Source organism: Pseudorca crassidens, chromosome 5, assembly GCF_039906515.1.
Source record: "Pseudorca crassidens isolate mPseCra1 chromosome 5, mPseCra1.hap1, whole genome shotgun sequence".
Lineage (NCBI taxonomy): Eukaryota > Metazoa > Chordata > Mammalia > Artiodactyla > Delphinidae > Pseudorca > Pseudorca crassidens.
The window spans coordinates 148814307-149380844 of NC_090300.1; the positions used below are offsets into that span (position 1 = coordinate 148814307).

The following is a 566538-nucleotide window of genomic DNA, read 5'->3' on the forward strand; positions in this document are numbered from 1 at the left end:
TCTGTCACACATATATGTTCAGATCCCACACTGCAACAAACCATCAAGAAGTGGCCTTTTATTAGGTTTTGGTGTCAGGTCAAAGAGTGCCCACAAGTATCTGAAAAGATTCTCAGAATAGTTTTCCTCCAGCTCCATGCACGTATGAGGCCAGACTTCCGTCACAGATTTTGCCCAAAACAACCTATCAGGAGAGTTTGAAGACAGAAGCAGCTCTGAGAATCCAGCTTTCTTCTGGACGTTACAGTCTTGTACAAGAGAACCAGAGTGCCACTCCTCCCACAGGGTTTGGTTTTGTTTTTTTTTGAAAATATAGGTTTTTCATTTAAAGTGTGTTATTTATGTTAACATGCAAGGGGTTTATCCTTTTAAATTTGAAATGGATCAATAAATGGATTTTTTAAATTTCTGTTTTAATTTCTAATATAATAAATATTGGCGGACGTGAAGCTCTGTGCAATTCCCGCTTCTGTCCGAGTGGAAGAGGTTTGTGGTACCAGATGTGGCTGTGGCTGAAGTCGGGGGGGGTGGGAGCCAGAGTGGGGGCACCTGGATCCAGCACCCCTGCAGTCGGAAGTCACAGGACATGGGCCCCAGAGTGAGGGCTTCCAGCAGAAAACGCCGGCCCTTCTCTCCCAAAGAGCCGTGACATCCTGGGCCCAGCATCCCGACTCCTTCACCCTACCCCCGCCCCTTTCCTCCCAGCTCTATGGTTACTCCCTCTCTTCCGCCCCACAATCCTTAGGGAAAAATGTAGTGTGTGTCTGGCAAAAGATGCAAGACCGCAGGACTATGGCTTGCCTCCCCCTCAAATCCCTACAGGATGCCACGATGTGGCTGGGTCTCCGCCACCGTTGCTCAGCAAAGGGCAAGCAGACCTCACTTGTACTGTACAAACACTGGTGCCTTCCTTATAAGTTTTATGATCAACCTTAGTGACGTACAATTCACACAAAGCCAAGAGTATGTATATAAAGCGTGCGGTCTCACGACCTTTTACAAATGCACGCAGCGCATGCCGGCCACGCTCAGGCACAGGACGCATCTGTCCCCCCGCCCGCCCAGGTCCCCACTCGTCTGCTCTCAGTCACTAAATATGGCTTTGCCTGTTCTGGAATTCACAGGAACAGACTCGCACGGCACACATCCCTCGGTGTCTGACTTCTCCCGCACACCCCGGGCTGTCACGTGTCAGGAGCTGGTGGTCTGATGGTGGAGCCGTGACCACAGTGTGGAACCGACCAGCCTCTCTCCTTGACCGGCTCGGGGTGTTTCCACTTTTCCACTGTTACGAATAAAGCTGATGTGAACATGCTTGCAAAAATCTTTGTGAAGACACGTGTTTTTATTTTTCTGGAGGAAACACTCAGAGGTGGAAAAGCGGGGTCACCAGGGAAGTGTAAATTTAACTTTATACAAAATTGTCAGTTTTCCAAGTGGCCACACCACTTGAAACTCCCACAGTCAATGTGTGAGTTCACTTGCCCTCACCCACAGCTGGTAGTACTGTCAGTATTTTTAACTATAGACAAACTAGTGGGTGTTCAGTGGAATGTCACTGTGGTTTTAATGTACATTAAATTAATTACTTATGTTAACGATGATCTATGATACATATTATATATGTTAAAATTAATATATCTTTATAGTAAGTCTTAAAATCAAGTGGTTTCAAGCCCCCAACTTTGTTCTTCCATTAAAGATGATTTTGAATTTCCATATAAATTTTAGAACAAACTTTTCAATGTCTACTTAGCCTGGTGGGTTCGGCTGAGATCACATGAAACCTAAAGATTAGTTTGGGAAAAACTCTAAGCTTAATAATGTTGAGTCTCCCACTCCATGCGTATGGTCTATCTCCCTACCTTTTAAGTCTTCCGTATTTATCAGCAGTGATTTTTAGTTTTCAGTGGGTTTGGCCTTTGCAGCTATTTTCTTACATTTATCCTTAAGGATCATGTAGTCCTTGATGCTGTAGAAAGAAAAGCTTTTAAAATTTTTCACTGCTTAAATATAGAAATCCAGCTGAATCCACGCATCAGCGTGGCATCCTGCAGGAGAGCGTGGGCGTGAGGCCTGCAGTGTCAGCTCTGCTCAGACAGAACGAAGCAGTGCACGGTGGGAAAGGACTCCAAAGGCACCAGCCGACGCCCAGCCCCTACTGGCCCACGTCTGGTGACGGGACGGAGCACTGTTCCCTCAGCCACCCTGATGCCCCAGAGCCCAGAGCCCCAGAAGTCAGTCTGTCCCTGGGTTTGTCTCAGCTGGAGCCCTCTCCCCGCCCCAAGTGCCCTCTGGCAGGACTTCAGAGGGACTGCCAGCTTCCTCGCCCACATGGCCCACATCTGGCCCAAACACACGCGTTCCTTTCCCCCCTTCCCTGCGCGGGTCCCTGCTGTGTCCCCAGCCAAGCCCTCTGCCCCCTCTGCCCTGTGCAGCGGTTTAGCTGAGCCCCCAGCAAGCAGGCTCACGCAGGTGAAGGCCCCGCAGCAGCTGCCCCCAGAGAAACGGCTTCCGCAGACCTCCCCACCCACTCTGGACCCGTCCAAGACAGTGTGTGAGTGTGGACGCATCCTCAGGGCTCAGCCACCGGGCGCGAGACTTGCGCTTGGTGATCTGGACCCTCACCCGAGAGTTCCTCTTCTACTGCATCTTGGGCTCAGCAGAAACACCAGCTTTCACATCGTCTGATGCGTCCTCTGTGGCACCGATCCTCAGCAGGCCAGCGCTCAGGACCCAGTCACATCCGGAGCCTGGTGGGCAGGGGGCGTAGTGGCAGGAGCTCTCAGGCCAGCTGCGGGAAGCTGAGCACCGTCACAGGTGACTAACAGGTGGGTAACATCTCAGCAACTCAGCTCGTAAGGGCTTACCGCTGTTCCTGCCACAGTTCAGAGCAAGCTGACCTGTGGGTTCACTCAGGGAGTCAGATCCTCCCATCGGGTGGCGCTGCCCCCGCTGGCGCCTCGGGATCGGTCACTGGAACCCTCCGCACCGAGGCCGGCGACAGGGGAGAGGGGCGTGGGGCACGCACGGAGGACGTTCACACGCCAGGGCGGGAAGAGCAGCCGTCACGTTCTCACGGTCCACGGCCAGAGCCCAGCCTCGTGGAAGGAGGCGGGGGAAGGGCGTGTCGCCACGCGCTGCGTGAACACGCAGTGGGCCTAGGTTCAAGTCCCAGACCTGCCCCTGGTTACCTGTGCAGCCCAGCACGAGCTGCCCCTTGGGTCGGGGTCCCCTGTTCACCGAGGAGGTGCTCTGTGCCTTCCTGACCTCCGCTGTGACTCTCTGGCCACTTGCCGCTCTGAGACCCTCGGTGGTCCTCAGGGGCGACAGAGAGGCTGTAGCTCACGCCAGGAGGCCCCCCTCTGGTGGCTCCACCCGCACGCCCACCTTGCGAACACACGCTGGCCTGACGGACATCCACCTGGAGAAGCCCAGAAACCCGCCACTCTGTTAGGAGTTAGCGGCGCCTGCCCCACAGGCCTCCACTTCTCCCCAGCCTATGGCTCTTTTCACACATTTTCGTCACTGGCTCATGTTTATACAAATTGTTCTCTAAGATATCAGTGACCATATCAGTGCTGTGCTGTACTATTGTAGAATTCTAGACAGAAAACTGGGAGAAATGGGAAACAAAGAAAGAAAGAAAATGCCATTTTGCAACTAAAAAACTGAGTCCACGTGGCAACAGATGAAAAACTTTTTTAAAAAAACAAAAACTAAGTAATTACTTCTCTTGCCTGTTCTTCATTACATTGACCACATCTGTTGGTGCGTGATTGTGGAATGGACAAAAATACCACGTCCAAGTCCACGTAGGAACAGCTTCGCTTTGATTTTTGCCAACTTCACTCAGTCTTAACTTCGTAAAAGAAAGTGCTTTTTCATTAACCTTCAACTGACTCTAGAGAGGCCAAACCTGAGATTTCCTTTTACCAACTGAGAGTCTTCCGACGCAGCCTTTACTAGAAGGCGCTCCCTGCGGAACCTCTGCCGCTCGTGTCATGTGACTCACACGCTGTCCCTCTGCCCCATCCTCCAGAAAGAGAGCCGGTGCTTCTGGGCCACGAAACGTCTTTCCTTCCCTTGCTGCTTAGTCATCGCCCAAGTCACTTGGCAGTTGCCTGGGGCCCCCTCGAAATGTTTCCATTTATGGTTAGAATTTGGTCTTCCCAGTTTGGTCACACAGATGGGAAAGCTTAAGTGAACAGACAGCATCACAGAGCAGCCAGAGCGAGAGCCCAGGGGCTGGTGGCGGAAGGGGGCTCCGCGGGCGGTGACGGGACAGACCCCAGCCTGGCGAGGGGCTGGCCGGGGGAAGGGCCCGCGCCCACCTGGGGTCTGCACCGTTGCTGTGCTGCCAGGCACGCCTCGCAGACACCGTCACACACGGAGCACACGCCTGCTGGGGCAGCAGTGCCGCCACAGGGCCTGGAACAGTGGGTTTATCGCCCGGTGGGTTCTGTTTATTACTTGTCTAATGGCCCCAGGAGACTGTAAGTCTCGCTGGGGCAGGAACCACCCTGCCCACTTCAGGGAGGGGCAGAGGGTGAAGGGTGGGGCGCCCCCAGGCTGGTCGCTGCCTCAGCCCCGAGCGCACCCTTGAATGGGGCTGGGTGCCCATGGTGGCCCCAGACACCTGGAGACCAGGGTAAAGGACTGCCTGCCCTGGGAACCGGCCCCCAAGCCCTGGCGCCTTCCTCGTGCCCGGAGGCCTCACTCCCGTCTCTTCTCTCCAAGGGCCCCGGCCCTCTGTGCAGCCCACCCCTCTTCCACACAGACCGCCAGGGCCTAGGTGGGCAGGGGTCTCCTCCACACCCTACGCCGCCGGGAAGGAGACCCCAACCACAGAGGAGTCTTTCCTCAGAGGAAACTTCCCATCCTTCTTTGAGCTATCAGCTAAAGGGCAGCCAATTTTCAGAACCGTAGTTTCTCCCTTTGTGTTACATTAAGGAGAAAAGTACTCAGTGTTTGCGTCTTAGTTCTGTCACCAGGAGTACAGCACCTTGAGAGCTGGGGCTGTCTTCCCCACCAGGCCGGGGGCTCGGTGGAAGGAAGGAGGGCATTAAACTTTCTGTCCGTGAGCTTTCCTCCACGCCTCCCCTCGAGACACTCTCGTGCCCAGAACTACCATCCCTTCCTAGAAAGAACAAGGCTTTCCCATTTCTGGCTGGGCTTTCCTCGCTCGCCCAGGGAGAGGTCTGACCCGTCATCACGGCCTGGATACTTGTCTGTGTGCCCAGAACACGTCCGGATGAAAGCAGGTAGGGCTTCTCTGCCCCGGGCTGGTCCTCGCGTCCCGGGACGTGGGGAGTGGGTGACCTGGCCTTGCCGCCCTCATCTGCAGCTGCAAAGGCTCCTCGGGGACCTACTCATCCTCACTGTCAAAACACAGTGACGTGCCTCTCACACGAATAGAGGATGAAGACGGCGGAGCTTCTCTCCAGCTCGCTGGTGAGAAGAGAGAGAGGGTAGGGCTGTTTCAGACAGGCCTTGCAGGAGCAGGGATGGTCTGTCCATGAGGACGGGCTCTCTGAGATGAGCGTGTCGAGTTACATCCTAGGAGTCAAACCATAACCTTTAGAGTTATTGCAGTGGAAACCCTGACAGTTGGGTTTTTTAACCTTTTTTGTAATTTGAGTGCCTGACTTTAGCTTTGATCGCCAAGGCAAGGCATCCCCTTCGAAGCCTGCTGTCTCGAATAAACACACTGCCGGCCACAGACTAGAGATAAAGAGCCAGGCCACCTTCCCCACCCCACCGTCACCCACAGAGGCTCCTTTTTCTTAGAGGTCGTGCTTGGTTTTCAATAGCTACCTGACCCTTTGGGCCTCCCGCTTTTCTCTTCCCACTCTTCAAATTGTCACTCTTATGTTTTAAATTCACCAATAAAGAGTGAGCCCAAGAAACCCTGGGCCTCCATCCTAGACCCCAGTAAAAGCAGAGCCCCAGGCCCACACATGCTCTCTCTACCCACAACCTTGCTATGTAGCCCCAGGTGAACTGTGCAATTTCCAGGTCCTGTAAGTAATGTCTTGACTCTTCCAAAGTTTCCTGATAGTTATTGCTGAAAAAAGACATCTTGCAATTATAATAAGAAACACAAGGACAGGTCCAACCACAACATTGCTTACTGATATAGTGAGACAGGCACAAAACAGTTACCCTTTTGTGGAAGGAAAATCACAATGGAGTCGGTGTTGCTCTAAATAAGCCGGGAAGCCACTGAGGAAGTGGGGCTCGTGCCCGTCTCAGCCCGGATGGAATCTGACTTTTTGACCACTTATTGACCCAACAAATGCATCCAGGACATCTGACAGAAACTCAAGACACTCACTGGTCCCTCACCCTAAAATCACTCCTGATTCCTCAGGACAAATGTTTCCTGACTTGTGTCAATCACAGGTCTCGCTGGGCCACTTTAAGGATCTCATGGCCTTTTGTCCTTAGAAGCCCCTGACTCTTTTTCTTCCCCAGCACACTCTTTCGGTTTTACCCAAAACTGTGTCCCCAGAATTGCAATTCTCAGGACCCCCCCAAATAAAGCTCTTTGTTTTTCGCAGCCTAGATACTGATTATTTTCGACACTTTCAACCAAACACAGATTATTTGCATCTGTCCTGGAAAGAACCTGCGAGCTAGCATGAGACATCACAGAACCTGAGCCCTTGGTGAAGGGTGATGTCAAGTACAGGTGCACAAGGACACAGACCTAAATAACCGTGGGGTGCGCTGGCTGAACAACACCCCAGAATGACACTGAGAGGACACAGCACTCACCGTCTTGCTTTATTTCCAAGTTTTAAGTAACCAAAGGCTGCAAGTTGGGGTGTGAGAACATCAGTGCTTTCCTGACCTCCCCCATCCTTCAGTGTTTTTACTTATCTCTCATTTTTGTTCTTTTTCTCATATGTGGCCACCTCAAAAATATCAGAATATTGTTGTTATTCATAGTACTTGCTTTGCAGAGTAATATGTACCATATTATAAATTTTGAAAAATTAACAGAATGTTTTATATTTCTAAAGGGAGTGCTTGATAGTGATCAATTAAAAGTCAAGTTCCCACCCCAACTTCAGCCCTCCAAGCGCTCTGTGAAACACACCAGGGCACAGATGGGTAGACAGAGAGCCGGAACACCTCATACTGGAATTCTCTGAAGGTCAAAGGGGTCGTGTGGATAAAGGCATTTGTTAAAAAGTCACACCTACGAATTCATGATCCTGGGGGAGAGGAAGCACCTAACTTTCCCTGACAGAACAGCCATGTGGCTTAAAAGTAAGAGCCCTTCGGGCTTCCCTGGTGGCGCAGTGGTTGAGAGTCCGCCTGCCGATGCAGGGGACACGGGTTCGTGCCCCGGTCCGGGAAGATCCCACATGCCGCGGAGCGGCTGGGCCCGTGAGCCATGGCCGCTGAGCCTGCGCGTCCGGAGCCTGTGCTCCGCAACGGGAGAGGCCACAACAGCGAGGGGCCCGCGTACCGCAAAAAAAAAAAAAGTAAGAGCCCTTCGCTTCCAGCCCTGGACTCGCCGCTCACTGGGCAAGTCGCCTCCCCACCCACCCAGGCTCCTTTCTCCCTCTTGTCACAGGACTTGTGGTTCTAGGAAGACATGGCGGAAACTACTTAGTTTTGGAGGAGAAAAGCAACCAGGTAATGCCACAGTATTGCGGGACCTGCCTTTTCCTTTCCAATTCCCTTTTCCCACCCTCAAAAATGGCGTTGTGAAGCTCAGAGTTTCCAGCTACTGCTTCACTTAGCCTTGCTTCTTCAGTGATGAGGTGCCCATGGTGAGAAAGAATTATCATGAGAATCCACTCAGCCAAAGCTCACAGTAGAAAATGGGTCACCGGGAGACCACAGTGAATCATTCTGGATGGGGTACAGAACACACATACCCGCCCCCGGCTGGCTGGGTCTTCTGGGAACTTCCAGCGGAAAGTCTTCACTTCTGACCCAAGAAGGACGGATGACCTGTCCCAGTGGAAACACTTACGGATATCAACGCAACTCTATTCAATTTAAAATTAATGCTAGTTGCCTTTTAACGGATCTACTTCTGCTGAATCCTGTGCGTTATCTCAAGGGAGGGGGGTGGCACATAAATTTGGATGATATCAGGAAGAGTTTTCATGCAGGAATCATTTTTTGGTCTTGAAAGGTGGTCAAGATTTGGAAAAATGGAGGCCGTGGGAAAGGCATTTCAAACGCTGGGAGGAACATGAGGACCTCCTGCCCCATCCCTGGGGACTGGAGAGCATCTGCTCTGACAGAGCAAGTCACCAGCTCTCGCATTCAGGCTGCTATCGGGTGGAGAGCATCCCCTCACACTCTCCCCTTTATGCCAATGCTTTCCCTCCTTTCTGACTTTCTTAATTCTGTCCTGGTTCCCAGAGGCCCCAGGCTCAGTCTCAGAGCTGCGCTTGACTCTCCCTCACCCTTAAACCGCCCAAGGAGCTGTCAATATAGACCTTGCCTCGGTGGGGACCGCTCACCTCCACCCGCCCTTTCCCCTTCCCATACCTCTTTAGGCCCTCTACATGACCCCTATTTTGGTTGTTGTAAGACATTCGTACGTTTTTCCCAAACCAGGCAGGAATTTCCCTAACTCCCAGCTGTATACAGCATGGACCCTGGTTCTGGTTTTCCAGAATGGTACATTGTCTGAGATCTGGGTTTCAAGTGTGGAGTGCTAGGGGTGAAATTAGATGACTCAGCTCCACGGCAACGGAACAGTGCAAGTGTACTCTGGTCAATAAGCACGGTCCTCTAGACACAACTGCCCCCCACACAGAAAACATGTATGTAGTCCACTTGTAGCAGGTTCTACTGAGGAGCGCTAAGGTGACATTCCCTGAGTCCCCTCTTCACCCGCTCTGCAAAAGACGCAAATGCAAATTTGGAGGAAAGAGAACCAAGTGGGGCCAACATTTTAATATGAATCCCTCATTGCTTTATGAGATTCATCGTCAGTTCAACCACGAGAAGGGCGCAGATGAACAAACAGGCCCTCGACAACTGTCCTCAACCTTTGGAGAACGGCTCTAACTCTTCACGGCTGAGCCCTAGGCTCTGATGTCACCACCAACCTTCCGCTGGTCCTTTTCCCGCTGCTTCTGCACGGCCCGCTGCGGCTTTATCACCCTTTCTCACTGCTTTTCAATTACTGGCCTTAATAAGCCCGAAACAACCCTCATCTGCGGTGTTGCCCAGGACCACCAAGAAGCGGCCCCGGGGCCCAGCCTGAGATGAGAGGAGCAGCTTAGGAGAAGCACATCCCCGTAACTCCCACGGGGCATCCGACCCTAAACACCCTCAAGAGGCCTCCCACCTGGAAGGAAGCCAGCATCTCCTCACCAGGGAAGCGGAAGCACACGCCCCCACCGGAAGTCACGAGTCACGTGGGCCCCGGTCAGGCGGGCTCCGGGGAGGGAAGTCCCGCCCCTGCCGGAAGTCACATGGGCCTGAGCCCGGAAGCCCCGGGAAGCTTTGTAGGTCCCAAGCCTTGGATTCCCCTCGCTGGTGGTGGAAAGTCCACCGAGTGCTGAGGGTACTTCCAGCCCTGCCTGGGCGCCTGTCCAGAATCAGTTCTGGGTGAAATAGTTCCTCCTGGCCACCTCTGCTTCCCTTGCACAGCAAATGGGGAGAAGTGAAGCTAATATTACAGAACTTGCAAAGGAAAGGGCGGCCATTGCTGCATTATTCACAACAGCCCAAAGGTGGGAACAGCCCGATGTCCATCAGAGGGTTGAATGGATAATTAAAATAGTATATCCACACCATGGGATGTCAGCCACAAAAAGGAATCATGTACTGATAATGTGGATGAACCTTGAAAACATGATGCTCAGCGGAAGAATCCAGATGCCAGAGGTCACATATTGTATGAGTCAATGTATATCAATTGTCCAGCGGAAGCAAATCCACAGAGATGGAAAGCACGTCGGCAGGGCTTGGGGGGAGGAGTAGGGAAGGGAGCACCGCTTCACCCGTACAAGGTTTCCTTTTGGGGTGATGAGAATGTTCTGGAACTAGGTGGAGCTGATGGTTGTTAAAACACTGGGAGTGTACTAAGCACCACTGGATTGTACACTTTAAAATGGTTAAAATGATGACTTTTATCTGGAAGGAAGGAAGCCAGCCAGCCTGAGCCAGCCATGCGTGTGGTGGGCGCCTTGAGGCCAGGCACTGCGTCTGAGCCTTTCCGAGGAGCGTCGCCTTGGAACCTAAGCCAACCATCCGTGTGGTGGACGCCTTGAGGCCAGGCACCGCGTCTGAGTCTTTCCGAGGGGCGCTGCCTTGGAGCGCATCAGTGGTGATGCTGGCAGTTGTGCAGGAGTGGTGGAAGCGTACATGCTGGGGCTGGGGGGCATCTTACAGGTAGACAAGAGGCCAGTGACTGCCCAGAGGGACCCGCTGGCGGCAGAGCTAAGATCTACCCACTGGCATGCCTGCCCGGCACGCTGTGTGTGCACTGCCCTTTCCTCTGGGGCCTTGTTAGAAGAAGACTGGTCCCACCCCATTCCAGGCCATGGAAAAGGCACCGGCAGTACGTGGCATCTCGTCTACTCTGGAAAGACCTGAGTTGCAAAAGAGCTGGCGTCGGGTCCTGTGAGGTGAGTTACAGCTCCGCTGGCCCGTGTCTCATCTGGTGCTCTGCCTTTTCTTTAAGTTCACAGCTTCCTCCCTTCCGGTCCTCTGACTCCTAATGTCTAATTGCTATAGCAATCCCTCCCCACCTATTCATAACCACTTAATAACGCAGCCCAGTGTCCTCTGCGGCTGGGTGGTTCTGTTTAATCCACTTAGCAATCTAACACTCACAGTCAAAGCAGTGTGTCTCTCCTGACCGTGGCTGAGAGTTACTTCACGTCATGGCACTGCTCCCAGCACTGAGGCAGAGGGCAGCCGTGCCCACGTGGAGAAGCCAACTTGCTTTCCCGCTTCCCGTGTCTGAGTGTGCCGGGGTGGGACGGGGTGGGGACGGCCGAGGCAGGACAGAGCGCACTGTTATTGGAGACTGGGCTGCCTGGTTCTCTTTCTGCATGCACACAGACTTTTTTTGAAGTCAGTTTGGGTTTTTGTGGAAACTTTATTTTTGTATTTTTCCCTCTTGTTTCTCTGGTAACATCAAAAACAAACACACACACAGCTGTGTCACCTGGCTCCCAGCTACATTTTTCCAGCAGGCACCTAGGGCTGGAAACTCAGCAAGACTTGGACTCCAGAAATCCAAACTAACTCTCACTTAACTCCTTCTCCCCCATTTCAGTCTGTGCCACAGAGCCAGCTGGACAAAAGTCTTCTTCTGGGTCACCAAGGAGAAAGGGCTGTGGCCGTTCTTTCTGCCACCCTGGAGCAGGCTTCTCTCCAGATCAGGCCGGGGTGGGGGGAACTCTGCTCCCATGTCTTCCAGCCCTGCTCGTGATATAAATATAAGAGCAAAAGAGCTCGCAGCACTTGCCTTTTCTCCTTCTAACAGCCAGAGCTTTTGATGGTGGAATAGGCTTTCTATACCCTGAGGCTGAGGAAATCACGGAATTTGGTGGCTAGGAAAGTATTGTTCCTTTACTCCAGCTGTTTCATTGTAAACAGCTAAGGAGCAAGGAGAAGGCCACACATCAAACTAGTGACAAAGCCCTCGTTCCCGAGCCCAGTGTCTCCTTCCCACCGCTTGGCCGGTCCCCACCGAGGAAGGCTGCTGCGTCCAGATGGCCCCAGGCTCCAGGAACCAGCTGCTTCACTGATTCAGTTTTTGCTGACTTGTTCTATTTTTGTTCTACATGAGGAATTTCACACTTCCACCCAGTTTTGAATCTCAAATATGTACTCTGACAATACAGAAACCGTCCTAACACACACTAACATGTCAACCAAATTCCCCTTCTATTCATTAGTTCACCCAATGGTTATTCAACACCTACTAAGAGAAAGGCTTTGTATGGTGAGAATGGGAGGGACGGAGCAGACCAGGTCTCTGCTCTCAAGAGCTTGAGGGGCTTCTGGCCTCCTACAGGGCAGCCGACAGACCACTGATGGATGATGCAGGCCACGCCGACCACAAGGGCGAACACAGATCTGCATGGAAGTGTGCTCCCCTTCCACGGTAGTTTCCAGGGTCAGAATATTTGTTGCTTTGGCCTCTCAGCAGCACAATCTTATGTTAACATTCACAGGAAACAGAATCGTAAGCCAGTTCTACAAACTCCGAGTGTCTCGTTATTCTTCGTGCAGGTATCCTTCATAGCCCTCCTCTCACCGCTCGCCTTTGGTAACTGCTCGGTCCAGACCTCTGCAGGTTGGATAAGCAGGAAGGAGGCTCTCAGATTATCTTGTTCTTATTTGCTAAACACGATTTTATTGAGCCCTACCGTACATTCAATGAGAATACATGCAAAGATAAATACAATGTAATTTTACAGTACTTTACAGCTGACAGTAAAGTTTGGGGAGAGAATTTCAAACAAAGTAGTAATTTGAAAAGCAATATCTAACTCTCCCAACCAGGGCTTCCCTGGTGGCACAGTGGTGGTAGAGAATCCGCCTGCCGATGCAGGGGACACGGGTTCGAGCCCTGGTCCGGGAAGATCCCACATGCCGCAGAGCAACTAAGCCTGTGTGCCACAACTACTGAGCTTGTGCTCTAGAGCCCGTGAGCCACAACTACTGAGCCTGTGTGCCGCAACTACTGAAGCCCACGCGCCTAGAGCCTGTGCTCCACAACAAGAGAAGCCACCACAATGAGAAGCTCGCGTACTGCAACAAAGAGTAGCCCCTGCTCGCCGCAACTAGAGAAAGCCCGCCCGCAGCAATGAAGACCCAACACAGCCAAAAATAAATAAATAAATAAATAACTCTCCCAACCAGAAGCCCTTTAACTTATCTGGGCTAGAAATTCCCCACCTGCCTTAAAAATGTGTTCAGGCTAAAAGCCAAGGGAGAGGCTGTCTGTGGCCCAGGTCTCTGTGTGAGTGGTAAGCCAGTAAGGACCCACTGAGGCTGTCTGAGGCTCTCTTCCTGTGAGGAACCCCAGCCCAGGACCCAGGGCCAGAGGGAGGGCGGACCTGGGGCAGGTCTCTGCTGAGAGCTGGCAGCATTTGGGTCACATCAGCAGCTGGGGAGGCCTCAGGACTGTACCTGCACTAGTAGCCCTCGGTGCACAGACTCCACTCCCTTCCGGGACGGTCTGCAGCTCCTGCTGCCTGGCGCCCCTCACTGGATACTGGATCTCAACCTACGCACGGAAACTCGCCGTAAACCTGTCTCCCTTCATCTGGCTGTGGAGGAATGCTGATGGGAGCACACTTCAGTCTCAAGCAGGGCCCATCTGAGTCCTAACATGACTGTAAGCCATGCACCACTTACACGTATTTCCAGCAAAAACACCGAGCAAAGGAAATCGCTGGCCTTAATAAAAGATGCTACCATTTGAGAAAAAGAAGAGGTGCTAGTTAGTGTCTTTCAAGAAGCAGATACCAAGAAAGGATGCAGGAGATGTCCTGGGGAAACCTCTGTGACAGATAAAGGGTGGAGGGGCTGGGGAAGGTGCGGGGGAGAGAGGAGGAGGGGGCAGGCAGTGCACTTCTTCGTAAAGTCTGTGCGTCACAGGAGCGACTCGCTCCCACAAGCTGAGTCGTTGGGCTAGAGCATGCCAGGGCACCGTGGGGTCTGACAAGGGCACCGGGGGCCGTCAGTCACTCCTGCTGCCCCAGCGCGCCCTCCACGGCCGCCTGCCCTGCGCTGCACGGGCCCAGCTCCTCCATGCTTCCCACGGGCCTCGCTTCTGGCGGACACTTAGAGGAGGGGTCAGTGGGGTGGACCACAGCCCCCATCGCTGCAGCAGGTCTCAGCGCCATGACAGACCCTGGTCCTCTCCCTCCTCCACCATCCTTTCTGAGTCCCCTCACGCTGGGCAGCCTTCAACCCGCAGGTCTCCCCGGCTCCCCTGGGGTGTGACTCAAGCCTTCATTCTGGAGGAGTCTGAGCCCTTGTGCACGAGTCCATTCACAACTAGGGCTGGGAAAGGGACTGCCTAGAGGCACCAAGTGAATCACAGGTGTCTTTCCCAGCCTCCATGGCGGGAATGTGGTTCCGCTCTCTGGTGATCAGCACCAGTTACCCTGCCAAGCTGGTGATTCCTTTTCTTGTCTGCTGGACCCTGGATATAAGCCATCCAATGTGCCCTGTTAGTCCAATGGCACCCTTTGGGGACTGGACCTTCAACCCTGTAGAGTCCGGAGTTGCAGGGAGAGGAAGCCTCAGACCCCCCAATGGGCCAGAGGGAACGATGGTAGGTGGGGCTACTTCCGCTCACACCCTCAGTTCCTGAGGCCACATATTCTTCCTGTTGGGGACACAGCGCCATGTAAGTGTCTCTGATTCAGCACAGACGCTGCCTCCTGAAAGAGGGCACTCCCCTTTTCAGTGTCCCTCCTCGTCAGGGCTTCAGCTCGCCCTGAGAAAGCTGTTCGAGCCTCCTGGGAGGCCGCCTGACCCTGGGAGGAGCAGTGGGCCCCATGGTCATGTGCCCAATCCCACGCTCCTGCGCTGTGAAGTGGGTCCCCTGGTTGGATGCTATGCTCATGAGATTCCATGCCTGGGGACCATGTGGCTGAGGCCTTGTGAGCAGGTGAAACTGTGCCTGGAGTATCTATTCGCCAAGCTCTCCCAGGATGGACGTAGCCCAATGTGGCTGACTCACCACCAAGTACTCTGTTGTCTCCTGAAGAATAACGGGGACCCAGTGCTGATCTCTGTTGCTGGTAGGTTGGACACTCAGAGGCAGCTGAATCTTCCTTGGAAGTGAGCATCCATCCTGCTGGGTCCATCTCCACTATGGCCTGCATCTCTGCCCTGTGCTCAGTCCATTTCTGTGCCCATCACGCTGGTTCTGGGGTAACTGATAGTGAAAACTGGCTGCTGTCTACTGGCCGAGTCACAGAGCCTCTTCTGTGGTGAGTGTTTCCTGGTGGGTGTTAACGAGTGATACAAAAATCTTCACACTTCATGTCCACTCCCAAAAGTCCATCCACATGCCTCTAGCCCAGAATCCTCATCCCTGATTCTGCAGCCTTTTCCTTCTGGGTTCCTGACCAGACAACCATGCAGTGCCTGCTGCCTGGGAATCTGTACATATTCTCATCTTGGCCACATCTCCTTCCCTACAGAGTGGCTGGCCAAGTGCCTGGAGTACTGCCCACTGGGTAGCTGTCTCCTCCATTGCCTTCAGAGATGTCCTTGCCTCTGGCTGGAGTGCAGCCACCCTCCATTTTCAGCCGGCTCCCACACTGAGCTGACTGCACTGTGAACCAAGCTCAGACCTTTCCCTCCTTCTGCACGTGGTCGACAGAGCCTCTCCCACATAGGTGTGAGCTGGGGGAGGGGTACCACTGTCACACTGCTGGGGTGACGTGAGAGTCAACACTACCTTCTCACGCAGCTGACTCATCCCCTCTTTTCCATTTTTTGAAAGACCGCTGCTGAGCACACGTGGCTTTATGACGTGGTGAGTCCAACAGGCTCTGCCTCTGCATGGTCAGTCGTCCCCTAGACAAGTGCTCCCTCCTATCAAGACACTAAAACATTTCTCTGAGTGCCTGTGATTCTCAGCTATAGATGGAATGGGCTTGATCCCGAATCCCGCTTTCTCGTCGCGCCTGATCAGCATGACGTCAGCATGACGTCATCAATGTAACTGATCAACGTCCTTACGACAGAGGACAGAAAAGTTAACAGAACCTGAGGCAAAACAATAAGTGGGTATTTTAGTCCATCGCATATGATTACAGGCTTTTCTGATAGTCTCTCTAATTGAAATAGAAAAGAACGCATTCATCAAAGCAGTGGCCACACATCATGTACATGAGGTCGTATCAATCTGTTCTAGCAGCAATACCATGCCCAGAAGAGCAGCTGCATTTGAGTTACTGCTCGGCTACTCTCGTGGTGGACTATAATCACTCTCCAGGATCCACCTGGTGCTGCGGGGGTGAATTTAAATGGAGCTACGGTAGGGAGCCTACATATTTAAGGTCTTTAATGGTGGTACTACTCTCTGTCATCCCCTTTGGAATGCGATATTGTTTCTGATTTACTATCTTGAGGGGTTGGGGAGCTGAGAGAATCCTTCACCTGCAAAACTGTGCCTATAAGAAATGCAAAAGGAAGTTCTTTAGAAGGAAGGAAAATTATACCCGATGGAAACTGAAATCTACAGAAAATAATGAGTACTGTAGGTAAATATAAAAGAATTTTTTTCATTTTAAAATTACTTAAGATAATTCACTGTTTAAAGCAAAATTACGAACAATGTACTTTGAGGTTTATAACATATATACATATAAAATGTAAAACAGCAACAGCCTACAGGGTAGGAGAGAGACATGGACGTTCACAGTTATGAGTTTATTACAATACATATGACACAGGATTATTGAAAAAAGTAAAAGATGTATATTTCAAACCATAGCACAACCGTAGGGGGAAAAAAACAAATGTATAGCCAATAAACAAATAGAGGAGGTAAAGTAGAATATTAAATACCCAGTCAAAAATAAGGCCGAAAAAGGGCTTCCCTGGTGGCGCAGTGGTTGAGAGTCCGCCTGCCGATGCAGGGGACACGGGTTTGTGCTCTGGTCCGGGAAGATCCCACATGCCGCGTAGCGGCTGGGCCCTTGAGCCGTGGCCGCTGAGACTGTGCGTCTGGAGCCTGTGCTCCGCAGTGGGAGAGGCCACAACAGTGAGAGCCCACGTACTGCAAAATAATAATAATAATAATAAGGCAGAAGAAAAAGGGAAGAAAGAAGAAAGAATAGATGGGGCAAATAAAAAATAATTAGCAAATTGGTAGATTTAATCTCAAACATATTGATGATTACATTAAATAGAAATGGTCTAAACACTCTTACTAAAAGGCAGAGATATCAGGGTGCACAGAAATGTAAGCTACAACAATATTTAAAGAAGCATACTTTAAGTTCAAAGACACAAGTAGGTCAAAATAGAAGGATAAAAAATACGTATACCATGCAAATACTAATCATAAGAAAACTGAGTTGTTATATTAAATCAGACAAAGTAGACTCAGGACAAGCAATATTATGAGGAATAAACAAGAGTGTTACTTAATCATAAGATTGTCAATTCATCAGAAGACATAATCTGAAATATTCATCTAATAAAAATCTTCAGAAAACATGAATCAAAAACTGACAGAATGAGGGCTTCCCTGGTGGCGCAGTGGTTGAGAATCTGCCTGCTAGCGCAGGGGACACGGGTTTGAGCCCTGGTCTGGGAGGATCCCACATGCCACAGAGCAACTGGGCCCATAAGCCACAACTACTGAGCCTGCGCGTCTGGAGCCTGTGCTCTGCAACAGGAGAGGCCACGATAGTGAGAGGCCCGCGCACCGCGATGAAGAGTGGCCCCCGCTTGCCACAACTAGAGAAAGCCCTCGCACAGAAACGAAGACCCAACACAGCAAAAATTAATTAATTAATTAATAAACTCCTACCCCCAACATCTTCTAAAAAAAACAACTGACAGAATGGAAAAGAGAAATGAACACATCCACAATTATAGTCAAGATTTCAACACCTCTCTCAATAATTGATAGGGAAAAAAACAGACCATCTGCTGGGCCATAAAATGAGTCTCAACAAATTTAAAAGGAGTAAAATCATACAGAGTATATTCTCTGACCACAATGGAATAAATCTAGATGTCAGTAATAAAAGATACCTGAAAAATCCCCAAATATTCTGAAATTAAACAGTTCTTCTAAATAGTACTTTGCTCAAAGAAGAGATCAAAAGAAAATTAGAAAATATTTTGTAATGAGTGAAAATTAAAATCCAAAATGTCAAAATAGGTGGTAGAGCTAAGTGATGTTTAGAGGAAAATGCATAGCTTTTTATGTGCTTATATTAGAACAGAAAAAATCTAAAATCAAAGATCTAGATTTCCTTCCTAAGAAGCTAGAAAAAGAAAAATTAAACCAAAAATAAGTGGAAAGAAGAAAATTAAAAAGAAAAGAGTAGATATCAATGGAATTGAAAACATACCAAAAAATAGAGAAAAATCAATGAAACCAAAGCTCGTTTAATGAAAATATTAATAAAATTGAGAAATATCCAGATAAACTGATGAAAATAAAAAACACAAATTACCAATATCAGGAATAAAATAGAAGTCCAGCACTACAGACCTTGCAGGTATTAAAAAGATAAGGGAATGTTATAAAGATCTTTATTCCTCCCCAAACTGACAATTTAGAAGAAATGGAAAAATTCATTAAAAGACACAAATTACCAAACTGAATCAAGGGGAAAAAAAATAGAAACTCTTCTACAGGCCAGGATCCCTCATGAGCATAGTTCAACAAGTCCTTAACAAAATCAAATCCAGCAATGTATTTTTTTAATGTATCGTGATCAAATTCAAATTTGATCAAACTTGTTGAGATATTTCCAACAAACGCTAGATTCATTTAACTTTCAAAGATTTAACAATGCAATTCACTATATTAATCGAATGTCTTTAAAGAACAATGTGATCATTTCAATAGATGTAGGAAAAGCATGTGCCAAAATTCAACAGCTGTTTGTAATAAAAACTCTTAGAAACCAGGCATAGCAGGAAATTTCCTCAACCTGATAAAAGATAGCCACAAAAGTCTCATAGCTAATTTCGGTGTAATGTGAAAGGCTGAATGTCCTCCTCTTAAGATAAGAAAAGAGGCAAAAATGAACTTGCTATATGAATATCAAAGTAGACCCAGCCTTCTATTCAACACGGCATTCGAAGGCCTGGCCTGGCCCTGAGCCTGGCCTTTCTCCGAGGAAAAGAAATGAAACCTATACAGATGGGAAAGAAAGAAGTGAACTTGTCTTTATGCACAGACAACATGACTGCATACCTTAAAAATCTACTAAAGAAATCGACTAAAAAGCTACTAGAATTGACATGGCAACTTAACAAGATCACAGAACGCAAGGCCAGTAAGCGCCTTCCCCCAAGGAAATTGTGTTTCTATATTCCGGCAATGAACAGTCGGAAGTTGTAATTTTGTGTGTGTGTGTGTGGTACGCGGGCCTCTCACTGTTGTGGCCTTTACTGGGGTTACTTCCTCAGTAAACTTACAACAATTCACTGTCATTCTCCAATACCCGTCTGTCTTCTGCGGAGGCCAGCAGGGAGAGTTGAATGAGGATGTGGTGGGAATCATTGCCCCTGCATCCTTCAGGTCCTTGGTGGTGGTACTAATCTCTGCATCCCTCCAGGGATGTGGTACTGCTATGATTTACTATTTTCCTGGGTAGAAGCAGTTTTAATGGCTTCTAGTTGGCCTTCCTCAGCATAATAGCCCCCACTCCACAGGTCAGGGAACCAATGTGGGAATTCTGCCAGCTGCTAAGTATGTCTATTCCAATTATACTTTCTGGAACTGGAGAAGTAACCACAGGTTGTGTTCAGGGACCCACTGACCCAATGTGAGACAGACCTGAGCTAAAACTCTATTGATCGCCTGACTTCCGTAAGCCCCTCCTCTGACTGGGGGGCCACGTTTTCTTCTCCTGAAATCAGAATCAGTTCAGATCTATTATCCAGTAGCCCCCAAAACGTCTGATTGTTTACTTTTCCCCAAAGCACAGTTACTCTGGTAAAAGGCTCTATGTTCCTTTGAGGAAAGACTGGGAGAAAGATTAACAGTATAACTTTTGGATGGTGGCCAGTGTCCTTCCTCAAGGGAAGGACCTTCATCCAAGGGGTTCTGGGTCTGTAAACTAGCTCAAGGCTGGGAATTGACTGAGGGGCCATAACTCTGTTTTTATCGTTTGAGTTAGACCTCTGTTCAGTTGAGCTTTTCTGCTTATGCAGGGCAAGCAGGGATTTAGTGGACTTCCTATGTATTTCTCTCCAGGAACATCATGGGCAACCAGCCAGTGCTGCAGGTCTAGGCGAATCAGACAATTCTGATTGGTTTCTTGATTCTGCTGTTGTTATGGGGACCGTGCCCATCTTGCCTTTGGTGATTGAAAGCTACCACTTGGCCCCTGACGCCCCAGCATCCAAATACTCCATTGCGTTTAGGTTTTCCAATTGGATGGCTGCCGTTCCCACTATAAGGTCCGGGCTACAGAGAAGAATTATCGAGGAGCTCTTCAAGGATGTTGGGGCTCCCCTCACAAATTCATTTCTCACAGTGGTAGTGAAAGGTGTGTCTTTTGGACCCTCCCAGGATGAATGTGTAGGTCTTAAATGACGAGTGCACTCGGGCGTTGCAATCTCCTTAAGCTTCTGAATCATTTCCTCCACTTTCAACCAAGAGAGGTCAGGTGTTTCTGAGTTGCAGAGGGTGGGCCATCTTTTGGATCATGTTTCAGCCAACCAACCAGCAAAACACACTGAGAGCCCTTTCTAGCTCCTGGGGCAGTAACATGAAATGCACAATCTCTGCCTGATGGGCCCGTACCCGTGAATTTGGCCTGGCCCAGTTTTGTGCCCCTTCTATCACGACCCCACACATTTAGGGCCCCTCCTCACAGCTGTTCCAGGATTTCTGCTCGTATAAACTAGAAAACTCAAGTCGTTCTTCTGGAGTGCGTGCAGCACACTTCCTCCTGTGTCACACTTTGTGCCTTACCTTTAGGGGTCTCTTGGGACTTGAGTCTAGATACAGGTCTAGAAGCAAAGAAGAGCGGTGGGGTGGGTCCTGGGTACAATCAGCGTTGTCTTGTGGGAGGCCATTAAGGTTTCCCCAGGAATCGCAGGGTCAACCCCCTTAGATGAAGGCGGGAAGGCTGATACCCCCATGGATGAAGACTCTGCAGAGAAGGCCGTTTCTGCTGGGTTGGAGAGGTCTCTTCCACTGACAGAGAAGACTCGCCAGATTTTCGGGGCTTAATGTCCACAGCTCCAGCAGGGTCTTCCCACACATCCCCATCCGCCTTATAGGAGCCGTTTCCTTCACACTGAATGCCCTCACATTAACAGTAGATATTCCACGAGGCGATCACGTGGGTGAGGTTCTGCATTTGACTTAGAGCAGTTTCATCCCTCATATCCTTTAGGGCAAATCCAGAAGCTCTTAGATCATCGTGCACAGCTTGCGCTGGGAATTTGAATTCCTGAGCTCATCTTTGTCTTTCATCACTTCGTCCAGTGACATTAGGAGCGACCAACTAACGTCTTTATATGCCTTCGTTTTCCAAATGTTTGAAAGTGTCACATGCAGTCACCCAGCCCTTTGTTTTCCGTCAGTGGTCGATTGGGGCACCCCATGCAGGTATTTTGTCCATCGCTATGTCCATGCCATGGGCTATCCGTGCCCTCTTGACGACTGAAAATAGTCTTTAGTGTCTTTAAAGCAGATCAGATTAGAGAGCTAATTCCAGAAACCCCAGAACTAACGCCCCTGGGACCTAGTATGCAGCTATTAATCTGGCAAACGCCCTTTTTTCCATCCCTGTCAACAAAGACCACCAGAGGCAGTCTGCTTTCCTCTGACAAGGACAGCAATACGAGTTCCCCCACCTAGCTCGGGCCCATCTCCCAAGTGACCTGGACAACTGCTGTCTCTGAGTGGGGCCCAGAACGAGAGAAGCCTCCTTGCAGGTCCAGGCTGCGGGGCAAGCTTCTCTGCCCTGCACCACAGACCCAACAGTGCCTGAAGTGGCAGTGGCAGAAAGGATGCTGTCTGGAGCCTTTGGTGTGAGTGAATCTTGGTGCAGGCCTTTAGGACTTTGGAGCAAGGCCCTGCTGCCCTGTGCAGACAGCTACTCTCTCTCTGAGAAACAGCTCTTGGCCTGCCACTGGGCCTCAGATGAAACTGAATGCGAATGTGGGCCACCGCGTTACCATGAGACATGAGCGGCCCGTCGTGAACCAGGTGTCGTCTGGCCCACCAAGCCATAAAGTTGGAGAGGCACAGCAGCACTTCATCATCAAATGGAAGTGGTGTGTGTGTGAGGGGCCTGAGCAGGCCCTGAGGGCACAGGGAAGTCCCATGAGAAAGTGGCTCAGATGCCCCAGGTCCCCACGCCTGTCCTCTGCCTTCTCCCTCCAGCCAGCACCTATGGCCTTGTGGGGGATTTACTTCCCTAGGATCCGTGACAGAGGAAGACAAGACTCGGGCCTGGTGTGCAGATGGCTCTGCACGATATGCAGCAGGACCCACAGGCGGGCGACTCTGGGACCACAGCCTCACCCTGGGACATCCCCCGAAGACCTGGTGAAGGGAAACCCCCCAGGGAGCCGGACTTCAGGCAGCACACCTGGCTGTGCACTTGGCCTAGAAGGAGAAGTGGCCGGCTGTGTGGTCATACACCAATTCTCGGGCTGCGGCCTGCGGTTTGGCTAGACGGTCAGGGTCTTGGAAGGACCATGACTGGAAAACTGGTGACAAAGAAATTTGGGAAAGAGGAATACGGATAGACCTCTCTAAATGGAGAAAAAATGTGAAGACACTATGTCCCGTGAGAATGCTCCCCAAAGGGTGACTTCAGTGGAGAAGGATTGTAATTATCAAGTGGACAGGTGACCTGTCCTGTGAGTACCACTCAGCCTCTTTCCTGGCCAGCCCTGCCGTCGCCCAATGGGCTCTTGAGCAAAGTAGCCATGGTGGCGGGGTGTGGGGAGCGACGGGTGGGCCCCCACTCACCAAGGCTGACCTGGCCACTAGCACTGCTGAGCGTCCAACCTGCAGGAGCAGAGACCAACACTGAGCCCCTGATACGGCATCACTCTGCGGTGAGCAGGCAGCCACCTGGTGGCAGGTTGATTACACTGGGCCACTCGATCACGGAAAGGGCAGCATTTCATCCTTACAGGAATAGACACCGTGGACTCAGATTTGCCAAACTACCACCCATGGACTTACAGAACACCGTATCCATCACGCATTCCACACAGCATTGCTCGCTTCACAGCAAAAAAAAGTGTGACAGCGGGCCCGTGCTGAAGGAGTAACTCGCTCTCCCTCGTTGAGTGGACGTCCACCTTCTCCTGCCCTCGGACATTGCTGCTCCTCATTCTTGGGCTTTGGGACTCAGACCAGGACTTACAGCATCAGCCCCCCAATTCTCAGGCCTTTGGGCTTGGACTGAAGTACACCACCAGCTGCCCTGGGTCTCCAGCGTACAGAGGGCAGATTGCGGGGCTTCTCGGCCTCCAGAACCACGTGAGCCAATGCCTACAATTAATCTCCTCTTATGCATATCTGTACATAAATGGATCCTTATACATATATCTACAGGACATATTTATATTCAGGAGCTATAGACCTATAATATCCTATAGATCTATAGGCCGTATACAGATCTATTTATAGATCTATAGATCGAGATACGAATATAGATACAGATCCTATGGTCTGTTCCTCTGGAGGACCCTGACGGATACTCTTGCCAAGGCCGCACAGCCTGGGGGCGAGGGGCCAGTGACAGGCCAAGACCTCGTCATCCTTCGGGCCTCTTCCTGGACCAGATCACCATCCTATACCTTCCTCTCCACGACTTGGCCCTGGCAGCCACCATGGACCACCCTGCACGGCCCATGGGGGCTGCCATTGTCAGAAGTGTCGGATGGGTTCCCCGTGCTACTGCTTCCCCATCGGATGCACCTCCGGCCCTTCTGCTCCAACTGATACAGGAAGGAGGGCAAACACACTCTTCCCATGTTCGTATTTCAAGGTCTTAGTACCTGAGGGGGCTAGAAGGGCCTAAGGTAAGGTGGAAGGTTCTGGAAAGATCCTGCTTGCAGGCTCTGCCTGGGAAAGGTGACTTTGGCAGGGGAACTGACGAGAGCCACCCACATCCACCTGGCTGGGCAGGTGTATGGGCCCCACAACAGGGCAGCCTGGGCTGCAGCCTCCTGGAATCCCCACCCTGGCACAGAGTCAGAACAGAAGGGGCATCCACAGTACCCAAGAGGCCCTGGCAGAGAAAACACTGTGGCCACTGGGGCCTGGGTGCTGGGCAGGGCATGTCCCTGGCTCTCAGCAGCAGAGGCCCCACTGTCCCCTGCCCGTGCCTCTGCCCCCAGGGGCCTCCTGGGATTCTCTGGAGAGGGTCCAAAATTCACGGTGACAGAGGTTTAACAGCTGTGGTCCCCGGGGCCGAAGGCTGAGCTGTAAGGAAATGAAGAGCGTGGGTCCTGGAACCACCTAGCGTGGCTGCAAAGTGCCGCAGGGGCACCCCAGAGAGGAGCGAGCACCGCCAGGCTGGAGAGGCAGCCCCAAGCAGCCACAGCCCTGCACTCTCAGGAGGGACCCCGGCCCCCCACGCTGCCAACTCATCAACCAACCGAGGGTCCAGGCCAGGCGTCCCAGATGTGGGGTCAGGAGTGCCGACGCAGCTGCCGTGCAACCGGACCCTGTCAGGTCACCAGCCTCCCCCATCCCAGCCCTCTCAGTGGCCCAGGGTGGACAGGGACGCAGGCCCCTGTGGGTCTGAGCGTCCAGGAGGCTACGCGGAGCTGCTCCCAGACTCCAGCCCCTCACAAGGCAGGCTCTGTGCTGGCGGGACCGTAATTAGAAACAGACCCGCGTGTGACTCAGAGGGAGAAGGCGCCACCCTCCCCCACCAGCTCACACGGGCTTTTTAAGTGGGGGCTCACTTCTGTGAGCCCCCGCTTCGGTCTGGCTGACATGTGTAGGCCACAGAGCTGATCTCATCCAGCTGGGATATTCTAGAAGGCTCTGCTCCCATGCACGTCTGGCCTGACTCCGGGAGAGGGGTCACCACAGCTCCTCATCCTTCCCTAGAGCACCTGGCTACATACATACACATGCATACATGCACACACGTTCCCTCACATGCATGCACACAGGCACACGTAGATACACATGTACACATGCATACATGCACACACGTTCCCTCACACGCATGCACACAGGCACACACAGATACACATGTACACTTGCACACATGCACACACGTTCCCTCACATGCATGCACACAGGCACACATAGGTACACATGTACACTTGCATACATGCACACACGTTCCCTCACACGCATGCACACAGGCACACACAGATACACATGTACACTTGCACACATGCACACACGTTCCCTCACATGCATGCACAAGGCACACACAGATACACGTGTACACATGCATACATGCACACACGTTCCCTCACATGCATGCACACAGGCACACGTAGGTACACATGTACACTTACATACATGCACACACGTTCCCCCAGATGCATGCACACAGATACACATGTACACTTGCATACATGCACACACGTTCCCCCAGATGCATGCACACAGACACACATGTACACTTACATACATGCACACAGAAACACACAAATACACATGTACACTTGCATACATGCACACACGTTCCCTCACATGCATGCACACAGACACACAGATACACATGTACACTTACATACCTGCATACATGCACACACGTTCCCTCACATGCATGCTCACAGACACAATAGATACACATGTACACCTTCATACGTGCACACAGCACATTCCATCAGCTCCTCACGCCTGCAGGGATGTGGGATCCCAGCTCACTGAAGTGACCACTCAGGACTCCCAGGACCATGCTCCAGGCCTCTCCAGGGGCTCTGCTTTGGGAAAACGCAGCAGAGAGCAGGCCGTCTGCAGTGGGGATGGAAAGGGCACCCAGTCCCTCCTGCCAGCCCATGGCCTTCCCTCATCCCCTGTTGAAAAGCAGCCTTCATGCCCACAGCAAATCATTCCTGCTCTGTGGTGTCACCATGGGGGGTGTGCCTCGGGGTCTGTGCCGTGCGGGGTGTGAATCATGGGGTGTGTGCACCATGGGGTGCGTGCACCAAGGGGATTAAACAGGACACGTGCCGCCTGCTCCTAAACCTGCCCCATCAGCCTGAGCACCTTCTGTACCCCATCCTTGTGTTACCTGTTCTCATTCCCTGGAGGATGGCCCAGATTAACTGCCCTGGCCACACCCACGTGGCCTCCGGCTTCCCAGCTCTAGAGCCCACTACCAGGTGAGCAGGGAATAGCCATGAGTTTCTTTTTGTTCTCAATTGAGGTGTAATTGACATAACATTAAAATAAGTTTCAGGCGTACAATGTAATAATCCGTTATTTGCATGCATTGCAAAATGATCACTACAGTAAGTCCAGTTTACATCCATTACTACACATACTTACAAATTTTTTTCTTGCGATGGGAACTTTCCAAGATCCACTCTCTTAGCTACTTTCAAATATGCAGCAAACACCCTATTATTAAGTACATGACATCCTGTGACATTTTCATTTTAAGCTGCAAGTGTGCATCTTTTGACCCCTTCACCCATTTTGCTCACACCCCGCCACCCACCTGAGGCAACCACCAATCTGTTCTCTATATCCATGAGCTTGGTTTTTTGCTTGGTTTTTTTGTTTGGTTTTGTTTTTTTTTTAGATTCCACAGGTAAGTGAGCTCATACGGTGTTTGTCTTTCTCCATTTAATTGATCTCAGCATAACGCCCTCTAGGTCCATCCATGTTGTCACAAATGGCAAGATTTCAATCTTTTTTATGACTGAGTAATATTCTATTGTATATATATACCATCTTCTTTATTCACCCATCAATGGACGCTTAGGTTGCTTCCATGTCTTGGCCACTGTGAATAAAGTTGCAGTGAACATGGGGGTGCATATATCTTTTGGAGGTGATGTTTTCATTTCCTTTGGGTGAATACCCAGAAGTGGAATTGCTGGATCATGTGGTAGCTCTATTCTCAGCTCTTTAAGGACCCTCCGTAGCGCTCTCCACAGTGGCTGCACCACTTTACATTTCCGCCGACAGTGCACAAGGGCTCCCTTTTTCCACACCCTCTCCAGCGCTTCTCATTTCTTGTCTTTTTGGTGACAGCCACCCTGACAGGTGTGAGGTGGTACCTCGCTGTGGCTTTGATGTGCATTGCCCTATGATCAGCGGTGTTGGGCACCTTTCTTGTACCTGTTGGCGTCTGTATGTCTTCTTTGGAACGTGAGCTTCTCTCTGGGAGTCTAGAGCACATTCAGTGGGTGCCAGGCGATGCCAGCCCTTGAGTCCAGTGGCATCAGAAAACAGCAGCTAAACCTGCAGGGCAGGTGCAGAGAGGCTGCCAGCCTTGCGAGGACTTAGCAGAAGGGAGCCCCCGGGAGCGTATTAGTTTTCTACAAACTGCAGCTTAAACGCACACTCTTAGCCCACTGTCTCTGGGTGAGAAGCCCACGAGGCCAGCTTGTCCTCACACGCTGACAGCCAGGACAGATGAGCTAGGGTGAGATTGGGGGCTCTGAGGACCCTCTTCCAGCGTCATTCGGGTCACTGGCTGTGTTCAGTTCTCTCTGGCTGTAGGACTCGGTCTTCTGGCCGCTGTCAGCTGGGGCTGCCCTCAGCTCCTGCCACGAGGTCACTCCATCTCTGCAACAGAGAGCCCTCACCTCCCTCACGCCAAATCCCCCCAACTCCACCCAGAGAGAACTCAGCTCTGTAAGGGCTGTGTGGGCGGGTCAGGCCACCCGCATGGTCCCCCATCCTAAGATCGGCTGACTGGCAACCTCAGCTACGCTGCAAACGTGCCGTGGCACTCAGGCCTGGCCCAGGGGCCATCTCAGGATCCTGTGCCACGGGACAGAGCTGGCCTCCAAGCTGGACGCCGGGAAGGGCAGGTCTCCTGGGCAGCAAGGCCAAGACAGCCACCACACGGCCCCCCAAAACCTCATGGGGCGTAGAGCGACTTCTCTGGGACAGCGGGACGGAGGAAGAGACACAGAGACATCGGCCGAATGATTTCATCTCCACCGGGTACCAGACACGGGCTGGTTCTGCAGAAAATGTGGGTGTTTCGCTGTTTCCACAGTTACTCACAAACAACCCGAATTCCCTCCTGATAAATTTGCTGTGACACATTCACCTGGACCCAACTACCTTCAGAACGTTCTTTTGGAGTGACTAATAGGGCTCAGCGGCCCAGGTTCTGGAAAGCGCGTTGTAACAGGAGCTGCCGTGGCCAAGTCGTCTGGCCCGGGGGAGGGCTGTGGCCGTGTCTCTCCCCAGCAGTGTGACGCTTCCCTGGTCCCCAACCCTAGGGACTGAGAGGTGGGCCCAGAGCGGGCAGGAGGGGGAGGGGCCCTGCCTCAGCATCCCTGCTGGCCAGTCACCACGTCTCTGGCGCCCAGATTCCTGGCACTCCCTCTCTCAGCATCCCACCCAAGAGGGCCGGGCGGGCAGGGCACCCCGAGCTCGAGGGCAGGCGGATCTAACCTGACCAGCGCTCAGGACCGACTGCTTGATGGAATCTCCGCTGGCGGCACAAGGTGTGGCAACGTCCTCGCCTTCGTGGGCCGTTCCCTTGTTCTCGGGCGGCGCGCCCTCACGTGGGGACTGGGGAACCTCAGCTGAAAGCCAGGGCTGTGTCTCACTGACCTCCTCACAGGACGTGCCTGCCCTTTTTACCGGCGGGGAGACTGAGGCAACGTGGAGCCAACGCCTGGCCTCTGGCTGCGCGGCAGACAAGGTGGGGCTCCAGGAGCCTGGCTCTCCGTCAGCGCCGTGTGTGGGTGATGGTCAGAGGGCTCGGGCACTGAGGCGGACTCTGGAGACCCCGCCCACCATTCAGTGCCCAGATCCCGAGGTCCAGCGGGGAGCCATCCCTCCGCCATGCTGCAACCACGCGGCCCAGAGAGGCTGACCGGGAGCATCCAGCACGGGCTGTGCACGAGCCCAGGCCCAGGAGGGCACCCATGAGGCCAGGCGGAGAGGAGGGGACCTCAGGGGCTTTGTGTCAGGAATGGCTTTCTGGATCCACAAGCCTGGCCACCCACCCCGGCAACCACTTGCCCTGCACCAGCCATGGCTCCAACCACCGTGCTGAAGGCTGGGCCACCACGGCAGAGCTCCTAGGAGGCCAAGGTCAGTCCTGGAGTGAGCAGGCAGGGCCAAGCTGCTGTCCCTCCTCCTGTAGGGAGTGACCTGGTCCCTCACCCACTCACTTAGGACCCACCGCTGCGTCCTCCGGGCACCGCTGGGCCCTCCAGGGCCACCAGCAGCTGCCTGCCCCTCTCTCCCTCTGACCACTGGCCCAGGAGACCTTGTTCTTGGGTCCCAGAGACCCCCGCCCCAGCCCTGACCCACCCTGTGGGCCAGGCCTCGACGGCAGAGCTGGGCAGGGCACTGGGGGCTCTCGCTTTGGGGCCCTGTGCCGCCTGGTGCCGAGCCTGAGACTCCTGGCTACCAGGCAGCCACTTGGACCAGTGGGGAGAGAGGGCTCGGGGGGACCTGGCATCTGGCAGGACAGAGAGGACCAGAACCTCCTCCAGGAAGGCCACTCAGAATGGCGAGGCCAGGTCACCAAACACAGGCCAAGTGAGAGGACAGGCTGCCAGGGACCTGGGATAGGGCGGAGTGGCCCGGGTAACCACGTAAGGGGGTCTTGGAGCTGGTGGAAGGGGGCTCCAGGAAGAGCTGGCCGGGGTGGGGCTTCTCCACCGGCCAGGCACAGACGTGGTGATGGGCACAGGCCCCTGAAGGACGGGCGGGGTAGGTGGGCCACAGCCAGAGGAGTACGCAACCCGGCCAGACACTCAGCAGCTGGACCTGAGCTTGGAAAGGTGTCCGAGGGTGGCCGGGCTGCTTCCCCGTCAGTTTCCTGGGTGGACGAGGGCCTGCCCTCAGGAGGGGCGGAATCCAGGCCCCCCAGGTGGAAGCAGTGACCCCAGCACCACTCCCACACCTGCCGCCGTGTCCCCACGCCCAGGGTCTAAGTGTGTGGAATAACTGACTGGAGGGAGGGGTGGGGGGGGACATGTTGCTGGCCTCCCTCAGCCTCGTCCTCGTGACCAGGACGGGCCTGTTCAGTGGGGCTGGATGTCCCCCCCGGGCCGTTCAGGGCAGGGCGGTGGCAGCAGCAGCCTGGGCCCCTCCCGACCCTGGGAGCCCTTGATCTGAGGGGAAATGGATAGGGCTCTTGGGGCATTTCAGAAAATCCCACACCCGCGATTATCCTGAGCCCTGGAATCAGGACTCTCTTGAAGTCCCTTCCAGCTCTCAAATCCGTTCCAGTCGCCGCCCACAGAGCCGCTCACCCCCTCCACGTAGGTCTGCAGGAATTCCGCGTCTCAAGGCTGTTAATCCTCAGACAAGCTGGTTCTGTTTAAGGTTTGATTTGTCGGACAATTTTGAATTTTCTTCCTGCCAGAAGGCGGTCCCATCAAAGGGAAGAGACCCTCCTCGTGGCTGAGGTTGCTGGCCCCTCCCAGCTTCGGCCCACGGAGGGAGGCGGGGCCAGATGGCCCCGGAGGGGCACACACCGGCCGAGGGGTCTGCAGACGTCAGGAGACGCTCGTCCCAAGGAAAGCCGGCAGGGCCCCAGGCCGGCTCTGGTACCACAGTCACCCTTTCCGATCACAGGGACCTCGCAGTACAAGTGGGGTGCTGGTGAGGACACAGAAGTCCCTGAATCCTGGGGGGGGGGCATGAAATGGGTGTCCCTCCAGGGGGCCCCTGAGGTCCCTTCCAAGCAGGGGAGCTTTATTTATGATGCTTGGGCTGCACCCTGTGCTCAGGGGCCCTTCCGCCTCCTGGCCCGTCCCCGTGTTAGGCCACAGGCATCTCAGCAGTAGCAGCCTGACTTTGAGAGTCAGTTTCCGGCCTCTGGGTCTAAATCACCCCAGGTCAGCTGTGGCCCCAGGCCTTGCAATCCAGCTGTGGGAGAGGACCCAGGGCCCTGTCCCAAGCTCTGTGGTGTGCCCTCACCTCTAACCACGGCTCCCGTGCTGCCAGCAGTCTGCATCTGCAAACTCTCGCCATCCGGGGTGGCCAGGCCACAGCCGTTCGGGAGGAGTGGGGAGCGGGTGGGCACCATGGAGGGGGCTGCCAACCAGATAAGGCGCTGACCCCTCACGCCCGACGCGGTAAAGGCACAGTGGGAAGAGCAGGGGTGAGCCCAGGCAGGAACCGGTCACCATGCCAGTGGGAAAATAGGGAACACACGGGAGCACATGCAGTCTCACTGCCAAGCGTGAGTGTGCATCTCTACAACTGTGAGAATAGGGCTCGTCAGGATGGATGCCGGGTGTTGTTAAAAGCAGTTTTGGCTTTTCTCCTCCTTTCCATATGGGGCACTCAGTTGTGCTTCCTGGGTTCAGCTGGACGGCTTTCACATGATCATGCCAGACAGCACATATGTCCACCCAGTGGTGCTAACACCTGCCAGGTGAGCAGGGGAAGATGCCAGAGGGGCCAAGTCACAAACCAACGCTGTCCTGACCCTGGCACCCTGCAGAGTCACTTCCATGGGACAGCTTGTCGACACAAGTGCTAGGAAGATCCCTTTGACGGAGGAGAAGCCACAGGTCGGGTGACTCCGAGACCTGGCCAGCATCACAGGGCACAGGTGGGACTCTGGAGTCGTGCCCTTTGCGACTGGTCACTTGTGTGCCTTGGCCCATGATCCTGACCACTGTCATCATGGACCAGCCAGAGGCACTGATCTCCCAGATGGACTGACCTGAACGGGACTGTTCATCATCTCAGATAGAGAGACAGGCCCAGCCACACAGGGAAGTCACTGAAGTAGAAACACTGAAGTAGGAAACAGACAAATGAAAGATAAAATCAACAGAACAGAAAGCTGATTGCTTGGAAAGATCAATAAATTTGATAAAACTCCACACATACTAATTTTTAAAAGGAGAGATGTCACAGATTATTAATATCAGGAATGAAAGAGAAAACATAGCTATAGATCCAACAGACACTAGACAGACAATAAGGAACAATAAAGAAACGCAATGATAAGAGAGAAGCATAAGCAAAGTCCTCACCGAACTGTCAACACAATAGGAATCACACTCGGAAGACCCTGGACTTAGAGATTTCAGATTTCTTTTATCCCTGGTTCTTAAACACTAATGTAGAGAATTCTTCTCTCTCCACTTCATTTTCAAAAAAATGAAAAAAGGAAAGAAGAAAAGAAATGTAACGACCATCTTTATAACAATAAATTTAGACAACTTACATGAAATAAACAAATTCATTGATAGACACAAATTTTTCTAAACTAACTCAAGAAGAAATAGTCTGACATTTATTAAGGAAAATAAATTCGTTATCCCAGAGGGCATCACTGGAGGATCCTATCAAACATTTAAGAAAGAAGTAACACCAATCCTGTATAAACTCTTCCAAAATATGGAGGAAAAGGGAACACTTCACAACTCATTTTATGAGGCCAGTATTACCCTGATACCCAAACCAGACAGAGATATTAAAAGAAAAGCACAGACCAACATCTCTCATGAATATAGACACAAAACTCCTTTAGGAAACATTAGTAAGTTGAACCTACAAATTTAGAAAAAAGATAACATACCATTACCAAGTGGGTTTATCCCCAAAATGCAATTTTAGTTGAAAATTTTTAAAAATCAAACAATATAACTCACCATATTAACAGAATAAAGATGATGGACCCATTTGACCTCCTCAATAAATGCAGAAAATATATTTGGCAAAATACAACACCTGTTTATGAAAATACTGTAAGAAAACTAGGAATTGAAGGTAACTTTCTCAACCTAATAAAGAACATCATCAACAAAAAAACCAAAATTACCCCACAGCTAATATTGTATTTAACATGAAAACAGGAGACTTCCTCTCTAAATTCGGGGACAGAGTAACAGGTGTTCACTCTCACTCCTGCTACGTGACATCATACTGGAGGTCTAAATAGTGCATAAAGGTGAGAAAAGGAAATAAAAGAAATCTAGATTGGAAAGAAGTAAAACGGTGTATTCACAGGTGATATGATTGTGTACTTAGAAAATTCTACAGAATCTACCCAGAAAAAGCTGCAAGAACCAATAAGTGAATTTGGCAAGGCACAGAACCAATATACAAAAGTAAAAGGCAGGACCTCAGGAATGGTGGAGTGAGGACCTCTGTGAATCTGCTCCTTCTTAAAAGCAACGAAATCACTAGCAAAATCATCTAAATTAACTTTTTCTGAGCTCTGCAGATTAACCAAAGGATTACAACAACCTGAAGATTTTATTCAAGAAAAACGACTGTGCTTTGGTAAGAATAAACTACTGAAACATGCTATGACATTAGTGAACCTCAAAAACATGATGCCAAGTGAAAGAAGCCAGACACAAGAGCCCACATATTATATGATTCCACTTGCATGAAACATCCAGAAAAGGAAATATATAGAGAAGAGTAGACTAGCGGTTTCTTGGGGCTGAGCAATGGAAAGGGGGCTAACCCTAAATGGGCATGGGGGCTCTTACTGGGATGATGAAAAAGTTCTAAAACTGATTTGTGACGATGATTACACCACTCGGCAGACTTACTGAAAATTACTGAACTGCATACCTGAATAGGATGAATTTTGTGTTACGCAAAATATACCTCAATAAATCTGTTTTTTTTTTTTTAAGCTATGCATAGCCTTTGCTATTCTCTCAGTTCAACACCTAGAATTCTGGACCTTCAAAGAAATGGAAGCCTTGGTAAATACGCCAGGTTCTCAACTGGGTCACTTAGAAAGTTATGCTCTAAAAGTAATGAAGAACTGGTAATTTACCAGTCTTTACAAAGGCATAAACCTAGATTTGAATTATATCAATCCCTGACTGGAGAAAGGAATCCAGGCCTGAACTAACTGCCCACCAAAATAAAATTAAATCCTATAAAAAGGAAGATAACATTAAGAAGAACCTCTACAGTCTTTCACTGATAATGTCCAGCATTTAATAAAAAATCATCAGGTTAGTCAAGAGACAGGACTATATGACTCTATGGGAAAAAAACCAACAAGAGAAAAAGATTCACAAGTGGACCTGGTTTTGGAGTTATCATACATGAACTTTAAAATAAATGTGGTTCATATCTCCAGAAAATGGAAGGTAAGATAGAGAACTGTAATCTAGAAATTGAAGATTAAATGGAAATTCTAAAAATTAAAAATACAGTGATTAATAGTAAGAACTCAATGGACGGAATTAACAACAGATTAGACACGGCAGAAGAGAGGATAAATTCGTTGGAAAATTGGTCAGTAGAAAATGGTCAAGACTGAAGGACAAATTAAAAACAGATAGAAAATACAGAAAAGAACATAAGAGATAAATGGAACGTGATGAAAATGTCTAACATATGTAAGATTTTAGGCCCAGATAGAGAATAAAGACAGAATGAAGCAGAGGCTATATTTGAAGAGCTAACAGCCAAGAATTTTCTAAAACTGAATAAAGATATATACTGCAGACTCTAAAAAGAAGTCTACATAAGCCAAACAGGGCAAGTACAAAGAGCACCACTCCCAGGTGTATCACAGTGAAACAGCTGTAAACCAAAGGCTGGGTCTTGAACTTCTCATCCCACCAGTGGTGGTGGGTTTTCCCCTCCGTCACCTCTGAGTACCTCTAAACCAAATAGAATTCGTTTACAAAATGCCTCAGAATATTTATGCCTCCTCTTGACCAGTCGTGTGGTACTGAACTGAAAGGGCCCCCAGAATGTCGTGCAACTCAGTTTCTGCTGGCACAGGAAGGCCACGCCACCTTCTCAGGTTTTCTTCCCCCACCTGTCCTCCCTGTGAGCATCTATCTCTTGTCTGTGAGGCTCTCGTGACACAGGATCCATTAGATCAGGTGTATGAAGGAAGCTCTGTGGATGCCACCTTGGGGAGCTGCTATCTTCAGGCTGGCTTCACTTCCCAAGAAATGACCAGACGTGCAGGGGAAGTAAGGACCCTCAGGAGCGTCGCATGGCTGGACGGAGGCCACCATGCACTCACAGCCTCTTTCCATCAAGGGGGCAGCTCTTGCCCAACAGCACGTGTCCCCCCACCTTCCTGCCACCCGGTGTCCTGGCCCCAGGCAGGCCCCTCGCCGGGGTCCCCCACTGTCCTGGCTCGCACTGGAGATGTGAATGGTGGTCCATGCCAAGTTGTCACAGCGCCCTAGGTTGTCATGAATACAAGCACTCTGCTGCCCAACACCCACTAAGTTTATCCAGACCAGTGAGGTAGCTTTGGCTTAAAACCGTAAAAGGTGTCGCCCTCCCACCAACTTGGAACACACACTGTGACACACTGACTCCTGGCATCGCCCGCTAATGGCAGGTTTTGTCATTTCTGAGTCTGGAAAGCGGACAGTGGAGTTACTCTGTCGGCCCCATGGGTGAGGAAAGGAAAATGTGAGTCCACAGTCTTCTTCTAAATGCATTTCTGAGGCTGTGAAAGCCCCGCCCCGCCCCCCAGAATAGTCCCACAAGAGCCACTGAGCATGAGAAAGCCATGGAGGGCTTGTCCACATGGAACCACTTAAGGCCTCCCGCGGCCTAAGAACATGTGGGCAGAGGAGGAAATGACACTTCTTTTTTAAAAAAATTTATTTATTACTTTTGGCTGCGCTGGGTCTTCGTTGCTGCACACGGGCTTTCTCTAGTTGCGGGAGCCGTGTTGTGGTGTGCGGGCTTCTCGTTGCGGTGGCTTCTCTTGTTGTGGAGCACGGGCTCTAGGCACGTGGGCTTCAGTAGTTGTGGCTTGTGGGCTCAGGAGTTGTGGCTCACGGGCTCTAGAGCACAGGCTCAGTAGCTGTGGCGCACAGGATTAGTTGCCCCGCGGCATGTGGGATCTTCCCGGACGAGGGCTCGAACCCGTGTCCCCTGCACTGGCAGGTGGACTCTCAACCACGGCGCCACCAGGGAAGTCCCAGAAACGGCACTTCTTAATCCCTCAGGGGGGGCCGGCAGGGCCCACAGCCAAGGGCAGCTCCTTCCCTCACTAAGGGCACACTCACATCTTCAGGAATCGCTGGTCCCCCAGGCCTCAAAGCGCATCTGTGCTGCTCACCCCCACACTCTTCCCACAGACAGGAGTGACCCTGGCACCTGGCTTCCTCCCGGACACCCCTCAGGGCCATGAGCCCCCGGCCTCGGACCTCAGCCAGGTCCCTCACGGGATGCTGCCCGGATCGGGCAGCGTGGCAGTGCAGACAGCAGCCCGGGGCCGAAGCTGCCAGGGCCGCTGGACTCAGGACACCTGGCTGAGATGGGGCTGACCCGGGTTCCCCTCCGTATCCTTCTGCACCTCAGAATCCTGGGGGAACAGCCGTGCAGGAGCAAGGGGAAGGCTCCTCAGGCCCAAGGGACCATAAACGCTAAGTGACGCCTCCAGAACTCTCTAAATACAGCCACAGCAGGAGGCGCTGGTGGTTTTCAGGGGAACGCGGGGTGTCTGCTTTCACTGCGTCGGACACCTCGCAGACCCCCAGCCGAGATGGGCTGGACGCAGAGGGCAACTCTCAGGGTCTTGGTCCCCACGAACCTCCATGGAGTATCGGGCCCTGCAAAGCCTGCCTCTGAGGCTCAGGATTTACCGGCTCAGCAGCCCCCTCCCCGCGCTGAAGCCGGGCCCTGCCCTGCAGGCACAAAGGCGCAGGAGGCCGGCCTCGCCTCCCAGGCTGAGGTTCTCTTCCCGGGAAGGTTACCTGCGCCCTCTGCAGCCGAGAGTGCCGGGCAGCAGGTACCATGAGCCACGTGCGTGCAGCGCCCGGCAGGAAGTGGGAAGCCGTCGAGTGACCGATGCTGTCGTGACCGCCTGGATAGGCAGACAGAGCTGCGAGCACGGCGGGTGCTGATGGCCCCCACGGAGGACAGGGTGGGGACGCAGGCTCCCAGCAAGGCCGCAAAGTGCCCAGCCTCCCCCGGAGTCTGGTGTCCCGGGTGATCCCGGTGATCGGGAGTTGGGAAGCGTCTCTACAGGTGAGGGTCATCCACAGACACACGGCCTCGCTCCGGGGCCCAGGGACTGCCCAAAGCCCGCAGGGCGCTTCCCACCAACACCTCTGACGCCAGGGCTCCGAGCACAGGGCCGCCTGCCCCCACCCGGCCTGCTGCGCGGACACACCTGCTCCCCGCCCGAGTCACCGGAGACACGGGGCGGGGCGATATTCCTAAGAGTGGAAGGTGCGCCTGCCAGGCCTGTGCTTCTTCCTAGAAAGGGGACGCCAGGCGCAGCAACTCGTCTCTCACTTTGGGGGGACATCCTGGCTCACCCCCGACCCCCGGCCCTGCAACCTGCCTGAGGCGCAGCTCTCTGCATTTCACAGGGCTCCCCTCCCACATCTGGGGCACACGTGTCCTAAGGCCCTCTGCTCACAGCCTCCTGGCTCGTCCTGCCCAGTGCCTGATGTCCTCACTGCGATGGGCCTGTGTCCTGTCCTGGGGGACGTCCAAGGGCCCAGTCTCCTTGACTCTGTTGGGACAGAGGGGAGAGTAGGCGCAACCCTGAGGCCAAACCATAAATGAGCACTATGACCCCTCCCACTGACCGCAAACTGTTTCTGACCATCTTTTTCTAACTGGGATGGAAAAGGACATCATCACTGATCCACGGCCTTACTAACCTGCGACAAGGGTGTCACGAGGACGTCACACCTGGCGCAGCAGGTGCAGCTGGGCTGCTCCCTGGTTAAGCCTCGGGGGTCTACACTCTCCAGGACCAGCCAGTCTCCACAGCCCTTGTCACCACAGAGACCAACAGCCCACTGCGCCTGCATCCTCCAGGTCGTGACCTCCAGGACAACACGTAGTTTGTGGTTTACCTTCTGGGGCACGAGGGGGCCATGTCCAAGCTTCCCCTTGGGCTTCCCTGCTGGGCAGTCTGTGACCACACTGGCAGGGAGCCCAACGTGCAGTTACTCCAGGGGCCAGCTGCACACCTGGGGACAAGGAAAATGACCACTGAGTGGTCTGACCGACACTTTGGCCAGAATTCTTTTATTACCCGGCCTGGTAAACGCCCCCTCCAACAGGGAGGCCATGGTGACATTGTGGGTCTCCAGGTGTCCAGTGTCCCCTCAGATTCTGTGTCCATCATCCTCAGAACGTCTTGAGAGTTCCCTACCAGAGCGTTCGGGCCACCCACGTAACTGCTGTAGGTCCTTGGGAGCGTCGGGGAGCCTCACAGTAAAAACTGGCCAAGGCGTGGCCTGGTCCTTCCTCGTGGCCGCCCGGCCACCTCTGCAGTCAGTGGCTCCGATGGGAACTTCGTGAAGTCTGGGAACAGAGTCGGGACCCCGCCCCTTCACTGGGCCCTGGCCTCGGCCTCTTCGTTCCTTCCTCCGCCATCTACCAGGGCAGCTTCAGCACTTCTATTCTGCTCACTGTGGGCCAGAACTTTCTCCAGGCCTCTGCGAGTCATCCCAGAATTGAGTGTGCCCGGTGACCTGAAGACGTGCCAGGAGCTTAAATCCCAAGTTCCGAGTAAGCGCCTCCAAGGTGAGAATTCCTGCTTTCACAGTCTTCTGTTCTGGCCTCTGGGTCAAGGACCCTCAAGTCCAACCCCAGGGCTCCTGCCCGGCGCCGGCAGGTGGGCCGGCTCTCCCGCAGCTCCTCTGACATACGACCTCCGTCCTTCTGACCCGGCCCACTGGACTCTCTCCCAGCCATTGGCCTGGCAGCCAGGAGGTGGGCTGGGGTGGCCTCCGAGGGGGGCATCTGTTGCCTTGCAGCAGGGAGGCCCCTGCAGCAACTCCCAGCACAGTGAAGTGCTGGCTCTACCGGGGAGGAGGGGGGCCCCGCAAGCTCTGAGGGCTCAGGGGTCTGCAGAGCCTCATCTCAGGGCTTCCACCCGGACGTCCCCACCCAGGTTCAGGGTCTCGGGTTTACTCGGCCGGGGCCTGGCCGCCACAGCCCAGCGACAGCCGAGCGGTCACCGCGCCTGGAGCCGGGTGCTCCCATCATTCTCAGCCGCTGCTCAGCCCTCGGTTCTTCCCCCGAAGGAGGTGGGATCTCTTTTTGGGACAAAGAGACCCTGGTGCTCACTCTGTGCCCTTAACCGTTGGCTGACTGCCTCAGTCTCCCGTTACCCCCTGCAGGGCCATCGGTGCAACTCAGCACTAGCCAGGTAGACCTCCGACCGCTTCAGACTCCTGAGTCGTCATACCTGCGGGGTGCTCCTTGTAACAGGACATTTTCCCAGGTCACCCCTGGTGGAATCTGGCAACTGGGCCTCCACCTTGTGCCAAGAACTCCCTGCCCCCCACACACCAACCGGGACGGGGTCCCCAGTGCTGGGAGAGGCAGCACCAATGCCCCCTGCACTCCTGTGTCCACTGGGGCCCTCCGAGAAGGAGGCACCAAGGCAGGCGGGATGTGACTAGGAATTTACTGGGGCAATGGCTGCAAAGGATCCAGGAGAGGAGGCTGGGGATGATGGGGGAGCCCTCGGACCAGAGGTGAGACCCCTGGGAGGACACGGGGGGGGCGCTGGGGAGGGCGAGTGGCCGCCCACAGAGCAGCTCCTAGACCGTCCCGGCCATGGTGACAGGGACACCTGGAGCCAGCTTAGCCCCTTAAAGGATTTGGGTCTTGCAGGAATGGGCCTGCGTTCATAGCCCTGGGAGCAGCCCCCATGTGAAGTGTTGCCCCAGAGAGCACAGGTGGACCCAGCAGGGCAGCATCATGCAGGGGCCTAGGCGGCAGCACTCCAGGAACAGGGAACCTGGGCTCGTGTTCCTGGCCACCACGCAGCTGCCACACTCAACACACTTGCACACAGACACACACACTGTACATCCACCCACACACTCATACACAGATACACACACTCACACAGCCACACCCCCACCTCAGTGCCCCCTGGCTCTGGCGCCCATCCACACGGGAAAGGCCCCTGGGGAGGAGACAGTGACTGGTGCTGCCAAGGGACGGGTGGGCAGTGAGTGGTGGAGTGGCACTGATATGCGTCCAGCCTGAGGGCCTCCGGGAGGGGCAGCAGGTGGAAGGCCACATGCTGGAGCCGAGGAGTAACTGGCAAGCCCTTCAGGTGGCAGAGCAGGGCCGTCCTGTCTCGAGGCTGCAGGGGCTGCATGTGCCTCCCCTTCTGCTTCAAGTCACTACTGCTGGGCTCACTGAGGACACAGAGACCCCTGGCCTCGGCCACCAGACTGTCCCAACAGGAGAGGGGAGCCAGCTGCACCAGAATCAGGGCACAGTCGGAAAGAGGTGGCCAGGAAGACCAGCAGGGCTGCACGCAGTGGGGAAGTCCTCCTGGGCACACACAGGTGACCGAGAAGCTCTGGGGTCTCTCTCCTCTTGGGCGGAGGGGCTGAGTCAGAGATGTGCAAAGCTGCTCATCGGAGGCTGGAGCCACATCTCCTGCTGCCTGGGCCCCCTTCAAGGATGGCGGTGGCACGCCCTATCCCAGAGCCCAGGGACCTCACCCCCAGTCCCGCCTGCACCCTCCCTGAAGGAGGAGCACTGGTCCTGGGGGGCTGCCGCTCCAGGGTGGGTGGGGGAGTGGCGAACCCCACCACAGCCCTGACAAGGACCCTTCTCACCCTTTCCCAGACTCGGCTCAGGTAGGGCCATCACAGTGGCCCCAGGGCCCAGCCCCAAGAGCACCTGTGGGTTCTTGCAAGGAAACCGGGGCCCAGCCAGCACTACTAGGCCCTCGCTCCCCACCCAGAGCGCCTGAGGCTCCCACTGTCCTGGCTGCCCTTGCCCCTCCCCGGCCGGCCTTTCACCCCTGAGGGGCAGGGACCCCACAACTGGACACACGTTGTGATCAGTGGGTCACATTGCTGCGTGTCCCTGCACGAGGAAGAAGACCCCAGCTCGCTGGTCCTTAGCAAGGGGGACGTGGGGAGGGGACGCCGGGCGGGAGGACCCTGCGGCCTCCCAGGGCTGCTCCCTCAAGGGGCGAGTGATTGGGGAGTCCGAGGCGCCCCAGGCCCCGGAGTAGACGCCGCTGGTCGCGGGGAAATGGGCGGGGGCGGGCAGCAGGCAGGGAGGTGGGCAGGCGTCCAGTCGGAGCAGCAGGCCGAGGGCGGGGACGGGTCCTGTCCTCGAAGGGCCGCTCTCCCGCCCCGTCCCCAGACTCCCCGCACCCCTGCCCCCTCCGGTCCCCTCCCGGCCCCTCGGGTCCCCTCTCGGCCCCGCCCCGCCTCCATGCGCGGGGCCGCAGCGTCTCCCGGTGGCCTCTGTGGGCGCGGAGCGGGGCGGGGCGGGGGCAGGGGCGGGGCCTAGCAGCGGCCCCTCCCCCTGCCCACTCGGCGCCGTCTCGCACCGACTGGACCCGGAGCCTCTGCGCTCGGGAAGAGTCCGGCGAGGGCTCCCGACGCGTGGTCAGGTAAGGCCCTGGGCAGCGCGGTCCGTCTCGGCGCCGGGACGCAGCGACTTGGCGTTCGCCGCGGGACGCGCCCGCCGCGGTGCCCCCACTTCCACCGCCGGCCTCGCTCGGCGCCCTCGGGTCCGCGCCTGGGGCGCCTCGCGCGGGGGCCCGTCCGTCTGTTCCCGCCTCTCCTGGGGCCGAGCTGGTCTCCCGGTTCCCGGCGCGGTGCTGAGGCCACGGCGCCTGCCGTCCCTGCCCGGGTCCCCCATCTGCAGCCAGACCCTTGGCCGCTCCTGGGCGGCTTGGTTCTGTCTCGGGCCCGGGGACATCTCCGGAGGTTCAGGAGCCCAGCTCACTCCCATGAGAGGACCCCCCCCCCACCAACGGAACTGAGCACAGGGTCTCCAGGGGTGCTGGCCCCCCTCCTCAGCTCGGCTGAGAGGGAGCGGATGTACCTCGTCCCCCTGGAAGGACTGGCCCCTAGAATGAACTCTGAGGGGCCAGCTTCCCGGGCACTCGGACTGCAGGGGAAGAGGGGGTCTCTGCTACCCGGAAGCAGGGGTGAGCAGGGATGGGGAGAGCACAGGCCACACCCCACTCTACCCAGGAGTCATTAGGAGCCCAGCCTGCCCCTATTCCTCTGAGGCTGGAGGGGCGCACCGGCATCCCCCCGACAAAGTCTGCTGGTCGGGCCCCACACCCACCCAGGGCTCCTCACGGGCCCAGCAGAGCCCAGGACAGGGCCCAGCACCCACTGAGGGGGTGGGGAGATCAGCCGCTGAGAGTATCAGCTGATGCTGGTAACAACAACCAAAAACGGCAGGGTGGCGCCCTGGGGTGCCTGCCATCCTGCCTGGGGGCCCCAGAGAATGGTCCCCTGAACCCAGGGAGAAAGCTGATGGCTCCTACCCCCCCAGGTCACCCAACTGTCCCCAAGGGAAAGATCTGCACTTGTAGAGGGACACCCAAAAAGGAGGGTTGAGGGACACAGATTTCCCTGGGTTTTGTTTCCAGTATAGAAGTTCTGGCTTGGAGGCCATCTTGCGTTGGAGTTTATTCCCTGTCTGCCTCACCAGGGCCAGGAGGCTGGACGGCGCTGGGGGCTCCCAGGAGGGAGGAAAGTGGTCTGCCTTCCTTCTGCCATTCCGAGGCAGGAGAGCTGGGTGGGGGAGAGGGCCTGGGCCCCCGGGGCATAGGTAACTGGAGGGGCTGGATGCAAGGGGCGCAGATGTGTCCCCTTGGCAGAACGTGGGTCTCAGTGGGCCACTGGGCCACTCTGGCCCCCGGGAAGCTGCCACCCTGGGCTGATGAAAGTGACCTGGGAGGCCTGTGAAAACCGCGGCAGGTTGGGGGCAGGTTGGGCATGTCCACAGTGGAAACAACAGGGAAGGCAACATCCAGGTGAAAGCCAAGCTCCAGCCGCTGGGTCACCTGGTCGGGTGGAGTGCAGCCCTGCACCGGGCAGGGCACATCCACGCCCAGCGGACTCTGCATCGCCAGCCAGCACAGGCAGCTCTGTTGTGCAGCAGGCCCGCCTGAGGTCCCTCAGGTGTCAGATGAGCTCCCTGGGATGGGCCGGTGCCTGGGAGAGGAGCAGGACCCAGGGGTCTTCCCGGGGCCTCAGCAGAGGGTGTGGGCCAAGCCCAGCCTCCTCTCTGGCGCTGCTTTTCATCTGTAGAACAAGGTGTCTAGGTGCACAGGGTATAGGGAGACCGTGTTTGCGGCCACGAGTGCTTTACAATGCTGGGAAACCTAGCTCTTGTGATTATTTTAAGAAAAACTCAAATAGTTTGATTCTTTTCCTTTAAACACAGCCCCGTGTTCCAGTGGGTCTCTCCTTCCTGTGGCTCCTTTCAAACATTTGTGCAAAGCCGGGGGACCCTGGTGTGGGGCACACCTGCAAAGAAGCAGGGTTCGTGGGGTGCTGCCCACTGAACAGGACCTGGGGGGCCGGTCCCCGCCCTGAAGCATGTGCTGGGATTGGGCCAAATCAGAAAGCAACACCCTGCAAAGACCAGGTGCAGATCTGCCGCGGAGATCTGAACAGGCCGGCATCCCCACGCCCCGCCAGCGGTTAGCCTCCGGGGGCCCACTGTAGACCCTGTGACGGGCAGACGGAGGGTGGGCATCCCCGCTGTGGGGGACTGCACCTTGGAGAGCAGAGTCTGGGTCAAAAGTTCTGAAAAGTGTCAAGGCTTCCAAACCTGTTGTCAGAGCCACCAGAGGAGTGGAGACGGGCCCTGGTGCTCTGGCTGTGGACAGTGTCTGGTTTTCTGTCCTGTTTGCCAGTTTCATAGATGAGGGATGGTGCCTTGGTGGTTTGCCTGCATGTCCTTGGTTTTTGTGCAGCTCGATCACTGACCATTTGCGCTGCTGTTACTTTGCTCATCTTCCCCATCTTCCTAATGGGCGCTCATTGTTTACTACTTTGTAAGAGGTGTTTTCCCCTAATTTTTCAAAATTGTCGTTAAGTACACATAACATAAAATCTACCATCTGAAGCATTTTTAAATGTATAGTTCAGTGCTATTAAGTACCTTCATATTGTGATACCATCACCACCGCCCATTTCCAGAACTCTTTTCATCTTGTAAAACTGAAACTCTGTCCCATTAAACACTAACTCCCCAATCCCCCCTCCCCCAGCCCCTGGCAACTGCCATTCTACTTTCTGTCGCTGTGATTTCTGAGATATTCAAAGTACCTCATATAAGTGAATCATACAGTAGTCGTCTTTCTGTGTGTGGTTTATTTCACTCAGTATAATGTCCTCAAGTTTCATCCATGTCATAGCATGTGTCAGAATTTCCTTCTTTTCAAGGCTGAATAATATTCCATTGTGTGGATGGACCACATTATGCTTTTCCATTCGTCCGTCAATGGACACCTGGGTTGCTTCCACATTTTAGTTATTCTGAGTAATACTGCTATGAACATTGTTGTGCAAATATCTCTTTGAGACCCAACTTTCAATTCCTTTGAGTCTCTGTATCCCCAGAAGTAGAACTGGTAGATCATATGGTAATTCTACTTTTATTCTTTGAGCGGCCACCATACTATTTTCCATACAGCTCTACATTTGCACATTCCCACCAGCAATTGCAATTTCCCCTTATCTCTCCAACATTTCTTGTTTTCTGATACTGTCCATCCTAATGAGTGTAAGGTGATAGCTCATCGTAATTTTGATTTTCATTTCCCTAATGATGAGTGACGTTGAGCATTTTTTCATGTGCTTATTGGCCATTGGTATAACTCCTTTAGGGAAATGTCTGTTCAAGCCCTTTGCCCATTTCTGAATCAGGTTGCTGGGGTTTTGGTTGTTGAGTTTCAGTTCTCTATATATTCTGGATATTAATCCCTTATCTGATCCAATTATGTAGGCTGCCCTTTGACTCTCTGGATAGTGTCTCTTTTGTATTGTTCTGCATTTATTATTAAAACCAACAGTCAATGGTAAATGACAGACTGACTGCCTGTCTTTGTTCACTTTGGACGTTAAAGACTGGAATAGGAACACAGTATCACTTTTCCACAGCAGAGGTTAGCCCTGGCCTCTGACCCCCAGCAGCAGGTAGAGTCAGACTTCATGGAAGTGACAGTCACCATCGTGGGAGACACCCTCCCTTTTCTTTGGGCTCTTCTGTAGTGGAGAGGAGCACCCAGAGTTGGGCTGAAGACATCTGAAGACACAGGGAGAAGAGCCGAAATAATCAGACCTCAGACGGTACTTACGTGCTGAGAGGTATGTATGGACATTTATAGTGCCAAAGCAGGTGCGCTGTGGGGACCATCAGGTTAAAACTTCTAAACTTTATTCCTGTCAGAGACAAGTCAGACTAAAGAGGCTACTGCTTTAGGGGCAACTAGAGAAAACTGGTGTCACCCAGATGCAAAACAGTAGCGATCACAGTGATTCCAGGACTTCAAAGCTCCACAAACATGATGTGTTTTCTTTTGCTTGTTTAGGCTTTCTTCTCTCTTTTCTCTTTATTCTTCATTCTGTCTTTCTCCAGTTTCCATTAGGCTCTACCTGCACTCGCCACTGGTACCTTCAAGCTCACTTCTTTCTCCTCTTCGTCTCTCTTGCTGCTTTGAGGAGTGGCTGTTACAACATGTCATAGTAGAGCAACATTCAGAATGCTCCTCTATCACAGTTCTGATTCTGGAAACTGGTGGTTTGGTGAATTGCGTCAGCTCATTTTGAAAAAGGCAAGCAAGTTGTAAAAAGGGGGTGGGGAGCCTTGAGGCCAGACGCTATGAACTCCCCAAGTCCACCATCCAGCCTAACAGACTGACCAGGCGTGGAACACGTGTGTGCCTGTGTGACGCCACCTCGTCCTTTGTCTTCTCGTGGGACCTGACAGCATCATCACAGAGAAGCTAACACCGTGGAAAGGTTTCTTTCAAACGTATGACGACCTTGCCTTGTTTTTATTCCTGAGTGGTATCTGCATCAGTGTTAGAACTGACTGACTGAATTCTTACTGCTGTCACCTAACACATGAAGCCTATTTAAAGGTTTACTGCTTCTCTGAGTCCATATTTTCTATTGATAACAGGAGCAGAATCAAGCAGTCCTGCTCTGGATTTAAAAGCGCCAGTTGCCGTCTCTCACAAGTGTAACGCTCACAGAACTCATTATTGCCCCCCAGAAACCCATCTCCATAATAACAAGAATTTCTTCTCCAGGTTCAGCATCTCTTAGAGCCTTCGCACTTGCTGTGTCTTGGCCAACTGACACAAACCCACACTTGGTCTGCAGTCATGGTTTGTGAGTGTAGCAGGACCAAGGCGGGCTGAGCACGGCTTTTCCTTCTGGAACACACAGCACTGAAGTCGTTTTTCTCTGGGTCCAAGTAGGATGTTCTCCTCAATTGCTGAAAGCTCAGCCACACAACCCACCAGTAATTCTGTTTTGTCATTGCGTTTCCACTCTTTTGTTGCAATTATTTTGGCTCTATTTTGTTCTAATGAGTATCTGTTACAAGGCATTATTTCAAATCCACTGTCAGTTGCAAACATTCGCAAGTAAATAAATACGTGTTCCTTGAATAAATTCTCCTGCATCATTTTCTTTTATAAATTTATTTTGTTTATTTATTTATTTATGGCTGCATTGGGTCTTTGTTGCTGCTCGTGGGCTTTCTCTAGTTGCGGTGAGCAGGGGCTACTATTTGTTGCGGTGTGCAGGCTTCTCATTGCGGTGGCTTCTCTTTTCGTGGAGCACGGACTCTAAGCACGCGGGCTTCAGTAGTTGTGGCACGTGGGCTCAGTAGCTGTGGCCCACGGGCTCTAGAGTGTAGGCTCAGTAGTTGTGGCATGTGGGCTTCAGTAGTTGTGGTGTGTGGGCTCAGTAGTTGTGGCTCACGGGCTCTAGAGCGCAGGCTCAGTAGTTGTGGTGCACGGGCTTAGTTGCTCCTCCTGCATCATTTTTGTTGTTGCAAAGTCAGACATTTGACGGCTTTCTCCAAGTGCTCGTCTTTCTTAAAATGTTCGATCACTTCCTTTAGTTCTTCTTGCCTTCCTGTAAGAGACCGAAAGCTAGTATTCATTTTGTGTGTTTGAAAACCGAAATAGGGATCAAGAACCAAACTGATTGCTAGGTCATCATTTTCAGAGTTCCTTGGTGGACATTCCAGAAGATGGTACATATCGACTGTGCCCTTCACATCCTGAATTACAATAACCTCGCCTCTTGTGCTACCCTGGGGTCCCAAAGGCAGCAGCCGGCCTGGGGACTCCTCATCCTGGGTCCCGAAGCCTCGTGTTCTGAGGCTTCGCTGCCTCCTCTGGTGCCAGGCTGCCCTCCCCTCACAGCCCCAGAGCCTCACTGCCCTCCCCAAAGATGCATCTCCGCCCCCAGTGAACCGCTCAGACCCTGCCCATGACTGGTGGAAGGACACAAAAAGGAGTGCCCTGGACCAGGCTGAATAGTGTCTTTTGATGCACAAATTTTTAAAATTTTCATGAAATCCAGTATGCCTATTTTTTTCTTTAGTTGCTTGTGCTTTTGGTGTCATATTCAAGAAAGCATTGCCAAATCCAGTATTGTGAAGAGTTTTGCCTTCTGTTTTCTTCTAGAAGTTTTATAAATTTAGGTCTTACACTTAAATCATGGATCCGTTTTGAGTTAATTTTTGTGTATGGTGTTAGGTAAGGTCCAACTTCATTCTTTAGAATGTGGATATCCATGTGGATATCCAACAAATGGCACCATTTGTTGAAAAAGTGTCTTTTCCCCCACCAACTGGTCATGACAGCCTTGTTGAAAATTGTTTGATTACATACGTGAGGGTTATTTTTGGACTCTATTCCATTTGTCTAGATGTCCCTGTATCCCAGTGCCATACTGTTTTGATTAGTGTAGCTTTGTAGTAAATTTTGAAATCAGGAAGTTTGTTCCTCACTTTGTTCTTCTCTTTTAGAATTGTTCATGCTATTCAGGGTCTCTTGAGATTCTTTGCGAATTTTAGAGTGGTTTCTTCCATTTCTGCAAAAGTCATTATTGAGATTTTGAGGGAGATTGCATTAAATCTGTGAATCACTTGGGATAGTATTGACATCTTAATATTAATTCTTCCAATCTATAAACACAGTATATCTTTCCATTTATTTATATCTTCTTTAATTTCTCTTATAAATGTTTTATATTTTTTAATGAGTCTTTCACTTCTTTGGTAAAAATAATTCCTAAGTATTTTATTCTTTTGATGCAAATGTAAATGGAATTGTTTTCTTATTTTCCTTTTTGTGTTATTCATTGTTAGTGTATAGAAATGCAACTGATTTTTGTGTGTTGACTTTGTTTCCTGCTACTTAGCTGAATTCATTTATTGTAACAGTTTCTTTTTGTGGACTCTTCAGGATTTTCTACCTATACAATCATATCATCTGTGAACAGAGATAATTTTACTTCTTCCTTTACAGTTTGAATGCCTTTTGTTTCTCTTTCTTGCCTAATTGCTCTGGCTGGGACTTCCAATACTATGTTGAATAGAAATGGTGAAAGTGGGCATCTTTGCTTTGTTCCTGACCTTAGAGGAAAAGCCTATAGTCTCTCACAATTGAGTATGATGTTAGTTGTGGGATTATTATAAATGTCTTTTATTATACTGAGGTAGTTTCCATCTATTCCTAGTTTGTTGAATTCTTTAATCATGAAAGGATATTGAATTTTATCAAAAGATTTTTCTGCATCAGTTGAGATGATCATGTGGGTTTTTCTTTCATTCTGTTAATGTGGTGTGTTACATTAATTGATTTTCATATGTTGAATCATCTTTGCATTCCAGGAATAAATCCCAGTTGGTCATGATGTTTAATCCTTTTTCTATCCTGTTGAATTCTGTTTGCTAATATTTTGTTGATGATTTTTGTATCCATGTTGATAAAGGATATTGGTCTGTAGTTTTCTTTTCTTGTAGTGTCTTTGTCTGGCTTTGGTATCAGGGTAATGCTGACTTCATAGAATGAGTTTGGGGGTATTCCCTCCTCTTCAATTTTTTTGAAAAGTTTGACAAGTATTGATGTTAGTTCAATGCTTCCTAGAATTAATGCTTCCTAGTTTAAATGCTTCCTAGAATTCACCAGTAAAGCCATCAGGTCCAGGGCTTTTCTTTGAAAGGAGATTTTCAATTACTGATTCAAACTCCTTACTAATTACAGGTCTATTCAGAATTTCTATTTCTTCATGGTTTTGTCTTTGTAGGTTTTGTGTTTCTAGGAATTTGTCCATTTCATCTAGGTTATCTAATTTGTTAGCAAACAACTGATTCTAGTACTCTCTTATAATTCTTTTTATTTCTGTAGAATCAGTACTAATTTCCCACTTCCATGTCTGATGTTAGTAATTTGAGTATTCTCTTTTTTTCTTAGTCCGTCTAGCTAAAGATTTGTCAGTGTTGTTGAACTTTTTGAAGAATTGACTTTTGGTTTCATTGATTTTTCTCTATTGTTTTTCTATTTATTTCATTTATCTCTGCTCTAGTATTTATTATTTCATTCCTTCCGCTAGCTGTTAATTTGTTCTTTTTCTAGTTCCTTAAGTTGTAAAGGTAAAGTTAGGTTGTTAATTTGAGATCTTTCTTGCTGTTTTATGTAAACATTTGTAGCTGTAAATTTTCTTCTTCATACTGCTTTCACTGTGTTTCATATGTTTGCTGTGTCTTGTTTTCATTTTTATCAGTCTCTGAGTATTTTCTAATTTCCCTTGTGATTCTTCTTTGACCTATTCTATTGGTTGTTTAAGGGTGAGTTGTTTAATTCCCACAATTTTGTGAATTTTTCAGTTTTCCTTCTGTTACTGACTTCTAAAGTCATCCCATTGTGATTAGAGAAGATACATTTTATGTTATTTTCTTTTTAAATTTATTGAGGCTTCCACTGTTGTTACACTTCTCCTCATCATTGCAAGCCTCCCCCTCTCTGGTTGAACTGACTTCAACCAGAGATTTAAAGGGCCGGCACCTTTTTTCCCCCATTCATTTTTCTCTTTTTCTCCTTTTGGGAGCCAGACATTGAAGATTATGACATTCAAAAGCAACTGCATATACAGGGGAAATTAGACAGGAACTGCACATGCCTGGGGGAAAGTGCAGGCTCAGGAAGGAAATGAGAAGACCTTACCTTTACTCCTCAGGCTGAACCTTGGCACAGAGACAGCCTACTACGACAATCAAAAACAAAAAATAAAAATGAAAACAAACAAACAATCAAGAACAGCAAACCCTAGGGAAGGACAAGAATCTGATTTCCAGAGTTACCATTTTAGATTCAAATGTCCAGTTTTTAACAGAAAATCAAAAGGCAGACAAAGGAACAGGAAAGTATGGCCCACTCAAAGGAAAAAATATAAACCAACCAAAATTGTCCCTGAAAAAGACCTGATGGTGGATCTACTAGACAAAGACTTTAACACAACCACCTTAAAGATGCTCAAGGAACTAAAGGAAGATGTGGAGAAAGTCAAGAAAATAATGTATGAACAAAATAGAAATATCAATAAATAGAAAACCTAGGTAGAATGCAAAACGATTTAATAGAGCTGAAGAATACAATGGCTTTTAGTTACTTATTAGAGGGATGCAAAGGCCAATTTGAGAAGACAGAAGAAAGTGTTAGTGATGTTGAAGATAAGACAATGGAAATTATGAGTCTGAGGAGCAGAAAGAAAAAAGATTAAAGAAAAGTGAACAGAACCTAAAGGACATGAATACTTGTTTGGGGAGTCCCAGACGGAGATGAGAGAGAAAGGGGCAGCAGAAATATGTGAAGAAACTTCCCAAATTTGATGAATGACATGAATATAAACATCCAAGACAAGTACGATGAACTTAGAGACTCACACTGATACACATTATAATCAAACTGTCAAAAGACAAAAACAAAGAGAGAATTTTGAAATCGGCAAGAGAGAAGTGACTCGTCATATCCAAGGGATTCTCAATAGGATTACCAGAAGATTTCTCGTCAGAAACTTTGGAGACCAAAGGCAGGGTGTTGATATATTCAAAATGCTAAATGGAAAAACACCTGTTGCCTGAAAATTCTATGTCCAGCCTAATTGTCCCCCAAAAGTGAAGGCAAACTTAAAACATTCCCAGATAAACAAAAGCTGAAAGAGTCCATTACTGCTAGACCTGCCCTGTAAGAAATGCTCAAGAGGGTCCTGCAGGTGAAATGAAAGGACACTAGACAGTAGCTTGAAGTCATGTGAAAATATGAAGCTCTCAGTAAAGGTAAATACATGAGCAATTATAAAGCTATTATTATTATAACAATAATTACTGTAACAATGGCATGTAACTCGCTTTTTTTCCTACATGATTTGAAAGACTAATACATTTTTTAAATTATTAATCTAATATATACCCAAGAGTGGAATTGCTGGGTCATATGGTAGTTGTACTTTTAGTTTTTTGAGAAACCTCCATATTGTTTTCCACAAAGGATGCACCAACTTATATTCCCATCAGTAGTGCATGAGGGTTCCCTTTTCTTCACATCCTCACCAACATTTGTTATTTGTGTTCTTTTTGACGATAGCCATTCTGACAGGTGTGAGGTGATATCTCATTGTGGTTTTGATTTGCAATTCCCTGATGATTAGCAATGTTGAGCATCTTTTCCTGTGCCTGTTGGCCATTTCCTCTTTGGAAAAATGTCTATTCAGTTCTTCTGCCCATTTTTGTTTTTATGATTGCTTCACAATACCGTGTTAGTTTCTGTTGCACAAAAAAGTGAATCAGCCATATGCATACACGTGTCCCCATATCCCCTCCCTCTTGAGCCTCCCTCCCATCCTCCCTATCCCACCCCTCTGGGTCATCGCAAAGCATGGAGCCCATCTCGCTGTGCTATGCTGCTGCTTCCCACCAGCCAATGATTTTACATTCGGTAATGTGTATATGCTGATGCTACTCTCACTCACCCCAGCTTCACCCTCCCACCCCATGTCCTCAAGTCCATTCTCTATACCTACTTCTTTATTCCTGACCTGCAACTATGTTCATCAGTACCTTTTTTGTTTGTTTGTTTAGATTCCATGTATCTGCATTAGCATACGGTATTTTTCTCTTTCTGACTCACTTCACTCTGTAGACAGACTCTAGGTCCATCCACCTCACTACAAATAACTCAATTTCGTTTCTTTTTATGGCTGAGTAATAGTCCATTGTATATCTGTGCCACATCTTCTTTATCCATTCGTCTGTTGATGGACATTTAGGTTGGTTCCATGTCCTGGCTATTGTAAATAGTGCTGCAATGAGCATTGTGGTGCATGTCTCTTTTTGAATTATGGTTTTCTCAGGGTATATGCCCAGTAGTGGGATTGCTGGGTCATATGGTAGTTCTATTCCTACTTTTTTAAGGAACCTCCATACTGTTTTCCATAGTGGCTGTATCAATTTACATTCGCACCAACAGTGTAGGAGGGTTCCCTTTTCACCATACCCTTTCCAGCATTTATTGTTTCTAGCTTTTTTGATAATGGCCATTCTGACTGGTGTGAGTTGATACCTCATTGTAGTTTTGATTTGCATTTTTCTAATAATTAGTGATGTTGAGCATCTTTTCATGTGCCTCTTGGCCATCTGTATGTCTTCCTTGGTGAAATCTGCCCACTTTTTAATTGGGTTGTTTGTGTTTTTGGTGTTGAGTTGTATGAGCTGTTTATATGTCTTGGATATTAACACCTTATTGGTCATATCATTTGCAAATATTTCTTCCCATTCAGTAGGTTGTCTTTTCGTTTTGTGGATGGTTTCCTTCGCTGTGCAAAAGCTTTTAAGTTTAATTAGGTTCCAGTTGTTTAATTTCGGTTTTATTTCCTTTGTTTTAGGAGAGAGAGCCAAAAGAATATTGCTGTGATTTATATCAAAGAGTGTTATGCCCATGTTTTCCTCTAGGGGTTTTATGGAATCTGGTCTTACATTTAGGTCTTTAATCCATCTTGAGTTTGTTATTGTATGTAGTGTTAGAGAATGTTCTAGTTTCACTCTTTTACATTTAGCTGTCCCGTTTTCCCAGCACCACTTATTGAAGAGACTGTCTTTTCTCCATTGTATATTCTTGCCTCCTTTGTCATAGATTAATTGACCATACATGCATGGGTTTATGCACTGGGCTCTCTGTTCTTTTCCATTGATCTATGTGTCTGTTTTTGTGCCAGTACCATACTGTTTTGATTACTGTAGCTTTGTAGTATAGTCTGAATTCAGGGTGCATGATTTGTCCAGCTCTGTTCTTAAAACTAGCATTATTGTAACTCCACATTTTGTTTTCTACATAATTTAAGGGACCAATGCATTAAAAATAACATTTGCTTGTGTTTTGGGACACAAAATATGTAAAGATGTAATTTTGTGACATCAATAACTGAAAGGGATAGGGAGGGAGCTTTTAAAGAAGCAGATTTTTTAATGTGTTGTTGAAGTTAAACTGGCATAAATTCAAATTATATTGTTATAACTTTAGAATGTTAAATGTAATCCCATGGTAACCATAAAGAAGGTACCAAAAGAATATGCACAAAAGGAAATGAGGGGGCTTCCCTGGTGGTGCAGTGGTTGAGAGTCCACCTGCCGATGCAGGGGACACGGGTTCATGCCCCCGGTCCGGGAAGATCCCACATGCTGCGGAGCGGCTAGGCCCGTGAGCCATGGCCGCTGAGCCTGCGCGTCCGGAGCCTGTGCTCCGCAGTGGGAGAGGCCACAACAGTGAGAGGCTCGTGTACCGCAAAAAAAAAAAAAAAGAAATGAGGAAGGGATGTAAATGTTTTACAACAAAAATCAGCTGCACACAAAAGGAAACAGTAATGCAGGAAATGAGGAACAAAAAAGCTATAACTACGTAGGAAACAAATAGCAAAACTACAGAAGTAAGTCTCTCCTTATCAGTAGTTACTTTAACTGTAAATGGATTAAACTGTCCAAGCAAAAGACAGAGACTGGCAGAATGGATATTAAAAAAATGAGATCCAACTATATGCTGTCTACAAAAGATTCATTTTAGGACCAAAGACACAAATAGGTTTGAAGTGAATGGATTGAAAATGTTATTCCATGCAAATAGGAACCAAAAGAGAGCAGACGTAGCTATACTAACACCAGATTAAAATGGACTTTAAATCAAAAAGAGTTACAAGAGGCAAAGAAGGACATTATATATTAATAAAAAGTTTAAAACAACAAAAATATATTACACTTGTAAACATTTACACAATAATAGGCCATCAAAATTTTAAACCTTAAGAATATGAAACCTTGATCATGCATTGGGAATATGGTTGCCTGGCTCTTGGCATGTTTCCCCTCTGCTCACGTTGTTTTGTTTTAACGAAGGTGATATGTGGGAGCCCAGTTATCATGAGTGTGGACTCGGAACCATGCTGCCTGGATTTGGATGTCAGCTATTATCTGAGCACCGAGGACAAGTTACCTGTCTCAGTCTCAGTTTCCTCATCTATGAAATGGGGATTATAATAGCACCAGTGTGCTATCCACAAGGGCTCTTGTGAGGGTTAAAAGAAAAGATGTAGCATAGTGTCTGGTGCAGAGTAATCATAAGACATTTCACTGTCATTTCATCTTTTCTGTTTCCTTCAAAGGCTTTTTGGTCCATGTTTTACACTCAGTTACTTACTTCTCCTGGACTTTATTTGGGTGTACTGTGTGAGGTGCGATTACTTTATTTCTAATCACATCGTGACCCCTTTTCCCAGCCTTCTCTCAGTGCTCTGAAAAGCAGCCGTCTCATTTCCTCAGTTCTCATGTGGTGTTATGCCACTGCTGTGTGGTCTGTTGGCCATTCCAGCACCAAAACCACTAATGCTTTATTACTGTAATTGTATTCCATTATTGCACTTGATAACACAAGTTTCATCACCCTTCATTTTTTATTTTTCTCAGCTACTCTTTTTCTTCCAGGTAAATCTTAGATTCATTTTGTCAACACATAATGGCAAAAAAAGCAAAAAGTTTTATTGGAAATTTTAATCAAAATTACATTCAATTATAGATTCAGTTAGAAATAACTGATATTCTTAAATATCGTGGCTGTCATCCAAAAACAAGGTTTGTCTCTCCACTGTGTTCCTTAGAAACTTTTTCATAAGTCCTGCACATCCGTAGATTCTTATTAAGTTTATTCCTTGGATTTAAGTTGTTTTTCTTGCTAGTGTAAATAGTTATTTTTCCATTACGTTTTCTAATTGGTTGTTGCTGATAGAAGAAAATCGGTAGATTTTTGTGTATTTTTTTCTTATAATTGCCTCATTGAATACCCCTTTCTCTCTCCCCTAAACTTTATTCAATTGCTTTTATTGGATTTTCTAGGTAGACAGTCCCATCTTTAATAAGGACAGTTCCTATCTCTTCCTTTCCAAGACTTACATTTTGTTTCTGTTTACTGTCTTATTGCATTGGCTTCGAATACAACAGTGAATAATATAATGAGATCAACACTCTTTGTCTTTTTTATTTTTTGTACTCTAATGGTCATTCTTCAAGTGCAGGAGTTTTTAATCCAGAGTCAGTTCCATAGATGGACCCCCTGAATTAATGAGGACTTTGGTTTCTGTATATGAGTAATCTGTGCATATGTGTCAGGTGAAACTGTCCAGATTCTTAAAGGAGTCTGTGACCCACAAAGATAAGGACACCTATTTAGGTTTTGTGTAAAATTTGATAGTGGCTGTTGATTTGAAATTTATATCCTTTATAATATTAATCCAACACCTAAGTTTCTTATGAGGTTTTACTTTTATAATGTTAATCCAACTCCTAAGTCTCTTATGAGGTTTTGACTTGTTTGTTTGTTTGTTTAACCACAAATGGATGTTTGGGGGCTCTTTTAGAGCAATTACACACATACCTCGTTTTAATGCACTTCACTTTATTGCACCTTGCAGATGTTTTGGTTTTTACAAATTGAAGGTTTGTGGCAACCCTGCATTGAGCAAGTTTATCAGCGCCATTTTTCCAACCACGTTTGCTCACTTTATGTCTGTCACATTTGGATAATTCTTGCAATATTTCAGACTTTTTCATTATTATCTTGTTATGGTGATCTATGATCAGCAGTCTTTGATGTTACTACTACAACTCACTAAAGCCTCAGATAATGGCTAGCATTTTTTCTAGCAATAAGGTATTTTTAATTAAGTTATGTACATTGTTTTTTAAGACGTAACACTATTGCACACAATAGACTACAGTATAGTGTAAACATAACTTTTACATGCACTGGAAAACCAAAACAATTCCTTCAGCTTCCTTTATTGCAATGTTTGCTCTATCATGGTGGTCTGGAACCAAATCCACAGTATCTCTGAGGTACGCCTATACATGATTTTCTTTCTTATATTAATGTGACTTACATTAATATGTTTCCTAATGTTGCATCATTGTATTTTTAACTAACTTCATCTTAGTACTGGTTTAGTTATCCTTAACACGCTACTATATTTTATTTTCTAATATCAGTTAGGATTTTTCCAACTGTATTCAAAAGTGATACCTATCTATAGAGTTCCTTTTAGGGATATCTTTTATCAAGTTTTGGTCTTAGGTTTTGCCAAGTTAACAAATGAATTGAAAAGCTTATCTTTTTATGTTCTGAAATAAGTTAAATAGAGTAGTGTTTGTTCTTGAAAATGCAAAAGAACTCACCCAAAAGCTGTTTGGGCCAGAGTCTTTGGAAACGTGTTTCCTTCCAGTGTTTCCATTCCTTCCAAGTCAGAGTCCAGCCAGTTCCTCACCTCCTCTCTAGAGGTGAGACCACTTTCCCAGAAAACGGTCTTTCACGTTTACTAGCTCAAAGCTGCACTTGGTATGCTCTTAAAAACAAACAACAATAAAAACTCTCCTCATCTATTATTATTTTACTCCTTAAATTTGTATATTTCTATATGTGTGTTTACATCATTTTTATTCTTGCTTAGACTTGCTAAAATTTTTTCTATTTTATTGGCCTTTTTGAAGAACCAGCTCTTAGATGTATTTATTATTCTACTGTAGGTTTTTTTTCAACCAATTGTTTTTGGGTTTTTTTTACCACTTTCTCTCTCTTGCTTTCCTGAGATTTATCTCTTTAAGTATTTTTTGTCCCTATTCTTTAACCACATGCCTAATTTGTTACACTAATTTCTTATTTTATAACATAAAGCATCTGAGGCTAGGTATTTTCCCCCGATTATAGCTTTGGCCTTCTCATATTTGTTTTTAAGTGTACATCGTCATTGTCACTAATTCCTATGTACTTTTTGCGAGAGTTTTTCAATTTCAAGTGCTTTGTTTTGGGGTTTTTTCCCCTATGTCGTCTTAGTGACAAATTTTGCATTGTAGCTCAAAGAATTTTATCTGTAAAATTTCCATTTTTTTAATAAATTAAAGCTTTCTTTGTGGCTTACTCTAGGATTGAATTCTGTAAAATTTTTAAAAGAGTGTGTGTTCCCTACTTGTAGGTTTTGAAAACATAGGTATATATGTAATATGTGGGTGTGTTTTATGCACATTATCCAAATCCTTTATGTTTAGAAAATACATAATCCTTGCTTGTTACTATCAAAGTTTTATAAAACATAACATTCAGATCCTCTGTTTTTTTTAATATGATCTGTCAATAACGTAAAAAGATGAGTTAAAGTCTACTTGGTTGCAGTCTGTCAGTTTTTTCTTTGATTTTTCACCGATTGTGCTTTAAGTAATATTGTGTTATGAAATTAGGTACATAAAGATTTATAACTGGACTGCAGCAGCTTTTATCTTTTCCTGGGCCCCATCCCTCATCCTCTGTCTTCAATTCTAGTGTCTCAACAACACTGCCCCGTCTTTCTCTCCGTTTGCATCCATCCCTCCCCACTCCATTTTCTTTACACCATCTGTGACTTTCTACATAAAGTGTGACTCATAAACCTCATTGCAATGGGTTTCATTTTTTGACCCAATTTAGGAAAGTTTGTCTTTACAGGAGAATTTAAGCCATACACCTTTATTGTCACACTGATCTATGTGAAATTTCTGGCTTTTAATTTTATGCTTCAGTTCTTTTCCCTTCATTTTCTATATTTTACTGTACATCTCAAGTTTCTTTGCTTTTCATTTATCTTTATTCATTTCTCGATTGTTTGCAGAAATTCCTTGCAGAATATTTTTAGGAATGGTGTGTGGGTGGCATAGACGTGAACCCATTTACATCTGAGATGTTTATCCTTTTTTTATTTTTAATGGAAGTATAGTTGATTTATGACGTGCTAATCTCTGCTGTATGGCAAAGCGACTCAGCTATACACATATATCCATTCTTTTTTATATTCTCTTCCATTATGGTTTATCCCAGGATATTGAATAGAGTTCCCTGTGTTATACAGTAGGACCTTGTTGTTTATCCACTCTATACATAATAGTTTGCATCTTCTAACCCCAAACTTCCAATCTATCCCTCCCCCACCCCCCATCCCCCTTGGCAACCACTAGTCTGTTCTCTATGTCTGCGAGTCTGTTTCTGTTTCGTAATAAGTTCATTTGTGTCATATTTTAAGATTCGGTATGTAAGTGATATCATATGGTATTTGTCTTTCTCTGTCTGACTTAACTTCACTTGGTGTGATAATCTCTAGTTGCATCCATGTTGCTTCAAATGGCATTATTTTGTGGGTTTTTATGGCTAATATTCCACTGTATAAATATACCACATCTTCCTTATCCATTCATCTGTCAGTGGACATTCAGGTTGCTTCCATGTCTTGGCTATTGTGAATAGTGCTGCTGTGAACATAGGGGTGCATGTATCTTTTTGAATTAGAGTTTTGTCTGGATATATGCCCAGGAGTGGGATTGCTGGACCATATGGTAGCTCTCTTTTTAGTGTTCTGAGATGTGTATCCTTATACGTGAAAGATAAGTTGGCTGGGGAGACATCCTTGGGTCATTTTATTTTCCTGTCAAAATTCTGAATTATTGTCTCATCTTCTGTTGACAACGTTGTGGAGAAAAAGTTTTATGCCTCTATTAGTGGTCTATTGCTGTGTAATAAAGTACCCAAAACTTAGTGATTTAAAACAATAAACGTTTACTATCTTGTAATGTATTCAGGCCAGGAATCAGGAGAGGCTTCGCTGGGTGGTTCTCGCTCAGGGTCCCTCATGAGGTGCAGTCAGGATGTGGGCCACAGCCTCGGTCATCTGAGTCTTGGCTGAGGTGGAGGGTCTGCCTCCACGATGGCTCACTCACCACTGTCGGCTGTGGGCTTCATCACCTCCCCCACGAGCTTCTGCAAAGGCTGCTTGAGCGCCTTCACGCCACAGCAGCCGGCTTCCCCCAGAGCGAGCAAGTGGAGAGGGGCCCAGGCAGACGGCACCTGCCTCTTACGACCCAGTCGTGCAAGTCACACAGCATCACTTCCACGTTATTCTGTTGGTCATACTGGCCAGAGACCATTCAGGGGGTGAGAGGACTCTGGATGGGCAAGAGTAACTGGGGGCCACCTTGGAGGCTGCCTGCCACAGGCCAAAGTGATTTTTCCCTTTGGGTGTTTTCTGTATTTTGTTGTTGCTGTTGTGTTTTTCCCCTGGGTAGATATTTTTAGAATTTTTCATTACATTTGAGAGTACGATTTTCCACCAGTACACTTTATTATGTGGGCTTCTTTTAATATATTATGTGTGTTTTGTGTGTGGTGTATGATGTGTGAGTGTGTGTGATGTGTGTGTGTGACGTGTGTGTGGTGTGCTGTGTGTGTGCTCTGTGTGTGTGGTGTGTGATGCATGTGTGGTGTGCTGTGTGTGATGTCTGTGTGTGTGGTGATGTCTGTGTGTGTGATGTCTGTGTGTGACATGTGTGGTGTGCTGTGTGTGTGATGTCTGTGTGTGACATGTGTGGTGTGCTGTGTGTGTGATGTCTGTGTGTATGGTGATGTCTGTGTGTGGTGTGTGCTGTGTGATGTGTGTGTGGCATGTGACGTGTGTGTGGTACACCGTGTGTGTGTGGTGTGGTGTATGTGATGTGTGTGTGACATCCGCATGTGGTATGCTGTGTGTGTCTGTGTGATGTGGTGTGTGGTGTTTGTGATGTGCCTGTGTGATGTCTGTGTGTGTGCTGTGTGTGTGATGTGTGTGTGTGGCGTGTGACGTGTGTGTGGTGTGTGGTGTTTGTGATGTGCGTGTGTGATGTCTGTGTGTGTGTGCTGTGTGTGTGTGATGTCTGTGTGATGTCTGTGTGTGGCATGTGACGTGTGCTGTGATGTGTGTGTGTGTGGTGTTTGTGATGTGTATGTGATGTCTGTGTGTGTGTGTGTGTGGTGTTTGTGATGTGTGTGTGATGCCTGTGTGTGTACTGTGTGTGTGTGTGATGTCTGTGTGTGGCATGTGACGTGTGTGTGGTGTGCTGTGTGTGTGATGTCTGTGTGTGGCGTGTGACGTGTGTGTGGTGTGCTGTGATGTGTGTGTGGTGTTTGTGATGTGTGTGTGTGATGTCTGTGTGTGTGGTGTGCTGTGATGTGTGTGTGGTGTTTGTGATGTGTGTGTGTGATGCCTGTGTGTGCTGTGTATGTGTGATGTCTGTGTGTGGCATGTGACGTGTGTGGTATGCTGTGATGTGTGTATGTGATGTCTGTGTGTGTGATGTGTGTGTGATGTGTGTGTGTGGCGTGTGACATGTGTGCATATGGAGAACAGTGCCAAGCTGGGCAAGCCTCCCCTCCGTTCTGTCCCCTCTCATCTGTAGCAGACAGGACATGGTGGGCCTTACGGTGCCCTCTCTGCGGTCTCTCCTCCATGGAGCAGCGGGGTGAGGGGTAGTGGAGGACAAAGCCGGGCCCGCATCTCAGTGGTCAGCCCTGACTGGCCCTCTGACTAAGGTCCCACGGTGGCCGTCGCCGGTGGCTGATGGCTCTGGACCCTTGGCTCTGGCTGGTGCAGCCCGACTCCCTCTTGGCCTCTGGGTGCTTCTGAGCCCCTGGCCTGCCCCTCACCCCACCTTCTTAGTCCTCACCTCAATTGAGCGTTGCCCCCAGACCTCCCTAAACCAGACTCCTCTCGGCCAGGAGCTTCCTTCCTCTGGCCATTCCCTCAGTCTGGGCATATCCATCACCTCCTGCAGGAAGCCCTCCTGGATTTCCTGATACTCCCACGGGGCTTGCTTTAATCTCAGCAACTGTCGCCACCCTCGGGGTCATGACCGTTACCTGTAGCCTCACAGCCTCTTGAGCTAACCATGACCCCATGCGGAGGGAGGCAGGACCACGTCCTGTGCACCCCTAACTACGCCAGGAATAACCCCTCTCACCTTAAACCCAAGTGCAAATTCACCTCCTCTCAAAAATGAGAGGTTTCCACAGCGTTGAGGGGCATCACCACGAAAACAGCACCAAAGCGCCCCTGACGCCTCTGCTTCCCTCCAGAGCCCTCCAGGTGCCTCCTCTCGCACCCAGCCATGCGGGGGCCCAGGCCGCCAGCAGAGCCCAAGTCCCCAGCAGGGCTGCATCTTCACCAGGTTCACCCTCTGTTCCAGGGGCGTCAAGTGAACCAGTTTGCAGGGTCCCCACTGGAACAGCAGGGTGACAAGCCCCTTCCTCGCCTTCCCACGAAGTGTTCCCCTTCCCCTCACACCGTGTCCCCAGAGCCCAGCCAGCCCACCCCGCCGCACCTCGAGGTCCTCTCACTGCATTTGTCCGGCAGAGGGTGCGCTCGGCTGCAGAGGCCACAGCATCAGGACCACCTCAGGCCCCGCAGAGACATTCCAGGGCGCAGTGACCTCTCTGGAGAAGGGTCCCCTGCACCCTGTGCAAATGTCCCACGTCCCTCAACAAAGCAGGACCCGGAGGCCACTGCCTGCCAGCCCTCCAGGCCTGTTCTTGTCAGCGCCCACGTTCCACTCCCCAGGCCGTCCCCTCCCCCCAGTCAGCATGGCGTCCAGTACCAAGGCGCACCCCGGCCCAGCCTGGGCCTTTCTCCCCTCCCCGGGTGCCCCTCCTCCCAGTCGCCCCCAGCGACCCCTCTGCCCTGCCCACCGCAGGACCCCCCTCTGTCCTCACTGATGCCAGTCACTGGCTTTTCAGTTCCCAGGACGCACCTGTCTGCCCAGCGCACCCAGGGTCTGCAGGGCAGGGAGGAGTGGCGAGCGTCCCACCCGGAGCGGAGCCCAAAGCTTGCCGTCTCTGCTCCCAGTCAATGCTTGTGGCCCATCCAGGGCAGGGGGATAGGAGCCCCCTGAGCCCAGCTGCTGGCCGGCCGCGTGTGTGCCGCCCCCACCGTCTGGGGAGTAGGGCTCGGACCGTGCTGTGCGCGCGGGGCACCGTCTGCAGCGCCGCCCTCCCTTGCTGCAGGATGTCGGGGCGCACGCGCGCTGCCAAGATGCTCCCAGGCCCCTGCTCCGCCCTCCTGCTCTGGGGCCTCCTGGGGGCCGTCCACGCTCAGCAGCAGGAGGTCATCAGCCCCAGCACCTCCGAGAGGAACAGCTGCCCAGGTACCACCGGGGTGGGTGCGGCGAGGCCGGGCGAGGCCTGGGCGGGGCCGGGGGGCGGGGGCGGGGCGGGCTGCGGGGAGGCGGGGCGGGCTGAGCCCGGCCCCAGCCCGCGCAAGGGCCCCCGGCGCCGCGGTGACTCGTGTGCGTCCCCAGAGAAGGCCGACTGCCCGATCCACGTGTACTTCGTGCTGGACACGTCGGAGAGCATCACCATGCAGTCCCCCACCGACAGCCTGCTCTACCACATGCAGCAGTTCGTGCTGCAGTTCATCAGCCAGCTGCAGGACGAGCTCTACCTGGACCAGGTGGCCCTGAGCTGGCGCTACGGCGGCCTGCACTTCTCCGACCTGGTGGAGGTGTTCAGCCCGCCCGGCAGCGACCGGGCCTCCTTCACCAAGAGCCTGCAGGGCATCAGCTCCTTCCGCCGCGGCACCTTCACCGACTGCATGCTGGCTAACATGACCCAGGAGGTCCGGCGGCACGTGGGCAAGGGGGTGGTCAACTTCGCGGTGATCATCACCGACGGCCACGTCACGGGCAGCCCGTGCGGGGGCATCAAGCTGCAGGCGGAGCGGGCCCGCGAGGAGGGCATCCGGCTCTTCGCGGTGCCGCCCAACCTGAAGCTGAACGAGCAGGGCCTGCGGGACATCGCCAACACGCCGCACGAGCTCTACCGGAACAACTACGCCACCATGCGGCCCGACTCCACCGAGATCGACGAGGACACCATCAACCGCATCATCAAGGTCATGGTGAGTCGCTGGGCCGGGGCGGCTACGCCCACCCGCCAGCAGCAGGGACGTAGCGTGGGGCCCAGAGCCTTGGGATCCGCTCACCCGCGTGGCAGGGGGCAGTCCACCGCTCCGGGCCTCAGTTTACCCCCTCTGAGTGAGGTGGCTGAAGAGGGTGGGCCCCGGGCAGGGTCCTGTCTATTCCGGTGTTCTGCGTCCCTGCCCAGACTCGGAGCTGACCATGTCTCCAGCTCCCCGCTAACCAGGGTTTCTCTCTGGGTCTTTTCCGCAGAAACATGAAGCCTACGGAGAGGTGAGAGCGTTTCCATCCCTGCCGGCCCTGCCGGGAGCTGCCTGGGGCCTCTGACCCAGCAGAGACGATCACCCGCGCCCCACTCCCTGGGGCTCCCGAGGTCTAGGACAATGAGGGGGGCCCGGCCAGGGAGCAAGACCCCTCAGCTCCACGTGGGGCCTGAGACTCGAGTCTGGACAAAGGGATCCTGGCCAAAACCAGGCTGTTTAAACGCAGGAGGTCAGCGTTAGGGTCTACACAGCCGAAAGATGAGGGTCGAGGTTGAGGGTTGCCCTCTGGGCTGACGGGCTCCATCCACCCGAGGGAGGCCAAGAGAAGGCAGGTGGCCAGCTGTGTGCCCAGCACAGGACCTGCAGCACAGGACCTGAAGCCTGAGCTTCCCCAGCACCAGCTCACAGCCCAGGATACTACAAGCGCACCCTTTCCTGGAGCAGCTGCTCAATACCACAGCGATTTAATATGCAAGCACAGGGGGGACTGGCCAGCAGCGATTTAATACTTTCTACTGTTGGTCATTGCTTAATGCAGCCTTGATTTCCAAAACTTGACTAGAGCACTGGTGTGGACCCCTGAACCCGCCCCTGGTGGGCACAGGGGCCTCCTGGGTACCTCCCAGGTCTGTTCCATCATGCAGCCCCCAGCTCAGCGTGGCCCAGTGTCCAGTGGGCCACAGGCTGCACCCCCTTCCTCCCTCCTGGGACTTGCGGTGCTAGCCTCACGCGCTGCCCCTTGCTTCCTGTTTCAGTGCTACAAGGTGAGCTGTCTGGAGATCCCCGGGCCCCCCGGCCCCAAGGGCTACCGCGGACAGAAGGTAAGATGCCCAGACGACCTGAGGGGTCTGTTTCCCAGGAAAGCCCCCGACCTGTCTTGAACTCCAGATTTAGGGCCACTGCACCTCGGATGGACTCACCACTTCTCACCCTGGCAGAACTAAAATTCAGTTTTTATCAGCTGCCTTTTATATGGCATTTTGAGAAAAGGAGGAATACTTTTTAATTAAGATTTGCCCATAAAAGACTCCTGTAAAGTAAACAAGCATGCTCAAGTACACAAGGAAACATGGACCCCGTCGCTCTTGGTAATATGGCGCTAACTCACACAGGGCGCCCAGGCCTGCCATTTGGTACATGCGTAGGTTTTAAGGTTAGGTTGGCCCTGCATTTTCGTGACAACAGAGGTGTAGCAGGTGAAATCCTTCCACAATTACTGCCAGGGAATCAGAAACACCAGTGATTCACGTCAAACAGTGTAAAGGCAGGAGAGGGAAAGAGACCTCTGAGGACATGAGACAGAGCGTTTGAAACACCGTTACAGGGAAAGTTATTACCAAGTGGCTTCTTTCTAAATTCGGGAGAGGGGTGTCTGCTCGTCTGCCAGGCCGCTGGCCAGATGCATCTGCTGCCTCCCCACCTTGATTTATTCCTTTTTCTTTCATCTGCTTTCAGGGCGCCAAGGGCAACATGGGTGAGCCCGGAGAGCCTGGACAGAAGGGGCGACAGGTGAGTACCCTCCACACCCCGTCCCGGCAGCCCCCGCTCCCCACGGCTGAGGTTACATCCACGGCCCTTTGCTCTTCCACAGGGAGATCCAGGCATCGAAGGCCCCATTGGATTCCCAGGACCCAAGGCAAGTTGCTGCGGACCCTGCCCAGGGGGCGGGACACGTGGGGACAAGCCAAGGGCTCCCTGGCTCCAGGCGGGGCCGGCCGCTGGGGTCAGGATGTGCCTGGCGTGGCCCACCGCTCCCACCCCTGCCCCAAGGAAGGGAGGCGCTTCTGCATTTCCAGCGACGTCCCTGGTGGCGCCTCTGCACCCGAGCCTGACGACCACCACCCCACCCCCATCCCCCCACCTCCCCGTCCCTCCTTCCTCCCCCAGGCCTGCTGGGTCCCAGCACACACACACTGGTAACGCTGCTTTTCTTTCCTTCCGACCTCAGGGTGTTCCTGGTTTCAAAGGAGAGAAGGTGAGAGTGGACTCTGGGCGGCCAGACCTCACATGGCCCCAACCCTGGCAGCAGTGTCCGGCAGCGAGCCGGGGGTCCGTGCTGGGGCATGGGACCCGGTGTCGTGCTGGTAGTAGCCTTCTGGGGCCGCTCTGGCCTCGTGTTTTGTCCAAGGGTAGACTTGGGCCTAATGCAGTGGCATCTGTGATGTGTCAGCAGCGCTAACTAGCCTCATTTCCTCCTGTGCAGGGCGAGTTGGGAGCCGAAGGGCGAAAGGTGAGTGGACAGGCGGGCGGGGGCAGGGCGCCTACCTCCCCACTGCTCAGAAGGAAGGAGCATCGGGGCTAACAGAGTCCCTCCTCCCTCTCCTCCAGGGCGCCCCCGGCCTGGCGGGCAAGAACGGGACGGATGGACAGAAGGTAGAGTGCGCTGGGGCTGCGTCCCTGGGCGGAGCAAGGGTGCCCGCGAAATGACAACCACGCCCTCGAGACTCCCAGGTCTTTCCAGGGGCCAGGCCTCTGGGCATCTCTGGCCACTGCGCGCAACCTGTGGCTTGGGTGGCCCGTGGTTGCATCTACCCAGTGGACACAGGACACACGGGAACCTTGCAAGAGCGGAAGTGGACATTTGCTCCTGAAAAGCAGGGCCGGCCTTGCAGGAATCTCCCTGCCTGGCCTGCAGACCCCACGTCTGGCCTGACTGGTGGTTCACACACGTGCACAGGTGCACACAAACAGCACACACACAAATGTCACAGGTGAGCACGCACCATGCATGCACGCACACATGCACACTCCTGGAGGGTACCACAGGCACTCATGCTCCCGGCTGCAACCCCGGAGACTCTGGACCGCCACCCTGACAGCCACTGACGCACACGTCCACAGTGGGGTGCCCGGTGCACATAGACCCGGCACCACTGACCTCTGTCATCGGGGCTTGTGTCCTCCGAATCCTGGCCCTGACGCACTTTCTGCTCCCCTCTTCTCCTTCAGGGCAAGTTGGGGCGCATCGGACCTCCTGGCTGCAAGGGAGACGCCGGGGATCGGGTGAGCACAGCGTCGAGGCTTTGCGTCGAGCCCCTGGCCCTGAGAGATGCTGGGCGCCAGGCGGGGATGGGGAGGGCAGCCACCAGCCCTGCAAGCTGCAGCGGGAAGCCAGTAGCTGGGCTCCTCCCTCCAGCCCCTGCCTCGCCTGTCCCGGAACCCCGCCAGGGTTCAGCCGGGGTTGGGGTCACAACATGACGAATGGCCTCAGGGGCTCCCGGGTCAGGTGGAGGGTGGCTGCTTCCAGAGTCCCGAGGGGCTCCCGGGCCAGCGGCTTGTCCAGTCTGCCCACCCAGGCCGGGGGTCCCGGCAGCCAGTCCAACGATGGGGTGCTGGTCACCCTGCCCCTGGTCAGCTGGCCCTGACCCCACAGGGAAGATGCAAGCGCAGCTCCCGGCCAGAGCCCCAGCACAAGCCTCTCCCTTCTTGCAGGGCCCAGATGGTTACGTGGGGGAAGCCGGCAGCCCTGGGGAGCCGGGAGATCAAGGCTCCAAGGTAGGCGGCCTGGCCAAGGTGGCGGGCCGGCCAGAGCAGAGGGGGTCGCCAGCCTCCTGGGGGCCTTCTCCCTGCCCGTAGCACTGGGCCGAGACGCCCAGCAGAGAGGCCCTGGCCCTGCAAACCAGGCAGGGGGCCGTGGGTGCCCACACGGGGACCTGCTCCACAGACACGGGAGGGGAAGCGCGTGCCCCCAGCCCCGCCGGGGTCCTGCCTCACTGCTGGCATCTGAAGAGCATGAGGCTGATTTCTCCAAACCTTTCCAGGGGGACCCTGGCCGCCCGGGACGCAGAGGGCCCCCGGGGGAAAACGGGGCAAAAGGAAGCAAGGCAAGTGTTCCCGGCGGGCTCCGGCTGCACTCCCGTGGTGCCCCATGGCGGGGGGTGGGCAGGCAGGCCAGCCCTGGGCCCTGAGCGCCCCCAGCTTGTCTGTCCCTGCTGCCAGGTGACGGCGCACCGCACCGCGAGGGAAACACGGCCCCACCGGAGACGGCGGGCATGCGTCCGCACGGGCTGGGCCCTGCCCACAGGTGTCCGCCCGCCTGGGCAGGTCACGGCCGTAGCTGAGCTGTCTCTTCCCCACAGGGCTACCAAGGCAACACCGGAGCCCCAGGAAGTCCCGGTCTGAAAGGAGCCAAGGGTGGGCCTGGGCCCCGAGGCCCCAAAGGCGAGCCCGTGAGTTCACCCGCGCACAGGCCCTGGGCACCCCGGCCGGCCTGCCGCACCCTCCCTCAGGGCTGCCTCAGCGCGCGCTGCTCTGGGCCTCTGGGCCCAGCGTCCTCCAGCCTCTCCAGCTGAGCCTCCTGGCCCCCGCATGGCAGCCGCCACGGAGGGCCGCTGAGGAGTGGCTTGCGGGGCCCAGGCACGCCCCTGCCGGACGCGGTGCCCATTAAGCGGCCCCGGGGCCCCACCTGCCCCGCTGGCAGGACCCCCCGAGGGCTCAACCTAGACCCAAGCACACACTCTGCAGGTCCACACGGCAACCGCACCCAGCCGTCCCTGAGGGTCTCGCCACGGGATGGGTGGAGCCCAGTCCCAGGGCTGACCCCCAGAGGGGACGCATCCCGATCCGGAGGGAACAGAGGGACTTCGCGAAGAGCTGGTCCAAGCTCGGTCCCAGTCACGTCACCTGAACTCCCGGACTTACAAGCTCACCAGCCCCCGTCATTTCTTAAATCCTTGTCTGGGACCAAACCGACCCAGCAGAGGACAGGGTCTAGGCTGAGGCCCTCTGGAGGGGCCCCCAGACCCCACAGCCAGAGTCCTTGTGGGGAGAACAGAGTGTCGGGTTCCAGTGGGGCTCCCACCCTGGAACCCCACACTCCCACGTGCCTGTTCTCTGCAGGGGCGCAGGGGAGACCCTGGAATCAAGGGCAGCCCAGGCAGCGATGGCCCCAAGGGCGAGAAGGTGAGTGTCCGCACGGGGGAGTCTCGGGCGCTGTCTGCCGTGTCTGTGTCTACACCGGAGTCTCACCGTGGTGCCAGTGGAGCCCCTGTGACGAGGGATGACCAACGCCCCCTCCACGGTCCACCTAGGAGAACAAAGGCAACCCCCGGGGCCTGGCCGTCAGGGTGCACTCCCTGCAGGGTCTGGGAGAGCAGTAGTTACTCCCTGATCAGAGGCCTGGGCAAGGACGGTTCCACGCACGCCATGCACAGCTGTGCAGGCTGTGCACTGCTCCACCCCCCAGCATCCCCCCCCGCCCCGCACACATGTGCTCCTGTAGCTGGCGCAGGAGGTCTTTGTCTTTGTGGTGAAATCCAAGGGCAGCCATTTGCCTGTGAGATGTGGGGGAAGGTCTCACAGGAGGGGCTCCCTCCTCTGGGACTGGTGACCCCTGCCCTGCTGCATGAGGCCAAGCGGGTAGGCCTGCTGTTCCAGCACCACCCTCCACCATCTGGGGCCTCATCCCCGGGGAGCTCATGATGCCCTCTCCTCACCTCCCCCAGACTAACCTGGCCTCTCTTCCCACAGGGGGACCCTGGCCCTGAGGGGCCCCGGGGCCTGGCTGGAGAGGTTGGCAACAAAGGAGCCAAGGCAAGTGGGGCAGCGGGTGGGCAGCCACAAAGGCCACATACCCTCCTGGGGTGGCACCGCCAGGGCCCCCTGCCCCTCTCCTGCCCTCCACCCTGCAGACCCTGCCTGGGGCCACTGGGGTCAGGGCTAAGGACCTTTTGGAGGGCAGCAGGGCCCCCTGCCCTTGCCGAAGTCCACAGTGAGTGACAACAGCGTCTCTGAAGTGCCCTTGTCTCTTTTCTCTCCAGGGAGACCGAGGTTTACCTGGACCCAGAGGTCCCCAAGGGACTGTTGGAGAGCCCGGGAAGCAGGTCAGTAGCAGGATGCCTGGGAGGGCCCATGGCTTTGCGTCCTCCTGTCCTCGGGCAGGCAGGATACTGTCCGCACAGTAAACCTGGGCAGCGGGACAGGGAGCCAAGGGCCTCCACGCACCTCACTCCGCCATCCTGCCCTGAGGGGCCAGGCTTTACCAGGCGGGGGTGTGCCGGGGGAGCCGGGACGTAGCACGCAGAGAGGAGAGACCCTCAGGACGGCCAGCCCTGCGGGGCAGCGGTGCTGCCTGGGGGTCAGAGCTGGATGAGGTCAGCCCGTCTGTGCCGACTCCCTGCTCCCTTTCTGCCCTCAGGGATCTCGGGGAGACCCTGGGGATGCTGGCCCCCGCGGAGACTCGGGACAGCCCGGCCCCAAGGTATGCCCCCTCCCCACCCGGCAGGCAGGTTGGGCCAGGGCTCCTGAGTAAGGCTGCCGGGAGCATGCCTTGGCGAGGGAGGGTATCAGGGGCCTGGGCAGCAACCTCCCATCCCAGCCCGTGTTCTCACCCTCGGGGTGGCGTGCCCTCCCAAGGCGGGCCCTGCCCACCCACCCCCAGTCCAGGCCGACTGACTCCGTCCCCGCCTTTCCCACCGGCCCTGCCCTGACTGGCCCCCCGTGTCCCCTAGGGAGACCCCGGCAGGCCTGGCTTCAGCTACCCGGGGCCCCGAGGAGCGCCTGTAAGTCCTGGGGGGGCAGGGGCTGGGGAGGGGGTGGGCACTGTCGGGAGGGCCTTCCATTGACTGGAAGGCTCCCGCTACTTCCTGCCAGGGCCCCCCGCCGGGCCCAGGGTGAGGCTGGGGTTGGGGGCAGGGGGTGACAATCAAGAGCAGAGCCAGGTCCCCCGGGAATCGAATGTTCTCCCGTAGCCTCTGTGGCTCTGTACGGATTTCGATGCCCAAGCCCACCCGTCAGGGAAGGGAGGGGGCTGCATGGCCATCACCCCTCAGCCCAGTGCTGAGTGACCCCTGTGTTTGCTTCCCAGGGAGAGAAGGGCGAGCCTGGCCCCCGCGGCCCCGAGGTACGTACCGCGGGGTGGTCTGTGCAGCCGGCCTCCGTGCTGAGCTCTGCTGGTGGGAGCGGGCCGCGCCCTGAAATGCCGCCCTGTGGGGCTGCATCTGACAGCCCCGCACTGCTGAGTACAGGTTCCTCCTGAAAAGGCGTGTCCCTCTTGGGCAGATCCCTGGAGGGCTGGGGGACGGCAGGGGAGCAGTGCCAGCTGCCGAGCTCTCTGCGTTGTTAACACGGGTGTCCTGTGTCACAGGGGGGCAGAGGTGACTTTGGGTCCAAAGGAAAACCCGGGAGGAAAGGCCAGAAGGGCGAGCCTGTGAGTACCTCTGCGCCCTGTTGACGGTTGCCCGGGGCAGGGCCGCGTGGGGGGACCACCCAAGGTACTGCTGGAGCCCACCTGCCCTTTTCCTTCTCAGGCAGATCCTGGTCCCCCTGGTGAGCCAGGCCCGCGGGGGCAGAGAGGAGCGCCAGGACCCGAGGTAGGTCAGTCGCCCATCCCTTTGGCCCTCGGGCCACGGTCCCTGGGCCATCCAGGCCAACGGGCACCCCGAACCATGCAGGGGTCCTGGAGTGGCCACGTGAGAATAAGTCCAGCCCTCCCAGCCTCGGCCATGACAGGTGTCACCTCTCACTGATATCCTTCCTCCTTCCAGGGAGAGCCTGGCCCCCCAGGAGACCCCGGCCTCACGGTAGGTTTCAGTCGGGGTGGGACTCAGGGTCCTTCTCCCTCCTAAAAATCTGAAGGGCAGGTCAGCAGGGGTGAGGTCAGAGCAGGGGGTGGGCAGGGACCACAGGCTTCCTGCAGAAGCGCTTCCAGCCCCTCCCCAGGGTTTGCGCTCTGGGCTGGGGGCTGACCCCGCTGTGTCACAGGAGTGCGACGTCATGACCTACGTGAGGGAGACGTGCGGGTGCTGTGGTGAGTCGCGGCCCCCACGCGGCTGGACTGGGACACTTGTGTCCTTGGGGGCTCTTGTCCCGGGGTCAGGGTCATCTGTCCGAGTCCTCCCCTCCCGCTCACGTTCAGTGTTTCCCACGGTGCACCTGGCTGCACGCCCCTGGGGTCTCAGGCTGTCTCCCTGGGCCGGGGGTCAGCGTTGTCACCCGCCCGCCCCTCCCCGCCTGCTCGCCACGCCCTCCGCTCGTCACGCGCCCCGCTCACCCCGCCCCGAACGCTCACCCCTCCCTGCCTGCTCGCCGCGCCCTCCTCTAGCCACGCCCCCGCTCACCCCGCCCCGCCCGCCCCCCCGCAGACTGTGAGAAGCGCTGTGGCGCTCTGGACGTGGTGTTCGTCATCGACAGCTCCGAGAGCATTGGCTACACCAACTTCACCCTGGAGAAGAACTTCGTCATCAACGTGGTCAACAGGCTGGGGGCCATCGCCAAGGACCCCAAGTCGGAGACGGGTCAGCGGCACCGCAGTTGGGGGGGCGGTCCGGCGGGGCAGGGGGCACCAGGCCGCATTCTCGAGCAGAGGGGCCGCAGGACGCCTGAGGTCCGGGTAGAAATCCACGGGAGTGGTCTCGGAGGGGTCCTAGCTCTGCCGAGGGCCGCCGTCACGCCCGCGCCCGCCCGCAGGGACCCGCGTGGGCGTCGTGCAGTACAGCCACGAAGGCACCTTCGAGGCCATCCAGCTGGACGACGAGCGCATCGACTCACTGTCCAGCTTCAAGGAGGCCGTCAAGAACCTTGAGTGGATCGCGGGCGGCACCTGGACGCCCTCAGCCCTCAAGTTCGCCTACAACCAGCTCATCAAGGAGAGCCGGCGCCAGAAGACCCGCGTGTTCGCGGTGGTCATCACAGATGGCCGCCACGACCCCCGCGACGATGACCTCAACCTGCGGGCGCTGTGCAACCACGACGTGACGGTGACGGCCATCGGCATCGGGGACATGTTCCACGAGAAGCACGAGAGCGAGAACCTATACTCCATCGCCTGCGACAAGCCGCAGCAGGTGCGCAACATGACGCTTTTCTCCGACCTGGTGGCCGAGAAGTTCATCGACGACATGGAGGACGTGCTGTGCCCGGGTGAGTCCGGAGGAGAGGAGGGGAGGGGCGTGTGGCCGGGGAGGGGCCAGGTCTCCGCAGGCCTCCGAGGGAGCCACCGGGACCCCCACCTCTTTTCCTCTCTCCTAGACCCCCAGATCGTGTGCCCGGAACTTCCCTGCCAAACAGGTAACGCGGGCACCGCTGGCCCCCCAGGAAAGCCAGCAGCCAGGGCCAGGGGGAGGGTTGTGCAGGGACCCTAGGAATTGCCACTGCAGCCGCCCCAGTGAGAAGCCTCGGATTCCAGACCCGCGGTGGCCTGGTCTCCGGGACCCCGGCACTTCTGAGGAGGGGGCTCAGGGTGCAGTTGACGTCTGGAGTCGCTCGGCCACCCCACCCACCTGGCGCATGTGGGGAGGGGGTGCGCTAAGCTCTCGGGCCGCTGGTCTCGAACACAGATTCACGGCCTCTTGGGCTGAGGTGCCCAGAGGCACAGACACCCCAGGGCCGCCCGGCTCCTGCAGGCGGAAGCCCTGGATCCAGTAAGTGAAATGGCTGGTCTTAAACCCTCAGGGAGGCGAACACATCCAGAGCCACCGGGGCAGCTGCAGAGCGGGCCTCTGCCCTGACGCCCTGAGCTGCTGCCTGGCGGCTGGGGTTTGCTCTTCCCTCCAGAGCAGATGTGTTTAGGGGACCGTGCCTCGAGCCCTATGTGGTTGCACTAGAGTGGGAGGCTGGGGGCTGGGGTCCCTCGGGGCGGGGAAGGGGCAGGATGCATCGACCAGCTCCTCTGGGCATCCTGCTGCTGCCTCGGAGGGGCCCCCAGGGCCGGCTCTGGGTGGTGGGTCCTCCGCAGCAGGCGGGGGGCAGGGTAGTCGGGCTGGACTGTTGGCAGGTCCAACACCGATGGGAACCTTGGGGCCTGCGTCCACATCCATGTCTGCCACAAGGTCAGTGTTCCGGCAGGCTCCTCCCAGGCGTCAGGGGGCCCCGGGCAGGTTCAAAGGCGCCAAGGCCGCCTGAGGTAAGGGACCGTGTTGAGTTGGGGACGGGGGTCCACACACTTATTCTGACAGAGAACTTCCAAGGAAGTGCTCGCCAAGATTGTACCAATGACTATGCCATGGCCGTTGGCAAGCTGTGGGGTCATCCCAGAGACGGCCTGGGCTTGGGGGCCCCAGAGTCAGCTGAAGACGGTTGTGTGTGGCACCCAGAGCCACCCCAAACCCCAGAGGCTGGCCCAATAGCGCCAACCCCAGTCTCCCCCGGGGGCTAAAGGGGGTTGGGTCCACGCAGAGACCCAACTAACCCCTGGTCTGTGCCCCTGCCCTCAGGGTGCCTGACTCCTCCCAGGGTGTGGATGCCGTGGTCAGCTTGGCCCCTCGAGGGCAGAAACCTGACCCAGCCCCTGGTGCCAGGGCCCCGCGGTGATTTTGCTGGGGACGCTGTGAATTTCTCGCCATGGGGGAGTCCGCTGAGGGTCTCTGTAGATGTTCGTTATCAAGCTGAGGGTCCCCCATTCCTAGGTACTGAGAGTCTGTCGTGAACGAGTGTGGGATCTTGTCAGAGGCTTTTTCTGCACCTGTTGACACGATCAGTTGGTTTTTCCTCTTTAGCTTTGCTGATGTGATGGATTATGTCCATTGAGTTTTGAGCGCTGAACCAGCCTTCCAGACTTGGGATAGATCCCACTTGGTCATGACGTATAATACATATATATTGTTAGAGTTGATTGCTAATATTCTATTGAGGATTTTTGCATCTGTGTTTGTGAGAGATCTTGGGCTGTCGTGCCCTTTCTTGTGATGTCTTTGGTTTTGATGCTGAGTAATGCTGGTGATCTCGCTTCCCCTGAGCCTCCAGGACCTGACAGTGAAAGGGAACAGCCCCCTTAGGGACCCCTCCCCTGTTCTCCTAAGTCCCCCCCTCTGCTAAACGCACAATCTCCTTCTCCTTTAAAGCGATTTGAAATTTCCCAGTAAATTAGACATTGTGCCCAGAAGGGAAGGAAGGAGCTGTAACGACAGAATATGCGTTTACAAATGGCCTTCTTGACACGAGTGGACCCTGGCGCGCTCGCTGAGGGCTGCGCAGATGGGGCGCTGGGTGGACGCGGCCTGCCCTGGCACAGCCCTGACCTACTGGGCCAAATGGCCCCTTCTACCCAGAGGCTCAGCCACATCCTGGGCTTGGACCAGGGCAGGGGGGCAGCTCAACTGGGGCAGAACCACGAGGCTGGCAAAGAGCAACAAAGGCGGACGCCAGGCAAAGGCGGCCAAGGCAGGTCTTCTTCCGCGACAGCTGCTGCGGGAGGGGGAGAGCCAGGGAGACCCGAGCCCTGCCCCCCACGCCAAGGCAGGAGGCTCCGGAAGGCTGGGCGCCCCAAAGGAAGGGCGCAGGGCAGGGCTGGGGCTGTGAGGCCGGGCCACCCGGGCGAGCTAACTGGACGTGTCCGAGGCACCCTGCGGACAGGAGGCCGTGTTGCGCCTGGAGCGAGGGGCCCGGAGGGTAGGCCCTGACCTCCCCCAGGACGGGATGGGACGGGAAGGGGAGAGCGTGGGGCTCCCTGAGCATTTGCTCTCTGGTCCTCAGGGCAACAGCGCAGGGCAGGGAGGTTTACATCTGAAGGTGAAGGGCGGAGGATTTGTAATCACACGCCGGCTAGAGAAACCACCCTGAGAGGGGCTCTGGGAGCCCAGGTGCCTATCACAGGCCGGGCTGGAACAGGCAGGAAGTTGTCCCAGTAGTACTGAGTATTTTAAGGGGCTGGGGTCGTCCCAGGGCAGGGCCGCCAGAACCCGGTTAGCCTCAGCAGCCGTCTGTGCCAAGAGTCTTGCAGTTCTTGAGCTTCTGCTCCCCGTCTCCTCCGGGCTCCCCAAAGCCCCATTTGCTTCGCCTTGGCACCCCGTGCTGACCACGGGGGAGCTGCAGCCTCCCCGGCTCCTCGTCCGACCCCCTCGCTGGCCTCTTGGTCCCTCCTCGTCTCCGAGGAGAGAGGCAGCTGGAGCCCCGATCACGCCGACCAAGTCCCTGAAAAGCTTCTCTGGAATCCCCCGCAGATGGACCGCGGCCTGGCGGCGAGCCCCCGGTCACCTTCCTCCGCACGGAAGAGGGCCCGGATGCCTCCTTCCCCAGGACCATCCCCCTGATCCAAAAGTTGCTAAACGCCACGGAGCTCACACAGGACCCAGCCGCCTACTCCAGGCTGGTGGCTGTGCTGGTCTACACCGCGGAGCGGGCCAAGTTCGCCACAGGAGGCGAACGGCAGGACTGGATGGACCTGTTCATTGACGCCTTTAAGCTGGTGCACAGGGACATCGTGGGGGACCCCGAGACCGTGCTGGCGCTCTGCTGAGCCCACAGGGTGCGGCCCCCCAGCTGCAGGAGCTCCCAGGGGCTGCCTACCTTACACTGCGGGGCTGAAGACAGCAGGAAGCTGTTCTCTTGGTCTGGAGGCCGGAAGTCCAAAAGCAAGGTGTCCCAGGGCCGCGCGCCCTCTGGGCCTCTAAGGGAGGCCCTTCCTGCCTCTCCAGCTCCCGTCTCTGCTCTGTGGACACCTGGCCTCTCCCCTTCCCCCCCGCCCCGCCCTGCCCCGGCCTCCCTCCTACAGGGACACTTGTGTGGCATTTAGGGCTGGATAATCCAGGAGGGTCTCCCCATTTCATGGGAATTATTAGTTGAATTCCGTCTGCAAAGCCCTTTTGCCATGTAAGGTCATAGTCACAGGCTCCAGGATTAGGACGTAGGCATCTCTTCGGGGCCGTTATTTAGCCGAAAAGAAAGAGGGAAGACCAGAGCCTCATAAACGGCCCCAACTCCCGGATTCACCTCTGGCCTCCGTGCCCAGGTCACCCCTTGTGCGCTTCTCTCGCCCCCCTGGTTGATATATCAAGAACCCCCCCAAACCAGCAGTCCCCGCGTTTCTGACTCTGACCACAGGGACTTACTTAGAGGCCCAGGGGCACACAGGGAATTCGCTGGGCAGCTCCAGCTCCAGCTCCAGCTCTGTGGGTTTAAGCCAAAGCTGCTCTTCATCTGCACTGCCGTATAAATAAGCTCCTTTAAAAAAAAAAAATCTGCCGGAAACACTCGCTCCTCCGCGGGTAGCCCAGTACTGCAGGTGACACACCCAAGAGTGTCCTTCAGGTGCTGTGAGTGCATCTCATACGTTCTATAAAAGCTGAAAAACAAGGAGTGTGAATGTGTGCTGTGGTCAGCGACCTGCTGGGGCGAACTGCTTGCTCGCCTGGACCTCGGGGATTGCCCATGCAGGGGGGCACCTGGTGCCTGCGGGGCCCACGCGGGATCCTGAGCCCCTCGTGGTTGGTGCCACAGGTCAGGACCTCCTTCCGATGGGATCCCTGTGCTCCCGGCCCTGGGTCAGCACGCCTGGGCTGTGAGCGGAGTCCTCTCCTGCCCAGGTCAGGAGGGTGCCCATGGGGCTGAGAGCTGGACCCACGAGGGAGGACCAGCCCCGCCGCTGCCGAGCCCCGTCGGCCGTTAGAGCTGAGATCTCGGGAGGGGCTTGGCTGCGCGTTCCTGGACGGAGACCCAGCCTGTGGTCCCGTGCGCGGAGCGGGTTTTCAGGCTGTGCAGAGGCGCCCACGTCCCTCAGAGGCCCAGCCTCAGCCCTGGTGGCAGCCTTGCCCTCACACTGTCCAGTATGTCCTGGGCTGGTGACTGCCCGGAAGAGGCAAGGGTCTCAGGTAAACGGGGAGTCACCCGGGCTGCCACACCTGTGCCCACTGCCCACCAAAGCCTGAGCCAGTCGAGGGGACACAGGCCCCTTCTCTCCCTGATGCTCCCAGGGCTGGGAGAAATACGGCCCAGCCTCCAGAGGTGGGTCCTCGCATCTGGGGATCTCCATGAGGTCTTTGTACACGATCACAGGTGTGATGACACCTCTCTCCCCCACCCCTACTACCCATGCCCTGTGGTCCTTTGGGCGCATCCAGTTCTTGGGCCAAAAGAAGGGGCTTTACTGATGATCCCTGCCTGCCTGCCCGCGAGGCCTGAAGGAGGTCGCTGGGCAGGAATGGTGCTGGGAGAGTGGAAAGGGACCCCGCAGCCTCAGGTTTGGGGACATTTCCTGGTGGGAGCACAACCAGGAGAGACGGTGTCGGTCCCAGGGAGACAGGGTGGGAGCCTGGACCCACGTCCTGGGTGCTGTGGAGGGCTCCCGACCTCCGGTGACCTTGGGTGAAGTTCCAGCGGTCTGAGTGGCTCCTGTGGGTGCGGTATGCGCCGAGAGGCGGGCGCAGGGCGTGGCCGGGGCGGGCGTGGCCCGGGGGGCGCGGCCGGGGCGGGGCAGCGGGGCCTCACCCAGGTCGCCCGCGCACCACCCCGTCTCGCCCCCAGAGCTGTACGTGGCCCAGTGCACCCAGCGGCCCGTGGACATCGTCTTCCTGCTGGACGGCTCCGAGCGACTGGGCGAGCAGAACTTCCGCAAGGCGCGGCGCTTCGTGGAGGAGGTGTCCCGGCGGCTGACCCTGGCGCGCAGGGACGACGACCCGCTCAACGCGCGCGTGGCGCTGCTGCAGTTTGGAGGCCCACGCGAGCAGCAGGTGGCCTTCCCGCTGACCTCCAACCTGACCGTCATCCAGGAGGCGCTGGCGAGCGCGCGCTACCTCAACTCCTTCTCGCACGTGGGCACGGGCATCGTGCACGCCATCAACCAGGTGGTGCACGGAGCGCAGGCCGGGGCGCGCCGCCACGCCGAGCTGAACTTCGTGTTCCTCACGGACGGCGTCACGGGCAACGACAGCCTGGAGGAGGCGGTGCACTCCATGCGCAAGCAGAACGTGGTGCCCACCGTGGTGGCCGTGGGCAGCGACGTGGACGCGGACGTGCTCTCCAAGATCAGCCTGGGTGACCCGGCCGCCGTCTTCCGCGAGAAGGACTACGACAGCCTGGCCCAGCCTGGCTTCTTCGACAGGTTCATCCGCTGGATCTGCTAGCGCCCCCTGCCCGCCCCCACCACCAGCCCCGCGACCCCTGCCCCACGGGTGCTGTCCTCCTGTCCGTGGTGCTACTCAGACCCCACCTGAGAGGTCCAGCGCACTGACGGCTCAGTCTCTCCACGTGTGGGTGTAAAGTCAGGAGCGGAGGACCCCCGCCCACCCCAGCTCCTACCGGGGACCCCGCAGCCCTGGACACACTGAGCGCACTGTCCCTCCTCACCATCCACCCTTGTCCTGCCCTCTGTGCCTTCCCAGGACCCCAGAGGCTTCACGGGGAGCACGTCTGGGGCTGGCCTCCCTCAGCCCAGCCTCATTCCCAGACTTGTCCTCCCGCGAGTGCCCTCCAGAGGCTCTCTGCCAGCCCTCGGGCCCCGCTCCCAGGTCTCTGGGCGTCACCTCGCCCATCAGACTGAGCTGTGACAGCAGGCCCTGCACCTCCCTGTGTGCACACACCCCAGTCCAATAAAGGCTTTGAACCCCGCTTGCTCCCCAGCTTCCAAGTGTCTGTGCCAGTGGGGATGCTGAGACCGTTCACAGAAGCCCCAGGACTGATCATACCCCGGGGTCCCCCGGATTGCTCTGTGCACCCAGAGGGTGCCGGGCCTGGCCCCCTGTCCTTACAGGCACCCCACTCCCAAGGGCACCGACTGGATGGCCTCAACCGTGGAATCCACCTTTGTCTAGTTGGCTTTGGGCTGAAAACAAAGTATTTGGTCAGTGAAGTCTCACTCTGTCCCCAAAACGGGGCCAGAGAACTTTAGGGATGTTTGCTGGTTTGCATAAGGATGTTCGTGGATAGAGACAGATGAGAGAGAGATGACAGATGATAGAAAGAGAGGTGATACAGATAGATGGTTGATGACAGTACACAGATGAGAGAGAGAGAAAAATAGATAACTGATAGATTGATATATAGATATAGAGAGATAGGTACACAGATGAGAGATGATTGATATATAGATAATAGCTAGATGACAGGTACACAGATGAGACAGAAGTAGATAGATAATTGATTGATATATAGATGATAGATAGATAGATAGGGGAGAAATGAGAGGCTCTTTCTGGCAGCCGCAGTGACTTTTTGTCCAGACGCCCAGGTCTTTTAAGTTCACCCTCTGGGAAGTGCCCTGTTAAATCCCGGGCTGTTTAGTCTGCTGGGCCTGGCCTAACAAAGTAGGTCAACCTGGGGGCTTCAACAACAGCCTGGAGGCCAGCAGTCGGCAGAGTCCCGGTGTCCCCAGGCCGCGCCCCCGCTGACGGCTCTCGGGAGGGACCGTTCCAGGCGCGCCAGTTCCTGTCCCTCCTCCACGGCCCGTCTGTGTCCACGTTTCCCTCTTGGACAGTCATTTTGAATTAGGGCCCATTCTACCCCAGGATGACCTCATCTCAACTAATTACAGATTATGTTGCAACGTCTCTATTTCCAAATAAGGTCAGATTCTGAGGTACTGGGGGCTAGGACTTCGACATGGGAATTTGGGGGAGGGGGACACAGTTCAGCCCAGAACACGATGACACCCTGTTGACCCCCCCTTGGGGGTGACTGACTCACTTCCGCCTCTCCTGTCATCTGCCTACACGGCCTGCAGCTGAAAGGCAGGGCGTCACACCGAGTATCTTCTCTTCCTCTGCCCCCCTCCCTCCGCGCAAAGAACAGTACGAAACGCCTGCACGAGAAAGAGAAGAGCCCGGCAGCCCCAGGCCTCAGGCCGCAGGGCTGGCGCCTGTGAACTTCCCGGGGGCGGGGCCGGGGGGGGGGAGGCAGGGGCGGCGCCTGTGAACTTCCCGGGGGCGGGGCCGGGGGGGGGAGGCAGGGGCGGCGCCTGTGAACTTCCCGGGGGCGGGGCCGGGGGGGCAGGGGCGGCGCCTGTGAACTTCCCGGGGGCGGGGGCGGGGGGGAGGCAGGGGCCCCTCCCTCCACGGATCTGGAGTTCTGTCCGCTGGACCCTGCACGGGGTCCCCTCTGCAGAAGAAAGGACGTCCCTCTCCGTGACTCCGGCCTACGACCCCGGAGAGCAGGTGAGCGGGGTCCTTCCCGGGCGCAGGCCACCTTGGGGACCCGCAGGGCGCCCGCCACGCTGGTGTCCCCCGCGCTCTCCCATGGGGCCCCGACCTCCCTGGAGGGCAAGGGCACCAGCTCCCTCTCAGGCCCCACGTCCCCAGCCCTCCGCCCCTTGGAGGGACGCTCAGACACACTCCCTGCCACTTGTGGTGTCTGAGTTAGGATTCTGCGTTTCCTACCGGAGCCTTCCCTCATACACACGGGACACCCTCAGGCCCTCTCTACAGCCGGGGTTAGCTGGGTCCCCACTCTGCCTGCTCACCGCCACCCAGCCCCACTCGGACATGGATCCTGTCTCCTGAGAGCAGGGGGCATGAGTGAAGGACACTCGGCACAGCTGAACCCAGATGGGCTCACCTGGGGCCAAGGCCACGGAAGGAAGCCAGCGGAGTGGCCATGGAACCCGCCCAGGACGGCCGCTGTGCAGGCATCACCAGCGTGCAGTCCTCGGGGGAGCCCAGCGGACTCCCCAGGCCTCCAAAGTGTGCACAAGGCCGTGGGTCCTCATACGGAGGAAGCACGCCCTATTCTGCGACCGAGACAGTGTTCAAGGTGGTCCCTTAGCCTGAGTGGATGTCATGCCTGTCACCTCCACCCCCACAGGAAGGACAGACGCAGGCCCTCAAAGTGGCCGTAAGGAGCCAGGCACACTCCTGCCTCTGAGAGCGGCACATCCCTCACCAGCATCGCCTCACGAGCAGCCCAGCACTAAGGCGCCTCAGCGGCATCCCCTCAACAGCATCTCTGCACAAACACCTCCTCACCCAGGACCCTCACCAGTGTCAACATTCTAATGTCCCCACACCAACGTCCCACATTAATGTCCCCTCACCACCATCCGGTCATCACTCAGCAACGGCCACACCAATGTTACCCCACCCACAAGCCCTTACGATCTCCCCCCCACACTACTGTCCCCTCAATAACTTTTCACAGCGTCTCTCAGTATCGACCCGTCACTAGCCTCCTCCCCAACACCCTTCACTTGTTCCCCACACTGACTGCCCCTAGTGTCCCCTCAGAAATGTCCCCTCACCGGCATGCCTCTCTAACGTCACCTCACTAATATACCCCAGGAGCGTCCCTCACAGACGCTCCCTCAACATTTCCTCACCGACGGCCCACAGTAACACTCACACTGTCTCTACCATTATCACTTCACCCGTGTCCTCGCACAAATGTCCCCTCACCAAGGCCTCCCCACCAAATCTCCTCACACTGTCCCTCATGAACATTCGTCAGCAGAGTCCCCACACCAACGTCCTTTCACTAACATACCCTCAAAAATATGCACTCACAAACGTCACCTCAGCGTCCCCACAAGAACACCCCCCACTAACACCACCCCAGCAAAGACCCGTCACTAACGCCCTCTCAGCAGCAAGCACCCTGTCACCCACACCCCTCACTGAGCCCTCCTCGCCAGCTCCCCCCCCCGCAACGCCTCTCACCATCACCCCTCACTGAGGCCTCCTCGCCAGCTCCCCCTTCAACGCCTCTCACTATCACCCCTCACACACGACCTCCCCAGGTGCTCCTGCTGACCCCTCTACACCAACGTCTCTTCCCCAGGCACAGGCTCAGCCTCCAGCCATCCCTAGAAAGGCCTGGGCAGGGTGCAGGGCTGGCGGACAGGGAGAGGACAGGACAGGGCTGGGGCAGGGCCCCATCAGCTCTCAGGCGGGGTTGAAGCAGAGCTGCAGCCCCAGCAAGGAGGCTGCCAGGACAAGGAGGCCACTCCGGGGCCGACAGGACACAGTCCCACAGCTCGACGGTGGCCACTCGGGCCTGACTTAGTGAGTCCCCATCACGGCTGCCCCCGAGCACCTGAGGCCCTTCCCAGACCCCTGGGACAACTCCCTCCAGGTCCAGGACTGGTGCTCCGACCAGGCCCAGCTAACCCTCCCAGGGCAGCCCCTGTGCCCCACCCCACCTGCACTCGGCTGCCTCCATCAGGAAGTAAGATTCTCCCAGGACCACCCTGTCAAGGTGTAGCTGTGCTCCCCAGACAGAAGGGCCCATCTCCCTTCCCTGCCCCCAAGGCCCCATGCCCCACCTCCGGGCAGCCGGGGACGGACCTGTGCTCGCACGGCTGGGCCTGCTGCTGTCCAGGGATGTCAGAGGCGAGGGGCTGATGCCAGGACCTCCGGCCATGGTGTGAGGGGCCCGGGAGGGCACCCACCCAGGTGGGGATAGTGGGGGGGGGGGGGTCCTAGTAGCATTCTCAGTGAAAAAAGAGAAACAGAAACTGCAATTAGATCCTTCTCCCCTTCCCTGTAGTTGATAAGCATATATATAATAAATTTGACTGTAAAATTTTTAACTGACTCTGTAACCAAAATGCTATTATAAACAGAATTAGAAACAAACGGGAGAGGAGCAATTGGTTCACGATGGCGGAGTAGAAGGACGTGGGCTCACTCCCACTTGCGAGAGCACCAGAATCACAACTAACTGCTGAACAATCATCAACAGGAAGACACTGGAACTCACCAAAAAAGACACCCCACATCCAAAGTCAAAGAGAAGCCACAATGAGATGGTAGGAGGGGTGCAATCACAATAGAATCAAATCCCATAACCACTGGGTGGGTGACTCACAAACGGGAGAACACTTATATCACAGAAGTCCACCCACTGGAGTGAAGGTTCTGAGCCCCACGTCAGGCTTCCCAACCTGGGGGTCCAGCAACGGGAGGAGGAATTCCTAGAGAATCAGACTTTGAAGGCTAGTGGGATTGGATTGCAGGACTTTGACAGGACTGGGAGAAACAGAGACTCCACTCTTCGAGGGCACACACAAAGTAGTGTGCGCATCAGGACCCAGGGGAAGGAGCAGTGACCCCATGGGAGACTGAACCAGACCTACCTGCTAGTGTTGGAGGGTGTCCTGCAGAGGCAGGGTGTGGCTGTGGCTCACCGTGGGGATAAGGACACTGGCAGCAGAAGTTCTGGGAAGTACTCCTTGGCGTGAGCCCTCCCAGAGTCCTCCCTTAGTCCCACCCATCAGCTTGATCATCTCAGGCCAAACAACCAACAGGGAGGGAACACAGTCCCACCCATCAGCAGACAAGCAGATTAAAGTTTTACTGAGCTCTGTCCACAGAGCTACACCCAGCTCTATCCACCACCAGTCCCTCCCATCAGGAAGCTTGCACAAGCCTCGTAGATAGCTTCATCTACCAGAGGGCAGACAGCAGAAGCAAGAAGAACTACAATCCTGCAGCCTGTGGGAAAACAAATATTCACAGAAAGATAGACAAAATGAAAAGGCAGAGGGCTATGTACCAGATGAAGGAAAAAGATAAAACCCCAGAAAAACAATTAAATGAAGTGGAGATAGGAAACCTTCCAGAAAATAAATTCAGAATAATGATAGTGAAGATGATCCAGGACTCTGGAAAAAGAATGGAGGCAAAGATCGAGACTATGCAAGAGATGTTTAACAAAGACCTAGAAGAATTAAAGAACAAACAAACAGATATAGGTAATACAATAACTGAAATGAAAAATACACTAGAAAGAATCAATAGCAGAATAACTGAGGCAGAAGAACGGATAAGTGACCTGGAAGACAGAATGGCGGAATTCACTGCCACAGAACAGAATAAAGAAAAAACAATGAAAAGAAATGAAGACAGCCTACCTCTGGGACAACATTAAATGTACCAAAATGCACATTATAGGGGCCCCAGAAAGAGAAGAGAGAGAGAAAGGACCCAAGAAAATATTTGAAGAGATTATAGTTGAAAACTTCCCTAACATGGGAAAAGAAATAGCCACTCAAGTCCAGGAAGCGCAGAGAGTCCCAGGCAGGATAAACCCAAGGAGAAACTCGCCGAGACACACAGTAATCAAATTGACAAGAATTAAAGACAAAGAAAACTTATTAAAAATAACAAGGGAGGGCTTACCTGGTGGCGCAGTGTTAAGAATCTGCCTGCCAATGCAGGGGACATGGGTTGAAGCCCTGGTCCTGGAAGATCCCACATGCTGCAGAGCAATGAAGCCCATGTGCCACAACTACTGAGCCTGTGCTCTAGAGCCTATGTGCCACAACTACTGAGTCCACGTGCCACAACTACTGAAGACCGCACGCCTGGAGCCAATGCTCCACAACAAGAGAAAACACAGCAATGAGAAGCCCATGCACCACAACGAAGACTAGCCCCTGCTCACTGCAACTAGAGAAACACTGTGTGTGGCAATGAAGACCCAATGCAGCTAAAAATAAATAATAAATTTATATTAAAAAAAAAAAAGTAACAAGGGAAAAACGACAAATAACATACAAGGGAACTCCCATAAGGTTAACAGCTGATTTCTCAGCAGAAACTCTACAAGCGAAAAGGGAGTGGCACAATACATTTTAAATGATGAACAGGAAGACCCTACAACCAAGGTTATTCTATCCAGCAAGAATCTCGTTCAGATTTGATGAAGAAATCAAAAGCTTTACAGAGAAACAACAGCTAAGAGATTTCAGCACCACCAAACCAGCTCTACAACAAGTGGTAAAGGCACTTCTCTAAGTGGGAAACACAAGAGAAGAAAAGGACCTACAAAAACAAACCCAAAACAATTCAAAAAATGGTAATAGGAACACACATATCGATAATTACCTTAAACGTGAATGGATTAAATGCTCCTACCAAAAGACACAGGCTTGCTGAATGGTTACAAAAACAAGACCCATATATATGCTGTCTACAAGAGACCCACTTCAGACCTAGGGACACATGCAGACTGAAAGTGAGGCGATGGAAAAAGATATTCCATGAAAATGAAAATCAAAAGAAAGCTGGAGTAGCAATACTCATATCAGATAAAATAGACTTTAAAATAAAGAATGTTACAAGAGAAAAGGAAGGACACTACATAATGATCAAGGGATCAATCCAAGAAAAAGATATAACAATTAAATATATGCACCCAATATAGGAGCACCTCAATGCATAAGGCAAATGCTAACAGCTATAAAAGAGGAAATTGACAATAACACAGTAATAGTGGGGGATTTTAACACCTCACTTACACCAATGGACCGATCATCCAGACAGAAAATTAATAAGGGAACACACGCTTTAAATGACACAATAGACCAGATAGATTTAATTGATATTTATAGCACATTCCATCCAAAAACAGCAGATTACACCTTCTCCTCAAGTGCACATGGAACATTCTCCAGGATAGATCACATCTTGGGTCACAAATCAAGCCTTGGTAAATTTAAGAAAATTGAAATCATATCAAGCATCTTTTCCAACCACAACACTATGAAATTAGAAATGAATTACAGGGAAAAAAACGTAAAAAACACAAACACATGGAGGCTAAACAATATGTTACTAAAAAACCAAGAAATCAATGAAGAAATCAAAAAATACCTAGAGACAAATGACAATGAAAACACGATGATCCAAAACCTATGGGATGCAGCAAAAGCATTTCTAAGAGGGAAGTTTATAACAATACAAGCCTACCTCAAGAAACAAGAAAAATCTCAAATAAACAAACTAACCTTACACCTAAAGGAACTAGAGAAAGAAGAACAAACAAAACCCAAAGTTAGTAGAAGGAAAGAAATCATAAAGATCAGAGCAGGAAAAAAATGAAATAGAAACAAAGAAAACAATAGCAAAGATCAATAAAACTAAAAGCTGGTTCTCTGAGAAGATAAACAAAATTGATAAACCTTATCCAGACTCATCCAGAAAAAGAGGGAGAGGACTCAAATCAATAAAATTAGAAACGAAAAAGGAGACGTTACAATGGACACTGCAGAACTACAAAACATCATAAGAGACTACTACAAGCAACTCTATGCCAATAACATGGACAACTTGCAAGAAATGGACAAATTCTTAGAAAAGTATAACCTTCCAAAACTGAACCAGGAAGAAATAGAAAATATGAACAGACCAATCACAAGTAATGAAATTGAAACTGTGATTAAAAATCTTCCAAAACCAGACAAAGATACTACAAAGAAAAGAAAATTACAGACAAAGATCACTAATAAATAGAGATGCAAAAATCCTCAAGAAAATAGTAGCAAACAGAATCCAACAACACATTAAAAGGACCATCATACACCGGGATCAAGTGGGAGTTATCCCAGCGATGCAAGGATTCTTCAACATACGCAAATCAATCAGTGTGATACACCATATTGACAAATTAAGGAATAAAAACATATGATCATCTCAATAGATGCAGAAAGAGCTTTTGACCAAGTTCAACACCGATTTATGATAAAAACTCTCCAGAGTGTGGGCATAGAGGAAATCTACCTCAGTATAATAAAGACCATGTATGACGAACCCACAGCAAACATCATTCTCAATGGTGAAAAACAAAGCATTTCCTCTAAGATCAGGAACAAGACAAGGATGTCCACTCTCGCCACTATTATTCAACATAATTTTGGAAGTCCTAGCCACGGCAATCAGAGAACAAAAAGAAATAAAAGAAATCCAGTTTGGAAAAGAAGTAAAGCTATCACTGTTTGCAGATGACATGATACTGTACATAGATAATCCGGAAGGTGACACCAGAAAACTACTAGAGCTAATCAATGAATTTGGTAAAGTTGCAAGATACAAAATTAATGCACAGAAATCTCTTGCATTCCTATGCACTAACAATGAAAGATCAGAAAAAGAAATTAAGGAAACAACCACATTCACCATTGCAACAAAAAGAATAAAATACCTAGGAATAAACCTACCTAAGGAGGTAAAAGACCTGTAGTCAGACAACTGTAAGGCACTGATGAAAGAAATAAAAGATTTTAAAAAAAAAGACCAAACAAAACAAAACAAAACAAAACAAAAAACAAAGATAACACAAACAGGTGCAGAGATATACCATGATCTTGGATTGGAAGAATCAATATTGTGAAAATGACTGTACTACCCAAAGCAATCCACAGATTCAATGCAATCCCTGTCAAACTAGCAGTGGCATTTTTCACAGAACTAGAAAAAAAAAATTCACAATTTGTATGGAAACACAAAAGATCCCGAATAGCAAAAACAATCTTGAGAAAGAAAAACGGAGCTGGAGGAATCAGGCTCCCAGACTTCAGACCATACTACAAAGCTACAGTAATCAAGACAGTATGGTACTGGCACAAAAACAGAAATATAGATGAATGGAACAGGATAGAAAGCCCAGAGATAAACCCACGCACATATGGTCACCTTATCTTTGTTAATGAAGGCAAGCATATACAATGGAGAAAAGACAGCCTCTTCAATAAGTGGTGCTGGGAAAACTGGACAGCTACATGTAAAAAAATGAAATAAGAACACTCCCTAACACCATACACAATAATAAACTCAGAATGGATTAAAGATCTAAATGTAAGACTGGACACTATAAAACTCTTAGAGGAAAACATAGGAAGAACACTCTTTGACATAAATCACAGCAAGATCTTTTTTGATCCACCTCCTAGAGTAAGGAAATAAAAACAAAAATAAACAAATGGGACCTAATGAAACTTAAAAGCTTTTGCCCAGCATAGGAAACTATAAACAAGACGAAAAGACAATCCTCAGAATGGGAGAAAATATTTGCAAATGAATCAACGGACACAGGATCCATCTCCAAAATATATAAACAGCTCATGCAGCTCAATATTTAGAAAACAAACAACCCAATCAAAAAGTGAGCAGAAGACCTAAATAGACATTTCTCTAAAGAAGCCATACAGATGGCCAAGAGGCACATGAAAAGCTGCTCAACATCACTAATTATTAGAGAAATGCAAATCAAAACTACAATGAGGTATCACCTCACACCGGTCAGAATGGGCATCATCAGAAAATCTACAAACAACGAATGCTGGAGAGGGTGTGGAGAAAGGGGAACACTCTTGCACTGTTGGTGGGAATGTAAACTGACACAGCCACTATGGAGAACACTATGGAGGTGCCTTAAAAAACTAAAAACAGAATTACCATATGACCCAGCAATCCTGCTACTGGTCGTATACCCAGAGAAAACCATAATTCAAAAAGACACATGCACCCCAATGTTCATTGCAGCACTATTTACAATAGCCAGGTCATGGAAGCAACCTAAATGCCCATCGACAGACGAATGGATAAAGAAGTTGTGGTACACATATACAATGGAATATTACTCAGCCATAAAAAGGAATGAAATTGGGTCATTTGTAGAGACATGGACGGACCTAGAGACTGTCATACAGAGTGAAGTAAGTCAGAAAGAGAAAATCAAATATCATATATTAACACATATATGTGGAATCTAGAAAAATGGTACAGATGAACCGGTTTGCAAGGCAGAAATAGAGACACACATGTAGAGAACAAACGTATGGACACCAAGGGGGAAAAGCGGGGGTGGTGGTGGGGGTTGTGGGATGAATTGGGGGATTGGGATTGACATATATACACTAATATGTATAAAATAGATAACTAATAAGAACCTGTTGTATAAAAATAAATAAATTAAATTAAATTAAAAAGAGGGCTTCCCTGGTGGCGCAGTGGTTGAGAGTCCGCCTGCCGATGCAGGGGATGTGGGTTCGTGCCCCGGTCCGGGAAGATCCCACATGCCGCGGAGCGGCTGGGCCCGTGAGCCATGGCCGCTGAGCCTGCGCGTCCGGAGCCTGTGCTCCGCAACGGGAGAGGCCACAACAGTGAGAGGCCCGCGTACCGCAATAAAAAAAAAAAAAAAAAAAAAAAACTGGAGAGACATTACAGGACATGTGACGAGCCGAGGGCTGTGTCTGCACTATAAGAAACCCCCAGATTCATAAGAAGGAAAGTGACTCCAAGGAAGTGGGCAAAGAGCCTCAGCAGACAGAAAGTCAAGTGAGTTAAACGGCCAACAGGCACGTGCCTGTATAAGACAAATCACTAATAATCAGTTAGGCCCGAGAGTGCTGGGCATCTTTCCAGCGGCGTCTGGAGGCACAGGCATTTGTCCCAAAGCCTGTGAAATACCTGAGACCTGGGAATGGCCTCCTGTGGGGGTCAGCTTAGGGACACCCCTGGATTTGCCTGGCAGAGCCCCTCCCAGCTCGGGTGGGGGTCCCTTGAAGACAGGGTGTCCCCAGAGATCAGAGTCTCCCTGGGTTCAGTGTTGCCGGGGAGGGTCCCTCCCATCTGCCCACAGGGCACCCCCTGGTCTGTCACAAGAAACGGGCCACATGGTCGCTGCTGAGGATGAAAGGTGTCTGGAGGCAGAAGCCGGGCCCCCTTGGTCTTGCAGAAGGTCGTCCCACCATGGGGGGAGGGGGCAGTACCTGGGGGGAAGGGCACGGAGCAGCGCTGGGGGGCCCTCGGGGAAGGCGGGAGGCGAGGCGGGCGGGCTGCAGGGCCTCCCGTGAACGCCCCAGAGCCGGACGAGCCCCCCCAATCCCCGCACCCGGTCCTGCGGGAGAGGGTGGGCGCGGCGGGTCTTCCCTCGCTCAGGGATCGGTGCCCCGCGTCCTGCTGTGCGGTGGGCGCCAAGCAGGGTCCTGGGTGCCGCCCCGAGATGTCCGGGCGCCGTGGGGAAGGAGAGCGGAGACCCCGCGTTTCCAAGCCACACACACACACACACACACACACACACGGCGAGACCCCAGGCGCCTCGCCTTCCAACCCCTCCAGAGGAGGGACCTGGCGGAGGCGCGGAGCGTCCGGATCAGTGGGCTGGGGTGGAGTAGGGCCCGCGCAGCAGACGAGCTCCCAGATCATGAGGAGGGCCTCCTGGTCAGGGACGCTGTGATTTCCAATAAAAATAACGACCATGAGCAACTACAACTGCCTCACATGCAAGCAAGAAAGAGCGGATGAAGGGAGTCGTGAAGGAGCCGCGGTGCCGCCTGGGCAGCCCGGACCCTCGATGCGCCGTCTGGGGGGTGGATTCTAAACCCACCTGCAGTTCTTCCCCTAAGCCTCTTGGAAGGAACTCCATCCCTCCCCATACGGGCCTGCAGGTCCCCTCCCCAGGACAGCCCCCCACACCACCCCCGCCCCCACTGCTCCACGTGTAGGCGGGGCCCCTACGAGAGCCTCTGGCCTGCACGGTTGCAGGCCCCTCGCCTGTGCCCACACTCCACTGGGAGAATACGGTAGAGGTAACGGAGACCCTGCACCCCAAGCTCACGCCCTTTCCAGAGTTTACCCCTTGAGGACTTTCCTGGAGCTGTCCTTGCATTTGCACATATACACGCACACCGGCTTGCACACGCAGACAAGCACACCCACCACACAACTGCTCAGACACTGTCCTTGTCAGTTTAATTTGTAGGAGCTCTTCTATTGGTCATAGTAACTCTACCTGTTATCTATGTTGGGTTTTATCCTTCCAATAGGTTCTTGACATTTACTTTGGGATATGATGTCTTTTACCAAAACAAGTTTTTTTTTGGGGGGGGTTGGGTTTTTTTTAATAAATTTATTTTATTTATTTATTTTTGGCTGTGTTGGGTCTCATTGCTGCGCGCCGACTTTCTCTAGTTGAGGCGAGCAGGGACTACTCTTCGTTGCACTGCGCGGGCTTCTCATTGCAGTGGCTTCTCTTGTTGTGGAGCACGGGCTCTAGGCACGCAGGCTTCAATAGTTGTGGCACGCAGGCTCAGTAGCTGTGCCTCGCAGGCTCTAGAGCGCAGGCTCAGTAGTTTTGGCGCACGGGCCCAGCCACTCCACGGCATGTGGGATCTTCCCAGACCAGGGCTCAAACCCATGTCCCCTGCATTGGCAGGCAGATTCTTAACTACTGAGCCACCAGGGAAGCCCACAAAACAAGTTTTTAAGTTTTTAGATAGTAAGACTTCCCTGTAGAACACTTGGGTTCTCTGGCTTGCTCAAGGAGGATATACTCCCCACATCATTTTCTTTTAATATCTTGTATGGTTACCTAGCAAGTACGTTCATACTTTTTGTTTCTCCATGTGCACAGCCTGTCTGGAAGGAATTTCAGTGTGTGATGATTTTTTCAAATTATTTTTAACAGGAACTTCCTGGAGGCAGGAGGCTACAAACACAAACACGTGAATATATATTCTTCATTCTTCCTTCACTACGTAAAGAGAGCAGATCAAATGCAGCCAAGGACGCCCCCTGGGAAGGAGCTGGAGGCTGGCGGATATTTAGGGCCAGTCTAGTGCCCAATAGAAAAACAGGCTACGCACATGCACAGACTGCAGAAAAGGAAATCCATCGTTAATGATATGAAAAGACAGTCAACCTCAGATATAACAAAAGATAACTAAACCATACTGACACCCATCTTCCACCTCTCAAGGCAAAACCCCCAAAGTTTGACAATACACTCAGTTAGGAAGTGTATCTGTCAGCTGCTGCTACATAACAACCAGCCATGACGTCTCATGGATGGGACAGTTGAAATTTATTTCATTCCTGAATAAGCCAGGGCAGCTCTGCTTAAGACTCCTGGGGCTGCCTCAGGTCCGACTCTCACCGAGGGGCTGTGGGTCAGTGGGGAGGCTCAGGCCAACGGCAGTGGCCACCTGGGGAAAGTTGTCCTCGGGTAGAGGTCAGGGGTTCCCAGGCAGGCAACAGGTGAGAAACAGGTGAGTCTCTTCTGGCCTAGTGGGCACCGTGCTCACCCCCTCAGCCCCCATCCCAGCATCTGAGAGCTAGGGACACACTCCACCGTCAGTGGTGAGAACTCCTCCGAGCTCTGCCACGGGGACAAGGGGAGATTGAGTGCAGTGGTGCAGCTGCTCGGGAGGGTGACACCCCAGGACTCAGCGGTCCCCCCACCCTGTGAGCCTTGTGCAAGACGCACGCGAGGTGGAGAGACACAGCAGACGCCAAGGGCACACACGACCCCGTTCACCCAGATGTCAGCCCACGGGGAAAACTGAGCCTTTGCGTGGGGAGTGTGCCCTTGTGCCGGATGGCCTACGGGAAGCCAGAGCGCGGTCACCGTGGAGCAGGGCCGTTGGGGTCAGGGGTCGGGGTGAGAAGGGGTCTGTGACGGGAGAAGGCCAATCAGGACATGCACCTTCCTGAATGCATCTTCTATTTCACAATGCAAGGGTGAAGGAAATACGGAGAAAGGACGAGTGAATAAAGTAAGTAGGGGTCTCTAAAATAAAAGCTGATGTGAAAGGTCCGGGCCATGGCCTCCAGGCTAACGCGTTAACTAGGAACAAAGTCAGCATTTGATCTGCTCTCTTAACGCAGTCAAGGAAGAATGAAGAGTATATATTCACATGTGTTTGTGTTTGCATAAACACTGAATGGGCGCAAAGAGGGAATTCAGGGATCTCCTGAAGAGGTTACGCAAGGGCTGCTGGGGACCCGGTGGTGGGGACTCTCTGCACAGCCCTGGTTTTTGAACTACGTGATGCGTTGCCTATTTTAAAAGAACAGGTTGGGGCCCTCCTGCAGCTCCTGGTGTCTCCTGGCCCTCCTAAATTAACGCCGATGCTCGCGCGCTTACAGCTCCAAGCCTCAAGGATGCTGCCCTACTGGGGCAACACGGCTGCCTGCCCAGGCCTCTCCCACGATCCCTGCAGGGCCCCACGCACACCTCTCACCCCCCAGGATCCCTCGTCCCTCCCTCGGGCATCATTGGCTCTGCAGCACCTGGACCAGGTCGGTTGCCCCCAGCCCAGGGGGCTCTCCACCGCACCCCCACCTCCCTCACTGCCCAGGCCCTGCAGGGACCCTCCTGGGACCCCCACCACTGGGCCTCAGCCCCTGAGCTTCCACTGAGGGATGTCGGTGCCCAGTGCCCAGGACCCCCCTCCCAGAGCCCAGGTCCAACGCTTTGAGCTCTCCCGCCAGGACGTGGGACCCGGCCGCATGTCAGCAGCACCTCCCCAGGAACTCCCGGCCCTCTGCCTGTCCTCACCTTGGCAGGTCCCCGCCCATCAGGCAGCGCGGCCTTCACCCCTCCATGTGACGGGCTCTTTCCCCCAGGACTCCAGATGCTCTGGGACCCTGTGTCACCTTGGGCTGCACCTCCATCTCCCCCCACCTGCCTCCCCACACTGGCACCTCACGGGGTCCCCGTCCCAGCCGCTCGGCTCAGCCCTCCCCCAGCCCACCCACGGATCCCCTGCATACACCCCACAGGCACCAGTGTGTCCTCACTTTACTGGAGGCCCCAGGTGACAGAAGGTGACACCACGAACCCAGACACACCTGCCCCCACACCCTCCCCTCTCTGGGCCCCGTGGGATGTGTCTGGAGGGGCCTCCGGGGGAAGCAGAGTCCAGTGAGGTCCCCCGCCCGGCCATCACTCCCGCCGGGCCTCCAGCTGGTCCAGCACCAGTGCCGCCTGGGTCTTGGCTTCCTGCAGGAGGCCGGAGATGCGCTGGTGGACCTGACAGACACAGGGGCCCCGTCACCACCCCAAGCCCGCCACCAACCCCGCCGGCCCCACCTCCCCGCCACCTCCCTGGGCTGTCCACTCTGGGTGACCCCAAGCCCCTGACCTAGGGGTCCCCAGCTCCTCATGGGTCTCTTGGTGGTGACGGGAGGGGCCCCTCTGTCTTTCCTGAGATTTGGGGCCAGCCAGCCCCCACCCTCCCAGTCTCCCCACTTTAGCCATGACTGCCAAGTGCAGGGCTGTGTCCTTGAGGCCTTAAGGGCCAGGGCTCAAGCGGCCTGTCCATCATCTCAATGCTTCCCTGATGGCCAAGCCCAGCCCAGCTGGAGAGGCAGGTGGGGACAGGCTGACGCTCGAAAAGGCCGTGGCGCTCCCATTCCGAGCCGCGAAATCACTTTTTAAAGATCGTCACAAGATCACAGAGACACATGGGCAGTGGCCAGGGCTGGGAATGGGGGTGACTGTGGGGCATCCTTTGGAGTGATGAGAATGTTCCAGACCTTGATAGAGGTGGTGGTCTCGCAACCCCGTAAGTGGGCTTAACGCCACTGAATTGTATCATCTAACACAGTGAGCTGCACGTTTTGTGAATTTTCCTCCAATAAACAGTAACAATGAAATAAATGATCACAAATGCTGAAGTGGGATCATTGCTTAGGCTGGAGACTGTTCTTTGAGACCCTGTGCTGCCAGCGCTACAGCCTAACCCACCTGGGAGAGACCCCAGCCCTGGCCAGAGCTCCCTGGGAGGGAACTAGGGGGTGCCGGCAGGCCCCCAGGCCACCTGCCTCCACAGAGGCGCTGAAAGACGGCCCCAGGCGTCCCCGACACCTGCGTTCTGCCGGCCAGGCCTCGTCCACCCTCAGGAGCTGGAGGAACTACTCATCTGATGGACACTTCCCTCCCTTGAGGACCTGCTGGCCAGGTGCCCTGGGCCCCAGGTCTGGGAGCCACGGCCCGAGGGCAGCCTCCAGTGCCCTCGGCGGGCCCGGCCCACACCCCTGCCCACCTGGTCCTTAAACGCGTCATCGGTGACATCCTTCAGGTTGATGAGCACGTTGAAATACGCGCCAAACACACCCGTCTCCAGGGCCTTCACCGCCACCTACAACAGCCAAGGGGCAGGGCCGTCGGTACCGGGGGCAGCAGGGCCTTGCCCTGCCCACTCCTCAGCCCAGGGACACGGCCTGGGGGCCTCACGCCTCATCCGTGAAGACGGCAAACTGACCAGCCCAAGGGTTCCCTCCAGGCGGCAGGGCCGGCCCTCTCCCCACAGAGAGAAGCAGCTCGGCCTGGCCCCCTCCAGAGGCAGATATAACAACCAGCCCAAGGAAACGAGGCTCCTCCCCTCAGGATGGGCTGCGGACACGCAGAGCCGGCCCTGGCGTTCCTGGTCCCCAGCCTCTGCGCACGGCGCGGGCTGCGGACGGGGTGCCTGTGCACATCTGCAAGCCCCTGGGTTTTCTGGAAGAGGGGCGGTGGGAAGGAGGGAAGGGACGGGGTCTGCGGGATGGTTAGGGGTGGCCTCTGGAGACACACTCGAGTTTCTGCTTCTCTCTGCCGCGCGACATTTCACAAGACCTTAATGGGTGACGGAGCCGGGCCTGCGGGCTGAGACTGACCGAAACGCCCTATGAGCGCTTGTGCCTGCCCAGCTTGGTGAAGAGCTGTGATGCCCAGTGCCCCTCCGCAGGTCGCCCCCGCAGCGGGGCTCCACAGCGTACCTGCAGGTCCGACCGGCAAGCCAGGTTCGCGCACAGGGCCAGCTCCTGCAGCGCCGGCCACAGCGAGGTCACCGTCTCCGCCAGCGCCAGCGGCACGGCCACCGCCCGCCTCAGCCCCTCCTGCAGGGCAGCTGCGCGTCTGGAAGCAAGAGGGTCAGTGGTTAGAGCCCAGGGCGCCCGGACACTGCTGGACCCACCTGATGGCTCCGCTCTGAGCAGACGGAACCAGGGTGGGGACCACAGGGAAACTGTTCTTCAATCACAACACACCCCAGTGGGGGACTGACTGGTACCAGGGCCTCCTGAGGCGTCCGGATGTCCGCAGCCAGCGCTGCGCTCACCTGTCCTTGTCCTCAGGTGTGTTCTTGGGCAGCTTCGTTGCTTTCTGCCGGAGCAAACACAGAAACGCGCGGGTGACTGACTGTGATGAGGGGACACGGGAGCCTGGGGCAGGGAGGGGCTTCACGCAGGGCCCACACCACCCCCGACGTCGGTTCCGTGGATTAGAGCCCTGGGCTCCTGGCAGAGGAGGGCAGGCGACCTGGCGCAAGGCCCCACGTGGTCAGCACTGGAGGCTGGAGAGGAGGGTGGAGGGGAGCGGGTTCTCCAGCCCCAGGCCTCCCAGCCTCCAGGCAAGGCAACCGCACAAGCCCCGAAGTCCAGGTGTCATGGTTCAGGCCGTGTCCGCGCATCCCCGAGGGGCCACACAACCCAGGCCTCCTCTGAGGAGCCATCAGCCCATGTGTCGCCCGCCTCGCCGCTGCCGGGCAGGCCTCCCCCGTCCCGCACCCCGTGCTGTGAGCACCCGTCCAGCCCCGCTCGCTCACACCAGCGCCCGAGGCCTGCCCGCGTGCCGGGTCCAAGGGCGTAGCTGGTGGGGAACATGCCCTGCTGGGTCGTAGGTTTCACCAAATCTCCGCCCAAGACCGTTAACAGTCAGCGGGTCCATCAACCCTGCATGAGCGTAAAGGATCCCTGGACCCGACCGGAACCAGATTCGATCAGCATCCTGACCCGACCAGAACCAGATTCTGTGACCATCCTGGACCCGACCTGAGCCGGGCTCTGTCACCATCCTGACGTTCCCCAGTCTCCCCGGGCGCCCCTCCGGCCTCCTGTCTCCTGTGACACGTGTCTTTTCCGTGTGGACCCACAGCAGCTCCTCCCGGACACGGGGACCTGCCGACTCTGCTGCAGACCCAGGTCGGGGCGGGGCTGGGGGGGCAGGAGGGTCTCCACTGGGCAGAGCTTTGCTGATTTTCGTCAGGTCTGACTTTCACGTGGCCACGCCTGTGTCTGGCTGAGGGGGGCGGCCCACCCTCAGGGATGCAGTCTGATTTATTTTCTGACTCACGGTGAGGTTTCTCTGGTGACTCCACCTGAGGTTGCGCATGTATTCGGTGCAAGATAAGGATGTTTTCTTATTTTTGTTCAAAAGTCTGTCTTCCTGCTGCTCACTGGGGACCTAGACCAGTGCAGTGTCTATCATACTCACACGCGTGTGTGTGTGATCGCCGGTCGGGTGTGTCTTCAGTCTAACCATTCTATGTTAGGTTTTCTCTAAGCCACACCTCTTTGCTGACTACTTTTCTTTTTCCTTCCTGCCTTTGGGTTAGGTGTTCATTTTTCTACTGGCCCTCCAGTTGTTTTATGTTTGTCTTATTTCTAATCTCTGGCGGCCAGAATTTCTAATATCTGTTTTTAATTACGTGTTGTTACTTACATGCACACTGATGCCTCTACTCGAGCCCCTCAGTATCTGAAGTGCCTCAGACCACAGACAGCTAGAGGTGCCCTGAGAGAAGTGCAATAATTCTGGCCTGGGGAGGCCGTTTAAACTACGACACAACACCAAGGAAAGAGCAAAAGAAAGACTGAATATTCGACGACATGAAAACACAAGGCTCTGATGGTCAGAAACCAGCACAAGCAAAGTTGAAAGTCAAACAAGCTGAGACTCCCTGGCTTATGAAAAGGCCTAGGCAGCACCACGCAGAACAGAGAAGAAAAGGACACCTCACTTTCCTGAGAAGGAAATAAAACCGCTGCAGAAAGTATGAAAACGCTCCTCCCCCTGCCCTGCCCACGTGAGACGCTCGCACCAGGGCAGCACCAAGAGACGCACGTGACCACCAGGTCCAGTGGCCGCGGCGTCGGGGCAGACGGCGGGAGGGCCACTCCAGGGCTCGATCCACACAACCTCTGCAAGGACCACTGGGCAGCACCCTCCACGTGGGAAACACACCCACCCTGGGGGGAAAGCCCGTCCACGAGTCGCTCCTACAGCCCGTCCACCGAGTGCCCAGTGACGGAGGCCAGCTGTCCACACTGCCTGTCCCAGGTGCTGACTGGACCTGGCCAGAATCCCCAACAGGGCTGGTCCAAGGCCTCCACCCCAGGCGACCCCAGAACACCGGGCCACTGAGCCGGGGGTGTCCCTGCTCCAGGAGGACATAAGGTGAAAGATGCAACTGGACATCTGCCTGCCGCCACGTGCGTAAGAAAGGAGGAGAAAGGGGAGACCCAGTTCTGCCCAAATGCACACAAACATCTCAGGGAGACGCACGCACTGGGGCTGCACCTGCTTGGGCAGGGGGACAACACACCAGCTGCCCTCTGCCCCTGTGAACTCTGAACCCCTGAAGCTTTCACCCATTTTAAAAAGCAAATAAACGAAATTAAAACGTAAAAGAGCATAGGGGAAAGGTGTCAGTCTCTGTACCCCGCCCCCGGGGACCCAGCTTCTGTCGCAGGGTCACCTCCTCCCGCAATGCGACATCCTAGACTGTCCCCGTGCGGATGTGGCACTCACGTCAGGGCAGCCAGCCCAGCAGCCCCTGAGGTCGCCTGGCCCAGGTCCTCCTGCCCCGTCCCCCACCCACCCCTGAGGCGGCTCTGGATGCCTGCTGTCTGTCGGGAGCTCATTCCTTCCCAGGCGTGTCTTCCTACCCCCGTGGGGTACGAGCGCCCTCATTCCCGCCTCTCCCGGGTCCTCTCTGCTGTATCTGCCTTCAGACACGCCTGGGGCTTCTTGACCTTGAATTCGGACCTCGACCTTCCTGCAAGTTCCCCATCCCCTGCCCGGTCTGATGGACGTCCCTCCTCCGCTGCCCCCTGGATGGGCACTGCCTGGATGCAGCCGCCCACGTCCTGTGCTTCTGAAAGTGCCCGGCTCCCTGGGGGCCCTTTGTGTCTCATGGCTGAACATCTTCTCTGATCTCTGAGACCATGACCCACAGCGTTTCTTCTGTGAAGATTCCTGTTCCCGCCCTTCCCGGGATGGGAGCTCTTCCTTGGGGACCTTGTTTTCCTCCGGCATCTGCAGGTCTGGGTGTCACCCATCAGCGGGACTCAGGGACGTGGGCAGGGGGACGCTGAGCCTGGCTGACCCTCAGGACAGGTGCCCTTCTTGCCCCTCCCCCAGCCTGCAGAGACCCCGACCTGGAGTCACGCCTGCACCACACCCGCCGAGCTTGGCCCTGCACGAGCGGGGGGAGGGGGGTGCCCAAGAGGGGCTAGACCACTGTCTCCTCCCTCCAGCCCCCGGGGTCTACAGACAACTGTGCTCGTGGCAGCCCCTCCCCCTCCCCCTGTGACCCTGACCCACTTTTCTCTCGTCCGGACCCCGTACTGTCCACCGACCCCACTCTCCCTCGGGGCTGCCTCTGCGGGGCTGGTGACGGAGGCCTGTCTGCACGCTCACCAGGTAGGCCTCGAAGGCCCGGGCGTCGGCGTCCACCATCGCGGTCAGCTCAGTCAAGGCCGTGTGGAAGGGTGGGACCAGGCGCCGCACGGTCGCGTCCAGGTGTTCGAACTGGCGCCGCCCGTAGGTCATGAGGCCGGCCATGGAGGCCAGCGCGGCACCCTGGGGAGAGTGCCCTGTGCGTGGGACCAGCCCCAGGCTGGGCGACGCCCCCAACCCCGGCCGTCCCCCCCGCATCCTCGCCCAGGCCCCACTCACCATGGCTGCACTGGCTGCGGCCACGGAACCGCCCCCTGGGGCTGCCGAGCGGGCGCCCACCTCACGGACGAAGGTGCGCAGGGGCTGGTCAACCAGGCTCTGTTCTGGGCCGACCTCGGGGACCAGGTACCTGCAGGGGTGGGGCTGGAAGTGAGGGTCTGCATCGTGCAGGGGTGGGAACAGGGTCCTGGGTCGTTGCAGCCAGGCCGTAAGGGTGGGGTTGGCCAGGCTGGGGGCCCCTGATTCGCACCAGTGTGTGTGGGGGGCAAGGATGTGGGTCCAATATGCAGAGTGGCTGCCCCGGGGAGGGGCTGTGACCAGCCAGGAGCTGCGTGAGGACAGAGTGGGACCTTGTCGGGACCCCACTGGGCCCCCCAGCAAGCTCCCAGCCCCACGCCTGGCGACAGAGCAGAACTCTGGAGGACTGAGGGGGTCTCCATGCAGGGGCGGGGGGCGGGGGCTGCTCACTCGATGATCCGCTCCTTGGGGTTGAAGGGGGACAGGGAGTCCAGGCCCAGCCGGTTCACCACCTGGAAGAGGGGCCGATGAGTGGAGTCCCCTTGACCGGCAGGTCCCACCCCTGCCGCCCGCGGGGCACCCTGCCCTGGTGGGGAGCCTGCAGGGCACAGCTGCCGCACCCCATGCCCACCAGCAGCCCTGCCGGCTGAAGGCCTCACTGACAGCAGGCACCCTGCCTGGGCTCCGGACACACCACCCACCCACCGTGCTGCTCCAGGGAGACCAAGGCCCGTGGTGACCCCATCCTGCCCCCACAAGAGCCTGTGCTGGAAAGGGACCAAGAAAACTGCCTCTTTGGACAGGATTCCAGCTCCTCGGGTGTCAGGGTCTCTCTGGTTCTTAAAGGCCGGGAGTTGCCTGATCTGCCCAAATGTGAGACTTGATATGTGAGGAAAAGTGAATTTTACCCAAATTCAAAATTAAGTTGGAAATATCCCCATTTTGGAGTAGAATTCTTTCCACCAAAAACCACTCAGGATACTTTATAATGCTCAATGCCATCACACAGTTCCAACCCCTCTGAGCCACACAGGTGACATGTTCCACACAAAACAGAAAATGACAAGCGCAGCTTGAGGGAAACGAAGCAGCAGGTCCCCGGGGACGGTCATGAGGTCTCCCTGAGGATGTGGAAATGGGGCAGAGAGCGCCCAAGGGCTGGCGGTAGAGCCGGCAAGCAGCCCGCCTGCCGCAGAAAACCTCAGAGTGAGGAACAGAACTGTCAGAATGGAATTCAGCACCCGGCAAAGCTGGCAGCAAGTAAAGGAAACCATTCACAGCCAGAAGTGACCAGAAATGCCCAGAAAGACCTCCTCTCCCAGAAGCTGGGTCCACCCTGGAGACATCTGCGACCTCTCATGAGTAGGGGTGGTCTCGAGCCCACAAGAGCTGTGTCAGACGGGAGACCCTTGAAAGAGGACATCTCCAAGGATGAATCTTGGAAAAACCACCCATCACAGGAAATACTGGGATACTTCCCAGTCTCGGCCTTCCGTTTGGTGAAGCACGAAAACAAATCTTTCCTGGGAATTCTAACCTGACGGGGAGGTGGGCCACCGTTCACACAGAATTCTCTTCCTGTGTGGCACCAAAGCTCCAAGCAAAAGGCTCATCTAAAGTGGCCCAAACACCTAACAGAGGCAAACACAAACTAAACCAGGTGACCAAGAATTAACACAGACGAAACTCTAAAGAACAGGCCCTCACGATCCAAAATCACAAAGCGCGTGAAGAAGCAGCACCATGAGAATCAGCAGACACAACAGTCTGCAAAATCAGACTTTCAAGGACTGCAGACCTCAGAACTTTCAGATAAAAAATATAAAATAATATGTTTTAAAAGACAGTAGAGGGCTTCCCTGGTGGCGCAGTGGTTGAGAGTCCGCCTGCCGATGCAAGGGACAAGGGTTCGTGCCCCGGTCCGGGAAGATCCCACATGCTGCAGAGGGCCCGTGAGCCATGGCCACTGAGCCTGCGCGTCCGGAGCCTGTGCTCCACAACGGGAGGGGCCACAACAGTGAGAGGCCCGCGTACCGCCAAAAAAAACAAAAAAGAAGACAGTAGAGAGCGTCAAACACATTAATAAGGAATAAATAAATGTGGGAGAGGTGAAAGCTTCTTAGAGAAAAAGGATGAAGTTAGAAAATTCTCGATGCTCCTAATACTTGCGGCTGGAATTTTAAGAGGAGCAGGTCACTTACACATTCTTAAACTACCTCCCCAGGGAGTCCTTATTAACAACAAAAGGAAAACAGAAACACTGCAGTGATCACCCTGGGTCAGGGATACCAGCTTGACCAGAGGACCCAGGTAACGCCCTGAGGGGGACACTCCATCACTTCTGTGCTACTCCTGCTGGAAACGCACAAGCACACACCGCCCTGAGACAGGTCAGACCGGCACCCAGCGAGCGGCGCTTCACAAAGCCACCAGCCGGTGCTCCACAGTCCGTCACGGTCAAGGAAAGACGGGGAGAACTGGGGACCTGATCCAGATTAAAGGCCATAAAAGACAAGCCAGCCGAACCCTCTGCTGCTCTGGGGCAGACCATGGACGGCGGGCACGGATGCGATTTGATTCCGGTCTGCAGATTAGACGCCAGGCTGCACCGCGCTGGATTCCCCGGTTTTGATCATTGCACTGTGATTGTGCAAGAGAACGTCCTTGATCTTAAGAACTACACCCTGACTAAACAAGGGGTAAAGGGCACAGTGTCTTCAATCTACTTTAAAATGTTCCAGAAAAAATATGATTATGCATGGAATACAGAAATAGAGTGATACAGCAGATGGGGCCAAATGCAACAATAGGTGAACCTGGAGAGCATAAAAGAGCTCCTGGTACTGTGCTCGCACCTCTTCTGTGAGTAGGAAATTACATCAAGATAAAAAGTTACACAAAACTTTGTAACTGCTAGAAAGAGAATAGACCCAGCCATAAACTGCATCAGTGATTGCAAAATGAAGGCTGAGAAAACCACAGTGAATACGGGGGAAAGAACGAACAAAAAAGGCAGAATATGTGGAAGAAAATGCTACCGCAGTGTAACGGGTGTCGGTAAAGTGAAAGGACCAAAAACTGGATCAAAAATACAATGGAAGAAAATATTCCTGAAGCTAAACAAGAATGAACCTGTGAATCACAAGAAACCTTGTTCCAGAGAAAAAACTGATGTGGAACAATCCACAGCAAGACTCCTGTGGCAGCGTCGTTGACCCTCAAGGATAAGGATGGAATTCTTCAAGCATCCAGGAGAAAGAACCGGCCACCAGGTCAGGGTTAGCCTTAGACCTCCGCACAGGGACATTCATTCCAAAGGTGGTAATGACGTGTCTGCAACGTTCTCAGGAAAAGACTGGTGACTTGAGGTTTCGGTTGTCCTACGGTCTTGCAAGCATAACATCACAGAAAGACATTCCCAAACCTGCCAGAACCCACAGAATAAAGCCCCTGTGAGCCTTTCTTTAAAAATCTGCCTGTCTGTGAAATCCAGCCAGACAGATGGGAAAGGACAGAGATGCATAGTGACCTCACTTGTGTATAGAACCAAGATTAAACATCTGTGGGTATTTAGTATGTGTGGATATGGTTACAGAAGGTCAATGTTATACACTGACAATGTAAAAATAACAACAAAGCAATTTAAATCTGGAACAGAGATGACCACTCACACAAGCGCATTAATTTTTTTGTCTCTCTTCACCAAGAGTCAACAGACATTGTCTAATATTGATAAACAGCTAAAGGATTAAATACATTATTTAAACTTAAAAAGTTAAGCACCTAGAACTAATAAATGAATTCAGCAAGGTAGCAGGATACAAAGTCAACACACAAAGCTCAGTGCATCCCTAAACACTAACAGTGAACAATCCGAAAAAGAAATTACAAAAACAATTCCGTTTCAATAGCATAAAATACTTAGGAATTAATTAACTTAACCAAGGAGGTGAAAGACTACAACGAAAACTACAAAACGTGATGAAAGAAGGCAAAGACAAATGAAGGGGAACACGGCCCACGTCCAGGGCTGGAAAGACGGTGCTGTAAGACAGCACCACCACCCAAAGTGGCCTGCGGAGTCAGCGCGAGCCCCGTCACAGTCCTGACAACGTCTTTTGCAGAAATAGGAAACCCCATCCCGGACACTGGTGACAGCTGCACAACTTTATACACATACATCAGTGGCCAGTGCACTTAAAAATGGTTAAAAGACGACAAATTTTATGTCATGTCTATTTTACCATAATTTAAACAACTGAAAAAATATTTAAGCACCAAAATAACCAGCTCCCTAAAAAATAGCACAAGTCTAAAAAATCAGGAAATAGAGAAGGAAGAAAGACAGCAGTAAATGCTGTGCCGTTACTGTCTCATTCATTTCCTGTGTCTCACGTTATGGGAATGTAGATTCTTTTCTTAAAGTGTATATTATGCTTTCAGATGATTATTTCTTCAAAGCTACACCACTGAGTATAAGCTCTGTTGGCTTCCGCCAGACAGCAAAAGGCAGACCTCCCTCTACCGCACTTCACAGATAGTACGTTTCTGACAAATTGAAGGTTTGTGGCAACCCTGCTTCAAGCAAGTCTATTGGCACCATTTTTCCAACAGCATTTGCTCACTTTGTGTCTCTGTGTCACATTTTGGTAATTCTTGCAGTATTTCAAATCCTCCTCCGGCACAAAGATCAGGACTCTGTAAGCTCAGATGATGGTTAGCATTTTTTAGCAATAAAGTACTTTTAAAGTAAGTATGTACACAGCTTTTTTAGACATAATAGTATTGCAAACTTAATAGACTACAGTCTAGTGTAAACATAACTTTTATACACACTAGGAAACCAAAAAAATCGTGTGAGTTACTTTATTGTGATATTCGCTTTCTTGCAGTGGCCTAGAACCAAAGCTATGCTATCTCCAAGGTGCCTGTGCTGATAAAAATTAAGTCAAACTGATACATTTGGATAAAGTTTTTAAATTAATAAATCAAAAATAGAGATAAATATATTGTTATAAGGTAATTACCAGAATTCCTAAAAATAGACTAACTCCTCCATACAGCCCAAAGGAAACCACATACTCTCATGCCTAAAACTAGGACAACAGTAAGTCCAGACATACCTGCTAAATTAGTAGATACAAAAGGATAAACTCAACTACCAAAAGACAAAAGCTTTCAGAGAGGGCTCCCCTGGTGGCACAGTGGTTAGGAATCCACCTGCCGATGCAGGGGACACGGGTTCGAGCCCTGGTCCGGGAGGATCCCACATGCCGCGGAGCAACTAAGCCCATGCACCACAACTACTGAAGCCCGCGCGCATAGAGCCCGTGCTCCGCAACAAGAGAAGCCACCGCAATGAGAAGCCCGCGCACTGCAACGAAGAACAGCTCGAAGAACAGCTCCCGCTCGCCGCAACTAGAGAAAGCCGGCGCCCAGCAACGAAGACCCAACGCAGCCAAAAATAAATAAACAAATAAATAAAACTTTCAGAGAAATCCAATCACGCGTTCATTATAAGAAACGCCCTCAAGACAAAAGGACTCTGAGGCCAGAGCAACAGGACTGAGAAGGACGGCCACACCCAGAGCAGGCGGTAGGACCTGGGACCAAAGGAACAACTTTGTGAATAACCCATGGACACTAGATTCATGCACCCAAATCCCAACAGGCAGGGAGCGGACGAGGGGCAGGTCCTTCCATCCGCGGGACGCGGCTCCAGGACAGGCACCGGGCCCCGTCCTCTCCGCTGAAGTTTCACAAGACTGAACACATTTTAGGTCACAGAGAAAACCTCAACAGTGTTCCCCAAGTGAAAACAGTGTGATCTCAACTTCCAGGCACAGACAAGAAAACAAAGAAGGAGGAGGCCTGGCCCCGCAGACAGGGCCCCAGGCCCGGGGTGCAGGTGTCCGGAGCCCCCGACCTGCTCCCTGACTCACCCCCCAGCCCCACCCACCAGCCGGAGCCGCTGCCCCTCCTCCAGGACGAAGAGGTTCTCCTTCTCGCAGTAGAAGGCGGCCACGTCCAGCAGGGCCTTCAGAGGCACCAGGCCCACCAGCTGCGAGCCCACCACCGGGAGGCTCAGCTCCTGCGGAGGTCAGAGGTCGGAGGTCGGAGGTTGGGGAGTCAGCGCCCAGGGGGCTGGGCTTGAGAGACAGGGGAGGGGACCCACCCTGCTCACCTGGGCTTCTCTGCAGGTCTCCTCGTAGACCGTGTGCAGCCCTGTGACCTCAAAGTCCAGGAGGTTCATAGACACCTGAGCCAGGTTCTTCTCATCCAGGTACCAGCCGATGCCCTGCACCTTTCTCAGGCGTCCTGGCTGCCAAGGAGAAGGCTTGCCCAGCCCGGCCCCGCCCAGCCTCTCCTGCGCCCCGCACTGAGAGCCCCTTGGCCCTGCATCCCCCAGCCAGCCCGAGGGCTCCCTTCCACCCCAGACACCCGGACGAGGGGGGCCGTGGCCTGAAGACCGTGCGGTGCAGTCAGGCAGCCGGCTTCAGGCAGGTCTGTTCCTCACTCGCCCATTCTCATCTGAGCCGGGAAAGGGCCTGCCCAACACGGGAAACCAAGGCCCCGAAGGGTCAGTGCCACGGGGCCCGCCCTGCACAAGCCACAGGCTCAGACCAGGCCGGGCGGCCCGGGCATCCCGCCCACATCCCTGTCCTGGGGCGGTCTCTGCCTCCCACCCCTTGCCCCAGAGGCCAGCTCCTGGCCCTCACTGCCTGGGGTGACTCAGTCTACCGTTCGGGCTTAGGCAGACTCTTGACGTCAGCAGAGCACAGAGAAGGATTCGAGAGTTGCCGTGTTTTTGTATTGTGTTTGCAGACAACTGAGTGTTCAGCACGGAAGCTGGGCTCCCAGGGCCTCAGCTGCCTGGAAGGCCCAGGGCTCTGGGAGTGGGGCCTGACAGGTGGGCAGGGCCTCCTTCACCGGGTGTCTCTGTGTCTGTGTCCAGCTCGAACTTTCTGCAGGAGCGATACTCACACTAGGTGACAGCTATGATGGCAGACTTGGTGGATCAGGGCACCTGGGGGTACCTGGAAGTACCTGAGGCATCTGAAGGTACATAGGGGCACCTAGGGGTACCTGGGGTGCAGAAGCGGCTGTTTTCCTATCAGTGTGGAAATGATGCAGTATTTTAACCACAGCTGCAGCCCTGCAACTTCCATGGAAAATGTCCTTAAAGACCTGCTCCCCAGCTTCAAACCCTGGAACCCCGACCCTGCCGGTCCCACGTGGCGTGGACCCCGAGGCAGGCTGGTCAGCAGCCCCACGCACGGGGCAGGGCCTGGGCCCCCTCCGGCGGCGGCACGGGTGCCCTCACGGCGACCCCGCGCCCGCCCTCACCTGGCCCGCCCCGCGGCCCTGCTCCCGGAGGTCAAGGGCGATGCGGTGCGCTTGCTCCCTGGTGCTGAGCAGGTTGACGTTGAACGCGATGAGGAACTTCCGCGCCCCCGTGACAGTGGCCCCCCAGCTGGGGACGAAGGAGCTGGGGCCGAAGTCGGGCGCCCACTCAGCCTGCTTGAGCTGTGGGGAGACCAGTGGGTGAGGGAAGGCGGAGGAGGGCCCACCCTGCGGGGTCCGCCCCCAGACTGCCCACTGGGAGGGGACACCGCACCTTCTCAGGCAGGGCCTCGTACTCGCCGGCCCGGATGGCCGGCAGAGACTGGCGGCTGGCCGTCCGTGCTGCCTCGCCGTAGAGGTACACTGCAAGGGGCCTGGCCGGTCAGGCCCTCGGCCGGCGGGCGCTGCAGGACCCCCATTCCCGCAGCTCCGTCTTGCTGGCAGCGCCCCCATCTCTGAGCCCCGTCAGATGGGTGTGGGTGGTCGCTGATGGGCACTCTGTATGGGCCAGGACCCGTCCTCTGCCCACCCCTGCTGCCCCTGCACAGATGCCCCAGAAAAAGCCATTGCCCGCCCACAACAGGGGCTGGAAGGATATTCGTGTTTCTCTCCAACGTGCATTTTCATTGAACGAGCAACACGCCCGCAAATTAAGGAACGAGGAGGAGAGAAAACAAAACTCACCACCAGCTCTGACACCTGCACAGGGCAGGTGACACCCGTCCATCAGCCACATTGCAGGGGGCTGGACCTGTGCCCGGGCTCACAGGTCCGCCTGCTGCCCTGTGCTGGGCTTTTCCTTGATTTGGTTAATTCCCCAAAGAGACTGTTTAGGGGTCCCCGTCCGTCCTGCTCAAGTCCTTTACAGAGCGGCTCCTCGGTCCCTGCCTCCCTAACGGCTGGGACCCTGTCCCTGTGGTTTGTCCCATTGCAGGAGAAGCGGGACATATTCCCACCTGTCAAAAACCTGCATGGTAGGGTTTTTGGATTTTTTTCTTAAAATGCATTTTTAAGGATGCAAGAGCAGAGAGCCTCAACAGATGGTTGTGGTTGAGGGTGCTGGGAAGTGAAGTGAAGTGAGGAGGGGCCGGCTGGGGGAGCCCCTGGGGTAGGCCGCCCTTCCCCAGGCACGCACCTGGCACACCCAGCTCCTCTGCCAGCCGCTGGCCAAAGGCCTGAGCACAGAGCACGCATTCGTCCATGGTGACGCCCCTCACTGGGATGAAGGGGCACACGTCCAGGGCGCCCATCCGAGGGTGCTCCCCTGCACAGAGATGGGGGCTGAGGAAGCTGGGGCCCAGGTGTGGAGCTCGGGGCAGACCCTGCACTCCAGCCCCCTGCACACGCACACCCGCACTGACCACAGGGCCCCGGGAGAAGCAGCCCCCGATTTCTGCGGCATCTCAGGGGTAAACCCCTCCCTCTCCTAAGAGCCGAGAGGATAAGTCCGAGCCCTCAGGGAGGGGCGCTGTCACCCGGCTGCCTTACAGAGGGTCCTTCTCAGAGCCCGAGTCCCACTGCGGGTCAGATGGCAGCTCCCGCGGCCCCCTCCCCCCAGGCGGTTCCTCTGAGATAAGCCTCCATCTCTCTTCACCAGTTGGGATCTCTTGTGAATTCCCTCCCCCTCTGTGGGCGTCCAGAGACCCTGCCCTTTTGACCAGCTCCCCGTGTGTCCACCGACCTTTGACCCTGCCGCCCACAGAATGTGTTTGGTTTGTGGGCTGTTGACAGATCGGGCTGTGTCCCCCACCCCCGCCCAGGGCCTGCACAGAGTGCGATCACCTCTCTGCCAGCCACTCCAGGGCCCCCTGAAACGTGGACGGGGTCCAAGGAGCATCCAGCCAGTGCGATGGCCCCATGCCCCTGGGGAGTCCTGCGGGCGAGGCCGGCCGTGCGCACTTGGGCCCTCACCTCTGTGCCTGCCCATGTCGATGAGCCGGTGGGCGACCCGGGCGGCGTTGAGGGCCCCCTCCACCACGTCCTCGGGGCGCCCCACGAAGGTGTAGACGGTGCGGTTGGTGGAGGGGCCAGCGTCCACGTCCAGCAGCACGCAGCCCGGGGTCTGCACCACCGCTCGGGAGATGGCGTCGATCACCTGGGGACAAAGCCAGGCCTGCGCCTCGGTCTCCCCATGCGGAAGAGGGGGCGGGAGCTGCAGGGGCCATGCCCGCCCTGCCCCCATTCAGACACGATGCGGGCGAGGACCTGGACATATGGGGGCCGGCACCCGGGCAGCACCCTCCGGGAGAAACTGAGGCAGGAAGCAGAAACCGGGCGCAGGGGCTCTCAGGGCCCCGAGAAGGTGACCCACAGGCCAAGGTCACAGAGGGGCAGGGCCCCAGTCCACAGGCCACCTGTGTCTGGGGGGCGGAGCGTGAAGGGCCCGGAACCTTCTGAGGCAGCAGGAAGGCCTGCCCAGCTCTCTGTGCCTCAGTTTCCTGCAGGTCACGTGGGGATGAGAGCGGCGCCCACCTCAGAAGGTGGGGAAGGGAGACGGGGTACCCCCCGGGGACCCTGAAATGGCCCTGGGGGTCGGGCTTCAGGGGCCCTGTTTTCACACAAGAGGCCAAGTGACCCCCCCGGACCCCAGGCCCAGACCTGGGCCAGGACCTGGCTGCCTGCCTGCTGCCACCTTCCTCACCCTTTCCAGAGAAGACAATCCCCAAACCGCACACTGAGCCGCATTCTCCTTGCCCTGAGCCCCTACACCGCCCCCCGCCGCCCCCTGGTGCCTCACCTCCTGGTTCTTCCCCTCCGAGAAGTTGGGGACACATTCTACCAGCTGGGACATGGTCCAAGCCCTGCTGTAGACGCTCCTCTCGCCAGCAGAGGTGGGAAGGAGGCCAGCAGGGCCTTTATGCCCTCGGGCGGCGCCCCACCCCAGGGCCAGGCTTCTTATTAACCGAGTACATGGGGGAGGGGCAGAGCCAGGACCCGAGAGGCTGCCAGTGGAGGGCGAGGACTGAGGCCTCCACCCACGTGGGCGTGGGCTCCGCCGAGGGAAGTGCCCGTGGCCTGGACCCTCGGGGGAGGGTCCTCGGCAGGCGGCGGCTCAGGTCAGCCCAGGCTTGAGGCCCAGCTGGGTCCAGGGCCCCCTGGTGACCCTCTGGGTGACCGTCCGGTGACCCTCCAGGCCTTTTGTTCTTTGGCAGAACAGCCAAGCCTCAGGGCTGCAGGGAGTGAGAGGGACCATGTGTGAGGCCCCGGCACCAGCCCTGGCTCTCAGCAGAGGGCAGCACGCCTGGTCGGGCAGGAGAAGGGGCAGGGGGTGAGTGTGTGCGGGTGCGTGTCTGCCGGCGGGGCGGGCAGGTGAGGCCCAGCTCTCCCGGCTGCTGGCTGTGCTCCCCGTGGCCGGAGGGTCCCCACGAGGGCGACGCACCCCAGGTCAGCAGCACAGGGCCCTGAGCCCAGAGAGCCAGCTCGAGTCAACACCGTCTTGAAGTCCTTCGTGATTTTTGAACAGGGGATTGTTTCCATTCTGCAAAGGCCCACCGATCACATGGTCATCCTGGCAGCACATGGACCCCCACAGACCCCTCCCTCCCAAGAGCAGACTGCAGCCATCCATGCTCCTCCCGGAAGCAGGCCCCCACGCGGCCTTTGTGGGGTCAGCGTCTGGGCCAGTCACCACAGGGCCAGGAGAGGGGATGCCCAGATCCCTCGGGTCAGCAGCTCTCTGGTCCTTGGGAAGCCCCCCCCTCCAGCAGCTGCTCACGGGGACTGGAAGAGGGAGAAGGGCTGGGCGAGCCCAGAGACCCTGGAGGCTAGGGGCAGGCCCGTCCTGTCCAGCTGTGGCTCCCTGGGCTGACTGTGGGTGAACGTGGGTGATGGCCGTCCTGACCCCCGGGTCCCAGGAGGGGACGTGGGCACCCCGGCAGCACCTGGTCCTTTGCGAGGGCTTAACCAGGGCAGCGCTCCAAACTCAGGCCCCGACGCCAGGTCCCACCCGAAAGAGCCCGCAGGCCCAGGGGAGGGGGCCCAAAGTGCCCACCAGACGGCCCTGCGTCCCGCAGAGGGCCCCCAGGTGGTGGGGAGTCTCAGCAAGGGTAGTGTCTGGCAGCTGGGAGGGATGAGGTCTGTTAAGGGCTGAATTGTGACCCCCGCCCCCAAATTTATATGTCGAAGGCCTAATCCCAGCATAACTGTGCCTGGAGACAGGGTCTTTGCAGAGATAATGAGGTTAAAATGAGGTCACTAGAGTGGGCCTGATCCCATAGGAGTGGCATCCTTATGAGATTAGGACACAGACACCCACAGAGAGTGATGACCATGTGAGGACACAGGGAGGAGACGGCTGTCCACGTGCCCAGGGGAGAGGCCCCAGGAGGAACCAGCCCTGTTGCACCTGGATCGCAGATTTCAGCCTCCAGAACTGTGAGATGATAAATTTCTATTGTTTAAGCTGACTGAGACAGGGGCCAGTGCATCTGGGACACACAAGGCTGTGACAACCAAGGGACAGGGAGCCCTAGCACCTTCATCCTCATACCTACAGCAGAGAAGGAACCAGGAAGGTGTCCTGACTGCAGAGCCTCAGGGGGCCACCTGCCCTCTCCAGGCTCCAGGAGAGTTGGGGGCCAGAGGGCTCTGGCAGGAGTGGGGCTGTGTGTCCTACAGAGACGGTTCTGGGCCAGGGCTTGGCTACGGCTGGGAACGCAAGATGCAGGGACAGGACCCAGTGTGATGCTGGGACCAGTTTTTTTTTTTTTCTTTTCTTTTCTATTTTTTTTCTATCTCAGGGGAGTGGGACCCGTTCTTGGGGGCAGTTTTGAGACATTAAAATTTTTGGCAGGTGCTAAAAATAGCTCCTGAATAGGGGACCCTAGAAAGCTCCACCACTTACAGGAAAAAGCCATCTCACCAGCACCCGGTTGCTGGTTTCTACCACCACCTTCCAACCAAAGGGACCAGGGCTCTCGATCCCAGAACCAGGCAGAAAATCGACGCCCTTTGCACACTGGCTCCCCTTCCGCTGGGGGCTCCTGCTTCCTTGAATCATCTCCCAAGTAAACTGCCCGTCCTGCGCCAGCCTCGCCGGCAGGGCGCACCCACACAGCTGCACGCGGGCACGTGGTTTAAAGCGCTGCAGTCGCTGTCTTGCAATTCCTGACTTTTGAAAAAGGGGCCTGTGTTTTCACTCCGCCCTGCAGATTCTGCAGCTGCCCTGCCTGCTGCGGAATCCTTGCCCCAGGCTCCGCCTTCGGGGAAACCCGCAGGGGGACGGACCGCTGCCCTTCCAAGAGGAGGCACTGCGACCCCAGGGGAGGGGACCAGGCGCCGTGTGTGCTGGCGGGTCCTCAGGGTTGGTGGCCTCGTTCCAAACACAGCGGGGCCTCTGCCCTCAAAGAGCAGCGGTAAAGGAGGAACAGCAAACAGACGACTTTTAATAGAGTGCGACCCGCTGTGCAGGTGTGGGCTGTGGGGCGGGCGGCCGGGCGCCGGCCGGCGTGTCGGGACAGCGCAGGCGTAGGCGTACCGGGCCCTGGCGCCCTCAGCGCGCCCTCCGGAGAGCGGACGAGGAGCGCGGCGCCCGGGTTACAACACGCGTTTATTGCAGGGAGGCGCGGGTCGGAGGCTTCAGCAGGCGAAGAGCGGGCGGCCGTCCTCCTTGGAGAGCTCGCACAGGCAGTTGAGCAGAAGCAGCGAGTCGCCCAGGAACTTGGGGGGCACGACGTCGATGACCAACTTGCGCAGGGCGGCCGGGCTGCTGTGCAGCGGGTTGGCGCGCAGGTCGGGCCGCTGCTTCAGGATGCCGTAGGTGTTGATGAGGAACTCGCTGAACACGGGGTGCACAGCGCGCTTGTAGCCCAGCCTCTCCAGGCACGCCGTCAGCGTCAGGTAGCGGTGCGTCAGCTCCAGCCGCTTCTTCTCGTCCACTGAGCCGTCCAGGGACTTGATGGACGTCTGTGGGCACAGGCGCGGGCGGGCGGGCAGAACCGGGAACCCGCAGGCGGGGCCGTGGAGTGGGGCGGGAGGTGAGGCCCAGGCCCAGGGCCGGGGGCAGGGCAGGGGCTAGATTCCCCTAGCGCAGCTGTGTAGGTGGTGACACTGAGGCCCACAGCCAGGCCCCATCAGGGGAGCTGTCCCCCAGTTGCCCTCCAGCACAGTGTCAGGGAGAGCAGGGAGCGGCACCCCAGGCTCGCAGAAGGTGTCTTGCCAGCTGGGGCTAAGCGTCAAAGTACTCCCCGGCCTGGAGCCACTCCTGAGATGGGACCAGCTCATCGTGTCCCCGGCACATCTGCCTCAGACACCACTCAGGCTCGCCCAGGGCTGCAGCTGCGTGGGCACCACGTGTGATGGGGCAGCAAGGGGACCCCGGGGCAGGGGGTGTTCTAGGGCAGGGAGGGCCCCCAGGCAGGGAGGCGCACCTGCTTGATCTTCTCAGGGATGTTGGACACAGTGAAGCCATAGAGCCGGGTCACCCCTGGGAAGACATAGGCCAGGATGCGCCAGTCCAGCTGGAAGGCGATCTCCCCAACGATGCGCCCGTCCTTCTCGGTGCCGGCAAAGCTCTGGATCTCTGCAAGGGGGAGGGGGGCGGGGGGGCCAGTGAGACAGGCTGGCCAGGACTCGGAGGCTCAGGGGCCACCCACCTTCCTCCTGCCTGTGCTCCAGGGTCCATTTCAGGGAGAGGACCGACCCGAACGCAGACACTGTGCGTTTGCGGTGAAGCCTCGGGAGCCCAGCAGAGCCTTCCGCAAGGCCCTGGTTGTGACCTGAGGGGGCACCCTCCTCCCCACTGACACCTGCCCTCCACTGTGAGGCCAACACAAATTTAAAAGGAAACTTTGAATTTTCTGTTGCCAAAGGGGAAAGAGAGCTTTCCTTTCCTCCCCGTTCTTGGCATGTTCCCTGAGCACCCTGATCCCAGGTCCTTTCTCCATCCCTCCCCCACTCCCCAACAAAGTGGGCGTAAACACTCTAAAAGCCTGTTTCACAGTCCAGCATTATTTTCTTGTCCCGAGTCTGCTCAGCACCCAGTCTAAGTTGACCCCTCAGAGGCCCCAGCCCGGAGACCAGGTGAACTCGGGACGGGCTAGGCGTGTCCCCCACCTGAGGGTGGGTCTGGTTAACTGAAGGACATGTAAGTAACACGTGTGGATCCAGTCTGCGTAGCTCTGTCTCGGCAGCCCGCGTGCCGCGCATGCTGGGCTAGTGCTTGTTCGGTAATAAGACTTTCCTTTGTTGTGAATAGGATTGCTGCGCTGGCAGATTCTAATTTTAATTATTGCCCACCGTCACCCCGGCACATCAACCGCCCTCCCCTCCAAAACCTGCTCCCAAATCTCCCCTCCCCGCAGCAGTCTCCGATGTCAGCAAGTCTTCCACCTGACAACCGTGATACGATCAATACCCTTCAAAACCACTGTGCTCTTTGAAGGCCACACTGCCCACTGTTATCACCGGGTGCACCTGACCTTGAGAGACGGCTGGGTGAGAAAGGGCCTGCCTCACGACGCCCGGGGCGCCCTCACCGACCAGGACACGCCCGGCTGGGGGGCGCGGGCTCTCGGCACAGCATCCGGTGCCTTCCACGCTCTGCCCTTTCTTCCCCACGGGAGACATTTAGTAACGTGCCCATTTCTAAAGCTTTTCCTAAAAGCCCTGCAACCTTCAAACCCGCCCGTGATCCAAACCCCTTCCAAGGGTGTCGGATGGTGCAGCCCTGCCAGGTCCGTCCACCGGGCGGGCAGTGCACAAACGGGATAGGTGCTCCGCGTGGAGAGCCGGCCCCCCGGTCCTGTTACCCACAAACACCTGTGCCCACCGAAGGCTCAGGACCCCCAGCACACAGAGCGCTCGGCCTGACTCCCCAGCCATGCCGGCAGGGCTCAGTGGCCCGGGGAGTTGCTGAACTGCCCCTGCGGGCTGTCTGTGTGGGCGTGAGCGCTGGGCTCCAGGACCAGCCCTGCCCGTGACCTCGTTCTGCTTCCCTCGGCCCCATCCTGTGACTGTCCACACAGCCCCCCATCCCAGAACCCTGCCCGGTCACTCTCCACAGGAACGTGATTGCCAGTCAGCACGGGCTTATCAAGGCCAGGGATCGGCAGCCTCCTCCTCTGTGGACACCAGGAGAGGCTGGGGGGACATCCGTCCTTCCGCTCCCTCGGCCGCGCCTGTGCAGGTGCTGAGTGGGGAGGACGAGGCCGAACTCAGAGCACTCCGGGTCTCAGGGGATGTGGGCCGGGCAGATGGGAGGGCCAGCATGGGGGCCGAGGGGGTGTGGGTGCCCGGGGCAGGGGGCCTCCCCTGAGCCACAAGACCCAGAGCCCTGTGAGGGCCCTGGGGTCACAAGGTCACAGGGTTGGGGGAGGCAGAGAGCCAGGTGTCCGAGGGCCCAGGAGAAATGCTGGAGACAGGGAGCCACAGAGGGTGTCGAGAAAGTAATCTGGCGGCTGCGGCCGGAGCGGCAGGACAGGGAGGCAGGTGACAGGGAGGTTCCTGGTAACAGGGGCTCGGACCCCCTCAGAGGGGCCCTTGAGGCCCCGAGCAACCAACCCAGCTGAGCCGGGCTGCTTCCGTTCCCTCCTCCAGGAGCGTCTCTGGTCCTTCCGTGGTTTGACTTATCCTCACGATGAGCCTTCGAGGGGCCTCAGGCTCCACTTCCACACAAAGGAACTGAGGTTGAGGGGCTCGCTGCGTCCCAATGACTTTTATCTCTTTTTTTTGAGGTGTAATTCACATTATAAAATTCACTCTTTTCAAATATGCAATCCAGTGGCTTTTAGTATATTCACCAAGTCGTACAGCCATCACCACGGTCTACAAACCCTGTACCCAACTAGCACTCACTCGCGGTTCACGCTGCAGCCACACACCCGCCTTCTGACCCTATGGATTTGCCTACTCTGGACATTTCATATCGGTGGGATCCCATAATATGTGGTCTTTCGTGACTGGCTTCATTCGCCCAGCATGCTTTCATGGCACGTCCATGTGGTAACGTGTGTCAGGACTTCAGTCCTACTTATGGCTGAACAACATTCCGTTGTATGGATACAGCACATTCTGTTTATCCATTCCTCCATTGACAGGCATCTGGGCTGCTTCCACTTGTTGGCTAATATGAATAATGCTGCTATGAACGCTCATATAAACATTTTTGTGTGGACAAATGTTTTCAGGTCTTTCGGTGATATACCTAGGAATGGAATTGCTGGGACACGAGGTAACTCTATGTCTAACTTTTTGAGGAACTGCCAGACTGTTTTCCACAGCGGCAAGGTGTGTAGGTTCCAATTCCCCCACTCCCTCTCCAACACTGCTTATTGTCCGTCTTTTTTTTTTTTTTTTTTTTTGCGGTACGCGGGCCCCTCGCTGTTGTAGCCTCTCCCGTTGCGGAGCACAGGCTCCGGACGCGCAGGCTCAGCGGCCATGGCTCACGGGCCCAGCCGCTCCGCAGCATGTGGGATCTTCCCGGACCGGGACACGAACCCGCGTCCCCTGCATCGGCAGGCGGACTCTCAACCACTGCGCCACCAGGGAAGCCCCGTCCGTCTTTTTTATTATAACCATCCTGGTGGATGTGAAGTGGTGTCTCACTGCAGTTTTCATTTGCATTTCACTGATGGCTGAGGATACTGAACATCTTTTCACGTGCTTATTGGCCATTTGTCTGCCTTCTTTGGGGAAATGTCTATTTAAATTCTTTGCCCATTTCTAATTGGACTGTTTGTCTTTTACTGAGGAGTTGTAAGTGTTCTTATATATCCTGGATACTGTTCCCTTATCGGATACATGATTTACACATATTTTCTCCCATTCCGTGAGTTGACTTTTCACTTTTTTGAAATGTTCCTTTGAAATACCAAAGTGTTTACCTTTGATAAAGTCTGATATATCTGTTTTTCCTTTTGTTGCTCATACCTTTGGTGTCACAGCTATGACTCTATTGCCAAATCCAAGGTCATAAGAGTTATGTCTATGTTTTCTTTTAAGAGTTTTATGGTGTTAGGTCTTTTAAGTCTGTGATCTATTTTTAGTTAACTTTCTACATTGTGTGAAGTCCAACTTCATTATTTTGCACCCGGATATCCACTTTCCCAGCACCGTTTGTTGAAAAGACTCTTCTCTCCCCACTGAGTTGTCTTGGAACCCTTGTCAAAGATCCAACCTGTAAATGCATGGGTTTATCTCTGGACTTACTCTATTTCATCGACTTGTATGCCTGTTCTTATACCAGTGCCATGCTGTTGATTACTGTAACTTGATAGTAACTTTTGAACTTGGGAAATGTGTGTCCTCCGATTTTATTCTCCTTTTTCAAGATTGCTTTGCCTATTCTGAGCCCCATGCACTTCCATACAAATGCTAGGATCAGCTTGTCAATTTCTGCAAAGGAGCCAGGTGGGATTTTGATAAGGATTTGCATTGAGGTTTGTGGATCAATTTGGGGAGTTTTGCCATCTTGATAATAGTAAGTCTTTTAAGCCATGACTGCAAGATTTTTTCCATTTATTTAGGTCTTAATTTCTTTCAACCATGTTTTATAGTTTTCAGTGTTCTCCTTCCTTAATCACTTAGCAGTGCTGTACAAGGTACCCAGGAATTAAAGCTGAGAACCAGATACACTGCACAGAAACATGTTAGGGAAAATGGGGCCCATGGAGGAGCAGGCTGCAAACTCTCCCTTCTGTATTAATACATTTATCTCATCAGAAATCAGTCCTTCTCCCTGCTTCCCTAAAGTATAAATTAGGCAGAAGAAACGAGCTACACCTGAGAGGATCTAGAAATCATGTCTAGCCAACTTGGGCCTTCCAAGATCCAGCCAAAAACCTATTCCTCAAAGAAAAAGTGTCAGTAAGATTGATAAACCTCTATCCAGACTTATTACAGAAAAGAAGAAGACAAAAATTACCACTATCAGAAAAGAGAGATGGCATCACCACAGATTTTACAGACATTAAAAGGATAATAATGTAATACTAACAACAACTTTATGCCAATAAATTTAACAACTCGGATGAAATGAACCAATTCCTTAAAAGATACAAATCTCACTTTTGTATCTTTTTTTGTGAGTGAACTACCAAATCTCACTCAAGAAGAAATTAAAAAAAATTTGAACAGCCTTATATCAACTAAGGAAATTGAATTTGTTGGGGTGGGGAGAGAATGTTCCTACAAAGAAAATTCAATGCTCAGATGGTTTCAGTGATGAATTTTACCAGACACCTAAGGAATACATAATGCCAATTCTACACAAACTCATCTAGATAATTAAAGAGAATGGAACACTTTCTTCCTCATTCACTGAGGCTGACATTAACCCAATATCAAAGTCAAAAAATGACATAAGAAAACTATAGACCAATATCCCTCACAGACTGCAAAAATTCTTAACAAAAATTTAGTAAATTGAATCAAACAATACAAAAAAGTATAATACATCATGACCAAGTGAGGTTTATCTCAGTAATGCAAGGTTGGTTTATAATTCAAAAATCAATCAATGTTATTTACCATATTAACAAACTACAAATGAAAACCAAATGCTCATCTCAATAGGTGCAGAAAAAGCATTCAACAAATTCCAAAATACATCCAGGATAACTCTGAGCAAACAAGGAATTAAAGGGAACTTCCTCAACCTGATGGAGGGCATCTACAAAACTTAGCTAACATCATACTTAATGGTGACAGACGGAATGCTTTCCCCCTACATCCAAAAAAGACAAGAATGCCCACTGTCACCATTTCTATTCAACACTGTTCCAGCCAATGCAATAAGACAAGAAAAAGAAATTAAAGGCATACAGATTAGAAATGAAAAAATAACTTTGTCTTTATTCACAAATGACATGGTATCTATCCTAAAGAATCTAAAAAAAAACTACTAGAACAAATATGTGAGTTCAGTTAAGTTGCAAGATACAAGGTTCTATTTGTCAGGGTTCTTTAGAGAAACAGAAACAGAACCATATGTGGTGTGTGTGTGTGTGTGATTATGAAAACTGACAAGTCCCAAGATCTGTGAGGGTGAGTCAGCAAGCTGGAGGCTCAGAAGAGCTGATGATATAGTCTCAGTCTGAGCTCAAGGTCTGAGAAACAAGAGAATCAATGGTGTGGCTCCAGTTCAAAGGACTGGAGGCATAAGAGCTGAGATTTCAGTTGCAATCCAAAGGCAGTCAGGCAGGAGGAATTCCCTCTTACTTAGGAGAGAGTCAGCCTTTTTGTCCTATTCAGGCCTTCAAGTGATTGGATGAGGCCCACCCACATTAAGGAAGTCAATCTACTTTACTCAGTCTATTGATTTAAATATTAAACTCATCCAAAAACATCCTCACAGAAATACCCAGAATAATGTTTGACCAAATATCTGGGCACCTAATGGCCCAGTCAAGTTGACAAATAAAATTAACCATCATGGGGTCAATATACAAAACCAATTGTGTTACTGTATACTAGAAACAATCCGAAATTCATATTGATAAAAACAATACTATTTATTTTTCAGCATCAAAAACATGAAATACTGAGGGATAAATTCAACAAAATGTGCAAGATCTGTACACAGAAGACTATAAAATATTGCTGAGCAATATTTTTTTAACTTATTTATTTATCTATTTATTGAAGGCGTTGGGTTTTCGTTGTGGTGCGCGGGCTTCTTATTGCAGTGCCTTCTCTTGTTGCGGAGCACGGACTCTAGGTGCGCGGGCTTCAGTAGTTGTGGCACACGGGCTCAGTAGTTGTGGCTCACGGGCTCTAAAGTACAGGCTCAGTAGTTGTGGTGCATGGGCTTAGGTGCTTTGCGGTACGTGGGATCTTCCCAGACCAGGGCTCAAACCTGAGTCCCCCGCATTGGCAGGCGGATTCTTAACCACTGCTCCACCAGGGAAGTCCCGAGGGCGTGTTGCCTCCCTGTCAGGGAATCGAACCCCGGTCTCCGGCAAGACAGGCGGGGAAACTCACCACTATACTAACGAGGACGGCGGCTTGAGCGATATTTTTAAAGAACTAAATAAATGGAGAGATATACAGGCATACCTTGGATATATTGCTGATCCAGTTCCAGACCACCACAATAAAGCAAAATATCACACTAAAGCAAGTCACATGAACTTTTTTGGTTTTTCAGTGCACATAAAATTAGTTTTACACTATACTGTAGTCTATAGTGTGCAATAACATTACGTCCAAAAAAACTCCAATGTACATACCTTAATTTTAAAATATTTTACTGCTAAAAAATGCTAACCATCATTTGAGCCTTCAGTGAGTCACAACCTTTTTGCTGGGGAGGGCCCCTGCCTCAGTGCTGATGGCTGCTGACTGATCAGGGTGGTGGCTGCTGAAGGCTGGGGTTGGTGTGGCAATTTCTTTAAAAAGGTAACAGTGAAGTTTGCCACATTGACTGCACCTCATTTCAAGAATAATTCCTCCGTAGCATGCATTGCTGTTTCATAGCATTTCACCCACAATAGAACTTCTTTCAAAATTAAAGTTAATCCTCTCAAACCCTGCTGCTACTTTATTGACTACGTTTATGTAATGTTCTAAATCCTTTGTTGTCATTTCAACAATCTTTACAGCATCTTCACTAGGAGTAGATTCCATTTCAAGAATCCACTTTCTTAGATCATCCATAAAAAGCAGCTCCTCATCTATGAAGGCTTTATCCTGAGATTGCAGCAAGTCAGTCACATCTCAGGCTCCACTTCTGATTCTAGTTCTCCTGCAGTTTCCACCACATCTGCAGTTATTTCCCCCACTAAGGTCTTTTTTTAAAAAAATAATCGAATATTAGGGTTTGGTTTGGTTTTGTTTTTGGCTGCATTGGGTCTTCGTTGCTGCGCCCAGGCTTTCTCTAGTTGCGGTAAGCAGGGGCTACTCTTTGTTGCGGTGCGAGGGCTTCTCATTGAGGTGGCTTCTTTTATTGCGGAGCACGGGCTCTAGGCATGCGGGCTTCAGTAGTTGTGGTGTGCGGGCTCAGTAGTTGTGGCGCACAGGCTTAGTTGCTCCACAGGATGTGGGATCTTCCAGGACCAGGGCTCGAAACTGTATCCCCTGCATTGGCAGGCGGATTCTTAACCACTGCACCACCAGGGAAGCCCCACACTGAGGTCTTGAACCTCTCAAAGTCATCCATGAGGGTTGGTACCAACTTCTTCCAAACTCCTGTTAATGTTGATATGTTGACCTCTTCCCATGAATCATGAATGTTCTTAATGGTATCTAGAATGATGAATCCTTTCCAGAAGGTTTCAACTGACTTTGCCCCGATCCATCAGAGGAATCACTGTCTGTGGTGGCTGTAACCTTACGGAATGTATTTCTTCAATAATAAGACCTGAAAGTCAAAATGACTCCTTGATCCATGGGCTACAGGATGGATGTTGTGTTAGCAGACATGAAAACAACCTTTATCTCATTGTGCATCTCCATCAGAGCTCCAGGGTGACCAGGTGCATTGTTGATGGGCAGTAATATTTTGAAAGGAATCTTTTTTTCTGAGCAGTAGGTCTCAGTAGGGGACTTAAAATATTCAGTAAACCATTTTGCAAACAGATGTGCTGTTATCCAGGCTTTGTTTTCCATTTATAGAGCGCAGGCAGAGTGCTCTTAGGATTTTCAGATGATAAATGCATAATTCTTAAGGGCCTTAGGATTTTCAGAAGATACATGAGCACTGGCTTCAACTTCAAGTCACCAGCTGCATTAGCCCCTAACAAGAGAGTCAGCCTGTCCTTTGAAGCTTTGAAGCCAGGCAGTGACTTCTCCTCTCTAACTGTAAAGTCCTAGATAGAATCTTCTTCCAACAGAAGACTGTGAACAACCAATTTTCAATGTAGATGCCAGCAAGGTTTTCTTGTAGAAATGGGCAAGTTGATTCTAACATTCATACAGAACCTAGAATAGGCAGAACAACTTGGACAAAAAGAACAAAGTTGAAGAACTTATACCATCTGATTTACAGTCTTATTATAAAGCTATAGTCATTGAGACACTGTGTATTGGAATCAATACTGACACAGATAAATGCAGCAGCACAGAGCCCGGACCACTCTCCCCAGCAGCGCCTCCCACCCGGCACCCACCCCTGGCCCGCTGTACCGTTAAGGTAGAAGCTCTTCCTGGTCCTGTCCCCGGAGGGCAGGCTGCTCTCCAAGAAGCACACCTTCTTGGGCCGGCCCACCTCCCTGGGCTCCAGCAGGCTCTTGTCCGCCAGCGGGTCCTGCAAGGAACTCAGGAGCGGGGACAGCTTCCGGTCAGAGCCACGGGGCGCAGACGGCTCTGGGGAGCTGAGGAAATTCTTGAAGGGCACCTGGGAGGAGGTCGCACAGCCCGGGGAGGCATCGTCCTCGCTGGAGAGGGGGGCGTGTGAGCACAGCAGATCCTCCAGGGAGGACGCCTGCAGCTGGGAGGGTGCATCAGGGCCACCGTTGAACCTTCCAAAATCTGGAACTAGGGCAGGGAGGAGAGGAAGGAGACGTCGGGCTGAGGTTCCCGAAACATCCCGAGAAGTGCAGAGACCACTTTAAGAACACGCACACACCCTGCCCCGGCTCTGACACCTGCTCCCCTTTACGCTTTGGAGGAGGTGACGGACACGTGGGCGAGACAGCTATGGGCGCCGGCGCCCAAGGACACCAGCAGCCTCAGGTTCATGGGCACAGTGAGCGTGGGTGCCTCTGATGCCTCCTCCAACCTGTGCATCCACACACTGTGACAGTGACTGTTATGTGCTTCTTAAATTTTACAGAAATGGTATCATCTGACACATGTTTTATTCTGAAACTTATCTTTTGTTGAGATTTATGCACATTGACTGAGTCATTTGGTAGCTCACTGGTTCATTTAACCATTTCCCGGCACACGTGCACACACACTTGCACACAGACACAGATTTTTTTAACCATCATCCCACTGAGGCACGTGGGGCTGTTTCCAGATTTCCTTGTAAAAGCAAAGCCGCGATCAGTGTCCCTCGATGTGCATCCCCTGCCAAACACACAGCCCACAAACTGCCAACGGGACACGCCTCAGGGACTTACCAAGGCTGAGGCATCAAGGGTCCCCAGAGCTGGATTCTTCCTCTGGCTCAGCCCGAGGAGCCTAGAGCCCTGTGCTCAGGACGCAAATATCCCGAGGGGAGGTGGGCTGTTCCAGCAGTGGGCAGGGGCTGGAAAAACACCTCATGGACTTGGGGAAGAGCCACATCTATGAGGGATTGTTGTGTGGCCAGGTGGGTTTGCACTTTTCATTTAGTTTCTATTTAGTGAATTGAAATCCCCTCTGTTATTCCTAAGCCTTAATAAATTTGTGTTAAACGTTAAAAAAAAATTTTATTTAATCCTCAGTGAAGTCCAAATTTTCAGGTCACGTTACAATAAAACTGTAAGTGAAAAATGAGAGTCAATAGAAAACTCCATCTCCTCAGAATTAAAAGCATTCTCTTAAGTAATGATCAGATCAAGGAGGAAATAAAAATAGGAAGAAAATGATTATTGAAAAATACTGAAAATCAGAACACTATATGTACTACGACATCAGTACATTGAAAACTGTATTTAGGGACCTCCCTGGTGGCGCAGTGGTTGAGAATCTGCCTGCTAATGCAGGGGACACGGGTTCGAGCCCTGGTCTGGGAGGATCCCACATGCCACGGAGCAACTAGGCCCGTGAGCCACAACTACTGAGCCTGCGCGTCTGGAGCCTGTGCTCTGCAACAAGAGAGGCCGCAATAGTGAGAGGCCCGCACACCACGATGAAGAGTGGCCCCCGCTTGCCGCAACTAGAGAAAGCCCTCACACAGAAACGAAGACCCAACACAGCCATAAACAAATAAATAAATAAATTTAAAAAGAATAACAACCCAAGCCAAGCTGTAGGATTTGTTTAAAAAAAAAAAACCAACTGTATTTAGGTGGACTCTGGGAGGGCTCACGCCAAGGAGAGTACTTTCCAGAACTTCTGCTGCCAGTGTCCTTGTCCTCACAGTGAGACATAGCCACCCGTGCCTCTGCAGGAGACCCTCCAACACTAGCAGGATTTCAGAGAGGATTTAACATGTAACGGGAAGAACTCTGCTCTCAGTTTGAAGACTGGGTTTTCGATAAGCAGTGGTCCCTTGGTATCATTAGATTGACTATTGATTCATCTTCGTCTACATCAGTCAAGAGCTATCATCTGAGTTTCTGATGCTGCTGACTCTACATCTGAACCTGGATGTTTTAAGAGCATTACAAACTGAGCAAGTCTGAAAACGAACTGGTGGATAAAAGTAATCATCTAAATTCTCCAGGAGAGAGCAAACAGCAGAAGCAAGAAGAACTACAATCCTGCAGCCTGTGGAACAAAAACCACACTCACAGAAAGATAGACAAGACGAAAAGTCAGAGGGCTATGTACCAGATGAAGGAACAAGATAAAACCCCAGAAAAACAATTAAATGAAGTGGAGACAGGAAATCTTCCAGAAAAAGAATTCAGAATAATGATAGTGAAGATGATCCAGGACCTCGGAAAAAGAATGGAGGCAAAGGTCGAGAAGATGCAAGAAATGTTTAACAAAGACCTAGAAGAATTAAAAAACAGACACCTAGAAGAATTAAAGAACAAACAAACAGAGATGGGTAATACAATAACTGAAATGACAAATACACTAGAAGGATGAATAGCAGCAAAACCAAGGAAGACGGGATAAGTGATCTGGAAGGCAGAATGGTAGAATTCACTGCCGCAGGACAGAATAAAGAAAAAAGAATGAAAAGAAATGAAGACAGCCTAAGAGATCTCTGGGACAACATTAGAATGCACCAACATTCACATTATAGGGGTCCCAGAAGGAGAAAAGAGAGAGAATGGACCTGAGAAAATATTTGAAGAGATTATAGTTGAAAACTTCCCTAACATGGGAAAGGAAATAGCCACCCAAGTCCAGGAAGTGCAGAGAGTCCCAGGCAGGAGAAACATGCCAAGACACGTAATAATCAAACTGACAAAAATTAAAGACAAAGAAAAATTATTGAAAGCAACAAGGGAAAAACGACAAATAACATACAAGGGAATTCCCATAAGGTTAACAGCTGATTTCTCAGAAGAAACTCTACAAGCCAGAAGGGAGTGGCATGGTATTATTAAAGTGATGAAAGGGAAGAACCTACAACCAAGATTACTCTACCCGGCAAGGATCTCATTCAGATTCGATGGAGAAATCAAAAGCTTTAGAGACAAGCAAAAGCTAAGAGAATTCAGCACCACCAAACCAGCTCTACAACAAATGCTAAAGGAACTTCTCTAAGTGGGAAACACAAGAGAAGAAAAGGACCTACAAAAACAAACCCAAAACAGTTAAGAAAATGGTAGTAGGAATATACATATCGATAATTACCTTAAACGTGAATGGATTAAATGCTCCAACCAAAAGACACAGGCTTGCTGAACGGATACAAAAACAAGACCCATCTATATGCTGTCTATAAGAGACGCACTTCAGACCTAGGGACACATACAGACTGAAAGTGAGGGGATGGAAAAAGATATTCCATGCAAATGGAAATCAAAAGAAAGCTGGAGTAGCAATACTCATATCAGATAAAATAGACTTTAAAATAAAGAATATTACAAGAGACAAGGAAGGCCACTACATAATGGTCAAGGGATCAATCCAAGAAGAAGATATAACAATTATAAATATATATGCACCCAACATAGGAGCACTTCAATACATAAGGCAACTGCTAACAGCTATAAAAGAGGAAATCAACAGTGACCCAATAATAGTGGGGACTTTAAAACCTCACTTACACCAATGGACAGACCATCCAGACAGAAAATTAATAAGGAAACACAAGCTTTAAATGACACAATAGACCAGATAGATTTTAATTGATATTTATAGTACATTCCAGCCAAAAACAGAAGATTACACTTTCTTCTCAAGTGTGCACAGAACATTCTCCAGGGTAGATCATATCTTGGGTCACAAATCAAGCTTTGGTAAATTTAAGAAAATTGAAATCATATCAAGCAAAATTTCTGACCACAACGTTATGAGATTAGAAATCAATTACAGGGAAAAATATGTAAAAAAAACACAAACACATGGAGGCTATACAATACATTACTAAATAACCAAGAGATCATGAAGAAATCAAAGAGGAAATCAAAAAATACCTAGAGACAAATTACGATGAAAACACGATGATCCAAAACCTACGGGATGCAGCAAAAGACTTTCTAAGAGGGAATTTTATAGCAATACAAGCCTACCTCAAGAAACAAGAAAAATCTCAAATAAACAAACTAACCTTACACCTAAATGAACTAGAGAAAGAAGAACAAACAAAACCCAAAGTTAGTAGAAGGAAAGAAATCATAAAGATCAGAGCAAAGATCAATAAAACTAAAAGGTGGTTCTTTGAGAAGATAAACAAAATTGATAAAACCTTAGCCAAACTCATCAAGAAAAAGAGGGAGAGGACTCAAATCAATAAAATTAGAAATGAAAAAGGAGAAGTTACGACAGACTCCGAAGAAATATAAAGCATCCTAAGAGACTACTACAAACAACTCTATGCCAATAAAATGGACAACCTGGAAGAAATGGACAAATTCTTAGAAAAGTATAACATTCCAAGACTGAACAAGGAAGAAACAGAAAATATGAACAGACCAATCACAAGTAATGAAATTGAAACTGTGATTAAAAATCTTCCAACAAACAACAGTCCAGAACCAGATGGCTTCACAGGTGAATTCTATCAAACATTTAGAGAAGAGCTAACACCCATCCTTCTCAAACTCTTCCAAAAAATTGTAGAGGAAGGAACACTCCCAAACTCATTCGAGGAGGCCACCATCATCCTGATAACAAAACCAGACAAAGATATTACAAAAAAAGAAAGTTACAGACCAATATCACTGATGAATATAGATGCAAAAATCCTCAAAAAAATACTAGCAAAAAGAATCCAACAATGCAGTGAAAGGACCATACACCATGATCAAGTGGGATTTATCCCAGGGATGCAAGGATTCTTCAACATATGTAAATCAATCAATGTGATACACCGTATTAACAAATTGAAGAATAAAAACCATATGATCATCTCAATAGATGCAGAGAAAGCTTTTGACAAAATTCAACACCCATTTATGATAAAAACTCTCCAGAAAATGGGCATAGAGGAAACCTACCTCAACATATTAAATGCCACAGCAAACATCACTCTCAATGGTGAAAAACTAAAGCATTTCCTCTAAGATCAGGAACAAGACAAGGATGTTCACTCTCACCACTATTATTCAACATAGTTTTGGAAGTCCTAGCCACGGCAATCAGAGAAGAAAAAGAAATAAAAGGAATACATATTGGAAAAGAAGAAGTAAAACTGTCACTGTTTGCAGATGACATGATACTATACATAGAGAATCCTAAAGATGCCACCAGAAAACTACTAGAGCTAATCAGTGAATTTGGTAGAATTGCAGGATACAAAATTAATGCACAGAAATCTCTTGCATTCCTATACACTAATGATGAAAAATCTGAAAGAGAAATCAAGGAAACACTCCCATTTACCATTGCAACAAAAAGAATAAAATACCTAGGAATAAACCTACCTAGGGAGATAAAAGACCTGTATGCAGAAAACTATAAGACACTGATGAAAGAAATTAAAGATGATACCAACAGATGGAGAGATATACCATGTTCTTGGATTGGAAGAATCAATATTGTGAAAATGACTATACTACCCAAAGCAATCTACAGATTCAATGCAATCCCTATCAAATTACCAACGGCATTTTTACAGAACTAGAACAAAAAGTCTTAAAATTTTTAGGGAGACAAAAAAGACCCTGAATAGCCAAAGCAATCTTGAGGGAAAAAAAACTGAGTGGGAGGAATCAGACTCCCTGACTTCAGACTATACTACAAAGCTACAGTTATCAAGACAATATGGTACTTGCACAAAAACAGAAATATAGATGAATGGAACAGGATAGAAAGCCCAGAGATAAATCCACGTACCTATGGTCAACTAATCTATGATGAAGGAGGCAAGGATATACAGTGGAGAAAAGACAGTCTCTTCAATAATTGGTGCTGGGAAAACTGGACAGCTACATGTAAAAGAATGAAATTAGAACAGTCCTTAACACCATACACAAAAATAAACTCAAAATGGATTAGAGACTTAAATGTAAGACTGGACACTATAAAACTCTTAGAGAAAAACATAGGAAGAACATTCTTTGACATAAATCACAGCAAGATCTTTTTTGATCCACCTCCTAGAGTAATGGAAATGAAACCAAAAATAAACAAATGGGACCTAATGAAACTTAAGAGCTTTTGCAAAGCAAAGGAAACTACAAACAGGACGAAAAGACAACCCTCAGAATGGGAAAAAATATTTGCAAACGAATCAATGGGCAAAGGATTAATCTCCAAAATATATAAACAGCTCATGCAGCTCTATACTAAAAAAACCAAACAACCCAATCCAAAAATGGGCAGAAGACCTAAATAGACATTTCTCCAAAGAAGACATACAGATGGCCAAGAAGCACATGAAAAGCTGCTCAACATCACTAATTATTAGAGAAATGCAAATCAAAACTACAATGAGGTATCACCTCACACCAGTTAGAATGGGAATCATCAGAAAATCTACAAAAAACAAATGCTGGGGAGGGTGTGAAGAAAAGGGAACCCTCTTGCACTGTTGGTGGGAATGTAAATTGATACAGCCACTATGGAGAACAGTATGGAGGTGTCTTAAAAAATTAAAAATAGAATTACCGTATGACCCAGCAATCCCACTACTGGTCATATACCCAGAGAAAACCATAATTCAAAAAGACACATGCACCCCAATGTTCATTGCAGCACTATTTACAATAGCCAGGAAGCAACCTAAATGCCCATCGACAGAAGAGTGGATAAAGAAGATGTGGTACCTATATACAATGGAATATTACTCAGCCATAAACAGGAACGAAATTGGGTCATTTGTAGAGACGTGGATGGATCTAGAGACTCTCATACAGAGTGATGTAAGTCAGAAAGAGAAAAACAAATATCATATATTAACACATATATGTGGAGCCTAGAAAAGTGGTGCAGATGAACTGGTTTGCAGGGCAGAAATAGAGACACAGATGTAGAGATCAAACGTATGCACAGCAAGAGGAGAAAGTGGTGGGCGGGGGTGGTGGTGTGATGAATTGGGAGATTGGGATTGACATATATACACTAATATGTATAAAATGGATAACTAATAAGAACCTACTGCATTAAAAAAATAAATAAATTTTTTTTTAAATCTCGTATTTAGAGGGACCTCCCTGGTGGCACAGCGGTTAAGAATCCGCCTGCCAATGCAGGGGACATGGGTTCAAGCCCTGGTCCGGGAAGATTCCACATGCTGCGGAGTAAGGAATTCCGTTCACCACAACTACTGAGGCTGCGCTCTAGAGCCTGCGAGCCACACCTACTGAGCCCATGTGCTGCAACTACTGAAGCCCACGCGCCTAGATTCCATGCTCTACAACAAGAGGAGCCATGCAATGAGCAGCCCATGCACCGCAACAAAGAGTAGCCCCCGCTCACCACAACTAGAGAAAGCCTGCATTGCAGCAACAAAGACCCAACGCAGCCAAAAGATAAATTAAAAAAAATACTTTATAAAACAAAAACTGTATTTAGAGTGAAATTAGTAACTTAAATCCTTTCATTACTTCTAAAACATCAGCAAAAAATTAAACATTCATATGGGAATGAACTCTTGAAGAAAGAAAAAGTTAGAAAATAATAAAAATGGCAGCAGAAATAAAGTCGAAACAGCTCTGGGAAGCCCAGTGAGAGCGGAACTGTGGAAAGCTACTTTAGAGAGACAGAAAACATAAAGGAGTAAAATTGGAAATGAGAAAAGTGACATAAGAATGACTAGGAAGACAATGTTTAAATTATAAAAGTATTGATAATATATACAATTGAATATTAATTGAAAATTTTAATAAAAGGAGAGATCATCTGGGAAATTATTTTAAATGACTCAGAAGTAGAAAACCTAAATGGACCAATAAGCAAAAAAGGAAAACCTAGAAGTTACAGAATAGTTATGCTGCAAAGGGCTGCAGGCCTGGGTGATTGGTTGGTGAGTGAGTTCTTTCAAGTTCCCAAACAATTCACAATCCCTACATCATATAAACGAGGTTGGAACACTGAAAAAATTAAAAGATGCTTGATTATTAAGGTTATAAATTGTCACAACGCTGATATCGAATCCCTGCAAAGACAGCCCACAGAAAGGAAACTGTAGCCCAGATTCATGTAGGAACAGAGTCCAGAGATCCTAAGCAAAGCCCCAGCCAAACAGATGCCACAACAGACACAGCTCAGACCCAGGACCCACGGGGTCTCTCAACGAAGCAGCATAACAAGACCCCACAGACGAGCTGTGAGAAGCAGCTGAGGGCACTTCCGCCGATGCCGAAACGAGGTCATAAAAATTTAACAAAATAAGCCGTTTCTCAGTTCTTTTTTTTTGTTGTTCTTTAAAAATAAGGACTACGGGCTTCCCTGGTGGCGCAGTGGTTGAGAGTCCGCCTGCCGATGCAGGGGACACGGGTTCGTGCCCCGGTCCGGGAAGATCCCACATGCCGCGGAGTGGCTGGGCCCATGAGCCATGGCCGCTGAGCCTGCGCGTCCGGAGCCTGTGCTCCGCAACGGAAGAGGCCACAACAGTGAGAGGCCCGCGTACCGCAAAAAAAAAAAAAAAAAAAAAAGGACTAGAAAGACTCTTCCCCAGCACCCAGACTGCACACCCCCCGATCCCTGGGCAGACAGGGCCATTCACGGCCCACCACCCACCAGGAGGATAGCGGGGAGGCTGCCAAGGCCAAAGGTCCTGGGAGTTCTGAGGAACAAAGACAGAAACAAGTGTATGAGCTGCCAACCTCGTTTAAAATGATCGTTTGTAAACAGAGCAACTATAGACTTAGAAAACATAGGAGAATGAACTGAAAAACTTAGCAGAATAAAACAGCTTATGAACAGGCTGGATATAGGATAAATATCTACAAATCAACAGCTTTCCAAAACACAGCAACACTGATAACGAAAATACAGTGGAAAAAGAAATCCCATCCATGATTACAACAAGTAACATAAAGTGCTCCAGGGATAAACTAATTAACGTGAAAGATTTATGTGTGAGACCTGGCTGAAGAGGCTTGAAGAAACAGAGCCAAAAGAGCTTAATAAAACTGCAGTAGATGAAATCATCCTCTGGGTAAATGTACGCAGAAGAAATGTGAAAAGAATTACCGCTGCCTTCTGAGCCAGTGATTCTACCTTTAGGAAAACATACCCTAAGGAAATAACCCCAAATATAAAGTATTTTGCTGTGGTACCTACCTCGGCGTGAGAAAAAAGAACTGTCATTTCAAACGTAAGAAGAGTTCATTCAATTGTGGCTCATCTGATTTTGGGAATATTACACAGCCATTTGAAATATATTTATAACAGTACAGAAATAGCCACATCACGGTGTTAAAGGGAAAGAGGCAGAGAGATACTCAGAAACTACTTAAATCACCTGACACTGCACCCAGGACAGCAAGGAGTCCAGGCAACAGCGGAGGCTCCATGACTCGAGGGGCTCGGGGACCAGGATGGTCTGAAGGAATCAGGCCCAGGAGGGAGGGGCCGGGGCGGTCGAGGCCGCCCCGCCTCTGTCCCTTGGATCATGTGTACCATCTGCTCGAAGCGGCCCCAGGAGACCCCGGTGTGGCCTGGCTCAGCTCCCACAGGTGAGGCCGTGTACTGGGAAGCTGCAGGGTGCAGAGGCCGCAGCCTTTTGGAGAGGGCCCCAGTGTCCTCTTCAACGTTTCAACTGCACGTGGCCTTTGACCTAAGGGTTTCCCGACAGCTACCCCTCGGCAGGCCGCAGATGCACACGTGGGGCCATCCGTGGTCACAGGGAGCTGGAAAGGAGCTCCTGTCGTGGGGTCCAGGCTGAAGGGCTTGTGGTGAACCCACAGGGAACAGTGTGCCCTCCAGGAGAGGGCCGATGGGCAATGACAGCAAGATGGACGGTTGGGGAAATCAAAGTGTAGAACGGCTCAGCCCCATTTACGTAACTAAAAGGATCCCTAGACACACACAGAGCCACCGACAATGTCAGAGAGACGCCGAGCAGACGCTGGCAGCGGCTGCCTCTGGGAGTGGGGTCAGGAGCTCAGGCTCGGCCTGGGGGCAGTTACGTTCCCTGAGCGACTCTGGTAAATGGGAAAAACGGCTCTTCAGAGCACGTCCTGTTTCGAATGCAGACAGTGAGCCGCTGCTGTGTGCAGTTCTCCCGTCTGTGCCTTGAGCTGCTCGCAGGAACACCCGCTGGCTCTCCAAGTCCAGCCCCAAGGCCAAGGCTGCACCCTCTGCCGAAGGCTGAACCCTGGGCATGGAGGTGACCCTGAGGATGGCTGGGGCCCATGCCGACCTTGGCCCATGCCCTGCAGCTGGGGCTCCAAGGCCTCTCTGTGGAAGGCCTGGTGGCCGCGGGCTGGCCAGGGGCTGGGGCTCCTCCTAAGACTGCTGTCCGGCAGGATCTGGGCTTTCCCACAGGCGGGGTGCTGGCCATGGTCCCAGAGACTCTGGCCCGACTTGGACTCTGACGGGGAACAGCCCAGCCTGAGCGAGGGCCTGTACCTCGCCCGCAGCCCACCCTTCCAGCCCAGTGAGGGGAGGCCCAGAGAGCCTGTGCCCGCTGACCACGTGGATGGCTCTGAGCCCTGAGGGTAGGCCCATTCTTGGGATGAAGGGTGACAGAGTGGCACGAGGCAGGTGACTCTTGACAGTTGTCACAGTGCAGGCGAGGCCTTGGGACAAGTGCCCCATGAGCCTCCGTGCACTAGGCGTCCCTCGTAGGCTGCGAAGGCGGCACGGACGCTCTGCAGGCGTCACACGCGGGACACAGCACCGTGAGGCCAGCCCCTCCTCAGCAAGCGCCCGGGGACAAGTGTGTGTCCTGAGCTCCGGCAGGGCCCCCTCCTTTACCCTCCATCCCCCACGAGGACCCCCTGTTTGTCTGAGCTCCTTCCTCAAGGCCCCCCTGAGGCTGAAGGTGTGGAGATGCCGTGAGGGACCCTCGCACCCTGGGGACACGCTCGCTCACGGGGCCCTGCGCCCACAAGCTGCGTGCAGGGGGCTGATGGGTGATGGTGCCACCTTCCACGTGGGCCTGCTTGCTCAGGGTGGCAGCAGGCATTCGGTGGACTCCAGGAGGTGACCACACAACGGAGGTCCCCGGAGCAGCCGGGCATCCTGCTGCGGAACTGGCAGCAGCTTTGGAAGCAGCTTCAACTGCTTCCAAAAGGAAAGGAAACCATCTCACACCCTGTCGTTAAAAACGGCTCATCCCAAGAGATGGCAGGTCCACGGGCGCGGGCACCCCCAGGCGAGGGCTGGGGTGTGGACTCTGCCCGCCCTACTGGGCAGTGAGTGATCACCACCTCCAGAGACAAGGAGGTTGCCTGGTCAGGGGCCCACTGTCCACATCCCAACCACTCAGACCAAGGTCAGGGCTCCAACCATGCCCTAAATCATGCTCCACATATGAAAATGCTTAAAGCACAGCCAACTGACTCACAGCAAGTGTCACGGCCTCTGCAGCGGCTCCCACAGGGCGCGCTGTTTTACGGTTCCTCACTCACTTCCTGCTGGTGATGCTGCAGCTCCCCCCTCCTGGGCGCCCTTCCCACTCCTGTCGTGGGGCCCAGGCGACGGGCCTTGACTGACGGCCAGCGCGGCGGGCGAAGCTGCCCCGGACGAGGGTTGAGCATGCCCGGCGGGCCCGGCTCCCAGGAAAGGAGAGGCGCACACGGCCGGCCCCGCCAGCACCCCCGGGCTGACCTTGGTGGACCTGGACGTGCTGTTTGTAGCCTCTGTGACAGCACCTCGGCGGCCACCACGGACACAGAGCCCCACCAGCCCAAGCGGGTAAACTGTCCGCCCTCCTCCCAGGTGCGGACCCGCCTGAGGACACAGGCCCGGGCTCACCTGCACTGCAAGGCGAGCAGGCCTCAGGGTAGGCAGGCGCCTTGGGGATGAGCAGGTCGCAGCCCCCGCGCCCACAGCTCTCCTGGCAGCTCTCACTGAGCAGCCGCTTCAGCATCTGGTTCTCCTTCATGAGGCGCACCTGCTTCCTGAGGTCTGCATTCTCGATCATGAGCCTGTTCACCAGCTCGCTGCCCTCAGCCATGGCCGCGTCCTCAGTGCTCACGTGCGGGCCCGTGGTCCCATGGAGGTGGAAATCCAGAGCCCAGGGGCGCTCCAGAAACACCAAGAGAAGAGCCCGGAGTTCCACGCCCCTGGCCTTCCGCACCCTTGTGATGTCGCCCTTAAAGCAGCGGTGCCCCGCGGCCACGAAGGAGCAGAGGGGAGGGGGCGGGAGGGTGGGGAGGGGGCGCCTGCGACCTCGCGGGACGGGCACCCCAGCGCAGGGAACAGCGCAGGCCGAGGCCCAGACAGGAAGGTTCTGGCATGTCCCAGGAACAGCAAGAACTCTGGGCTGCACCCCTGAGGGAGAGGAGGCCGTGGACGCAAGGAAGGTGGGCCGGGAGCCCCTCGATGGCCCCCACAGCCCATGCAGCCCCAGCGGGTTCGAGGGGGCTGGCAGCTGGAGGCCACCTGCCAACCACACTCCCCTAGTCCAGAGGGTCCAGGCAGCACGTCAGTGTCCCCACACAGGCCACCAGCACTGAGTGTCAGGGACACTGACCATTACTGGACCCGAGGACCCCTGGTCAGGGCCCAGGGCTGTCTGGACCAACCACATGCAGGATCCTGCCAGATTGCAGTCCTTGGTCAGGGTGACCTCCGTGACCCCCCTCCACTCCCACTAACTACCCGGGAGGGGCATAAACTCAGCGCTGTTTCCTGGCTCCAAATGCAGCAGGTGGGTCGCCTGCTGCTCTGCCTGAGGACACAGCCCAGAACAGGAGCAGGGTCTTCTCTCCCCTTCAGCGGACGCCTCGATGCCTCGAGGGCAGGGGGAGGGGGAGGAATCTCCATGCAGAACGCAGCCCTGCCTTCCCCAGACTCACAGCTTAGCGTAACGTCACCCACCCAATATCGGGTGGGATTTGCGGAGAAGGGTTGCATCCCGAGACAGAGCTGACAGGTCGGCAGGAACGTGGACAGCGGCCTCTGAGGAAGGCCCCAGGGCAGATGCCCCACCAGCCTCCTGAGAACAGGGCCGGGCGTGAGTAGCTCCCCTCCGCTGGCCCCTCCCCTCACACTTACAATGCCATTTCTTCCCCCCCACAAGAAAACCCTCAAGGTGGTACCCTCCAGCCATGGACCTGGGAACATCCTGCCAGTTTCCTGGTCATAATGCACTTCCCTTCTAACACATCACTGGATTCAACTTCTAATATTTTAAGTATTTTCTATATTCATGAGGGAAATTGATCTGTATCTCCTTTTCTTGTAATGTCCTGGTCTGGTTGTAGAGTCATATACAATATGACCAATATGACCTTATATATAAGGTCATATTGACCTTATACAATGAGTTGCAAAGTGTTCCCTCCTCCATTTTCTGGATGTTGTGTTACATTGCTATTTCTCTCTTAAATAGCTGATAAATTCACCAGCAAAGCCAGTGAGCTTTAAGTTTTCTTCCAGGAAAGCTTTTAGTTTCTGATTCAATTTCTTAAATAGACATAAAGTCACTTAAGTTTTCCATTTCTTCTCATGCCCATCTAGACAACAACTGTGTCTTTTGAGGAATTTGTCCACATCATCTACATTGTGGAGTATTGGCATTACATAGCTCATATTTCCTTATTATCTTCTCCGAGGTGTTACGCCTCTGAGGACTAATAGGTCCAGCCGAGGCAGAAAACCAAATGTGCAAGTGCAGAAACAGTATTAGCAGGTTTTTGCAGGAGCACGTAAAGCAGAGCATGTGGGAACCGTGTGATCCAGGGAGAAGGGTGGCCAGGCTTAGGGGGGCAGGCTGGACGACTTATTTCTGCAGGATCTATAGTGAGGTACCCTTTTGTATTCCCGATATAGGTTGTTTTCTTTCTTACTTGGTCAGACTAGAGGCTTGTTACTTTTCTCAAAGCATCAACTTTTGGTTTCACTGATCTTCTTTTATGTTTTCTGTAGCATTTGACTTCTACCCTTTTGTCTGGTATGTCCTTCCTTCTACTTACTTTGGTTTTAAGATTCTTAAGATGGACAATTACATCATTGATTTTTTTTTTTTTTGCGCGGGCCCCTCGCTGTCGTGGCCTCCCCCGCTGCGGAGCGCAGGCTCCGGACGCGCAGGCGCAGCGGCCACGGCTCACGGGCGCAGCCGCTCCGCGGCACGCGGGACCTTCCCGCGCCGGGGCGCGAACCCGCGTCCCCTGCGTCGGCAGGCGGCCTCCCAGCCGCCGCGCGCCAGGGCAGCCCGTCACTGATTTTAAACCTTACCTACGGCGTTGATATGTAAAAGCCTGTAAACATTTCTCTAAGCGCTGCTTTAGCTACAACCCACAAAGGTTGACGCCATGTTTTTATCTTCATTCAGCTTGAAATATTTTCTAATTCCCCTCGTGCTTTTATGTTTTACTATAGATGATTTAGAAATGTATTGTTTCATTTCCAGATATTTGGGATTTTCTAAGTCTTTTTGTTACTGATTTCTAATTTAACTCCATGGTGGTCACAGTACACTCTGTACAGTTTCAATCCTTTTGAATTTCTTGAGACTTGTCTCATGACCCAGCACATGGCCTATCTTAGTGAATGAGCTCTAGGAAAGAATGCCGGGAGCTGTACAGATGCCAATTCCTCAAGTTGGTTGAAGGTTTTGTCTACAGTTGCTGAGACAAGTATTACAGTCTCCCACTTCAATTGTGTATTTGTCCAATTCTTTCTTTAGTCCCACCAGTTTTTGCTTCATGTATTTTGAAGCTCTGTTATTAGGTGCACATACATTTAAGATTGCTATGCCTTCTTGATGAATTGACATTTTTTTTGTTAGTAAATGTCTTTTTATTTCTGGTACTATTTCTTTTCCTGAAATCTACTGATATTAATATAGCACTTTTTCTTCTTATTTGTGTTTTTATGTTATGTATTTTTCTAAACTTTCACTTTTATCCTGTCTGTATCTTTACACTGAAAATTTCTATGGACAACATTGATGTGTCATGCTTTTTCATCCAATGTTAACAATCTCTAGTTAAAATCTCTGCCTTTTAACCAGAGTGGTTGGCCCTTTACAGTTAATAAAATTATTTAAATGGTTGGTGTATTAGTCTTCTAGGGCTGCCATAACAAACCAGCACAGCCTGGGTGGCTTAAACAACATTTATTTTCTCACAGTTCTGGAAGCTAGAAGTCCAAGACAAGGGTACTGGCAGGGCTGGTCCCTCCTGTGGCCTCTCTCCTCGTGTGCAGACCACCCACCCTGGGTCCTCATGTGGTCTTTCCTCTGTGTGTGCGTTCCTGGTGTCTCTCTCTTACAAGGACACCAGTTCTACTGGATCAGGGACCCACCCTTAGGACCTCATTTAACCTTAATTGCCTTCTTAAAGGCCCCATCTCCAGATGCAGTATCATATGAGTTTGGGGGGAGGGGACACAATTCAGTCCATAAGAGTTGGGTTTAAGCCTATTATCTTGTTTTCTATTTGTCCCATCTGTCCTTTGTTCTTCTTTTTCTTGCCTTCTTTTATTTTAGGAGGGTTATTTTACTCCTTTATTAGTTTGCCAGCTGTACCTCTTTCTTTTTTAGTGGTCTCCTCTAGGGCTTACAGCAGGTCTCTTCTGCTTACCACAGTCTACCTTTACGTAGCACACCACTGTATACACGAGGTAGGAGCCTCCATCCTCCTGCAACACCCTTTGTGTTGTCGTACCTTTTACTTCTTATGTTAAAACCACCATTATTATTTTTGCTTTTAAAAGTTAATTTTAGGGACTTCCCTGGTGGCACAGTGGTTAAGACTCTGCCTGCCAATGCAGGGCCCACGTGGAGCAACGAAGACCCAACATAGCCAAAAATTAAGTAATTAATTAAAAGAAAAAAAGTTAATTTTAAAGAAAAAATCTTTTAGACAAAGGGAGAAAGCTTCTATACTTACCACACACTTCCCACCTGGTGCTCCTCATTCTCTGAAGATCGGCTTCCACCCAGTATCTCTTTCCCACACCTAAACAACTGAACGTTTCTCGTAAGGCAAGGCTGCTGGACGATTCCTTCAGCGCTGGTTTGTCTGGAAAAGGTCCACTCTGCCTTCATTTCTGTTTTCTTTGAATATGGAATTTAAGTTTCAACACTTTGAAGACGTCATTCCGGCATGTCTGTTCCTGATGAGAAGTCGCTTGTCATCCTTGTCTTTGCTCACCAGTACATAACATGCCTGTTTCGTTTGCTTTTAAGATTTATTCATCCTTGGTCTTCATCAGATTATCATGAGCCTTGAAGTGGGTTTTGGTGGGGTTTTTGGTCTGTCTGCTGAGGTTCATGGATCTGTGGGCTTACATGTCTTGTATTTGGGAAAATTTCAGCCATGGTTTCTTCCAATGTTTTTCTGCCTGCCTTCCACCCTCCCTCCTGCTTTTCTAGGTCTCAGATGACACGTGTTGGACCACTCAGTATTATCCAACAGGCCACTGAAGCTCTGTTTGATGTTTTAAGTCTTCTGGCCACCGTCAGGCCGCTTCAACGCTCACCTATTCCTAGAGGGCCCTAGGGCAAGCCCTGCTCCCCTACCTTCCCAAGAACCAGGGGCATCAGGGAACACGAGGTCTCAGGCTCGCTGCATCCTGCACAAGAGGCCTGGCCGTGGGACAGGCATCAGAGGCTGCCTAAAGCAGCTGTCCTCTACCATGTGCAGCACGGGTCTCAAATGGCCCCTGGGGCACCACTGCCCTGGGAGGAAAGCTGCAAGTCACATACCAATAATAGTAGAAACTATTGGTTGAATTATTTTCCCTGAAGAAAACAAGTAACTCTGAAGTTATCGCTATCACCCTAATCCTGAGTGAGGAAAGAGGGTTTTCAAAACAGCACCAGAAATTCCAAGTGAAAATGCCAGGCACATGTCTTTGAGGGGAGCCCAAGGTCAAGACATGCTGCCCCAGTGCCCCTAGTAAGTTTACCGAGCTCTTCGGAGCTGTGTCTTCAGCTTCCTACGGCTGCCACTTGCGAGGGCGGTTCTTGTGAATTCTGCTGTGACCAGATGCCTTGTGGAGAGGCGCAGCCCAGACGCCCCCTTCCCACAATCAGTGAGAAAGCTGAGCACTGACTTTGGAGGCCAACAACAGCAAGAGAATCAAGGCCCTGGCAGGTACCTCATGTGTGACATCCCTGCCAGTCCCCTCTAACTTTCTTGCCTTTGTGTCCCCTTGTCTTGTGTTTCTAACCTTATAAATAAAACTTCACATTGCAGATGGAGAGATGAAAATAAATCAAGCTGACCAATTAACCTATAATTAGTTGCTGAGAGTTGAGAGAAGAATGAGGAAGCAACAGTTGATTGTATCAATTGTTCAAACATTTTTATTGTCTGAATAAAATTTAAATCTACACATCAACATTGGTTATGTTCAGTAAGGAAAGTATTTTCTTGGAGATAAGTTTCCATTGTGAGTTAAGCATTTCCAGTTAGAGAATCCCTCAAAGGGTCAGATCTGAAGTTTACATCCTGCTGAACAACGAAAGCTAACCTGGCTCCAGAGAAAGCTTCCCAGCACAACATTCAAAACTTGCTCCTGATAACCAAAAATAAAACAACTTGAATTCAAGACACGTTAACCATTCTCCCAGGACAGATAACTTGACTTTTAATCAGGTTGAGGCAAATATTTTCCCCTCAAATAACTAGAGGTGCATCCTGCTTATCTTGGAACAATTTCTCTTGTTCCCTGAGACTGAGGGGTGGTGGTCCAACATGGGGCACGAGGGACCCCAATCTATGACGGTTTCCAGGATGAAACAAAACACATGCACGACAAGCCTCTGCCTAAGGGGCTCAAATGTCTGTGTATTAAGGTAGCTGGTAAGATAGGTGACCTTCCATAATGTTTCAGTGTAACAGTTGATTTTCATTTCTTTCCCGGAAGCTTTATGTTTCGTCCAGTGATCTGATCATGGCTGGGCAGTGACCGCTGCAAGAAGCAGACCGTTGGAAATCACCGTCTGTGCTGCTGGTGCAAGAGCAACCCTGACAGATCTCAAAGGGGCCCAGCGCAGCTTCCTCAGCAAAATAAACCCTAGTTTAAAAACGTCTGGGGCAAGTGCTGACATCCAACTAGTACCAGCTGAACACCCGCTACGTTCCACAGTGTGGCAGCCGGTGGAGCCAGCAGGACCTGCCAGCGTGTACACGCGCCCAGGCCCTGCGGGGCTCAGAGCAGATAGAGCACCACCTGGGGCAGGAGGGCAGTGGGGGGCAGCTCAGGCAAAGGCTGGACGCAGGCGAGCCCCGGGCAGAGTCAGGGAGAGCGCTCGGGGGCCACGAGAGCTGCGGAAGCAAGGCCACGTGGTGCAAACCTCGGAGAGCACCCTAAGGGTCTGGGCAGGGATGGCGGGAGCAGGGGGGCACCCAGGCGTCTCTCTGGCTGTCAGAGGGAGGGTGGTGCACTGGGGCCGTGCAGCCAGGGCAGCCGTCAGACAGGGAGAGGCACAGAGGAACAGCAGAAGGAGAAGGCCCTGGGGGGGACGAGAAGCAGGTGGGCCCCTGGGGCGACACCAGGCCTGGGTTTGACCCTCATCGACGCTCTCAGTGACCCTCACAGCCACACTCCTGCTCATCCTCGTAGGTCAGAGGCAATTCCAGGGTTTGGATTTTCCATCCTGAGCCCCAAGTCCACACACGCTAAGCCAGACGGGTTTAGAAGCCAGAGGGGAATTCAGAGGCTCGCCACCTGAGAGGCAGCACCCTGGAAATGTGACCCTCCCTGCAGCTTGGAGCACAAAGGGGGGCGAGGGGTGTCCCCAACACACATCAGGGTCCCACTGCTGCGTGGCCATTAACAACCCCTCACCCTTCCTCACGCTCGGCCTCCCATCTGTCACTACAAGACGACTGCCACCTCTGAGGTAGCGATGCTGGCGCCCCACGGGGCGGCTGAGCCATGACGCGGCGCTGGTGAGCTCGAGACCCGGGGCAGGCCGGCCTGCGGCGTCTGGTCCCCGATCCTCACTGAGCCTGAGCCGCCACGGTGAACAGGCAGGCCCAGCCTCTCCTGCCAGGCCGTTGCAGGCGGCTGTCCCATCCCTCAGCCAGAGACAGAGACAGGAAGAGCCGGTCCTCGAGGGCCCGAGGCAGGACGCGGACGAGGCACAGCTGCTCCGCTCCTGAGGACTCAGTCACTGGTCAGGAAAGCCCTCCCAGCCCCGCGCCCACAGAGGGGACACGTACCACGCCAGGCGGTACCACGCAGCGCACTGTGCTTTACCCACCCTCACGGCTCACCCTGTTCCTTCCCTCTCCCGAGCTCGACCAACTGTTCTCAGAACTAACGCTATGCTGAAAATCAAGTCTGAAGGCACCAGCCCTGCCCGTGCCACAGGCCCAGGCTCAGTGCTTCTGCCGAAGCGGGCAGGGAGGGGGCTGCCTCGGCCCCTCTGAGATGCCCCAGCCTCGCCTGGAACTCGCATGACCAGACGTGCTCTCAAGGGTGGCCGGCGAGGGCGCTCTCGGGGTGCAGGCGGGAGAAGCGCCCAAGGGCCCAGATGGGGAAGACGTTTCTGTAGCTCGTGTAGCTGATGGCACAGGACTTGTTGAAGACCCCAGCGATGTTGTCCTGAAAGGACACAGGGAATGAACACAACGTCTCCACCAGGTGGCTGGACAGCTCCCTGAACCGGGACCCTGGCTGGAGGGCTGGCCGGCTGACCTCAGCAGGCGGGGCCTACCACCACCCCAGCTCTCGGACCCCAGGCCCTGCAACAAACCCTGCAGCCCGGGCCACCAGCCCCTCGCAGCCCCACCAACCCCGGACTCATCCAAGGCGGGGCCAGCCTCACGTGACCTCGTGACCCCATGCCCTTCCACACTTCCTTCTGAGTGAGGGGCTGTCAGGATCAGCCCAAGGGTGTCCTGGCCCGTGGGCTTCTCCCCCGCCAGCTCCTTCCCCGACGCCACCAGCCCTGCCACCAAGCCAGTGCTTCAGCTGCAAACGGCCCAGGCCTTCAGGCCCCGCCACCATCACAGACCTGCTTCCAACACAGGCCACTCACCGGTGGTGTTTGTGACTCTCAGATCCCCAAGGTGAAAGCCCACCCGCGGCCCCATGAAGGACGTGGGGCCAGCTGCACCCACCCGTACCTGGGGCCAGGTGCAGCCCCATGAAGGACGTGGGGCCAGGTGCGCTCCCACTCGTACCTGGGGCCAGTCGCCATTGGGCAGCTGCTTTCCAAGCAGGTAGCTGACTCCTCTCTCCAGGGCCACTACGTCAGGGTGCCTGCAGGGAGACGGGCACTGAACACTCCCACCACCACTCTGCATAAGCACCCCTCTGGCTGCAGACAGACCTGCGTCCTCACCCTCACGCAGCCAAGCGCAGGGACAAGGATGTGAAACGCTGCACGATGACAGAGAGACCCGAACTGCCAGACCCACCAGTAACAGTCAGCCCACCAGACACCCCGAGGAGCAGCAAACGCCACCGGGGCAGAGGCGAGCGGGCAGGAGGGCAGCCCACGCGTGGCCGGGCGAGCAGTCCCTGCCACGAGGGGCTGCTCTTCTGTCCACCCGGCCACTGGTCTTCAGGGCCCTCTGAGGGCCGCCGAAGCCACATGTGCTAAGCTTGCTCGTCCCGGCCTGATGAGACACCAGAAGGCTCGATGGCTCAGGACAGAGCTCAGCCTGCCCGCTCCTGCCCACACTACCTGGCCTTCCTTTGAGGGGGCTTTAGGGAGATTTCCTAGGGGCCCCAAACCCAACAGGGCAGCACAGACTGGGACACCGTGTGCACGTCTGCGTGCACACGTCTGCGTGTGTGTGTTGTGCACACGTGCCTGAGCACGTGTGTGGCTTCGGGCCGGCTGCGGACATAGAGCAGGTGCTGCCACACCTCACGCTGCTGACGGCCCTGCTCCCCTGGCTGTTCCTGTTGGGGGGCCTCTTTGCAGGACCTGCCACCTCGCCCTGGGAGCCTGTTGAGGGGGCCCCGCAGGCCTCGCATCCTCCCACTGCTGCACTCGGAGCTCAGCTGCCGTGCCCGCCCAGGCTGCCGGCTCACCGCCCTTCCTTCGCCCAGCCCCGCGGCTCTGGGAGAGGCCTTGTCGCCCCCACCTGACGGCCATCAGCCCCATCAGGGCCCAGCACGTGTTGTGGATCTGGGACCGGGTGCTCTGCACGTAGCGCCGCTGCTCACAGGACTCGAAGTCCTCCCCCCAGCCTCCATCTGCCATCTGTCGGGACAGCAGGAAGTCGCAGGCCTGGGAGACCTCTGCACAGGCAGCCCTGCAGAGACCAGCAAGACACGAGACACCATCATGCCGGGCGAAGTCCCTGCCCCCCTTCTCGCCCTGGCCAGGCCCCTCAGGGTCACAGAGAGGGATGCGTGGGCCCCCGCACTCAGGCCCAGCCCACCGTGGGACGTGAAGGGGGACAGAGGCGCTGGCACCGCAGGGCTCTTGGAAGGTAAAGGGAGATGCCGTGCATCTGCAGATGGCCTCCTGGACGTGACCCACCAGCAAAGCAGCCCTCGGGGAGGTGTCTGGAGACAGCTGACCCGAGGCCTCCTCCCTTCTCTCAGCCAGTGTCCTGGCCTCGGGCTGCTCCAGCTCGTACTTGGGTGTGGGGCTTGGGTATGGGCGGGCTAGCTGGGGGAGGGCAGAGGGCCAGAGGCTTCCCTCCCCCACAAGAGCCCGGAGGCTGCGCAGAGCAGTGAGGCACAGTGGCTCATACATTTTCTGGTATCCTGATCTTATCTCACAGTTTAAAAACATTTAAGAACACCCCGAAAATCAAACAACAAAGGGAGAAACGCCCCCAGCAGAGTGTCATGCTGAGAAGACCCCCATCCCGCCAAGGTGGGAATGCCCACACTCACCCGTCGCGGTAAGTGTGCCCCATGCAGGCGAAGGCTTCCAGCCCAAAGTAGGTGCCGTAGGTGAAGCACACCCCCCAGGAGCTGGAGGGAGAAGGGGACGGCGCCCGGCCCCTGAGTCCTCGTTCACAGCGGGCGCAGGGTCTCCCTCCAGCATGGGGGTGGACGGGGGGCTGCAGCTGTCTTCAGGAAAAGCATCCACAAGGCCTCAGCACTAAGGCAGACCTACCCAACCTGGCCTCCGTGGGCGGCTCCATGTGCTGGATCCAAAGCCGGGTGAGAACGGACCCAAAGCCAGAGGAGGGGTAGAGCCGCCAGGCCACCGCGCCCTTCCAACGCCCTCAGCCACGCTACCTGAGCAGCACGCTGAGCAGTCACCACCGGGGGAGGCTGGGCATTCAGAAAGGAGCAAGGCCCACCAGGAACATGTCCAGAAACCCCTGGGCAGCACAAGCACCCCACACGCATCTGCACCCACAGGCATCACTCACCCTTCCCAGGAGCCATCAGGCCTCTGCTTCTGCCGACAGAACTGCAGGCCCCGCTCGAGGGTCTCCCTGGAACACAGCAGGATGAACATGCCCAATGAACAGTGCAGCAAAACAGCAACTTACCTGCTACCCCCATTCCCCCCACTCTACGGCCTCAAAAGAACGAGCATGGTCTTCCTTAAAAATACGTAAAAACAAACAGTTCAGGGAGGAGATACAAGGTCGAAGAAGCAGCGATTACAGGCCACAGGAGGGGAACAAAGTGGCAGTGAAAAGAAGAAATTAAGGAGAGGAAAACCTCAGGGACGAACCCACATTAGAAGCAGCTACAAACAGGATCGATATCACCGAAAACAAGGTCAGTGACACAGGCTTGAGTAAATCACATAAACGAAAATTTTAAAATAAACAAAAAATGAGAGAGAAAATACATTCAGAGGACAAAGAAGATCCATCGCAGGTCTACCTGGTACTTCCAAAGAAGACCTGGTTCTCTGAAAGGACTAGAGGTGAAGGTATGAATACAGCCTTTAGCGTGATCCGCCCCCCTCACGCTCACTCGCCTCCAGGCACCCAGCCTGTGTCATCCCTCTCGGGCGGCAGCCCCTTGTCCTGTTTGTAGCCAGCTGATCCCTGCACAGCTGATGGTCGCTGCTTCCAGCTCCCACCTGGCTGGCAGACAGACTCCCTGGCTCTACTGTCCCTCCCTTGCTGGTTCTCATGGAGCCGCCATACAGAAGCCCACGTGGCAGGAAACTAAGGGTGGCTCCAGCCAACGGTCATCAAGGAAATGGGGCCTGAGGCTGACAATCCGCAAGGGATGGAAACCTGCCAACAACCACACACGCCTGGGGCAGCCCTCAGTCAATGCTCAGGTAAGGCCCCAGCCCTGGCCAGCATCCTGACTGCAACCCGGGGAAATCCCGAAGCAGAGGGCCCAGCTCAGCCACGCCTGGACTCCTGACCCACAGAAACTGCGAGGTGATACACGTGTGCTGTTTTAAGCCACCAACTCAGCAAGACATGTTAATACAAAGAATGGAAGTACAAACAAACAACATTAGCAACAGAAAGAGCGGTATGACTATAGCTTTAGTGGAAATTAAAGAGTAAAGAAAAGATAAGAAAAATTCATGCAATACATTTGAAAACTTAGACAATGTGTAAAAATTACTCAGAAAATTAACGTATTGAAACTGCCTCAAGAATAAAGAGCCTGAATAGTCCTACAACTACTAAAGATATACGTAAAAAGCATAAACTTTGCCCAGAAAAAGAACTCCAAGTCTAGACATTTTGTAAGTGAATTCTACTAAATTATCAAGAACAATCATTCTAACCTTACACAAACTCTCCTAGGAAATAGAAAGAGGAAGGAACACTTTCCCTAGTTCATTTTGGGAACTCAGCATAAGCTTCTCAACAAACCAGACAAGAACGATATGGTAAAAATTTCAGGCTGTTCATTAATGGGCACAGATGCAAAACTCTAAATTAAATATTGGAAACTACATACAGTAGAGATATACCAATACTAAGTGAGGTTTATCCAGAAATGCAAAGGTGTTTTAACATTAGAAAAATCTACAATAATTATCTACAATATTAACAGATAAAGGAGATGAATGTATAATCATCTCAATAGAGATAGAAAAATCATTTGCTAAAATACAACACCTATTCACAACAGAGAGAAAAAACAACTTAGCAAACTAGGAAGAGAAAAGAGCTTTGTTAACCTGAAAAGGGATAATTACCAAAAACCTACAGGAGATGTCATTCTTTTTTTTTTTTTCATCCACATCACACAGCTTGTGGGACCTTAGTTCCCTGACCAGGGACTGAACCCAGGCCCCCAGCAGTGGAAGTGCAGAGTCCTAACCACTGGACCACCAGGGAATTCCCAAATGTCATTCTTAATGGAGAAATATTAGAAGCATTCCCCTTTAAAATCAGGAAATATGACAAAGATGGCACTATTACCACTTCTGCTAAGCAGAATACTGAAGTCTTAGCCAGGGCAATGAGACAAGAAAATAAACTATAGGCCTATGGATTGAAAGGAAAAATATGTCATTTACAAGTGATATGACTGTCTACAGAGAAAACCCAAAAGAATCTACCAGCAATTAATTAGAATAAAAAGAGTTACCCAGATGGATTCGCTGGTGAATTCTACCAAACATCTAAGGAAGAAATTGTACCAACTCTACAATCTCTTCCAAAGAACAGAAACAGAGGGAATTTTGCCTAACTCATTCGATGAGGACAGCATACCAAAAACAGACAAAGACATTATGAGAAAGGAAAACTAGGGATAAATATCTCTCAGTAGCACAGATATAAAAAGTCCTCAATAAAATGTTAGCAAATCAAATCCAACAATGTATAAGAAGAATTACATATCACAAACAAGTGGGATCTATCCCAGGTATGAAAGGCTGGTTGAATATTCAAAAATCAATTAATGCAATCTATCAAATCAACTTCTTTTCTAAAGAAGAAAAAAAAAATCACATGATCATATCAATAGCTGTAGAAGAAATATTTGACAAAATCTAACACCTATTCATGATTAAAAAAAAAAAAACTTTCAGCAAACTAGGAACAGAGGGGAAGTTCCTCAACTTGAAAAAGAGCAGCCACAAAAAACCCACAGCTAACATCATACTTAATGGTGAGAAAAACTAGACGCTTTCCTGCTGAATCAGGAACAAGAATGTCTACCCTCACCACTTGTATTCAACTTCATACTGGGAGTCCTAGCTAATGCAATAAGATAAGACAAGGAAATAAAAGGTATACATATTGGGGAAGAAGAAATAAAACTGTCTTTGTTCACAGATTACATGGTTATCTATGTAGAAAATCCCAAAGAACCGACCAAAAAACTCCTGGAACTACTGAGCAATTACAGCAACGTTGCAGGATAGAAGGTTAATATACAAAAGACAACTGTTTTCCTACCAGCAATGAACAATTAGATTCTGAAATTAAAATCACAATACCAATTATGTTAGCACCAAAAAAAATTTTAAGTACTTAGGTATAAATCTAAAAATATATATACAAGATCTATAAGAGGGAAACTATAAAATTATGATAAAAGAATCAAAAGATCTTCCCAACTTGATCTATATATTCAACACAATCTCAATCAAAATTTCAGCAAATCATTTCATAGATATCAACAGATTCCAAAGTTTTATGCAGAGGCAAAAGAAACAGAATAGAAAACACACTATTTAAGGGGAATAAAGTTGGAAAACTGACACTACCCGACTTCAAGACTTACTGTAAAGCTACGGTCATCAGGACTGTGTGGTATCAGTGAAAGAATACACAGATAGATCAATGGAGAATAGAGAGCCCAGAAACAGACCCACACAAATACTGTCAAGTAACCATTGGCAAAGGAGCAAAGGCAATCCAATGGAGAAAGGAGAGTCTCTGACAAATGGTAATGGAACACCGAACAGCACATAAAACATAAATAAATCTAGATACAGACCTTACACCATTCACAAAAATTAACTCAGAATGAATCACAGATTTTTGTCTTTTCATGTAAAACACAAGACTATAAAACTCCTAGAACATAACATAGGAGAAACTCTAGGTGACCTTGGGTTTGGTGAAAACTTTTTAGATATAACACTCCAATCACAATCTATGAAAGAAAACACTGATAGGCTGTACTTCATTAAAATGAAAAACTCCGGCTCTGCAGAAGACATTGTCGACAGAATGAAAATGTAAGGAGCTCTTTTGCCCCTTTCCTGTTTGCCCATTTCTGTTGCCCTCAAGCCTTACAGAAATGAGGTCACTAGGTGACATTTAACCTAACTCCTGACTCACGCTCTACTGGATGCACACCGTGCCTTGCCTAACCTGTCGGTCCTTTCCCTAGACGAAAAGAAGTAGGAATTAAGAACCGAGCAGTTAAAGAGTGACTAGCTGTCTGCCCCCAGCAGCCCCCTTAGCAATCCTGCAGGCAGGCCGTGTGGGCAAGACAACATCTGAAGAAAGCTCATGAGGAGTCAGCCAGCCTGCACGCAAGGAGAGGACACAGAGCTTGACCTCCTGCCTTGATGGTTCACTGAGATTCTTTCCCCTTTTCCCCTTTAAAACCTGTCAGGGCTGAGCAGAATCTCTGGAGTTGATTCGGGGGACATGAACCCACCTTCTCCCCACATTGCCAGCCTTCTGATTAAAGCAACCTTTCCTTTCTTACAACACTTGCCTCTCAAGTATTGGCTTTTGAGCGGAGAGCAGCCAGACCTGAGCTTGCCACAGACTGAGAGAAAATCTTTGTAAAATACATGGCTGACAAAGGGTTGCTATTTAAAATATACAAGGTACTTCTAAAACTCAACAATAAGACAACAACCCAAATTTAAAATGTGCAAAAGATCTGAATACACACCTCACCAAAGATATACACATGGCAAATAGATACATGAAAAGATGTTCAGCATTATACATCATTAGGAAGTCACAAATTAAAACAATGAGATATCACTACACACCTATCGGAATGGCCAAAACCCGGAACACTGACAGCACCAAATGCTGGCGAGGCTGTGGAGCAACAGGAACCCTCATCACTGCTGGTGGGAACGCAGAATGGTGCAGCCGCTTTGGAAGACAGTTTGGTGGTTTCTTACAAAACTAATATATTCTTACCATATGAGCCAACCATATGCTCTTTGGTATTTACTGAAATGAGCTGAAAACATGTCCACACAAAAACCTGCACAGGAGTAATTATAGCAGGTTTATTCATAATGCTAAAACTTGGAAGCAACCAAGATGTCCTTCAATAGGCAATGGATAAACAAACTGGTACATGAAGATATGAAGAAACTTTACATGCATATTACTAAGTGAAAGAAGCCAGTCTGAAAAGGCTACAGACTGTATGATTCTAACCATATGACATACTGGAGTGGTTCCCAGGGGATGGGTGAGGGGGGAGGATGAATAGGCGGATCATGGAGGATTTTAAGAGCAGTGAAACTATTCTGCATGATAGAGTAATGATGGACACATGTTGTATACATGTGTCAAAACCCATGGAACGTACAACACAAAGAGTGAATCTGAACGTAAACTATGGACTTTGGATGATAATAATGTATCAACATTGGCTCATCAATTGTATTTAAAAAGTACCAAATTAATGCAAGATATTAATAACAAGGGAAATGGGGTGGGAGGGGGAGCGAAATGGCTGAACAGGAATTCCCTGTGCCATCTTTCTGTAAACCTAAAACTGCTCTATAAGACAAAGTGTATTAATTTTTTTAAGTTTAACAGATTGTCTAGCTATAAGATCAATATCAAAATCAACTGGAGAGGCTCCTGGATGGATGGCAGAGCCGGCAGCACCGGGAACCCCTCTCCCGCCTGGGCAACTACTGCACTGGCAGAATGTGCCCAATGTAACTATTCTGGAAGTCTGCAGTCTGCTGAAGGCTTGCAACTTCCAGGGGAAGGTTTGGAGGGTTAAACTGCTCTCAGCTCTTAGCACAGGAACAGCTACCCATCCCCCACCCCAGGACCCAGGAGGCAGCTGTGCGTGTGTCCCTGGAGCATCTTGCAGGACCTAGGGTGGGCAAAAAGGACCCTGTCCTCCAAAAACTGGGAATCGGCTCTGAACGATGCTTCTGCTCACAGAGGAGCAGGCAGAGGGGCAGGAGGCCACGGCTGTTGCACCTGCCCCCAACTGTTCCAGCCCCTGCCCTTCTGGCGGAAGTGACTTCCAGGGGATTTAAATGCTATTCACAGTAGCATTACTCACAATGGCTAAAATGTGGAAGCAACCTAAGGGTCTATCATAGATGAACAGATAAGCAAAATATGGTTCATCCATACAATGGAATATTATTCGGCTTTTAAATGGAATGAAGTACTAATAATACCTGCTATAACATGCATGAACCTTGAGGATATTACTCTCAGCGAAATAAGCCAGACACAAAAAGACAAATATTATATGATTCCACTTACACATGGTACTTAGAGTAGTCAAAATCATAGAGACAGAAAATAGAATAGTGGTTGCCAGGGGCTGGGAAGAGTGGGGAAATGGGAGTTATTGTTCAATGGGTATCTGTTTTACAAGATGAAAAGAGTTATGGGGATGGGTGGTGGTGATGGTTGCACAACAATGTGAATGTGAATGTATTTAACACCACTGGATTGCACACTTAAAAATGGCTAAGATAGTAAATTTTATGTTACATGTATTTTAACACAAGAAAAAAAAAATCAGTAGCATGAGAATCCATGAGTCCACACTAACAAATAAGCAAATAAGTAAACAGGGGCAAAGAAAAGTTTTTAATAGAACACCAACTAATACATATGAAAGGACTGACAATTTTGCAATCGTTATATGAACAACTGATGCAAGCAAGAATCATCATCAGGTGCTGAAACGAATGGGTAGAAGTATGATGAGAAACAGGATATTTACATAGTTTAAAATTATCTCCCTGAGAGGGCAGACAGGAGAAGCAAGAAGAACTACAATCCTGCAGCCTGTGGAACAAAAACCACATACACAGAAAGACAGACAAGATGAAAAGGCAGAGGACTATGTACCAGAGGAAGGAACAAGATAAAACCCCAGAAAAACGACTAAATGAAGTGGAGATAGGCAACCTTCCAGAAAAAGAATTCAGAATAATGATAGTGAAGATGATCCAGGACCTCGGAAAAAGAATGGAGGAAAAGATCGAGAAGATGCAAGAAATGTTTAACAAAGACCTAGAAGAATTAAAGAACAAACAAACAGAGAAGAACAATACAATAACTGAAATGAAAATTACACTAGAAGGAATCAATAGCAGAATAACTGAGGCAGAAGAACAGATAAGTGACCTGGAAGACAGAATGGTGGAATTCACTGCTGCAGAACAGAATAAAGAAAAAAGATGAAAAGAAATGAAGACAGCCTAAGAGACCTCTGGGACAACATTAAACGCAACAACATTCGCATTATAGGGGTCCCAGAAGGAGAAGAGAGAGAGAAAGGACCCGAGGAAATATCTGAAGACATTAGAGTCAGAAACTTCCCTAACATGGGAATGGAAATAGCTACTCAAGTCCAGGAAGTGCAGAGAGTCCCATACAGTATAAACCCAAGGAGAAACATGCCGAGACACATAGTAATCAAATTGGCAGAAATTAAAGACAAAGAAAAATTAGTGAAAGCAGCAAGGGAAAAACGACAAATAACATACAAGGGAACTCCCATAAGGTTAACAGCTGATTTCTCAGCAGAAACTCTACAAGCCAGAAGGGAGTGGCATGATATACTTAAAGTGAGGGAAGGGAAGAACCTACAACCAAGATTACTCTACCCGGCAAGGATCTCATTTAGATTCGATGGAGAAATCAGAAGCTTTACAGACAAGCAAAAGCTAAGAGAATTCAGCACCACCAAACCAGCTCTACAACAAATGTTAAAGGAACTTCTCTAAGTGGGAAACACAAGAGAAGAAAAGGACCTACAAAAACAAACTGAAAACAATTAAGAAAATGGTCACAGGAACATACATATCGATAATTACCTTAAACGTGAATGGATTAAATGCTCTAACCAAAAGACACAGGCTTGCTGAATGGATACAAAAACAAGACTCATCTATATGCTGTTTATAAGAGATGCACTTCAGACCTGGGGACACATACAGACTGAAAGTGAGGGGATGGAAAAAGATATTCCATGCAAATGGAAATCAAAAGAAAGCTGGAGTAGCAGTACTCATGTCAGATAAAATAGACTTTAAAATAAAGAATGTTACAAGAGACAAGGAAGGACACTACATAATGATCAAGGAATCAATCCAAGAAGAAGATATAACAATTATAAATATATATGCACCCAACAAAGGAGCACCTCAATACATAAGGCAACTGCTAACAGCTATAAAAGAGAAAATCAACTGTAACCCAATAATAGTGGGGGACTTTAACACCTCACTTACACCAATGGACCGATCATCCAAAATGAAAATAAATAAGGAAACAGAAGCTTTAAATGACACAACAGACCAAACAGATTTAATTGATATTTATAGCACATTCCATCCAAAAACAGCAGATTACACTTTCTTCTCAAGCGCGCACGGAACATTCTCCAGGATAGATCACATCTTGGGTCACAAATCAAGCCTCAGTATATTTAAGAAAATTGAAATCATATCAAGCATCTTTTCTGACCACAATGCTATGAGATTAGAAATGAATTACAGGGAAAAAATGTAAAAAACACAAACACATGGAGGCTAAACAGTATGTTACTAAATAACCAAGAGATCACTGAAGAAATCAAACGGGAAATCAAAAAATACCTAGAGACAAACGACAATGAAAACACGACAATCCAAAACCTTTGGGATGCAGCAAAAGCAGTTCTAAGAGGGAATTTTATAGCTATACAAGCCTATCTCCAGAAACAAGAAAAATCTCAAAAAAACTAACTAACCTTACACCTAAAGGAACTAGAGAAAGAAGAACAAACAAAACCCAAAGTTAGCAGAAGGAAAGAAATTGTAAAGATCAGAGCAGAAATAAATGAAATAGAAACAAAGAAAACAATAGCAAAGATCAATAAAACTAAAACCTGGTTCTTTAAGAAGATAAACAAAATTGATAAACCATTAGCCAGACTCATCAAGAAAAAGAGGGAGAGGACTCAAATCAATAAAATTAGAAATGAAAAAGGAGAAGTTACAACAGACACCGCAGAAATAGAAAGCATCCTAAGAGACTACAAGCAACTCTATGCCAATAAAATGGACAACCTGGAAGAAATGGACAAATTCTTAGAGAGGTATAACCTTCCAAGACTGAACCAGGAAGAAATAGAAAATATGAACAGACCAATTACAAGTGATGAAATTGAAACTGTGATTAAAAATCTTCCAACAAACAAATGTCCAGGACCAGATGGCTTCACAGGTGAATTCTATCAAACATTTAGATAAGAGCTAACACCCATCCTTCTCAAACTCTTCCAAAAAACTGCAGAGGAAGGAACACTCCCAAACTCATTCTATGAGGCCGCCATCACCCTGATGCCAAAACCAGACAAAGATACTACAAAAAAAGTAAATTACAGACCAATATCACTGATGAATATAGATGCAAAAATCCTCAACAAAATACTAGTAAACAGAATCCAACAACACATTCAAAGGATCATACACCATGATCAAGTGGGATTTATCCCAGGGATGCAAGGATTCTTCAACATACGCAAATCAATCAGTGTGATACACCATATTAACAAATTGAAGAATAAAAACCATATGATCATCTCAATAGATGCAGAAAAATCTTTTGACAAAATTCAACACCCATTTATGATAAAAACTCTACAGGGGGCTTCCCTGGTGGCGCAGTGGTTGGGAGTCCACCTGCCGATGCAGGGGACGCGGGTTAGTGCCCCGGTTCGGGAAGATCCCACATGCCGCAGAGTGGCTGGGCCTGTGAGCCATGGCTGCTGAGCCTGTGCGTCCGGAGCCTGTGCTCCGCAACGGGAGAGGCCACAACAGTGAGAGGCCCGCGTACCGAAAAAAAAAAAAAAAAGCTCTACAGAAAGTGCACATAGAGGAAACCTACCTCAACATAATAAAGGCCATATATGACAAACCCACAGTAAACATCATTCTCAATGGTGAAAAACTGAAAGCATTTCCTCTAAGATCAGGAACAAGACAAGGATGTCCACTCTCACCACTATTATTCAACATAGTTTTGGAAGTCCTAGCCATGGCAATCAGAGAAGAAAAAGAAATAAAAGGAATACAAATTGGAAAAGAAGTAAAACTGTCACTGTTTGCAGATGACATGATATTATACATAAAGAACCCTAGGGCTTCCCTGGTGGCGCAGTGGTTGAGAGTCCGCCTGCCGATGCAGGGGACACGGGTTCGTGCCCCGGTCCGGGAAGATCCCACATGTCGCGGAGTGGCTGGGCCCGTGAGCCATGGCCGCTGAGCCTGCGCATCTGGAGCCTGTGCTCCTCAATGGGAGAGGCCACAACAGTGAGAGGCCCACGTACCACAAAAAAAAAAAAAAAAAAAAAAAGAACCCTAAAAATGCCACCAGAAAACTACTAGAGCTAATCAATGAATTTGGTAAAGTTGCAGGATACAAAATTAATGCACAGATATCTCTTGCATTCCTATACACTAATGATGAAAAATCTGAAAGAGAAATTAAGGAAACATTCCCATTTACCATTGCAACAAAAAGAATAAAATACCTAGGAATAAACCTACCTAGGGAGACAAAAGACCTGTATGCAGAAAACTGTAAGACACTGATGAAAGAAATTAAAGATGATACCAACAGATGGAGAGGTATACCATGTTCTTGGATTGGAAGAATCAATATTGTGAAAATGACTATACTACCCAAAGCAATCTACAGATTCAATGCAATCCCTAACAAATTACCAATGGCATTTTTTATGGAACTAGAACAAAAAATCTTAAAATATGTATGAAGACACAAAAGATCCTGAATAGCCAAAGCAGTCTTGAGGGAAAAATTGGAGGGGGAGGAATCAGACTCCCTGACTTCAGACTATACTACAAAGCTACAGTCATCAAGACAATATGGTACTGGCACAAAAACAGAAACATAGATCAATGGAACAGGATAGAAAGCCCAGAGATAAACCCATGCACCTATGGTTAACTAATCTATCACAAGGAGGAAAGGATATACAATGGAGAAAAGACAGTCTCTTCAATAAGTGGTGCTGGGAAAACTGGACAGCTACATGTAAAAGAATGAAATTAGAACACTCCCTAACATCATACACAAAAATAAACTCAAAATGGATTAGAGACCTAAATGTAAGACCAGACACTATAAAACTCTTAGAGAAAAACACAGGAAGAACACTCTTTGACATAAATCACAGCACCTTTTTTAATCCACCTCCTAGAGTAATGGACATAAAAACAAAATAAACAAATGGGACCTAATGAAACTTAAAAGCTTTTGCACAGCAAAAGAAACCATAAACAAGACGAAAAGACAATCCTCAGAATGGGAGAAAATATTTGCAAAGGAATCAACGGACAAAGGATTAATCTCCAAAATATATAAACAGCTCATGCAGCTCAATATTAACGAAACAAACAACTCACTCCAAAAATGGGCAGAAGACCTAAATAGACATTTCTCTAAAGAAGATGTACAGATGGCCAAGAAGCACATGAAAAGCTGCTCAACATCACTAATTATTAGAGAAATGCAAATCAAAACTACAATGAGGTATCACCTCACACCAGTTAGAATGGGCATCATCAGAAAATCTACAAAAAACAAATGCTGGAGAGGGTGTGAAGAAAAGGGAACCCTCTTGCACTGTTGGTGGGAATGTAAACTGATACAGCCACTATGGAGAACAGTATGGAGGTTCCTTAAAAAACTAAGAATTACCGTATGACCCAGCAATCCCACTACTGGTCGTATACCCAGAGAAAACCATAATTCAAAAAGACACATGCACCCCAATGTTCATTGCAGCACTATTTACAATAGCCAGGTCATGGAAGCAACCTAAATGCCCATCAACAGACGAATGGATAAAGAAGATGTGGTACATATATACAATGGAATATTACTCAGCCATAAAAAGGAACGAAATTGGGTCATTTTTTGAGACGTGGATGGATCTAGAGACTGTCATACAGAGTGAAGTAAGTCAGAAGGAGAAAAACAAATACCGTATATTAACGCATGTATGTGGAACCTAGAAAAATGGTACAGATGAACCGGTTTGCAGGGCAGAAGTTGAGACACAGATGTAGAGAACAGAAGTATGGACATCAAGGGGGGAAAGCAGCAGCAGGGGTGGGGATGGTGGTGTGATGAATTGGGTGATTGGGATTGACATGTATACACTGATGTGTATAAAACTGAAGACTAATAAGAACCTGCTGTATAAAAAAGTAAATAAAATAAAATTTCAAAAATTTAAAACAAAAAAACTTTCTTCCACAAAGAAAAAAATATTAACTTTACAGTGGGGAAAACAAGTGGCCATCTCCTTAATCAACGGTCAGTGTTGACACATGCTTCTTAATATGGTGTACTGAGAAGCCCCATCACTTTTGTTACCTGCTCGACAAAAATGCTTAATTTTATAACCTGAATCTTGTCATGGGCAAACACAGAAAAACATACATTGAGGACATTCTACAAAATAACTTGCCATATTCTTCAAAAATGTCAGTCATCAAACACAAGGAAAGACTAAAGAACTGTTCCAGGTTAAAGAACTAATATATGACAACTAAATACAATGACCCTGGATTAGACCTTGAGGAAAAATGTTTCCATAAACCACACCACTGGTACAACTAGGACAATTGAAATAAGTTCCATAGATTAAATAATGGTATTATACCAATGTTAATATTGTGACTCATATTTACATAAGAGAATAACCTCATTAAAAAAAATACTAAAGGAAGCCACAACAATGAGAAGCCTGCACACTGCAATGAAGAGTAGCCCCCGCTCACCGCAACTAGAGAAAGCGCGCGCACAGCAACAAAGACCCAACACAGCCATAAATAAATAAATAAATAAATTTATTTTTAAAAAATACTAAAGTTCTTCCCTGGTGGCGCAGTGGTTGACAGTCCACCTACCGATGCAGGGGACACGGGTTCGTGCCCCGGTCCGGGAAGATCCCACATGCCGTGGAGCAGCTGGGCCCGTGAGCCATGGCCGCTGAGCCTGCGCGTCCGGAGCCTGTGCTCCGCAACGGGAGAGGCCACAACACTGAGAGGACCACGTACCGCAAAAAAAAAAACAAAAAAACAAAAAAAAACACCAAAGTATTTAGGGATTAAGGTAATCACATTTGCAATTTACTTTCAAATGGTTCAAGAAAAAACATATGGGAGGGAGTATGATGAAGGAAATACAGTAAAATGTTAAAGTGGAATTAATTAAAGAAGCTTCACCTAAAGCTGGAGTCAAGACAGGCCTGTAAGGGAAGTGCTCAGGCCCACCAGGCATCATCAATTACCCCAAACAGGAAAAAATGGCCCTCCACATCTCGGGCAGGAAGGTGTCTCTGCTTACTATCCCGCAGGAAGAAGAAAACTCTCTTTCCCACGACAGCCCAGCCAATGAGAGACAGCAGCAGCCCATCAATGGGAAGCCTCCATACTCTGGATCCCCAACCCCTCCAACAGACTCTTTGGTTATCACAGCCCCTATAAAAGCAAGTTTCCTTTCTTATTCTCTGGATTTTCCTGTGATCTGTCACAGTTCGCATGTCCCGAATGGCAATTCCTCTGGCTATTCTGAATAAACTCACTTTTGCTGGTAAATTAACTGGCTATTATATTATAAAAGTTAACATTAACAACTGAGCAATAGCTGGAAGAGGTAAATAGGAGTGCTTTTTACTCCTTTTATAACTTTCCTATAATTTTGAAGTTAATGAAGAATTTCAAGTCAATCTAGTAAAATGGAATATCCCATATACGTATTACTAGAGTAACTGACGCCCTCAAACTATACCTAAAAACACTCCTAAATTAAAAATCTTAATATAACAAGTTAATATATTTGTTTAAAAAATAAAAACTTATGTTCAAACTCTCTAGAGGTAAAAATAATAAAGTAATTGGGAGAAAGTACCTGTAACATAAGATACAGAATTACTTATTGTGCTTAATAAACATGTAAGGCAAGAAGAAAAATCATCCCAGCAACAAAGTTGGACAGGGGATGAATGGCAATTCATATGTGAAAGAAGAAACAGAAATGACCTATAAACGTCTGGAAAGAATATTTTAGCTCAGTAATCTCCAAAGAAATACAAATGAAGTAAATCCACCAGAAAACTATCATAATTTACCTTCCAAAGCAGGAGTTTTTACACAATAACAATAGTTATTCTGTGCTTATCACATGCCAATCTCCCAGTGCTTTCGTGTGGTGTCTCAATCCTCCCAGTTCCGTGAGGCTGTACTATTGCCGCATGTGGCAGGGGGAACCTAGGCAGGGGGGTGAAGTGACTAGACGAGGATCTCAAGCAGAGAAGGGGCAGGGGCAGGCGCATCCACCCAGACAGGCTGACTCCAAGCCCACGTGGCTCTAGGGAAGAATAATGGTCCTGAACAAAGATTTAACAAGAGGATACCGGCTCAGGTTAAAATGGGGAAAAGCTGTAAAACAGCAATGAAAATTCAGAAATAACCATCACAACCCATACTGGAGGAGAATGCCAAACGACAAGGGAAGTTATCAGCTGCTCTCAGGAACCTCACGGTAAACGGAGCCAGTTACGTGAAAGGTGCACCGTGGAGATCAAACAGTCAGAACACCCTCTTCTCAGGGGTGAGGAAGGGCAGCAGGCTTTCTTTCTGCTGCTTTTCTGTATCGTCCAAGTCTCCTTTAAAGAGCTTGTTTTACTTTTATTATAATAATTCTTAAAAATATGAGTAAGAAGGAAGGTCAATCCTGTGAGGGCATCTCTGAGGACAAGGTTGCCAAAGGAAAGGACCCCAGATCACACGCACAGCACACAGCCAAGGGACCAGCCTGGCCTGGGTGACAAAATGAAGACTAGACACAGTGCCCGCTTGTGCCCCCTTGTGGCTGCACAGCCTGCCAGACAGAGGGAAACCAGCAAAAACATGACCGGATACTCCTCCAACTGTTTTGGAAATAAAGCAACATGCTCCTAAATAACTCATGGGCCAGAAAACTCACAATAGAAATAGAAAATGCTTTTAACTGAACGATACATCAAAACTTACTTATAAACTTAAGTGTACATTTAAAAGGAAAGCCTGAAAATCATTTATCTAAGCATCCATCAAAGAGAACTTTCTCCTCTGTGGGAGGATTTACTGCAAATTCTTTTTTTTTTTTTTTTTTTTTTTGCGGTACGCGGGCCTCTCCCGTTGCGGAGCACAGGCTCCGGACGCGCAGGCTCAGCGGCCATGGCTCACGGGCCCAGCCGCTCCGCAGCATGTGGGATCTTCCCGGACCGGGGCGCGAACCCGCGTCCCCTGCATCGGCAGGCGGACTCCCAACCACTGCGCCACCAGGGAAGCCCCTGCAACTTCTTATTTTTCAAACCGTGGTCGCAGACCATTGGTGAGTTATGATTAACATTTATTTAAATTGAAAGTATACATATTATTTATACCTATATAAAGGGATAGTATACATCTTTAATTTTAGCTATACCTTATAGATTTATTAATAGATTTATTCATTATCTGTATGTAAGCAATAGTTTCATAAAGTACAAAATAGGATGCACACATGCCATATACTGAAAATAAGAAATACGTGTCCATTTATTACACTGCCGTCTCAGTTAGTTGTACGGTTTTATACACAAAGGTATGGGCATGACATACACTGCGTCTCTCACTAAGGAATGGCCCATGCTGGAAAACGGCCACTCTTACACGACGGCAAACTGAGCAACAGAAGCACCGCGCGGCCAGCTGGACAGGCCATTCCAACCACAGCCACACCATTTCTGCCCTGTACACACAGCGATGGCTCCTTAAGGCCAGGCTGCAACCTCTCTGATAGGCTCAGGCTTTGTTGCCTCGCCTTTTCAGATTGCAGCCAGGGAGCAATCTTATAACTACTTGCAAGCCTGGGAATTCTGGTGGCGTTTTCCCATACAGTTATAGCTCAGCGATCACTTTAGAGGTTGTTCTCCATCCTTCAAATCTTTATTCTGCCTACTCAACGCAGAGCAACCCTCTTCAGCAGTGATGTGAGGATCCTGCAGCCCCTGCCTGTTCTATGTTTCCCAGTCTAGTAGAGCAACGTTGGGATGAACCTGTAGACACCAGAGAATCTCATAATGTAATTTCCAGAAAGCATATCTTTTATTTTAACTGTATTATGTAGAAAGAATTTATCTTCATTTAATGTCGTTCACAGGCAATTATGCTATCCTCTAAGAGTGAATGTGTAATTATTCTGTAACAACTTCCTTGCATCATTTTTTCTCTAGGTAAGCTTTGTAAGTCTTTGAAATTGAGAAAATAACATTTGAACTAATAAAGTTGAAAAATCAGCATTTTTTTAAAAAAGAGGCTTTAAAAAAAAAATACAGACTGCTATAGAAGTTCCCTTGCCAAAACTGATTCATATAAGAGCTAAAGTTTGTTTGTTTACAAAATTACTAGAAAATAGAGATAAAAGAAAATGACTATATATGAAAAGTTGGATGTGTGTTTTCAGTAGAAGGTATGAGGGGGACTTCCCTGGTGGCACAGTGGCTAAGACTCCACGCTCCCAATGCAGGAGGCCCGGGTTCGATCCCTGGTCAGGGAACTAGATCCCACATGCATGCTGCAACTGGAAGTTTGCATGCCACAACTAAGGATCTTGCCTGCCACAACTAAGGACCCGGTGAGCTGCAACTAAGACCCAGTGCAACCAAATAAATATTAAAAAAAAAAAAAAAGGTATGAGGAATAAGGATACATTTTTGTTGAAAGGAAAAAAAGAAAGTAATTTTGTTGTAAGTAAAATGATTGTTCCAGAATAAGAAAGGAAAAAGGACAAAACTTGAATGGATATAAAAAGCTGTAGGTTTATAGAAAAGGAATCTGGAGAAAGGAATTTTATGTGTAGTCACGTTGACTAAGACTGGAATGGATTTATACAAGTTTTTAAAAAAGGAAGAATTTTAATATCAAAATTACACTGGTTCTGGGACTTCCCAGGTGGCTCACTCGTTAAGAATCCGCCTGCCAATGCAGAGGACACGGGTTCGAACCCTGGTCGGGGAAGATCCCACATGCCGCAGAGCAACTAAGCCCGTGCGCCACAACTACTGAGCCTGTGCTCTAGAGCCCGTGAGCCACAACTACTGAGTCCGTGTGCCACAACTACTGAAACCCAACGCTTAGAGCCTGTGATCCGCAACAAGAGAAGCCACCACAATGAGAAGTCTGTGCACCGCAACGAAGAGTAGCTCCTGCTCGTTCCAACTAGAGAAAGCCCACACGCAGCAAGAAAGACCCAACGCAACCAAATATAAATTAAAAAACAAAAAAAATTACACTGGTACGAAATTAGAATTTGCTTTTCTCTGTTAAAAGGATAGTTTTCTTAGATTATTGGTCTGCTCTTAATAAGAAAGGGTAAACAAATGTTTTTCTTTACCTTTAATGTAATATGTCTAGAAAACTAAGATTCTATGATTTGTCTTTATTGGGTCTTTGATTACTTAAGAAAACTGAGTCTTCTCTATTAAAAGAGACAAGCTCTTTTACAACTATGTAACTTTTCGTATGTGTTAAATTTCATGGGAAGCATTTTCAAATAAGAAGTGATGCTGAACTTTTTTTAGGATGTATTTATGTGGAAATTATTAATAAATATTCCAAGACTTCCCTGGTGGCACAGTGGTTAAGAATCCGCCTGCCAATGCAGGGGACACGGGTTCGAGCCCTGGTCTGGGAAGATCCCACATGCCGTGAAGCAACTGAGCCCGTGCGCCACAACTACTGAGCCTGCACTCTAGAGCCCATGAGCCACAACTACTGAGCCCACGTGCAACAACTACTGAAGCCCACGCGCCTAGAGCCCGTGCTCCACAACAAGAGAAGCCACCACAATGAGAAGCCTACACACTGCAATGAAGAGTAGCCCCTGCTCACCACAACTAGAGAAAGCCTGTGCACAGCAACAAAGACCTAACACAGCCATAAATAAATAAATAAATTTATTGAAAAATAAATAAAATAAATATTCCAGTAATCATATGAAATTCCCAAAAATCTGGTATGCCCTGATATAATTCCAGCTCTTTTCATTTACAAACAGTTATTATTTTACTCTGATGCTTTTGCAAAAATGTTCCTGCAAAAGTGCTTCATCTTCAAAGAGATTCATGGAAAAGACCCTCACAAGTACTCTAGAATGTAGGCTTCTGATAAGTGCTCACTCATTAGCGTTCTGTTTTCCAAAATTAAAGGACCCTTTTTCTCCTCTTTTAAGCTGTCTGCAACTTACAGCAATTTAGTAAACATTTATCTTTTTCTCCCTACCTGGTCCCTCAAGAATTCTGAAACTCCTATTAAATATTCTTATTTTTCATAACAATACATATTTGCAAAAGTTAAGTAAGAATCTGTTCTTGTAACAGGACACAACTGGACAAGTCCTTGGCTTGGCCTCTTAGCCTAAAGAGACTTTAAAGATCCAATATGAGATTCCTCATGAAAAGTTCCAACGAAACAGATTTTAAAGAGCCTATATGGTCAGTCGCTATTCCTGCTGCACTTATATAAATAATCAGGCCAAGTTTATTGAAACTAGACTAGTTATCTTTGATAACTATCTTTGGAGGTGATTATAGAGAGAAAAATTATGTTTCAATAATACACCTTTATGTACATCAGATTCTAGTACTATTAATTGTCTTTTAATTTGTTTTCTAAGTGTAAACTGGACTGAATCCTGAATTCTTCTGACTTCCTCCAATATGTGGCTAGAACTCTTACAATTTTCTTCCACTCTTGATTTTTGAATCACTATGAAACTAAAACTGCCCTTTTTCCGAAGCCCTGCAAGCAAAAGCTGGACAACTTGATACAAACTTCAACAGCTCATGTGAGGACGATTCTCATGCCTGTTGCTGTGTGGCCACTCAGAAAGATCTCCAGAGACATTCACACTGAAAACCAGGAAAATCTGTCTAATTGCCACACTTGTCCTCAGTGCATCTGAAGATGCTTAGAACCCAGCATCTAGAAATCGTCTCAACTAGCTGCTCTCCAAACTCAGAAACTGAATTTATAATTTCCTTGAATTATTTACCATTATTTTTCTTTTGCTTCCATAGAAATGCCTCTCATTGAATTACCTGATTGCGCAGATCATATAGAGGCCTAATTTATGTGGAAAGACATCTACGATGCTGCCTCCTGAAGTAAACACCCAAGGTGCATCCTGTCCTGAGGAACACTGAGGACATGTGATTGCTGACACAGCATGTGCGCCTCCGTAAACAACTTTTAAAGTTTTTGTAGACTGACTTAGAAAGGTAATACCCGAATCTGATTATAACCCATTTGATTTATTTAATTGATTAAATTTGGGCTCTGGGAAATTTTTCAATCTTGATTATTGTTCTTTTTATAGTCATCACATTAATTTCGCAACAGTTTTAAATGCCTACCAGCAGCCACTCACATACCAAATGGTATCCATCAGGATCAGACAACTGGATGAAATTTGCAATAACCACATGAATGATGAAGATGGTGACTACATGGCCCTCCAACCTGTCAATTCAACTAGTGAAAACAGCCAATATGTGACTCTTCAGCCTGACTACAACAACGGTGGAGAGAGAGAATAACACGACACTGGTTGGTGATACTCTCAGCCGGCTGAGACAATGACCAAAATGGGGAACTGTTAAAATCAAAAACAAACAGAGCCCAGCCTCGAAAATTCCCTGAGCAGACAAAACCAGTTTAATCATACAAAGGCTAATTTAGCTTATTTTGCAAGACTAACTTGACCTGGGTCATTTCTTGTTTACACCTCTGGAAATCATAAAGAAACTTGAACTGCTTCCCAAGGTTGATACGAGGTAATCACTGAAAATTCTAATATTGTAACCAATCACTGTGAAGAATAAACAGTTACTGCCTTCTCACAATATAAGCTCTTTATAACAATATATACCCGAGCCTCATTCAATGTTTGGGTTTGTGCACTCTTGGTTTGCAAACTGTCTTTGTGGTGTGTGCGTGATAAATTTTTACTAATGATTCAATGGCTTTACTTTTAGCTATTTATGAACCTTTGACAAAATCCTAAACAAAATACTTATCAAATTGAATCCAACAATATATAAAAAGTAAAGCACATGATGACCAAGCTGAATCTATACCAGGTTTACCAAGAGCCATGAAACAACAGAATCATACAAGGATGAAGGAAAATCTACAAGAACTGCACAGAAGCCCCATAACACAGCAAGTCCACATCCACGTCCTCAAGAACTGGGAACCTCTGTGCCCCGAAACACAAGTCTGAGATTGTTCACAGCAGGATGATTCATAATAACCCACTGAGAGGCCCTGAAGGATATACAACAAGCACAGGCATAAACAAAGCATGGCGTCTGCATTCGACAGTGGGGAGAGACAGACGTGGGCTTCCACGTTGGGATCACGGTGGGCAGAGGAGAACCAGGCGGGGAGCTTCTGGTAATGTGTTTGCCCGACGTGGTCACATGGGTGTGTCCACTTCATAATTAATCCAAGGGCTATATGTATGGTTTGTGTACTTCTCTAAACATGTGCCAGACTTCAACAGGAAAGGTTTATTTAAAAACTACCATTATTTGGGCACAAGTGGAGCTGGGGGTACAGGCATACCTCATGTTATTGTGCTTTGCTTTACTGCACTTCACAGACACTGTGTTTTTTACAAACTGAAGGTTTTTGGCAACCCTGCATCGAGCAAGGCTATCAGTGCCGTTGTTCCAACAGCATTTGCTCACTTCATGTCTCTATCACATTTTGGTAATTCTCACAATATTTCAAACTTTTTTATTATTATTATATCTATTATGGTGATCTGTGATCATTAATCTTTGATGTTACTATTACAAAAAGAATTTGACTTGCTGAAGGCTCAGATAATGGTTAATATTTTTTAGCAATAAAATATTTTTAATTAAGATACGTACATCGTTTTCTTAGACATAACGCTATTGAACACTTTACAGATGACAATATAGTGTAAACGTAATTTTCATATGCCCTGGGAAACCAAAAATTCACGTGACTCACATTACTGTGACATTTGCAGTGGCTGGAATTGAACCCACAGTATCTCCTAGGTACACCTTTATGTGTCTTCTTTCAATGTTACTAAGAAGATGCAAAAAAATAACTCATTTTTGTGTTATAACTGTGCTACTCTGACCCCCAGTGCACACATTTGATATACTTCAGGCCTACAGCAGGATTCAGGAGCATCTGAGACCCCTTCCATTTTTAAATGAGTTTTATTCCAGAGCCCCCTGCCTGAGATGGGCCCCCGGCCTGAGATGGGCCCCTGGCCTGAGCACCCCAAGTGAGCAAATGGCTTGCCCTCAATGACATCAAGGTTGTCTGACTTCTTGGCCCCAAGCTAATGGTACCCACGCTGTGTGACTGAGCATCCCTGTGCCAAGGCCGCCCTTACCTGATCTCTCCGGCCCTGTGGTCTGGGAACTGCTTGTGGAAATGCTTCAGCGCCTGCATCACAGCCGAGGTGCACTCCACATATGTGTAGTCAATCATGATGTCCCCTGGGAAAGAAAAGGAAGGCTTGAGAAATGTGAACTTTACCTCAGCTGCCCAATTCGGCAATTCAGGCCAAACCGTGACACAGGAGAACGCCGTAACATGCAGAGCCTGTACAACACATCACGAGCCTGACCATCCTCCAAAGGCACGGAGGAAGCACCACCAGCGAGCAGCCCGGTGACGTGGCCACCAGGTGGGAGGGAGGCACCTACACAGGTGACCTGGAGGCCCATCTGTGCTGCAGGACAGCCAGGCCAGTGGGAGGGTAACAGGGAAGCGCACACAGCAGAGCTGCAGCCCACCCTGAGAAGGCCTCCACAGGAGCACATCTGCCAGTTACAGGAGCCCGACAAATGCAGACCCGGAAGGAGGGGACAGGGGCGCACGTAGACGCAGCAGGAGGACACAGGCAAGCGGGTCCCCACTGTCACCTCCCTGTGAGGAGCTGTGGGCTCCGTGAGGAGCATTCAGGAGACAGGCCGGCCTCCACGGAAGACAGAACAGGAGTCGGCCCAGGCTTGGGCCAGAGAGCTGGTGTGAATCCCACCCACCTCCGAGAGGCAGACTGCAGCTTTTCTACCCACAACCAGGGTCACCGCACCCTGGCAAGTCGAGAAGCACGGAACACTCTGGTGCCTGGGGGCTCCTTAGAGCATCCGCCCGCATCTGCCAGAACATTGTTGGTACTGCCCCCCGCCAGGGGAAAGAGCTCCAGGCTCTGGCGAGAGGTCCAACCTCAGGCATGCAGGGCCCCCGAGTCTGTGGCCACGTAACTGGCCGACCACTCACCGAAGATCTCCGAGGGGTTCAGAAGCTCCAGAAGGTGTCCCCCACGCTTGGTCTCGTAGGTGGCAAACCCTCCATCAGGGTTTCTCATGCTCAGCAACTAAAACCAGAGGGAACATCCTGAGAATTCACCCACGCGCTGAGCACGTGCAAGGGCCCACAGGCTGTGGCACAGTTTCTAGAAACACCCCAAGGCTAGGAACCAAGGAGCAGGGATGGGAAAGAGGGAGCCGGTTTTCATGTTAAACCAGGACCCTCAGGCGCCCAGAACAGTGGGCTGCAACTTTTATCAACCGGGTACTCCGTGACCACCCGGGACCACTCCCCGGCACGTGCATGCTTACCACTTATAAAGCACACGTGCGCCACCAAATTATGTGATCTCCACCGTAAAAATTGGAAAAAACTTGGGTGTGCTAAGAGGGTCTGTGGTGGGGTGGCCAAGACTCCACGTGCACAGTGCCCTCAGCTGTGTGACCAGAGCCCCACACCCAGCAGCCTCACCACAGCGACAGCATCGAAGAGCCGCTCTCGTGGGACGTGCTTGGTGACAAAGGGACACTTTTCCTGCAGGAGAAGGAGGGACTTCAAGGCCTCAGCTGTGCAGTCGGCAACAATCCAGCCACAGTCCAGTGTGCTGAAGGAGAAGCCGCCCTGGAAAGTGTGGGGCTGTAAGGGTGGAGGCCAAGCCCACACCTGGCCACCCCAGGCCATGGCACCTCGCACGCCTGCACAGAGCCAAGGCCCATCCACAGCGGAGGTACAGCCACAGCCCCAAGCCACACACACGTGGACGGCCTCCAACTTCCAGCACAAGGACTGCAGCCTCTGCCCGTCACCGCCTTCAGGCTCTACTGTGGGATGGGCACAAGCAACCCGCTGTGAGAACGCAGCCATGGCCATGCCCATGCCCCCACGTGCTGCAAGAACTGCCCTCCCCACTCCTCCCCTCATCACTGCCATTCATGTTCTGACAGCTTATTTAATGTCTGCAGGTGCTGCTAAGTGCACACAGTGCGTGACATGGTGGGGTGAAGCCCACAGAGCTCAGCTACTGCATTTATGCACAACTCTTCAGTCAGGAATATCTTGGGTACATCAGTGGAACCCCGCACTGTGCATCTATCAGAACAGGAAGCCGAGGAGAGAGCCCTCCTCGAGGGCAAAGCCCGGCTAACTGAGGCGGGTGGGGTTGGCCGCGGTACCTTGCTCATCTGGCGGTAGTACTTCTGGTAGTCGGGGAGGTTGTCTGGGACCTGGTGAGAATCCGAGGGGCAGGAGGGAACACGTCACCACCATAGTACATAGACGCCGGGCAGGGAGGGGCCAGCACAGCAGGACACGCAGGGACCCAGTGCCGCCGCCCTCATGGTCACCAGTGCCAGTGGGAACCCTCCAGGTAGCACCCACGTGGCCCACTGCCCCCACCCACAATCAGGGCACGGCCTGGGCTGGAGGGGCACCCTGCCTGTGCAAGGCACGGACCAGGCCTGGTCTCACCTGCGAGACCCGGAGATACTCATGAGCCTTCTGCAGGCAGGACGAAAACTCTGGCCTGTGTTGTGCACCCGCCTGGGAAAGAGGAGGGGGTGAGCCACTAGCCAGCACATGCCTGCGCGCGTGGCTGGTCCCTGGACGACCCTGGCGATACCCGGCCACCACTGGGAACCAGGAGCAAACTCACCCAAGTCTCAGGGCTCTCGGGTTTCTGCCGCCAAGTCAGAAAGACATGGTGGAGCAACAGCAGAAGAGATGGTCCACACCACCCTGGCCCCAGCCCCAGCCTGTGCCCACAGGGCCCCTGCCCATCTAAGGCAGGCCCCCACGTGGCCCAGACTCCCCCCCAAATCCTGCCAACCTCATTCCCACCAGCATAAAGACACGCTCCTGTTTCTCTCTAGTACGTGCTCAGAAGCATCCGTAGTGAGCAATCTGAGCACTGAGGAGAGCCTGGAGCCTGCTCCCCCTACAGAAGACCCCACCACCTCGCCACCTCGGGAACAGCCATCACAGGGCCCCTTGCCCCCGAAGACTTCAAGCCAGCCCCACACCCAGAGCTGCCAGCAAGACCACTGTCTCGGAGCCCAGGTAAGCGAAGGGTCAGGGCCGGCAGGTGCCGTGTCCGGCTGGATCCAGGGGTGGACATACAGGAAGAGCAGGTGGAGGCTGGAGAATGAGGGACAGAGCCACATACCTCCAGCAGAGCCTGGATGGCGAACGCGGTGTCCCAGATCTGCGAGCCATTGGTACCCTGTGCAAAGAGGACAGCCCTACAGCAGCCACCTCCCACCCCCACCCCAACTTCCCAGATCTGATGGGTGCCTAGAGGGCCAAGGAAGGTGCAGGGGCATCCACCAGCTCCTGCAGAGAGGTAGGAGTCCAGCCGACTCCTCACCCCAGGCTCTGGGCTCTGTACCCCTAAAGCCCACGAGGCCCTGAGAGGGGCTGGTCCTGCAAGGAAACTTGGTCAGGCAGCCAGGCCACCAGCCAGGACAGAGCTCCTCAGAGCACTTCCAGGATTTGGAAGATCACCGCCATGGCCTCCACTGCTTGCCCACTGGCACGGAGCCCAGACAAATCGGTGGCACTAAGGGACACGAGACACTGCAGCCTGGCAGGACAACGTGTGGGAAGAACACACACAGCGCCTGGCCAAAAAGACCTGAACCGATCAAGCCTCAGGGCCGAACCGCCAGTTTGCAGAAAATCTGGGGTGCAGAGCAGGCAGAAGGTAGACATGCTAGGGACAAATGACCCAGGAGAGAAGGGCACCAGGAGACTGTAGGACAAAGGCAACAGCAAGGATCAGCCTCCCGGACTGGATCCTGATACCAATGAACACACAGCAAAACCCCACCGGGGGCTGCCGTGAACTCAGTGCGGACGGCACGGCAGTTTTGTCAGGACCAGAAGCCCTCGTAAGCTCCAGGGCTGGAGGTGTCAAAGCGGGTGGGGAGCCACATGAGGGCTCGTCACCCTCCTCTACTTCACGTGTTTCAGGAATATTTTCACACAAGACTGGCAGCGTGGGGGCCAGGGAGCTGGAAGTGGGGCTCAAGTGCACCTGGCAAGGGCACCTGGGAGGGTGGTCTGCGCTGGGCGGGGCTGGGCCCACGTGCACTCGTCCCAAAGGGCCCAGAGGTCAGTGTGACCCAAGGACATTGCTGGAGGCGCCACATTTGCACACTGAGTGACAGGAGACAAAAGCTCCCGGCTCGCTGACCCCAGGGTCCCTGCAGCCGGGACAGGACCAGGTCAGCCCAGGCTGCCCGGTGACCCAGGAGCCCCACCCCCAGGGACACGCACAGGACGTAAGCTGGGGGAACAGCATCTACAACACCCAGACACTGGAAATCAGCAAACGGTACAAAACAGAGGTGCGGTGTACGCGGAGAGGGGCCACAGGAGTGTGTCTCAGGACTCTGAAGGTGGTACCTCTGGGATGCTCAGCTCACGGGGCAGCAGAGGGCACGGGTTCTACTCTGACCGCATCCTGCTGCTGTCCTGACCCCGCTAACCAGAACCAGCATGCGAGCTGTGAGATCATCAGCTGTCCAGCAGCAGCTGGGCTGGCGTCTGAGAACCACCGTGGCCCTCGTCCCCCCCGAGCTGCAGCTCTGAATGACTCTGGTGTACAGACTGCTCCCGTGGTGTGGCTGCAGGCCCTCAGCTCTCCCACCACCCCCCAGGGCCTGTTAGCATCCCTGCCAGACAGCACACACCCAGGAGGTGCCCGGCGGTGCCCCTCAGATGCGGGACAAGGGGGACCTGCAGCCACTTACCACACGCTGACAGAACACATCGGGAGGAGTGACTTGGGATCTTAACAAACCCGAAAGGCAGGAACGGTTGCAAGTAAGCAAGCAGCTGTGGCCCTACAGCCCTTACCTGCACTTTCATGCCGTCGAGGCCCAGCCTGCGAGGAGAAGAGTCCATGTCAGGGAGCAAGGGCAGAGCCAGAAGTCAGGGGCCCAGAGCCCGTGTCCCAAAAGCAATGCGCCCACGCAGCAGGGGACACGTGAGGACAGCTCCCACCCCCCCCCACCCAGCTGTGTGGAGGGCCCACCAGGGGAATAGGCCTCCCTCAAACACAGAGTTCCCTGCATGGGACACGCTGGCCTTCAGGCTCTCAGCCACGCCCTTCCCGAGGGCCACGCCCTCGCCGCCACACTCACCAGAGGTAATCCGGAATCCTGGACAAGTGCTCCTGGAAGGCAGAGGAGGCCGGCCCTTCCCTGTGCCAGCACGCAAGCATGTTGATGGTTTTCGAGATCTGGAGGAGACGGCCCTGTCAGGGCTCTGCTCCACACCTGCCGGGGTTCCCGGGCTTGAGGGCCGCAGACCTACCCCACCGAGGCCCCAGCACGGCCTTGCTGCAGGCCAGGCCTTCTGTTCTAACCACTTTCCCAAGCACTCACTGCTACCAGGCTGCAGCCCTGCCCTGGGAGAGGTGGGAATGGGCCAAGGCACGTGTGCCAAGGAGGGAGGGGGACGGCAGCAGCGAAAAGACAGGGTGACCTGTAGAGGTGACGGGAGCCCAGCCAGCTGGTAAGAAGAACCGCCACGAGGGTGACGGGCAAGGCAGGGACCCCTGAGTGGGTACATGGGTTGTGGTGTGTCCTGAGCTACCTGAGATAACTCAAAGGATGGAGGATAGGGCTGAGGGCCACGGGAGAGATGGAGCGACTCGGAGGTGAGACCAGAGGCGCAGGGCCTGACTGCTCAGAGCAGATGTTCTAGAGGCCCAGCTCTCCCACCCCGGGACCTCCTAGGCCAAGGTCCAATTACAGCGCGTTTCTAACTTGCTTTACGCAGCCTTAGGTCAGAGCCCACGCAGAATCCCCTGGCGCTGAAAGGGAAACAACTGGCCCCTCGGTGGGGCGGTGGCAGTTGACGTCCCCCGGGTACCACCCGGCCTCGAAAACACCTGGGAGCAGGGTCACGCGTGGGGCTCATGGACACTGCACCCACTGGGCTCACACAGAGAAGCCGTGGGCTGACCCAGCACGGCGGCCACGGTCACAGCTGCCCGAGGCTTGCTACAGCGCTGCCTCCTGCACCCAGTGCCCTAAGGCTGCAGGCCAGCCTCCCGACCCTGCACTGGCCACCCGGGCTCACAGCCCCACGGGGCAGAGCAGAGTCAGGAGCCCAGAGGCTCTGAGAAGCACGTCTCGAGTCACCAGCCTCAACAGCAATCAGGAGTGGAACGCAAGCACCCTGGCCCTGCAAACCCCATAGGAGAAAGGCAAATGGTGGGTTATTAGGGCTGGGGAAGGGGAGAGGACCGGGGGAGGAAAAGCAGCCCACCCCACCGGCCAGAGAGACCTCAGGAGGTGGCCTCAAGAAGCAGTGCTCCAGACACACCAGGTGGTGGGACGGGAGGGCGGGCCAAGCACAGGGGTCCTGGGGGATCAGAGGCCCAGGTCCCACGTAAAGGTGTGACCGCCTCCAGTGGGAGACCTCACCTCCAGGGAGACCCCCACTCCCAGCTCCATAGACACAGGCCTCTGGGCAACCCGCCCCCAGTCCTCGCCCACCCCAGGCCCAGACAGCCAGTGGGCGAGGGGCGCTGACCGGGCCGATGCTGAGGTACTTGGTGAAGCGGTCGTCGGCTGCGATGTGCTCGTACAGCTTCTGGATGGCCCGCTGCCGCAGGCCGGCGCTGTGGTGGCGCTCGTACAGGTTGAGGATCGCTGCGAGGGAGGGGGGGCGTCAACAGGCACCAGACACGGAGAGGAGTCCCAGCCCCAGCACAGACCCCCCAGGGTGGTCGGCCCACAGCGGCCAGTCTCTGGGCCCCCCCCTTGCCACCCCCTCACCCACTCTCCTTGCCTGCTGGTGCAGCCCCCTCCCTGGCATCCTGGTGCTGCCCTACAGCCCCCGCAGCCGTGCAGAGCATGTTGCCTCCCAGTGCCAACAGGGCGGGTCCCGGCTCCCACCCCAGGGCCCGTCTGCAGGACCAGTGAGGGAACGAACGAATGAATGAGGGGGAACGTGGCCGCCTGCGCACACAGCACCCGCCAGGCTCCAAGGGGAGGCCACTCGGCTCTGAGCAGCCAGGAGGACCCACGGGAGATGGGCTTGGACTGGCCTCGTGGGGTCCCGCCCCTTCTATCCCACTGAGGAGGAACTACCGGCCCCTCAAGGCCCTGGGCTCCGAATCCTCTGTCCAGGAGCCCGAGCCCCAGGTGGGTCTGCTGGACACGAGGTGTGCACGCCAGCCCCCTTGTCCCCACAGGACCCCAACGCCAGGACTCATTGTAGGGCCGTGTCCCTCCGCGTTCCCTGTCACTTTAGGTGTCGACCGACCCCCGGGGGGCCCAGCCAGCCCCTGGGGGCACCCACCATACACCACGTGGAGCAGCCAACTGTGCGGCGTGTACAGCTCATCGGGGGCCACGCTGTCCCTGTGCGCCGGCCAGTCGATGCGGCCGTAGTCCTCCACGTAGAGCTCCTGAGGGCGGCAGCGCCTCAGCCCCAGACCTGCCCGTCCCCTCTGCTGCCTGCCCTCCCGAGGGCAGGCCCCGATGAGCACCCTGCTCCCCAAGCCCCACGTCAAGGCTGCTCCCCGGGGACACACTGGGGCCTGGCCTTTGCTCACAGGTGCCCTGCAGCCCATCCCACTGCACAAGCCCCCAGGCAGTCATTTAGGGACAGGAGGTGGACGCTCCACTCTGTGGGGCTCTCGGCTCCGTGGGGCCCCCCGAGAGCAGGCATACGTGGTCAGGCTCACCTGGCGGAGGCTCTGGACCAGCGGGTCCTCCTCAGCGCTCAGCCGGGTACCATAGCAGTAGGCCATGGGCAGGTACACCTGCCGGCAGTGGCACCAGATGGTGGAGGGATGCGCGGGCATCCATTCAGGAAACAGCCTGGCGGGACAGCGTGTCAGCAGGGCCCCCCACCACTGCAGCCTGGGGCCCTTTCAAGCCTGAACACGGGGTGGACGGCTGTCTCCGGCCCAAGTGGGCACAGCCGTGCTCCTGAGGGGCGCAGCCCGCAGAAGCCGACAACTTCTCCTGGCTCACCAGGTGCCTCCTAAAGCCAGGAGACTTGGCTCCTAAACAGTGAGGACTGCCTGTGGGTTCCCAGTTGTGACAAACGTGCCACAGTAACAAAAACGTTAATCACGGAGATACCGAGAGAGGGGTCTACAGGAACGCTCTGGACTATCTCTGCAACTTTTCTGGAAATTGAAAACTATTCCTAAATAAAAATCTTCAGGACTGCCACATCTTCTCAAGGCCTGTGTCTTTGATCGTTACCTCTGCTGTGCTTCACCCAGATACGCAGCCTGACGTGAGCACGGCTCTGCCAGCCTCCCAGGTAGGGGCGCGCCTGGGCTGTTTTCTCCACCCGCCCCTTTCAGCCTCCATCCACGAGTGAGAGGGGAGGCCACGTGGAGGCCATGGGGAGGTGAGCCCGCCTCCCCTGCTCCCAGGCGTAAGGGTTGGACGGGTGTCCTCAGCCCCACCACACCTGGTCTCACTCTCGAGGGCTCCTCCACTCACTTTAAAGGGCGTTTGCTACACTTTGGGTAACGTTTCCAGCTTTCCTGCAGCTGAAGCGGTTCAGGGTCTCTGGTCCTTCATCCTGCACACCTGCCCTTTACACTCTAACCTATGCCCTCCAAAACAACTTCCGCCAAGACTAGCAGTGCCCTAGTTACCGAGAGGCCCGGCAACCACGGCCTGGGCCCTGCGGCGCGGGGATGCAGCCAATGCAGTCCCCCACACCCGCCTCTGACACCACACCCCTCCCAGCGCCTGCTCAGTGCCTTCCTCTGCGGCTCCTTACACACCGGGTAGGTCCGAGGTCCAGCCAGCAGGCCCACCGGTGAGGAACGCTGGAATGGCCCCAGACCACTTCCCGCCCCTTCCAGAGTGGCCAGCCTTGGGCAGGTCTGCCCCGGTGGAGGCTGGGCCGTCGGCCCTTTCATCAGGCCCCTGCTGTCATCTCCTGATCGGCCCCTTCACCTCGCACCTCTCCTCTACCAAAGTCCCCTAGCGCAAGGGCCCCCCAACCTCCCTGACAGCTCCCTGCTCCAGGGACCTCACCTCCTGACGGTGATATTGGGGTACTTATATGTATATGAATGTATTCGGGACACATGTCCAGAGACTTCATTAGATATTCACAAAATGTTTAAAATCTGTGGATTATAAGTATCACACAATATGGAATTAATGTTGATTTTGCTGAGTTTTTAAGCACTATTGTAGTTCTGTTAGAAGAAAATTCTTATCTTTAAAAAACACACTGAGGGCTTCCCTGGTGGCGCAGTGGTTGAGAGTCCGCCTGCCGATGCAGGGGACACGGGTTCGTGCCCTGGTCCGGGAAGATCCCACATGCCACAGAGCGGCTGGGCCCGTGAGCCATGGCCTCTGAGCCTGCAGGTCTGGAGCCTGTGCTCCACAACGGGAGAGGCCACAACAGTGAGAGGCCCGCGTACAAAAAAAAAAAAAACACACACACTGAAGAGTTCGCAGGGGAAACAGAATGTCTGGGATCAACTTTAACATTCACCAACAAAAAAGACAAGGGGGACAGTCAGCACGGCACACCCAACACTGGGCTGGGGAGGCCTGCATGGGCTATCACCTCCTTTCCTTTATTTCTATAGATGCTCAAAATGTCCATAACAAGACAGTCACAGGCATCTATGCAACAAAGGCAGCACGTCACGCCCCACACCAGAGGTTCTGTAACCAGCGAGGCGGGACCCCACCCACCTGCCACATGGCCCAACGCCCCTGCACCTCCCTCCCTCCTATCGTCTGTAGGACTCAGCCAAGCAGGGGCTCTGCCAGGAGCCTAACGCCACCCAACTCCACTGAACGGACAGCCCCTCATCCGACTAACAGGCAGCAAGTGACCCAGGGTGGCACCACTCTACTCGCGAAGAGAGTGGTGACCGTAGATGGGGAAGCGTACCACATTTCTGGGAACAGAGTGTTGAGGCCTTCCCAGCTGTACACGTTCAGGACAGCCAACCAGAACTTCCCCCAGGAGGGGATGAACACAGCACCACCTGTGGGGAGAGAACAGGCCCCATCACCTGCCTCTGACTGTGAACACGAGACCCTCAGGAATCGGGTCCCCTTCAAAAGGCGGGCCTGCTAAGGATCCTCTCCCTGTGGTAAGACGCAGGCTCCAGAACCACTCGGGACCACCCAACACCAAGGCTGCTGGGTGGGACCGACGTCTTCCCCAGAACAAGCCTATCTGGCCCCTGCCCCCAGGAAGTAGAAGCTGGGAAGGTGAGAGGCCCAGGCGCACACGGCAGCCCCTGTCCACACGGGCCTGGAGGTGATGAGGGAGTTGACTGTGCACGCTCGGCCTTCTCCCTCCTGAGTCCACCTGGCTGTCCTGCGCAGCACTGTACCCACGCAGCAGACGGATGTGGACTGTGGCTGTGGGGATGCTTGTGGCCCCGTGTTGGAGCCACCCCCAGCAGCACTGGTCCCAAGCACAGAAAAACCATCCTGGACACGATTCACAAGGAGGTCTCACCCCAAACCCAGGTGTGCAGAAGGCAAAGAACCCACAAAGCTACTAGGGAAGCATGGCCTGAAGACATTCCTTCCCAGACAAGGAACCAGAAATCAGCCTTGGGACCTCACACTAGTGAGCCCAGAAGCTGACGATGGATTCGTTGTAAGAGCAACACACGTGTGAAGAATGCAGGCTCGTGAGAAAGTGCAGCAGGAGGCGTAACCCAACGTGGCAGGTCAGGAAGTGACATGCAAGGTGCCAGGCGAAGCGTGAGAAGGAACCCCCGAGGCAGCGGGGCTGGCTGGAAGGTGGGACATCCCAGGCAGACGAAGCGGCACATGCGGAGCCCTGAAGCAGGAAGGGGCTTCGAGGTGCTGATGGGAAGCCCCTGTGTGCGAGCACAGAGCAGGGGGGGCGAGCAGACTGAGGAATGTCCGTGAGGGGAGGGCAGGCGGGTGAGACGCTCCGGGCTCTGCAGAGGAGCAGTGAACGTTCTCGAGGCAGCAGGAGAAGAAGGGCATCCCCAGGCCGAGGGGAGGGAGTCACCCCAGGAGCCCTATAGGACACACAGGAGAGCGAGGGCGGAGGGTGCAGGCAGAGCCCCACCAGCTCCCACCACTCTCGTGCGGCCAGGCTGCCCCCGGGAAGGAGAACTCCCACAAGCAACGCACGAGCGCGTTGTTCGTGAGTCCTTTTGCCCATTTGCGAAACAAACAGAATTATATGGCGACCTTTATTTGTGTTTTAAAAATTTACTGGCAAGGTTAGACAGCTTCCTCCTGTTCTGCTTTGACACCTTCCTGGCTCACGTGTTTTGCTGTATGTGAAGTGCAGGTGCACCTTTCTATTTCCCATTTTCGAGCACTCATTATGCTGAGGTAACGTGAACTCTTTATTACGTAGCACGTGCTATGCAGGGTGTACCTTTCTTGTGAAGAATATTCCGGGCTCGCACCAGGTCAGGATCGTCAGGCCCCACACCCAGAATTCTCAAAGACACATAGTTGAGCGCAGTCCCAAACACCGTCGACTTATCCTCAATATGCCTACAGAAGCAGGAGACAGGTGAGAAAATGACGTCTTCCATTACTCGTAAGAAATTAAGCAACGCTTCCGTTAAATTTCCCCAGCAAATCAAGAATGACGTAACAACACGAGAAGCATCCAGAAGAGCCACTCTCCAGGAGGAGCTCCTGCACCTCCATGACACCAGAGCAGTTCCAAAACTGCCCTCAAGACTTTCCTGGTGGTCCCACGGCTAAGACTCCGTTCTCCCAATGCAGAGGGCGCAAGTTCGATCCCTAGTGGGGGAACTAAGATCCCGCATGCTGCAGAGCACAGCAAAACTTCCCTCCAGGACCTGCCCGGCCCTGTCCGTTTACCTCCCATGGCTGAATCAACATGACCCCAGGCAGTGGCCCATCAGCAGACCCTACATCACTACAGCCCACGGAGCAAGCTCCAGAGGCAGCATGCCAGGGCAGGCGAAGGCACTGGTGAGACCTCAAGTCTGTCCCAGGACCCAGACGGCAAAGAGCTGGGATCTGAAGCTCGAGATGCCCACGACCCCATCCAGGAGGCAAGCAGAGCTGAGCTGTCCTCCTAGGATTCTGTAAGGAAGGCTGGTGGTGTGGAGTTCGCCAGCCCAGGAGGGGCCAACGTCCTGGTTGCAGGACAAGAAGCACCAGGGCCCCACAGCCAGGTGGGCAGGCAGTTGGCCACCTTGGGACAGGGCCCTGCTCCCAGAGCGAGCGACACCACAGAAAGGCAGGCTGAAACATGGGGAGAACTGCCCGGCCTGCCTCTCCCTGCTGCCATCCCAGGGTCAAGGACAATTTTCTTCTGCCTTAGTGATGACAGCAAATGGTCTTCACTGTGCTATATGGGTCTCAGGAGTCTCTCAATCAGTCATGAAACTCATTACAACGCGAGCTGCAAAACCGAGGCCCGGAAAGTGAACAGGCCCATTCTGAGAGCCCCAGGGAAACCCGGACCCAGCCTGCATGTAGCCTCCAGCCCATTTCCCTTCTGACAGGCTCTCCCTGTCCACCCGGGGCCAGAGCTGCAGTCACCCCACCCTTGACAGGTGCATCTCCCACATAAGAACAGGGGTGCACGTGCATGCGTACACACGCAGCGACGCAGGGTTGGGCAGACTCACAGGCCCCAGCCGCCATCAGGAAGCTGCACCGACCGCAGGTACCGTGTAATCTCTTCTCTGTATCCAGCCGGCAGAGGAATGTGCGCCACGTAGCACGTGATCAGGAGGCCTGTGCGGCAGAAAACATACTCCTCAGCAGGCACTCAGCACTGCCAAGCCCAGGCCCCATTCCTCCTGAGAACCCCAGGTAACAGGCAGCTGTCCGCTAGGGTCTCCTTCCTGTGGAAACAAGCCTGGGAAGGCTATTATTCCCGGCCCCATCAGGGACTTTAGAACTGGGGCCCCAGACGCAGCAGCAACAGCACACGTGACACATATCACATGGGGCGTGCAGAGCCCACCCAGCCACTCCCAAGGTCCCACACTACTGACGTGCCTACGGGAAAGAAACACTAAACAGGTCATCCCTGGATGGGGTAGTTTACTCGCTTACATTTACATTTTCCTATTTTATTAATTTTAATAGCACACATCACTTTGCAAGATGGACAACAATAAATGTTACCCACAAAGAACCTTCTGTTCCCAGCCTAGCCCTCCTGAGCACCCCCCGCCCCTCCACCCTACCCCTGGCCTAGGCTCCATCAGTCACGTGCCCACGGCACCGAGCACACGGGGTCTCAGGCAGGCCCCAGCAACAACGTGTCATGGAATGGATGCCCAACCACGGCCAGAGGCATGAGAAGCCCCAGTAGACACACCCACACAGGCACACTCTGGAAAGGCAGATAGATATGGAGACAGCACAGAGGTTCACAGAAATAAGCCCATCTCCTTTCATAACAGGTATGATGCTGTCAAGACAGGGAAACACACAAGCAGGAAGCAGAGCAGGTCTTCCCCATTTTACAGGCGAAGAAACTGAGGCACAGCCCCTAAGTGGTGGGGCTGGGGCTGGAGCCCAGGAGGTCCAACCCCAGAGTCAGTGATCACCACAGTGATGCTCAATGCCACACGGGCCACACAGAGTCATGACCTCCATGAGCATTTGCCAAATTAAAGCAGAAAGACAGGTCAAACTTCAGCCAGCCATGGAAGAACCCTGAGACGGCACCCCCAAACAGGCCAGTGTCCACCTGAGAAAGATGGTCTGTCCAGAGTCCAGAGGGAGAGAGGAAAGCCCCAACCTACGGCCTGCAGAGGGCAGGTGGGGCAGCAGGCTGAGCCCAGAGCTACAGCAGCAGGCACAAACCAATGCAGTGTCCCCATGACCAATCACCCACTGAGCGCCTGGTGCCAGGCACATGGGACCAAACCCAATTCCCATCATCCCCACATCACAGATGAGTCAGCCAAGGCATGGTGAAGTCCCGTCACCTTGCCCAGGGTCAGAGCAAGCCCGTGCAGTCACTGCTTCCCCATGAAGATCCTTGGGAAACGTCTCAACAGGCTCCAGGTCAGACCAAGGGAAGGAAGCCCAAAGACTTGTCCCCAAGGGTCAGGCCCCTGGGTCCCTAGTCAGGAAGATACAAAGCTGTACAGTCCAGGAGGCAGCAGGGCTTGGAGTCAAAGCAGAGATGGGAGCTTGATGGACTCCCAGTTCTACTGCCACTAAAGGAAAAGGTCCTTCTGCATAAATGCAGGGAATTTTCCGGATTACAAAGCTGAGCATTTCTTCAGAGAAACATTCCCAGGATGCAAAACAGACTTGTCTAGCCAAACCAGTTCAGTACCCAAGGGCTCCAAGTGCAGTCCTCCTACAACTCACCAACCTGCACCTACAGGTCCCAGCTGAGCTCTCCTGGCCAGCACTTCAGCTGAGTTCACACACACAAGCTGCCTACACAGGACTTAAAAGATTCCTGCCCACCTCTGCACCTTGGCATAGGCTAGGCCCTCCACTGATGCCCCTCTTCTGCACTGGGACTCAAGAGCCTCCCCTGGCCCCCAAAGCACCCCCTGCTTCCTCTTTCAGAACGCTAGCTAGCTGGGCCTTCGCTCCCATCCCCTGGCAACGACAGGACAACTCAGGCACAGGGCAACCTCCCCAGCTCTTTTCTATGTGAGCTCCCAGTTTTTCACCTGTTCACGCATTCACACCTCAGACGTTCACCAAAGGCCTGAACCAGAGCAAGCCAAGACGCCAAGGATGCCCCAGGGTGGCCCCGCCCACAGGCCACAACAGCACCTTCCTACCTGGCAGGAGGAAGAGCGGGCCACCGTAGTCACCCGCCCAGTGGCCATCCTCAGCCTGCAGTGCAGCGTAGAACGTCATCCCATTGAGAGCCCCCTCACGGGCTGTGTGGGCTTTCGGCAAGTCCTTAAAGTAACCCCTCTGCAAAGAAGAAAAAGGAGTGGAGGGCTAAGTGGTCTGCAGCTAGGCCAGAGGAGGCCTTGGCACTTAGAGACCAAGTCAAAGTGACAAACCTGAATTGCTTTGAAAGTTTCAGCTGTTTCAAGAAAAGGCCTAAAACTCTGATGATGGTATTGCCAATCTTAGCAAATGAATGGTTCCACATTCTCATGGTTCTGCGTTCCAGTCACACATTTGCAAATTTCTTCACAACTTCTCCAAGACATCTTGAATAAAGCAGGTGCCCAAGTGTGTGGGGCGGGGCACTGATGCCCACCCAGACCTGGAACTCAGGCCTCCCTCGGGCAGGGGCCATGGGATGGCACAGTGACAGGGAGACCCCATTTCTATGTCATACTCTCTAACTAACTGAATTTCTCTTATGAAATTCACTAGATCAGAAACTTCTTTTTCTGAACAAAAACGAAGTTAGAGCAGTTTCTTACACACAGCTTAGTGATAAAGGGATTGAAGCAAAGGGGCCCATTCACTTCATGCTCCATCTTTACCTCGATTAACTCCGGTAGGAAACAGCTTTGGCGACACGAGACACAGGTGCACAGTACACAACCCTTCTGTTTTACCAGAGAAAAAAATGCCCTTCACATCTAGCTGCTTAAGGCTCCCTACGGCTCCTGGTGCCCACTGCCAAGAAGGGAGGCAGGTGGGTGTCTGGTGGCGTCCCAGACACTGCACGTGGCGAGCAGAATCAACACTTACGGTGTCCAAGCCCAGTAAGTGAGCTTCCAGGCCAGACTGCCCTCGGCCAGGGTCTTCTTCTCCTTGGAAGTATGTCCACGTCTGCCTCCCCCTCTCATTGCTGAGACGCCAGCGGCTGAGGTCGGTGGCGGGCTCTGTCCTATAGGGTCCCCCTCTTCGGCGCAGACACCTGGAAGCGATCGTGCTCAAGTGACCTGCTCGCCAGGTCAGAGGCCAGAGGCGCAACGAACTTCCCGTTTCACCCCAACGACCTGCGAGCAGACCACTGTTTCCCTCACCTTGCAAAATAAAAACCCTCTTGGCGCGCTTCTGCACCTAAACACCGCGCCATCATTTCCCCAGGAGAGGAGACACAGGCCACAGGGACCGCCGCCCACGTCCGGGTCCCCACCCCGACCCCCAGCCCCACCCGGCTCTCCTCGGCCCGGCCCCAGAAGGTCCCCGGGCGACACCGCCGGAGGAGAGCGTGCCCCTCACCGCCCCTCGCCGCCCCCAGGGCCGGTGCCGCAGGTCTCCACTGACCGCGGGCGGGGCCGGACGGCGCAGCAGCCTCGCTGGAAGCCCCCGACCCAGTGAGACCCCTCCGCTGCGCCCCCGACCGCGCCCTCCCTTCTCGAGGGGCGCGGGGACTCACGTGCCCTCCGTCATGACCGCCGCGCGCTCCCGGTTCCCCTCAGCCTGCGCCCCGCAACCGGACCAGCCACAACCTGGTGACCGGAGAACGCGATGGGAAGATGCCCGCGCAGCCAATCAGAGAGCGGTGAGGGTGGGTCCGGGGCGTGGCCGGCTGGCTCAGTGGTGGAGCGCGAAGGTCTGAGCGGTGGGGGCGGGGCCGGAGAACATTGAACGAAGCGGGATCGTGGGGGCGGGGCGCTGAGTGGGAGGGACTGGGTGGTTAGGCGGGGCTTGGTGAGTGGGCGAGGCCGGGAGGGACGCGACTGCCAGTCACGCCTGCCGCCGGAGTCTGTCAGCCTCGGAGCGACTTGTGGGGCGAAGCGCCAGGACGAGGCCACCAGGGGGCGCCTGAGACTGAATGACACTTGGGGAGGGTCCCACCCGAGGCCGGAAGGCAGGAGGTCTGGGGAGCGGCTAGTGCCCTTGAGGAAGGGCCAGAGGCCGGAGGCTGTAGGTGAGTGAGTGAGGGGAGACATGGCCGCGAGGTCCCGCGGAGGGCGCGACGCGCGGGGGAAAGGCTTCCGGGGGGAGAAGGGGCGCTGGCGGGCACCTGAGAGGAACTGACAGGAGAGAGCTGATGGGAGGGCAACTGACAGGAGGGGAGATGACACCAGAGAGGAGCCGGCAGGAGAGGGGCTGACGGGAGAGGGGCTGACGGGAGAGGGGAGATGGCAGGAGAGGAGAGCCGGCAGGAGAGGGGCTGACGGGAGAGGGGAGCCGGCAGGAGAGGGCAGGAGAGGGGCTGACAGGTGAGGGCAGTGCATCTTCAGGCAGACCGAAGGCTCTGCCGTGGGGCTTTCGAGGTAGCGGTGCCAAGCACCTCCGGGCCCTGGGAGGGAGCCACGCTGGGAGAGCTTGTGCCACTCAGAGAGAGCCCTGAAGTTTTGCGGTCCCGGCGAAGTAAATGTGGAAGGCCTGGACTGTAAAGGAAGCGAGAGGAAGATGGAGAACGTGCTGAAAGGACTGGGGGTAGTTGGGTGAGGATAAAGTGACCGCAGGGTGTGCAGCAGGAGCCGGGGGCTCCGCGGAGTTGGAGGAAACTGTGCGGACACTGAGGTCCCAAAGGCGGCTCTGCAGGAGCTCACGGACAGCCCCACCATTTCTTCGTCTTCCGCACAGAAGCCCTGACATCAGGTCACAGCTTCCCCAGTTAGGTGAGTGTTTCTGGGCCCGTCCCTTGAGTCCTATCCCCGTGCCATGAACCCCAGCAAGCCAGGGGGCAAGGGGGGATTTGCAAATGAAAGCACACATACACCTTCCCCTAGTGGAATATCAGGCTGTTAGATGGTCAGTAAAGGACACTTGCCTCTCCCTATCCCAGTTCAGAAACCAATGAAGAAGACGCAGCAATAAGAGGTTTGGATATCACAATACCAGCCTTGCTACAGAGAAGAAACTAGTTTGGAAGACACGGCTTAGATGGACGATCAAGACGGCTAGCTACTTCCACCGCTAAATCAGACACATAGACCTCCCAGCCGCTGGCCCAGGGGGACAACTGCAGCTTCCACAGAGCTGTCCCACCAAGCACCATGCAGCCAGGTGCCAACAAGCAGATGGATGCCTGTCAGCCTACTGACCCCAGAAAGTGTACCCAGAGGAGGCTGAGCATGGTCAACCCTGTCTGTTCTCCTAAATTCACCAATTCACACTTCCCTGGGAGAGGGAAAAAGGCTGGAAGTTTTTCTCCAGGGACGTCCCTCCACTGTGGAAACACAAAGCATGGGAATAAGGGCTCCAGCCTACATGGACATCTCAAACTCTGACTCTGGTCAAGCTAAGGGAGGAAATAGGTTTCGCTTGGAGCAGAATTTGAGTTTTGATATTTTACTGGACTGGACTTTTTATGAGCAAAACAATAATCCTCTTTTTAAAATTTCTAAGATAGGGGGGCTTCCCTGGTGGCGCAGTGGTTAAGAATCCACCTGCCAATGCAAGGGACACGGGTGCGAGCCCTGGCCCGGGAAGATCCCACATGCCGCGGAGCAACTAAGCCCGTGCGCCACGACTTCTGAGCCTGTGCTCTAGAGCCCACAAGCCACAACTACTGAGCCCACGTGCCGCAACTACTGAAGCCTGTCGCCTAGAGCCCATGCTCCGCAACAAGAGAAGCCACGACAATGAGAAGCCCGAGCACCGCAACGAAGAGTAGCCCCCGCTCAATGCAACTAGAGAAAGCCCATGTGCAGCAACGAAGACCCAACACAGCCAAAAATAAAGAAATAAATTTATAAAAAAAAATTTCTAAGATAGGAAAAACCTATAAAATCTATCTGAGAATCACAGATAAGAGTTTCTAGGGAGAGTCATGAGAAAAAATAATGCTTCTCTCCACTTGCACCCTACCAATTCCTGCTTGTCCAATAAACAGGACACGGAAGACTCTGAGGTTTTTGGCATGGACAACTGGGCATATGATAGTGTCATTTCTAAAGTAGAGAAGAAGGTTTGGGGAAAACTTTCAACTTAGATTAGGAACATGTTAAGACAGAGATGCCCATTAGACATTCAAGTGGATAGGCTGAGTAGACAGGCTGGTATTCGGGAGAGAAGACAGAACTAGAGAGAGAAACTTGGGAGTCGCCTGTTTTCAGGTGATGTTTGAAAACATAAGGTTGGATGAAATCAGCTAGGGCGTGAGTGTTCCAAAGAGAAGAATTTCCAGGATCAGTCCTAGGGCACCAACCATTTCCAACCTAGAGGAGGAGGAGTGGCCAGAGAGAGGAGAAAAACTAGAGGAATGTGGAGTCAGGGAAGCCAGGTGAAGACATGGTGATCTGTGCGGAGATTTTAAAGGGATTGTAAAATGAGGTCTGAGAATTGGCAACTAGGTGTGGCAAGACAATTTACTGGTGACTGACAAGAGCAATCTCAGGAGATGTGAGAAGAAAAGCCCAGCAGTAGTTAAAAAGGTGGGGGGGGGGGATTTCCAATTAAACATGTCAGACTGAGCACAGGTATTGACTTCCGTTTCCCACCTAAACCCTACTTACATAAAGTAATAAAAGAGACAAAAATGCATAGTAGTGAAAGAATGGGAGAGGAAGCACCAGTAAATGAGGGAGGTCAACAAAATTGGAGAGGCCAGGAATGCAAGGAGGAGTACTCACTGCCTTAGCAAGCCAGAGGAAGCTGCAACCCACTGTCGGGGTGAAGCCACTGGGGAAAAAGACCATTCTTGCCCGTGAGCCCCAGGAAGGTGCGGAAGTTAGAACTGGTGTAAAGTTTGAACAAGAAGCAATCTGACAATAGACCCCTTCCCCTACCTGGACGGAAGCCTGCAGCAGTGGAGTCAGAGCAGGTGTGAACTCAGGCACAAGACATAGCTGAGGACCACTGAAAGCAGGGTGTTGAGTGAAAGTCTCCACTGTTGTGGCAGTTCCACTTCTCCCACTCAGCCGTATAGCTCCGGACAATAGGAGGATTTCTCTGGAGCAAATGGCCCTCCCCCCAAAGACCTCCAAACATTGGCCCCTGGGACCCAGTGGAAAAACAGAGAAGCCTATCAGCTGGCAGGCTGTATCTGTTGGCACAGAGCTTCCAGCAAGCTCCTCAGAGCCCGATCATCAACATGAGCCAAACATTTGAGGAAAACCTCTACCACGAAAGGCAACGAAAAAGGAAATTTTTTTTTTTTGGCTGCATTGGGTCTTCGTTGCTGCGCGCGGGCTTTCTCTAGTTGGGCTGAGTGGGGGCTACTCTTCGTTGTGGTGCGGGGGCTTCTCATTGCGGTGGCTTCTCTTGTTGCAGAGCACGGGCTCTAGGCGCGTGGGCTTCAGTAATTGCGGCACATGGACTCAGTAGTTGTGGCACATGGGCTTAGTTGCTCCGAGGCATGTGGGATCTTCCCAGACCAGGGACCGAACCCGTGTCCCCTGCATTGGCAGGCGGATTCTTAACCACTGCACCACCACGGAAGTCCCGAAAAAGGAAATTTTGAGAAATGGAGATGATTGAAAGTCGTAGAAGAGGACTTTGATGAAAACATGTCCTCACAGAGATAGATGGTTCTTGTTTCATGAGTGCAACATCCTGACATACTCTTTCCCTCCCTGACTTATTTTTTTCTGTGCTTGTCACCAGTTAGCATACCAAATGTTTTGCGTAATTATCTTGTTTATTGTCTGTCTCCCCCACTAAAATATAAGCTCTGTGAGGGCTGAAATTTGTTTCATTTGTTGCTATATCCCCAGCACCTGGAATAATGCCTGGCATATGGTAAACATTCCAAAAGTATATACTGAGTAAATGAATGAATGAATAGGAGTCGTCTCTAATAAGAAACATTAAGAAAAAGACTCTCAGAAATTAAAAATATGGCAGCAGTTTAAAATTTTTTTTGAACTTTTTTAATTGAAGTATAGCTGATGTGCAATTTTATATGTTACAGGTGTACAATATAGTGATTCACAATATGGTAGCAGTTTTAAAATCACTAGAACAGGGAGATAGAGAAATTTTAGAATAGTAGAATAAAAAGATAAAGATATACAAAAATTGAAAAGAAAATTGGAGCATCGATACAGGTGGTCAAACATCTGAGTATTAGGAGTTCCAAAGGGAAACCGTGGAGGAGAAAATTGTATTAAATAATTTCCAAAAATTCCCAGAATTGGGGAAAGTTTTCTGGATTGGAAAAGCATGGGAGAATATTTTCTAAAGATGCCTGCAAAATCTCCCATCTCACATGCTCTTTTACAATGTGGTCTTACCACTCATCCCCACTGAGAAATAGGACCTATGTCCCGTCCCTTTAATCTATAACCAGATGCTTGTAACCAATACAATGAAGTGGAAGTGATCCTGCACAGATTCCAAAGCTGGGCTTGCATTTCGCTCACTGGGGCACTTGCACTTGGAGCCCTGAGATGCCATGTGAGAAGTCCTATCTGAGGCCACCTTGCTGTGAGGAAGCCAAGCCACGTGATGAGGTCACATATAGCTACTCAGGTCGAAAGCCCCAGCTGAGCCCCTAGCCAACAGTGCAACATCACATGCCCGCTATGTAAGTGAGCTGTCTCAGACATCCAGCCACAGTCAAGACTTCAGATAACCACAGTCCCAATACCTGCATTCAATACCTGACTGCAACTGCATGAGAGATCCCAAGAGAAAGCTGCCCAGCCTGTCCTTCCCAAATTTAAGCTATGGTTGGGGTAGTTTGTTACATAGCAAAAACTACTGGAAAAAAGCACTACAACATGCCGAGCACAATAAATTCGGCAGGGAATAGGGGAGGCAAACCAATACGTCAAGCATGTTGTTGAGAAATTTGAGACCACCAGGGATAGAGATGATCTTAAAAAAAACTCCCAGTAACAAAAAACAAACAAAAACGCAGAGGAATAATTTCCAATGTAAAATTCTACTTCCATTCAAATGATGAATCTAACATAAGGGTAGAAATAAAGATCTTTTAGATATGCAAGCTCGGAAGGCTCTAAAAGATGAGCTCCATCAAAATGAGAAAGCAGACCACGGAAGAGGAAGGTATACGACTCAGAATCCAGGGGACGTCCAAGGTGGCACAGACGGGGGATTTCCCAGCAGTTCATTTCCAGAAGAAAATGGAGCTAGCATATTACCTGAGGCACCTGAGTGTTGGGAGGAGCTTCACACTTAGCGAGGAGAGGTTTGGGTGAAGTAGTGCTAGGAACACAGAAAACCAAGCAAATGAAAAAGCAAGACAGTTGACTCCAGGTACAACGGAAAGTTGTCCCTAAAGGAAATGTAATCATAAACCAATACAGGGCTCGACAGCAAACGGTATTAATATAGTCATACTGAACTCTGAATGCAGATTTCAGCTAACATCTTAAATCGTTTTGGGAGACTAGTGGGAGAGGAAATGTAGTATGCATGTGTGGGTGATACACGTTGCAGAGAGGATAGTATGAGAGCTAACTCATTTTCTATTGTAGGAAATCAACAGATGTCTAAAATCGAGATTAAGAAATAGCATTACTTAAGTCTTTACTGATAAACATTGAAGTTAATCACTGAAGAAATCCCTAAGAGTTGATGAGTGTTTGTTCTGGCGGATGCAGGGTTTGGCTGGTAGATGTGGTGGTGGTAGGATGAGCAAGTTCTGTTCCTAGTGTTTCTTTTTTCTCAATGAAATAAGAAGCAGGTCATCATCTAGGAATGTTGTAGATTTGAAGAGAATAAGAAGATATGAAATAGTTCCCTCAGAGACTCTAGGGGATGTGGGATATAGTAGGGAGATGCTGAGTGCCAATTTAAGACTGACGGTCATACTCAGCATCAAGTCTGTTAATACCTCTTTCTGTATATGGCTCAAATGTATCCCTTCTCTCCACACCAACTGCTAGCAGACTCAGGATTATACCCTTCTTCTTTCACCTGGACAGCTGCAGCATCCTCCTTTCGAGATCCATTGCTTGTCTTACTGTTGTTCCCCATATGCAGTTTTTGAAACAAAATGTGACCAAATCACTTCTTGCCTAATATCCTCCAATAGCTGATTCCCATAGCACTCACAGTAAAGCAGCAAGGGTCTCGGCGGTCTGGCTTGGCAGTACTACCAAACTGGCACCTCCAGGTTTTCATCACATCCTCCTGGGTATACCACTGCACTCCTCTCCAAGAATTCTGCTCTGTCCTCTGCCCAATCCCCTTGTCTCCCCCTGCTTCCAATGCAGGCACATGCCCCATGCCTCAGAGAGCTATGTACATATACAGTTGGCTCAGTACATCTGTTGGCTCTCTGAGGTGTGAGCTGGGCAGGCCGGGTGGGCAGGGTCCCTGCACCTTATTCATCCCTGCACTGATTTGGCACATCAGGGACTGCAACTGTTGCTAAGACAATGAATGACCACCGTTACACACTGAAATGTAAGAGCATGTGTTGGTGGACAACAGTCAGAAGAGATCATGAAAACAGGTAAGAGTATCAAAGACATTACACAGGAGAAAACAACCTTTCATTCTGAAAACTGAGGAAGACCTCATTGGATATTCCAGTGGTTTATTTTTGCATGATTAATAATCACATTCCAACATGCATCAAGCATCTGAGAATAACATTATTTTGAGTTAAAAGAACATCTTCCAGACCCTCTCTCAGGTCCAGCAGCTCAAATGTCCACCATGTCCAGTAGTGCAGAGAGATGGAGCTCAGAGGCAACGTCCTCTTCCCTTGAACTCCGGATCAGCCTTTCTAGGCGCTTCAGCCGTTCGGTCACAGACGTGCCTGTTGCCTCTGACATCTGCAGTTGCTCCCCTGTCCTGTCATTCTATTTGAACAAAAAAAGAAACCAAAAATAGCTTTGGGATACCCACGAGCCAAAATATATTTTCTTTAAAGGCACTGGATCTGACTCGCGTTAGAAACCTCTTCTGGGGCCTGCTAGGCTCAACAAACCCCTCTCTTGGCATCTATCACACATCCTTCCAGCCCCTTCCAGCATATACACGTACAGCTGCCATCATCTGCCATGGAATGTTTCCTCTTCTGATTCTTTATTTATATTTTTAAATTTTCCTTTTCTGGCCGTGCCGCATGGCATGTGGGATCTTAGTTCCCCTACCAGGGATTAAACCCAAACCCCCTGCACTGGAAGCGCACAGTCTTAACCACTGGACTACCGGGGAAGTCCCTCCACTTCTGATTCTACCATGAACAACTTCTAGTCGTTTTTATAAGAAATCGTTGTCAAGAGCTACGAACTATGCCATCATATGTATTGTAATTGCTGAACCAGACTCTCATCTTTGGATGTTTAGTTTCCACTTTCATGTACTATAATTAATGCTACAGTGAACAAAAATACATTCACTTTTGTCATCAGTAATTTCTTTAAGGCAGAATTGTTAAGTCAAAGCGTACAAATATTTTTAAGGTATCTGCCAAACTAATAATTGGAAATAGTATGTCATCTTAATTTGTTTTTCTCCGCAATTGAAGGGCTTCCTAAAAGCCAATCCAGGAGCATACATTTTGCCTGTCCAGCATTATACATATAAACTCTGCTTTTGTTTCTTTTATCACTGAAGGAAGAATGGTGAAGTAGAAAGACCTTGAGCTTCGGAGCCAGCTGGGTCTGGCTTTAAAAAGCAGCTTTGCCACTGACCAGCTGAACACTCTTGGGTGAGGCCCGTGACTTCTGTGAGCATACCCTCCTCATTAATTTTCCTCACGGAAAATTAATACCAGAAGGGAGGTCCGGGTGATGCCAAAGCTTGGACAGTATGTGCTCCATAAACCGAACCACTGTTGCCACCTTTGTTATTCCCCTCCAAACTTTACTGCACGTCAGCATAACATGGTTATGGGTTTTGTTCAGTTCTTAAGCATGTTTCAATTCCATTCTTCATTCATTTCATAAGCAGAAACTCGGAATTAGTTGGGCCACTATAATACTGACAGATTAAGTTTAAGAAAAGATCTAATTTAAGCTAATAATTTATTGGTCATCATGACCTCATACGATGACTCGAGACATTACTTTTTTCCCAGTCATTCTCTCAGTTGTTAAGTCTAATATAAATGCCAAATGTACTCTCTTCTCACCTGAAGGCTAGTAGTTGTAGATGTTTTCATCACAGGTTCGATAGTCTGAGGCAGAGACACCAGAGTCTGAGGAAGGTAGAGTGGAAGGGAAGTTGAATCTGTACATGCTCCCGAGTCCTCTGACAACCACTGCTGAAGTTGATCTTCAAACCTGAAACATTTGAGCATTAGGAAGCAAAAATTTAACTGTCACTCACTTTTCTCCTATATATGCTTTAAATTTTTTAAAGCTCTGCTTTTTACTAAGGGTGGAACTAAGTTATGACATCAACTAAGAAGCAAAAAAGCACTGTTTAAAAAAATTTAGTATCTTCTCTTTAACTTATAAAACTGATTTATATTTAATGAAAAAGGTGGCATTTATCCAAAACAACTGCTTTTTAACACTACTTGTACTTCTCTCACTTGGTTTATCTTCTCTGGCTTATTTTGCTATGATGTGTCTGTAATTAATTTGGATCTCTTTGGATTATCCAAAATGTATGGATTGCTGCTTTAGTTTAAAATTAACCCAAAATAACATCGCACTGATACCTAACATACTCCAGAGCTGTCCACTCCATGTACTTGTTTTTTAAAGAAACATAATCTGGTCCAAACTGCTTAAATGATACAGACCTAGGAAAATCTACTTTTAGAAATCATGACACATTCATTCACTCTCCCAACACATATTTATCAAGCCTCCCCCAAATGCTAGGCATCATTCTGGGTACCAGCGACACAGCACTGACACAGAACAGACAAGGCCCAGCTGGAGGCAGCTGACACTCTAGTGAGGTGAGACAGACAAAGGAGACGTCCGAAGACGAGAAAGACAAGGCAGAGACATGGAGACAGGGAGGACTGGTGAGATGGGTAAGGGGGTCCTCACTGAGGAGATGTGAGCAGAGGCCAGAAGTGAGCACAAGGTGGACCAAGGGGAGGGGCTGACCTTGCCTACTGGCTGGACACGGAGGCTGCTGGAGAGGACAGGGCAGGGGGAGGCATGAGGACGACAGTGGAAACTCCCTTCTTGCCGTCTCTTCTTTCTCAGTAAAACCATGAACACGGGTGGTGGGAGAGGCAGAGGGAAGCCCTGCTCCATCCAGCTCCTGCATAGCCGCAGTGTGGGAATGCCCCAACGCCCAGGCTGGCCAGACGGGCAGAGCGTGCCAGCCACATGCCACAGAGGCTTAGTTAGCCAGCTACACTCACTCCCCACTAGGAGACTCGGGACTTTCAGTGATAAACAATCAACGAAACCGATTTCAAATAATAAAAGTCGAAGGCACACTATCGAGGGCACTGCCTGTCCTCAAAGAGCTTATCCTTCACACGTCTGACCTGCCTTCTTTTTTAAACAGTCTCGTCCCTGGGATCCTTGCTAACCCAGCATGAAGCGGCCTAAAGGACAAAACGAACCCCGGAAAGGGGCTTCACCTCTTGCTCTCCTCCTTCTCCAGCAGCAGGCTGCTGGACAGACACTGGGCCAGGAGCTCCTGGGCAGAGGCTCTGTGCAGCAGGTCGTCGGTGCCGGGAATCCGCCCCTCTCGGCCGCGCTTCACACCTCTCTTCCCTTTGCGGTGCCCGTGAAGTAACGGAGTGCGAAGCTTGTTTGCAGAAGGATGAAAAGATCTTATCCCCAAACTGTAAGTACACGTTTTGAAATGCTTACGGTCAGGAAAGAGAGGGAGAAAGGGCTCCTCTGGCATCAGGTAGAGTGCGGTGCTTTGGGGTCAGGCACAGGCGCAGAGGAAGGGCAGCCTCTGCCTTGCAGCAGCTTCCCCTCTCCTGGGCAGCAAGGCTCCCGAAGCTTCTCTACTCTGAGTTTTGCTTCCCATTGCAGGGTCATCAGCAGTCTCTGTTATTCCCTAATACTGGCAAGGTTCTTATTTTTCATGTGGCTCCTAAATCCATGTGGATTTTTTTTTTTTTTTTGCTGTGATGCGAGGCCTGCGGGATTCTAGTTCCCCGACTAGGGATTGAACCCAGGCCCTGGGCAGTGAAAGCGCTGAGTCCTAACCACTGGACCGCCAGGGAATTCCCCTGGAAGTAATGTTTACAGCAGCAGGAGATGCGCGTCTAATGCTTTTTCTAAACAGAGGCCAAAGTCTGTCCTCTCTGCACTCATTTCCCACATTTGGCGTGGTACTTCTATCACATGTGGCTCTGTTCTTGCACTTTCCATTCTGGCCCATCTGTCTACTGTAACTTTGTTACATGTTCTGAGCTCAGGCTGAGCAGACCTTCCCTGTTATTCTTGTTCAAAGTTTTCTCAGCAATTGCTACACATTTTCCCATCCTGATGAATTCTAGAATTAACTTGTCAGGACCAGGCGGAAACATCCTTTTGGGCTTTTGATTAGAAATGCCCTGAGAACTGACATCTTTATAGCATTGCATCCTCCAGTCAGCAAAGCCTAGCCTGCCCCTCATTTATTCAAGGTTTTCTTTGCACCTTCAGGGCTCTGAGAATCCCCTTCACAGGGGTTTGGTGCCTCTCCTGGTCAGTTTGTGTCCATATGTTCTAGATTTGTTGCTGCTGTGAATGAGAATTTCTGTACACTGTAGGTTGATCTGTCTGGTCACCTTGCTGAATGCTGAACAGTTCTAAGGGTGTGACTGTCGATGATCCTGAGCTGACAGTTTTACTGTCTGGAAATAATTGGTCCTCCTCTCTTGATATTTATGCCCTAAACTGGGCAGGGTCTCCAGGACAACAGTGGACAGCAGTGATGTCAGGGCAGCTCAAGGCTGGTTCTCACTTCAGTGTTTCTGATGTTTTACCGAGAAGCATGGGGTTTGTTAGTAGTTTTATGGCAGACAGCCCTATCAAGCTAAAGAACTGCTCTACCCAAGTTTCGTAGGAAATTTTATCAGGAATGGGTATAAATTGTTTTCTTGGAGAGGGAGAAGGAATGGGTATAAATTTTAAGGAAAACTTTTCAACACCTAGTGAAATGACCGCTTATTTTTCTGTTATGGCAGCAAATTACACAAATAGTTGTGTACTACTGTTAATATTGTATAGCATGGTATAAAGCGAGCCTGTGAGTTTTTTATGTACTGCAAAACTGCATGTGCTAACACCTTACTTAGTATTTTTGAACCAGGTTTGTAAGTGAGATCAGACAACAGCTTTCTTTTGTCTGCACTCTCCTGGTTATGTTACGGCTTCAGGGTCAGGTTTGTCCAATAAATGAAATGCGATGCTTGTTTCCCTCTGCTCTACAACAGTTTCTACTACATGGGAATGATCTGTTCCTCTAGCATCTGTCGGAATCTCCCCACAATGGGCTGGATTTCATGCATAGGATGTGAATTTCTGCTGTATACTCTGTTAGAGAATACAGTTCACTCTCTTGGCTGTGGGATGACAGAAACGCACACTGAACACAGATCTCACCGGCTCTGACTCAACTGTAGCTCCTTCTGCGTCTGCATTCTGGCTTGTTCCCACGACAAAGGAACGTCGTAGTTTTTCAAATGGTTTTTAAAAAAATACACACATATCTGACCATCTTTAGTCAGTGCCTCTGAGAAAACGATACAAAAATAAGAAGAGAAAAGAATATCAAAAGAGCAACAGGTGACCACTTGATGTCTGCTTAAATTCACTGACTTAAGGACTAGCCCTTCCGATTAAAGTCACACAATTATGTGACTCCCATGCTTGAGCTACATATGCTCCAAGTTTCCATGGGTCATTCACGGTCCAGAGAGGCTCACGTCCAGACCTGCATGGCCAGTGTGACTACTCAGAGAAGTCTCTCTAAAGCCAGCCTTGGGGGCCCATTTCAGGGAGATGAATGCAGGCTCTCCTGGAACCTTCTCAGCTCTTCCCAATGTTTATAAGTCACCTGGAGATCACTGGCTTGGAGAGGTAGCCCTAAGCAGAGGAAAGGCGGGGACCCGCAGGAAGGAAACAACCATCAAGTAAACATCTTCCTTTGCTGAAACTGGACCAGGAAAGTCTCCTGAGGAGCCGGCCCATGGCACCAAGCACTAACTACCTGATGTGACGGGAAGCCTGGGGGGTGTCCAGTCCCTCAGCCTGTGGTTGATGCACAAGGCGATGATGTCATCCCACGGGATCTCAGCAACTGAGGGCCGCGCCCCCCGGCCTGGGGAGGGGCTCCCGCTCTTCCACCTGCAGTGCGTGCCGCGGAGCAGGCTCTCCACCTGGGACTGCAGGACAGGCTGCGTCTGGAGAGAGCTGGGGATCTGGGAGGCGTACTGGACAACCATGGAGCACACGGGGAGCCAGGGAGCTGGAGAGAAAGCGCCACAGGAGTCACAGACCGTGGTGCAAATCTACATGCCATGGTCTTCACTCTGTATTTTCCTAGGAAAAGGCAACTCTGTAGCCGAGAAGTCTGCCTTCAACTCTGAATACAACAGAACCACAGCTGTTAAGAAAAGAACATCTCCCTCCCCACATCCAGGTAAGGGATGCAGCCACCCAGGTCAAACTTCACAACAAAGGGTCCATCCTAGAGGCTCTGACTGCACAGGCCTGCAGGTGCATGCAGGAATCCGTATCTGACCAAGCACTCAGGGACGTCTGGTCCCAGAGGCACGGGCTTCTCTTGGGGAGCCCCGACCTAGCTCACGGCAGAGGATTTGCGCAGTGCAGTTTATTCCCCATTGGGTTCCTTCAGTAGCAAATGTCTGTTAGACCTACTGGAGAGTGCACCTCAAAATTTAGAATGAAGCCTGAGGCCTCTGTTCCAATGGTCTAAAGGAGAATGGCCCTGCTAAGGCCATGTGCTGCGCCACGTGAGCACAAACAGCCTTGTTCCCTCCTAACAGCATCAGCAAGGGAAGGGGCAGCCTCCTCACAGCACAGGGACCCATAAAGTCCGCGTGAGAACAGCCTAAAAGCCTCACTCGGGCACAGCCGGAGCCACAGAACGAGCTTCTTTGACAAAGAAAGAACACTGGTGTTAAAGCAGCACTGAGTGCCGTGGCCCCAGCAGAGCCAGCAGCGTGGGGACAGGACTGCACAGTCCCCATGCCTTTGGCTCCCAAATGCCATGGCACAGGCAGGATGGGACCTGCTGTTAACTGAGGAGTCCCAGGCCTTGGGTGCAGCACTCTTCCTGACACCTTCCTCCCGAGACTAAACAGATACCCACAGACCGCTCAGATGGTGGTGAAGGGCCAACAGGGCTCACTCCACAGAACCCCAGCTCGTCCTGACTCCTGAATCCAAAGGCAAGTGCGGACGGGTGCAGCATGGGGCCGGGGTGCCCGGTGGAGAAGGGCCACCTCACACTGGTGCCCAACACCGGCCAGGGAGTCTCTACAGCAAGAAGGAGGCGGGGAACTCGGCCGCAGCACACTGCTTCCCAGCCAGTACCCCTCAGCACGAGCACGCACCTCCCGGGGGCGGAAGGTCCATCTGTGGGAGCTGGAAGCCAAGGATAGCCTGCCTCAGCCAGGCCAGGTGCTCCGGGGTGTTCCAGTGAAGGTGAGGAAGCAGCCGGCTGCCCCCTGCCTCGGCAAACTCAGTGACAGGCCAGGACAGGTCACAGAGCTGCTCGGAGGACACTACAGAGGCCAGGAAGCTCAGCACGCTGTTGAACAGTTCGATGACGGCACTTGGCTCCTGCGGGGCCAGGCCGCCTAGCCTCCGCTCTCTTCTGTCGTGGAAAAACCGGCCGCTAAACTCCCGGCTAACCCCGTCTTCCACGTACTGAATGAGGGTCTGGCAACAAAGGTCAAGGGCACAGGGGCAGTGCGAGACCAGCCACTGCACAGCCTGCGAAACCTGAGAAGCAAAGACAGTGGGGAGAGATCTGGTTCAACAATTCACGCTGCTTTTCAGGAAGAGATTCCTGAAGGCGCCCCTCCCACAGCTGCCACAGCAGGTGCCACCGGAGCAGCAGCCTCTCAACCACACCAGGAAGGGGAGCAGAAGCTTCCACTGCAGTTGAGTTTGGTCTCCCAGGGCCCTGGAGACCCACACAGCAGGGACCCCGAGAAGGGCTCCCGTGCCCCTCGCCCCCGAGGAGCGTGGCCTGAAGGACCGCCCCGGAAGGGCTGAAGGCCCAGGGGAAACCAGCCCTACACATCCTCTTCACCTCACACAGAAAAGGAAGCCACGTCTTCCCGTTCTTAGAAGGACTCACAGCTTCACTACGTGCCTGGATGCTTTCACATCCTGTAGTTATCTTTCCTCCTGTACTTATTACTTTTATTTTAATTCCTGGCACTTCTTTGCCTAAATGTAATTATCAGCACAGACTTCCTTTTTTTAAGGAAACTTCTGATAACATTATTTCTTCATATTCCAAGGACAACCACTTACAAAAATAATTATACATCTGACCGTCAGATACAAGACATGAATTGTCATATTTTAAATCCATAACAACAAAACCTCTAAAAAAATTTACACAATTTAATTTATTGCCAATAGCAGGACTGTGGGCAAATTTTATCTTTTATTTTGATTTCTGCTTATATTTTTAGAAAGTTTCCTGTCAAAACATAAAATTAAAGATGCAAGCAGTAACATACACTAAATTCAAGATAGAGTGAAAGGGAAAAAACTGAAAATATCTTGTCGGACCTTTAAAAATGATAAAACCTTACCTTAGTCGTGCCTTGTAAATCACTAATGGAATCAGGGATCTCAATAACGGTATAATCTGAAATCAGCTTAGCTGAAACCAAATCCTGGAGCATCAGACCTTTAAGACAAACAGACGTAGGTCACCTGTCTCCTGGTAGAGGTCTGCAGGCCAGCAAAGGCATCTCACTGCTCTGACCCTGCCCAGCCCTGCCCCCAGTCACTGCAGCAGCTGCTGTCACGTGACTCCGGACACCACACTGCCAGCACTTTCTCATACCTCCGGCTCTACCCACTTATTTAACATGCCAGCTCATAAATGGAACTGCCTTCACACACCAGCTTCCACTTCCTTCTCCACGGCGTCCCCTCCCGGGCTGGACACAAGAACCACCAGCGGAAGCGCAGGCTGGAAGGGCTTGGCCTGCAGGAGCTGCTTGATCTGCAGCAACGCCGACAGCCAGTACACGTCCTCCTCCGCCACGTCCTCGCTCTTCACTTTGGGGGGAAGCAGCAGCATAAGCCCGCTGGCTCCCAGGAGCTCCTTCTGTGTCTCCGCAGCGTCGAGGGCACAGTCGCTAAGAGCACCGTGGGCCACCTGGAACGGCACCCAGGCCATCAAGATGGGTGCACCAGGGGACAAATCAACAGTGAGCTTCGGTCCCAGAGTGAGCAGAGCCAGATGCTCACCTCACGCCGTGAGGCCGAGAATTAGTACGGAAATTAGTCATAGGTAATGCAGGCTCTGGCTAGACTTGTGTTGGAGCAATTTAATCTTAACAGTTACCTCAAACAGGCTTGTAAAAAACGAGTAAGCCGGGACTTCCCCAGTGGCTTCCCTGGTGGTTAAGAATCTGCCTGCCAGTGCAGGGGACACGGGTTGGATTGCTGGTCCAGGAAGATCCCACATGCCGTGGAGCAACTAAGCCCATGCACCACAACTACTGAGCCTGTGGTCTAGAGCCCATAAGCCACAACTACTGAGCCCACGTGCCATAACTACTGAAGCCCACACACCTAGAGCCTGTGCTCCGCAACAAGAGAAGCCACCGCAATGAGAAGCCTGCACACTACAATGAAGAGTAGCCCCCGCTCGCTGCAAATAGAGAAAGACTGTGTGCAGCAACAAAGACCCCATGCAGCCAAAAATTTTTAAAAATTAAAAAAGAAAGAAACCCAAAGGAAACAGATACCGCATGGCACATAGAAAACTTATGCAAAAATCCTCATTTCCTCTGAGGATGCCTCTGGAAACAGTCATAAGATGATATGAAAAAGTCAAATAAGAACAAGAAAAAGGAAATCGATAATATATATATTATTAAAAACTCAATAGAACATTTAGAATACAAAGTCAAGGAAATCTCCCAGAAAACAGTATTAAAAAACAAGAGAAAATGGGATAGAAAGGATTAAGAGGCTCAGACGCTCAACTGATGAGGCCAACATCAGTCTAATAGGAGTTCAAGAAAGAAGAGAATCAATGAGAAGGAAAGTGGATGTCATCAAGATGCAAAAACGTCAGTCTCCAGCCCACAAGGACCCACCAGGCCCAAACGATGAAACGATGAGGGAAGGAAGTCAGCACCAGGGCCCCAGGGACAGAGTGCAGGCTTCCAAAGAGAAACAAAGTGGACCACAGGGAAAGGAACAGAACAGTTTCAGACATCTCAACAGCAAAGCTGGACGGCAGGTGACAGTGGAGCAAACTAGAAGGAAAATAACTTTCAATCCATAATTCTACAAACCTAGCTAAACTATGAAGCAAATGTGAGAGTAAATACATTTTCAGACAGGCAAGAATGCCAAAAATTCTCCTCCCACGCATTCTTCCTTTGGAAGAAAGTGGAAAACGTGCTCCATCCAACAAGAGACTAAACCAAGAAAACATCGTGCTGCTGCTGCCAACGGCAGCACCGCGTAAGTGCTTGATGTGTCGGACTGCGCTCTGTATGTATAACTCACTTGGTCCTCAAGGGTCCCTGTGCACAGTGGCGCCGCGGAGCAGCTGTGTGGCCCCAGGCTGTGTGTTTTGGCTCCTCCCTCCCTGGCAAAACCGCATCATGAGTAAGAGCACTGACCCACAGGCGGCGCCCGGCCACGAGGGCCCGGCCACGAGGGCCAGGGCTAGGGGTGGAAGAGCGGGACCGAGCTCTCGGTCTGGAGGGCCTGGCGGAAGCCACAGCGTGGGACACGTTATCCGCCTCAAGGGGAGCAGGAGGGTGGCACCTTCTCAGAGGGAGGGACAAGGTGAAGTGACAGAACACTTAGGAAACTCTATTGAGACACGCGCAGCCCATGTGCCGGCACATCTGGGTGATATTAACGAAAGATGAAGATAAAACTACTTAAGTAAGATAATGAGACAACTACTACTTGCAAAAAATAAACAAATGTCGTCACAGAACACTTGCTGGTTCTGGGGCAAATAGCTGTCACACGGCACGCGCGCGCATACACAACACACGCACCCACATGGCCCCACTTGCTGAGATAATATAAAGTAATGATGTAGCCACCTGGAAGATGGGGAGGCTGAGAGGAACTGGGGTATTAAGAGTTCACGCCTCCCACAGTGGGGTGTGCAGCCCCAGGATGGCCCCACGATGCCACCTCCTCGTGCTGATGTCCGTGCACCGTCACCTGCCCTGAGTGTGAGCTGGGCCCAGTGACACGCTTCTAACGGTATCAGACAAACGTAATGGGGTGCCACCTCTAAGATTAGGCTACAAAGAGATTACGCCAGCTTGCTCAGCTGATGGCAGCCAGCTGATGCCCTGTTGTGAGCTGCCTCATAGAAGCCCACGTGGCGTGGCCTGCAGGGAAGTGAATCCTGCCAACAACCACGAGCGTGAGCTTTCCGAGGAGACCAGAGCCCTGGCCTACATCTTGACTTACAGCTGGTGAGGAATCCTGAGCCAGAGGGCCCATCTAAGCCCCACCTGGACTTCTGCCCCACAGAAACTGTGAGTAACAAACGTTTGTTATTTAAAGCTGCCACATTTGGATATTTTTTGTTTTTTGGTTTTTTTGGCCGTGCCGCACAGCACGCGGGGTCTTAGTTCCCAAACCAGGGATCGAACCCAGGCACCCTGCAGTGGAAACGCAGAATCCTAACCACTGGACCGCCAGGGAATTCCCAAAGCTGCCACATTTGGAGGTAACCTGCTATGTAGCAATAGATAACTAATACACATATTTTAATGCAAAGTCAGCAGAGAACATCTAAAGTGGATAAATAAGAGAAATGGCAGTGTAAGGACATGATATGGAAACAGGACAGAAGTCAAGCCTTGGGGAAAGGAGCTAGAAGAAGGGGCAGGGGCTGCAGTTTCTCATCATACATCGTGTGGTGCCATCTGAGTTTTTAACTACATGCAAGTATTATTTTGACTTAAAATTTTAAGAATAAAGGCAAGAACAAACTAATTGTCCAGTAGGTGAAGTCTGACTTTGTCATCATAGGAAAAAGGGAAGAACACGCCCCAGGATGTTTCTGTTGCCTCTGAATGGTGAGAGCTTAGATGGCTCTTATAACCTTCATACTTCCTCTGTATTTCCTTATGTTTTTAGTTTTATATATGTATTACTTTCACGTTTAAGAAATACAATAAATAGTGTTAAAATGGAAAGAAACAAACAAAAATTCTATAGTCAAACTACAGTTTGAAGCAGTTCCAAGGACAGGAGGAACATGCCCTACGGTGCCACATGCAGATGTCCGGGTGTGCCATGAACGTGCCTGTCAGGAAAAGCAGAGGTCAGGCGTGGAGACTTCAGGTCAGGACACGGTGGGCAGGGCTGCTTTCACTGGGCCCTGCTCTGAGCGTGCCGCCGGTCATGACCGCCACACTATGGGAGGCACCAGGCCCAGGTCGGACAGGTGGCCACAGCAGCAGCTACCAACACCAGGTCTGCTCAACATTGAAGCCCACACTTCCTGCCCTGCACTGCTATTTTCTAAGTAAATAAAATATACATCTGGTTTTACTTCTGAACACACACAGTAAAACCTCGAATTCATTTATGCAGGTCTGAATCTAATGAGGAAACAGGTTCTCATTAAACAAGTATCTCTCAGGGAACCAATTGAGCTCAGTATTTGCCCAAATACCTACAAAGAACAAACATTAGGGGCTTCCCTGGTGGCGCAGTGGTTAAGAGTCTGCCTGCCAAGGCAGGGGACACGGGTTCAAGCCCTGGTCCAGAAGATCCCACATGCTGCGGAGCAACTAAGCCCGTGCGCCACAACTACTGAGCCTGCGCTCTAGAGCCCGCGAGCCACAACTACTGAGCCCGCGTGCCACAACTACTGAAGTCCGCGCACCTCGAGCCCGTGCTCCGTAACAAGAGAAGCCACTGCAATGAGAAGCCCGTGCACTGCAACGAAGAGTAGACCCCGCTCGCCGCAACCAGAGAAAGCCCACGTGCAGCAACGAAGACCCAACGCAGCCGAGAGAGAGAGAGGAAGAAAGAAAGAGAGGGAGAGAAAGAGAGAGGAAGGAAGGCAGGAAGGGAAAGGAAAGAAAATTAGAACTTATAATCAAAAACTGAGGACAACTTTAATGTAAAACAAAAACAAGTAACCTGAAATGCCCACTACTGAACCTAAGTGAAAACTGCATAGGATTAAAACACATTAGTCTTTGGTAAGACCTGATATATCAGGAAGCTATTTAACAAAGATTTCAGCAGCTGACAGACCATATGAGATGCAACAGCCACTGCATTTTTTTGTAATGCTCTGTCTCATCCCTCTTGGGTTAGTTACCAGAGGTCCGTGGAATTCAGGGCTTCTGAATTATAGGTGAACATATGGACTTCTCAGGATTGTTCTGGGTTTTCACCAAGTTCTCAAAGAGAGGTCTGTGACCCAAGACAGTTAAGACTCACTGCACTCCCGAGAATCTAGCCTGGTCTCTCACACCAAGGGGTGTGCATGGGATGTCGTCAAGACGCAAGGAGGAACCGATACGACACTTGCTTCTGAGCCTCCCACATTGTTTCAGGGCCCTTCAGGGAAGCTATATGACTCCAATCATGTCTGGGAGTGAGCACAAATGAGAAAATCACAGAAGTACATGCACTAAGTGATGGTCACTCACCTTGACGCACACACTGACAGAAACTGTCTGATTCCCTTTGCTGCTGAGAGTGTTAAAGAGAGTGAGCGTCTGAATCCCACCAACATCACGGTACGTGTCATCCACTGAGCCATCATCCCCTGTGAACTTGACTTTTAACCAGTTTGCTAGAACTCTGTGAATAAAAGAAAATAACACTTGAAGGAGAGTCTAATCCTAAATTTGAACTATAAAGAGAAATATTACACAGATGTAAATACACAAACACCAAATCTTACTATAAAGGTGATCTGAACTAATAAACAGGCTGTGATTTTTTAAATGGAGTTAGGAACTCTACTGGGTTATATATTTGAGAGGACACTCATTCTAATGTGATCTATGATTATTTATTTATTTATTTATTTATGGCTGTGTTGGGTCTTCGTTTCTGTGTGTGGCCTTTCGCTAGTTGTGGCAAGCGGGGGCCACTCTTCATCGCGGTGCGCGGGCCTCTCACTATCGCGGCCTCTGTTGTTGCAGAGCACAGGCTCCAGACGCGCAGGCTCAGTAATTATGGCTCACGGACCCAGATGCTCTGCGGCATGTGGGATCTTCCCAGACCAGGGCTCGAACCCGTGTCCCCTGCATTGGCAGGCAGATTCTCAACCACTGCGCCACCAGGGAAGCCCCATGATTTATGATTTTGAAGCACTAAGAAAAGATTCTGAGCAACAGAAAAGGTCCTTAGAGTTTACCATACAACCCAGCAATTCCACTGCTAGGTATATAACCAAAAGAACTGCAAACATATGTCCACACAAACACTTACACGTCAATGTTCACAGAAGCGTTATCATAATAATCAAAAAGTGGAAACACCACAAATGCCCATCAACTGATGAACAGAGAAATAAAATGTGATATATTCATGCAATCAAATATCATTCGGCCACAAAATTAAGGACTAATATATGCTACAACATGAATGAACCTAGAAAACATTATGCTAGTCATAGAAGACTACGTGTTTTCGGCTTCTATTTGTATGAAATGTCCAGAATAGGCAAATGAATAGAGACACAAAACAGATTAGTAGTTGCCAGGGGCTGCAGGTAAGAAGGGATGGACTGATCATGGGCATGGATTTCTTTTTAGGTGAAAAAGTGTTCTGCAATTAGATAGTTGTGATGGTTATACAACTCTGTGAATATACTAGAACCAGTGAAATGTACACTTTAAATGGCAGAAATTTATGATATGTGAATTACATCTAAAAAAGAAAAGTAACATGTTCCATAGTTGCTTTAAAAGTATGTTATCTGGGGCTTCCCTGGTGGCGCAGTGGTTGAGAGTCCACCTGTCGATGCAGGGGACGCGGGTTTGTGCCCCGGTCCGGGAAGATCCCACATGCCGCGGAGCGGCTGGGCCCGTGAGCCATGGCCGCTGAGCCTGCGCATCCGGAGCCTGTGCTCCGCAACGGGAGGGGCCACAACAGTGAGAGGCCCGCGTACCGCTCAAGTATGGTTTCTGGAAGCAACTTGGTTACAAGAAACAATGCCATGTCAACTTTTTCGATTTCTTTTTAAAAATGCCAGAAGTTTTTTACCTAAGGAAAAAATGGAACTATAGCAAACAAACTAAACTGTCTTCCCCAAGAGTCTAAAATGAAGCAGGCTCTCATCAACATACCTCAGCATAGCTTTAAGTCACAATCAAGTCTGAAATGTTTTTGGACAAAGACTGTTGCCAACGATACAAAATAAAAATGTGAATAATATAAAGCGTCAACTTCAAATAACAAACAAAACAGCCTGCAAAGCTGAGCATCAAAATGAAAGCAGGCGTCAGGGGCCCCAGGAGGAGAGGAGCACACTGGGCTGACACCCGGCCACCCCCGTATGCAACACTCAGCTGCCAGATGCTCTGGAGAAGTCACCCCGCCTCCCGGCCGCTTGCTGAGCATCTAGCCCCACAGGGGGAGACCTGCCTGACCTGCCAGGACTCCCTGGGGACTGCTCTTCTCCATCAGGCAACACCAGCACCAGCTTCCAAAACACGCGCTCCTGCCGCCCCGGGAGGTGCTCAGCCACGAGAGATGGCAGGTCCAGGGGTGCCCATGCCGCGTCACTGGAAGGGACAGAGCACCACAGGTGAGCCACCACGCGAGCCCCCGGCAGCAGCAGCGTACACGGCGGGCGGGGGGTGACCAACCTCAGCAGCTGCTGGTAGAAGTGCTGAACCTTCATCTGGTGCGCCACCTTGTTTCTGAGACACCTTAACCTGCGAAGGAAGAACCACACAGAGCCTACGTGAGGCCCACTCAGCACCCACCGAGGAACCTGATAAGCACTTAGTGATGTTCTGAGTGCGAAGTAATTGGTTAGTGAGTGTCTCCCAGTGGGGAATACTTAGGAGACCAAGAAACCTTTGCCGATAGAGACACAGTTTAGTCAGAGGACTTGTTCATTCCATAAATATCAAGCAATTGTCTACTGTGTTCCAGTCATGGCAGATCAGCAGTAAACAGACAAAAATCCTGCCCCGCTAGAACACACGCCTTGTAGGGAGAGAAGGGCCTCTGTTAGTGGGTGGCGTGACAGGCACGGTGGGCAGGCTGTGGACTTACACAGAGTGGTCAGAGGTGATATGGGAGCAAAGACTGAAGGAAATAGCGGCGCCAGCATGTGAGTTCTGGGGGACAGGCCAGACCAAGTCAGGAGTGGGCCTGGCAGGTACACAGAATGAGCACAGGGAGAGCAGCGGGGGCAGCCAGAGCGCAGGGTGGGGGCCACTACGAAGGAACTCAGAGAGCAGCCCAGGGACGTCGACAGGGACGTGAGGCGACCTGACCCTGATGTGGTGGTGAGGACACCAGGGTGCAGGGGTCAAGGGCGGAAGCCAGCGGACGGGACAGGTGGCTACGTGAGAGGGGTTGGTGGTGGAGGTGGTGAGGGTAGAGCCGCAGGATGGTGGATCTGAGTCCAGGTGTGACCCAGCCCAGGGAGGACAGGCTGGCATGCTGTGAGCCAGAGGAGGCACCGAGTGCAGCAGGCCAGGCGAAGACTAGGTTCCGATGTTGAACTGGGGACGTGGGGAAGAGGCCTCGGCTGGAGATGCACGAAGCGAGCTGTCAGCGTGTAGGATGGAGAAAGATTACCAGGGGAGGAGGCAGAGGGGAAGAAGAGGGGCCGGCGGCTGTGCTGGAGGGAGGGGGAGGGGACAGAGAGAGGGCCGTCCTGACACAGGTGACACAGCCAGGACTCCAGGAGGCAGCGGGCCAAGGCTGAAGGCCCCAACACGCACAGCACATCAGACACAGGCCAGCACCATCACCACCCTGCTTGCAGACGCAGGCACAGGACGTGGGGACGTGGGCAGCTACACGAAGTTTGTTAGAGGCGTGGAGCTGGTGATAGCCCAGGCGAGGACAAGACGTGCCTCGAGACCCCAGCAGGGTGGGCTGCCACTGTGCCTCTGTGTCGTCTTCCTAGGCCCCCACTGGGAGGCTCCTCTCCAGAGGCGACAGCGGCCTGGTCTGAAGAGAGAGGCCGAGCCCTGCATGGCCAGGATTGGGCAGCTGAAGCCAGGACCTGGGCAGGGAGCCGGGTACATGCGGGGTGGCCAGGAGGAGCGGCAGGGAGGGCCATGCGAGGGGACACAGGGAGGGGGCGTGTAAGAGAAGAGACCTGATGGCAGGAGGGGGAGTCGCTCAAATGCTGCCACCGCAGACCCAGGGTAGCAGAGGGGTCGGGGTGGGGGTGGGGGTGAGGCCAACACGGACCTCTGGCTCCACCACTGAGAATGGACACGATGTGTCCTTAAGCTACGAAGGCAAGGAGGAAACAGGTAATTCCAGGGAAAATTCGATTGGCAGGACCAGGAGTGTTTTAAGGGGAAAAGGCAGGTGAAATCACAGCAGGTAGAGCAACTCTCACTCCGAAAACGCAATCCTGCGTCCGCCTTCACCTCCTCTGACTCCACCCATCTTCCCTGCAAACAGACGCGTTAATCCACACCCTCGATGAAGCCAGTTGGGGCAGGAGGCGCTTAGGAGGCCCTGGGCTGCTGACCTGGTGCAGGAGATGCCCACTCTCCCCGCGTGGCCCAGATCCAGGAGGCCCTTGGCCAGGTTCTCCTCTGCAATGGGGCACTCTGCGCTGGGCGCCAGTGCCCTCAGCCGGTCATTCGTGTCCATACAGCAGGGCGCCGCAGGGAAGGCCCGCATCTGGCGCCTCAGTCTCTTCCGGGCTGCGACACCTTCCCTCCACCTAGAGGAGAGACCAGAGTATCATCACTGGGTGTCTCTGCCATGGGGACGAGGCAAAAACACCTCCAGCATTAACATGGGAGACATTTTCTGCCAGTACGTTTAGGTCTTTTTCAGCAACAGTTCTCAAACAGAAATGGATCAGAACTGAAGCTCAAGGTATGGGGGACGCATGATAACGAATGAGTGGTGGGCAATGAAACTACTGAGCTTCAGAGTGAATGCTGACGGACTTCCCTGGTGGCGCAGTGGTAAGACTCTGTGCTCCCAATGCAGGGGGCTGGGTTCGATCCCTGGTCAGGGAACTAGATTCCACATGCATGCCGCGACTAAGAGTTTGCCCACGCCGCAACTAAGGAGCCAGTGAGCGGCAACTAAGGAGCCTGCGAGCCGCAACTAAGGAGCCCGCATGCCACAACTAAGACCTGGTGCAACCAAATTAATTAATTAATTAAAAAAAAAGAGTGAACAATCTCTGGAGGCCAACTTGCCAATCTGGACACAAACACAGATCCATACACCCTTTGACCCAGCAGACACCACCGACAGGATTTTCTCTCCAGACATGTGTGCACCTGTGTGAAACGTCTGCACAAGGATGCCACTGCAGCAGTCTTTGTCACAGCTAGAGAGAGAAAGCCATGTGAAAGTCTACCAGTGGGACCAGGCAGGTCATCTACCATGTGCTCTGGCAACGCCACCTCAGTGCACTGACAGCAACGGGGAGAGGCCACCGCGCTGCTGCAGTCAGGTCTCCGCCCTATGTCACAGAGAGTCAAGAAAAGTTTGGCACAGAGTAGGGAACGTGCGCCCACCTCTGCCAACCACCACACAAAGGTCAGAGGTCCTCGTGGGATGGAGACTCATTTCTCACTGAATCCTTTTACACGGCTGCAACTGTCAAGTACACTATTACTTTCTTTAAATGTTATTATGAAATGAATCATTATATAACATATGTAACACATGTACACCCATTTTAAAGACTAATGATAAATCAAACACCCACATCCTTCCATGCAGTGGAGAATGGGTGGCCAAGACCAGCAGCTGATCCCCACGGGCCCTGCTGAGTCACACACCCTCTCATTCCCAAAGGTAACCACTATGCTGGGTTTATGTTTGTTATTTTCCTTCTTTAGGGCTGTACTACTATATATAAATCCAAAACAATCCATTTAGTTTGAATACAGTTTGTATGTTGCACACATTTCCCTAAGAATTGCTTTCTTTCACTATAAATTATGTTTCAGAAATTCATCCATGTGGGCGCATACAGCTATCATTTGGCTTGTTCATGGCCCTCTCCCTGTGTCTAGCACATTGGGTAAACAGCAGAAGGCTACCTATAAATATCTGTTGAAATATAGAGCGGTCCCCCAACCCCAATCTAATTCTTTACTTAGTTTATACCCTTTAGGAAGGAACATGTTACATGTGCATATCATCAGCTGTTTCTGAAAGTATAATCTTTGTCAAAGACTCTCCCTGTATACATTGATTTTATCTGTAAGGACACGGGACTCACCGCTGGAGATACTTGCAGAAGCACTGAAGTTCCTGGAGGGTCTCTTTTGCAGTCTGGAAAATTTCCTCCCCAAGAAACAAGTCCACCAGGTGTGCACAGACGTCCTCACAGCAACGGGCCATGCGGAGCCTCTGCTCTGTCTCCACTGCACTCCTAGGGAAAAGGGCAATCAGCATGAGACACTGCACCCAAGGCCCCACCCTGAGGGCCTGCCTTAAAAGCATGAGTCCACGTCCTTGATACTGAAATGTAATGATATCTTTGCTGCAAGGAAAGCTTGAAGATTTCACTTTATATAATGCACAGACATCTGGAAATTTAGAGAAAAAAGAACTAAAGTGGTACAGGGTACAAGATTATAGATCCAACAGGGCCCTTATAAATAGTCAGGAGATAACCCTGTATCTTATAGTTAGAAATTTAATTTTTAAATGACCATTGAGACAACTGAAATATCTTCTCATCAACAACATCTGATGTTTGCAATTAGAAATGTCTCAAGTATATGATAGCTGGCTACAGAGGCTGAGAGCCTAAGGTCATGTGACAGTGGCCCTCAGATAAACCAGAATCTGAAAGAGATTTTTTATAACAAAATCCTATCAACCAAGGGATCACAGAGGCCTTTATCAAATATATTTAGCCATTAAGTCAAAGAAGCCCAGACAGGCAAGACCCATTTCCGATAGCTGTCCTCTGTGGTGATGGAGACAGCCCTGGGCCGAGCTGTAGTCCAAGTCTTCTGGAACTGCAGAGAACAGCAGTTTCCCTGCACGTCAATGAGTCCTAGGTTTTACATATCTCTTTTTTTTGTTTGTTTGTTTTTTGCGGTACGCGGGCCTCTCACTGTTGTGGCCTCTCCCGTTGCGGAGCACAAGCTCCGGACACGCAGGCCCAGCGGCCACGGCTCACGGGCCCAGCCGCTCCGCGGCACGTGGGATCCTCCCGGACCGGGGCACGAACCCGTGTCCCCTGCATCGGCAGGCGGACTCTCAACCACTGCGCCACCAGGGAAGCCCTACATATCTCTTAATACCCCTTCCTGGGATTAAGAACAGACAAATACCCATCATTTGTGAGGTCTCTTGCTTAGAGTAAACAGTGAAATAGACTCCCAATTAATAGAAATGGAAAGAAATATTAATTAAACAATATACTCTGCCTCCTGGCTATATTCCCCATCTGCACCAGAGGCTGCAGACCTATCTCAGGGGAACTTAAACGCAAGGACAGATCTCCCAGCACAACTGAACCTCTTTCTTCCCTGAAGCTTGGCACTGAAATTAATACAGTTCTGAAGTGAAATAGCTCAAAGGAATCTTTTAACATTTGAAACAAAGGAAAGGATCTCCTACTTGAGAAAGACTAACGGTGAGTAACCTGGCGTGGAGACCACCAGCGAATTCTTCTGCTGAAAGACACATCCCCACGCCCAGGGCAGGGTCAACGAGGAGGATGAGAGTGAAAGTGAGGGCCTCCCTGGAAGCAACGCACGCAAGAACAGGGACAGCCTGTCAGTACCTGGCTAACCAGAAGATATGCTCCTTGTCAAAATGAAAGCCAGCTAGCATGAGCTGGACCAGCCTGGCCACGGGGCCTCTAACCCTCCTCCCAGCCGCCCACCCGCCTCACGCTGCAGGCGCCAGCGCTTCACTTACTTCAACTCCTGGGAGCAGGTTTCCCTCACACGTTCTGTCACCACGAGCTCTGTCAGCTCTGCAGCTAGGTCCTGGCTCAGCTGCGTTAACACCAGTTCTCTCTCTTGTTTCAACCTGAGGGAAAAGGAGCACAAGAAGTAACAGGCGTCACACTCTGTGACCTTGAGAGCGGGGATCTGAGTTGTGCTGCCTGACCCCTCCGGTTCCACCAGACAGGCCACACAGCCACGCCAACTCCAGTTCCCTGACCACCACCCACACCCCCTCTGGCTGGGGAGGGGCTGCTGCTTACAAGGTGGGACCTGCCCGCTCCCTGGGCCATAGCATACGAAGGCGCAGGGCGAGCCGTGGATCTGATACGAGTGCAGTGGGCAAAAGCGAGAGCATCGTAGGCCAGGGCAGGTTCTCCCCTTGTCCACACACTCCACCCCCACGGGCACTGCAAGGATGAGACACCCTCACCTCTCTTCTTCAGCCCGCCGCCTCTCTTCCTCTTTCCGCTCCCTTTCCTTAGTCACTTCTTCACTTGCAATGTGCCTCAAAATGCCCATGGTTGCAGCTGTTAACAGCTCCTCCATAGCAGCATTGGAAACACTAGACAGAGCAAAGTGGACATTGCTCTAAATAAATAATAAAAGCCACACAAACCGTATTACTAGACTTCTAATACTAGCAAGGGAAAAAATACCTATTTGCCTTCCAGCATAAAAACGAAGCCCATGGTTGGGAACACACACTCCATCAAAACTGACTCAGGAAAAAAAGAAAATCTAAATAAACCTATAACTAGTTAAGAGATTGACTCAGTATTTTAAAACATCTTCCAGCAAAGAAAAATCCAGGATGAGAGGGCTTCACTGGCAAATTCTACCAAACACTTAAAGAAGAACTAACACCAACTCTTCTCAAACTCTTCGAAAAAACCGAGGCACAAGGAACACTTCCTAACACCTCTACGAGGCCAGCATTCCCCCGACCTGATACCAAAGCCAGACAAAAACACCACAAGAAAACTAGTGACCAATATCCCTTGTGGACATTGAGGTAAAAATCCTTAACAAAATACTAGCAAACCAAAATTAAGCAATATACTGAAAGGATTATACACGACCAAGTGTATAATCTCACACTACCAAGAGAGATTTATTCCTGGAATGCAACAAATGAAAATCAATGTAATACAACCCCATTAATAAACTGAAGGGGAAAAAACCCACAAAATCATCTCAATTAATGCAGAGAGAGCATCTGACAAATTCAATACCATTTCATGATAAAAACACTCAATAAATTAGGAAGAGAAGGGAACTTTCTCAAAATGATAAAGACCATATATGAAACACCCACAGCTAACATCATATTCAGTCGTGAAAGATAGAAAGCTTTTCCTCTAAGATCAGTAACAAGACAAGAGTGCCCTATCTGCCATTTCTATTCAACACCGTATTGAAAGTTATAGCCAGAGCAATTAGACAAGAAAAATAAAAACATCCAAACTGGAAAGGAAGAAGAAAACTACGTGTATTCACAGATGACAGGATCCTGTATGTAGAAAATCCTAAGGGATCCACTCAAAAGCTATTACAATAAAAAAAAGTTCAACAAGGTTGGAATATAAGGATCAACACCCCAAAATCAATGGCATTTCTATACACAAGCAATGAACGTTCTGAAAGTGGAATTGAGGAAACAATTCCATCTACAATAGCGACAAAAAGAATAATATAATTAGGAACAAATTTAACCAAAGAAACAAAAGACTTGTACAATAAAAATTATAAAATGTTGCTGAAAGAAATTAAGGAAGACATAAACAAATGGAAAGACATCCAAGTTCATGGACTGGAAGACTTCATATTGTTAAGATGCCAGTACTACCCAAAGCAATCTACAGATTCATTGGAATCACCATCAAAATCCCAACATAACTTTTGCAGAAGTAGAAAAACCCATCCAAAAATTCTTATGAAATTTAAAGGGTCTCCAAATAGGGAAACAGTCTTCAAAGAGAAAGTTGAAACAAAGCTGAAGGACTCGCACTTTGAGATTTCAAAACTTACAACTTACTACCAAGTTATAGTAATCAAATCAAAACAATATGGTACTACCATAAAAACAGACATATAGGGCTTCCCTGGTGGCGCAGTGGTTGAGAGTCCACCTGCCGATGCAGGGGACAGGGGTTTGTGCCCTGGTCTGGGAAGATCCCCCATGCCGCGGAGCGGCTGGGCCCGTGAGCCATGGCCGCTGAGCCTGCACGTCCGGAGCCTGTGCTCCGCAACGGGAGAGGCCACAACAGTGAGAGGCCCACGTACCCCCAAAAACAAACAAACCAAAAAACACAGACATATATACCAATGGAATATAGTGCCCAGAAAGAAACCCTCACATATATGGTCAACTGATTTTGAACAGGGCGGCAAGACCATATGAAGGGAAAAGGACAGCCTTTTCAACACTGGTGCTGCGAAAACTGGATACCCAAGAACAATGTTGGATCCTTATCTTACACGATATATAAAAACAAAATCAAAATGGATCAAAAACCTAAATTTAAGAGCTGAAATTATAAAATGCTTAGAAGAAAACACAGGGGAAAATCTTCACATTATTGGATTTGACAGTGATTTCTTGAATATGATACCAAAAGCACAAGCAACAAAAATAGATAAATTGGACTATATAAAAATTTTAAATTTTTGTGCATCAAAGGACACTATCAAAACAGTGAAAAGACAATCCACAGATTGGGAAAAAAATACTTGCAAATCAAATATTGAAAAAGGATTAGTATCCAGAATATGAAAGAACTCCTACAACTCAACAACAAAAAAATTCAAGAATGGGCAAAGGGCAAATGAAGCAACTGACAAAGGATTGATCTCCAAAATTTATAAGCAGCTCATGCAGCTCAATAACAAAAAAACAAACAACCCAATCCAAAAATGGGCAGAAGACCTAAATAGACATTTCTCCAAAGAAGATATACAGAGTGCCAACAAACACATGAAAGGATGCTCAACATCATTAATCATTAGAGAAATGCAAATCAAAACTACAATGAGATATCATCTCACACCGGTCAGAATGGCCATCATCAAAAAATCTAGAAACAATAAATGCTGGAGAGGGTGTGGAGAAAAGGGAACACTCTTGCACTGCTGGTGGGAATGTAAATTGATACAGCCACTGTGGAGAACAGTATGGAGGTTCCTTAAAAAACTAAAAATAGAACTACCATACGCCCCAGCAATCCACTACTGGGCATATACCCTGAGAAAGCCATAATTCAAAAAGAGTCATGTACCAAAATGTTCATTGTAGCTCTATTTACAATAGCCCGGAGATGGAAACAACCTAAGTGTCCATCATCGGATGAATGGATAAAGAAGATGTGGCACAGATATACAATGGAATATTACTCAGCCATAAAAAGAAATGAAATTGAGCTATTTATAATGAGGTGGATAGACCTAGAGTCTGTCATATACAGTGAAGTAAGTCAGAAAGAGAAAGACAAATACCGTATGCTAACACATACATATGGTATTTAAGAAAAAAAAATGTCATGAAGAACCTAGGGGTGAAACAGGAATAAAGACACAGACCTACTAGAGAATGGACTTGAGGACATGGGGAGGGGGAAGGGTAAGCTGTGACAAAGTGAGAGAGTGGCACGGACATATATGCACTACCAAACGTAAAATAGATAGCTAGTGGGAAGCAGCCGCATAGCACAGGGAGATCAGCTCGGTGCTTTGTGACCACCTAGAGGGGTGGGATAGGGAGGGTGGGAGGGAGGGAGACGCAAGCGGGAAGAGATATGGGAACATATGTATATGTATAACTGATTCACTTTCTTATAAAGCAGAAACTAACACACCATTGTAAAGCAATTCTACTCCAATAAAGATGTAAAAAAAAAAAAAAAAAAGAATGGGAAAAGGACTTACATAGACATTTCTGTAAAGAAGATACACAAGTGACCAATAATTACATGAAAAGATGCTCAACATCATTAGTCATTAGAGAAATGCAAATCAAAACCACAGTGAGTTACCACTTCACACATTATAATGGTTATTATTTAAAAAAAAAAAAAGAAGGACAGCAAGTGTTGGCGAGAATGTAGAGCAACTGGACCCCTTGTGCACTGCTGGTGGGGATGCAAAAATGGTGCTGCTGTTGTGGAGAACAGTTTGCTGATTTCTCAAAAATGTAAAAATATATCATATGATCTAGTAATTCCACACCTAAACATATACCCGTAAGAACTGAAAGGGACTCAAACAGTTATTTGTCCCCAGTGTTCACAGCAGCATCATTCACAATAGCCAAAAGGTGGAAACACCTTATTAAGCACGGGTGAATAAATAAAATGTGGCATATATACATGTGTATGTGTGTGCATATATTTAATGGAGTATTGTCCAGAAATAGATCTGGAAGTAGACAATGGTGATGAATACACGACATTGTAAATATACTTAATGCCATTGAATTGTGAGCTTAAAAATGGTTAAAATGGTACATTTTGTTATATTTTACCACAATAAAAAAAAAAAACCCATGGAAATCTTACTTTTAGCTCCATCAAACAGAAAGTATGTATCTAATTCTAGTATATAAAAAACTGAACAAACCTGTGAACAAGACTGACCCTTTTGTGTAAACTACATTTATACAAGGAAATATCTGGTTGGCCAAAATGTGCCTTCGGTTTTTAAGTATTGATAATACCATTTCGTATAACTGTGTCACTTTATATGTACTAGAATTTTTACAAGTTTGAAATCCTTAAGAAAGTCTGACTTACTAAACTTGGCAGATTTTAATTAACTATTAACTCCAAAAGTTGCTTAAGTGTCTAGAAAGATTTTGATTATTAAATTTATCAAGACTAGATGCTGGGCTTCCCTGGTGGCGCAGTGGTTGAGAGTCCGCCTGCTGATGCAGGGGACACAGGTTCGTGCCCCGGACCGGGAAGATCCCACATGCCGCGGAGTGGCTGGGCCCGTGAGCCATGGCCGCTGAGCCTGTGCGTCTGGAGCCTGTGCTCCGCAACGGAAGAGGCCACAACGATGAGAGGCCCGCGTACCGCAAAAAAAAAAAAAAAAAAAAAAAAAGACTAGTTGCTTAAAGTGTTCCACAAAATCAGCTTTATAAAATTTGTAGGTGTAGTTTGAAATGTCTAAGGAAATTTCATCATGGTGTTAAATGCAAATGGTATAAAATGTTTAAGGGAATTTAATCTGTCAAATTTATAAACTGTGACTTAATCCAAGATCAAGTAAAGTGAGTGTTTTTATTTTTTAACAGAGAATGAACTAATTATTACTAGATTTTTTTTATTACTAGATTTTTGATCACATTTAAAGTTGAAAGAAAAACAGGTTTCTAATTTACAACTTTAATAAACCTAATGCTACTCAAAAGTCATACACACATAGAAACTACCTGCAAACGACAAACGCAGGTCAGGAGCGTGAGGGACTATACCCACCAGCGAGCAGGACCGACACTGAAGCCTGTGCAAAGGGGTGGCTGTGATCTCTTGTCGAAGACTGAGAGCAGCTTTCTGAGAGGAAGCGTCTGGCGGGAGCACATACGGCCTCAGAGCACGAGAGGCACCGCACTTACCCCAGGGCTGTGGCTGCGAAGGCTGCCCCGGCGGCGCCAACTTCCTCGCAGTCCCTCTGAAGAACCTCCCGGATGAGCTCATCCACCACCTGCGCCAGGTCCTAAGGAGAGGGCAGACGGGGCCACGATCACTGGCTGGGGACGCCGCCCTGATCCAGCCCCAGCGCACCACCAAGCCATCGCCTCCACAGCCTAAGGTGCTGAAGGTCTTCCCGGAACCACAGAGACATCATGGACCATCCGCCCAGCTCAGAAATCCCTCCAAGACCTCATCACCGGAAGCTGTTTGGAGGCGTCTAATGACCCTTACACGGGGCTCGGCTGTGCGCTCCTGGAAAGGGTTCCTGCTAATAACCAGAGAGGAGCCTTCTGGACGTGCCAGGACAAGCCTGCTGCCTGCTCAACGATGGCCATTCAGACGGCCACAGAGCCGCACCCCAACGTCACACGTGTCCGGCTTCTGTGGCCCTGCCTCATTCCCCACCTCAGGCCTCCTTGATCCCCCAGTGGGGTGGTGCCCAGTGCCTGCCCAAGCAACAGGGTGGCGAGATCAAGTCACACGACCTGTGTGGTGGGTAGGCCCTGCTCAGCCCCGGGGCCACCTGTCAGAGGCATGCTGACCCCAGGGACACCCCAGGGACACAGACAGTGGTCAGACTGGACAGCAGAGGCAGCTGGATGTTTGCCCACGACGGGCCCTCAGAGCCCTGACAGGAAGGGTCCTTACCTCGTCCGAGTACACAGGCGCAGACTTTGGGGGAAGGAGCTCCAGCTGCACGGGGGGCTGCACGGGGGGCTGCACGGGGGGCTGGAAGAGGCTGGGTGCCATGCTCAAGGGCAGTGCCGGGAGTTGTGGAGGAGAAGCTGGCACAGGGGTGGGCAGGGGCTGCAGGAGGAGAGCCGGGAGGGTCTCGTCCCCCTCCGTACTGCACTCCTCTCCTCTCCCTACACCTGGAAGGAACAGGCAAACGTGGGCACCGAGGACAAGCCCTGGCCACCCACAGTGACCCTAAGGACTGGCCACCCTCCCCAAGCTGACCGCCACAGGGCCCCTCCTGGGCCACGAGCCGGGGGGCCGTGTGCGCTTCACCCGTGGGCACAAAGCACTGCGGCGCCAGGGAGCCGTTCAGGCAGCACCGAGCTGATGTCGCCGGGCCCCAGGATGAGGCCTCCTAGAGGGGAGCGCAGCTGGTGCCCTCCTGAGAGCGCAGCCTCACTCACCCGCCACGTCCAAGCCGGGTCTCTGAGTGCCCGTGGGCAACTCCGCAGCCAGGCTGTCCCCGACGTACTTGTTCTGGGAGTTGAAGCTGCACACGGGGGTGTGACGGGGAACAGGGGGTAACGGCCCTCCATTCACGATCTCCCCAACGGACACCGTCAGCTTCCTGGTAATAAACACCGACTTCCTGGCCTTGGATAAACCCTCTGGTTCCAGGAACGAGGACCGGTTCAGCTCGACACAGCTACCCAGATCACAGAGAACCCATGGAGAGGCGTTACACAGGCGAGAGGCCACCCTTCACCTCCTCAGTGCCCTGCAGTCACTGCGTCGCCAGACGGCCATGTGGAACTGAGGGGAGGCATCAAAGGCCGCGCCCAAGGCCCAGCCCACGGCATCCACCACTGCCAGCGTTTTCCTTCTGACTCGGGAGCTACCTGGCCTCACTGTTAGCAGCCCTGGGTGCAGCAACGCTCCCCTACACGCTCCCGGCTCATCCCGTGAGGGCAGGTCTGCAGGCAGCAGATGGGGCCAGGGCTGAGGAGTCAGAGGAGGATGGGTTCAGGGAAACCCCGGATCCGGACACGACAGGCTACAGATTATGGAGCCATTTTCTGGGAGAGGGTCCACAAGTCCTACCACGTTCTCAAAACTCTGACTGCAGCAGAGGAGAGGCCCTGGCCTGGCCAGAGAGGCCATCCTCAGGGACAGAACAAGGAAGGCCCCAACCTCGACCATCAGCTTCTTGAGTAACTTGGGAAAAGTCAGGAAGAGTCTGAACCCTAACCTGCTGAGGAACAGCGTGTGGCCTGGGGACATCCCCCGCGGTCCTGAGCCTCGCCTGCTCCCCTGCAGCCCAGGCAGCGGAACGTGCCTTCGCCAGGGCCTGGCGCGCAGCTGGCGCTTCCCAGCCTCCCCAGGGTTAACAGGGAGAGAAGGAGAGCGGCCCGGCGGTTCGGGCCTCGGTGCTTACCCGTCGGAGACAGTGAGGCCGTGGCAGCTGAGGAAGCCTGTGGCGTCCTCTCCGTCTCTGAAGAGCAGCATGCGCACCACGCCGTCCAGGGGAAAGGTGGTGGAGCGCTGAGTGCTCGCGGTGTACGCCACGTTGAGTGCTCGGAGCGCGTCCTTGCGGATCTGAGAGAAGCCAAGTCACTGAGTCGCAGAGGGTCAGGCGCTCCGTGACCGCAGACGGCTCAGTCCCTCTGGAAAGCACCCCGGGTCCCAAGCTTAGCGCTCATCGGGCCGTCTGCTCAGCAGAATGCCCAGAAATGATGCAAAGCAAACAGTTTCACATACGGAAAAGGCTGGGCCACGAAGGCTTTACTTATAAGAAAAACTAGAAAACCAACCACCCACCAGCAGGGCAGGGAGAGTACACTGTGCATCCGCCACTCAACAGAAAGCCGTACAGCTGCTGAAAATTACTGCAGAGATGATGGAATGCCATGGAAAGCGCGTGACATGAAACTGAGTAAAAGTCAGAGAGAAAGTTGCTTCGCAGCATCACACTGAGCATTAAACACGGGGACAGAGGGAACCATGAAGGCACAGACAGGTCAGTTTGATCCCAGGACCCCGGTGGCCCTGCCTCTCCTCTTCAGTGGGCTTCAACCAACTCAACCCAGATCTACAGTGTTACTTCAAGGCTGGCATGCACGTCCATGCTGAGTGTCCAACAGTGGGCAGACAAGACCCCTGTCCTCACGTAGCTGACGTGGCAGGAGACACCAACACTGAACAAAACGAACGTACAAAATGCACAATGCGTTTAAAGGCGACAGTGCAACAGAAAGAAGAGCTGTGGAGGAGGGCAGGGCGCGCTCTGCCTAGAAGGGGAGCCCAGCCCGGCCCTGGTGGAGGGGAGCTCTGCCAGCTCGGATAACAGCCAGCGCAAAGGCCCTGAGGCAGGCGCGTGCTGGGGGCTGGGGGGCTGGGGGTGGAGCCAGGGAAGACAGGAGAGGAGATGAGGTCCAGGAGACAATAGGCCACTGTGGGCCACTGTTAGTGAAACGCTTTGTCTTTCTAAAGAAAAACACTTAGATTTCTGTTGAGTTTAAAATTATTAATGGGTACAAATGGTCGACTATCACTGGTATTTATCAACTGCACAGAGTTCCCCAAGCAGCATGTCGTTAGAAATCTTTTCATTTGTTCCAGAGTTTCAGTTCTCTTGGAAACTGTCGGATCTGACAATGAGCAAACTTGCAGAAGACTTTGCCTGGGATGTGATGGTGGGTTTAGTCACTGTTTACCGGAGGACTTGTGACCAAAGAAGAAAAATGACCTGGAGTCACAAAACCAGCCAGGCAGCTTCCCGAGATCTCCCAGGCAACCTCCTCCCCACCCGGCGGCTGCCAGGGGCTCCCAGCAATGACTCCAGGCGGCACTCTCCCGGCATTCCCCCCCACCACCCCGCCCACCCGCAGCTACGGGACAGCACAGGGGCTGCTGTGTGAGGTGGGCGTGCAGGCTGCTCTATTATCGTCCCCGAGTGCTTCATGACTCTGGAAATCTGAGACCAGGAGTTCACACTCTATGCAAATCCTGAGGTAAGAGACTGGTCTTGCCCCGTCTTTGTGACCCCAGTGCAACGAAGAGCAGGCACTTTAGATATTTGCCGAAATGAATTTAGCAACATCAAGCTCACTCCAAAAATGAAGACTGATAACACTAATAAGTTCTAGGTCAGGGGTTTGTGCATGCAGTTTGCTTTTTGGCTTGTTTCCATGGAAGATGATAGTTCTGAACGCAAGTTATCATTCTGAAGAGATTTCTCTCATCTGAACCAGGAGAGTATTTCCCACTGCACAGCCTTTCCATCGGTGATCAACTGTGCCAACCCCATAAACAGGTAACAGCAGTATCCCCTCAGGGGCTGCTGCACGAGACTTAGCCCAGGACCCGCTGAGATGCTCCTGTCAGAAAGAAGCTCTCAAATGTCACAAGTAGCAACCAGCTTTCTGTCAATTCTGCAAGTGCAGTGTCAGTACTCACCTGATTAAAGTAACAATGCAGAAGACAAGCATTCAGATAAGAAGCTGACTGGACCAGTTTGAAAAATCGCACAAAATTGTTACTGTTCAACGCAGCAAAAGCCTGAACAGCGAATTTCACCTCAGAGGAGTTTCTAACGGCAGGATGGAACTGCTGCACTTCTCTGTTAATTAAAGGAGACGAAAGGGGTTAGAATTTGACCTTTAATTAGACAAAATTTCCATGAAAATAGATCTGACAATAAAACAGATTTCAACTATACTGAAAAAGAAGGTCTTGATATGGTCACATGTGCCAATATGTTCATGGTTTACCAATGTCAAAGCCACCACTCAGGCTGGATTGGTAACAAAGATTTTCTTTAAAAAGATGATGAGGGACTTCCCTGGTGGCGCAGTGCCAAGAATCCACCTGCCAACGCAGGGGACACGGGTTCAAGCCCTGGTCCAGGAAGATCCCACATGCCGCGGAGCAACTAAGCCCATGCGCTACAACTATTGAGCCTGTGCTCTAGAGCCCGTGAGCCACAACTACTGAAGCCCGCGCGCCCCAACTACTGAAGCCCGCGCACCTAGAGCCCGTGCTCCACAACAAGAGGAGCCACCGCAGTGAGAAGCCTGCGCACCGCAACGGAGAGTAGCCCCCACTCGCCGCAACTAGAGAAAGCCCGCGCGCAGCAACGAAGACCCAACGCAGCCAAAAATAAATAAATTAATTAATTAATTTTAAAAAGATGATGAATAGTAAAGTAAACAAATTGAAGCAATAATTTAAGAATTGATTATCAAAGAGTTACTTTAATGCCAACTGACTGCCAGCTGTGTGTTTGAAGATGACGCCTAAGAAAGTTTAACTTTGTTTTGTTTATAAATAAACGGATTTGGGGACTTCCCTGATGGTCCAGTGGTTAGGAGTCCGCGCTCTCTCTGCTGAGGGCCCAGGTTCCGTCCCTGGTTGGGGAACTAAGATCCCACAAGCTGTGCAGTGTGGCCGAAAAAACCAATTATTAATTATTCAAGAATTACTCAAGGTAGGGGACGAATGCCTATCGTACACGAAAAGACCGCACAGCCATTTTCCCTAGTTTATCTCCAAGGCTTAATTTAAAATCAGCCACACACACACACATTCTGCAAGCTGACAGAGTTTCAGCATAAAGAAGGGAAACTGGGGACCCGGTTTACCAGCGACAGGAACGGAAGGCTAGTGGACTCTAACATATTTCTCATATAAATGTCTCCAGATAGATCAGGCCAAGGTTTAAGATTCATTCTTAATATCCCACCCTTAGCATTTGTTTCACACGACTTTTTCCTCTCCTGTGACTTAGACCTTTTTTTTTTCTTTTTGTTGCGGTACGCGGGCCTCTCACCGTTGTGGCCTCTCCCGTTGCAGAGCACAGGCTCCGGACGCGCAGGCTCAGCGGCCATGGCTCACGGGCCCAGCCGCTCCGGGGCATGTGGGATCTTCCCGGACCGGGGCACGAACCTGCGTCCCCTGCATCGGCAGGCGGACTCTCAACCACTGCGCCACCAGGGAAGCCCTGTGACTTAGACGTTTGACGAGGTCTGTGTGCACACGTACACGAGGCAACACGCTGGCAGCTCTGATAGGGGACCCTGAGCTTTCCTGTCCTAGTTCACTCGCCTTTTCTGCTCATACAGCAGATTCCTTCCTCGTGCTCTCCCACTGACAAGGAGAACCTGTCCTCAGAAAGGACCTGGGGCCCACTCTGGATGCACTGGTGCCAGCAGGCATCCCCAGCCTTCTGCTCCCAGTGGCTCAGCTCCAGGGACTGCACAGCCGAGCCCAGCTTTCTCACTAACGTCCCAGCGTTCGACACCAGAGAAAACTCAGTGCTCCCAGCACCACTAATCCTAAGTGCTCTCTTCCTGGTTAAGCTCTGCCTTTCCCTATGGCTTAGGCTGGCTTCTGAACTGGGAAGTTCACCTTAGGATGTCCCCCTTGTTGAGATTGAGCAGAACGTTGTAGCCCTGGAACTCCGCTTCACTGGCACAGAACACGCCCTTGTTTCTCAGGTCTTGGTACATCTCCTTCAGACTCTGAAGGCACTTGGTCATGTTCTCATTGTTGATCTTGGCATCAAAGGAGGACATGGGCTCCTCACACATGAAGTGAGCACAGTGGATGTGAAACCGGGTGCACTTCTCAATCAGAGACACCGTCACTGGGTCACACAGGTGCTGCTGAGTGATGTCCTGGACACGGGTGAGGCGCAAGATTACACGTGCACATGCGCTGTATGCACACACGCACACACCTTACATACACGTTTCTCGTATACACATAGATCTCATTAACATATTCCCATACATAAGAATCAACTATTAGAAAAAGCATGCTTATTACCTGAATTTCTCAGATTTCAATTTGAAACAAAGCCCATGAAGTACATTTTAACAGGACTTTGTAATGATTTTAAGTAACAGTATTTTTTGTCACGGATGAAATGTAACTGAGTAAAATGACAAGAACTCTCACTTTCACTCTGGACTTCACAAGTGGCTGATACCTTCCGTATGCCCCGCGTGCGGTTCCACACGAAGTCGTACCAGTCCCGCAGGCTGCCCTCCTTCTGGTCCATGATCTGGGTCACCAGGTAGTCCATGGTCCTGCTAAGCACCGCCGAGGGACGCAGCTCATGCGGCAGGGGCTCCTCCTGGTCTGCTGAGGAGCGGCTGTACTCCTTCACGGCTGCCGCGTGGTCCACCTGAGGGCAGGGAATAGAGACGAGCAGCTGGGTGGCAGGTGCTAGGCCGGCCTCCCAGCTGCTGTGCCCAAAAACGGGGAAAATCACACACACACGCTTAAATAAGGTCAATACTACAGAATACAATTTTAAAACGTAAAATTTCTCTTTGAAGGTAACAATTAAAATTCAACGACAAAATAGAGAAACTTGTTTTTGGCAAACATGACAAGAAGTGAAGATAAGAGGCTATCACATCAACACACAGAGGAATTTTAGTGAAGACACACCTGCTTGGCTCCAAGCACAGAGGTGTGACAGGTAAAGGACGTTAAAGATTCTAAAAGATCTCAGCCACGCTCAAGCACCAGATTACGTCTACACGGACCAGAAATGGAGCCGGCAGTGCGGAGGGCGAGGTGAGGCAGGGGAGCAGCAGGGCCTGGGGAAGGCCCTCGAGAGTCTGGAGCTGCATCTTCCACCTGCAAGAAGAGGCTGAAGAGGTGCGGCTGAGGGTGGAGCAGAGACGCCCAGAAGCCCATGCCCTGGGCACCGGCTGTGAGCTGTCATCACCGTCTCCTGGGGCAGGAGCGCTGGGCCTTTGCCTTGACAGCTGCTGCCTAGCTGGGGACCCTGAGTCAGGCGGAGGCAGCTGTGTGAAACCACCGGCCAGGAAAGGAGCAGAAGCCCGCAAGCAAAATTAACAGCAAAAGAATCTAAAATGGTGCAGATTTCTGGGGAAACAATTGGGAACGTGCACTGACACATATTCAGGAACCTTAAGAAAGGTCACACATCTGATACAGCACTTCATGCGCAGGATCCATCAGAAGGAAGGAAGCTGAATACCTTAGAGGCATTACACACAGTATGCCCAACAGAATTCTTAATAACACTGAAAAATCAGAAACAGCCTAATGATTGCAAAATGGGGAGTTTGGACAGAGCTACATAATCAAATAATATGCCTACATTCAAAGTTTTGAATGCTTACTAAGACTTTACCATAATAAAAGAAAATGCTCCTATAAAATGTTAAGTGAAAAAGATTCATACAAAATCATACCTAGAGCATCATCTCAAAAGCACAAAATATAAGCATAAAAAAGGACAGGAATAAAACTGTGAAAAGAAAAAATGGGAAAATTTTTTTTTAATTTATGAAACAAATCTGTGTCTATTTGTTTAGGGAACCATATGGTCCAGTCACCTTATGCAAGACTGCTTCCTACACACCTCACAATGCAGACAATGGAACACGACTGTTCATAGCACATCCCCACTGCCCTCTAGAAAAGTAAACACCAGACCAAATTTGGACAGAAAGGACCAGTGCAGCCTTCCCTCCCCTGCACACGCCCCTCCACCCCAGTGATTAGTACGGCCAGCAGCCTGGCGAGCACCCTGGGGGCGTGGCGCTCTACCTGGTCAGTGCCTGGGACCACTTCAAACACACTAAGCTGGCTCCGGGTCTCCCGCATGTATCGCTCCTTCTCGGGACACATATCCGGGCACGTCCCAACAAAAGTCCTCGCTTTGTCCAAGTCGGTCCTTTTCACCCGAGCTGAAGGCACCAAGTAAAAAGTAAGAATGCACCACACAGTTACTAGAAAGTCAGAGAAGTGCACTTTCATAATGATAAAAGGAGAAATAAAAATAAACATCAAACCACAAAGGAAAAGAAAGAAATTTTAAAAACACTGGGCCTTAGAGAAAGGAAAGCACAGCCTACCACACCAGGTGACAGGCCATCAAGGCCCATGAAGACCCTCCAGGGTTTCTCCCCTCTCCAGATGGGTCTCCAACAATCGCAGACCTTCAGGGCACTCTTGGGGGCGGGGGGGGGGGTGGGGGGTGTGGGCACACACGTGGGTGTTTATGGCTCTTATAATGACCTCAATGACACACAATCATGCTACAGTATTTTTGTTAAAAGGATCAATTTGTTAAATGAAAATATTCAAAATTTGCCAGTATTCTAAAACTCTCAGTATTTCATCATGTTTTTAGTATAACAGGAATCACATAATGGAAGTTAGCTGAGTCCTGACCTAAATAAACCACTATGATGACCCACAGAATTAAATAGTTAACAAAAGTATCTTTTAAATGAAATGGAATGCAACAACCTAAAATTTAAAACGTTCACATCTTATTTTTATTATATTTATTTATTTATTTTGCTGTACGCGGGCCTCTCACTGTCGTGGCCTCTCCCGTTGAAGAGCACAGGCTCCGGACGCGCAGGCTCAGCGGCCATGGCTCACGGGCCCAGCCGCTCCGCGGCATGTGGGATCTTCCCGGACCGGGGCACGAACCCGTGTCCCCTGCATCGGCAGGCGGACTCTCAACCACTGCGCCACCAGGGAAGCCCTCTTATTTTTATTTTTAAAAAGTCCAATATCTAGTAATAATTTTTTTTTTTTGCAATACAAAAATCACATGTTAATGACATAATGTATGATGGCAGGTTTTATTACTGTGTTAAGGAGACACTGTGATTATTCCATTACAGCTTCTCCAGAGAGGAAAATCCTACAGGTTAAACTTACTTTTGAAAAATGTTTGCAAAGAAGGGTACATGCGCTGTTTTATTTTGGGTCACTGCACATATTGCTTAGTGTTAATAGGACACTTGCTTTTTGAGTAGGTTTTAAATACATTTGCGTGGTTCAACGTTCCAAAGGTGCAACGATGTCCAAGATGGGATGCCCCCCTGCCTTGCTCCCATCCTGACCATCAGCGTGAGCGATCCTTTCTCACCTCCATGACTTTTACACACACATAGGCAAGTATGCTTACGTATATACGGACACACACACACTTCCCCCTTTTCTGTACACAACTGGTAGACATTTCCCACGCCTTGCTTTTTCCACTTCACAATAAATACTGATCATTTTTCCATAAAGAAACCCCAGTCTTCTTTCAGGCTACTTAGAATCCCACTGTATGGACAGTTTCCAATCTCTGTCATCACAACCTTGTGAGTGAATCGTACACACGTGGTGGGGTAGTTGGTGGGACGCACTCCTGGAAGTGGATTCTGGGTCAAAGGCGTGAGTGTCCCCAAGCCTGAAGATACTGCCAACTTGTCTCCCCGGGAGCAGCCTGCCCAAGGATGCAGCGCTGGGGCCCGATGGGGAGATGCCGCCCTAGCGGGTGTGGTTTGCATCTCTCAATCACTCGATGCTGTGTGACGGGCCAAGGGCATCTGCATCTTCCCATTTCTATTTTCCATGTTTAAGAGCCAACTCTTTCTTTTTTTCGGCCACACCGAGCAGCTTGCGGGATCTTAGTTCCCCGACCAGGGACTGAACCCAGGCCCTCAGCAGTGAAAGCAGCGAGTCCTAACCACTGGACCACCAGGGAAGTCCCAAGAGCTCTTGACACTTCCTTTTCTGAGCCTCTCAGACCTCACCCGTCTCTCTACTGGGTTTGGTCTTTTTCATTCTGACTCTACAGCACTTTCTGTACCTGGGAAATCAGCCCTTTGTCTGTGATGGGCTACAGACTTTCCCCTGGATTGACATCTTTTATTTGTGTAGTTTTATTTGTGGTGATTTCTGTTAAATAGGAAGTTTTTATTTTTTTAATGTGTGCTTTCTCAATATCTAAAAACTGCCCTTTTAAATTATTTAATCTAGCGTGGATCAATGGTTTGTTGCCTTTCTTCCGAAAACAAAATTACATTACAAACACATCTGCACTATCTCCATGTCTACATTCACGGCCTCAGGAGACTAGAAAGCAACAGAGATCATACGTGCAGACTCAACAGCAGTGGAGCCCACAGACGGAAGTCACCCCTTCCCTCGTGGCTCCCGAGAAGACCGCCTCAGCCGAGTCGCAGCCCGTACCTTGCCGCATGACTCTGTCCCTCTGGTCAAGCAGGCGGTACTTCTCCTCGGATGTCTCAGCCACAGTACCTATCAGGGCACTGAGAGACGACACACACAGCCCAAGACCCTCGGAGCCCTCGGAGCCCTCGTCAGACGGGTCTCCCTCAAACTGAGGGGGCTTCAGAAGACTCGGCTTCTTCACTGGAGAGCTACAAGGAAGATGACATGCTAAGAGCTGTGTGTCCATCAGGCATTCGGGTCATTTCCACATCCGAACACTTCCCTTATCCTCCAAGATACCCTGCGCTCCTCTACAGCTGGGAAGGCCAGCGCTGAAGAGAGGCCGCCTTGACGACACTGGCGATGACGTGAAGGCATTACCCATACTGCGCATAATTCGTGTTCTTCAAAAGTGAGATGTGCCCATTTAAACAGTTGAAATGAATTATCTGTCGACTTCTATCTCAAAGAAATGAAACTAACAGTGGAATAAAAGAACGTTTTAACGCCATGAGAAAATACCATGCCTACACGTTTTCATACACAGCTCCCCTTCAGTAGAAGGAGGTACTAAAAAGAACCAGGCATTCTCTGTCAGCTTCCCCATGTTCTAGCTGGCTTTCAACATTCCATGAACTTGAATGTCAAAGAAGATGTAAGGAAAGGAAAAAACAAAAGCAAATCCGCAACTAAACTGGTGACTGCAAAACGTGAGGAAAACTATGCATTGACCAAAATATGTGAAGGATTGAACAGAAGCAGGCCTCATGTGAAAGGAAGGTGAGGTCACACGGGAGTCTGAGGCCAGGAGCCAAGGGGAGGGAGGGAGGGAGGAGCCTTCGGGAACAGAGATTCCACACACACGGGGAGGTCTCTGAAGTGCACACCGAGTGCCAGACCTGGCCTGAGAGCTGCACACGGCTGCACAGTTACACAATTGCTAGAAGCGATTATTAGGAACACGTGGTTTACAGCCAATTAGACGTTTTAAGGGGAAAAGTGATTACCTATACACGTATACGTCAGACGGGCTGACGACAGCAACTGCCTGGGCTGTGGGACTGAGGGAGGTGAGGCGCCCGGGCCTTTTCAGGGCCGCCTCCCTCTTCCCCTTCTGCAGGCCCTCTTCCCACCCTTCAGCCCCTCCTTAGGTGTCAGCATATCACCCGCTTCCCTTTCACGTTGTCATGATGGCTATGAAATCCCTCCTGTTTAGTGACAGTAGAAGTCACAGAACCCACTTGCCCTGTAAAACAGGCATTCGGAAGGACCAGCCGCACCTTTTATTCAGGCTGCCGGCTGCAGCCCTGGCCACGGGCTTGCCAAGAGGGGAGTGCTGAAAGGGTGTGTCCTCGGTGCCCGGGCCAGCTTCACCGTCACCTGGCTGCTTCTCCTTGAGGGAAAAGGGTTTCTTGTTGGGACCTGAGGACACAAGAGTCAGAACAGAGTTTATGATATCACAAGTCACTCGACACTGGACTTTACTTTTTCTTGAAAAAGTAATATTGTAATTGTGACAGGATGTTACAAAGGATCCCAAGGAAATATTACAAGGCAGCCCCACCCCACCCCCACCCCACTCAAAGCTCGAAGGCCTTGCACACAAAGCAGCAGAGACTGTGCAAAGATCAACTGAAAACTCACTTGTTTTTTTCTTGTGCCAGAAGATGGCCATATCCTTATGCAAACCTTTCCCCTTCTTCCTAGCCAGGGCTGCAGATGCCTGGAAAACAGTCCACAACACAATGTACGAGGACATCAGGAGGCCAAAGGAAATGAAGCTCTCAAATGCAATTAGCAGAATTCTGTGCAGCGGAGCTACACCTCTGCCAGCCACATGTTCTGACCACACCATCTGCCTTCAGCCCCGGCAGCCACAGCCCTCACCTACCTTGCCTGTCTCACAAGCATGTATTTGCCCTTCTCCTTTTCGAAATTCATCACTTTACCATGATAGAACCCATAAACTTGGCCTTACTGGCATCTGGTGAGATGAGTCTCACCAGCTGACTTACTATACGGGAACAGAAAGACTGCCAAGTCACTTAAACCCAAAAGGAAGCTGCAGAATGACACCCACGGGGTGCAATTTATCATAAAATATACATACACAAAACCAACTATATGTTAGTATACCTATAGATGTACCTATGAAAATGTTTAGGAAAACACTCACCACGCTAGATTACTGGTGCTTGCTCTAACGGGAGAGATGGGGGTGATGAAGGACCCCAACTTTCCATTATCAATGAACTGCTTACAATGACAATGTATTTATATATTTTATTTTTTACGTATTTTTTTAGGGTTCAGCTGGAAGAAAAAGCACATTGCAATAGCTAGAAAATAACTTTAAAAAAATGAGGATTGCTGTACGACCCAGCAATTCCACTCCTAAGTATATACCCAACAGAATTGAAAGCAGGGTCTTGAAGAGATATTTGCACACCATATTCATGGAGGCATTATTCGCAATACACAAAAGATGGAAACAACCCACGTCCGTGGACAGATGAATAGATAAACAAAATGTGGTAACACCCATACAATGGAATAAAAGAATGAAATACAACCACATGAATGAACCTTGAAGACATTATGCTAAGTGAAATAAGCCAGACACAAAAGGACAAATATTGCATGATTCCACTTATCTGAAGTATCTAGAACAGGCAAATTCATAGAGCTAGAAAGTAGATGAGAGGTCACCAGGGGCTGGGAGAAGGAAGGAATGGGGAGTTACTGCTTAATGGTTACAGAGTTTCTGTTTCAGAGGATGAAAAAGTTCTGGAACTAGACAATGTAATGGCTGTATAACATTGTGAACATAATTAATGCTGCTAAATTGAAAAAAAAAATCAACAGAAGGGAATAAATGGCAACCCCCCTAAAACTACACACTTTTTTGGCACAGAACTTCCACTCTCAGGAATTTAAACAAAGGATATATTCAGAAACATATGCACAAAAATGTCCACAAACAGAAAGTTAGCCAAGTAGGTAAACAGGATAGAATGCCATGTAGCACTTAACAACCCCATTCTCATTTACACTGTTCATGGATTTCAGAAGCTACTAAAGATTACCACGTGAAGAGCTTACCAAACGGTATATGTGGTTGTGACCCCATGTGCGTAAAAACAACGTGACTATATATTTACAAAGACGTCTACCATGATCTTCATAGTTGATATCTTAGAGGATAGAACTATGGGTGATTTTGTGCCCCCTGCCACAGGACTTTCTGGGTTTTCTCCCTATGTTGACAGGTAATACTTCTATCATTTAAAAAAGTATGAAAACATGCTTTGTAAATTTTTATAGAACATAATTTTTCCCCACAAGAATATTCAGAAAAAATAACAAGATATATAAAGCTACATAGCGTGAGCAGCTCATGTAAGTGTGCGCCCTACAACCAATGTGTTATGCGCGTATGTGCACATACACAAATTTAAAGTCAAGGTATATAAGCGATTAACAGCAGTTCTCCCTGGAGGATGGGATTACAAGAAGATTTTACCTTTTCTGCATTGCTCTGAACGTTTACAGTGATCATGTACTATAACCACATAAAACAAAATCAAAAACAAAACAAGAAAACTCAAGCCTGAAAAAGTGCTATGTGGTCACAGGGACACTCCCACGTGACCTCGCGGGAATCATTCGCCCAGCGTTTCTGAACACCGCACTCAGTGGGGACTGCAAGCTTCTCACAAATGACTCTAACTTATGAAATAGATAATGCTATTCCAATCTCTCTAAGTTAAGACATTAGAGTACTTTTCTAAATTCTAGCAAGCAAATAACTGATAGATTTTAAAAAACAGGTTTTAAAGTGACAAAGTTCACTTTAACTTCGTCGGAGTACTCACATGATCAAAAAAATACACCACTGCAAGCTTTTTGCTGCGCCTGGTATAGATGCGCTGCACTTTAGCAATTTTGCCAAAGTGGTTCTCCAGAGTGGTTCTGTCATTGAGATAGTCAGGGATGTTCTTGCACTGGATCGCTGTGACTTCAGCAGGAGACAAGCCCCCAAGACCGTCTGTGCTCTCACTTCTTTTACTCTGACGGCCAGGAGTTCCTCTTAGAGAATCTAGGGGATCAGAGAACGGGGACAGAAATGTATCAGATGCAATGTTTTCAAACAATAGGAGGCATCAACCAGGTAAGAGCAAAGGAAATTTTCATGGATGTAAGACCTGCTCTGAGATCCTATGGTATGTTAGGATCCCTAATGTTCACAGGGGGTTTACTACGAAATTCAAACTAACGTCCAGGGAAATTTACCAAGAACTTGCCAGCAGAATTTACCGTACTTTGTACATTTTTAGAACACACCTTCTTTTTTATCTCTGCTTTCAGTTTCTTCCTCTTTATTCACACCTGGAAGCCGGGAAGGTGCCAGGACAGACTGACTGCCTCCTGGGACGGCCAAGTGGTCATTTTCCCCAGACTCGGCACAGCCAGTTTCCTTTTTAGATTCCTTGTTGCCCAGACGACCTACTTCTTTATTGCTTTTGAAGACATCCTGTATTGTCCGACCGAACAAAGTGCCTCCCCGGGGTCGATTCAAGCGGACGGGTCGTTTATCTGGAGGATGATCGCCCCTCAGCAGAGGGTCCAAATCTTCTGCTGCATCATGACCGTGCCTCCTGGGGGACCGGTCCTGGTCCTCCTTCCTTTTCAGTCCTTTCATGAGGCTGGGAAGTGGCTCCATTTGGGAAACAGCTTCTTCGCATCCTTGTCTGACACCTGTTTTGCTAACTGGGAAGGGTTCACCCAAGGACCCTGAAGAAGATATGGGGAAGCTAGTAAAGCCACTATTAGAACTTCCAAATAGTGCTTTTGGGCCTCTCTTCTCTTCCTCCACAGTTTGACTTGACAAAGCAGAAGTAAAGGCAGATGATGATGAATTATTATTACCTGGTTTTGAAAAGGTAAAATTTGAATTGGTGGCTGAACTACTCGTCACCTGAGAAAAACAAAATGGGGCCAGTCCCCCATGTCCACTACTGACTGGGTGGGAAAATGTAAAAAGTCCGGAAGTAATTTGGTTCTGAGTTTTCGCTGGCTCGGATTCAGCCCCCAATATTGGTCTGAACATTGAATTCTCCAGAGGTTTAAAGCTAAATTCTGTTTTCCCAAAACCAGAGCTTGCTATTTCTCCAGTCTCTGGTCCAAAAGTAGAAGTACTTGGGAATGCTCCAAGGTTGGGTGATTTAAAACTAAATCCTGGGTTTCCAGGCACAGATGAACTTGAAGACCCAGAGGTAGCTACAAAGGGCGGAATGTGTTCAAGTCCAGAAAAGAGTCCAACATTTGAGGTTTGGGAGAATCCTAATGTTTGCACTGAAGAAGGACTTTGTCCAGAAGATGCTGGAAAGCTGGACACCTGTGAGAATCCTGGGCTCTTCCCGGATAATGTATTGTTTTGTCCAAAAAGAGAGGGCTGACCAAACCGAAACGGTGGCTTAGCTTGAAACGTCCCTATGGAACCACTGGAAGATGGTGGAAAAGCACTAGGCTGCTGCCCACTGAAAGGATTAGCTGGATTCATCTTCTGATCCAATTACTGGCAGGTAATAAATACGCGCAGAAAAGTAGATCCGCAAACGATCTGTTCAGCTAGGGAGCCCCCCCCTCATCTTCACAATACGCTGAAAGACAAAAATTCAGACCATCACAGCTATGTAGTGCTGGAAGACTAAGAAAAGAATTTTTAATCACATGTCAGGTAAAGCAAAGGGCTAAGTATTCTTATTTTCTGAGAGCCAACTGGTGGGGTTGTTGTGTTTTGTTTTGGTTTGGTTTTGAGTGCGGGGTAGAAGTTGGTACAAATAAATTACTTTGTTACGGAGCTTTAAAGCATGATCGTCTAAAAACAAAAATTCAAAACATTTTACTGAATCGGTAAATTCACGGTAAAACCTCAAATAATAATATGAAAATACATGCCGTTACTCTTTTCAACTTAAAGACAGGAGGTTTCTGACGTCTTTCAATCTCGACAGCCAGAGAATTAGAATGCAACACTGTTAAAACATTAGTGTTTCAGTGTTTCCTCCCGTCTAATTTTTCTCCGAGTAACCAGAGCTCCAAATACTCTTTCCAGACAAAGAAATAATTTGCGTTTTTACACGCGGGCGATTACCCCCAGGAGCTGGCTTGAAGAACAAGAGTGCTCACGCAGAGGCTGCCCCACCCCAGACCGCCGAGGGACAGGGGCACCGGTGCAGCGCAAGCCAAACCTCGGGCCCCGCACCCGCTGTGTTCCCCCCCGCGTCCCCAGTGTCCTCCCGGCGTCCCTGGCCCCGCGCCCCTGCCCCCCCCCTCCGTTAGCGACACAGGCGCGGCGGCGGGAAAGGGGGAGACCTCCGCCCGCCCAGGCCCCGCGCCGCGCTCAACATCCGGCTCAGGGACGACGCCGCCCGCCGTCCCACGGCCCCTTGGCGCCGGGCAGGAGCCGCCCGCAAGGACCGCGACAGCCAGAGACCCACCGTTTCACTGCGCGCAGCGAGCAGAAAGCTACGCGGCCCCACTTCCGGTCCGTCCCGCGCCTGGGCCCCGACGCGCTCGGATTCCGCTTTCCGGCCGGGCGGCGGCGGCGGAGCTTCTGGTACGCGGCGTCCAGGCCCGGGCCCGCCGGCTTCCGCCCGGTAAGTTCCTCCTCCCCAAAGAGGGGCGGCGGGCGTTCCCCGCGGGCGGCCCGGAGCCGACGAGGCGCTCTCCGCCCCGCCCCCACGGTGCACTCCTTCACCGTTGGGCCCTTCCTCCCCGCTGCCCCGGTTTCCTAGTGGCTGTTGACGTCTGTCCGGCGCGCCTGACTCCACAGCGTGTACACGTCCTTCCGAGTTATGGCTTCCTTATGGTGAAAGGCACATTCCATGACGTTTTTCAACGAATTCCACCAAACAGGATGAATGGAGTGTGTGCGCGCGGGTGTTTCTGCAGAATTTAGGATGGCTTTCTGACTCGTCTGCCTCTTACAGGGCGCAGTGGCTCCGGCCGCGATGAGCTTGGTTGTGAGGAACCTGCAGCGGGCGGTGCCCCTGAGGCGGGCGCGGCTCCGCGAGAAGGTGCAGGCGGTGCGGAGAGCCCTGGGGGTGCAGAGGTTCGACCTGGGGGTCGTCTGTGTCGACAACAGAAAGATTCAGCAGATTAATAGAATCTACAGAGACAAAAATACCCCAACAGATGTGCTTTCCTTTCCATTTTACGAGGTAAAAACTGTTTTCCTGTTCCTGTCTGGCCTACCTTCCTCTGTAAATCCCTGTTAATTATACCACAGACACGATTTTAAGTTTTACTTTGAAAAATTTCAAATACACACAAAATGAGAGAGTACCGTGTGACCATCCCCTGTTGATCAGATCCTATCGCTGGAGGAGGGGAGGTGATTGCCGCCCTGACCCCACGTTCTGTATCAGTGAATTAGAGAGAAAGTGCTTCTGCAGTTTTAAGTGTGACTCAGTAATGCGTATGTATAGACTGAAAACTTTTAAATAACTCTGAGAGTAAAAGGACAGAATTGGGTGACTATCTTAAACAAATCCGTGATATCAGGTCACTACCTATGTTATGTGAACGATCGATCCGACGCTCCCCACACTGTTCGTAACAGCATAAACTGAGGCAGCCCTTTCGGAAGGCAATCTGGCAGTTTTCCTGAAGTAAATCTTGATTACTGTTTAATCCACTAGTGTCACACCTAAGGAAATAAATGGAAAGAAAATAAAATGTTCAATGTGTAACATAAAAATGTATTAAAGTATCTGCTTATCGTCTTCCCTGATAGGAAGTAAAAATATTAACACCCTAAATATCAAGCCATAGGTGACTGGCTTAGTGTGAACAGGCCTCAACTGAATGCACTGGTCTTTATGGTCTTTTTGTGGGAAAATGAGAAAGATTATTTGTTTAGGACAAAACAACAACTGGAAAAAACAGAAATGTAAGCTTGTATCGATGTGGTGATTTAGCTCCATAGCAGTTAGGCAGCTGGGTGGTTGTGCCTTAGGAAGGATGAAAGAAATGGAAGGTTCATTTGACAGGGTGGGAACATCTTCAGTCAGTCGTGCGCAGTGTCTCTGCCACGTTCCCAACTTGTCTGCCTTGGGACTAGCGGCGCAGGGCCTTTCGGGGTGAAATCTGCGGGCCTGCGGTCGGTTAGTGTTGTGGGGTCGAGTTCCCCAAATGTGTGTTTCCTCACTCGCAGAGCCTGAAGGCAGGGGACACTCCGCAGCCTGAGTTCCCAGACGACTATGATTTAGGAGACATCTTCCTGGGGGTGGAGTACATCTTCCAGCACTGCAAAGAGAATGAAGATTACTATGACGTCCTGACTGTAAGTGCTGAAATGACAGATCCCGATTGGCAAAGCAAAGGCTGATGTCCTCCACCCAGGCCATGAGAAGAGGTGGAGGCGACACGGGCATACACACCACCGTCCTCATGTAGGACAGAGGTTACTGGGGGAGACCCACAGGCAGGGGCAGCGCCCTCTCACCATCCCTCAGAGGGGAGAGCCTGGGCCGTGGGGTCTGCGTGCCCCATGGCACCGCTGGGTGAGGGGAGAGGACAGGGCGCATCTACGTGGATAACCGAAGGGGGAGCCCCAAAAGCGGCCTTGTTCTTAGCTTCACCTCTGGAGATCAGCGGGCTGTGCTGAGCCAGCTCGGACCTGCTGCGCGAGCTTCTTACCGAACTTTCCAAAGCAGGCAGGATTCTGGCCTCCGGGACCTTCAGGTCTGTCTCCTCAGCTTGATGCCACGAAGGGCGGTGGGAGTGTTCTGGAAAGTGGTGTGTGATTGAGTCGTGTTTTAACGTTCCTGTGGGTTCAGTTGAGGTGTTTTCCTTTGGCCGAACAGCCACACCCTGAATTACCATCTTTGGGGAGCCTAGTGCTTCCGAGGCTTGAAGCAGAGCTTAGAGCTTCCCAGCGAGACGCCCTGTGCTCAGGCGTCAGGGTGCTGCCAGGAGGAGGGTGTGCTTTCTCCCTGGGAGTTGGGGCAACTGCAGCATAGACAGGACTAGTCAGCACAGGTCTCAGCTCTGGGATCTCTGTGGCCAGCAGCTGTGCACCCCTGGGGGCTCTGGGCTGGGGGGCAGTTGTGGACCTCTTCCACTCCCCCACACCTTCTGAGGATTCTCTTGCCCCCAGCGGAGGGCCAGCCCACACTCCTAGGGCCCTCATCCCCCGGCACAGGGCCAGGCCAAGCCACTGTCCTCCCAGCTGGTGCCCAGGTGCACGTTGGCACCTTCTAACAGCCCGGGGTACCTTCCCCCTTCCCCTGCCCTGGTCCTCCGTGTCTCCACAGCTACCCACCCGTCTGCCCCTTCCCCACCCCAGAGGAGGTCCTGATCTCCACATCCTGCCACGGGCCAGGCCTACTGCCGCTCCCCAGACCCCACCCCTGTGACCTCACCACCTGCCCACAGCCCTGCCTGGGCCCGGAGGAAGCTTCCTAACCTCCCACCAGGCATCCACTGAGCTCTCCCTGACTTCCTGCCCCTCCTCCCTGGCTCATGGCTTGGTCCTGACCGCCCCCTGAGGCAGCTTCTTAATTGTTCTGACAGGTGACTGCCACCCACGGGCTCTGTCACCTGCTGGGCTTCACACACAGCACGGAGGCCGAGTGGCAGAAGGTAGGAGCCATCCCCTGTCCCCAGCACACACACGGGGGCAATTGCAGCCTGAGGCCCCAGGAGCCGGGGCTGCACCACCTGCCCCTTGTAGTCAAGTATGAAAACCAAATGGAGAAGCGCAGTGAAATAAGGAGCTTATCATGCCTGCTTTATAAAAAAGACAGTGTTTGTCTTAAATATTGGACGCTCTAAATGCTGTTAACTGCATTGTTTATTCACTGTTGAAAGAAAGGTCTGAGGAGAGACACTACATTCCATAAATTCTATAAAATTCAAATGGCTTAAAGTTAAAAACCTTTACAAGAGACAGTGTGATGGTATTTGTCAATGGAAACGGGATCTAGAGCGTGCGGGTGTCTGATCCAGACCTGTTAGGTAAAGTTCTGTTTCCTGGAAGGCTGCCAGTGTTTACTCTGTCTGTGAAGGTCTGTGTTGGTAGATGCACTGTATTGTGTTTTATTAACTCGAATTACATTTGTAATCAGATGGGTTCCCTGAACAGCATAGAAGAAAAGCATTTTTTCCTTAACGAGGTAGTCTCCGGGCAGTGGGCCTCTCCCCGGCCTTCCTAGGCTGCTGGGTCCACACGGGCCACACCCTGGCTCCCCCCCACCCCCACCCCACCCCCGCCCAGCCCTACTGTGGCCGCCTGGCTCCCCTGCTCAGCCCCACTGCTTCCCACACACAGGCAGCATCTCAGGAAAGCCTCCAGCAGGCTTCCCACCAGCCTGCCCTTTCCCTGGGGGGCCGTCCTCACCCCCGCTCCCGTGCTTTCAGGGCCGGGCCACCCAGTCTGGCCCCTTCTCCTGCGACCCAGGCAGGCGCTCCTCTTCATGCAGAGACCACCGCCCCAGCACCTGTTCCCAGCCCCCTGCTGGCTGCAGGGTTCACACGCCACCGGGCAGCACGTCAGTGCTCCCTGTGCACTGGGACCGCGGCCTGCCTTGGGCTGTGTGGGAGGCCCCGGGCCTCAGGGAGGGGGCCCCGGGCCTCGGGGAGGGAACCCCAGGGCCCGAGGAGGCCAGGTCTCTGGGCCAATCTGGACCTGTTTCTGCCCCTTTCTTTCAGATGTACCAGAAGGAGAAGCAGGTTCTCGAGGAGCTGAGCAGGTACACAGGGACCAGGCTTCAGCCCCTGAGCAGGGACCTCTTCTGACCGAAGTGCTGCCGTGTGGAGGGAAAGTGGATCCCCCCCGCCCCGGGCCCCCGGGGTCAGGGCTCCCCGCGCGGAGGTCCCTGCTGGCCACTGCTGTCCTGTGGGGCTGCACAAGTGCCAGCCCTAGCAGGCGCTGAATTCCACGAGTGGAATTTGCCTCTTAAAACACGAGAGAAGGGCTTCCCTGGTGGCGCAGTGGTTGAGAGTCCGCCTGCCGATGCAGGGGACACGGGTTCGTGCCCCGGTCTGGGAGGATCCCACATGCCGCGGAGCGGCTGGGCCCATGACCCATGGCCGCTGGGCCTGCGTGTCCGGAGCCTGCGCTCCGCAACGGGAGAGCCCACAGCAGTGAGAGGCCCGCGTACCACAAAAAACAAAAAAACAAAAAACATGAGAGAAATTTCCACTCATTTCTTTGTTCAGGACACAGTAGGTGTGTTATTTTCAGTGTTGTAAATAAAATAGTTCCAAGTGCTCAGGATGCAGAGGTGGGGCGTGTCGGCCACCTCCTCCCTGGGGCTCTGCCTTTGACAAAGAGGCATCTCCCACGTATGTATCCCTTCAGGACAAATCAAGCAGCCCAGGTGGGCCTGCCCCCACTTCCTGTTGGAATCCTGCTGGATTCGGTCCCATCCAGTTCTCAGGAGCGCTGGGGCCTGGAGCCTTTGCTTGGTGCCTCTGCAAGGTGAGGGACAAGGCTGACCCTCGAGGTGGCTGCAGGGCCAGGCCTACCCAGCGCAGGGCACCCTCAGCACGCCTCCTGCCATCACCCACCCCTACCCATCGGTCGCGGTCAGGCAGTTGCTCACAGACTGTGCTTGAGTCCTTTGCCGTGGCCCCGGCATGGCAGAGCTCCGACTGCCATGTCCCATCCTCCTGTAGGAAAGCCTCCCTCCTGTCAGTATATCCTGCCGTGTGAATATGAAAATAAACCCAGGAGTTTACCCCAGAGCTTTATCCAGAGCTGTGCACAAGCTTCGGGCATCACGGGTGGAAGCAGATCTGGAAGGGGCGGGCGCCGAGCCAACCCGGGGCCTCCAAGCACTGACCACAGTGCCACAGACCCTCCAAGGAGCTCTGAACTGGTCATGGCGATAAAACACAGCCTCTCGGGGACCCTGAAACCCCAAGTACTATGATTCTAAGAATTTGGTTTCTCCCATAAATCGATCAGAAACATGAAAACGTGTTTCCCACTGGATTTGTGTCCTGAGCCTGGACTTTCCCTGGCTCTCGGGAACACGGGCCCTGTCATGTTCCTGAATCATTGGCCACGTGACCTATTTGTCGTCAGTTAAGCTCGTTCTCGGTTTAAAGTCTAACATGGCAAAGACCAAAGCTAACCCCACAAAGCTCTCCCCAGGCCTTTTTAAGGGACTGAAGGGGTCCTGAGACCCACTGGTCCTATCAGCGAGTATTTGGAGGTCACCACCTGCCATTGGAGCTGACCCTCCAGAACCTCTGGTCATGTCCGGAACACAGGCAGGTTTTCTCCTGGGCACGGGCCTGAGCAGAATTGCTGGGAGCTGGAGGCGGGAGGTCCAGCTTTTTAGCTGATGCCTATGAGTGTTTCCCCAGGGCTGGATGGTTTGTCCCCACCAGCAGCCGTAGTAGTGGCCCCCAGGTCCTGCTACCTGGTGTCAGGTACCGAGCAACCTGCGTGTGCCCTGACCCTCTGCTTGGATGGTGTCCACATGTGCACTGTGGCCATCCTGCATTTCTCTTGTCACCAGTGACCCTCTCCATCGGCATCCCCTCCACCAGAAGGGTGACTGGTCAGGTCTTATTGCCCATTCTCTACTGGTTTTTCTTTTTTCTTATTAATTCTGGGGTATTTTTATATATGGTTGAAAACATGCCTTGAATTTTAGTACAGAATACGACCTGAATCTGAGAGAAGGCCGCCCCACGGTCTGTCAGCAGCCGTGCCGTCTGCCCACCCCGCCCGGGCACGTGCTGTCACGTCCCAGAGCTTCCTGCAAACCCAGCATTGCCAGAGCAGGGCTCCTGCTCTGGGTGTCGCCGGCATCCCCAGCCCTTTACTGTCCTAAGTGTGTTCTAGATTCAGCTCCCAAGGCCGTGACGCCCTGGAGGTGCTGTGCCAGGTCCGCAGGCCGCTGAGCACGTGCAGCGCCTCTCGCTTCGTGTCCTCGACATCTTGCTGAGGGGACCCCCGCCAGCAGCCCCGCCAGGGTGCCAGGCATAGCTGGTCAAAGGAAGTTTTCTCCCAACACTTGCCACTAAGTGCCAGGAGCCAGTGCAGCCCCCACAGGCGGAGGTCAGGCCCACAAGACTGCCCCCCACTCTAGCCCAGGGGACCCACTGTCCAGCGCCGCCAGAAGCCAGGGCTTCCCACAGCCCCCGCCTCTGGTTCAGTAATTTGCTAGAATGGCCCACAGAACTCAGGGAGACACGGGTTTCTTACAAGGGACACAGATGGACAGCCAGATGGAGGCGTCCATAGGGTGACATCTGGGGGCTTATGTCCCCGTGGAGCTGGGGTGCACCCCCCAGATGTGTTCACCAGCCCCATCTTCTAGGGGTTTTGTGGAGGCTCTGCTAGGGTGGCGGGGCTTGATTAAATCGCTGGCCTCTGCTGATTGGCTCAGCCTCCAGCCCCTCCCCTCCCTGAGGTTGGGGGCGGGGCCTGAGTTCCAGCCTCTCATCAGGGCTGGCTTCTCCGGCGACGAGCCCCATCTGAAGCTCTCCAGCGCCCGAGTCACCTCGTTAGCACAGTCGCAGGAATCCAAAGGTTTTACGAGCTCTGTGCCAGGAACCAGGACAAAATCAGATGGCCATGTCGTCTTATGCTGCGGTATCACGCCATGCCACCACTGTACTCCCGGCACCCGGGCCCCAGAACCCGCCTCCCTCACTCCCAGGGCCTGCTCAGACCTCTTCGGCTTCCCCAGGTTGGCATGCCTCGGGGTGCTTTCCCGCCCGGGCCCTCCTCAGCAGTGACCGCCCCTCCTGCAGGCCCCCCAATGGTGGCCTTGCCGGGCTTTTCCCGGCACCGGACTCTCCCGGACTCAGGAACATGTTTCCTTCAACCCGGTTGACCCAGCAAGGCCAGGTGTGCGGTCGTAGGAAACATGTATGTTGGTATCTGCCTCTGGCTCCTGACGTGGGGCTCCTCATAAATTCCCAAGTGACAGGAGCACCAGGAGCCCCTTTTGTCCTAATGAGGTGACTCTGGGCGGCTCCTGGGTGGAGGCTGGTCGCCGGGAAGACCGAGCCAGGATGAGAACCTTGGAGCTTACAGCGCCGCCCCACGCCCATTCTCCAGAGTAGGGAGGGGACTAGAGATGGAGGTGCCCGTGAATCAGGCCTGCGTGCAGCCCCCATAGCATAAGGTTCGGGGGGGCCAGGTCGGCAGACACAGCCGCATACCAGGAGGGTGACACACCCCACTCCACGGGGACACAGGTGGCAGCCTGGATTTGTGACTGAGCCCTTAACCCGTGGGATCCGACACCATCTCCCGGTGGGTGGTGTCGGAACTGGACTGTAGGACACCCATGCGGGGGTCACAGAGGACTGCTTGATGTGGGGAAACCCCACACATTTGGTGACGGAAGTGAAATGTTCTGTGTGAAAGTAAAGGACACTCACAGGTGAGAAAGACATAGGAGGGAAGGCGGGGCTTTCCTGACTTGGGAGGTAAACAAAACTGAGTTTTTCCAATTTACCAGACCATCCAAACATGGTGAACTTCTGTCCAATCTCTTCCCTCTATTGAGTTAACAATTACGTTGAGAAATAAAACCAAAGGGAAAAGCCATGTTAGAAAACGTCAAACTGAATGGGAATTCCCTGGTGCCCATTCCCCGCCCCCCGCAGGCTGCAGTGCTGGGGGAGAAAGAAAGAAAGAAAACATCAACATGAAAATCAGGAAATCGGCTCAGACGTTTAACTGCACATTTAAGAAGACAGCGGCGTCTGTCGTCTGTCGAGACGAGCTGCACTCAGGCACGCAGGCCCTGGCCCTCTCCTCGCTGGGCAGCTGCACGGGGCCAAGGTCAGCCCAGGGGCGCCTGTGTGCAGCCAAAGGGCAATTCCAAGGTCATCTCGCTTCCTCTGACGACCCTTCTGGCAACTGCGAGGGTCCAAAGATGTAAGGCTGGAGCAGGGGTCCTGCTCGAGTGGAACTTGGGGAAAGAGACCATTTATCCCAAAAGGGGCCGATGAAAACACGCGTAATACTTGAAAATGACACTTGCGAGAAAATTATATTAAAGCAGCCAGGAAGCATAATTCCACCAGAGAAAATAAAAGAGGGGCAGAGAGTGGAGTAAAGGTAACTCGTCCCGTGGGGAGAATCCAGCCAGAGGCAGATGGAAGACAGCGCTGCCTCGGCCCAGCCTCCGGTGCTCGGCTTCAGGAGGAGAGGCTACGTGAGTGAACCGGCCTGCAGCTCTGCCCTCACACAGACACACCAGGCACATGTCCTGCGGCTGCTCCCTTGCTGTGAGGAGCCGGGGCCTCTGCCCTGGGCCGCCGGGCACCACGAGTGGCACTCTGCTCGTGGCGTTTCCCCCAGGAAGGTTCAAGGTTCGTGTGGCTGCCTCAGTCGACCTTTCCTCTCCTGGCTCCTGAGCCGTGTCTCCTCGTGACCCTCCCCCCCCGCATCCAGGGCCGCGGCTGCCCACCCCCTGGGGGAGCACGAGGCCCTGCCGCTTACCCGAGCCCGCGGTGGGGTCACAGGCCTGGAGCCTGTGTGGGCAGGACGCCGTCGGACACAGCCCTAGAGGAAGGAGGGTGTCTCTGGATGCAGCTGGCTCACAGACACCACGCTCAGGTGGGTCTCGCCGCCAGGGCTCCGTGGGGGCCCTCACAGCCGGGCTTATGCTGGGCCCTCCCCTGCTGGGCTGGACAAATGACCCAAGCCTCGGGCAGCTCCCCTGGGAGGAGGGCATGGGGTCCACACCCAGCCGTGGCAGCTAGGACTGAGGCTGCCAGGGTTACCTCCCACCCCCGCCACACCCCTCCCTCGGGAGTTGGCAAGGCCTCCCCAGGCTCCTGCTGCAGCTACAGGCCTGACAGAGGGTGAGGAGGGCCGACCCAGGCCCTGGGGTCCTCCCACCCCGCAGGCCCAGGAGGCTGGCCGGGAGCCCAGCCTGGACTTACGTGCCAAGGGCGGCCACTGAGGGATGGGCCACGTGCCACACGGTGGGCAGGAAGCTGGCAGCAGGAGGGAGAGCAGTGGCGGAGACCACCGGGGGCCACGTGGAGTAACCCGCCGGGGAGCCAGGAGTGGGGCTGGCCTGCAGCGGGGCTGGGGGCGCGTAGTGGTGATGGTGGCACACAGAGGGCGGCTTCTGCCTCTTGGCTCGCAGGACGGCGGGGCGAGCCCACTGCGGGTCCTCAGCATGACACACACCAGGGCGTTTCAGCGGGCCCCCGGCTGCTCCTGGGCTCCCCTCCCCTCCACGTGGTTCCTGACTCAGGATGGGGTCAGGGTCAGAGCAGCGGTGGGCAGGGGTCCAGGAGGGCAGGAGGGTGGAGGGCAGGCTCCAGCAGAGCTCATCTGGCTCAAGGGGGCCGCTGTCTGGGCCCTGAACTGGGCAACCCCTTCCTCATCTGGGTGGGACTGGGGGGCGCTTGGGAGCTTCAAGCTGGAGCACAGAGCTGGAGCCAGAAATGTGTTTTTCAAAGCTACAGAGGTGCGTGGATTTCCAGAGGAAGAGCCACCAGGTCCTCTGGTCTTGGTTTGGGTGTGGCGCCTACCTGTGGGGGGAGGCGCAGGGGGGCGGGCGCGAGTGCTGATGGGGGCAGGGCTCTGAGCATCAGGTTCTGCATGAGGATCTGGTGCATCTGTGCGCTCTGCATCAGCATCATCTCCACCATGTCTGAGGGAGGGCACGGAGGGCTGGGTCACGCACGGCCGGCCGCCGGTGACCGGGCCGCTCCTGGAACGGAGCGCAGGCGAAGCAGACACAGAGCTCTACGAGCAGGCGTGGAGGCCTGTGGGTCTGCGGGTCCCGGGCTGTGTGCTCAGACGCGTCCTTTTGAACCCTACTGACGGTGGAGCCTTCTTGCCACTGGATTCCTCTCGTCCGTCCGCTGGGCTGCGTGGTGGCCCCGACGGTATCCACATGCTAATCCCCAGGACCTCTGAATGTGGTCTGTTTGGAAAAGGGTCTTTGCAGGTATGATAAGGATCTTGAGATGAAATCAGCCAGGGGAGCCCTAAACCCAAGGCCAGTGTCTTCCTGAGCGAGAGGCAGACGGAGCTCTGAGACAGAAGAGGGAGCAAGACGCAGAGGCGGCGGGCGGAGGCTGGAGGGGCGCCCGGAGCCCCAGGAGGTGGAGGGGCAGGAAGGCCCCTCCCCGGGACCTGCCGCACCTTGAGTTTGGAGCTCAGCCTCCAGACTGGGAGCAGACACAGTCCTGTCATTTTAGGCCACCGGCTTGTGGCGCTTTGTCGCAGCCACCCCAGGAAGCTAATATATTCACCAACTCGGGACACTAGGAAACGCTAATTTTGGTCAGTGTGGGACATAAATGTTGCTTCTTTCCACAGCAGCTAGGCCCTGGAAATTAGGTAGCCCTCCAGGCTCTGTTGGCCTCACCGAAGGAAAGCGAGCCTCTAAGGACCACTCAGACTCGCAGCCAAGCAGATGGGGCCTCCAGGCCTGGGCTGGGGCTCCCGGGCGCGCTTTGGAGCTGGGCTGCAGCAGACAGCCTCCCCCTCGGCCGCGCTCCCGGACCTCCCTGCAGGCGTGGACTTGCCAAGCCTCCACAATCACGCGGGCCAAGTCCTTAAAGCACGTCCTTCTCGCTGTATTACACACCCTGCTGGTTCTGTTTCTCTGCAGAGCCCTGACTGGCACAGATGTCGGCGCAGGGCCAGGGGGCTCTGGGGAAGGGGCCAGAGCCAGACTGCTAGTGCAGAAGCTGAGTCTGGCAGCCCCACAGGGGGCAAAGGCCCTTGAGGAGACCCACGTGGGTCGGGGCTTGGGAAGCCCCGCCCACAGTGAGCCCTCTGAGAGGGAGCCCTCCCCATCAGCCCCGCAGGGCCCCCCCCGAGTAAAATCGCGCATGAAAAGATTAGTCGGCGGATGTGGGGGTAGAGAAGTGGACCCACATCTACAGCCTCACCACCAGGGCACACGTCAGTGCAGTGGGCAAACAGTCTTCAATAAAGGGCAGGGGGTCAAATAAAGGGCAGGGTATCCATGGCAAAAATAATAGCATTGATCCCTAATTCACAACACACACAAAAATCCATTGCAGGTGGATCGTACATCTAAATGTGAAAGGCAAACAGAGCCCCAGAAGAAAATACAGAAGAACGTCTTCCTGACCTTGACGGGTAAAGACTTCTTAAACAGGACATAAAAGGTACCAACCATAAAGAGTAAAGCCTGAAAAACTGAACTTCACTAAAATTAAGAACTTCTTTTTATCCAGAGACACACACTATGAAGAGAGTGGAAGGGCCACAAAAAGGACTTGCTGTTTGCAATACATATGTCAAAATGACCCATTTTTAGAATACATAAAGAATTCCTAGAAATCAATAAGAGAGGCAGAAAACCGGAAAGAAAAATGGGCAAAATACTTGAATGGGAACTTCACAAAAAAGCATATTCAAGTGGCCAAAAATATATGAAAAGGTGAAGTGCAAATTAAAACCAGAAGAAGCTACCATGGCCTGCCCACCAGATTGGTGAAAATGAAAAATTCTGAAAACATCAAGTGTTGGTAAGTTGCTGTGGGCAACCGAAATTCTCCTCCCCTCCTGTGGGGTGCACATGGGTCCAGGCACTTTGGAAAACTGTCTGGCAGTATTTCCTAAGCAGCCATCCCATCCCCGGGTGTGTGCCCCACAGACACGAGCACGTCCATTCACCAGAAGGCACGCAGAGAAGCACAGCGGCAACAGCCCAGCTGCACAGAAACGGAACGCCCAACCCCCCAAATGGGCCCACAGTCTGAGGGACTGAATAGCATGGTGGCTAAAGAATGGCCCCAGCGATGCCCACATCCTGATCCCAGAACCTGCGAATGTGTTCCGTTACACAGCGAAAGGGACTTGCAGATGTGACGAAGTTAAGAATCTTGAGATGGGATGGAAGCGACCGGAGTCTCCGCCCACGGACGAAGGGATAAGTAAAATGGGGTCCAGCCACACAGTGGGATATTACTCAGCCTTAAAAAGGCAGGATGCTCTGACACAGGCTACAACATGGATGAACCTTGAGGACATTATGCTCGGTGACATAAGCCAGACACACAAAGACAAGTACTGTGTGCTTCCGCTCTTATGAGGCATGTAGCCCAATCAAAATCAAGAAGGTGGAACACAGACTGGTGGGCGCAAGGGGCTGGGGGAGGGGGATGGGAAGCTGTTCACTGGGGACAGAGTTTCAGTTTTACACGACGGAAAATTCTAAAGATCTGTTGCACAACAATGTTGAATATAGTTAGCACGACTTAAACATGGTTACGATGGTCAACTTCATGTTACGTGTTTTTTACCACAATTTTTTAAATTAACTTTTGTTAAAAAGGATCTTCAGATAGGGAGATTATCTTGGATTATCCGGGTGGTCCCCATGTTATCACGGGGTCCTTAGAAAGTGTTGGGAGAAAATAACTATCAACCTACACTTGAATATCCAGCAAAACTAGTGTTTAAGAACAAGGGGAAATAAAAAGAAAGTGAACACTAAGGCAGCTTCAAAAGCCTGTCCTGCAGGACCTTGTAAAAGACTTGTTCCCAGGTGATAGGAAGGGATTCCAGGAGGACAGTCTGAGATACAATAAAGGGTGAGTTAATTCAAATGTATTTGCTGTATGACGTTATACCAGTGTCTTTTCTGTGAAGTTTTCCAAAAAGGTAGAACTGACGTGGAGAGCAGTCGCGGGGAGTGGGGTGGAGTGGAGCTCCAGAAGCCGCGTATCTACTTCATAGGAAGCAGCCCAGCAGTTCTCCAAAGGGGTTGTTGTAGTACACTGGAGAGTCCCTATTTTTACATTCAAATATTTGATCCACTTGGAATTTGTTTTGGTATAATGAGTGGGGTAAGGAACGTGACTTGACTTTTCTGAATAACTAGCTACTGACTGACTGTTTCATTTTTACCAGTGATTTTAAATGCACTTTTTAAAGGCACACAGACACTTGCGCGCACGTGCGTGCGCGTGCACACACACACACACACACACGCACGCACAGGGTATGCTGGCTTCACCTCTAGAGCCTGACAGTCACTAAAGTTCATCTGGAAAAACCAGGGAGGGTGGTGAGGAGAGACCAGCGGGCTGTCCTCTCTGCACCTCCAGGCCACCTTCCTGTGTGTCACGGTGAGGACGGTCCCCCTGGGGAGCTGCAGGCCACCATGGACCAGGCCTGACGTGTAGCACGTACACAGTGGTGCTACAGTGCCGGCGACAGAGTTGAGAACACTCATCAGGTGATTCTACACACAAGTCTGCCTCGGACTCTCAATACCTCCCATCGTCAGGAAAACGCAAACTACAACCCCAGCGACCGACTACCACCCCTGCTAACACGGCTGCCCGCACCACATGCAGGTGAGGGTGTCGAGGAACTGGACCTCTCACACGTGGCAGTTTTAAGCACACACCTGCCATGATTCAGCCGTCCCAGTCCTAGATGTTTACCCAGGAGAAATAAAAATGTACATCCAGGCTCAGACGTGAGTGTCCATGGAGCTTCTGTGGTGATGACCAAAACTAGAAACGACCCAAGTGTTCATCGACAGGTGAAAGGATAGCAAACCAGCCCATCCTCACAATGTAAGGTCACTGGGCAATTTCAAGGGGCCATGGTTTGCTACGCCCAACAAGAGCGATGAGTCTGAAAACAGTGCCACTGAGTGAAAGAAGCCACACAGGAAAGAGTGCATACTGTGTGATTCCACTCATACAAAAATCTAGGAGACGCAAACTGATGCAGAGTGACAAAGCAGCTAGGACGGCGGGAAAAGGTGCCTGAGGTGATGCCGTGTGTTCACTGCCTTGATTTAGTGATGGGTTCACAGGTGTGTACAGGTGTCAATACTATCAAATTGTACACTTTAACGGTGTGCAATTTATTCTATGTCACCTCAATAGAGCTGTTCTAAAATTCAAGTATTTAAAAGTTACCTAAAGAGAAAAAGCAGTTTAACCAAGGGTTTTTTGAAGCTAATCCCTGGATGAGTTGGGCTGGAACACAGTTCTTTCAAATCTGAGTCCAAGCTTCTTCCCTCAGGGATATCCATCAGTAAGGATTTTTCAAAGTGAAATTATTTTCATGTTGGTAAATACATAGCTTCAGTTGAGTAGTCAAAAGCTGGCCCTAAAAGACTACCTGGCTTACAAAACTATTTTTTCAGTAGAGAATTGCATAAACCCGTGACAACATTCGTTATGAACACTTACCTTCCTTGACGCTTCCGGACTGCTGAGTGGGGAAGGCCTGGGGAGGGGGGATCTGTGCGATGAGTGGCTGCTGAGGCAGCTGCTGGATGATGGTGGTGGGAGGTGGGGGTGCCTAGAAGAGCCAGACGACCCATTACCTGAATGTGCCCCGGGAATAGTGACCTACAGAACCACCCACCACCCATCCACCCACCACCCACCCATCAATCCATCCATCCAACATCCACCCACTGTCCACCCATCAATCCATCCCCCATCCATCCATCCATCCACCCATCCATCCATCCATTCATCCACCATCCACCCATCAATCCATCCATCCAACATCCACACACCATCCATCCATCCACCATCCATGCCCCCATCCATCCATCCATTCATCCACCCACCATCCACCCATCAATCCATCCCCCCATCCAACCATCCATCCATCCATCCATCCATCCATCCACCATCCATCCATCTATCAATACACCCATCCAGGGGCTTCCCTGGTGGTGCAGTGGTTGAGAATCTGCCTGCCAATGCAGGGGACACGGGTTTGAGCCCTGGTCTGGGAAGATCCCACATACCGCGGAGCAACTAGGCCCGTGAGCCACAACTACTGAGCCTGCACATCTAGAGCCTGTGCTCTGCAACAAGAGAGGCCGCGACAGTGAGAGGCCCGCGTACTGCAGTGAAGAGCGGCCCCCACTCGCCTCAACTAGAGAAAGCCCTCGCACAGAAACGAAGACCCAACACAGCCAAAAATAAATAAATAAATTAATTAATTAAATTAAAAAAAATACACTCATCCATCCACCAGCCATCCATGGGGGACTTTAAATGAGAAACTCTAGAGGTTAAACAGATGGCTGAATAGATAAATATTTGAGTCTGGGTATCACTTAGGACATGGAATGTTATGGGCTGAATGTTTGTCCCCCCACAAATTCACATGTTGAAGCCCTAACCTCCAAAGTGACTACATTTGGAGATGAGGCCTATGAGGAGGTGATAAAGGGAACGAGGTCGTAAGAGTGGGGCTCTAGTCTGATAGGGCTGGTGTCCTTGTAAGAAGAGAAAGAGACACCAGAAGCTGTCTGCCCCTTGAGGATACAGTGAGAAGGCGGCCACCCGCCAGCCAGGAGAGCACGCTCACAAGAACTGCATTGGCCGGCACCTTCATCTGGGACGTCCAGCCTCCAGGTGGTGAGAAGGTAAACGTCTGATGTTTAAGTGCCCAGACTGTGCTATTGTGTAGTGGAGCCCAAGCTGAGTAAGACATGGCGTTTTTCATGTTTCCCACGTTTCCTGGATTTAGTGGGCTAAGCTCAGCCCTGCTTCCGCTGACTCTGCTTTAACAGAGGCACCCAAGGGTCTCGGCATGGGGATACCCTCTGGCTCCCCTCCCGAGTTAGCATAGACGCGCACATGTGGGGCGCACCAGGCGTTGATTTCTATTTTAATCCCCTGCCCTGCCCCTCCTCTCTCAGTTCACGGAAAGGATGGCATGGACCGGGTTGGCAAACTTCCTGTAAAGGGCTGGACAGTGTATCGTTCCCGCTTTGTGGCCACACGGCTTTAGTTGTAACTGCTCACCTCTGCCTTTGTAGCTGGAAAGCAGCCCCAGACATGTAAGCACTTATGAACCCTGAGATGTGTGTTTCATATCATTTTCATGTGTTACAAACTATCATTCTTCCCCTGATTCTTTCCCAAACATTTAAAAGTGTACCACCCCTCTCAGTTCACAGGTCCTACTGACACAGGTGGCAGCCAGCTTTGGCCTGTAGCCACAGTCGGCCACCCCCCCACAGGCCACCCCCGGCCCTGCACAGACCAGCAGGCAGTCACAGCAGTGGTGCTCTCGCGGCAGAGGGGACCTCCTACCCCAGAGTCTCTGGGACATTCATCCTAGCCACCAAGGCCCCTGCCTGCTCTCGTGCTGTCATTGGGGCTGAGACTGAAACACCCAAGCATGACTGGGCCTGAGGAACTGCAGTAAGTATGCGCACGTTGGGACGGGGGGAGCCTCCTGAACCTACACCCTCACCCCACCATTCCTGGGGCAAAGGGGGCTCTGGGGGCTCTGCTGGCACGCCCCTTCCCTCTCTGTTCCCTCCACGTGGGCTGCCAGGTCCCCTCCCAGAGGATAAACGCCCTCCAGGTCACGGACCCAGCCTGTGGGCACCACCAACCTCCCTGGCCAGCCAATCCAGAACCTTCTCAACTTGGCCCCGCCCACCTCCTGCCTGGTCTTCTCCTCATGCACTCAACCCCCGAGGCCGCAGCCCGCCAGGCCCCAGCTGCCACCCCTCCTTGCTCTGGGCATCCAGCTGCCCCCGATACGATCCCTTTTGCTTAAGAAAGTCAGAGCTGCTTTCCGTCGCTTGTAACCCAGGATGCTGAATGCAGGCGTGAGACTCTCAGAAGTGGAACAGTCTTCCACCTTTTACAATTCTGCCCTGGAGACTAGGGGCTAAGCTTCCCCAGTCATTATGAAGTTTGGGAAAGGAGCTGACACGCTTCTTCCCCAAATTCAGGCCCTCCTGATACTGAAACCTCCTAATACTTCTGCTCCTAGCGCAAAGGTTAGGACGTGGGGCGGAGCTGGGACCCCAGCCTCTCACCTGTAATGAGATAAGCACCCCCTACCCCCAGCCAGTTCTCAGGGCACCTGTGAGGCCTGATGACACACATTAGCCCCGACAGAGCCAGACACGGAATGCAGCCACGGCCGCCGCTCAGCCCACGGCCCCTTCCGCGCACTTCCCTAAGGTGCTGAAAGAGGCGAGAGACGGAGGTGTGGAGACACCGCCATCCCTGCTTAGGTGAGAGGTCTCTGGGGGCGTGGCACCCTCCCTGCATTTGTTCTGCCCCCCAGATTCACCGCGAGGAAGACTTACTGGGTGTTGGGTGATCTGCGGTGGGTCCGGGGTGGGTGGGGCCGGGGAGACAGCGGGGTGGACACCCACAGGGGGCACCTCTGGGGGCAGCACTGACCCACGGGCTCCTCCGTCCAGCCCCCTCCAGGCGCGGGCCCGGGAGACCTCTTCCAGGAGGTGCTGTTCCTGTAACGCCAAAGCAGAGCCCGTGCTTGGAGGCAGGGAGCTGTGACAGCCGGAGCGGGCTGGCGTGTCCCAGGCCCTCACCCCGCCTGGCACGACAGCGCCAGCTCACAGGCGTGTGGCCCCCGCAGTGGGGGAGCGGCCCCAGGACCACCTGCTACCCCCGTGCACCAGGCTCCCTCCCACCCCACCCGGGTGCATGATCAGATGGTAGGCCCAGGGCGCAGCTGGGTCAGAGTTGGAGCCAGGCCCTGGAGGCAAAGCCAGAAGGCCCTTGCCTGGTGCACACGGGAGAAATTGACCCCGAACGACTTTTTCCAGCCTATAGAGGATATTCTGTCTCTCCAGCATGCTTCCAGGTCGACTTCACCACAAAGCAGTGAGTTTATCACAACTATCGTTTGGACCCGAACGCACCCCTTCCCATGGTCATTCCCTGCTGCGGGTGCCTCTGGTTTGGACGAAGCCCTGGTCATCTTGGAATCCCACTTCCAGGGGAACCGGACCCTTCACGCGGCACTTCCACCTCTGATCATGTGCAAACAGAGCAGTTTTTTTCAGCTAACAGCCCCCTGTGAGAGCCCAGCCTACAGGTGAGTTCTCCTCTCTCCCTGGAGTCCGTGATCAGGGATGACGCCCCTCAGCTGCTCACGGCCCATCAGCTGTCCGCCCCCAAGTCGCAAACGGCAGAACCAGCACGGGTTCCAGAAGGGCCCCCACCTCCACTGGCCCGTGTTTGCTCTGAGCTCAGGCCGCAGTCTCAGCTGCAGAGAGCTCGGGCCAAGGCTCCCTGTGGCCACGTGGCCTACCCAGAGTCTCTGCAGAAGGTCCTTCCTCATCCTCAGAGCGCTCCGCAGGGCGGCCTCTGGCCCGTCCTCATTTCCTGGAGGGAAGCGCGTGCTTCAGGGCTCGGCACTGCAGACCCCGGCAGCTCCCACTCCGGGACCTGCACGCCTGTCCCAGAGAAGGAGGGAGGTGCCTGGGGACGGAGCTTGGGGGGCTGCCCTGTGGGGATTACGTGGGCAATGGTGGGGGGCATGTGGGGAGCTCAGTCTCTCAGGGGGGTCTATCTTACTCCTGGACAGGAGCCGGAAGTTGCAGAGTGAGGATTTCCCCTGGGGCCCGAGCACCACGTTGCTCCTGCACCTTTGCCGGGAAGTCCCGCGGGCTCCACGGGGCGCGGTGAGAGGAAGGAGGCCCTCACGGGATGGGGCTGAGAGCCCAGCCTCCCATCACCTGGAGCCACCCCGCAGCCCCAAGCTGCCTGGAGGCTGGCGTGTTCCACGGAGCCTCAGGGAACGGTTCCTGCAGTGTCCTGGACACCATGCCTCTGGTGGTCCCTGAGCTCCTTTCCTCTGGGTGCACGGGCCTGCCCCTCCCCCCAGGCCTGCCGCCTCCCCCTAGAGCTGGCGATGCCCGGGCTGCCTGTCCTCTGGGGTCCCCACTCCCCCTCCAGGAGTCCCCACTTCCCTGGCCCATTTGTACTGTTCCATGTTCTGAGCTTGTCCTTGGTCATGTGACCTGGTTTGGGATTCTTTTCTATCTGGATTTGGGCCCTGGGCTCTGTCTGCTGCACTTGGGAGCTGCCTGGAACCCCCGCCGCAGCCCAAGGGGCTACGCCACATAGTAAAGAACAAGCAGTGTCTCCCCAGCACCTCGCCTAGATGTCCCTGAGCCCGGAGCCCGTCACCAGGGAAAGCAGTCCTTGCCCTGGGTCCTGTGGCCTAAGCATCTGACCGCCAGCCATGCTGGGGACGACGGGGCGTCTGGTCTGGGCGCCCGAGGATGCGCAGGCCGACACGGGTGGGGTAGGCCCTCCACACCCACACCGCACAGCGAGCGCAGGGCGACACGGTCTGATGCAGGTGTGGCCACTTGCGATCCAAGCTGGGCAGCCTGGGCTGCTTATCTAACCTCTCTGTGCCTCTAGCGCTCAACTGCGAAACAGGAATGATGAACGTGCCCTCCTGGGTATGCAGGCTGGATGTGATACGATATGAGGGGGTGTGTGTGTGTGTGTGTGTGTGTGTGTGTAGGTTGCTCCGGGGCCTGTGCAGCGTCAGGCAGCCCGGGGCTCTTACCGGGCGTGAGCTGGGGGTCCTCAGAATCCACTTCCACATCCTCGCGCTCTTGCTTCAGCTTCTGTGAGAAGAGAGCAGAGCGAGGACTGTGCTCCAGGCGCGGGCTCAGTGTGGGGGCCAGGCCGGGCACCAGCGCCCAGACAGACGGGCTGGGAGCAGGAAGCGTGTGAGGGGGCTGCGGGGCAGGGAGCCAGGTGGGACCCTGAGGCCACACTCGCCATACAGTGCACACACACTCCCCCTTGAAACCCACAGGCCCTTGCAGGAGGCTATCTGAAGAGCCTGACCAGGCCGGCTCTGTGTCCTGACCACCTGACTGCCCCACTGAGCTCTGGGCTGAGCAGCTACTGTCGGGGCCAGTTCTGGGGTGAGCCCTGCTGCCGCTCTGGGCAGCCGTCGGGAGCAGAGGGACAGAGCAGGCAGGTGAGGTGGGGGGAGCCGTGAGGACCCCGCAGACCCTCAGAGGAGGAGAAGGGGGCCGGCCTGAGGGCGTCCACCGGCCGCCCACCCCAGGCCCGGCCGAGACGCCGCGCCCTGAAACTCGGAAGCTGGGAGGCCCCGAGGGGGAGAATCAGGGCGCCCTGGTGGTGCTCCAGCCGGTGGGTGCGGGCCTGCCTCCTGGCTGCAGAAACTGCCAGGAGAACCTACTTGCTTCTGTACAAACACAGAGAAGAAAAGCCAAGGAGCCACAGTTCTTCACCACGAGGCTAAAAGCGCTGAAAAGGGTCTTGCTTTGCAAGTGGGCTCGTTCCAGGTATAATCTTACCTTTCAAAGCTGTGCTTCTGTAACAAGCTGCTAAAAACACGAGTGCCCAGCTGCCTTACCTTCTCCAGGAGTTTCAGGGTCAGCCGGGTCAACCGATCTGCCACCGAGGAGTCCAGCATCCCGGGGCCACAGGAGGGGACGCCACGGGCCCGCCCCTCCCCGTCTCAGTTCCCTCTGGAAGAACCGCTCAGCCGGAGAGACGCAGCCCAGCCCTGGGGCCACTGAAAGAATCCCACGCGGGCTCGGTTTGCCTTCTGGCCTCTGCGGCCAGAGAAGAGCGTGTGTGTGGGGGGCACACGCCCTGGACGCGCAGTGTCGGGCATCGCCATGGTGGTTGCGAGGAGCCGCAGACATGGCGAGGCCCGGTTGCCAGGTTTCCACTGAGAGTCCTTCCCAGGCCCCGCCTGTCCCCATGCAGGGGTTACCAGTAAACACTGCTGATCCCCAGGTGTGGCCAGGCGGGGCTCCTTGGGAAGGAAAAAGTGGGCAGCAGCTGGGGCCCGAGGGGTAGAGTACAGCCCTGGCGGGGAGGACAGAGCCCAGAGGATGGGGTGGGGAGGGGCACGGCATCCACCCCCCACGCACCACGGGGGCCTGCCACCCCTGCCCTCAGTCCGTTATGGCCTCCAGGAGGCCAGCAAGCCCCTGGCCTTTCCTAGGGATCCTCCCAGCCAGACGAGAGTAAAGGCCAGAAACACTGGAAGACAGGGTGCGACCACCACCTCCCTGCAGACTTCAGGAAACTCTGCGTGGCACCAGGGAGCTGGCCAACGAGGTGCCTGGGGGCTTCTGGGTGGGAGCTCAAGGCGGGCTCACCCCACAGGCACCCAGCTGGCACCTCAGAGGACACGGGGCCACCCCGAGGCACCACCCCTCAGGGTGGATGTGATTCCAGCGGGGGGACTGCCCAGCCGGGACCCATGCCCAGAGAGGGGCAGGGGCACCTGGGAGGCGGGCCATCGGTGGGTGGCCCACCTACCCAGCAGAGGGCATGCCCACAGGGCTGGCATGGGGAGGGGGTGTGGTGGGAGGGGGGGCGTGAGCCCGTCAGGGGAAGACTTTCCTAAATGATGCTTCATTTCAGTGCTTCCCAGGAAGGGCAGCTCTGAGGAGTAGTGCTGTATTTTGTTTTCTATTGTGTCAGTACCTACTGTACCGGGCATTTTGTAGGGCGTTCCTCTACCACTGGGATTTGTTTGATGATTTCTCACAATTGGACTGGGGTTATGGGTTTGGGGGAAGACCACAGAGGCAAAAGGCCCTTCTCATCACGCCCCATCCAGGGTGTGTGCCGTCAGCATGGCCTACACTGTGCACGATGACCTTAGTTACCTCGCGGACGTGTGTCTATCAGGTTTCACCACTGCACAGCTACTATTTCTCTCTCCCTTTCCACACTGTCTTCTTCAGGAGGAAGTAGCTATGCACAGCCCATACATAAGGAGTGGGGGGTTGTGTTTCCCTCCTTGAAGGTGAGTATCTACATATCTGGACAGCTGTTTAATTGTTAAAAATAAGGTAAGAGTCAGAGCCAACATTTCAGAATATCTAGAATAGCCGTGGAAATGATTCTGGGGTTCCTCGGAACACAGCTTGAAACCCACTGGCCAAAGCAGCGTGGGCCCCCCACAAAGTTTTAGAGGTACTGCAACATGTAAAGGTTGAGAGATTCAGGCATAGATCTGAGTCTCTGACTGCTCCTGGGAACTCCGATCCTGTGGTCTGCTAGTGCTGCCTGCCTACCCCTGGTCTTAGGAGGCCACCGCCTCGTGTCTGTGAGCCAAGACTGCAAGCATCACTCACCACACAGAGGGCTATGGTCTGACACAGGAGGAGGTTGAACTTCCAGGGCTCCCTGAAGGTTTGTGTAAGTTGCGGTTGCTTCGACTCACACGTTCACACAGGTTGAAAGGTGAGCTTGTGTCAGTAAAGTCACTACAGCACGTTCGTGGAGGAGCATAGTTACTGGCACTCAGTCTCAGAGAGCAGACAGGGGGCACACGGCCCGCACACAGACCCTACTGCACTGAAGGCACAGGAGTGAAGGAAACACGGACCCCGCAGCGTGTTCGCCGGACACCCCTGCACGTTAACCCGCAGCAGCGCTGCTTGATACGCCACCTTTTCTCCGGCTGCCGCTTGCAGCGCTGTCATCCTACCCAGCTCTACCCCGGCCAGATCTGACGCGGGGGCAAGTTTGTGGGTGTTTTCACTTCTCACACAGGGAAACCGAGGCACAGCTGCTTAGGGGTTTCCTGTGTTTCTTCCTGAGTTTGCGACCCCCCCCGCCATTTAGGTAACCATCACCAGTTGAGGAGAGCATCCCCCCACCCCACCCTCCGCGAGAGAACGCTCACCCAGGCACATTTACGCTACAGTAACAAGAGATGCCAACAACACGCTTCGGATCAGTGTCAGTTAGTCAGAGCTTATCAGCTTCCAATGAGCCTGATAACTGTAGCAGCATTTGATTGTTAATCAAAACCGTGGGCTAGGAATAAAAACCTCGCCTTACTTCCTCATCTGGACAAACAGGCTTAAGTGGAGTCTGAAGCTAAGGAACAAACAATGATTTCATGAGACTCCAATTCCCACACGGACCATGAATTCATAACCCACATCACATTCTTTCTTTTTGAAAAAATTTTTAACAGGCTATCTTTTTGAGCAGTTTTAGCTTCACAGAAATTTGAACCGGAAGTACAGCACGTTCCTTTTTAATAACCATTTACAATATATTTGGATTGATTTACCCAAACGTTTCAAGGCCTTAAAACTTTTCCATGTGAGAAGAGACTTTTTTGCCTTTCACTGAAACAGCTCTCTCCCTCTGGTGATCTAGAACTGCGCACAATTACTGTATCATTTAAAATTGCATCCTTACAGGCCTCTTGGCAAGTGGCCCTATGGAGCCCCTTCCACGCTGGGGTTCCAGGGGTTGTCCTAACAGGAATACACTTGTATTGCGGGTGTGGGTTTGCCTTTCCTGCCCGCAGGGCCTCAGCCTGACCCTCTCTGAGTTTCTCACTGCATGGGGTCCCTGCTAACACTCTTTGACGCAGGGCACTGCTTTATGGCAGCGGTGCCAGAGTGGACCCTTGACTGTGCAAGCTGGGGGCAGACGCCTTAAACCAGAGCCCTCGATATGGCACTGTATCCCCAGTGGGAAGAATCCATGGGTCCAGGAGTGGCAGCACCGCCGGTGGCTTCCTGTCCCTGTAGCTCTGGGCTCCGTGGGTTGGGGATGCCGGCCCCGATTCCCACTGACTAACTCTGGCCGCCCCTGGCATTCCGGTTCTGTGGGTCCAGGCGCCAGCGGGACCCAAAGGAGGGACTCCTAGGAACGGAATCAAGTGATTTTGCTGGCTGTCTGCGATCGTGACACGAACAGGGCCACCATCCCGGTCGCCGAAAGGACCCCTGGAGACGAAAGTTTGGGTCCTGCCACCCCCGGGCACAGCCACAACCCGGAGCGATTTTACGGGCAGCCCTGAGCTGGCGCACGCATGCAGTGGGGCCCGGCCTCCTGGGCTGTCCCCGGAGGCTCGCGAAGCTTGACTCAACTGGACACCGGCGCAGACTCCCCCCAGGGCGGCCTCAACCTCGCGGGAACGCGAACCGGCCTCCGCGCCAGTCCCAGCCGGGCCCGACGACCCACGTGCGCGGGGTCCTTCAAACCGACCAACCACAGAGAGCGCCGAGGCTGCCGCACCCCGCTCAATGGTCCTGCCCGAAGAGGCGGGAGCGTCTATGCGCCAATCGGAGGGACGGACGCAGGGGCGGAGCTCCGCCGGGCCGCGCCTCCTTGAGGGCACCTCCCTGAACGCGCGTGCGCGAGGGCAGGACCGCGGCCCCTCATAGGCCGCGGGCCGGGGGTGCACGCCCCGGGGCGGGGCCTAACGCGGGGCGGGCCCACGTCTGCGTGACAGTTGTCGCGGGGGGAGGGTGAGCCCAGGCAATGGGGAGGGAGTGTAAATAGAGCGAAGGCGGCAGCGCATCGGCCCCTTCACCTCCCGGCGACCTGCGAAGACCCCCGGAGTAAGATGGAAGAAGATGAGCAAGAGCAGCGGCGCAGAAAAGTGGAGGCCGGGAGAGCGAAGGTAAACGGCAGCGCCTCCTCCCCTCGCTGTCCCGGCGTGGGCTCCACAGGGCGGGCTCCGGTGCCTGCCACCGCCCCCTGCCAGGAGCGGACGCGGCCAGGAGGGGACCGCTACCGCCGCACTCTTGCCCTTTCCGCCGACTGGGCTGGAAGCCGCCCCTTGGCCGCCGCCATCTTGAATCCGCCGCCCTCTGCTTGGGCCCGCCCCCGCCGTAGCCACAGCCAATCAGCGGCCGGGGGCGCGCGGCGCTTCGCGGAGAGGTCGGGCGCGGGGTACGCCGGGACTGGCGGGGCTGCGCTTGCGCCGGGCAGGGGCGGGGCCGTGGGAGGCGGGCGTCCCGGCCCCTCCCCTCCCACCGGGACCCCCACCCCCCCAACCCCAGCCCCGACCACCCCCGGGGAACTACCAGAGGAGCCGGCGAGGCGGCTTCATTGAGAGACAGTGGTGTCCTCCGGACGCGGCGTCCCTGACGGCCGCCCGCTCCCGGAGCCCGAGGTGCGGGGACGGGCGCTGTCACCACACCTGCGCTCTTGTGCACACCTACTGGCACCTGCGCGTCTCCCTGTCCTCGCCCGGATTCCTGGAGGGCTTGGAGGCCGGGACTCCCTGCAGTTGGGCGACACGGGCGCTCCCCCTAGGGCTCAGCTCAGCTTCCATCCGGTTAAAACGACGTGCAGAGATCGTTTTACACGGAATTCTGCAGTTCTTTTTGCTATAGAAGTTCAGAGTGGTGTTCCCGAGGACGGGACTTGTTCACCCTGTGGAATGCCTCCCACCGACCCACGCCCTGGTGTCGGGGCTCCTGAAACGCCTGTGCCGTCTCCTCGCTGCTTGGGGCCCAGGTGGACAGTCCTGGGCAGGTGAGGGCGGAGGGCCTCTGCCGGGGCCGCCCCCCGCGCCGGGCCTGGGAGGTCCAGACGCCCGGACGGAGCCTCCTGGGAGGTGTCACGTCCCTGCGCTGCGGATGCCCCCGGGAGCTCTGTGCGGTCCCGGAGTGGGCCTTTGTCATCCACGTAGGCATCGTCCGGTACTCACTGTTCTGGGCGTGTTGTGGCCATTGAACCGTTTACCGACCAGAAGCGGGCCCTAGAGACAGTGGAGAAAGCCTGGGCGCTATGTGCTGTGCCGCCCTGGCCCACCCCACTCCGGCTGTCGTGGGGAGCCGCTGTGCAGTGCCCGCGACTATTAGGCAGAGCCCTACGAGGTTGCTGTTTGAGGTCAGACGTGGTCAGACATTGGGAATTTCACATGGATCAGCCAGCAGGGGTGTTCAGTTCCGTGCTAGTTCCTTCCCTTGAGGAAACCACAGGGCCACTGCATTAAAGGGAACACTCAGAACACATGGTGAGTGGTGTGAGGTGGTGACAGGCAGAGGACAGAGCGGCCTCCTTGGGCTTCCTGTGCAGGTCAGACTTCCGACTGGGGTTTGAAGAGTGAGGCCGTAGTGTGTTTTTTCCCCTTTGCATGTGCCTGGCACGTAGGAAGGAGATTGGAAGCGAGCCAGAGTTTAATACTCACCGTTTTCCCTGAGCTCACCGTGGTTTGTAAATGTGCCTAAATGTTGCCTGAAGGAGCATTAATGGTGATGAGAAGATTTCACCTTGGGAGAGGAAACAGGTGCCTCTTCTTGGGCGACCACAGGCCAGAGACTGGGTCTGTGATGCAGGAAGGGATCTCAGAGACGGTTAGATTTGATGGAGTTGGGCACAAAATAAGCGAATCTGGGACTGCTTTTGAAGGCAGTGTCTGTTCTTGAGAGACGGTTTCTCTCACTTAAATTGCCTTTTGTGATTTTCCTATGTCCATGAAATTGTGCTCTTCTGTTATCATTTATACAAACATTTGTTAGATGCATTTACTTTTATGACCAGAGTTGTCATTTGAAGGACCTTGTCCTCCTGTGAAAAGCTGACGTTAGCTATCCTACCTTTTGAATAAGGTGCTAGTGGGAGATGGTGTGTGAACAGTCTAAACCCTCAGATTTGTGGGACTGAACAGAGCCAGGTGTGCCTTCTGATGGGGACATTCTGCGGAGGTCCCTGGTGCTTTGGTGAGCTGCGTCATGAAAAATAGAACATCTGATTCCAAAAAGGAGGATGTTAGATTGACCTGGCTTAATTAATTTTTTGCTATTTCTGTACCTTGTCTCAGAATCTATGGCAAGGAAGTTTTGGCTAGGCTATGTATTTCCCTGATTGGGGAAAATGGGGCAAAAAGGGAGAATTTAGCTTTTCTATATAGTTTTAAACCTTAAACATGCCTTGATTAAGCTGTCAGTTTTTTAAATAGATGTACTTTTTAATTTTTGAATTTTTCTGTAAACTGTCAGGGGCTGGGACAGCTATTCTGCCCGTCAGCCTTATTGCTTTCCTTTGTCCGGAGGCATCATTAACAGTCCTTAATGTTAGATTCTTTGGTGTCATTCTGAGCTTTAACTCCCAGTATCGTAGATGTTAATGGAGGTGGTGTTTCTGGGACGGGGCCTGGTTGATGTGAGTCTGGCCAGGTGTGGCCGTGTGGACTGAGCCAGCCCCAGAGCCTCATGTGCCCCACAAGCTTGCTGTCTTTGTGGTTCTGTTACTTTTTCCTCACTTACCTTTGTCTCTACTACCTCTCCACGTTTTTGCGCAGCTTGCTCACTTCCGACAGAGAAAAACAAAAGGTGACTGTGCGCATTCGAAGAAAACGCCGGCGAAGAGGAAGGGCGCGGCTGTCGATGCGCCTGACCAGGAGGAGAGTCCGGTAGCTGCGGCCGAGGCTGCCGGACTCCTGGGAGGCCGGGCCGTTGGCAAGAACGCATCGTGCAGCGACACCCCTGATGGCGCAGGAGCCCCTCAGGTAGATCTGCTCGGCTCTGTGTTCTCACGTTTTGCTTATCTCCTGGTTATTGCTAGCGTAATTTACTAAAAGTGGTCTTAGGTCTGTTTTTGCCTATCAAAAGTGGGGAAAGGGGGTTTTATTTTATCTTGCAAAAGTGGCGTATATTTTTGTGGTTTCACTTCTAATTAAAGATTTTTCTGCACCCCATGATTTTGAGAAATTTGGGGCGAACTGTTTGAAGGCAGGGGTCAGTATTGGTGCTGTGCGTGGTAGCGGGAGTTTGACAAGTGTGGGTTCCTCGGGTGTGGCTGTGCATCAGCCCCCCTGACAGGTATCTTTGGACACTTAAGCCGTAATATCCCTTCACCTGCTGTCAAATCCACCTACTTGTTGGTCTTTGTCCTTTCCCTCCTTTCTGAATGTGGGGTGAGGAGGGCAGGGCTGAAGGTGTCACAGAAATGGTGTCTTGTCTGTTGCTTGAGGCCCTGTGAGCTGCAGGGGCGGGTGTGGACCTGGGTGTTGAGGGTGCATGGCCTCCCTGGGCCTCCTGGTTGCCTGCATGCGGGTCTCCTTGGGGCCTCCTCTCGTGTGTGCACTTGAACTGGGGGTACCCCTAACTTGTGTGCAGCAGGGCCGGGGCAGCTGTTTGCTAGAATGAGCTGAAAACTGGTGGTTGAGGGCAGAATTTGACTCCAAGTCATGCTGTGTCTGGACGGCCTTATTGCAAAAAAAGGAATGATTGCTAGCATATAAAGTTTATGATATTCTGCCTACAAACGTATTATAGAGTGTTCCTTCTTTGGAAAAATTGGAAGACCTCGCCGTGGCGTTCCGACTTTGCCCGGGGAGCAGCGGCGCAGAACTCTGGTGCCTGAGTCTTTGGACCAGCCTGTGCCCAGCTCACTCTGCTTCCACTCCCTGTGGTCTGAGGGACCTGAGGCTGGATGTTAGTTTCGGTTCGTGTTCGTGCTCTCGTTGCTTCTCTGGGGTCGAGCTGCGGGTCACCGCTGAGTCCACGGAAGCCACGTTGAGAGCTGAGCCCTGACCCTCAGTGGCTTTGCTCTGTATGCTTCCTGCTTAGGCTCTTTGAGGAGAAAGCCTCGCAATGGAAATCATCCTTTATTAATTTCATATTTTTATTTTCAAATCAGACGAGTCTTTTTTATTTTAAGTTAAAGGTTTTGTGGTTTTTAGCTTTTCATTTTAAAATGTCAGACCCACAAAAAAAATTGCAAAAAATAACACAGAGTTCCTGGAGATCCCTCACCTAGCTTCCTGAAATATTGACACCTATGTAATCATAGTATAAGTCACATCAGTTTTAGTTAACATTGAAACAATACTGTGAGCTGATAGATAGAGCTTATTCTAATTTTTCCGATTTTTCTGGTCCAGGATTCTGTACTGCATTTCAGTGCCTTGTCACCTTAGTCTCCTCCAGTCTGGTCAGTTTCTCAGTCTTCCTTTGTGTTATATAAGTTTGACACTTGTGGCGTCCTAGCTAGTTATGTCGTAGGATCCCTGTCAGTTTGGGTTTGTTTGGTGTTTCCTTCCGATTGAAGTCAGGTTGTGCATTTTGGCAGGAACACGGTGGAAGTGATGATGATGTCTGCTGAGTGCATCCTGAGAAGAAGCACAGGTGGTGTGGTGGTAGCTATGTCTCACTACTGGGGGGCCTGCCAGATTTCTGCTGACAGAGAAGTTTTTGTTTTCCCCTTTGTAGTTAATAAGTATATTATGAGGAGGTACTTAGAGACCCTGTAAATACTCCATTTCTCATGGTACTTTCCATTAGTTTTAGCTTCTATTGAAGATTCTTGCCTGCAGTAATTACTGTGATGGTGTTGGCCAAATGATGACTTTGTTTCCATCATTCCATCTACATATATTAATTGGCGTTTTACTCTAAGGAGGAACTGTTGCTTTTCCGCAATTTATTTATTCAATTATTTATATCAGTATGGACTCCTAGATACTTATTTTATTATGGGTTTTAATCCATCATATCCATGTTTATTTTGTTGCTGAAATACATACGTTTGGCCACTGGGAGTGCCTTTGAATTGGCATGTGACCTTTTAACATGCCCTCATCATTTTCTGGCGCCTTAATTCCTGGCACCAAGATTTTCTAGGCTTATTTTGCCCTTTGCTGCTGCAGCCCCAAACCAGCCATTTCTTCAAGGAGCCCTGGTTCCTTTCGGTGGAGAATGGCTTTAGAATCCAGGATCTGGGCGCTAGGTGTGCTTATTGCTTGAGGGGTATGGCTGCTTCTAGGCTGTTTCAATAGACAGAGCCAGAAAGTATAAATGTGTGTATATACACGCACATCTATATCTATCTGTCTATTTGCATGTATAATCAAAACCATGCGTTCACACTAATATCTTCAATTCCAATCCAACAGCACAGAATTTATTCTAGCTTTTCCCCTCTCCTTATTTTTAGCTCCTTTTTCCCATAGTGAGAAATTGGGGAAAAGGCTTATCTACAGTATCTTTACTTATTTGCTCAATCTTAAAATACACACAAATTAATTTCAGAATTGCTACTTCTCATGCCAGTAAACACAGATTTACTAACTATAGAATATTTGTTTACACAGCCATCCGTCACTTCTCGAAAGCTCGCTTTACACCACTTCACTTTTACAAAAGATCTACATTAGTACCTGTTTTTGCTAACAGAAAGAAATTCAAGGAGGATTTTCAGTTTTATGAAGAAATCTAATTGCTTCTTTACCTTTATGCCATCTTGGTTTATGAAAGCTTTCATAGGAATGCTCTATTTTTGGTAGTGGGGGAAACCTGTAGTTGTTTTTGTCTTTATTTTTCCAAAGTTTATTGTTTAGCATTCCCAGGTTATTTGTTACATATATGTACTTTGAATATTTTTCCTAGTCTTGCTTACCTTGCTTAAGTTGCTTTCTTAATGGTGTCTTGTGATAAGCCAATATTCTTAACTTTGATGTTGAATTTATCATTTTTTCCTATGGTTAGTGACTTCTGTGTCCTGTCCAAAAGGTCTCCCCTAGTCCTGAGGTTGTGAAGATAATCCCCAGTGTCTTCTTGAGGCTTGATGGCCTGGTTTCTATGTTTAAGTCTGTGATCCATCTCAAGTTACTTTCTGTGTATGGAGCACTGTGACTTTTAGAAGAATGGTTTAGTTTTGCTGGTTTTGAGTGTTTTATAAATAAAATAATCCGGTATGCATGTCCTGAGTCTGGGTCTTCTTATCCAGCATCCTTTAGGAGTTAAAGGCTATAGTTCTTTCATTTTCGTTGTTGTATAGTATTTTGCTGTATGGCTGTACCTTGGTTTTTCTGTTCCGCCGTTGATTGGCATTTGCTATGAACATTCTCATACAAGTCTCTTGGTGTCTGTGTGAACACGTTTCTATGGGGCCGTAATTAGGTATTTAATGTCTGAGTCAGTATTTAGGTATACGTTCAACTTGTGTATGTTGAGCTGTGTTTTAAAACAGTTGTTCAGTTTATATTTTCAGTGGTGGCATATGAGTGTTTTCCTTGTTCTATAACATCTGTGATTGGTGTTAACATTTGTTTTCTATTTTAACAGTTTTGGTGGGTGTGGAGTGGAGTGTATTTTAGCGGAGTGCAAGCTTAGTCAAACATTCCAAAAAAATCAGTGTGATTCACTTAAGAGACTAAAGGAGAAAAGTCATATGGTCTTCTCAGTTGATTTAGAAAAAGTGTGTTCTGCGAGAGAATGACCTGTAATTTTCCTCTCTTGTCAGGTTTTTGTGTCGAGGTTATGTTGGCCTCATGTGACAAGCTGAGAGGGTCCTTTGCTCTGTGGATGAGCTGGTGTAAGATGGTGGAGCTGTTGGGGACTGAAGCTTTCTTTGTGGAAAGACCTTTAATTGCAGAGTCAACTTACTGAACAGTTACCAGACTATTCAGTTGTGCTTTTTCTCAGAATGTGTCCTTCTAATCTTCCAGTTTGGGGTATGAAGTTATTCGTAGGAATACTCTTCTGTGGCGTCAGTGTTGACGACCCTTTTCAGTTTTGTTTGTCCTTAGATATGTTTTTTGTCTGTTTGTTTGTTTTGGCCACACCCTGCAGCATGCGGAGTCTAGTTCCCCAGCCAGGGATGGAATCCGCACCCCCTGCAGTGGAAGCTCGGAGTCCTAACCACTGGACCATCAGGGAAGTCCCTGAATTGTCAGTTGAAAGCAGGCTACTGAGATGGCCTCTCCAGTCACTTAGAAAACTGGAGGGTGGATGAGTTCACTGTTCCTCGTCCTTCTAGGTGGTTCCCTCATTCTTCTGTTTCCTCATTATTTAAGGTGGTGTTGGCATGGTTGGGAATAATTGAGTGTGACAGAACAATCCTTAGGATGATGAAATAGCATCATGATATGGGAGAAGCAAGGTTGCTCAGATCCGTTTTGTGTCTTAGATAAATGCAGGGGTCTGGTAGTAATTGCAAGGTAAAATGTTTTACTCTAGAAAAAAAAAAAGTAAATTTTCTCATTGTTCTTTGGAAGACCTGTAAGAAGGAATAAAATTATGCCAGTCCTCTCAAGCAGTTATAACTGACCAGAAAAGAAACTTGATAAGTGCAGTTAGGTCCAGCAGACCCTAACGCTCACCCTGACAGCGGCAGAGTGATGTGTTCGGGGCTGGAGGTGCAGGTGAACATGGGGGTGGAAGCTGCCCGGGAGTCGCCAAGTCGTGCGCACTGAGCCTTCCTGCAGATAAAAGCCCCAATTCTTGTAAACTTATGGTTCAAAACTATTGGGAGAAAATTCATTGGAAAGCTTTAAACTCAATTTTGAGGTGATTTACAAAAAGAAACTAAAAATACTATTCTGCAAATTATTAAGGAAAAGATTTATCTAAAGGAAAATCTTTAAGATGAAATATTTGAATTTATATAAAATTAAGAGCTTAGAAAATATGTGTTGAGCAACTAAAGTTTAGTGATTTGTGTTAAGTACGCGGTGAAATAAAGAAGCAGAATTCGTTAAAAATAGGGCAGCGACATCATTAGGGAAGCAAGTTACATAAAAAATGTTTAGAGCGTGAGATTTGTGTAGGAGGAGAGTAGTGCAGATGGAACTGGCGGGCCTGGAGGCGGGCAGGGCCGGCGGGGGGGCGGCAGCGGCGGGCTACCCCTGGAGCCGCTGTGGATGCTCCTGGCCCTTCCCCTCCAGCTGCAGGAGCCCGGTGGAGCGGGGACGCCGCAGAAGCTGGAAGACGACAGTCCGGAGCAGCCTAGGGTGATGACGAAGGTATGCCTCTCCTGGGTTCTCGGTTAAGGTGTGTCCCGGTTGGGGACGCCTCCCTTGCGTGCGTGGGGGCCGGAGCCAACTGAGGAAGCTGGGGGTGGTCTTCCTGTGACCTTTGATCTTGGTGGTGGGCGTGGAAGGTAGAGTCGCCCTTCCTTCACTGAGGGTCCTGTGGGGTCAGCGTGCCTCCTGGACCTGGCCCTCGATGCCCATGCCCATGTGGGCAGCCCTGCACGCGAGACACACTGGGGGACGGGCTTGCCGGCTGGGCGCTGGTCTTACCATCCCAGTTCGTACCACAGTGCTTGGTGTGACTTCCATGAGTGTTGAATTGATTACTTTTCTTTAATCCATTCATTTTTTTCGCGGTATGCAGGCCTCTCACTGCTGTGGCCCCTCCCGTTGCGGAGCACAGGCTCCGGACGCGCAGGCTCAGCGGCCATGGCTCACGGGCCCAGCCGCTGCGCGGCATGCGGGATCTTCCCGGACCGGGGCACGAACTCGTGTCCCCTGCATCGGCAGGCGGACTGTCAACCACTGTGCCACCAGGGAAGCCCGCAAGTTTGGTTTTTAGTCTGCATTATTGCGGGAGAAATGTAGCTCAGAGGAGGGCCTGGCAGGGCCTGGAAAAATGGTCTCTAGTGGGGTCTGTAAAACCCAGCCTTAAATACACATTTCATACTTGTTTTAAACTGCGACTTGTAGCATCTTTGTGGAAAAGTACACAAAACTTAGATATAGCCCAACAGATGAGTACACCGTGAACAGCACGTGGTCTCTACAATTCAGGGGCAGGGCGGTGCTGGACCCTGCTCCCTGCTGCCCACCCTGAAGCGAGCACCCTCCTGGCTTCTGTGCCGATTCTGACGTAGAGCTTTGTGTGAATGGATCAGACGTGGTTCTGGTCTTCTCTCTCCTTTACCTTCAGCATCTTTGCATCCTTCTATTTGAGATGTGTGCCTGGTGAGCAGCATAGGGTTGATTTTTAACTGACTCACAGTTACTGGGCAGTGATTCCCTTATATCTAATGTAATCGCTGATGCGCTTGTACTTACATCAGACGTTTGATTGGGCTTTCTATTTGTCCTGCCTGTTTTGTTTCTTTCTTTTCTCCTTTTTGCCTTCTTTGGATTATTTTTTATCAGGGGATTAAAAAAAAATTCTGCCTTTGTTCATTTTGAAGTAATAATATACAGTTTCTATTCTTTTAATGGTGAGGTTATTAAATACAACATATATACTTATCTAAGTCTAAATTTAATCAACAGCTTCACCTTCCTCTTGCATAGTAGTTACTGAAACTCCATTTGTACTTCCCTCAACCTCCGTTTTGGTCACAGTCTTTTTCTTAAGTGTAAAGCGCTCATAAATTTTACCATCTTAACCATTTTAGGTGCACAGTTCATTGGTGTTTGTACATTCACACTGTTTTGCAACCGTCAGCACCATCCGTCTCCAGAACTCTTCTCATCTTGTCAACCTGAAACCCTGTCTGCTAAGCGACGTCCCCCAGCCCCTGGCAGCCGCCATTCTACCTTCTGTCTCTGTGACTTGGCGATCCTACATGCTTCACGGCAGTGGGGCAGTGCAATCGTGTAGTTGTCTCTTGGGCCTGGCTTATCTCACTGCACTTGGTGTCCTCCAGGAGCTGGAGCTGGAAGTGCTGCGCCTGAGCCTGAGCGACATGCACACGGCGCGGCTGGAGCTGACGCAGGCGCACCTGCAGCGCGAGAAGGAGGCGGCGCTGGCCGAGCTGCGTGCCGAGCTCGCCGGGCGGCACGCGCAGGAGCGGGCCCTGCTGCAGAGCCGCGCGTGCAGGGAGCTGGAGCTGGTCCGGGAGGAGGCAGGTACGCTCGGCGCCCGGCCCGCGGGTGTCGTCGGAGGCGCCTGGCTTCTGAGCTGTGCTTGGGCCTCTGTGTGCGACCAGGCCTCGTGGAGCCCGCCCCCACCCCCGTCCCCCCCTGCGCCCTGTGCCAGGTGGCGGCTCAGGTGCCTCTCAATCTGGCGATGTGCTGGCCTCAAGGTGAACTTATATGATTTCATTTTAATGTTTCTTGGTATATCTTTTGTTAGTACTTTTTTTTTTTCTTTGTGGTGCGCGGGCCTCTTAGTGTTGTGGCCTCTCCCGCTGCGGAGCACAGGCTCTGGACGCGCGGGCTCAGTGGCCATGGCTCACGGGCCCAGCCGCTCCGCGGCATGTGGGATCTTCCCAGACTGGGGCACGAACCCCCGTCCCCTGCATCGGCAGGCGGACTCTCAACCACTGCGCCACCAGGGAAGCCCTGTTAGTACTTTTTGTAAAAATCATACGTAGTAGTTTTGTTGAGCTGTAATTCATGTACCACATGATTCACCCACTTAAAGTGTTTAAAGGCAGCACTTTGGTGGCTTTTCGTGTTTTCATGCTTAGAACGTTCTTCCCCCGGAGAAGAAACCCTGGCCCGTTTCCCTGTGATCTGCCCCGGTTGCAGAGTCTGCCTCTCCTGGGGGCCCACCCACCTGGAGGAGCAGCCTTGTCGGTCCTTTGATGCCTTGCCTGTTTCTTCACCTAGATTCAGGCAAACACGAGGAGATAGTTCCACGTCCTCTCCTGCTTTTGTTAAATTTTAAAAATACGAAATATGCCTTCCTTAGTTAGGCCTGTTCGATGCTGTTTCCTCCATGTGCACCCCTGGGAACGGTCCCCCGAGAGGCCCACCCTGCCGTCGGGTCCCTGAAGCTCTGCTGCAGGTGGGGCCCCTGTGGACCCGGCGGGACCTGCCCTCGGAGGCTGGCTCCTGGGCCTTTGCGTGATTTCTGGAGTTGTCCAGGCCGCCTTCCCCGCACCCAGGGCTTGCTTGCTGTCGCCTGGTGCTATTCCTCCCCAGCCCCACGCTTGGCCGCGCCCGCTAGTCCAGCCTCCTCTGCCTAGCACCTCCTTTCTTGTGCTTCTTCTCTCAGGCGGGGAGCTGTTGGGACCTAGAACGTCTTTACCTCTCTCCATTTACTTGTGGTCCAGCACCCAGCCTGGAAGCTGGCTCAGTGGGATCCTGGACTACGGGGCCCTGGGTGCACAGTGGCCTAGTGTGGAGTGGACGGGCCGAGGTCCCCGTAAGCAGAAGGATGATGCAGGCTCAGCGCTCAGTGATCTGTGCAGCCCCAGAGTTGGCCTCGCCCGGTCCTCCTGGACTGTCGCTCTGGCTGGACGTCACCCGTCCTTTGTCAGGCATGAGTGTGATTTGCTAATTAACCCAGACATCATCACCTGCTTGTTTCTCACAGATGTGTCCTGTCCTGTTAATGTCGGCAAGTGTTCGGTGGAGCGGCCAGAGGTGCCGGGAGCCTTCTCGTTTCCTGGGGGATCAGATTGTGGAAAAGTCTGAGCTGCGGTGATCTGAACGACTTTTTATGTTTCTCTTGCAGCTGACCTGAAGGAGAAGCTACAATCAGAAATGGAGAAAAATGCCCAGATGATAGAGGTACACAGGATAAGAAAATTCATTCCGTGTACGCGGTATTTCCCTCATCCCCACCCGGGACCCCTCCCCTTGATTCTGACAAAATGCAGTCAGAGCTGGAGTCGCGGGGGTGAAGCATGATGCGCTGCTTTCTCTGCACAATGTGAATTCATCACAGCAGCTGGTTGTGGGCTTTTGTGTTGCCTGGTGTGATGCGAGTCTCTTTCCTCCCATCTGGTTCTGAGCAGCCCTGTGGCGCGGCCCTGGCTGTGCTTGGGACACAGACCTTGGTCCTCACGGACGGGAGATGTGGACGCCACAGAGGTGGTGATCAAGTGACGTGGACGGGCCTCGGGGAACCACGGGGCGTGGGGGGTGGGACGAGCGTGACTCTTGCCACCCATCCCTTTCTCAAGGCTACGCTCGTAGAAGGGCCGTTGGCGCTGGTGATGGCCGAGGAAGTGTGTAGTGTTAGGGGATGTGTGACGCCAGACCGAGGGGAGCCGTGTGCCCTGGCCACTCTGGACAGGCGGTGGGTGGAGGATGGCCTTGTGCCCCAGCCCTTGCCCTCTGAGCTGGACAGGGGGGACTCGTTTCTTAGGGCGCCTGGGACAGCGCCTGACCCCGTCAGAGCTCGACGGTGTCGCTGTAGTGCCCGGGTCTTGCGTGGGGGAACGGATGCCTGTCTTGCCGGCCGAGTTCCTGTGCTTTTGCTCGGCGACCAGTTCTGTTTCTGGCAGGTGGTCCTGGTTCTCGTGTCCTGGGCTGTTTGCCTGCAGGTGCTGCTGTTCCTGTGTGACTGGGCGTCCCGAGCTGTGTCCTGTACTCGCAGTCTGGTCTGGGCGGGGGTGACGGTTTTCGAATGTGCAGTTGAAATTTTTTTACCGCAGTAATAAACTATTGGCCATCATCTACTTTCTCCTTATTTAAATTAGACCCTGAAGCAAGACTGGGAATCCGAGAGAGACTTGAGCTTAGAAAACCTACGCCGAGAATTATCGGAAAGGCATCGGTCAGAACTGGAGAATTTACAAAACCAGTTTAAGAAAGAATTGGCAGAACAGAAGGCTGAGTTGGAGAAGGTTTTTCAAGACAAAAATCAGGCTGAATGTGAGTCTCTCATTAAAATGAGCAAGTTTGGAAGGGGACTGAGTTTTCGTGTGTCGTCCCAGAAACAGTGCCGTGTGATTGGCTGGCAGGAGAGTCAGCCGTGGGGTCCCTCCTCGTTGGTCACAGGCATCTGAGGTTCCCTAAACCTTCCGAAACCTTCATTTCAGAGAAATCTTTTGCAGACAAACAAAATCTTTTGTTCTTCTACTAAATTGCTACTGAAAAAGTAGTTTGTGATTGTTCTCTTTCTGTTACACGGTGGGGCCCAGCGGTCAGTAGATGCTGTCTGCTGGCCTGTGGCTTCCCTTCCCTTCCTCCCCGAAGAGAGCAGGGTCCTGAGAACGGGGTCTGGAAGAGCCTGGGGGGCCCGCTGTGCCTGCAGCCGCCCCTGCTGAGGAGGAGGACGCTGTGCCGTCACAAGCTGAGTGAGGCCCGTGCCCCCCTCCAGTTTCCCTTCAGACTCAGGAGGCTCAGCATGAGGCGGCCCTGAGCAAGTTACGCGCGGACCTGCAGTTGGAACACTGCCAGTACGTGGAAGACCTGGAGCTGAAATTCAGAGAAAAGGAAAAGGAAAAGCAGCTTGAGGTAGAGGCCTTGTACGAGGGGGCTGGGGGAGATCTCGGATTGGGGTCCTTTCATGCTCTGTTGTTGCCTAAAGCTTAAGCCCTAATATGTGTATGTTTGTGTTTATTTCTAAATCGAGGTATAGTTCATTTACAATATTATGTACGTTTTAGATGGACAACATAGTGATTCACAATTTTTAAAGATTGTACTTCATTATAAAACATTGGCTGTATTCCTTGTGCCGTACAGTGTATTCTTGTAGCTTATTTTATACACAGTAGTTTGTACCTGTTAATTTCCTACCCCTAACTCGCCTCTCTCCCCATCCATCTCCCCAGTGGTAACCACTAGTTTGTTCTTTATGACTGTGACTTTTTCTGTTTTGTGTACACGTTCATTTGTTCTGTTGTTCAGAGTCCACATATAAGTGATATCATACGGTATTTGTCTTTCTCTGACTTGCTTCACTTAGTGTGACAGTCTCCAGGCCTAGCCATGCTGCTGCAGATGGCAGCAGTCCTCTTCTGTGGCTGAGTCGTGCTCCATTGTACATATGCACCGTGTCTTCTTTATCCGTTCGTCTGTCAGCGGATGCTTAGCTTGCTTCCTGTCTTGGCAGTCGTAATAGTGCTGCTATGAGCATTGGCTGCATGTATCTTTGCGAATTAGTGTTTTCATTTTTTCAGATATATACCCAGGAGTGGGGTTGCTGGGTCATATGGTAGTTGTATTTTTAGTTTTTGAGGGACCTCCATACTTTAAGCCCCCCTTTAAAGAGATCCTCAGTATTTGGTGGAGCTGGTAGGGAGCCCTGTCAGCATATAGAGTCTGTGACTTTGACTTAATGATGGTGTTCAGTCCTACACCTGGAGAATTCGTGCCCTTGACGAGTGCCCCTGGGATGCCTGCAGGCTCCAGCCATTAGGGGTGCAAGGGCACATGCTCTGACCTTGACTCAATAAACAAGAAGTTAGCAAGAAACATTTCTGTGGCTCACGTTCTCAGAGCTCTTCTCCATTGGGACTTTACATACCGAAATGTGGGTGATGTGGCCAGATCTCACTCAGGGACCTGAAGGGCCGTTATCACCAAGACCAAGAGTCAGGCAATGCCCCAAGCACTGGTTCAAGGAATTAGAAAGGAAATAACTGGAAGACGGAGTTAGCCGAGGCCCGTGTGTGGGTTTGCAGGGAGGAGAGTCGTGGAGCCCAGGAGGAGCCGCGTCTGTGGCACCTGCTTCTCCCCGCTTTCCTCCAGACACAGGCCAGCTTGGCTGGGCAGGACCAGGGCCAGGCGGGGCCCTGCGGGCTGTCCCTCATCCAGGGAGAGAGGCGGCCGGAGGTGACCTTCTGCCCTGTGCCCTGGGTGAGGAGAGGCCCATTCCACACGGCAGCAGAGCAGCCACAGGCCAGCACCGCCCACGCTCCCCTGGAAGCGCTCGGCCCTGTGCCTGTGACTTGGGGTGCCGGGTGGCCACCCTGACCCAGGCCCCGGGAGGGCAGGTGGAGCCACTCTCAGCTCTGGCGGCGCAGGGCCGGCTGGCACTCGGCACACACTTGGTGTGCAAGCTCTGTTCATCCCTGAAAGAGTTGCTTCCCGGGAAGGTTGAGCAGGGAACGTGGAGAAAACCACACAGGCCACACGAGGGTGAGGGGGCCCGTGGCCACAGGTGGAGGGGGCCCATCCACCCTCCCTGACAAAGTAGGGGGACAGGTCTCTGCTGGGAACGAGGCTGAGGCCTGGGAGGCGTCCACATGAGAGGCCGCGGTGGCCGCGCGTTCCTCTGGTCCGCTCTCGGGGCCGCCTGGAGGTGGGTGGGCTTGAGCTGAGACTGCGCGTGTTCACCTGGTGCCCATCGGGTGCTGCACGGGTATCACCGGCACTGCCTCGGGCCCGGGTCTTGGTCGGGCTCCCACACCATCGCCTTCTCTTCCAGTTGGAGAACCTGCGCGCCTCGTACACGGAGCTGCAGGCCCAGTCACAGGAGGAGATCCGGCGCCTGGGGGCCCAGCTGGAGTCTGCAAGGTCCAGCAGGCGGGAGCCGAGTGGTGAGGAGCCTTGCGTTCAGAATCCAGGTTCCCAGCGGCTAGGGCTGAGCTCCCCCTGCTGAAGCCCCGAGCTAGGACCTAACGGTTTTGCAGGCCCAAGAAGGTGGCTTAGTAAACTTCTGTGAATTTTGAGGTCTGCGGCTTCACGGTGCAGAGCTGCTGGTGGCAGCCTTGGCTTCCTCGTAGGCGCGTTGGTGAGCAATGACTCTGGCAGCCGGTGTCCTCGTGTGGACACGCACCGTTCACGTGTGCGACTGGGCTCACGCTGGGGCTTGGTTGAGCGCTGTCGAAACGCAGTTCTCAGTGGGCATTTGGGTCGTGGGTGTACACTGCCTCCTGGGTCCTGTGAGCTCACCTGCGTCAGGTGTTGTCAGGCTCCTGGGGCCCTGAGCTCTGGTTTGGGAGGGTGATGCCACGTTTACTGAGGGCAGCTCACCTGGGTCTCCCCCTCACAAGACCCCAAGTCAGAGGGGTCTCTGCTCGCCGGTGGCACCTTCAGAGGGAGGAGGTCACAAGACACGGGGCAGAGAGATGTGGGTTTGTCTCTCCAGACAGGCCTGGAACTGTAGGGTCTGCCCTTGTGCGTACATGTTACTGAGGAGCAAAGAGCAGAGTTACGAGAAGGGACCCGCAGTAACACCTGACGGTCTGGGTGGGTGGATAGGCCTCCCGTCCCCGCCCCAGCCAGGCTCCGGGCAGCCGCAGGCGGAGCTGGCGGACGGACCTGTGGCTGGGCTTCAGGCTCTCACACACGGTTTCAGTTAGTGCGCCTTCCGCTGCACCCTCCCCCGTGCGTTTAAGGACCCTCATGGGGAACGTTGATTTGGGACAGTGACCTGTTTCCATCCCTGTTACTTGAAAGCTAATAACTAGCTCTGGTGGACTGGCTGGCAGCACCCTCTGGGTCAGAACTGTGAGGCTGACAGTTCTCTTACGGTCTGCATTACTGTTCTTTTGCCGTTAACAAAATACCACCAACTCAGCAGCCTGAAACCACCCAGGGTCACCCACAGCTGAAGTCCAGATGTTGGGCTGGGCCTTGGCCCGGCTCCCTCGGTCGGCAGGGTCCCGTCCCTGTGCTTGTAGGACCGAGGTCCCATTTCCTTGCTGGCTGTCGGCCCAGGGGCTGCCCCCGTTCCTTGCCACGCGGCCCTCTCGTCTTCAGGGCCCCCACAACACGTGGAGTGCTTCTCACACTTCCAATCCGCCTGACGTCTGTGCCGGCCTGAGAAAGCTCTCTGCCCTCAGGGCTCTGGGGTTTACTGAGGCCGCCTGGGTGGTCTCCCTGTGCGAGGCCCCCTGTGCCACGTAGCATAAGCCCTGGAGGGTCCATTCATGGGTTCTGGGATGGGGGGACCTTTTACAGTTCTGCCCCCAGCACCACACTGCAGGCTCTTAACTAGCTTCTGATTTCCCCTAAGTGTTTCATTTTGAGATGATGGCTTACTTTCATCCTGTAAAGAGTTACCCGAGCAGCTCCTGGCCCGAGCGTCTCACGTGGAGGGGCTAGAACACCTGACGCGGGCCTTAGAGCAGCAGCAGGAGGCGAGAACCAGGCACGAGGCTCAACTGGAACAGCTGAGAATCTCTTCTGAAGAGAAGTTGAGGGAGGCTGAGAGGGGCCACCAGGAGGACCTGACCCTGTTACAGCAGCAGCTGCAGGGCGGGAAGGACAGCTCCCCGCCGGAGGCTGTGGGAATCAGGTAAAGCAGCGCAGGAGAACACGTTTATGATTGGGTCTAGACAAGGTGACATTAAAGCTGGGCGCCGGTCTGACCCGCGCGCAGGCTGCGGACAGCGCGGTGCTGCGGGGGTGGGTGGGCGCCAGCCCCGCTGCGCCCCCCTGCCGGCGGTCATCCTGTCCTCGGCACAGAAGCGGGATCCCAGGGACAGCGGACTTCGGTGGAGGGGCACCTGTGTCGGGTCGTTACAGCACAGTTTCTCAATTCATCCAGTGCCTGTTCAGAAGAGACGCCTGAAGAAGAAGGAAGAGACCGTCTTGATCAACTCGGCCTTCAGCTGGAGCAGCACGAGGTGATGGGACACCGTTGTTTTGTTTTGAGGTCTAGCTGCCACAGGACATTATGACATGATGACTGGATGCCTGGGGGTGCTGTGAAGGGTCAGTCTGGGTAACGTCCACCACCACACAGAGGTAGAGTTTTTTCCTTGCGCTGAGAGCTTTTAACACCCACTCTCTTAGCAGCCTGTAGAGACACAATACAGCATCGTTAACTGTAGTCCTGTGCTCTACACGACACCCCAGGACTTTTTATCCTCAAACTAGAAGTGTGCATCTTTTGACCCTTTCATCCATTTTGCCCACAGCCCCTCTCCCACCTCTGGCAACCACCAGTCTGTTCTCCATGAGGCGGGTTTTTTAGATTCCACATAGAAGTGAGATCAGACAGTATTTGTCTTTCTCAATCTGACTTAATTTCACTTAGCATAACACCCTCAAGGTCCATCCATGTTGTCACAAATAGCAAGCTTTCCTTCTTTTTTATGGCTGAGTACTGTTTCCGTTGTGTGTATGTGCGTACGTGTGTATGTGCCACATCTTCTTTATCCATCCATCTGCTGGTGGACATTTAGGTTGCTTCCACATCTTGACTGTTGTAAATAGGGTCTGCTGTGAACGTTGGGGTGCGTGTGTCTTTTCCAATTAGTGTTTTTGTTTTCTTTGGTTAAATACCCAGGAGTGGAATTGCTGGATCATATGGTAGTTCTTTTTTTTTTAACATCTTTATTGGAGTATAATTGCTTTACAATGCTCTGTTACTTTCTGCTGTGTAACAAAGTGAATCAGCTATATGTGTATGTATATATCCCCATATCTCCTCCCTCTTGCGTCTCCCTCCCACCTGCCCTATCCTTCCCCTCTAGGTGGTCACAAAGCACAGAGCTGGTCTCCCTGTGCTATGTGGCTGCTTCCCACTAGCTATTTTACGTTTGTTAGTGTATATATGTCCATGCCACTCTCTCACTTTGTCACAGCTTACCCTTCCCCCTCCCCATATCCTCAAGTCCATTCTCTAGTAGGTCTGTGTCTTTATTCCTGTCCTGCCCCTAGGTTCTTCAGAACCATTTTTTTTTTGATTCCATATGTATGTGTTGGCATATGGTGTTTGTTTTCCTGACTTCACTCTGTATGACAGTCTCTAGGTCCACCCACCTCTCTGCAAATAACTCAATTCCGTTTGTTTTTATGGCTGAGTAATATTCCATTGTATATATGTGCCACATCTTTATCTATTCATCTGATGATGGGCACTTAGGTTGCTTCCACATCCTGGCTATTGTAAATAGTGCTGCAGTGAACATTGTGTGGTATATGACTCTTTTCGAATTATGGTTTTCTCAGGGTATATGCCCAGTAGTGGGATTGCTGGGTCATATGGTAGTTCTATTTTTAGTTTTTTAAGGAACCTCCATACTGTTCTCCATAGTGGCTCTATCAGTTTACATTCCCACCAGCAGTGCAAGAGGGTTTCTTTCTCTCCATACCCTCTCCAGCATTTTTTGATGATGTTCTATTTTTAATTTTTTGAGGAACCTCCATACGGTTCTCCATAGCGGCTGCACCAGTTTACTTTCCCACCAACAGTGCACGAGGGTTCCCTTCTCTCCACATCCTAGCCAACCTTTGTTATTTGTTGGTTTTTTAATAATAGCTATTCTGACAGGTGTGAGGGGGTGTCTCATGGTTTTGATTTGCATTTCTCTGAGGATTAGTGATGTTAAGCATCTTTTCATGTGCCTGTTGGCCATCTGTGTGTCTTCTTTGGAAAAGTATCTGTTCTGGTCTTCTGCCTGTTTTTTATTTAATCAGGTGGTTTTTTTTTTTTTTTTTTTTTTGCTGTTGAGGTATATGAGCGTCTCCATAAACATTGAGAAAGGTTGTGTTTCATTAATCTTTAGTTGGGAACTGGACTGTCTTTATGTCTTCAAATCTGAATTTCCATCCTTTTCACAAAAGCTTCCTTCTGTGACACTGACAAGCAGAGCGAGGCTTGCTTTTGTGTCTCTGGTGACTCCACAGGCTGCATTGTGTCTGCTTGTTTAAAACAACAACCCGAGGTTCATGGCATGACTTGGAGGCGGGCGGCTGGCAGGTCGGGTCCTGCCTGCATCCCATGCAGGCGCGGTCACACTGCTGCTCTCCACGAGCTCCCCAACCGCCTGCGTCGTGCGTGTTGATGACCGGAGAGTGAAGCGCTGGGGTGAGTGCGTGCTGGGCATCTTTTTATTGGCCTTTACGTTTCTCTTCGTTGAACGGCCTCCATGCCATTTGTTTCTGGCATCTCTAACCTTTGTGGGCAGCGGTGTTCACACGGCTCTCTGTGACAGTGGAAGCCTTCTGCGCCTGTTCTGATGCGGAGCTCCGAGGAGCCAGTGGCTCCCCTGTCCTGCTGCCCCCGGCGCTGGCGGTGGAGGTGCCGTGCTGTCGGCACGGCTGGGCCCCCGGCCGCGCTGCAGGAGTCCTGAGATGGCAGCCTGTGTCCACTTTTCGCACCAGGAACAGGCAGGGCCTTGACTCTGTCCCCACTTCTGGGAAGTCTTGAGCGGCCGTTCGGACAGCTGTTCCTCCGTGTGGTTTGTTCTCTCTCTGACGCTCCCGCGAGCTTCACGCTGCACCTCCAGGCTGGAAGCACCGGTCTCCTTCAATTCTCATTTCTCTTTTTATGTTGCTTTAGGCTTTGTTTTGGGGGGGGAGATTTTTTTCTCCCCTCTCCTCTAATTCTGCAGTTGGCTATCTTATTTCCATTGTCATTGTTAATTTCTGGGGCTTTGTCTTCTTGTTCTGTGTTCTTTCCTGTGTCCTCTGCTCAGCGTCAGGGACGGGGTGTCTTTGGTCTCCTCCCCGAAGGCGGCCGTTGGTGTTAAGAGGCCTCTTGAGGCTCCGTGTAGTTCCTGCCGCGTCTCCGTGCGTCTGCGTCTCTGTGTTGTGTGGGGCGTCTGTGGTCCGTGCATTGGTTGGTGACCTGAGGCTGTGCCATCACGAAGCGTGAGGCACCGTGGGGTCTTGGGGGGCTGTCTGACCAGACAGGCTCCACCTGGGGGCTGGGGTGGTGGCCTCCCCTCCTGGGGCCATTGGTCTCTACCAGCCTCCTGCTGGGGTCCCTGAGAAGAGGGGCACAGTGGGGTCCCCACGCCAGTCTCCCTGGTCCACAGCCCCTGGGGGTCGTGCAGTCACCTCTGTGCCCCCTGTACCCGCTTCCCAGCCTCCCGGGTGTCTGGGCAGCTCTCAAGCGGCTCCCCGTTCGACCCCTGTGAGCATCCGTGATTCCCGTCTTCCAGCAGTTGGTCACCTTTGGCTTACTGATTACCTCTTTCGCTGTTGCTTCTCCTCATAGGTTTTATGAATTAAATTATGTCTCCTATCATCTGAGGGAATATAAAAACGATAGAGTATACGTGTGTTTAAGCAGAAGTCCCGTGTGTGGGCACGTGTGTGGCGCATGGCATGTGCGGTGTGTGTGCGTGCGTTGTGTATATTTGGCGTGTTGACGCGCCATGTTGACTGAGGGTGCCTGGTGGAGCTCCCCCAGCTGGGTTTGGGAACCCCCATGCCCCTCTGGTCGGCGCCGACCCCTGGCCAGTGTCTCTCTGGTTGCAACTGTTTGGTTGTCCCTGAGGCTGAATGTCTTTTGACTTGTTTGGCCGTCGTGGCCATGTTTCTGCCCTTTCCTCAGGGGCCGGGAGCCCCTTGCTCTCGGCTCCCGTCCCGTCCCCAGTCTCCAGGCACAGCAGGATTTCCCTGTATTTTATCTTTGCTTTTGTCGTCTGCAACTGGCTGTTGCCTGGTGGGGGGTGAGACTCTGGCCCCCTTTTCTTTCCCGGGATGGCGAGTCGCTCTCGTCCGACTTGCTGGGAAGCCTGACCCTTGTGAGCCAAGTTGTGTCGGGAGCGCTCGAGTCCACCCGTCAGTCAAGTTGTTTTCTCCCGTGACCGTATGAGGACTCCAGTCTTGACTTAAAAGATAACTCAAGCTTATTGAGAGCTGGACATTTAGGCTGCCGTGGCCTCTCTGTGATTTTGAGGAAGATGGGGTGACTGGTTGCATCTTGAGGGCACAGGAAACGTTGACACTGCCTCGAGCCCCTCTCGGACCCTGCACTCCAGAGCGTCGTCCTCGGGGGGCAGGCCCAGCACCCGGCTCTGGATGGGAAGCGCAGGGCAGGGCGTGAGGAGAAACCCGGGAGCCGCAGGTGGAGCAGGGCGCCTTGCACCAAGGCCCTGGCCGTGTGGCTGGTCCCGGAGGCCTGGCCCGGGGTGCGGAGGGCGAGGGACGGGGGTCCGGTGGGGGACCCAGTGCCCACAGCTTGGCGTCGGTGAAGTAGGCCCACCTCCCTGCTGGAAGCGAGACATGGGGCAGCAGGCGGCGTGGCCATGCGTGGCGAGGCTCCGTGGGAGGTTCCGTGGGGGTGGGTCCCCTGGGGGGTTCCGTGGGAGGCAGGGATTCAGGAACGAGGCTGAGAGAGTCATTAGAAGGTTTTCTCTGTGATTTCCCAAAGGAGAGCCTGGGGTTACGCACACAGCTAGAAGGAAACCGCCAGCGCCAACTAGCAGCGGGGAAGTCCTCCCAGGAAGTCCAGCAGGAGGCGGGCCTCGCGGGGACCCAGGTGTTGGAAGAGGAGCAGCATGTGTGGCCTTCGGAAGAGCCCGGCCCAGGTGTGTGCCTTCAGTGCCGCTGGGTCGCCGGGAGTCTGGCCTGCAGGGGACGTTCTGGGCGGTGACTGATTCCCACGAGAGCCACCTGCACACGCTGGCCATTCTCTTTGGAGTGTGGGCGCCGCGGGCCCTTCCTCGGGGGTTGAGCAGGCCTGGGCGTGTCAGGAGAGGGCCTGCCCGGGGTCACGGGGACGGAGAAGCTGTGGTCGTCCCCGGGGATGGTCAGGGACCCAGGAGAGCAGACGTAAGGCCGGCCCTGGACACAAGCCCAGGAGAGGGTGGGTCCCACGTAGAGCTGAGGGGGCAAGGCAGAGGGTCCCGCCGTGAGGGCCGGCAGCTCAGGGTCCCCGCCAGGGGAAGAACGCGGCCCAGAGAGCTGGGTCACGCCTGCTGGCGTCTTGCCCTCCCTGCTCTCCTTCCTGTGTGAGGGGCGCCCCACGGCCGCTGCTCGGCACACTCCTGCCAGCCAGTCCCTGGGCCACGCTTGGCCCTTCATCGAGCCTGGGACGGTGATGGGCTCTGGCCAGAGGAGCTCTGGGGGTGCCAGGTCCCCCGGCACCCAGGCGGAAGGAGGTGTGGGCCGCTCAGCACGGGCCTGCTCGTCTGGGCCTGGGGCTCAGTGACCGCTTGGCTGAAGATGGGGGTGTCATGTCCACTCCTGACACCAAGCCCGCACGGGGAGTTGCAGGATCTTCGTGCAGGTCTGAGGCTTCTGAAGGTCAGTGCTTAGTCTGAGTTGCGGGTCAGCCTGACGGTCCTGCCCCCTGGTCCCCTGCAGAGCTCTCCCGGGTGCCCCTCCTGTGTGCACACAGCACGGCCTTGGAGGTGGCAGCCGGAGACTTGGGTCTGGAAACCATGCACAAGGCTCATCTCCTGCTTCTTCTGACGGAGCTCAAGGAAGAAATCGACCTCTTAAAAGTAGAAAATAGAAATTTACATGAGAAATTGCAGCACGAAATCCGCCTAAAAGAGGACTTGGAGCAAGTAAGTTGAAACACCTCACCACTCTGCACTTCCCGCGCCCACCGGGGCCCCGTGTTAAGCGGTCGGGGTCAGCGCAAGCCCCCGAGGTCCACCACGCCCTCCATCGGGAGCAGTGTTTGCTTGCTGGGTGCCTTCCTCGGGGTCGGGATGGGATGCCACCTGAGCTGGGGCCCGAGTGTGCTCCTTACAGGGGCCTCCAGTGCTCAGGGCAACTGGCTGGGGTCCTCCGAGGGGTCCCTCGTAGAACCTGGAACGTTCATTGTGCAAGTCCAGAGACTTGGCCTGGCGCTGTTTGCTGCTCTCCTGTGGCTCCGTCCTGGCTGGTGGTGGTTCCTCTGTCTGGGGGGTTGGCCTTCCCTTGACGGGAGGCCCCGTACATGTCTGATCCCCTGGGCTGGTCTTGGCACCGCAGAGGAGCTCCCCTTTGCGTGTGTGTCCAGACCTGCCAGCCCCAGAGGTAACAGTCGGGGCCAGGTGCCGGGATGCAGATACGTTTTACTTAAGCAAATAGTCTTATATTTGTGCATTTTAGGCTCCTTTATTCCCATCAGGATAAGAAACACTGCCATTGCTCTGTTCAGTGCGATATGTTATGGAACTAGTGCTTGTATGTTGTGGAACTTCTCTCTCTTCAGAGATGGATTTGGGTCGTTGCTGCCAGTGATCTTTTCATTTAATTTCCTCCGTCTTAAATAAAATTGTGCTTTCTGCAGGTGAAATGTACTTTAGTGGAAGCCCACCAGGAAGCACTGAAGAGCGCTAAGGAGAAGCTTGAGCTAATGAGACGAGGCGAGAGAGAGGCCGAGTGGGAAGTCACGAGTGAGGACCCGAGGAGAGGGGCCGAAGAGAGGCCGACGCAGCTGCTCCTCGAGCTGCGGGAGCAGGCCGAGTCCGAGAAGCTGTCCATGATGCACAGGTTTGAGCTTCGAGAAGCCGAAATGAGGCAGCTGCAGGACCAGCAGGCAGCCCAGATCCTGGACCTGGAGGGGTCGCTGATGGAGCAGCAGGGCCGCCTGAGGCAGCTGGAGCTGGGGCTCTCGGGGGACGAGTCTCTGCAGTGCAGCCAGTGTGGCCGGGAGCTGGGCGGTGGTCTGGCCCCCACGGACCGGGACCACCTGAAGGAGGACTGTGCTCTCCAGCTGAAGCTGGCCCAGAGCAGGTGGGTGACGTTCCTGTGGCCCCCTGTTCAGTACGGAGCCGCCCGCCTGCCTGGGTGAGGCCGGTCCCCAGGAGGGCACGCGTGGCTCTTGGGGCTGCGGGACCTGCTGGCAGCAGCAGCACCCCCGTCCTTCCTGTGGAGCCCCTGTCCCGTGATCCACGCTGCCCTGCATGCATCTGTGACAGTCGTTTGTGTTCTTTGCACGGTTTACGGTTTCAGTAGCAGAACTTCAACCTCATTTATCATAAGGACGTGTGGTTCATTTCTGAAGTTTCTTGTGTATTTTAAACTCAAACGATTTAAAAAAAAATAATAAAGAGTTTTTCTGAACTATGTACGTACTTCCCTGAAGCTTTAAGTAGATTTAGAGTGTGATTTGGTTTGCTGCCTCTTTGCACATCTGGGCTGTAGTGACCAGGGGGGTTGGTGAGCCCTGGTGTCACCGGAGCTACTGTTGGTTTTGCTGCTTCTCATGCGGCAGCTGCACCCCAGCGTCATGAGGCAGGTGCAAGAGCTTCTGCTCTGGGGTCTGAGAACTGAGTTCAAATCCTGACCCACTGTGTGAGCTGGAAGGACGCAGGCATGGTGGACAAACTCATGAGGCCTTAGCGCCCTCCTGCATGGGCTGATCAGTGGAAAGGCTTTCGTGGTGTCTGGTCCGCAGTTAGTACCTGCATCCCATCCCAGCTCTTGTCACTCACCTGGACGCACCATGTGGTGCTCATGTGTAATGGGTGCCCCGTAGAGATTCTTCCCTGCTGGGGTGCTGGGTGCTTCAGTTAGAGGGGCGTCTCCCTGCTTCTGTGTTTGCTAGCCAGTGTCACCTGCAACTCATTTAATTCATGCCCCTAATTCACTCCGAAGGGGTTTTGGGGGTCTTTTGAATGCTCTTTGCAGCCCCGTTGGCTCCTGTAAACGATGCCGCTGCCCCTTCCCTGTTGAGGTCCTCTCCTTCCCGAGGAGCGGTCACACCTGCTTCCCTGTGGAGTCTGTGGAAATGTGTGTGTGGTTTCTTGCTGGGGGTCCTGTGTCCTGTACTTCAGTCTGTGACCGGGGACGCCTGGGCTCTGGCGTCCGAGCTCCTCTGGCTTCGTGGGCCCCTTGGCTCTCTGCTCACGGCTGGCAGTGGGGCTCAGGCCACCTGCAGCCCCGGGAGGTGGAAAGAGCAGGGAAAATCTGGGCACGATGGTCTCACCAGCAGAAAGTGATGTCTCCTGTGAGGAATGTGAGGTTGATGCTTTTGTGGCTGCACGCTGGCTCTCCATGTTCACTTGGCTTGTCTCCTCAGGTTTTTAGAAGAACGTCGAGAAATCACAGAGAAATTTGCTGCAGAGCAAGACACTTTCCTGCGGGAGGCCCGGGAGAAGCACGCCCGCGAGCTCCAGCTGCTCCAGGAGAGTCACCGGCAGCACGTCCTGTCCTTGACGGCGGAGCTGGAGACCCGGCACCAGGCTGAGGTGGACGTGCTGAGGGCTTCTTTGGAGCGAGAGTGGTGGGCTCTCTCAGAAGCCCGCGTGGCTGAGCTGCAGACAAAACACGCTGCGGAAATCAGTGCTTTGGAGACCAGACACGCGTCACGCCTGGACGCTTTGGAGTCACGTTACCTGTCTGAGATGCAGACCTTGCTGGGCCTGGAGGAGCAGCTACAGAAAGAGGATGCTTCTCACCACATGGTCTTGACTTGGGTGTTAGAGAAGCTGAAGCTGAAACACGATGAAGAGCCCCAGTCCACAGAGGACGGCCTGAGAGCGGGAGAGAACACAGAGCACGTGGAGGGTGTGAGAGCCTCCTGGCTGCGCGGAGCTCGCCAGGTGAGTTGCGGGGCTTTGCCCTTCCCCAGGACTGGTGTCTTCTGTTGACATGTGTGCCAGCTGCACGTGTGTGTGTGTGTGTGTCCCAGGGACAGCAGTGGGTTTCCTGGTGAAGCAGGTACAGAACAGGGAGTTTTACGCGTTTTTTGGTCTCAGGTTCCTTGGTGAAGGCTTTGGATCTCTGATCCTGGAAAAACGTGCACCTGTGCCTGCGCACAGCGTTGCCTGTGAGATTTCAAAGGGTTCAGAGCGCTCCTCGGGGCCTCTACCGATTTCTGTGAGATTAAACCCTCTGTCCTGTGTCAAGAGCAGCGACTGTCCCCTTGGCAGGTGCTCTCAGCGGTAGTATGAAGGGAGCTTCTGGAGACGGCCCCATTGCCCTGGCCAGCGCTCCCGTTTCCTCATCTGCAGACCCATGGCACTTGTACGTCGCGAATAGGATGCACTTATTTGGCTAGAACATCATCACGTAGCGGGAATTCAGTGTGGGGACGGGCTGCTCTGTGCCCACTGGGCCAGGTGTGCGCGCCAGGCACTCAGGAATGATCCTGTTCTGGCCCTTCATACTTTTGTCACGTATGTAAGAAGTAGATATTCAAAATTACAAAGCAGGAAATCTCAGCCTTGTGAGAACACAAGGACCAGGTAAAAGCTTTGCTCGTGACTGAGACGTGCTTTATGCGATGTTCCCAGGGGGGTTTAAGCCCCTTTGCTCCAGCTTTAGCTTGTTTAAGGCTGGAAGGAAGAAGGCGGCCTAGTGCTGAGAGGTGTGGTGGCTTCGGCGCTGCCTGTCCTGTGTGGTCTGCGCGCGAAATCTTTTCCTTTTTTAAGAAGTGTCTTTATTTGGCTGCACTGGGTCTTGGGTGCAGCGCGCGGGATATTTGTTGCCGTGTGCGGGATCTTTAGTTGCGGCGTGTGGGATCTAGTTCCCTGACCAGGGATTGAACCTGGGCCCCCTGCTTTGGGAGCATGGAGTCTTAGCTACTGGACCACCAGGGAAGTCCCTGCAGGCGAGATATTGAACAAATTCCCCGAGGGCTGAGCACATTCCACCTGGGGTCATGAGCCTCTGGCCTGTCCTTGAATTCGGGCCCCAGGGCAGGTGTCACAACTCCTCCCTGGGCATTGTCCTTTGGTGTGAATTTGGAGCGCTGTGGTAGCCCCAGGCCAGTCCAGTGAGTTCTCAGTGTCAGCTTCAGTTTCCTCCCATGCAGATGGATGTGTGGGGAAGGGGGCTTGTTCCCAGCCTGTGGATTTAAATTAGATTCCCTGGGATTATAGGGTTTGAAGAAGATGAAGTCTAAAAGAATATCAAGAGGAAGAAGTACGCATGTTTTACATGAGAAAGCTATGTATTTTAAACCATGGCTTAATTTTATTAGTGTAAAACGCACTTGTAGGAAGCACGTGGAGTGTTTCCCACCTTGCCGGTGGGAGGTGTGTGTGGGAGGCAGTGCCATGTGGACTTGCTCTCTGCAGGTGGAGCTGGTGTGGCCTGCTAAGGGCCTGCCCCTGGGGCAGCAGCCAAAAGCAGCCATGCAGGAGCTCAGGGCTGGGCACGTGGCCGAGAAGCAGGTGCAGGAGGCTCCGCAGGAGGGGGCCCCACAGGTTCCTTCTGGGCAGCGGTGGCTTCAGGGATGGCCTGGGGGTCAGGCTCTGGCCCCCACGGGGATGCTGGTGACATCAGCAAAACCGCTGGGCCTCCTGAGGCTTCTCCTCGTGACCAGAGCCCTCGGGCATACGTGAGGCCCGCAGTGGGGTGGACGCTGGGCAGGCCTCACACCTGCCAGGAGGGCCCGAGGCCTGTGCTCAGCAGGGGTGGGGTCTCTCAGGGGCTGCCTGTGCCAGGTGCCCAGCAGGAGCTCCATGTCCTCTGCATTCCGTGCTGCACCCCAAACCCTGGGGCCCATGGTGCAACCCGGGGGCACAGCCCTGCACAGACTCCGCCCAAGTGCCCTCTGGCCCGATGTCCTGTCTTCTTTGTTCTCGTGGCGCCGGACACCTGCTGCCTGGCAGTTTCTGGAACACCCTGGCTGTGACCTCCTCTGAACTTGGCCTTGTCCCCCACCTGGAAACTCCCACTCTTGCCTCTCTTTCGTCAAATCGTTTTCTCCATGAGCGCTTCCTTCTGGGATGGCCCCTCCGTCCGGGACTCATGGCCCCGCGCCCTGTGCCCTGCATGGCCCACGGTGCGTCTGTGGAGCGTGTGCCACGTGCTGCGCTCCTCTCTCCTGCGCTCTGCTCAGCGGCGGCCCGGGCCCAGAGCGGTGCCCAGCCCGGGGCTCCAGGGCAGCACGCCCGGGAGGGTTTTGCTGCCAGGGACCCCATCCTGCACACCTCTGCAGGGCAGTTGTTGCCGAGGTGCCCGTGGCCCTGCCACACAGTGTCGCTAGGATCTCGGAGGTCAGGTGGGCAGTAAGGCCTGGCATTCGCTAGGTTTCCTAAGTTAATAGTCAGTGCTCTTAGCTGTGTGTGTACATATTGACCGATCTGAAATTAGCATGTAAACTGTTTTTTCACATGGAAGTTCCCAGAATGAGAATTAGTGGATTGGAGAAAAATAAAGGGAAGCATAAATATGACATTTATCCCTTATGTTTGGTTGAAAAGTCTGGGAGTTGGCATTTTTCTTGGTTTGCTCCTTGGACCCTGAGATGCCCTGAATCCGGGTTTCCCATGTTTGGGGAATGAGAGGACAGGAGGGATCCACACCCAGGAAGCCCATGCCCACAAACGCTCAGAGAAACACGATAAAAGCCCGGCTGAGACCAGACATGCAGCTGGTCACTGATAGTCACACAAACCGTCTTCTCTTCACAATGTCATCTTACTCAGGTTTCATTAAAGAGGACAAAACTCCCTCATCCCCCTCAGTGTCTCCTCAGCCCCCATGTCCCCTCAGCCCCCATGTCCCCTCAGTGTCTCCTCAGCATCCCCTCAGTTTTCCCTTGAGGCAGGAGATAGATGGGCCCAGGCTGAACAGTTTCTCCCCTGTGGACAGAAGCTCCATAAAAGCAGGGTAATGGAGGAGGCTGGGCCCTGCCCAGATAGAGATAAGAGACCATATATTCCTCATTTTCCTCATTCTCGAAGTCAAGGAGACCCTCCCGACTACACATGCGCAGAAGGGCTCCTTGGAGGTCCGAAAGGAAGGGGCGCCACCTCATAGTAAGTGATGCCAGCTACCCAGATAGGCCTCTTCGCTGGAATCCATCTTGGCTAAGAGATGTGTACGCACGCATGGGATACACCAGATACATCAGAACCAGGCAGAGCAGGATGGTTGGTCAAAGGAAACCGGGAAGAAATGCCCACGAAAGTGATTCAAACTGCCATGAGGGCGTGACGCTCTCTCTGAGCCTGCCCGTGTGTCTACTGTACTCTTTTTCCTTCTAAAAAACACCTTACTTGCTTCGCTACTTTCCGTCTCTCTGCGGAAACTCATTTTTTCATAGCTGACGGGCCAGGGCCTTGTCACTGGCTGCTGGTCCCTGGTGGTCCAGTGGCCAGGGTTCAGCGCTCTCACTGCCGCTGCCCAACCTCAATCTCTGGTCGGGAGCTGAAATCCTGCTTCAAGCCGCTGCAGGCCGAGGCCGCCTGAGGTCACCCTCACCCCCGCAGCCCGCTTTCTGTCCCTGCAGTGTCCTCAGCGCCCCAGCCCCTCGAGCTCAGTCCTCAGGGGCCATTACGAGGGGTCAAGTGGCTGCCGGCATGGTGCTGGCTGCAGGCACCGTGGAGGAGACGGTGGTCCTGGCTGCAGCCCAGTTGCTCTCGTGCCCTCGTGAGCAACGTCCTCCTCTGGGGTGCTGCCCTGAGACCTGCTGACCTGTGGAGGTGTCTGAGTTTCATTTCTCTAATCCTCTGAAGAGTCAGACTCTGCCGCTGGCCTTCCCTGGTATTTATTGGCTTACAATCCTCTCTCCAAAGAAACTTGGTTGGATCCTGTTTGTTCACTCTGATGGTTCTGTTACCTGGTCGTGACACGCGTCTTGCTCTTCGGCTCGGCATTTTTGTACTTCCGTGTTGACTCTTTAGAGCGCTGAGATCATTTGGGAAGTATTTTTCTATTTGTTCGTTCAAGTATGTCATTCTTTTACTTTGCTACTAAGGATGTGAGTATTAGATACTGTTTAAGTGACCTTTTTTGTCCAGCTCATTTCACAGGAGAAAACATCAGAGTTTGTGGGAAGGTGGGATATGCAGTTTCTTCCCCTATTTTATTTTAATTTTTTATTGGAGAAAATTTCAACATACACAGAAACAGAGAACAGTTCAGAATCTGACTGCCCGTGGGTACACGCCAGTCTCAGTGCATTAGCCGCCCCAATATACCATAACATGCTCCATGCTAACCTGCAGAACTAACAGTAATCCCTTAATTTCATCACATATCCAGCCTAAGTTCCAGTCTCTTCCTGTGGCTGGTCAAATTGGGATCCACATAGGGCCTGAGCTGTGCTGAATCTGTTTTTACTGCTTCCTGTGACGTTGGCTAACATTTCCCCCATATTGCCTGTGAACGTGTCAGCAGTCAACACACGGGATGGGATTCAGGTCCATGGCTTGGTGAGAATAGTTCCAGGTGGTGGCCTCTTCTTCCTGCCGTCTTCCCTCAGGCTGTCCTCACAGACAGATATTCCATAAAGCCTTGCTGGGTGTCTCCTGGGATGCTGTGGCCATTGTCCCCAAAATAGCAGGGACGTGGTGTTCTTCCTCTGTGAAGGGGTTTTATCTGCGCCACAAATATCTCTGCACCTGTTTGAAAAGCAGTGTCACTTTTCAGAAGAGTTGTTTACCCAGCGCTTGTGAAGCGATTGGATTATTTTTCAGGTTACTTCCCTTTAGAGTTTGGTTGTGAGAAAAGTTCTCTGAAAACATAAGCCTGATTTCCTTTTCTTAGGGATAAGTGTCCTGCAAAGAAATCACCCTTATATTGGTAACACTAAGCAGTGGAAGGAAAGCAGGAGTTAACCGTTGTGTGACCACTGTTGATTGCTCGCTCAGGCAGTGTCATCTTTTCTTGGGGAAAAAAAAAATCTGTTCGTATGATTTTTAAAAAATATTAAGAGAACCTCTGGTTATTTTAGATATAGTTTGAATGTCTTTAATTCATTATCAGTTGAATTTGTTCTTAATACTATGTTGGTATTCTTTGTGCAGAACTACTTATTTTTTTCTTCTTTAAGTGTATCCATTGTTTTTTTAATGATTAAAGTATATATGACACTTCCCACGTAATTCTGTGGATTTTTAGAAAAACTCGAGAATAACTTTTTTTTTTTTATGCGGTACGTGGGCCTCTCACTGCTGTGTCCTCTCCCGTTGCGGAGCACAGGCTCCGGACGCACAAGCTCAGTGGCCATGGCTCATGGGCCCAGCCGCTCCGCGGCATGTGGGATCCTCCTGGACCAGGGCACGAACCCGCGTCCCCTGCATCGGCAGGCGGACTCCCAACCACTGCGCCACCAGGGAAGCCCGAGAATAACTTCTTAAAAACATCTTTTGCTTATATTGACTTTACCATTTGGAACAGATTAAAGAGAGTTTAGTCAGGCTGGAAATAGAACGATTGTGTGTAAGGAGGTCTTGAGGGGATGCAGGGAGTGGCACAAGTAAACCCCCTCTGAGCCTGTCCGGTCAGGTCACGGGGGCCGAGGTCACGCAGCCAGCCCGGGGGTGCTGAGGCGTCCACGTCGCGGGGCTGAATGCGCAGTGACGTCTGTGGCCTCCCCTGACTGTCCTGCTCCAGACCTGGGGGCACGCTGGGCAGAGCAGGTCGCGGTGTCCCCACTGCCCCTCGCAGGTGTCAGGTTAGGGTGATGTCCCCCACCCACAGGGCGCCTGGCAGGGGTGCTGTGTGTCCGTTGCTCCTGACTGCGTTTGGGACGTCTTGCTGGACCTGGCGTGTCTCTGCCAGCTGCCTGGAAACCCCTCCTGAGGCAGTGGAGGTTGGGGAACAAGTCCTGTGCGTGCCTCCCACTCCTGTAGCAAGGGCCGCTCTGTGCTGGGGCCCGCGGGGCCTCAGCGGGGCAGACGACCCAGGCGCTTGGCATTGGTGGGCTGGTTCTTCCTTCCCAGCCACAGCTCCGTACGGCACCCACCCTCCGCCCTCTCTGTTTGTGGGCAGTGACTCCAAGGCCTGGAAGGACCCTGTGGCCAGAAAGATCAGCCTGAGCCCCCGGGCCCGGGCTCTCATGTGCACAGTGCAGCCTGCAGGCCCCGGGACTCCAGGCACGCCGGGGTGTGGGGTGCTCTTGGACTCTGACCCTGACCCCAAACAGAAGTTCACTTTTATCTGTTTGTATACATTTGGCTTCCGTGAAAGATTTTTGCCTGAAGAATGTGATCTGTGGCACAAGTTTTTCAAGAAGCAGGTGCTTACGCTTCGACCTGTCAACCAGAGCGTTTAACAGGCCAGCGAGCGTGCGGGGTCCGCCCTCAGGACCTGTTTGCCGAAGGTGCTGAGGGGGAGGGGCGCAGATGCCTGTGCCGGGCGGGCGGGCGGGCACCCGAAGAGCGGTCCACGCGCGGGGTCCTGTTTATCATGTGCTTTTGCGGGATTTGCCGCCTCTTGGGTGCTGATGTTTTCTTATTTTTCCCAGCGTCCTTCAGTGTCCTGGAGTCTGTTTTTGGGGAAAGGGAGTGTGGCTTGTCCTCCTCTCCCTTGGCCTTGCCCTGCTGGTCTGTGGTGCCCGTTGGCATTCGGGGTTTTGTTCTTGTTCACTAGCATTTTGTGGTTGGCACACACAGAGCCAGCATCCGTGGTCAAATCTGGTTACTGTCAAGGCTGCGGCTTCCTTCCTGGCTGTGAACCATCTGGGTGAACCCCGTCCTTCCCATGAAGTGGTTTTGTGGTGCAGATGAGACGGTTAAAGGGCTTTGGAAACTGCCACATGTCCCAACTTGAAATTGCACTTGATTCTTCCTTTTAAAGGATTGAATTAAATCTATTCCAGGAGAGGAAGTTTATAAAAATGTTCTGTGTTAATTCAGAAATGGTCTCTAGAACTTCAAAGTATAGTTTCAGTGTTGTGCTGTGCAAACCCCATCTACTGATGCTTGTGACTGAGGTGAGAATCCAGAGCCCACAAAGAGTGACTTGACGTTTTCTGTGAGCTCTAACCTGACTGCTGCGTGTCGCCACGTGGAAATGTGTGGAATAAGCTGAGCTCCAGCCTCGCCACAGATCCGCGCACATGGGCAAGGCCCAGTGTTGACCTTCCTCCCCACTCAAGCAGGGCGCTGCGGCTCCTGCGGAGCTGGAAGAGGAGGAGAGGCAGCGGCTCTGCTGTCGGGAGGAGACTGAGCTGCTGAAGTGTCGGTCGGGGGCGCTGCTGGAGCAGCGCATCTCACAGTTAAAGGTACTGGGCTTAAGGGGGATCTATTTCATTGCTATCCTTTCTCACCTGCAAAGTAAGTAAGAAAAATTTATTCTAAATTAATTTTGACATGCAAAATTAAAACATATTCGTTGTCTTAGTAACTGAGATTTTTCAAGGCAACTTTTTTTCCTTCATTTTTATGTTTAAGTTGACTAGTTAGCATTCCTTTTCTTTTAAGAAATTGTCATCAAATAGTTGACCCTTAACCAACACGGAATTAAGCATGCCGGCCCTCTGCACAGTTGGGAATCTGCGTGTGATTGATAGCTGGCCCTCGGTACACGTGGCTCCTCCGTATCCGCCGTTACTGTGCATCTGCACACTCAACCAGCCACGGATCGTGTGGTGCTCTAGTGTTCACCATTGAAACAAAATCCATGGGGCTTCCCTGCGGTCCAGTGGCTAAGGCTCCTCGCTCCCAGTGCAGGGGGCCTGGGTTCGATCCCTGGTCAGGGAGGTAAGATGCCCCATGCTGCTCAGCACGGCCCGAAACAAACAATCCGGGGGTAAGTGGACCCACACTGTCCAACCCCATGGTAAAGAGCCGGCTGTATTTAAGCCTGGGAAAATCTGAGCCCTGCTCATGGCCTTGCTTTGGTGACTCAGCAGCGGCCACGTCAAGCCTTTTCTTGCTTCAAGGGGCCTGTTGCCACGGAAGGGTGTCTGCACGGGATGAGTGAGCATTCAGCATTACTTCTCACAATGATTTTTAGTGTGGTTTTGTTTTGTTTTTAATTACAACTTTATTGAGATATAACGCACATATCATAAAAATCACTCTTTTTGAAATATACAGTTCGGTGGTCTGCAGTATATTCACAAAGTTGTACAACTCTTATTGCTGTCTAATTCCAGAACATTTACATCACCACAAAAGAAACCCCCCACCCGTTAGCAGTCTCCTCCCTCCCCCAGCCCCTGGCAACCCCTGATCTACTCTCTGCTTCTGTGGAGTTGCCTTTTCTGAACATTTTTTAGAAATCGAATCATGCAAAATGTGGCCTTTTGTGTTTGGCTTCTTTCACTTAGAATAATGTTTTCTAGGTTCATATATGTTATAGGGTGTGTCAGTACTTGCTGTTTGCTTTCTATATATCTTCTGTCTCTTTTGTTCCTCTAAATCTCCATTACTGCCGCCTTTTCTTTTGATTTCCTTGATGTTTATTTTTCTATTTTTTTTGGTTTTTGTTTTGTTTTTTTGTTTGCTTTTAATTTTTTTAGTGCCTGCCCTGGGCATTACATTGAACATTTTATAACAATATGGTTCAGATTAATACCAACTTAATTTTAATAGTTCACAAAATTGTTCTTTGATATAGCTTCATTCCTTCCTTCATTCCTCCTTTGTGCTAATATTGTCATACAAAGAGCATCTGTATACACTTTATGCTCGTTCTTTATGCATTTGTCTTCTAAATCACATAGAAAAAAGAATTACAAACTATACACATAAACATAAAGGACAAAATAAATTACTTGCTTTTCACTGCTTTCTAGATTTTCTTTGTCTCTCAGCAGTTTGATTATGATGTGTCCAGGTGTGGATCTCTGAGTTTATCCTACTTGGAGTTCATTGAGCTTCTTCTATGTATAGATTAATATTTTTCATCAAATTTGCAAAGTTTTTAGGCATATTATCTTCAAGTATACTTTTGCCCTGTTCCCTTTGTCCTTTCCTCTGGGACTCTCATGATGTGTATGTTGGTCTTTGAGGATGTCCTAAAGGCCTGTGAGCCTACTTACTTTATTTCTTTTCTCTTTTTTTTTTCCTTTTTGTTCCCCATAATGAATAATCTCATTTGACCTGTCTTCATGTTTGCTGATTCTTCTACCCACTTGAATCTGCTGTTGAGTCCCTCTAGTGAAACTTTTATTTCAGTAATTGTGCTTTTCAGCTCCAGAATATCTATTGGGTTTCATTTTATAATTTTATCTCTTTATTGTGGGGCTCTGGTTGGGGCATGCCTTTAATGCTGTGGCAGGCAGTATACATCTCTGCCTTAGCTTTCACTTCCTTTTTTTTTTTTTTTTTTCTGCGGTACGCGGGCCTCTCACTGTTGTGGCCTCTCCCGTTGCGGAGCACAGGCTCCGGACGCGCAGGCTCAGTGGCCGTGGCTCACGGGCCCAGCCGCTCCGCGGCATGTGGGATCTTCCCGGACCGGGGCACGAACCCGTGTCCCCTGCATCGGCAGGCGGACTCTAAACCACTGCGCCACCAGGGAAGCCCTCACTTCCTTTTTTTTGATCAGCCTCTTATTAGCTCCAATTGTTATCACTGCCTCAGGCCGCTGAGATGTTAAACAGTTGCTGCTAATTGTTTTTGCCAAATGGCTTGGGCACAGGATTGTTGAGGTGAGCTCTGAATCAGAGCCAATAAAAAACCAGCTTTGAGAATGGAGCTCTTCAGTGAGCTGCCAGACAGGTCAGTTAGTGACAGTTGGTGGTGGTGCTTTGGTGCAACCCATTCTTCTCCTGCTCCCCCCATGGTTGCTGGGCTGCATTTTCTTTCTTTTTGTTTTGGCGGGTTCCCCGATCAGAGATTGAACCCTGGCTGAACCCCAGGGCCCACAGCAGTGAAAGCTTGAAATGGTCTTAACCACTGGACCACCAGGGAATTCCCTGGGCTGCATTTTCAAGGCTATCCCAGAGACTGGAGTGATGGGATTAGGGCAGGTTCAAACACTCAAAGCTTCCTGCTCTGATGGCGACTCAGCCTTTGTTTTTAATAAACACTTTAATTTCCAGAGCTATGAAAAAGTTCATTTTGACAGTTTTTGCCAGTGTTCTCAGTGCTCCTGCAGAGGAGTGGATTTTTGGAGGTCCTTATTCTGTCATTCTGGAAGGGCTATCTCTGTAGTTAAAAAAAAAAAAGCTTATTTCATTAATGTATTTTAATTCATTAGGTGAACATTATTAAAAAATATTTTTTATTATTCAAGAAGAAACAATGTTTATTTTTTAAAACCAGAGAAAGTTAGGTTTCTAAATATCTTGGATTTTGATGGTCATGATACCCTGATGATGGAGAATTTCTTAACGTGACCATTGGGAAAGGTAGCAGGTTGTTTCTTTTGTATTCTATATGATAAGCACATTTGAACGCATGTTCACTGCGGATAGTGGCCTTGGCCTTTTTGGTCATTGTTCTTGGCACAGAATACGGAATCAATGAATATTTGTTGAATGAACTAAATTCTAGTGAACAGCAGAGAAATGGAGAAATTATCCTTATAATTTTATAGCTTCATGACATTTTTTGTTGTTGTTAATAATGTACTTTTGTACAGGGTGAATTTGAAAGTGAAAAGAAAGCTGCTTTGCATGAAAAAGAGGCGATACATAAACTTGAGCGCGAGCAGGCACAGTCTCTTTACCAAAAAGAGAAAGAGTCTCTGTCTCTGCAGCTTCGGGAGAAGAATAACCAAATTCTGCAGGTATGTGGGATGCATCTTTTCTTTGTTTATTCTTTTTTGTGTGTGGTAAAATGTGCATAACGTAGTATTTACCATTTCAGCCATTTTAAGTGTACAGTTTAGTGACATTAACCACATTCACAGTACTGTGCAAGTATCGCTGCTCTCCATTTCCAGAACTTGTTCATCATCCCAAGTAGAAGCTCTGCCCTCATTAAAAATAATTCCTGGGCTTCCCTGGTGGCGCAGCGGTTAAGAATCTGCCTGCCAATGCAGGGGACACGGGTTCGAGCCCTGGTCTGGGAAGATTCCACATGCCGTGGAGCACCTATGCCTGTGTGCTACAACTACCGAGCCTGCACTCTAGAGCCTGCGAGCCACAACTGCTGAGCCCGTGTACCACAACTGCTGAAGCCCACACGCCTAGAGCTTGTGCTCCGCAACAAGAGAAGCCACCACAACGAGAAGCCCGTGCACCACACCTCGCCGCAACTTAGAGAAAGCCCGCATGCAGTGCAGCCAAAAATAAATTAATCAATTAATTAATTAAAAACATAATAACTCCCATCCCCCTCCATCCTTCCCTGGTACCCACCACTATACTTTCTGCCTTTGTGAATTTGACTCCTCGAGGGATCTCATTTCAGAGGAATCACACAATATATGTTCTTTCGTGTTTGGCTCATTTCACTTAGCATAATGTCCTCAAGGTCCATCCACGTTGTGCGTGTATCAACATTCATGGCTTTTTATGGCCGACTAATATTATTCCACTGTATATAGGCACCATATTTTGTTTATCTGTTCATCTGTTGGTGGCCATCTTCATGGTCGTCTCTTCCTTTGGCAGTTGTGCGTATAATGCTGCTGTGGACACTGCGATGCAAGTATTTGCTTCAGCCCCTGCTTTTGAGTTTTGGGGTATATATCTAAGAACAAAGTTGCTGGGTCATATGATAATTCTGTGTTTAACTTTGAGGAACTGCTAAACTGTTTTCCACAGCAGCTGTGGCATTGTGCATTTCCACCAACAGTGCACAAATGTTGCAATTTTTCCGCATTCTTGTCAACACTTGTTGTTTTTCATTTTTTAAAATAATAGCCATTGTAATGGATATGAGGTGATACCGTGTTTCTATTTGCATTTCCCTAATCACTGGTGGTGTTGGACATCTTTTCATGGGTTTATTGGCCATTTTTGTCTGTTCAGGTCCTTGACAGTTTTTTTTTATTGAAGTACAGTTAATTTACAATGTTGTGTTAGTTTCAACTGTATAGCAAAGTAACTCAGTTACATACATATATATGTATATACATATGTGTGTGTGTGTATATATATATATAAAGTGTATATATATATACTTTTTCAGATTCTTTTCACTTAGAGGTTGTTACAGGATATTGAATGTAGTTTTCTGTGCTGTACAGTAGGTCCTTTTTGGTTATCTGTCTTATGTACAGTAGTGTCTACATATTAATCCCAAACTCCTAATATATCTCCGTGTCTGAGAGTCTATTTCTGTTTTGTAAATAAGTTCATTTGTATCATTTTCTTAGATTCCACATATAAGTGATATTATACAGTATTTTTCTCTCTGTCTGACTTATTTCACTAAGCATAATACTCTCTAGGTCCATCCATGTTGCTGCAAATGGCATTATTTCATTCTTTTTTATGGCTGAGGTCCTTGACAGTTTTTGAATTGGGTTTTTTTCATTATTATTATTGAAAATACGGATGTGTATTTATACTATTTTTAGAGATAGTCCCACTGTGTGATCTTTCAGAGTCATAACAGTACTGCTGCTTTCTTTGACTTTATCATCATACAGGGTCACTGGATTTGAACCTATTCACACACTGGAGGCACAGTTTTCTTATGAATATGTGCAGGCACTGCGCTAAGCACGTTAGATGTAGAATTTTCTCATTTCTGTGCAGCTCTCTCCCTCTCAGGACACTGAGGCCCAGGAGAGGCTCCGTTAATTTGCTCAAAGTCCGTGGCTGCCAAGTGGTGGGGCCAGGCCTTCTGACTGTAAACACTGCACGTGGGTGTGTCTGACTTAATTTGGTACCAAAGATGTCAAAGTCATTCCCAGCCAGATTCAGGGCAGCATGTATCTGTGGAGGTCAGTCATTAGCTGCCCGTCAAGGGGCATGTTCCTGGCTGCAGAGGCCCCTCCTGTGCTGGGAGCCCAGCCACGAGAAGGCAGGAGGATGGGGGGCACGTGCAGGGGAGCAAGGACGGCACCAGGGCTTAGGCAGGAGGGGGCTCCATGAGGAAGAACGAGCCTCTCGGAGTGTTTCTTAAGCTTGTTCTTCAGTATACCAGGCATTCCTGCTGGTACATGACATGCATTCTTAAAACAGCTCATTCTGTACAAAATACTAAAAGTTTGTACAGAATACACCATTCAGAGCCTCTGCGATTTTATACCTCAAGGACCAGAAACAATATCAGTCCTAATAACAGTATTAGTACAGTTAAAAAGAAATGTTAAATTCTGAATTAAGAGAGAAATTGTAAAACATACATAGCGATTTACCTTTAAAAAGGGGGGATGGTTGCTTGATGGCAGGAGTGTGAGAGAAGGTGGGGAGGAAAGACTGAGAGGCGCCAGGAGTGGGGGAGGCCCTCGTGCGGGCGCGTGGAGGCGGGCAGCAGGAGGCTCCCCTGGGCCGGTGGGCCGGGCTGTGCGTCCGCTGCCCAGAGGCTCCCCGGTCGGAGCAGGGCGCGCGACCCTTCAGGAAACCAGACTCTGCGGGAAGCTGTTTCCACTGTGAAATTATCTTACAGGTGTCCTTAAAATGTACATGTTCGGTTAAAGTAATACTGTGGAGTAAGGATGGTGTCCCACCACCCACGTGAAGCACCTCAGGAGACCCCCCTGCCCCCTGCTCCCCGCCGAGGCAACCACCCTTCTGATCGTTGCAGGTTTCTTGCTCACTGATGTGTTTATTCCTGGACACTCTGCTGTTGAGCCTCAGCCCTTTCCGGCCTTCACAAGGGGGTGTGTGCTGGCCTCCCTCGTTCCGTGTTGACTGGAGGTTCACAGACGGCGCTGGGGGGGCCGTACCCGCCACCCAAGCTGCCGAATGGCATCCGTTGCGTGTGTGCTCATCGGTGGACTTGGGCCTGGTTCTGTCTTTCTGCCATTATGAATAAAGCTGCCCTGAGTTTCCTACACACACCTCTTACTCCAGATGTGCAGGAACTTCTTAAACCCAGAAGTGGGTGTCCAGGTTGTGGGGTTCTGCCCCTGCTGGGTAACCCCAAGGCTGTTTCTGGGTGGTTCCACCAGTCGTGCACTCGAGCTCCTGTTACTCCACATCCTCTCCTGGAATGTTCTTGCTTTTTAATTTTTGCCAATTTTGTGGCAACGAAATGGTGTCTCTTGGTGGTCTTAATTTGCTGATGAGATGCGCCTCTGTTACTATGTTTGTGATCCATTTGTGTTTCCCTTTCTGTGGAATACCTTTTTGTATCTTTGGCCATTTTTCTATTTAAAACAGTTGTTCGTCTTTTTCTTACTGATTTAGGGAAGTTTTTTTTTGTATTTCTGGATTTCTTCTAATTTGTGGGGTTTTTCTTCCCTTTTGTCATCTTTTGATGAACAAATGTTCTTCATTGATGAATTAACTCTATTACCTTATTGAGTACAGACTGTCCCTGACTTACAGTCGTTTGACTTAGGAAGGATTTTTTGACTTACGATGGTGTGAAAGCAGTGTACATTCAATAGAAACAGTACTTTGAATGTTGAATTTTTATCTTTCCCTGGGCTAGTGATATGTGGTCCAGTTCTCTCCTGTGATGCTGGGCAGGGCAGCCACAGCTCCCCATCCACCACACGACCAGAAAGGTGAACGACTGATGCTCTGACAGCCATTCTTGACCAAGACAGCCAGCCACTCTGCTTTTCCTTTTCAAAAGATTACTGTTAATTAAAGAAACCAGGCATCTCAAGTTAATGAATTTAGCGCTTTTCTATATAGGGGAAGAAGCAAAGTCTGGGCTCACTGAAATCATTTTTTTGATCTGTACCTCCTCTACCTGGGACCAGTATCCTGTGCTTTCCCATCCTGAGCCCACTCAGAGCCCACTGTCTGGGCGGCTCTGGTGGCTTGATGGCTGCAACATCCTTTGTTTACTGATATGGCAGGTGACCCTTTTCATTCACAGGTGTATTAAATGCATTTCCTTTTTTAAAAAATTAATTATTTATTTTTGGCTGCGTTGGGTTTTCATTGCTGTGCGCGGGCTTTCTCTAGTTGCGGTGAGTGGGGGCTACTCTTGTTGCAGTGCATAGGCTTCTCATTGCAGCGGCTTCTTTTGTTGTGGAGTGCGGGCTGTAGGCACACGGGCTTCAGTAGTTGTGGCATGCGGGCTCAGTAGTTGTGGCTCACAGGCTCTAGAGCGCAGGCTCAGTAGCTGTGGCGCATGGGCCCAGCCGCTCTGCGGCATGTGGGATCTTCCCGGACCAGGGCTCAAATCCGTGTCTCCTGCATTGGCAGGCGGATTCTTAACCACTGTGCCACCAGGGAGGTCCTTAAATGCATTTTTGATGTATGGTATTTGCAGTTTAGGATGGGTGTCTTGGGATGTAGCCCCACTGTAGGTGGAGGAAGATTTGATAGGAATGCAGGTGAGGGAGCAGGGCCAGCAGAGGGAAGGGTCTGCCGTCCGCCAGCCCCACGCTGGCCTCTGGGGCCGCCCCAGCCTCGAGCCGTCCGGGCATGCAGTTCATCTTCTGTGTCTCTTTTGTCCATTTCTTGGTCATTGTTTGCCATCTTGAAACTTGCCATTCTCTGTTTACTTATTCCATTTTCTTTCATTTTACCAGCGACCTATATGGCCCAGTGGTTTATAGGAGCTACACTTTTTCCCCAGGTTCCCTCTATGCACAGCACTGAAACTGTTTTCTGTTCCCTTTGTTCTCTTCAGTAAATTGGTTTCAAAATTACACCTTCTTTTTCCTCCGGCCTGTGCTTTGCGTGCTTTATGGGCCCCACGCTGGTGTCCCATCATCCGTTTTCTCCATCCCACAAACCACAGACCTACTGTTAGATAAAGAAAGTTCCTTATAGAAACTTAGTTTTAACTAAATTGTCTTAACTGAAGCTTTAACAATTTTTCTTCAACAGCTAAAAGACCAGATTTTATCCTTAAGTCATGAGATAGAAGAGCGCCATTCCGAACTGGAGAGGCTTCAGCAAAGGCGGGAAAGGGAGAACCAGGAGGAAACAACTCTCATCTCAATGCTCAAGTCCGACATCGACCTGTCCCACAGCGAGAGGTCAGTGGCCGCCTCTGCTTCTCGGGCTGGAGTGCATGTTGGCACCTGGTGGATGGGACCCTGTGCTGCGTGGTCCTCTCATCCAGGAGGGCCTTAAACTTCAAGATGAGCGCTGAGTCGTGGCACCCACATACCCACCACCTCGCTTTGCCAAACCTTCTCATTTTGCCAGGTTACAAGATTTGATGCTGCTATGAAGGCAGTTACCGACCCGTCCCTTTTCTTGTTTGTTTGGGAGTCTTATTTAGGAAATAGTTTCCCACCTGGCGCTAGGCAGGTTTTAGCTCCGCTTCTCGTGTGCTTCTGGAGTGAGCTGTTCAGTTGTGTTTGCCTGATGTCAGGAGACGCTCTCGTCTTTGCCTGTCGGGGCCATTGGCTCAGCATCACCCGGGAAGGTGCAGCTCACTGGCCGACCTCTCTGGGCCCCTTTGTGCATCCCTTGGCCTGTCCCTGCCGGTATCTCGTGGTCCTGCTGGTCTGGGGTCCCCGCTGCCCCTGGACCCACGTCCTCAGCAGCGCGGCACTACCGTATATGCGGTGCTGAGGGTCAGAGGAGGAGGGGGGAGGGCTGCTGTGCAGAGGGCGGGTGCCGCTCACGTGGGCTCCGTCTCTCCGTTCATGCTTTCACGGCTTCGTTATCTCTGCGAGGACCTTCTGTGCTGTGCCCAGCTGCCTTGCGGCTCGATGAGGGGAGTGCAGGGCAGGACGTGTCAGGCCTGGCCCTGCCCTCGGGGGGCTGGCAGAGAGCAAAGGCCCCGAGGCGTTCGGGGGGTGTGCCCGGCAGGTGAGATGCCCCAACAGCCACGAGTGTTTGGCGTTCATGAGGCTCCTCAGGGACCAGGGGTCGGTATGGCCTGGACGGGGCCCAAGGAGGAGGGGGGGCTGGTGCCTTCTGGCATTTTCTCTCAGAGCAAAGCAGACACCGCCTGCCCGAGCCCGTCTGGGGGTGGTCCTTATGCCCTCCCCGCACGCTCCCTCCGAGGGGCCTGGGCAGCAGCAGGGGCTGTCGGGCCCGCCGTTTGCAGTCTACCCCCGCCTGCCCCCGCCCCTCACGTCCCCGCGTCCCTTTCTCACCATCTCTGGCCGTGACCTGGGGTGTCAGCTTCCTGAGGGGCGGATCTTCCCGTGTCTTGAGTGGCGTTTCCCTGTGCTGGGCCCGAGGGAGGGGTGTGAGCCGCGGGCGGATGGGGCTGGCCAAGCCCTGACGTCTCGTGGGCACCGGAGCCACGGCCTGGGTGGGGTCACCGTGCCCCAGCTGATGCCCCCCAGCTGGAAGGGCTGGTCTGGGAGGATGCGGCTCAGAGACAGGACTCCTGTCCTAGGGGAACCAAATACCCCAAACTCCGTGTTTGTGTGGCCCCAGAGAGAGACACGGGGAGACACGGCGCCTTCCTGTGCTGGTGGGCTGTGGGCAAGGGGTGACCTGGGCGTTTGAGCCGGTGTCTCCTGAGAGGGTGGGGCCTCAGGGGCCACGTCGGCGCCCAGCTCTGCTCCTGAGTGCCAGAGAGGCTGTGGCGGGGGGCAGGCTGGGTCTGTGCAGGTCGTGGTGGCGCCGCTGCGGGCAGAGCAGCTGGGAGGGGGTCCCGGATGAAGCCCCTCTGCTGGGCTGGGCGCAGGCCTCCAGGAGAGGGACACTCAGGTCGCCCACGGTGCTGCTCGCGTGCGGTCAGCCGGGCGGGGTTTCGGCTGACGCTGCCCGTGTGTGCCCCTCTCAGGAGAGCTCTCCGGGACGCCCTGAGGAGGCTGCTGGGCCTGTTTGGGGAGACGCTCAAGGCCGCCGTTGCCCTGAAGAGCCGCATCGGTGAGCGCGTGGGGCTCTGCCTGGAGGACGAGAGCCCGCCTGCAGGTGAGCGCCGACAGCCCTGTGCCCGCAGACCCGAGGCCGGGCACCGGGGGTCCTCCTGGCAGCATGGCTCCTGTGTCTGCTCGCTTGTAGCCCCAGCCCTGGACGAGGTGTGGCCCGGGCTCGACGCGGCCCTGCCGGAGCTGGACAGCGCATCGCCCGAGTGTGCCGAGACGTCGTCAGTGGCTGAGATTAGCAGTCATGTCTGTGAGAGCTTCTTCATGAGCCCAGAAAGCACGCTGGAGTATGAGCGGCCCGTCAGGAGGATCTACCGGAGCCTGGGCCTGGCGGTGGACGGCCTCCTGGAGATGGTCCTGGACTCCACCAGGCAGGTGAGGCACGGCCCCTCGGCCTCTCTGCAGAGGAGGGTGACAGGCTGAAGGAGTGGGCGGGGGGCCGGTGGGTGACAGAGGCTGCCTGGCAGTGACAGCGCAGCCCCAGGTGCCTGCGGGTGCTGGGCAGTCAGGGTTTCTGATCCTCCACCAGACCGTGCGGGCGAGACGGAGGTTTCCTCTCTCCAGGCGGGTCTGACTTCTTTCTCTCCTCTCTCTGCCGGGTGTCGCCCTGAGCCTGTTACTCCCAGGGAGGTTCGCCCACATGTTTTCCTCAAATAGGAGTCTTTTCTGAGCCGAAATTCTTGGGGAAGTAGGCTTGCTGTGAATGAAAAGTACAACCTCGGTGCACTTAATTTAGATCATGTGTGTTCAGCCTCTTTTACTGCACCTTGTACGCCATTTTCATTCCGTTTTGAATACACTTACGTTTGGAGATTATTACTGAAGATGGGAATTTGTTAACCTTTTAGAATGCTTCAGACAGTTAGCACAGACATTAAGTAGGAAAGCTTGGAAAGCAATAGAGAGCCTTTTCCCAAAGTTGCCCAGTTAAAAAGTAAGCATTTTCACGTGAAGCATCGCTGTTCACGTCTCAGAAATATTGAGACGCGAATGCAGGTAGAGCCACAGTGTCGAGCTCTGAAGTTTCTCCTCTGGTTTCGTCCCATCTTCTCTCAGAAACCGGACAGAGTTGGGCAGCATCTTACGATAAATAATCAGGTGCTTTGGATTGTCCCCAAGCGCAGTTAACGGAACAGACGCCGTCCAGTCTGCAGTCTGACCTGGCCCACGGCCCTGCGTCCCCGCTGCCCCCACCGTGTGCTCTGCAGGGGCACCTGGGTGTGTAAGCGGGGAAGCAGGGGAGGGAGGTGGGAGTTGACACAGGCAGCGGCCAGAGGGGCGCGAGGAGCCCCTGTTCAGGTCGGGGTCAGTGGTGGGGCTGCCCGAGGGGCAGCGGCCGCCGAGAGCTCGGGCAGGCTGCCCACAGCAGGGCATGAGGAGGGGCAGCGCCAGGGGCTGTTTTCAAGGTAAAACCAACAGGTTTCCTTAGAGGCTGGGTCTGGAAGGGTCAGAGTTGGTTACACGCAGGGGGAGGCTGAGGGGGCCCGGGCCAGGTGCCGAGTTGTCGGTCAGGAGAGCTGGGTGTAGGCGTTTTGAATTCAGAGATTAATCTGGGCCCTCCAGCCTGTGGGTGACCTGGGGGCTTCAGCCTGGACATGCCCACCAGGGGAGCTCGGGAGGAAGGTGAAGTTGTGGCCCCGGGCTGTGCCTGGGAAGGGGGGCGTCCCATGGTGTCCGACCTGGGGAGGGAGGGTCGTGTCAGGTGCCCTGCCCGGTGTGGTGATGGCCCAGGAGCCTTTCCCATCCTCCACCTGCAGTCACCAGGGGGCCTGTCCCTGCCCGGGTGCCAGGCTTCTGTCGGTGTGTCCTCTGAAATGACCCCCCCCCCGCCATGTTCCACGCAGACACATGTGGGGTCGACGGTCACAAACGGTGTGTCCGTGCAGTGTTGTCTGTGTCTCCATGTGCAGAACTTTCCTTTTTTGAAAATTTGTTGCTTATTTAGTAACTGACATAACGTTGAACATGGAAATTGACGTTTGTTACAGGATATTTATGGGTTCCCCAGAATTTGATGCAAATAGAACTCTGTTGGTGTCAGTATAAGCTTTGATTACTTTTGGTCCAAAATGCCATTTTCAAACGCGTTTCACAGCTGGAGGAAGCACGTCAGATTCATTCTCGTCTTGAGAAGGAGTTCAGCTGCAAGAGCGAGGAGACGGCGCAGGTGGTGCGGAAGCACCAGGAGCTGCTGGAGCACCTGGACGCGGAGAGCGCGGCCAAGGCCCGGCTCGAGCTGGCGCTGCACACGGCGGAGGGTGAGCGGGGCCTGCCTGCCGGGGATGCGCGTCGTGCTGGGGTCTCAACAGCAAGGGCGTCAGCCACCTTCCTGGGGTTGCGCCGCTGCCCCGACCCCGCGCACCTGGTGCCTGGCGCTCGCTCACGGTGGCCGCGTGCGCTGGGCCCTCGTCTTGCCCGCCGCTCCTGTGCCTCGCGGGGAGGGTGGTCCGGTGCCGTCCCTGGGGGAACAGGACGCCCCGCCCCCGCCCCCCCCCCCCCCCCCCGGGGCCTTACAGCGCCCTCCCGCATGGACCGCAGGCATCGTCGAGGGCTTCACAGAGGAGAGGGCCAGCCTGCAGGAGGCACTGGGCCGGAAGGAGGCGAGTGAGCAGGGCCTGGTGGCTGAGCTGGAGGGCCTGAGGCAGCAGCTGCAGTGTGCGGCCCGACGGCAGGCGGAGCTGCAGGAGGAGAACTCCGTGCTGTGGAGCCAGAAGGAAGCCTTGGCTGTGGAAGCCGGAGAGAGGGAGACCGGTAAGGAGGCCGAGCTGCAGCCGGGGGTGCGGGCAGAGCCGGGCTGGCCCGGACGCGAGGCTTTGAGGGCAGAGAGGACGAGGTTGCGGGGTCGCGGGGCTGCGTGTGGCTTGAGGGCAGCTGCGGTGGCTGACTGTGCTGTAGGAAAGGCTGCTGACTCTGAGGCCGGGTCGCCTGGCCAGGGGGTCGCCCACCTGTGTGTGGTCGTCAGCCTCGGCATCCTGGAGGCAGTGGTCCAGCAGGGAGTGTCTGTTTGGGATCAAAGAATTGCAGTTTGGAGCACGCAGATTCGGGTCCCGCTAGGCAGTAGAAACAGTTGGGGCTTTTGAGGGTGAGGACGGGGGGGGGGGTTTGCCTACAGAGAATTTAATTGGAGTCAGAGGCAGAAGCCAGTCTGGGCTGAACGTGCCTGAGGGCCGAGGCCGTCACGAGGGAGGAGAAGGCCCGTTACGGGGTTGGGAGCAGGTGCGGTTCTTGCTGCGCCCCTGGAATCTCTGAGCTTTGGCCCAGGTCCCAAGTTCACGGCTCCCCTCGCTGGGGCCCGGCTTGAGTTCCACTCCTTAATGACCCCCAGGCTCCGTGTTAGAGCCCCTTGACATGCTGACTCTGCTTTGTTTCACATTTCACAAGATAAATAGCCAAGAATGTGAAAAAAATGAGGGCTACTTAAAAGTTTTCTTTAAAATTACCAGACAAGTGTTAACCTTAGCTAGGAAGACATACGGTTTTTGTTTTGGTTTTTTTTTAAACATCTGTATTGGAGTATAATTGCTTTACTGACATACAGTTTTAACAAAAGCAGGTCATTATAGTTTCAGATTCTTAGAAATTTTAGATCTTAAAATATTTAACGTTAAAACATAAAAAGCTTAAAATGTGGAGCTTGTGGGCAGTGGCGGCGGTAGGGGCAGCCAGGGCGGCGCCTGCACTCCGCCCGCTGAGGGCCTGCCTTCCTCTCCCTGTGGCCCCCACCGCCTGGCCCCCCGGGCGCGAGTCCGGCCAGGCCCACCTCTCTGCTGCCCCCACCGCACAGCAAAGGCGTCAGCGACCTTCTGACTTTCAGGGGCTCCTGCTGAGCCACCACCCCAAGCAACTCAGAAAACTCATTTCTCTTCCTCCAATTCTTCCTTTTAATTTTCCGATTAATAAACAAACAGTTGTCTGTTTAGTTTCTGCCCTCATCTTCGGTACCTCTTCTGGGCGAGACGCATGTTCACGCTCCCACGGCTCTTGAGTGGATGTGTGGGTCCGACGGGCTTGCAGGCTCTTGAAGCAAAGAGTGATTTGTGCCATCGTCTTGGTTTCCCTCCGCGCGGGTTATTAAAACTATTTACAGTCATTTCCAGACTTCATCTTCTTGTTTAGCTTTAACATGTATAACATTCTTCTGTCTCTCTTCCATTTTTTGATGTGAACTTCTGATGGTAAAAAATTAACCTGCTTTCTTTTTTCCCTCCTTTGCTTTGTCTTTTTTATACTTGAACTGTGTCTAATGGATGTTGTGCTAATTGAGAGTGGACCCGTGGCATCTTCTCAGTTCTGTGTCTGCGGTGAGTCTGCTCCCGTGTCTGCTCGGGGCTTCCTGGAACTTGCTCTCCCCGCCACCTCAAGCTGGGGCAGGGCCGTCCCCTGCTGACTGTGCCGCCTTCCGCTTTGCTCGCGTGCTTGCTTCTTCCTCGTTCAGGTCGTGTCCTTGGTCCCCAGCACAGAAACTTGTCCCGCTTTCCCCTCTCTGCTCGGCCCCCAGGGACAGCGGTGCGTATGAGCACGTGAGCACGTGTGCTCTGTCTGTCCGTGCCATGTGCACGGTGCTCCCTAAATGGCAGTAAGATGTGGGTTGTTTTCTCCACGGCTCCCTGCAGACTGGACGCTTTCAGAGAAGGACCGTGAGGGAAAATTTCCAAGACCTCGAGTGCCTGAAAATTACCTTATTTCAGCCTCATCCTTAAATGAAGTGGTAGCTGGAAAGACAATTCTAGATTTGGTTTCTTTTACTTGAATACTTTGAGACTAAAAACCATTGTTTTCTTGCATCTGGACACCTGCTGGCACATCTGACCGTGTTTCTTTGGAGGTGTTTTTAGAAGTTTATCTTTGCTCGGATGTTCACACGTCCCGGAACCGTATCTGGAGTGGTTTCCCATGCCTGCCCTGCTCTGCCGGCGGCCGGGCGTTTGTTACATCTGGGGCTTTGTTGTCATTACCTCTTGGCCGATGTCTCTTCCGTGCGCACACTTTGCTGTCCCCAGACGCCCTGTGCCACACGTCCCAGTGGGGCAGTGTCCTGGCTGGGGCCCCCTCCTGTTCCCGGGTGTTGGCGTCCCGGCCTGTGGGTCCGAGTGGTGGCTGGGCCCTCCTCGTCTGAGACCCGTGTTTGTTGTCACGGGCTCTTGTACCTCCAGCCTGCTCTCCCTGCGCGGGGCGTTAGGGCTTCAGAGTTGGGACCCTGTGGGAGATGCAGAGGTATGGGGTCAGGCGAACGGCCACATAGCCCTAGGCCTGGCGCCTCCCCTGCGTCCACTGTGACCGCCCCTCACCCCTGCAGAGAGGCCTCGCCCACCTGTGTGGTAGGGGCTGGCCGGAGGGCACAGATCCATGGAACCTTTTCCCCAACCCAGGCCAGTCTTTCGTCCTGCGTTTGTTTTATCCGCAGGAAATTCTCGTGTTTCCTTTGGGTCCTCTCGGTTTGCTTTCATCTTTACATGGCTAACCCACCTTAGTTCCTCACTGTTGTCTGGTCCCTGTCTTAGCTGCCCGGCCACCTGGGGACTCCCACTGCGCTGCCGCCCTGCAGGAGCGTGCCGGCCTGGCACCTGGCCTTCCCTTCCCTTCTCAGGCGCTGTCTTGGGGGCCACTTGGTCCCGATTCTGCTTTGGCTCCTCGTGAACACTGGCCAGCTTCCAAAGGGTGGGGGGTCCTGGCGCCCGTGGGGGAATTCAGCTCAGCCTCACCTGTTCTCGCGTGTCTCGTGCCCACTTTCAGGGCGATGCCATCTGTCCTCTGTGTTCTTCCTTGTTGTCTTTAAAAGTCAGCAGCAAGGCCCTGGGAGCCGGGACCTGCTGCAACACGAGGGCCAACAGTGGCCTCAGTCTCAACAGAGACCCAGCGGCTTACGCTGCAGCTGTTACTCGCCCTTACGGTCCTGGAGGTGGGAATCCGAGGTGAAGGTGCCGACACGGTCGCCTTCTGGTGCGAGCCCGCCTCCCACTCGTGGATGCGCCTTCTCGCTGGGCCCTCACGTGCAGGAGGGGCAGCAGCTCCGTGGGGCCTCTTTTATAAGAGAAGCGCTCACCCCCTCATGGGGCTTCACCCTCCGCACCTCATCGCCTCTGAAGGCTCCACCTCCAAACACCAGCATGTGAATTCTGGAGGCACAACATTCGGACCAAGCAGTGGCACCACGGAAGTAACACACGTTTCAGAGGTCGTCCAAGGCCTGGCAGCAAGGCCACAGCGTTTCCTGGAGCCCTGCTGCTGACATTTTCCCTTCTCGTATTTCTAACTTTCATATCCTGAGTCACCCAGTTTTCTGTGTTCATTTCTGAAAATGCTGTGTGTTTTCATTCATAGGCACTCCTGTTTCTATAGCACACAAGGATTCAGGTTTGTAACAGCACATGAGTGATTTCTGTGTGATAGGCTGTATGTTTGCGTCAGGTTTTGCCAATTTTTTACTAAAGAGGACAAGTACTTAGCTTTTGTGGCAAACTACTACATGAAAGATAACTTTGATCGTCAATATTCATACATAAAAATGGGCAAGCATTTCTGTCACGATGCTTAACTGCAGTTACTGAGCCGCAGGAAGCCTGTCTTGCCATAGTCGTCCTTGGGCTGGGGGCCTGCACTGGGGGCCCCAGGAGGTCTCCTGATTCTGGAGTTGGCCCTCTGTGTGGCCTTAATGGCCGCATGGACACCTCCCCTCAGTCCTGCCTGCACGAAGGCTGTGTGACCCTGAAGTGGGTCCTGTCTGGGTGGCTGGCCAGGCAGCACTGGTCATCACAGCAGTGGCACACGAGCCCTGGTTTCTAGTCTCTGAGGCCCGTGAAGGACATTGTTCTAACTGCATGTTTAAGCCTAATTTGCCATCGTTGCTGACTTGTTAGCCTGGAAGTTTATGGAGAATATTACCTTAGTGGGGGTGATAGTTTGTCATAAAAGACAGATTTATACAAACCAAAATAATTAACTTTGGAAAGCTGGTGAAATATAAATACAAACATATGGGTTTAACATTTCAGTTTCAGGATAGTTTCAACACTTTGGGATCCATTGCAGGGAGACCTCTTTTCCAAAGATGCTTGTTAGCCTGTCGTTTCCCTTGGATCGTGGCCTCGTCGCCCCATCCGTTTTAGGTCGGCTTTAGATTTGCTGACGGCTCGACCCTTTTCCTCAAGACAGGTCACCCCCGGGTGTGTAGGGAGGCCTGTGTGGTCAGCACATCAGCTGGGAACCTCCGCAGCGGGGCTGGTGTTTCCTCTGGTGGAGGTTTTAAGTTACATTTTATTCTTCCACGTTGGAGAATATACGTGAAGGCAGAATTCCCAGAAAATTACCTGATGCGTCATTTGGGGACACAAAGATGTATTCTCTTCTCAGGCTTTAAAATTTTTTATTTTAGCCAATTTTCGTTTAAAAAGTATAATTTTTCCTTCCTCCCTCCCCGCCACCCCCCGCAGAAGTTCTCAGCCTTGTTTTCAGTGGGTTTTGCCAGAACTGTGGCTGTTTATTAGAACGTGGGCTCGGGATCTGACAGGTCGAGGGTGCACATCCGTCCTCTCGAGGCGGCTGTGTCCTTGGCCGAGTCACACGCCCGTGGGGGGTGGAGGGATACGCATGCTGCCCCCCCCCCCCCCGCGCTCCATCGCTGGAGAAACGCGCATCTCCACGTTTCTGCCGGCCCACGGCTCCCTGGGCTGGGCTCCTCAGCTGTTTCCTCGGCACCTTCAGCTCTTCAGAAGGAAGTGGAGTCGCTCACCAAGGAGCAGTCAGAGACCAAGGAGCAGTCGGAGAAGGACCGCTCAGCGCTGCTGTCCCAGATGAGGCTCCTAGAGGCAGAGCTGGAGGAGCAGCTCTCGCGGCAGCAGGCGTGTGCCCGGCAGGCCGAGGAGCTCTCCGCCCTGAGGCAGCAGATGGGCTCCCTGGACCAGCAGCTGCGCCGCCAGCGCCAGTTCATGGACGTAAGAGTCTCGAGCGATGAGTTTGTTTGCGTCACCGGAGGTCATCTTCGTAGCGCGAACTTCATTCTAGGTTGTTAAGTAGCTTCTGTGCTAGCGTCGGGATGAACGTGAGCACAGCCTGGAGGACGTCTCTCGGGTGTTGTGCATGCGCAGCTTGCCCTGGCCCGGGGCGGTGTCTGCTGGCCCTCTGCCGTCTGCTTTCTGTCTCTCCTGCCCATGTCTCAGAAGCCGCCCTGGGTCCCACCTGGGGACTGCGCCTCTTCATGTGGCTCCGTCATTCGCGGTGCCCATGACAAGGGGGCCCCTTCCGCCCGGTCCCCGTCCTCCGCTCCTGCCTGCAAAGGGCGGTGGGGACGCTCGGGGAAACGGTCCAAACAGGCTGCCTCTCGCGACAGGTGCAGGCGGTGGAGCGGGAACGCGAGCGCGAGGACTTCCAGCAGGAGATCCAGAGGCTGGAGGAGCAGCTCCGCCAGGCAGCCCGGCTGCGACCGCCGGGTCCCTGCGACAGCGACGTAAGTCAGCCCGCCCGCCGTATGCCAGGCCCTGCCTGTGGGGAGCGGTTCTCTGCGCCGCTTTCAAAAAAAGCTTTACCTTTAAACCCTGTTTTGCCTTTCATGTACACGAAAACGACCACGGGTGCAGCTGGATGGTGAGGTGCGAGTGCTCCGTGCTTGTCTGTGTCTGTGCGTCGTCCGTTTGCTCCCTCGGTGCTGCCGCCCCTCGCCTGTTCTCTGCATGACCAGACAGGGAGGGGTTGGTGCACGGGGCCCTGTCTCTGGTTTGTTTTTCTTGCTTCCTTCTGCTTGGGGTCGGATCTGTCTGCTTCTTCCTGTCTGAGGTCGCTGGAGTTGATTTGCTTATTCTTTTTAAAAATTAAAATTACTTTGAGATGATTGTGGATTCACTTGTAGTTAGAGGAAATAAGACCAGTTCCCCCCATGGTGATGTCCTGCAGGAGGCCCCAGCCAGGGTGTGGACATGCAGACAGGAGACGCCCACTCCCTCCCACCTGCTAATCCGCGCTCTCTCCACAGCTTTGTAATTTCCAGGCTGTTGTGCAAATGGACCATAGGTGTAACCTTTGCACTCAGCCTGCTTCTCGACCCTGACCCAGGCGGTGCTGTATCTATCTGTGCTTGGTTCTTCTTTTTTTTTTACTGCTCAGTGGCTTTCCATTCCTTCCTCCCACAATTTATTTTACTAACAAATTCTATGTTATTTTTTGTGTATCATTTTACAGAGAGAATTCTGTCTTATTCTTCCACCAGGCTTCACTGTGCAGCGTGGGTCTAGAAAACCATGCAGAGGATCAGTTTTCTTACAGTTGTGTTGTTGTACTCTCTTTACTTTGCAAGGTGGGATTTTTTTTTTAAACTATTGTTTCTGAAGCATTTTCTGTGGTTTTTAGATTGAATTGTTAGAAGAAAAATTGAGAGAAAAATCAAATGGACTTAATGAACTGATTATAAAGAAAGAGTTGGCAGATAGACAAGTATTAATCCAGGAAGAGGAGATAAAACGTCTGCAGGAGACGAACGCCAGCACCACGAGAAAACTGATGCAGCTCCAGGGAGAACTGGAGAGACAGCGGAAAGCTGCGAGGGACCTGGAGCAGGCGAGCGTGCGGTCCCAGGGCGGAGGGGGGCGGCCGGGGGGAAGCTGCCGTGGCGGGGCTTCCTTTTCACCGCAGACCCCCAGCTCTGACTGCTCCACTGTGGACACAGGGTCACCAAGCGTGTGGGGGTCTCCCCAGTCCCCGGCGACCCCAGCTGGGTGTCCTGCGACTTAGCTCAACTCTGACACCGTCTACCTGGAGATGGCGTCAGACCCCGCAGCTTAAGGGCTCAGTCCCACAGGACTGTCCTCGCACCCAGATGCCCACCTCAGGTCCAACTTTTATAAGTTGAGGATCCCACGACCCCCTCCTGGGTTTCAACGAATTTGCTAGAGTGGCTCACAGAGCTCAAAACACTTTACTTACTGGGTTGCCAGTTTATCATAAAAGGATGCAATTGGGGAACAGCCAGATGGAGGGTGCAGAGGGCAGGTGGGGAGGGCGCACTGACCCAGAAGCTCCTGGAAACCCATCCTTTTGGGTTTTGTGGAGGCTTCATCATGCAGCCACGATTGGCCATTGGTGATGGGTTCACCCTTCAGCCCCTCTCCCCTCCCTGGAGGCCAGGGCTGGGACTGAAAGTTCTGACCCTTTAATCCCATGGTCAGTTCCCCTGGCAAACAGCCCCGGTGGCCTGGGGCTTCCCCAAAGTCACCTCTGTGACACAGACTCAGATGTGGCTGGAGGGGCTTGTTGGGAATGTAGGGCACCTTTGTCACTCTCATCGCTCAGGGAGCACCAAGGTGTCAGGCGCTCTGTGCCAGGCATCGGACAGAGACCAGGTGCGTGTTTCTCATTGCACATCACAGTGTCGCATTTAGTGTAATAACATTTCATACCAGTTTTATAGCACTCCTTTGTCTCTCAAGTACTCTTGAGTTTTTCGCTAGTAATTAAGTAAATCTTCAAGATTTTAGGTTTAGAAAGCTTATTTTATTAAATACTTTACATAGAGCCTAGTTATAATTATTTTAATTTTTGAGTAAGGAATTTTTGTCAGCTCCTCAGTGAAAACACCTCTGGTGATAGTTCTTCTAGTTGTAGTTTGGAATTACGCCTCAGGGATGTGCACGTTCTTGTGTCTAAGAGTTTAAGATGAGGTGGGAAAGCTGCGTGTGGGCAGGTCCCCTGATTGGGAGTGGGGCAGGGCGGTGGCGTAGGAGGGCCTTTCCAGTCAGCGCTGCCCCTCCTTTGAGCATTTAGCCTGAAGGAATCCAAGTTTCTTGTATCTCGTGTCACTGGGGGTTTAAAGGTTACTTGAAAGTCTGAGGCTCAATAAGAAATTTTATTTTGGAATCGTTTTGGCCCTAAGAAAACCCTGGCTCAAGGAGGAGAGTTTTTATCAGGTGTGTTTGGTTTGAAAATGCTGATGAGAACCACTAGGTGAAGCCCAGGCCCCTTCTTGAGGATGTGCTGTGTGGGAAGGACGTCCAGCACAGGCCCCGTGGCTCCTGAGTCAGCCAGCGGCTCGCTCTGTCCCCCCTTGCTTGGGGACAGTTCTGGGCGGCTCCCTCCTCCAGCCAACAGCTACCGAGCTTACTAGGCACCAGGCTGTAGAAAATGCCTTTTTTTTCCTCTACAAAGTTGGACCATGTGTACAATTTTGGATGCCTATTTCTTCCCCACTTAATGTGCTGTGACCATTCCATCCATAGTAAATGTTCCCTGAAAACTTTTTACTGGGCTGCTAACACTCATTGCGTGGATGTGTTGTCAGCCATTGACCTGTGCTTTGTCAGGTTCTTCCCAGTTAAAACAATTTGCTGACAGTCTGGAGACCCTTTTGGTACCTTGTTGAATAATGACTGGGATAAGTTCCTTGCAGTGGAATCTCGGGCGCACGTGGCGGCTCTGTTTGGGCTGCACCCTCCACTAGGCAGGCATCTGCTCTGGAGCATGGCTGGGTCTGTGGATGGTGTGTCTGGCATGTGCAGGTGTGCACAGGTGTGCTCCAGAAGGGCTGAGGATGACCTACACTTTAATAACAAGCTGCAGTTTGAGGCCCCCAATTTCCTGAAACACTTGCCTAAAATAAATCTTTTTTTCTTAAATAGGACAAAGAGGCATTACAGGAACAGCAGATGAGTAACTTGCTCCTGGTGTCCACACTGCAGTCTAAACTGGATGAGGGCAAATGCCTGGGGTCACCTGCGGGCAACCGTCCTGACGATGCAGAAGTCCAGCTGGAGGCGGTGCACAGGACGCTGCTGCAGCATGAGGACGAGGTGCGTGTGGGGCGGGCCTTGTGGGAGTGTCCCCTCACTGCTCCGTGTCTGCTGGTGGCCTCCCCTGCGCTTCTGTGTAGAGGACAGGACATCCAAGCGATACAGTTTGTGGGCTTGTCACTACTGTGTACGCTTTGTAATTTTAACATTTCTATGTGGATTATAGGACAGTAAGTTTTTCTGGCACGTACTTTAAATCTTTCAAAGTGATTTTAATAATTATTAAATCGATTAGAATATTAGATCTTTTTTTTTTTTTTTTTTGTGGTACGCGGGCCTCTCACTGTTGTGGCCTCTCCCGTGGCAGAGCACAGGCTCTGGACGCACAGGCTCAGCGGCCATGGCTCACGGGCCCAGCTGCTCTGCGGCATGTGGGATCTTCCTGGACCGGGGCACGAACCCATGTCCCCTGCATCGGCAGGCGGACTCTCAACCACTGCGCCACCAGGGAAGCCCGGTGTTTGTGTTTTTGATGTTGAGTTGTATGAACGGTTTATATATGTTGGATGTTAACCCTTTATTGGTCCTAATATTTGTAAATATTTTCGGCCATTCAGTAGGTTGTCTTTTCATTTTGTCGATGGCTTCCTTTGCTGTGCAAAAGCTTTTAAGTTTATTCAGGTCCCATTTGTTTATTCTTGCTTTTGTTTCCTGTGCTTTAGGAGACAGCACCAAGAAAATATTGCTATAATTTATGTCAAAGAGTGTTCTGCCTGGTTTTCCTCTAGCAGTTTTATGGTTTCCGGTCTTGCATTTAGGTCTTTTTCCTTTTTTTTTTTACAGTTTTTATGGAGCTATATATATATATTTTTTAACTTATTTTTATTTTTTTAATTTTTGGCTGTTTGGTTTCGTTGCTGTGCACAGGCTTTCTCTAGTTGCAGCAAGTGGGGGCTACTCTTTGTTGCCATGCGCAGGCTTCTTATTGCAGTGACTTCTCTTGTTGCAGTGTGTGGGCTTCAGTAGTTACAGCACACGGGCTCAGCAGCTGCAGCATGTGGGCCCTAGAGCACGTGGGCTTCAGTATTTGAAGTGCATGGGCTCAGTAGTTGAGGTGTGCAGGCTCTAGGCACGCGGGCTTCAGTAGTTGTGGCTCACGGGCTCTAGAGTGCAGGCTCGGTAGTTGTAGCACATGGGCTTTGTTGCTGCGTGGCATGTGAGATCTTTCCGGACCAGGGATTGAGCCCGTGTCCCCTGCATTGGCAGGTGGATTCTTAACCACTGCAGCACCAGGGAAGTCCTGTGCACTTAGGTCTTTAATCCATTTTGAATTTATTTTTGTATATAGTATTAGAGAATGTTCTAATTTCATTCTTTTACATGTAGCTGTCCCGTTTTCTCAGCACCACTTATTAAAGAGGCTGTCTTTTCTCCATTGTATATTCTTGCCTCCTTTGTTGTTGATTAATTGACCATAAGGGTGTGGGTTTATTTCTGGGCTCTGTATTCTGTTCCATTGATCTGTGTATCTGTTTTTGTGCCAATACCATGCTGTTTTGATTACTGTAGCTTCATAGTGTAGTCTGAAGTTAGGGAGCATGCTACCTCCAGCTTTGTTCTTTTTCTCAAAATTTCTTTGGCAATTTGGTGTTTTCTGTGGTGCCATATACATTTTAGGATTATTTGTTCTGGTTCTGTGAAACCTGTCGTGGGTATTTTCATAGGGAGTGCATTAAGTCTGTAGATCGCTTTAGGTACTATAGACATTTTAACAGTATTCTTCCAATCTCTGAACATGGAATATCTTTCCATTTCTTTGTATTATCTTCAGTTTCCTTCATCAGTGTTTTATAGTTTTCAGAGTAGAGGTCTTTCACCTCCTCAGATAAGTTTATTCCTAGTATTTTATTCTTTTTGATGTTTTCTTTCTCTTCTGGTACTTCATTATTAATGTATAGAAAAAGCAACAGATTTCTGTATATTAATCTTGTATCCTTAAACTTTTCTGATTTCAGTTTAGTTCTAATAGTTTTTTGTTGGAAACTTTGGGGTTTTCTATATAAAGTATTAACATCATCTGCAAATAGTGATAGTTTTAGTTTTTCCCTTCCAATTTGGATGCCTTTTATTTCTTTTTCTTGTCTGATTGCTGTGGCTAGGATTTCTAATACTATGATAAATAGAAGTAGCAAGAGTAGGTATTCTTGTCTTTTTCCTGATTTTAGAGGGAAGGCTTTCAACTTTTCACCAATAATATGATGTTAGCTGTGGATTTGTCATAAATGGCCTTTATTATATTGAGATATATTTCCTCTTTACTAACTTTGATGAGAGTTTTTATCATGAATGGATGTTGAATTTTGGCACATGCTTTTACTGCATCTATTGAGACGATTGTGTATTTTTATCCTTCCTTTTGGGAATGTGGTGTATCATATTGGTTGATTTACAGATATTGAATCCTCCTTGCATCCCTGGAATAAATCTCACTTGATCATTGTGTGTGATTTCTTAATGTATCATTGGATTGGTTTGCTAATATTTTATTGAGGATTTTTACATCTATATTCATTAGAGATATTGCCGTAACTGTCTTCTTTGGTAGTGTCTTTTTTTGGTTTTGGTATCAGGGTACTGATGACCTCAGAGAATAAGTTTGGGAGTGTTCCCTCCTCTTCAGTGTTTTGGAATTGTTTGAAAAGGATAGGGATTAGCACTTCCTTACATGTTTGGTATAGTTCCCCTGTGAAGCTGTCCGTTACTGGACTTGTGATTCTTTTGCTAATTTTTTAAAAGTTGGGTTCATTTTCTTATTGTTCAGTTTTGGGAATTCTTTATATCTTCTGAATACTTTTTTGATATATGATCTGCAGATATTTAACCCACTCTGTGGTTTGTCTCTTCACTCTTCAATAGTGTGTTCTACAGATCAAGACCTTTTTAGTTTTGATGACGTTCAATTTATTAAATTTTAAATGGGTTATGCTTTTGGAGTTGTATCTAAGAGCTCTTCTCCTAACCCAAGACGACAAGAATATTCTCTTATGTTTTCACTTAGAAATGTCATAGTTTTGCTTTGTATTCAGATCTATGGCATACTTTATATTTGGGCACATGGATGTCTAATTTTTCCAGCTCTGTTCAAATGCTAATCTTTTTTCCGTTTAATTGCCTTTACACCGTTCACAAAAATCAGTTAACCATATTTATTTAGATATCTGAACTCTGGTCAGTTATATTGATCTAGGTCTCTCTTTCTTTACTAATATCACACTGTTTCTATTTCTATACTTTTACAGTAAGTCTTGAAACCAGGTAATGTAAGTCATCCAACTTTTTCTGTTTACAAATTTGTTTTGGCAATTCTGCTTCCTTTAACTTTCCATGTAATTGTAGAAGCAGCAAAGTGATACCTGCAAAAATGTTTTGCTGGTATTTTGATTGGGATTGCATTGAATCTACAGATTGATCTGGAGAAACTTAACATCTTAACAATTTTGAGTCTTCCAAACCATGAACATGGTGTAAGTCTCCATTTATTTGTCTTCTTGGATTTCTTTCAGTGATATGTGGTTTTCAATTTATATATCCTGTATATATTTTGTTAGATTTATATCTAGGTACTTTATTTTTTGTTGTGCTATCTTAAATGATATGTTCATTTAATTTAAATATGGTGTGTTTTATTTCACATTAAATTCTAATATGGTAGATTATATTGATGAATTTTCAAATATTGAACCAGCCCTGAATCCCTGGAATAAACCCCACTTGGTCATGGTGTATGGTTCTTTTATATCTGCTGAATTCTATTTACTAGTGTTTTGTTTGTTTGTTTGTTTGTTTGCGGTACGCGGGCCTCTCACTGTTGTGGCCCCTCCCGTTGCTGAGCACAGGCTCCGGACGCGCAGGCTCAGTGGCCATGGCTCACAGGCCCAGCCGCTCCGCGGCATGTGGGATCTTCCCGGACCGGGGCACGAACCCATGTCCCCTGCATCGGCAGGCGGACTCTCAACCACTGTGCCACCAGGGAAGCCCCTTTACTAGTGTTTTATTAAGAATTTATATGTTCATCATGGATATTGGTCTGTAGTTTTCTTGTGATATCTGTCTGGTTTTGGTATCAGGGTAATATTGGCCTCACTGAATGAATTGTTCCCTCTTCTGTTTTCTGTAAAAGATTGTTCAGTATTGGTGCTATTTATTATTTAACTCATTACTGATGGGGGGATTTTTGCAGAAACTAACACCTGTGTCCGGTGATTTTTATTTTGGCCAGCCTGAAATAATTCTGTTATTTCAGTAACACTTTGCAGGTTATTACAATGGTTACACCTAATGCACCTGTAAAGTCTCCTAATTTTTGTGAAATGTTGTCTTCAGTCTGTTCTACTGTAGAAGCAAAGGAGCATTCTCCAGCACCATGAGTTTCATTTTCATTTTCCGTATTGGAATTAATCACTAAGGTTTTCTGTCTTTTTGTTGATCTAATATTCACATCATCTGAATCAGAACTATATTCTGAAGAATTATCATTTTCTGAGACACTAGTATATATGTTGCTTGGACAATCGGAGAAAGTATCTGCAAAAATTCACTGAAAAATTCTTCTTCACTCAGAATTTCACGAGGCGTCATTTTTGAAAATTTTACATTTATAATATACACAATGTTGGAACAAAAACCTAACAGAGAAAAATGTGAATGATAATGACAATCGTAAGTTGTATAATGAACCCTTGATCCATTTTAAGCTTTAGCATCTTTGCGCAGTGATGTTAATTGTATCACTCTCTAAAAATGTATTGATACATCTCCAGTCAATAACATTCGGGTAACAAAAGACGTATTAATATGTCTCCTGTCAATAATGTGTTAATTGTTGAGTAACACCATCTGGGCCTGGCAAGTTCTCTCTTTGTTTTTAAATTACAGATTCAATTTCCTCAATACTCACGGGATTGTTCAAATTAATATTTCGCATTGGGAAGTTTTGGGCCATTATTTATTGAGGTATTTTTTGGCATCATTCTCTTCTAGAGCTCCAGTTACAAATACACCATACCTTTTACATCGTCCTATGGGTGTTGGAAGCTGTGTGCATTTTTTATAATTCTTTTCCTCTGATGGGATAATGTCTGTGACTCTTCAGAGTTTGAACTCTGTCATGTTCAGGATTTTCTCAAGCCCATTGGAGTGATTTTCTAAATTTCCTATCTTTTTGTTTATCATGAACATGCTTACCTTATGTGCTTGAACACAGTTATAACATCCTTATTTGCTTCTTCCAGCATTTTTGTCATCTCAGTTTTAGTTGTCACTGGTTGTCTTTTCGTGTCAGAGTAGGCCACGTGATGCTGATTTTTTTAAAAATAATTTTGATTTGCGTCCTTGATATTCTGCAAATAATGTTGTGGAAACTCTTGCTTCCCAAAACAGTGAGATTTTTCTTTTAGTGGTAGTCGTGTTGGTCGGACTTGAAGTTTGCACTCTGTCTTGCCTGTAGAGATCGCATGAAGTTTGGTTTCCCTTCCCTGCTTCTCTGTCTGTTGTCTTTTTCTCTCCAGAGCCCTGGCAGCCCTGGCTGCCCCAGTTCCCTCTTCTCGGCCTCATCTGGCTGCACTGCCTGATGGCACAGCCTGAAAGATGGAAACTCCCCCATCTGGTAGCCTTTGCTGCATCAGAATCCCCAGCATGACGTCCTGGGCCTGTAGGCAGGTGGGATGTACCTCTGGGTTTCACGGAGTCGGTCTGCGTGCCCATTGTGGAGCTCCGTGGGCCCTCTGTGACGCCGTGCTGGTGCTGACTCTCCAGATGCCCACAGAATCCGCTGGCTGAGAGAGAAGCACCCTCTGAGCCTCACTCTTAGCTGCCTGGGGTGCGTGGCACTGTCCCGTGCACTGTGCACTGTCGCATGTCAGAGGCACCACTCCTCCCGCGTTCAGGGAGATGCGACACATGTGTTCTGGCCCTTTTTCTATGTTCTGCAACTGCAGTTCTGTTCTTCCCTCTCTGGGCTTTGTGAACATCGTTGCGCCTCTGCTTCCTCACTTGCTCCAACTGCACTGTATCTTAGAGGACTTATTTTAGATTTTAGTGTCTTACCTTTTAATACCACTTTCACGTGCTAGCTTTGATAAAGTGTGATGCTTGTGTTGTGACTTTGGCGCTTTTGTTGTGCACACGTTTTCATCTCAGTGTGCTGAGTGCGCCAAACGCATGCAGACAGAGTTACCCCCCCGACTCCCTTCAGTCGTCTGTGGGTGGGGAGACGTGGGTCTGTGCAGCACACAGCGTGGGGCTGGGTAGAGGGTCTTGCCTCACACTGAGAACTTTTCTTTTGCCAACTACATACAGTGGCGTCAGATGTGCTAAGTGTGAGTGTGATGTACAGCTTACGCCATCCAAACCAAAACCCAACATCAGTTTTCTTATTTTTGTTTTCACTATGGGCCAGGTTTGGATTTGTGTTTGAAGTAATGGTTAAGTAGTACTAGTGAAACCAAGAATTGTATGAAACTCTTAATTTTTAGGACGTATAAGACGTTACTATAATCAATTGCTTGAAAATTGTTAACTAGAACACAGATTGGTTAGAACTTTTCAATTTTTTGGTCACTACTATTGATGTAGTCTTAAGAGAATGTCATTTGGAGCCATAATGGCACAGATTTCAATTCTGATTTTCCATTTACTGTCTTTGTGGTCTTGGCAAGATATTTCATATCTAGATTTCAACTGTCTCATCTTTTAAGTAGGAACAATAACATTTCTTATCTTAAAATTGTTGAGAATTAGATTAAATAGCACAAGTAGAAGCATCGTTTGATGCCCGCTGTGTTGAGTCCCCGCATCCCCGCAGTGCACAGTGTGGACAGCGTGCTGTGTGCTCTGGCTCATTCATGTTCTTCATGACTGCAAACTCCCTCAGCCGATCTTCTCACTTTTATTCCTGTTCTGGTGTTAGAATGACACCTAAAATCTAAATACCCCTTTAGGAAAATCAAACAAATCAAAGTTGTTTAAATGTTAAGAAAATAGACATTTAAAAGGTGGTGAAAACATTCATGTGTAGTGTCATCGACTGAGACGTGGCCAAGTTAGAGTTTCCCCTGAACCCTGGCAGCCGAGGGTTGGGGTCTGTCACAGCGATGGGTGTGGCCTTAATGAAGCGTTTGAACGAGCAGCACAGCAGCAACTGCAGATACGAATGTTTGACCATTTTGACATACTTGAAGCAGCTGGGTGTTCTGGGTGTTCTTCAGATCTTAGTGTCATTTGGTGATGTTGTTAGTTACTTCCACAGCTACTCTTAAGATGCGAAGTCTCCACTTCTGTAAGAATGAGTTCAGGCCCAGCTGTAAGTGGAAAGGGGAACTTCTGAAGTTGATGTATGTCATTTGCCTCTGAAATGTGCTTTTTCTTCAGGTTTTGTATAACAGAAGTTCTGAAATTGAAGAGCTGAAATCCATTATTGAGAATTTGCGAGAGAACCAAGAGAGGTTACAGAAGGATAAAGCACAGGAGATTGAACAGCTCCATGAGGTCATCGAGAAACTGCAGAGGGAGCTCCCCCTCGGGGGACCCGCAGCGCCCCAGGCCGGTGATGGCAGAGCCGCCAGCCTGCAGAGCGAGCTGCTGGGCCTCCCGGCTGAAGGAGCCAAGGCCTGCGCGGAGCTGGAGGGCGAGCTGCGTGCCGCCCTCGAGGCCAAGGAGGCCCTGAGCCGGCTGCTGGCCGAGCAGGAGCGCGGGCACGGCCAGGCCCTCGAGGCCCTCCAGCAGCGCCTGCAGGCCGCAGAGGAGGTGGCCGTGCGGCAGCTGGCCGCGTCGGGGCCCGGCGCCGCCCTCAGGGAGGCCGAGGTCCAGGCCCTGGCCTCCCAGATCCGCGAGTTCGAAGCTGCCCTGCGAGCCAAGGAAGCAAAGATCGCAGAGAGAGAGTTAGAAATCGACGCTCTGCACCGGCAGAAGTCAGCCCACTCTGCCGAGCTGGAGGCCATCCTGGCGGCCGTGGCCCGCTTCCGCTGCGCCCTAGAGCAGCAGCTCCTGGCGGCCTCTGGGGAGCCCCCCGAGCTGCAGCGGCTCCGGGCGCAGTGCGTCCGCCTCAGCTGCCAGCTGCAGGCGCTCAACCAGCGCTTCCTGAGGTGCCAGAGGGAGCCGGACGAGCGGCAGGCGCACGGGGCCCAAGTGGCAGGCAGTTCCGGGGCGTGGGCATCCTGGGGAGAAGAGGCCTCCTGCCACGAAGAGGTGGAACAGGATGTGTGTGGCAGGTGGCTGGCTGAGGCCCCCCACGGCCATGGCGGTAACTCACAGGTGGGCTCCTTCTTCATCAGGCCACAGGTGGTGCAGCCTCTTTGTGCAGAGAGCTGTGTGCACGTGGGGAGCCGGGGTGTGTCTGGGGATCTGGGGGTGCACGTGGGGACCTGGGGTGTGTCTGGGGAGCTGGGGGTGCAGGTGGAGGGTCAGGGTGTGTCCGGGGATCTGGGGGTGCAGGTGGGGAGCTGGCATGTGTCTGGGAGCTGGGGGTGCAGGTGGCGATCTGGGGTGTGTCTGGGGAGCTGGGGATGCGGGTGGGGAGCTGGCGTGTGTCTGGGATCTGGGGGTGCGGGTGGGGAGCTGGGGGGCAGCTGTGCTGTGTTCCGTGTCTGCTGGGGGCCGTCTTCGCGGCTTGCCCAGCTCCAGCACCTGCTGACCTGCTGTGCGCACCGCTGGTCTCCTGCTGCATGCATGTGTGTGATTCTGGCCCTGAGCTGTGGGCTCTCCCTCGGGGCCTGCTGGCTGGTGCTCCGGCTGCAGAGCTCCTGGGACTCTGAGGTAGCCTCACTGCACTTCTGACTTTGCGATGCCTTCGGCTGTGTGCTCATAAGCATTGTCCTTGTTTTCTCTGCTCGTCACAGAGCCCTATTAAGGAGGATCCGCAGCTGGCCAAAGCCCTGCCGACGTTGACCCGCGCAGGTCTCAGCCAGCAGGACAGCGTGATGTCGGTGCTCGCGGTCTGCCAGCGGCAACTGGAGTCTGAGCTGCTGTTAGTGAAAAAGGAAATGTGCCTGCCTGCAGAGAGCGGAGTGTCGGGAACAGCGAAGGTGCCTGGGCATGTCGGGGGTTGCGGGGGCACAGGACACGGCAGCTGGTCGCGGGTAGACACCCCCTCAGCGTCTTTGCTGCGACGGCAGGTTACGAGGACCGCAGCCAGGGGCGCCTTCTCCAGGCCCGCCGCTCTGGCAGTGCTGGTCAGATCCGTTTTGAGATTTCCCACGTGTTTGGTTTAAACGCACATTTCCCACGGTCTAATCAGCTGTGAAAAGTGAGCAGTCAGTTACTTTTTCCTCATAGTTGATACCAGTAGGATTTAACTGGGCTTCAGGGCTTGTGTCTGGATTTTCCGTGTGAGGACAGTTGCCCACAGCTGTGCTGCCTCCACAACCTTCATCACTTGCAAAGGCTTCACATTTATTGCTTGAACCTCAGGTGTTTTCCCTACATGTTTTCACTTGTCCTCCCAGCAAAGAAGAGCAGAGTAATCTACGACTCAACAGTTTTAAATTCTGATCACCAGGACAGAAGCTACAAGAAGGCTGCCTTTTCTTTTCCAGGGTGGGGAGGGTGCAGGTCGGCAGCATCAAATTGTTGCAGAGCTGAGATGTTTGAGAACCAAAAGTGGGTTTGGTTCTGAAGCCTGCTCAGATGCGGGCTCTCGTGAGCCAGTCACCCTGCTGGTGTGGACGTTGCACACTTCGCTGGGTGTTCCAGCCCCTCATCTCCTGGGGGCGCTCCTGGGATGTGCCACGGGCCACGTGTACCGTGTTGGAAATTGCAAGATTCTGAATCCCACAGCACACAGGGCTCTGGGCCTGGGTCTGCAGGGTTTTTTTCTTTTTTCTTTTTTTTTTGGTACGCGGGCCTCTCACTGTTGTGGCCTCTCCCGTTGCGGAGCACAGGCTCCGGACGCGCAGGCTCAGCGGCCATGGCTCACGGGCCCAGCCGCCCCCCGGCATGTGGGATCCTACCGCGCCGGGGCACGAACCCGTGTTCCCTGCATCGGTAGGTAGACTGTCAACCGCTGCGCCACCAGGGAAGCCCTGGGTCTGCAGTTTTGATAGAGGAAGCCTGCATCTGATGTCATGTGTTTATCAGATGCCCTCAGGAAATACATTGTTTGGAGAGAACCTTCACCTACTCTGTGTAGCAAACTTGTCTCAGCATCCTTATGATAAGAACATTTCTTTAAATTCTTAAAAGAGAGCTCGGCCCTGGGATATCCTGAGCTGGTCGCCAAATTTTTAGGAGTTACACACTGACAAGGAAATTCCAAATTCATTCCATAAATTACAATTTTGTGTTTTCCAATGTTTGCATATAGAACCTTCCAGGCCTTTTTCCTTAAAAAAACCCAAAAACAAGAAACTTACATCCTCAATAAATTGCCACAGAAATAGGTTATAACAGTTGCCTCTTTTTATGTCGTGTGTGGCAAAATACATGTACAATTTACATCTTAATCATTTTTAAACGTATAGTTCAATCGTATTAAATACGTTTATAATGTGTGACCATGCATCTCCATAGCTCTTTTCATCTTGTAAAACTGAAACTACTCATTTAAACAATGACTCCCATTTCCTCCTTCCCCCAGGCCCTGGCAACCACCGCTATGCTTTCTGTTTCCGTATGATTTTTGAGATACACTAAGTGTTTACATAAGTGGCATCTCACAGTATTTGTTTTTTTGTGTTTGTTTGACTTATGTCACTCAGCATAATGTAATGTCATCAAGGTTCGTCTATGTCATAGCAGGTATCAGAATTTCCTTCCTTTTTAAGGCTGAATAATATTCCATTGTATGTATATACCACAGTATGCTTATCCATTCATCTGTCGATGGACACTTGGTTTGCTTCCACTTTTTTTTAATAAATAAACAAATTTATTTATTTATTTATTTTTTCAGCTGCGTTGGGTCTTTGTTGCTGCATGCAGGCTTTCTCTAGTTGCGGCGAGCGGGGGCTACTCGTCGTTGCCGTGTGCAGGCTTCTCATTGCGGTGGTTTCTCTTGTTGCAGAGCACGGGCTCTAGGGCGCGCGGGCTTCAGTAGTTGTCGCATGCGGTCTCAGGAGTTGGGATGCATGGGCTTAGTTGCTCCACAGCATGTGGGATCTTCCCAGAACAGGGCTTGAACCTGTGCCCGCTGAACTGGCAGGTGGATTCTTAACCAGTGCGCCACCAGGGAAGTCCTGCTTCCACGTTTTAACTGTTGTGAATAGTGCTGTTATGAACATGGATGTGCAAATATCTCTTTGGGACCCTGCTTTCAGTTCTTCTAGGTATATACCCAGAACTACAGTGGCTGGATCATATGGTAATTCTACTTCTCATTTTTTGAGGAACTGCTGTAGTGTTTTCCACAGTGGCTGTACCTGTTTACATTCCCATCAAAAGTGTACAAGAGTTCCAAGTTCTCCACATCCTCACCAATATTTGTTACTTTCTGGTTTGTTTGTTTTTGATAGTAGTCATCCTAATGGGTGTGAGGTGTATCTAATTGTAGTTTTGATTTGCATTTCTCAAATGACTAGTGATAGTGGGTATCTTTTCAAGTATATGTTCTTTGGAGAGATGTCTGTTCAAGTCCTTTGGCAAATTTTGAATCAGGTTGTATGTTTTTTTGACTGAGTTTTACAAGTTCTTTATATATTTCTGGGTATATTAATCCCTTATTAGGTGTATGATTGGCAAATATTTTTTCCCATTTTGTGGGTTGCATTTTTACTCTGTGGATAGTGTCTTTTTTTTTGGCTGTGTTGGGTCTCTGTTGATGGGCGCGGGCCTTCTCTAGTTGCGGCGAGTGGGGGCTATGCTTTGTTGCGGTGTGCGGGCTTCTCACTGCGGTGGCTTCTCTTGTTGTGGAGCACGGGCTCTAGGTACATGGGCTTCAGCAGTTGTAGCATGTGGGCTCAGTAGTTGTGGCTCACGGGCTCTAGAGCGGAGGCTCAGTAGTTGTGGTGCATGGGCTTAGTTGCTCTGCGGCATGTGGGATCTTCCCGGACCAGGGCTTGAACCCGTGTCCCCTGCATTGGCATGCGGATTCTCAACCGCTGCGCCACCAGGAAAGCCCCTCTTCTCTTGTGTTTAATTGATTTTTTTAAATGGTGAAATGGTTAAATTCCTTTCTCACTTCTCTTTGTGTATATTCTTTTGTTATTTTCACATTTAGCATCCTAACATAAAGCACTCTGACTTGAATTTATACCAGCTTAAGTTTAAGAACACATAAAACTGTTCCTTTGTAGCTCCATCCCCACTCCTTTTGGTTTTTGATGTAACAAAAAGCCATCTTTATACTTATGTGCCTTTAAACATAAACTAATAATCCCTTTAAGTGCATTAATCTTTTAAATTATGTAGAAAACAACACGTGGAGTTAGAAACTAAAGTTACAGTAATACTTTTAGACCAATAACTTAGGAATATGTATATTAGTCTTTTAGTTCACGATGAAAACAAAAAGCGTAGTTATAAACCATTGTTACAATAACGTTAGCTTTTATAACTGCCCATGTTTTTACCTTTATTAAGGTCTTTATCTCTCCATACAGCTTTGAGTTACTGTCTAGGGTTCTTTCATTTCCCCTGCCGGACTCTCCTGAACGTTTTTTACAGGGCAGGTTTTAGTGCTAACAAGATCCCTCAGCTCTGTTTATCTGGGAACGTCTTAATTTCTAACCTACTGTTGATGGAGCTTTGCTGTACTTAGGGTTCTTAGCTGACAGTTCTTTTTCTTTTAGCACTTTGACTGTATTGACCTACTGTTCTCTGGCCTCCAAAGTTTCTGGTGGAGAAATCTGTTGATAAGCTTATCGAGGATCCTTTGTATGTGACAAGTCACTTCTCTCTTGCTGTTTTCAAGATTTTCTCATTGTCTTTGGCTTTGTGTAAGTTTGATTGTTATATGTCTTTGGTGTGGGTCTATTTGAGTTCATCTTACTTGGAGTTTGTCGAGTTTCCTGGGTATTTATGTTCATATCTTTCATCAAGTTTGGAAAGTTTTCATTCATTATGTCCTCATATATTCTCTTTGCTTCCTTCTCTCTCCCTTCTTTTGGGACTCCCATTATGTGTATGTTGGTTTGTTCGGTGGTGTCCCATAGTTACCTGAGGCTCCACTTACTTTCCTCAATCTTTTTTTTTCTTTTCCCCAGACTTGATAATTTCCATTGTTCTGTCTTCGCATCCACTGAATCTTTCTTCTGCCTTCTCATATCTACCTTTGAATCCCTTTAGTGAGTTTTTAATTTCAGTTATACTTTTTAACTGCAGAATTTCATTTCTTTTTCTTTATTGATATTTCTATTTTGTTCATGCTTTTTTTTTTTTTTTTTTTACTTCACATTTTCCTTAGTTCTGTGAGCATCTTTAAGAAGGCTGTGTTAAAGTCTTTGTCTAGTAGATCCATCATCAGGTCTTTTTCAGGGATGGTTTCTGTTGACTCACTTATTTCCTATGCCTAGGCCATACTTCCCTGTTTTTGATTTTTGTTGTTGTTGTTGAACACTGAATATTTTTAATCTATTAATGTGGTAAATCTAGAAATCAGACTCTCCCTCTTTCTCAGTATTTACTTTTTTGTTGTTGCTGTTACTGTGTTTTTTGTTTTTTTTTTGGTTGATGTCTGTGTGCTAAGGATCAGCTTGAGATGTAAACTTAAGTTCTCAGATCCTTTCTGAGCCTGTGCCTTTACCCAGGCACACGCATTCACTTTAGAATTTCCTCTGTATATGCAGTTGATTTTGAGTGTCCTAGTTTTAAATTTTTCCCCAAAGGGAAAAAGAGAAAAATGCAGTGGTGGGGAAAAAGGGGCACCAGTCCTTTCAATCCCCTGGAAGTCACTTCCGCCAGAAGGGCAGGGGCTGGAACAGTTGGGGGCAGGTGCAACAGCCGTGGCCTCCTGCCTCTCTGCCTGCTCCTCTGTGATCAGAAGCATCATTCAGAGCCGATTCCCAGTTTTTGGAGGACAGGGTCCTTTTTGCCCACCCTAGGTCCTGTAAGATGCTCCAGGGACACACGCACAGCTGCCTCCTGGGTCCTGGGGTGGGGGATGGGTAGCTGTTCCTGTGCTAAGAGCTGAGAGCAGTTTAACCCTCCAAACCTTCCCCTGGAAGTTGCAAGCCTTCAGCAGACTGCAGACTTCCAGAACAGTTACATCAGGTACATTCTGCCAGTGCAGTATTTGCCCAGGCGGGAGAGGGGTTCCCGGTGCTGCCGGCTCTGCCATCCTTCCAGGAGCCTCTCCAGCAGTTGCCTTTTAGGCAATGAGCTTTAAGCCTTGAGTCTGTCTTTCATAGGATTTTAAAAAACTTGAAATCTTAAGAGTCTAGAGGGACAAAGGGCTCATCATGGAATCTCATCCTTAATTGTTCAGACAATCTCTGAAATTGGCTCATAAATAACAAACGTGACAACATGTAATTCACTTATTTTACTGTATGCATGTTCTTTTTTACCTGTAGGGTAAGGAAAAACTACTGGAAGATTGTCAGCTGCGGAAAGTTGATCTCATAGATCAGGTGAAACAACTTCAAGAAAAACTGAACCATCTGGTACATTGCATGAGCTTCCAAAACGTCAGGACAGAGGACTTGAAATATCAACAGGCATTGGAATCTCCACATGTTTTAGAAAATAATGCGAGTGATAGTTCCAGTAACAGTGAAGGAACTGACAGATCATCTTCTGTTGATGCATTTAATGTCACATGGGATCTAGTTGACGTTATTGGAAATCAAGATTCGTTGATACAAAACGAGGTGCCAGATACTTCCACAGGAGAGCAGGTTGCTTTGCAAGACAGGTCACTCTGCTCACAGGGGAGCTTGTACGGGTGTTCCCGTGACCTCTCCCACACCCAGGGGACCAAGCCCTTGAAGAAAGTGCTCAGGACGATGGACCTGTCCTCCTGGAGCTCCCCTGAGGTCGTCAGGAAGGACTCAATCTCTGAGCGCCCCCCCAGCCTGCCCCTCACACCCTGCTTGGATGCCCTGAGCCAGTGCAGTCTGGACACCTCCCTGTGGGACGGGACGAGCACCCAGCTGCTCCAGGCTGACCAGTTAGGGCTGCTTTGTTACCCGGGCGAGTCAGCAGCAGGAACGGCCCCTAAGTGGGCGGGGTCTCCGTTAGCTGCAGACGGGGCCCCCTCCATCGACCACCATGCTCAGCGGGTGCCTGTGGTAAGTGGTCTCCCTGGGTGCTGTCCTGGTTTGGGTCCATGGGATGCCCAAGGCCCCAGTGTGTTCCCACTGGGTTGTGTCTACGTGGACGGCAGGGTCACAGCTGCAGTCGTTGTTGGCTCACCTCCTGTTGTGGCCTGTTGGCCAGGCCTGTGTGAGCAGTCCCCTGGTCAGCAAGTGTAGGGACAGTCAGCGTTCTGCAGGATGGACCCAAGTCTACTGTCATAGGAACATTCACAGCACTTTGGTTGTTTTTAAAAATACATGAAATGCATTACTCTTACTCAGAAATTCACCGCAGGCCTAACTTTGCTAACTCACACTGGCTCTGGGAAGTATAATCATAAACCTGTCTTCATGTGTGGTCTGCCTATGGGTTCTTTGTCTGGAAGATGTTTTTTAGTTTTATTTTCAGTTCTATATCATGTTTAACAGGTTCTACATATAATGTTATTAATTTCAAGAACACTTCAATATATTATTTTTGGGTTAGATTATATGTTATCTAACATAACTTTGAGATTTTGTGTATCTTAGATAAAATGAAAAATAAATTACGGGATATGTGTAATTTAAGGTATCCATATACGACCACTTCATATCCATATGCTTCCATTTCATATCCATATGCTACTACATCATGCAGAATTTTGAAAATCTGAAATATTTGCCAGGGACTTTGTAAACTATTCCTAGAGAACTGTGGGTGAACTTGATTAAATTATTATGAGCGTATGGCCTCGTGTCCACAAGCTGTGAACACTTTGAGTTCTGTGTGGGAAGATGATAAATTCAGGACTTAGCAAGTTTTCCATCTGGCAAGTTCAGTTCCATGATATAACACGTTATCATTTTATGACCATTTAAACATCTGCCTATTTGAACAGGAGAAAGATGTTGAAGATTTTATCATAACGTCTCTTGATTCTCAAGAAAAGTCAAGATCACCTCCTCTTGGGTTAGAAGGAAAAAGCGATGGAAAAAGTGAGTCAGTCACAAACTTTATTTTTACAGCTTCAGAGTATAGAATGGTGCAGAGTCCCTGTGCCCCCCTCGCACGTCCCGTGTTAACTTGCGATGTTGCGTGTGCACACTCTGCCTCTCTCTCTCTCTGTGTCTCTGTCTCCCTCTGGGTTTTTGCTCTGTTACTTGAGGGCCTGATGTCGTTTGACTCCTGAGAAGGTCCCTGTGTATTTCATGGCGTCCAGTCCACGCCAGGACATCCGCCCTGACCCAGGGCAGCATCGCGTCCGCATACTTCACTGAGATTTTGTCCCGTTAGTGCTCTCTACAGAAACAAGCAGTGGCTGCCACCATGCATCCAGATGTCCTTTGCGGGCTGGAGGCTGCTGAGAGCAGGCCAGGTGCCTGGTGCAGTGCTCGGGCCTGGACCCCATGAGGGCTGGTATGTTCGCGGCAGTCGGCATGTATGCATCTCGTGGGACTCCGTGAGCGCCCTGGCGGTGCCGTGCTCTTCATGTGGGTCAGTTTAGACTCTGCAGTTGTGTTGCCAGGTTTCATCCTGTTCCTTCTGAATGGCCGATGTCCTGGGTAGGTTTTCGAGACCCTGGGACGTTCTGTCCTCAAGCTTGGACCCACTTGGCCTCCATTGATGGTTCTTGGTGGTCTTGCCTGGATCCTTGTCACTGATGGCTGCCACACCGTGACTTTCTAACCTTATACTTTCTTTTATAATTGTTAGATTTTTACAAGTCAGTCACCTCAAGGTGTTTTGACTTTTGAAAAAAGTCACCATTGGCTCATTGGGTGCTTTTGAGGACAAGGCAGCGTGAAGTCCAGTTCACTGGCCATGTTGGCATTTGCGGAATGGGGCCAACAGCTTTTCAGCTGGTGCTCTCACTTCTTCCCAGCAGTAGCCACGTGATGTAACAATTTGAGCAGTTCTGTGAGGTGCGTCCCAGGAGCAGCCTCTCGTCCAGTTTCCCTGCCTGGAGTCTCCGTTTCCTGAGGATATCATGTTCAACTTTCAGAAATTTGCTCTAGTATTTATTATTTATGCAGCACACGCCACACACCTCCTTTCCCGTCTCCCTAAAATGGCCCCACCTGCACTTTCTGCCCCATCACTGCCGAGTGTCTGCACTTCGAGGATGCGTGTTTGAGTGCAGGAATGCGCTGCCCATGACGGCCTTCCCTGCATCTTGGACGTGGTCCTTGCTTTCCGGGTTGGACCCCCGACAAGTTTCTGGAGGCAAAGCGTGTGCCGGGTACTTTGTGTGTGAACATTGACATCTTCCTGATGTCGGCATCTTGGACTTGGGCTTGACCCTGGGTGGGGAGTTGGGTTCCTTCAGAGCGTGGAGCCCGCTGTCCTGGACCCGGGTGTCATGAGAGCAGCGCATGGTCCCCTGGAGCACGTCCTCCCACCCCGAGAACTCTGCTTCGTCCTTTGGTCATTTCCCCCACGGTTTTGTCTCGTCTGTCTTGTTAATTCTTATTGATCACATATTGGACCTCTTGTACTAATTTTTTCTCATTTTCCATGTTTGTATTCTTGTTCTCATTTCTAAGGGATTTTTCAGAGCTTTACTTCTTAAGCTTTGTATTGACTCTTTTTATTTTTGCTGTTTTAGTTTCTGACTAGTCCTCTTTCCTAACCCTAACCCTTGTTTCCCGAACGATACTCCCCTTCTTATTTCTCTGGGGATGCTCTGATTTTTCTGATGTTTTCTTCTGTTTGCTGCCTTTACTCTGTTTCTTCCACACTTTCTCTGAGTCTCTGTTTCTCTGTCTTTTGTGTTTGAATGCCCCCTGGCACGTTTGAGAAGGTAGGCTTCTGAGCGGGCAGCCGTGAACGGCTCACTGGATGGCAGCTCTGTGCTCAGAGGGGCCTTGCCGGTGGCTCCACGAGACCCACCTGCCCTCCCCGAGCTGTGTGCTGGTTGGGATGGTGGGCTCTGCTTTCCCACCGTGTGCCTCCTTCCGTTTTCCAGAGTGTGTGCTTCCTAGCCTTCCTGGACTGGCCACAGTTCAAGGCTCAGGAACAGCTCAGGGAGCTGCATGCTTCCGAGAGGTTAGGAGCTCTATTTTGAGGCCCCTCCCATCAGACAGAGGCTCCTGGAGTCTCGAATTTGAGACTCTGTTGAGGGCTCCCCAGCCAGGCTGCCCAGTCCGGGCTTTTCTGCACCCACCCCCAGATCAGGCGCCCCCGCCCCACGGCCAGGTGATTCGGGCCTGTCCTCCCACTCAGCCCCCTCCTCGTGTCCCGCTGCCCCTCTCGTCCGTCCTCCGAGGCGCTCGGCACAGTTGCCGATTTGCCCCGTCTGTGGGGGGTGAGGAAACACGTATCGCATCTGTGAAAATGAGCTGAGCTGCCAGGAGGGTTTATGTTCAAATCACGGACATTAACATGCTAAACGTGCAAAATGTACGTTTTCTTACTTAACGTGTGTAGCTCTCATCGTACGTTTTTATGAAACATTTTTACTGTCTGGGGGCGTCCATCGATGTTTCCTTGGTGAGAGGGCCTGGCCGTGGCTCTCCCGGTGCTTCGGGGCCGTCCCCGAGGATCGCCACCAGAGTCGCGGGTCTAGGCCCTGACTCTGCGGTGTGTTTCTAGGTGATGGCGCGGGGTTTGGAAAGGCACTAAGCCGAGACTCGGGAAGACCGGGAGCACCCACTGCTGGTCCCGCAGCGCCTCTCACCCCCCGGGGGTTCCGACGGCCGCTGGGCGCCAGGAAGCAGAAGGAAGTCCATCCGAAGCAAGTGAAGGTACTAGCCGGTGGGGAGCAGGGGAGGGGGCTCGAGGGGCCTCCCCTCTGGCCCGTCAGCAGCTGCGCTGGCCTCAGCCCTGCTACGACTTTGTGCCTTGTGTAGCGGCTCAAAGGGGGGAGATGCGCCGCTGTGGCAGGACCGCAGGGACGGTGTCCCAGGTGGGGCCTGGCCACGCTCGGGGGCCGCGGGCGCTGTGGCCGGGGGCGGCTCCTCCCGCAGCGCCTGTCACAGCACAGCGCCCAGAGGGCCTGCACGCGTGGCGCTGTCCCGAGTCGCAAGGCGAAACTGGATTGGTCTTCCTGAGTGTCGTTCAGGTGCCAGACCTCGTGACCCTGTTTTGGGAAGCAGTTGTGGTTTTTGCTCGTTTGGCTTTGGAAGCTTTCCCAGGATGCTTTGAGGGTTCTCTAATTCAGATAGTAAGTGTTCCCAAAGGAAATGATTTTGATGTTAAGTAAAATCTTCTCTGAAATTGTATTTGAAATGAAACTGGTCTTATTCCTTTAAGAATTGAAATGGAGCCGTGTCTTCTAGCTGTTTTTTCTTTTTGTGCATTCCTCAATTTTTTATATGACATAGATACTAGAATTCCTAATTTTTAAGGAAAAAGTTTGGTTGTTAATGACAATGTTTCATGCTTAGGCTTTGAGGTTTAATACTTGATCCTTAGTTATTAAAAAAGAAAAGAAAGAAAGAGACCTAGCAGAGGCCCTGGAGCCTTTTCCGGACGTGCTGTGGCAGCAGGAGAGAAAGTCAGGAGCGGCCACCCCGCAGCAGCCTGTTGGGTCAGTCAGCCAGCTTGTGTGTCCCTGCCGGCCCCTCTGCTGCACCATCCTCAGTGGGGCGCGGGGGCCACTCGCCGCGGGGCCGAGTCTCAGGAGCCTCGTGTGGTCGCAGCTCTGACCACCCTGAGGCCGGCGACGCTGGTGAAGGTCCATCACGCCGGGAAGCATGTGTCAGCTGGGCAGACGGGCCCCGCGGGGCGGCTGGTTCACGTGCGGCTGTGAGACTGCAGGCCGAGGCCCCCTGTGACTCCGGGGTCCTCAGGGCAGAGGCTCCGGGATCTCACGGCCTGACTGTGCCCGTGGCCCGGGGGCCGCTCCACGTCTGTCCTCCTGGCTGCCGTGCGCCCGGTTGGCGAGGGCGGAGGACCTCGCTCGTCACAGCTGTTCTTTTCCAGAGGTGTTTTTCAGAACACCTTTTTTTGTCCTTATATGACCCAGGAGAAGGTGTTTACGGCCTGCGGCCCAGTCCACTATACAGCCTCCCCACCCCTCCTTCCCGGGGCTGTGATTTGTGTCCGTTCTGTATCACATACATTGTTTTTAAAGTGAAATTGCTGTAGAGCGTTAAAGACGGCCGCTTGTAAAGTAAACACAGTACACAGTTTGGTGTCTAGCGCTTTTATGTTACTGTTCCACGTTTTTGGTCACGTCATTAGAGTTAGAGGAAGACCTGTTTCTAGTTAAGTAACTAGTCATTCTTTGTCATAGGCCTCTTCGTTGCTGTTTTTCTGTTTCCCTAACGTACCCCTTGCGGGAACCTGTGTTGACACGCAGTGTGAGGACGGTCACAGTCACTTGTGCTCTGCATTGGCCGTAGCACCAGCCATCCAGGAGGATGGCCCTGGGTGGGGTGCACCTTCCTCTCTCAGCCTCCGTGGGCAGCACAGAAGGCTGGCGTGCACGTCCCAGGTCCCATGTCCCATCACTCTGTAACTACCACTCCAAATCCTGGGGGGGTGGAAGACCCCTTCCTGTGTTCACGTATTCTGGGCGCCCCCGGGGGCGTGAGAGGGCTGCAGTGGCCAGTAGCTGGCCTGGTACCATCCGCAGGTGCCTTTCCCCTGAGGTGTTCCTGTGCAGTTCTCGGGTCTCCCTCCTGGTGGGGCGCTGTGGTCCCGGGAGGGCCGGGGAGGTGCCTGGCATCTTGCTGACTTGGCTGTAGATTTCCCTGAGCTGAGCATCTTCTGTGAGGGTGCAGGCGGGATGGCTGGATTGTGGGGCCTTTGCTGGAGCAGCTCGCACAGAAGTTCACTCGTTCAAAGCTGGTTTACTTGTCTGTGACAGCTACGGGGAGGAAGGTTTGAGAACCTCACGGTCAGAGCAGCAACTCTGGTCTCTGGTGCAAAGGCCGTGGGGGCGGCCTGGTGAGCCTTGGCGGGTGACAGCGGGGCAGTGACGGTGAGAGGTTTCAAGCTGCTTCTCCTTCTCTCTGAAATGTTTGTCCGTTTCAGGCTTTGCTGCAGATGGTGTGTGACGAGAGCCACCACATCCTGGCCCTGTCCGAATACCGTGGACCCCCGAGCATGCTGAGCAGGGGCGAGCCCAGCGCCCCCCTCGGGTGCCTCACGATGGGGGGCCAGGGCCTGCTGGAGGCAGCACCAGCTCCCAGGGAGCATCCCACCCCAGGACCCCCAAAGGGGGAGAAGGTAACAGGCCTTCTAGATACAGAAGAGAAGCAGTGGGCATGGACCTGGTTGAGGGCTTTTCTTGGCCCCAGAAGTGGGAGTAGAGGAGCAAGAGGCGGGTCAGCGGCAGGCAGGGAGGCCATGCCTGGTCAGCCACCCTCCCACTCGCGTTCCCTGGGCTCCAGCCTCCAGGAGAGGCTGCGGGGAAGGGGCCGGCTGGAGCCCTGCGGGGAGGCTCTGGATGGAGAGATGGGTATGGGGGCCGGGCCGAGGGGCAACCTGGAGGTGAGGGCCAGATGCTGAACCGTGTGCAAGGAAGCCAGCCGGCCATGGAGTGTGGACGGAGCAGTGGGCAGACCCCCAACTTCAGGGAAGGGGGCAGGTGGGCCCAAGCAGGTGGCCAGGAGGCAGCCAGCCCGTGTGTGGCCCGTATAGACACTGCCCCCTGCGTGGACACTAACCCTAACCCGTATAGACACCCCACCCCCCCGCGTGGACACTAACCCTAACCGTAACCCATATAGACACCGCCCCCTGCGTGGACACTAACCCTAACCCGGCACACACACATGCACACGCACCCCGCCCCTGCACACACATGCACACACCCCACCCATGCACACGCCCCCACCCTTGCACACACACATGCCCCTCACACACACGCACACACCCCACCCCTGCACACACACACGTGCAAACCCTACCCCCGCACACACGCACACGCACCCCACCCCTGCACACACACGCACCCCGCCCTTGCACACACATGCACACACCCCACCCCTGCACACACATGCACACACCCCACCCCTGCACACACACATGCACACACACATGCAAACCCCCACTCCTGCACACACGCACACACCCCCACCCTTGCAGACACATGCACACACACGCCCCCTGCCCCTCACACACGCACATGCACACACACACCCCTGCACACACACGCACACGCACCCCACCCTTGCATACACACGCACACACCCCACCCCTGCACACATGCACACGCACCCCCCCCTGCACACACACACATGCAAACCTCCCACCCCTGCACACACCCCGCCCTTGCACACACGTGCACACCCCACCCCTGCACACACGCGCACACACACACGTGCAAACTCCACCTCCGCACACGCGCACACGCACCCCGCCCCTGCACACACATGCACACACGTGCGAACCCCCACCCCTGCACACACGCACACACCCCCACCCCTGTACACACACGCCCCCAGCCCCCCCCACACCCGCCCCTCACACACACACACATGCCCCCCGCCCCTCACACACACACGCACGCACATGCACACACACACCCGCCCCTGCACACACATGCACACACCCCCGCCCCTGCATACACACACACGTACGCACACACACGCCGCCCTCGTCCCCACGCACATGCACACCCGCGCACACCCCCGCCCCTGCACACACACACACGCCCCCGCCCGTCACACACACGCACACGCCCTGCCCATGCACACACACACACACGTCCCCACCCCTGCACACACATGCACACGCCCCCCACCCCTCACACACGCCCATGCACACACACACACATGCCCCCCACCCCTGCACACACACGCACATGCCCCCCGCCCCTACACACACACACGCACGTGCTCCACACATGCACACGCGCAGGCACACGCACACACACTGTCTCCGCCACGCAGGCCTGGCCTCCCCTGGACCCGGGGCTCATGTGCAGCGGCCGGAAGGGAGGTTTGCTTGCTGACATTTACTCTGTCTTACCTTCCCGTCGTGTTGGGGGGGTTCTCTGCCCAGAGCTGGCTCCTCGTGCCCCTAGGCGGTCATGGGCGTCTGTGTGTCCTCATAAGTCGGGGTGGGTTCTGTTTGAACCTGCAGGATGTGTTTATAGGGACACGGGCTCTTTGTTTCGATATTTTAGGAACCTTCCAATGTGGGCCTCGACTGGAGAAGGGAATTTCTGCGGATCGTGCAAGAGGCCTTTGAAAAGGAGCGGGAGATACTGAGAGTCGAGCTGTGGCCCCGGCCCTGTGGCTCAGGCCCTGGGGGCTGCGGCTCCCTGTTGGAGAGGCTGGAGAAGGTGGTCCAGGAGCAGGTGAGCTCATGCCTTGGCTTCCCCCCGGAGCCCACCCTGACACAGAGGGTGACGGAACGTGTTTCGCCTGACCTTAGAGCAAGGCAGTGACTGAGCAGCAAATCCTGCTGCAGTCCACAGATAACACTGTGTTTTTATGTGTGAATTCCGTGAAGTGGAAAACTCTGTGCACTTATCTTCCTTGAGGATCTCACTCTGTTCTGGAAATAACTGGCCTTTCCTTGAAAGCAAAAGAGCCTTTCTAGGCGACCCAGCTCCAGGCTGTGAGCGCTGAGCCCAGGCTTGGAGGGTCGACACCGCGAGGGCTGTGGGAGCCTGCTTCCCGCCAGTTCCCTCGTAAGAGAGGGCAGGGTGCGTGGCGAGCGTCGACTGGGCCCAGCAAGCGAGACCAAGGTGCTGGGGGCAGAGCTGCGTGCAATCTGAGGGTTCCAGGGCCACTGTGCCCGCGTTCATGCCGCACGGTTGTCCCCTGCATCCTCCTGTGGCAGCGATGCCAGGAGCTGCTCTTGCCTGGCACACCAGCCCTCAGGACCCCCTTCTTCTGCCGTGTCTTATGTCCCCCTGCCCTGATCCCCTGCCACCCCATCTGCAGGGGGACCTGCAGGAGAGGTCCTTGGAGCACCTTCGCCTGTCGGACAGGAGCAGCCTGATGTCCGAGATCCAGGCTTTGCGCGCCCAGCTGCGGATGACGCACCTGCAGAACCAGGAGAAGCTGCAGCAGCTGTGCGTGGCACTGACCAGTGCAGAGGCCCGCGGGAGCCGCCAGGAGCACCAGCTGCGGAGGCAGGGTGGGTATGGCCTCTTGGCTGCGTCCCCGAAACGTTGATCCTGACACTCACCTGTCAGGAGGTGGCAGGCAGGTCAGCGAGCCCCTCGCTGACTCCCCAGGCCATCGAGTGCAGAACGTGTGCCAGTCAGGGTGGAGGCCTTGCCTAGCATCCCGGTGAGCAGCTGGTGGGGGCCGCGTTGGCGCCAGCGTTGTGGGCGCCGCAGGCCCACGTCCGTGAGGGTCACTGGGGCTCGCAAGAGGCTGAAGCGGCCTGTGGCAGGTTTCTGAGTTTGATTTAAACTCCGGGATTTTTACGCAGACACTCATGTCGCCTGCAGGGAGAGAACACTTTATCTTATCTTTTCTTCCCCATCTCCTCTCCTCCTGTTCTTGCCACTTGCCCTGGGGATGCTGTGAGTGCTGAGTGAGGCCTGGGCTCCGTCCCGTGGGGCAGCCTGCCTTCGATCCCCAGCCTCGGCGTGCTGCCTCACACTGGGCACTTCCGGGCCGGCCTCGCTCGCATTTTGCATCTGTGTTCACGAGGGTCCTGGTCCGCGGTTTTCTTTCTTCCGGTTTCGGTTCCTGGAGGAGTGGGTGTGTGTGCTTCTAGTTCTGGGCGGGTTCTCCACGAAGCTGCCCGGGCTGGGTGGGCTCCATGGAGGTCTGTCTCGGCCCAGCTCCAGCCGTGCCCTTGGGAGACCCCGGGCCTGAACATCGCAGGGGTCGAGAGGGCGTGTGCCCCCCTAACCCCGGAACCCCTTGCGTCGCATGGCCTGCACGGCTGGGTGGTCCCGCCGCTCTCTGCCCGTGTGTCTCTCTGGATGCTCACTGGCCACGAGGGCGAGGCTGGCAGGGTGTGAGCAGAAGGCATGTGTCCCGAGTATCTGGGTTCCATCAGAAACAGTGGCTTCTGGGTCATAGAAGCTTCCTGTCCCCCCAGAGTGAACACATTCCCTTCCTTTGCTGGTTTGTTACTGATTTGTTAAATCATACGTGCGGCTCACTTTGGACTCGTGAATAATGCTATTTTAATTCATTTAATCTTCTTCTTAGTTGAGTTATTGGCGTATAAGGTTGAGCAGGAAAAATGTATAGTAAGCGACCTGCAGAAAACCCTGAACGAAGAGCAAGAGAAAGCAAATAACGTCCGGAAGCTGCTGGTGGTGGAACAGAACACAGTCAGAGATCTGAAATCTGAGCTCTGCGAGTGTAGACAGGACAAGGAGCGGCTGCTAAAGTCCCTCGACGAGGTGCAGAAGGAGGTCCTTCAGCTGAGGTGCGGCCCCACTGGCAAGGCTCCACCTTCTAGCCCCGTCCTGCCCTCAGGCTTCTGGCCGAATAATGCTGGAAGTCACGTGGCCCCTGCCACGTTCTTGGCCTTGAAGTGAAAGATGCCGTCCGAAGCCGTGGTTTGCCAGGCTATCGTGATGGGTGTTGGGGAGGAGCCTCTGCTCCCGCAGGCTCGTGGGGGGCCACGCACACTGCAGGGCCTGCCCTCCCTGCCCTGGGAGCCCTGGGAGCCTGGCTGCTGGCCGGCGTCCCCTTGAGAGCCTGTGGCCCACACAGGTCAGTGCTGGACAGTAAGGAGGATGACCTGCAGGCTGCGCTGCAGCAGCTGGAGGCCGAGCGCACCAAGGAGCGGGCCCTGCAGAGCCGGCTGGAGGAGGAGCGGCTGCAGTGCCTGCAGAAGGAGGGCCAGAGCGCCAGGACCCTGGAGGTGACGTGCGCGGCCGCGACTGTGCCCAGGGGCCAGGGCTACACCTTCAGGGCTCAGAGGGTCCCTGCACGTGCAGCCCCCACCTCCAGGCATTCGCTTCCGTGAGGGCAGTGCAACCTGAGAGCTGCGTGGGGGCCCTGCCTGTGCACAGGGGAGGCCTCGGGCCGGTGCCCTGTGCGGCAGCCGTGTGGCCGCGCTGAGGCCACCCGTAGGCCTGGCTGAGCCGAGCGCCGTGAGGGGGTCGAGGGCCCGCCCTTCAGCAGCACCGGAGCCCATGATTCAGGGAGGGAGGTGAACCTGGGACGTTGCACTGTGCTCAGAACAGCGCCTCATCCCCGAGGGAGGCCGGCGGAGCCACGAGAAGAGGGGTTATTGCTCGCCCTCCTTCTACCCAAAGTATAATGTCAGAAGCTCTAGCTGCGGGAGCTGTTTAGATGCTCTTGCCTCGTCTCGCTTTTCCCCGATGCAGGAGTTAAGGGCGTCTTTGGAGAAGCAGTGCGCTCAGAGTAACCAGCTGTGCGTGGCGCTAAAACACGAGCAGACGGCCAAGGACAACCTCCGGAAGGAGCTGCAGATCGAGGCCTCGCGCTGCGAGGCGCTGCTGGCGCAGGAGCGTGGCCGCCTCTCGGAGCTGCAGCGGAGCCTGGAGGCCGAGCAGGGCCGCTCCCGCGAGCTGTCCGAGGCCCTGCAGCACGAGCGCCTGCTCACGGAGCGGCTGAGCCGGCGGCCACAGGACAAGCAGGCGCAGCCGGCTCTGCTGCAGAAGCTCAGGGGCTGCGAGGCCCGCGTGCTGGAGCTGGAGGTGGCGCTGGAGGCCGCGCGGCAGCGAGCCCTGGAGGCTGAGGCCCACGTGCACCGCCAGGACGTGGAGAGGGAGCAGGAGGTGAGTGCGGCGCCGAGGCCTCCCGTGGAGACTCCGCCGAGAGCGTGGGGGAGTTTAGAGCAGCCAGGATGCCAGGACGGCAGTGCAGCCGAGGCCGAGCCGAGCGGACACGGAGAAGTGGAGCAGGTGGCAGACAGACAGGGAGACGTTGGCGAGCCTGCCACGGCCGGAGGGCCTGTCCTGGCTCCGGGCTGCCCCTTGGTTTGGTCAGCGCGGCGGCTGGAAGTCGGGAAGCGCGCGTCCTCCGACCTTGTTCTTTCCCAAGGTGGTTTTGGATCCTCGGGGCCCCTTGCGGTTCCGTGTGCGTCTGAGGATCGGCTTTTCCGCTTCTGCGTGAAGGCCCTTGGGATCTTGGTAGGAATCACACTGAGTCTGTAGATCGCTTTGGGGCGTGTTGTCTCCTTAACAATGCTAGGTCTTCCCATCCATGAAATCGGAAGGGCTCTCTGTCTGTTTAGCTCCTTAGTTTCTTTCAATAACGTTTTGTCACTTTCAGGTGATAAGCTTTGCGTTTCTTTTGTTAAATTTGTTCCTAAATATTATTTTTTTGATGCTGTTGTAAATGGAATTATTTTTTACTTCCGTTTTCGGGTTGTTGCGAATGTGTGGCAGTGTGGGTGATTCTCCCACCTTGATCTTATGTCCTGTAACCTTGCTGAACTGATTTATTATTAGTTCCAATATTTTTAATGGATTCTTTGGGATTTTCCATATAGAAGACCATGTTTTCTGCAAATAGACATAGTTTTACTTGTTCCTGTCCAACCTGGACGCCTTTGTCTCTTCTCCTTGCCTGACTGCCCTGGCCAGAACCCACAGCGTGTGGGACAGGCGTCCAGCCTGGTTCTTGATCTTGAGGGAGCAGTCAGTCTTTTACTGCTGAGTATGATGGTAGTCGTGCCATTTTTGTAGATACCCCTTAGCGGAGGAAATTCCCTTCTATTTTTAGTTTATTCAATCTTGTTTATTTTTAATCATGAGAGAGTATTGGATTTTCTTTTTCTGTGTCTTTTCAGATTTATGGGTTTTGTCCTTCTCTTGATATGATATAGGACATTGATTCTCATATATTCAGTCATCCTAGCACTCTTGGGATGCATCCCACTTGAATTTGGTGTATAATTCTTTTTTAAATAGTGTTGGATTCAGTTTGCTAGTATTTTGTTAAGGATTTTGCGTTTATATTTATGAGAGATATGTTCTGTAGTTTTCTTTTCTTGTGATGCTTTTGTTTTTGATATCAGGAAGATCTTGGCCTTGCAGGATGGGCTGGGAAGTGTTCCCTCCTTTATTTTTTGGATGGGTCTTAATTTTAGATACATTATACATTGACCAAAAGCATTTGTTTCTGAGGAAATTATTATCCTGTGTTTTCTCATGGATTGACCTTTATTTTGCTCTCTTTAAAAATATTTTTTAGAACTTCAAAAATATTACCTTTATTATTTCTTTTTGGGGGTTTTAGGAAATTATAAAAAGCTCTTAAAATGCACAAGGAAAACCAATGGCCTGGTGTTTTTAATGGTTAGGCGGCCATGAAATCGTCAAGAAATAAATAGTAGTGAGATATCATTCGCATGCTACTGAGTTCACCAATTTAAATTGCACAATTCAGCGGTTTTCAGTATATTCAAAAGTTGTGCAGCCTGATATCACTGCAATCAATTTTAGAACATGTTCATCACCCACAAGGGACCCCTGGGCCTGTTAGCGGGGACCCAGCCCCTGGCACCCACTGGTCTACTTTCCATCTCTGGATTTGCCTCTTCTGGTCGTGTTGTGTCAGTGGAATCACACGGTATGTGGCCTTCTTCTGTGTCTGGTTCCTGCCATGGGGTTTTCAAGGCTCACACGTGTTGTGTGTGTAACGATTCTTGTTTTTTGTGGGGTTAAACAGCCTGGAATGCAGTCGTGTTTCATCACTAGAGATCGTGGAAGTGGAGGAATCGTTTGGGGCTGTGGCAGAGGCCGGGGGTTTCCTGACGGAGGCGGCTAGAGTAACGGCCCTGGGTGGGCCTTGGTCACTCGGGACCCCCAGAGCGTGTTCCAGGTTTTTTGTGCGTGTGGGGGGAGAGAGGTTTGTTGTCTTCGTGTGCTTCTCAAGGGGCTTCCCAAACCTTATCCAGAGTCTTCTGCCAAACCTTTTTATTTAATTTTGGGGTTTTTTTCTTTTGTTTTTCTTTCTTTTTTTTTTTTTTTTTTTTAGTTTGTTTTTGGTTTGTAAAAATGTAATTGCTTAAAAAAAATACAAACAAAGTGTTTTCCAAGTCAAATTGGTAACTGTCCCTCATGATGCGCCTTGATATGTATTTTTCTTTCTTAAGTATGTTGTCCTTTTGGTGTCATTTTTACTGTAGGTAGTTAACTTGATCTGGGTTATGGGGTCTTTTTCTGGCCGTAGTGGCCCAGGCCTCTGATAGTTATTTCAGGGCCAATTTCATCTTTTTTGAACAAAATAAACCAGTGGGTCTCTTGGTTTTGTTACTTTCCTCATCTGGAAAATAGATCAAAAAGGATCACAGTTTCCTGAGGAGGCTCGAGCACTGAATGGGGGTGATGCTGGGAAAGCGCGGGAGGCGCTGGGTGGGAAGCAGGCCTGGTCTGTGTGCCGGCCTGAGGAGCGGCTGGGCCAGGCCCGTGCCCTCTCTGCCCTGTCTGGTTCCGCCCTGCCCGGCCTGGCCATCTTTGTTTCCCTGGATCCCCCCTCCCCAGGCGTCATCCCCTGGGGTCAGCCCCCACGCTCTCCAAGCCCCCGTTGCTCCCTGAACTTCTCAGCACGTGGAGATAAATATTATTTACAGTTTCTGTCAGTGGTCTGCTGTCTCCCTGTGGAGACTTGGGTCCTGGGTGTGGGACAGGGAGTGGCCTGGCCGGCTGGGTCCCCTGGCATCTCCGCAGTGAAGGACGGGGATCGCGAATGGGGGGCACAGGGCCTCTGAGACTCAGGCCCGCCTTCTCGGTGTTGAGCACCCACTCAGTGCCCGCATGCGTACTGAGGTGGGGGGCCGGGCTCGGGCTGTGGCTCATCCCATCCCGGGTCCTGTCCCGGATCCCCGGAGTGGGGGGACCCTGACTCCGCATCGCGCCTGGAGCACCCGTGTGGAGCGTGTTGGGGGTTGGTCGGTCGGGGCTCGGGGCCGGACTGGGCGGCCCCTGTGCTGAGCTCCTGGCCCCGGTCTCCACCCCGGACCGTGTGTGAGGCTCGCTTCTGTTTTTCGCCGTTGCTGACAGCGAGAGTTAGAGCTGCAGCGCCAGCGGGATGAGCACAAGATCCTGCAGCTCCAGCAGACGGTGAGGGAGCTGCAGGCGAGGGAGGCCGCGCGCCCCCGCCCGGAGCCAGAGTCGGAGCCCGCGCGCCCCCAGGAGCAGCAGCGGGGCCTAGAGAAGGTGCGGCAGCAGCTGCTCTGTGCTGCGGGGCTTCTGACCAGCTTCATCAACCAGACAGTGGACAGGCAAGTCTCTCGGGACTGCCCCGGCCATATGCCCAGCACCTTTGATGTTGAGAAAAATTCTGAGTGGGGCGTGTCTTTGATTTCGGGTTCAGGTTTTCATGAAACGGACTCTATTTCTCATCCCACGTGTGTGGATGAATTCATGGGCAGTATTCTCTTGAAAGATGATGACAGCATTGTGGTCTTTGCATTCTCATATGACAGGAAATCCAGGTGTCTTTCAGATCAGGTCTCTCCGTGTCCCTTTTCCATTGCTCACCACCCAGAGGGTCTGGCCCAAGGCCAGCCCCCCTCCCACCCGAGTCCCCCAAGGCAGGGCTGATGCCCGGTGTCTGTGCAGCGTTTGCCTCGCCTGACACCCTGGCCCACTGCCCATGGGGCCAGGATGCGTCCGCCTGGTCGAGGACCCACGACCCTGCTGTTTGGCGGGAACCAATGTTGATTTGCCCTTTTCTGAGCACACGGAAGCTCAGACCATACAGCTCTCTTGTCTGTAATTGGGTTTAGTTAATGGAGCAGCAGTCTTGCTTAGGGACAGCGTTTTAGTAGCTGACTCAGAGTCCCAGCAGAGAGCAGCAGGGGGAGGTGGACACACTGAGGGAGCCTCTGTGGTCTGTGGTCAGCGCTCAGTGGCTGGAGGCTTCCGGGCTTCACAGACTGCCCACTTCCAGGCTGTGCCGCCTCCCGGCTGCCACAGTCACCGCCGGGCTCCCCGGGCGCTGCGCGGAGTGCCTGCCGCCTGGGACCCACACGCACCTTCTGAGTGTCCGTGTGCTTCTCCAGGACCATCAGTGATTGGACGTCGTCAAACGAGAAGGCAGTGGCGTCCTTGCTTCACACACTGGAGACGCTCAAGTCTGAATTGGGCGCGTCCAGCTCCTGCCGGGTGAGACCAGCTTTCTTGTTCACTGTGGCCGGACCTGCCTCCGGCCTCGGCCTGTCGCATGGTTGGCTCAATGCACTGTTCCTCGTGCCCATGGGGGCGCTGGTCTGTCCCGCTCCATGGCTGACGCCCCAGCCTCTCTGCCGCTCACGCACTTGTGTTGAGGCTCTGGGCTGGAAATGAGCTGCCCGTCAGCAGCGTCGGGGGTGCTTCAGAGTCCTGACTGCTGCTGTGAATTCCCGACAAACTTCCGTGGGTCAGGACGTCGTGAGGTCTGTCGTGGAAGCAGCACGCAGCACAGGCAGCAGGAGAGCTGACCCTGCCGGTGTCCTGCGCCCGCTGGGGCCTGGAAGGAACGTGCCTGTTCGGAGGGACCCTCAGGGATGAGCGTGCTCCCCACGCCACCCGTCACGTCCTGCCTCTGCCGGCGGTGCTGTCGGAACAGGGAGAGGGTCATGTTTTGTGACAGCCTTCCTCTGTCCGTACCCGGTTTCGTGCAAAGTCTGTTTCATGGGAGAGCGAGAGGAAAAGCGATCTGATGGCTTTTGCTCTCTCCTTCCCGTACATGGACTCTGCCCAGCCCCGCGAGCTTCCCACCAACCCCAAATATGTTTAAAGTTACAATCCCTGAAAACAGGCGACAGTAAAAGCCACGAATAGCGGCTTTTAACAAAACGTTTTCTGATCTCGTTTTCTCCTCAAGAAGAAGACGACGGTGGAGCTGCAGGTCCAGCTGGTGGACGTCCTGCTGAAGGACAATGAGTCCCTGAGCAGAGCGCTCAGCATGGTGACGCGGGAGAGGGCGGAGCTGTGCAGGGCCGTGTCCCGGCTGGAGAGGAGCCCCCGGGCCCCGGGGACCCCGCAGGAGGGCTGCGCGCGCAGGGTACGCGTCCTGGGGCCCCGGCGGCTGCAGGCTGGGTTCGATTTGCGTATATTTTGGCTACGTTTTCGTATCTGGCTTCATGTGGGATGTTAACCTGGAGGGTTTTAGTCATTGTCTTTGGTCTCGTCCCTGTGAAATGAGCTGGGACGTGTTCCCTCCTGTTTTCTGGAAGAGACTGTGTAGAGCTGGTATTCACTTCTTCCTGAAATGCTTGTTGAGATGCACCAGTGAGACCATCCGTGCCGAGTGTTTTCTCTTCCGGAAGGTTCTTTGTGCAGGGCTTGGTGTTTCTGGTGCTCCTGGGCAGGGTGCCCTGTCAAGGCCGGGCAGGTCCCGCTGGCAGTTACCAGAGGGCGGTGGTGTGTCCCCGAGTGGGACCCGTCTTCTCAGTTCTGTCCAGTTCCACTTTGTCTGTCTGAAGCGCTGTGGGGTTAAGGGGGCTCCTTTGTTCGTGGGGCCCACCTGCTGGCAGACCCGTGGCCCTGTCCTCATCGGGAGGGACTGCAAAGGCAAGAGGTGCCGTTGGCGCCGAGCACGGCCTGCTCCCCTGGGGGCTCCTTGTTCAGAGGGCGCTCGGGGTGGACTAAAGCACCATCACCTGGGACGCTTTGTCCTTCGCCAGGAAGGTAATGAATCAGGAAATAAATGTGATGAGCGAGCGAGAGGCAGGCTGAGGGTGGACAGACTGCAGCGTCTTCTCCTTTGTGTCGGGGTGACTTCTGTTGCTAGAGTGTCTTTTCCCCGGAGAGACCAGGCTCTGTTAGAACCGGGAAATGTGGTCCCTTCCTTCTGTCCCAGCAGGGAGGTCACCCAGCTTGGCACCTCCCTCTTCCGAGTCCTGCCCTGAGTTGTGGGCGGCGCAGCCAGGCTGCCTTGGCGGCAGCTGAGCTCATGGCCCCGAGAGTGCTCCGAGCTGGCCTTGGCCTCGGCGGCAGGCGGTCCTGGCTGTCCGCTGTGGGCAGCAGCCTTGGCCCTCCCTGTGGGGCCCTTCGTCTGTTCGTGTGTCCACACCGGAGCTCTTGGGTGCTCAGCACAGTGTGGTGTCCAGGCCACGCTGCCAGTGTTGGGACGTGTGGCCTGGTCACGACATCCCCTCTGTGCGGTGTGGGCCCCTCCTGAGGTGTCCAGGGTGTGTGGCTCGATGGCGCTTGAACAGAGCGGGTGTCTGCGTCTGCCAGGGGCAGCATTTCTAGGGCCGGGGCGGACAGGGGTGTCTAATAGGCTTAAAGCTTTGAATTCAGGGTGATTTCTCAAATGTGAGGGTTTTGTTTTTAGTAAAAATATGCCTTTTGTATAATCATACTTCAGTAAACAGTGTGTAGTAACCACCCTTGAGTGTAACAAAATAATCACGTAACAACCGGGACGTCACTGAGAAGAGGCTGGAGAGGGACCCAGGTGGCCGGCACCTGCCCCAGCCTACCCGTGTCCGGAGGGCACAGCGTGGGGGCGGCTCGGTCCTGGGAGCGGGCACCACTGTGCTCTCAGCCCCTGTTTGCTTTGCTTTTCTTTTCTTTTCTTCTCTTTTCTTTTCTTTTCTTTCCTTTTCCCCTCCTTCCCTCCCTCCCTCCCTTCCTTCATTTCTTTGGCTGCGTTGTGTCTTTGTTGCTGCGTGCGGGCTTTCTCTAGATGCAGCGAGCGGGGGCTACTCTTCATTGTGGTGCGTGGGCTTCTCACTGCGGTGGCTTCTCTTGGTGCGGAGCACAGGCTGTAGGCGCGCGGGCTTCAGTAGTGGTGGCACGTGGGCTCAGTAGTTGTGGCACACGAGCTCTAGAGCACAGGCTCAGTAGTTGTGGCGCACGGGTTCTAGAGTGCAGGGTCAGTAGTTGTGGCGCACGGGCTTAGTTGCTCCGCGGCATGTGGGATCTTCCCGGACCAGGGCTCGAACCCGTGTCCCCTGCACTGGCAGGTGGATTCTTAACCACTGCACCACCAGGGAAGCCCTCAGCCACTTTTCTTGAGATGCTCTCCTGGGAGAGCAGCTGTGTAGACATGCTGTCTGTGGTCATTGCAGAGGTCGGACAGGTCTGTGTGGAAGCAGGACAGGATGGGCTCGCTGGGCTCAGCACGACACCCAGACCCAGCACTGCCCACACCAGAAGCTGGCGCCTGCAATGCCAAGGTAAGACCAAGCCCATGGGTGGTGTTAGGTGTGCAGACACCGTCTCGTGGCCGCTTCTTACTTGTTTAAGATTTATGTTTCTAGGCAAGTTTTAGGTTCACAGCCAAACTGAGGGGAAAATACGGAGATTTCCCGAATCCTCTGCCCCAGCATCCACTCCCCCCAGGCGGTGCGTGTGTTGCAGTCCATAGAGCCACAGCGTCACGTTGTCATCACGTGCAGGCTGCTCTTGGGGCCATACTTTCTGTGGGTTTGACAAGTATAAGATGACAAATGTCCACCACAACGGTGTCATGCAGAGCATTTTCACTGCCTAGAGATCCTCTGTGCGGCTCCCGCGGTGCTTTCTAAAATCCTGGGTTAAGAAGTGAAAGTCTTGGTGCTTGAATTACAGATGATAGTGTCCACAGCCTGGAAAAGCCTTGAGCCCACAGTTCAGTCAGCACTTCTGATGGTGAGGCCCAAGCTGTGGGTCTCTCTGGAGGGAAAAGCCGTATTAGGATATGGACACCAACCTCTGCCTGTGACCTCAGGTCTCCCTGACCCCTGATGCCCGCAGACCTGTGATGGGACCCCCACCTGCCCCCAGTTTGGTCCGTGCTTAGTGGTTCGATTCCTGGGCCCTCGCGGGGCTCCTCTGATGCTGGTGAAGGGTCGTCTGTGCTCTGCGTTTTGTCAGATAAACAAGATCCAGCTCTGAACTGCAAGGTTGTTGCTGGTTATAGATGTCGTGCGGAGCTGACTGCTGTGATAAATGGCTGAGGAAAGAAGGCTGGTTCTTTTTAAAGCACCTGGTACAAGTGTGCTGTGGAGACTTGTGAGAAGGGTGACTTTGTCCTGTGGTTACGTTTCACTGGTTTTTCTTTTTCTTTTAGATGGAAAAATTGTACCTGCGTTACCTGAGAGCAGAGAGCTTTAGAAAAGCCCTGATTTATCAAAAGAAGTATCTTTTGCTGTTGATTGGTGGATTCCAGGACTCTGAACAAGAAACGCTCTCCATGATCGCCCACTTGGGAGTATTTCCGTCCAAGGCAGATAGGAAAGCGGTGGCGGCACGCCCTTTCACAAAATTCCGCACTGCCGTCAGGGTGGTGATCGCTGTCCTAAGGTACCGCCGAGGCACGTGCCTCCTGTCTGCTTTGGGGTCGTTTAGTCTTTGAAATGCTACAGTTGTTCCCTTTTTAAGATGAATGATATTTGAGGCCTTAAAATATAGACGACCCTTGTCTTCCGGAAACCGTGTTATGTAGAACTGCACCTTCTAAGATGGAAGGGTTTAAGGCTGCCTTTTTATTGTAAAACAAAGCCTTCCCGTTAATGGTATTCTTATGATGACAGACATGTCTGATCGAGCTTAAAACTGCATTTCACTTCTTCATGTTTCAGTTTCTTATATTTCAGTCAAATTTGTGTTTCATAAAGGGTGCCATGTGCACAGGAGGACACGCTGTGGGCCCCCCAGCGGGGAGGTACACCTGACCCCTAAGTGTCCGCCCGGCCCGGCCCAGCCCAGCCCAGCTCCAGCCGTTATGCATGCAGGGCGCCACTTTGGAGTACGGATGGACTCCCTGGTGTGATAGGGAATTTTGACTATTTCAGAATTAACAGTGATGAAAATCTATTTTATTTTATAATTTTAAAATCTGCTGTATTTCTAAAAATGTTTGTCCCACTAAGAACTGTGCCACCGTGTCTGCTCTGGTGCCCACGGAGCTGCCTTTTCTGGGCCGCACGCACCTCCGTCTGTGGGACCAGGCACAGCAGGGTGGGCTGGGCCCCCTCGGCCTTTCCCTGGACTGCACCACAAAAGGCAGTGTGGGTCCCATTGCCCTCAGAGACCCAGCACCACACACGGTCCAGCCACACACTTGCCAGGAGCTCCCGCAGGGTGGAGGCCTCCTCCGGCCTCCGGGCACTTAGCGCCCTCCCTCCCTCTGAGTTTTCCGGACCACAGACTGTCAACCCACCTGCCTGTCACTCTGTCTGTCACCTGTCCTTCCATCTGTTCTGTATTTTCGGGGAACATGCCCCGTGCCAGGAAGTTTGTCAGATGCTGGGTTGGGGCGGGGAGAGCCCCAAACTCTGCCTCCGTCTTTCCACCAACGCGAAGTGGAGGTGCCTTCTGGGCTTTGGGTGTCAGAGGCAGCACTGCTGTGAGGGAGCTGCTGGGGGCCGTCAAGGAGAGGGGTCTAGGGGCCCCTACACCACTGCACCTCCCGTCACCACGTGGAGGGCGAGGGTCTCCATTTCCCCCAGCTGTCCGGGGCCCGTCAAGTGCGTTAGCGATGGAAGGGAGTGCGGTGAACCAGACAGACCCCAGCTGGCGGGTCTGGGAGTGGAGGGGCAGGGTCGGGGGCCCGGGGGCCCGGGGGCCCAGGGTCCGGGGGCGGGGCCGGGAAGGTGCTGGCGGCTGCCCGGGTAGAGGGCCGTGCTCTCACTCCATGGTCCCATCACGTCTGGATTTTCTTGGTTCTTTTCAGTCCTGTTTCGCTCTAGTTTTCAACGTTTTCTATCTTTTTTTGTAGGTTACGCTTTTTGGTTAAGAAATGGCAACAAGTAGATGGCAGAGGAGCCCTAGCGCCGGGCCGAGCACCCCGCCCAGGTACCTCCCATGCCACCCCCACCATGGGCTTCTTTAGTGTCCGCCTGGTGGGAGATCGCAAAGCACAATAAGAAACCAGTAATTCAGCCAGTGCGCTTGTCCGGAGGCAGAGGGTTTTTGAAGGAAAGTGGTTTTTATTTTGGGAACAAGCACAAGTTTATACAGTTAATGTTGATGAATAAAAGTGGTTCAGAGGAGCGTAATAATGATTGAAAACTACAGAAATGCTGAATGTATCGACAAATAGCTTATCTTCAGTGAAAAGGCTTTTTCATTCTCCCAAATGGAGTGAAGTTCTACTTCACACTGTGCACGTCTCCTGGGAGCACCACTGCCTCCTCTGCCTCAGTCCCGTCCAGGCTGCGGTCGTCCTCTGCCCCATCTGACGGGCCGCTGCCCAGGTGTAGCTGGGCTGCCTGGGGGAGCTGCAGTGGGCGGCACCCTTCATGGCCACTGGGCTTCCCTGGTGGTGCCAGTCCCCTTTGATTTCCACGTGTGAATCCTTACGTCTCGGAATCAGCTGGCTTCAAGGTTCTTCAGGAGGGGTCCCCCCACACCCGCTGCCCCCCGGCTGCACCTGATGGTCGCCGGGGTTTCTGCCCTTCCCACTCCTCAGAGCTGGGTGCAGGAGACCCACCCCAGGCCCACCTGGCGCCGTGCTCACTCCATCAGGGTGCTGAGTGCTTCTCCAGGGCGCTGCCCACACAGACACGGGGGTCAGGGTTGGCCTTGCAGGAATGAAATGCAGGTGCTCAAAACTCAGGTTTCAGACTTCCCTGGGGGCGCAGTGGTTAGGAATCCGCCTGACAATGCAGGGGACACGGGTTCGATCCCTGGTCCGGGAAGATCGCACATGCTGCAGAGCAGCTGTGTCCGTGTGCCACAACTACTGAGCCTGTGCTCTAGAGCCCGCGGTCCACAACTGCTGAGGCCTGTGCGCCTACAGCTTGTGCTCTGCAACAAGAGAAGCCACTGCAATGAGAAGCCCGCGCACCACAACGAAGAGTAGCCCCTGCTCACCGCAACTAGAGAAAGCCCGCACACAGCAACAAAGACCCAACGCAGCCAAATAACTAACTAAATAAATACATTTAAAAAACAAAAAACAAAAACCCTCAGGTTTCTTCTAGAGATTTTTTTAATACAGTTTTTATAACGAATACTTTTTTTTTTTTTTTTTTTTTGCGGTACGCGGAACTCTCACTGTTGTGGCCTCTCCCGTTGCGGAGCACAGGCTCCGGATGCGCAGGCTCAGCGGCCAATGGCTCATGGGCCCAGCCGCTCCACGGCATGTGGGATCTTCCCGAACCGGGGCACAAACCCATGTCCCCTGCATCGGCAGGCGGACTCTCAACCACTGCGCCACCAGGGAAGCCCTAACGAGTACTTTTTAAACGTTTTGAAATTGCCATGCAGACTCCTAAAAGCTTGTAAATTTAAAATTTTGGTGGATGGGCCTCCCTACTAAAATGCATTCTTTTTTTTTCTTAATCCCTTCGTTGCTAAATAATCCTGGGGGAAGGATTCCTGGTGCCACGGCCGCAGCAGTCTCCACCCGACACCCGCGCATCCCCACCAACCCGGGACGTGTCTTCCAGCCACGCCAGGGGCCCTGTGCCAAAAGCATCCCCACGCAGGAGGGAAAGGTGAGCGGTGGTGCCTCAGCTGCTTTCCCACTGCAAGATTGTAGCCGTCAGCAGGGACCCCATCTGCAGAGACAGGGCCACGCGCGGAGGTGTCCCTGGGCAGAGCTGTGCGGGTGCTCAGGCCCGCCTGTGATGGAAGGGCCCCCGGGCACACGTGACCCTCCCCCGACACGCGCACACACACATACATGCAAGGCCGTGGTGTTAGCTTTACTTAGTCTTTTTCTTTGGGATTGGGGGGTTTTTTGCACACGTAATGTGTTTTTATACTTACAACTTACTTGGCAATTGAGATGTTACAGTGATAATGTTAAACATTCATTGGTTATTTGGGGAAAAAACTGCTTTCAATTAAAAATATAATTAAGAGGCCTTGTGGTTAAATTGTAGAATGGAATTTTGTTTAAAAATTCAGGTGAAGAAAGGTTTCCCTGACGGCTGTGACTGTCACGTTCTGAGCCCTGGGTGTAACAAGGCTGTGTGGTGTGGCCCTAATCACCTTCATCACGGTTTGCAGCCCATTTTCCTGACCGTGAGATTTCTTATCCAAGTGCTGCTTGTGAGAGATGTGATTTCCATTTCCATTTCTCCAGACTGAAACACAAATAATTATAATCCTATTCAAATGCTCGAATATGATTACAAGTCATTTATTTAATTCATTTGACTACGACTCCTCCAGTATTTGGAACCTACCCGTGAAGTGAACAGAAAGCTCAGTCTGTGTCTGTGGTATTTGTCACACACATGTGACGGCTTGTGTAGGCATGTCGTCTGTTCTCTCTGTGCGTGCTTCCCCGGGGTTCTAAAACAAGCTCGTCAGAGCAGAACGCATCGTCCACCTCTGACATCGGACCAGCAGGGATAAAATGCTCACCTTTGCTCTCTCGCTCCATGGTCTCCGGTTGGTGATGAGACCTCCGTACGAGTTGCGTGTTAAGAGTGTGACGATCTCGGGCGTAACTGCCCTGATGGGGGAGGCCAGACCGATGAGCGTGGGTGGCTCCGCTGTGCGTGAGGCTGTGTCCCCACTCACCCTGCGTCTCTGCCGATGGGAACCCACCAGCGTGTGTGGTTCCTCACAGAGACATGTTCTGAAAGTTTGGGTCCCAGAGCGAGGCAGGGAGTGCAGCAGTGTGAGTCCGTGAGGGCCCAGAAGCCCGGTTCTATTCGGGGAGGGCAGGCAGGGGCTCTCGGTCTGGCTGTGGCTCCCCCATTCCCGAGTGGGTGATACCTTTGAAGGAATAGGTGGTGGCCAAGGCCTCTTTTTTGTGGATGGCGCACAGGTAAGACACTCCCTGCCCTGGAGAGGAAGTGAGCAGTGAGGCAGATGGGGCTCCCTGGGCCCAGCTGGAGGCCAGGAGGAAGGGACCCCTGTGAAGGATGCTGGGCAGAATCCGGTTGGGATGATAGACTTATATGTGAAGATTTAGTGAATTAAATAATATACAGTAGTTTTTAGTTGTTTTAATTTGGAGACGTTGTAAAGAAGTTAGTTTTAAAGCACTATGTAGCACTTCTTAAAAAACCCTTACTATTTTTCCGCTGTGGTAAAGAAAATATAGGAAAGTAACAACCGCCTAGTTTACCCCATTTCCCATGAGTGTCTGGTCAGCAGGCCCAGCTCCACTGCCCCTCCGCACTGGCTGCATTCAAACCGTCTGCTGAGTTCAACTCTTTTTGTTTGTTTGTTGGTTTGTATGTTTGAAGATCAAATCCGTCCCCAAATCCCAGATCAGAAAGATCCCTGACTGCTTCTCAAGATCCAGAACATTCCTTGACAGAATACATTCACCATTTAGAAATGATCCAGCAAAGACTGGGAGACGTACCACCAGGTAATGAAAGTCCTCTGTCTTCTGACGGGATCTGAGTGACCCAGGAGTGTCCAGTCCTGGAGAGGAGACGGCTGGGGTCCAGCTTAGTTACTCTTGTTAGTTTCAGTCCTGCTAATCGGCCATAATGAATAGTATCAGAAGGAGGGTTGTGAGTGGAGACACCGAGGGGTGGGTGTGAAGGACGCACAGTGTCTCAGACTCACAGACTCACAGCGACCATGAAGACCGTGTTTACAGGATGTCGTTTGTCCACCGTTTCTCAACTTTCATAATGTGAACCACTGCGTATCTTAATTGCTATTCTTATTGTTACCAAAAATAAGGTTAATTCAGTGATAGTGTTTCGAAATTGTGAAATTCTTCTTAGAAGATGTGAAGCCTTCTCACAAATTGCTTCCTCATTTCTACTTGTGTCTAGATTCTACTTCAGAGAAGTCCTGCTGCCAGAAGAGTAAACAGTGAATAAAGTCCTGTGACGATTGTATTTGAGGAAGAGGTTTGATTTTCTGTGGGAGCTTGTGATGTGCGCGTGCTGAGTGGTGCTGAGCGCCAGCCCCGGTGTCGTCAGTTAGGTGCTCTCACCCTTACGCTTTGCTGCAAAGCCAAGTGGAGTATTTTCTGTGTGATTTCAGCACATCTTAGCTTCTTACCTTGATGAGGTAGCTGTGTGCTCGTGAGTGACGGGCGTCTGCCCGGTTCTCTGTTGGTCGAGCCTCCCTGCCCACCCACGAAGGGTAAGCAGAGGATGGCTTCCTGTTGTTTATTTTCTTAAAGTGTACAGCCTGGTTTAAAACAAAAACACACACAAAAACAAAAAGAATAAAATTAAAGCCCTGGTGTGTTTGTGAATAGCCCTGTGTTTTTTTTTGTTTGTTTGTTTTATCCAGTCTGCTTTTATCACGGGCAAAAAAATAAAACATAGACTTAGAATTCACATTGAACTTCTGTAAGTCAAAAATTTTCAGTGGAACTTAAAGCACTAGTAAGACAAATAGCCACATGCCTATTGATTCATCTTGCTTGGTTTCTTTTATTTCTGTCAGATGCTGTCACTACATATTTATTTCTCATGATTATGATCTTTTCATGTTTTACTCATGCTCATCTGTACCTGGTGGTGGTATCTAGCCAGTGTCCTTTATCCAAACGTCTGTTGTAAAGGTATGTTTATAAGTATCTCTGTGTTTCTAGGACCTTTGAACATAACATTTATTCTGCTGGGCTTGGTTTTAATATAAAACAACTTTTTCCTGATCACTACTTACTTATTTTCGATTTTTAGATCTTAGACTTACTTATTTAGATGTTTGCTTACTTATTTTAGATTTTTCTTTCCAGTGCATGTCTGCATTTTCCTCTTCTTAGCCAACACTGCCATAAGGTCACTGTTTTATAATCTTCCCACCTTTTCCACTGAGTCCTGTCTTCTGCTTGATGTTATTGAAGCGAAATCTTGACCAGCTCTGGGAGCAGGAATCCAAGAAATGTCTCTTCACTTTCCAGAAGAAAGACGTTTGAAATTGATGATCAAATACTGAAAACATAACTATCCATGTCATCCACGTTAAGCTAATGAGGGAGGGAGGGAGGGCCCATTTAAAGCCACCAGTGGGCGTAACCGTCACACCAACTTGTTACCATAGGGGTTAGTAATTACAAAGAAAGAGACATTCACCCTCCTTTCGTGGAAGAACACAGGTCAGACCTGCTGATGAGGGAAATTCTTCATGGTAAAGCACCCAGCTAATTAATAGAGAGGGAGCAATACAATTAGAGAACCACCAATTCTGCCCCCAGCGAAATAATCAGTTCACGGTGGGTTCATCAACAAGTCCTAAAACCAAGGCGAAGTTCCACTTTCACAGTGCAGGGGCCTGGGAGTGTCCACTGTGACCCCGGCTCATGGCAGGCCTGGCATGATGCCGTGTGAGATGCACAGTCTCCCCCAGTTTACAGATGGAGGGACAAGTGACACAGAACCACGAGGAAAGAGACACATGGGATGTTCTGTAAGTGACTGGCCTGGTTTCGTCAAGTAGACAACATTACTCAGAAAACAAAAGTGAGGGCCCTGTTTTTTGTTAAAAGAAACTAAGGAGGGCTTCCCTGGTGGCGCAGTGGTTGAGAGTCTGTCTGCCGATGCAGGGGACACGGGTTCGTGCCCCGGACCGGGAAGCTCCCACATGCCGCGGAGCGGCTGGGCCCGTGAGCCATGGCCGCTGAGCCTGCGCGTCCCGAGCCTGTGCTCCGCAACGGGAGAGGCCACAGCAGTGAGAGGCCCGCGTACCGCAAAAAAAAAAGAAACTAAGGAGACATAAATGCATGTGCAAAAGTTAATTAGTTCCTAAATTGGGGAAAGCAGCTATAAAGTCATTTTGGGGGTTAACGGGGTAAATTTGAGTATGTACTGGATAGCAGATTTTAAGGGAATTTGTGTTAATTTTCTTAGGTGTAGTCATGGTTATATGAGAAAAGGCTGCTTTTCTGAGGAGCTGTATGCTGAATTATTTAAGAAAAAGGAGCCGTAACAAATGCAGTTTATTTTGAAATGGTTCTGTTAGAAAGAGAGTACACATATATGGATTAAGTAAACATGCAAAATCTTTTAAAAATATTGAATCTAGATTGAATCTAGTTAGTATATGGTTATTTATTTTTTGAAAATTTTCATAATGAAAGATGAAAAAAACGTCATGACCAAACTGAAGTCTGACCCAATACATTTTAATCAACTACAGGACTGTGTCAGTCCAGGTGGGAGAACATAACCACGCTAGGCTTTCCAGCTAAGGGAATCCAGTACAAGGATTTGGTCATTATGATGGTGGAGGAGCCCTTTCCCTGGGGCTGGCGGGTCAGCAGAACGGTTCCTGGGACACAGGGACAGAGCCCCCCTCCAGCAGGAGCTGACCCCTCAGGGGAGATGCATCAGCATCACTGTGGAAGGGAGAGAGACACCCATCTTTCTCCTCCTGCCCTCCTGTTTGCCAGACTAGACAAGGATCCTGGGACAGTTCCTTGCAGAAGTCGGCACCTTGTGCAGAGCAGACAAGAATTGATCTGAAAGCACACTGGCAGGTGACCCTTTGGCTACGAAGAATTTGTTCTCACCCACCCATACTTAGTTACCAAAATGCACCCACCTGATGTGGGGCAAACATTCTTCATACCGAAGAAGTCCCATGAGGTGTCGTATCTCAGTGATGCAGGCTCTCCAGGTAATGCCGGACTCCTCCCTCGGTGCTGGGTCTGCCCTTTGCTAATTGGTGTAGTTAACACACCCAGCATGTCATGTCAAGTGGGGGAGGTGAGGAGAAGTCCAGAGCAAGCATTAACCAGGCCTGCGCCCCCGTTTCAAAGAGTCTTCCTTCTACCATGTAGGCCTCGTTTTCTGGGCCTCACTGTCCTTTCTGAAAGATATGAGACCTTAACAGTCTTGTTTTTAGAGGACTTCCTTTCCTTTTACAGTCGAACCTGGAAGTACTAAGTACGAGGAGGTGCCCAGTGAAGACGTCAGGTACAGATACAGGCTTTACTGTCCTCGAGTTGTGCTGGCCTCCAGGCTCCCCCTCAGTAATTGGGATCAATCCCGCCAGCCGATGCAGGAACCCTATCTCTGCTGGTTCAGAGGGGGACCACTGTCACTGGTGGCAGCAGCCTCCCCCCACCCCTGGGACAGCAGAGCCCAGAGTCAGGATGGAAAGCAAAAATTCCTCCAGGCTTATCTGGCGTAGCAGTAAGAGGGGCTCTTCCCATCTTCTGATGGCCCCAGGCTGATGTATTCTGGCTGTGGGAGAAATGGCCATAAGTGGGTCTGCAGTAGGGCAGCCTTCCCACTGTCAGGAGCTGAACTGCTTCTGGGTTGACGTCAGGGAATCCCATGGTCGTAAGGCTAGTGCCGCACTTTTGCTATGAGAGGAGTTTTCTGGTCAGAAGCAGCGATGGTGAGTAAGTAATTTGGGCAGTCCCCAGATGGGTTCTGGGCAGGGACAGCAAGTCCATATGCAGAACAGGAGTAGACAGAGCACAAGGACAACTCAGAGGGAGAAATTTTCTGGGAACCCTGGCCATCTGTTCACGGGGTTTACTTTTGCCTTCCTGACCCGCTTGAGTCTTATCATTCACCACCTCCTCTCCATCACCACCCGAGTGTCCTACAGTTCAATTCTGACGCTACCTGGGGTCAGCACAGAAACTACGTTAAGGACTCAGTCCCAGGGGCTTCCCTGGTGGCACAGTGGTTAAGAATCCGCCTGCCAATGCAGGGGACATGGGTTCAAGCCCTGGTCCGGGAAGATCCCACATGCTGCGGAGCAACTAAGCCCATGAGCCACAACTACTGAGCCCACGAGCCACAACTACTGAAGCCCGCATGCCTAGAGCCCGTGCTCCCCAACAAGAGAAGCCACCGCAATGAGAAGCCCGCACACCGCAACGAAGGGTAGACCCCATTTGCCGCAACTAGAGAAAGCCTGCGCGCAGCAACAAAGACCCAACCCAGCCAAAAATAAATACATAAATAAATTAATTAATTAAAAAAAAAAAAAGAACTCAGTCCCAGAATACAGCCACGTTAGACAGCGGCCATCAGTGGAGTCCCCAGGCTGTCCACACTTCTGCCTGGCCGGCTACAAACTTGTCCTGAGTATCAGAGCTGCGGGTCCTTATCCAGGTCTCGCGAAACCAACAGCCTACAGCTTCCTCAGTCAGAAGACGGGAGCAGCACACCCAGATGTGGTCATATCAAAGTCCACACACGCCAGGCCTGGGCCTTTCTTAGTTGTGAGCAGTGCGAGGCGTAGCTGCTTGTCATTCACTTTGGAAGGGAGACCATGATAGTCCACAGACCACTGATTTTTCATGGAATTTACCTCTCACCATCCAAGGCAACTAGGGTACTTCTTCCTGCTCATTAGGACCAATTACCATGATGTCTTTAATGCATCAAAGTGATATTACGATGTCTAAACAAAGACCCTCAGGTAAGGTAGGGAAGTTGTCCCTGCCAGTTGAAATCGAATTGATCATCTAATTGGTATTGAGAAAAAAAATGATAAGGGAGCCTAAATATAAAACCTTTTATGATTGTACCTGGGACAGGTGCCATCACTTCTGGACCCATATCAAGAGTTTATCCCAAAGTAGCCAGAGAAGTACAACAAATAATGAAACTGGATGTAAACAGCAGCATTCCATTGAAAACCAGAAACAGTATTGTCTTAGCTTGGGCTGCTATAATGAAATGCCATAAACTGGGTGGCTTATAACCAACAGAAATGTGTGTCTCACAGTTCTGGAGGCTGGAAGTTCAAGATGCGGGGGCCAGCAGGGTGGGGTTCTCGTGAGGGCCTCTCCTGGGTTGCAGATGGCTGATTATTCCTTGTATCTTTACGTGGTGGAGAGCAGAGAGGGGGAGCAAGCACTCGTGGCTCTTTTAAGGGCAATAATCCCATCCGTAAGGGAGGGCTCCACCCTCACAGCTTCATCTGCTTCCCAGAGCTTCTACCTCCCAATGCCATCCCATTGTGGGCAGGATTTCAGCGTAGGAGTTTGTCCATCACAGGTACACACAGAGCTGGGTGTGAGAAGATCAGAAGACGTACGTAAATGACATGGTCGGTAGTCAGACTCATGGTGCTGGATCTTCTGTTTCACTGTCTCAGCCACGTCTGTGGTCTTGTGAGATGTTACCTGTGACTAGTTGGCAGAACAGGAAGAAGCACAAATTTGTTCTGCAGCTGGATCTGCACAGTGTGCTGGCCTCAGCCAGAAGTAGACAGTTGCCACACACACGCAGCGTATGGGATTTGGAAGATTTCCAGCTGGCAAACTTCGGATGGTACATTGGTGCTCCATTCCATGTGGAAAGAGAACTGACCTGGGTTCCTGATCCATAAGCATTCTCATGAGTAACTGACTGTCCAGCTGGTCAATACTTGATGGCAGAAAGATTGCAAAGTGGTGTCAAGGTCATCTGCAGGACGGGTATGTAAGAAGACCTTCCTCCCTCAGGGCACCCACTGCCGAAGTGCAGTCCAGCGGACAGGATGACTTGCTCATGGGTGTCACTCAGCCTCTTTCCTTAGGTGGCAGAAAAGAGACTTGCACTGGTTCAGCAACAAGACCTCCTCTCACCAAGGCTTCCTGGCTTCTCCCACTTCTCAGTGCCTGAACTGCCAACCGCAGAGGCCAGGGCTGAGACCTTGATGTGGCGAGCTGGTTCCTCCATCACAGAGGACGCAGTGGTCGGTCCCGCCAGGAATAGACACACTCCAGGTGCGACTTTTTTGCTTCCCTGTCTGCAGTGCATCTGCCAACAGCACTCTCTGTGCCCTTGGAGACGTCTTGTTCGTTGCTGTAGCTCTGCATGACACTGCCTCTTAGCAGCAGGCGTTACTTTAAAGAGACGAAAGTGCAGGATGAGTTCACACGTAGAATCCACTGGTCTTACCATGTTGGAGGAGGTCGTCGAGAGGACATGACCGCTGGTTGACCTGTTAGCTGGCCCTGGGCCATCAGAGGCTCCCCACCAGCTCCCCATCCTTGGGTTGTGCATTGCGCTTGCCCTCCCCACGCTGGCAGCTGCCCCAAGGATGCAGCCTTGAGAGAGCAAGGTGGTGTGGACACCATCTGGAAGGTGTGCATGACTGAACCCAGTCAAGGCCTCTGTATAAGCTCTTAAGATTCTGGCGGGCGGGTGTGGAGATCTGTTCGTCTTCTGGCCGCCAGGACAAACCTCGTAAGTTCCCTGCTTGTTAAAGCTGCTGATCTGGAGTGTCTGTGTCTCTTTGGTCTCTCCTTGCCCTCGTGTACAGGGGCAAGTTTACGAACCAATATCGTGTCCCATCAGCTGGAAGCGGCTGTCTGGGCTGAAGAGTGGAATGGCTGGTTGAAGGCTCTCTATCAGCGCCAGCTTGGAAATCAGTCTTTCAAGTTGGACGCAGTGTTGCAAACTGGTTTATGCCTAAAACTAGGAGCATGTGTATCATGTACTTCCCTTACAGCCAGACTGCAGGGGTCTGAAAATCAAGAGGCAGACTCTTCCACTGCGTGTGCAAGTTGGATTCTCTAGTTTCTCAATCGCAGATAAGCAAAGGAGTACGGAGCCACACCCCTGTGGGTCACTCAGGTTCTACACATTCTTCCCCGTTGTGCAGTGAGTGTAGGAGCAGCCCTACCCTCTCTGTCACCAAGACAGTGACTCCTCCTTTCACCTGCTGGTTCCTAGACGCAGGAACCCAAGGTTCCCAGACATCATCCATAGTTTATAATCCAATGGAACACTTGGTGTGTTCCCCAGGGAGTGTCCCTTTTGGGGACCAGGACCTCTAACCCTGCAGAATCTAAACTTGGGAGGACAGGAAGCACAAAGCCCCCAGTGGATCACTGCAGGTGATGGTTAAGTGGGACCACTCCTGTTTCCACTCCTTGGGTTTCAGATTCAGGTATCTTTCTTGTTGGGAACACAGTGCCATATATAGGTCTTGAATGCCACCCCATCTTTGCAGAACATTACCTCCGATTTGGTACTTGAGCTGTGCCTTTAGCTGACTGTCCCAGTGCTCTGTCAGGCAGCAGATCCCGTGGTCTTTGCACTCCTTGCTGTGCACTTCCTTTGCCATAAAGTGAATCCTATGTTTGATATGATGCCACATGGGATCCTGTGCTAGAGGAACTACCACTCCATAAGCCCCTGTTGCCTGAAACTTGTGGGCAGGAAGTCAAGCCTATATATGGAATATGAATCTATTTCTGTGAAAACAAACTCCTGGCCCTTCCAGGATGGAAGAGTTCCAATACAGCAAACTTGGCTGGTTGACCTTCTTAGTGGAAGGAGCCACATTCAGAGCTCAGCATTGGTCTCCCACTGGCAGGTTAGACCTTCAGTGTCAGCTAGTGGTTAGATCAGCTTTGGGCCCACGAGTAGCCTCCAACCTCATTACTTTTGTTCCTCTGTTCTTGTACCCATCATGCCAGTGCAGGGGTTGCCAAGTAAGAGATGCTGTCCAGGGTCAACTGGCTGAATCGTCGTTCTGTCTGCTTGGTGGTGTATTACTTTCATGGGTGCTCTCTGGTGGGCATTAATATTTTACACCAAGACCATCCTGCTTGGCGCCTATCCCAGTATGTCTTCCCACATGCTTTCCTTGTCCCCAGTTTTCCAATTGTTTTCCTTCCAAACCCTTAGCCAGTCACACAGGCCATCCAACACTGCCCGTGTGTCCATATATATTCTCACCTTGGGCCACTCCTTACGCAGAAAAGGGAATGACTAGGAGCTCTGTCCATGGGGAGGGTATATCCTTAACCACTGTCTGTAGGGCCAGCCCTGAGTGAGGCTGTAATGTAGCTGCTGTACACTTTCATTCTGAACTCACATGCCAAGCCAACCCATCTGTGAACCAGGCTCAAGATTTTTCCACCTCTGTCAACTTGCTCTGAAGGCTTCCCCATACGGTCATAGATGCGAAGGAACAGAGAGGCTCTGATACAACAGCAGTGGATGCCATGTGGGTCTGGGCCACCTATTTTGCACTCCCTTGTGACCTCTGAACAGTCTCATGCTCAGTCTTGAATGTGCTCCTTCCTTCCACCTGGTGGTGGACTGTTTCTGGGCCAAACCGACCTGATGACTTGGTGAGTTTGGCAGAACCCACCTCACAAAGCAGTCCTGTCTGCGGGGTCACTTGGTGTCCCAAGGTCAGATGTTCCATTTCTGTCAGAGCACAGAAGCACACCAAGATGGTTTTTTTCCCTCAAAAGGCATATATAATTCTCTGCTTCAAGTGGCATCACAGAACCTAGGGCTCCTGCTTTGTCAATCTCCTGCTGAGATGTGCCAGAAACTCCACATTGCATTGTTCCCCACCACCAATACCACCTGCTAGACCGTATGGCCCAGGCAGCAGAACTGCTTGTACCACAGCCTTGACCTGAGACAGAAACTTTTCCTTTTCTGGGCTCTTCTCAAACCTGGAAGTCTTCCAAGTCAACCAGTATTTGGGCCAGAGCAGTATTTATGTGTGGAATATGCTGCTTCCAGAACTTGAAGAGGCCCAACAGTGTCTTCCTTTATTAAAAAATGGTTGAAGGTACATGACGCAACAATTGTCTTCTTCTTTTGGAAGGGATGCCTTAGGGCACCACTGACCACTGGATCCCTAAAAATATTTTAAGTGTAGCAGGTCCCTGAATCTTCAGAGGGTTTATCTACTACTCTCTGGAGCACCTGTATCTTACCGATGTCTCCAGCATCTTTATAATGTTATTGATGTAATGGAAACAATGTGATGTTCTTCAGGATGGTGAAGTCTTTGGACTATGAGAGGGCAAGAGAGGTAGCATAGGCTTCAGGCAAAACTGCATCTTTGTTCCACGTGAATGTGAGATGTTTCTGATCTTCTTTTCTGATAGGGACAGAAAAGAACACATTGGATTAGCAGCCACCTACCACATCTGACACAGAGACTACTCTCGGGGCTGCTACTGAGTTGAGTTTGCAGTATACCCTCATCCTTCAGGATCCTTCTGATTTCTGCAGGGATCATGCTGGTGAACTAAAGGTTTTGGGGACCACCATGTTGTATCCTTAAAAGAGGCACCCATCTCTGCCATCCCTCCCACCCCCAGATGTGATGTTGTTTTATGATCCTGATAGGAATAGATCAGTTTTAGAGGTTTCCACTTGGCTTTTCCTATTGTGATAGCTCTAACCCTACAGGTCAGGGACCCAAAATGAGTGTAATGTTAATTGCCAAGCACGTCAATGCCAATTATTCACTTTGGGACACAAATGACCACCAAGCAGGTTCACAGACCCAGTGGACCTACTGTAAGCTGGACCTTGGGCAGGACTCCATTAATGATCTGGGCACCACATGAGCCACTCTGACAGGGGAGCCGTGATGATCCAGGGGTTTAGGTGTCAAAGTCAGTTCAGACGTTGTGTCCATCAATCTTCAAAATGTTTGGCTACCTAGTTTTCCCCGGGTGTAGTTACCAAAGGAAAGGCCTTTGGGATTCATTTCTGTGTATACTTGTGGTATATTGCAGGTCCTTCTTGGTATTTGGCCTCCTCTTCAGTTCCATGTCTGAAATCTGGCTCAGGTCCAGAAACTGGCTGTGGGATCCTGGTTTTTTATATTGGGCAACCAGCTTGATTTTCCTAGTCATCCATCCTTGACTTTTTTCTGCTGGTAGTACCTTCAGCTGCCCATCCATTTTGCCTCTAGGGATGCTGTGTTTTATGAAGCATTTCTGCAGCTCTCTGCAGCTCAGGCTCCCTTGGCTGCCATGCACACCTTGCTGGCCATTGTACTTTGCAATATTCAGACTTCTGTCAGTTCTGTGCTGCTTCCTGGCCTCTTCTGTTTTAGGATCCTATCGTCCCCAATGCTGTTCTGGAACAGCCTTTCCTACTGTCAGCTCTCACCTAAAAGGTGAGCCACCATTGACTAGTGACATCAGTACCCCTTTCATCAGTCTGTTTCTTTGGACTTTTGTAAAAATTTGTTATTTGTGCCTTTATGTGGAATATAATCATCTGGTGGGTCTTCAGGAAGCACAGAGTATTTAAATTTCAGCACACCCACATCCCTGACCCTTGTACTCCTTTCCATCAGTCCGCTGTAGCAGTTGTCATTTCAACTTTGCTTACTGTGGACCATAGCTTTTTCTACGTGTAGTGTTGCTTACTGTGGACCATAGCTTTTTCTACGTGTAGTGTTTTAAAAATATATCTGCAAATTCTGAAATTTCTCCCTTTGAAAGGAGTCTGATGCCTCTCCCCTGAATATAGGTGAGATTTACTAACAGCTAGGGAGTGGCAGAAGTGATGGTATATGACTCCTGAGGCTAGTTCACAAAAAGGCCATGGCTTTCCTTTGTCTTTGGACAACTGCCCTTGGAATCCAGCCATTACATTGTGGGGAAGTCTAGGCCACAGGGAGTGGCCATGTGTGGGTATGCTGGCTGACATCCCCAATCCAGGCTCCTGCATCAATTGTCAGACATGTGAGTAAATGAGCCTTCAGATCATTCCAACCCCTGGCCTTCAGGCTGCTCCAGCTGAGGCCCCAGATGCTGTGGAACAGAGACAAGCCATCTCCACTATCTCCTGACCCACAATAACCTAAAGAGATAATAAATGGTTCTTGTTTCAAGCCACCAAGTGTGTATATAGCAATAAATACAGCATCATTTTAGGAGCATCCTTTCAGGGAGTTTGCTACCAGTCTTTGCCTGGGCGTTAAATCCCATATCTTAGAAGATTGATCATAATAGTCTTCTACCCCATTTTACGCTCCAGTTCTCTCCTGATTTCTGCAGGGGTCATGCTGATGAATTAAACAAGGATGCTGGGGACCACCACTCACCAAGCACACTTATAATCCAGCCCCACACAGACTTCCCTAGCTCCTGGCAGTTGGCTGGTTCTCACAACATGTAACGGGTTGAACTGTGTCCCTGCAAAAGATGTTGACGTCCTAATCCCCTGGTACCCGTGAATGTAGCCTTATTTGGAAATAGGGTCTTTACAGATAATCAAATTAAGATGAATTAATTAGGGTAGGTCCTAATCCAATGACTGGTGTCCTTAAAAACAGGGGATTTGTCACCATTGTAAAGCAATTATACCCCAGTAAAGATGTTAAAAAAAAAAAAGGGGGGATTTGGACACAGAAACAGACACACATATAGGGAGAAAGGCATGTGAACATGAAAGCAGAGATGGGCATGATGCACCTACAAGCCAAGCAGCACCGAAGATGGCCAGCAAACCACCAGAAGCTAGCAGGCAGGGATGGAAGATCCTTCCTTCGCAGCCCTGTAACCTCGTTCTGACTTCCAGCCCCCAGAACTGTGAGATAAATTGCTGTTAAGCCACCCAGTCCGTGGTACTTTGTTACTGCAGCCCTAGCAAACTAACATGTTCTTTTGAGGGGGAGGGGGCTATAGTCCACCTGAATTATGCTAAGAAATAACCATAATTATATGCCTAGTGTCCAACAGGTTGGGGAAAGGAGTGCCCGGTTGGTAGGGAAAGGTGAGCCACATGGGCAGGCTCCAGAGGTTCAAGGCAGTCTTGGGGGTGGGGAGTGGTCAGAAGCTTTGAGGGCACCTACCCAGATATGAGATCTCTTTGACATGTGTCATGGGCCCAGATTTTCCCAACCAGGGCCCCAAACTTAGCATCACAGAACTGCCTTGGCTGGGTGTTTACCATCTTTGAGATATTAATTCTTGAGCCTTGCCCTTGTCTTTATTGTCTCAATGCAGGAGATGCGGCTTTTTTTGCAGGCAACCGAAGAGACTCCATGGCTTTCAATGGTCTGTTGGTAGCCATCCACTGTCCATTATTTCTCTTAAGGGCATCAGTAGTGTTAAGGAATAGCTACCCAATCCCAGTACCCTTCCTTATAGCTAATATTTCCATCATACGTAAAAGGCTTCTAGGGTATTCATTTCACTTCTCTGGTTCACTCTTCTACACGGGTGGAAGGTTAACAACTACATCACTTCGTGCCAGGGGCTGTGAGTGTTCCATCCACAAGTGGTGAGTGATTCACCCCATCGTATCACCTGCCATCTAAACCCCAGGTACCAACTGTTGCAGGATGGTTTCTCCAGAAGCAGATGGTGAGAGTGAGTTTGGGGTACAAGTTTATATGGCATCACACCTGAGAAAGGAAGGGGAAGGAGACAGGGTTGAGCCTAGGAAGGAGAGGGCCATGAAGGCCCAGCTAAGCTGTAGGCAGCCTGTCGTGCTCGCAGAGGCCTTCAGCGCTGGGCCCAATGGCCAGGCCGGCTCAGTCACCTCAAGAAGGATACGACCTAGGAAGGTGGCCCTCTGCGGACAGGGGCGGGTATTCGCGGCCAGCACAGTCCACCGTCGCACCTGGCAGATACGCTTCCCGCCGACACCGGGGATCAGCTCCCTCAGGATTCCCGGTGTGTGTGTGGAGGGGGCGGGGGGTCTCAGTTCAGCTCCGCCAGCCCCCAAGGCTCCGGACGTCTGTAGTTCCCTCATGTCTGTACTCGCACTTCCCAAGGTCACCCCACGGTCTGAAACGGCTGCTGGAGCTCCTTCCAAGGCTGTTTTGAAAAGCACATGGGCTAACACACACGTCACAGCGCGTCTACGAAGGACGTCCAAAGGTGCCCAGGGGGTCCTGCTCACTCCCGAGAGTCGTGAAAAGGCCCACGCGTGCTGGGGAGGAAGCGTGTGGACGCCCCCCGCCCGCCCCAGCGCAAGCCCAGCGCACCCCGAACCCTCAGCGTCCGCGCGGACACCAGACCAGCGCCTGCAGGGTCGCCGTGGACGGACGCCCCCCTGAGGCCCGCGACCCCAACACCGGAGGCGAGGGGCGTCTCGCGCCCGCAACCCCAACACTGAGGTGACCACGCTGAGAGGCGAGGCCGCGTTCCTGCCTGTCGGCGATCCAAACCCTCGGCGCAGAGCCTCTCGGGAGTGACGCTCTCCCTGCTCTCCCAATGGGAGCCCGGAGCGGCCTCGCCGCGTCCTCACGGCCAATGGGAGCGAGCCTCTGGTGTTGCTGGGCGGGCCCGGCCTCCCAACTGGCAGGCGACTCACCGCGTTACCCGTCTTGCCCTTCCCGCCGCGCACGCGCGCTCCGTACAGGGTCGGCCGGGCGGTCGGGGGCGCGCGGGGCGGTGGCGGCGCCGGAGGAGCCGTCCGCGCTCGTGCCCGCGCCTCTGTGGAGCCGCCGGGGCCGCGCCCCTGCCCGCCGCCTGCGATCCCCGCGGGCCGATGCGGGTCGCCGGGCAGAGGGGAGCGACGTAGCCGCCGCCAGTGCCGCCACCTCGGCTCGGCGCGGCCCGACCCAGACCCCGACCCCGCCCGGGTCGAGCCGGCCGACCGGCCGTCCTTCGGCGGGGCCATGGCCGAGCGCGGGTGCCCGCTGGAGGCGGTGCCGTTACCCGCCGAGGTGCGGGAGAGCCTGGCCGAGCTGGAGCTGGAGCTGTCGGAAGGTGAGCGGCCCGGCGCCTGGGACCCCCGCCCGGCCCTCCTCCCAGACCCTCGCCCGACCCTCCGCGGGCCCGGGACCCCCGCCCGGCCCTCACGCCCGAACCCCGACCCCCGTCAGGCTTCCGGCGCCCGGCGGGTGGCCGCGCTTTGGGTGGTTTGGCCTAAGGCGCGGGAACCTGGACGGGGATGACCGTTCTGTCCGAGCGGGCTGTCCGAGCGGGCTGTCCCAGCCGAGGGCTGCGGGTCAACGCCCTGGCAGTCGCGCCGGCTGCAGCCCCGCGTGCCTCGGTTTCCTCCTCTGAGACGGGGTGGTCGCAGCACCTGCCTCTCGGCGCCCGTATGAGCCTAATGCCTTAGCAGGTGCAAAGCACTGAACACTTCGAATGAGGTTGTTAGCCCCTTTTAGGGAACTTTTAAAAATTTAAAAAGCATATTCAATAAGTGGTTGTTTGTTTAAAATAGACTGAGTGATTAGGCCTCAGAGGCGTGGGTGGTGTTACCCCTTCGTCTGTTACCCCAAGGCTCGTGTCCTGAACTCCGCGTGGCTGTCGGCGCACAGAGTTAGTTCTTGTCCGGGATCAGGGAGGCCTCGTAGCCGTTGAAGAGAAGCAACTAAAGGCTTAACTGGTCTTGACACTTAAATGCGTTTTCAACTGTCAGCAGCCATTTACTCCATAGTCTGAACCCAGTTCAAGTTTCGCTCCGGCTGGGGTAGTGACTTGTTACCACTGTCTAATAAATATGCCCCGGACTGTAGTGACTGCTGACCAGCCTTCGGGAGGTAGGTGCCATCGTTATCTTTGTTTTACAGATAATACAGCATTTACATGCAACCGCTTTGAATTCAACATCCAAATTTTTAAACGTTCTGTGACATGTGGCTTTTTTTTTTTTTTTTAATGGAAGTGCAATTGGAAAAGGGTGGATTTGAGAATTCTTGGTGATTAGGTGCTCCTGGAAAATCTGAAAAACTCAGATTAGGAATGGTTCTGACAGTAACTACTGTCCTGAGTTTGTCATAGTTCTTCATCGAGGGAAAAATCATATAGATGCCGTTTAGATTTTACACAATTTCAAATATGTTTTTGCAGATTGTTCTTAATTTCTTCCCCAGTGTATTAGTTATTTCCTCAATTCCTTGTTGTTTTGTGGTTGGATGTTGAAGGTCTTTCTAGGAGTTGACAGATAAGATTGAGAGCTTCATGATTTGTGTGACAGAACACACATAAAGACAAGTACTTCAACAAAAGAAATGCTTCTCTATTGAATCCTTTTATGCTGCTGTCATTTTAGACACATGTAGAGGATGTACAGTTGGGTGAAGGGTACAAGATTACGCATAGGTGGATAGGAGCCTGGAAGCGTAGCTTAAGCTGAGGAAGGAGAAGACAGTGTTGAGGGGAAGGGACAGCAGAGTGCGGTGCAGCCAAGGAGGCAGGAGCCCCGGCCTCTGTCCCACGCCCACACCGGTGAGGTTTTATTTACGTAATTAAAGGGAGGTGTTATTAATGAAGCACACTCCTAAAGCAACCAAAGTTCGTGTCATTGTCATTATCATTTTTATATTTTCATCAAGTAGAAGTAGAAAGTGGGTCTCCCTTTGCCCTACGTGCTATGTCTCTCCCCCCGCTCCCCTCCCCCCACCGTTTGAGAGAAACTTCTAAGTTAGAATAAAGTCAAGTCGGAATAGGGTGCCTTCATGGCACTCACATTTGTCTGAATGAGGAGTTGCTTAAAACTTCGAGATGACATCGTACGAGGCAGGTTGGAGGGAGGAGGGAGCTTAACACAGACAAAACGCTGCCCACATGGAGACAGGGGTCATTGTCAGATACCGGGGTAACCTGGAGAAGCCTTCACGATGTCCCCTCAGCCCGTACCCGGCCTTGACTAGGAGAAAATACACCCCTGCCTTTATTCATAACTCGCACGTGGCCTTGTTCTCCAGCATCCTCACTGGATTCTCACTGACTGTTGAAATTGGGGTTCACCCTCAGGGATGGTTCTTGTCTTTGGAGGCACTCATTTCTCCCCATAGAGCAGGTGTGTGGACTTTCTCATTCCAGAGGGAAACAGGCACAGCGGTGCTCTTGCGCCCTAGCTTTCCTGGCTGCTTTGCCCGTCCTGACTCAGGGGTCTTCTTCAGATGAAGTTGAGGGTGACGGGTGGAGGTACACAGAGCCTCACTCTTCTTAGAAGCCCCCCCACCCCGTGAACATACTCAGAAGAATTCACGTATGTGGCTCCTCAAAGCGGATCAGAATGTCTGTGCATGAAAATGAGGTTATTAGAGGTATAATCTTGATTTTTTTGAAAGAATTAATTCCCAAACACTTACACTTTGCCTATTACTGTCTGAAATTACCTTCGATTTGCCTCACAACTAATTTTGGTGCCGAACAGTGTCTTGGGGCTGTTGCTGCTGAACTGCTTTAAACGAGGATGACGGGGTGAACAGGCGGAGCACAGGGGATCTCTAGGGCAGCGCGACTGTTCTGTACAATACAGTAATGGTAGATACAAGTCATTCCACGTTTGTCAAAGCCCAGAGATTGTACAACACGAAGAGTGCGCCCTAATGTTAGCTGCGGACTTCGGTTATAATAACGTATCGATTTTATTCATCAGTTAGAACGTATGTACCACAGTAATACAAGATGTAAACAGTAGGGGATGTGTGGGAAATCTCTGTTGTTTCAAATAAATTTTTTGTAAACCTGAAAAAAAAAACCCACAAAAACCCAAGGGTGATGGTGTGAAGTTTGTTCTTTGTTTTAGTTGCCTGCAGAGGTTTAGAGAGGAAATTCCTACACAATAGGTTACATTTATCCCACTCCTGTTTTTTCATTCTGGTTAATAGGTCTATTCTGTAGCTTTAACTTTAGTCTGTTTCTTGTTTTCATGCAGTTTGACAGTGCAGGGGCTCCAGCCTCGATGGAGTCGACCAGAAAGGGGAAAAGCTCCATTTGTGGATGTAGAGGAAGGGACTTCTTTTCACAAAAAGCGTTTTTCCTCATTAAATGTCTTTAATTTCTAAAATTTGTGATATATTGATAATTCTCTAGTTTTCAGAATGACAGCCCGACATTGCCTTCACATCGATAAACATTTGTTGTGCTTCCTGAATATTCTGTGGTATACTAAAGTTCTCATGTCCAAATTCCATTCATCTGTCAAAGCCCAGCCCAGGTGTCTTATGTGACCCTTTCCTGATCCTCTCTGATGAGGCTCCTTTCTCAGAATTCTCGTCACCCCGCCCCCTCTTTTGGAGTTCTTGCCACCTTTTGTTTTTTGCGTTTGTTATTTATATATATTCATTCATTCAGTAATTATTGCGTACCTGCTGGGTGCTAGGTAATGTTTTGGCTGTAGTGGTCAGGTTTAGCGTTGTTTCTCCATTGATCATAAGGCTTTGCACAATGTTGTATTAAAATAGGAACGTAGATACACATTGCAGAGAAATGAAACAATTTAAAGGAAATGTAGGCTGGAGTGAGCATCCCTCCTACCTCTGGCATCTTCCCAGATGTGGCCCGTGGTATCCATTTCTTGTGTTTTCTTCTAGAAATAATCTGCCCGTGGTTCCCATACCGTGGTTCACACACCTCCCGGGCTCCCTAAGACCGTTGCTGGGGGCCTATGAGGGAAAACTGTCTTTTTATAATAATACTAAGACGTCATTTCTGTTTTCCATGTTTGTACTGATGGTGCAGGAGCAGTGATGGATAAAACTACTGGTGCCTTGGCAGAAACTGTGAGGCAAGGGCCCCAAATCACACTGATCAGTGCATTCTTCACCACCTCCCCACTTGCAGTAGAAACAGTGCCACTTTGACTTAGACATATCCTTTCTTGCTGAAGCAGTAACAGTTAACTTTCTTAAATCTCAACCCTGAGTACTTGTTCTAGTCTCGTGAGGAATGGGAGGTGCACGTAAAGCACGTCTGCCACACTGAGAGGTCCAGAGCCTGTGAACGGCTCTGTCGTGCAGTTTGAGCTGCAGAACAAATGGGCCACGTTTGTTGTGGAGCGTGATTTTTACTTGAAAAAGTGAGTGACAGACAAGCTACAGTTATTCAGAGTTGGGTATGTGGTGGATGTTTTCTGAGAAATGAAGAACGATTGTCAGAAATTGTAGCCAATGATAATATTTGTGCTTTCAAGCAAAAATATAAAAATTTAAAGCTTCTGTCTGCTACCAAGAGCTTGGCAGCCTCTCAGTACTTAAAGACTTATTTTGATGGGATCAGTGGCAATATTAATGAATGTGAGTTATTGATATTATTTAGTGAAATGTGTCAACGTTAGGAAGAGCTGCGTAATTCTGTGAACCAGCATTTTCCAAATGAACAGCGTATCATGTTACAGATTTGTGCATGGGTAAAAGATCCATTCAAATATATACCAATAGATTGCAATGAAAAGTTGCAGTACGAAAAGTTCATTGACAAGGTTTTAGATTCTACATTGCAGCTGTCATTTAAGAAACTACCACTTGCCTAGTTTTGGTGTGGTATAAAGCAGAATGTCCACAGTGATCTGAAAAGGCTACTGAAATACTCCTCCCTTTTCTAACCCATGTGTGTGAGGCTTTGCTTCATAGACTTCATAGACAGGATTTGCTTCATAGACTTCAACCCACATATCCTGCAGCCAGCTGAATGCTGAAGCAGATATGAGAATCCACTTGTCTTCTAAGAAGCCAGATATTAAGGACGCATGTAAAAGTAAAACAATACCTGTACTCACTAAATGCTTTGGAAATCTATTATTTTTTTAATTTAAAATATTACTTATGTTAACATGGTAGGTTTATTATAAAATTTTTTAAATTAATTAAATGTTAAAAATTGCATAGTTTTAATTGTTAATATGGTAAACATTGATAACTCACAAAGAAACAACAGCTCTTTGGGGTCCTCAATAATTTTTAAGCGTGTGAAGGGTTCTTGAGGGCAACACCTTTGAGAACCACCAGACCACGTAACACTAACAGGGCTTTTAAGGAGATACCTAGATGTCAACATCTAAAACGCATCTCATTTTTCGTCCCCTGGTACTCGGGTTCGCCATTCCAGATGCTTTACTAACAATCTCCCCACTTGGAGAGTCAGTGCCTTTAACCTCCCGTTTGGCACAGTTTGCAATTTCTGCGGAGGATGAACTGGAATAGGGAGAACCAATGAGAGGTATTTTTCTTTTACTTTGTGTAACATTTTTTTAGCTGTTGCCTGGTATAATGTGATTTCTGTTTATATTTTTAAGGGAAATCAGATGTTTCAATTTATAAAACATATGTTTGAAAATCTTTAAAAATTGTACTTACTGACTAGCTGCTTGTACATCCATCCCACTTTATGCAAAATCCATCATCATGATTCAGGTGTATTCCCTTTAGAATGTTTTTCTTTCTATAGCAAATCATCCTAGTGCAGTTGTCTTTTTAAAGAATATTGATTTATAAATTTTTAAAAGAATATCAATACTAGGATTTCCATTAATATCGTAAAACTTTGCACATGCTGTTCATTGCCAACTCTCTGTACGTGTTGAATTCCTTCCTTCGTTTTAAGACTTAAGTTTAAACTTCACTTTCTCTTTGAAGCTCTGCCTTCCTCTGAGAACAGCCCGCTCAAAGTTAGGTGCCTAACTTTTTGTCCCTGTAGCACTTACTGTGTCATTCTTACAGGATTTATCCAATTCTGTGTTTATTGTTTGTTTGGCTTTTCTTTGCCACTTCATAGGGAGCAATTCCAGAGGAAGTTTGATCTGCCCATCATCATGTCCTCAGCGCCTAGCACATTTTAGGCGTTTTACTGAGCGCTTGCTGAATTAATAGAAGAGTGACCCACGCATGGTGCTTATTCTCAGTTTTAAATCAAGAATCCTCCGTAATTGGCTTGAATACTTAGCTTTTTGATAATAGTTTTTCAGATTCAGTGAAGCCCTGGGAGGACTGACCTGTGCCTCGGGGAGCCATTGAACCAGGATGTGGTCTTTGTTGCTCTGAACTCCTAGGAGGAAAAGCGGCTGAGATGAGTGCGCTGGGAGTCTGGCCCCGCCGCGTGGAGCTCCAAGACCCCAGTCTAATCCGGCACCGCAGTGGCCGTGATCCCCCTGGGCCCTCCCTGCTGGGGTCTGGGTCCACACTGACCACAACTGAGGTCACGACTCCTGCCGCAGGAGTACAGCAGCTGCTGCATGCCTGGGAAGCTGTGACTCCCAATAGGGACCTTGGCTCAAGGACCCCACGTGGCCTGAAACTTTCCTAGGGCTGCCTGGAGTCTAGGACTTTTCCTGCCCCACCCGCCTGCCTTTCTTCTTCCTTCTGCAGTCACACCCGACAGCTCGCCAGCCTCCTCCGGGGCCCTCCCCATTTTCCCACCTAAATCTCTTCACGTCTGATCCTGTCATGATGTGTGCTTCTTGGAGGACCTGAACTGCCTACAGGGTCATGGGTTTAGACCCGTGTTGGGAGGGCTGGTTTATTTGGTGTTCTGGTTTACGTGTGTGTCTCCCTTGTCGATGGTCTGCCCTTCGAGGTTGTACCCGGCACGTAGTTGGTGGTCATCGTGCACAGAACTGACCTATTTGCTCTTCTCAGGACTCTCTTGGCCGCGGCCAGCTCTGGCTTAGTTGGCCATCGTGACGCTTCACCAGAGCAGGGGCCGAGCCCACCTTGCTCTCCTCGGTGTCCCAGGCACCAGAGCTGCCGAAGTATCGGCCATGTCCATTGACCTGTTACACTTCCAGGCTCTGTCGTAAAGAAAGGCGCCATTTGCTCTGTCCATTTGCCTTCTGTTAACACCTGGCAGACAAAGGGAGGTTGGGCCCTTGGGGAGGTAGCCTTAGACTGGGTCAGGAGGAGCCGTCCCTGTGGCCGGGGAGGGAGCAGTCGCGGCTGGCGGGCTGGCTGGGCCGGGGCCGCAGAGGAGGGAGCCTGCCGAGTCACGGCGCGAGGGGCAGGCCCTGGGAGACGGGCCAGGAAGGCAGCCCGGGCCGGCCGGGCGGGTGTGCTGGGCCCTGGGCTTCTGCGCCAAGTGCGCTGAGGAGCCGCTGGAGCTCTTGCTGCTCTGACCACTGGTGCCCTTAAAGACTCCCTGGCTGCTGGGAGGAGGGAGAGTGAGCCCGAGGCCAGCTGCAGGGCAGGCGCTGCGGCAGCACGTGCTCGGATGCAGGGCAGCGGCTACAGGGCTGAAACGCGGCTGGATCGGAGGCGGGTCCGGAGCAGGACTGAGGGCATCGCTGTCGCTGTTGCTGGAGGGTGGCCAGGAGTCAGGACTGAGCGCCATGATTTGCTGCGTGTGCCCCGTGAGATGGGAGGGGCCGGGGAGGGCCGGGCTGAGGGAAAGCATGGCTGCTCCTTCATTCGCAGAAGAGCTCGCGCGAACACAAGGGCCGTGACTCGTGTGCGAGGTGGCCGCATGGAGGTGTTACAGGACAGAAATTTCTACCCTCACAGACGTGCGTCCTCAGTGGGGGGCGCAGACGGCCAGATGAATAAAAACATACGCAACATTAGATTTCGATAAGTGCGTTGAGAGAAACCGGGAGGGAAGAGGGACGGGGAGGAAACGCTGGTAGACTTGGGGCGGGGGGGCTGCAGTTCTTCCCAGGGTGGGCAAGGGAGGCCTCCCCGAGGAGGGCCTTTGAATCCAGGGAGAAACTGCATTGCTGGGAGGTTTGTTTGCGGGGAGGGCTCTGCAGGTGGGGAGGCCCCAGGGCTGGTGAGGACTGTCTCGTGTGTGTGTGTGTGTGTGTGTGTGTGTGTGTGTGTGTAGCAGAGGGGGACGAGCAGCGGCTGGAGGAGATTCCCCAGGGCCCCTTGTGCCTCCGCAGTATCAGTGTTTATCCGGGGGGTGGGGCTCCGTGGAGGAGGGCCGTGGTCTGGCAGGTGCCTCATGCCGATCTCTGTCCTGGCAGTGAACTGGTTGCCTACGATGAAGCTGAAGGCAGAGAGTGGCGTGGTGAGCGAGGTGGGGACCCCAGCCAGTCTGCTCCATCGTTCCGCTGTGTTGGGATGACTTGGAGGGGCGCGCCTGCTACCCTGTGCAGTAAATGCTTCCCGTGTGACACACGGGCCAGGATGCGGGATGGAGACGTGAGGGTCCTGTCTCCCCCTCGGCAGTCGCAAAACCTGGGGGAGAGCGACTGCCGTCCTGCTCGGCACTGGCCAGTCTGGCCAGGCCCTTTCCTCGGCTGGCGGGCAGGAAGGAGCGGGTGTGTCGGGGCACAGTGCCCTTCTGGGGACAGCCGCCTGGCGCAGGCCTCAGCCCAGGCGTGTGGGTCTGAGTCGTGCACTCGTGGCAGCCTCTGTGGTCATTCAGTTCCCTGCCCTCCTTTGACCTTCAGCCTCGCAAAGTGAGATCAATATACATTCAGGACTTAGAGTCTGACAAGAGACCAGGGCGGGGGCACTGCTCTGCTGGGGTGAAGAGTCCTCGCGGAGCAGGGCCCGGGGGTGGAGTCCCTGCCTGCCGATGCGGCCCGCACCCCCATGGGGCGTCCCCGCAGGTGTCATCGTTGGGCTCCAGGGTGAGTGCTCCGTCGTCTTAGTTGGAAAGACCCAGAGACTTGTAATTTTGAAGACACATCTCTCTTTCATCTTTTAACTGACATGATATACACCATTTAATATAAAATGAATGCCTACAAAGCATTTGGTCACTCTGCTATGACACGGCTGAGGAAAGGGGGGGAAGGAAGCAGGGTGGTGGGAGTGGGAAGCGTACTGCTGGCACGTCCTTAAGACAGACTCTTCCAGGAGCATTTTGTTTGCAGTGAGCTGCTTCTGAGTGAGACCAGCATAACCCTTGTGGATCGGTCTGTATACCCGTAAGTTATCCAACATTTCTGGTGTTGTGCTTCTGCATTAAAATGACTAGGAAGTTAGGTACTATCTGGCAAAGAAAAACCTCTGTGGTCAGGGAAGGAAACCCTAAACATTGTTACCTCTGTCATCTGTTGATGAAGAATCTTTTGGAGTGATGCCCCCCAAGGGCTCCCTTCCCACTTTTCACACAGGAGATGAATGGCCTGTGTTTTGAGAGTTCCTGCATTCTTGGGGCAGCACTTCAAGTAATCGCCGGGGTACAGTGATCACGCAGGGGTTTCCATTCAGACTTGGCTTTGTGTCATTCAGCCGTAAGGAAAGAATAGAAATCCTGTTCCTTCAGTCTACACTGACTATTCGTGATTTAAGACTACCATTTTGGAAACAGAGAAGGAACTTTTATTCCCTTTCAGACTTCACAAATTTTCTACAGGGTTTTTGGTAAAGAACCTTTAAACTGAGTATCTGAAACGTCAAAAGCTATGCTTATGCTTGTTGAGAACAGGCAACTCAAAAGAGCATGTCCTAGTAAGTTCCTCCGTAACTCACGGGTTTGTGTCCTTAGGTTACCTCTAAAGATGAAGGAGGCAAAGCTGTTTTCAGGAAACAGCTAGGAAACACTAAAACTAGGATCGTTTTGAAATGAAGGTCATAGAAATGTTATAGAAATAGAGATTCTCATCTCATCGTCAGATAGCCTTGGTGCTATGGACTGAACTGTGCCCCCCAAATTGATATGTCGAAGCCCTAACCCCCAGTGTGACTATATTCCTTTAAGGAGGTGATTAAGGTTAAATGAGGTGCTAAGGGTGGGTCCCCAATCCCCTAGGAGCCGTGTCCTCAGAGAGAGAGAGAGACACGCACACACACGGGAAAGACTACGTGATGACCCAGGTGGGCGGTTGTCTGCACACGAAGAGAGAGGCCGCAGGAGGGACCAGCCCTGTTGCGACACGTGGATCTCAGACGTCCAGCCTCCAGAACCGTTGTTTAGACCACCCAGCCTGTGGCATTTTGGTATAGCGGCCCGAGCAGACTAAGACCCTCGGCGTGTCATCCTGTCCTTCAGCAACCTTCAGCAGACTGAGTAGAAAGGCTCATGACCTAGCGGGGCTGACAGACGCGTGAACTGGCAGTGCGGTGAAGTGTGCGGGCCCAGTCGGCGCTAAAAGGGGAGTGACCGTCAGAGCTGGGCAAGCAGGAAATAGAGTTTCCTCCAGCTTTGTTTTGAAGGCACGTGTGAGGAGGGTGGAGCAGAAGAGCATGGAAGGACGTGCTGGGCAGAGGAGGGTGAGCCAGAGCTGAGTGAGCTGGGGGTCCAGACAGTGTCCCCCTGGCCAGTGGTGGGAGAGCAGGCTGGAAGGACGGGGCTCCTCACGGGAGGATTTATGCATGCCAGAGAGGAATTTGGACCGGACTCTGGAGTCTAGACCAGTGTTGGAACAAACTCACATGCTGCCTGCAGCCAGGTGGGTGTTGTAGATGTGAGGTGACAGGCACAGTAGAACCTTCTGTGGTGGTGGAAATGTTTTGTGCTGTCCGGTGTGGTAGCCACTGGCTACTTGTGGCATTAAACACTTGAAATGTGGCTGGTGGGCCTGGGGGACTAAATAGTCATTTAATTTACTTTTAATTAATGAAAATTTAAATAGCCACATATGGCTAGTGGCTGTTGTATTGGACAACACAGCAAAGTGTGTGGTCTGCTAAAGGCATTGTATTAAAAAAGAAGAATGCCATCAACGTATACCTTATGCAGTCTTCTACCCCAGCTCTCAACAGTGGGAGAAGATTAAAATGAGTGTGTGCGTTCAAGAACCCACAAAATCTTGAAAAGAGAGATGGCCAATTTTCTGTTTTTGAAAAAGGGCTAAGGGAGTGGTTACCCTTGGGTGCTTTATTTTAAGCAGGTCTTCCTTAATAAATGATGGAGCCGGCGGGGTTTTAAGGTATTAAGCAGCAATTGAAATATTCCTGTGTGATCTCTGTCTGTCTCTCTTTACTCCTCTCTCTCTCAGATTTAGAATGATTTTTCTGGTGGCATGTAGAGAGTGGTTTGGATGAGTGTGACATTGGGATAAGAAACGTTAAAGAGCATGTTGCCGTGCTCCAGGGCAGGAGACCGTGCTGACCTGGCTGGAGGCTGAGCCAGTGGGCTGGGGAGAGTGCTCTGAAATAGAAGCAGCAGCCTTGGTGTGAAGAGGGGCACGTCGGAGGATGACCCCTCATCGGGGGGCTCTAGGATGACTCCCGAGTTTCTGAAATGAATGCTGGGGAGATGATGGGTCTCTTCACTGAAGATGTGGGACACGGGAAGAACACATCTGCTTCATACCTGTTGGGCGTGAGGCACCTCTGGGAGATCTGAGGGATGGTGTCCAGGGAACATTTGGGTGTGTAGGACAGGCACTTTTAGAAAGGGCTAGTCTGGAAGTAGAAATTTGGAAGTCATTGGTACAACAATTGCCCCGTCTGGAGAACTGAAAAATGCAAAGAGGCCTAGGATAAACCCTCGAGGGACTCAAGCCCCAGAGGGAAAGGCAGAGCGAGGAGACCACAGAGGAGACTGAAGAAGGAAGACACCACAGCAGGAGCAGAGCAGGGGTTGGGCCTCTGTGCACAGAGGCTGGAGAGGGTCTCTAGCCAGGGAGCATTTACTTGGGGTGGAGGATTTTCTAGGTCAATATGCATGACCAGTCATCAGGTGAAGATGACTCTCCTTCCCCAGATGTCACGGAAATGGTAGCAGTTTTAAAAATTGAAAGGAAATTGACAGCAGTCTAGATTCTGGAAAGTCAGAAAGGTCGGTCGGCACAGTGAGCAAGGTCGGGGCGGGAGCGGGGAGGCAGGGCTGAGGCGGGGAAGCCTCTGCACTGGGGAGGAGAGGGTGCCTTTCTCAGGGGTTTCCGGAGTCCGCCACGCCACTGCATTGGGAGGAAGGGGTGCCCAGAGGGCAGGCCCGCCGCTGCCTCAGCAGCACAGTTTCTCACTCACATTCCTCAAAAGAGTTCGCTCGAGTGGAAGCTGTGCAGCTGAAAAGTTGGGAAACCCTGGAGGGGATGATATTTAAGTTCTCCTTTCAGCTGCAAGAGTGTTCTGCGTTCTGGTTATGAGCATCCAGTGTGAATCATACCATAGTGTCGCTTTATCTCACCAAGGGATGTTTAAAAGCAACCTGCACGTGGCTGTTTATAGGGGCTTTATTCATTTATTCATTCAAACTTGGAAGCAACCAAGATGGATGTCCTTCAGTAGTTGAATGGATAAATAAACTCTTACATTGAGACAATGGAACATTATTTAGCACTAAAAAGAAATGAGTTATCAAGCCAAGAAAAGGCACAGAACAATCTCAAATGCACGTTACTCAGTGAAAGAAATCAATCTGAAAAGGCTACTGATTCCAACTATTCTGGAAAACTATGGAGACAGTAAAAAAGGTCAGTGGTTGCCAGGGGTTCAGGTGTTCAGGGGGTGGGGAGAGGGATGAATAGGCAGAGCACAGAGGATTTTTAGGGCAGTGAAATACTCTGTATGGTAGCGTAATGATAGATACATGTCATTATACGGTGGTCCAAGCCCACGGAATGTATGACAGCAAGAGTGAACCATATGGGCTTTGGGTGATGATGACATGTCAGCGTAGCTCATCATCTGTGACAAATGCACCACTCTGGTGGCAGATGTTGATATTGGGGGAGGCTGTGCATGTGGCGGGCAGGGGATGGATGGGAACTCTCTGTGCCTTGCCCTCAATTTTGCTTGTGACCCTTAAACTGCTCTAAAAAAAGTAAAATAAAGCAAAAGAGAGAAGGAAAAAAAAAACCTGGAAAATAAATCTACAAGCCCAGATGGTTTCACTGACAAAATTTATCAAACATTTAAAAAAGAAATAACACCAATTTTACATAGTCTCTCTCACGTATATTTTAACTTTTAATTTTGGAATAATTTTAATCTCATAAGAAATTGCAAAAATAGTACATAGAATTCATTCAGTTTCCCACAGTAACATCTTATATAGCCATAGTACATTATCAAACCATATTCCATATATTCTTAATTATAAAAGATTATATGATTATTGTGTTAAAAGATTTAACGAGTTCAAAAGTGCATGAAGTAAAAAGCGAAATCTAACACCCACCCCAAGCCAAATAAATAAATCACTTCCTAGGGGTAACCACTGCTAATAATTTGTTGGGTACCCCTCCAGACATTTTGTGCACATACAGAAATATATATACCTACATGCATGTGAATATAGTTTTATTTTTTAATTTTTATCAGAATTACATCATTTCATATGTACATTGTTTTTCAGCTTGCTGTTTTTGCTCAGTAGGATATCATGGATCCCGTGTAAGTGATACCCACCCCCTTCCCCGCCCCCTCAAGTACCAGAGTATTTTTTAGGACTCACAGTATCCTGTAGTAGTGATGTATGGCATCACATTCACTTCTTCCTACTTGTTTTCATGGACAGTTAGGTTTTCTCACATACTTTGCTGTTACATGTAATGTGCACCGCCTGTCCTCGTTCCTGTGACCTTAAGGAGCTACTGAGTGCCTTCGAGAATAGGTCTTTAGAAATTGTGTTGCTGAGGTAGAGACATGATGATAGCATTCGGGGTTTTGCCTTTATAATCCAAAGTGGATTTGGTTTGTGGCCATGGAGGTCAACCCGAGCCACACATCGTGCCCCTGCCTGGAGCATTCCTGAGAGCAGCTGCCCACAGGCCACCAGAGAGGCACCTTCTGCAGATGGCCTGGTGTGTTTCCAAAATCGCCCTGGGGCCGGGGTGCCCACGCAGGGGAGACCTCCACTGTGTCTGGGATTCCCTCTGGCTGGTGGTCAGGGTCATCCCGGTTCTGTGCAGCAGACTGAGGAGCTTGCTCTGCTGTTGGTCTCTCTCTAGCGTTTACCGAACCTGGGGTCAGAAATCTTGGATGTGAGTCCCTTTATTAGTTCATTAGTTTTGCCCTGGAGTCTGTTTTGGATTCCATTTTGCTGTCTGTGGCTGGAAGCTTTGCATTCAGAGGTGTGTCAGGTTGGTGTCTACATTGGATATTTGAAAATATGCTAACTGGTTACACGCGAAAATGTGTCACGGGTTATATTCAGTTGGTTTGGACAGCTTTCAGGATATCATGAGCACCAAAGTGGGAGTTAGCACGTTTCCTTTCTGAATGCTCTTGGTACCTTCACCATGTAAGCAAGCGTTCATTTGAAATGGGAACATGAGAAGAGACAGTTTCTAGAAAATGAGTACTTAATTTTAAAATATTCTGAGATTGGAATTGACATATACACACTACCATATATGAAGTAGATAACTAATAAGAAACTACCATATACCACAGGGAACCTTATTCAATACTCTGTAATGACCTATATGGAAATAGAATCTAAAAAAGAGTGGATATACATGTATGTGTAACTGATTCTCTTTGCTGTACAGCAGAAACTAACACAGCATTGTAAATAACTGTCCTCCAATAAAAATTAATTTTTAAAAAATTGAAAAAAAAATCCTGCAAAATCCAATGCTCTGCTTTAAATGAGGATTTATCTGTTTTAGTTTAGTGTTGCAATGTTGTTTTCATTTAAATTTGTCTTAATTACATATTTTCATATGTTCTGGAGGAAACAAATTTTTTAGTAGATATTGTTTAAAAAAAACACATGTGCTTTAAATTTGTTCACAAGTTGAAACTCAGTAAGCAAAATCATACAATCATATCCTGGATCCAGTCAGGGTCTGTGAGTGTCCAGTGAGTGTAAGACAAGGACAGCGCAGCCCATGGGCCACTGCAGTCAGCAGTGGATTAGGTGTGCTCATTACATCACAGATTGGGTGATGATAAAGACGAAGTGCTTAGTGAAGAATTGACAACAGAGTGAGATTTATTATATGATGTCATTCAGGTAGAGTAAAGATACACAGACACAAGGCAGGATATGTTTTGCAGAACGTATTCAAATTAAAAGGCCCACAAGGCAGTAGAATAGTTTTGTGTGGGGTTGGTGGGGGGTCAGGTGCAGACCAAGGCCGAGTCAAAGGGTGTCGGTGGCAACCGGGAGCGGCTCTGTGGGCGCCCGACTGGGTGCGCAGTCCTCAAAGCGGAGGCTCTGTGCAGTGGCCTCACCACTTTGCCTGTTTGTTTGGGGTGGGTGGGCGGGGGGCAGGGGCAGGAGGGGCGCGGAGTGGGTGCCAGGAGGGCTTGCAGAGCACTGGAAGATTTCTGTTGAAGACCACTCACCCAAAGTGCAAGGTACTCGTGGACACTGTGATACATGCTTCTGGTCGAAATAAAGTCTCCCAGACATGCTGGATCTGCCCTGAGCGCTCCAAGTTATCCAGGAAACCAGCTGCTGTGCTTAGACTGAGAAGTGTTTCCCTGCAGACACATTTCCTGCCCTGTTTCTGGGTAGGTTAATTCATTTTTAGGCTGTTCTTCTTTAGGTCCTATTCCCCGAGTGCTGGCCCAGGGACACCCCGTGGCCTGCGAGGGTTGGTTTCCTGTGGGTCCCTTACACCAGTACTTCCGCAGCTTGAACCTGCACAAGTCACCTGGGGATCTTGGTAAAATGCAGATGCAGATTCTGTCGGTCTGGGGCGTGGCCTCGGAGTCTCTGCAGTTTTGACTCTTGTCCAGAATGTCCTGTGACGGGAATGATTCGGCATGTAGCCTTCTGAGTCTGGCTTCTGTCACTCAGCAATATGCGTGTAAGATCCACCCAGATTGTTGTCTGTCGATAGCTTGTTCCTTTTTACTGCTGATTAGCATTCCACTGTGTGGATGCATCATGCTTTCTTTATCCAATCACCAGTTGAAGGACCTAAGTGTTTCCAGTTTTTCCATTATGAATGAATTTTTAATTAAAAAATTTTGGGAACTTCAGAAGAAATGTAATTCTATTTTTCCATTGTTGTTTTAGGTGACATCACTCAAAAAGGATATGAAAAGAAAAGGGGAAAGCTGCTTGCACGTTATGTACCACTCGCTCAAGGTAAGGTCAGCACGCGTCTCGTAAAACCGATATAAAATTTGATTTTAGAGCTTGACATTGGTAGTTTCATATTTTATTGAGAAGGTCTGGGCAAATAGCATATCTACTATAAGATTATAAAATCCAAAGGCATAGAGTATAATTTATATCTCTGGTTTGGTGTAGATTTCATTCCCAAATAGGATTTCTTTTATTTTTATGATCATAGACCATGATTATTTTTATGGTTTTAGTAAGGAACATTTCCTTACTTAGGTTTGGAACAAATATTATAAAGATGTCAGTTCTTCCCACCTTAGATTGATCTGTAGCGTGCACATTCAGTGTTTCAACAGAGTTGTTGGGGGTGGAATTTAACAAGCTAATTTTAAAATTTATATACAAGTTTGGGACTTCCCTGGCAGGCCGGTGGTTAAGACTCTGCCCTTCCACTCCAGGGGGCGCGGGTTCGATCCCTGGTCAGGGAACTAAGACCCCATGTGCCGTATGCGGCACAGCCAAAAAAAAAAGAAAGGTTTATAAAAAAAAACGTATATACAAGTTTAAAGGGCCAAGGGATTCAAAATATGATAAGAAAGAAGAATGAGGTGGGAGGATTTGCTGATTAGGGTACGAAGAGTTAATATCAAGCCATCGTCATTAAGACAGCCTGGTTTGGCACAAGGGAAGACGGCTAGAATGCAGAGCAGATCATGGGCCCAGACAGACATGCACCGCTGTGGAGACCAGGCTTACGGTGGAGGTGGTGTTGCCGCTCCCGGTGCTGGCACAGTTCCTTAGGACACGGAAACCAGATATTAAGGGCCTAAATGAGAAAGGCAAAAATTATAGCACCTTTGGAAGATCACACAGGAAAACTGTCACCATCTCTAAATAGGAGGGATTTCTCAAGTCCCTAAAGGTACCAATAAGCAGCAACTGTAAAGGAAAAAATTGGTAAATCGGGGTGTGTTAAAGTTGAGAATTTTATTCTATCACAAGTCCCCATGAAGAGACTAAAGACAAGCCACAGCGTGGGAGGAGATAACCCCAGCACAAATAACAGGAAAAGGACTAGTTTTCCGAGCCTGCAAGGCAGCAGCGTCAGCAGAGCCCTTTGCGATAGTGGGAATGGTCTGTAGCTCCACTGTCTGGTACACTGACCAGTTGCCACGTGTGGCCCCTGAGCAGCTGAAGTGTGGTGGTGTGACTGAGAGGCTGAATTTTTAATTTAATTTTAATTAATTTCAACTTTAAAGAGCCAGAAGGTCCCCCAACATGATTTTTTAAAAAGCCCAGTAGGAAAATGGAGGAAACCCTAATAGCCAGCAAGCAAACGAAAAGATACTTACCTAAGCTTGGTAGCAGTCAGAGAGATGCACATTAAACCTTGGGCTGTTGGAGACGATTCAGACGGGTGTGCACAGCTCGTGGGACCTGGCAGAGTTGAAGAGGTGCAGAGGCAGCCGGCAGCTCTCCTTCAGGGACACGCATGCCCTGAAGAAACTCTGGATGCCTGCACCCTGTTCTTGTTCTGTGCACAAGAATGTTCATTGTTTTCTCTCAACTGCCAGGTGCTCAAACATCCATCAGCAGGATGCATACGTGTGTCAGCAAGGATGAATCTCATAAACGTAACGGGGAGTGATAAAATGATTACACGGGAATATAGCCTGTAAAACTAAAAAAACCACCGAACTGCCATTTCTCAAACCTTTTTGTAGCTGGTAAAGAAAGAGGAGGAGGGAAGTGGTCTTCCCTGAAGTGAGTGTGGCATTTCCGTGTGTGTGGAGACTGGAGGGGGCCACAAGGAGCTCTAAGGCACATGAGTGTTTATTTCTTAACTGCTGCAGTTGTTACATTGAGTTTTTTTCTGTATAATAATTTTTGAACTGAATACATGCTTTATTCTGCCTGTATCGGTACGATATGTTTTACAATAAATCAGTAACAAGAAGAATACTGAGGAGGTGCTTTATGTACTGACATTCATCCATCAAAATAAAGGAAAAACAACTAAAATTGAGTACAATTGGAGGAAACTATTAAAGAAAACATCTTGAAGCCCATTTGCCAGGCATCAACAGCAGCTGTCCAACGAGGCGTTCATGTGGCATCGTACTTCCTTTCCTCAGCGGCAGCCACGCCCGCCATGCCACTTCCAGGCCCTCCGTCAGGGTGGCCAGTGCCTGTGCAGCGCCACAGACAGACAAGGCAGGCGAGTGTTAGAGAGCGCAGCATGCCATCCTTGCACAGGTGCTGTTATTTTATACCTTGAAAACCTAGGTGACTCCTTACTTAGCTATTAGAATTAGTAAGAGCTTTGGTTTGATAGGAGACAGATATGCAAGAATCAATAACTTTTCTCTGGCAATATTGCTCTTTATAAAACAACTCACGTTCGTAATGGCAATAAACTATCAAATGTTTTTAATACATTTAGCAAGAAAGCCACAGGACCTATGTTAGGATCATGCAGTCCGTTTGAAAGAAATAACCAAGACCCTAAAATATGAAGAAATATACCAATATCCTAAATGGAAAAATTTAATATTATAAAAGTAGTAGTTTCCAAATTAATGTGTGAACAAAATGTAGTCCATTCTGAATACCAGTGGCTGATTTTTTTTTCCTGAAACCTGGCATTGGAAGTAATAACCCACTTGAAGGAGAAAAGTTCTTCAAGTAGCCAGTACACTTTTGGGAAGGAGCCAGTGAGAAAGGCCTGGGCTTCATGGTGTTCAGCCCGCTCGCTTGCACTTTCTAGTCCCAACCGCAGGGCGTTGGTGGACGGTGTGGAAGGCCCAACAGTGTAAGAGAGGGGCGTCTAGAAACGATTCGGGACAATTCAAAGGAGGGAAGATGTATTTAGTAACCGGCGCCATCCCTTTGGAGGCAACAGTGGGACCCTCTTCCTCTCCACCATTAGCGAACGTAAGCTTTAGAAGGATTAAAGCTCCAAATGTGTTTGTAATTATAAAATACTACAAAACTCCAGAGAACATTTGAACAACCTTCGAGTGGGGGTTACAAGATAGGAGACCTGGAAGAAAAAACAGGTTATGATTGTCTCCCTAGAAATGAAAACTGCAGAGTGATTGCGACCAGCCGGCCATGGCCTGGGGTGCGAGCACAGCCCAGGGTGGTACCTCCAGCTGAGCCGAGGCTTCCTGCAGGTCACCTGGGGGGGCTCCTTAGCTGGATAGAATTAACAGAAATTCAGACAAGAGGACATACGGATGGGCAATAAACAGTAAAGTATGTTCAACCTCACTAGCCCACACGGGAATGCAAATTAGTGAACCATTTTTCTCCTGTCAGATTGGCAAAATTCTAAACCTTATAACATCCATCGCTGACAAAGACGTGGGGAAATAGCACATTGCGGGAGTGCGAATTGCTGTGACCTTTCTGAGAAGTTCTCTCTTGATACCTGTTAAAAATATACCTACTCTTATCCAGTGATTTCCCACTGGGCTTTGTATCTTCGTTGAATAAATGAATCGATCTCAATAAAAGCACTGTATTTTGGAGTAAAACTGTAAGGATGTCCATATGCATATATGTCACTTAGCAGCATGCCTGGTTATAGTCTGTAACACGTAAGATTCTGTGTTCTCTGTTACGGACTCTAAAGAAATTTTATCCAGTCACAAGAAGCAAAAAGCCAGAAGCAGTGCTGACCAGTATTGCTGTATGTCGCGTATGTGTATATGTGTATATGTTCACACTTTGAAGAGCTGAACATGGATTTCCAGGGGGTGTCGCTGTCCTCTCGTGCTGCATAACTAACACCCCAAACCTGGTAGGTAAAACAACAGCAAGAGCAGCGCTTTGCCCCCAAACCTGCAGGTTGGCCTGGCTCGGAGGGCAGCTCCTCACCGCCTGCGGAGCCAGAGCTGGTGTTCTGGGGGCTCCTCAGTCACAGGGGTGGCGTCGGTGCCGGGAGGCTTGGGCAGCCGAGCGCCTGTGGCCCCCGTCCCCTCTGTCCTCTCTGTGTGTCGTCACAGAGAGCTGGGGGCCAGGTGGCCTTTCACGAGCAGCGTTGGAGGTCAGGACCCACCCGGGCCCAGGTGGGGATAGGCTGCTGCTTTTGGGGCAGTGGTAAGGGCTGGGGGCCCTGGAGGTGATTTTTCGGAGATGTCTTGAAACAAAGGCTAAAACACTGAACAGATTATTTTGTTGAAGCCCAGCTGAAGGCTTCACTTTGTGCTCTTCTCAGATACCAGCAAACTAGGGCTCAGCCCACACTGGCTGCATGCTCGTGCGCCGTGGCACGTGGCGTCCGAGGGCCTGGGTGTCAGGGCTGTGGGCGTGAGAGCCCGGGGGGCTGCGACAGGGAGTGGAGAGCTGGCCGGCCGCCCGTCGGGGTTGGTTGGCACCCGTCTTCATCCCTGTGTCTGAGGGCGGCTGGCGACACCCCCAGTGATGGCTTTGTGGGCTGTTTCCCACTGGGCTTGCTGACACCAGGGACACTGAAGGGGAGGGAGAGCCGGCCCTAGAGAGCTGGCCCTGCGTGCGCACGTGCCCAGCTCGGGGCCCAGGACGGCTGGGTGCCGGTGGGCAGTGAGGCCGCGGGGCTGCGCTGGGCTGTGGGTGGTGGGACTGGAAGCGGACATTGACGTCTACGCCCTGACCTCCAAATTCAGGGTCTTCTGGCGTTGGGGCCACCACAGCGTGCGTGGTCGTGCAGCGGGTGCTGTGCAGCAGTGGACGGGAAGCGTGGGCTGTTTTACATGGGTTTTTCCATGATTGGAAAAGCAAATTGTTCACAGCAGGTGCTCCTGTAAAACTGTGTTTCAGGAGTAGATCCATCCCTACAAGCAGAGACTAGGATCCCCGGGCCCTCACAAGCCACGGCCCCCGTGCCCGAACAGCAGAAGACGAGGCCCAGCCACGCCCGGGACGAGCGCTTCAGGTCAGGTAGGGACCAGAGGCCTGCAGGCCTCTGCTCGGACACCACGTCTCCGCTGAGGAAATTGTTTTCTTTCTTTCTTTTTTTTTAACTTTTTATTTTATATTGGGGTATAGCCGATTAACAATGTTGTGATAGTTTCAGGTGCACAGCAAAGCGACTCAGCTGTACATATACATACACGTATCCATTCTCCCCCAAACTCCCCTCCCATTCGGAAATTATTTTCACTTGAACCATAACTTACCACATCATATTTTTCAAGAAAAAAATGTAACTTCCACATAATATAGTATGTTTTAATGTAGCCTGGAGTGTAAGTGTTCTCTTCTTAGGGGATGCTTATAGGAATCTCAGGAGAAAGCTAAATCTTCCTTCCCCCATTAGAATAATTTCTGTAAATGTTTGTGTCCATTTTTCTACCTAGATCTTTGGGGTTGGTATTGGTGGATTTGTGCATCAAGGACCCCTTTACTACTGTAGGTGTTTTAGTATTTTTTTCTTTCTCTAATTTTGGAGATTTCCTTCTAATTAGATTTCTGCCACTCTGTCAGTGCTTTTATAAATATTTACATTTGTCTCTGATATTTTATTTGAATCATCAGGACATCCATTGAAAAAATTTGTGCTTTCAATTATAGATTACATATGGATAACTTTTGAACACTCTTTTGCCTGTTTAACATTTTCACCATTGTGTGATTGTATATTTCCTTTGTATTTAAACTCTCTCAGTAAACCTTTGTATAAAGAAAAACTTTCAAGAGAGATAAAGAAATGGCCGTTTTGTTTTAAGAATACCTAAAAAGAACGTTAAGTTTTTAAATGTTATGTCAACATGGGAGTGTGATGAAGTGATTTGAGAAATTTTGATCAGATAATTTCTTACCAATTTAATATACATTTTTAAAAACTTCCTCACGCTGATAATAGTTTCTTTTCTGATTACGTAAGTGATACATGTAACATAGGATATTAGAAACGGCCCCATCAACATTCCACTGATACCATCTTCTTTAGCCCTGGGTACAAAAGCACACGCATGTACACGCACCGTAAGTAGGGTCACCAGAGGTCTCCTTCCTGTCCCTGCCTGTCCTCATCTCCCCGCTTCCTGTCCCCCCTCCATTTCCATGTAACTGACGTTGATGACCTGCTTTCTGCCCTTGTGAACTGTATCTGGTTCTCATTCTTTACTTTCTGAAAACAAGACTTTTATCATTAATGTGCTTTGCTCATATTTTCCGTAAGGCTTTGTCTTCTCTTTGAACTCTCTTACAGTGGCTTTTGTAGCAGAAGTTTTTAATTTTAATGAAGTCCAGCTTATCAGTTCCTTTTCATGAATAGTGCTTTTGTTCTCACATCTAAGAAATCTTTGCCAAACCCAAGGTCACAAAGATTCTTATCTGGGTTTTCTTCTAGAAGTTTTATAGTTTTAGGTTTTAGCTTTAGGTCTATGATTTAGATTTTAGTTAATTTTAGTATGGTTCAAGGTATGGCGCACAGCTTACTTTTTTGAATGTGGTAATCCCGTCGTCCCCGATGCCCTTGCTCCTTTGTCTAAAAGCGGTCGCACGCATGCGTGACTCTCTTTCTGGACTCTGTTCTATTCTGTTGATGTATTCGTCTGTTGTTATGGCAGAGCCGGCTCTCTTAATGGTTGTGGCTTAACAATCATGCGTTCACATCAGTAGTGTTATTCCTCCAAGTTTATTCCTTACTGTTGTTCCCTTGTATGTACTGTGCCTTTTTTCCCTCTGGTACTTTTAAGATTTTTCTCTTTGTCACTGGTTTTGAGTGACTTGATTATGATGGGCCTTGGTGTAGTTTTCTTTGTTTCTTGTGCTTGGGGTTTGTTGAGCTTCTTGGATCTGTTGCTTTATACCCTGTAATGTTGATATTGTCTAGATTTTGAGTTGTTGGTTGTCTTATCTGTACTTAGGTTTTTGTTTGTTTCTAAGGCAGCAGTAACGTTTAAGGTGTGTGCTCAGCCCGTCACAGCCAGATCTCTTGCAGGGGCTCCTAGGTTTGTCTCTCTCCTGAGCACTGTCTTTCATGAGTGTTTTCGGTTGTATGTCTGGGAGTATTTTTATTAGACCCTCAAGTTTAAATGATACTTTGGCTGGATATAAAATTCTAGGTTCAACACTCGTTTCTTCAGCTGTGTTGCTTTCTTGCACCCGGTGTTTACTCCTGAGTAAAGTCCGTCTGTTTCCTGAGCCTTCAAGATGATTTGCTCTTTCTCTGGGAGCTTTTAGGATTGGCTGGCTGTCTTTGATATTTGTAAATTGTACTTTAATACGCCTAGGTGTGAATTTTTCATCTTTCCTGATAGTACCCTATGAGCCATTTTACTATAAGGTTTCTAAATGCTTTAAAAACATTTTGTTGGGGAAAATTTGAACACGTACAAAAGTGGACTTGGTGGTGTGATGAGGCCCAGACTCGTCCAGCCCCCACAGTTCCTGCCGTGCTCAGGCTCAGTCTTGGCTTCTTCATCAATCCCCTGCTTCCTCCCTTCCCATGTGATTTTGAAGCACATCTCAGAGATCATGTTATTTCATTTAGAGGGCATAATATTCTTGGCTTCTGTATCTGAAAAGAATGCATGTTATCTCTAAAAGATAATGCCATTGTCACAAAATAATTAACAATAATTCCTTAGTATCAAATACCCAAATGTTCCTGTGGTTTGGGAAAAAAAACAGTTTATTTGGACCCAGGATCCAAATGTGGTTGCACATACCTCAGGTGGCTGATGTGTGTTTCCACCTTTGATAACTCGGTCTTGGGGCCTGGGCTGTGGTCCGGCGGCTCCATGGCTCCAGCAGGTCACTTAGGGTTCTGTGTTCTCTCATCAAGAGGCACTGCAGGCCTGAGTCTCTCTCCTCCTTGGGATGCTGGCAGACCCATTTGTTCATTAGGGTGGCAAAATGGCTGGACTGCTTCTATGGAGAGAAACTTGTGCTCGCTCACCACAGGCACAGGAGAGCCTGGAGAAACGCTCAATTCTTTCCATCTGTTTACTCCTTTTTAAAATAATGGGTTAGGTCACCGGCATCCTCCAAAGGCAGCCAATTACTTTTGCTTCCTCTCTTCCTTCCTTTCTTTTCTTTTATCTTGTTTTTTAGCATTGTAGTTGATATTCAGACCTTCCAGCATTTATCCTTGGTGATGTTCCAACTGCCCCATCTTTATGAGCCTTTGGGAACGTCTCCACATCGGCTCTGGCATTTGGGTCACTGGGCCGTGTACTTACGGCTGTTAGGATGCAATGCTCCAGGCTCCCCTGTGTGTTCCCTGCCCCCACCCTAGAATCCACCATGTCTCAGGGTGCTTGCAGTGAGGATGGTACTTTAAGACCACAGTCTGGGTGGTAGGGATGCTCATTGCTGTTGGGCTTGTCATCATTCCTAGACATTGTTAGGGACAGAGGTTAAGACATACTATCTAAAGATAAAATGCCACATGTGTTCATGCTGATAATTTTCACTCAGATTCAGGACTGCAGGGTTTTCCCTCACTTTTGGTCTCTGTTTGTGTCTCTTGTTTCCCTCACGAGTGTCTTGGTCTCCAGGGAGGGGCGATGGAGCGAGACCGTCAGGCCCCTCTTTGTTTGCTCTCTCACACTCGACCACAAGCGTGGCAGTGTGGCGGGGCCCCTGTGACCACCAGCAGCAAGACTGCAGGAGAGCCTGCGTTCCCTGTGCGGTTCTGCCGTCCTGGGGCTTGTCTGGGGTAGCGGCTTGACGGTCTGACCACAGGGCTTTAGCGCCACTTGGAGTGGTTTGTGCCACAGTCAGAGCACATTAGGTTCATGTTTCATATTATTTTCAGTTTGGAGGATTTCTTCTTTTTGATTTAAATCTGAAAGTATTTCCAAAGTCAAATCTACAAGCCGAGGAATATTTATGGAAATCTAGGACCAATGTGTGGGACCCACGTGTAGGCTGAGCTTGTGTTCCTTTTACACTCAGTGAAAACAAATAAAGACGTGAACCATGGTTTTGTTACTTCATAAGGAATCTTGTAACACGTGTTTTTGTTGCTGTTCTTTCCGTGCAGATGTTCATACCGAGGCCGTGCAGGCAGCTTTGGCCAAATACAAAGAGAGGAAGATGCCCATGCCTTCCAAGAGGCGCTCCGTCCTCACGCACATGGCCGTGGAGGCCTACACACCTCCAGGTACTGGGCAGGGTCACGGTGGCCTGGGAGGGGTTTCCCGTTGGGGCGGCACAGCCTCCGACTGTAGTGAAGAGTGTGTGTGTGGGGGTGTGTGTGTGGGGGGGGGGGGTGCAGGCTTGCTTTCTACAGGACATCTGTGTATATTTTAATTTTTTCACTAAGATGCAGTTTGTGTCTTTTAGTAAAGAGAGGAACCTGGAGTACGTACTTCATGGAATGACAGAGTTCCCTGAATTCAGAATTCTAAAATTATTCTCATCTCACTAGCTATTACTTGTTATGTTGTTACCAGGCCTTAAATGGGAAAGAATAAGGCTATTTGGAGGGTTATTTATTTTGTTATTGTGCTTTTGTTGTCGTGACCATTAGAAATGAAAACTTTTATGTGGAGTCTCTCTTCAGGATAGTTAGTATGTCTGAAGTTTCTTTGAAAACCCTGTCCAGGTGCTTGAGAGCACGAGGCTGCTGCCTGTCTGGTTATTTGAGTCACGAAACTGGTGACGTGCATGTTTGGTTTGAAGACATGGTAAAAAACCAAACACACCAGGTCTGCAAGATAAGCAGAGCGTTTTGGTGATGCTTCCTCACTTACAAAAAAAGTCTTAGAAATGGCTGTCAAATTCTTGTTTCTACTGAGTATAACCATAGATACTACCCAGTTTTTAAAGAACTTACTGGTAACTGTGAAACCCGTGATAAAATGCAGTCCTGCTGACTGGATGAAACCAGAGCTCACCTCACTTTTCTTGCCCGAGGCGGTGGTCTCAGGCAGGGGCTTTTTTCAGAGCTCAGTCACGTCTGCTGAAGGGAGGCAGGTGCCCTGGGGGTGGACTCCCGGGACCCCACAGCACGCACTGAGGCCGTCAGGCTTGCGGCTGGCTGTGCCTCCGGGCGTGGCGCCCCGAGACCGAGCCTCCAGGGGAGCCCGGCCGCGGGGCTCACGGCCGGTCAGACGCAGGCCCTCGTGGACCCGCGGGCGCGGCTGTGCAGGGGCCCAGGGCACGGGCCGGCTGGGGCCAGTGGGGACTCCGCCCCGGAGGACGCCCCCCTCATGCCTGTCCTCGTTATTCTGACCACAGACACGTCGTCCGCCTCAGAAGACGAGGACTCTTTACAGCGGCCCGGGCGACTGGCCTCCGCGCCGCTCCAGAGCCACGCCGGTGTCGCGCCCTGGCTCGACCAGGCCGTTCAGGGCTCGCCCGCCTCCTCCGCCGCATCCTGCACCTCATCTCACCCGGGAGGGCGGCCTGCCGCCGTGCCCAGTGCCGCCGCCGTGCCCGCAGGCCCCGCGGCCCTCGCCCGCGTAGGTCGGTACAGCCGCAGGGGCCCCTCCAGGCAGGGGAGCCCCCGCGCCCAGCCAGACCCACCTTCTCCTTTTCCTACGGAAAATGTCCTTTCAGTAACAAAAGTGGTTCCTGATGCTTCTGTGGTTTGGCAGCCCCAGCCAGACCCTGTGGCGTGTGGGCCTCCCCCGGGGTCCCTGATGAGTACCTGGTGTTTCCGCTCTGGAGGCGGCGGCCTGCACAGGTGGACAGTCCCTGATGATCGGGGGCCTGCCACCCGCACGTGGTCCCCGCCCTTGCTCCTTCCTTGTGTGTGCAGCTGGAGCCCTCGGTTGTCCCTGCACTGGGCATCCCAAGGCGGGGCTGGGGCTGCAGCCGCCGTCCGGCCTTTCTTTCTCCACGTACCAGGGTTAGACAGCCCTCAACCTGAAAAGAGATGTCAGTCAGAGCTCAGTCATACGGGTGCCCAGACCTTTTCCAAGTCACCCGGCCCTTTAAACTACATTAACCCTAGGGGCTTCCCTGGTGACGCAGTGGTTAAGAATCCTCCTGCCAGTGCAGGGGACATGGGTTTGAGCCCTGGTCCGGGAAGATCTCACGTGCCACGGAGCAACTAAGCCGGTGTGCCACAACTACTGAGCCTGCGCTCTAGAGCCCGCAAGCCACAACTACTGAGCCTGCGCTCTAGAACCCACGAGCCACAACTGAGCCCTCGTGCCACAGCTACTGAAGCCCACGTGCCACAACTACTGAGTACACGTGCCACAACTACTGAAGCCTGCGCGCCTAGAGCCCGTGCTCTGCAACAAGAGAAGCCACCGCAATGAGAAGCCCGCACGCTGCAGTGAAAGTAGCCCCTGCTCAACGCAATTAGAGAAAGCCCGCGCACAGCAATGAAGACCCAACACAGCCAAAAATAAATAAATAACATTAATCTTAGAAAGGAAAACATTGCAAGCCTTTCACCATTTAAAGTCATTTTTTTAAAAGCAAAACTAGTAACGTAGCTGGCATGCAAAGCCCATATACATTCTTGCACGAGTACCTTAAAAAAGTGTACTTCTCAGATGGTGCATCAGTATTGCTGGGGTCATCTGAACACCCTCTTCCTTCCAGGTGTGGAGGGAAGAGCTAAGTTGCGTGATTGCAGCCTGCCTGAGACCACACAGCTGGCTGTGCTGGAGCCAGGGCTGGCCCACAGTTTTCTGATTCCTGTTCATTTTCTTTGCTGTTAGCTGCTGTTCTGCTAAAACCAAAATGGTGCATCAGAGGTGTGCCCATGACTGGCCAGTGTTTTGGGTGGGGTCCCAGTGGGTTAACACCCCCCAGGCAGGCCCAGGTCTCAGGTGCTGAACTGCTTTTATGTAAGATCTTGGTCACTGGGCTGGACTGGGCATTGTAAGTGACTGACGTCTTCCATCTCTGGCCTCTGTGGGCCCATCAGGGACGCTCTTTGTTTGTCATTGGCTGTGTCACTGCAGACGTCTGCACATTTCTGTGGAGCTCGTGCTGTGAGTCTTGGGTGAGAACTCATGATGCCTCGACCTGCTTCTGGCAGGTGGAGGAGGCTCCAAGACCGCTGGGGTCGGGCTGTCAGGACTGTCCTGGGGAGTTTGCGTTACGAGAAAAGGCTCCTTTGGAAACAGCCTGCCAGGATTGTTTTGGTAGCTTTCCTGGGTGTCCTAAAATGGCTGGTGTTTATAGCCCACCTGCCCTCACGGGGGTTTACAGTGGAGAGCTTGAAAACAGCTTGAGATGGATATATTTTCCTGTTTGTCACGGCGATTTCACATTTTGGAAATACACAGGTACCTCCGGTGTGAGGAAAGCAGTAGTGTTTGAATGTTCTCTTCGCTTAGTTCAGCTTCCCGAAGCTCTCTTCTGCGTTCGACGGTGAGGGGAATAGGTTAGAGTTTGCTTGTATCAGCCATTGCCGAGCTGTCGTAAACACAGCTTCCTGGTGGGTTAGAAATAGAAGCATATTTAGCGTGAGAAACTGACCACAGTTCAGAATGTTTAAGCAGACAGCCCTCGACTCCTCAGGGTTGTGGGGTGTTTTGAACATAAGGTGTGTTTGAGTGGGCGTCTCCATCCCCGGAAGGTCCTGGCTGTAAAGACGTACAGGCGGGTTTGTCACCTCTGTGGGTGGAGGACTCCTGGTGTGCAGCTGTGGCTGAGGCCACTCTTCTCGCATCCTGCTCGCCTGGCCTTACGTACGCATTGTGTGATTCGTTCTGGTAGATTCTAAACATCTTAACTCGGGCTCTACTTGATACCTTACTGTTGTTCGTAACCTTCATATGCTACCTGTTTGACCTGAATTTTTAAATCTGAAAAATACTCCATTTCCCTCTCCTTGTTATAAAAACCACCCTTTGTTTTAGTTTCTGACACTAGAGAATTCTTCAATTTGGGCTAAGGAAAGAAGTGTAGAAAGAAGATGACTGTAAAAAATTGCAGGCAGAAAATGTTAGGTAAAGGTAATTAAAAATATATATCATTTTCAATTTTGGGTTAGGAAAATCATATACATAAAACATTTGGACACAAAGTAAATACCTATATTTAAAAGCAGTACGTTTAATTACAGTAGTTCAGTTTTGTTTTGTTGTAAATTTATTTATTTATTTATTTATTTTTGGCTGCATTGGGTCTTCGTTGCTGTGCACAGGCTTTCTCTACTTGCGGCGATTGGGGGCTACTCTTCGTTGCGGTGCGCGGGCTTCTCATTGCGGTGGCTTCTCTTGTTGCAGAGCACGGGCTCTAGGCGCGCGGGCTTCAGTCGTTGTGGCTCGCAGGCTCAGTAGTTGTGGCTCGTGGGCTCTAGAGCACAGGCTCAGTAGTTGTGGCGCGCTGGCTTAGTTGTTCCGCGGCACGTGGGATCTTCCCGGACCAGGGCTCCGACCTGTGTCCCCTTCATTGGCAGGTGGATTCTTAACAACTGCACCACCAGTAAGTCCTAGTAGTTCATTTTTATTTTGAGTGTAGTTTGCTTATTTTTATGCAGCTGTTTAAGAAACTACTTTGTAGTTGAGGTTACCATTTGTACCTTTTTTCATTAATAACTGTTAAAATCACTTTTTTTTTTTTTTTGCTAGATTTGGAAGGGCAGGGAAATTCCTTTTTAAACTGAAAGAACTTTGTGATAGGCGTACTTTAAAATGCTAATTTCATTAATATCAAGCTTTTTCAAGGGTTGTGAAAACTCTTGTCAAAAAGTTACGTTTTTCCAGGTGGTGTTTTCTGCTATGTTAATAGTGAGTTTGTGTTTTTCTGCCACATAATTTCATCTTTCTACATATTTTTAAAAATTCTTAGATTGCATACTGCCTAGGTTATGAAATGATAGATAAATGATTGGCATTAAAAAATTTTAAGTATCAAGGTGCCATCTATGATGGTGGGAGCATTCATTTGAAGACTAAAGAGACTACAGATCAGTATCGATTCTCAAGAGTGGACGAGCGTCACGCTAGGTCCAGACTCGGTACTTTCCTGGTGGAAGGCTTGGTTGTAGCAGAGATGCTACAGCAGCTCTCAGCCAACCAGTATCCGAACAGATAAAAATGCCATACAGTGAAAACGAAACCCAGAGTCGACATTCAGACAGTGGGAGGAGTGACTTTAAACATTTTTGTACCTGACGTAGTTCGTCTTTAAATGTGACATTAATACACTCCGCCTTAAGAACCTGATTGCAGCCTCTTGATAGTGAGGCTTTTGAACTGGCAGGAGGGATAGTTTTTAATCTGTGTAGGTTTATTCTGTGAAGACTGCAAAGGTTCGTGTCTGCATGACAGCCAACTTGCCTTTTGGGGGCGTGGGGATAGTTTATAGAAGCCTGGCAATTTTTCTCATAATACAATGAAAAATGTTCCAACAACAATTGATTTAAAATGTGTTTCTGCTTCATTGAGGGAGATTTCTAAGTAAAACCTCATTAGGCCGTCGGGAAAGGCGAGTTCCTTGCACCGTCTCTGTGCCGTAGTTGGTGGTTCTGGTCTAGTTCCCTCTGAGAACTGGATGGCCACCTGCACGCAGTGCTGTCGGGCCATGTCTGGAGTTCAGAGTTCACAGGATCCGATGTGCCTCGGTCAACCGGAAAAGCAAAATGAGGCAGAATGCCCCATGCCTTGCTTAGAGCTCAGCTAGTGAAGCTTCAGCCGAATGGGGTTTAAACAGCAACTTAAGGTTAGTGCTCTTCTGAATTAACAGCACCTTTATTCTGGGTTTGTTTTTCAAAAGCAGATCTGTACTCTGCCCCTCCCGATGTCACTACGGGCCTCGCACAGAATCAGCACACCTACTGTGAGCGTCCACAGCTGGCTTCTATGAGAGGAGCCCCTCGGGGGGGCAGCAGGAGCGTCCTAGAGACGGCAGGTGGTGAGCATCCTCTCTTCCTTCTTTTGAGACAGCAGAGCACAGGTATTGGACCTCACCTTGGTGTCTTCAGTTTAGCAAACCTGAGCCAGCCATCAGGTATCATCCTGGTGCACTTAAACTGCCCGTGTGTATATCTTGGGGAGAAATAATCAGGAATAGCTTCGGAATTGGTCAGATGGGGAAAGAGGGGAGTAGGGAGGAGAAAGCCTTCACATTTAAATCAGACGCCCAGAGTTTGGATCTACGGTACTGTGGGAAAATGAGAAGCTGGGGAAGTTTCCTTTCGTGGACCCAGTAGGATGAGGGCAGCCCTGCCTGGGACAGCAGCCCCGCCTGGGACAGCAGCCCCTGCAGTCTCCCTCCTCAGCAGCCTGTGATCAGTGCAGCCATGGCTGGGCTGTCCCACATGCAGGCCCCGAGATGTCAGCATGAGTCTCGTCTCCTCATTTGTACTATTTCCTTTTGAAACAGTTTCCAGTATCTTTTATCAGAATCACATGGAGTTTTCCTTCCAATGTGCCAAATTTGAGTTAAAGAAAAATCCAGAGTATCTCAGGAGTGTTTTATACTCCTGAGCAGTTGGTCAGATTTTGTTGAGGTCTTTCAACTCCTTGTTCAGGTGCAAGAGGAGAAACTAAGTCAACATGAAGCAGGCTTTACATTTGTTAGATAGATTTTAAAATTTTAATTTGTTACTCTCTAAATTTTCTTTTTTTAAATATTTATTTATTTATTTTTTGGCTGCGTTGGGACTTAGTTGTGGCACGTGGGATCTTTCGTTGCAGCGCGCGGTGCGCGGGCTTCTCTATAGTTGCATCTTACAGGCTTAGTTGCCCCGTGGCCTGTGGGATCTTAGTTCCCCGACCAGGGATCAAACCAGCATCCCCTGCATTGCAAGACGGATTCTTAACCACCGCACCACCAGGGAAGTCCCTATTTAAAATATTTTAAGAACTTGGTTGAGGTATAAATGACATATTTTCTACTGCACATATTAACGTGTGTAATTTTATCAGCTTTAAGAGACATGTACACCGTGAAACCCCCACTGCAGCCAGCACACCCAGCGCTCCTGGAGGCTTCCTTCCTTGTATGCCTTTGTAACAGCTCTTTGCTGCCCTTTTTGGCTTCCCTCAGACAACCGCTGATTTACTTCCTGACACTATAGATTAGTTTGCACTTTCTAGGATTTTATATAAATAGAATCGCCCAGCATTTACTCTTTATTGTCTGACCTCTGCCACTCTGCAAAATGATTTCGAAATTCATCCATGTTCTTGCATGTATCAACATTTCATTCCCTTTCTTGATCTATTTCATCCTACAGATGCACCCTAGTTTATCTTTTCACCTACTGATGGATATTTGGGGTGTTTCCAGTTTTTGTCTATTAGAGGTAAAGCTGCTGTGACTATTCCTTTACAAGTCTTTGTGTGGGTATATCCATTCATTTATTTGGGGTCAGTACCTAGAAGAAAACCTGGATCATATAGTAGGTTTATGTTTTAGCTTTTTAAGAAATTGCCAGACTGATTTCCCAAGTGGTTGTACCATTTTACATCCCCACTGTTAGTGATAAGAGTCCCAGTTCTGGGCTTCCCTGGTGGCGCAATGGTTGAGAGTCCGCCTTCCGATGCAGGGGATGCGGGTTCGTGCCCCGGTCCGGGAAGATCCCACATGCCGCGGAGCGGCTGGGCCCGTGAGCCATGGCCGCTGAGTCTGCGCGTCCGGAGCCTGTGCTCCGCAACGGGGGAGGCCACAACAGTGAGAGACCCGCGTACCGCAAAAAAAAAAAAAAAAAAGTCCCAGTTCCTCCACATCATTGCCGAGAATTGGTATTGTCGGTTTTTAAATTTTAACCATCCTAATAGGTGTGTAGAGGTATCTCATTATAGTTTTAATTTGCATCTCCCTAATGACTGATGATGTTTAGCATCTTTTCATGTGCTTATTTGCCATCTATATATCTTTTTAGAAGAGTCTGTTCCAATCTTTTGCTTACTTTTTAAAATGTGTTGTTTGTTTTCTTACTAAGTTTTGAGAGTTCTTTATATAATCTAGATACAAGTTCTTTATCAGGTTTACAAATTGTACTTTCTCCCAGTCTATGGCTTGTGTTTTCTTTCTCTTAATAGTGCCTTTCAGAGAGCAGAAGTTTTTAGTTTTGATGAAGTCCAGTTTACCATTTTTTTCTTTCATGGATCCTATTTTTGTGTTATATCTGAGATATATTTTCCTAACCCGAGGTCATAAAGGTTTTCTCCTATAGTTTTATGTTTTATGTTTAGGTGTATGATTCATTTTGAGTTAAGTTTAATATCAGTGCAAGGTATGAACCTAAGTTCACTTTGCTGTATATGGGTGTCCAGTTGTTCTAGGATCATGTAATACAAAGACCCTTCTTTCCCTATCCAGTTTCTTTGGCATCTTTAGTGAAGATCGGTGGACCGCATGTGAGAGAAGCCTGTTTCTGGGCTCTGTACGCTGTTCCACTGCTTTGTCTGTCCTTATACCGGTACCACACTGTCATGATCATATATGTATATGTGTGTGTGGGGGGGGTTATATAATAGATCTTGAAATTGTGTCCTGTAGTTTGTCTTCAACTCTTCTTTTCATTTAAAAAATTGCCTTAGCTATTCCAGTTCCTTTGTATCTTAATATATAGTTTAAAATCAGTTTGTTAACTTCTACCAGAATTCCTGCTGGGTTTTGACTGGTACTTCACTGACTCTCTAGATCAATTTGGAGAGAATTGGCATCTTAACAATACCATGTGTTTCAATTGATAAATATGGTATATCTCTCCATTTACTTAGCTCTTTAAAAAAAATTTCAGCACTGTTTTGTAGCTTTCAGTGTACAGGTATTGCACATGTTTTGTTAAAATTATCTCAGAATAGGGACTTCCCTGGTGGCGCAGCGGTTAAGACTCTGCGCTCCCAACGCGGGGAGCCTGGGTTCGATCCATGCCACAACTAAAGGAGCCTGCGAACCGCAGCAAAGGAGCCTTCCTGCCGCAGCTAAGGAGCCTACCTGCCACAACCAAGACCAGGTGCAACCAAATAAATAAATAAATATTTAAAAATGTGTACATTAAAAAAAATTATCTCAAAATACGTTATATTTTTTGATGCTATTATTGTACAAATGGTATTTAAATTTTTTTCCAGTTGTTTATTGCTCATCTAGAGAAACATAGTCGGTTCTTGTATATTGACCTTACATTAATTCTAGTAGTCTTTTTGGTAGATTCTGTAAGATTTCCACATGTATGATCATATTGTCTATGAATACCATCTTACTTTTCTTTCCAAATTGTTTGCCTATAGGAACATTCAGTTTCCTGGCTTTATTGCAGTTTCTAGGACTTGTAGTAATGTCAGTTAGAAATGTCAAGAGTGGACACAACTTGCCTCGTTTCCCATTTTAGGGGAGAGATCCGCTTTTCACTTTTTAATTGTGGTGTTAGCCATGGGTTTTTCATAGATGCTCTTCATCAGGCTGGGGACGTTCCTTTTTTTCCCCTAGTTTTCTGAAAATTTTTATCATGATTTTTGTTAAATGATTTTTAAAATGTGTTACACTCATCACATGGTTTTTCTTTCATAGTTTGTTAATATAGTACATTTCATTGACTGATTTTTGAAGATTAAGCCAAAGGTATGTTCTCAAGATAAACCCCACTTGGTTATGGTGTATTACCCCTCTTACATATTGTGGATTTGATTTACTAGTATTTTGTTAAGGATTTGTGTCTATGTTTGAGATAAATACTGGTCTGGGATTTTTGTCTGGTTTTGGTATCAAGATAATACTCATCTCAAATGAATTGAGCAGTGTTCCTTCCTCTTTTGTTCTCACGTCAGTTTTGTGTCTTTGGAGGAGTTTGTCCGTCTTGCCTCCGCTCCGCAGGTTCCCTCATTATGGGTTGGTGTGGGACCTGCGATGCTGTCCTGCCCGGTCCTGACACCAGCAGTTAGGGTCTCCTCACTCTTCATCTTAATCGTTCTAGCTAGAGCGTTCACTGGATTTTGTTTATCTTTCAAAGAACCAGTTTTAGTGTAATTGTTTCTCTCTATTGTTTATCTTTTTTTTCTATTGCATTTATTTCTACTCATATATATTACTTCTTTCCTTCTCCTTACTTTGGCTTTCCTTTGCTCTTCTTCTTCCAGTTTCTTTATTTTAAATCCAGAATGTGTTTATCGGGAGGTTTTTCTGTTTGTCTTGATTCAGTTGCTGCCACGCCTGCCCCTCCCACATCGTCTGCTGCTTTCGTGATGGCAGAGACGGTGCCACGGCCCCAAATATTTACTCTCTAGCCCTTTAAGAAAAAGTTTGCCAGCTCCTAGTACAGGAAAATAAGCAGAAAATACAGACAATTCACAAAAAGAAATGTAAAAATAGTTCTTACACATGATGTTCATTCAGCCTTTTTCGCAATTAGGGAAATACACATTGTTGGTGGGAATGCAAAGCAGCTCAGCCTCTCTGGAAGAGCAGTTGGTAAGATCTGTGTCTGTGCTTCCATTTGGACCCAGCAGTGCCAGTGTAGGAGTTTACCCTGAATGCACACCTCTAAAAATAAGGAAACACGTGCACATGAGGTCGTTCATCGCAGCACTGTCTATACCTCCAAAATATTGGGAAGTACCTGTTATCCAAGCCTCTCAAACTGGTTGAATAAACCTGGTACATTCACACTGTGGCGGACCGCGCAGCTGCCAGGAGTAGCGAGAAGACCTTTATGACCTGGAATGAGGTGCTTTTCCGGGAGACATTAAGTGAAAAGGCGAAGAGTAAAGAAACGTTTATAGTACACCGCCTTTTGTGTGAGAAATAGGAAAATAAAGCAAGCATAAATCTACTATCTCTATAGAAGGAAATGCAGGAAGGATAAGCCAGAAAGCAGTGGGCTGGTTCAACCCGCAGGTGCATGGGGTGGGGTGGGCAGAAGGACTTTAGGAGGGAGTGACATTTCTTTGAGTTTATCTTTCTATATAGCTGTGATTTTTAGAAGTACGTTCTACACATTCAAAACATAAACTTAATGGATGGAAGGAAGGGAAAAACCCTAAAACTGAAAGGAATTGTAAGTAAACAAACCTGATTGTATTTCCAAGAACTACGTAGCCACCCTTAAGAGGGTGAGGGGAGAGAGTTGACAGAGGTCAGTGATGGACACAGCACCCTCGGTCCGGGACGAGGCTGTGTAGGAAGCACAGAAAACCAATTCTGAACTCTTGTTCCTAGCTTTGTTTCTGTAGTGGTTTGGGTACAACAGTTGGAACTGATTCTGTATCTGTGATAGCACTGAGCGAAGGTGTTGGTGTTGGGAGCCAGGGTTCTCGCTGCAGAAGGAAGGCGCCCAGACGTGGAGCACAGCACTGGGGGCCCTGGCGTGGACTCGGGGCTCTAGGATAGAGACCTGTATCTGTTACGCGGCCCGTGTGCACATGTGTATTGTATGTGTAGGGGGTATGCATATCCATGGGTACATACGTGTGCATGTGCACAGCATTCGTTCTCAGCTCCGTGTGCTAGAAGAAGAAAGACACGGAGCGGCAGCAGTGAGCACACCGAGGCGCCAGGTCTTGGCCTTCAGCACCTGTCCCTCTCAGGAGAACCAGGAAGGGAGGAAGGAAGTCAGGCGTCAGCCGTAAATGTCAGTGGACTGCTCAAGCTGGAAAGTAATTCAGCAACCGTTGCAGTAAACCTTGCCTCTGGCAGAACGACCAGCGGCTGTTAAACGGAGGGGGAGCTGGGTGAAGATCGGGATACTCGTGAGGTCCTGAAGTGTCTCCTCTCACACTCTTATTGGTGGCACAAGCCAAAAATAGTACCGATAGTGGAGCCGTGCACGGCACATGGCCCGGGTGACAGAAACCTGCGTCTCCCGGAGGGTAGGTGGGTGTCCCGTGGGTCTGGACGTGATGCTCAGGTACTGCTTCAGCCAGGAATGCAGCATCTGACTTGAATCCTGAGAAAACCTCAAGCAAATGCAGGATGAGGTATGTGCTACTTAATGATGGAAAGAACTGGACTCTTTCAAAGTGCTGGTGTTGTAAAGGACAAGGGAGACTGCTGACCAGGCCAGTGAGTGCAGCTCTCGATTGCTGGCCCAGCCCTGGACGAGGGAGGTGCCAGCTGCCTCGCAGTGCACGGGGGTGGCTGGGGCTCCAGGCCTTGCCCTCGCCTCCTCTGCCAGAGCGCCTGCTTGTGTTCCCACGTGCCTTTCCCTCGGAGCGCTTGTCACCGAGGCTGGTGCCCTGTTCCACCAGCACATGTACATATTTCTGCTGGGTTTTGTGCAGCAGACGGTGGCCTGTTTGAGGGCAGACTCTTATCTGTCTTGGCTGACTTTACATCTCCCGGAATGGCGTTCCTTAATAATTATGGAGGACACCAGAGAGCTTTTAGCTTATGCGGGTTATATCTCTGTATATTTACCATATTAGAAATTAAAACTAAAGATTTTTAAAAATATTTACTAACTCATTTAAAAATAACAATAATAAGCTCATTATCTCTTAACATAAGTAGCACATATTTATGAAAACAGTTCTAATACAACGAGATGCCGTGAGAAGGGTAGGCTTGTCTGCTGCGGTTGCTGGTCTCTCATAGCTGGCGAGAGAGCAGCGTCTGGGTGGGTTCCGTCTGCTGGGCGTCCCGCACTGTGTGGCCTCTGGAAACCTCCACTGTGCGCGTGTGAGAGAGGAGAGGGAAAGAGCAAATGGCGTCTATAATGTGACCCCTGAAAGGGTCTCGGGCACCCCCAGGGGTCCCTGGGCCACTCTGAAAACCGCTAGCTTAGAACAAGTTCTGGTTCCTGGAAGGCATTCAGTAAACATTTGTCAAATGAACTAATAAATTCCAAAATGGCCATTTGAGGGGGCCAACGCTTGGTTGGATTTACAAGTTCTGACGCACTCACGCGGGTGGTCTCTGGACCTGGGTTCCGCATCCAGCCTCAGTGCTCTCTTCCCGTGGCAGGTGTCCCCGTGAGCAGCAGAGTGTCCTCCAAGATCCAGCAGCTTCTTAACACCCTGAAGAAACCAAAGCGCCCTCCACTGAAGGAGTTCTTCGTGGATGATTTGGAGGAGGTGTTGGAAGGTGAGTGTCCCAACTCCGGCATACTAGTTTGTGCAGACAGGGCGGCCGTTACAACTGAGGACACAGGCAAACGTTCTTCATATGTGGGTCAGACCCAGACTCTGTGGTCATCGTGTGTGGTGGGGACCTCAGCGTCACACATGACCTCGGGCTCTGTGTCAACAGCTTGTAGTTAAGAGACAGCGTCTCTCTGTGCCTCTGGTCCGGTGGTTAGTACTTTGTTAGAATACGTCTAAGATTTCATTTTACTTCCATGATTTAAATTTTTATTTAAACTTTAAATCTGAAATACTTGTCTTCCCGTGGTTTTACTTATTTATTTATTTTCCCCTTGGTTTTAAATTATTATATCTTTAGCAAAGTTTGGGCTCTTTTTCAGGATTTTAGCCTCTCATTTATGAATGATATATATATTTAGAGAAGAAGAACAGACTTATTTTTTTAATTACCAAGAAACAGAAAGGAGTATAAACCTGTAGAAAAGTAAGAGAAGTGAAGCCCCGTACGAGATAGCAGCGTGTGGCGCGTGGCTGGGGCCTCGGGACACCAGGCCACCCCCTGCCCCCGGCCTTGCACCTCTGCTGTGCGGTAGTCCCACAGACAAGCTCTGGTGTCTCCTCCTACTTGGGGATTAGACATGGCTGTTAGGGCACGTCTGTGTAATCAGATCACGCCTTTCAAATTCAGAGTTCAATGCTATGAATGCTTTTTAGGAAGTCTTTCGTACATTTGGGCAAATCTTGATGACATATCCACTGGAAACGTAAGAGACTTGACTTTATTCTTTTCATTCAGCGTGGTTTGAGCACCTAAACTGAAGTGGTTATTCTACTCTCATCCTTTATAAGTGGGGACACCTGCTTCTCAGGTGCCTTCTGGGTGAAAGCCTGGGGGTCGTTGTAATCCTGGGGTTACAGTAGCCAGGATTCATCTTGATCCATGACTAGCTCTCTTTCCATCCTTGCTCAGTTGGTCTGTGACTGTTACAATGATGGGGAAATCTAATAGCCTTCTTATAATTGGTATTTTTAAGGAAGAAAAGTATAAAATGTGAATGCCTAACGGTAGAGTACGTGCCTGCTTCTGTGAAATGCTGCTTTTCACACTCGGTTTTGCTTGTAGTGCAGCAACCAGATCCAGGTCAGCCGAAGCCTGAGGGCGGCCAGACGGCGGTGCTGAAGGGGGAGCTGCTGACCGTGGGCAGCACCTGGCCGCCGTCACTGCTGGCCACCTTGCAGCAGTGGGGCACCACGCAGCCCAAAGCCCCGTGCCTGACCGCCCTGGATACCACGGGGAAGGCCGTCTACACCCTCACCTATGGCAAGTGTCAACAGAAAGCAGCTGGGCGCTGGCTAGCTGTGAAATATTACATGTCGTACAACACAGACGTGCAGCTTGAGGACCATGAGAGAACAGATTCCTGACAAGCTGACACAGCTGGCAGGGAAACAGAACCTCGCCTCCCCCCGGGGGCCCCTCCCGGGCCACTGCCCTTCCCCCCCCGGGGGGCCACTTCCTGCCTGGTGGTTTCGAGAGTTCACATCTGTGTGTGCATTTCTGAACAGTGGAGTTTAGTTTTGTCTCGTTTTGAACTTTGGACAAGTGGCGTCAAGCAGTATGTGTTTTTCGTGTTTGGCATCTTTTGGTTCCATTCTACGTGTTTATGTAACACGAATCGTGTGCATTTGGCTGGACATGTTTTCACGGAGCACTCAGCCCCGAGGCACTTCTGGCCCCCAGGCCGGCGTCCCCCACAGCCGAGGCCAGCGCCCTGCTGACCGCTGGGTGTGAGCCAGTCCGAGGTGCTCTGGGCTGCGTCTTGCTCAGCGTTGTCTGAGGTTCATCCCTGTGCTCTGTGCTGCATGGTCAGTTCATGCTCGTGGATGGATGGTATCTCATTGTGAGAATGCAACGTCTGAGCTCAGCAGCAGGGGGGCGTCTGGGTTGTGTCCGCTCCGGGGCTGCTGCGTGTCAGGCTGTTGTGAACGTTCTCTGTGGGTCTGAGGTGGACGTGTAGGCGTTCGTGCTGCTGTAGGCGTAGGACTCGCACGTCAGCTTCAGGACGAGCTGGCGAGCTGTTTCCACCCCCCCCCCCCAGCCCTGGGGGAGGAGTCCCAGCACTGGATACTGTCTGTCCCCGTTCGCCTTCCTTGAGGGAGCATCGTGGTGTCCAGTGCCTGGTGCCGAGGGTGCTTCTAATGTGCTTACTGGCAGCTTGAACACCTCCTTCTATGAAGTACCCAGATCTTTGGCTCATTTTTCTGTTCGCTTGCTAATGCTTTTTATGTTTCAGATACACACCTTTTGTCCAGTACATGTTTTGCAAATATCTTCTTCCACCCTTTGCACTGCCTTTTAACACTTTTAATTGTGGCTTTAGATGAAAAAGAAGCCTTAACCTAGGCTTAGGTTAATGTAGTCTGATTTATCTGTTTTCTCCGTTGTTTGTGCTTTCTGTTCTGTGTAGGAAGTCTTTGCCAGACCTAGGGTCACAAAGGCATTCTCCTCCTCCGAGTCTTCTTCTGAAGACTCGTTCTACTTTTCACACTTGTTGTTATGATCCATCTACAGTTTAGTTTTGTGTATGGTGTGAACTTGGACTCATTTTCTCTCCTATGAATGGAATTGACCCACTATCATTTGTTGAGAAGCAGCCCTTCCCCCAGATATGGCTTTGTCATCCGTCAGGTGAAAACTGTACTTGTGGGTCTGTCTTCTTCACCATCCGCGCTTGCTGAGTTGCTGGAGCTTTACGAGTCTGTGTTGGATGTCAGTCCTCCAGCTCTGCGATTGCGCCTCAAGATTTCCTTGACTATTCTTTTTTTTTTTTTTTTTTGCGGTACGTGGACCTCTCACTGTCGTGGCCTCTCCCGTTGCGGAGCACAGGCTCCGGATGCACAGGTTCAGCGGCCATGGCTCACGGGCCCAGCCACTTTGTGGCATGTGGGATCTTCCCGGACCGGGGCACGAACCCGTGTCCCCTGCATCGGTAGGCGGACTCTCAACCACTGTGTCACCAGGGAAGCCCTCCTTGACTATTCTTGGCCCTTTACATTTCCAAGTAAACTTATTTATTTATTTATTTATTTTTGGCTGCGTTGGGTCTTCGTTGCTGCAGGCGGGCTTTCTCTAGTTGCGGTGAGCGGGGGCTACTCAGCTACTCTTTGTTGCGGTGCGCAGGCTTCTCACTGTGGTGGCTCCTCTTGTTGCGGAGCACGGGCTCTAGGCGCGTGGGCTTCAGTAGTTGTGGCACACGGGCTCAGTAGTTGTGGCTCGCGGGCTCTAGAGCGCAGACTCGGTAATTTTGGTGCACAGGCTTTGTTGCTCCGTGGCATGTGGGATCTTCCCGGACCAGGGCTCGAACCCGTGTTCCCTGCATTGGCAGGAGGATTCTTAACCACTGCACCAACCAGGGAAGCCCTCCAAGTAAACTTTAGAATCAGCTTGTCCATTTCCAGAAAAAAATCCTTCTGGGGTATTGATTGGCAGTGCACTGAACCCATTGTCCAGCTTGAGGGGAATCGGTGTCGTTGCATTTATGGGATCTTCCAGCTCATGACCCTGGAATATCCCGCCTTTGAAGGCCTACTTTAGTTTCTCTCAGTGACGTTTTACGCTTTTGAGTCCAGGAGTCTTGAGCTTCTTTCGTTAGATTTATTCCTATTGTAATGGAATGATTAAATTTTTTTCTACTCAATTGTTGCTTGTAAATAGAAATGCAATTGATCTTTTAAATGGTGACTTTGTATCTAGTGATCTTGTGAAAGTGACATATTAATTCTTTTTGGTCTACTAATGAGTAGTTTTGGACATCCTGTGCACAAGTTGAGCCCCTGTGAGCAATGACGGTGTTGTCTTGGCCTTTCTAGTTCTCACACCTTCGGTTTCTGTTCTTGTCTCACTGCACAGGCTGGAACCGCCAGTGCAGTGTGAATCCTTCTCTGTCTTAGGTGGAAAGCAATTGGTCTTGAAGTACGCTGTTTACTGTAGCTTTTTTGCTTGTTTTATGGTAGAAATTCTTTGTCATAATGAAGTTCTGTTTCTAGTTTGCTGAAAGTTTCGCACCATGGGTTGGCTTTTTCTGCTTCATCGAGCTGACCACACAGTTTCTCTGCCCTCCTCCACTAATTTGATGAATTACATTGATTAATTTTCAAATGTAAAGCAGCCCTTGCATTCCTGGATTAAATCCCACTTGGCCGAGATATCTTTTCAATAAACGCCTGGATTCTAGTTGCCAGTATTCTGTTTGGGGTCTTCGCACCTGTGCTCGTTAGAGACATGGCTCTGTAATTCTTTTTTGTTTGTTTGTTTTTGTTTTTGTTCTGCGGTACGCGGGCCTCTCACTGTTGTGGCCTCTCCCGTTGCGGAGCACAGGCTCCGGACGTGCAGGCTCAGCGGCCACGGCTCACGGGCCCAGCCGCTCCGCGGCATGTGGGATCTTCCCAGACCGGGGCACGAACCCATGTCCCCTGCATCGGCAGGCGGACTCTCAACCACTGTGCCACCAGGGAAACCCTGTAATTCTTTAAGAAAGGAGCTCGCTGCGCACTCATGAGTGTGCTTTGCTGACAGCCTCCACCTGGAATTCAGCTTCCGGGTGCGGGTTACACGAGGCATTGGGACCAGGCCTGTGTTCCATTCAGCACAGACTTCCCTTGTGAGGGAGCCTGCAGGGACTGCGGCCGGACGGCGTCACCCGCATTCACTGTCCCGCACTTCCCGGGAGCCCTTCTTGTGCCTCGCTCTGCCTCAGTGCTTCCTGAAGACCCCAGCCTGTGGTCCTTCTCTCCTTGTCTTGCGTTTTAAGTCTGTATCCACTACACCCGTAAGACACCACTCACTATTCTTGCTTTTTAAGTCAGGAGTCGTGCTGTTTTTTCTTTCCTTTGCGGAATGTTCCTTCCTGCCACTCCGCGTTTCCCACTGTAACCTCTCCTGCTGGCTGTGGGACTGCCCGCGTCTTCCTTTGTGAAGGCGGACAGGCATCTGTCAGCACTCTGAAGACTTCTGTGATATCTTTTGAGGAGTGAGATGCCAGATTATCGCTCCTCTCTGGATGAGGATGTGTCTTTTTCCCTGTGATGGCTTTTTGGCTTTGGCTTGCATCTGTCTTACTGTGATGTACATATTTAGCTGTTATGTTCTTTGGAAGTTTCCTGCTTGGGGTCCACAGGGCTTCGTAGATCAATGGAATGGTATCTTTCATCAGTTTTTGGAAAATTATAGCCATAATTTCTTGATATAGTGCTTCTTCCCCATTTCTCTCTCCTATCCTCCTGGGAGTCTGATTACATTTATATTAATACCTTTTCTGAGTCCCACGTGCCTTTTTTATATTTTGCGTTCTTTTTTAAAAATTTGATAATTGATTAATTTTGGCTGTGTCGGGTCTTAGCTGCAGCATGCGGGATCTTTCATTGTGGTGCGTGGGCTCTTCGTTGCAGCCCACAGGCTTCTTTCTAGTTGTGGCACCTGGGCTCTCTAGTTGTGGCATGCAGGCTCAGTAGTTGTGGCGCACGGGCTTAGTTGCCCTGCGGCGCGTGGGATCTTACTTCCCCAACCAGGGATTGAACCCACGTCCCCTGCATTGCAAAACTGATTCTTAACCACTGGACCACCAGGGAAGTCCCATGGCATCCTTTTTATATATATACTTCAGTTTGGAGATTTTCTGTTTTCCTTTATTCACATTTTATAAAACTGGTGTGATCTGTGTGACCCTTTCCTCTTGTGGGGGGGGGGTCCCCAACCACGGGTTTTGTCTTATGTGGCGACTTGGGGGCTCTGCCTGGCCTTTCAGAGGTTTCCACCCGCTGTGCATGGCCCCGAGATTCAGCAGACTCCTCTTGAAGCCCCAGTCTCCGCGCCCCAGCAGCAGCACTCCGAGGGGCGCAAGGCCGTGAGATGTTTGTCTCCTGTGGGTGCCAGACGCTAAGCCCCGCCCCCCCCGCTTTTGTAAGAACAGCTGCTGAAGGTCAGCTCACCTCCCAAGGGTTTCCCCAGGGGTCTTAACTCCTCTAGTTGTCTTTGCTGCTTCCGACAGATGGTTTTGCATTTTATCCAGTCTTAAGTCATTTTGGGTGCGAGTGCTGGTCTGCCACCACTGCTCCTTCCTGTGTGGAAGCAGAGTCTCCGACCTTTATGCTTTTAAGATTCATCCGTATCATTGTGTATAGTTGTAGCTCATTCATTTCTGTTGAGGAATGAATATTGAATATTTCAGAATGTATGTCTCCATTATACTGTTGATGGACTTTTGGGTCATTTCCAGTTTTAATTGTTACAGATAGTGCTACCGGGAACATTCCGGTATGTGCTACCTGGTGTGTAAGCGTGCATTTTTGTAGGGTGTGTACTTAGGAGAGGAGGTGCTAGCTAGTTCTGGGATTATGACATCTTTACATTTATCAGATAATTCCAGACTTTTCCAGTTTGCACTTACCTGGTCAGTGTATGAGTCCCACCTTCTCCCTGTCATTGGCAGGCTTATTAATTTTGGCTCATCTGGTGAGCATATGGTGACAGTCGTTGTGGTGCTGATTTGCCTTTTCCTGATGACTAGGTCGAGATCTTCTCCTGTTTTCGATCATTTGGGTTTTTCTCTTTTGTGAATGTTGTTGAATCTTTTGCACATTTTTATACAGGGTTATTTGTGGGCGTTTTGTGCGTTCTGGATGCCAGTCCTTGTTGGCGGCTTACTGTGTGCCCTGGCCGCTCACGGCCCTGCAGCAGGCTTCCCTCCTCCCCTCCTGGGCTCTAGCTCTGCTGTTCTCCCACCCGCGTTTAGACTTGCCGCCCACCCGGAGGGAGTTTAGTTTGTGTGTGTGGTGTGGGCCTGGCCTCCGGGTCAGTTCTTCAGGAAAGATGGCAGTTGTCCCGTTCTTGTCCCCTTGGTGCTACCTGTGTTGTCAGTGGAGTTGTCCACACGGGGGTGGGTCTGTTTGGGGTTTTTTGTTTTATCACGTTGATTTATATTCTACCCTTACGCCAATAGCACGCTCTTTTTTTTTTTTTTGCGGTACGTGGGCCTCTCACTGTTGTGGCCCCTCCCGTTGCGGAGCACAGGCTCCGGATGCACAGGCTCAGTGGCCACGGCTCACGGGCCCAGCCGCTCCGCGGCATGCGGGATCTTCCCGGACTGGGGCACGAACCCGTGTCCCCTGCATCGGCAGGTGGACTCTCAACCACTGCACCACCAGGGAAGCCCTTTTTTTTTTTTAAAGATTTTTTTGTTGTGGACAGTTTTTAAAGTCTTTATTGAATTTGTTACAGTGTTGCTTCTGTTTTATGTTTTGGTTTTTTGGCCTTGAGGCATGTGGGATCTTAGCTCCCCAACCAGGGATCGAACCCACACCCCCTGCATTGGAAGGCGAAGTCTTAACCACTGGACCGCAGGAAGTCCCAGCCACACTCTCTGAATTGCTGTCGCTTTATAATAGTCTTGACGTCCATTGAGAAAGTCTTCCTGTCTTGTCTCCTTCTTCCAGAATGTCTTGGCTTCTCTCGCCCTGGTATTTCAGTGTCAGTTTGTGTCAGGTGCCACAAACACACCTGTTGAGGTTTTCGTTATCGTTGCCTTGAGCAGTTTGAGGAGAATTAGCACGTTTGCATTACGGTGCCTTCTAGCAAATGGACATAATAGGTTCCTCCGTTCATTCAAATCTTTATCAACCTCAGTACTGTTTTATAAGTTTCTGGGGGGAGACTTTGCATATTTTTTGTAACACATTTTCTTAGATATTTGGCATGTTTATTTAAATCTTATTATAAATAGTATCATTAAAATATTTGCTGTTTATTGATGGCACATAGATACTAAATGCTATTTGCGTGTTGCTGTTATATCTGATAGCCTTGCTGATTTCAGTTATAGGATTCATGATATGTGCAGTCACGTCTTCTGCAAATAATGACAGTTTTGTTTCTTATTGTTTTACCTTCTCTGCCGCTTTCACCCCAGTCGCATTGGCTGAGACTTTCAGTAACAGGCAGCTGTCCTTGACTTACTCCTGCTCTCTGAGGGAAAGCTTTCAATATCTGACCATTAGTTATGATACCGCCTGTGGAATTTTTAAAGATGACTTTTAACAATCACATTAAGGAAGTTTCCTTTCATCCCAAATTTAAGAAGGATTTTTAAAATCCTGAATGGTAAATTATTTTAGTTTTTTTCACCTTTATTCTGTTAATGTGGCAAATTATGTTGATTTTCTGTTAAACCTCTTTGCATGGTTGCAGAGAGGTCATGATGCGTTTTTCTTTTTATAAATATCTGGATTCAGTTTGGAAATCTTTACGTGTTACAGTTACAGTTATTAACATCTTGAGTTGACCTTCCTATTTAGGCAAAGGCAGCGGTGTTTTGAGTTGACTATTTTTCTCATTTATTTCTCAGGCCCCACAGTTCACTTATCTCACAACGTTGTGCCCGAGTTTAGACTATTTACAGCAAAGGGCGTGTGGTTGCCGCGTGGTTGCCAAGGGGTGGGGAGGGAGAAGGACGGCTCTGTCTTCCTGCTTTGCTGCACCGCGCAGGGTGAGTGGGAGGGCTGCTTCCGGTTTGGGGTGGACTCAGGCGTTTCTGTCTTCCTCCCCCTCTCCCCCTGCCCTTCACTGTCCCGTGTATCATGTGCCGCGTTCCTCAGGGAAGCACCCACAGGGCTGGGCACCTTCAGGAGGGGTCCAGACGCTCCCCTCCAGCCACCCGTGGCTCTGCCAGGTTCCCTAACATCTCCCTGACTGTCTCCTCTTGAGTGGAAGCAGAGATGAAGATGGACCCACCTCATGAATTGTTGTTGTAAAGGTTAAATGACTTATATGCCACTCTTACAAGGGATATAATTGAGACACATTCAAAGACATGAAAGCGCATTCACAGTGCAATGTTGATTGAAAAAAGGGTGAAGTATGATCCCATTTCTTAAAAATTATGCATGTGTGTGTGTGTGTGTGTGTGTGTCTGTGTGTATACATATATAACAGAATGCTTTTTTCAGCTGGCTTTTCTACATTCTAAATTTTCTATAATAAAATGCTGTTTTACTTTTCTGTTAAGAAAAATAAATCTGTAAGTTGTTTTTAAGAGAAAACTTCATTGCAGCATTGTGCAAAATAATTATCAATTGGAAACTACCTGAATTTTCAGCAATAGAGTAATAATGGTATGTTAATGGGATATTATGATTGCTACATTAAAATGTTAATTATTAGTTTCTTAAATTTTACATTGCTTAGTATTTTTATTTTATTTTAGGCAAACTTTGGAGTCGGAGTTTAAAACTAGCTTATACTCTACTTAATAAACTGACTAGTAAGAATGAACCACTACTTAAACCCGGAGACAGAGTAAGTAACCAAATGCACCTTTGTTGGAGTGAGTGAGAATGGAGACTAAAAATCTGTTTCATTGACATCAGTGTGCTCTCAGTTGTTCAGATTTACAGCATTAATACAAGGGATTTAAGTCAGCAATGAAAAAATATTAAATGTGGAAAAAGTTTGTGTTGATGTAGGTAAAATGATCGTTCCTTTTATCCTCCCTTATTGCCCCTTTCCTGTTTCTTTTTTTTCTTTTTTTTTTTTTTTTTTTTTTTGCGGTACGTGGGCCTCTCATCGTTGCGGCCTCTCCCGTTGCGGAGCACAGGCTCCGGACGTGCAGGCCCAGCGGCCATGGCTCACGGGCCCAGCCGCTCCGCGGCATGCGGGATCTTCCCGGACCGGGGCACGAACCCGCGTCCCCTGCATCGGCAGGCGGACTCCCAACCACTGCGCCACTGTTTCTTAAACCTCTTTTCTCTTTGACTTCATATGTGTTGATTTTAATAAAAATATTAATGTCAGATATTAATCAGTGCTACATTTCCAAAGCTTAAGTTTTGTGAAGAAACGTTGACCTTACTTTGAAACTCTGTGTGTTTTATATTCATCTCCTTCCCTCTTCCATGTGGCCAGAACAGAACTCAGAGGAGGCTTGGGGCTCAGTTCCTCGTCCTGCACTGCCCAGCATGGTTGGCAATAGCCACAGGGGGCTGTTTAAATTAACCCAAATTAAATGAAATTAGAGTTTTAGTTCCTTAGTTGCACGAGCCCCATTTCCAGGGTTCAGTCACTGCGTGTGGCTGACAACTAACTACCATATTTGATAGCTCGGAGAAAAAAAACGATTCCACCATTGTGGGAAGTTCTGCTACACAGCACTGCTCTAGGCAAACTGAGCCAGACTTGGGGAACCCTGGTGTAGCGGGAGGTCCAGCATGGTGAAAGCCAGCATACTCAGCCGTGAAATCCCCAGTGAGAAAGGTTGCCTGAGGTCAGGTCACCCAGCAGGGAAGCTGTAGGTTGACAGGATGGTGTGGGGTTTCAGACTGCTCTCGAGTGCCTCAGTCTTTAATGTGGACCAGTAGCCAAGGACATTTATGGACCACGAAACTTCAATGTGAAAGAGCACAACCAAAGGGCAAAAAATGGGGAAAAAAAGAAAAGGGGAAAGTGGGGGGAGGGAGGGAGGAAGAGGAAGCAGACCTACTTGGAGGAAAGCTAGATACGGAAAACAGTTGTTTTTTTTTTTTAAATTAGTCTTAATATCCCTGGAGATCTGAGGTGAAGATATTGCTCCATAAATCAACAAGAAGATGCTAGTGGGGGAGACCGAGATGGAAAGTAGGAAGGAAAAACGGTGCAGATTAGACTTGATCAAGAAGGCCGACATCTGACTGATAGGACTTCCAGAAAGAGAAGGGGGAACAGAGAGTAGAAAGTTTTTAATGCTAATGATGATGCAAGACTATACCCCGGAGCGGGGGGCGGGGGGGGGGCGGCGAAGGACCGTCAGGCGGTGCGGGGACCCCCACCGAGGCGCTTACCCCAGTGCTGCGTAGGGCAGGGTGCAGGAACCTCGCGGCCTCCTGGGGAAAGTGGGCTGTGCACAGAGGCCAGCAACCCCAGGGGGCCTCAGTTTCTCAGTGTGGCACTGGGGGAGACAGCTGTGCTTCGGAAGCCCAGAGGGAGTACGGTCTTCCTGGGCAGTCGACGGATGTGAGGGTGGGGCACCATTCTCAGACAGGCAGGACTCAGAAGCCTGGGCTCTTTCTTGGGAAGCTCACAGAGGGAGCGCTCCCGCATACGAGTGAGTGGTCCAAACAGGAGAGCCACCAGGGTGGCCCAGGGTGACTGCGAGCTGTGGGCGAGGAGCAGCCGGACAGGACCAGAAGGGCGAGGCCCCAGGTGGGCAGGCTGGTCAGCAGCTGGTGAAACCCAGGAGCTTACCTGACTGGTTGGCTATTTAGAAATACTATTGACAGGTTTGACACACCCAGCGGGGCATTTCCGAGCAAGGTGGCCGGTGCACACAGAGGAAGGGAAGCCGGTGAAAGAGGCAGTGGCTGTCACCACCAGAGAGAAGGGGCACGCTTGGCTGTAGAAACGTAAACAGTACAGGAATGATTCCTTATGATACCTGGCGCTTTAGAACAAACCTGTCGGAACCCCTGACTTATGTTGTGCTTTAAAATGAATGATTCTAAGAATCACAAATTTCTTTCTCTTGAAGAAAGTTCTTGCAAGGACAAGGACTTCCAGATACTTCGTTGACTTGCAAGTGAATCCACGCAGTTGGGTTAATTATAAAGGATTGATGAAATCACAGTTAGCGATTGATTTAGTGATTGGAAATGAATGGCAAGTTCATCCTCCTGTGATAATATACTTCATATATGTGAACAAACACAACCTTTATAACAGATTCTCTAAGGACATGTATGTTCTACCAGACATCCAGTCTCTAGGCTAAAGGTCACAGTTCTTAATCGTGGGACAAATGCTATTAACACCAACTTTCAAAGGAGATCTTTGCCGTTTTCAACAAACTTATTAGAAACTTGATTTCCAGTCCTCAAGTACAGAATTTTGATACAGATACAGCTTAAATTTTGTCTTATGAAGTACAGGGTTATTAATTATCCAAAGCCCTCGAAGGCCCTGTGTTAACGGTTCCCTCAAATACTATTCTGACTTATCATGTAGGTTTCGAGCACACTATTATTACAATATTTGGGACTTAGAAAAACCTCATCCCATAAATAGCTTTTAACTTAACCAGACATTATAAGAAATGGAAATTGGGATGATGGGAGAAGAGAAAGATGGGTAATGAAGAGGGCTCAGTGTTTGTCTACAGTAACAGGAAATAAAACACATGTCCAAATACCTTCACACGTAAGACACAGCAGTGTGAGCATAGTATCGAAAAAGATAAGAGCAGTTGGCAAAAAGAGGATATAAAGCATGTTAAAAGTGGCTGTCTTGGGGAGTGGGGAAGGGTGATATGGGTGTTGCTTTTCGTTAGTACTTTTCGTCATTTTGATTCTGTGTTTTAAAACTTTTTCATAAAAATAAAAATGTAAGGTAAATGTAATAGAATATGTAATTTAAACAGTGGCAGCATGATGACCAGGTGGGAGCAGGAAGTGGGCCCCCCCTGGAGACTCTGAGAGGGCAGCTGTAGGGGTCTTGCTGAGTTCTCTGCCCACCACCCTCCTCTGTTAATGTTTTGGTCTTGAGCGAAGGTCTGTCCAAGTAAAACATTGGTGTCAGGATTTTTTTCTTTTGGAAGACCTTTTGATAGACTTTGATTCCTGGTTCCCTCCTCATGTCCAGTTGTTTTTCACCTGGGCTACTTGATGGTGGGTGATGGTCCATCACGTCCTTCCCTGAGTCGCTGCTGCCCAGATGGTCAGAGTGGACGGAGCTGGACCTAGACCCCGCGGGCAGACCCAGCTGCGCTTGCCTCTAGCCCCAGGAGTTTAACATTATTTTGTCGCATGCGAGGTAAAGACCGTAACCTAAAGACTGTGTATTAGAAGTTACATGGCTACAGACACTTAAGGACCAAGGGTTAGCACTCAAAGTAACGTTTTCTGTCTCAGCAGCAGTCATTCAGATGACTGAATTATTCACCAGTGGATTTCACGGTTTTCCTTTGTACTCTCGTAGGTGGCACTGGTGTTTCCTAATAGCGACCCTGTCATGTTCACTGTTGCGTTCTATGGGTGTCTCCTGGCAGAGCTGGTTCCTGTCCCCATCGAAGTGCCACTAACAAGAAAGGTAGCAAGCGCGGTGCAGGCCCCAGGTTCACGGTCTCTGACGCTGCATCCTGAAGTCCACGCGTCCATTCGCAGGCCTTAATCTCCTCACTCCAGGTGCCGTCTGGAGCCGGGGGACAGGCTGGCGGGTCTCAGAGAGATTAGAGCAGCTTCATCTCCAGACGCTCCTTTTATGTATCTCGCTGGTGACAAGGGCACTGGAACAGCTGTTGGTGGGGCCAGTATCACTTGATTGAATTTCCCAACAGAAACTAACATTTTCTCCTCCAATGCATAGAAGTTGGGATTTGATGAGGTTTTGTTAAATCATTTCTCAAAATGGTGTGTTTATTGATAATAACTTTCATTTCTTGGGGATAAGTAAATCATTACAGAGATGTCTTTTAGCTCACTTCTAAGTGATAGTTTTAAACATATGACATTCTCTTGGGTTTCTGTTCACTTCCATAACAGCGAGCAGCTTTCATCGCTGACAGATGACTTCTGGCCGGGGCAGGGGGCGGGTTGCTGGTGTTCTGGGTAGCTATTACATTTTAGGTATAAATACCGGTAATCTGATTATTGAAGAATAGATCATTTTAGGAGTAGATTCCGCATGTATTTTAGAAAATCATAGTTTTCTATGGTATCCCAGTGCTCAGGCAGTTGTTCACATGAGCATTATCAGCAAGAAATATTCAAGAATCCCAAAGGTGAAGCTTGTGAATAAAAGCAGTATATCCCGAAGGATAATATGTGATGAACAGATATTTGAATACCAGGATTCTTAGGGTAAAACTAGAGTTTGTAAAATTTATAAGAAGAAAATGATAAAACTCTACTGAAGGACATATTCTGTGTGGAAATAATTAAGATTGCTAAGGGTCAGGCCTGCCCATATTAATCAGTAAATTTCAAACACAAATCAAGCGTAAATTTCAATGCTGTTATGTTTGGAGTTTATTAAAACGGTATTAAATGTCATTTGCAAGAAAAAAGTTTGAGAAATTAGCCCATTACCCAGAACTTTATATGTCATGGCAGAAAATATATCTTTCAAATTTAAAAACAATTGTATTTTATTTGGATGAAAACATAGTATATACCTATAGTATATACCTACACAGGGCTGAATTGTCCTAATTTTCCACGGGCTGAGAGAAAGAGTTCTGCTCTGTGTGAGCTGAGCACCTCTGCCTTCTCTGTTTCTGCAGGACGCTGGCAGCCAGCAGGTCGGGTTTCTGCTGGGCAGCTGTGGCGTCGCCCTGGCCCTGACCACGGACGCTTGTCAGAAAGGCCTGCCCAAGGCCCAGACCGGAGAGGTGGCGGCCTTCAAAGGTGGGCCTGTGGGCGGGCAGCATGCGGCCCAGTTCTCTGCCAAACCGGGCCCTCGGGCGTCCTTTCCTGTCAGTGACAGTTACAGAGACGGAAGGGCCTTCAGGAAAAGCGAGGCCGTGTTCTAGGCCTTGGGGAATCTTGCTCCTCGCCTGGGTCAGGCTCTCGACCTGTGCTGTCCAGCCTGGGGGCCACTGGCCATCAGACATAAGTTCATAAAGGTTCAGTGAGGCGAGGCTCCTCAGCTGTCAGCAGCTCGGGCTGCATGTTGGGCGGCAGAGGCGCCGTTGCGGGGAGCAAAGACTCCTGACCCTCACCTCTGCCGTGTCCCTGTCTGCACCCTCACAGGTTGGCCCCCCCTCACCTGGCTGGTGATAGACGGGAAGCACCTGACTAAGCCCCCCAAGGATTGGCACCCATCGGCGCAGGACGCGGGGGCCGGGACCGCCTACATCGAGGTAGCCACCTCGCCTGGCGAGGCTGAAACAGACCCCCGTGTTCAGGGCTTGTTCCCCGAGTGTAGCTGCTGCTGCTTAGATCACAGGCAACAGCTTCTGTGCTTTGCCTTCACCCCAGAAAGATGAGGTGTCTTGTGGGAACTCACTGAGATCCTCCCCTGGGGACCAGCCCGCGTGCCCTGTCGCCCTCGGTACCTGCCCAGGGTGACCCGACTTCAGCTGAGGGTGTCACCTCGAGGGCCTGGGCGTGAAGTGCGCTCCAGTTGAACCGATGGTTGGTGAAGGGGGACAGCCTCCAGAGACATCGCCTAACGAGCTTGTGCTTTTGAAATCTTGCAGTATAAAACCAGCAAAGAAGGCAGCACCGTGGGGGTCGCGGTGTCCCACGCATCCCTGCTGGCACAGTGCCAGGCTCTGACCCAGGCATGCGGCTACTCAGAAGGTGAGGGTGTGGGGCGGCTCTCCAGCCGGGCACAAGGCACCTGGATGCTGTCCGCGTAGCATCTGCTGTTTAATCCAGGTCGTGCGGCTCGCGAGCTCGGGGCCTCTGCTCTCCTGGACAGGTGGAGTTTGGACATTGGCGTTACAGAGCGTGAAACCCACTCACTACCCATTGGTCTGTGCCCAGTGAGCTGAGGGGCAGCGCATTTTGCATTTTCTTATCGGGGCGCACTTTTTCGTACTGTTTTCTGTGGCTGGCTTTGGCTTAAGCTGTCACACACTCGGAGGTACCAGTGGAATATTTGTGGTCAGGGCTTGTCTCTTGGCAATGTACCGGCAGCTCCCTCTTCACTGTGAAATATCAGCTGTGTAACGTAGAGAACTTTACTTCTTTCCACTAAAATACTGGAATTGAACAAAACTAGGAAGTAAATTGAGTGGTATGTGTAAAATCTGAAATATCAGTGTTTAGAAGCAAGGGCTAGCTGAGGGCACCGGGCAAGACTTCGGTGGACATTTGGAAAAGGATTTTAGGTGTGTTCAAGGGCCTGCGTAGTTTTTTTTTAATTCTATCAAATCAGGTCCCCCGGTTTTCTTTTTCTTCAGATCCAGTGCTAACCATACATGTATCACCTATAACTTGGGCTCTTTAGCCAACAAGGGAACGTGTGTACAGTATTCTTAGCAGAATGCAGCAGCATTTCCTGGCACACAAACCAAACTTCCTATTCACTGTTGGGTGTTCCTCCTGTGGGTGCGCCTGGCAGCCCCAGGCTCTGTCCTCTGCCTGAGCTCTGAGCTCAGGGCTGTGCTGGAAGCGGCCCTGGGACCCCAGCTACCGCTGCGCCCTACAGCACGCTCGGCACAGCCTCTGGGAGAGAGAGTGGGCAGGAGGGAAGGAACAATCTCTGAAGGGAAGTGACACAGGGAGCCTGTGACATTTCCCGGGGCTGCAGGATGACGTGAGAAGTGGGGGTGTGCGGGCGTAGGGTTTGAGTGGTGAGAGACCTGCCACGGTCCTTCATCTCCACATCCAAGCCTGCAGCCTCTGGAGTGTATGCTGCTCCCTGTGTTTCCAGATTAGTGATCAGCAGATTCTCCGTTTTAATCCACAGTTGTATGACCTACTTTTATGTTTTTCCAGTAATTTGAATAACCAAGTAACTTGATAACCAACATTATTGATTGATTGGTGCATGGCATTTGGGAGCGCTGTGTATCTTTCCTAAAACTCTTATATGTTGATGATGTAATCATCTCAGGGTTTCTCTGAAAATGCACATGACTTGTGAGGAGGGTCACTCCCCACAAGTCATGGTTAAACACGTGGTTTAACCATCTTTGTCCTCTTTCAGCTGAAACATTAACAAATGTGCTGGATTTCAAAAGGGATGCCGGCCTCTGGCATGGAGTGTTAACAGTGAGTGCTGTGTCTAAAAGACCTGACTGTTAGAGGGAGGGTTGCTAACGTTTCACGTCCGTGGGTGACACCAAACCCTGTCATAGCTGATGGATAACGCTTAGTCGTGTTGGTGTGAACGGTGTCTCTGGACTGAGCTGTCCTGTGAGCAGAGCTCTGATGCTCTCTGTGCCTTTCCTGGCGGGGTGCGTGCCCAGCCCCGACCGCTCGTCTCTTTGCAGAGTGTCATGAACAGGATGCACGTGGTCAGCATCCCATACGCGCTGATGAAGGCGAACCCACTCTCCTGGATTCAGAAAGTGTGTGCGTATAAAGGTAACGGAAATAGCACCATCTCTCCATTCATCCTTCATTAGAGAAGTCTCTTTGAATTTATCTTTGGCGATTAAGAAAAAATAAAGCAGCATGCAGAACCGCAGGCGTGTGTGGGCCGGGGCCAGGCTCCCCTACAGCTGTGGTGGGTCTGAGTTGCCAGCGCTGGGGAGCTGGGGGGTCGTGGAGGACAGCTCTTCTCTGCAAGGGCCGTAGACTCCTAACTTTATTCTCTCACAGAAATGCTCCTAATTCTTAGTTCTTGAGGTGGTTTTGATTTGAAGTTAGGGCTCTTCAAGCTACCAGTAGCAAAGCTGTGTACTCAAAGCGGCTTATGACCCAGAGTGAGGGGGCTGCCCGTGGGGCCCAGCCTGCCCTGCTGTCCACCTGTGGTCAGTCGGTGCTTCCCCAGCACGGCCACACCTGCGTGGTCTGAGCGTCCCTCTGGCTCTGCTTCGGCGGAGCTCGGGGGCACCTTTAGTCACCCCTGAGGGGGACTCGGGCTTTTTTCGCACTGACTTGTCCCGGGTGGCCGTGTGCTTGCCGACTGCACCGATGATGGTGCCAGTTACCGATGTGGACGTGGGCTGTGCTCTGTGGCATGTTGGGCGCTGTCTCTGTTTACCCTGTCTAATGGAGGAGAACCAAAGTCTGGTGGGGCGTTTGGCGGGTGCCTCTGCTGGTGAGAGCAGGGCCGGGAATGAGGCCCAGCCCGTCTGTTCACATCGGGGGCCTCCCCGCAGCCCCACGTCCCCGGGGTCCCCAGCACAGGGCAGGCCCAGCCTCATGGCTGTGGAAGGGGCAGCTCGAGAGGGAGGGGCCAGTGTGGGGAGAGCAGAGAGGCTCCGAGAGAGAATCAGTTGCTAACGAGCGAGTTGATTTCTAGGTACGCTGGGCGGGGAGGCTGGGCGGCAGGGAGCACGCGGCCTGCTCTGTGTGCACGTGCCCCTGACGCAGGCGCGTCCCCGCCCCCCCGCAGCCCGGGCCGCGCTGGTGAAGTCCCGCGACATGCACTGGTCGCTCTTGGCGCAGAGAGGTCAGAGGGACGTCAGCCTCAGCTCCCTGCGCCTGCTGGTCGTGGCCGACGGTGCGAACCCGTGTGAGTACCGCCTGCCCACCCCTGCCCCCGCGGGCCAGCCGCCGGGGCTCAGGGCTGAGCCGGAACGTGTTGGGTGCCCCGTGGACATGGGTGCGTCTCCTGCTCTGTGACTCGGGGTCTCGTGGTGACTCACGGGTGCGTCTCAGATGTGTTTGTCAGGCCTCTCCGTTTAAAGTGGTTTTGACACAGTGGACGGGAGGTCCATGCCTGAGCGGGTCTGACCAGAGTGTAGATACAGCCAGAGCCCGGTTCAGGCTCCCAGCCTGTGGCCTGTGCCCCACTGCACTGGCGTGGCCGCTGCGCGTTCCCGGCCGCCCCGTGTCCTCCCGGCGAGTTTTTTCACTGCTTTAACACCTGTGTATCACTGTTCGTGCACTGAATCCGCCCTGGACCAGAGGCTGCCTTTCATCTAATACCCTGTCCAGCTGTGGCCCCGACACTCGGGAGGGCACCCTACATTCTAGCACCCCAAAGCCTCTTGTTCCCTCCACCCACCCCGAGGGCCCCGCCGTCCTGCCTCCAAAGCACCAGGAGCTGCTGGCTTCTCCAAGCCTCCACTGCGGTGCATCCGTCGAGCCACCAGGAGCCCGTCCCGGGGCTGCTGCCCCCCAGACCCCAGATCCCACCACTCCGAGTGCCCATCACTTCCCTGTAGCTCCGAGCCCTCTGGACGGTCTTGTGTGTCCTCTGCTGGACACAAGGACCCATGACCAGGTCCCCTCCTTCCCTGGAGCCTCGCTGTGCAGAGAGAGGGTGCAGGTCAGGGTGCAGCCCCGGGGCCCCAGTGGGTACAGGGCTGTGCTGACTCAGGCCCTGAGCGGGCAGCACCCAGCCTCCTAGGAGCTGAGTTTTCGTGGCCCGGTGACACTGGCGGAGAAGCAGGGACAGAGAGCTAGGCTGTGCCCACAGGAGAGGCACGGCAGGGCCGCCTGGCAGAGGCTGCAGCTCCAAGGCACGCCCAGGAGAGGGCGCGCACGTGGCCGGGGCCTCAAGCGGTGGAAGGTTCGGCTGCGGCTCCTGGGTCACCTCCCCCTTGGCAGAGCTGCCAGGAGGCGGGTGAGGCCGTGGGTTAGACCTCAGAGACAACGCGGGGCTGAGAGTTGGCTGCTTGTTTGCTGGTGATTTGAGAACGCGCCCTGTTTTTCATGGAAAGAGCCCCACCCCCTCCCCATGAGACTTTGACTGTGAGGTGAAGGGGTGCAGCCTCCAGGCCCGGCGCCGGGCGTCCCCCACGCCGCGTGCCCGTCGGCCTTGCACTCAGCTCTTGCGTCCACTCTGTCTCACGCAGGGTCCATATCCTCCTGTGACGCGTTCCTCAACGTCTTCCAGGCCAGAGGGCTGAGGCCGGAGGTGATCTGTCCCTGCGCCAGTTCCCCGGAGGCGCTCACGGTGGCCATCCGCAGGTAGACCATGCTGTAGACGCTTAGTTCTTCCTCGTTCAGCCGAACTACCTGTGGTAGCAGATTTGGTTGATCTGTTCCTGAGCAGGAGAAATCGAGAGCAGCGACTGGCCCTGGGCCCGTTTCCCAGGTGTGTTGGTGCTGTAATGGGGCAGCCCCAGGTGCCACATCCAGCAGCCTGTGTTGGCCGCACGTCCCACACCGGCCTGGTTTGTGGCGCGAGTTCGATAGCGGCTCCCTGGGTCGCCATCTCTGGATTCTTGCAGCACGCGGGCTGGTTTTCCCGAGTGTTCCTCCCATCAGGAAGGCCTTGTGTCCCGCAGTAAACACTGCAGCCAGGACTCGCCCCTATTCCGGGGCAGGGTGGCCGGTGGCCAGTGCACATCAGCTGTGGACGGGGGTCTGTGCCTGTGGGACCCTTGACCTCCCAGTGGTGCCCCCAGCCCCTCCGCCCCCCAGGCTGCATTGTCTCTGGGCTCATCCATGTCGCTCCGCGGGCCTCCGCAGGTGTGCCCCTCGGCTCACCTTCCTGCCCACGTCGTCCACGCTGCCCTGAGCGCCATCCTCGGGTAGAGGGCAGCGTCCTTGCAGCTGAGGGTGACTTAGTGTTAATTTTCCACCCTCAACTCAAATTAGCCTCAGCTGTGGTCTTGTGTTACGTCTGTGTATTTATAAATAGTGGTGTAAGTGATGGTAAAATTTTAGTAATAATTAGCATTGAAAACAACGTCTTTATTCTTTACAGACCATAAGGTGTTCTTCGTTCCTTTGTTCTGTGGTGATTTCTTGTGCTCAGCAGAGTAGTGTTTTCCCGCTGGAGAAGATATGACATTTGTTTCTCAGCATCCTGGTTCCTGCTGCTGCGAAACTAATCAGGCCCAAACTTGGCGTCGCAAACAGCAGCAGTCACTTTCCTCCCTCTCCTGCTTCCCACGGTCAGGAGTTGGGAAGGGCTGCTCAGGGCAGTTCTGCCGGTAGTTTGATGGTCTCGGGCTGGCACGGGCTGGGGAGTGGCCGGCGCTTCGTTGTTCCTGCGTGCGGTCCCAGGCTCCTTCCCCTGGCTTTGGTGCTCGCAGGCTTGCTCCCAGGAGGCGTGTCGCTCTGCTCACCTGCTGCTCGGGGCTCCGGGGGATGTCCCAGGACGGCCTGGTGGAAGCGTCCTTGCGGCCCACAGGGCCCCCCTGCAGAGGAGTGCGTGGGGTGGGGCGTCGTGCAGACCTGTGGAGATAACATGCTGCCCCCCAAGGTCCTGCAGCCAACGTCCCCACAGCCGGCGCAGACGGGCATCTGGCTGCTCATCGTCCTGTCGGCAGGGGGCCGTGGTCCTACGCCCACGGGCTCTTTCCCCTTGTCAGTTAATCAGTTTTGTTTCCAGGCCGCCTGACCTGGGGGGCCCTCCTCCAAGAAGAGCTGTGCTGTCGATGAGCTGCCTCAGTCACGGGGTGATCAGACTGGACGCGGAAGAGAAGCTTTCGGTCCTGACGGTTCAGGACGTCGGTCAGGTGATGCCTGGAGGTGAGGTCACAGCTGGGGATGGTCTTGTCCTGCGGCCGGGTGGCAGCAAAGGCTCTGGAGCACGTGAGCACCAGAGGGCTTCAGGTGATTCCCCATGTGAATTGGGATTTTAATTAGTAACATATTTTTTGCTTTTTGCCTCCCTTTGTATCAAGTTAAAGTTGTGCTGAAATACGAGGTGTGTCTATGGCCTGTGAACCGGACTCTGGTTCCCCACCGTTGGGGAAGTAGTGCCAGAGCTCGGGTTCTGGGTGCTCACTGCACACCAGGCAGTCGTCACGCCTCTCTCGAGGCAAGGCGTCAATCTCAGACCCCTGGACGTCTGCAGGTAACCCGGTGATGAGACTGTCTCTACATCCTGACAAGGGCCTGTTAGGGGAGCAGCGTGGCCCTGAAGGTTCCCAGGGATCCCTGTGCTCCCAGAAAGGCCCCGGGCCCAGATGACGCATGCGTCGCGGGGTGTCTGTGCCGCCGTGGCAGCCGGCGAGCGCAGGAAGGTGACGGCGCTGTGCCCTGAAGCTCCCCCCGCAGGCGCGAGCACACGCGGGACCCTGCGCAGGGTCATGGGGGAGAGTTGAGAGCAGAGCCGGGCCCGGGAGGCCCTGCGGCACTGAGATGGGGAGCGCCCCTCACCGCAGTGACCCCGTGGCTGCTCCAGCTGCCCTCCTCCCCGTGCTGGCCCTCCTGGGCTCCGGGCAGCTGCCAACCCACCTGGGCACCTCCGGAGAGCGGCCCCATCTCTGCGCCAGTCGCCCCGTCTGCTGCTCTCCGGGGTACAGGGCCTGCGTGGGCGGGGCGTGAGCCGCCCACGCTCGGGGACAGGCTGGGAACCAGTGGGAGGGCCACGGGCCGCGGTCTGGGCCTGTGCGTGTGCCAGAGGTCGGACACGTAGAACAAGTCGGGACGTTTGAGTTTGTTTCTAGTTCCACTTTCTTAGAAGCGTGAGTTGTGTTTTTTCCTTGCATAAGTCTACCAAAAATAAGGACTCAGCGGTTCTGTAGAGGCAGAACTCCAGCATAAACATTTTATGAGGGGTAAAGAGCAGGGTCTTTCTGATTTTTAGTTGTTATGTGGCGAGCACAGTAATTCTTTAAAAGATGGTGAAATATTGTAATAGGTGATTCTTTTGATTGAAAGTATAAGGACTCTCGTTTTATTCTTAAACTTGGACCAGGTTCTGTGTGTGTGCACACACTCCCTCAGGCACGTGTGTGCTCCCTCAGGGGTGTGTGTGGTGTGTGTGTGCACGTGCTCCCTCGGGTGTGTGTGTGTATGTGCACATGCTCCCTTGGGGCGTGTATGTGTGCACGTGCTCCCCTGGGTGTGTGTGTGTGTGTGCGCGTGCGTGCACACGCTCCCTCGGGTGTGTGTGTGTCTGTTGCCAGGATTGTTGCAGGTCTGTCAGTGAGGACCTGGGGGGTCTTGTTTTCGGCAGATGCGCAGCCTTCTCTGTGCCAGCCCCAGGGTTGTGTTAGCACGGCTCGCCGGGGTTGTCCCTTTTGGTCTGGTTGTGGCGTGGGCGGGGTCTCTGTTGCATTAGAATGCAGGCGAGTGCATGGATCTGGGGGGAAACGCACACGCAGCAGTGCCACCCTCCGCTGCCTGCCCTCCTGAGGCTCTGGGCCACAGGCGGCCGCATCGGCGGGCATGCTGCTTGGTGAAGACAGAAGGGGGTCATGGGGCCGCGGGAGGGGCCCACGCTCGGGGGGGTCGTCAGACCTGGTGTGGGAGCCAGCCCGAAAGGCAAAGGTGTGAGCGGGTGGCACCGCCCATCTCCTGCGGGTTCAGGAGGGCGGTGCCGGGGGGGACGACAGAGCCCGCGTGACTGGGAGCATTTCTGTCACCTTCAGGCACCGCGTGTGGAACACGCAGGCTTGTGGCCAGAGGGGTGTGAGTGTCCAAGCCTGGAGCACACGAACTGTTCGTGTCCACCCTGCAGAGGCCAAGCCCACGGGTCTCTGGGGATGGCCCATCTCAGTGTCCTCTTTGTTCGTGCCCTTGAGGGTTGTTTTCTCTCTTTAGCTAACGTGTGTGTTGTGAAGGTGGAGGGGACCCCTTACCTCTGTAAAACCGATGAAGTTGGAGAAATCTGCGTCAACTCCAGCGCGACGGCGACAGCATACTATGGGCTGCTTGGGATCACAAAGAACATCTTTGAGGTCCGTGCCTGGTCCCTACTTTGTGCAGAGGTCGAGTCCGCAGCTGCGGAGGGGTGGGAGGGGACAGTGCGGCTCTCGGCAGTGCCCGCTCTGTCAGGCCAGCCCTGCGTGGGCACCTCGTGGCCCTGACGGATCCAGGTTGGCCCAGGGAAGCTGGCCTCTGGGCTGGAGCCGTGGGGTCGTCAGGGGAGTCCAGCGAGTGCCCCCCAGACCCCGGGCCGGGACGGGACAGGCCGGGAGGGGGAGCACGGGCCGTGGAGGCCAGGAGCCTGAAGGGGGTCTCACCAGACGGCAGGGACTCTGGCCCTGGTGGGAGCCCCTTCCCCTCCAGGCAGACGCGGTGATGCCCGTCTGAGGAGCCACGCCCGGCACGGGCAGCGCATGCCTGGCCCTCTCTCTCACCTGCCTGCCGCTCGCTTGATCCCTGTGGACCACGCCTAACCTTGTCCTCCCCACTCTGTGCAGACTGTCCCAGTCACGGCAGGGGGCACGCCCGTCTCCGACAGACCTTTCACCAGGACGGGGCTGCTGGGCTTCATCGGGCCTGTGAGTATATCCCGCTGGCAGCCCTGGGCCTGCAGATGGGCTCAGAGCTGGGGAGGGGTGCTGCTCTGCATCCCCTGTGCACAGGACCCCCCCAACAGAGTCCCGGCCTCCAGAACGTCACTGGGGCCAAGCTGGGGAGCCCTGTCTGTAGCGCAGGAGCATCAAGTCCTTAACAGACTTCACCCTCAGCTGCATTCCCATCTCTGACCTTTCCGGTGCTGATGCCTGCCCTGGGTGCTCCCTCGCCCCGCCCCGAAAGCCTGCCAGGCTTAGGGCCTCTTCACCCCTGGTGGCCCCTGCCTGGGTCTCCCTGTCACCGTGGGCAGGGGGCCCGCTGGCCCTGTCTGTGAGTTACTTGGTCTCCGAGCTGTCAGGTCTCTGTAGCAGGGCCTGAGCCACAGGGCCTGCCCACGTGTCCGGGGCCCGACCAGCGTCCTTGCCTTCAGGATAACCTGGTCTTCGTCGTGGGCAAGCTGGACGGGCTGATGGTGGTGGGGGTCCGCAGACACAACGCGGACGACATCGTGGCCACCGCACTGGCCGTGGAGCCCATGAAGTTTGTCTACAGAGGCAGGTGATGCGCTGCGGGTCCCCTTGCCGTGCCTTTAGGTTCCTTCTCTAGCTAACCTTCGAGAGGTCTCCTGCAGTGGAAGGAAAGCCTGGTGATTTGAATACACAAAACCTAAAAATTCCTGTTCATCAGAGGAACTTCACAAAGAACAGGATGACATTTGCAGCGAGGATGCCAGAGTTGGAGTCCTCACCGCACACAGAGCTCATGGTTCCTTAGAGGGTGAGATCCAGACCTCGACCTGGGCACGGAGCACAGTGCGCGTGAGGGCGAGGGCACCTGGGCAGCTGCCGGAGAGCCTCGGGAGTGCGGGCTGTTGTCTCCTGGAATAGAGTCAGTTCGCCTTCTCTGAATGTGTTAGGCAGTCACTTTACAGATTCTCATGTCCATAGAGCACGTAAGGGGGCCCCTGGCCCGGGCCCCGGGCGGCTGGGGCGGGGAGGGGGCACCCTGTCCAGCTTGTCCAGCTCTGAGCTCTCTTTGTCCTGGAGGAGGCAGCCCCTTCTCCTAGTTGGTCCACTCAACCACTGCACTCCTTCACTGTATTCTTCTCAAGGTAGTGCTTTCGTTACTCAAGCTAAGGTGCCTATAAGCCTGGCTGGAGCCGTCCTTTGAATATACCTTAAAGAAACGATCAGGGAATTCTGCCAGTGGTAGGTGAGCATGGTCTGCCGGCCCTTCTCCGGGTCAGGATGACGGCCGCGAATAAGCACTCGGGAGAAACCAGCAGGGCGGGCAGGCCTGGTGGGTGCGTGCAGCCTGGAGCCGGGGCGCACAGGACTCACAGCAGAAACCGGAGACACTGTCAGTGCAAGTGTCCACCGAGCGGACTCCGGGGTAGCCCACGCCTGCTCCTGGGTGCGTTAGGGAGCCTCGCGTGGCCACCGACACCTGATGGCACCTGGAGGTGAAGCCGGCCCAGCGACTAGCGGGGGTGCAGGGTGGTCGCACCGGCGGATGGAGAGGTGGCCTACCTGCGTCCACCAGGGAGGAGCTGTGCACTGGACGCGGTCACGGCGTCCCGACAGGACAGTGTTTAGCAGATGGAGTAAATGTAGGGCAGAGGCGGCTGTAGAGTGAGCTGATAAGCTGGAAAGCCAGATAAAGAAATTTCTCCGGAAGTCAAGAAATAGAAAGTTTAAAAGAAAAATTAAGAGGGAAGCGGAGCAAGAAGGGCTGGCATCCTGAGAGCAGACTCGGTGGGGGATGCGTGTCTGGACCCTGAGGAAGGGGGCCCGTGGGGTGGGCCTCCAGCCAGCATGCGTCAGACTCCCCGGCAGAGGGGCTGGAGCCAGAGGATGACAGTGCAGTAACGTTTTAAGTTTTTCAGAGGAACCTTTTTTTTTTTTTTGCCGTACGCGGGCCTCTCACCGTTGTGGCCTCCTCTCCTGTTGTGGAGCACAGGCTCCGGACGCGCAGGTTCAGCGGCCATGGCTCACGGGCCCAGCCGCTCTGAGGCATGTGGTATCTTCTCGGACCGGGGCACGAGCCCGTGTCCCTTGCATTGGCAGGCGGACTCTCAACCACTGCGCCACCAGGGAAGCCCCAGAGGAGCTTTTAACCTAGATTTTATATTCATCCCAAGATGTCACTTAATTGTGCAGTTGCAGTAAAAGTATTCTTGGGTACGTAAGGTTCAGAAGTTTTGTCACAAAAAGACCATGTTTGTGAAAACACTTTTGGGTGAGGTACTAAGAGAAACAAGATGTGTGAAAGTAAGGAAATGTTAATACTGGGTAAAGTTTGTTGCATTAAAGAGAGTGGGTGCACGTGTGCGTGTGTGTGTGCCTGTGCGTAGAGGCCAAAGGAGCAAGCCAGAGAAGGTAGGTCAGTGAGGGCCCAGAGCTAGCTTGGCAGCCGTGCCAGCAGGATGGGCGTGATGGGGAGACAGATGCTTGTCTCATAAAGAAAAAGAGAATCCACTCAAAGTCCAAAGGAAGAAAAAGGCAGCACAGAGAAGAGGAGAACATGTCGAACTTCTTCGATCAGACGTGAGACAGAAGACCACTGCCGTCAGCCACAGACAGGAGCAGAGTGATGGGTGATGCAAGATTTCACCTGGACGAAGAAATAGATAATTAACAGAACTTCTCGACAGAGGCTTCTGCATAAAGAAGTACATCACATAGATTAACATTGCAATTAAGGAAAACGTTCTTTACAACGTGTGCCTGGTTGTTTGCTGTGCACTGACGTGCTCTCTGTTTTGTGAATCGAAACTTATTTCATCCACATTGGAGGAGCTTCGTGGCTGCTTCCCTTTAAATTCTGTTGGACAACGTCTCCCTCCAGCCCTGCTGCGGCTTCCGTCTGGGCAGGACGGGGCGTCCGCATCCCGGCCCCCCTTGCCGGGCCGTCATCTCTGTCCCTTCCTCCCCCAGGATCGCGGTGTTCTCCGTGACAGTGCTGCACGATGACCGGATCGTGCTGGTGGCAGAGCAGCGGCCCGACGCCTCAGAGGAGGACAGCTTCCAGTGGATGAGCCGTGTGCTACAGGTGGGGTGCGTGTGGGCACTGGCTGAGCGTGGGCTGACCCTCAAGGTGAGGGGTGGCCCCGCGGAGCTGCCATCCACCGGGGTGAGAGATGTAAACTTGCATGCATCGGTGTTTCCACTGCTGTGCTTTGAGAATTTCAAACATGTAGCAAGGTGGAAGCATAGCCCAGTGAACCCTTCGCGCCTGGGCTGGGGCTCCGCGTGCTTCCCACCTCGTGACACCCGTTTGACATGCACGTGCCCTCGGCCTCACCCGCGTGCTGCGCACTGTCCTTCCCTACACGTCCACGTTTACATCCTTAAATAATGAACTAGATTCAACAAATTCTTTTGCGGGGAAGGGAGTAAACTTTGCCTTCAGTAAAGAGCACAAACTAAGTGTCCACTCAGCTTTACTGAATGTAACTTCCATGTAGAAGGAGCCCATTTTCAAGTGTCCAGGTTGATGAGTTTTGACAAATGTACACACCCAGGTAACCACAGGTAAGAGCGCTCCCGTCTAACGGGGAGCCGCTGGCTGCTTTGTGTCGCCGGGGATGAGCCCTGCCCCCTCCCTGGACGTCCGTGCAGACGAATCTCAGTGTGGGCTCCTGGTCTGGCATTCTTTCCCTTGGCATCACGTTTGTGTGGTTCCTCGTGGTGTGTGGATCAGTGGCTCATTCCTTTTTATTGCCAAGTTGTGTTCTTTTGCTTATCTGTTCACACCTTGGTGGACGTTGGGTTGTTAATTTTTGGCTATTGTGAATAAGGCTACTGTGGACAATAGTGTACAAATCTTTGGGTGAATTTCAGTCCTGGCGGCTTTTCAGGGAAGCCCTCTGGTGTCCCGACAGCTCCGGTTGGTTTTGTGGCGTGTGCTCGGCCCCAGCCACCTAAGAAAGGACACTTGTACAGAGCAGACAAAGTCCAGCGTCAGGGAGGCCAGGGAGCTCTGAGCTTCAGAGGATCGGTTTTTCTACTAATATTTACAACGTTTATTTTTAATGAAAATTTTTAATGTTTTGTTATGGAATATTTCTGATATACGAAACATACAAAGGAGAGTGTAACAACCCGTGTGTGTCCATCGCTGCTTCAGCAATGACCGACAGTCAAGGCCCCAGCCGTGCCCCGCCCATCCTCCCCGCTTCTCCCTCGGGAGTGCTTGGAAGCAAATCCCGGACTCACAGATTTTACCTGTAAATTTGAGTATTTCTTTCTTTAAAAAAGAAGTACCAGTATCACATCTTAAAAATTAACAATAAAATTTTTATTCAGGTATAATTGACATGTAACACTGTATTAGTTTCAGGTGTACCACATAATGATTTGATTTTGTATATATAGTGAAAGAGTCACTACGTCTAGTTAATGTCCGTCAACACACAGAGTTACAGAATTTTTTTCTTGTGGTGAGCACTTTTAAGATCTACTCTCTTAGCAACTTTGAAACACACAGCACAGCATTATTAACTACAGTCCCATGCTGTACATGGCATCCCCAGTACTTATCACCTTATAACTGGAAGTTTCTCCCTTTTGATGCCTTCACCCATTTCTCCCACCCCGCCACCCCTCACCTCTGGCAACCACCAATCTGTTCTCTATGTCTATGAGCTCATCTTTTTGTTTTTGTTTTTAGATTCTACATGTAAGAGATCATATGTTTTTGTCTTTCTTCATCTAATTTATTTCACTTAGCATAATACTATGAAGGTCCATCTATGTTGTTGCAAATGGCAAGATTTCGTTGTTTTTTATGGCTGAGTAATATTCCTCTGTGTGTGTGTGTGTGTGTGTGTGTGTGTGTGTGTGTGTGTGTGTGTGTACCACAGTTTCTTTATCCATTCGTCCATTGATGGATGCTTAGGTATGTTGGCTATTGTAAATAATACTACAATGAACAGAGGGGTGCATGTATTTTTTTTAAGTTAGCATTTTGGTATTTTTTTATTCACGTATTTATTTGTTTTTGGCTGCATTGGGTCTTCGTTGCTGCATGCAGGCTTTCTCTAGTTGCAGTGAACAGGGGCTACTCTCTGTTGTGGTGTGTGGGCTTCTCATTGCGGTGGCTTCTCTGGTTGCAGAGCATGGGCTCTAGGCACATGGGCTTCAGTAGTTGTGGCTCTCGGGCTCTAGAGCGCAGGCTCAGTAGTTGTGGCACAGGGGCTTAGTTGCTCTGTGGCCAGTGGGGTCTTCCCGGATCAGGGCTCGAACCTGTGCCCCTGCATTGGCAGGCGGATTCTTAACCACTGCGCCACCAGGGATGTCCAGCATTTTTGGTTTTTTTCCAATAAATACCCAGAAGTGGAATTGGTGGACCATATAGTAGTTCCATTTTTAGTTTTTTGAGGAACCCCCATACTGTTCTCCATAGCGGCAGCACCAGTTTACTTTCCCACCAGCAGTGCACGAGGGCTGCCTTTTCCCCACATCCTCGCCAACACTTGTTGTTTCTTGTCCTTTTGATAATAGCCATTCCAACAGGTGTGAGGTGATATCTCATTGTGGTTTTGATTTGCATTTTCCTGATGATTAGTGATGTTTAGCATCTTTTTATATACCTGTTGGCCATTATATGTCTTCTTTGGAAAAACGTCTATTCAGGTCCTCTGCCCATTTTTTAATTGCATTATTTGATTTTTGTTTTTGTTTTATTTTGCTGTTGATTTGTATGAGTTTCTTATATATTTTGGATCTTAACCCTTATCAGATATATTATTTGCAAATATTTTCTCCCATTCAATAGGTTCCTTTCATTTTGTTGATGGTTTCCTTTGCTGTGCAGAAACCTTTTAGTTTGATGTAGTCCCACTTGTTTATTTTTGCTCTTGTTGCTTTCGCTTTTGGTGTCAAATCCAAAAAAATCATCACCAAGACTGATGTCAAGGAGTTTACCATAGCCTATGTTTTATTCTAGGAGTTTTATGGTTTCAGGTCTTACATTCAAGTCTTTAATCTATTTTGAATTAGTTTTGTGTGTGGTGTCCAGTTTTCCCGACACCATTCATTGAGGGGGCTCTCTTTCCCTGTTGTCTGTCCTTGTCTCCTTTGTTGTAAGTTAACTGACCACATATGTGTGGGATTATTCCTGGGCTCTCTATTCTGTTCCATTGATCTACATGTGTTTTTGTGCCAATACCATACTGTTTTGATTACTATAGCTTTATGATATTTGAAATCACTGAGCGTGATACTTCTAGCTTTGTACTTCTTTCTTAAGATTACTTTGACAATTCAGGGTCTTTTGTGGTTCCGTACAAATGTTAGTGTATTTTCTAGTTCTGTGAAAAATGTCATGGGTATTTTGATATTGCATTAAATCTGAAGATGGCTTTGGGTAGTATGGACATTTCAACAATATTAATTCTTCCAATCCATGAACTCAGAATATCTTTCCATTTATTTGTATCTTTTTCAATTTCTTTTATCAGTGTCTCATAGTTTTAAGTGTACATGTGTCCTTCACCTCCTTGGTTAAATTTATTCCTAGGTATTTTGTTCTTTTGGATGTAATTGTGTATATAATTTTATACATATATATATATATACATATATATAAAATTAAATATTTAGTCACTATTCAAATTTCCTGGGTTATCTAATGTTTAGTATGTGTGTTAAACTCAGGATCAAAATAAGGTAAAAATTGCACTTGGTGGGGCCAGGCTTTTAAGTCTTTTTTAATTTTTTGTCTCACTATGAACTAGTGGATTATAGTTGTTATATTTTTGACAGTGGTCAGTGGGAGCCTCTTCGGACTGGCTCTTGAGCCCTTTAGACACACCTCCTGGGTTCTTTGAGGCCACACCCGGGAACAGGAAGCTCGATTCCTGGGGAGGTGGTCCATTTTGTGTCCTAGACCCGACACTCCTGGGGCCCCGCTGCCTTCTAGGGGAAGTGGAATTTGGGCACTGTCTGGGAACTTGATGTTACTGGCTTTTTTCAGTGGACAGAGTAGGAGGTGATGTCTGCCTGCTTTGCAAGATTACCTGCATCATGGGTTTATGCTGCTAGTTCCAGCTCAAGACCTCAGGGTTTTTTCTTAAGTCACCGATCTTTCTCCACAATGAAAAATTGCCATGGTGATACTTCCAGCAGAAGTACTCATATCCTGAGGCCACTCTGCACACAGCACAGTCTCCAAATAACCGTCTCCACGCTACCTCTCAAGTGTGAAATTTCCGAGCGCAGCTTAAGAGGTTTTTTCAATTCTTTTTGCCCGTGGGACTGGATTAATGAAATTCCTGTGTTTAAAGTCACTATAAATAGATTCTCTCTGGGGCTGGGCTACCAACCTGATTCCACTTTGGTTGAGTTCGTTTTATTTTACTTTCAGTTGTTAGGGATTGCTTTTTTAAATTTTAAGTTTTTTGTGTGTAAAATATACACATGGTTCCAAATTTGAAAGCAAGGTGTATTCAGAGGAGTCCAGCTTCTGCCTGCCTTGCTGTTCACTGCTTCTCCCACAGGAAGTCACTTAACTACTTTTACGGCTTTTTTTTAATGTGAGCAGTTACAGATTTATATTCGATTGTGTACATACACAGAACGTGTGTGTGATAGGAAATGCACACTCGCCTCGCCATGTTTCTCTTCTAGCAAAACGTCCCAGAGGTCACAGTTCCCCGTCTCATGCCCCCCCTTCCAGGCCATCGACAGCATCCACCAGGTGGGCGTGTACTGTCTGGCCCTGGTTCCTGCGAACACCTTGCCCAAGGCCCCTCTAGGAGGGATTCACGTTTCTGAAACCAAACAGCGCTTTCTGGAGGGGATGCTGCACCCGTGTAACGTGTTAATGTGCCCTCACACGTGTGTTACCAACCTTCCCAAGCCTCGCCAGAAGCAGCCAGGTTAGTGTACATCACACAACACGTCTATTCTGTCTTCAGACTTCGGCAGCTACGCTTGTGTTTAACTGGTGCAGCCCTGTTGAACGCTCCATCTCTGGGGTCGGGGCTAAGAGCCAGAGCGAACGGCACACTGGGTCGGTCCCCGCCTCCTGCCCCCCAGGGGAGAGCACAACCCCACGTCCCCAGCATGGGGGTTCCCCCCGCCTGTTAGCACCCACCCCAGGACTGGATTCAGGCCTGGCGTCTGAGCTGTGGAGACTGCTCCCTGGGGGCAGAACTGATGCCCAAGAGCAGCCCTGGAGCTTGGAATCTAAAGCGCCGCTGCGGCCACCATTGTGCCGTGGGGCGCCGGCCACGCCGAGGCCATGGGGCCTGTGGGTGCCGCGCGTGCTGCTACTCGGCTCTGTCATCAGCCACAGTCACCGGGTTGATCTAGGAAGCCCCAACAAACGGTCAACTTCCCTTCCCTGGTTTAACTCTTATGTACAGTTTTTCATTCCTTTGGTTATGTAAATTTTTAGTAAATGCTAACCTTTGTTGATTATTACACACATAAAATACCATTAAATGAAACACAACCAGTAAAACAATGAGATAAATACATTAAGAGTTTAGCTGTGGCTGAGGTCAAATCATATCTCCCCAGGGCATCTGCCATGTGGTGAATGTCTCCATCTGGCTTGTTTGTAAGAGAGAGATTCTGTTTGTCACTTAGCATAACCCTTGTAGCTGGTTTCCCGAACACCTGTGTCATAGTGAAGAATTAAATGCCTGCCTGTTCAAATAAAAAGTTGTGTGATGATTACCTCTCAGACGTCACCCACCTCTCACTCGCAATCCCCCCTCGTTTTCTAGAGGTTGGGCCAGCCTCCATGGTTGTTGGGAACCTGGTCGCTGGGAAGAGAATCGCTCAGGCCTCGGGGAGGGAGCTGTCTCACCTGGAGGACAGTGACCAGGCGAGGAAGGTAAGGGTGGGTGGCTGGGGGGAGGAGGGGCCTCCCTGGTGGGTGGGAAGCCGCCAGCACTGAGCGCCCCCCGTGCGCCCCGCAGCTCCTGTTCCTGCCCGACGTGCTGCGCTGGCGGGCCAGCACCACGCCCGAGCACCTGCTCTTCCTGCTGCTCAGCGCCAAGGTGAGGCCGCCCACGCCTGCGGGCCACGCGCTGCCCGCCTAGGAGGGGGGCTGAGGTCTGTTTCCCAGCTGTGGCACTCAGGCTCAAGGCCTCACGTTTGGAGAACAGCAAGCCTTGGCACCCAGGCCCCGGCTGGCCTGCCTCTCTCTGTGGGAGCCTCAGCTTCCACACAAGCCACACAGTTACCTTTCTGTGGCTTTTATATGTAACAGGAAAATTCTCATTACCTTGTCTTTTGATTATGAATAGTATGCATGTAAGTACTCCTAAGTGAACTAAAAGGAGATGTTTATTTTGTAAAGATTAGGAATTTAGACCTTCTACATTTGTTGATAGCTTTAACATGACAAATACTGCTTACTGCCCTGATCCTGGGTACCTTTCAGCGGGCGTTACATGATACCAGGGGCTTCTAGGGTGTAAAGGAGAAACTGTAAGTTGTGGGCCAGTAGACAAACTATGAAAACATGAAAAATAACAATGAAAACCCTGCATGACTCTCTGTCAGGCGCTCCCGGGCCAGTGAGGACGCTTGTGCTCTGACGTCTTAGAAACACTGGCCTTGGGACTTCCCTGGTGGTCCAGTGGTTAAGACTCTGCACTCCCAATGCAGGGGGCCCAGGTTCAGTCCCTGGCTGGGGAACTCAGATCGTGCATGCCGCATGGTGCAGCCAAAAAACAACAGAAAGAGAAACACCAGCCTGGCTTTCAGTCCTGCTCATTACTGGCCACTGCTCCTTCATTCAAAAATATTGATTGCTGCCTGCTACATACACAGTGTTAAAGAAGATAGAAAAGGCCCCTGTTCGCCAGACAGTGAATTAAGTCTTCCTGTGGCTGATGGAACTCTAAAGCCAATAAGTAACAGTTGACCAAGATAAAGTCAGCTCATGGCGAGAAGCTGAAAATCAGTGCAGCCGGGGCTGTGAGGCGGCGAGGCCGGGGCTGTGAGGCAGCGAGGCCGGGGCTGTGAGGCGGCGAGGCCGGGGCACTGGGCTGACCCCAGGCGTGAGCCGTGAGGGGTGTGATGGGGCCCGTGATTCCGAGCGACTCCTCTGGATTGTAAGAGGGCAAGGGTGGGAGCAGCGGGCCAGGGGGCCGTGGTCCAGGCGAGAGATGGCCATTCAGAGAAGAGGACGTGGGGATGTAGACGCGTGTGAGGGGGGGTCAGAGGCAGGCCCGCGGGATCGAGGGTGGCCTGCGTGGGGGCTGAGCGCCTGTGCAGATGGAGCACTTCCCAGGGAGGAGGGGGCTGTGGGTGGGCCTGTCCAGAGACACCACCAGGAGCACAGTCAGCCCAGAAGACCCCATGATCGTCTTTAAAGCTCAGAGCTCAGGAGGAACCAACAGAAGACCACCTGGCCTTCTCCAGGTGCATTCCAAAAACTTGTAAGTTTTTGCACTTCTTTTGGCTTGTCAACCTTCTGAGGTTTGAATTGTCCTTAGGTCTCCAAGGATATGCCGGCTTTCGACCCGGGAGGAGGCCTGTGCCTAGCAGGTGGTGTCCCTGGCACGAGGTGGCCCCTAGCCTTGGGGACTGGGGGGGCTCTGGGCCTTTGGGCTCCCGGTGCGTGCCTGGCATGGCGCTCTGTACCTCGGCTTGGGTGTGAGGAGAGTCTGACCAGCTGTGCAAAGCCCCCGGACCTGCGTGGTGCGGTCTCGGCCAAGGAGCAGTGAGGGATTTGGACGCTGCGCTGTGCTGTCCTGGAGGCCGGTGGTGGTTAGGCCGAGTGGCGCCGTACTTCTCCTGAGAAGGACCGAGAGAGCTGTGAGGCCTGACTCGGGTCGGCAAGGGGAGGGAGGGTCAGCTCGGAGCTGGTCCCTGGCCCAGCTCTCCTCCGCAGAGACCCAGGTGCGGGGCGCCCCGCCAGCCACTCGTCCGCCTAGGCTCCCTGAAAGAGCAGCCTGCGGCGACCCAGGCCCCGGGACCTGGTGGTTGGGGTGCCTGAACATGCATCAGGATTCAGTTTAGGGGCCTGTATTTACTGTTTCTCATTTGCTGAGTGTTTATATTCAAGATAAGGGTTGCTTTTAGGGAGGGAGAGGATGGAATTGGGGGGTGTATGTAGAGTGGTGATGATTTATTTTATAAAAGAGACATTGAAACAACGTGGCAAAATACTAGGTAATGAAAAACTGGATATTTATTACATTATTCTTTATACTACTGTTATATTTAAAATATTTTATCATAATGGCCAAAAGGGTTTTCTTCAGTCGCCAAGTCTTTGACCGTGGTGGACGACCAGCCTCTGAGAAGACTGCAGACGGGTCTGGAGTGGCACCTGTCCTGGTTCCTGACCACAGGGGCTCAGACACGAGCTGTGCGCGGAGTGTTCATGGGTCGTCCCCTGCCCCCCGCTCAGCAGTGCCCACGATTGCTTTCCTAGGGCACAGTCACCAGCACCACCACCTGCATCCAGCTGCACAAAAAGGCCGAGAGAGTGGCCGCTGCTCTGATGGAGAAGGCCAGGCTGACCACCGGGGCCCACGTGGCCCTGGTCTACCCCCCAGGTGAGGACCTGCCGGCCTGCCCTCTGCCCGTGCCCACCCGGCGCTCCCGTCACGCGTGCCTCCACCCCTGTGAGCACTTGTGTGTAATTGTGAGTCCACTCTTGCCTGTCTTAGTGCAGCCTTTCCTTTCTGTTTGCTTTCTTCATCTGGCTGTTCTTCCCGCATCTCTCCCCTCTGTTTTATTACTAGAAAGCAAACACCCTTGTAACCACCAACCAGGTCGAGAAATGGATCTTTGCTTTTCCCGTCCCAACCACCTCCTCCATTCTCCAACAGTAGCCTCTGTCCTGACCTCTGTGGTCACCATTTCTTCCATTTCTCCATAGTTTGATCACCCAGATGAGCGTCCTAGTCATCACAGTTTAGTCTGCCGATTTTCTTTAAATCTGATATATTTTTAAGTCTCCTTTAACCTGCAGGCTGCCCTCTGTCCATCTCTTCTGTGGCCCTGGAGCGTCTCCGCCGTCTGGAGTGGCTCCGTGTATGCCGCCGGGTGGGCGGCTGCTCCTGGGCTCCCACAGGGAACCCCGGGTCAGACTCCCTCGCAAGACCCTAAGGCTGTTTCTTTCTTTTGCAGAATTAGCACGCTAGCAGCCATTGACATTCTCTGTCCCGCGTTCATTAACGCTTTAAGGGTCACTAAATAGTGGTGTTCTGTCCTTTCTTTTTCACTTATCAGCCGTAAACTATAAACAGACACTTGCCCTCATTAGTATCTGGTCACCCAGTGGTAGAATTCGGCTGTGAAAGGTAGAGTAAGTGTTGCTTCTTTCCTTCTATCAATGAAATGAGTTCTGTTTCTTGTCGCAGCCTAGTGGGAGCTTGCTCCCACGTCCTCGGGTGTGACCTCCCGTCCTAATGCCTCCTGCTGTCTGCTGGGACCAGGTGCCCCGGCCAGTTCTCCGTGGAGCCTGGTGTTCACAGCACCAGTTTGGGCCAGGGGCTCGTCCCTCCTGGGCTGGCCGCTGGCCGTTGGCCCTTTCCTTGAACAGAGCTCTGATTTAAAATGAGTATAATAATTATATCTTGGAGACAGGCAGTGCCTCATGAGCTCATACTGCTGCACCTGATCAGATTCAGGGTTACAGGCTTTTACTGAACCCTTCTTGACGTTCCGTCTGCTTTACGCCTGTGTCTCCCTTCTTCCCTACTGAGAATCCTGATTCTCCAGGATGGGAGTCGATAGAATTCAAATATCCCAAGATCACTCACTTGCTTTATCCTGTGTCATAAGCAGCATCTCCAAAATAACGGTAGTAATACGTGACCACCTGTGTGATTTTTGAAAGCAGCTTAAATATTTTCACACGTGCTTTCTCCACCCGTTTTCCCTGTAGCTGTGCTCTCTGTGTCACCGGGGCGGGTGGGGCTGGGGGCCTGCAAAGCCGGCCTCTCCTCACCCTCCGTCCCAGTGACTGCATTCAGTCTCTTTCTGCCACGCTGGTTCTCTAATTGGTTTCTCAGGAAGGTTCATTGGAACAGTATCCCCTGAGTTCTTGCTTGTTGGTAACAGTCTGTACACTTCGTAATGAAAGTTGTTTTTGCTAGATAAAAAAATCCCTGACTCACATTTTCTTTTCTTGAGCCTCTCAAATATGTGTCCATTTTCTCCTGGCCTTAAGCATCAAGTCTGACGATAATCTAATTTTCTTCCTCTTATGAGTCACTGGCCTTTTTGCTCTAGGTGCCAAAAGGACATTTTTTTCCCTTCTTAAAGTCCGGCATATGGTTGTAACATTGATTATTACAGGGCGGCATTCTCTTACCTAAGGTATCTTTGGAAGGCAGCTACGCTCACCACTATACCATCAATGCCGTACAATGTATAAGGTATCTTTAAATAAGAAGATGCAAATCTTTTTTTTTTTTTTAATTTCAAGGAAGTTTTCTAGAACCGTAGTCTTTTCTCTGTCCCTTCCCTTGCTTTGATTTTCTTCGCATCTCCTGACTGCTCCCGTGGCCCACGTGTTAGGTCTTCTCTGTCATTTTCCCCAGGAGTGTCTCCGTTTTGTTTCCAGTCTTGTCCTCTTCGTGGTTTCTGTGTCCATTGTCTTGTTTGCTCTTGGGCTCCTTCTAGTTCCATCTTCGTTTCTGAAATGATTTTTTTATAATTTCTACTTCTTTCCTCATTTCTTTTTTCTAGTTCTGATTTTGGTTATTCTTTCATATCTTGCATCATTTTCTTAATGCATTTTAGCACATGTTAAAATGGGCTGCAGTTCTTATCTGCTGACCTTGTCTGGACAGATGACGATCTGCCCCTGATTCTTTTCCTTGTACCTTGGGTGGGACTTGGCCCCCGGGCCATCCGCACGGACCCCCCCACCCCTCCCGTCTCCTTCTGCGCCCCGCACCCTGAGCCCCGAGCCCCACTCCGTGGGCCTCTCTGTGTTGGGCTGGATTGCTGGCCCCAAACCCTCATGGCTGCTCACTGGCGCTGGTGAGTGGGTGAACGGTTTCCATCCCTCGCCCTGCTCTCTGATCAGACCCACAGTTGTGGGAACAAGATGCCTGCGCCTCCCCAGTCGGGATGTCTGGGCCTCCTGGGGCTCCCAGCCCTCCCGGCTCCCTCCGGTGCCACCTGGCTCCTGTGGAATCCCCTCACTCTGCCCAGTGTGGCCCCTATAGCTCGTCTCACCCGCTCGGCGCCCGCTCTGCCTCTCCTGCCTTGTCTTGGGGTCCTGGTTCTGGGAGTTTGCTGCTTGGCTGTTAGGGGATGCTCTTCTCCTGCGTCTGGTGCACGGGTGGTGGCACTCGGAAGACCTTTCCCTTTCCCTTTCCTGGGCGGCCTGGGCCTTCGCTGGAACAGGAATCACAGGTTTCTCTGGCGTGGCAGGTGCTTCCCCAGGGTTGTAGGTGATTTTCTTTTTTCCCCCCTTTATAAGTCTGTTGTTGTTTTGCCTGGAAGCTTGTTGGTTCTAGTTCAGGAATTTTACTGGGAAACGCCTGGGTCTAGGTCCTCTCTCACTTTCCTGCCCACTTAATCTTCATCTCAGGAAACTGTTCTTTTTCGTTACTGCCTTTTCTCCCTCTTTTTCATGCTTCTGGAACTCCTGACTCAGGTTTTGGGTACCGTCTCTTTTCAGTGTGTCTGGCAGGACACGACTTGTGCTGGGCACTTTCTCTCTGCTTGTGAGATCTGGGGGCCTCTTCCCAGGGCGCTGCCGTGGAGGGCTCCCTGCCCGGCAGCCAGGGCGAGCTGGCGGCCCGGCCTGTTTCTGGACGTGGACGCGTGGCGGCTCGGACACCTCGGGCTCCCACTGGCGTTACAGTTACGCTGCTCTTTCCGGTCCCGGGAACGTGCGGTCATTTCTCTCCAGGACTGATTGCAGCTCCCACTCTTCTCGTCTCCCTGGCCTCAGTGTGAGGCAGACATCTCCCCGGCCGAGATGAGGCCAGGGACACAGCCGCTCGGGACCCCCGGCCATCACTGTCCACACCCGGCAGAGAGCCTGGGAGGACCACGGCCATGCAGGGGCTCCGGGCTGCAGCTGCAGGCGTGCAGCGTGAGGACATGCTGGGGGTGAGGGTTGCTGAAGTAACAGGAGAATAGGAGAAAAGACGGAAGGAGGCCCAACGCCTCTCTCTCTTTGGGGCATGTTTGACACTGTTTATAAAAAATTTTTAGTGAATAAAGGAAAATGCTTGTTGAAGTCCTGAATTTACAACCTTACCAGCAGGTGGAGAGTATAATGAATAGCTGGAGGGCAGATCCCACCCTGCTTGAAGTTTTGCAGATGCACACCGGTGTGTGTGTGCACGTGTGTGTGTGTGTGCGCGTGCGCACGTGTTGTGCATTCCCTGATTTACTGTGAGGGGCCAGGACTTTCTCCTTACAGGGGTGTGTGGCCCTGGGGTGACTCTCTGGGAGCTGCAGGTGGGGTGCGGGCAGGGACAGGGCTGCCCCGCATGTTCGCCTGGTGATGCCAGGACAAGAGGAGATGCACACGCAGGGGCGGCAGGAGCTGCATGAGCTCGTGGAAGTGAGTTGCTGATGGTGCTTTCGTGTGTTCAGTTTGGTGATACCTTTGTGGCGCGTTGGGCAGAGTGGCCCTGCTGGGTGTGAGGATGCTCACACGCGTGTCGACCTGCCTGCTGGCTCTGTCTCCTGGGTGGTCCCTGGTGGGTGGGCTCAGGCCCGTAAAGATGACCGTGCTGAGTACCCCTGGCCCTGATGGAGCATCGTGAACTTGTAATCTGGTGAAACCCGTGAGCTGGGTTAAACGTTGTGTATTTATTTTGACCCTGGAATCAAAACAGCCTGAGACTGGTGTCTGGTAGCCAGATGTTGTCAGGCAGTGCCTTGTGTGATTTGAGGACAACATCTGGAGGAGTCTCCAGGGTGTGGGACTCAGGTGTCCTCAAGTCGGACTGAGTTCAAGAGGGGAAGATGGGTTTTAAGTGTGGTACAGTTCCCCCCGAACTTGAAACACATGAAAGAGTTGAAGGAGCAGCCAGTGGTCCCACGTTGTGGCGCGGGGTTGAGAGCGGGGCAGGGACATCCTGGCCCATCCCCAGGGGTGTGGGCCTCCCTGGAGAAGCGGCCAGGGCCCCCATGTCAGGGCGCAGATGCACGCGAGAGGTGCAGGGCTTCCGGGGTGGGCAGCTCGCCCACTTGCCCTCCATGGCCTCCTCTGGGCCGTGACTGCGCCACCCCCCCGCCCTCCTGGCCTCCCTGTGTCTGGGCGGGGGGTGACCTGCAGCGGGGTAGCTCTCTGTCCCTCCGTAACAGCGCTGTTCAGTGCACACCGTTAGTGTGGAGGAGGGTGGTTTTATTCAAGCACAGCAGGTGAGGCCCCTGGTCTTTCTCGTGGATCCATGGCCCTGGACGTGGAGAGCAGCCTTTGACCCGCTGACGCCCTCTGACCATGTGTCTCCCCAGGGGTGGACCTCATTGCCGCCTTCTACGGCTGCCTGTACTGTGGCTGCGTGCCCGTCACTGTGCGGCCCCCGCACCCCCAGAACCTCGCCACCACACTTCCCACCGTCAAGATGATTGTGGAGGTAGGCAGGCACCACGGCCGGCAGGGCGGACCTGACCGTGGGCCCGTGTGCAGTTCACTCCCAGGCGCCGAGTCTCACTTGTGCCTTCAACCCCTGTGCCCTGCAGGTCAGCAAGTCTGCGTGCGTACTCACGACGCAGGCCATCACGCGGCTGCTCAGGTCCAAAGAAGCACTGGCCGCCGTGGACGTCAGGACCTGGCCGACCATTCTAGATACAGGTGCGCGTCCTCGCTGCATTGGTGTGCTCGCTGGCCCCGCCAGGATCAGCCCCCTTTCCTTCCTTTGTTGTAGGGATTGCGTTGTCGCCACGTAAACATAAAGGTTGGCTAAGAGCAGCTTAGCAGCTTCAGTAAATGGTGAGAGGCTACTAACAGGAGGCTCGCCGGCTGGGTGCCTGACAGCCTATGTCCACCAGCTCGAGCCTAGAGCCGGACGCGCAGAACGGAGGGCGGCTGGTGGGGAGCAGAGGTCCTTCCAAGGCCCGGCGCCTGTGGACGAGCTCCCCTTGCTGCCTTTCATGCCCACGCAGCGGTTGGCAGTTGCGGGGACATAGACGGTGCCCACAGCACACACACACCCGTCCTGGGTCCCCATCATGGGTGTGTGCTCCCGCGCCCCAGGAAATGCTTGTGGGCCCCCTCTGCCTTGGCCTGTTGGGTCAACCATCAAGACACCCCAAACCAGCAGCACCCTCCAGGCTCCATCGGTAACTCGAGGCGCACGGCCACATGGGTGCCAGCCGGCAAGCAGAGAGGGGTCCCTCCTTCCCCATCGCACCTGGTGGGTATAGGTGCCTGTCCTTGCCCACCAGGGCACTGCCCACGAGAGGAAGTCAGGGACCGTGTTGTCAGTGGCCACCTGCCTGATACCAGCAACAGGCACGGGGAGCTGGTCCAGGGCGGCTGGCTGGGCTCCGAGGAGTCCCCTCACCTCACCCGCTCCCTGCCCTCGCCTCGCCTGTGCCCACCTGTGCGTGGTCAGTGCTGTGCCCATCTCATGGTCCTGAAGGAATGCGATGAAGCACCCAGAGCCCTGGGGGTCCATCCTTAGCACTTACTGTGCACAGAGATGGTAATCCTGGCTCCATCACAGGCTCTGGGACCCTGGCCAAGTCCCCGCTCCTCTGAGCTTTCCTGTGGGGCTCTCTCGGCCCATCTCCAGCCCTCTGTGTCCACCTTGTCCCCTGTCCCCATCCCCACATGCTCGGCGTGGTTGCGAGGGTCCGTTCCACGTGACCTTCCCTGCGTGCACACGCGGCCTGCTCTCCCGCAGCCTGACTTCTGCTCTGAGCTCCCCAGCTCCCCAGGTGCGTCCTGTCTCCTCTCTCCCCACGAGAACCTGAGCTAGCATCCACGCCACCCATGTCTCCTGACCGACAGATGACATACCCAAGAAGAAGGTGGCCAGCATCTTCAGGCCCCCGTCCCCAGACGTGCTCGCATACTTGGACTTCAGCGTGTCGACCACGGGGATCCTGGCAGGTGTGAAGGTGGGTCCTCTGGCTGGAGCTCCCCTCCACTCTGGCCCCTGACACAGTGGGCGGGCAAAGGGCAGAAGGGTGTTGGCTGCAGGTCTGTGCAGGCCCTTCCTCCTCCCAGAGCTTAAAGCAGCAGTTTTGCTCCTTAAAGTTTGTGTTAAATACCAATATACCCCAGGATTAGGTTAGCCTGAGAGTGATGCGTATTTTAGTGTTTTATGGTAACGTCTAAACTTTCTGATTCATGACTATCTGGCCTCGAGGACCAGGCGACTTGGATGAGTCTGTCACATTAGCAGGCACCAAACGCTCCACTAAAGGTCTCTATTACCCTGAACTTTCGCCTAGAAGATTCCTAGTGTGCCGTACCTGGGTACTGATTGGTGTATGTGGGATTGGGGCCAGCCACCCTTTCGGGAAGTGAAGGTGTCCGGCTGCTGTGGGCAGCAGGCACTGCCGTCAGCCCTCCCTCTTCCCTCACATCACTGAGCAGAGCTTTCCTTTCACCCCTTAAGATGTCGCACGCAGCCACCAGCGCCCTGTGCCGCTCCATCAAGCTGCAGTGTGAGCTGTACCCCTCCAGGCAGATCGCCATCTGCCTCGACCCCTACTGTGGCCTCGGCTTTGCCCTGTGGTGTCTGTGCAGGTGAGTGTGCAGATAGAATGTGCAGGTGAGTGGAGGGTGAGTGTGCAGGTGAGCGGAGGGTGGGTGTGCGGGGGAGTGGAGCTGAGTGTGCAGGGGAATGGAGGGTGAGTGTGCAGGTAGAACCCCCCCACTCCTTACCCCGCCTCCAGCTGAATTGCTTCTTCAGACGCCCCCTTTCTAAGGTACATTTTTGACGCCCACCAAGCAGAGGATACATGTGTGAGTGGGTTGGTTTGTGTGGGTGTTTGGTGGGTTGGTGTTCGGGTCTGAAATTGAGTAAAAGAGTAAAAATGCCTTCTTATTAAGTGCACACTCTCCGTTACTACTAATTCCATCCAGAACAGGGAAGTAGGAACCCATCTTTGTAAGCAGAACCCCGTCCCTGCCGGCTGGCCCATCCCTGACAGCGACCCTGGATCCTTGAGTGCTGGTGGCGGGACCTGCGCCCCCAAGTTTTCTACTGAAAGCCCCACTCGGCCAGAGCAGAAAGGGTGGGCTCTGCCGGGAAGGGCAGTGTCCTTGAGGGGAGAGGCGCCCACACACGTGCTGACCCGCCCCTGTCGCTGTCGCAGTGTCTACTCGGGACACCAGTCGGTGCTGGTGCCCCCGCCGGAGCTGGAGACCAACGTGTCCCTGTGGCTGTGGGCTGTCAGCCAGTACAAGGCCCGTGTCACCTTCTGCTCCTACTCGGTGATGGAGATGTGCGCCCGGGGCCTGGGCGCACAGACAGCGGTGCTCAGGGTGCGTGCCGTCCGGGCCTGGAGAGAGCCCCGGACCTCTCCCAGCAGCCGAAAACCCTCCCGGGGCGCCCCGCCCCCTGCTGTGAGCTCCCCACTCCGACACACACCCATGGTGCACTTCCTGGGAGGAGAGGGGGGTGGACGCAGGGCAGGGTGGGCCCGACCCCGGGTCGCCGAGGCCTCAGGGGCCGGAGCTGAGAGGGCGGAGCGGGGGAGACAGAACCGAGGAGGCGGGGCTCGAGCAGCTTGGCCTTTACGCTCAGACCCGGCGGTGTGCGCCCACTCCTCCCACAGATGAAGGGCGTGAACCTGTCGTGCGTGCGCACCTGCATGGTGGTGGCCGAGGAGCGGCCCAGGATCGCGCTCACACAGTCCTTCTCCAAGCTGTTCAGGGACCTGGGTCTGCCTGCACGCGCTGTGAGCACCACGTTTGGCTGCAGGGTCAACGTGGCCATCTGCCTCCAGGTAGGCGGCAGGGTTTCCCGCTGGGCGCCACGTGCACACGCTGCGCTTCTCCGTCGGCCTTGGGTACTTTCTGGTCCTCCCAGCCTTTGATGTTGCGTTTTCCAAATAGCACGTTAGATTTGAGAGCTGAGCATTTTACTTTAAAAGATATTCTGTTCTTGATGAACAAAGACTTATTTGAAAAAATCAAAATGTTTTTGACCAGTGACTATTATCTGGAAGAATTTCTAAGTTGGACATGGTATGCAATTAATATTCTAAAGCAAGAATAACCTAATTGTTTTTAAGACATCTATAGCAATTTTAAATGGAAACACTAACGAGTGTGATAGTTTATATTGCCCAGAGTTCCTTTTTGGTACATTAAGATATTTTACTTATTAAAAGGAAACGAAGTTTCAGAACAGCTCACTCCAGTGCAGCGCTGTTTACTGCTGCTGAATGCAGGGGACTCTGCCTGTTCTCCAGATTCCTACTAGTACCTCAGTCCCACTTCTTTCTAAACCACGTTGCATGCCTCACGCACCCACGTTCAGGAGTTGTTGGGAGGAAAGGCCTCAGGGGAACCACAGTTCCTCATCCCCAAGCCCGTACTGGCCGGTGCCTGCCGGACACAGGGAGGGTCTCGACTGCAGAGGCGGGCATCCTGTCGTCCTGGTGTTCCTGCGACAGCCTCTCCACAATGGAGACGGCTGACCATCTCGCTTGGACCCTTGCTGAGTGGCAGGAGGAGCGGGGTGGTCCCTCGTGAGGTCCTCCCATTGTAGACAGTGCGACTGCACCTCGGCTGCTGGCGCAGGGTCGGTGGCTGTCAGCGCAGCCCTTCTGTCTGCTCAGCATCTGGCAGCCCGGCCCCTCCTTTCTGGAAACGCGATGGCATCTGTGTTGCTTATCAGCACGTGGGCAGCAGAAGTCTTGCTGGGACGTTCTTGGTTTGCACTTTGAGATGCAGTGACGCACTTTGCTCTCTCTCAGCTGTGTTTCTCACGTGCCTGTGCTCTCTGTGTTTCCTGTGGCTTCTCCTCCCTGTCTCCCTCTGCTGGCCTCCTTTGTCCGCCCAACTGGCTGGGAAAGCTGGCTGAGCAGGTACGACCTTGACCTCGCCCTCGAGGTGCCTCTGTGCTTCCCATGAGTTCACGTGGCCTCTCATGAACTCCAGACAAATAACGTGTTTCTTCTGCTCACAGTGGACGTTATTTGACATATTACAAAAGCTCCTTTGTAACTGAATTTAAGACAGAAAGTATTTTCAGAAGCATTTAACCTTCATTTTAATCAATTGCCTCTGGAGGAAGGGCTGTGTTTAGTCTCAATGAAAAAATTTCCATTTTCATTCCAGGGCAGACATAGGTCGCTTTGGGATCTTCAGAGAATGATGCTGGGGCAGAGTGTCCGTGTAACTTGATGTTCCTTATCTAATGAAAAGGAACGTGCTGTCCTGTAATCAGGGCCAACGTCAGCTGTCAGATGAGAGGAGAGAGAGTGAGGACGTCATTCTGGCAAATCCCTGGTGGGGCTTCGCTGTGCTCAGTCCTCAGGAGAATTAGGTCGGAGCGAGCATGGCTCAGTGGAAATGCCTCAAAACCCATAGCAGTGTTTTCTTAGAGACCAGCGGGAATAGAGCTATCAGGACTGAAATGTGAAACTGTTTGACTTGACATCTTCCTTCAGTGTTACTGGAGGTTTCCCTCGATGGTACCAAGCCTTGTAGATGTTTGCAGGAAGGCAGACTCTTGCTGGGAGCAGAGCAGCTGCCCTCCCGGCCCCACCCCACCCCCAGGGCCGGAGGAGCTGTCCCCCAGCTGCACCCGTGTGGAGGCGATGCCCCTGGAAACCACGGTGTGAGGCCCGAGTGGACGTACCTCTGCTGCTCCCCTTGCAGGGCACGGCCGGCCCGGACCCCACGACCGTCTACGTGGACATGAGGGCACTGCGCCATGACAGGTAACAGCACCCAGGCCCCCGGGCAGCCTGGGCCTCCCCTGCATCCCTGTCCTCCCTTGATCAGTCATTCCCACGACCAGGAAGGGAATGACCTTCCAAGAGTGACCGAGCATTCGACACGTGGCTTTTTATGGGGTAGAAAACAAGTAAGCCCATCGTTGGGCAGGACAGAGGCATCATGTCAGCAGACATGTCCCGGGGGCCACGGTGTGTACCTGCGGGTCGGGGTCCCTCCCATCTTTGGAGCCGGATCCCAGTTCTGGATCCTCAAATGCAGCTTGAGGTAAACCATGGTGGAGCTTCCCGGGGGGCGAGGCCAGCTGGCCAGGGGCCCCCCGAGGACATAGAGCCAGCTCCTGCCCTGAGCAGTGCTTGGTGCACCACGCACCCGAAGTCACTGCTCCAGGGTCACAGCAAGGTCCTGATCAAAAGGCTAAAGGCTGGCTGTTGTCAACGGACTGGCTGTCGCAGTGATAATCGATTTCTGACTACCTTGTGAGTTGCCTTTTTAGAGATTGTTGTCTGTGTAGTAAATTTTATTCTGAAATTTTTCCCTTGTTAATTTTTAGGGTACGTTTGGTGGAACGGGGTTCTCCGCACAGTCTGCCATTGACAGAGTCTGGAAAGGTAGTGCAGGGGACTGGGCCTCCACGCTTGCATCGTCCCTGGGAGGTGCTCGCCATGAGCACAGACCCCTGTGGTCGGGCTGGGCTGGGCTGACGTAGAGGCCTCTCCTCGCTGCAATCACACACACACACACACACACACACACACCCCCCACACACACACCCCACACACACACACCACACACACCACACACACACCACACACCACACACCACACACACACCGCACACACACACCACACACCACACACACACCACACACACACACCACACACACACCACACACACCACACACCACACACCACACACACACCACACACACACACACACACACACCCCACACACACACCACACACACACACCACACACACCACACACCACACACACACCACACCCACACACCACACACACACCACACACCACACACACACCACACACACACACCACACACACATACACACACACACACACACACACACACTTGCTAAGTCTTTATGTCTACATCTGAGCTCCAGTTCCCAAAAGGGAGGACCTCAGGTGCAGAGATCTAGAAGGAACTACACTGCTGGGTCTTGAGGCCACGGGGCGCCTGTTGCCTTCATGGCGGCCCTGGAGCAGCGCACTGGGGCCTGGAAGAACTCAGCCCGTGGTCCAGGTGACAGCCAGGAAGTGGTCCCCACCACAGTGGCAGTTTACCATGAAAGCAGTCCAGGCCTGGTGCAATCTCAGGGGCCCAGAGTGGGCTCAGGTGGTGGGGCTGTGAGACCACCTGAGGGCACCCAGGGAAAAACTTTGAGCCACCGTGAGGGACCAGCAGACGTAGAGCCAGGAGAACAGGAGTTCTCAGAAGCAGGAGAGGTTCAGAGGAAGGAAGAAGGCCCCCAGGAACCGTCAGACAATGTGATGGTGGGGGGAAGGCCTGCGCCCCGGCCCCGGCCTTGGGCCTCCCTCTGCAGCTGCACAACCAGAGGAGGGCTCGGCACAGCCCCTGCTCTGCTCGCACTTGCCCGAGCGCACGCCACAGCTGTCCCCAGGGAGATGGGGAGGTGCCCGCGGGCAGCAGCGCAGGACGAGCCCGCGGTGAATGTGAGGGAGGAGCAGGCGGGGGCTGTGCACCAGCAGGGGCCGCCCCAGAGGAGGAGCAGAGACCTGGGGAGAAGGCTCAGCTGGCGTAAAGGTCCTGGGGCCACGGGGAGGCCTGCGTGCGGGAACTGCACTGGGGGGAGGGGAGGAGGAGAAGGGCGCTCTCGTGGGCAGGTAGGCGTGGGGCCTGGGAAGGAAGGCACAGACCCTGGAGGAGGGGAGTGTGGACACAGGCCAGGGCTCCCTTCCTGTCCTTCCCACGCACACAGAAACGCCCCGTGTGCAGCCCGCGTTGTCCTTTCTGCAAACGCAATTCTTAATTCTTTCTGGTGCCTTTTTGTTTCCTATCACACATGGCTCTGCATCCGTTTTTGATGGACTTTCCCCCCGTATTTCTCTGTTATGATAAATTGGCGCTGACAGACCTGGGTCCTGGAAAGACCTCTGACTTCAGGGTTTGGGTGGGTGGGTGGGCCACACGGGGAGGGGTCGGAGGGTCAGCAGCATCTGGGGAAACAGAACGGCCCCACCAGGGCTGTAGAGGCAGCACGAGGAGAGGAGGGTCTGGCGCCGGCCACGGCGACCTCCTGTGACCACTCGTCCCTTCCTCCACTGCCTGCAGGTCTCCACTGTCATCTCCCGTTTTATACCTGGGGAACTGAGGACACAGAACAGGTGTCCAGGAGCAGTCAGGTGGTCTGACTTGAGCCCAGTGAGGCCCCACAGTCCTGGCGGGGGTCCTGGACCCGGGGCACACTCCCCTGGAGTCTTCTCCACGGCCCCTGGTGGGCCCGGAGCCCGTGCTCAGCAGCTGCTCCACTCTGAGTCTGGGGGCAGGAAGGCCTCTTGGGGGCCAGGTTTCCATCCAGAGCCGAAGGCTCAGGGGGGCCGGGGTGAGGGGGGGACGCAGCCGAGGCATGTGGAGCCCCGGCACTCGTGAGCTCTCACAAGGGGCCTCAGGGAAGGACCCCCTCGACCCCTCTTGCCGTCCAAAATAGGGTCCATTCTCAGGAACTGGATGATTTTGCTAGGATTCAGAATTTATTTTTCTCTATTAAAATCTCTCCTGTTAAAATTCAAAGTAGATTTAGGTTGGCTCCTGAACCTGATCACCCCCGTGTACGTGTCCCATCCTTTGGATCAGCTTCGAAGGACGTTGTTTTGATGCACTTGAGTCAGGAGGGCCGTGCTGCCTCTGACCCGGAGCACGGTTCTCCTTGCAGATCCTCCCTGGAGTGAAGGTCATCATTGCCCACAGCGAGACCAGAGGGCCCCTTGGAGACTCGCACCTGGGCGAGGTGAGGCGGCGGGGCCCCAGCGCCCCGGACCTGCTCTTCACCCTCCTCCCCGTTCTGCCCCGGATTCGGGAGTTCTGAACCTTTGGGGTCGCACGTGCTTTGGGGAACCCTTCCCCACAGTGCTTGTGCTCCTGGACCCAGTCCCTGGGTAGGATTTCAGGGTCCTGCCCTTGGGATGAAGCCCCCCATCCTGTTACCCCACTAGCAGAGGGAAACCTTGAGTTGCAGGCACTGGGTGGCTTAAGGAGCCTCGCAGGAGCCAGCAGCCATGGAGGAAACAGCTGTCCCTTGAAGAGAAGTTCCTGCAGCCCCCAGTGAGGGACAGCACGGGGCAGACCCTGTAGCTAAGAGGGGTGGTTTTCTCCATCCTGGGGACACGGGGCAGGGGGTTCCTTACTGCCCCAGGACACAGGCTGTGCTGGGGTCCTTGTTATGCCTGCGTACAGCACCTGGTCTAGAGTAACGGGACAGGTGGGACCCAGTACCTGGTGGCCAGGACGGCAGGTGGAGCCTGGGTGCCCAGGCTGGTCTGTTTCGGTGGGAATGGTCTCAGCTCCCAGTTCCGGGCCTGGGGGCCAGCATCCTGCACTGCTGAGGGCAGCACCCACGGGTGTCCACACACACTGCCTGGCCCCTGACCAGCTGGGACAAGGGCATGGATGGACCTGGGGCTCATGCCGCATCGGCCAGGAAAGGTGTCCTAGTCCCAGGGCTGGGTGTGCTCTGCCTGGGGCCTCGCCCCAACCCTACCCCCTTCCTGGCCAGCTGGGCCCAGGCCTGTTAGGGCAGCAGTGGGTCCCAAGACAGTCCTGGCAGGTCTGCCCCAGGCCGGGACCCATGTGGCCACGCTGTCTCCTCTTTCGGACCCTGCTTTTGGGGGATACCTAGAGCCTGGTAGTCAGTCGGGAGCCGCCTGTGGGTCCTGGAGGGCCCTGGCTTTAGAAGGGTGCCCTGGGGGCCCGTGACGCTCTGGGCACCGTTAGCCCACGTGCAGGCGGGTCTGCGCCCCGACTCTCGCTGGCCCTGTGTGCGTGTGCACGTGCAGGTTGCTCCCAGTACATCGCTGTCCCACAGGCGTCTCTCCGGGGTCCAAGGAGGGGAACGGTTCGTTTGAAGGAGGACAGTCGCTTGCTTTCCATGCCTGTTGTTGTAACTTAGTTCGAGTGCCCCGTCCCCGCCCCACCCCCGTGTGCTGTGGCGTTGCTGCCGTGAATCGGCACAGACTGTGCCGGGCACCGTGGCGACTGACCCCCTCGTCCCCTGGGCCCCCAGGTCTGGGTGAGTAGCCCGCACAGCGCCACTGGGTACTACACGGTCTACGGGGAGGAGGGGCTCCACGCCGACCACTTCAGTGCCCGGCTGAGTTTCGGAGACACGCAGACCGTTTGGGCAAGGACTGGCTTCCTGGGATTCCTCCGAAGGACAGAGCTCACCGACGCCAGTGGAGGTGAGGGGTCCCTGTGCAGCCCCATACCGGCACCTGAGCCCTATGCGGGTGGCATCTTGGGGGCCCCCGCTGACTCACCTCGCCCCTCGCTAGGAGCTCGTGTCTCTAGGTGCCCTGACACGGTTTTCTCTGAAAATTACTCTTTTTCCTTCACTGGTCTTGGACCCCAGCCTCTGTGGAGGATGTGGGGTTGCTGGCAGAGGCTGTGGGCCCCCCAGGCTTAGCCGTGGGCGCGTCTCGCTAGCCATCTGTTGGGCCCTCCCCACACGGCCCCCCAAGCTTTCAAAGTCCCTTGGCCACAGCACGCTGGCCAGATGCCATCAGAACTTTTGGGAGCCCCTGTAGCTGCTGCTTCGTTTCCAGAGATAGCAAAAGTTTTTGTTAAATACATATTCAGACATGGGCGTAACTTCTCTGAATCTCAGGGGGCCGAGCGTGGCAGGAGGGTGTTGTCAGGCAAGGTTTGAGTCGCCAGCCATCGGCACCGCGTGCCGTGCTGAGGTGGGCGAACTGTGCTGTCCACAGAGCGACACGATGCGCTGTACGTGGTGGGGTCTCTGGACGAGACGCTGGAGCTGAGGGGCATGCGCTATCACCCCGTCGACATCGAGACGTCAGTGGTCCGGGCGCACAGGAGCATCGCCGAGTGGTGAGGGCCTGGGGCGCCTGTCACCCAGCTCTCCGGGGCCAGGGCAGGCACTTCGGCCATGCGGGTGAGGCAGCCACCTGCCTCTCCAGGAGCAGACCCCAGACACGCTCTTGGGATCACGGGCCAGAGACCCCTTGTTTGGGTTTGCTTGGTTTTTCCTCTTCCTAATCAGTCTTAAGCTAAGAGTCTGTCCGCAAATGCACAGGCAAAACGTGAGAGCTCCATGGTTATCCTGAAATGCTTCAGCTTTTAACATGAATTTCCTAATTTAAATGGTTAAGACTCAGGATTTCTTCACTTTCTAGGGAGCTTGCCTTGGGAAAGGTACAGCTTTCGACATCACATATTCTTGATTCTTAGCGAGAACTTTAATTAGAATAGATATTCCTGTAAAACACACTTAACTTGGCCTTTGAATTGTAACTGACCTTGAGCAGGAGGGTGACGTCAGTGAACCTACTTTGGTTTTTTCCACTGGTCTCTTTCTGATGCCCTTTTCCAGCCCCCAGAGCCTGTGCCCGACCCCGTGTGACACCGTCCGCCTTCTCCCTGCAGTGCCGTGTTCACCTGGACCAACCTGCTGGTGGTGGTGGTGGAGCTGGATGGACTGGAACAGGATGCACTGGACCTGGTGGCCCTGGTGACGAATGTGGTGCTGGAGGAGCATCACCTGGTGGTGGGCGTGGTGGTCATCGTGGACCCAGGTGTCATCCCCATCAACTCCCGCGGGGAGAAGCAGCGCATGCACCTGCGTGACGGCTTCCTGGCCGACCAGCTGGATCCTATCTACGTCGCCTACAACATGTGAGCACAGCTCACACCCCAGCCCTGAGAGGGCCCTCGGGGCGTGTCGGAGGTGCTAGGATGTGTGAAAACACAGCAGCATCTGCAGCCCCCAGGGAGCGGACCCCAGGCCCTGGGAGCACGGTGCCCCGCCTCCTACGCTCTTACAGGTCCATCTCATTTTAAAAACCACTTCCTGAGTTATTCAAAGAAATCCTTTTATTATCAAGGACATTTACAGAAGCATGAATGTCAATATTTTAACAGATGGGGTGACTGGGAAAGAGGCCTGGTGTGGGCGCTGCGGGAGCTGCAGGTGTGAGTCTGCACTTTTTTAGGCTGAAAATACAGTTCTCAATTTTAGAAATTCAAATGTTTTTTCCCACTTCAAATGACGAGTTCATATATAGAATTTATGCTAGGAGGAATTTGAGGCCCAAGTACAGCTGTTTCGATTCTGATTCACAGGAGAGCGTGGAGCCCAGAAAGGCTGGTGGACAGGAGTGAGCCTGGCCTGGCCGCCCTGCCCACCTTTGGGCCCCAGACCAGGCACTGGACGCACATGCTTCCTCTCTTGAAACAGGTGTGCACGGCTGTCTGCCTGTGTGGTCACTAACGCTCGACAGGGGCCATCTGGGGCTGTCAGGTGAGGTGCTCTGTTTTGGAAAGATAAACCAGCATTGAGTTTTAAACCACTTTCTAAGTTTCTGATTTCTTGCTCTTCAACTGAAGTGCTTGTTTTCATAACCACAGTAGAAGGTCTTCTCACTGCACGAAAGTGTACTGAATTATTATTTTTATTCCACGTCAACAGATGTGGAAGCCCCGGTGGGGTGAGGTTTCCGTCCTCGGTGATGTCTGCTGAGCACCGGCAGTGCAGCCGAGGGGCCCAGCCCAGGAGAGCCTTGCCCCTTGCTGTTGCATTTTGAGTTGTGTGCCTGTAAGATCTGGCCAAATCATGTTCAGTTATTTTATTCTAACTTGACCAGACTGAGTGGTATAATATTACAGTAAGTCTAAATCAAAGAAGAAAACGTGATATCCTTTAGTTACTTCTAAGAATTGGAAGTGAAGCTCGAATCTAAGACAGAGTATTTTTGTATCACTAATGAAGAGTATGTTACCAGTTGTCAGGGACTGAGGGTGGGAAAGTTTATGAATCATGCATGCTTCCTAGAACAACCAGGCTTTTCTGGAATTCGCCTGGATCAGTGCCTAACAAAGTTGTTACTAATTCTCTACCACTTTACGTTCTCCACCAAAAAGGCCCGGCTCGCTGGGCCAGCTCTCACGTGTGGCTCGTTTTCGGCTCCAGGTGGCTTGCGCCCGGCAGCTGTCGGCCTGCGGCGTTGGCCCGCAGTGTGGTGGGTAACAACATACTGGAGTTTGCATAGTCCTCTTGTAATTGTGTACATAATCTGTGTAATTTATTGTTTGACATACAGAGGTCCTAGGAGTTGACTAATGGGCATTCCTTATAGCAGAATGGCCAGCAGGGGAAGAACTACCCAGCCTTGTATGTTGTAGTTTTATAACAAACAAATATTATAAAATTTTTGTATTGAAAGGTCGGTGGCAGTAAGACAAGGTGTCTTGTGAATTAAGATTTTAAGAAGCATTAAAATGTTTTAAAATTACTCTCTGGGAATTCTGTATATCACACTAAAATTTTTATATCATTATGTTAATAAAGTTATTGACTGTTTGTAATTCTGCATTTTGAAATGTGTGAAAAGGTTTTTAAAATTACCCCAAATACGATGTATTTTATTATGCATTCTTCTTTCCTGGATATAAAAGCTACAGCATAAAATCTACAAAGCACATTAAAGTATAAAGAAGAAAATTTAAATCTCCCATAATCCTACCTCTCGGTGATGACAGCATTAGTACTTGATGTAAATCCTTTCAAGGATTTATTTTTTCCTTTAAAACACTTTTACAAAATTAGGATCGATTATTATAATTTTATAATCAGCTTTTGTAGTTAATAAATTAGACTTTTAATCTGTTACATATATTCTTCTAAATGTTTTAATGACTGTGTCATATGGGAGGGGGGCTCGACTGCATGCAGCTTGTATTCACTCGCTCGGTGTCAGTGTCGTTTCAGCCGTGCTGCCGTGAACCTCCTCGCGGGTGTGTGTTCAGACGCAAGACCTGCCTTGGGCTCAGTTCCTACAGGTAGAGTTCGTGCCAGGTGTGAAGCTTTGGGCGCCCCTGCCCTCGGAAGCACACAAGGCAGCGTGGGAGAAGCATTTTCCTGGCAGCCTGAGAGCACCGGCAATAAATAAATAAGTCCTTGTCAATTTGATAGTCAAATAAGTATCATGTCTAGTGATGCTGAGTATGTTTTCACGTGTTTGTGGTCATTTTAATTTCTCGTTTGTGTTTTTTTTTTAATTCTTTTAAAAAATTTATTTATTTGTCTGCGTTGGGTCTTAGTTGCGGCACGCGGGCTTCTCTCTAGTTGTGGCGCACAGGCTCCAGAGCACGCGGGCTCAGTAACTGTGCTGCGCATGGCTCTCTAGTTGTGGTGCGGCCTCCAGAGCACGCGTGCTCAGTAGTTGCGGTGTGCAGGCTTAATTGCTCCGCGGCATGTGGGATCTTAGTTCCCCGACCAGGTATCGAACCTGCGTCCCCTGCATTGGAAGGCGGATTCTTAACCACCGGACCAAAAGGGAAGTCCCTCAAGGGTTTTTTTTAAATCTTTATTGGAGTATAATTGCTTCACAATATCGTGTTAGTTTCTGTTGCACAACGAAGCGAATCAGCCATATGCATACACGTGTCCCCATATCCCCTCCCTCTTGAGCCTCCCTCCCATCCTCCCTATCCCACCCGATAGGTCATCGCAAAGCACCGAGCCGATCTCCCTGTGCTGTGCTGCCGCTTCACACCAGCCAACTATTTACATTCGGTAGTGTGTATATATCAATGCTGCTCTCACTTCGCCCCAGCTTCGCCCTCCCACCCCATGTCCTCAAGTCCATTCTCTACGTCTGCCTCTTTATTCCTGCCGTGCAACTAGGTTCATCAGTACCATTTTTTTTTTATTCCATATATACGCATTAGCATACAGTATTTGTTTTTCTGACTTACTTCACTCTGTATGACAGACTCTAGGTCCGTCCACCTCACTACAAATAACTCAGTTTCGTTTCTTTTTATGGCTGAGTAATATTCCATTGTATATATGTGCCACATCTTTTTTCCCGCCCCCCGTCTGGAATGGCTGCTCCAGCTCTATTTTATTTTTTTAACATCTTTATTGGAGTATAATTGCTTTACAATGGTGTGTTAGTTTCTGCTTTATAACAAAGTGAATCAGTTATACATATACATATGTTCCCATTTCTCTTCCCTCTTGCGTCTCCCTCCCTCCCACCCTCCCTATCCCACCCCTCTAGGTGGTCACAAACCACCGAGCTGATCTCCCTGTGCTAAGCAGCTGCTTCCCACTAGCTAGCTATTTTACGTTTGGTAGTTTATATATGTCCATGCCACTCTCTCACTTTGTCACAGCTTACCCTTCCCCCTCCCCATATCCTCAAGTCCATTCTCTCGTAGGTCTGCGTCTTTATTCCCGTCTTACCCCTAGATTCTTCATGACCTTTTTTTTTTCTTAGATTGCACATATATGTGTTAGCATACGATATTTGCTTTTCTCTTTCTGACTTACTTCACTCTGTATGACAGACTCTAGGTCCATCCACCTCACTACAAATATCTCAATTTCGTCCCATTTTATGGCTGAGTAATATTCCATTGTATATCTGTGCCACATCTTCTTTATCCATTCGTCTGTCGATGCACACTTAGGTTGCTTCCATGTCCTGGCTATTGTAAATAGTGTTGCAATGAGAATTGTAGTACATGTCTCTTTTTGAATTATGGTTTTCTCAGGGTATATGCCCAGTAGTGGGATTGCTGGGTCGTATGGTAGTTCTATTTTTAATTTCTTAAGGAGCCTCCATACTGTTCTCCATAGTGGTTGTATCAATTTACAATCCCACCAACAGTGCAGGAAGGTTCCCTTTTCACCACACCCTTTCCCGCATTTATTGTTTCTAGATTCTTTGATAATGGCCATTCTGACCGGTGTGAGGTGATACCTCATTGTAGTTTTAATTTGCGTTTCTCTAATAATTAGTGATGTTGAGCATCTTTTCATGTGCCTCTTGGCCATCTGTACGTCTTCCTTGGTGAAATGTATATTTAGGTCTTCCGCCCATTTTTTAACTGGATTGTTTGTTTTTTTGATATCGAGCTCCATGAGCTGTTTGTGTAATTTGGAGATTAATCCTTTGTCTGTTGTTTTATTTGCAAATATTTTCTCCCTTTCTGAGGGTTGTATTTTTGTCCTGTTTATGGTTTCCTTTGCTGCGCAAAAGCTTTTATGTCTAATTAAGTCCCGTTTGCTTATTTTTGTTTTTATTTCTGTTACTCTAGGAGGTGGGTCAAAAAAGGTCTTGCTGTTTATGTCAAAGAGTGTTTTTCGTATGTTTTCCTCTAAAAGTTTTATAGTGTCTGGTCTTACATTTAGTCTTACGTTTTGAGTTTATTTTTGTGTGTGGTGTTGGGGAGTGTTCTAATTTCATTCTTTTACATGTAGCTGTCCAGTTTTCCCAGCACCACTTATTGAAGAGGCTGTCTTTTCTCCATTGTACATTCTTGCCTCCTTCGTCGTAAATTAGGTGCCCATATGTGCGTGGGTTTATCTCTGGGCATTCTATCCTGTACCATTGATCTATATTTCTGTTTTTGTGCTAGTACCATACTGTCTTGATCACTCTTGCTTTGTGGTATGGTTTGAAGTCAGGGAGCCTGATTCCTCCAACTCCGTTTTTCTTTCTCAAGATTGCTTTGGCTATTTGGGGTCTTTTGTATTTCCATAAGAATTGTAAAAATATTTGTTCTAATTCTGTGAAGAATGCCATTGGTAGTTTGATAGGGATTGCATTGAATCTATAGATTGCTTTATATAGTCATTATAGTCATTTTCAAAATATTGCTTTTTCCAATCCAAGAACATGGTATATTTCTCTATCTGTTTATGTCATTTTTGATTTCTTTCATCAGTGTTTTATAGTTTTCCGAGTACAAGTCTTTTGCCTCCTTAGGCAGGTTTATTCCTAGGTATTTTATTTTTGTTGCAACGGTAAATGGGAGTGTTTCCTTAATTTCTTTTTCTGATTTTTCGTTGTTGGTGTATAGGAATGCTAGAGATTTCTGTGCATTAATTTTGTATCCTGCAACCTTACCAAATTCATTGATTAGTTGTAGTAGTTTTCTGGTGACATCTTTAGGATTATCTGTGTATAGTGTGTCATCGGCAAATGTTGACAGTTTTCCTTCTTCTTTGTCCAATTTGTATTCCTTTTATTTCTTTTTCTTCTCTGATTGCCGTGGCTAGGACTTCCAAAACTATGTTGAATAAGAGTGGTGAGAGTGGACATCCTTGTCTTGTTCCTGATCTCAGAGGAAATGCTTTCAGTTTTTCACCATTGAGTATGATGCTTGCTGTGGGTTTGTCATATATGGCCTTTATTATGTTGAGGTGGGTTCCCTCTATGCCCTTTTTCTGGAGAGTTTTTTTTATCATAAATGGGTGTTGAATTTTGTCAAAAGCTTTTTGCATTTTTGTCAAAAGCTTGTTTGTTGTTTTATTTGCAAATATTTTCTCCCTTTCTGAGGGTTGTATTTTTGTCCTGTTTATGGTTTCCTTTGCTGCGCAAAAGCTTTTATGTCTAATTAAGTCCCGTTTGCTTATTTTTGTTTTTATTTCTGTTACTCTAGGAGGTGGGTCAAGAAAGGTCTTGCTGTTTATGTCAAAAAAGGTTGGTTATGTCAAAAAAGGTCTTCCATTTTTGTCAAAGGTTGGTTATGTCAAAAAAGGTCTTGCATTTTTGTCAAAATTTTTGTCAAAAGCTTTTTTTGCATTTATTGAGATGATCATGTGGTTTTTATTCCTTAATTTGTTAATATGCTGTATCACATTGATTGATTTGAGTATATTGAAGAATCCTTGCATCCCTGGGATAAATCCCACTTGATCATGGTGTATGATCCTCCTAATGTGCTCTTGGATTCTGTTTGCTAGTGTTTTGTTCAAGATTTTTGCATCTATGTTCATCAGGGATATTGGTCTATAATTTTCTTTTTTTGTGATATCTTTTTCCGGTTTTGGTATCAGGGTGATGGTGGCTTCGTAGAATGAATTTGGGAGTATTCCTCCCTCTGCAATTTTTTGGAAGAGTTTGAGAAGGATTGACGTTCGCTCTTCTCTAAGTGTTTGATAGCATTCGCCTGTGAAGCCATCTGGTCCTGGACTTCTGTTTGTTGGAAGATTTTTAATTGTGGTTTCAATTTTATTACTTGTGATAGGTCTGTTTATATTTTCTAATTCTTCCTGTTTCAGTCTTGGAAAATTGTACCTTTCCAAGAATTTGTCCATTTCCTTGTGGTTGTCCATCTTATTGGCATATAGTTGTTTGTAGTAGTCTCTTATAATCCTTTGTATTTCTGCAGTGTCAGTTGTGATTTCTCCTTTTTCATTTCTAACTTTATTGATTTGCATCCTCTCCCTTTTTTTCCTGATGAGTTTGGCTAAGGGTTTATCAATTTTGTTTATCTTCTCAAAGAACCAGCTTTGAGTTTTATTGATCTTTGCTATTGTTTTCTTCGTTTCTATTTCATTTATTTCTGCTCTGATCTTTATGATTTCTTTCCTTCTGCTGACTTTGGTTCTTTGTTCTTCTTTCTGTAGTTGTTTTAAGTGTAGGGTTAGATTGTTTATTTGAGATTTTTCTTGTTTCTTGAAGTGAGATTGAATTGCTATAAGCTTCCCTCTTAGAACTGCTTATGCTGCGTCCCATAGGTTTGGGTCATCATGTTTTCGTTGTTGTTTGTTTCTATGTATTTTTTAATTTCTTCTTTGATTTCTTCAGGGATCTCTTGGTTATTTAGTAGCACACTGTTTAGCCTCCATGTATTTGTGTTTTTTTCATTTTTTTTCCTGCAATTGATTTCCAGTCTCATAGCATTGTGGTCAGAAAAGATGCTTGATACGGTTTCAATTTTCTTAAATTTGCCGAGGCTTGATTTGTGAACCAAGATGTGACCTATCCTGGAGAATGTTCTGTGTGCACTTGAGAAGAAAGTGTATTCTGCCATTTTTGGATGGAATGTTCTATAAATATCCATTAGATCTATCTGGTTTATTATGTCATTTAAAGCTTGTGTTTCTTTATTTATTTTCTGTTTGGATGATCTGTCCATGGGTGTAAGTGGGGTGTTAAAGTCCTCTACTATTATTGTTTTACTGTCAATTTCTCCTTTCATGGTTGTTAGCATTTGCCTTATGTATTGAGGTACTCCTATGTTTGGTGCATAAACATTTGTAATTGTTATATCTTCTTCTTGGATTGATCCTTTGATCATTATGTAGTGTCCCTTATCTCTTGTAACATTCTTTATTTTAAAGTCTATTTTACCTGATACGAGTATTGCTACTCCAACTTTCTTTTGATTTCCATTTGCATGGAATATCTTTTTCCATCCCTTCACTTTCAGTCTGTATGTGTCCCTAGGTCTGAAGTGGGTGTCTTGTAGACAGCATATATATGGGTCTTGTTTTTGTATTCATTCAGCTGGTCTGTGTCTTTTGGTTGGGCCATTTAATCCATTTATACATTCAGGGTTATTATCGATATGTCTGTTCCTATTACCATTTTCTTAAGTGTTTCGTGTTTGTTTTTGTGGGTCTTTTTCTTCTCTTGTGTTTCCCGCTTAGAGAAGTTTCTTTAGCGTTTGTTGTAAAGCTGGTTTGGTGGTGCCGAATTCTCTTAGCTTTTGCTTGCCTGAAAAGCTTTTGACTTCTCCATCGAATCTGAATGAGATCCTTGCTGGGTAGAGTAATCTTGGTTGTAGGTTTTTCTCTTTCATCACTTTAAGTATATCCTGCCACTCCCTTCTGGCCTGCAGAGTTTCCACTGAAAAATCAGCTGATAACCTTATGGGGATTCCTTTGTGTGTTATGTTTTGTTTTTCCCTTGCTGCTTTTAATATTTTTTCTTTGAATTTAATTTTTGTTAGTTTGATTAATATGTGTCCTGGTGTGTTTTTCCTAGGGTTTATCCTGTATGGGACTCTCTGTGCTTCCTGGATTTTGGTGACTATTTCCTTTCCCACGTTGGGGAAGTTTTCGACTATAATCTCTTCAGATATTTTCTCAGACCATTTCTTTTTCTCTTCTTCTTTTGGGACCCCTGTAATTCGAATGTTGGTGCATTTAGTGTTGTATGATACTCAGTTTCAGTAATGAAGAATTCTTTTTTGTTTTTTTTTTGTTTTGTTCTGGTTTTTTGGCTGCACCATGGCATATGAGATCTTAGTTCCCCAGCCAGGGATCGAACCCACACCCCCTGCATTGGAAGCACAGAGTCTTAACCACTGGACCGCCAGGGAAGTCCTGAAGAATTCTTTTAATAGGTCACTACATGCAAAATTTCAAAACTTCTTGTGCTCAAGAGGAATAGTCTTTAAATTGTCCATGCAGGTGGCTGGGTCACCCTCCCTGCTGTGGGTGGTCTGAGAGCCTGAAGCCTCACCCCAGGTAAGCTCACTCCCTTCCTCACTCTGATCCTCCCCCTGGTCTGCCTTTCGGGGTTCAATGGGGGAACCTTTTTACATGAGGCCGTGAGATGGTTTGGAAGTAAAGTTTGCCAGGGGCAGCGCAAAGTGAGAAATTGAGATGTTATTCTTAATTTTAAGTGCCAACTGAGTATGGTGCACCTTACTCCCCAGGCTCTGAAATGGACTGAAAAGGCCAGATATCATGAATGTTCATTACAGATGCCACAAGCCCAAAGTTGAAGAAGGGCCTAAAGGGGCCAGATGAAGCTTTGAGGAGAAAAGGGGGCACAGAGGTATTGTCACCTGTCACCACCCCCAGCAGCAGCGAGCTGGATTTGCAGGTATGTGCACCCAGGTGCTGCAGGGCTCCAGGTGGAAGCAGCAGGATGGAGGCTGTCTGGAGGCTGTTGTGCTCTGATGGGGTGGAGCACAAGTTCAAAGACAAGCAGTGCTTAGCATATACTTTACATGAGAAGATAAAGAAAGAAGGTCAGCGTCTGGCATGATGGCCTAAGAAGCTCCATAGACATGCTTGCCAGCAAAATGGGTGAAAATTATTTTTTTTAAAACTTTTAAGCCTTTGGAAATGGTCCTAAGTGTATACAACAAATGAAGAAATGTCTATACATGAAAGTTCATTAATAAAAGCAAGAGTCTGTTATTTGAACCAAGACTGCTCCTCCCCTCCCACCTCCCAGCTGAGCCAAGCAGAAATTCCACTCCAAACAGGCACAGCCAAGAACACAGGCTCCTGCCCCCAGTTACCTGTTGATGCAGCTAAGTTCTGGGTGAGTGCAAGTGAGAGATGAGAGATCTCTTCTTCCATCCAGCCTCTGCTCATGGAATGGAGCCTCTACCTTGGGTAAAGTGCCTCTGAGTGTACAGGGCCCTGGGTGCCCTTCCCAGCTCTTAAGATGGTGGTTCCATACCTGGAGAGGCAAGCTGGGAGGACCTTAGGATACTGCCCCCAACTCCACTGAGTGCTTAGCTCCTAAAGCAGCGGTGTCACTCAGAAAGACGTGCGCCATTGTTCTCACTCCCAGGCCCAGAACCCTGGCTTGGAGATTTTGCCTTGGGGGAGAAGCAAGCTATAAAACAGGTATCTCCCCATCTCTTCCTAAAGGAACTGACTTCATTTGCACCAGAGCGTGGAGAAGTTCAATCATAAGGACACTCTCAAAAGCAGTACAAGTGTGGTGAAAGGCAATTGGGAGGAAGTTCATAGATTCAATGAAGATACAAGCTAACTTGTAGGCCAAGTAGTTTGCAGGAGAACCAGGGAAAGAGACCGGTAGGAAGAGCCCTCCTGGGGTTAGAACAAATCTCAAACACTGACTTTGGGAACTATTTCTTCAATAAATCCTGAATTGGATCACATTCAGCTATAGAGCAATTTATGCCCCCTGAGCATGCTGAAATGATAGAGCCGTCAGCTGGCAGTCGGTGGAACTTCACAGCTGGGTGTGGTCAGGGAAAGGGACTGGAGAGACCTGCCGAAAGCACCATCAGCCCAGGGCGACTAAGCCTGCCCAAGGCTGCACCTCCTTGAGGGACAAGAGCAGAAGCTTCTGCAGGGGCTGAGGGGAAGAGATTTCACTGAAGTAATCCAGCCAGTCATTAAACAAAGGCCTGGAGGGAGGAGGGAGTGGCAAGAACCAGGCGTTGCTACAATGTATTATCTAAAATGCCCAGTTTCCCCCCCACCATGTTACAAAACACGTAAAGAAACAGAAAAGTATGACTTATACACTAGGAAAAAAAGGACAACGACAGATAATGCCTGTGAGATTAACCAGATGTCAGATTTGAAAGTAGCCAAATATGTCACAGAACTAAAGGAAACCATGATTAAAGAAGTAAAGGTATGATGGCAGTGTCACATCGAATAAAGAATACCCATAAAGAGATTAAAATAAAATGTTAAGTATAATGTATAATGTTTTATATAATGTAAATAATATAGGTATCATATAAACATAAATGTATAACTACAGATATCATTTATATAAATGTAAACCAAAGAGAAATTTCTGGAGTTGGGAAAGTACAATCACTGAAATGAAAAATTCACTAGAGGGGCTCAACAGTAGTTTTGAACTGGAAGAAGAAAGAATTAGCAAACTTGAAAGTAGATTGATAAATATTATGCAATCCAAAGAACAGAGAGGGACAAAAGAAAGAAGAAAAATGAACATAGTCTCAGAGACACGTGGGACACCAAGCTCACCAACAATATGTGTAATGGGAGTACCAGAAGGGGAAGAGAGAGAGAGAAAAGAGCAGAAAAAAACTCAAAGAAATAATGGCTGAGAACTCCCCAGATATATTGAAAACCTACACATCAGGGAGCTCAAGAAACTCCAAGTAGAATAAACACAAAAAGATGCACAGACATATGGTAAAAATACCGAAACACAAAAGAGGAAACCTTGAAATCAGCAAGAGAGAAACTATTTTCACTTACTAGGGAACCCCAATAAGATTGATAGCTGAATTCTCAGCAGCAATAATGGAGGCCAGAAGACAGTGGGGTAACGTATTCAAAGAGCTGAAAGAAAAAAACTATCAACCAAGAACTGTACCTTTCAAAAGTGGAGGCCAAATAAAGACATTCCCAGATATACAAAAAACGATTGAATTTGTTGCTAGCCAACTTACATTACCAGTAATACTAAAGAAAGTCCTTTGGGCTAAAAGCAAGTGACCCCAAATGGTAACTTGAATTCACATGCAAAAACAAAGAACACTGGTAAAGATAAAGGTAATTATAAGATGATATAAATGCATAATTTTTTCTCCTTAACTGATTTGAAAATCAATTGTATAAAATAATATGATTATAATGTAATCTTGGTCTTATAGAAATAAAATGTATGTGTAATATTTTTGCCAATAACAGTACAAAAGAAGTTGGTGGGAGCAAAGCTGTATTGGGCTAATTTTAAGATGGTAAAATAATAATTATAACAATGTACTGTTGGGTTTGTAACATTAATAGATGTAATATATATTTAAAAATCATAAAAAGGAGGAAAATGGAATAGAGATATATAGGAACAATGTTTCTGTATCTCACTGGAAGTAAGCTAGTATAAATCTGAAGCTGATTCTGATAAGTTAGGATGCGTACCACTAAAAAAATAGTGAAAATATCAGTCAAGAAATTCAGATGCTTCATTAGAAAATATTTACTTAATACCAAAGAAAGTGGTAGAGGAGGATTAGAGGCAAAAAAAGAAAGAAAAAAAAAAGACACGAGACATGCAGAAAACGGAAAGTACAGTGGCAGAGGTAAATCCAACTATATCAATAATAACAGTAAATGTGGGTTAAACAATTCATTCAAAGGGCGGATTTTTCAGACTCTGTGTGTATTACCCTACTATATGCTACTAACAAGAGACATGTTTTAGATTCAAAGATACAGATAGATTGAAAGTAAAACAGTGGAAAAAGATATTTCATGCAGGTAGCAACCACGAGGAAGCTGTAATGGCTTTACGAGTATTAGATAAAATACACTTTAAAAAAAAATATTTACTAGAAGAGATAAAAAGGGACATTTTATAATGATAAAAGGACCAACCCATTAGAAAGACCTAATAATTATAAATATGTGTGCACCTAACAATAGAGCACTGAAATATATGGAGCAAAAACTGATAGAAAACAAAGGATGATATTGGAGACATCAATACACATTTTCTATAATGGATAGAATAACTAGGCAGAACATCAAAAGGTAATGGAGGACTTGAACAACACTATAAACCAACTAGACTTAAAAGACATCTATAAAACACTCTACCCAAGAACAGCAGAAGGGACTTCCCTGGTGGTGCAGTGGTTAAGAATCCGCCTGCCCATGCAGGGGACACAGGTTTGAGCCCTGGTCCGGGAAGATCCCACATGCCGTGGAACAGCTAAGCCTGTGTGCCACAACTACTGAGCCTGTGCTCTAGAGCCCACAAGCCACAACTTCTGAGCCCACATGCCACAACTACCGAAGCCTGTGCACCTAGAGCCCCTGCTTTGCAACAAGAGAAGCCACCACAATGAGAAGCCCGCGCACCGCAACGAAGAGTAGCCCCCGCTCACCGCAACTAGAGAAAGCCTGCGTGCAGCAACGAAAACCCAATGCAGCCAAAGATAATTAATTAATTTAGAAAGAAGATGTAATAGGTTCTGTTTCAAAAGATAAAATGCATATACAAAGCTTTAAAAAAAAAAAAAAAACAGAATATACATTCTTCCTAAGTACACATGGAATATTCTCTAGGCTAGGTTGTATGCTAGGCCATAAAACAAACCTCAATAAATTCTAAAAAGATAAAAGTAATACATAGTACATTCTTCAACCACAATGGAATTAAATTAAGAATCAACAAAAACTTTTGAGAAGCTGAGAAATATGTAGAAATTGAACAACACATTCCTAAATAAACAATGACTCAAAGAAGAAATCAAAACGGAAATCAGAAAATACTTTGAAATGAAAATGAAGAATGGCATGTAGCTAAAGCAGTGCTTAGAGGTAAATTTATAGCTGTAAATGCCTGTATTAAGAAAGAAGAGGGCTGCCCTGGTGGCGCAGTGGCTGGGAGTCCGCCTGCCGATGCAGGGGACACGGGTTCGTGCCCCGGTCCGGGAAGATCCCACATGCCGCGGAGCGGCTGGGCCCGTGAGCCATGGCCGCTGAGCCTGCGCGTCCGGAGCCTGTGCTCCGCAACGGGAGAGGCCGCAACAGTGATAGGCCCGCGTACCGCAAAAAAAAAAAAAAAAAAAAGAAAGATCTCAAGTCAATAACATAAGTTTCCATCAAAAGACACTGGAAAAAGAGCAAATAAACCTAAAGCAAGCAGAAGAAAGAAAGTAATAAAAGAGAGTGGAAATTAATGAACTAGATAAGAGAAAAGTAATAGAGAAAATCAATGAAACAAAAACAAGTTCTTTGGAAATATCAACAAAATTGACAAACCTTTAGCTAGGTTGACCAAGAAAAAAGAGAAGACTCAACTTACTAGAATCAGAATGAAAGAAAGGACGTTACTACTGACCTTAGAGAAATTTTAAAAAAAATTATGAAGGAATACTATAAATAATTGTATGCCAACAAATTAGATAACTTAGATGAAATGGACAAATTCCTAGAAAGACATAAACTATAGAACTTGACTCAAGAAGAAACTAACAATCTGAATAGACCTATAGCAAGTGAAGATATTGAATAGGTAATTTTAAAAAAAACAACAAAAAAAAACCCAAATACTCCCCACCCAGGTGGCTTCACCACTGAATTCTACCAAACATTTAAGGACAAATTAATACCAGTTTGTCACAAGCCCTTCCTAAAAATAGAAGAGAAAACATTCATTTAATAAGGCCAATATTACCTGACACCAAAACCAGACAATGACATTAACAAGAATAGAAAACCACAGAGCAATATCTCTTATGAATATGAACAGAAAAGTCCTCAACAGAATACTAGCAGACCAAATCCATCAACATACAGACAGAATCATACACCGTGACCAAGCTGGATTTACCCCAGGAATGCAAGATGGGTTTAAACTGAGAGGCAGTTAAGGTAATATACCATATCAATAGAATAAAAACCAAAACCACATGATCAGCCTCAATAAATACAGAAGAAAGAGCATTTGACAAAATTCAGCATCCTAGGAATAGAAGGGAATTTACTTAACCTGATAAAGGACATTACAGAAATCCCACAGCTAACATCGTACTTAATGACGGAAGACCGAATGCTTTCCCCTACGATCAGGAACACTTAGGGGAGGATCACACAAGGTGTAAGAACCAGGAGAAGGGGAAGGGGGTACCCTAGGGCACATCCACGCACCAGCCAACACCTGTTCCCGGACGAGAACGCTGCAGTCCAGAGGGGCCAGGTGCAGTGAGACTGGCCAGGGACTGGGGTGTCCCTGCTCCTTCCTACCCTCTGCCTCGAGTGAGGCCTGCTATACAGGGCGGGCAGCCACAATTCCTCCAGAAGGATCAGCCAGGCTAACCTGGTGTTTCCTAACTTCCCTGAGGATGAGAATCGCCTGAGTTCCTATTAAAACAGTCCCACAGACAAGGTCACATCCCAGATCTGGGAGGCCTGGTGCCTCGGATATTTAACAAGCTCCCAGGGGAGTTTTGTGTTCAGGGCTCTGTGGGGCCCACATGACCCGGTGTCCGTACCCAGCCCAGCACAGAGGGGAACATTTCGGGAGTGGCCTCCTCTGTGTGCGAGCTACTCCAGGGACCTGCATGATAAGTGAATGGTGCTGGGGTCAGGCTCTGTCCCTGAGGAGGTTGCCAGTCTCAGCCTCGGCTCTGCTCCAGCTCCAGCCGAGAGGCCGAACCTCCCTGCTTGGCCTCCTGCCAGTGTGCTTGAATAGCGTCTTTTTCGCACGCCCTCCTTTGCAAGAGGCCGGTCCTTTCCTCCACAAATGCAGTGAAAGGAGGTTGTGAAAGGGTCTTACTCTGCTGACGGCTAGCAGACATGCCATGAGTGTCATAATTAAAGGGGTGCAGGACCCTCTCTTTGCTTCAGGATGAGGAACCGGGCACCCCCTGTCCACGCCTGCCTGGCCCAAAGGCCACCCAGCTGCCAACATGGGGGCTGCCCAGGTCATGTCCAAGCTCCAGCTGGTTGAGGTGAAGGGTGAGAGCCACTGTCCTCCGATCTGTCTCCTGATGCCCAGAGGTCTCCACCATCTGTAGTTACCAGAACCCAAGTTTCCTGGGCCAGAGAGGGATGGATCCCTCAACTTAAACGTCCTGCTCAAGAAAATCTCGATACTGTGAACCATGTGAGTTGGCCGCTGAGGCTCAGACGAGACAGTTGTCGTCTGAGCCCTGATTTAATTTTGATTATAATCCTTGGTGTTCGTCAAAACAGCCTTGTTTTTCATTGAATTTGAATAAATGTGATAAATTTGAACTGGTAAATTCAAACAAATAACAAAGTAAATAAAAATAAAAACCCTGAAACAACAGCAAACAAACCTCATGGGGCAGAGATGTGGGCCTTCCCAGAACTTTCCGGGAAGAGTTGTCAAACTGGGGCCTCAGCTGGGGGCTGGCAGGCCAGGGCTGAAGGGCCCCCCCTTGCCTTGGAGACGAGGGTGGGGTCCTGCACGTAGCAGCTCACAGGCTTCTGGAGCTCAAGGGGCTGTCATCGTGCGGAGACCAGCTGTCCCCAGGAAGAAACCCAGAGTGGGGCCGCCCACTTGTCCAGCGGAAAGCTCGCTTCCCTTTGTAGCTGAAGGGAAGCAGGGCCGGTGCTGGGCAGGGTTAGGTCTAAAACGGTGGGTGGGAGTGAGCGCCGGCGTGCAGAGGCCCCTGGGACTGACCCCAGGGCCAGAGAAGGCCGGGGGGGCCGGGGGCCCACCCCACCTCCACCTCCGCATCACTGCTCCTGGTGGTCTGGGCAGGGCCAGGACTAAGGAGGGAGCGTGGCCAGGGGTCAGGAATCGCGGCCCCTGCAGGCCTCGAGGATGGGGTATGGCTGGACTCTGTGCGGGGGTGGGAGGGCCCTGAAACGTCGAGCCCCCCTCCCTCTGTGATCGTGAGGTGAGGAGTCCTCCCTTTGGTGGCAGGAAAGTCTGGCGATATTGCCGCCTAGACTGCGGGCAGGGACAGCAGTGCCTGCCAGGGTGGTCCACGCTGTCCAGAGGGCGAAGGTGGGTCCTCAGCAGGCCCCAGACTCTCTGACAGCGCTTGACACTGCAGGGCCAACAGATGGGATCCTGGCCATGGCCTCAGGGTCTCGCTCCGAGACACTCAGTGCTTCTCTCAGGGACAGTTCTCTGGGTGACTGTGGACCAAACTGATAAAGCAATAGAGCACAGGAATTCCTGTGAGGCTGAACTGGACCATGGGGAAGGCAACCTGGGGCAGAGTTCCCTTTGTCCTGTCTCTGAGGCCCTGAGTGAATTGTCTTTGCTCCTGGCTAAAGCTGCGAACTGATTTTCCCTGGTGATGCCTGAGACAGGTCATCCCCGCAACCACATGCCCCAGGCACCCTCCTACCCACCTGGGGATGCCACCTGCCAGGGGCCGTGTGGGACCATCACCACCCATTCATGGAACTAGACGGTGCTTCTAGTTGAGGACAGGTCAGAGGAGGATCAGGGACATTTTACAAACTGGAGCTCATGGTAGTAGGTGAGAGGAAGCCCCCAGGAGCCCCAAAGATGGCTATGCAGATACGCTGGGAAGCAGCTTCCCTCCTTGTGGTAAACAAGCATGCCCTGGATGTGGGGTCGGGGGCACACTCAGCGGCTGCCCTAGGCAGGCTCCCTGGGGGCTGGGGCACTGGGCTTCTTTCCTGTGCACTTTGAAAGCACAGTGGACATCTGGGAACTGTCGCTTTGGGATTCTTGGGTCAACGGGGGCAAGGGAAGTACCAGCAGAGACTTATTCAACTTGTGGCTAAAGCAGCGATGAGCAGAGGCATAGAGACGTGTTTTGAAAGCAAGCTGGAGAGGTGTGTCCACCGCAGCACCACAGCCCAGAGCCAGCTCACCTCCCATCCCTGGCTGACCTTTCGTGCACAGGCTATGCTGGCCCCTGGGCTGAGCTAGACAGGTGTGGTCCACCCTCCAGGCTCCCCACCCTGGCATGTTCCTGTGTCAACAGAACTTCAACTAGCAATCAAGAAGAAAAATGGGGCTTCCCTGGTGGCGCAGTGGTTGAGAACCTGCCTGCTGATGCAGGGGACACGGGTTCGAGCCCTGGTCTGGGAAGATCCCACATGCCGCGGAGCAGCTAGGCCCGTGAGCCACAACTACTGAGCCTGCGCGTCTGGAGCCTGTGCTCCGCAACAAGAGAGGCCGCGACAGTAAGAGGCCCGCGTACCGCGATGAAGGGCGGCCCCCCGCTCGCCGCAACTAGAGAAAGCCCTCACACAGAAACGAAGACCCAACATAGCAAAAATAAATACATAAATAAATAAATAAAATTTTTAAAAAAAGAAGAAAAATGGAATTTTATTCAAGCCAAACTGAGGATTATAACCTGGAAGACAAATAGAAACTGTGAGAATTGTTCCACCTGTTAAAAGTTGAAAGCACAGTCATACATTTTCAAGACAAAGGATTGTACATCAAAATGACATACTGATAATTTGCATAAAGTTCACCAAGGATACATGGTCCAGGTAAGCACATATAAAGTGAGAAGCAAGTCACCATGACCCCCTGCAGAGCTGGTGCCCATTTGGGGCCACTTCTGGTCTCGGACGTTCCTGCCAGGACCAGTGTATTTCCCCTCCCTGGCGACTGGTCCAGAGAGGGCCACGTGATGCCCACCAGGCTGGAAGTTCCTAGCAGGAGGTGGTGAGCAACTGAGGAGAGAGAAGCTCATCCCTCCGGACAGGCACTGCCCCTCCAGCTCCAGCCCTCTACACCCTGGCCCTTTCTGTCCCTCCCATGGCCCGCCCCTCCCCTTTATGTCCCTCCAATGGCCCCGCCCCTCCACACCCTGCTCCTTTATGTCCTTCCCCATGGTCCCGCCTCTCCACAGACCCACTCCTTTATGTCCCTCCCCCTGGACCTGCCCCACTCCACCCAAGCTTCCTGACCCTGGCCTGGGTGGTGCAGCATCTGCAGCCCTGATGACGTCAGGGTGCGTGGACTTTACTCCTTTTCCCAGTTTTGCAGGAATTTAGCTTTTATTTCATGTTTTACAGCTACAGAGACTTGTTACAATGCTTTTTATTTAATGCAAATACAAGCGAACAATTAGTTTATGATTTCCAAGTCTGTGTCCTTAAAAAAAAGCAAAACAGAAAAACAGTGGATAAGCTTAATTTGAATTTTCCTAGAAGTAATTCTTAATATTTGTAACTTGATTTATTTGAATTGGTGGGTACAAAAGCATAAAGATCATAAAGTTCCCTGGCTTCACCAACAGCCACAAGCAGACCCTGTCTGCTGCACACAGACAGGTCGGGAATGACCTTCACCAACAGACCAAACACATCCGTCATAACCCTCATTCTATAGGCAGGACAGGAGGCGTGGGTGCTTGGGTACAGCTGTCTCCAGAGGCAGAGCTGAGATCCGCCCCGAGCCCCCTGCCCCTGCTGCCCCATGCCCCATAGATCCGGCAAAGTGTGATCCTGTCGGGAGAACCCCACTGAATGTAGAAGCTTGATTCTCAGTTCTGATTACAGTTACCATGTCAGTACTTGTCGGCTTATGAAACAGATTTTCCATTTAGAACTGTTAGCATTAACTACTCACTCAATAATCACAGCCCACCTGTAGGAAAGGGCTCTAAATGTGACCATGCTCTTTGGTAGGTGGGACAGACTGTCAGGCCACCCAACCACATTAGGTTTCATTTGCCCCAGTGATGAGCAGATTTAATGAAGGGCAGCCTTTTCAAAGAATGGTGGACAAAGCTTTGTGTTTTTAAATATAGTGGAAGCTTACGGAAACCACAATGCTCCAGTTATTTCTGGTAATCAGTTTGTTTTTTCTGGGTTAGGGGGTCTACACAGCCAGGATAGCCAGTATAGCACATGCTTTGTGACTGAGGATTGACTTTCCTAAGTGATGATCACCAAGAGTCCCTGGGGCCAGTCAGCTAACACGGATGCCTAATAGCGCTGAAATAATGCTGGGGGCCACTAAAAACAGCCCTTTGCAAAGAGGTTTCAATTTTTCATTCGCGAAGCAAATCAAGCTCCCTAATTAGCTACGACACAGCTGGAAAGCTCAGCCCCTACTACCCTGCAAGCCCTGCCTTGGCTTCCCTGCCCGACCTCCGTCTCTGCTACAGGAACAGCCCGGCTGCTTTCTCTAGTTCATTCGTGTTCAAAGAACTCATGGCAGGCAGTGGTAACCATGGCAACAAAAGCCATAAATTCCTGGAAGTCGCATTCACCATCTCCATCGCTGTCCAGTGTTTCCATGACTTTGTCCACAACCTCCTGCTCTTTGATTTCCTAAGAGAAATAAGAGCAGTTGTCCAGCTTGTTGCTCAATGAAATTTAAGGATATCAAAACATGATCAGGAGTTGGCTGGCTTTAATAATTTGTATCAGAAACAACCTCAGACACGAAATGAAAAATGCCAGAAAGGACTTGTCCTGTGACCAGGAGGCTGTTGGCTGGCAGAAGTCTCTGGGGGTCTGAGCCTTCTTTTCCACCTTCCTTTAGGTCCAGTGGGGCCTGGCCTACTTAAAGACTGAATGGAACAGCCAAGATCTGAAAAGCTGCGGGTTGTTTGTGTTAAAATACCCAGAAAAGAATAGTACGGTCTAGATCAGCCTGAGCATGTTACATGCAAATGTCTGAACTTTTGGCCCCTGTAAGTTTTTCATTGCGTCTGTGTGTAGAAGGCCCTATAGTGAGGGCTGCCAGTGGATTTTCATGTTTCGAAAGCGGTTTTTGGCTGAAATAACTCTGGGGAACATGCCCTAAATTTATTAACTTCTGTGTCTTTTTGCCACTTGAGTTGCCTTCCAGGTGTCCTGGGACTTTTCCTGACATTCTGCCCAACATGCAGCCAAGTGAGTGGTGAAAGAGTCTCAGAGGAACGGACACAGTGAAGGCAAGATGTACGCTGAGCGGAATGTTCTGAATAACCAGTCCTCAGGGCAGGAGAGCTGGGCCTGAAGAAGTTGAGTGTAATGTACAGTGGCTGCCTTGGATATAAAACATGTAAAAGGTTGAGATTCCTGTGGGCATTGGGGTAGGACCTATACACAACTGCTAAAAGATTAATTTCAATTACATGATAGATTTGCCTCCAGACAGAAACTACCTCATAAAACCAGGCCAGCAATGTTCATGATACCTTGAAACACTTACTGTGAATTACTTACCTTTTACAAATTGTGGTTCCCACATGCTAAGCTTTTTCTATGTTTTAAATCAATAATTAATGACAGTAGCTGCACTCGTTGAGCCACACTTGACAAGCACTGTCTCATTTCATCCTTTCAACAATTCGTTTTATGGAAGAATCGGGGACCTTCTTCTGATTGTGAGGTTACGAGGCAGAATCGGGGGGACCAGGTAAGTGAAAGCGTGCATGGGGCAGCTGCCACTAGGTGAACTTGGACGCCTGAGAACACCAGCCCTGGAATCAGACTAGAGGGTCCCACCCCAAGCCTGCAGGCCACTTCCTCTGCCAATGGGATGTTTGGGCGGGGCGGGGACAGTGGGGCGGGAGGAGCCCTGCAGACATGGGACATGGAGCCTGGGGCTTGTCTTACACGGTGGCCCAGCCTGCCCAGGACGACAGCTGTCCACCACTGTGTGGCAGGGCCCTGGCCTGGGGCTCTAGTATCTTCCCCGGAATTAGCTCTTGGTCAGACACTAGTGCACTGGTTCATGGTCTGGCCATTTCCTCTGTGTGTGACTGGTCACTTCAGTGACCTTGGTTCTGGGCACCAAGGGAAGGTCAGGCACCAGGTGGACTGCAGTTTATTGCCTCGAGGACACGGGGCTCATGCCACAGAGATAATGCGTGTGGCTGATCCCAGGGCAGCGGAGGCAGCGGCTGGGGAAGCCTGGACACACGTCCACCAGAGCAGGAGCTGCCAGGGCAGGACGGGGCTCATTGGGCACCCTCACGCAGCTTCTCAAGTTCCCCTCCAAGGCCCCTGGCCCCACAGAGCCCCCTGCGAGGCCCCGGGGCCTCTCTTGTGAGCAGCTTGTGGCCACTCAGTGATGCACCAGGTTGTGGGGCCTGTGTCTCTCCCAGCATCGACCGAGCTGAGAGCTCAGTAACGTCTGCTGTGTGAACGGCATCTTATCACCATGTAACCACGTAGGAAAAGCCGAAACAGTCCTTTTCCCAAGAACAAAAGCTTTAACTATGACATTGCAAACAAAAGCTTATTTTTAACAGCCTTCTTATATGTTCACTGTGACCCATGATAAGTCATGAGTATATTTCCCATCCCATTTTGTCATCTTTATTTATTTATTTTTTATTTATTTTTTTTGCGGTACGTGGGCCTCTCACTGATGTGGCCTCTCCCGTTGCGGAGCACAGGCTCTGGACGCGCAGGCCCAGCGGCCATGGCTCAGGGGCCCAGCCACTCCGTGGCATGTGGGATCTTCCCGGACCGGGGCACGAACCCGTGTCCCCTGCATCGGCAGGCGGACTCTCAACCACTGCGCCACCAGGGAAGCCCTTGTTTCTTTTTTTTTTTTTGTCTTTTTTTTTTTTTTTTGTCATCGTTATTGCTGTACATCCTTGGATTTCTCAGAGAAAAGGCAGTGTTATTTGGAACCTGTACTTTTGCATTTGAGACAGCAGTCTTTCCTTGATGCTCCTACTGCACACAAAATGAATACGGTGGGACCTACCTAAGCCAGCCTCTGTACTGAGGGCTCACCAGGGCAAACACGTTTTCAGAAACAACCTAGGAGTCCTGACACTGACCTGGAACCACCTTCAGGGCAGCTCAGAAGAGAAAGTGGGCAGGTGGTTTTACAAGCGGACAGGAGAGCAGATTAACCTGTCAGTTTTAAAAAGCAAGACTCACCTCTAAAAAGTGGGAAAGCTCATTGTTGATGAGCTCCTTGAGTTCGGACTTCTTCAGCTTGTGCTTGTCACCTTCCCTTCCGGAATATTGATGGAAGACGTCAATTAGGGCCACCATGGCCTTCTCCAGCTCAGACATCCTGGGGGCCACAAAGAAAGATGCCTTCTAGCACAGAACAGTTAAGGTGTTACCTACTCAGACCTCAGCCCCCAGGGGGCACGACGGCCTCGGCTCACCTCCCCTTTTGGGCTCAGAGTGGTGCATCTCTCCAGTCACTCCTTGGGGCCACTCTTCCCCACCCCCGCTCTGTTTACTCTGTTCCCACGCCCTCTGGCTTCTGGTTGGTTTGGCCAATGGGAAACTTCAGCCAAAATACAGAGGCAGAGCAGTGAAGGGGCTTCGGACTGACTCCTTCCACCACCCCCACCCGAGGCCCCCTCTGCCCTGGCTCCGAGATGAGAGGACAGAGCAGGGGAGCAAGCTGTTAGAATGAACTGCGGTGACTAGGAACCAGATGAGGATACGAAAGTCAATAGGATCCCTATGTTCTGTCAAGAACAATGAGAAAACATAGTGGCAAAGTCTTCTTATTTTACAGCAGCACACATGTATTACTAAGAATAAGTTTAGCAAGAAAAGTGCAGGTCCTTCCAAAAGACACTAAGGGCATAAAATGTAGGAACTTACTTCCCTTCGAATGGATATATAAATTTAGCTCATTTTTTAAAACTCATTTTTAACAAAAATGTCTCTGGCATTTTTTTGTTTTTTGGATGGGTGAGGAACAGCTGTAAAATTCAACTGGAAAAATAAATATGATAGAATTGCCACAAATTATTTTGAAAATGAAGATGAAGAAAAGGTACCTTGACTACCAGAAACAAACATGTATCATACGGTCGTCTGATGAAGCTGTTGTAGGGAGAAAAGTTGCCACCCCAAATGTCTCTTTGGCATGCAGATTATTTTGGGCTGAAAACGATCCAGGCCCTGAAGTTTCAGGAAGAAACAATGACCTTCCCCTTAGCTGCCTGAATCAGAGCTTAGATGGAGGGCCTGTTACAGGAATGGAGTACTCACTAGAGATGTCAGCAAAGAATACGGGCCAAGGGTGGGTCGGGGAACTCTTAGAGATCTGAGTCCACTCTGTGTCCCATCGCCTCTTCATGGCGCAGCAAACACTGCTTTACCAAACATGTGCTTTTCCATCTCCGTCTGAATTGCTTTCCTCCCCTTTGAACTGCCAGACGCCACCCCACCCCCCAACAGCCTCCTTTGTCTTTAGCTGATCATGGTATTTAAGGTGAAGGACGGTCTGGGGCGTTTTTGTGAGTGACTCAGTCTTCCTGGGTCTCTCCCATGTATGCATGTTATTAAACTATGGTTTGAGTTTCTTCTGTTAACCTGTCTCACGTCTATTTAATTCTTAGACCGGCCAGAAGAACCTAGAAGGGTGGAGGAAAATGTCTTCCTCCCCGACACCAGCCCTGAAGCCAGAACAAATGGGCCGGAGGCTGGGCCACCGCCAGGCACTTGGTATTCATGGAGGCGTCGCCATCCCCTTCTCGGCACTTATCGAAGCAGGAAGCTTCCATCTCCCGTCCCAGCGCATACCTTATACCGTGGCCTGCAACCTAAGGAAACAGCTGTTCAACCCTGGGAATCAGGCAGTTTACAAAGGACTGCTTGTCAATTGTTTCACAAAACTGAGACACTCAGCGAGAGAAATTGCCAACTTTTGGCCTTGAGTTCTAATCATTAAGGAATCTTTGCAATGTCATAGTTAAAAATAAATAAAAGAATTATGTCTAATTTTTGCAAAACCATTCCTGGGTTGAATATCATTTGCATCTTAAAAATAAATTGGAATATAACATTTAAATTCTTATTTTTATTTCTGATTTTCAAATGAAAAAGGATTGAGGATTTTGGCCTTGGCCTCTGATCTTTGCTAAATTCACCCCATTAATAATCAGTAGACTTTGTTTTGCTCTAAGTCCCTAAAAATCAGATATACCACACATAGAATAATGCAGCTGGATTAAAATCTTCAGCATTTCATACTTTCTTGTCCTTTGCATTCGTTTTCAATTATTAATTTTTTTTAAAACAAGAAACTTTTGCGTGATCCTTTCGCTTCTCGAGCTTCATGATGACTTGGGGGAGGGGAGGCTAAATTACTCTGTGTGAAGTATGACTAGCGGGGTTTCTTCTAAAGGAAAGGCATAAAATATATATCCCACGTGGGAAAACTCCATAAAATGTGATTTTCTTCATAACCACACTACAAATTAACTTTTTAAAGTTTTTCCTGTTAAATTCTTCCCAACTGATGGTTAAAGGCTGTCTTTTAAGAGAAATGGAAATCAAATATCCATGTTTCCCTTTCACTTCATTCCATGAATGTTCTACATTAACCTTTTATTTCGAAAGCAAGAGAACTTTGGGGGGTTAACTCCTCAGAAGGACACATCACACAAGATGTGAGAGTCCCTCTGGGCAAGTGGCCCGATCTTCCCAAGAAACTGCAAGACTGAAGAAGGTTAAACCCGCCATAAACCGCAATTTCTTGGGCTCGATGTGTAATTTACTTGCAAAGACCTCCTCACTTGCCATGTATTGTGGTTTCTGCACGGCGTCCAGGGGGGCCTGACATTTGCTCAGAGAAAGGGGAAGACCGGAGCATCAGGCCGCCTGTCCTTCTCCGCGGAGGGACGCAAACCCCTGGTCCTCAAAGAGTTAAGGAAGAGGCCTGTTTGCAGCAATCACCTGAGCCACAAGACGTGACGTTTCCCCGACTTGTGGCGACAAAAACAAGCAGAATGGACCTCTAGCTGCCCCCAGTTGAGGGAGCCGTGTCCACAAAGCAGTAGTAAGATTCACACTTTTGAAACGCTGCCAATTATCCTAAAGGGGTTTTTTAACTACCACCCAGTTCCCAAGCCCACCCTCCGGGCCCTACCCCCAAAAGACCAGAGCAGGTTCCCCTGAGTGTCCTCACGTCAGTGGTCCTTGGTTGTCGCTCCTGAAACCTCCCGGCTGCCGCGTCCTGAGTCGCAGGCGTGGGGCGGAGGCAGCCTCTTATTCGTTCCCGGGCGGGGGCAGGGCCGGCACGGTCCCTCTGCGGGCCAGGCAGCCAATGGGGGACGAGGGCGGGGCGGGGGCGGGGCCGGCGCCCGTCCCCCTGCGGGCCAGGCAGCCAATGGGGGACGAGGGCGGGGGGCGGGGGCGGCGCGTCAGCTGGCTCCGCAGCCGGTGGGGGCGGGGGGCGGGGGGTGCTGGGGCTGCCGGGCTGCACACAGGGCCGCATTGACGGCGCCACCGGGCACTCGTTGGGGAGCCAAGCCTGCACTCGGGCCAAGGAAGAAAAAGGCCCGTGGGGCAGAAAGCGGGGAGTCAGCTTTTTGTGCTGTTTTTAAATTTATGCATGAATATTGATGTTCCTCTAAAGGCAAGGATGGGGGTGGGGAGAGGAGACGAACTATTGATTGAAACCGACAAAGCAAATGTGCAGCCAAGCGCAGGCTGAATGCGAGGGAATCAGGGCCCGCGAGCCGGTTTCCAGTGGGGAGACCCCTGAGCTTCGCCCCTGCTCTGGCCCCACTAACCGTCAGGCGGGGCACCTGTGGATATCAGTATCCCGAGCTAAGCCACTGGCCCAGCGTTTGCAGGGACTGAAATGTGGGGCGAATAGTTTAATATGATCGCGGGCACATGCCAGGCCCACCCGAAGGCCTCCCCATCCCGCCGGGGTGAGTGGCCGCAGACTGTCAGAGCTGGACAGTGCCCAGGCACGTCCTGTCCAAATGTTCCGGTTTAGGGGAGGTGCAGGCAGGGGTCCCTCGCCGAGGCCTCACAACCAGCCAAGGTAAGTCAAGTCCAGACTCCCCACTGCCGTCTTGAGAGGCTCCCCACAGGCCTTCCTTTAGACAAATTATACAAAGCGCACTGGCCCCAGACTCATCAAAGGACGTCTGAACCCGAATCAGGCCCTCTGCTGACTTGGGTTCACAGTGGCCGCGGAAGGATCAGCACACAATGTCTGTGGACACAGCTGTCTTGTCCTTGGGACTTTCACTAGCTTTCCCTATCACAATGGATACCTGTAGGGGAGCCAGCGAGGGGATTCTGCAGTGGCCAAGCATGTCTGTCTTGACTGTACATTCAGGAGCTAAGAAGTAACTACAAGGGTGCTCTGTGCACCAGCTGGGCCCCCCGTGAGTGTGTTGAGACTCCCCCTGACCACCAGAGAGTCCTCCTTTGACTGGTGAGTCCAGGGCCAGTTTGCGGCCCCAGGACTTAGCATCAACTCAGAGCCCGTATCTGAGGATGCCATCCTGGGGGCCTCACAGCACCTGAAAGCCCGTCTCATCCCGATGGGTGGCCCCTCTCCTCCCTGTGGGCCCTGGAACCGGGCGGGACACAGCCTGCCCTTGGCTGTCCCAGGAGGCCGATGTTTGCGCCCAGAGGGCAGGCCCTGCGCTCAGCAGTCCAGTAGTTGGATGAGAGAATTCCAAACTATTTTTTTTACTCCTGAGGGAGCAGGCTAAAGTTTTTCTTGTGCACACTGAAGGGCAGACCCAGAGATCAGGACGTGGCTAAGGCCCACAGGGGTGGTACCTGGCACCCATGTGAAGCCCCCAGAGCACAGCTGCTCCTTCCTCGGAGGCGGGCAAGTTCTGTGCTTCCCCGAACAAGCCTGCTCGGCCTGTGGGGCAGCTGAGGAAGTAGGGCCAAAGCACGTGGCTCAGGTCCCAGCTACGGGGTGTGGGGACAGGCTGGGGACCAGGCCGGTCAACTCAAACCCAAGGCTCACAACCCAAGCTATTTCCAGGCCATACTTCTGGGACAACTTTCCCTTATCATGAGCGTGAACCAGAAGCTGTGCGTCACCCCTGGGAAACTAATGCCCCGATCAGAGGGTTGGCACAGCAGGGGGCGATGCTGATCACAAACCCATTTAACCTGCCACTTTGGTCTGTGCAGAAGCCGCTGGGTCTGGGAGGCTGGCTGTGGACTCTTAAGAAAAGCAACCACCCTCAGCTTCGACTGCAGCTGCTGTGTGCCAGGTGAGGTGTCTCCCACAGAGAAAGTCGACACGGCCCCGGCGCTTGGTGTGCAGCTGTGGACTCACTAATGCCTTTTTCTTCAAACCAGCTTCCAAGGACCACCAGCAGCAGTTTGCTCTCACCTGTCAGGGCCAGAGGTGCACCCTCAGTGTCACCCCAGGGACATGTCAGTTCTGCTCTAGGCCAGACACTGTCTGCAGAGACCTGGACCACCCGTGGGCCGCTCTGCTGATGACAGTGTGCTGACTGGGTCTGAAGGAAGTGGCAAGTACTGTAGATGCCTCAGCAAGACGTATAGAAACTAGAGAGTGGAGATAAGCCCCGCAGAAATGTCGGGCCCACCACCTCAGAGGAGCCCCTGGGGCTCCAGTGGTGCAGGACACATTGAAATATCCCCTTCAAGTGAAAGACAAATTGCTGCATCTTGCACCACCTGCCAGGAAAAGAAGCACAGCATTTAGTTGGGGTTTGGGGAAATGACATATGCCATGTACTACATTTGCACGTGCTATTTCACCCATGAGGCTGGCAGTGCCAAGTGGGGACCAGAGCAGATTTAGGCTGTGGTACAAGCTGCTTCACCATTAGTTCTCAGGACCCAGCAGGTCCGATGGTATTCAGAGCGTCTACGGTGCACTGGGATCGGCACGGACCCTCTGACAAGCACCAGCGGGAGATCCTAGCACAGGACTCTGGAAGGTCAGTGCCCTCTTTGGCAGCTAATGAGTCTCATTTCAAGAACAGCTTCTGCCTTGCTGTTGGGCCTTAGTGGAGGCTCCCAAGCACCTAACCCAGGGACCTGGCCCTAGGGCTGGGTGTGTCACAGCAGCGCCCCATCAAATGCAAAGCGCAGGAAATGTGCGTAGGCGCTCAGACTCCTGTGGCGTCGCCTCCGCTCTCAATCCACGCCCGGGGTCTCCAGGCTGTTTCTTATAACCAACTGGCTGTGGAAGAAAGAGCTTGAGCCTGCTTTACGGGGGGCCTGCATGACATGCTGGGACCACCCCGAAGTGGACAGAAGCAGCCCTGCAGCCCCACCCAAGGCTTACCCGGAAGGACACAGTGAAGGGAAGTCCTCTCAGGGCAGAACTTGGAGTGGGTTGTCTGGCTGTCCATTGTCAGGAGTGAGATGTGGCTGGAGCAGGGATCTGTATTAATTCATGGGTGGTTGCTGATGATTTGGTTGGTCAGCAACCTGGAAGGAACAGGATTGGAAAATTGGTCCAAGGAAGGCTCTGGAAGAGGTGTGGGGATGAACCTCTCTGAAGGAGCAGAGTCTGTGGACACATTCGTGTTCCAGGCGGATGCCCACCGATGGGTGTGCCCTGCAGAAGAGCCTCTTAATAATCAGGTGAAGAATGACCGCCCCATGGGTGTCAGCTAGCGCCTACTGCAGCCACTCCAGGGCTCACTCGATGTGTCCACAAACAAAGTGGCCACGTGGCAGGGGTGGAGGCGCGCAGGACTCAGCAACACGCACTCCCCTCACGGAAGCTGGCCCGGCCACTGCTGCCGCTGAGTGCCCGGTCTGCCGGCAGCCAAGACGAACGCTGAGTCCCATGGTGACCGCCAGATGCCTGGGGGCAGGTGGATTACATTGGACCTCTTCCATCATAGAAGGGGCGGAGATCTGACCTCACTGGAATAAACATACACTCTGGGTATGGAAGACGTTCCTGCCTGCACTGCTGCTGCCGGCACCAGCATCCATGACCTCCCAGGGCCTCCACTGCGTCTGAGCCGGGGACTCAATTCCCAGCAAAGGAAGAGCAGTCTTACCACACATCCCGTCACCCAGCAGTGGCTGACCCGGTTGAAAGCTGGAACAGCTTCTTGAAGAGTTGGTTATAACGCCGGAAGGGAGGGAGGCAACACCCTGAAAGGGTGTAGGATATGACCCATACTTTGAGTTAGGGACCATTATATGGTGCTGTGTCCCCCAGAGCCAGAATGCATGGGTGTGGGAGTCGAGAATTAGAAGTATGAGTGGTCCTCTCACTGGTACACTTCATAACCTCCTTGCAGAACTTTTGTTTCTTGTCCTGGCAGCTTTGAGATGGTTTGGAAATTTTACTCTCCAGAGGGGAAGGCTTCCACCAGGGCTCAGAGCAATGGTCCCACTGACCTGGAAGCTGAGATTTTGCCACTGGCCACTTTGGGTTCCTTATGCCTCTGAACCAACAAGCAAAAACAGGGTTAATCCATTGGCTTGAGTGATTGAGCCCAATTACCAAGGTGGGGAGTTGTGTTACTGCTACATGACGGTGGCAGGGAGGACTTTGGAACCTGGGGATTCTCGGGGGCTCCTTTTAATCCTTCCACCACCAGTAGTAACGGTTAATGAAAAAACAGAGCGACCAAAACATGAATTATCAGTAATTAACTAAAGCAGGAGTATTGAGGACCCAGCCTGCTCAGGAATGAAGGTTTGGTCACTCCGTCCAATAAGGAACCCAGAGCAGGTTCTTGCTGAGGGCCGGGAGAGATGGGATGGGTAGTTGGAGAAGGAAGCCACGCATGTCGACCAGGACCTCAGGACCGGTTACACGGATGGAGGCTGCAGCAGATGAGCATGTGTTTTGCTTGTTATATGTTGTGTTTATCTACTAACCATTTTCTTTTCTCTGCATCTCCGTTTTTATTTTACAAACAAGTTGTTGGAGGTTAGCATTTCAGTTTAATCTTTAGGTAACAATTTTCTGTGGAACGGTGGGTTTGAGGACTGATCAACACAGCCAGCGATGGACACAATAACTGTACGACTGTGCATCTTCTCATTGGGGGAGGAACTAGCTCACTTGTAACAAAGAGACCTGTGTCTTCTGGGGCTGCTCTAGTTGCTGAAAGGGAGTCCAGACGTGTGTAGAATGTTGCTGGTGGATGTTGAGTACCAAACGGGGGCGCCTGTTGTGAATTCATTGCCTCTTGGGTCCGGCTGCCTTCAGCGTCCTCTAATCAGGCCTCCTGGCGGGGAGCCTGGTGTTGTGCTTTGGAGGGAGGGCCTTCGAGGCCCTGCGTGGGGAAGGAGCTTCTCTCCTCCTCCTGGTGGAGCACGTTTGCCTGTCCTGTCCTGCTTCACCATCCTTCACAGCATCTCCTGGCGCTGGGCTCCAGGACGTGGCCAGCGAGGGCTGCCCTTGCTGCCCTTGCAGCCTGGCCTGGCGTGGAGGCCGCTTCGCCCTGGTTCTTTGACACATGGACTCCAGACACTGCATTCACATCAGCCCCTCCCCTGCGGCCCTTTAGATTCCTCTGTGCAGTACTGTCCGATTGTAGGTTCATAATTCTTTATGTTACACTTGCCCTGTTTGAATTCCTGTGTGATTTCTGTCTCTTGATCAGAAGCAGGCTGATACACTACGTAACAAGGAAAATCAAAGCTTTATTAATTTTTTACTACGCTTTTATTAGTCTAAAGTGGTTTCAACACAACATTGTTATACAACCGTGCTCCAATATCAAATAAAAATTAAAAAAACAATGGCCACCTGAAAGAATAAAATAAAATGATTTCAAAATAAAAGATTTAAAAGCTGCTCTAAGGAAAGAGTAAACTTGGCAGAAGGGACAAAGTGGAGGGAAAAAGGCACTGATGCCAGAAATCAAGTGTTAAGTTTTGAGTGTATAAAATCCCCCAAACGATGTGCTGCGAGCTGTTTTTACCAATAGAAAACACTTCTGACACCCCGTGTGTGGGCTTTTCCCCACCGCAACCCACTCTCCTATACCAGCTGGGTGTCGTACAATCTAAGTCCCTTCTGACAGCATCCACCACAGGTTAGGGGCTCAGTCCCACAGGACTGCCCCCTTCAGCGGCCACTGCAAGACCCTGGCCATGGACGGCCTGTAAATCGGGGTCCCACGCCCCCTCCTCGGGGTTGGTTAACCCGCCAGAGCAGCTCACAGAACCCAGAGACGCGTTTTACTTGCGTGGTTTCCAGTATATTGTAGAAGGGTAGAACTCGGGAACGGCCGGCTGGAGGAGAAGCCGAGGGCAGGGGTGGCGAGGAGCCCAGGTTCCCGCTGTCTGGGTGCCTCTCCCTGCCAGCCCCTCCGCGTGCTCACCAACCCCGAAGCTCCCTGACCTTATGCTAGTGGGATTGTGTGGAGGCCTCCTCACGTGGGCCTGACTCACCAGCAACTCCATCTCCAGCCCCTCTCACCCTGGAGAATGGGGGGTGGGCCTGCAGCCTCCTAACCATGGCTCAGTCCTGCCAGCCCCTCTGCGTGCTCACCAACCCGGAAGCTCTCCAAACCCCTTTGTTTGGGGTTTCTATGGAGGCGCTATTACGTAGGCATTGGTTGATTAAATCACTGGCCACTGGTGATTAACTCCATCTCCAGCCCCTCTCCCCTCCGTGGTTAGAGGTTGGGGGTGGGGCCTAAGTTCCAACCCCTAATCGCGGTGGGTTCCTCTGGGACCAGCCCCATCCTGAAGCTCTCCAGGGGCCTCAGGGTCACCTCGTTAGCATAGTGTCAAGTGTGGTTGAAAGGGGCTTATTGTGAATAACAAAAGATCTTCCTCTCACCACTGTCACTCCAGGAATTACAAGGGGTTTAGGAGCTCTGTGACAGGAACCAGGAACAAAGACCAAACATATCTTCATGATATCACAATATCACACAATGTAATGAGACTTTGTAAACATAAACAGCCCATCTATAAAAGGAATATGTACTATTGCCCAAATAATAAAAAAACTTTTGAGGAGACAGAGCCCCGACAGGGCTGGTTGTTGGAACGCCATCACTGCGGGTGTTTTTCCAGGAGGTTGAGACCAAGGGGCTGCTGGGCGTTGGCCCTGGAAGGAAGGTGTCTACTGTGAATTACGCTGAAGCAGCTCCCCCGGCTTTGCCGTCTCTGCAGCCCAGAGCCATCGCTTGGCTGGTGGTCGTGGCATTGCTGAGAAGTGCCCCGTCTTTCCGCCTGCAGAACTTCACGGGTAATGGAAGTGGTGAAGGAGGCTCAGAGCCTGTAGCATCTCTGGTGCCAAAGGCCCCTGAGTGCCCTACGGTGAGGGTCTGCTGGCCAGGGAAGGTGGGCTCCTAAGCGGGGTTTGCAGCATCAGTCATGGTGGGGAAGGGGTCCTCTTCCCAGGCAGCAGTGCCTTCGCCCAGTGGACGGAGACACTGGTGGGTCGACAGTGCCCTCTCGGATGCACAAAGCTCCTTCCAGGGTCTTCCTCCTTCTGCCCAGGCTTCACCCACCTGGCAAACATTTAGCACCAGTTAATTCAGTAACCCGAGCCAAGCCTAGCAGAGTCAGCTCAGGGGGAAGCAGTCATTCTGGCTTGAGTTTCCGGGAGGAAAGGCCTTGGGCAGTGACATTGTTCTCTTGCACAAAGGACAGTGCCATCCACCACCAAGCTGCTCACGAGGTGGGTCACAGTGACCCATGTCCACAGGGAGAAAAGGACGCCTGTGTTCCAGAGGGATGTGGGAGAAGGGACACAAGGCTGCTGTTGTAGCAAGCGCAAGTGTCAGGAGATGAGAATTAATTGCCTTTCCTGCTCTAGGGACCGCTGCTCGGCCATCAGCTCTGGGGCTGGAATCTGGAGCTGGGTTCAAATCCTGTCTCTGTGGACAGAACTTTGGCGGATGACTTAAGCCTTCTCAGTAAATTCCGCTCAGTAAATGAGGGGAATTTGTGCACGCACACGTGAGTGCGCACACACACACACACACGTGTATATATAGTGTGCTGCGCCTAATGCACCCAATTAATGGTCATTATCATCATAAAAGTTACTATTCTCGTCTATCAAAGGAACCTGCAACTGTCGGGTGAACTCCTGGTACAGGAGGCAGACAAAGCAAAGCAAAGAGCAGCAAAGAAGCAGAGGGCAGGGATTTCTTTCTGAGCCACAGATATCAGGGTCCAGCAGTGCAGAATGAGCTCACTGGCTAATTTAGAAAACTTTGAGTCCAGGAGGCCCCAGTTTGGCCAATTGTGATAGAGCATCTGTATTTCATGGGTATCACGTTTTATTATTTTTATACCACATCAAATTCCATGAATCCATTTAGTTTCTAAGCAGTCATTCCAAAGCCAGAGCTCCCTTCGAGAAGGGCAAGCACAGCGTGAGCAGAGCTGTCAGCCTCCACGATGCTGGGTTTGCTTTGGATCCATGGCGACGTCAGGGTCCAGCTCAAGACAAGAGAGCTTTTGTTTTTGTTTTTGTTTTTGTGCTTTTTTTTTTTAAATTTTGAGAAGGCGCTGGAGGTTGGAGCAGTGCAGCACGCCCCACACGAAGCTGCTTCCTCAGCCTTGCTTTGTGAGTGTAGTTTGTTGCCCTGGAACTGTGTCCGGGGATGTGAGAGAAAGTGATTGATGCTGGGAAAGGCACCCAGAGGAGACTGGCCAGTGCCTTCCCTGGTAGAACTCAGTGCAAATATTTATCTGGTTATACTTTTAAGGACTCAGAAATTTGCCATTGTGAAATAAAATTCATATCTATGGCAAGACAAGAAAAATTTAAACATCAAAATTCTTCTCTGCCCTTTGCACCCTGCCCCCCTGCCACTGTGCATCGTGTGTCCGCGTTAGGCATCCACCAAACCTCCCCGTCGGGAGGAACACCTGCTCAACCTTAAACAGCAGCATTCTCCCAGCATCAAGACAACTCCTCCAAGATAACTTTTCTTCTTGAGCTTATAAAGGGTCACGTGACACACCACGATGGCGCTTAAATCTGGATTATGTAAACTGTCAATAATATGTTATTTAATGTACAGCCTCTGTCTCAAAAAACTTATATATTAACTGTGTTTTCTCACAGCCGGGACAGTTCTTACGGCTTTCTGAGATGCTCTTCCTGGGTTATAATCCTCAAATTTGGCTCAAATAAAAATTTCCAATTCTTTCTTAGATCGACTGATTAATTTTTCGTTGACACCATAAAAACATGCCAGGTTTAAGGTTAAAAAAATCACTAGATTAGCCTACTTGGTGTTTTTACTCAATGGGAATATTTTTTGTTTAACTGCTTGATAAGCACTGCACGTTTTATTGCCTTGTCCCACGTGGACACAGCACAGCACACGGTATTCAACCACATGAAGCCAAGTGAACCACAACAAAAATCTGCTCAATTGTTAAAATTAGTCAGTAATGAGGATTCCTACACCTTGCTTTAAAAATAACTCTGTGGAGGGCTTCCCTGGTAGCGCAGTGGTTGAGAGTCCGCCTGCCGATGCAGGGGACATGGGTTCGTGCCCCTGTCCGGGAAGATCCCACATGCCGCGGAGCGGCTGGGCCCGTGAGCCATGGCCGCTGAGCCTGCGTGTCCGGAGCCTGTGCTCCGCAACGGGAGGGGCCACAGCAGTGAGAGGCCCACGTACTGCCAAAAAAAGTAAAAGAAATAAAAACCCAACTCTGTGGAATTGAACCATCTCTAAGAAGAATGATCTGGGAGGTGGGAATGAGTTAACTTATTTAGAGATTTAAATAAACAATTTATCAAACAAAATAGAGAATATTAAACATAAGAACGTGTAAATCTGGCAGCCTAATCCCTAGCAGTTTTCCTACTGCAGGACAATAATATTTTTTGCCTGTTAAAAGCTAAGTTAAAGACACTGTAAAGAGTTGGCCTGATATTTAAAATTTCAGTTTAACTGAAATATGTCCACAGGTATATTTATTATCTAATGGTACAATTGAGTGTACCAATTTTATATAAATAAAAATGTAAAGAATACTTAGATAAAATCATAGGAAGGATAAACTATTTTTGGAAATTAAAACAACGTAGCCTCCATAATAGAACTGAATAAGTTGATACAGTTCTCTTGATGTGTGTATTACTCACCAGCAAGGTGGTCCCGGGGTGGTCAACCTCCCACATGGGGCCGCCTTTCCCAGAGCAGCTCCCGTCAGAACCGGCGGAGATGGCATCCACCGTTGAGACCTCAGAAGTCGTGGGGGCCCCTTTGTCATTTCCCGTTGGTTACAGACAGGTGGAAGGCCTGCCTGGAATCCCAGGGAGGGGATGGAGAGGTGGCCCAGCCACAATGGAGAAGAGCATGTGGGAAGGGACACAAAAGGCTCTGCCAAACCCCATGTACATACACGGCAACGCCGCCCCCCAGATCTGCCAACCAGGCCTGCCCGGCCGCGTCCACCATGGAGGCCAGAGCCCCAGGAGCTGGTCCACGTGCGCAGAGCCTCCTTGGGCATGACTCCTTGGGAACAGCTGCTTGAGGATGTTTCCTTCAAAACTGTGACCTAAAAAGGCAGGTTACCTGACTCCATCCTCTGGCCACACGTCCAAGTGTGAGGACAGGGGCAAGAGAGGCTGACTGAGACAGTCCATTCTTTTCTTTTTTTAAAATAGATCTTTACTGCAGTATAATTGTTTCACAATACTGTGTTAGTCTCTGTTGTACAACAAAGTGAATCAGCCACATGTACACATACATCCCCACATCCCCTCCCCCCAAGCCTCCCTCCCACCCTCCCTATCCCACCCCTCTAGGTCATCGCAAAGCACCGAGCTGATCTCCCTGTGCTATGTGGCGGCTTCCCACTAGCTATCTACTTTACTGTTCGGTAGTGTATATATGTCAATGCTACTCTCTCACTTCGTCCCAGCTTCCCCCTCCCCCTCCGGGTCCTCAAGTCCACTCTCTACATCTATGTCTTTATTCCTGTCCTGCCACTAGGTTCATCAGTACCATTTTTTTTTTTTTTTAGACTCCATATATATGTGTTAGCATACAGTATTTGTTTCTCTCTTTCTGACTTATTTCACTCTGTATGACAGACTCTAGGTCCATCCACCTCACTACAAATAACTCAATTTTGTTTCTTTTTATGGCTGAGTAATATTCCATTGTATATCTGTGCCACATCTTCTTTATCCATTCGTCTGTTGATGGACACTTAGGTTGCTTCCATGTCCTGGCTATTGTAAATAGTGCTGCAGTGAGCATTGTAGTACATGTCTCTTTCTGAATTATGGTTTTCTCAGGGTATGTGCCCAGTAGTGGGATTGCTGGGTCATATGGTAGTTCTATTTTTAGTTTTTTAAGGAACCTCCATACTGTTCTCCATAGTGGCTGTATCAATTTACATTCCCACCAACCATGCAGAAGGGTTCCCTTTTCACCACACCCTCTCCAGCATTTACTGTTTCTAGATTTTTTGATAATGGCCATTCTGACCGGTGTGAGGTGATACTTCATTGTAGTTTTGATTTGCGTCTCTCTAATAATTAGTGATGTTGAGCATCTTTTCATGTGCCTCTTGGCCATCTGTATGTCTTCTTTGGTGAAATATCTATTTAGGTCTTCTGCCCATTTTTTAATTGAATTGTTTGTTTTTTTTGATAATGAGCTCCATGAGCTGTTTGTATATTTTGGAGATTAATCCTTTGTCTGTTCTTTCATTTGCAAATATTTTCTCCCATTCTGAGGGTTGTCTTTTCATCTTGTTTATGGTTTCCTTTGCTGTGCAAAAGATTTTAAGTTTAATTAGTCCCATTTGTTTATTTTTGTTTTTATTTTCATTACTCTAGGAGGTGGGTCAAAAAAGATCTTGCTGTGGTTATGTCAAAGAGTGTTTTTCTTAGGTTTTCCTCTAAGAGTTTTATAGTGTCTGGTCTTACATTTAGGTCTTTAATCCATTTGGAGTTTATTTTTGTGTATGACGTTACATAGTGTTCTAATTTCACTCTTTTACATGTAGCTGTCCAGTTTTCCCAGCACCACTTATTGAAGAGGCTGTCTTTTCTCCATTGTATGTTCTTGCCTTCTTTGTTGTAAATTAGGTGATGATATGTGCATGGATTTATCTCTGGGCTTTCTATCCTGTATCACTGATATATTTCTGTTTTTGTGCCAGTACCGTACTGTCTTGATTACTGTAGCTTTGTAGTATAGTTTGAAGTCAGGGAGCCTGATTCCTCCAGCTCTGTTTTTCCTTCTCAAGATTGCTTTGGCTATTCGGGGTCTTTTGTGTTTCCATATGAATTGTAATTTTTTTCCCCCTTATTCTGTGAAGAATGCCATTGGTAGTTTGATGGGGATTGCATTGAATCTGTAGATTGCTTTGGATAGTATAGTCATTTTAACAATATTCATTCTTCCAATCCAAGAACATGGTATATCTCTCCATCTGTTGGTATCATCTTTAATTTCTTTCACCAGTATTTTATAGTTTTCTGAGTACAAGTCTTTCACCTCCTTAGGCAGGTTTATTCCTAGGTGTTTTATTCTTTCTGTTGCAATGGTAAATAGGATTCTTTCCTTAATTTCTCTTTTTGATTTTTCATTGTTAGTGTATAAGAATGCAAGAGATTTCTGTGCATTAATTTTGTATCCTGCAACATTACCAAATTCATTGATTAGTTCTAGTAGTTTTCTGATGGCATCTTTAGGATTTTCTGTGTATAGTATCATGTCATCTGCAAACAGTGACAGTTTTACCTCATCTTTTCCAATTTTTATTCCTTTTATTTCTTTTTCTTCTCTGATTGCCATGGCTAGGACTTCCAAAACTATGTTGAATAATAGTGGCGAGAGTAGACATCCTTGTCTTGTTCCTGATCTTAGTGGAAATGCTTTCAGTTTTTCACCATTGAGTATGATATTTGCTGTGGGTTTGTCATATATGGTCTTTATTATGTTGAAGTAGGTTCCCTCTATGCTCACTTTCTGGAGAGTTTTTATCATAAATGGGTGTTGACTTTTGTCAAAAGCTCTTTCTGCATCTAATGAGATGATCAGTAGATAAAAATCAGGATGGTTTTTATCCTTCAATTTGTTAATAGGGTGTATCACATTGATTGACCTGTGTATATTGAGGAATCCTTGCATCCCTGGGATAAATCCCACTTGATCATGGTGTATGATCCTTTTAAAATGTTGCCGGATTCTGTTTGCTAGTATTTTGTTCAGGATTCTTGCATCTATGTTCATCAGGGATATTGGTCTATAATTTTCTTTTTTTGCAATATCTTTTTCTAGTTTTGGTATCAGGGTGATGGTGGCTTCATAGAATGAATTTGGGATTGTTCCTCCCTCTGCAGTTTTTTGGAAGAGTTTGAGAAGGATGGGTGTTAGCTCTTCTCTAAATGTTTGATAGCATTCGCCTGTGAAGCCATCTGGTCCTGGGCTTCTGTTTGTTGCAAAATTTTTAATCCCAGTTTCAATTTCAGTGCTTGTGTTTCGTCTGTTTATATTTTCTATTTCTTCCTGGTTCAGTCTTGGAAGGTTGTGCTTTTCTAAGAATTTGTCCATTTCTTCCAGGTTGTCCATTTTATTGGCATGTAGTTGCTTGTAATAATCTCTCATGATCCTTGGTATTTCTGCAGTGTCAGTTGTTACTTCTCCTTTTTCATTTCTATTTCTGTTGATTTGAGTCTTCTCCCTTTTTTTCTTGGTGAGCCTGGCTAATGGTTTATCAATTTTGTTTATCTTCTCAAAGAATCAGCTTTTAGTTTTATTGATCTTTGCTATTGTTTTCTTTGTTTCTATTTCATTTATTTCTGCTCTGATCTTCATGATTTCCTTCCTTTTACTGACTTTGGGTTTTCTTTGTTCTTCTTTCTCTAGTTGCTTTAGGTGTAGGGTTAGATTGCTTGTTTGAGATTTTTCTTGTTTCTTGAGGTGAGATTGAATTTCTATAATCTTCCATATTAGAACAGCTTTTGCTGGACAGTCCATTCTGAAGGGGAAATGGGAGGCACAGGGTAGCACCGTCCAGCCCAGCACGCAGCACCAGGCTTCATCAGCCCACAGTGCCCAGGAATGATTCCCCTGACTTGGCTTTGACCCCTTTCCATGCTCTGAGTCATTCTTCCTTTTCCGTGAACAGTAGTCCCTGTTTGTAGCCTCCACCTACCTGGAGAAGTTCAGGGTCCAAACGCCTCTTTCCATCTTGTGCTGTCTCTGCTTCTTTTAGTGCAAGTTGCTGTGGATTCTGCTGGTACCATTCTCTTAATAACTGTGGGTTTTCTGCAAAGTTCATTGGTGTTCATGCCATTTGACAAAACCTACACCCGAATCTCTTTGAAACAGGCCCTTTTCTAATTGGTCCCCATGAGACTTCTGCGTCCAGTGACCTCAGGTTTGGGGCTGATTAACACAAGAGCATCCGAGGGGCCCGAGTGCCAGGTCCACAGAAGGCTTTTGCCCACCTGAACGGGTCTATGAGGCAGCAATTAAATTGTTTCCGAGTTTTAGAGGGTTTTCCAATCCCACCTCGTCTTGCTTTTATTCTGAGACCACACTTCCCCAACAGTGTCTCGGATTCAGCCTTTGCCCTGAGCTCACTCTTTGTCTGAGAATCTTCTGCTGGGAGAGACTGGAGGTGGGGGCCTGGGGAGAGGGTGGGGGTGAAAAATAGTTTCATTTTTGAGCCAATCGTGGCTCCTTTATAGCTCTTGTAAGTTCTGTTTGCAAATTGGATAACCCTTCTTTAGTTCCTCTCTCCCTGACCGTAGCTTAGATGTGTGGCTGCAAGATCCCCGCTGACACTCTGACGCCGTCTGGAAGCCGCTTCACCAGTCCTGGCATCGCCTTGACTTGCACGCAGGCCGCCCTGGTGCCCGGCTTCCTGGGCTGAATAACAGGGGTCTTTCTTCCTGCCTCCAGGAGCATAGTCTTGCTGCCCCTGCCGTGGTCGACCATGCCTCCACCCCCGGTGCGCAGGCCCCCCAGCTCCTGCCTGATTGCCAGCTAGTGCTGTAGGCTTTAGGCTCCTGCTTTGGCAGCAGCCACGTCGAAGCACCAAACTCCACCCCAGTTCCCACCGCCACACAAGAAACACCAGCAAACAGCGTAAAAGCCTCAACCTCTTCCTCATTCTCAGTGTGCATGTCGGTCAGAGTGCAGGGGAACAGCTTGCTCCAGCTCCACAATGTCCGGGACCACAGCTGGGAAGCCTGGAACAGTGGAATGGCTCAAATGATGGCAGTGGGTCCCCTGGCCCCACAGTTGCACATCTGGCATCTGTGTGGGTCCCTGAGCGGCTTGGGTCCCAAGAGCAAGCATTCCAGCAGAACTAGAGGATGCTACATGGCCGCTTGTGAGCTGGCCTCAGAGGTCACAGCTGTTCTCCTGTTCTATTGATTAAAGCCCACCCAGATTCAGGGAGAGGAATGTGATGGGAAGAGTGTCAAAGACTTTACAGCCCTTAAAACCCCCACAGTTCACCCTCCATCCACAAATTACTCACACACAGTGGAGGGCACACATCTTTCTAAAGACATTGAGAGATTAATTTCCATTGAGGCGTACTTTACATTGTGTGGCTTACATAGTATACAACACCCATTTGCACCCTTTTAAAGATACGGACCCACGCCAGGACCCCAGAAGATTCCTTCACGCCATCCCTCCACTGTGCACCCTTCTTGCACTTATCTGTCGAGGCGCGTATGCAATTTTGGGGGGAGGGGGCACATACCTATGAGTGGAATTGTTGAATCACAGGACAGGCATATGTCTAACTTTACCAGAAACTCCCAAATAGTTTCTAACATAATTATACCGGCTTATATCCTCCCTCCCCCAGCAACGTGTAACTCTAATCGGTCAAGGTACTCACCAACACTTCAGTATTTTTAGTCTTTCAACCATTCTGATGGGCGTGTGGTGACAACTCATTATGGTTTTAATTAGCATTCCTTGACGTATCAATTAGCTTTTGCTGCATACCAAACTGTCCCAAAGTTTAGTGTTTTCAAACAACAATCATTTGTTTAGCTCACGATTCTGTGCATTGGTTATTTGGGATTTGTTCAGCTCGGCAGGTCTTATGCTGGTGTCATCCGGACTCACTCCTGTCTGTAGTTACTGCTGGTCAGCCAGGTGGCTTTGGTTCTGGAGGTGACTGATTGTCAGGTGTGTATGTGTGTGTGGTGTGCATGTGCCTGTGTGTTTCTGTGTTTGTGTTTGTGTGCATGTGCATGCATATGCGTGTGTGTGTTTATGTGCCTGTGTGATTTAGCCCTCGATCTCTGCTCATCCAGCAGGCTCACCTATGCCTTTTCACCTGGTGGCATGGGTTTCAAGAGTGAGATGGAAACTGAGCGGCCTCTTGAACCCTAAACTCGGAAATTGCACATGGTCACTTCTGCGACTTCTGCGGGTGCATTGCAAGGCCAGCCAGGATTCAACGGGTCCACTTCTTGCTGGGAAAAACTGCAGAGTACTGTGGCCATTTGGGGGCCAAAATGAAAGAGAAACCTCATCTAAAATGGAGTCAGGATGCCCTGAATGGGGAGATCCCCCCGCCCCGTACCTTCCATCCCAGCTCGGTTCACATTCCTGGGCCGGAGGAAGCCAACTTTACACCCAGCAGGAGAAGGAGGGTTTTCTTCCTGCCCAGCAGTAGCCCAGCCAATGAGAAGCCGTCACCCTGAAGCCTCCCTTCCCTCCAGTGGACTTGCCTGCAAAGAAGCCCCTCCCAATTCCCCCTTTTCTCTGCGAAATGGCCTTCCTCTCCTGTGTTCTCTAGACTTGCCTAAAGTTTGCCATAGCCTGCATGTCCTGAATTGCAATTCCTCTGCTATTCCCGAATAAATCCATTTTGCTGGTAAAATAACTGGCTGTTTTATTTTTCAGGACAGCATTTGCAATCTCCCACACTTAACATTCTAGCCACAAAGTATTTACATTCCTTAAACATAAAGCGTTTGCTCACCCTGTACCCAGACCCCCCCTCCCCGCCCCCGCCGCCCACCAAATCTTATCCCACTGTGGCATCAGGCTTGAAGCTCAGCATCTCATGATTTCAGTCAGGTCTAGTAGCCACTGGGCCTCCTGAGCAGCACCTCTTCTTGTTGCAGAGACTTGTGAGCTAGGAAGACAAGTCGTCTGAATTTCCTGCACACACCCCCAGCACATGCTGGTGAGACAGGAGGGTAGACATGAGAGACACTCCCACTCACGCAGCGTGGAGCACAAGGCACGTGTCCTTGCCCGCTCGCTGCGGCCCCGAAATCAGCAGCACCAAGTTCCCAGGGTCCCCGGCCCGGGAGTAAGTGTGTTTGGATTAGAGCCTGTTCTGCTCCTTACAGGAGACTCCCCAGTCCAAGTCCCCCGCTGCTCCCTGGGAGGGCACACAGCCTCCCGTCCTTCCTTTTCTGACTCCTCAGCCTAGAAGGTCAGGGTCCCCGGCAGCCTGGTTTCATTTTGAATGATCTCAGTCCCTTTTAGTTCAAGCTGGTCGTGATTTCACCGACGTGAAAGTAAATCTCGTGAGCGGTGTTCATTGTGGGAATACACCACAGTTTGTGTATCCATTCTCCTGTTCAATAACATTTAGAATGGTACCAACTTTTTTGTTATAAACATTCTTGGGCAAGGCACTTGCATTTCTTTTGGAGAATGCCTTGGAGTTCTTTTTCTGGGCTGTAGGGTAGATCAGTGTGATCCCCCAGTATTCATATGTTGAAGTTCCAACCCCAGTGTGATTGCACTTGGAGGTGGCCTTTAGGGGGCCGTTTAGGTTAAATGAAGATAGAAGGGCGTGGCCCTAATTCGATAGGGCTGGTGTCCTTATGAGAAGAGGGAGAGACACAGAGCCTGTCTCTCTGAGCTCTGTGGGGACAGAACGCAAAGGTGGCCGTCCACAAGCCAGGGGAGCGCACTCATGGGAACCGGATTTGCTGGTACCTTGATCATGGACGTCCAGACTGAGACAAAATAAATGTCTGATGTTTAAGTCGCCCAGTCTGTGGTATTTTATTGTGGCAGCCAGAGCCAACTTATATAATATGTATAACTTTACAAGAAAAGGCCAAACATTTTCCCGTAGCGCCTCTTGTATTTTATACTCCCACAGCAATGTATGATAATTATGTTTGCTCCACAGCCGTCCCAACATTTGGGTGTCAGTCTTTTGAATTTTAGCCAGTCTGTGTAAAAGTATCTCATTGGAGTTTTGATTTTCATTTTCCCAACAACTAACAATATTGAGGAACTTTTTTCATGTACTTATTGACTGTTTGTATATCTTCTTTCATGAAGTGTCTGTTAAGTCATTTGCCCATTTCTATTTATTTGTTTATTAATTTAGTTTTTTGGTTTTAGGAGTCATATATTTCATATAGGAACCTTTTGATAGGTAGATGTTTTGCAAATACTTTCTCCCAGTCTATGGTTTGCCTATTCTTTAAAAAAATGTTTTTCGGTTTTTTTTTTTTTTTTTTTTTGCGGTACGCGGGCCTCACACTGTTGTGGCCTCTCCCGTTGTGGAGCACAGGCTTCGGACGCGCAGGCTCAGCGGCCATGGCTCACGGGCCCAGCCGTTCCCCGGCACGTGGGATCTTCCCGGACCGGGGCACGAACCCGTGTCCCCTGCATCGGCAGGCGGACTCTTAACCACTGCGCCACCAGGGAAGCCCCTGGAGTATTCTTTGTAAGAAGATTTTTAATTATGAAATTCATTCCTTTCGAAAATCTAGAACTATGTAGATTTCCTAAATATTCTCGTTTAGTTTTGGTAAGTTGTTCTTCAAGGAATTTGTCTAATTTATCTAATTTGTTAAAATTTTTGGACAAAGTTTTATAAAATTACAAAATTTACAAAATCTACAGCATCTGTACTGAATTCCTTTTTCATTTCGTATATTGGTAATTTGTGTTCCTGCTCTTTTTTTTATTATGGTAAGATACACATAAAACTTATCTTAACCATTTATAAGTGTACAGTTCAGTGATATTAAATAGCTCACATTGCTGTGCAACGATCGCCAGCATTCATCCCCGTTAATTCTCATCATCCTGTGAAACTGAAACCCTACACCCATTCACATCGTCTCCCTATTTTCCGCTCTCCCAGGCCCTGGCACCCGCCACCCTACTTTCTCTAGGATTTTGACCACCTTCTCCTACCTTTCCGGCTCCAGACACCACCTGCCCCACCCCCATTAGACCACCACATAGCAGTGGCCAATACCGTTATTGTTTTTCTTTAAATCCCAACCTTCCTCTCGGAAGTTTATAAATAAAAAATCACTCTGCTTCCATTTGTCAACTGGAAAGAACGACACAAGGTTCACACTTCACAGTGTGATTGGGAAGGTTAACTGAATTATTACAAGAAAAGCACAAGAAGGCGGGTCCTGCTCCGGAAATCAGCCGCTTCTGTCATTCATAGCGGGTTTCTGACCCCCAGACCAGGATAGCTCCCGCTCCCCGTGGCCTGCGCCGCCACCCCGCCCCCTCCCCGGGCTGCCCCCAGCGCCCGGGGACGCGAGCCCGAGCCCACACGCTTGGAGCGCAGCGCCCGGGCTCGCGCAACGGCCGAAGGCGGGATCCGCGAGGCGCGCCTGCGCTACGCGCTCGGTCCAGGACCGAGTCTTCGCCGGGATGCCCCCGAGCGCACTGCGCCTGCGCAGTCCAGGGCGTTGGCTCCCCTCTCCGGACAGCGGGGCGTGTACGGCGGCGCATGCGCGCGAAGCCGGTTCCAGGGCGGGGCTTTCTACTCGGGCAGCCTGCGTACATTGCGCCTGCGCGGGCTGAGGGCGGCGGCTCGGGTTCTTGGTGGGTGCTGGCTGCCCCTCCGTGTCGGAGGTGTGGACGCCAACCTCAGCGGAGAAGCGCGGCTGAGGTAGGTTTCCCGTGGGCAGCTCGGGTGGCTGGACCGCGCGTAGGGCAGGACATGCCATGTGAGGGGTCCTCGCCCGAACTATGCGTCAGCGGGCGGTCTGAGGCCGCCGCCCCCTATCGAGATTTCTCCGCGCCTTCCCGCCTCTGTGCTGACCTCGAGCTTGGGGCCCCGCCCCCGCCAGGGCCACGCCCTCCTTCCGAGCACGCCTACGGCGCCACACCCATCGCCCCGCAGCCCCGCGATCTCCCCAACCACGCCCACAGTGCCCCGCCCTTCCCCTAGCCCCGCCCCAGTGCCACGCCCACATCCCGTCGGCCTTTGGCTTCCGGGCCAATCTCCCACCCTCTCAGAGAGCAGGTCACATTCCCTTCCCTCACTACCCATTCTGCTTACGCGTCACGCCCTGCCCCTCCCTTCATCCTCTCTTCCCGTGTTTCTCTCCCCACCCCGTTGGCCACCTGCCCTTCAGGATCCTTGGCCCTCTCCCCCAACCCTGCCCCGCCCCTCAACCGAGCTCCGCCCCATCCAGGCCCCGCCCCATTATCCCGCCCCGCCCACCCTGGCCCCATCCGTCAACCCGGCCCCGCCCTCCCACCAGCCCAGCCCCATTCTGGCCCCTATGCAGTGTTTCCAGCGAAAATGCAATGCATGTGTATTAGTATTTATAATTACAAACGTCACCCAAAGAAGTATTGGGTCTTGATTGATAAAGTGAAGCCCTCATTTTAAACAAAGAATTGCTGTATAATTGAAAAAAACACACATCCATCTCAGAGCGTAGTATGGGTTACACTGTCACTGGAAAAATAAGATTGAGAATGAGAAGAGAAGCCTCTGGGAGATGCAGACCTTGGTTCCTGTTAGTGGAAACACTTTAAAGCCCCAGATAGGAAATCCTAATTGGATTTAAAGTAGTCAGGGCCCCAAGGAAGGAATTGACATCAATTTATTGTTTTAATTCAACCCAGTGATCTAACAGAAACTAACAGTCTTTGGCCAATGAACAGTTAACACCTTGCAGGCTAGTGATGAAAATATATACTGTTTGGAGTTCATAAATTTTAAATGCTTTCAATTGATTTTGTAAGAATTGTGTTTATAAATTTCATTTCTGTTCATTTACATTTATTTCCATTTGGTAGAGGACCTTTTTCGTGGACTTTAGAAGTTATGTGGACTTAATTATTATGCAACATAACAAGCATTTTCTCATTCTCTTTTTAAAATAGAAATGGAGGGGAAAATGAAACATTAAAGCAGCAGCTATGTGCAGATCCCAAAGGAATTATGGCAACACCAGGTGACTGCCCCAGAAGTGAGTTGCAGGTAATTTCGGTTCTGCTGTGTGAGAACTTGTATTTAAAGACCAGGACCATCACAGAGAGTGGAGCTCAGCCCAGCGTGATGGCATTTTCCTTGGACCTTAGAGGGTGGCCACTAACCAGGGGATGCTTAAATAAAGGAAATGCACAGTGTGTAAAGGTCACACATGACATTCTGAAATGGGCACTGTAAACACTTCCCAGGAATCTAGGGTTCCATTTTTGGCACTTGAGCTGGTGAAGAAAGCACATTGTTTTTTTCGTTGTTTAAAAACATCCCAGACATAATATGTTAGAGACAGGTTGGACATTAGAAAAGATTTATATATTCATACTGTTTATCTGCCTGGGACACACATATAATTTCATTCAAGTTAACAGTAAAAAAAAAAGTCACCTTAAATTTAAAGGAATGTCAATTATGTAAAATTAAGAACCAGAATACTCTAATAAATAATGTTTTTTAAAAAACATTTTCATGTCTGTGATGTCAATTTTAACATTTTTTTCTCTTTACATTCTAATTATTGTTCTAAATTCATTTGGGTTTTTATATATAGAAATTTTATTTATAGTTGGATCATTTCATTAATCTGTTTCTTAAAATTATGAAAATATGATTCTTAAAATATGATTAAAATTAATCATAAAAGTTTTAATTTCATGGATCTCTTAATTTTCTTTTGAGAAATTTAAAAACTACTGGAACATTTACAGAATAACATTGCAGACATCAAGTATCAATACATATTACACAGAAGTGGAAACTTGCTAACATTTTGTTATATTTACTTCAGAATATAAGTATATATATGAATAAAAAAACATAAATAAAGTTTGTTCCCCAACCCCAGTCCCATTCTTCTTCCTCTGTCTCAAGTGCAAACACTACTATGAATTATGAATTGATATTTGTGCTTGTGCACCATCTTTTATACTTTTATACCTTAAGTAGGCATCTTTGAGCAGCATATGATACTGTTTTTGTGTGCTTTTTAGAATTTACCTAAGTGGTGTCATAGTCTGTGTGTGCTCTGCAGCCTGCCTTTTCCACCTGCGTTACTTTTGAGGGATTTGTCTTTAATGTATGGGTACAGCTGGTTTAGTCCTGAAGGATGGTCCCTGTAGTGTGTTCCTTATATGAAATGTATCACATTCACAGGCAGGTATGTAGGTCTGTTCAGTCTTACTGTTGTACGTTAGGTATATACCACATTTTATCTCTTTCCCTTTTGTTGGACACTTACATTGCTTCCAGTTTTTCTCTATTTCAAACAGTGCTGCAGTGAACATCCTTCAGTGTGTCTCTTTGTGCACATGTGCTCCAGGGTATTTACCCAATAATGGCATTGTAGGATGGAAGGGATTGCATATTTTCAGTTTTACTAGATAATGAGCAATTGTTCTCCCAGGTGGTTTACCAGTTCACACGTCTGCCAGGAGCCAAGTGCTTGCTAACACTTGAGAACATCAGGCTTTTTAATTTTGGTCAGTCTGTGGGTTAGAAATGGTATCTTGTGATTTTAGTTTTCCTGGTTATTTATGAGTCATGGTAGTATTTCAATAATATTTGTGTTCATCCTGGTAATAACATTCTTCATCACAGAAGAGATGCCTGATAGTCACAGTTTGCGTTTTATCTTTTTAGGATTTTATCAATTTTATGTTTCAAAGAAACCTTTGTTAATTTTCTCTTTGTCCATCTGTGTTCTATTTCATTGATTTCTGCTTTTATATCCTTTATTCTATTCTATTTGGGTTTAATTTTCTCTTTTCATAGCATCCTGAGATGGAAACTTGGATCACTGATTTTAAACCTTTCTTTTCATATATATTTGTGTGTGTGTGTGTGTGTGTGTGTGTGTGTGTGTGTGTGTGTATATATATATATATATATATCTTTAAAGCTGTAACTTTTCCTCTATTCACTGCTTTAGCTGCACCTCACACATTTAAATGCATTGTATTTTCATTATTGTTCACTTAAAATACTTTCTAATATATCACAATGGAAATTAGAAATTTTCCGGGCTATTCAGAAGTGTGTTGCTTAATTTCCAAACGTGGTAAATTTTATATTTTTGTTATTTAATTTTGGTTTGATTATGTTTGGTCAGAAAATATAACATTTCAATCTTTGGAAATTTATTCAGGCCTGCTTTATGGTCTCATCGTAAGGGTTATTTGGTGGATGTTCCATGTGCACTTGCAGAGACTAAGTTGTTCTGCAGTTGTTGGGTGTAGTGTTCAATGTCTTCACTGTCAAATGGGTTATTAGTATTGCTCAAATCTATATCCTGTTTGATGTTTTGTCCATTTGTTCTATCAATTACTGAGAGGTGAGTTTCAAAAATCTCCACAGTGACTGTGGATTTGTCTGTTTTTTTTGTTATTTCCTTTTGGATCTATCTCTTTTTGCTTCATATATTTTGAATCTCTGTTATTTGGTGCATATGTTTAGGTTAGTTTTTGTTTTCTAGATTAGTTGACCCTTTTATTTTTATGAAGTCTCTTTTTACCTATTAATACTTCTTGCCTTGCATCTACTTTGTCTTAGTGTTTGCGTGGCACACAGACACATATATACCTATATTTTCAGCCAAACTAACTCCATATATTTAAAGTGTTCCTCTTGTAAAGAGCTTATAGTTATGTCTTTTATTTTCCTGTCGGATAATATTTGCCATTTAATTGGAGTATTCAGTCCATTAACATGTAACATAAGTCTAACATGAGCCTAACATCTTGCTGTTTGTTTTCTGTTTGTCACAATTCTTCCTTTTTACCTTTCTCCATTCTTGCCTTCGTTTAGATTAATAAAACATTCTCTGTAATTCCATGTTATCTCCTCTGTTGACTTTTTAGCTGTACCTTTTTGGGCTGGCCAGAAAGTTTGCTTGCGTTTTTCTGAAGATGTTATGGAAAAACCTGAACAAGCTTCTTGGCCACCCCAATATTATTCTGATGGTTACCCGAGAAATTACGATATGCATCCTTAACCTATTCTAGTCTTTTTTTTTTTGACCACTTCACAAGAATCCTCTAAATTAGTTCCATTTACCAGCCGCTATTTTTGTGCTGTTGTTGTAACATATTTTACTTCTATATATGCTATAAACCCACAATAAATTATTATTGTTTCTCTATACTATCAAAAGTCTTTTTTATAAAGTATAAGTAATAGTGTTTCCCCACATGTTTACCTTTTCTGGAGTCTTTACACCTATTCCTCTGGCAAAAATTAAAGACGGTTACTCCATGCACTGCTGCTGAAGTGTGAAGTGCCACATCCTTTATGGAAAGAATCTGACAAATGTTTGAGTGAAAACTGTTTATGTTTCAGCCCTGTCACTCTATCTCATAGAGATAAAATGTCATCATGTCAGGATAAATATGCACAGACGTTGTGGCGGTAGAAGACTGGACATCCAGAGCAAGTCCATCAGTCGAAGATGACTGAAGGCTCAGGCAGAATCCCCGCTGCGGAATGTTACGTAGCCATATGTTATGTATGTACATGTGTACGTACGTAACATATATACGTATGTTATGTAGAGTTCTGCAGGTGGGGAGTTTGCCACAAGTTACTGTGTGAGTGAAAAAGAAAAAATTTTTTAAACTGTCTGGTATCTTTTACAAAAAGCCACGTCAGGGCTTCCCTGGTGGTGCAGTGGTTGAGAGTCCGCCTGCCGATGCAGGGGACATGGGTTCGTGCCCCGGTCCGGGAAGATCCCACGTGCCACGGAGCGGCTGGGCCCGTGAGCCATGGCCGCTGGACCTGGGTGTCCGGAGCCTGTGCTCCGCAACGGGAGAGGCCACAACAGTGAGAGGCCCGTGTACCGCAAAAAAAAAAAAAAGCGATGTCAAAAGAAAAAATAAGTTGTGTGCGCGCACGTGTGACACGAGCACGGGAGGTGTGGGGACCCTCCTCCCTCTCCATGTACACCAGGCAACCATGAGGGTCGGGGGTGTGGGGGGCCGGTGACAGACAGCGCGGGTGGAGCCGCACAGGACGAGGGTGAGCAGAAATGAATCGCGTTACTGTGATAGGAAAATGTGCAAAGGATACAAACAGGTGATTATTAAAATAAAAAAGACGACCAGTGTATAGGTAAAATCATGTTTGATCACTAATAATCAAAGGAAGGCAAATGGAGGTAACCAAGAGGTAATTTCTTGCCTTCAGACTGGCAGAGGCTGCAGTGATGAACATCCTCTATTGATCAGGCGCGGGGAACTCACGAGGCTATGTCCTCGCGTGCAGGAGCTCGAGCGGCCGCGCCATGGAAGGCATCAGGTGGTGGTGTCAAAGACGTAAAAGACCTTGACCCTCAGTGTCATATTCAGGAATTTGTCCTAAGAAAACTATCAGGGACAGACCGATTCATATTAAAGTTCACCTTAACATACTTTATACTAGTCAAAACTGAAAACAGTTTAAATGTTTATAGGAGATTTGATAAATAAGTTACAATAATTCATGGAATGGAATACTATGAGATACTGAAAATGTGCTTAGAAGTGTATTTAATGATGGGGGAAAATGTTCAGAATTTAATAAGTGCAAAATATGTCATGAGGCAGAATTTTATGATCCCGGTAAACACCATATAAGGAGGTATTGCGTGTGCACGTGAAGAAAGGCTGCAGCGCTGTAATGGTTGCATGTTACCGTCATTGATCTCTGACCAATGAGCAAAGCTCACACTTAGTTTTAATTTTCCTCTTTGTGCTCTTGTTCTTCCACACATTTTCTAAAATGAACATGAATGATGGTTACGTTTAGGAAAATCTGTTTAAACGTATGTCCGGGCGGGGTTGCTGCAGTGAACTGGATCGCGAGCTGGGGCCCTGCCGCCTCTGGGGTGGCCTCCAGGGAGACCCGTTTGGACACAAAGGGAGGCGGGCCGCGTGCAGCGGAGACCCGAGACCCAGGGCGCGCTCTCCAGTCCTGAGCAGCAGTGCGCCCCGAGGGCTGCGCCCTGCCCCCTGTCGGCCCTCAGCACGGCCGCCCAGCTCTGCCCTCGGGTCTGACACCCAGACAGGGCTGCTTTCTCCTGGGCCGGTCACCACCTTCAGAGCGTTGCTGCTGATGGGGTCAGTCACTAAGTGGTCACTCACGGTGCCTCCTGTTCTTTCTCTGACGTTCACTTAAGGATGCGAGTCATTTTGTACTAGAGACTAAAGTCAAGGTGGAGGAAGGGTGAGATCCTTTCATTCTGCTGGTGGAGACGACCCCAAGTGTTTGTAGGATGAAAACGTGGTCACGTGAATCTTGATTTGAAACCATCCTAATAACCTGGAGCCAAGAGAGACAGACAGAGACAGAGAGGCAGAGGTGGAGAGAGACAGAAACAGAGATGGAGACAGAGATGGAGAGGGACAGAGATGGAGATGGAGACGGAGACAGAGAGAGGCAGAGACAGACAGAGACAGAGACGGAGAGGGACAGAGGCGGAGAAAGAGGCAGAAACAGAGGCAGAGAGAGATACAGAGAGGCAGAGACAGACAGAGACGGAGACAGAGATGGAGAGGGACAGAGACAGAGACGGAGATGGAGTTGGAGACAGAGAGTCAGAGACAGCAGAGACAGACAGACGGAGAGGGACAGAGACAAACAGACGGAGACAGAGACAGATGGAGAGGACAGAGGTGGAGAGAGAGACAGAAACAGAGATGGAGACAGACGGGGAGGCAGAGACAGGTGGAGAGACAGGCAGAGAGAAGGGAGGAGAGGAAGGGCAGCCCCACAGTCACCTCCCTTTCTCCCTTGCTTTGAACAGGAGGGAGAGGACCCCGCCGTGCAGGGCGAGGAGGGGAACCTCCAGGGTACTGTGCACCCCGAGGAGTTCGTGGCCATCGCAGACTATTCTGCCACCGATGAGACGCAGGTAGCCATGTGGGTTATGCTTTGTGGATTCAGCATGTTCAGGGACAGGATTAGATGTAAAATTTGCAGAAGTCATAGCAGATTTAAATAAAGAAGTATTCAGATACTTCACTGCCACAGGAGACCTGTGGGTGACCCTCCCAGCCTAACAAATTCGGGTCCCAAGCCTGATGTGAAGGATTCCCGGGTGAGGAACGGAGGGTGGAGGTACCTGCTTCAGTTTCTGCTTTGAAACCCTTACTTAGAACCTATTCCAATTAATGAAAAATTGGGTGTAAATAAAAATATCTACTTGAATGAGCATTGTTTACTTTGTAATAGGAATTTCTTAGCGTAAGCCTCCAGTAAGCGGATCAGCTACCACCTAGCTGAGTTACGGTGAAGAGGCTGTTAGAAATTTTGTTCTAAGAAATTTACACTGTTTGAAAATGTTTAATCTTTTTTTAAAAAAAAATATCAATTAAGGTGTGCTTTTGTTTCGTGTAGATATTCCACAAAAATCTTAAAATCCTGGTATCATTTTCATATCTTGTCAGTTGATGCATTTACCCATTGACTCCTTTTCGAAATTGCTGTGATTTGGGCCCCAGTGATGGGGAATTTATCACGGAAATACGAACTGCAGGTTTTTCTTTAATTTTCATTTCTCTGTATGTTTTTATAGCTCAGCTTTTCGAGAGGAGAAAAAATTCTCATCCTGAGACAAACCACCGCCGACTGGTGGTGGGGTGAGCGTGCCGGCTGCTGCGGGTACATCCCTGCGAACCACCTGGGGAAGCACCTGGAGGACTGGGGCCCCGAGGACTCGTGGCAGGACGAGGAGTACTTCGGCAGCTACGGGACCCTGGTACTGCCTCCCTTGCCCGCCCAGCCAGCTGGCGCTAGCTTCTCGCTAGTTTTAGGTTCTAAGTTTAAAAATAATTTCTGGGCTTCTACGCATCATTCAGAGCAGGGCCCACAGATGTTTTCTTCACCTTAGCTGCACAGCCCTGCCATCCACATGCTGAGGCAGCTGTACAAAATTTCAAGTGAGCAGGGCTGCGTTCCAATAAAACTTTATCCATAGACACTGAAATTTGACTTCCATATGATTTTCATGTGTCATATTCTTCTTTTGATTTTTAAAAACCGTTTAAAAATGTAAAAGCCATTCTTAGCTTGTAGGCCATATAAAAGCAGGTGGAGGGCTGGACTGGCCCACGGGCTGTAATGTGCAGACCACTGGTTTAGAGATATTGTTTGAGCAGTGGAGTTATGAACCTTTCTCAGTATTTAAAAAAAAAAGTAATAACTTTTACATTAAAAATGAAATACAAAAAAATTATATAAATCAACAGTAATACCTATAAATAACTAGCTTATTAGTTTGTTTTTTTCCAATGTGAATAAAGACCCAAAGTCCTGTGGTCCAGACAACCCTGTTTATATTTTAAACTAAATAAAACTAAATGCATGATGAACGTTGCAAATACAATGTTGAGTGAAAGAAGGAAGACATCAAAGAATACCTTATGTTTGATTCAGTTATATAAGTTATAAGGCAGTGTTAAAAGGTGCTGCCTATGAATGTGCATATAAGTTGTGGAGCTCTCGAGATCAGGGACCTGATTCCCCTGAGAATCTGGATGGTGCTTACTGGTAAGGGGGTGTTCTATGTTTGGCAAGGCCAGGTGAGATGCTCAGGGGTACTGGCAGGGTTCTGGTGTGGGTACAAGAGTGTTTGGAATGTAACTATGTTAAGTAAACTCTAAAGTACTTTTTAGTGTACTTTTTTGTAGGTGTGTCATATTTGACAGTTAAAAATGTTAAAGGAAATGAAAAACCCCTGATGTGTGTACATATTCAGAGGTTTCCGTCTACTAAGAAAGACATAGTGGTAATCTGAAGTCTGCCTCCTCACTCTGCTCCTTGAGATTTCTTTCAGCAACAGTGCTTATGCTTCTTCCAAATCCAAGCTGCATCTGTTTTATTCTTTTAAATTTATAGAAGAGGAATAGTTTCACACACAGCTTTTCACCTTGCTCTTCTCACGCAGCGGTACTGTTTTGAAGGTCTGTTCTTTACAACAGCTGCGGAGTATTGTGTTGATTTGAAAAGGATCATATTTAGTTTTCATCACAGCAAGCAATGCTGTAATGGATGTCCTCCTACATCAATCCTGCTAAACCTTTGCTGGAATTTCCACTGGGTGAATTTGAAGGGTGTATGTATGTGTTTTTTACTTGGGTGGATCTTGCCAAGTTGACCGCCAGAAAGATATCAACAGCATAGAAGGTGTATTTCACCACCACAAGTCTTCAGAGTGAAAAAAGACTTCCAGTCTTAAAGGTGAAATATGTATCTCGGTTTTGATTTCCATTTTTTAAAGTGAGATTGATCTTCTTTCATATCTTATTGGCCTTTTGTATTTCTTATTTTTTGATAATCTTTCATATAATTTGCCCATTTTTTGTTTGATTTCTGTCAATTTATATGTTAAATAGGCAGTTTAGCTTGTATTTATATCTATCACACTGACCATTTGCTGCTGTTTTTCCCCCATGGAACTTTTTATCTTTATATGGTCTAATTTGTCCTTCTTTTCTTTGTAGCTTCTGCGTTTGTGTCCTATTTTCAAGGCCTTCACTCCGAGATTATAAATATCCATGCTTTCTTTTAGAACTTTTGTGATTGCATTTTTTTAACAATGAAATATTTAAATCAATCCGGAATTTACTTGTAAAGAATAAGGTAAAATTCGACTTAATTTCCCCACAAATATACAGCTGTTCCAGCTTTTGGTTAATCTTCCTTTTCTGCATAATGTGAAACGCTCATTTATCATATGTCAAATTGTTAGGGTCTGTTTTGGGAATCTCTGTTCTGTGTCATTTATCTGGTTATTTCTTCTGCAGGTCCAGATGCTTTTCAATGATTGGAAGAGCTAGGCCTCTAGCAGTTCTCCTAATTTTTAGCATTTTCATGGCCTCGTCTGTTTATTTTTTTGAAACTGTTGCCAGCAAATTTTGGCTCCCTGTGCACCGATGCCGAATAGAAATACAGAGACAGAGATTTGGAGGATAAGAAATAGAGAGGCTTTGTATTTTCTTTGCCAGGCAAAGGGAAGACCCAGCAGGCTAGCGCCTCAAGAACTGTGCCCCCCTGTTCTGGGGAATTACAGGGGGTCTGGTAGGTGGAACTCACAGTCCAGGATAAGTGATAGGATCAAAGTGGTGAAGGTCTTGCATTCTTCTTCTTCTTGCAGTATTTTAAAACAGTCACTGCTGGCGTCAGGCAGCCTGGTAATTGGGTCCATTCATCTCTGGGTTATCGGCCTGCGACCTTCTTTCTGAAATGTAAACAGCTACAAGGGGTGATTTGCTACAAGTGAATGCATCGAGTAAATGCCAGGTGCAGGGTACGATTCATGTGGAATCAGAGTAATTAACTTTGTTTAGCTTTGTGAAGAACAAGTCTAGCTACCAGTGTTTGTTAGTAGTAACAGCTAAAGAATAACCAAGATGCCTTAACTCTTTCAGGCCTGTTTATGCTGTTTCCCCAGCCTGTTCATTGTTGCTTATTGTTCTTGTTTATCAGAAAAGTCTCATTTCTATTTTTGCTGCAACGAAACTAGTTCTATTATCGTTTTGTTGTGCTCCTAACTCCACGCCATCCAGTTGTCTGGCATTCTAATGTGTTACGTGGAAAACGTGCATTAATTTACGGAGAAGTGACATCTCTGTGATGACTTTTCTCATTTCTTAAGCCTTGTGTGATGTGTCGGAGTTTTAAGGTTTTGATCATACAGGGTTGTGTACCTTTCTAGGTAAATCTGTTCCTAGATATTTTTGTGTATTATTGTAAATGGCTGGGTGAAGTGTTCTATCAGTTGGATTAAGTTGGCTGAAAGTGTTGTTCACGTCTCTGTCTTTTCTGATTTTCTGCTTCTGTCAGTTGCTGAGAGAAGGGTGTCGAAGGCTCTGACTACAACTGGGAATTTGTCTGTTTCTTGTTGCAGTTTTACTGGCTTTTGCTTTGTGTACTTCAAAGCTCTGTTACTAGGTACAAGAATATTTAGAATTATTATGTCCTCTTGCTGAAGTGATCCCTGTCTTGTGACGACCTGATGCTCTTCGCTCTGAAGTGTATCGTGTCTGAGGCGAATGCAGCCATGCCGGCCTCCTCCCCTGGGGCCTCCGCATCCTGCTTCTGACTCCGCGTCAGGTGGCCCCGCAAGGCAGGACAGCTGGGTGTCAACTCCATCCACCCCGGTGGCCTCCCTTTGTCCGTCTCCGAGGAGCCATGGGGCCCGCAAGGCCCGTGCAGGCCTCCTGTTGGTGCTGACCTGGTTTGGGGGGCCGGGCCCCCTGTCCCCCTGTGCGTGGTGCCGCTTGAGCTGGGTCTCCATGGCGTGGGGCGTGGGGACGGGTGCTGGGGGTGCCGCCTCGCTTGCAGCCGGGGCTCCAGCAGCCTCTGTGGCCCCAGACTGTCTGGAGGAGCCTTGCTCTGCCTCCCTGGGGACCGGCCGATTCCCGTGGAGTGTGTCCTCAGGTTGGAAGTCCCGCCCGCAGTGCAGCTGGGGACCTGCGCTCAGGCCCGAGCGCCGGCGGGGTCGCTCCTCCCTCCAGTGCTGAGGCTCCTGCTGTCCCCAGGCAGCGAGGGGGGTCACGTGAAGGGCCTTGCAGGGCCCCGCTCGGAGAGGACGCGGCGGGGGCGTGCGCCTCCCGCAGCCTCCCCCAGTCTTGCCCGTTCGCTCTGGGCGGATCGTGGCCACGTTGCGTCTGGACGGCAACGTGGCCGTTCCTCCGCCGCCGTCTCCGTGGTCCACACCTGCCCCTCCACTCGCCTGGCTGTTGGGGCGGTGTGGCGCGCTGAGCGGGGAGGGTTCCGGAAGCTTCCCTGTCATTCCTTCACTGTCTACTCTGACTTGTGTCTGCTGCATATTTTGGACTTTTATTTTTTAAACGCTGTCACCGTAGTTTAGGTGTGGGGTGGTGGGGCCGAGCGGGTAGGTCAGGCTCTAACCCTCAGCCTTAAGCCAGAGCTCCAGCTGCAGGCAGTGACCCTCCCTTCATGTGTATTTCCCCTAGAAACTTCACTTGGAGATGTTGGCAGACCAGCCACGAACGACTAAGTACCACAACGTTATCCTGCAGAATAAAGAATCCCTGAAAGATAAAGTGATTCTGGATGTCGGCTGTGGAACTGGGATCATCAGCCTCTTCTGTGCACATTATGCTCAGCCTAGAGCAGTGAGTAGGAGGCAGCAGCTCTTTCACAACTTCGAAGCCGGGTCTTGGTGAAGCGCCCGCCTCGTAGGTGAAACCGGCGGCGCGTTCTTGTAGGCTGAGCCTGCCAGAGGCTGCGACGTGGGTTTCATGAGTCGCAGACAGCACAGAGTGAATAGGACAGAATAGAAAATATCCCAGTGAGTTGCAGCTGGTGGGCTGTGTTTGTGAAACTTATTTCAGTCACGCAAGGAGACACGTGCGTCCACGTGTCTGGGCTGGGCTGCTTGTGTAGACCACCGTCCCGTGTCCTCCCCCGCCGAAAGTGACCCTTGGCAGGGACAGGGTGGACCACTCCCTGGGACTCCTGCTGGGCTCCTGTCCTCCTCCTGTTAAAGTCCGTCCGGGCCAAGGAGAGGTGCCGCCTCTCGACGGCCCCAGCACAGGTGGATGAGGTTCCTAGCTCACAGGTGCAACCGCAGGGCAGTGACCGTCTGAGTCCAGACCCTGCCAGGACCAGGAGGTAGTGTTCAGGACCTCCTGAGAATCTGGATTTGTAATTAGCCGCTGCTACCCTAAAAGTCTGACTGTTCACTTGAGTGCCAAGAATCTCCTGTGTCGGTTACCGAGTGTGTCGCTGCGTGTGTTGGAACCTGGGGCTCTGGGGTGGGCGGCCCACGTGGGTGCAGAGGCTTCTGTCCACCTGCAACCCTGTGTCTGCATTTAGGCAGAAAGTGGAGTTACGAGTAGAGGCAGGTCCTCCCAGGGCTCCGTCAGGTGGAGGCGGCACAGCGTGGCCGTCCGCCGTCCGGCACGCTGCCTGCCTTCTGTTGCTGGCTCTGACTCAGCCGAGGAGACTCAGGCTTGGGGGAGTGGACAGCGGGCCGCCGTCTAGGGCTGGGGCGCGCACGGATGGTGCTTCTGTCACGTGCAGGTGTACGCGGTGGAGGCCAGTGAGATGGCCCAGCACACAGGGCAGCTGGTCATGCAGAACGGCTTCGCTGACATCATCACCGTGTTCCAGCAGAAGGTGGAGGACGTGCTGCTGCCGGAGAAGGTGGACGTGCTGGTGTCCGAGTGGATGGGGACCTGCCTGCTGGTAAGGGGCAGCGGGCACTGCTGGGGCGGCTGCTCTGGGCTCTGGAATCTTCATAAATCATGATTCATTTTGACCTTTTTCCTAAGGTGATGTGTAGTTGATTTCTTGAGTGAACATTGGCTCAATGTCTTGAATATTTAACTGATTAAAAAAATGCCTTTATGAGAAATCTAAATCAAAGTTAATGTGACTTTCTCGTGAGTGATTTACATAAACTCTGTTCTCTTTGGGAACCTGCGAATAGCCAGTGCTTGATGTGTGGCTTTTTAATGCCAGCAGAATCTTTGTCTGCAGCGCCTGATTTGCATCCGTGACCAGCTCGAGGCCCAGGCTCTCCCACATTCTCTCCCCAGTCTCACGTGGGTCGGGGTGGAGAGTTTTCTGGTTCTGCCCACCCACCCTGCTTACGAACTCTCTGTGCTCCGAGGGTAAGTGAGAGGTGGGTGGAAGCCGGACCTGCGGGTCTCCTCAGACCCTCAGCCCACCCCCCTTTCTGGCTCAGCAGTCTGAAGTTTAGTCTCTGTCAAAACCCAGAAAAATGACATCTGGGGGAAGGGGAGGAGAGCACCACCAGGGTTTCCAGCAAGAAATCCATTCAAATAGTAAGTGAGTAACTTGTATGAATAACAAGAATGCCGGCCCTAACTGCTTACAGATCGCGAAGATGAGGAAAATGATAGTAAATGACATTGGGCCTTTAGCCTCGTTGAAATTGTGTTGTCTGGAGATAGAGTGTAAGTAGACCCAACATCCATGATAGAATTTTGTTGTTAATAACAGCTGTGGATTCCCAAGATGATGCACGGGAAAAAGGGACTTGCTACACCTTTAATCCATGAAGTGGGCATTAGCCTTTGCCCCCAGAACGCTAGCGTTCTTTCGGTAAATGTTATTGAGCACCTTGGGGTGGTGGGGACACAGAGAGCCCGGCTGCGGTGATGTGTCCTTTGGCACAGTGCTGATGTGTCCTTTGGCGCAGTGCGGGTCAGGGAAGCCTGGCTGCCTAGGGTCCCGCTCTGCCCCTGGGAGGGGTTATGTGGAGACAGAGAGGAGGGGTGGGGGGCGGGGAGGGGGAAGAGGGAGGAGGGGAGGGGTGCGGGGGGTGGAGAGGGGGCGGGGCGCAGAAACCTGGGATTCGGTGTCCTTGCCCCTATGTGCCTGAAGCCCAGTGGTGTGGGCCGGGGTAGGGACTGCATGTGTCCAGCGGGGGAGGCTGGACTCGGGCTCTCTGCCTCCCCGGACGTGCGTGTGTCAGGTAGCCAGCCAGCGGCATCCAGGACTTGGAAGGAGTGGGGTAGGGGTCATGATGCGGAGGCCCCAGGACTGCAGGGCACAGTGAGGCCTGCGGAGCAGAGGGGGGACGGTGCAGGGACCCCTGGGGCGTGCGGGGGAGGGGCCTTGGAGGCACAGCAGAGGCCACTGGGGATGCACCGGCCGAGGGGGCGGCTGAGGAAAGGGCTGGAGCGGGGCGGAGGGGTGGGCCAGCGGGGTTGGGGAGGCCTGTTCACCGGCAGATGCCGGGTCCGCGGAGGGGGCGTGGCCAGGCCGGTAGGGGGTGTGGTCACGGGGGGCAGCCCGAGCGGAGCGCGTGCAACGAAGGGGTGGAGAAAGCCCGCGGCAGTCTGGTCCCCGCCTGTCCATTGCAGAACGTGTGGTCAGAGGGGCAGTGAGGACTGTGGCGACAGGACAGTGAGGACAGCCTGGGGTACCGAGTGGCTCAGGGCGAAGTGCCTGACCACGTGGAACTGGAGGGCCTGGTGGTTTTGTGCAGACCAGGAGGGACCGTGTGGCGGTGGTGGCCGTTGTGGGCCAAGTGGCAGACGTGGAGACGGGGCTGTGAGTCCGGCAGTATCACAAATCCATCAGTTGGACCATACCGTGTCCCACACAGAACCCTCCGTCCCCTGTGGCTGCCCCCCTTCTGTGCTTTTTTGCCTCCCTGGTATCTCCCCTCTTGTCCACTGCCTGTTCTCAGACCTCAGGTCCCCAGTCTCCCTCCCATCTTCCTACTCTGCTGCTGACATGTAGAAAGTTGGGGAAAAAACCCAAATATACGTGTATTTAGTTTATAATAATAAGAGGTTTCTAATCAGTGAGGTACAGCTATATAATCATTCAAAGATGGGGCCGAAGCAATTGATTATTTTGGAGAAAATGATTAGATTCCTCCTCATACCATATGCTGAAATAAATTCCAGATGGGTTATAGAGTTAAGCTTTTTTTTTAAGGAAAGAAACCTGAAACAATCACTAAAAATACATCTGATGTTGGAATGGGAAGATCTTTCTAAGAACAAAGCACATAGAGAAACTATAAAATATTTGATTAATTTTATGAGACCAGCATTACACTAATACCAAAACCAAAGTTAGTACAAAAAATGAAAACTACAGACCAGTAGCACTCAGGAACATTGATGTAAAAATCCTTGAAAATCATAGCAAATTGAATTGAGCAATACATAAGATGAATACCACACTGCAACAGAGGAGAGATTATCTTCAGAATTCAAGACTGGTTCAGTATATTAAAGTCATTCAATGTAATTGACTATTAATAATCTAAAGAAGAAAAATCACATGACTACCAATTAATGCACAAAAATTTGACAAAATTCAAAATACTTGCACAATTTCTGTTATGATTTCTTTTTTGACCCCTTGTTATTTAGAAGTGTGTTTACTCTCCAAGTATTTTGAATTTTACAATTATCTTTCTGTTACTGATTTCTAGGTTACTTCCACTGTGGTCTGAGAGAAGACACTGTATGATTTCTATTCTTTTAAATTTGTTAAGGTTTGTTCTTGTCCCGGAATGTGGTCTCCCTTGGCGAATGTTCCGTGTGAGCTTGAAAAGAATGTGTATCCTGCTGTTGTTGGATGAAGTAGTCTATAAATGTCAATTATATCCTGATGATTGATGGTGCTGGTCAGTTCAACTATGTCCTTACTGGTTCTCTGCCTGCTGGCTCTGTCCGTTTCTGGGAAAGGGTTGTCAAAGTCTCCAACTATGACAGTGGATTGATCTGTTGGTCTTTGCAGTTCTATCACTTTTCTGCTCATGCAGTTTGATGCTCTGTTGTTAGGTGCGTACACATTAAAGATTGCTATGTCTTCTTGGAGAGCTGTCCCTTTATCATTGTGTAATGCCCCTCACTATCCCTGATCACTTTCCTTACTTTGAAGTCTGCTCTGTCTGAAATTAACATAGCTACTTCTGCTTTCTTTTGATTAGTGTTTACATGGTAAATCTTTCTCCATCCATTTACTTCTTTGTTTGTTTCTTTTGAGCTGCGCCGCACAGTATGTGGGATTTTAGTTCCCTAACCAGGGATGGAACCTGTGCCCCCTGCAGTGGAAGTGCAGAGTCCTAACCACTGGACCACGTCCCCCATCCATTTACTTTTAATCTATAACTGTATATTTAAAGTGGGTTCTTACAGACCACGTATAATTGTTTCTTGTTGTTTGATCCACTGTGACAGTCTCTCTTTTAATTGGTGTATTTAGACCATTGGCATTCAAAGTGATTATTGATATAGTTGGATTGATATCTACAGTATTTATTACCATTTTCTATTTGTTGCCCTTTTTCTTTTCTTCTTCTCTTTTTCTGCTTTTTTGTTTCTGTGTGTGTGTGTGTGTGTGTGTGTGTGTTTTAAGCAGCTAAAGGTAGGGAGTTTAATCAGCATGAATTAAGGGTGAATTAATTCAGTGCTCACACATATGTTGGTTTAGAGCCTGACATGAACATGCTTTGATAAAAGTAAACTTAAGATACATATTTTCACAGGGTATATGTCCAGTAGTGGGATGGCTGGGTCGTATGGTAGTTCTATGTTTAGTTTTTTAAGGAACCTCCATACTGTTCTCCATAGTGACTGTATCAATTTACATTCCCACTAACAGTGCAAGAGGGTTCCCTGTTCACTGCAGCACTATTTACAATAGCCAGGACATGGCAGTGACCTACATGTCCATCGACAGATGAATGGATAAAGAAGATGTGGTACATATATAGAATAGAATATTATTCAGCCATAGAAAGGAACCAAATTGGGTCATTTATAGATATGTGGATGGACCTAGAGACTGTCATACAGAGTGAAGTAAGTCAGAAAGAGAAAAATAAACATCATATATTAATGCATATATGTGGAATCTAAAAAAATGGTACAGATGAACTTATTTGCAAAGCAGAAATAGAGACACAGACATAGAAAACAAACATATGGAGACCAAGGGGGGAAGTGGGGGGTGGGATGAATTGGGAGATTGGGACTGACATATATATACTACTATGTATAAAATAGATAACTAATGAGAACCTGCTGTATAGCACAGGGAACTCTGCTCGGTGCTCTGTGGTGAGCTAAATGGGAAAGAAATCCCAAAAGGAGAGGATATGTGTGTACATATGGCTGGTTCACTTTGCAGAAACCATCACAACGTGGTGAAGCAACTATACCCCAATTAAAAAATATATATGTTTTCATAAATTGATGGGATATTCACTTACTGGCCCATTTCCAAGTTTTAAAAATTCTCAGTTTTTAAATTACTCTCTCCTGAAGCTCACTTCTTTTATCTATTTTCACTTTTATTAAGGTATAACTGACAAAATTGTAAGGTATTTAAGTGTACAGAATGATGATTTGATATCTGTATACATTGTCAATGAATTGCCCCCATTGAGCTAATTAATACATCTGTCACCTCACATATTTACCTTTATTTTTAAAGTGAGAATACTTAAGTTCTACTCTCTTAGCAAATTTCAGTTACATAGCACAGTGTTATCAACTGTGGTCACTATGGTATACAGCAGATCCTCAGACCTTGTTCACCTTGTTACTGAAAGCTTGTGCCCGATTACCAGACTCTCCCTATTTCCTTCACCCCCACAGCCCCTGGCAACCACTTTCCTACTGTTTCTCTGAGTTCAGATTTTTTTAGATTCCACATATGAGTGATACCATGAAGTATTTGTCCAGCTTCTTTCACTTAGCAGAATGCCTTCCAGGTTCATCCATGTTGTTGCAAATGGCAAGATTTCTTTCTTTTTCATGGCTGAATAATACTCCATTGTGTGTGTGAATATATAAAATCACATTTTCCTCATCTATTCCTCTGTCAATGGATAGGTTCTTTCCATATCTTGGTTATTGTGATAATGCTGCAGTGAACATGGGAGTATAGGTATCTCTTTGAGACAATGGTTTCATTTCCTTTAGATATAAACCCAGATGTAGAATTGCTGGATCATATGGTAGTTCTATCTTTAATTTTTTGAGGAGCTCCACTGTGTCTGTCCCACTAACTGTGTACAGAGTTTCCCTCTTCTCCACATCCTCGCCAGCTTTTGTTACTGCTTATCTTTTTGATAATACATATCCTAACAGGTGTGAGGTGATATCTCATTGTGGTTTTGATTTGCATTTCCCTGATGATTAGTGATATTGAGCACTTTTTCATGTACTTATTGGCCATTTATATGTCTTCTTTGGAAAAATATCTATTCAGGGTCTTTGCCCAGTTTAAATTGGGTTGTTTTTGTTATTATTTTTGCTATTGAGTTGTATGAGTTCTTTATATATTTTACATATTAATCCCTTATTAGATAAGTGGTTTACAGACATTTTATCCAGTTCTATAGTATATCTTTTCATTTTGTTGATGGTTTCCTTTGCTGTGTGGAAGCTTTTTAGTTCAATGTAGTCCTTCTTACTTATTTTTGCTTTTGTTGCCTTTGCTTTTGGTGTCTAATCCGTAAAATTATTGGCAAGACCAGTGTCTCAAGGAGCTTTCATTCTTATGCAGGTGGCTATCAAGTTTTCCCAGCACTGTTTTGAAGAGATTATCTTTTCCCCATTGTCTATTCTTGGCTTATTTGTTGAAAATTAGTTGACCTCATATGTATGGGTTAATTTCTAGGCTCTCCATTCTGTTCCATTGATCTATGTGTCTGTTTTTATGCCAATTCCATACAGTTTTGATTACTCTAGTTTGAAATCAGGAAGTGTGATGCCTCTAGCTTTGTTCTTCTTTATCAAGATTGCTGTGGTTATTTGGGGTCTTTTGTGGTTCCATACAAATTTTAGGATTGTTTTTTCTATTTCTGTGAAAAATGCCATTGAAATTTTGATAGTGATTGCATTGTACCTGTAGCTTTCTTCGGGTAGTATGAACATTTAAACAATACTGATTCTTCCTATCCGTGAACACGGGATATCTTTCCATTTGTTTGTGTCTCCTTCAATTTCTTTCATTAGTATCTTTTAGTTTTCAATGTACAGATCTTTCACCTCCTTGGTTAAATTTATTCCTAGGTTTTTTTTTTTTTGATATAATTATAAATGGGATTGTTTTCTTAATTTCTCTTTCTGATAGTTCATTGTTGGTGTATAGAAATGCAACTGATTTTTGTTGATTTTGTATCCTGCAACTTTACTAATTTTGTTTATTAGTTCTAACAGTTTTTGGTGGAGTCTTTAGGGTTTTCTATATATAGTGTCATGTCATCTTCAAATGGAGACATTTTTACTTCTTCCTGTCCAATTTGGATGCCTTTTCTTTCTTTTTCTTTCCAAATAGCTGTCCTGGGACTTTTAGGACTGTGTTGAATAAAAGTGGTAAGAGGGGCATCCTTGTCTTGTTCCTGATCTTAGAGGAAAAACTTTTAGCTTTTCACCATTGAGTATGATGTTAGATGTGGGCTTGTCATATATGGCTTTTATTATGTTGTGGTATGTCCCACCTATGCCCAGTTTTTTGAGAGGTTTTATAATGGTAGGTAGTTGAATTTTATCAAATGCTTTTTCTGCGTATATTGAGATGATCATATGATTTTCATCCTTCATTTTGTTAGTGTGGCGTATTACATTTATGGATTTGCTAAGTTGAACCATCCCTGCATCCCAGGAATAAATCCCACTTGATTATGGTGTGTGATCCTCTTAATGTATTTTTTTTAATTTTTAATTTTATATTAGAGTATAGTTGATTCACAATGTTGTGTTAGTTTCAGGTGTACAGCAAAGTGACTTAATTATACATATTCATATATCTATTCTTTTTCAAATTCTTTCCCATGTAGGTTATTACAGAGTATTGAGTAGAGTTCCCTGTGCTGTACAGTAGGTTCTTGTTGATTGTCTGTTTTACATTTAGTAGCGAGCATATGCCAATCCCAACCTTCCAATTCATACCCTCCCCCGACCTTTCCCCCTAATGTATTGTTGAATTGATTTGCTAATATTGTATTGAGGATTTTCCAACTATGTTCATTAGGGATATTGGCCTGTGATTTTCTTTTCTTGTAGTGTTCTTGTCTGGCTTAGGTATCAGGGTAATGCTGACCTCTTGTAGAATGAGAAATGAATTTGGAAGAGTTCCCTCCTCTTCTGTTTTTGGAAGAATTTGAGAAGGTTTGGTATGAATTCTTTAAATTTTTGGTGGAATTTGTCAGTGAAGCAGTTTGGTCCTGGACTTTTCTTTGTTGGGAGGTTTTTGATTACTGATTCAATCTCCTAATAGTAATTGGTCTGTTCAGATTTCTTGTATCTTCATGATTTATTCTTGGTAGGCTCTGTGTTTCTAGGAATTTATCAATTTCTTCTAGGTTATCCAATTTGTTGGCATATAATCATTCATACTGTCTCTTATGATCCTTTGTGTGATATCAGTTATAATAGCTCCTCTTTCATTTAAAATTTTATATATTTCAGTCCTCTTCTTGGTAAGTCTAGCTAAAGATTTGTCTATTTTGTTTATCTTTTAAAAAAGGAAACTCGTTGATCTTTTCTGTTGTCTTGTTAGTATCTATCTCATTTATTTCCTTCCTTCTACTAACTTTGGGCTAATTTGTTCTTCTTTTTCTAGTTCCTTGAGGTGCAAAGTTAGATTTGCTTATTTGAGATATTCGTTTTTTCTTAATGTAGGCAGTATTACCGTAAACTTCCCTCTTAGAACTGCTTTTGCTGCATCCCATAAGTTTTGGTGTGTTGTATTTCCATTTTTGTGTGTCTCAAGATATTTTTTGATTTCCCTTTTGAATTCTTCTTTGACCCATTGGTTGTTTGGGAGCATGTTGTTTAATCTCCACATATTTGTGAATTTTCCAGTTTTCTTCTTGTAATTGATTCCTAGTTTCATACCATTGCTATGAGAAAAGATGTTTGATATGATTTCAGTCTTCTTAAATTTATTAAGACTTGTTTTGTGGTTTAACATATGACCTATCCTGGAGAATGTTCCTTGAGTTCTTGAGAAAATGTATATACTCTGCTGCTGTTGCCTGAAATGTTGTACAGGTCTGTTAATCCATCTGGTCTAATGTGTAGTTTAAGTCAAGTGTCGCCTTATGATTTTCTGCCTGGATGACTTATCCATTGTTGAAAATTGGCTATTGAAGTCCCCTACAGTTATTGGATTGCTGTCTATTCCTCTCTTCAGCTCTCTTAATATTTTCGATAGTATTTAGGTGCTCTGTCTTTTGAGGTTTTAATTGAGCATGTTATATGACTCCATTTTCTCAGCATAGCAGTTATACTTGCTCTTTTTTGCTTTTTAAATTGGTTTCCGTACAGTTTTCAATGTGTATTTACAGCTATTCCGAGTCTGTTTTCATCTAACACTCTTAGGTTTCATGGTTAGTGTGAGCACTTTAGGATAACAGGGTAATCCTGATTTCTCCCTCCTGTCCCTTGTATCATCATTTTCATTCATTTTATTATATATAAGTATAGATACACATACGTACATAAGCATACATGGTTAAATACTGTGTTGCTATTATTTTGGACAAGATGTTAAATTGATTAAGAATAGGAAAAATAAAAGTTTTAGTTTTATCTTCATTTATTTCTGTTTCAGTGATTTTCTTTATGCAGATCCGTGTTTCTGATCTACAGGCAGACCTCAGAGATATTACAGGTTCAGTTCCAGACCACCGCAATAAAGCAAGTTGCACGAATTTTTTGGTTTCCCAGTGCATATAAAAGTTTTGTTTACACTGTGCTGTAGTCTGTTAGGTGTGCAGTAGCATTATGTCTAAAACAGCAATGTACATACCTTAATTAAAATATACTTTATTGCTAAAAACTGCTAACCATCATCTGAGCCTTCAGTGAGTTCTAATCTTTTTGCAATAGTAACATCAAAGATGTTAATCACAGATTACCATAACAAATACAATAATAATGAAAAAGTTTGAAATGTTGCGAGAATTACCAAAATGTGACACACAGACACAAAGTGAGCAAAGGCTTTTGGAAAATGGTGCCGATAGGGTTGCTCGATGCAAGGTTGCCACAGCCTTCAATTTGTAAAAAGTACGGTATCTGTGAAGCACAATAAAATGAGATCTGCCTGTATATCATTTTCCTTCTTTCTAAAGAACTTTTTAACATTTCTTGCAAAGCAGGTCTACTGGCAACAAGTTCCCTCTATTTTGTTTGTCTGAGAAAGTCTTTATTTCTCCTTCACTTCTGAAGGATAATTTCACAGGGTGCAGAATTCTAGGTTGGTGGGGTTTTTTCTCTCAACACTTTAAATATTTCACTCCACTCTCTTCTTGCTTGCATGGTTTCTGAGAATTCAGATGAAATTTTATCTTTGTTCCCCAGTAGGTAGGTGTCTTTTCTCCCCAGCTTCTTTCAGGATTTTTTCTTTATCTTTTGAGTGTCTGTAGTTTGAAAATGACATGCCTAGTTTTACTTTTTTTTTTTTTTCCCCACATTTATCTTGCTTGGTGTGCTCTGCACTCCTGGATCTGTGGGTTGGTGTTTGACATTAATTTCGGGAAATTCTATCATTAGTTTTTCAACTACTTCTTCTGATCCCACCTCTCATTCTTCTCCTGGTACTTCCGTTTTGTGTCTACTATACCTTTTGTTGTCCTACAGCCCTTGAATATGTTTTTGTATTTTTTAGCCTGTTTTCTGTGCTTTTCAGCTTTGGAGGTTTCTGTTGTCATTTCCTCAAGCTTGGAGGCTTGTTGCTCAGCTATGTCCTAACTAACGAGCCCATTGAAGACATCCTTCGTTTCTGTTACATTGTTTTTCATCTTGAGCATTTTTTTTTTTGGTTCTTTTCAAGAATTTTCCTTTCTCTGCTTACATTGCCCATCTGTTCCTGCATGCTGTCTGCTTTATCCATTAGAGCCCTGAGCATATGAATCACAGTTGTTAAATTCCCAGCCTGATAATTACAGCATCCCTGCTGTGTCTGAGTCTGGTTCTAAGCCTTGCTGTGTGTCTTATACTGTTAGTATGTCTTGTGGTTTTCTCCTGATAGCCAGGCTTGATGACTGGATAAAGGTTCAGTGCAAACAGGCCTGTAGTGATGTGGTGGTGAGATGTGGGTTGGGGAGTGTTCTGTAGTCCTTCTGGGGTCTCAGTGTTCAGTGAGCCTGGGCCTCTGCACTGTGAACTTCACAGGTGCTTCTCAGTTTCTTTTCCTCTTTTAGGTGGGACAGGATGGCTGGAGGGGGCTCAAGTTGGATATTTCTCGTTCTCCAGCTGGTTAGGTTCTGTTAACTAGTTTCTCCTGAGTGCAGACCCTGTTAAGAAGAACAGAATACTCTGGTGTATTTCAAATGCTTCCTTTCGAACTTGTCAGAAGCACGAGGGGGCTTTTCTCTGACGTTTACTGTGGGGACCCTTGTGACTGAGCCCATCTGGAGCTTTGACTCTCAGGCTTGTCCACAGTGGGCCCCAGCAACTTGTCAACCACAGTTCACGTTTCCTCCCCTGGCAAGTTGTGATTCTCTGTACGATCCTCCTCGACTTATGATGGGGCTGCATTCCGACACACCCATCATAAGTTGAAAATATCAAAGTCCAAAATGCAGGGACTTCCCTGGTGGCGCAGTGGTTAAGAATCCGCCTGCCAATGCAGGGGACACGGGTTTGAGCCCTGGTCCGGGAAGATCCCACATGCCGCAGAGCAGCTAAGCCTGTGAGCCACAACTACTGAGCCTGTGCTCTAGAGCCCACGTGCCACAACTACCGAAGCCCGCACGCCTAGAGCCTGTGCTCCGCAACAAGAGAAGCCACCACAACGAGAAGCCTGTGCACCGCAACGAAGAGTAGCCCCCACTCGCTGCAACTAGAGAAAGCCCGCGTGCAGCAACGAAGACCCAACACAGTCAAAAATAAATAAATAAATTTATAAACAAAAAACTTCAAAATGCACATAACACACCTAAGTTCCTGAACATCACAGCTGAGCCTTGCCTGCCTTAAATGTGCTCAGAGCACTCACATGAGCCTACAGTTGGGCAAAATCATAACCAAAGCCCATTTGATAATAAAGCGTTGACTATCTCATGTAATTGACTCAGTACTGTACTGGAAGTGGCGTTCACCCTAGCAATCTCATGGCTGACAGGGCTGTGGCTTGTGTGGCTCATGCGTTGCACTGTGTATCGCTAGCTGGGAAAAGATCAAAATTCAAAATCTGAGGCATAGTTTTTACTGAATTCCTATTGCACCGTTGTAAAGTTGAACCATCATAAGTAGGGGACCGTCTGTATTAGTCTCTCAATTTCTCCTATTTGGGGGCAGCAGTTTGCTCCGTGACCTCATTTCTCTTACGGATCTAGGAAGAGTTCTTGATGTTTCAGTTTGTTCAGCTTTTTACTTGTTAGGACAGAATGGCAACTTCCCCCTAAGAGCAGGAGTGATGCAGGGAGGGCCGCTCCACCACTTCTACTCCATATTGTACTGGGAAACCTAACCAGTGCAAAAGGGAGAGAAGAAGTGAAAGGCACACAGAACGAAGACAAAGAAATAAACCATCCCTTTCTCAAACAGCATGATTGTCTCTGTAGAAAATCCCAAGGAATCTCCAAAAACTTTCCTAGACTAGTAGGCAAGTTTAAGAAGATCACAAAGTCAACATACAAAAACCAGTCATATTCTTATATAAATACTAGCACTGTACAACACTATTTACAGTACCTCCAAAATGATGAAATCTGACAAAACGTGCAAGATCTGTATGCTGAAAACTACGTGATGCCGGTAGATACACATTGTTCATGGGCTGGAAGACAACCTTCTAAGGGTGTCTCTTCTCCCCAGATTAATCTGTAGATTTAATACGATTCCAGTAAAAATCTAAGCAGGAGTTTTTGTAGATAAGCTCATTGTAAAATTTATGTGGAATGTAAACAAACTAGAATAGCTGATACAATTTTTAAAAGAACAAAATTGGAAGACTTATAGTACCTGACTTTAAAACTTAGTATAAAGCTCTGGTAGTCAAGACTGTGAAACTAGTGAAACGATAAACACGTAAGTCGATGGAACAGAATAGACAGTATATTCCTACAAATACGGTCAACTGATTCTTAACAGAGGGGCAAAGTTAATTTAATGGAGAAAAGATAGTCTTTTCACCTAATTATATTGGAACAGTTGGCCATCCATGTGCAAAAAAAAAAAAGAACTTCATCTTTAAGCCTCATACCTCATACTAAACAATGAACTCAAAATTGATTACAGATCTAATTGCTTAGAACATAAAACTATAAAACTCTCAGAAGAAATCACAGGAGAAAGTGTTCCTGGGTTAGTCAAAGGGTTTTTAGGTGTGACTCTAAAAGCATAATCCATTAAAGAAAAAGTTGATAAATTGGACTTCGTCAAAAGTAAAAATGTCTGTCCTGTAAAAGAGTGTTAAGAGAATGAAAAGACAGGCTAAGGTTAGGAGAAAATATTTGCAAATCACATATCCAGTGTGTATCCTGACTATACAAAGAATTCTCAAAATTCAACACTCCCGAGGGGCACCTAGGGGCGCTGGGCCGCTCTTGACTTCGGTGCAACGTGACCTCTGTGGCACTCCTGCTTTGATGTTCCACTTTTTTTTTCTTTGTTGTTAAATAAACATCAACATTTTATTCAAAATTAGGCCAGGAAATTGACATAGTCAAATATAATCTAGGAACAGTTACTTTTTTTTTTTTTAACATCTTTATTGGACTATAATTGCTTTAGAATGGTGTGTTGGATGCTGCTGTGTAACAAAGTGAATCAGCTATATGTGTACGTATATCCCCACATCCCCTCCCTCTTGCGTCTCCCTCCCACCCTCCCTATCCCACCCCTCTAGGTGGTCACGAAGCACCGAGCTGATCTCCCTGTGTCATGCAGCTGCTTCCCACTAGCTATCTATTTTACGTTTGGTAGTGTATATATGTCCATGCCACTCTCTCACTTCGTCCCAATTTACCCTTCCCCCTCCCCGTGTCCTCAAGTCCATACCCTATCTCTGTGTCTTTATTCCTGTCCTGCTCCTAGGTTCATCAGAACCTTTTTTTTCTTTTTGTGATTCCATACATATGTGTTAGGATACGGTATTTGTTTTTCTCTTTCTGACTGACTTCACTCTGTATGACAGACTCTAGGTGCATCCACCTCACTACAAATAACTCAGTTTTGTTTCTTTTTATGGCTGAGTAATATTCCATTGTATACATGTGTCACATCTTCTTTCTCCATTCATCTGTTGATGGAAACTTAGGTTGCTTCCATGTCCTGGCTATTGTAAATAGTGCTGCAGTGAACATTGTGGTACATGACTCTTTGAATTATGGTTTTCTCAGGCTATATGCCCAGTAGTGGGATTGTTGGGTCATATGGTAGTTCTATTTTTAGTTTTTTAAGGAACCTCCATACTGTTCTCCATAGTGGCTGTATCAATTTACATTCCCACCAACAGTTCAAGAGGGTTCCCTTTTCTCCACATCCTCTCAAGCATTTATTTTTTGTAGATTTTTTGATGACTGGTGTGAGGTGATACCTCACTGTAGTTTTGATTTGCATTTCTCTAATGATTAGTGATGTTGAGCATCTTTTCGTGTGTTTGTTGGCAGTCTGTATATCTTCTTTGGATAAATGTCTATTTAGTTCTTCTGCCCATTTTTGGATTGGGTTGTTTGTTTTTTTTATATTGAGCTGCATGAGCTGCTTGTATATTTTAGAGATTAATCCTTTCTCAGTTGCTTCATTTGCAAATATTTTCTCCCATTCTGAGGGTTGTCTTTTGGTCTTATTTATGGTTTCCTTTGCTGTGCAAAAGCTTTGAAGTTTCATTAGGTCCCATTTGTTTATTTTTGTTTTCATTTCCATTTCTCTAGGAGGTGGGTCAAAAAGGATCTTGCTCTGATTTATGTCACAGAGTGTTCTGCCTATGTTTTCCTCTAAGAGTTTTATACTGTCTAGCTTTGCATTTAGGTCTTTAATCCATTTTGAGTTTATTTCTGGGCATGGTGTTAGGAAGTGTTCTAATTTCATCCTTTTACATGTAGCTGTCCAGTTTTCCCAGCACCACTTTTGAAGAGGCTGTCTTTTCTCCATTGTATAATCTTGCCTCCTTTATCAAAGATAAGGTGACATGTGTGCGGCTTTATCTTTGGGCTTTCTATATCCTGTTCCATTGATCTATATTTCTGTTTTTATGCCAGTACCATACTGTCTTGATTACTGTAGCTTTGTAGTTTAGTCTGAAGTCCGGGAGCCTCATTCCTCCAGCTCTGTTTTTCTTTCTGAAGATTGTTTTGGCTATTTGGGGTCTTTTGTGTTTCCATACAAATTGTGCAATTTTTTGTTCTAGTTCTGTGAAAAACGCCATTGGTAGTTTGACAGGGATTGCATTGAATCTGTAGATTGCTTTGGGTGGTACAGTCATTTTCACAATGTTGATTCTTCCAATCCAAGAACATGGTATATCTCTCCATCTGTTTGTATCATCTTTAATTTCTTTCATCAGTGTCTTATAGTTTTCTGCATACAGGTCGTTTGTCTCCTTAGGTAGGTTTATTCCTAGGTATTTTAATTTTTATGTTGCAATAGTAAATCGCAGTGTTTCTTTAATTTCTCTTTCAGATTTTTCATCATTAGTGTATAGGAATGCAGGAGATTTCTGTGCATTAATTTTGTATCCTGCTACTCTACGAAATTCATCAATTAGCTCTCGTAGTTTTCTGGTAGCATCTTTAGTATTCTCTATGTATAGTATCATGTCATCTGCAAACAGTGACAGTTCTTCTTTTCTGCTTTGGATTCCTTTTATTTATTTTTCTTCTCTGATTGCTGTGGTTAAAACTTCCAAAACTATGTTGAATAACAGTGGTGAGAGTGGGCAACCTTGTCTTGTTCCTGATCTTAGAGGAAATGGTTTGAGTTTTTCACCATTGAGGACGATGTTGACTATGGGTTTGTCATATATGGCCTTTATTATGTTAAGGTAGGTTCCTTGTATGCCTACTTTCTGGAGGCTTTTTATCATAAATGGGTGTTGAATTTTGTCAAAAGCTTTTTCTGCATCTATTGAGATTATCATATGGTTTTTATCCTTCACTTTGCTAATATTGTTTATCACATTGATTGATTTGCATATATTGAAGAATCCTTGCATTCCTGGGATAAACCCCACTTGATCATGGTGTATGATCCTTTTAATTGTGCTGTTGGATTCTGTTTGCTAGTATTTTGTTGAGGATTTTTGCATCTGTGTTCATCAGAGATATTGGCTGTAGTTTTCTTTTTTTGTGATATCGTTGTTTGGTTTTGGTATCAGGGTGATGGTGGCCTCGTAGAATGAGTTTGGGAGTGTTCCTTCCTCTGCTATATTTTGGAAGAGTTTGAGAAGGATAGGTGTTAGCTCTTCTCTAAATGTTTGATAGAATTCGCCTGTGAAGCCATCTGGTCCTGGGCTTTTGTTTGTTGGAAGATTTTTAATCCCAGTTTCAATTTCAGTGCTTGTGTTTCGTCTGTTTATATTTTCTGTTTCTTCCTGGTTCAGTCGTGGAAGGTTGTGCTTTTCTAAGAATTTGTCCATTTCTTCCAGGTTGTCCATTTTATTGGCATAGAGTTGCTTGTAGTAATCTCTCATGATCCTTTGTATTTCTGCAGTGTCAGTTGTTACTTCTCCTTTTTCATTTCTATTTCTGTTGATTTGAGTCTTCTCCCTTTTTTTCTTGGTGAGTCTGGCTAACGGTTTATCAATTCTGTTTATCTTTTCAAAGAACCAACTTTTAGTTTTATTGATCTTTGCTATCGTTTCCTTCATTTCTTTTTCATTTATTTTTGATCTGATCTTTATGATTTCTTTCCTTCTGCTAACTTTGGGGGTTTTCTGTTCTTTCTCTAATTGCTTTAGGTGTAAGGTTAGGTTGTTTGAGATTTTTCTTGTTTCTTGAGGTAGGATTGTATTGCTATAAACTTCCCTCTTAGAACTGCTTTTGCTGCATCCCATAGGTTTTGGGTCATTGTGTTTTCATTGTCATTTGTTTCTAGGTATTTTTTTATTTCCTCTTTGTCTTTTCAGTGATCTCTTGGTTATTTAGTAGTGTATTGTTTAGCCTCCATGTGTTCGTATTTTTTACAGACTTTTTTCCTGTAATTGATATCTAGTCTCATAGGTTGTGGTCAGAAAAGATACCTGATACAATTTCAATTTTATTAAATTTACTAGGGCTTGATTTGTGACCCAGGATATGATGTATCCTGGAGAATGTTCTATGAGCACTTGAGAAGAAAGTATTCTGTTTGTTTTTGGATGGAATATCATATAAATATCAATTAAGTCCATCTTGTTTAATGTGTCATTTAAAGCTTGTGTTTCCTTATTTATTTTCATTTTGGATGATCTGTCTATTGGCAAAAGTGGGGTTTTAAAGTCCCGTACCATTATTGTGTTACTGTTGATTTCCCCTTTTATGGGTGTTAGCATTTGCCTTATGTATTGAGGTGCTCCTGTGTTGGGTGCATATATATTTACAATTGTTATATCTTCTTCTTGGATTGATCCCTTGATCATTATGTAGTGTCCTTCTTTGTCTCTTGTAATAGTCTTTATTTTAAAGTCTGTTTTGTCTGATATGAGAATTGCTACTCCAGCTTTCTTTTGATTTCCATTTGCATGGAATATCTTTTCCCATCACCTGACTTTCAGTCTGTATGTGTCCCTAGGTCTGAAGTGGGTCTCTGTAGACAGCATACATATGGGTCTTGTTTTTGTATCCATTCAGCCAGTCTATGTCTTTTGATTGGAGCATTTAATCCATTCACGTGTAAGGTAATTATCGATATGTATGTTCCTATTACCATTTTCTTAATTGTTTTGGGTTTGTTTTTGTAGTTTTTTTCCTCCTCTTGTGTCTCCTGTCTGGAGTAGTTCCTTTAGCATTTGTTGTAAAGCTGGTTTGGTGGTGCTGAATTCTCTTAACTTTTGCTTATCTGTAAAGGTTTTAATTTCTCCATTGAATCTGAATGAGATCCTTGCTGGGTAGAGTAACCTTGGTTGTAGGTTTTTCCCTTTCATCACTTTAAGTATGTCCTGCCACTCCCTTCTGGCTTGCAGAGTTTCTGCTGAAAAATCATCTGTTAACCTTATGGGGATTCCCTTGTATGTTATTTGTTGCTTTTCCCTTGCTGCTTTTAGTATTTTTTCTTTGTATTTAATTTTTGATAGTTTGATTGGTATGTGTCTTGGTGTGTTTCTCTTTGGGTTTATCCTGTATGGGACTCTCTGTGCTTCCTGGACTTGATTGACTATTTCCTTTCCCACGTTAGGGAAGTTTTCAACTATAATCTCTTCAGATATTTTCTCAGACCCTTTCTTTTTCTCTTCTTCTTCTGGGACCCCTATAATTCGAATGTTGGTGCATTTAATGTTGTCCCAGAGGTCTCTGAGACTGTCCTCAATTCTTTTCATTCTTTTTTCTTTGTTCTGCTCCCTGGAGGTTATTTCCACCCTTTTATCTTCCAGCTCACTTATCCGTCCTTCTGCCTTAGTTATTCTGCTATTGATTCCTTGTATTTTTAATTTCACTAATTGTGTTGTTCATCACTGTTTGCTCTTTACTTCTTCTAGATCCTTGTTCAATGCTTCTTGTATTTTCTCCATCTGTTTCTGAGATTTTGGATCATCTCTACTATCATTACTCTGAATTCTTTGTCCGGTAGGTTGCGTATTTCGTCTTCATTTATTTGGTCTTGTAGGTTTTTACCTTGCTCCTTTGTCTGTAACATATTTTTTTGTCGTTATATATATATTTTTTGATGGGTGGTGCTGTATTCCTGTCTTACTGGTTGTTTGGCCTGACATGTCCAGCAGTGGAGTTGGCAGGCAGTTGGATAGAGCTGGGTCTTGGTGCTGAGACGAAGACCTCCTGGAGGCCTGGCTCCAATTGATATTCCCTGGGGTCTGAGGTTCTCTGTTAGTCCAGTGGTTTGGACTCCAAGCTCCCACCACGGGAGCTCGGGCCTGACCTCCAGCCTGGGAACCAGGATCCTGCAAGCTTCATGGCACATTAAAAAAAAAAAAAAGGAAGAAATAAAGAAAAAAAGGAGCAGTACAATATCAAAGAATGAAAAACAAAATAAAATTAGAAAGATAAAAAATATATTAGGAAAAATAAAACTATAATTGAAACAACTGCAACAAGGTAAAATAAAACCACAGCAGAAAAAAGAAAAAAAAAGTGGGGGGGGGGGAGCAACAAGCCAGGAGGAGAGATCACTAACGAAGTATAAAGAATAAAATAAAATTAGAAAAATAAAAGGTTTATTAGGAAAAACAAAAATCTAAAAGAATCAATGACAGTGAATCAACAAGGTAAAATGGAACCCCAATCTAAAAGAGGACAAAAGAAAAAGAAAAAAAAAAAAAAGCCTTGGCTATGAGGGTGGAGTTCTGGTGAAGGTGGAATAGGCAGGGGTGGGGTTTAGGGTGGGGCGGGACCTAGGTGGGTGGGGGGTGACGTTTGAGCGTGGGGTGGGTCCTCTGCTTAGGGTGGAAGGGGAGAGGCAGCACGTGGAATGGAGGGCGTCTGCAGTGTGGAGCTAAGGAGTTTGGAGGTAGGGCCCTGATTGGGGGTGTGTGGGTGGGGTTTAGACCCAGCGCATTGGGGCAGGTCTCAGAGGGGGTCTTCGAATGTAGGGGTGTGGCTTGGGCTCTGCACAGCAGGAGGGAGGCTGGGAGGGCAGAGGATCAGGCTGGGCTTCTGGGGGCCCAAGTGGGCAGGGGAGACCTGGCCACACGCTCCCTTTTGATCCTTTGCCCTCCCAACGGTCCCCCAATTTCCCCTTTCGGGTGTGAGATCCCTTCCCCTCCCCCAGGCGCCCCTTAGGGGAGCCAATCCTGTCCCACCTCTGCTTCTCCTTCCCCCTCACTCCCCCCACTTCCTGCCGGTCGTTGAGGGTTCCTCCCGTCCTCTTAGGTGTCCGTGGGTCCCCACCGGTGCCTGGTAGGTGCCCTAGTTGTGTGGAGACGCAAATTCCGCGTCCTCCTAGTACGCCATCTTGACTCCGCCCCCGGTGTTCCACGTTTTTAAGAAGTGACTTCAGCCAACTTAAAGGGTGGTGAGAATCCTGAGGATACCCCAGACCAGGTTGATATTGTTGGAGAGTTAACACCCTGAAACACTTGAGGGCTTTAGGAACGTGGGGACAGCTGACTGCTGAGTGAGTGGGGTGGGCGAGAGGCTGGTTTCCCGCCCATTAGCCACGCCCAGTTCCGAGCTCCACGCGGCTCGATGGGGCTTAAACCCAGGCTGTGACTGGACTCGGTGACCACTGCCGTGTGGGCGCAAGAGAAGCCCTCCCCTGGGCCGGGCAGCTCAGCCCGTTATGTGCCTCTGGAGGTGACAGACGTGAAGACCCCAGAATCTGAGCAGCGAGGGGGCTGCACAGACACGGTGTCTCCTGTGCGTCTCCCTCCCTGCAGTTTGAGTTCATGATCGAGTCCATCCTCTATGCCCGGGACGCGTGGCTGAAGGAGGACGGGGTCATCTGGCCGACCACGGCCGCGCTGCACCTGGTGCCCTGCAGCGCCGACAGGGACTACCGCAGCAAGGTGCTCTTCTGGGACAACGCCTACGAGTTCGACCTCAGTGCCCTCAAGTGAGTGTCACCGGGCGCTCCCGGGCTGCGGGAGCATGCGGGGCGGGCTGCAGGTCTCAGAGCTGCCACCGTGCTGAGCTCAGTTTGCTCACGTGACTAAGAAGTTTGCACGTTGCCTTACAGGTCTTTAAACCAACAGATGTGATGGGAAATTGAAGTGTCCCATTTATAAGACCCCAAATATAATGGGAAAAATAAAGTCATGTTTATAAATGCGTGGGCTGTTAAAACAAATGGATGTTCCCACTAAGAGCCGCAACTTTTCAACCGGAGTCAGAAGACGTGTTAGTGAAGGCATCGCTGGCATTTGGCAAAGAAAGCGGTGCTCCACAAAAGTTCAGTTCCTCGTGTGTAACATACGTCAGGCTTGTGGTAGAGCTTCAGGTTTTAACATAAAACAGTCTTCTCTCAAGGCCTTCATGGTTGTCACATCGCCTCCTCTGAGAAGGATAGTGACACGTGTCGGCTGCGTCCCCTCTGAGGTGCCGTGGGACGTGGGCAGGAGAGACCCAGCAGCAGCCCTGGAATTAGGGAAGGGCCCCTTTGTCAGAGGCAGAAAGAAGCTTCTGTTCAATGAGCCTGGACACCTGCTAAGTGTCCAGCTGGGGAGTTGGCAGCAAGATGGGGGCCTCTGGGCCTTTTTGTCTTTTGTTAAAAAACTCAAAAAAAGAAAATGTATCAACATAAAGGTATGGAATCTTCCCTAGTCAATGTACTCTCAACCCAAATCCCAAAGGGGATGGAGAGGAAGGGTCTCCAACAGAGTCGTTCCGTGGTTCATGTAGGACTAATGTGTGGGAAGGGCTGGGAAGGTTTGAAAAGAGCAGGGGGTGGGGGTGGGGTGTGGTTTCTCATGCTGCCCGAATTAACGCTCCGTAATGAAAGCGACAAGGAAAGATGGAGGAAGCTCTGAACACGGTCTGTGGTGTCCGGAAAAGGCGCACCGTGAACTGGAGGGTGGGGGGATAACGTGCTGAGGCCGCACGTTATCCGGGACACTGGTTGGCCCCTTGGAGGAGATGTCTGTTCTCCTCTCACACCATTCGTTAACATTTAATTTCCCGTGGATTCCGTGTTCTCTGGGTGTGTGCTGAGACCCCGCGAGTAGGACACTGAGGGTCCCCGGAGGGCTGGCCGTCTCAGCCCCGCCTCTCGCCCGGTGAGTTAGAATTCCTGCTGACGCAGAGGAGGCGTGATAGCCTGAGATGTGGGTAAATGATATTGAGCAAAATTACTTTGACTTCTCCCCAGATCTTTAGCAATTAAGGAGTTTTTTTCGAAGCCCAAGTATAACCACATTTTGAAACCAGAAGACTGTCTCTCTGAGCCATGCACCATATTACAGCTGGACATGAGAACCGTGCAGATCGCCGACCTCGAGGTGAGAAGAGGTGACCCTTCCTTCCTGTTCAAATAAACAAGTTAAACTTGTTGCTATTGATTTTCCCACAGTCTTTTTTTTTTCCTATTCTGATTTTGTTTTTTGTATTTTTAGGTTATTTTCTTTATAGTTAACCTCTTTAACGTCTTCAGTTACTTTTAGATTTATGTGTAATATTCTCAGCATCTTCAGATTCAAATAAATTATATGTTTCATCATGGAATTTGAATTAAATTTTTTTTCTAAGTTTTTTTAACTCCCATTGATGATAAAATTCTTAAAATTCTTTTACTTACCCTCTGTGGCCACGAGGTGGCGTGTGTGGGCTCCGGACGACCCCATTATAAGGGCTGCTCTGAGGTGGAGGAAGCCCCTTCTGGAGCTTAGATGGGCAAAACCACGTGCAAACTGAACTTTTGAGGCTTCAGTTAGTTTGGGGATTGTAGGGACTCAGTCTGGAGCTTTATATTTGTACAAAGAATTGAGAAAAGGAAGTATTCCACCTGAATTTGGGGACAGAAAATTAGGCAGATGAGACCCAAATTGCTCAAAACCTTTTCTGATTATCTGCAGCCTTTGAGTTCAGGATGCAGGTTTTAACATTTACTTTCCCTAGGAGGAGATATGGTTTTTGATGTGTTCAGCTAAACTAGCAAGTTACAGATTTGTGGCATAACTACTGCAATAGACGGCGTGGCTGCCTGGGGCAGTGCTGTGGGATCCGGGACGGAGCCCCATGGAGGCGGGAGCTGCTTCCCCGGTCCCCAGCGCCCTTTTCTGACTCATTTGCTTGAACACAGATGATGAAAGGTGAGCTGCACTTTGACATCAAGAAGGCAGGCACCCTCCACGGATTCACAGCCTGGTTCAGTGTCCGGTTCCAGAACCTGGAGGAGGATGAGCCACAGCTGGTGCTGAGCACGGGCCCGCTGCACCCGTGAGTGTGCCCCTCCTTCTCCTGGGGCAGCACACAAAGCCTGGCAGAGCCTCGAGTTTCAAGATCTAGTAATATCGGGAGTGGGCCCAAATCTCTCCAGACGCGGTTGAGCCCTGGCCCAGGGGCGGGAGGGCTGGCGGTGAGTCCGGGTTGCCCCCCCTGGCATCGGGCTTCCTCGGGGCCGGGGTCAGGGGTCCCCGACACCCTGGATGGTCAGGCTTCACCTTCTCTCCGTGACCCCAAACGCTGCTGCAGCTCTTCACCATCTGACACAGAAACAGCCCACAGGGTTCCAGGGGCTTTTACCCCGACTTCTGGGGAAGGCAGATGTTTCCCGAGATGCATCTTCTGAGCAGTAAGGTTTCGAGGCTGCACGCTTGCTCCTGCATGTGGGGAAGCGCACCTTGTCTGTCGTGCTGCCGGACACAGTGGCCCCTCGGGGGGGCGCCACCTTCATTCGGGGACTTCCGCTGCCCCTTTCAGGGACGGCCCCAATGCTCCCCTGCACCATGTGATCGGCAGAAGTGAGCAAGGCCCAGGGAGGGGCGCAGATGCCTGAGTCAGACACCCCGCGGTCTTGGGGCCCAGGGGTCCTCAGCGTCCTTTGTGGAAGGCGAGCAGGAGAGCGAGCTGCCTGGCCAGAGCCTCCTTCCAGGGCCCGCAGGAGAGGGGCCTCAGGGGCCCCCACGAACTGTGTGTGCCCGGCGTTTCCCACCTGAGCGTCTGCGTGGGGTCATCCACACACAGGTGGCATGGGGACGGGATGGGGGGCAGGGCATGGGCCAGGGAGGGAGACCCCCATCACGGTGGCTGAGGGGGTGGCCCAGCGTCAGGGAGGATGTGACACGAAGGGGAGACACAGCAGAACCTCACTGCGGGGTGTGACCTGGGTCGTTTCAGGCGCTTGGGTGTGAGAGTCACAGGACTTACAGAATCCGGGGTGTCACTGCTCCCCCAAATGCTGCACTTGTTTGCTCACACTCAGCTGAACCTTCACAGGAATTACGACTTTTTTTGGACACGATTTCAGCAGCGTGTATCTCACTTTAACTGCAGAAACTAGAACCGTGGGCGTCAGCAGTTCAGAGAAGGTGGCTTTGGGTGGGCACTGCCGTGCCAGCTCGTGGAGGCTGGGTCGACCCCACGAGGGGCTGGGGACAGGCGGCCCCTGGGGACCTGGGTCTGGCCACGTGCCCCTGAGGCCCAGCCTCCTTGGCACCAGGGAGTCTGTGCAGCGTCCAGGAGGCCCCCCGGGTTGTGGGTCCACGCGGGTCCCATGAAGCCGTCTGATCACAGGGTGGGGGCATGGCAGTCCCGATGGGCTCCCTGAGGGGTGACACCACGCCCCTGTCTTGCAGCACCACCCACTGGAAGCAGGTGCTGTTCATGATGGACGAGCCCGTGTCCGTCCTCGCGGGAGACGTGGTCACAGGCTCAGTGGTGTTGCAGAGAAACCCCGTGTGGAGACGGCACATGTCTGTCACTCTGAGCTGGTCCGTCACTTCTAGACAAGACCCCGGGTCACAGAAAGTAAGATATTTAGCTGTGGAGTCACGGGCTGTGGTGCCAGTCCGGGCAGCTGGTGGGTCTGTGGCGGTTGCAGTGGCAGATGCCTAGTCCCACCCGGCGGACCCCGTGGCCAGAGCTGGGGCCGAGGGCCGGGCCATGGTGCAGCCTCGCTCCCCCCGCATGCCTTGCCGTGGGCAATGTGGACGTGCGGTGGAGTCGTGTTCTGGCCGTGGCAGCAGTTAGAGGGCTGAAGTGAGCATGTGGCCAGGCGGGGCCTTAGGGCTCACGGCTCACAGAGCCCACGGGAAATCCTCCTCTTCAGACTTAGGGTTAATGCAGGAGAGGGAAGAAAATAATCAAATGGTTTCCCTTTATTTTGTAGTACCTGTTTCGCGCTTTGCTTTATGCTGATTTACGTTAAAAAAGTTTAAATGTTTGTTGTTGAAAGTCTGCACCTGAATACCAGACTCTTGTCCACTATTAAATTATTATTAGGAAATACTGTGTGTTAATCAAACTGAAATGATTTATCATCTGATTGGTTTGTTTTCGTTGTCTTTCTCAGGTTGGAGAGAAAGTCTTTCCCATCTGGAGATGACAGGTGCAGCTCTGTGCGGGATGCAGCGTTGTGGAGGGACAGACGCGACTCAGTGGCGTCGGCCCTGGACGGGAACGCGTGTCCTGTGGAAGTTACGGACTTGCACCAGGATGGGGTGGTAACACCCTTACACGAGGGCGCGGGGCCGCGGGCCCTCCCCAGATGTGCCCATGCTCCTCGGGGTCCACGCTCGCCATTGTCACTGTCCTGCCTGTCCTTAGAACTGGGCTGTGTTTCCAGGTGTCCACCTGTGGGTAGTTGATGGCCCAGTGTCCCTCAGCCAGGTCTAGTTCTAAGCTCGTAGGACACTCTCGTCAACCCTGTGCTCCTGTGAAGGTGGCTGTTCGTGCGTCGTGTGTGCGTGTCCTTCCCGCCCTCGGCTCACCCACTCAGCTCGTGGGATGTGGGGTCACACAGAGCCTCGTGGGAGCCTGAGGTGCGATGCATGCGATGGGGCTCTGCATGGGGTAGTCCACTTGTAGAGACGTCTTCCAGATAAATTATGTGTCGGCACATAGTACATGCTCAATAAATATTTTTTAATAAATGAATGTTGGTGTATATCCTGGTTCTGTGCACATACATTATTTTGCAAAAGCACGGATCATACTGTGTGCATTGCTCTGTAACCTTTCTCATCTAATATTATGAAGAAACTTTCATGCCAGTAGGTACATGTCTGCATTTTTTGGTGTGTGTGGTTTTGATTTTTAGTTAACTTTTTATTGAAATATAAATTATATACACCAAACCGCGTAAGTCATGAGTATACAGATGGATGGAGTTTCACAAAGTGGGCACACGTGTAACCAGTGTTCAGGCCCAGACCCTCTAACACGCTGGAGGCCCCAAGTGCCCCTCCCACTCAGAACCACCCCCAAGGCTGATACCTGGCTTCTATGACCAGAGGAGACTTGAGCCTGGTTTCAAACATTGTGTGAATGGGCTTGTACACTGTGAATTTGCTGTAGACTGAAGGTTTGTGACCTCTCAAAATTTATATGTTGAAAACTAATCCCTAATATGGTGGTGTTAGGAGATGGGGCCTTTGGGAGGTAATGAGGTCATGAGGGTGGAGCCCCAAGGATGGGATTAGTGTCCTTATAAAAGAGGCCCCAGAGAGCACCCTGGTCCCGTTCCTCCATGTGAGGACACAGCAGGAAGACTGAACCAGGAAGGGGGCCTCACCAGACACTGAATCTGCTGGTGTTTGACCTTGGACTTCTCAGCCTCCAGAGCTCTGAGACAGATGTTTCTGTTGTTTATAAGACACCCAGCCTATGATACTCTGTTACAGCAGCTCAAACACAGGCCTCAGCATGTGAATTTTGGAGGGACGCAGACCATAGCATTCTGCCCCCGGGTCCCCCAAATTCATGTCCTCACCTGCAAATACATTCCTTTCCATCCCAACAGCCCTAAAGTCTTGACTCAATCCAGCACCAGCTCCGAAGTCCAAAGTCTCCTCTAAATCTCATCGAAACCAGATATATGTGAGACTTGAGGTAGGATTCATCCAGAGGTGACTCATGGAACCACATGAGTTTGTGCTTCTAAAACATAGTGACAGGACAGGCACAGGACAGACACTCCCACTCTGAAAGGGGAACTTGGAAGGAATAAAAAGGTGGTGAGTCCCAGGCATGTCCAAAACCTAGCAAGGCAAGTTCCATCAGTATTTAGGTCTGGACAATAATCCTCTTTGGTTTGATGCTCTTCCCTCCAAGCCCACTGGGTGGCGGTGACCCTTCCGCTTGGGCCACCCAAGGAGCTCTCTGTGAGGGCCCCACTCTTGAGGCCCTGGGCTGGGTCATCCTGGTGCCCTGAAACCGAAGAGGCACCGCCCCCAGCCCTGCCCTGTGAGGAGGAAGCAGCCTCACCTCCTGGGCCTGTGGGGGCAGTGGCAGCCGCTGGGGTCAGTCTTCCCTTTCCTTGAAGGATAATCGTGTTCGCAGTTGAACAGCTCTGTGCTGTCGAATCCAATGCTCGGTGCCTTTTTTTGCTCCTCCTGCTTTAATATTTGTTCTTTGTCTTTGATTTCAGCAGTTTTATTACATTGTCATGGAGCTTCTTGAATCTGTGGGTTGATATTGTTTGTCAGTCTTAGAAAATTCTGGGTCATTCTTGCTGTACATGTTGTTTCTGCCCTACTTTCTCTCTTCTGTGTATTAGATTCAAGAAGCTTTACACATTTGTTGGAAACTACTCACTGTGCCCCACGTGACTCACAGGCATCCTGGCGACTTTCTACCAACCTGCTGTCCAGCTCACTCGCCCATCCTGTCTTTCACTGTGTTGGATCTTGAGCTCCTGGGCCCTTCCCTGGTGTCGGCCATGGGGGGAGTGTGGGTCCTCTTCCAGCAACCGGGAGAGCCAAGCAGATGGTCCAGACGGGCCGTCACCCTAGGGGGATATCCAGACCTGAGCGAGCAGGCAGGACTCCTCTTGGGGCCGCTGAGTAGGAGGCACCCTTGGATATTCTCTCATATTTTATCAGAGAATAAAAAATGAGAGAATATTCTCCACTTGTTTTATTGAACCAATATAAATGTACCAAAAGTATACAACGACATTGTGGAAAAAATAATTATAGGTGAATACCAGCAAGTTAAAATCAGTGATATGTAAAAATAAAATATCATCAACAGGTATATTTGAATTCCAGGACTAGAAGACTGAATCAGCATTTAAATATAAACTACTCAAATGCAGTGGGGAAGTAAATTGCCCACATGAGTAGGAAAGGAGTAAAAATCATGTAATTTTTAAAAATGTAAAAATGATAAAATTCGAAACACATTCATAATAAAAAATTATTAGCAAAGTAGGAATAGAAGAGAGATTTCTTAATCTGATAAAATTCAGAGGAATCCTGCAGCAGACATAGTTTTCACAGGGGTTAATTAAACTTTAACTATATTTTTCTATTACCTTTTGAATAGAGCCCAGAGGCAGAATAAAAAACCCCACACTTTTCAATACTGTGTCTTTTCTTTCAAAACACTTTCATGGCGATGTATCCTTCTATTGAGAGGAAGGCTGGGTGGTGACCATGCCATCACTACTAATTCCCTTTTATTAGAGAGCATCCTCATCTTGGCACGGGAGGGGTTGAGGCAGGAAGTTCTACTGGCATTTTTCAGCATCACCAAAGGACACATGGCTGGGTAGCAAGAGGACAGAAATCCAATGATGCTCTCTAGCAACATGTTACTTTCAGATTTTAAGGGCAAGTAAGTGGTAAGGCAGCCAAGAAAAGAAGACAAAGCAGCTTACGAGCAGAATGGTGTTGGTGGCTTTGGTTTCAGGAGATGGCCTGGGAGAAAGGTTGTTGCCATGAAGATTCTGAATTGTCTTGTGGTGATTGTAGAGGAGCATCACCATGCAGCCACTGGTCCAGACCGTGAGGTTGATGCAGAGGAAAACCCGGATGAGCATGGCACTCTGAAATACTGCTGACTCCCTGTAATCCCCTCGCTTTGTTTTACAGTAAACCGGAGAATAGCCGGGTTGAGCAGCTGAGGCATTGGTGACGGTCTCATTGTTTGTGATGATCCAGATGCAGATTAGCATGTTGATGACCCAGAAAAAGAGGAATGAAGGCAAAACGCATGTGGAGGTTTGGGGTTTGAGCCACGCCCACTTAGAGTTTCCGGGGCTAATTTTGATGGCCTGAAAAGTGTTCAAGATAGAAATTGTGCAGAGAGAAATGCCTTGAGTCACGCTAGGAATGTACAACAATGATTTACAGGCAATATCACCCATTATAGGCCAAATTCCAAAAGATGACATTGCATCTTGAATGCCCCTGAACATAATGGTCATGATATTAGCTAGGGTTAGGTGCATGAGAATCGTATCTGTGGGCTTCTTCTGGTGTGGATGAAGTTTTTAAATGCACATGTATAATATTAATACGAACAGGTTTCCCAGATTCCCAATGCCAACTTGAGAGATGAAGAAAATTTCCAAAATGGTAACAGTTGAATATCTAATTCTTAGAAATTTTGTACAACAGTCTAAAGAGGACCACACCTCTGTTATACGAATAAAAATTGGCAATAGTTGAGCCCCAGGAAGAAAATATCAGTGTAATGATTCTGTCTCATAGGAAGAGATTTCTCAGCTACTCAGAATTCCAACCATGGGTCGTGTTTCAGGAGTCTGAAAGCAAGGAATTGATAAGGTCTCCACAGTAAAGAATCCAGGGCTCAGAGGAGGTGAGCTTCCTGTTTTATCCCTATTAATTTAGGCTTTCTCTTGGGAAATTCTAGGCCTTTCCCAAAGGTCAAATTTGCAATTGGCAATTGACAATTTTTCTCCTAAACATTAGAGTTAAGTTCAACTATACTCTTGTATTTTTAAGTAGTCTGGCTAAAATATCCCTGAGAACCATTACCTATTGATTTTTTAGGACAATTTCTGTGTTTTTTTAAAATTTATTTCAGTATCTGATTTATTAGATTCATGGAATATTAAGGATAGAATTGATGGTTGCTACTGTGATAAAGTTACTTGATGAGCTTATTTATGTAGATTGTTTTGAATTTGTGTATCTAAAATCTTTCTCATCAACAATATTCTTCTCATTCAATAAAATAGTGAGTTCTCTCTTATTGGCACTTACCTTTCATTTGGCTGTGCAGCATCACCCAAGTGTTTCTATTCCAATCGAATGTTTTTCAGAGCAAAGCTACTTAAAGAGCTTTTCTAACATACAAGGACCAAGCCTACTTCTTTAGCTATAATACTTCCTTTAACACCCTTTCCCATTTTCTTCACTATAATTTTTACCATCTAGGAATATAATCTTATATTAATGCAGGATCTAGTATGTAAGACATTCGATATCACAGATCTCATTTTCCTCACTTGGTTATATAAACTTTGCATTGTTATCTTTATTTTGCAGGTAATGCAACTGAATTTCAAGAAACAAACACCTGTGTCTACATTAACTGTGCGTGTGGTTGCTGGTATTGTTACTTGAACCCAGATTCATCTAATTTCAAATCTTCACTGATGAGCTGGGAGATAAATACATTGTCCTAATCAATATTCAATGTTCAATGCTTGTTTCACAATATCTTTGTGATGTTTGATTGCTGTTTTTAATGAAAAACTCTGTTATCACTGCTTCGATTGCATGACATTTTCCTATAGCTATTTTAAAAAATTTCCAAAGACTTTTGCTAGCATTGTATGCATACAGTTCCATTTCTGCCCTAACATTTAATTATGTAGGGCTCCAACCTCACTTTTACTTTACTGTCATGCATTCTTCCCTCCACCCGCCTATTAGTCTATGACCCAAACACTACTTGTAGTTGATCTATAACCCAGCCCACTCTCTTGAGTTCCAGAATAACAGACAGTGGCCACAAAGGTCTTCCCAATCTCTCCTGCCTATGTTCTTCCTCTCCTAATATTCTTTTCTTGATCAGTAAAATTGATTGAGTTGCAGAAAATTCTATTATTGGACAGTAACCAGGTCAACACATGGACGGTAGAGGTATCATGTGCACCTAAAACTCTGAGGGATCCATTCCACTCAGATTAAAGGAGCTGTGGTCCCAAGAGGATGAGTAACATATTATTGTTTTTTTTTCTGTATCTTCTTACCACTTGTCCCAGATGCACATGCAGTCACAGGAAAGGTGCAGAAGGGCAGGTAAATCAAGTCCTAGCATTCTGGCTGGAGTGCCAAAGAAGAGAGCTCTAGGGACCCAGAAAGTACTGAGGACATCCAGAAAGGGAGGATCTCAGAAAAAGAACGTTACAAGCTTGTTGCTGAACTCCCGGCTTGCCCTCAAGCTGTGCATGCGTGAATGTGACCTTAGGAATGTACCACAGACTCTGAGAATAACTACAGGATAGACCTCTACGTAGGTGTCAGAGTGGCCACTGGGTGACACACATGTGACAAATCCAAAGAGTCAAGCCTTTGAAAACATAACTGACATTGAAAGCAGAATCCACTGAAGTCTGGCCAGAACTGTGGCCTGGACATAACTTGGTCAGTTGCTGGCGAAAACAAACATTTTCTCATATTCCATTGTACTTCAGCAAGATCCAGAGGTCATAACGTAATATTGAAAATGTCCTGGTTACGTTACATATTCACTTAGCAGGTAATTACTCAGAAGAATCAGGAAAACTTCAATTCACATGGGAAAAAAATACATAAGTCAACATTTAGTTAGCCCAGATTTTGGAATTATCTAATAAAAAACTTGAAAGAAACCACCGTAAATATTTTATAACGCAAAATGACAAAGACTCTTGAAATGGATAGAACGACGGAAGGTCTCAGCGAAAGAGATAGAAAATATAAAGAAGAACCAAACTGAAAATTTGGAACTAAAAAAACACAATGGCCAAATTTTAGAAATAACTTCACAATATAAGCTCAATAATAGGAAGGAGAGGAAAATTTACAGAGTACACTATAAATGAAAAAGGGTCTCAAACATTTAATCTAAACTTCTTCCATAAGGAACCAGAAAAAGAAAAGAAAAATAAATCTAAAGCAAGCAGAAGGAAAGAAATAATAACTGTAAGAGCAGAAGTAAATGAAAATAGGAAAACAATAGAGAAAATCAATGAAACTAAAATCTGATTCCTTGAATAAATCAATAAGATTGATAAACCTCCAGCAAGGATGACAAAAATAAAGAACATGCAAATCATCTATGTCAGGACAAGATGGGGGATATTGAGAAAGAAACTCCAGCTGTGAAAAAGATAATAGGGAAATACTATAAACATTTTTACACTCATACATTTAAAACTTAGAAGAAACAGTCATGCTGAATTCCTCAAAAAACACAAATACCAAAACTCAACAAATGAGCTAGATGATCTGAATAGTCCATTAAAGACATTGAATTTATAATTAAGTAGCTCCCAACAAAGAAATCTCTGGGCTCAGCTGGTTTCACAGAAAAAGTCTTCCAAACATATAAAAAGAATGAACATGAATTTTACAATCTCTTCCATTACGGAGAAGAAGGAATGCTTAAAACCATATTTTATGAGGCTAATATAACTCTGTTACCCAAACCAAACAAAGACGTTGCAAGAAAAGAAAACTCAGACCAATATCTTTTACCAATTTAGATACAAAACTCCTGAACTAAATATTAGCAAACTAAGTCCAACAATATAAAAAAGAATTATATACAGATTAAGTGGAATTTATGCAATGTAGCAAGGCTAGTAAGTATTTGAAAATAAATTGGTATAATTTATCTTCACTGTAAACCATGAGTTAAAAGAGACAAAGAATAAAAGTCGTAACAAAGAAGTGAGGCAGAAAAACAATTTTATAAAGTGTAATACCTGCTCATGGTAAAACCTCTCAGGAAGTTAGGAAAAGAGAATTGCTTCACTTTAACAGCATCTACAAAAGACCTACAGGTAACGTCATACTTAATGGCAAAAGAGGAATACTTTCTCCCTTAGGTCAGTAACAAGGAGAAACAACAGAGAAAGTTAATGCAACAAAAATTTTGTTCAATGAAAAGATTAACAAGGATGTTCATTTCTGGTACTCTATTCACTAGATGAATTAAACCAGTCACAAAAAGACAAATTCTGTATGTTTCCATTTATACGAGCTACTTAAAGTATTCAAAATCATGGAGACAGAAAGTAGAATGGCTGTTTCCAGGGGCTGAGAGGAAGGAAGAGTGGGGAGTTCTAGTTTACAGGTATACCTGGTGTTATTGTGCTTTGCTTTATTTCGCTTCACACAGATATTGTGCTTTTTGTTTTGTTTTACAAATGGAAAGTTTGTGACGACTCTGTCAAGCAAGTCTATCAGTGCCATTTCCCAACAGCATTTACTCATCTTGTGTCACATTTTGTAATGCTCGCAACACTTCAAACTTTTTTTTACTGTTATGATATTTGTTATGGTAACCTGCGGTCAGTGGGTTTTTTTTTTTTTTTTGGTGGTACGCGGGCCTATCACTGTTGTGGCCTCTCCCGTTGCGGAGCACAGGCTCCAGACGCGCAGGCTCAGCGGCACGTGGCTCACGGGCCCAGCCGCTCCGTGGCATGTGGGATCTTCCCGGACTGGGGCACGAACCCATGTCCCCTGCATTGGCAGGCGGACGCTCAACCACTGCGCCACCAGGGAAGCCCGGTCAGTGGTTTTTGATGTTACTACTATGACTCACTGAAGGTTCAGATGGTGGTTAGCATTTTCTTAGCAATAAAGCACTTTGTAATTAAGGTATGTACTTTTTTAAAGACATATTTCTACAATACACTAGACTACAGTATAAACATTACTTTTATATGCTCTAGAAAACCAAACGCTTTGTGTGACTCTTTACTGAGGTGGTCTGGAGTCAGTCCTGTAATATCTCCAAGGTATGCCTGTAATGGGTATAGAGTTTGTGTCACAAGATAAAAGAGTTCCATCCATCAGGAGATGGATGGTAGTGATAGTAGCACAGCATGATTGAACGTATTCAGTGCCACTGAACTGTACACTAAAAATGAGTAAGGGGGTAAATTTTGTATTATGTATATTTTAGCAATGTAGAAAAATAAAAAAATACTTAGAGAATGAAAATGAGAACAATACACCAAAACTTGTGCAAAACAGTGAAGCAGTGCTCAGGGAGAAATTTATAAGGGTAAATGTGAATATTAAAAAAAGAAAGCTCTCAGTCCAGTGAATAATTTTACACCCTAAGGGTCTAGAAAAAGAAGAGCCAACTTAACCCTAGGAAGCAGAAGGATTGAGCTCTTGAGACATGCAACAACTTGAATGGATCCAGAGAATAATGTTGTGATAAGAGCAAATCCCAAAAGATTGTATGCTGTAAAATTATATGATCATATTTAGATAGTGTTCTTGAAAAAACAAAATTATAGTGAATAAAGAGGTAGTAGCATGAGGGAAATCTTTGTGTGGATGGAACAGTTTTATATCTTCGTTTTCTTCTTCTTTTTTTTTTTTGGCCACACCACGACTTGTGGGATCTTAGTTTCCCAACCAGGGATCAAACCCGGGTCCACGTCAGTGAAAGCCCAAGTCTTAACTACTGGACCTCCAGGGAATCCCCAACAGTTTTGCATTTTGATGGAGATGATGGTTACATGAATCTACACATGTGATAAAATGATGTGACTATACATAAACATTACATCAATGTCAAAAATTTTTATATTGTACTATAATTATGAAAGATGCAGCCATTGGGGAAACTGGGTGAAGGGTTAATGGGACTTCTCTGTACTACTTTTACAACTTCCTGTGAATCTACAATTATTTCAAAATAAAAGGTTTAAATTTTAAAATGTAAATTTTTCATGTGTTTAAAACTGCATAAGTTATATCATTGAGTAAGTACTGGGAATTCAAATAAAAACTAGGATTTGGTCATTGACCAAGAAAGAGCAATACGATGGTTTTGGATGGAAATGATAGAAACTTGAAATTCAGCTCTGAATAGTCACCACCCCAGCCTCAGGGATGCTACATGGTAGCCAGTGTAACACTGAATATTGGCGTACTGTTTGTCAGCTGAGAGAATTAAACTTATGATTACCTTCCAGGCATTGTCTGGAACCCTGAGAAATAATTACCAAGCTTAGTTCAACTCAGGAACAATCTATCACTTCAGAAGGTAATTGCACACTTGAAACTGTTGAGCCTAGGGAGGGCAGTTTAGGCTTCCCTGGGCATGCCAGATTGAGTCCCTGTACACAAGGCCATTTCCATTTTGGATAACAAACTAGTTAGTGCCCAGTGGGAGATAAATCACACAGCTCCTTCCCCATAACTCTTGCATCCGGTCATTGCTTTTCAGCACAGTGTATGAGATTACCCTCCTGCACCAGGGCAGCGGAGACTGGCTTTGGTCAGGATGCTGGTGTGACTGGGGTCTCAGGGCTGTGAAGGAGATGCTAAGCCTTTTCTAGAATCTCTCCTACTCACTCTATTCTCTTCTTTCTAAATCTGAACTCATGCTCATATCTCTTGCATTCTCCCCTCTATTTCAATTTCTTCTTTGTATTAATTTTTTATGGTACAATTACATTGTGGTTTTACTATAGCAACTTTAAAATTTCTTCTGTTTATCTTTTTTTCTATTCTACTAGTAATTCCCCTTTAACTAAATTCTTCTTTCCTGTTTAAATTTATTTCTTGGTTTCCCTGGTCATTTCCATTTCTCTTCTTTAATATTTGTTCATTTTCAAAAAAAACAAAAATCTCTTCCATGTAATTAAGATAATCAAATATACTTGATTACAGATCAAGATATATCATGTACTGATTGCATAACCTTTTTGTCCTTTTTCTTTTATTATTTCTTCTTGGCCCTTTACACCTTAAGAATGTGTCTTAACCCCTGTTGTATTTATATTCCTTGCTTCTTTTCTTGGTTGTGTTTTCTCTTCAACTTTCATGCACTCATTTTTTTAGAGTCTTTTGTTTCTTTTAAGTATATATCCAATCATTTTTCCTATGCTTAATATTTCAAGTAATTTTCTTCATTCTTCCGTTTATCTACTTCTGCAACGTACATCACCCTTTTCTCTTTCTGCTACTAATTACAGTATTTCTGCTGTTCCATGATTTTCCACCATCTTCTATTTTCAGAGGAGTATTTGTTGTCCTTTTGTTTTTCTTTCCCTTGTTTTCCTTTGGTTTATACTTAACTCTAATATCTTTTAGTCTAAACACATCTGCATACCCTAATACATCTGCATACCCTAATGCATGTGCACACCCTAATGCATCTGCACACAAGAATTTGCAGTTATGTTTGTGGCAAATATCTTCCTCCTCCATAGGGCTGGTTATTACACTCGCTTTATAGTCTTAACTTTAATGTGGTCAAGTCTTTTAATATTTTTATCTTTACTTGTATTTTTAAACATTTGAGGGAAATGTATCTGGTCTAAACTCTTTAAGATATTCTCTATATTAATTCCAAAGTATTTAATAGATTTGTTTTTATAATTCCATGTTCAATGCATATGAAAATGATGGCATTATATCAGAAATATCTGAGATCATTTGTAGAAAAGAACATCATGTTTGTGAAAGACTCTTCCCACTTCTCTTCTTTACTTCCTCCATCACATATCAGGACTAGAAAAATGTGTAGGGTGATTTCCAGGAATTCTAATGTGTTTTGTAGGGGACCAAAATGATTGTATTTAATGATTTAACTTTATAATGATTTCTCTTGATACCTCCTGGAAAAATTGTTTACACATTTTTCTTCTGTTAAAAATTGCTTTGACTATTCTTGACATTATGCATATCATAGACATTCTACCGTTGGGAAAATCATTTTTCAGAATTAGATTTGGATTCTGTAATATCCATATTATCATTTCTGAAAAATTGTCATCATTAACATATTAAAGCTTTGAGTCTTTGAATGTAGTGTATCTTTACATTTATTTAGGGTTTTAATATTAAGAAATTGATATACTTTTACTGCTCTCATGTCTTTTGTACTTAAAGTTATTTGATACTTTTATGCTATTTAGAGAGTATCTCAACCTTAAAATTTATCTTGTAATAGAGTTTGTTTCTGATATAAACAAATACAAGTGATTATTGTATAGTGATATTTTTATCCACTTACCTTGTAAAGCTCTCTTATTTCTACTTTTTAAATCCTAGGTTATTTGGAGTTTATGTACACAAAATAATAACATCTAATGGGAAAATTGTGTTTCTTCCTTTCCCAAACTTATGCTAGTCATTTCCTTGCCCTGTTTTGTGGATCATCTCCTCTGGTACAAAGATGATGAAAAGAGTTATCCTGTTTTCTTCCCATTCACAAAGAGTGAGTTCACAGGGTTTAACCATTATACAGGATGATTATGGACCAAGGGTTTTAATTACTTTTACTAGGTTAAGCATGTACCATTTTATCCTTACTTTTCTACAAGTTATTTTAATTTTGAATCCATTTTGGATTTTATCATGGAATTTTGAGGCAAATACTGGGATGGTCATACTTTATTTTGACCTGTGAATATAGTTATTTCATTGACTAATTTCTTTTTAATATTAAGGTTTAGGGTTAGGGTTAGTGTTCGGCTTTGGGTTTAGGGATTAGGATTAGGTTTAAGCATAACTGGCCCTCTTCACCTTCCTCTCTCCCCATCTCTCTGAGACCTGCATGAAGGACAGGACTAGTCCACAGTCACAAATGGCTCAGGGAGTTGACCTGGACCATTGTTTTTCTGACCCCTAGTGCTGGGCATAGTTTTGTGTACTGTCTGTGTATCTTCTTTGGCCAGGTGTCCATTCAGATGTTTCCCTATTTTAATTGGGTTGTTTGTGTTAGAGTTATTTGTATGTTTTGACACAAAACCTTTATTAGATATGTGTTTGCAAATATTTTTCTCCTAGTTTGTGACTTGTCTTTTGATTTTCTGAGTAAGGTCATTCATAGAGTACAAATCTTTAATTTTATTACATCCATGTTATTGCTTGTTTTCATTTTTAGATTGCCTTTTTGTGTTGTGTGTTAAAACTCCAAAGCTCATGATTTACATGGGCAAACCCAAGCTCATGTCAATTTTCTTCTATAAGTTTGAATAGTTTTGTATTTAAAATTTGTCTGTGGGGACTCCCCTGGTGGTGCAGTGGTTAAGAGTCTGCCTGCCAACGCAGGGGACATGGGCTCGAGCCCTGGTCCGGGAAGATCCTACATCCCACAGAGCAACTAAGCCTGTGCTGCGCAACTACTGAAGCCTGCGCGCCTAGAGCCGGTGCTCCCCAGCAAGAGAAACCACTGCAATGAGAAGCCCGTGCATTGCAACGAAGAGTAGCTCCGCTCTATGCAACTAGAGAAAGCCCCCATGAAGCAACAAAGACCCAACGTAGCCAAAAATAAATTATAAAATAAAATAAAAATTGACTCTGAATAACTTTGAGTGAATTTGGTATAAGTTGTAAAGTTTGCATCTACATTCATTTCATTCCAAATGTTTTCCAATTAATTGTTCCTTAACTAATTTTAGAAAACTTTTGGGATAGAGACTCCGTTTCAGTTTGAATTTCCAGTTTAATGGATTCAGCAGTTCTGTCAGTAGGAGGCGCTGTCTCCAGTGACCTGTGAGGGAGGCGCGGCCTGCACTTCCTGCACTGACCACAGGGTGGCGCCGAGCTCGCCTCTCTGACCCACAGCGCATGCGCGTTCCCTGCGAACTGGATTCTGAGCGCAGCTGAGAGGAGTTGTGCCTCCTCAGGCGCGGGGGCGGGGGCTTCGGGTGGGACGCCCGGCTCAGCGTCTCCGCTGAGAGGAGCTCGGTCTCCGTCTCCTTAGGACTCGCTGGGGTTTCGGCTTCAGGACAAAGTGGGGCTGCGTCCACGCTGACTAGGGAACAGGTTACCTGAGGACCCAGGTGATGCCTGAGGGAAAGGTGAAGAGACAGCGAGGAAAAGTGGGGAGAAGCTTCCTGTGGGCGACTGACGGCCGAGGGGGTCCGTCTTCATGTGACCGAGGAAGGGCTCGGTGTGGAAAGCTGGGTTTTTGGTCAGGTTTGTGTGCAGGGTAGCCAGCATGAGCTATGGGGTGTCCAGTTTTCCCAGCACCATTTATTGTGGGGAGTGTCGTGCTCCGTGGTGTGTCCTTGGTGCCTGTGTCATGAATTAACTGACCCCGTCCGTGTGGGCTGAATTCTGGCTCTCCGTCCTGTTCCTCTGGTCCCTGCGGCTGTTTTGAGCCAGTTCCGCGCTGGTTTGGGGACTGTAGCTTCGTGATGAAGTGTGAAGTCAGGGAGGGAGATGCCTGCGGCCCGTTCTCCTTTCTCAGGGTTGCCTTGGCTCTTCGGGGTCCTTTGTGGTTCCACGCAGATATTAGGAGGATTTGCTCTATTTTGGGGGAAAATACCGTGGAATTTTGGGAGGGGTTGCATTCACTGTGTCCATTGCTTTGGGTAGAATGGGTATTTTAACAATATTAATTGTTCCGTCCCCTGAGAACAGGGTGTCTTTCCATTTATTGGTGTGTTTTTCAATTTCTCCATCAATGTCTTAAACTTTTCAGGGTGCAGGTCTTTCACATCCTTGGTTAACTTTATTCCCAGGTATTTTGTTCTTTTGGATGCAGGTGTAAATAGGGTTGCCTTCTTTCTCTTTCTGATGGTTCCTTATTAGTGTTTAGAAATGCAACTGATTTCTGTGCATTGATTTTGCAACTTTACTGAATTCATTTATTAGTTCTAATAGCTTTTTTGTGGAATGAAGTGGAAAATTGGAATTCAAAAATCCCACTGTTTCTACCGTATCCAGGTCGTCCACAACACGGAGGACAGTGGCTCCTAATATAACCTTCCCCCAGTGCCTCTAAATGACATGTGGACTTTGGGTGAACTGGATCTGGGTAAAGCTTGGCTTCTATATGGAAGTTTGATGTTTTCTCTGCTTTTCTGGCGTGCTATTGACATACATGATGTTTTGAAAAGTAATTTACTTTCCAGTAATTTCAAACATACAACTTTACATGCATAAAACAAGTCTTGTACCTTGATTAAATATACTCCTAAGTATTGATGTTGACATTATTTAAAATGGAATTGTTTTCATAAATTCTTTTTCAGATTATTTTTTGCTAGTGTATGCATATAAGACAGATTTTCATGCATTGGTATTTTGTTCTATAACTTTGCTTAATTAGTTGTTTAGCTCAAATAATTTCTTTGCTGATTATAGGTAGTTTTATATTTAAGATGATGAGACCTATGTTCTGTGAAGAGACGCAGTTTTAATTTTTCCATTCACCCACGGATGCCTTTCATTTTTTCCTCAAGAGTCTGGGTAGAACTTCCAGTCACCACTGAGTAACGGTGATGGAGGCCAGCTTCCTGGCCTTGCTCCTGATTTCAGGAGTAAGTCTTTCAGTCTTCAGCATTGAGCATGATGTTTGCTGTGGCTTTTTGTACTACTCTTTTCCATATTGAACAAATTTCCTTTTAGTCCTGCTTTCTTGAGTGTTTGTCATGAAATAACACTGGATTTTCACTGTAGTTTTTCTGCATTAATTGATATGATTATGTGTTTTTACTTCACACCATTATTGTGATTTAATACATTGCTTACTTTTAATATGTTGAACAACCTGAAACTTCTGGTGTAGAGATACTTGCTTATGGCATTATCCACTTAAAGTTCTGTTGGTTTCATGTTGCTATTATTTTGTGATAGATTTTTACATTCGTATTTATAAGTTATATTGGGGTAGTTTTCTTTCTTTCTTTCTTTCTTTTTTATTTTATTTTATTTTTTTGCGGTACACAGGCCTCTCACTGTTGTGGCCTCTCCCGTTGTGGAGCACAGGCTCCGGACGCGCAGGCTCAGCGGCCATGGCTCACGGGCCCAGCCGCTCCGCGGCATGTGGTATCTTCCCGGACCGGGGCAGGAACCCGTGTCCCCTGCATCGGCAGGTGGACTCTCAACCACTGTGCCACCAGGGAAGCCCCTCAGTGCTCTTTTTACTCATGAGCACAGGGTATCTTTCCATTTATTTTTGTCTGTTCAGTTTCCTTTATCAGTGTCTTCCAGTTATCAGTGTGCAGGTCCTTCACGTCCTTGGTTAAATTTACTCCTAGTTATCTTTTTGGATGCAATTGTAAGTGGGATTTTTTTTTTTTTTTTTTTTTTTGCGGTACTCGGGCCTCTCACTGTTGTGGCCTCTCCCGTTGCGGAGCACAGGCTCCGGACACGCAGGCTCAGCGGCCACGGCTCACGGGCCCAGCTGCTCCGTGGCATGCGGGATCTTCCTGGACCGGGGCACAAACCCGTGTCCCCTGCATCGGCAGGCGGACTCTCAACCACTGTGCCACCAGGGAAGCCCAGGATTTTTTTTTTTAAATTCTTTTTCTGATGGTTCATTATCAGTGTATAGAATCACAAATGATTTTTGTGCATTGATTTTTCTTTTTTTTTTTTTTTGTATCCTGCAGCTTTACTGAATTCATTTTTTAGTTGTAACAGTTATTTGGTGGTTGAATGTGGAAAACTAGAATTCAGAAATCTCACTGTTTCATCTACATCCAGGTCATCCACAGCACCCAAGACATAGTGGCTCCCAATATAATCTTCCCATGGTGCCTCTTGTAGTATGTGGACTCCTCCAAGGGTGATTAGCATCCCCACTGTGGGCGAACTGGATCTGGGTAGGGCTTGGCCTCTATAACAGAGTTTGATGTCTGTATTTCTGGCATGGTATGACATGGTTGTTTTGCTAAGTGCTTTAGTTTCTAGTAAATTTCAAGTATATAAAAAACTTTAAATAGCAGTATAAAGTTTTCCACCTTCACAAAATACTCCAGTTTGTTTTACCCTGTGAGACTGGGAGGGCCACTCTCCCAGGGAACCAGCACATAACCCCAAAATGAGGAATAATTATGGTTTCCACATTGTAATCCTATCCACAGACCCGCTTCAACTTTCACCAGCTGCCCCAGCTTTGTGGAAATGTATTTTTCCATTCGAATCCAGTTTTCTCTTTTTGGAACCATCAGTGGGGCTTTTCCTCACTTTAAAAACCTTGCTGGATTGAAAGTGTACAAGATGAGCATGATCTGGGTGGTTTTCTGTATGGCTTCTTTCACTTGGGATGTTTTCACTGTTTATCCGCATTGTAGCATTGATCATTATTTCATTCATTTTTTCCATTGGGATTAAAAACACATAACATTTACCATTTAAACCATTTTTTAAAAGCTTTTTAAAAAATATTTTATTTTATTTTCTATTTTTTGGCTGTGTCAGGTCTTTGTTGCTGCACGCAGGCTTTCTCTAGTTGCGGCGAGCAGGGGCTACTCTTCGTTGCCGTGTGCAGGCTTCTCATTGCGGTGGCTTCTCTCGTTACGGAGCACGGGCTCTAGGCGCACCGGTTTCAGTAGTTGTGGCACGAGGGCTCAGTAGCTGTGGCTCACGAGCTTAGTTGCTCTGCAGCATGCAGGATCTTCCAGGACCGGCACTTGAACCTGTGTCCCCTGCAATTGGCAGGTGGATTCTTAACCACTGTGCCATGAGGAAAGCCCCATTTAAACCATTTGTAAGTATCCAGTTCTATGGCCTTAAGTACATTCACATTGTTGTAAAAATATCCTCACCATCCACCTCCAGAACTTTATTTTCCGCATGTGAAACCGTAGCAATTAAACACTGACTTCCCTCAACCCCTGGCAACCTTATTCTACTTTGTCTTTGGATTGGACTTATCTGGATACCTCATACTAGTGGAATCATAGAACGTTTGTCCTTTTCGTGTCTGGCTGGTTTCACTTAGCATAATGACTTCAAGGTTCATCCACATTGTAGCATGTTGAGAATTACCTTAGTTTTAAAGGTTGAATCATATTCCATTGCGTATATACTACACTGTACTTATCCATTCATCTGTTGAAGGATGTGTTGTGTTGCTTCCACCTTTTGGCTATTGCGAATAATGTTGCTATGAATATGGGGTACAGATATCTGTTCCAGTCCTTGCTTTCTAATATTCTGGGTGTACAGCCTGGAGTGGAATCAAGGGATCATACATTTTCGTTGCTTTTGAGGAGCCACCATACAGTTTTCCACAGCGGCTGTATAATCTTACTTTATTCCTTTATATGACAGAATAATGCAGCTTATGGATCTACCTTATTTTGCTTATCTGTTTACCTGCTGACGGACATTTAAATCTTTTCTACCCTGGGCTATTGTGAACAGTGCTGCTATGAATAATTGGTGTACAAGTTTTTGTTTGAATGCCTGTTTTCCATTTTTTTGGTGTATATCTAGGAGTGGAGTTGTTGAACCACATGGTAATTATATTTTATATTTTTGAGTAAATGCTAAAGGTTTGTACACATAGACTGCACCATTGTACATATCCACAAGTAACTTTTAAGGGTTCCAATTTCTCTGCATTGTTGCCAACATTTGTTATTTTTATTTACATATTTTAAAATTTATTTTAAAATTTATTTTTATTCTAGTGTGTGTGAAGGGGCATCACACTGTGGCTTTAATTTGCATTTTCATCATGACTCCTGACGTTTGACATCTTTTCATGTCCTTGTTGACCATTTGTATGTCTTGCCTGGAGAGCAGTCCATGCAAGTTATTTGTCTGTTTCAAAAATTATATTGTTTGTCTTTTGTTGATGAGTTGGAAAAGTCCCGGGTACATTCTAGGTAAAGAGTCTTATCAGATATATAATGTGCCAATATTGTCTTCCATTCTGTGGGCTCTCGTTTTACTTTCTGGATAGCCTCTTTTGATGCACAAAGGTTTGTAATTTTGAGGAAATCCAATTTATCTATTTTTTCCTTTCATTTCTTATGCTTTACTGTCAAATCTAAGAAACCATTGCTAAATTCATGGTCGGGAAGATTTAATTCCTCGGTTTATTTGAGAGTTCATAGGGTCCTTTCTCGGTACCCACTAGGCCAGGCTTTAGGCCTGGGGCTGAGTTAGTGTGAGGGTTCAGCGGTCATGGTTTAGGGTTATGGGTCATTGTTGGAGAGTCAGGGTAGAGAGTTGTGGTTAAAGGGTCAGGGATTAGAGTTTAGGGGTCAGTGGCGAGGGTCTAGGGGTCTGGGGCTAGGGTTGTTAGGGCGTTACAGTTAGAGGTTAGGGTTCTTAGGGTAAAGATTAGAGTTAGGTTTAAGCACAATTGGCCCTCATTGCCCTCCCCTCTCCTTCTCTCTGAAGCCTCCAGAATGGATAGGACTTGCCCAGGGTCAAACAGGAGTCAGGGAGCTGAGGTCAACAACTGTTTTTCTGGCCTCCCTTCACCCAGTCCTGGGCTCTGAGAGAAGAATGAAATGTCTGTTCTTGTCTCGGACTGTTTCTTATCCACCTTAACCTCTGTCAAGCATTGGGGAGGGTGTCAGAAGTCACGCATGGTTTCCTTCTGCCCTCCTACCTGGGAAGGGTGATGCTGGCCCTACTCTGCCTGGGCAGCCCCAGGTTCCAGCACAGCCCAGACTGGAGGGCACTCAGTGGACATGTGTGGATTTATAAAGGACTGGGTGCAGTGACCTGCCAGCCCCCAGATGCTGCCTTATTAAGGGCTGGTGGGGCCCTCCTGGCACTGGAGGCATCCTTTGTCCCATCTGAGTGGGCATGAATAGATGATCAAGTCTCAGGCAGGACAGCCCTCGACCTCTGACTATCCAGGCAGGTATCTGTGGTCCTCTAGCTCAGTCCAGCCTGGGCATTGTCAGGCCCTCATGTACAGTTACAGAGCTGACCATGATGCCGGGCAATTCAAGAGCTACCTGGGCAGTGTAGACATTCCTTTGAGAAGTTTCAACTACCAACATGCATGTGGCTGAGAAGAAGGCCTCCCGCTCACGGCCTCATAGGCTGCCAAGAGAGGTAATAATCCTCTAGACATTGGAGTGTGGCCCTGACACAACACCCATGCAGCAGACCATGGCCCTGCAATCCTCTGTCCTTTCAGTCGTTAGAAACTTTTGACATGCATATTCATTAAGAATCAAAGAGCAACTGGACCTCCCAGTGTGAGGTTTACACTGACACTGCCATTGTCTTGGAGAGCGATATGCATCCATGTGGCCTCTGGAAAGTCTGCCGATTATGGGTTCCATGGCATGGAATAATTCTTGAGCCTCCCGTTACTTCATTGCACAAGAGTTTCCTTACCAACCTAGCATTTGGTTTCTTCCTCTTAGTAAAGGAGAGAGAAGAAACTGGAAAAGGAGCAGTATTGTTTTTCAGGGATGGGCAATTAATATGGCCAGGGAGATGGCATAACTCAAGGACTCCCACCTCTCAGGGGCAGGAATGAGGTCTGTGTGTCTTCTGACAGCACATGGGCTGTTCTGGGCCAGCCTCCGAGATGTGAGGACCTGATGCCCAAGGAAAGAGACTAGAGTTTACCACCACCAATGATCCTGACTTTTCAGCAAGTGAAAGAACTTGCAGTCTTGGGAGGGACAGTAAGAGCACTGGATGAGTCGCTGCAGCCCCTGACCCTAAGTGAACCCCTTTCTTTCTTTTGTGTCAGATTCTGTGCTGTGCAGTGAGCTGTCATTGACATAGAATCTGTTGCTTTCTCCCAGCCAGCATCTGTTCTCAGGCCCAAGGGCCTCAGTTTTCCTTTGGGAATTATATCTCACCTGCTTCCAGTCCAAACAGTTGCAGAAGGATGACCCCATGTTCCACCCAGCTCGAAGATGGGTTTACAACCCACAGCTAGCCAGTCCCATTTTCCATCTTCTGGTGATGGGTCAAGGATGAGAATGCAACCCAAGCCAGATCAAAGGCATTTAAAACCATGACTTTCTTGGAATCCAAGAAAAGGAGAAACTCTTTCTCAGAAAATGGTTGGTGAGTGGTTGTCAGCCTAGAACTGCTGTTGGCCCAAGGGCAGTGAGAGAGCCTGTGCCTGTGAATGGGGTCCCCCAAAGGCACTGAGTGGGACAAAAGTTTGCAGAGAAGCAAGGTCACACTGAGACAGTGTGAGCCACTGGACCTGCCAGGTCCAAACCCATTCTTCAACTTGCCACTTGCAAGTATTAATGTATTTCTACCCTTACAATAAATACTAATTTATTTTACTTCCGTAAGTGTGTCCAGTCGCTGGGAAAAGAAAAAGTCCTGGTTGATACATCTGAGTCAATAATCCCTGACCCTTCCTCAGGTGTCCTCACTGGGTAGGCGTGGCTGGGGGAGGTGAAGACACTGGGTGGGGTCATATACTAGGGGAGCTGCCAAACAGCTCTGTCCCTGCTCCTTACCTGTCCCGAGAGAGGGAAAGCCTGGAACAGTGATAGGATAGCCAGTAGGGGAAGAGGTTCCTCAGTGGTTAATTGGCCTTTTTGTGTTTTCCTTAATTTAGGGTCCATTTGGGTAATGTGTTTTTACAAAGAAATCCCCCTTTTCCTCTAGATTTCCAGTTTGTTACAGTAGGTTTCTCTTATTTGACGTTTAATTTTTCCTGTCTAATTTTCTACAGAATCATGACAAATAATGAACAAATACTCGTACTTTACTATTAACTGAAGTCCCTATTCACGTTCCCTTTGTTATACCTTTCCTTGTTCCAGGATATGAGAGGACATGCGGTCATCATGTCTGCTTAGACTCTTCTGGGCTCTGACAGTTGCTCAGACTCTCCTTGTTTCCATGACCTTGACAGCGTGGAGGAGGGCTGCTCAGGTATTGTATAGACTGCCAGGCGCTGGGATTTGCTTGGTGGTTTTGTCGTGGTTAGACGTGGCTTTGAAAAAGCAGACCACAGAGGTGAAGTGCTTCCTCTTCACTATATATCAAGAGGACAGGCTCTTAAGGGAACTTCTCCCTTATATTCTTAATTTTGGTCACCTAGCTGAGGTAATGTTTGTCAAGTTTTCCCACAGTGAGGTTAATTTTTTCCCGTGTCCATCCTGTGTGTCTCATATAGGAGGAAGTCATAATGCAGAAGCCACACTTGAGGAGAGAGGGGTTAGCTTCACATCCTGATGGACAGCTGAGTGGCTATATACATTGTTTAGAAGCTTTCTGCATAGGAGATTTCTGTTTAACACCATTCATCAAAAACTATGTAATTTATTTATACCAGTTGGGACACATGAATATTTATTGTAAACTTTTGGTTATGATCCAGCACTACATTATTAGACTGGTTAGTTAATTCTTGCTTTGGCTGTTGAGAGCTTTTTCCATTTGCTCTTGTTTTCGTTTTACATAATTTTTCTTTTGTGGGTTTTAAAAATTTTTGGTACTTCTTTACTTTCTGATTTTTTTTTTTTTTTTTTTTTTTTTTTTGCTGTATGTGGGCCTCTCACTATTGTGGCCTCTCCCGTTGTGGAGCACAGGCTCCGGATGCGCAGGCTCAGCGGCCACGGCTCACGGGCTCAGCCACTCCGCGGCATGTGGGATCTTCCCGGACTGGGGCACGAACCTGTGTCCCCTGCATCGGCAGGCGGACTCTCAACCACTGCGCCACCAGGGAAGCCCAACTTTCTGATATTTTAAGATTATCCTGCTTCATATATTTACTCTCTCAGTCCTAGCATCAGCCCTTTCTTCAAAGAGGCCTTGTTCCTTTTATTAGAGAATGGTATTAAAAACTTACATGTGGGAGCTAAATATGCTCAGCTGACAGTACATCGAAATATATGCATGTATCCCAGCCTGTGCATATACACATAATTATAAAGATTTCCATGTGGAACTATGTGTAGGCTAAAGATAGTTTATACTGATATCTCCAACCGGATCTGTTATGACATGGATATTGTAACCTTCTCCCTTTGTTTGACTGTAACATCCAACTCCAGTGGTAAGAAACCTGGCTTCCACCCTTTGTCATTTATGAAATTCAGTGCTTGTTCCATTTGACGACTGATATCGTAGTTTCAGTACTGTTAGCTGCTGCCCCTCCTGGGAAAGAACACAGAGTCCCCTGTGTGTGTACGGCACATCTTGTCTTTGGCCTACAGATTCTGTACATTTCCATAGTTAACTTAGGTCAGCCCGTTTGTCCCACTACCAACAGCGAGTTTTTTCATACATTTCTGAATCAGTTAGCTTCTTCGTTACCTTCTGTATTGCAGTCTTTGACACTCCCATATCCTAGGTAGCTAAGTTTGGATAGATTGTAACTTACTTGTTGGGTTGTAAAGATCTGTGGGTGTAGCCAGATGCAGTGACAGGTATTCACCACTGAGGTATCATATGGACTGTTTCAGCCACATATTCCGTAAACTGCTTACCGTGTCAGTTTTGCCTTTTCTAGAATGTCATATAAAGGAGGTCATACAGTGTGTACCACCTCAGACTGGATTCTTTCACTTAGCAATGTAAGTGTTAGGTGCATCTATTTTTTTTTTTCCACGGGTTGATGGTCGTCCATTCCTTTATATCTCTGAATACTATTGCATTGCACGTATATGAGAGGAAAAATAATTTTCCCTCTACACTTCTATGTTCTTTATTGAGATCCCCCTTGTAATGAAAAAGAGACGAACTGGAGAAAAAAACCAGAAGTTTAATATATACCATGCGTACCTCCTGTATACTTGAAAGATACCCAGGAAAACTGAGTCACTCCCTGAAATGGCCCAAGCCGTTACCTTAAATGCTATCTTCAGAACAAAAGCAAGATGTTAGGGAATGGAGGCAGCCATTTAAGGGATGTTATTAGTCAAAGCCCAGTAAACAAGGGTATGGTTGTTACACAGATTTACATCCAGGTCTATTTCATTGAAAAACTTTTTTTAATTTTTTAAACATTTATTTATTTGGCTACGCTGGGTCTTAGTTGCGGCCTGTGGAATCTTGAGTTGCAGCATGCGGGCTCTTAATTGCAGCATGCGGGATCTAGTTCCCTGAGCAGGGATTGAACCCTGGTCCCCTGATTGGGAGCATGGAGTCTTAACCACTGGACCAGTAGGGGAGTCCCAGCAAACTTTTCTTGATATTTAGTCATCATTCAATTCCTGGTCCAGAGAGGGACATACTCTTACAAATGGAGATATCCTTAATAAATGTAAATGTACCTCCTAAAAGGGCATTTTCTACTTGGTTTTGAAAGATTCTCCTGGGTCTGCTGTTTCTTAAATTAATCAGTCCAAAATAATCCTTTTGTCAAATGGGCATATTTTGAGGTGGTGTATTCTGCACCCCTTGACATGTATGTGCCCTAATTTGCTTATGAATTCATCTACAGAAGGACATCCTGATATCTTTAAGTTTTTAGCCATTATGAATAGAGCTGCTGTGCATTACTTGATGCTAGTTTTGGTTTGAACACAGTTTTTCAAAGCAGTTGTCTAAATACAAGAGGTACACTTCTTGGATCCTAAGGTGAGACTTTTTAGATTTGGAAAAAACTGCCAAAGTGTCTTCCAAAGCTGGTTGTACATGCATTCCACCAGCATCTTGAGTTTATTCTTGTATGCTTATTTACTGCCTGTTTATCTTCTTGGGGCAGGTGTGTGTTTCTACCTTTACCAAATTTTAATGGCGTTGTTGGCATAATTTGAGTGCAAATCCTTTATCAGACATGTGTTTTGGAAATAGTTTCTTGCAGTTTGTGGTTTGTCTTCCGGTTTTCTGAATAAGGTCACCAGACCCAAAGTCATGTAGATTACCTTTTTTTCCTAGGATTTTTATAGTTTGGTAATTTAAATTTGTCTATGGGCATTTTGAGTGAATTTTGGGTTAAGTCGTAAAGTTTGTGTCTACATTCATTTCATTACATATGGTTTGTAATTAATTGCTCCTTAACCCTCTTTTGAGAAGATACAGTGAGATACTTGGCTCCATTTCAGTTTGGATTTCCAAACTTAGCATACACAGCAGAACTGCCTCCCAGACGAGGCCTCTGGGTTTGTGAGTGTGGCACTCCCGGCACTTTTCTCACATCCCACAGGGGGCGCCGAACCCACCTGTCTGACCCTGGGGGCACAGGTGCACCCTGCCCACAGACTTTGCTCTGTGAAAAGCAGACAGGTGCTTTGTCTCCTGTCAGGGCTTAGGTTTCTGGACCATGAGGCATTCTCCACACTGACGAGCTGGGTTTTCTCAGGAACCACTGGTGAGGAGACTCCACAAGAGGAAAAAATGAGCAAGTGTGGAGAATCCTCCTGTGCAGCTGACTGCTGGGTGGGTGGGGTGCATCTTCAGGGGATTCAGGAGAGAAAGGGTTTAATGCGGAATACTGTGCGCTTTTAGTTAGTTTTATGTGCAGTGTACATGGTGACCAGTGTCGTTCTTTGGAGACTGGTGTCTAGTTTTCCTGGCACTGTTTGTTGATGGTTTTAGGTAGAATAAACTTTTTTTTTTACATCTTTATTGGCGTATAATTGCTTTACAATGGTGTGTTAGTTTCTGCTTTATAAAAAAGTAAATCAGTTATATATATATGTTCCCATATCTCTTCCCTCTTGCATCTCCCTCCCTCCCACCCTCCCTATCCCACCCCTCTAGGTGGTCACAAAGCACCGAGCTGATCTCCCTGTGCTATGCGGCTGCTTCCCACTAGCTATCTACCTTACGTTTGGTAGTGTATATATGTCCATGCCACTCTCTCACTTTGTCAAAGCTTACCCTTCCCCCTCCCCATATCCTCAAGTTCATTCTCTAGTAGGTCTGTGTCTTTATTCCTGTCTTACCCCTAGGTTCTTAACGACATTTTTTTCCCTTAAGTTCCATATATATGTGTCAGCATATGGTATTTGTCTTTCTCTTTCTGACTTAATTCACTCTGTATGACAGACTCTAGGTCTATCCACCTCATTACAAATAGCTGAATTTCGTTTCTTTTTATGGCTGAGTAGTATTCCATTGTATATATGTGCCACATCTTCTTTATCCATTCATCTGATGATGGGCACTTAGGTTGTTTCCATCTCCGGGCTATTGTAAATAGAGCTGCAATGAACATTTTGGTACATGACTCTTTTTGAATTATGGTTTTCTCAGGGTATATGCCCAGTAGTGGGGTTGCTGGGTCATATGGTAGTTCTATTTGTAGTTTTTTAAGGAACCTCCATACTGTTCTCCATAGTGGCTGTATCAATTCACATTCCCACCAGCAGTGCAAGAGTGTTCCCTTCTCTCCACACCCTTTCCAGCATTTATTGTTTCTAGATTTTTTGATGATGGCCATTCTGACTGGTGTGAGATGATATCTCATTGTAGTTTTGATTTGCATTTCTCTAATGATTAGTGATGTTGAGCATTCTTTCGTGTGTTTGTTGGCAGTCTGTATATCTTCTTTGTAGAAATGTCTCTTTAGGTCTTCTGCCCATTTTTGGATTGCGTTGTTTGGTTTTTTTGATATTGAGCTGCATGTGTTGCTTGTATATTTTGGAGATTAATCCTTTGTCAGTTGCTTCGTTTGCAAATATTTTCTCCCATTCTGAGGGTTGTCTTTTCATCTTTTTTATGGTTTCCTTTTCTGTGCAAAAGCTTTTAAGTTTCATTAGGTCCCATTTGTTTATTTTTGTTTTTATTTCCATTTCTCTAGAAGGTGGGTCAAAAAGGATCTTGCTGTGATTTATGTCATAGAGTGTCCTGCCTATGTTTTCCTCTAAGACTTTGATAGTTTCTGGCCTTACATTTAGGTCTTTAATCGTTTTGAGCTTATTTTTGTGTATGGTGTTAGGGAGTGATGTAATCTCATACTTTTACACGTACCCATCCAGTTTTCCCAGCACCACTTATTGAAGAGGCTGTCCTTTCTCTTCTGTACATTCCTGCCTCCTTTATCAAAGATAAGGTGACCATATGTGCGTGGGTTTATCTCTGGGCTTTCTATCCTGTTCCATTGATCTATCTTTCTGTTTTTGTGCCAGCACCATACTGTCTTGATTACTGTAGCTTTGTAGTATAGTCTGAAGTCAGGGAGCCTGATTCCTCCAGCTCCGTTTTTCGTTCTCAAGATTGCTTTGGCTATTCGGGGTCTTTTGTGTTTCCATACAAATTGTGAAATTTTTTGTTCTAGTTCTGTGAAAAATGCCAGTGGTAGTTTGATAGGGATTGCATTGAATATGTAGCTTGATTTGGGTAGTAGAATCATGTTTCACAATGTTGATTCTTCCAATCCAAGAACATGGCATACCTCTCCATCTCTTTGTATCATCCTTAATTTCTTTCATCAGTGTCTTATAATTTTCTGCATACAGGTCGTTTGTCTCCTTAGGTAGGTTTATTCCTAGATATTTTATTCTTTTTGTTGCAATGGTAAATGGAAGTGTTTTCTTGATTTCACTTTCAGATCTTTCATCATGAGTGTATAGGAATGGCAGAGATTTCTGCGCATTAATTTTGTATCCTGCTAATTTACCAAATTCATTGATTAGCTCTTGTAGTTTTCTGGTAGCATCTTTAGGATTCTCTATGTATAGTATCATGTCATCTGCAAACAGTGACGGCTTTACTTCTTCTTTTCCGATTTGGATTCGTTTTATTTCCTTTTCTTCTCTGATTGCTGTGGCTAAAACTTCCAAAACTATGTTGAATAGGAGTGGTGAGAGTGGGCAGCCTTGTCTTGTTCCTGATTTTAGTGGAAATGCTTTCAGTTTTTCACCATTGAGGACGATGTTGGCTGTGGGTTTGTCATATATGGCCTTTATTATGTTGAGGAAAGTTCCCTCTATGGCTACTTTCTGGAGGGTTTTTATCATAAATGGGTGTTGAATTTTGTCAAAAGCTTTGTCTGCATCTATTGAGATGACCATATGGTTTTTCTCCTTCAATTTGTTAATATGGTGTATCACATTGATTGATTTGTGTATATTGAAGAATCCTTGCATTCCTGGAGTAAACCCCACTTGATCATGGTGTATGATCCTTTTACTGTGCGGTTGGATTCTGTTTGCTAGTATTTTGTTGAGGATTTTTGCATCTATGTTCATCAGTGATATTGGCCTGTAGTTTTCTTTCTTTGTGACATCCTTGTGTGTTTTTGGTTTCAGGGTGATGGTGGCTTCGTAGAATGAGTTTGGAAGTGTTCCTCCCTCTGCTATATTTTGGAAGAGTTTGAGAAGGATAGGTGTTAGCTCTTCTCTAAATGTCTGATGGAATTCGCCTGTGAAGCCATCTGGTCCTGGGCTTTTGTTTGTTGGAAGATTTTTAATCACAGTTTCAATTTCAGTGCTTGTGATTGGTCTGTTCATAGTTTCTATTTCTTCCTGATTCAGCCTTGGCAGGTTGTGCATTTCTAAGAATTTGTCCATTTCTTCCAGGTTGTCCATTTTATTGGCATAGAGTTGTTTGTAGTAATCTCTCATGATCTTTTGTATTTCTGCAGTGTCAGTTGTTACTTCTCCTTTTTCATTTCTAATTCTGTTGATTTGAGTCTTCTTCCTTTTTTCCTTGATGAGTCTGGCTAAGGGTTTATCAATTTTGTTTATCTTCTCAAAGAACCAGCTTTTAGTTTTATTGATCTTTGCTATCGTTTCCTTCATTTCTTTTTCATTTATTTCTGATCTGATCTTTATGATTTCTTTCCTTCTGCTAACTTTGTGGGTTTTTTGTTCTTCTTTCTCTAATTTCTTTACATGCAAGGTTAGGTTGTTTATTCGAGATGTTTCCTGTTTCTTAAGGTAGGATTGTATTGCTATAAACTTCCCTCTTAGAACGGCTTTTGCTGCATCCCATAGGTTTTGGGTCATCGTGTCTCCATTGTCATTTGTTTCTAGGTATTTTTTGATTTCCTCTTTGATTTCTTCAGTGATCACTTCGTTATTAAGTCGTGTATTGTTTAGCCTCCATGTGTTTGTATTTTTTAACAGATCTTTTCCTGTAATTGATGTCTAGTCTCATAGTGTTGTGGTCAGAAAAAGATACTTGATACAATTTCAATTTTCTTAAATTTACCGAGCCTTGATTTGTGACCCAGGATATGATCTATCCTGGAGCATGTTCCAGGAGCACTTGAGAAAAATGTATATTCTGTTGTTTTTGGAT

General features: G+C 50.2%; 11 protein-coding genes, 5 long non-coding RNA genes and 1 pseudogene across 74 annotated transcripts in view; 9 read left to right on the top strand and 8 right to left on the bottom strand.

Moving 5' to 3' along the window:
- Positions 1–163, top strand: part of LOC137224608 (uncharacterized) — a 1519-nt gene extending 1356 nt beyond the window's left edge. Inside the window, exon 3 of the long non-coding RNA XR_010943402.1 lies at positions 1–163. This exon is cut by the window's left edge and continues 436 nt beyond it. This is a non-coding gene — a long non-coding RNA (uncharacterized lncRNA).
- A 40838-nt stretch (positions 164–41001) lies between these two features.
- Positions 41002–78375, top strand: COL6A2 (collagen type VI alpha 2 chain). Of its 5 annotated transcripts, none has more exons than XM_067739721.1 (28): positions 41002–41135; positions 61944–62083; positions 62237–62835; positions 63107–63127; positions 63873–63938; positions 64573–64626; positions 64709–64753; positions 65066–65092; positions 65321–65347; positions 65446–65490; positions 66067–66120; positions 66550–66612; positions 66879–66941; positions 67197–67286; positions 67957–68019; positions 68587–68653; positions 68881–68939; positions 69254–69316; positions 69567–69617; positions 69923–69958; positions 70202–70264; positions 70365–70427; positions 70602–70637; positions 70819–70864; positions 71199–71351; positions 71524–71976; positions 72085–72123; positions 77293–78375. In XM_067739721.1, exons 2-28 carry the CDS (start codon positions 61945–61947, stop codon positions 77889–77891), a joined length of 3084 nt encoding a protein of 1027 aa, XP_067595822.1. In that variant the 5' UTR covers positions 41002–41135; position 61944; the 3' UTR covers positions 77892–78375. The 5 variants fall into 5 exon arrangements, with proteins under 5 accessions (XP_067595822.1, XP_067595825.1, XP_067595821.1 ...); XM_067739724.1 differs by lacking the exon at positions 77293–78375 and adding an exon at positions 74994–76125; XM_067739722.1 differs by lacking the exon at positions 65321–65347 and adding an exon at positions 44767–44862 and having other exon boundaries at positions 41070–41135; positions 65066–65098; positions 65425–65490.
- On the bottom strand, positions 43802–46536 carry LOC137225551 (histone-lysine N-methyltransferase KMT5B pseudogene; annotated as a pseudogene).
- A 14667-nt stretch (positions 78376–93042) lies between the features above and the next one.
- Positions 93043–109201, bottom strand: FTCD (formimidoyltransferase cyclodeaminase). Of its 4 annotated transcripts, none has more exons than XM_067739727.1 (14): positions 109079–109201; positions 108253–108436; positions 107477–107605; positions 106616–106704; positions 106345–106524; positions 105182–105319; positions 104957–105088; positions 99448–99509; positions 99040–99109; positions 98722–98883; positions 95360–95403; positions 95019–95157; positions 94304–94399; positions 93043–93288 (listed from the first exon to the last, which is right to left on the bottom strand). In XM_067739727.1, the coding sequence occupies exons 1-14, from the start codon at positions 109130–109132 to the stop codon at positions 93202–93204; spliced, it is 1566 nt and encodes a 521-aa protein (XP_067595828.1). In that variant the 5' UTR covers positions 109133–109201; the 3' UTR covers positions 93043–93201. The 4 variants fall into 4 exon arrangements, 3 of the variants coding, with proteins under 3 accessions (XP_067595828.1, XP_067595826.1, XP_067595829.1); XM_067739725.1 differs by having other exon boundaries at positions 98980–99109; XM_067739728.1 differs by lacking the exons at positions 108253–108436; positions 109079–109201 and adding an exon at positions 107830–107955 and having other exon boundaries at positions 98980–99109.
- A 2524-nt stretch (positions 109202–111725) lies between these two features.
- SPATC1L (spermatogenesis and centriole associated 1 like) lies at positions 111726–133561 on the bottom strand. The gene is made up of 4 exons (XM_067739729.1): positions 133360–133561; positions 121402–121752; positions 112710–112861; positions 111726–112245 (listed from the first exon to the last, which is right to left on the bottom strand). Exons 1-4 carry the CDS (start codon positions 133559–133561, stop codon positions 111919–111921), a joined length of 1032 nt encoding a protein of 343 aa, XP_067595830.1. The 3' UTR covers positions 111726–111918.
- Positions 133562–138838: 5277 nt separating this feature from the next.
- Positions 138839–181431, bottom strand: LSS (lanosterol synthase). Of its 10 annotated transcripts, none has more exons than XM_067739737.1 (22): positions 181298–181431; positions 180664–180832; positions 179787–179925; positions 177651–177759; positions 176414–176535; positions 174929–175025; positions 172731–172866; positions 172343–172451; positions 171572–171690; positions 170173–170270; positions 169886–169913; positions 168192–168248; positions 167498–167569; positions 167203–167253; positions 166502–166651; positions 166001–166097; positions 165108–165213; positions 143859–143924; positions 143371–143451; positions 142608–142778; positions 141696–141774; positions 138839–141114 (listed from the first exon to the last, which is right to left on the bottom strand). In XM_067739737.1, the coding sequence occupies exons 1-22, from the start codon at positions 181309–181311 to the stop codon at positions 140983–140985; spliced, it is 2202 nt and encodes a 733-aa protein (XP_067595838.1). In that variant the 5' UTR covers positions 181312–181431; the 3' UTR covers positions 138839–140982. The 10 variants fall into 10 exon arrangements, with proteins under 10 accessions (XP_067595838.1, XP_067595832.1, XP_067595839.1 ...); XM_067739731.1 differs by having other exon boundaries at positions 141639–141774; positions 143371–143550; XM_067739738.1 differs by having other exon boundaries at positions 141639–141774; positions 143371–143550; positions 181186–181321.
- Positions 181432–181602: 171 nt separating this feature from the next.
- Positions 181603–186500, top strand: LOC137225561 (uncharacterized). Its single transcript, XR_010943902.1, has 3 exons — positions 181603–181792; positions 182346–182492; positions 182660–186500. It is a non-coding gene; the product is annotated as an uncharacterized lncRNA (long non-coding RNA).
- Positions 186501–188280: 1780 nt separating this feature from the next.
- MCM3AP (minichromosome maintenance complex component 3 associated protein) lies at positions 188281–232027 on the bottom strand. The gene is made up of 29 exons (XM_067739750.1): positions 231858–232027; positions 229699–231017; positions 229230–229453; positions 226999–227077; positions 226635–226776; positions 225373–225563; positions 222937–223076; positions 221336–221533; positions 220753–221021; positions 218803–218965; positions 216782–216942; positions 215811–216052; positions 215317–215540; positions 214590–214690; positions 209412–209543; positions 208950–209063; positions 207292–207444; positions 205567–205764; positions 203708–203776; positions 203489–203623; positions 201536–201689; positions 196770–197028; positions 196454–196551; positions 195236–195626; positions 193867–194124; positions 193260–193389; positions 191294–191500; positions 189872–190022; positions 188281–188594 (listed from the first exon to the last, which is right to left on the bottom strand). Exons 2-29 carry the CDS (start codon positions 230915–230917, stop codon positions 188436–188438), a joined length of 5961 nt encoding a protein of 1986 aa, XP_067595851.1. The 5' UTR covers positions 230918–231017; positions 231858–232027; the 3' UTR covers positions 188281–188435.
- Positions 231791–236638, top strand: YBEY (ybeY metalloendoribonuclease). Of its 3 annotated transcripts, XM_067739758.1 has the most exons (6): positions 231791–232016; positions 232350–232580; positions 233576–233704; positions 233997–234105; positions 234937–235005; positions 236074–236638. In XM_067739758.1, exons 2-6 carry the CDS (start codon positions 232371–232373, stop codon positions 236295–236297), a joined length of 741 nt encoding a protein of 246 aa, XP_067595859.1. In that variant the 5' UTR covers positions 231791–232016; positions 232350–232370; the 3' UTR covers positions 236298–236638. The 3 variants fall into 3 exon arrangements, with proteins under 3 accessions (XP_067595859.1, XP_067595861.1, XP_067595860.1); XM_067739759.1 differs by lacking the exons at positions 231791–232016; positions 233997–234105 and having other exon boundaries at positions 232170–232580; positions 236074–236301; XM_067739760.1 differs by lacking the exons at positions 231791–232016; positions 233997–234105; positions 234937–235005 and having other exon boundaries at positions 232161–232580; positions 236074–236301.
- Positions 236639–236698: 60 nt separating this feature from the next.
- Positions 236699–256414, bottom strand: C5H21orf58 (chromosome 5 C21orf58 homolog). Of its 7 annotated transcripts, none has more exons than XM_067739754.1 (10): positions 252512–256414; positions 251687–251747; positions 250415–250488; positions 249444–249608; positions 246556–246667; positions 241888–242009; positions 241288–241341; positions 240842–240904; positions 236970–237068; positions 236699–236838 (listed from the first exon to the last, which is right to left on the bottom strand). In XM_067739754.1, the coding sequence occupies exons 1-10, from the start codon at positions 252569–252571 to the stop codon at positions 236722–236724; spliced, it is 927 nt and encodes a 308-aa protein (XP_067595855.1). In that variant the 5' UTR covers positions 252572–256414; the 3' UTR covers positions 236699–236721. The 7 variants fall into 7 exon arrangements, 6 of the variants coding, with proteins under 6 accessions (XP_067595855.1, XP_067595854.1, XP_067595856.1 ...); XR_010943897.1 differs by having other exon boundaries at positions 236806–236838; positions 241288–241598; XM_067739753.1 differs by lacking the exon at positions 236970–237068 and having other exon boundaries at positions 236706–236838; positions 241288–241598.
- Positions 248036–251585, top strand: LOC137225562 (uncharacterized). 2 transcript variants are annotated; one of them, XR_010943904.1, is made up of 6 exons: positions 248036–248171; positions 248285–248538; positions 249199–249368; positions 249954–249984; positions 250101–250198; positions 250691–251585. It is a non-coding gene; the product is annotated as an uncharacterized lncRNA (long non-coding RNA). The 2 variants fall into 2 exon arrangements; XR_010943903.1 differs by having other exon boundaries at positions 249954–250198.
- A 3-nt stretch (positions 256415–256417) lies between the features above and the next one.
- Positions 256418–352758, top strand: PCNT (pericentrin). 8 transcript variants are annotated; one of them, XM_067739741.1, is made up of 46 exons: positions 256418–256552; positions 259184–259390; positions 264551–264628; positions 266272–266473; positions 268029–268084; positions 268999–269173; positions 269622–269758; positions 271677–271788; positions 273251–273491; positions 273744–273822; positions 278307–278463; positions 279242–279447; positions 280161–280606; positions 281895–282417; positions 289653–289778; positions 293087–293233; positions 298359–298510; positions 300226–300356; positions 300447–300685; positions 302406–302568; positions 302849–303061; positions 306632–306664; positions 308012–308241; positions 308637–308753; positions 309650–309856; positions 311911–312081; positions 319450–320331; positions 320916–321101; positions 326523–327239; positions 328127–328223; positions 330820–330971; positions 333208–333402; positions 335306–335479; positions 336072–336267; positions 337302–337524; positions 337815–337965; positions 338435–338848; positions 342080–342300; positions 343084–343186; positions 343887–344066; positions 346081–346188; positions 347064–347296; positions 348714–348790; positions 350313–350436; positions 352147–352274; positions 352693–352758. In XM_067739741.1, the coding sequence occupies exons 1-46, from the start codon at positions 256496–256498 to the stop codon at positions 352734–352736; spliced, it is 9210 nt and encodes a 3069-aa protein (XP_067595842.1). In that variant the 5' UTR covers positions 256418–256495; the 3' UTR covers positions 352737–352758. The 8 variants fall into 8 exon arrangements, with proteins under 8 accessions (XP_067595842.1, XP_067595845.1, XP_067595844.1 ...); XM_067739744.1 differs by having other exon boundaries at positions 352171–352274; XM_067739743.1 differs by having other exon boundaries at positions 343890–344066.
- A 512-nt stretch (positions 352759–353270) lies between these two features.
- LOC137225560 (uncharacterized) lies at positions 353271–365722 on the bottom strand. 4 transcript variants are annotated; one of them, XR_010943900.1, is made up of 4 exons: positions 365106–365533; positions 364400–364638; positions 357564–361681; positions 353271–353737 (listed from the first exon to the last, which is right to left on the bottom strand). It is a non-coding gene; the product is annotated as an uncharacterized lncRNA (long non-coding RNA). The 4 variants fall into 4 exon arrangements; XR_010943899.1 differs by lacking the exon at positions 353271–353737 and adding an exon at positions 365540–365722 and having other exon boundaries at positions 354796–361681; positions 365106–365369; XR_010943901.1 differs by lacking the exon at positions 353271–353737 and having other exon boundaries at positions 354796–361681; positions 364498–364638.
- Positions 365723–365947: 225 nt separating this feature from the next.
- DIP2A (disco interacting protein 2 homolog A) lies at positions 365948–457961 on the top strand. Of its 23 annotated transcripts, none has more exons than XM_067739761.1 (40): positions 365956–366266; positions 382041–382112; positions 386895–387014; positions 391072–391191; positions 392271–392498; positions 396720–396857; positions 403857–403976; positions 405099–405296; positions 413233–413324; positions 416970–417080; positions 418273–418396; positions 418742–418851; positions 419191–419293; positions 420648–420712; positions 420934–421027; positions 422004–422123; positions 423412–423526; positions 424899–425038; positions 427061–427197; positions 427663–427743; positions 428190–428317; positions 430696–430810; positions 435440–435641; positions 436497–436606; positions 436692–436772; positions 439163–439286; positions 444169–444290; positions 444397–444508; positions 445670–445779; positions 446283–446413; positions 446986–447154; positions 447448–447618; positions 449501–449562; positions 450132–450189; positions 452494–452568; positions 453841–454015; positions 454541–454664; positions 455220–455468; positions 456031–456093; positions 457561–457961. In XM_067739761.1, exons 1-40 carry the CDS (start codon positions 366176–366178, stop codon positions 457739–457741), a joined length of 4941 nt encoding a protein of 1646 aa, XP_067595862.1. In that variant the 5' UTR covers positions 365956–366175; the 3' UTR covers positions 457742–457961. The 23 variants fall into 23 exon arrangements, 13 of the variants coding, with proteins under 13 accessions (XP_067595874.1, XP_067595875.1, XP_067595873.1 ...); XM_067739762.1 differs by having other exon boundaries at positions 396723–396857; positions 457561–457959; XM_067739764.1 differs by having other exon boundaries at positions 457550–457630.
- Positions 457962–458805: 844 nt separating this feature from the next.
- Positions 458806–477076, top strand: LOC137225567 (uncharacterized). Its single transcript, XR_010943915.1, has 2 exons — positions 458806–463940; positions 475566–477076. It is a non-coding gene; the product is annotated as an uncharacterized lncRNA (long non-coding RNA).
- On the bottom strand, positions 473800–480748 carry S100B (S100 calcium binding protein B). The gene is made up of 3 exons (XM_067739775.1): positions 480611–480748; positions 477610–477748; positions 473800–475053 (listed from the first exon to the last, which is right to left on the bottom strand). The coding sequence occupies exons 2-3, from the start codon at positions 477745–477747 to the stop codon at positions 474913–474915; spliced, it is 279 nt and encodes a 92-aa protein (XP_067595876.1). The 5' UTR covers position 477748; positions 480611–480748; the 3' UTR covers positions 473800–474912.
- Positions 480749–500096: 19348 nt separating this feature from the next.
- Positions 500097–538651, top strand: PRMT2 (protein arginine methyltransferase 2). Of its 2 annotated transcripts, XM_067739778.1 has the most exons (11): positions 500097–500241; positions 501471–501567; positions 507347–507454; positions 508118–508300; positions 512523–512684; positions 513595–513759; positions 533500–533675; positions 534927–535056; positions 535857–535993; positions 537352–537523; positions 538068–538250. In XM_067739778.1, the coding sequence occupies exons 2-11, from the start codon at positions 501529–501531 to the stop codon at positions 538098–538100; spliced, it is 1305 nt and encodes a 434-aa protein (XP_067595879.1). In that variant the 5' UTR covers positions 500097–500241; positions 501471–501528; the 3' UTR covers positions 538101–538250. The 2 variants fall into 2 exon arrangements, with proteins under 2 accessions (XP_067595879.1, XP_067595878.1); XM_067739777.1 differs by lacking the exon at positions 537352–537523 and having other exon boundaries at positions 538068–538651.
- The last annotated feature ends 27887 nt before the right edge of the window (positions 538652–566538 follow it).

Excerpts from the sequence above, each read along its gene's own strand:
- MCM3AP (XM_067739750.1), bottom strand. The coding sequence starts at position 230,917 with ATGAATCCAGCTAATCCTTTCAGTGGGCAGCAGCCTAGTGCTTTTCCA. Across the intron at positions 221,534-222,936 it reads TGGTCCCAGGCACTGACCAG|GTGGACCACGCGGCAGCCGT; the intron begins GTAGAGCGCCAC and ends CCCTGCCCTCAG. Across the intron at positions 209,064-209,411 it reads CGGCGGGCTGAAGAAGAGAG|GTTGAAACAAGAGAGAGAAC; the intron begins GTGAGGGTGTCT and ends CTTTTCCCTCAG.
- DIP2A (XM_067739761.1), top strand. The coding sequence starts at position 366,176 with ATGGCCGAGCGCGGGTGCCCGCTGGAGGCGGTGCCGTTACCCGCCGAG. Across the intron at positions 427,744-428,189 it reads TGCTGGGCTTCATCGGGCCT|GATAACCTGGTCTTCGTCGT; the intron begins GTGAGTATATCC and ends CCTTGCCTTCAG. Across the intron at positions 439,287-444,168 it reads GGCCCTGGTCTACCCCCCAG|GGGTGGACCTCATTGCCGCC; the intron begins GTGAGGACCTGC and ends GTGTCTCCCCAG.
- PCNT (XM_067739741.1), top strand. The coding sequence starts at position 256,496 with ATGGAAGAAGATGAGCAAGAGCAGCGGCGCAGAAAAGTGGAGGCCGGG. Across the intron at positions 264,629-266,271 it reads AGCCTAGGGTGATGACGAAG|GAGCTGGAGCTGGAAGTGCT; the intron begins GTATGCCTCTCC and ends GGTGTCCTCCAG. Across the intron at positions 278,464-279,241 it reads TTCGGAAGAGCCCGGCCCAG|AGCTCTCCCGGGTGCCCCTC; the intron begins GTGTGTGCCTTC and ends GGTCCCCTGCAG.
- SPATC1L (XM_067739729.1), bottom strand. The coding sequence starts at position 133,561 with ATGGCTGAGGGCAGCGAGCTGGTGAACAGGCTCATGATCGAGAATGCA. Across the intron at positions 112,862-121,401 it reads GAAGAGCTTCTACCTTAACG|AGATCCAGAGCTTTGCCGGC; the intron begins GTACAGCGGGCC and ends TCCCCCTTGCAG. Across the intron at positions 112,246-112,709 it reads TCCCTGAGAAGATCAAGCAG|ACGTCCATCAAGTCCCTGGA; the intron begins GTGCGCCTCCCT and ends CTGTGCCCACAG.
- C5H21orf58 (XM_067739753.1), bottom strand. The coding sequence starts at position 252,571 with ATGCTGGACTCCTCGGTGGCAGATCGGTTGACCCGGCTGACCCTGAAA. Across the intron at positions 251,748-252,511 it reads CCCTGAAACTCCTGGAGAAG|AAGCTGAAGCAAGAGCGCGA; the intron begins GTAAGGCAGCTG and ends CTCTTCTCACAG. Across the intron at positions 246,668-249,443 it reads CGCAGATCACCCAACACCCA|GCACCCCCACCTCCCACCAC; the intron begins GTAAGTCTTCCT and ends TGGCTCTTCTAG.
- YBEY (XM_067739758.1), top strand. The coding sequence starts at position 232,371 with ATGAGCTTGGTTGTGAGGAACCTGCAGCGGGCGGTGCCCCTGAGGCGG. Across the intron at positions 234,106-234,936 it reads CTGGCCTCCGGGACCTTCAG|GTGACTGCCACCCACGGGCT; the intron begins GTCTGTCTCCTC and ends TTGTTCTGACAG. Across the intron at positions 235,006-236,073 it reads CGGAGGCCGAGTGGCAGAAG|ATGTACCAGAAGGAGAAGCA; the intron begins GTAGGAGCCATC and ends CCTTTCTTTCAG.
- S100B (XM_067739775.1), bottom strand. The coding sequence starts at position 477,747 with ATGTCTGAGCTGGAGAAGGCCATGGTGGCCCTAATTGACGTCTTCCAT. Across the intron at positions 475,054-477,609 it reads AGCTTTCCCACTTTTTAGAG|GAAATCAAAGAGCAGGAGGT; the intron begins GTGAGTCTTGCT and ends TATTTCTCTTAG.
- COL6A2 (XM_067739720.1), top strand. The coding sequence starts at position 61,945 with ATGTCGGGGCGCACGCGCGCTGCCAAGATGCTCCCAGGCCCCTGCTCC. Across the intron at positions 62,084-62,236 it reads CGAGAGGAACAGCTGCCCAG|AGAAGGCCGACTGCCCGATC; the intron begins GTACCACCGGGG and ends GTGCGTCCCCAG. Across the intron at positions 72,124-77,292 it reads GGAACTTCCCTGCCAAACAG|AGCTGTACGTGGCCCAGTGC; the intron begins GTAACGCGGGCA and ends TCTCGCCCCCAG.
- LSS (XM_067739730.1), bottom strand. The coding sequence starts at position 180,997 with ATGATGGCGCGGTGTTTAGGTGCAGAAGCGCGCCAAGAGGGTTTTTAT. Across the intron at positions 180,833-180,941 it reads GAGGGTTTTTATTTTGCAAG|GTGTCTGCGCCGAAGAGGGG; the intron begins GTGAGGGAAACA and ends GATCGCTTCCAG. Across the intron at positions 176,536-177,650 it reads CCTGATGGCGGCTGGGGCCT|GCATATTGAGGATAAGTCGA; the intron begins GTGAGTCTGCCC and ends CTGCTTCTGTAG.
- FTCD (XM_067739725.1), bottom strand. The coding sequence starts at position 109,132 with ATGTCCCAGCTGGTAGAATGTGTCCCCAACTTCTCGGAGGGGAAGAAC. Across the intron at positions 95,404-98,721 it reads GGGCCTTCGAGGCCTACCTG|AAAGCAACGAAGCTGCCCAA; the intron begins GTGAGCGTGCAG and ends TTGCTCCGGCAG. Across the intron at positions 93,289-94,303 it reads ATGACGCGTTTAAGGACCAG|GTCCACCAGCGCATCTCCGG; the intron begins GTGGGCAGGGGT and ends TGTGTCTGTCAG.
- PRMT2 (XM_067739777.1), top strand. The coding sequence starts at position 501,529 with ATGGCAACACCAGGTGACTGCCCCAGAAGTGAGTTGCAG. Across the intron at positions 535,057-535,856 it reads TGCAGATCGCCGACCTCGAG|ATGATGAAAGGTGAGCTGCA; the intron begins GTGAGAAGAGGT and ends GCTTGAACACAG. Across the intron at positions 535,994-538,067 it reads AGCACGGGCCCGCTGCACCC|GTTGGAGAGAAAGTCTTTCC; the intron begins GTGAGTGTGCCC and ends TGTCTTTCTCAG.